The following is a 576,716-nucleotide window of genomic DNA, read 5'->3' on the forward strand; positions in this document are numbered from 1 at the left end:
CTTTTCCACAATCAGGACCCTAGGGGTTTGAAGTTTTGGGCATTGATCATTTGAAACCTACATGGAGAGGATCTAATTTGGTTAGAGATTTATCTAAAAGAGAGACCCAATGGATATTCTCGGCCGATACCCTTGCCCCTAGGGGCCTTAACATTGATTTAGACATCAATTGTTTCATCAGTGATTATTGATTGATTTGGGGTCTCAAACTGGTGGCCCTCCAGCTGTTTTGAAACTACAAGTCCCATCATGCCTCTGACTGTGGGAGTCATGCTTGTAACTGTCAGCCTTGCAATGCCTCATGGGACTTGTAGTTTTGCAACATCTGGAGGGCCGCCAGTTTGAGACCCCTGGTCTAGATCATACAATTATTAGCTACTCATGCTCGACCTTTCTTTTATACTGTCTGAATATATGGGATAGTTATGATCATTATGGTGTGATTTTTGTAATAGGAGATACATATGGTCTTTTTTAGCTGTGTTTTTTGACCATTAGTGTCAGTTTCCTTCGATCTCTGTGTCTGGCTGACCTGCAAACTTGTTTTGTAGGCTTGCCTTTTTCAGATATTGAAGGTCCTAGTAGATATACTTAATCACCACAAGATGGAGCCTGTTTGCCATCCCGGCTGTAGTATATCAACCAATACACATTGTGCAATATATTCCTGTAACATGTTGTTTTCTTTTTTTATACTATGGAGCCGTTCTTTTATTCTTGATATTTCTATATATGTGTATGTTTTCCTATTTATATTTATATATATATATATATATATATGTATTATATATCTGTTTTATATATGCTCATACCTATATTTGTATTTGATGTATGCAGATTGCGTATGAGGTTGGTTTTATGCTCCTTCCTTTTTAGGAGTATGTTTTTTAGTAATGTTTTGTATTAATATAAATTGCCATGAAATTAGAGGTAGTTTGCTATATATAATCTTAAACATCTGATGTCCGCAATCATCTCATACTCTGCCGTGACTGGTAGTTGTGACGTATGTTGCATGGGACATATGACTTTGTGGAGCCCGATTCTGTCCGCTCCCATACGCTGTCAGTGATCAGCGGTAGGGCGGGACAGGCACCTTTGCCCGCCCTCCGCTGCACGGTGATTGGAGCGAAGCCGAATGGTCTGCCTATTTAAATCAGCGTCTGCCGTCGTGAGGCCACGCCCTCTGTCGAAGTCCTATGACGAAACGCGTCAGAGCGTGGCTTCTCACGACGCTCAGGAAGTGATTTCTGCGCTCCACCAGAGCCTCGGCTGGAACCAGGACAGCTTGTCTTCCATGGGAATACACCAGGCCAGTATGACGCTACTCCGACTATCGGAGACGGTGATTATTATGCGCAATTGACTTTATTTAAATGTACGTGCACTGATTGAAGGGAATCTTTTCTGTGGGGTGTTTTTTTCATTTCATTAAAAACGGAATTACGCTATGGCATTTCTCTGTGTTTTTTTGGCTTGATTTGGAGATTCATGACAGATGATTCTGATTGCCCTTTGAGAAGAGTAGTATCAGTCTGGAGTTACCTATACATCGCCTTGCATTATTTGCTTTTCGGTGAGTGCGTACCCCAGAGGGGGCTTATTTTGTCCCACGCGGTGTCTCTAAAGAATCCAGGTGGAAGGTGCTTGCTATCTGCTTACTTTTGGACCCTACTTTCAATGGACTTTTCCCCCTATCATACTGCTACACTCTTCTATTTGATGTTGCACTAAGTGTAGAAGTGGTGCCTTTTTTGGGATCTACGCTAAAACTTTCCACTACCAGCGCTGTTTGTGATTTTACTATTTGGAAATTTTAATGTTTTTATAGTGTTTTGATCTCTTTTTTATATGTTTGTATTTATTTAAACGGCTGCTTTTTGTTAAATTTCTGACTGTGATTCACGGTCCTTCATATCATCCGTAGATATCTGTTATTGATTTGTTTGCAGTTTTTGCCCATTTAAGGCGCCGGGAGGTGTATTATAGGCCCACAATACACCTGTCTTTCTTTCGTAAAGATAAACATGCCCCCTAGGTGGCGTATCCAATGTTAAGTATGGCCGTCGTTCCCGCGTCGCAATTTGAAAATTTTACATTGTTTGCGTAACTCGTTCGTGAATGGGGCTGGACGCCATTTCAGTTTACGTCGAAACCAATGACGTCCTTGCGACGTCATTTAGCGCAATGCACGTCGGGAAACTTTAGGGACGGCGCATGCGCAGTACGTTCGGCGCGGGAACGCGCCTAATTTAAATGCTCCACGCCCCCTACCCGGCTCATTTGAATTAGGCGGGCTTGCGCCGGGGGATTTACGCTACGCCGCCGCAACTTTACAGGCAAGTTCTTTGTGAATAAAGCACTTGCCTGTAAAACTTGCGGTGGCGTAACGTAAATGACATACGTTACGCCGCCGCAGTTTTGTGCGATTCTACGAGAATCTGGGCCAAAGTGTTTAGCTGGTTAGTGGGCATGGAGGAGGAGGGAGGGAGTGGGCTGTCATTTACCACTATGTATATGCCCACATGTGTGACTCTATAATCACATGGGCTGCTTAGATGGGCAAAGCTGGGCATGTGCACTAGCTAAAAACACTGCTCTGCAAAATCCCCAACTGCACTGGGGACATGAACAGAAGGTTGAGATAGAGAGCAGCAGGATCAACCGTTTTTTTTTGCAATTGTATTCCAATGGCTCTAGTTCCCACCAGTGCAGTCAGTTCCGGTCAGTTTCCGGTGCAGAAACGGACTGCATTGGTCTAAACTAGAGCCATTGGAATACATGGAACACACTGTGCATGCATTTTTAGTGCAGAAAAAAAGCACACAGAACTGCCTCTGGTGTGAAATTTCAGCATTCCCGGAAAGTAACTGTTTTTTTGGAACCGTTAAATTGATGGGTTTAGATGCGCTTTATGATTTACTGCTGTTCAGGAGCTCTGGGCTTCAGCAAAATGGCATCCTCTGACAAAAAGAAACAGGAGCATTACTGGAATCAATTCACAGCACACTTTAATTTTGGTAGCAAAATTATTAATGTGGAATGTATGTTCCTTGCTAAAGATGTTGTGATGGGTAAAGTTCTGCTTTAAAGGGGTTGTAAACCCTTGTGTTTTTTCACCTTGAAAAAACTTCTGCACTGACTGGTCCCCCAGCCCCCCTCGTTCTTTTGCCAGAGACGTGCTCTACCTCTCGGCCTGGGGTTCTCGGCTCTTGATTGGATAGATTGATAGTAGCGCAGCCATTGTATCCTGCTGCTGTCAATCAAATCCAATGACGTAAGCGCCGGCAGGCAGGCAGGCCGAGTGGGGCATTCTGTGTCTATAAAGGCAAATGCTGGACACGGGAGCGCACACACACGGTAACCCCCACTCTTCAAAACAAACATCACAGTAGAGGTAAATGTAACTTGTTTGTTATTTAGAAAAAACCCCTTTAACTGAACAAGCTGAATTTAAAAGCTGTTTGGTTACTATGCACAGTTACTCTAGTTTTTGTAAATCTTTGTTTTCTTTAAAAAAGCAGTGGCTAAGGCTGTTCCTTGTATGAGGAATGATGAGGACTTAACCACACTTGACTGATATAGAACATTACTTATCCTCAGGGCTCAAGTCCTGCGGGAACGGAGTTCTTGCACTTTTTTCACAGCAGGAGCAGCCGAGTGCAGCTGAGCCGCCCGAGCCAATCCTTCACTAAGCGGCGATGCCCAGCCCGAGTCACTGTCAGGGGCAGGCGAACCTTAGTAATACTTTATGTTACTGGCCGCTTCCTGTATATGGATTCATCAGGTAGTGTGCTGGTATTCCATCACTTCCTCGATGCCGCAATGTCTCCTGGGAGCTTTTGTCATTTTTCTCAGGAGACATTGCGGAGGTCTGCCGCGAGTTATCGCGGGATTTAGAAAGAACATGCTTCTTTCTAAATCCTGCGATAACTCGCGGCAGACCTCCGCAATGTCTCCTGGGAAAAATGACAAAAGCTCCCAGGAGATATTGCGGCATCGAATACCAGCACACTACCCAATTAATCCAAATGCAGGAAGCGGACAGTAACATAAAGAATTACTAAGGTACAGTGGATGAAAAAAAAAAAAAACATGCGGTTTAGTAATTATGCATATGAGCGTATCATTTTTTTTGGTGGGGGAGTGGATCTTGGGTGGGAGTTCCCACACTTTTTCCCCAAGGACTTGACTCCTGCTTATCCTGATGTATCTTTATTTTATTATTATTACGTACATTTTCTCACACCTGACAAAAACAAACTTTGAACTAGCACAATACTATTTCTGTCCACTAGAGGGGGGAATTTGCAAAAGGTGCTGAGAACTAATAGTACATATCTCACTTTACACTAATAACTTTTCTGTATGCTTTGCCACTTTGAATTCTTAATATACTGTCCCCAATGTGTATGTAAATTAGCAAATGTCAGTGGAAGTGTCTTGATAGCTAATGGGGGATATGATGAACACAAAATTAAAGAAATTGTAATTGTAAATTTAAGAAGTGTAAATATTTTAGAAGTCTATAAGGCTGGCCATACATTATACAATTTTCTTATTCGATTTCCTTTAGATTTACATTCAACTATGTAGTACAAGGTCCTGCCTGATTGCATATAAATTGAAAGTGTTTTTTTTTTACCTAATTATATGGTTTTGCTAAATCTAAAGGAAAACTGTAGAAGAAAATTGTATAATATATGGCCAGCCTTAGTCTTCTTTAAGAAAATTAGGGATTATATGGCTGTTTAGCATTACACAATAAAAAGTGACACTAAACAATATTTTAATTCTCCTTAACAAATCCATACACACCCACTACGTAATGGCCCTGTAATCAATTTTCCTGACGCCAGACATGGCAGCATTACATATGATATAGCCCCGCCCCTATATCCACCCACAGGACTCGTTTAACTCTCCATAAAAGTCTGACTGAGAGCTACCTCCCCCATTCTCCTTTTTGTCCTCAAAGATCAACCTACAGACCGTTATATTCAGGATAAGCCCTTACCTGACGACTATGTCGAAGTTCCGGCTGGGTTCAGCCTCTCCCAGTGCAAGGTCCATGGGCGTCCGCTCCATAGGGCAAGGGGGGTCGTTTGCCCCCCTGGAATCGCCAGGGAGAGCCAGGAGCAGGGTCGAACTGGCCCTGAGGCCGATTTAAGCGGTGACTGCAGCGCTCCCCTCCCCTCTAGTTGTGCCTTATTAAGAGTGCCTGTCCCTCTTCTGGAATCAAATCCATTTGTCCCTCATTCCAAAAGGTTCCTCTTTTAGACCTGCAATAAATATACTGTCAATATAGTGTAGTGTTTCAGTCAAGGGAAAGGGGTGCTGTGTAATGTGTAATGTAAAGGGGTCCAGTGGTGCAGGGTGCTGTGTAATGTAAAGGGGTCCAGTGGTGCAGGGTGCTGTGTAATGTAAAGGGGGCCAGTGATGCAGGGTGCTGTGTAATGTAAAGGGGGCCAGTGATGCAGGGTGCTGTGTAATGTAAAGGGGGCCAGTAATGCAGGGTGCTGTGTAATGTAAAGGGGGCCAGAGATGCAGGGTGCTGTGTAATGTAAAGGGGTCCAGTGATGCAGGGTGCTGTGTAATGTAAAGGGGTCCAGTGATGCAGGGTGCTGCGTAATGTAAAGGGGTCCAGAGGTGTGAGGTGCCGTGTAATGTAAAGGGGTCCAGAGGTGCAGTTGTGGAGAGGGGGTACACAGTAGTGACAAAGAGATATTGAAAGATGCAGGGGGCACAGTGGGGTGTTTTTTACATTTTAATGTGGGGTTGCGCTTTTAACCCCCGCTAGCAGTCGAAGAAAGGGTAAAATGCGACTGTGTATCGCCGCTGCTGAAGCGCCCCCCTCTGAAAAAATTTCAGCGGACGCCCATGGTACTAACCATCGGTTTTGACCTATCGGTCAGGTGTCCATCGGTCCAATTTTAAAGCAAGTTCTCTGTTTCTGGACCGAAGGACAACAGACTGATGGGGCCTACACACGGTCAGTTTGGACTGATGAAACTGAACTTCAGTCCGTTTTTCATCAGTTTGGACTGATCGTGTGTACAGGGCCTAAGAATCACACATACACAGAGAAGACTTTCCCAGAGACTTTATTTACATTACATTTGCTTATATGGTTTCACTATATTAGTCTCCATTCACATGTGTACAAAGTTGCATGACTTTTCAGTGCAACTTTGAATGGGTGCAACTTTTACCAATGATAATGGTCAACTGTTGTGTGTATAACATGAGGCCTCTCATGAGAGTTTGCCAGTAAAGGAGGGGGGATGAGTCATAAGAGGGCCAATGAGAACTGCAGGTGTGTGTCTGTGTAAATCCAGGAAGTGAACAGGCAGCAGCTTCACAGTTAAAATGGTTGCAGCCAGCCTCAGTGGAAGGAGGTTTCTGCAGCATATTTGGCAAGTACAGAATCACAGTATATAGAAAATAATATGCAAAGTGGTTGGAGGGAAACTTCAGAATGGCAAAGATGTTTTTATTACAAACTATATGAGCAGACCACAGTTCCCCTTTAATGCAAGTTGAAAGGTTATAGGATCACAATAATGGTGGATTGGTAACAAATTACTATTGGAGGTTCTCACCATCATTCAAATATTCTTTTGTTATCACGGTAATAGAGACTGATAAGGTATTTACTCAGAACACTAGTGGAGGTAATTTCTAGCATGTTTTGGTGGAATTCCACTGAGGATTTCCACCACTATTGTAAATGACTATTTTGTTTCATAAATGCACATTTGTTTTTTGCAATGTCCGAGGTTTGGATAGACTGGTTATAGGTCTCCACTGACATACACCAAACACTATTGCAATAGCACTATAGATCGTGCAATTTATTTTAAGAATATAAGGTAGTGCAGCACTTTATTACTTGAATTTTAACCACTTGCTTACTGGGCACATATACTCCCTTCCTGCCCAGGTGAAATTTCAGCTTTCAGCACTGTCACAATTTGAATGACAATTGCGCGGTCGTGCGACGTGGCTCCCAAACAAAATTGGCGTCCTTTTTTCCCCACAAATAGAGCTTTCTTTTGGTGGTATTTGATCACCTCTGCGGTTTTTATTTTTTGCGCTATAAACAAAAATACAGCGACAATTTTGAAAAAAAACAAAATTTTTTACTTTTTGCTATAATAAATATCCAATAAAAAAAATTCTCAGTTTAGTCCGATACGTATTCTTCTACATATTTTTGGTAAAAACAAAAATCGCAATAAGCGTATAGTGATTGGTTTGCGCAAACGTTATAGCGTCTACAAAATAGGCAATAGAATCATGACATTATTTTTTTTTATTATTATTATTTTTTTATTATTATTAATGGCGGCGATCAGCGATTTTTGTCAGGACTGCGATATTGCGGCGGACACATTGGACACATTTTTGGGACCATTCAAATTTATACAGCGAACAATGATATAAATATGCACTGATTACTGTATAAATGTGACTGGCAGGGAAGGGGTTAACACTAGGGGGCGAGGAAGAGGTTAATGTATCCCCTAATTAGTGATTCTTACTGTGGGGGGAGGTGACCAGGCCCGCGCATCGGCACCTGACTGACGCGGCACGCGCACTGCCGTGCCACTCGTGCGCCCCCCAGTGGCCTGGAGGCCGTATAAAGACGGCCTCCCGGCAATTAAGAGCCACAATATCGCCGTAAAAACCCGCCGTGCGGGCGGGAAGAGGTTAATATCACTTTAACCACTTTAGTATCACGCTCTAGCCAAAAGACGGCTACAGCAGTGTACTATAGTTCTGGGAGGGTCTCCATAGACATCTTCCCAGAACTCCACCCCCTACAGCCAGTTGTGAAGGTAGATATTCTTTCACCCAGGGCAAAGACAAAGAGAAAACTCCAGAGAGAGAGAGAACTCCATCCACACACCATCAGCCCTCTGCCCAGGGAGAGAAGATCTAATGAAATAAATAAATAAGCCATAGTATGGTAATCATTAGGGTTGCAATGATACCGACACTAAGCATTTGCACGAGTATCTGTGTCCTTAACAACCAACAACTCATTCAGCTGTCAGTGGGGTTCCCCTGTTGCAGTGGCGGCTGGTGTGTTTTTTCGGGGGGGGGGGGGGGGGGCGGCAAACAACCTCCCCATGCTCACTGTCTGCCAGTTCAGCACCTACCCCATCTAGGCGGCTTCTGCTGTGTGGCTCCTCCCCTCCTCCTAGGCATCTAATAGGATCGCCGGTCCTTTGAGCTAATCGGGTGACAGGTCACCAGGCTCGCTTCCTGATTGCCCACGAAGAGGATCAGTGTTACAATAGTGAATGTTCATTCACTATTGTAACACACCTGGGTGGGCTTGGTTTGCATTCTCTGCGCCCCAAACCCACCCTATTTTGAAGCCTATTAAAGCCTCTAGCTCTTATCAGGTGCACCACCACCCCCCCCCCCCTTAAAGGGTCACTAAAGGAAAATATATTTTTTGCTGAAATGACTGTTTACAGGGTATAGAGACATAATAGTTAACTGATTCCTTATAAAAATTATTAAAAATAGATAAAAAACAATCATATAATGTACCTACAGTTTAGTTTAGTTTTTGCATGTTGTTTCCTGGTTCTCTGATGTACAGAGACAAAGAGCCAATAGAGGGCAGCAATGCTTTGTCTAAAACCCCTCAGCACCAATCCAGTTTCGTTTTACAAACAGTAATCACACCTCCTTGATTAGTGACCACAGTGAGAAATCTCCCAGTACTGTGGTGATCAGGGAACAGACAACCAGGAAGTGTCCAGAACAGAGAGGAATTACAGCCACATCAAAGAAAAAACGAACAATGAGGACATGAAACCAGGCCTGCAGTAAGGTAAAGGAAGCTATTTAGCTAAAAAAAAAAATCCTTTAGTGACCCTTTAAAAGGGGCCGAATGCATGGATAGGGGGGCGGTGTCCGTGCACCCTTAATGGATGGGCCGCCCTTTCCCTGTTGACAGCTGAAGTGTAAATGAAGTCCCAGCAATTGGAGCTGTCAAAAAAAAAAGCAGCTGGACAATGTTTATTAACAACATTGCTCAGCCGCTGAAACAGAGATAAAAAGAAACATTGTTTCTTTTTGTATCTATCTATTTATTCATCTACAGATCAAAGGGATGAGCTTTGATCTGCAGATGAAGTCAGTTTAAAGAAACCTGTTGTTTTGTATTAAATTGTTCCTCTGTTTAACCCTTAATTTACTCGAATTAGCTGTATTAACTCCTTAGGGCCCTTTCACATGGACGGATCAGTTTTTTTACATCCGCTTGCTCAGCGGGGATCGCTCTGTTGATCCCTGCTGGGCCGGCGGATAAAAAGTCCGTCTCTGCACACTGCGCAGAAATGGACCTGTCAGATCTCTGCTTTCCTCTATGGGGGGATTGGACGAAAACGGACCGTCTGTCCGTTTTCATCTGATCCGATCCACCAGACGGATGGAAAATAGGGTTTCCATCCGTCTGGATTTAGCGGAGCACGTCAGATGTCAGCGGACATTCGTTGCTCCATAGAGATGTATGGAACGTCCATTCAGGTCCATCTTAAAAAATTGACAGGCGGATCTGATTGGTCCGCTCGTGTGAAAGGGCCCTTATTCTCCTTTTCCATTTAATTATTTTTTTCCTGCTTTTTTTTTTTTCACTTCTATTTTATAAACTAATAATAATTAAAACTTTTTTTGTTTGTTTTGGTCGTTAATGTTTTTACACCTTTAACATATATTTACACATTTCACATTTTAAAAAGCACAAAATGTAAAACAAAATTAAAAATGTATTTAATTTGTAAATAGCTTTTCAATAATTTGTACCATTACTGAAGTGTAAAAAAAAAAAAGTTACGGAAGGTATCTGCGAGTACTAAAAAAAGAAGTATTGATACTTGTAAAAAAAATGCGAACAAACATTCTGGATACAGTTCATCAATATTATTACTATCTCTATTATGTAACAATCCCGGAGCCTTTCCTCTATCCTGTACTCCCTTTCCTATCCTATTGTTTTCATCACTTTCCACTATACTCCACATTCTGTCCTTTCTCTTTTTTTTTATCTCTCACTTCTTCAAATATATAACTCAAGCTATCTCATTATATAAAATGGTAAATGTGAATATGTATATACGATATCTATTTTTGCTCCTATTGTTTTAATAATTAACATGAATAAGATCCTTCTCCCCCCTATTTCGGTTAGTTTTTTAACCGATTCATTACTAAAATTACAATTGCTCCATAGCTATAGTTCATATCATAATTATATCCGGTTCCGTTTATATCATAATATTCTATAATATTTTATATGAGTTCAAATGTAATAGACTAAAGCCTCGTACACACGATCAGTCCATCCGATGAGAACGGTCCAAAGGACCATTCTCATCGGTTAACCGATGAAGCTGACTGATGTGCCTACACACCATAGGTTAAATAACCGATCGTGCCAGAACGTGGTGACGTAAAACACAATGACATGCTGAAAAAAACGAAGTTCAATGCTTCCAAGCATGCGTGGACTTGATTCTGAGCATGCGCAGGTTTTTAACCGATGCTTTTGCATACTAACGATCGGTTTTGACCTATCGGTTAGGCGTCCATCGGTTCAATTTTAAAGCAAGTTCCTATTTTTTTGACCAAAGGTTAACTAACCGATGGCGCCCACACACGATCGATTTGGACCGATGAAAACGGTCCATCAGACCATTCTCATCGGATAGACCGATCGTGTGTACGCAGCCTAACATGATTGGTTTGACTTTAACCTGCTTTAATGATTCCTTTAATATTTCTCATAGGATCTACAAATATTTATTAGATTATTCTATGATACCATTTTTCTTTTTCTGTAATGTTTTATTGCTAATTGTATCTACTGTTTTCTCTTTACTTTAAACCCAATAAACAAATTTGACAAAAAAAAAAAAAAAATGCGAACAGTGCATCCCTAATAATAATATAGAAGTAATTTCAATGTTTTTATAATGGTGACTCACTGCACATGTAGAACGAAGGCCTACACTACCACTGCGTATGTGAGGTTTGAATGAGGCGATTTCAGGCCTCGCCTCTGGTGTGGATTAGAAAGGGGCGCCACCGGGAAAGAATACCATATATACTCGAGTATAAGCCGAGTTCTTCAGTACATTTTTTGGTGCTGAAAATGCCCCCCGGCTTATACTTGAGTCACCTTTTTGCTCCTAATCTCCTAGATTTTGGGGACCGGCCGGACGTTTCCTGGACCCCAAGCTTGGTACACATATAGCCCCACTCTTCCTCTACAAGTGTGCAAAGTTTGTTGTCCAGGGGGCCTACGGCCGGGGAGCAACGTTTTTTCAAAGTCGGGAACCCCTTCTATAGACTCCTATGTTAAACGGTCATTTCTCCGGTAAATTTGGGGACCCGGTACTGGTCGGCCGTAGGTCCCCTGGACCTGAAACTTGGCACACATGTAGCCCCAGTTCTCCTCTACAAGATTGCTGTCTGGAGTACCTATGGCCGGGAAGCACCGATTTCTCAAACCCGGGCACCCCTTCTATATACTCCCATGTTAAACATAAGTCTAGTCATGGACACAGTGAGGCAAAGTGAGGCACAGTGAGGCATGCAGATGGACACCCTAGGCTTATACTCGAGTCAATACGTTTTCCCAGTTTTTTTTGTAAAATTAGGTGCCTTAGCTTATATTCGGGTATTCGAGTATATGCGTAAGTCAATTATTAAAGAGACACTTCTGGGCTTTCTTCTATCACAGCAGCAGCGCTCCTTCTAATCCACGGCAGAAGTAAGGCTTGAAATCGCTTCATAAAGCGCTGCTGCTCTCTTTTTGCTTTGTTTGTAGTATACACTACGGGCCAGATTCACGTAGCTCAGCGGATCTATAGATCCGCTCGATCTACGTGAATTAAGATCTGCTCCCGCAAGTTTAGGAGGCAAGTGGCTAATTCACAAACCACTTACCTCTAAACTTGCGACGGCGGATCCTAAATCCCCCAGCGGAATTCAAATTCCGCGGCTAGGGGAGTGTCATATTTAAATCAGGCGCGTTCCCGCGCCGATTTAAATGCGCAGGCGCCGTCCGCGAAATTTCCCGGCATGCATTGCTCCCACTGACGTCGCTAGGACATCAGTGGTTGCAACGCTTACGTAAACGACGTCCGTCCGAGAACGACTTACGCAAACGACATTAAAAAATTCAAATTCGACGCGGGAACGCCGGCTATACTTAACATTGGCTGCGCCTGATAAAAGAAAGGGTAAGTATACGCCGGTACGCCGCTACGGAAACGTCGTAAGAAGACTGCGTCGGGTCCACGTACGTTCGTGAATTTGCGTATCTCGCTGATTTACATATTATTTCTTGTAAATCAGCGGGAACGCCCCCGGGGCCATTTTTAAATTTAAAAATAGATCCGACAGTGTAACACAGTGTAACACTGTCGGATCTAGCCCTATCTATGCGTATCTGATTCTATGAATCAGGCGCATAGATAGGACCAGTTTACGTCAGAGATACGATGGTGTATCTGTAGATACACCGTCGTATCTCTTTGTGAATCTGGCCCTACAACTTTAGTGGTGGTGCCCCCACCCTTCTAATTTTCGTCCTACCTGCGGCCCACATTGTACGCGCTCTGTGACCGCTGTGTCCTTCAGACATCTGATCACAGATTAGGGTAAAGGGCCAGTAACAGCCCTTTCCCATGTGATCAGCGGTGTCCAATCACAGCTGATCACATGTAAACAGACGTACCGGTTATCAGTAGTCCTTTCCTCAGGTTTTGTGTGAGGAAAGGAGAGCCGATACCTGGCAAAGCTGTCAGCACACTGTTTACGCCAATAATCAGGACACTGATCATCAGTAGCCTGATGATCAGTGCAGCTCATCAGTATCAGTGCAGCCTCATCAACACCCATCAGTGAAGAAGAAACATTACTTATCTGCAAACTTTTATAACAGTAACTACAATTTTTTTTTTTTTTAATTGTTTGATTTTTTTCAGCTGCTGAGTATTTGGAGAGGGCAAGGACTTTTTTTTTTATGCAAAACGGTGCTATTTGTTTTTTTTTGGTTCAATATACTTCAATGGAGAAGCTGCAGAAAAGCATGTAATGGGGCAGATCCACAAAGAAATTATGCCGGCGTATCTCTTGATACGCGGCGTAATTTCAAATGTTATCCACAAAACAAAATACGACTAGATCCGACAGGCGTACATCTTAGCACGCCGTCAGATCTAAGCTGCAATTTTTTGGCGTCCACTAGGTGGCGTTTCCGTCGAATTTGCGTCGAGTATGCAAATTAGCTAGTTACGGCGATCCACGAACGTACGTCCGGCGCATTGTTTTTACGTAGTTTGCGTTCGGCTTTTTCCGGCATATAGTTAAAGCTGCTATTCTGAGGCGTACTCAATGTTAAGTATGGCCGTCGTTCCCGCGTACAATTTTGAAATGTTTACGTAAGTTGTTCGCGAATAGGAATTTGCGTAGAATGACGTCACCGTCGTAAGCATTGGCTGGTTCCGGTTTAATTTCGAGCATGCGCACTGGGATACCCCCATGGACGGCGCATTAAAGGTTAAAAAAAAACGTTGTTTACGTCGGGTCACGATGTATTTACATAAAACACGCCCCCATTACATCCATTTGAATTCCGCGCCCTTACGCCGCCGTAACTTACGGCGCGAATTCTTTGAGGATTCGAAATAAAATAAATAAGTTACGGCGGCGTAGCGTATCTTAGATACGCTGTGCCCGGCGCAAAGGTACGTGAATCTGCCCCAATGTGTTTTTGCGGCAATTTGTGTTTTTTTAATTTGCCCAACAACAAATTGGCCCAAAAAAATGTAAAGATGCAAATTGCCGCAAAATTAACTTTTTTTTTAAAGGTTATTAACTGATTAATCAAAACAATAATCGACCAACTAATCGATTATGAATATAATCGTTAGATGCAGCCCTAATATATATATAGTAAAACCTTGGTTTGAGAGCGTTTCGCAAGACAAGCAAACTGTTTTAATACATTTTGCCTTGATATACAAGCGATGTCTTGATATAAGAGTAGCGTCATGTCACAACTGAGTATAAAAAAGAAGAGAGGCGCCTCTAAGTGTAGCAATATGGTTACATTTATTGAAGGTACAGCATTTAGCAACTTATTGCTACACTTAGAGGTGCCTCTCTTCTCTTTTAAACTCTGTAAAAAGAATGCTTTGATATACAAGTGCTTTGGATTACAAGCATGTTTCTGGAACGAATTATGCTCGCAAACCAAGTTTTTACTATATATATGTGTGAGGGAATGGTGTAAGTCCATGACCTGCAGTAGGAGTCTGTATCCGGCAGAGGGCAGCACACAGACAGTAGATGTAATGAGGACGGTGGTGCCTGTATTCCATGACCCAATTTCTCCAGTCCGCCCCCACACCTTCCATGTCGGTGTAATCACACACATCACAAGTCCTCGGCCCGCCTATGAAACTTTCATTAATAACGCGCCAGCAGCTGTCCGGCTACAAGTTAGCGGCCGTGCTCAGCCATCACTCGTATATAACAACACATAGGGATCCCGCCCGGCACTTGAGAGCCGCCCGCCCGAGCAGCACATGTCATTACGTAATCCATCCGGCGAGCGGCCGCCATCGGGTTAACAAATAACCCAATGGGCTAAAAATAGCGTAGCTGTGAACACAGACTTCAGAATGTCACTGAACGGGGCGGGGCCTCACTCCTCACGTGGTCCCCCCAAAAAATGTAATAACACAAGTAGCACGCACTTCCCTGTTCTGCGCGACCGAAGCAATCGAGCGCAGATCATGCGATGAGTTCCGGGCGCTCAAGGCAAGTGGCGATCTGCGATCGGCTGTTGACGCCTCAGTAGGCTGCTCCCGCTCGCGCTGGAGGTTCCATTTTTTTCTTCTCTCTTTATCAGTAAAGTCTCCCTGAGGAAGGATGGGGGCTGTGAGGGGTCAGAAAGGTGGAGTGGAGTCGTGCGCGGAGCTGTGACACAAGTGCGGAGACTTCACGGAGCAATCCCTCCGCCGGACAGTGGCAGTGTGTGTCCCGCCCCCTTCTTCACACTCACTCCGGGAAAAGTCCAAGCCTCCTCCGCAGACACTTTGACAGGTGTGTCCCTCCGCCCTGCACTCACTCTGACAGGACTCCCAGCTGGGACCCCCCCGGGGGATGACTCGCAACACTTTGTCCGGAGACACCTCAGACAGGTAAGCGCCCCCTCCCTCCCTGTCACTTCCAGGTGTGCCTGCGCTCTATTCATTCACCGCTGACAGCCACATGAGGCGCCCGAGCCACTGGCCCCTCATACAAGCTCAATGGACAGAGGTGCACACTTCATACATAGTCTGCTGGGGGAAAAGACACAAGTCCACTGTAGTCTGCAGTCACACCTCAGCGCTGCGTTTTCTTACAGCATCTTAGCATTGACCTATAGGGGACGCTGTTCTCTGTGACGTTGCTGAGTGCAATATCCACTTCAAAAAATGTGCATATTGTATGTGTGCCAATGCAATTCTATGGGACGCAAAACGCGTTCTGTACGAAACGAGTTGTCAAAGGAGCGCCAAAACTTTTCGAGTTTCTTGGGTTTGGAGCGGAGATGTGAACCATCACCATAGAGGTGCATTGAGGACGAATGTGTGCGATTTTTCTGGATCTGAACACAAGATGCGATTTCATGTCAGTTTCCATTGATGTCTATGGAGAGGAAAATCGCACCGCAACGCTGTAAACTCGCACAAGACCCTTTTTTTGCTGCATAGCAATTGCAATGCATAGATGTATAGGATCATCACTGAAAACGATGGGGTTTATTTACTAAAGGCAAATGCACTGTGCACTACAAATGTAATTGGAAGTCCGGTCGCTGTAGATCCGCGGGGGGCATGCAAGGAAAATAATAAACAGCATTTTTGCTTGCACGTGATTGGATGATCAAAATCAGCACATCTCCTCTACCCCCCCCCCCCAATTTCACAATTTCAGGTCTTCTCCTGTTATCCCCCCCCCCCTATTTCAGATCTTCTCGTTTTCATATCTTCCCCCCTCAGATTTAGAATGACGGCACTTCCAAGTGTATTTGTAGTTCACGGTGGATTTGCCTTTAGTAAATAAACCCCAATGTGTTTTTGGATGACATGCAATTCTACTCTTTTTGTAATGCATCAAGATCCGCATCAGTGTGAACCGGTGTTGTAAAAAATCCTCGGACCTGTGAAAAAAATTGGACCGCGTCACTTCTGGTGATCCTACGTCAGGAGCACAGCTGATCGCGGATCCACGGCGCATGCGCATATGCTTCTTTTTTTTTGGTCCGTGAATATCCTAGACTGGGGTAGGCGGGCAAAGGCGGATCAAGCTAAAATCAGAGACTCGGGCGGGCGGAGGCGGAGCAAGAGTTTTAATGACATTATCGGCACACACTAGCCTGCTCGGTCCCATGCTTTTTTTGGTCTGTGAATATCATAGACTGGGGTAGGCTCCGCCTCTGCCCGCCCATCCCAGTCTCTGATTTTTTGCTTGATCCGCCTCTGCCCGCCTACCCCAGTCTATGATATTCACGGACCAAAAAAAGCATGGGACCAAGCAGGCTAGTGTGTATTTAGGGACGGGGCTGGAGGCGGTGCTGCTGATAATGTCATTAAAACTCTTGCTCCGCCTCTGCCCGCCCACCCGAGTGTCTGATTTCAGCTTGATCCGCCTCTGCCCGCCTACCCCAGTCTAGGATATTCACGGACCAAAAAAAGCATCTGTGCATGCGCTGTGGATCCGCGGTGCTCCTGACGTAGGAGCACCGGGAGTGACGCGGTACGATTTTTTTTTTTTTTTTTTTTTTTTTTTTTCACAGGTCCGAGGATTTTTTACAACACCGGCACCAAAGAAAGTCGTTTCTATCTAAAGAGTAACTCTAGTTTCGTTGAGGAGGAATAACAGAAACATTCCCCTCTGGGTGATCTATGTACATTGCAGGGAGTTTAATGCATTGTTGCAGATTCCTACCGTTTTGTTATTCTGAGGAAATGGCTGTCTGTCTGTGTCTATGTGCCAAGTGAATGTAGTGGGAGTGATTTTATAATTATCAATCAGCTGCTGCACTTGCAGGGTTCTAATGAAGAATGTTGCAGTGTCTGCGTCCCTTTAGACATGATTAACCCTTTTGCAGTATCTCGTCATACTGCATGGGCAATGTATTTTTTTGTAGGATTGTAATGCTCCGTGGAATGTACCCCCTTTTTTTTTTTTTTTTTTTTTTAGTATTTTATTTAAAATGTAAAGTTTATATTTTCAACAAAAAACAAAACCAACATTATTGTTGGTGGGGATGCTTAAAATCTGACTTGTGCCTTAGGAAAATATATGAGCCAATCCTACAAGCAGGAAATGATGTTTCTGGGGGACGTTCTGTACACCATCTGTTTGTCATAGTTCATTGTATTCTACAGAATTTTTATTTTTTTTTGTTTAGTAAAGGTAACATATTTTTTTTAAATGTATCACAACTGGAGGGAAAAAAAATTGTGTGTATATATAATCTATTAAAAATCGGTAAATTGTAAAGGCATTTAAAGCGTCACTTATGGAGATTTTGAAGTACCACAGTTTGTTGACATTCCACGAGCGTGCGCAATTTTAAAGTGTGACATGTTAGGTATTTTTTCAGCGTAACATCTTTCAGATTATACAAAAGAATTGGGGTATGGATTGTGTTAAAAAATAAAATAAATTAAATAAAATTGTGTTTGAAAAACTGCTGCACAAATACTGTGTGACTTAAAAAAATGCAGCAATTGCCATTTTATTCCCTAGGGTCTCTGCTAAAAAAAAAAAAAAAGTAAATCCGTATTGTTTTCTAGAAAATTAAACTTGTAAACTGAAAGTGTCAGAAAAAGCTTGGTCTTCAAGTGGTTAAATAAGACCTGGTGATCCTGCCATGAAGGTTCAGGCGCTACCTGTTATATAGTTGGACTATGTGGTATCCTTGTCCCCAGTTCTCTTGTGTGTTACCCTGTCCTACAAGCTTCTGATGGAGGCTACAAGTGGCCGTTTTTACATGGTCCGCCATTGTAGCCATTTGGATATCTGACCTAAGTATTGCCTTGCAGCCATCTGTGGAGTGCATGTAGACAGGAAGTGGTTGCAAATAGGCTGCAGGAGATGAGCAGCACTGAGTTGGAACAGAGGATGCAAACAAATGATTGTTCTTCCTTTGTCAGCACAACTGATGTAGAAGTGAATAAGGGAAGCCCTGGTGGTGTCACGGGAGCAGAGTTATTTCCTGCTATGATGTAATAGCAGGGAGGAGGGGCCACACAGCTGTACTTGTGGATGGTAGAGACATGCCAGCACATACGTTTTTATTGTCACAGAGATGGTTGTAGAATTCCAAAAATGATAATGGGGCTCTTCTCCGTGAGCAACGCAGATAGAAGGGCTTCATCTTCTGCTTTAACTCTGTGTTGTCGGAGGTGCTCGCCTTACTCATCTCCCTGCACCATATTGTGAGGATGGCTCATAGTCATGGGATTGAAAGTGAGGAATTTACCAATTATAGACTGAATGAGTCACTCAGGTTGCATCCATTCTATGCTACACATTGCCTGTCATTGCTGTCACATCAGGGATCTCAATTAAAACTGAGCTTCTCGAGTTGCCGGATGGAGTATGTTAGAGCAGCTGAATGGTATGTTTGTCATATGTGCTGTGCCTGGAAAACTTTGCATCGTGGATGTGGTGGCTTTTTTTTTTTAAGACGGTCTGTTATTTTGGCAGCTTACTGTAGACAGCATGCTGAAAGCATGCTGGCAACCTCAGTCAGTATTCCAAATGGGTTTAATACTAGAACAATTTCACAAATGGCTTTATTCTACTTGCTAAAGCAGTCATTGTGTAGAGAGACGCTGGGTCCAAAGGTTGCATGCATAGATCTGTGTGCACATAGCCAAGAATTGAGTAATTACTACATATTATACACCTAGAGACTCTCTCTCTCTCTCTCTCTCTCTCTCTCTCTCTCTCTCTCTCTCTCTCTCTCTCTCTCTCTCTCTCTCTCTCTCTCTCTCTCTCTCTCTCTCTCTCTCTCTCTCTCTCTCTCTCTCTCGTGTTCTCTCTCTCTCTCTCTCTCTCTCTCTCTCTCTCGTGTTCTCTCTCTCTCTCGTGTTCTCTCTCTCTCTCGTGTTCTCTCTCTCTCTCGTGTTCTCTCTCTCTCTCGTGTTCTCTCTCTCTCTCGTGTTCTCTCTCTCTCTCGTGTTCTCTCTCTCTCTCGTGTTCTCTCTCTCTCTCTCTCTCTCGTGTTCTCTCTCTCTCTCTCTCTCTCGTGTTCTCTCTCTCTCTCTCTCTCTCGTGTTCTCTCTCTCTCTCTCTCTCTCGTGTTCTCTCTCTCTCTCTCTCTCTCGTGTTCTCTCTCTCTCTCTCTCTCTCGTGTTCTCTCTCTCTCTCTCTCTCTCGTGTTCTCTCTCTCTCTCTCTCTCGTGTTCTCTCTCTCTCTCTCTCTCGTGTTCTCTCTCTCTCTCTCTCTCGTGTTCTCTCTCTCTCTCTCTCTCGTGCTCTCGTTCTCTCTCTCTCTCTCTCTCTCGTTCTCTCTCTCTCTCGTGTTCTCTCTCTCTCTCTCTCTCGTGTTCTCTCTCTCTCTCTCTCTCTCGTGTTCTCTCTCTCTCTCTCTCTCTCGTGTTCTCTCTCTCTCTCTCGTGTTCTCTCTCTCTCTCTCGTGTTCTCTCTCTCTCTCTCGTGCTCTCGTTCTCTCTCTCTCGTGCTCTCGTTCTCTCTCTCTCGTGCTCTCGTTCTCTCTCTCTCGTGCTCTCGTTCTCTCTCTCTCTCTCGTTCTCTCTCTCTCTCTCTCTCTCGTTCTCTCTCTCTCTCTCTCTCTCGTTCTCTCTCTCTCTCTCGTGCTCTCGTGTTCTCTCTCTCTCGTTCTCTCTCTCTCTCTCGTTCTCTCTCTCTCTCTCTCTCTTTCTCTCTCTCTCTCTCTCGTTCTCTCTCTCTCTCTCGTTCTCTCTCTCGTGCTCTCTCTCTCTCGTGCTCTCTTTTATCTCTGCATGTTAAAGGGGTTGTAAAGGTTTGTTTTTAAGCTAGTGCATTGTTGGTTCACTTACCTTTTTCCTTCGATTTCCCTTCTAAATGTTTTTTAATTTGTCTGAATTTCTCACTTCCTGTTTCTCAGTAAGCTGCCGCCATCATCCGAGCCATTCTGGTTGGGGGTTAGTCAGTCAGAACAGCTTACTGAGGAGGAACAGGAAGTGAGAAATTCAGGCAAAGAAAACGGAAAAACAAAACATTTTAGAAGGGAAATCGAAGGAAAAGGTAGGTGAACCAACATTGCACTAGCTTAAAGGAACCAATTTAGAAAATAAAAAATGAACCTTTACAACCTCTATTAAGGTTTTTTTTTTTTCTTATGTTTTTTTGCTACGTTTAATGTAACTGTTTCAATCCCGTTACTTCTCAGACTATATAAGTGCCTGCATTCTTAAAGCTCCATGTACACTGGGCTTAAAAAAAGTCTGTTCTTTTTGGAGTAAAAAACTTCCATATAGAGCATTTTTTGTACATAGTTTAGGAGAGTTTTACATTTATTTATTTATTTTTCTACCAGTGAGCTCCAATCAGAAACGCGAATGAGAAAGGTGTGTGTGTGTGTGTGTGTGTGTGTGTGTGTTTTTCTGCCTCTAAACGTCGTTCTAAAACATATGCCTGTAAACGTCCTAATGTGTATGGACACAAAGGATAACATGGAGTTGCTTCTACAGGCAGAACACAAAACTCCTATAGAAGTAACATTTTTTTTATTCCAGTGTGCATGGAGCCTAAAGCTTTTTTTTCCCTGTAACTAGCCTGCCAATGAGGTGTGTGGTTAACTGATGGTTAATTTTTTTTTTTTTTTTTTTACTTTTACTTTTACTTTTTTACTTATGCCTCATGGCCATGATTTTTGCCTGCATGCTGTTTCCTAGAAAATAATATTGATACATTTACAATTCTTGTGACCATAGTTACAATTATGACTGCACAATTATAAAGTGTTTTTCCACTTTGCAGCAAATTGGGATAATACCTACTTTATATGTGTCTCATGGTTCTATTTACAATAATCATATAATTATTCACGATTCATATAGCGCCAACAGTTTACGCAGCGCTTTACAATGTAGAGGGAGGACAGTACAATTCCATACAGAAGGGCCCTGCTCGTAAAGGCAGGGGGTGGTGATACAAAAGGTAATAGCAAGGTAATTTACATAGCATAACTTCACACAAAAAATAATTAAATGCTGCTTACATTTTTAATTGCTGATAAATCCTACCTAGCCTCCCCTGCTTTGTGACGTTAAAGTATAACCTAGAGGCAAAACGTGTGTGGTGTATGTATTTTTTTATTTTTTATTATTTTATTTTAGCGTAGAGAGGGATTAGAACACCTGTCAGTTTTTATTTCTGTCTGCCTCTGCGACCCAATTACGATAGTGTGGGTGCCGCTCTGCTCAGGCTAGATGATTCAGCCCATAGCCAACCACTTCATAGTGTCTGTGCCTTCGTTAGGGAGATTAACCCTCTCTATTTGTCATTGACAGGGGCGAAAAAAAAAAAAAAAAAATTCCTAAATTGTGGGTTGTTCCCAGAGAATTATTGGAGGGGAAATCTTCCAATGAGGATTTGTGGGTCAGCAAGGAATTCCCTAATTTGCAGGGACGATCTCTCTCTTTCTGTATGGCTATAGAACAGGAAGTGAAGTGTAATCTCCACAATGGAACACTGATGGTGGGGGAAGTGATATTCAAGTGTGTGTGTGTAATTTTTATATATATGTTCTGTACATTATCTGTTTGCCATAGTGCATTGTATTCTACAGAGATGCAGATTAAAAGGGAAAGGTCCTCCCCCTCCCTGTGTGCTATAGGGCACCTATTCAGGTGTGCTGCCGAGACAGGATTTGACTGACGGCAGCAGGAGCCAATGGCTGCTGCTGCTTTTTAGTGTCTCCTGTGAGGAAGAGGGAGCAATATGCTGCAGATGGGGGGGAGGGGAGGGGTTCGACCACAACAAGTAGAGGGATTTGTTTTTTCTCCTTCTCGCAGGGATTGCATTAAGTTAAAATAAACTGTTCCAAGCCTGTTTCCAATTGCTCAGAATAGTTTATAAGCTGTATATGGAGTCCTGTGTATAAACCTGCTAAAAAGATATAAAAAAGGAAAATATGTATGTATTTTTTTTTTATTTATTTGAATTTTGAAGCATTTACACAGTATCAATTATCTAGATTTACGAGCTGAAGAGGCATACAGTAAGTTTAAACAAAGAGTTGTGCAATCAAAGATGCGGTTAGTGTTAAGCGGGCTGGGTCTGCAGGCCTTATGGCAATGACTGGATTAGAGTTTGTGGAAACATTAATGAAAATGTGTCTTGTCAATGTATGAAGCTGAATTCATTTTCACTTAGAACAGAAATCACACTTCTTGTGTTTAATTTCAATGGCTCGATGGAAACAGTAGCTGTGACTGAACCCTGGCTGGCTTTATACGTGTTTTCAAATGACTTGAACCTGAAACCTTTTTTTCATTGGTCTGTTCGATGTAGTCTTTATTCTCATTTGAACTGCATATTTTTGTTCTGTGGTTAGTAGTAAAAAGAACACATATACATAAAGAGAAGTGGAGGAATATTCACAAATAAAATCCTGTTTATCAGAGTGTTTACATCATAATGATGAACTCCTTAAATAGTTGCAAATGATCTAAAGTCAATACATTTTGTAGACTGGATTCACATTTGTTCTTTTGCATAGCAGCATGTTTTTAACGTATATTTAAAACGGAAGTAAACCCTCTTAAAAAAAAAAAAAAAAAATTGAGGGGGGATGGGGAAACCTGCAAGGCAAAAGCATAATGAGCTAGTATGCATAGCATACTAGCTTATTATGTATTACTTACCTCAGATGGAAGCCCCCGCAACGGTCCTCGTCTACCCCTCCGGCCGCCGACATGTCGTCCTAAATTTCTTCTGGGTATCGCGGCTCCAGCGCTGTGGTTGGCCGGAGCCGTGACGACGTCACTACCGCCATGCGCACGGGAGCCACCGGTAACTGCGCGGAGACTGCAGCAATGGCACATAGGTGACATTGCTTCAGTTTTCCCCAGTGCGCATGTGCCGATGTCAGGGGATATCTCCTAAACCGTGCAGGTGTAGGAGAAATACTTGTTGGCTACAGGTAAACCTTATTATAGCATAAGGTTGTAAATTAGGGGTTACAACCACTTTAAAGCGGGAGTTCACCCGAATTTTTTTTTTTAACATTAGATTGATGCTCATTTTGTCGAGGGGAATCAGGTATTTTTTTTAAAAACTAAGCAGTACTTACCGTTTTTAGAGAGCTATATTCTCCGCCGTTTCCGGGTATGGTCTTCGGGACTGGGCGTTCCTATTTGACAGTCTTCCGACAGTCGCATACATCGCATCACGTGTAGCCGAAAGAAGCCGAACGTCGGTGCGGCTCTATACGGCGCCTGCACACCGACGTTCGTCTACTTTCGGAAAATCGTGACGCGATAGATGCGACCGTCGGAAGCCTGTCGGAAGACTGTCAATCAAATAGGAATGCCCAGTTCCGCAGCCCATACCCGGAAGCGGCGGAGAAGATCGCTCTCTAAAACGGTAAGTACAGCTTCGATTTTAAAAAAACTAGCCGATTCCCCTTGACAAAATAAGCATCAATCTAATGTTAAAAATTAACATTTCCGGGTGAACCTCCACTTTAACCCGAAAATCAAAACTGTAATGTATTGCAGATTTCATTAGTTTTCATTCAGAATTTTTTTTTTTTTTTTTTTGGGATCATTCCAGAAATTCAGTGCCCTTGTCACTTTCTATGAGCTGAACTGAAATCACAAGCAAGCAATGTTATCTGCATTGCAAGCTCTCATCTACAAACTACCCCACCTCAATGTAATGAGGGATGAAGAGCAGAAGTTGTGTTTTGTAGTCTACATCAGGAGAGCAGCCTAGGTGTTGATGCTGCTTTTCCATAGGTACAGTGGATTGAGTGTAGCTACTCTAGGAGAGGAAGTCTGTTATTTTTCAACTCCCTTTACGCGACTTATACTCAGTGTTTTGGCATCGAGCAAATTGCTGCGAGTCTGCCCGCAATCTCAAAACTCGCTGCAACCGCAATACTCGGTTCCCATTATTTTTTCAATGGCACATCAAATGCAGTGGGGTTTTGCTGTGAGTGCCACGTGTTGCCCAAAAAGGATCAGGAGCTTCTTTTGGGTGACAAGCTTCAGTTGATGCAATTTGAAAATAATGACACCTGTGTTTTTTGAGATTGTGGTGCATTTTGATATCGCGGGCAGAATCGCAGAAATTCTGCCGCAATTCCAAAGTGTCAAGTGTGAATGGAGCCTAAAGCCTCGTACACACAATCAGATTTTCCGACAGGAATTGTGTGATGACAGGCTGTTGTCAGAAAATCGGACCGTTTTCGTATGCTCCATCGGATAGCAGGCTTTAAAATGTTCCGACTACAATTGTGTGTTGTCGGATTTTCAGATTTTTGTGTGTAAACAAGTCCGTCGGACAAAAGTCCAAAGTGCAAACACGCATTGCTCCTGAAGCAATACTCGCCTAACAAAACATTAGCAGAAGGTGCCCAAAGGGTGGCGCTAAAGAACTGAAAAGCCATGGTTTCGTGTTTGTTGGCCAACAAGTTCATGGCCAAAGCCCTTCGGACAAAAGTCCTATGCTTTGTCCGCAGAAAATCCGATCGTGTATACAAGGCTTAAGAGTCCAAGCTGTTTGGCAAAAAATGACAGAGGGTTAAAACAAACCATATTGACACTTTTATAGGGCTACTTATGATCTGCTTTTATCCATTTATGTAAAACCCTTATTCCAAAATGGGGGGGAAAAAAACTGTTTACTGTAACTGCTTATAAAGTGTTAGCTAGAGTTCAGCTTCAATTTGTTAGTCCAGTCCATCTAAATCTGCTAGTCTAACACTACCCTCTCCCAGTCTGACAATGCTGCTGTCCAACGGTGTCTCCATTCTCCATCTGGAGTGCAATGGGGATCATCTGGTGAAAGTAAATCGAAAACAAACTTGCAGACATCACATTAAAGTACAGTATGTGTAATACTTTTTTTTTTTTTTTTTTTGTAATTGCATGACTTCTGCTCTGTTCTGCATAGGGTGCTTACAGATGTGGGGATGGGGACGTGGCAACAGCAATGCACTGTTCTTCTATTGAAGATCTCTGCAGGGGGGTATGTCGGCAGAGGGAGAGCGGTACACTGATCTTCCCAGTGAATAGCTGCGGGAGTGGGGAGCTGCATCTGCCAGTACTTCCAAGTAGAACGCAAACTGATCATACTGTAATGGATGTGACTATGCCTGGTGTGGTCAGTTTGAGATAAGAAAAGATGAGGCACTGGCTGGATCACCAAGTTTTTCACACAAAGGAAGCAATGCAAAAGAACAAGATACTCTTTCATGCTGTGGACAGAAAAAATAAATGTTGAAGATGCTGTTTCCCTGCATCCAATTAGCATGACAGGAGAGTGTGACCGCCTCTCAATGGAGCTGGTTCACACAGCTTGGGGGCGGCCGCGGTCCACATTGAAGAAGGCTCCTGTGTGTCTTCTGGTCTGCTTCAGGTGTAAATTCAGGAAAAAGATCGGACCTGAATTGAAGAACAGGGACGCACCGGACCCCATGCTGTCTGCCGTGGCCCCACATATGTGAATGGAACCTAAATGTTTGTAATTCTCTCTAGCTACTCTTGGTATTCTCAAACCCCTACCACACTGTACAGCCCGAGGCCCACAACATTGTTTCTGCCTGCAGCTCTGCAGAATCCGGAGTCTAATCTTCTATATGTTCTTTGAAGTACTAGCTAAGATGCTTCAGACTACATAAGATGATCAACTCTTAAACATGAAGAGACCAAAATGAACCTCTAACTTTGTGTGTGTGTATAATATATATCTATCCATCTCCCAAAGTCTCACCTGAAATACAAGTGTGATCTCGTGTTCTTGTACACTAGCAGTGCTCATAGTAAGAGGAATTTTGTACGTGGGTTAGGTAGCATTTTAAAATATTGCAGTGTAATCTCACTGCATGCTATTACTGTAGTCTGTGATGTGGTTTCTTGTTTATGAAGGCTGTTTTTTTCCCAATACATTTTTAGCTGCACGATTAATCGTTGTTGTTTTTGCGATTTCACCCCCCCCCCCCCTCACAATATTAATACAACTTTTCCTGGATTCATGTTAAACAAGAGCAGAGCTGTCACCCCCCCCCCCCCAAAAAACTGAAAAACCTTGTTTCTTTTAGATCAGGGGTCTCCAAACTGTGGCCCGAGGGCCAGATGCGGCCCTTTGCTAGCCTTTATCCGGCCCTCAGGGCTTTATTCCTCCCACTGATATGAGGCACTATTCTTCCCACTGACTCCAACAAGGGGGCACTTTTACTTCCACTGATACCAATGAAGAGATACAATTACTCTTACTAATAGGGGCACTACACCTTATCCTACTGTTTGCAAACTATGAGGCCATATTTATTCTCACCAATGCTGGGCCCGGGACTTTTTCTGCCCCCCGCTGGCCACAATCCGGCCTTTCTAAAAGCTAAAGAACAATAAACTGGCCCTTTGTTTGAAAAGTTTGGAGACCCCTGTTTTAGATCAAAAGGATAAACGTCCACCTGTAAATGAGGTCACACTATTTGCACAGCAGTCTTTCAAAATCAATTTTTTAGGAAAAAACATACTTCAATCAAAGCGGAGTTCCACCCAACAGTGGAACTTCTGCTTTAAGCACTCCCCGCCCCCTGACATGCCACATTTTGGCACGTTGTTTTTTTTTTTTGGGGGGGGGGGTAGTGGGTACCTAGTTTTTGACAGTTTCCTAGCTCCCACTTTTGCTCGCGCTGCCTAGGTGACTCCTCCGCTCCCCCTCCCTATAATCTTCTGGGACACATCATTGAGAAGGTGCAGCGTGACTCGCACATGCGCAGTGTGTACCTGGCTGTGAAGCCACAAGCTGTCACAGCCCGGTGCCCACACTTGCAATGCCGGGGAGAGGAGCGAGGCTTTGGGCGGCCGCCCATTATAGGAACGCGGGACAGGTGAGAGCTTATAAAGTCATCGGCTACACTTTTTGGAGCTGGTGACTTGTTTTAATAAACTTAAAACCGACTGGAGCACTGCTTTAAAAAACGAAACGGTAAAGTTAGCCCAATTGTTTTTGTATTTTTTGTAGAATGTGAAAGATGTTACGCAGAGAATCGTGATCTTTATTCTAAGCAAAGAAATGTCTATTCTCATTTTATCCAGAATCGTGCAGCTCTACTCTGGCTCAAATATTTGCCATAAAATATGGTGTGGCTGCTGTGTTAATGTAACAGGCATGTTTGTTGCTGAGCCCACTGAGAACTGGATTTAGTGTTATTACATCTGTGCTACCCACTGTGCTTGGTATATGTATGTTGGTAAAGTGTTTGTTTAATTTACTTTTTAGTTCTAGTCTTTTGACTAAATTGCCATTTTAGTTTTTGTTGGTCGACTAAAATCGAATGGGTTAAGTAACATTTTAATGCATTATTATTTCTTTAGAACAGCAAAACATTATATATCTAATAACACTATCACTAGTTTTAGTCATATTGTTTTGACTAAAATGCCATTTTAGATTTTAGTAGGCTCAAATAGTATTAATTTAGTAGATGAAAATCACACTGGTTGGTACTTCACTTAATGTGCTGGGTATGGTGTCTGGTACGCTTCTGTGTTTAGTAGGGTTTGTATGGTGTGGGTGTGTCTGTGCGCTTACACACTGCCCACTGTGCTGGGTATATAATGTGCACTGATACTGTACCCACTATGCTAGGTATGTTGTCTATGGTTATGCATCCTCTGAGCTTAGGTGTGCTGGGTATGGCCTTTTTATTTTTATTTTTTCAGGCCAGATGGTAGTGCGTTTTGTATTTGGCTCTGTTCAGCGTGTTCCGGTGCCCTTCATTTCCATGCCACCCAAAAATGCGTTGTGATTCTGCCTTGATTGTTATGCGACAAATTGCGCTGCAATCCCAATTGCGCGACCCGTGTTATACAAAAATAGTTCTGGAACTTCTTTTGGGCATCGCACGTCGGAATCGCACTGTTTTTTTAGGTGCCATTGAAGTGAATAGCACCTGACACTCATGTGTGATTGGATATTTTAACGGCACCTTTTAAAAACGCAGGCAGAATCAATGCGTTTCTGCCCATGATTCAAAACGTACTAGATTTGAAAAACGTAGGTTCAATGCGATTTATTTTCAGTGGCACCTAAAATGCTGCGTAATTTAGTGCACGACGCATCGTGTAAAGCTTAACGCCCCAAAAGTTCCTGCTCCTTTTTATGACAAACGTCACGTGATTTGTTATGTGACAATAACGGCAAAACCGTACCGCATTTTGGGTGCCATTGAAAATAATGACACCTGAACCTGCATTCTGCTGCGATCCCAAAATGCTAAGCTGTGAATGGAGCCTTCTGTGCGCTGTCCTTCTGTAGTCTCTGATGTGGTGCACAGCATTGAGGCTGTTGCTGCGCCCAACTGTACAGGGTATGGAGCGTGTGTATTGTTTTTTGTGGTGCCCACTGCACTTTGTGTGTGTGTGTGTGTGTGTGTGTGTGTTGCACGCAGAACGCGCACTGCCTGTGTTCAGACTTTTGCATTGGTTGCTGCGTGCACGTGCTACTTTGACATACAGCTTGGGTGGACGCAGGAGCAATAACCAATGGGGCCTGGGCACGGAATGGGTATCAATACTTTTTTTTTTTTTTTATTTATTTTTTCTATGAAGCTTTATTGTTTTGGAGCTCTTAGTATTACGCTAAAGTAGAACTGCATAGCAGACAGACCAAATCTGTTCTACTCATTCAGTTATCACTGCTTGTCACTATCGTCTGTTTTTATTTGGCTTGTTTGAGTCTTCCCTGTAAGAAGCAAGCAATCCCTGAATCGTGCGGTGACTGCCTCCTAGCACGGGATCTGAGCTACAGCTGTCCTTATGGGTTGCCTTTAATAGAGGAAGTGGGGCCAACACCCTTCTTAGAATTTTTTTTTTTGTGCAGAAAAATCTAAGCATTGGTGACTACCAGCTAATACCAGTTTTGGATGAAGTTGGCAATTACCGGTATTTAGACTGTTCTCTAAAGGCTGGTAACACACGGGCGTCGAATATCGGCTGGTTCAACAGAAAACAGGTGCTGCCATGATGGATCTGAAATGACAGGTGCTCTTTAAATGTAAGGACTTATTAAAGATTCTAAATACCAGCAAGAATATTTGCAAACAATATCAAGGTTTCCTATTTAGAATAATAAGCTGTCAGGTTAGTAAAACAGCGATATCGGAACCGATTCATACAGTTTGCAGTGTACATATATTTTCAAAACAATGGGATAAAGGAATATTCCTGCACTTTGTTTTATCTCATGGTTACCGTGAAATTGTGTGACTGACTGCATCTCAAAGCAGTGCATGTTATCTGAGCTTGGATTCATTGAATGAGTTTACCAAAAATGTAAATTATTGCAGAATATACAGCCTCATGCTACATAACTAAGCTCCATTTCATGCCGAATTAACTAAATTATTGTATCTTAAATAGGAAACTATTGTTAATAGTGCGGTGGACAATGTGACACCGAGGCTGGAGGGAAACTGCCAATAACATCACTTTAGTCGCCCCAGTGTGAACCGGCTCTAAACGAATACTTTGTTAAATCCCCTTTTGATATTATGACCGTATTTAGCCTTTTAGGGGAGGAGTCTTTCAGCATAGCACATAATGCCTTTGGAATCTTTGCCCACTCTTCCTTGCATTAGTGATCCAAATCTGTCAGATTGCGAGGACATCTCCTATGACCTTTAGGTCACCCCACAGATTTTTCAGTCGGATTCGGTTCCTGGCTCTGGCTGGGCCATTCAAAAACGTAGATTTTCTGGTGAAGCTCCGTACACAGGGGGCCGAATGCCGGGTAACCTTGGCCGGTTCAATAAATGACCGTTTGGCTGTCTTCTGTCGGACGGGCATGCTGGAAAACCAGCAGCTGACTGGCTCCTGATGGTGGAGAGCGCTGATCAGAGTGTTCTGGCAGAAAGACGTCCCCCTGTCAGACCACAACAGCTCAGCGAGGGAAATCGCTGTACTAAAGTCAGATCGTTAGTACAGCACATCCGAGCTGACCTTCTTTTTTTTGTTGTTTTGTTTTTAATTCAACCTGCCGGTGTCTATGTCAGCAAAATCTTACTTGGACAGCCAATCCTACTAAACCGTTTTTTCATGGGCTTAATCAGTCACTTTCATCACTGGCCAGTGTGTACTGGCTACCATCAGCTTGAATATGATTGGTTGACACAGACACTTCCCCAATTTTATAACAACCCTAATTCAAAGTAATTTTATCTTTTTTGTCTGAATGTTTCACATCTCAAAAACTTTGCATTTCTACAGAGATGTGTAAGACTTTTTATACCCACTGTAATACTGACTGTCTGTTGAAATGCAGTCCCCGCTACTTCTCTCTTTGTCGCAGAGAAATCTCGTTCTATCTCACGTAAAAGGAAAAGAAAGTTAAAGTCAGGAAGTTGACTGAAGTAGAGGAAACGGAACAGAGTTATTCAAGCACATCGCTCTAGAGCCGTAGTAAGTATTTAGGCTGGCTGACCTCTCGCTGCTATAGAGACTGTCTGTAGGGAAGACCATACAGCTGTGTAAGGCAAAGCCTCAGCCCAGAAATAAAAGAGAACATGGACTTAGGTGTGGCCGCGCTACATTTGCTGCTCTGATTTTCTGGTATGTATGCTGCAAAACTAACCATGATCTGTCCTTACCTTACCTTGATTTCTTTGAGTTTATTTTACTTTTTACTTTGTTCGTTTTTCTACAGTATACAGTTAGTAAAGTTATCAGCAGTGCCATTAATTTCATTCTTTTTTTCACTGGGAAAGGTTGAATGCAGTCACAGCTGTAGAGTATAAATCTCTATATATAGCTGCTTGCTTCTCTGCAGGGTGTGTCCGATACATACTTATCACATAGATCTCTATTAGGAATACCTTCAGGTTTTTTTTTTTTTTTTTTTATCAGTACATTTTTAAAAACCTCTTCATTTTAAATTGTGTAAAGGCTGTCTGCTTTATCACTGCAACATAAAAAGACAGCGTTCTATGGAGTGCTTTACTTGAAAGTATTTTTAATTAAAATAAATTAATTTTTTAGATGAGGGGTATTCTGTAAACTTCTGAAACTGCCAGGGTCCTGTGCGATGTGTACTCACTATTACCGGTGTGTTTTTTTTTTTATATATGTTCTTGTTACCACCAAAGAACTTGCTGAAGTGGCCTAGACTGATACCAGCATCTTTAGCACCTGTATGCATGGCTTTTGCACACAATATGCCATGCTCTACTGATATTTAGTTATTCAGTGTTTTCACTTAGAGCCAACAGTATGTAAACTTCCCAGGCAGGTTCACTGAACCATGTGAAGTGCATTATATAAGGTCTGCTTGTTCTGTGACAATTAAAGCCAAGTGCAGATTGGACACAGGAAACCCTCTGAAACCCTCTGCCAATAAGAAGGCTGTCGTTGCAAAACTCAGACTGTTTAGATCCTGTGTCTGTAGTTTACGTTTGTGGCATAAGCAGCCAATGTTTAATTGTCTTGTAGCACGTTTACCATCCAGTAACTTGCCTTACCGGATGTCCAATAGTTTGCTAAAGGACTGTGTATCATAAAATACCACCCCTATATATATATATATATATATATATATATATATATATATATATATATATATATATATATATATATATATATATATATATATATATATAATTACATTTTTTTTTTAACCACTTAAGACCCGGACCAAAATGCAGCTAAAGGACCTTGCCCCTTTTTGCGATTCGGCACTGCGTCGCTTTAACTGACAATTGCGCGGTCGTGCGACGTGGCTCCCAAACAAAATTGCCGTCCTTTTTTTTTTTTTTTTTTTTTTTTTCCCACAAATAGAGCTTTCTTTTGGTGGTATTTGATCACCACTGCGGTTTTTATTTTTTGCGCTTTAACCACTTCAATACCGGGCTTTAAAACCCACCTCCTTCCCGGGCCTATTCTGGCACTTCTCTCCTACATGTACAAATCATTCTTTTGCTAGAAAATTACTCAGAACCCCAAAACATTATATATGTTTTTTTAGCAGACATCCTAGGGAATAAAATGGTGGTCATTGCAACTTTTTATCTTGCACCGTATTTGCGCAATAATTTTTCAAACGGCTTTTTTTTGTAAAAAAAATGGTTTCATAAATTAAAAAATAACAAAACAGTAACGTTGGCCCAATTTTTTGGTAAAATATGAAAGATGATGTTACGCCGAGTAACTAGATACCTAACATGTCACGCTTTAAAATTGCGTACACTCATGGAATGGCGCCAAACTTCGTTACTTAAAAATCTCCATAGGCGACACTTTAAAATTTTTACAAGTTGCCAGTTTAGAGTTACAGAGGAGGTCTAGTGCTAGAATTGTTGCACGCGCTCTAACGCACGCGGCGACACCTCACATGTGTGGTTTGAACGACGTTTACATACGTGGGCGGGACTTACGTGTGCGTACGCTTCTGAGCGCGAGCTACCGGGGACAGGGGCATTTTAATTTTTTTATTATTATTTTTTATTTGACTTATTTCTTTATTTTTTACACTTTTTATTTTTTTTTATTTTTTTCAATCGCTTTTATTCCTATTACAAGGAATGTAAACATCCCTTGTAATAGGAATGTGTGTGACAGGTCCTCTTTAAGGAGAGATGCGGGGTCAATAAGACCCCACATCTCTCCTCCAGGCTGGAAAGAATGAGATCGTGAAAAACAATTCACAGATCTCATTCAAACTAGCCGCAATTGTGGTTTGTTTACTTACGGGGACCCGGGCGTGACGTCATCACATCGCGCCCAGGCCTCCGACGGTCATAGAGATGACTGGTGACCATCTGGTCACCAGTCTTCTCTATGGCAAACATCCGGCGGACGGCGATCATCTCTCCGGGCCCCCGGTGGGACGGGAGAGCCCGGAGAAGCACCGGATGGTGGCGGGAGGGGGGGGATGTCCCCTCCCGCCTGTAAGAACGATCTAGCGGCGAAACTATGATCGTTCTTACGGTGCGCAGGATCGCCGCCGCTAAAAAATTATATCTCAATGATGCCTCCAGGTGCAGGCATCATTGAGATATCCCCCCGCAAAGCCCAGGACGTCATATGACGTCCACCCGGGATAACAGGTCCCCGTTTTGGACGTCATATGACGGCGTGCGGGTGTCAAGTGGTTAAACAAAAATAGAGCGACAATTTTGAAAAAAAATGTAATATTTTTTACTTTTTGCTATAATAAATATCCCCCAAAAATTATATATAATTTCCTCAGTTTAGGCCGATACGTATTCTTCTACCTATTTTTGGTAAAAAAAATTGCAATAAGCGTTTATCGGTTGGTTTGCGCAAAATTTATAGCGTTTACATAATAGGGGATAGTTTTATTGCATTTTTATTTATTTTTTTACTACTAATGGCGGCGGTCAGCTTTTTTTTTTTTTTTCGTGACTGCGACATTATGGCGGACACTTCGGACAATTTTGACACATTTTTGGGACCATTGTCATTTTCACTGCAAAAAATGCATTTAAATTGCATTGTTTATTGTGAAAATGACAATTGCAGTTTGGGAGTTAACCACAGGGGGCGCTGATGGGGTTATGTGTGACCTGAAGTGTGTTTACAACTGTAGGGGGGTGTGGCTGTAGGTGTGATGTTATCGATTGTGTCCCCCTATAAAAGGGATGACACGATCGATGACGGAGCCACAGTGAAGAACGGGGAAGCCGTGTTTACACACGGCTCCCCCCACCGTTCTTCAGCTCTGGGGACTCCAGCGGCTATCGGGTCCGCGAGTCCCGCTGTCCCGGTCACGGAGCTTCGGACCGGGTCGCGACCCACGGCTGGGTACTAGTACAGGACGTACCTGTACGTACATGTGCCCAGCCGTGCCATTCTGCCGACGTATATGTGCAGGAGGCGGTCCTTAAAGCAGAGGTTCACCCTCAAAATTAACTTTCCAGCATCCTTAAAGCGGAAGTAAACCCATCAATTTAACAGTTTGAAAAAGCGGTTACATTCCTGGCATGCCGGGAATGCTAACTGTCACATTGGTTGTGCTTTCAACCAAACTGTCAAACCATCCAATGGCTGGTGTCCTAACTGATCACATGTGCAGCATCATGGCAGTTGAAGATTAAACAGAGGCCAAGACGCGCCTTAGCAGCCGTCAATCAACTCCTCTTCGCTTAGAAACGCCCATTCCCCGCAGGATTCCCCGCTCGGAGCCGGAAAACAAGGGCTCATATAACGATAAGTAAAAGGAAAAAAAGTGGATTTTTGGGTGAACCTCCGCTTTAAGTGGTTAAAAAGCCCTGGAATACTTTCCGGTGGGTTCCTTTTGGGTGTCCACGTCGCTTGTGAGGTATGTTTCCTATTGACTTTCCAGCAGTTTTCCTTTGGCGATCCAGACGGGTGATGTCAGTGCAAGAGGGCTGTAGTGGGAGGTGATTTTGGACAGATCTACATTCTGCACTGCTGGATTATCAATCCCTCGCACATAAGTAACGATACCACAAGGGACCTGGACAGGGAACTTGGGTAAAACACCCTTCAGAATAGGTTAGAGGAGAGCGTGTGTGTGTGTGTGTGTGTGTGTGTGTGTGTGTGTGTGTGTGATACTTTGTCAGAGTGGAGTCCTAGCAATCATTGCTTTTATCATTTATTAATTTTTTCATCCACATCCGGTCTACAGGAAATCTAGCGATGGCTAAACTGGTTTTCTCAGGGTGAAATTTTGGATGCGGACAACAGCGGGTTATGCCTGGTGTAATGGATCTCCACATTGTTTGTTTTTTAACGAGCTGCATGTTTAACCACTTCCTGACGGCCGTATGACTATATACGGCCGCAGGGTGGTTCTACTTCTCTGGGGCGCCGTCTTTTTACGGCCGCCCCTTTGCTCGTTCCCCGCGCGCGCTCCCGTGCGTGCAGCGGGGAACTTCCAATCGGAGTGGCTGTTTGCTAGGCGATCTGTGCGGCCAATGAGAGACGATTTCATATGTAAACATATGAGATCATCTCTCATTGCCGGCTCACTCACTGACAGCGTCCTGTCAGGGAGAGAGGAGACGGATCTGTGTCTCTTGTACATAGAGACACAGATCGGTCACCCCCCCCAGTCACCCCCCTTCCCCCACAGTTAGAACACTATACAGGGTACACATTTAACCCCTTCCTCACCCCCTAGTGTTAACCCCTTCCCTGCCAGTCACATTTATACAGTAATTAGTGCATATTTATAGCACTGATTGCAGTATAAATGTGAATGGTGCCAAAAATGTGTCAAAAGTGTCCGATGTGTCCGCCATAATGTCGCAATAAAAATCGCAGATCGCTGCCATTACTAGTAAAAAAAAAAATAATAAAAAATAATAATTCTTATTTTGTAGGCGCTATAACTTTTGCGCAAACCAGTCGCTTATTGCGTTTTTTTTTTACAAAAAATATGTAGAATACGTATCGGCCTAGACTGAGGATAAAATATAAAAAAAAAAAAAAAATTTAGCTATTTATTATAGCAACAAGTAAAACAAAATTTATTTTTTTTCAAAATTGTTGCTCTATTTTTGTTTATAGCGCAAAAAATAAAAACCGCAGAGGTGATCAAATACCACCAAAAGAAAGCTCTATTTGTGGGTAAAAAAGGACGCCTATTTGTGGGGAAAAAAAGGACGCCAATTTTGTTTGGGAGAACCGTCGCACGACCGCGCAATTGTCAGTTAAAGCGACGCAGTGCCGTATCGCAAAAAGTCCTCTGGGCAGGAAGGGGGTTTAAGTGCCCAGTAAGGAAGTGGTTAAAAATGTTGTAAATGGCTCCGCCATGCATTTTTAGTTCAGGCCAGACATGTCTCTTGGACAGATTGATATCCCCAGTTAAAGATCATCTAGTTACTGATAAGAAGGGCCTTACAGCTTCCAGGCAGGACAGGTTGGTCCATAGCTCCCAACTGTCCCTGATTTGGAGCAATGTCCCTCTGTCCCTCATTTGTCCCTCATTTTGGTCTGATCTCTATAGTTCTATATAAAATGCACTTTTTATCTTTCAAAAAGTGTTTTCCAGTGCTAAACCTTTCAGCCAAATTCTAAATTGCTGCAATTGTAAATTTTAAAGGCCATTTTAAAGGAATAGTAGTGATAAAAAAAAAGCCCTTGTGGGTTTAATTAACCATTTTCTTGGGTAATTCTCCTTTTAAGGGGGTGTGGCAGGGGCGTGTGCTATGCCTACATACGTTTGCTAGTAGTTGTCCCTCATTCCCATCTCAAAATGTTGGGAGGTATGTTGGTCTACAAATATTGCGGCCATAAATGGGGGGGGGGGGGGGGGGGGAGGGGGAAGTAACACTTGGTGTCTATCTTCTAACCAATTCTTGTCACAATTTTTTGTTATCCATCATGCACATTGTATGCCCCTTAAATTGCATAAAGTGTCGTAGAGAAAGCCCGGCCTGCCCAATATGTGTTGCTTATTCTGCTAATCACTTCCATAAGTTCTGGAAATACCCCAAACTAGTGTGTTACTGGAATGAAATAATGGTTTTAAATGAGGCATATCAAGTGGTTCTACATAATGGTCCTTAAACCTACATTTTGGGGTACTTAGATGAAGGACTATACATTCCCAATGCTCAAACCACTATCTCTAGAGTAAACTATATTGTTTCTGGCTCATACATGTGTTTTGCTGAAATGGATTGCCCCAGTGCCCCCCACCTTTTGAGTAATGGTGTGCACAGGTTAACTCTACCCTGCTTAACCACTTGCAGCCTGTCTACCATACATTTACTGCGGCCGCTTTGCACCAGATCACGCACCCAGCACATGATCTGATACTTCCAGGGCTGGGACGTGCATGCCGCTGGCGACCCTGCTCCTACACACAGCAGGAGCCCAGTGGCAGGTACCGCAGACTTTGTCTGTCAGAGCCCATCGATGACAAAGGCAGAACGACAATCTGCCTATGTAAACAGGCAGATTGTCTCTCTGTCAGAAGAGCAAGTATTGATCCTGTGTTTCTGCAAAGCAGGAACACAGAGTTTTGCCTTCCCCCTAGTCAAAGCATCTTCCCCACAGTGGGGTTAGCACAACCTTGGCATACAGTTAACCTTTTGCTCATCCCCTGATGTTAACCCCTTTCCTGCCAGTGTCTTTAGTACAGTGACTGTGCATTTCTTAGCACTGATCACTGTATTGGTGTCACTGGTCCCCAAAAATTCTCAGGTGTTGGATTTGTCCGCCGCAATATCGCAGTCCTGCTATAAGTCGCTGATCACCACCATTTACTAGTAAAAAAAAAGATCCCATAAGTTTGTAGATGCTATAACTTTCAATATCAATTAATTTTTTTTTTTTTTTTTTTTTTTTTTATTATTATTATTGGGTATGTTTTATACCATAAAGTAAAACCTATTTTTTATTCTTCTCTAAATTATTGGTCTTGGGCCCCTTTTACACGTACGGATCCTGTGAGGATTCGTACCTTTCTCATCCGATTGCTCAGCGGGGATCGCTCCATTGATCCCCACTGAGCTGGCAGATGACAGGTCGGTCCCCGCACACTGCAGCGACCGCCCTGTCAGATCTCCGCTCTCCTCTATGGGGAGATCGGATGAACAAGGACCATGTGTCCGTTGTTCACACGATCCGCAGACAGATGTAAAAATAGGACTTTCCTCCGTCTTCAGAATCGGACCATAGCGGGGACTGATGAGATTGGGTGTCGGCGGATGTTCATCCGCCGACACCCGCTATCACATAGGGATACCTGTATGTCTGTATTTCATCCGAAAACAGATGGATGAAATACAGACATACTGTCCGCAGGTGTGAAAGGGGCCTTAGTTTTTGCGTTAAAGAAAAAAAAATTCAGAGGTGATCAAATGCCACCAAAAGAAAGCTCTACTTGTGGGGGGGGAAAAAAGGACAAAGTATTTATTTAGGTACCGTGACGCTCGACCGCGCAATTGACATTTAAAGTAATGCAGTACCGTATCGCAAAAAATGGCCTGGTCATGAATGGCGTAAATCTCCCAGAGGTTAAAGAGACATATTTTAAAGTATCGGGATACTTCACTCAAGTTTTACACAAAATATTGTACCCTTGGTTACAGGTTCCTGGTGTATCCCCACTAGCTCTGGTATGTCTACAGCTATTAAAATGCTAATTTAAAGGGGTTGTAAAGGTAAAAAAAATGTTTTCCCTAAATGGCTTCCTTTACCTTAGTGCAGTCCTCCTTCACTTACCTCATCCTTCCATTTTGCTTTTAAATGTCCTTATTTCTTCTGAGAAATCCTCACTTCCTGTTCTGTCTGTAACTACACACCGTAATGCGAGGCTTTCTCCCTGGTGTGGAGAAAGCCTCTTGAGGGGGCGAGCAGGCAAGTCAGGACACTCTCTACTTTGCAGATAGAGAAAGGAGCTGTGTGTTAGTGGGCGTCCTGACCCTCCTGCCTGCCGCCCCCTCCCCCCTCAAGAGGCTGTCAGGATGCCCACTAACACACAGCTCCTTTCTCTATCTGCAAAGTAGAGTGTCCTGACTTGCCTGTTTGCCCCCTCCCCCCTCAAGATGCTTTCTCCACACCAGGGAGAAAGCCTCGCATTACGGTGTGGAGTTAGACAGAAGAACAGGAAGTGAGTATTTCTCAGAAGAAATAAGGACATTTAAAAGCAAAATCGAAGAATAGACCGTATTTTTAGTTATTGCTTGGCTTTCATTTGATTATGATATGACCTTGTTACTGTTATCTTTATCCGTCTGGTGATAAGCTTCTCAGTGATCTGGGGAGGGCAGAGATGACATTCGGGGCTAATGGACCCCTAATCTCCCCCATCTAATAATAGTTAAATGAGTAAAATATTTTTTTTATTTTTATAGTAAAATTAATTATTTTTTTATTTTTAAAGCTCCCCTGTTGCCCTGCGAGCACACGCAAATTTAAATGCACACATAGGGCTCGCACATGTATGTTGCAATTGCACTATACATGTGAGGTATCTTTTGTAAATGTTGGGGTGAAAGCGATAACTTTTTAGGGCTGTCATTCACGGTGAGCTCTAAACTGATAACCTGTAAAGGCTTTTAAAGCCTCAAGTTTGTTTGTTTGTTTGTGCGCGGTTAAGTTACATTAATTGGTAGTTGTGTAAGTCTTGATAATTTGTGAGATAAAATGGGGAAAAAATAGCTGTCTTCAATTGTCTGGCATTCATAGAAAAGCTTGTCTGAACAAGTGCATTTTCTGAAGTTCTGCATCTGAAAGTGAAAATCTTTTGGTCTTATGTAACTGAGCAGTATATTTGTGGTGGGTTTTTTTTTTTTCTTTGCATCAGAAAACGCCTACTAGTAATTTTAACAGGGAATTGTTCTTAATGAGGAACCTAAGGGGATGTTTGATATGATTGCAACATATGTTTCACAAATATACTTGAACTGCCACCAACAACTAGTGATACATAACCCTGTTTGTAAACTGACAGCCCTCTTGCTTGAACGTAGACTGTGACTTTGTTTTACGTCATAAAAAGCTAGTGTTTTAGGCAGGAAGGATTAACTAAACCCAAAATGTGCAATATTCTTGTTTTTATAATGAGCCTGCAGAGCATTGCACCCACAATCCGTAGATCGTGGGTACATTGTCAAGCTCCTGCAGACTTTGTCTCCGGTTTGCCTGCCTGTACCTCCATACAGAAAGACGGTTACAAATCTGAAGAAGTGTTAATGAACTAAGAGCTCTTATCGGTACCCTTGCAGTTAATTCAGCACTTTAAGCAGTAGGCTTTGGGACTTGTAGTTCATTCATTCAATCAGATTGCTGTGAATGAATCATGCGGCTGTGTGGGCTAATCCCCGCACAGCCCTACAGTTTGAGAGGTGACAGCAGGTGTGGGGAGAGGATCCCCTGCCTGCTGTCATGGGGCGGAGATTGGGGGGGGGGGTAGACCAAGAGCATGTTACACATTACACCCTAAGTATGGGGTACATTTATTTGTTTTCTACAGGCGCCTGCAAAGCATTGCACCCTTGCTCAGTGGATTGCATGTACAGTGTTGGGCTTCTGGAAATAATATACTTATATATTTATGTGCAATAAATCCACATACGTATAGTAGTGATCATTTTGTGTCCATGAAACATTCCCAGGAATAATTGTTTGTGTTAACTTCAAAAAATTGTGTTCAAAACAATCCTAAAGTACATTTCTTAGTCCTTTTTTGAAAGCAGAGTTTCACCTACAAAAGGAACTTCTGCTTTCCGGATCCCCCTCCAGTGTCACATTTGGCACTTTTTCAGGGGGGAGGGGGAGCGGATGCTTGTCTAATACAGGTATCTGGTCATGGCAACTGTATGACGTCCTCACTCTCCCCCCCCCCCCCCCCCTAGTATCCTGCTTGTGTGGGTTAGTGTGTCCTCGGAGAGCAGCGTCGACTGGGCGCATTCGCATTGGGATCTGCACGTTGAGCGTGGTGGTGGACAGCCTTGGATGTGCTGCCAGGAACAGGGCAGCTAGGTTGAATGTCCACGTCTCCCCCCCCCCTCCCCTGTCGGGATCTTGAGGTGGTTTTAGGAGTGCGGCCACAGTGGAACACTACGATGGCTTTGCTCTTTTGTGTTTTTGTCTTGCCAAAGTACTGAACGTCATTGACCTAATGAATATGTGAGTGAGAATATGTGTTGCAGTACTGTGAAAAGCCAGTATGATGAAGCAGGTTGAATGTGACGGTCATTCACCTGGCAAGAGGTGATAGAGAAGACTTTCTGTGGTGATAGCGCAGGATTGACAGGTAGATACATGACACAAGAATTTTCATATCCAGGTGCTGACAGTCTGATTTATAGCTCACTTTATTTACATGTGATAGGTTTATGACCATTTCTTTTGTTACCTGAATTGCTTTATTTGTGTTTGAAGAAGGGACAGTCTAATGCCACAGTCAGGCTATTAACCAGGGTGGATAAAAATCGATGATTTGAAAAAATAAAATTTAATTTTTTTTATTATTAAATCAGATTCCTTTTTCTTTTCTCCTTCTTTTTTTTTTTTTTATCAAATTTTATTTAAATGCTTATGGAGTAACTATCTAAAGATAGTTTACTATTTAAGATGCAATAATTTAGTTTATTCAGCATGAAATGGAGCTTGGTTATGTAGCATGAGGCTGTATATTCTGCAATATTTACATTTTTGGTAAACTCAATCAATGAATGCAAGCTAAGATAACATGCACTGCACTGATGCATTCATATACTTTCACAGTGAGATAAAACCAAGTTCGGGAATATTCCTTGTATCCCATTTCTTGCAAATCTACAGTATGTACACCACAAACTGTATTATTGTTTGAAGAGAAATCCATCTGTACCAGGCTCTAAGTGTGAGGAGGATGGGCAAGCAGTAAAAATGAAGCCACCTAAGCAGCTTATAAACCTTGTGCTCTTTCTGCACATAGCTTGAAGTGCTTTATTCCCCCCCCCCCCTTGAGGAGCAAAATGGCAGCAGGCCGTAAAAGAGATCCAGTTTGGGAATATTTACTAACCTGACAGCCTATTCTGTTTTAATGATTTTTATTAATCGTTTATATAGATTGTTAAAGAATTGTCAGTAGAACAGCGAACAGACCTCGTTTGCTCCACGTGTATCGAGAAAAATGAATTCTGTTGAGCATGGAAACAGTACAACAATTGAATGCTAGGCTTAATACAGACAAATATGGACCCGACTCGCAGGTTAGATTGTTTATTGCGACCCCCCCCCCCCCAAACATAGATCAACTAGTACGGGAGGCAGGACATTGTCAAGTGTCGAGACTATGGAGTAACCCGGGATCTGTCTGTACTCTGTGGTGGAGTCATTCCATCAGCATCCCGTATGCTGTGTGTAAGTAGGATAACTTGGTCTCTGTGAGACATCCCAGCTAGATTCACTTCACAGCAAGATAGTCTGGGTGGCTTGATATCGTAGCAGGTAGGATTCATTCAACAATTGTTTAACCTAACTGTCCCCTATAGGGGAACCTATGATAGACAATATTCCTAGACGAGTCTAGGTTAACCAAGACGGCTTATTATTCTAAATAGGAAACCTTCATTTTGTTTGCAAATTTTAAAGATTGTCACTACCAGCAAGAATGAATCCTTGCATTTTAAAGAGCACCTGTCATTTCAGATCAATCATGGCAGCTCCTGTTGGCGGGCATTCACTCACCTGCTGCTACTATGTCCCTCACCTTGTTGTGTCACTGCATCACCAGCCGTCCCATTAAAGTGAATGGGACTGTCGGTGAATCAACAGTGGGACAGAAATGACAATTATTCATTAAAAATTATGATTTCAATTGACTTTATTTAAATCAAATCCACCCTGCTATTAAATGCTTGGCATGGTTTAAGAAATAAATGAGACTTTTTATATCCTAAAAATACCTTGTTGGTTACAAAAACTGACAAGCCATTGCAGTTCACACCTGGCCAGGGCGGTGCGTTGAGACACTGTTAACAAGCACATTACTGAAGTGCACATTAATGCCACGTACACGCGATCCGAATATTGTACGAAAAATGTCATCCATTTGGATGACATCGTCCGATTGGAAGAATCGTCCGATAATCGGATTGTTAGTACAGGGCTGGACGAGCCGATCATTTTAGTTCATCCGATATTATTTTATCGGACATGCACAAAAATTTTCCTCGTACGATACCAGATCGTACGATTTTCGTTTGGTCAGTGCAGTTGTCGTCCGAAAATACTACACAAATACATTACAACACATGACATCACTTCCGATTTTATTTTATTTTTTCTGTCGTACGAGAAGTTTTGTGACTTTAGTAACCTATTCAATTTCTACTTGCCACTAGTAAACGAAAAAAGTCGGACGATCTGTCGTCCGATTTTCAGATCGTGTGTACGTGGCATAAGGCTCCATGTACACTGAAGCTGATAAACTGCAGTTTATTGGCGTTTTGTTTTTGTTTTTTTTTGTTTTTTTAAGCCCATAAACTGAACTCTATGTTGGCCTATGTACATGCCCATGCACACATGGGCGTTTTTTAGTGTTAATGAGCTTTGGAGTTTATTGGCTTTTTTCTGAACGCCCGAAATTTCCGTTCAAAGTGACGTTTTTTGGCAGGGAAAAAAAGCTGAAAAATGCCGGCGCCAGCGTTTTTTTTTTTTTTTATTTTTTTTATCCATTGGGAAAAAAAAAAAAAAAACTACACTGAAAAGCGCTGAATAAAGCTACTGCAAAAACGTTGAAAGGCTCCCTGGAAAGCTGCTGGCTTTTTTTTTTTTTTGGTTCCAACCCCCGTGTCTTTGTGCGACGCAGAAAAGGTGAACGGATGGACTCTACGTGCCTGGTTCCCACCGTGAAGCATGGAGGAGGAGGTGTGATGGTGTGGGGGTGCTTTGCTGGTGACACTGTTGGGGATTTAATCAAAATTGAAGGCATACTGAACCAGCATGGCTACCACAGCATCTTGCAGCGGCATGCTATTCCATCCGGTTTGCGTTTAGTTGGACCATCATTTATTTTTCAACAGGACAATGACCCCAAACACACCTCCAGGCTGTGTAAGGGCTATTTGACCAAGAAGGAGAGTGATGGGGTGCTGTGCCAGGTGACTACCTCTTGAGAATGCCAAGAGTGTGCCAAGCAGTAATCAAAGCAAAAAGGTGGCTACTTTGAAGAACCTAGAATATGAAATATATTTTCAGTTGTTTCACACTTTTTTGTTATGTATAATTCCACATGTGTTAATTCATAGTTTTGATGCCTTCAGTGTAAATCTACAATTTTCATAGTCATGAAAATAAAGAAAACTCTTTGAATGAGAAGGTGTGTCCAAACTTTTGGTCTGTACTGTATGTACAAGTTTTAGCCTTTTATTGATAGACTGCAGACAGCAGCTGTATGCTGTACATGTGCCTCCTGGGGACCCAGGAAAACCAGGTTTTTATACGTTATGAGTCCCTAGCCTGTAGTACATTTAGGCCCCTTTCACACGAGTGGATTGATCAGGTCTGCCTGTCAGTTTTTTAGGGACACCCGTTTTGGAACATCCATTGCCACCCCCCTCCCGACACCCACTGACATTGGGATACTATGCACTAAAGACCGACAAATGGGTATCCGTTCCCCATCTGTCTAGTAGATTGGATCAGATGAGAGCTGTGTGTAAACGGACAGGTGATCTGTTTACATCTGACAATCCATAGAGGACAGCGGGCGGTGTCTGTGTCCGTTCTGCATAATTGGACATGGACAAGCCATCCGCCAGCAGGTAGGCTCCTGGCGGGGTCCAGCCCATGTGAAAGGGGCCTGAGGTGTATAGTTATTTGTAATAGCCCCCTTAAGTATAAAGAACACAAGCAGAACCCTTCCTGTCACTGCATGCATGGATTGAAGTCTTAATTATTTATTTTTCCCTGATATAAACTCTTATGAATGTTGGCATTGCTGCCATTTTTTTTTCTTTTAACGTACTGTGTATTATTTATTTATAACGTAGAGATCAGCTCTTCTGCATTGCTTTGAAGCTTGCTGTCAGGTCTGTAATTTGCATGAAAAGACCATATTCTTCAGTAGAGCGTTGTCTCTTCTATTCCGTATGTTTACTTTAATTTCAGTAGCTGTTCACTCATTCTCTGGCCATGCTCACTGCAGTATTGTCTTTCTTCCTATTGTATAATTGGTAGGTCTGTGCATCTTCTGTTAAACGGCAGACTATGATTGGGTATGGTCAGAATCGGCTGACAGATGGCTCTTGTTAGTGGTTTGTGCGGTAACCCCGGTACCCTATGTGACCTTGTTTCTTGGTTAGATCAAGCTCTGTACAGCTGCCTCTCAGTGGACAGGATGCATGTAGGGTTTGCTGCACTGAAATATTCCCTTGACCCCCATTTGGCATAATGTGTCGTCATTATTATTAATATTATTTTTTTATTTATTGTTCCTAATTATGTGTAAATGGCCCATGATGTGCTGCACATTAGGCACACAATACAGTAAATCTGTCAGCAGCTCTGAGTAACACCAGTGCATTGTTGGTGTTGCTAAAACATGACAAGAACCTGAATTCCAGCCTTCGACATTTTTATCATACAAAACCAAAAACCTACAGTGCTGACAAGTTAAGCGCGCCTCTCCATAAAAATGAACCTAAAAAGACAAATCACTATCCTGCCAATACAAAGCAGCAAATGCTTCCACACATTAGCCCTAGTTTTTATGTTCGACATGTAAAGCCAAAGTTCACACTAATCCTAGAAGGGCCTTTTTTTTTTGGGCATCGCTTTGTTTGCAACACCTTTTTGGCTTTGTCAGGATTCCCAAGCTACCTGGCTGTTTCTGAAGTGTAAAGCTGCCAAGATGATTGTTACATAAAGTAAATCTATCACAAGAAGAATATAGGAGCCGCCATCGCTGACTTCTTCTGAAAGTACTGGTTGTCGTGCAGCGTGTCAATTGGTTCCATAAGTTCTAAGTTGGGTATACGCTAATTTTTTCTTTTTATAACATTCACTCACTAGATTTTCTAATCATTAGAGGCGACAAATGTTTGATTTCAAGTGACATTCATCCAGTCATCAATGTGGGATAATTCATACAAATGTTTAAAAATGTACTATAGTATAACTAGCTTGGATCATTGACCCCCCTCAAGTGTGTAGATCAGGTAATTCTCATCTGCAAAACGCTGTCACTCAGTGATTGCCAGGCAACTAGCATTTTCATGAGCAGTCAGCAGTGGCAGCCTCCCTTTTTTTTTTTTTTTTTTTTTTTTATATATATGACGGGTTTACTTTTTTAAGTTTGAATGTAAACCTAATTGTTTAAATCTCATAAAAGCTTCAACATATTAATGTAATTTCAAAAGTCCTTTTTAGTACCTTCTAAATCCGGACTTTTATTAACCTAAAATACTGGATTCATTTGTATAAACCAAAAAAAAAAAAAAAAATTTGTTCGGTGCACGTTTATGATGAACCGCATAACATTATGCACTCCATCTTGCGCATGCCCAGTGAAAAAATACTTTGAGATGTTGCAGATGAGGTACGAGATCTTCATGATGCCTCTAAAGTTGCCTTCCCAGTATCTTTGAGATACCAGGAAGTAGACACGAGAGGCGAGTAAAAAGCTTTTTTATTTTTTTGTACATTTTTTTTTTTTTTTGGTGACGGCTATGAGTGTAATGTCACACACAAACACTCACTCACTATTCATTTCAATTCACACTAAAGGGTGTGGAAGACAAATACATTGCCTCTGAGCTGCTAACCATCCTACATCCATCATCTAACAAATGAAACAAAAGCAGTGTTGTGTGGACACAAATATTATACAATTTTTAAATTTGCATGTTTTAATTGCGTCCAAAAAAAATGGAAAAGCAAATTCCACCTCTTGTAATAAATGTGGCCACGTTAGAACAGACCTTTTCCGTATTTGACTAAAACTTGTATCATTCATGCCTGCATTCTGCTGATATAAAATCATCTAAGAGGTTTTTTTTCCCCCCTGATTTTTACATCAGCAGAATGCAGGGGTTAAAGCGGAGGTTCACCCGTACAATATACTTTTTCCCCTTAGCTTAATGCTCGTTTTTGTCTAGGGGAATCGGCTAGTTGTTTTAAAATATGAGCTGTACTTGCGGTTTACGAGATGCATCCTCTCCGTCGCTTCCGGGTATGGGCTGCGGGACTGGGCGTTCCTATTTTGATTGACAGTCTTCCGACGGTCGCATCCATCGCGTCACGATTTTCCGAAAGAAGCCGAACGTCGGTGCGCAGGCGCAGTATAGAGCTGCACCGATGTTCGGCTTCTTTCGGCTACTAGTGACGCGATGGATGCGACCGTCGGAAGACTGTCAATCAAGAAGGAACGCCCACTCCCGAAGACCCATACCCGGAAGCGACGGAGAAGATGCATCTCGTAAACGGTAAGTACGGCTCATATTTTAAAACAACTAGCCGATTCCCCTAGACAAAACAAGCATTAATCTAAGGGGATTGTTTGAAAAAATAGATTAATGGGTGAACTCCCGCTTTAAATGATATGAATTTTAGTCAAATAGGGGAAAGGTCCGCTCTAATGTGGGCGCATTTATACTTTTATTTTATTTTATTTTTTTAAGGTTGAATTTGCATTTGAAATTTTTGGATTTAAATGCATTTGCACATAAAAATGTAATTTTATAATAGTTGTGTTCACACAGCATTGCTTTTCTTAGGTGATGAATGGATGACGATTTCCAGCTCCAAAACAGTGTATTTGTCTTCCACACCCTTCAGTATGAATTGAAATGGAGTAGTGTGTGTGTGTAAATGTATATTATAATTATATAATTCCAAACTTATCCTTGAACATTACACACATAAATGGCACCAAGCATATCTTTATGGATTTATTTACCATTTCTTCTGTGCTCACAATAAATGAAGATGAAATGAACGAAACTGCAGGTTTAGGATTCATCTCTGACTTGCTGATGAGGTCATCTGAAGCTTGGACCCATTTGTTAATGAGATCTGGAACTTGTCTAACCGAATCTATTGTGATTATGTATGTGGTGTAGAACCTAGGGGACGAGTCTGCTTAATTATTAAGTAAAATTGTAGTTCTTGGTCCCTTGGGTCAATTTCCTCCCATACACTTTGAGAAAGCATGCCGAGCTGTCACTGCAAATCAAGTTATTTCTCTTTTGGTATGCACCTAAACAGGTTTGACTGCTCAATGAAGTTTAATGAGTCTCTTTTTGTTTCCCATAAGAAATTGGCATCGCACCAACAGTAACATATGATTGGTATGTGTTAGTCTTTGAATAACTCCCAAAAAAATCTGTTTTCTGTGCCTGGTTAAATGCCGTACTCCTTCTGACTACTTACTGCGTGTTTAAGGATTCTACACAATGGCTGTGTGCTGTTGGCAAGATATGATTTCAGGTTATAAAAATTTTATGAAAAATGGATGTGGTTTGGTTTGCAAATTTTCAAAACTATGAATTAACACATGTGGAATTATACATAACAAAAAAGTGTGAAACAACTGAAAATATATTTCATATTCTAGGTTCTTCAAAGTAGTCACCTTTTGCAGCAGACACATCTCTAGAACTGATAAGAGGAGACTGTGTGAATCAGGCCTTCATGGTAGAATATCTGCTAGGAAACCACTGCTAAAGAAAGGCAACAAGCAGAAGAGACTTGTTTGGGCTAAAGAACACAAGGAATGGACATTAGACCAGTGGAAATCTGTGCTTTGGTCTGATGAGTCCAAACTTGAGATCTTTGGTTCCAACCCCTGTGTCTTTGTGTGACGCAGAAAAGGTGAACAGATGGACTCTACATGCCTGGTTCCCACCGTGAAGCATGGAGGAGGAGGTGTGATGGTGTGGGGGTGCTTTGCTGGTGACACTGTTGGGGGATTTAATCAAAATTGAAGGCATACTGAACCAGCATGGCTACCACAGCATCTTGCAGCGGCATGCTATTCCATCCGGTTTGCGTTTAGTTGGACCATCATTTATTTTTCAACAGGACAATGACCCCAACACACCTCCAGGCTGTGTAAGGGCTATTTGACCAAGAAGGAGAGTGATGGGGTGCTGCGCCAGGTGACTACCTCTTGAAGCTCATCAAGAGAATGCCAAGAGTGTGCCAAGCAATAATCAAAGCAAAAGGTGGCTACTTTGAAGAACCTAGAATATGAAATATATTTTATTTATTTTTATATTTAGTTTTGATGCCTTCAGTGTGAATCTACAATTTTCATAGTCATGAAAACTTTGAATGAGAAGGTGTGTCCAAACATTTGGTTTGTACTGTATATATCAAAGATTTTGAAAAAAACATTTTTTACTTGGTTTCTGTCAGTAGATTTTGTAACTAAGTAATTTTCGCCTTCACTGATGGGCACTGATAGGCTGAGCTTGTGGGCATTGATGAGGCAGCACTTATGGGCACTGATTAGGTGGCACTGGTGGGTGACACTGATGGGCATTGATTGACAGCAGTGCTGGGCAGCTCTAACGGGCATCACTGATAGCCAGCACTGACTGGCATTGCTGGTGGGCACTGATTGGTGACAATTAATTGACATACTGTAATCAGGGCACTGATCATCAGTGCCCTGATTACATTCCTCCATGAGGAGATGCCTCAGTGTAAGTCGGAGAGCCAATTCCCGGCATCTCCTTGTTTACATGTGACCGGCTGTGATTGGACACAGGCGATCACATGGTAAAAGAGCCGCGGACGCACCGTGTCCTAGCAACACGGCATGACTCTCCGCGACAGCGGCCGTTCTGGAACACCGTCATGACGTCGTCCCAGAATGAGAGCCACACCACTCTGCCGTCATTTGATGGCGGGCGGCAAGCAGCTAAGGCCCAGTGTCGGCTTTCACTTTTCAGAAGCCATGTTTACATTTAATCGCTCCAATAAGTTAGGCGTCGGCTCTGCTTCGGGTGCACAGGCTACATGGCTTGTGTGACTTGTTCTGTCCTGCATTTTGGGTCAATCCATGCATTTGTTATGATCGCTTCTTTGTTTGGGAACAGCAGCGCGTACCATTGGAGTACCTGAAAAATTGTATCTTTTGGAACAGGCGTTAGCAAATATTTAAAATTATTTTTGTTTGGCAGCTATCCTTGTGTTAGAGTGGTGACAAGAACACTTGCTGTATCTGTAGTATTGCAAACCTTCACTGAACAGATCCAAAGCATGATTTGAATCTTCAGGAGATAGAGGGGATGCCAAGCAACCATATAATGTAGTACATGGCTCAAAATTTCAAGTTCTGAGCTACTAGCCAGGCCTTAATGGTTACTTGCCACCAGGGCTGGTGCAAGGACACCCTAGGCGAAACCTCATTTTGGCGTCTCCACCCCCTTTTTAATGAAGCGCCCATCAAGTGCAGCCTTGCCAGCGCCCATCAAGTGCAGCCTTGCCAGCGCCCATCAAGTGCAGCCTTGCCAGCGCCCATCAAGTGCAGTCTTGCCAGCGCCCATCAAGTGCAGCCTTGCCAGCGCCCATCAATGAATGTTCGGTTGCTTCCATTCATTTGGGAGTCGGGACACAGACCCAGTCTTCCACTGCCACTGCACCTCTGACACTATGTGCGAACAGGGCTGCGGCTGCCTGCTGATGCTGAGACTTGGTTGCCTGCTGCAGAGAGATGAGAGTAGAAACCCCAGGGGCTGCCTAGTTTGCCTAGTGGTAGCACCGACCTTGCTCGCCACCACTCTCATAAATTATCGAATGAAATGACACTGGTAAATGTTTTATGCAGAATTAAGTTGCAAAAATAAATATTAACAACATCATAAGTAGTGCCGCCTCCCCAGTGCCGATCAGTGCAGACAAGTACATGGGGATCAGAAGCAATGAAGAGGAGAGCCGGCCGGATCATCACGCAGAGTGGGGATCGTCCGCTGTGACAGCTTTGCTTTTAATTGCATGGAGCCTGCAGTCATACAAAGTCTGCATCCTGGATTGGCTCCTATGACATCACATGTCCTGGCATTAGACCAGTGTTTTGTCTATCAAAGGTGCAGGTCCAGGAAGAACTTTGTGTTTTTTATTTTGTTTGTGTGTGGTTTTTTTTTTTTTTCCCCTTTTTTGTTTTATAGCACAAAAAAGAAATGCAGTGGTGATAAAATGCCACTAAAAGAAAGCTCTATTTGTGAGGAAAAAAAAGTACATAAAATTAATTTGGGTACACATTGCATGGCCCCGCAATTGTCAAAATAACGCATTGCCTTATCGCAAAAAGTGGCCTGGTCATGAAGGGGGTAAATCTTCCAGAGGTCGAGTGGTTAAATAAAATTCAAATTTTTGGGAGTTTTACTGAACTATTAGAAGCGTTCTTTTCCTTTTTTTTTTAATGACATTTGATTACTGGTCTATGCAGGGCTCTACCATTGGGACCATTGATCCCGGGTGGCAGGTTCTGAGGGGCGGCACATTGATGCCCAAGATGACAGTGGTTCCCACCCGCCTGCCCCACTCATTATCCCACTGTGTGGATGGCCCGTCGCTGCTGAGAGCGGAGAGGTGCCTGTAAAGTGGAATCCTGGATCCTGCTGTAATTGCCATTACTATTTGAACCATAACCGGCAACTTAACCACTTCAATACAGGGCTTTTATACCACCTCAATTCCGGGCCTATTCTGGCACTTCTCTCCTACATGTACAAATCATCAATCTTTTGCTAAAAAATTACTCAGAACCCCCAAACATTATATATGTTTTTTTAGCAGACACCTTAGGGAATAAAATGATGGTCTTGCACGGTAGTATTTGCGCAATCATTTTTCAAACTCCTTTTTTGGGGGAAAAAATGGTTTCATGAATTAAAAAATAACAAAACCGTAAAGTTAGCCCAATTTTTTGGTAAAATATGAAAGATGTAACGCCAAGTAAATAGATGCCTAACATGTCACGCTTCGATGACTCTTTGAATTTTTTTACAGGTTACCAGTTTAGAGTTACAGAGGAGGTCTAGTGCTAGAATTGTTGCTGGCCCTCTAACGCACGTGGCGATACCTCACATATGTGGTTTAAATGGCGTTTACATGTGTGGGCGGGACTTGCATGTGGATTCGCTTCTGAGCGTGAGCTTCCGGGGACAGAGGTGTTTTTACCTCGCGGCTTTGTTTACTTCCGGGTACTCGGGCGTGACGTCATCACATCGCGCCCGGGCCTCCGACGGTAATAGAGATGACTGGTGACCATCTGGTCACCAGTCATCTCTATACTTCCCATCCAGCCCCGGACGATTCTTTCTCCGGGCCCCCGATGGCACGGGAGAGCCCGGAGAAGCACCGGATGGCGGCGGGAGTCGTGCCACCTATAAGAACGATCAATCGGTGGAACTGCCGCTATGATCGTTCTTATTGTGCACAGAATCGCCAGCACGAAAGAATGATATCTGAATGATGCCTCCCCCCACAAAGCCCAGGACGTCCTATGACGTCCACCCAGGATGGGAGATCCCATCTGTGGACATCATATTACTATGGCTGGGTAATGAAGTGGTTAATCTGGTGAGCTACACTGAATTGGGATGAGGGTGTGGCGACCACTGGATTTACTTTGTTGATGTTGTTTGGAAGAGGATATTATAAATAGACGTGTCCCTTTTAATCTGAGTTATTTGGACTGGTCACATTTACTTTATGTAAACATTTGGTGTGTTTTTAAGGACAATTGTTAATTTTTGTTTGTTTGTTTTTTTTTGTTTTTTTTTACTCATTCACTGAAATGTTTTTTATATATTGTTTGTCTATATACGATCCTATTATGTAACTGATACATTGTTGGTTGTGTGTGTGTGTGTTTTTTATTTTTTTTTATTTTATTCTTTTAGATCTTTGATTGCTTCTTGAAACCAGTTCAGGAAGAATTGCTCTGTTGGTGTCCATTGTTTTGGTGTAAAATGGTATATTTTAAGATTTTGTTCCTGTCTAGCAGGGCAGCCGCTCATCATGGGACCCTGAAGATGGCAGTAATGACTGTAGTAGAGGTGTCTACTGCAGTGATTCTCCATAGTGGTCCCACAGGTATGGCATGTGCATGCTTACATTGGTACAAGCATGACCAATGAAACTATGCAAAAAAACGCATACCTGTTGTTGAGCTTTAAAGCTAGTTTGGAATGTGTCACTTTTTATTGTAGTATGAGGGCCTACTTGTGAAAACACTTTCAAGTGGTATTTTCTTTTATAATAGGACATGACCTTGTCCTCTTGAACCCATACAGATTGCAGTGAAGCAGGTTAAATATATAATCTTGTTTTTTACTAAACTTAAAGTGTTACTAAAGGTTTTTATTTTATTTTATTTTTTTAAATAACAAACATGTCATACTTGCCTCCACTGTGCAGTTCATTTTGCACAGAGTGGCCCCTGAACTGTGGTTATTCGGTCTTAGTCTTAAGTTATTGTAAAAGTCCTGGCATAACTATTAAATCTGTATATTTATCCCTTTTTATTTAGCTTTACTTTAAATATCTTAGGATGATTTGTGGAGCGAAGAGTCAGATCTGACCATTGTTTTTTTTAACCACTTAAGGACTGCCTCCTGCACATATATACGTCAGCAGAATGGCACGGCTGGGCACAGGTATGTACATTGCCTTTAAGAGCCCAGCCGTGGGTCGCGCACCCCGGTCCAAAGCTCCGTGACCGCGCCACATGCGGACCCAATCGCCGCCGGTGTCCCGCGATCGGTCACAGGAGCTGAAGAACAGTGAGAGGTGAGTGTAAACACACCTTCCCCGTTCTTCTCTGTGGCAGTGACACTGATTGTCTGTTCCCTGATATAGGAAACGACGATCAGTGACGTCACGCCTACAGCCACCCCCCCCTTACAGTAAGAATCGCTCCCTTAACCCCTTAGCGACACCTAGTGATTAACCCCTTCACTGCCAGTGTCATTTTCACAGTAATCGGTGCATTTTTATAGCACTTTTCTCTGTAAAAATGACAATGGTCCCAACAATGTGTCAAAAGTGTCTGATGTGTCCGCCATAATGTCGCAGTCACGGAAAAAAAATCGCCGCCATTACTAGTAAAAAAATAAAAATGCCATAAAACTATCCCCTATTTTGTAAATGCTATAACTTTTGTGCAAACCAATCAATAATCACTTATTGCAATATTTTTTTGAATACATTTTTTTGGGGGGGGATTTTTATTACAGCAAAAAGTAAAAAAATATTGCATTCTTTTTCAAAATTGTCGCTCTATTTTTGTTTATAGTGTAAAAAATAAAATCCGCAGAGGTGATCAAATACCACCAAAAGAAAGCAATTGTCAGTTAAAGCGACGCAGTGCGGAATCGCAAAAAGGGGCAAGGTCCTTAACCTGCATAATGGTCCGGGTCTTAAGTGGTTAAAAGCAAAGTGTGTATTTTTTTTTATTGCATATCCATACTTGCATAGGTAGGTGCAGCATCAGACCGATACGGCAGCTGTCCCTCGACTGTCAGTCAGCATCTCTCCTGCTCTCCCATGCTCACTGAAATGCTGAGCTGTGGAGGGACAGGGAACGCCTGTCTCATCGGCTCGCTGAGAGGCTGAGACTGCCACCAGTCCAGGCAGCTTGCGGATCCAGACTTCCTAAGTTGGGATGACACGCTGCCTTGATTGATTGCAGTGATGTCAACAGAGAACGGACTTTAGGCCGCTCTCTGCTGAAAATGGGTCACAGGAGTGCACTCCTGTGACCCTTAGGAGAAGCCCAGGCTGGACTTTTAAGTTGTGGATCTTACAAGTACATAAGGGCCCTTTCATACTGACGGATCCCGTGAGGATCCGTTCCTTTATTATCCGCTTGCTCAGTAGGGATCGCTTCGTTGATCCCCTCTGAGCCGGCAGATGACGGGGCAGTCCCCACACACTGTGGAGGGACCACCCTGTCAGATCTCTGCTCTCCTCTATGGGGGGATCGGATGAACACTGACCGTCTGTCCGTGTTCACTCGATCTGCTCTGCATATGGATGGAAAAATAGGATTTTCCTCCGGCTGCAGAATCGGACCATAGCGGGGACCGATGAGATCGGGTGTCAGCGGATGTTCATCCCCATAGGGATTAATGTATGTCCGTATTTCATCCAAAAACGGATGGATGAAATACGGACATACTGTCCACATGTGTTAAAGGGGCCTAACATACTTGGATCAGCTGGGGGATGCCTAATCCTTTGTGCATGTCACCCTTTCTTTTTTTTATTTACTTATTTATTTTTTGCACAATTAATATTTTTTCTTTTGAAGAATTTAACACGTTTTGCTCCCCGAAACTGCTCCCTTACTTGTGCCTGCAATGTATGGTAACCCTGTTGAATGATGACGCCAGGTTCTGGAGACAAAGCAAGACCGGGGCTGTTTGATGCACATTAACACCCAGTTATGTCTCCCAAGTCCTATCTTGGTACTCATGAACATCTTTACGTCAGTAAAGAAAGCTTTCCAGCATTTTCTTAATTTTATGATCAGTTTATTCTTGACTTATTATGTTGACTCCCCATCTGTGCAAGATATTTATAGAAATAGCACAGGCTGGAAATCAGACAATTTCTGTTCTCCTTACATACTTTTTTTTTTTCTGAGGGGTGTATTAATAATGTACTGTTTAACCACTTGCTGACCGTAGGCTATCCTATGACGTCCTCGGTTGGAAGTGGTTATACCGGAATAATGCCTGCAGCTACAGGCATCCCAGTATTGCAGTTTTAAGCCAGTCGTTGGCTTTAACGCAGAAGTGATTTGAGTGGATAAACTTCCGCTTTATAACACTTCTGTGGGCGGTGTAATGTGGACCCCAAATTTCTCTATAAAGAGGACTTGTCACGGCCCATGCTGTCATAAGGGATGTCATTCATCCCTTGTGATTGCAATAAAGTTGGTACAATGTCTTTTTTTTTTTTTTTTTTTTTTTTTTTTTTTTAGAAACCGTGTGAAAAAATATTTTATGACTTAATTGAAGTTTTAAAAACCATATATACAATATAGCACTGTAGTTTTACACCATTTCACGGACATACACAATTTTAAAGCATGACATGTTTGGTGTTTGTTTACTTGGTACAGCCTCATATTTTACATTTTGCACAAATGTGTGACATAAAATAATTTGCAAAACCCACCATTTAAATCTCCAGGGCCTCTGCTAAAATAACAAAATAAAAAATCTATCTGTCTGTCTGTCTATCTAATATATAACGAGCAGTTAAATGTGTTGCTGGAGAAGACTGTCAGGCTTACTAGAGAAACTGATAATCGGAGCCTATAGACATGTTGCACAAGTTTGGTTGGGGGCTGGAGCCATGCAGAAGACAGTGAGTTACTTAAAACTAGTAGAGATCGCTACTCCGGTTCGCAACCCCACTATAGACTGCTGGAGTGGCCTTTGGGCCTCTGGGTGAGCACCAGGGCGTTCAAAGCTTTAGTCACAGTAGGAGATAATGTAAAAGATCCAGTTAAACATTATTATGCTGTATTCTGGAAATGCTTCACAAACTGAAACATTACACTAGTCAAAACTGTCTTTAGATGCTGCAAAAAATCTAATTTCAAACCATAATAGTTATAATTGTTCATATGGACTGACTTTTGTTTTTCTGTGCTTGATATGTATTCAAAGCACAATTTAAGACCACATGCACACTGTGTTTAATCCCGGCGTTTTTTACCTGAGAGGCACAGGTGCAGGTTGAAATGCACTGCAGCTGGATGCTATACCCAGTAGTATTCACATTTGGGGTCCTAAGCATTCAGAGATGTATGCCCAGAATGCAGAAGACCTGTGTTGCTGGCATATGTCCCTGCCGCAGTGTATTTAGGCCTATGATATATGTGACAGGCTGCAGACAACTGGATTGGATGCTGCACCTGTGCCTCCTGGGTACATGAAAAGCCAAGATTGCATGCATGTGTGATGTGCTTTATAACATGCATTGTGCCCAGCATGCTTCAGGAGTTCTGAAGTTGGCATAAAATAAGAGAATAGGGATTTAATGGGGGAGCCTGTCAATGGCACATGAGTTCTCCCTGCTGTGCTAATTGAAGTGAAAGGCTTCAATTAGGCATTCATTAGGCATTTTATGAAAGGGACACAAAATGTAAGACTTCAATGTATGCCAGAGTGGATAGTGATATCGACACTGGTTATTCGGTCTTAGTCTTAACTTATTGTAAAAGTCCTGGCATAACTATTAAATATGTATATGTACCCCTTTTATTTAGCTTTACTGTAAATATCTTGGGATGATTTATGGAGTGAAGAGTCAGATCTGGCCATTGTTTTTTTTTTTTTTTTTTTCACCTGCCTGACTTTTTGCTAGTCAAACATGCGGTCTTCCAGCTCCTAGGTAACATTTTGCTATAATAAATATTTTCTCCACGTGCTTGTTCATGCTTGTTTCGGTGTCTGAAGAAGAGCAATCGTAGAGCATTTTACAGGCGGTGAGGAGGTGTTAAAACCCTTGAACCCTGTACTAGCATGCCACAACTGCGTGCATTGCACGTGATCGCAGGGCGCTTACAGAACACCCTCATTTACTTCCATGGCTCACATTCAGCCGGTGATTTGTCTGTCAAAAGTGATGGGGTATCATTTCTGCCCTGGCTGTGAAGCAAAGCATTGTAGTGATAGCATGTGTACACCCCCAGCCACTGGTTATAGGGGTAGTGGTAAAAATGTGTCTCAATCACTAGTGTCAACGAGCCCCAGAACTTGATGATACCAGTCGGAGTTCATTGTGGTCATCTTGGTTCTAAAGAAACATTAGACATGTGGCACTTCCCACCTTCACTCATGTATCAAAACACTTGAACATTTGTGTTTCATATATGCGGCTATACTTTGCAGAGGACAAAATGCAACATTTTACACAGTGCTCAGGATTTAACGAAGCTTTATATGCATAATGGTATGGTGAGCCAGCCTGTATGGTTTAGCTGGAACAGCTGTGTGATGCCAGGCAGGACCACACATTGATCACTGGAGCGTGGAGGAAGTTGCGTTTTTTTTTTTTTTTTAAAGCTGGACTGGCTCCTCTCCATACGCAAATAGCTTACCCTGATTTCACCAAATAATTTAAGCATGCTCACAGTGTGCATTAGAAGCTGCACCAAGTCAGGCAGAGCCTCATTCCCTGGATGGAGGTCATTCATAATGTTTAAGCATTATACCTTCCTGGCCTTCTTGTTTCTGCCCTGACACTTTCTTTCATTGGATTTCCATTCCTTCCATCATGGAGTATCAGCAGCACCTGTGAGCATTGCTGGGGCAGTCCTTATACAAATGCAGCATGCCGAGGAACGCCCACTCCTCCAGACTGACATCCATTCACCAAGGCATATTGATATTTAAATAATTCCTTCCAAGTATCTACCCACTGAGTACTAAGGCAGGGTGATGATTTTTGTTAGCCACGTACATCACCCTACATAGATGACCTCACTAGGTCCAAAATGGGGTATGCAATGAAAATGTCTTATATGAGATTTCATTAACATGTTGATAAGAGTAAGGGAAGACCAGAAAAGGCAAAATATACCGTAAGCAGATTAAACTTCAGTTTTAACAAAGAATGATACCCCTATGGGAAATAAGTAAAGGAAACGTTCACAAAAAACTAACTGGTACTTTATCTTAAAGCGGAGGTTCACCCTAAAAACAAGTATATACCATTCAATCGAGCATACTGCCGACATGTACAGTATGCTGTGTTTTTTTTTTTTTTTTTTTTTTTAGTTTACATACCGTAGTATAGGTATTTCCCCCCTGGCTTCCAGGTAGTGAATCCCGCGGGAGTGGGCGTTCCTATTCAGAGACTAGTGATTGACATATGACAAAAGCTTCACCCCCGGCGCATAATGCGCGTCACCAGTTTCCAAAAAAAGCCGAACGTCGGTGCACAGGCCCCATATAGCGCCGGCTCGCAGTTCAGCTTCTTTCGGAAACTGGTGACGCGCTTAAAGACCTATACTACGGTATGTAAACCGAAAAAAAATTAAAAAAACGGCATACTGTACATGTCGGCAGTATGCTGGATTGAATGGTGTATATACTTGTTTTTAGGGTGAACCTCCACTTTAACATTAGAAGTGGAGTGTACCATAAAATTATCAAGAAAAGGTTTGTTATAGTATTATCTTAGGTTGGATGTGTATGTATATATGTGTATACATACATACATACATACATACATACATACATACATACAGCTCAAGTCCTGTGGGAACGGAGTCCCTGCACTTTTTTCACAGCAGGAACTCCGTTCCCTTTGCAGGACTAGAGCAGCCGAGCCGCCCGAGCCAATTCTTCACTAAGCGGCGATGCCCAGCTCGAGTCACTGTCAGGGGCAGGCGAACCTTAGTAATCCTTTATGTTACTGGCCGCTTCCTGTATATGTAACTTGCTTCTTTCTAAATCCCGCGATAACTCGTGGCAGACCTCCGCAATGTCTCCTGGGAACAATGACAAAAGCTCCCAGGAGACATTGCGGCATCGAGGAAGTGACGGAATACTCGCACACTACCCGATGAATCCATATACAGGAAGCGGCCAGTAACATAAAGGATTACTAAGGTGCAGTGGGTCGGAAAAAAAAACATGCGGTTTAGTAATTATGCATATGAGCGTAGTGTGTGTGTGTGTGTGTGTGTGTGTGTGTGTGTGTGTATATGTATATATGTATATATGTATATATATATATATATATATATATATATATATGATTGGGGTTATTGGACTCCAGCGATAGGTGCGTTTTCAAGTGAGTACGCCAGTCCAGAACTACGTTTTATAAAAGTTCACAAATACAACAGCAGCCCTCACAGGGGGTTCCACCATTCCTGTAACTTGCCAAATCAACAGTTTAGCCTCCTGGCTTCCACACTTGCCATCCGGCTGTTTCAGGCCTTTAGCCTAGGCCCCAGTTCTGTTTCTCAGAACAAATGGTTTTCCAGAGTTAAGCACACCTCTAGCTCACTCCTATCAGCGACTTGCTGCTCAATCATTAAGGACATCTGCCTCCTGCAGACATTCACACAGCCTCTGAGTCCTCTCAGAGGCATTTGGGAATTCACCTGATTCCCGGGACAGACTTCCTGTCTGTGGGTGGGGCCCTGAGCGATAGTCAGGTCAGAAGTAAATAGCTGAACACACAGCTGTGCAATTAGTGTGTCTTTCTCTCCAAAATATGGCGTAACCCAGTCATCTTTCCCATAGCACAGGGTCCCACCCTCACAATATTCTATCTATCTTTCTATCTATCTATCTATATATAATCATCTCTATCTCTGTTATTTTAAGGAGAGATTCTTGTTGGGCCATGTTTCCTGCATTTCATTCCACGTTTGCGGCTTTGTTCCACAGCACACCACAGCTGGTTGAGGAGAGATAATGTTTTTGAACATAATTGCAAAGTACACTGGTTAGTGTGGAATGAACTGTACTCAAGAGGACATTGAAAGTTGGAAAAATAGCAAGGAGTCTATTTAAAGGAGTTCTCCAAGCTAAAACTTTTAACCCCCGCTGTGCCCGGGCTGTAAAACTATACAAAATAAACTTTCACTTACCTGCCTACGATCCCCTGTTGTTCCGATATCGCCGTCCCGGTCTCTTCCACTTCCTGCGGGTCGGTGACTCACAGTGCGCTCAGCCTATCAGCGGCCGCGATGGGACATTGCTGCGGCCGCTGATAGGCTGAGCGCACTGCGAGTCACCGACCCGCAGGAAGTGGAAGAGACCAGGACTGGAGAACGGGACGGCGATATCGGAACAACGGGGGATCGTAGGCAGGTAAGTGAAAGTTTATTTTGTATAGTTTTACAGCCCGGGCACAGCGGGGGTTAAAAGTTTTAGCTTGGAAAACTCCTTTAATGGAAAGTAGGATGTACAAATTTAAACTAAAATATCTGCATAGAAGAGGGCTTTTTTTTTTTATTTATTTTTTATTAGATGGGGAATTTCCTGCATGTTTGGTCAACAAATTAAGTGATTTTTTTTTTTTTTTTTCATTTAAAATCATTCACAGCATTGGAATTCTCGTTTTTTAAAGTAGATATAACCTAGTCACTAAAATATCATAAGCTTTAATGTTTATTACAAAAGGCATTGTCATGGCTGATTGATTCTCCCATGTCCATGTATTAGGCTGGGTTCACACTACTACACTACTTTCATCCTACTTTGCTCTGCTACATTTATCCTACATTGGTCCTACATCCATCCTACTTTCATGAACAGGATACTACTTTGGTCCGACTTCAATGATATTCAATGGGCCTGAAGTAGGATCAATGTAGGACCAAAAGTAGTACAGGGAGCATTTTCAAAGTCGGACCGACTTGTGTAGGACCAGTTAAGACAGCTCTCATAGGAAAACATTGATTTTCACACGTCATGCTACATGAGGCTCCCAATGTCGGAGCGTTTGTCGGACCAGTGTGAACCCAGCCTTAATACTGCTTGCCTGTCCTTGGGGAATGGAAACGCCTTTTTCCAGGTCAAACGGCATCTAGTGCTTGCCTTGCCATTTCCTCTGTGTTACATCACAAATATGGGTGTGTAAATGTGATGAAACAAGTCTTCCAGCATGGTGAGCTTTCTGTTGAAAGAAGTTCAGGAATTAAAAAAAAAAAAAAAAATACATACTTGCCTAGATGACTGCTGCATCGATCCCAGCTACAGCTGTCCCCCCAATGCCTCCGAAAACTGAACGCTCAAACACCGATGTGAACAGCGAGCCGGTGACGGTTAGTCATTGGCTCTCTGCTATGCCCCTGCAGTACTCGGAGAGGCTAAGCCTGGTGCTGGTTCAAACATCTGGGTCAATCCTGACATTAAAGTCAGTATTAATCCAGAGACTGGACCGGCTCTGTGACATCAGCCAACAGCAGACTTTAGCTTGCTGTCAGCTGAAAACTGGTCACAGGAGTGCAGAATGAAGTGCACTCTATTGATCTATAGAAGTAGGGTGAAAATAGGTTTGGCCCTACTTCTTCTTTAGGCTACATTCACACCTGAGCGTTTTCAGCTCATAAAACACCCAACAACCAAAATCCTATTAATTTCAATGGAACCTGTTCACATCTAAGTCACCTGAAGCAAAACGCTTGAAAAACGCCTTAAGCGCAAAAAAAAAAACATGCGCTGCTATATATATACACACAGTACAGACCAAAAGTTTGGACACACCTTCTCATCCAAAGAGTTTTCTTTATTTTCATGACTATGAAAATTGTAGATTCACACTGAAGGCATGAAAACTATGAATTAACACATGTTGAATTATACATAACAACAAAAAAGTGTAAAACAACTGAAAATATATTTCATATTCTAGGTTCTTCAAAGTAGCCACCTTTTGCAGCAGACACATCTCTAGAACTGTTAGGAGGAGACTGTGTGAATCAGGCCTTCGTGGTAGAATATCTGCTAGGAAACCACTGCTAAAGAAAGGCAACAAGCAGAAGAGACTTGTTTGGGCTAAAGAACACAAGGAATGGACATTAGACCAGTGGAAATCTGCGCTTTGGTCTGATGAGTCCAAACTTGAGTAAAGGACCCGGACAGTTTTTGCGATTCAGCACTGCGTCGCTTTAACTAACAACTGCACGGTCGTGCGACGTGGCTCCCAAACAAAATTGGTGTCCTTTTTTCCCCACAAATAGAGCTTTCTTTTGGTGGTATTTGATCACCTCTGCGGTTTTTATTTTTTAATAAATATCCCCCAAAAATATATAAAACATTATTTATTTATTTTTCCTCAGTTTAGGCCGATACGTATTCTTCTACCTATTTTTGGTAAAAAAAATTGCAATAAGCGTTTATCGATTGGTTTGCGCAAAATTTATAGCGTTTACAAAAAAGGGGATAGTTTTATTGCATTTTTCTTAATTTATTATTTTTTTACTACGAATGACGGCGATCAGCGATTATTTATTTATTTTTTTCGTGACTGTGACATTATGGCGGAGACTTCGTACAATTTTGACACATTTTTGGGACCATTGTAATTTTCACAGCAAAAAATGCATTTAAAATTATTATACAGGATTTATATAGCGCCAACAGTTTACGCAGCACTTTACAATATAAAAGGGAGACATTACAGTTACAATACAATAAAATACAAGAGGATTAGGAGAGCCCTGCTCAGAAGAGCTTACAATCTAATAGGGTGGGGCAGGTGGTACAAAAGGTTGTAACTGTGGTGAATGAGCTGATGGAAGTGGTAAACGATTAGTGGGAGACGTGATGGGCTTCCCTGAAGAGGTGAGTTTTCAGGGATCGCCTGAAGGTAGCAAGAGTAGGGGATAGCCTGACAGGTTGAGGTAGTGAGTTCCAGAGGATGGGAGAGGCTCTGGAGAAATCCTGGAGATGAGCATGGGAGGAAGAAATGCATTGTTTACTGTGAAAATGACAGTTGCAGTTTGGGAGTTAACCACAAGGGGGCGCTGAAGGGGTTATGTGTGACCTCATGTGTGTTTACAACTGTAGGGGGGTGTGGCTGTAGGTGTGACGTCATCGATTGTGATTCCCTATAAAATGGAGCACACGATCGGTGATGTCGCCACAGTGAAGAACGGGGAAGCTGTGTTTACACACAGCTCTCCCTGTTCTTCAGCTCCGGGGACCGATCGCGGGACTCCAGCGGCGATCGGGTCCGCGAGTCCCGTGGCCACGGAGCTTCAGACCGGGTCGCATGCACGCGCCCGTTAACCCACAGCTGGGCTTAAAGAGCCACGTACATGTACGTGGCTGTGCCCAGCCGTGCCATTCTGCCGACGTATATCGTCGGTAGGGGGTCCTTGGTGGTTAAAAATAGATAAAAATCAATCATGTAATGTACCTTCAGTTTCTAGTTTCGTTTTTGCATGTTTGCTGCTTCTGTGATGTACAGAGCACAGAGCCAATACAGGGCAGTGATGGTTTGGAAACCGAAACTGATTGGTGCTGAGGGGTTTTAGACACACCTTAATCACGCATCCTTTAAGTTAGTGACCACAGAGAGAAAGCTCCCAGTACTGTGGTTATCAGGAAACAGACAACCAGGAAGTGTGGAGATCAGAGAAGAATTACAGCAACTTGAGAGCAAAAACAAACAGTGAGGACATGAAAACCGCACTGCATTAAGGTAAAGGAAGCTATTAAGATAAAAAAAAATCCTTTACAAACCCTTTAAAGCACAGGTGTCAAACACAAGGCCCGCGGGCCGAATCCGGCCCTCCGGGTCATTTCATGTGGCCCTTGCACGCTCCAGCCCTCCCCAAGACCCCCTACTTTTTGCTTTCAAGCAATGCATCCAGCTTCTTCCCAGCAGCAGCATAAGGAAAGGGGGGGTGCCCTGTGATGTAAGGGAGGGTGGGGGACTCAACTTTTGATGGTGGGGTGGCTCTTGACATCTAATATAAGGGGAGGGGATGTGCTGGACATCTTTTTTTTTTTTTTTTTTCAAATTTTTTTATTTATGACAGAGGAAACGGCCCACATGGACCACGGTACAAACATAGCAATAAATCACATCTCGTAACTGAAACAATCACTTGGGAAGGCTCCTGAGAGCGTAAGGGGACGGTTAAGCCCCCAGCACGCCCTACAGGTAGACCGCGGACCCACGGGACCTATCCTCCCCTTTTTCCGTTTACAGCCAAAGATGTTAGCAATAAGAAGTGAGAGAGTAAGGGACCAGTGGATAGATATCCTGGTGTTAGCGGGGGAGTGGGGGGGGGGGGGGGTCAGCACGGGGAGAGGGGGAGGCAGAGAGGGGAGGGGGGTGGAGAAGACAACCCACGGACATGGGTTAACACGTAGCGATTACAGGAGGCCGCTGACTGAAAGAGTGCGGCTAAGGATTAGTTTGGAGCAGTTGCGGTAGGGTGTGGGGCGGGCGGGTCCAAACCCGGTTCCCCCCGTAGTAGTTGCCCTTCGTTGGAGTACTTAAAGAGATTCCAGTGTTGCCAGGTCGTTTTATACTGTTCTTGCCTGTTTTGGCTGGTTAGGATCAAGTCCTCTAGTCTGCTTACCTCGTCCACCCGTCTAATCCACTCAGCTATGGTTGGCTGGGTCGCGGTCTTCCATAAAATTGGAATACAGGACTTCGCTGCGTCCAGCAAGTGGCGCACAACTGAAGCCCCGTATATGCGGGCTGGTGTGTCATTAGCGTGCAGGAGGAAGCAAGCCGGGTCAAACGGGATAGAACGGTCCGTAAATTGCTGTGTTATCCTGTGAACCTCTCTCCAGAAGTTCTGGAGTCTAGGGCAGGACCAGAAGATGTGCAGGATAGTTCCCCTTCCCTCGTGGCAACGCCAGCAAAGCTCCGTTGTCTCCGGGAAGAATTTATGCAAAAGGTCCGGCGTTCTATACCACCGTGTGAGGAGCTTGTAATTCGTCTCCTGGGTTTTGGTACAGAGGGAGGATTTGTGTGTGTGAACCTAAGTATTTTCTGTCTCTGGGTGTTGGGGAATTGGCGGGCCAGATCTCTCTCCCACTTAAGAAGGGGCGGAAGCTGGAAGCCCCCCGGTGGGGCAATAAGCATGCCGTAGGCCAGGGATAACGTATGTGGTAACGTTCCCCTCCCCTCTCCTCGCAGAGTTCTTCAAACTCCGACAGGGTCCGATCCGCCTCTCCAGGGGGAGGCAGTCCGGCCAGAAAGTGGCTCAGTTGTAGTGCTCTCATGAAATCCAGGCGGTATGCGCCTCCCGGGTCCGTGAGCTACGTCCGTGTGCGCCATATACCGCCAATGCTAAAATGCGAGGCCCGGTGAAGACCCGCCTCCCTCAGGTCTCGGAAGGGCCTGTCAGTTAAGCCCGGGCCAAAGCGAGGATCACCCAATATGGGTCTCAGCAGTGAGCCCCGAGACGAAAGGGAAGAGCGCTCCAGCAGACGCGCGCAGATCTTGATCAATGGGTGATTCCTGAGGCTGGGCGGAAGGAACGCCCAGTCAGGGGAACAGTACTCTGTGCCTGCTCAAGTCGAGCCCACAGCTTGGTGTCGAAATGACACCAATCTAAAAGCCTGCTAAGGTGTGCTGCGTGATAGTAGGTCTGGATGTCAGGCATCGCCAGGCCCCCCGCCGCCTTCGGGAGAGTAAGTATCCTCCTATGTATGCAAGGCCTCTTCCCCGCCCACAGGAATTTAGTAAAGACGGCCTGTACTTGTTTAAAGAAGCTCACTGGGACGCGGATCGGTATGGCCTGTAGGAGGTAAAGGAACTTGGGAAGAATCAACATTTTTAGGATACTGCAGCGTCCAAACCATGAGTGGAGGCCTCCTGTCCACTGCTCCAGAAGTGTCTTCACTGCCTTCAGGAGGGGGGGGGAAGTTGAGTTTGAATAGGCTTGACATGTTAGATGGTATAAAGGTGCCTAGGTATTTTAGAGCCAAGTCCATCCACTTAAAGTGGAAAAGTGTCTTAAGGCGTGACAACATGGGCTGGGGCATTCCCAGTCCCATCGCCTCTGACTTGGAGAAATTAATCTTCAGATTAGACATCTGTCCGTATGTATCGAACTCACGCATCAGGGCAGGGAGGGAGTCAGCTGGTTTCGACAGGGAGAACATCAGGTTGTCTGCGTAGGCCGATACCTGGTAGTGTATACCATCGACCTCTATCCCGGAAATGCCGGAGTTCATCCTGACATGGCAGAGAAAGGGTTCCAGGGACAGGGCGAACAGCAGGGGCGATAGAGGGCATCACTGTCTTGTGCCGTTAGTTATTGGGAGGGATTCAGAAAGAACCCCGTTTGCCCTGACCCTGGCTGTCGGTTCTGCATACACTGCCGATATCCAATTTATCATCTTGACTCCTAGTCCAATATGGTCAAGCGTAGCAAACATAAAATCCCAGTTGACCCTGTCGAAAGCTTTTTCCGCGTCAGTTCCTAAGAACAGGCACGTGATTTGGTGGCGTTCGCAATGTGCAGGAGATTCAAGACCTTAGTCGTGTTATCCCTGGCTTCTCTGGTTGGCACAAAGCCTACCTGGTCCAAGTGGATAAGTCGTGGGAGGTGTCGTTGTAGTCTGTTGGCAATAAGCTTAGTGAAAAGTTTGAGGTCCGTGTTCAGGAGGGAAATTGGACGGTAGCTACCGCATTGCGTCGGGTCTTTACCCTCTTTGTGTATAACTGAGATCTGCGCTTTCAGAACCAAGGTCATTGTAAAGTTTCACCATGTGCTGGCCCAGGGCTGGCAAGAGGGTTTTATAGTATGATGTCGTGAGGCCGTCAGGCCCAGGGGCCTTACCCGACTTGGTGGTTTTAAGGGCTGCCTGTAGCTCCAACACGGTAAAGGGTTCTTCCAGTAAGTCTCTGTCCTTGGTCGGTAGGGACGGCATGGCGGAGTCGGAAATGTACTTAGCTGTCGCGGATTGGGTGTGGGGCATCCTGGGTAAGTTATAAAGGGATTCGTAAAAAGTTTTGAATTCGCCTGTAATGTGGAGGGGGAGTGTGACCTTCTGTCCCCTAGCTGACGTAATGTGTGGAATGTAAGACAGTTGCTTTTGTGATCTCAGTGTTTGGGCCAAGAGCCTTCCGCACTTATCCCCGGACTCGTAGATCTTTTTCCTACAAATCTGCAGGGCCGCTTTAGCTTTAAAGCACAGGAGGTCCGTGATTTTCGCGCGGACGCTATCCAGCTCCGCGCCCTGTTGCCTGGTAGGTGTCTGTTTATGTTTAGACTCTAGGTCCTGCAGTTCTAACATTAGTGAGTTCAGTTGGGCCGTGCGTTGTCGTTTTCAGGCGTGCTCCATGTTTGATAAGAACACCCCTGATTACTGCCTTGTGCGCCTCCCAGACCACTCCCGCATCGCTGTCAGGTGTAATGTTGGACTCAAAATAGAAGCCGATTTCCTTTACCACGTCTGCTAGGATCTCCGGATCCTGGAGCAGGCCCTCATTCAACCTCCATGGCGGCCTCTGAGCCGCGTAGATGTCTGAGATGGTGTAGCGGAGGCTTATCGGCACATGGTCCGACCATGTTATGGTGGAGCCTATGGTGGCTTCACTAATCGCCTGTAGGTGTTCATGGGGGATTAAAAAATAGTCAATGCGGGAGTATGACTGGTGGGGTCGCGAGTGGAAGGTGTAGTCTTTTTCCCCTGGATGGAGGAGGCGCCATGCGTCTATCAGTTGGGCGGAGTGGAGGGCGGTTCCGATACGCTTGCGCGTTTCTCTCGAGGTTGACGAACTGCCGGAGGAGGTATCCTCCGATGGCGTCGGGGGCACGTTAAGGTCCCCGCCCACTATTAACTGTCCCTCCCTGAATCTCGCAATTCTCTCTATATGGCGTTTGATAAACGTGTCTTGGTGGACATTTGGCGCATAGAGGTTTCCGAAGGTAATCTTTGTCTCACCCACTCGACCCTTCAGGAACAAAAAGCGGCCCTGTGTGTCGGTCTCTGTGTCTGCAGGTCCATGGCACCCTAGCCGATATAAGGATCGACACTCCCCTCGACTTGGCCTCGGCAAATGCAGAGTGGTATACATGTGGGTAGTAGCGGTTCTTGAGCACAGGGAGGGACCCGTCCCTGAAGTGTGTCTCCTGCAAGAATACGACGTCTGCTTTCGCTCGACGCATATCATGGAGAAGCATCCGACGCTTCTCCGGGGTGTTTAGGCCCTTGGCATTAAGAGAGACCACATGTATTTCGTCCATGTCCACGGGTAAGGGAGGGTAAGAGGGGTGGAGGGTCTCGCAGGAGATAGGGGGATGAGGCGGGGGAAGAGGTGAGGGGGGTTGGGAGGGGTGGAAGAGCAGAGAGATTTAGAAAGAGGAGGAGAGAGTGGCCCGCTGTAAAGACAGGCAGGAAGTTAGGAAGCTGTCCTGAGTGTAGGCAGCTGTAAAAGTTTCTAAATGAGCCGAAGCGCCTAATACGCTCTCCAGGAAGGACCCGGAAATTGAGCGTAAAGCATAAACATAAACTGTAACGGCAAAACAAATGCATAATAAGAACAGTAACGGTGTCTATCAGGCAGAAATCACTTGTAATGGAGCAGTAGCATATAGCACATAAGGTAAATACTATGTAAAGTGCAAATCTTAATGGAACTAGGTATTAGCCCAGCCCGGCATCATCCCCGCCTATCCCCCCCTTCGGCACCAACCACCACCCCCCATTTAGGAGATTATGTCATATCCTCCCACCCAATAAACGTGGTGGGATCCCAACTAGGTCCCAGCCCTCCCCCAGCACAGCAGTATTAACATTAGCACTTCCCTCTAATACAGATCCCAGCAACACAATCCACTTAACATCCGTTTGTCCCGTTAGGGTGAGAAATAAAGACTAAAAATAAAATGGGGACTGAGAAATAGATGGGGGGAGTGTTCCAGCTGCTGCAGGGGCCTTCTACGGCCGAGGGGTAAAAACATCCAGCCAGTGTTACGGTAGTGATCCTAAACCCCTGAGTTGCCCCCTGGAATGCTCAAATATCGCCTTCTCCGGCTGCAGGGATGGCTACCCGTGCGGGACTCCAACTGGCAACCTCATGTCTCCCTGGTCTCATGAATCCAGAGATAAACCAGTTCCGGATCCCCCGCCCCCCACCCAGGCCAAAGCCGTGTACCGTAAAGGGGCTCCAACTTCCAGGGACATCCTCACGACATGTCTCATCACAGCGGCAAGGAGGCAGCCTGCCTAACATTAGAGCATCTCGCTTCGCCACGAGGCACGGCTCCACCCGAGAGCCGCGGAGCGGTATCTAGACTGTCAGGGGGTGGGTATCGGCTCAGCGGGCCCTTCTGAATGAGTTCTCAGGGGGGGAGGTAGCGGAGGAGAAGACTGCGCTGCAGGGCTTCATGTTCTGGGGGGGCGAGGCGCCCCGGGGGGGGACGGTACCGGGAAAAAGCGGCCCAGGGCCTACTCACGTGCTCCTCCTGAAGCCTCTCTCTGACGGCGTCTGCCTCTCTGCCGACGGGGGGGCATCGGGCCGCGGATGTTGGAAACCCCCGATCTGCCTGTCATTCGCGGGAGCAGCTGCAGCCAGTCCGGGATTGGTATCGGATCCGCTTCCAGGAATTGGAAGAGCGCTGGGAGCTCTGCTGTCGATCGCAGGGTAAATGCTCTTGCCTCTCTTCGGAATGTCACCGCCAAAGGGTATCCCCATCTGTAGGTACAGCCCTTCTGCCGGGCAAGTTCCAGCAGGGGCCTCAGGAGGGCTCTCCGTTTCAAAGTTGACCCGGAGAGATCCGGGAGTATCTTTATCCGGGAGCCCGACACCTCTAAGTCGCCAAAATCCCAGGCCCGGCGCAGGATGTCTTCTTTTTGTGCATACCTGTGTAGGCGACACACCACGTCACGTGGCCTGGCTGGGTCCGGGGATCTAGGGCCCAGGGCCATGTGCGCCCTGTCGAGTATTATGTCTGCCTCTGGGTCCTCCAAGATCGTGCGGAAGAGATCTCTCACCAGCACGTCAAGGTCCTCAGCTTCTGTGTCCTCCGGGATGCCGCGGAGCCGTAGATTGGAGCGGCGGCTTCTGTCCTCCATGTCCTCCAGGTGGAGCTGGAGCGACACCGCCGCCTCACGATGTTGGTCACGAGAGCGTTCCAGGGCGAGGACCCGGCTCTCCAGCGATGTCACCGCCGTTTCTCCCGAAGACACCCGGTCACCGATGGAGGACAGCTCTCCCCTCACTTCCTGGATGTCGCGGCGGTGAGTTTCCTCCAGGCGGAGGATCAGGGCTTCAATGTCCGATCGTGTGGGTAGGGCCCTCAGCAGTACCCTGATATCCTGTTCAGGTATGATCTCCTCCTGTGGCAGCTGTAGGGCCATGATTTTACCCGGTTGCTCCCGGGAGGGAGAGGAAGGATCCGGGGGGGGAGCGGGACCTCCGGTCAGAAAGGGGTCCGACTCAGGCAGTTGGGGCTGGTGATGGATTGCGGCTCCACGTGGTGGGCCTCCCTGCGCTGTAGCCCCGGCTCCGGAGGGGGTCTCCTGTAGCGGTTGAAAATAACATTGGATTTCTCCCGTTGTTTTGCCTGCGGGTGTCCCCTTCGTGACTGCTCTCGTCTTATACTTTTTACTTGAGTTCATGCCGAATTATTTTCTGTTTTAGCCGATGAGCGGGGTCCGGGCCCGGGAGCTCTGCAAAAGCACAACCTCACTCGGCCATGTCCAGGACACGCCCCCCCGATGGTGCTGGACATCTAATCTTACAGATACAACCGGCCCTTTTGAGGGCAATCATAATGCCCATGCGGCCCGCGATGAAATTGAGTTTGACACCCCTGCTTTAAAGGGATGAAAGATGACATGACTGTTCAAAAGGGCAGCACCATATAGGTACTATTTAAGTTAATGTTTAGCACTTTTGTACTTGTTTTTTTTATTGTGCTTGGACCTAACGTATTTTTACAGTTTTTTTTTTTTTTATTATTTTTTTTTTTTTTTGTAAATGTGAAACATTGCATAATATTATGTAGTTTTCCATCCAGCAACCAGTGCCATTGCTATGGGGTGTGGGGAGCGTGGCAGACCGCACCGGGTGACACCCGCCAAAGAAGTGACACCGGGGCTGCAGCCCACGGTACTCAATTGCTTCTGCTTGCGGAGCGAGCAAGGCACCAAGCCGTGCGGTGGAGGCTGCCTGTATCGCTCCCCTGTCTTAAGCTGTCCCTCTGATCTCCCAATGTCTTCGGAGGCAGCCGGAGTTGATGGGTGGAGATGGGGGTGCCTCATTTGCTCTTCCTACAGACTCCTTCGTTAAAGGAGAAAGAGGCGAGGACACAGCAGCCCAAGTGTCTTCATTTCATTTCCAGTCATGCTGTAAGTTACAGGGGCCATTTGGGGATGCGCCCCGTGACTGAAGGGCGCTGTGTAGGATATACAAGAGGGGGGTGACACCATGTTTTGCCACACCAAGTGACACCAACCCTAGTGACGCCACTGCCAGCAAGCAAAAAAAGCAACTCTGTGATCGCAGTAGTGACTTATTCCTTACATTATCAATGGGCTCAGTATTGTCTCATAATACTTAGGTAATCAAGTGTTGTAGAGGTAGAGAGGGGGAATGCATTAAGATAAACCTTCTGCCTTTACAACCCATTTAAGTCGGCAGCTAAAAAAAAATTGTAGCTGCTGACTTTAATGAACACGCATCTGTCCAAGGATCCAGCACTGTCCTCACCCAGGCCGGTTTTAATTGGCCCACAGTTAACATGTCGGTGCCCGGCCGACGTGTTATCTGTGGGCAGCCGGCTGTGACACCTTGTAGCTTCACAGCCAGCTACCCAATGCGCAAGCCACGCTGTGAATGGTCCTGCAGCCTTCTGGGGACCTGGGACAGAAGGATGTGAGCAGAGAGGGGGTGAACTTCCTCTCATATCCCCTTGGAGATCCGAGTGGAAGTGGGAGCAGGTACCTGTCAAAACAAGGTACCCTTCTTCCCCTTCCAAAAAACAAAAGTGCCAAATATGTCAGACGTTCTGCTTTAAATGAATTGCAGTAAAGCTTTGGGCTTCACACCCCCTAGTGCTGCATAATCTCTGTCCTTCTGCCCCAGCAAAGTTTTTGTTAGATTGGGATTACTTGCATGTGTTTTGTCTCATTGACAACTGCTGCATTTATTTCTTTTCCTGCCTTCACGGATACAGGAAGTAAGGGAAAATCTCTCCTCTGGGGTCATGGACAGAAGTATCAATCTAAAGACTTCCCCTTACCGCAGTCTGTAGCCTGGCTGACAGCCTGAAAATAGACTAGGCGGTGGCTGATGGAAGCATCCACTATCTTTGCAAGCCTACGGTATCCTGTTTTTTTTGGTGACTGGCCCTTTAACTTAACAGCTCTAACCACAGGTAAAGGCCCCAAGGAGTGTGTTCATCATCAACCACACAACATCTCTTCCTTGGTATGTGCAGCACTAATCTCTCATTATCGGGAGTTTACATTTTGATCAAAGTGCGAATACTTGTTCAATTTTATTACAATCTTGTGCAAGAAATCTTATCTTATCGTTCCTTCAGTTAATAATAATACTGATAATGTATGACAAATTTGTGACATGAAAATACACCCCCCCCCCATCTCAAACAAAGAGAATAAAAAAGGCTAATTGGAGAAACAAAAAATCTAAAGAACATGGAAGTGGAGTTGTAGAAGTAAAAGTTCTAGAGCCTAATAGACCCTTTTACACGGGCGGATAGATTTCAGCTTTTAACTGCGTGTAGATGAAGTTATCTACCGCACTTAAACTCGCACAATGCTTTCCTATGGCCCCATTCACACACTGCATTTGGCAACGGTTTTGTTACATGGGGTTTTGTGCGGTTAGAGAAAAAAATTGACTGCCTCCACAACCAATTTTAGCGCAGTAATCACAGTGTACTCTTAAACCTGTAGATAGAAGTAGCCACAAGGAAAGAAATGCAACAGGAAGCACATCAGAAATGGCTAAAAAGTGCCACTGCAATTAAACGCAGCCGCATTTAAATGCTGCTAATCGCAATGTACAACTGCAAGTGATCGCTGTGCCTGGAGTCTTGGAATTTTCAAAATGACAAAACATCTTTTTAACAGCGGGAAGAACGGCCGCCCATATGAGAAAGGCCTTCTGGAGAATAACCGGATCTATTTATTAAGAGTGCCACCTTTCAGAACACATTTGCCAATGTTTTCTGCCCAGTTTATAAAATGGTGACTTGAGGTGAATTGTAGTATATTGTGGCAATGACTTGCAGATTATTGTTCTTGGAACAATATTGACCTAAGCTAAAAGCAAAACCTGAAACAAGACATTAACAACCTTGGCCCAGATTCAAGAAGCAATTGCGCCTGTGTAACCATAGGTTACACAGCGCAATTGCTTACTTGCCCCGGCGTTACGAATGCTCCTGATTCAGGAACATCGTAACGCTGACTGCAGCCTAAAATCTGTGTGGTATAAGGCTCTTATGCCACGCATATCTTAGGCTGCATTCTAGCGATGACCGCTAGGGGGCGCTCCCATTGTGCTCAGTGTATAGTATGCAAATTGCATACTAACACCGATTCACAACGTTGCGCGAGCCCTGCTTACGCAATTCACGTAGTTTGCGTACGTCGGGTTTCGCGTAAGGTTGCACATCCTAATAGCACGCGCAGCCAATGCTAAAGCATACCCGTCGTTCCCGTGTCGCGATATTTGAAATCTACGTCGTTTGCGTAAGTGATTCGTGAATGGCACTGGACGCCATTCACGTTCACTTTGAAGCAAATGACGTCCTTGCGACATTTGCCGCAATGCACGTCGGGAAAGTTTCCCCGACGGAGCATGCGCTCTACGCTCGGCGCGGGAGCGCGCCTAATTTAAATGATTCTCGCCCCCCTACGGGATCATTTACATTAGGCGCCCTTACGCAGGGCAAGTTTACACAGCGCACACGCAATTTACGGAGCTACTGCTAATAAGTAGCAAATCTACCTGAATCCGGGCCCTTGATATCGGGCTCTTGCACCCCCTTCCTGCCCAGACCATTTTTCAGTGCTGTTGCACTTTGACAAATTTGCGGTCATGCTACACTGTAACCATGTGAATTTTTTTTTTCATTTTCTTCACACAAATATAGCTTTTTTTTTTGGTGGTATTTAATCACTTCTGTTTATTTTTTTTTTAGGAAAAAAAAAAAGTTTTGTTTCGGTCAGTAGATTTTGTAAATAAGTAACTTTTCTCCTTCGCTGATGGGCACTGATGAGGTGCCACTTATGGGCACTGATGAGGAGGCACTATTATGCCGCACTGATGGGCACGGATGGGCGGCACTGATGGGCACTGGGCATTGATGGGTGGCATTGATGGGCAGCACTGACTGGCATCACTAATGGCCACTGATTTCTGGCACTTGTGGGCAAAGGCGGGCACTGATGGCAGTGGTGGGCACACATTGCTGGCACTGGTGGGCACTTAAATGTAATCGGGGCACTGATGATCAGTGCCCCAACATCACTGTGAGGAGATGCTGATGATCGTCTTTGCTCTGCTCACACTCTGTCATGAAAGGATAGCCATGTGATGTGCTGGATTGAAACGATCAGGCCATATAGAAAGGCCCTTTCTTGTGCTCAGCGTCATATCCAGAGGTTGTCTTTGGCAAACAGACGTATGAGTGCTGCCAGCATTGCTGCAGAGGTTGAAGGGATGGGGGATCAGTCTGTCAGTGCTCAGACCATACGCTGCACACTGCATCAAATTGGTCTGCATGGCAGTCATCCCATAAGGAAGCCTCATCTAAAGATGATGCCCAAGAAAGCCTGCAAACAGTTTGCTGAAGACAAGCAGACTATGTACACTCAATGAACTGTAGCTCTTCAGTGCCAGCAACACTCATGCAGGCCCAGACCATGACACTCCCACCACCATGCTTGACTTGTGGGCAAGACACACTTGTCTTTGTACTCCTCACCTGGTTGCCACCACACACGCTTGACACCATCGGAACCAAATAAGTTTGACTTGTTCTCATCAGACCACAGGACATGGTTACAGTAATCCATGCCCTTGGTCTGCTTGTCTTCAGAAGACTGTTTGCAGGCTTTCTTGTGCATCATCTCTAGAAGAGGCTTCCTTCTGGGATGACAGCAATGCAGACTAATTTGATGCAGTGTGCGGTGTATGGTCTGAGCACTGACAGGCTTACTCCCAACCCCCCCCCCCCCCCATCCCTTCAATTTCTGCAACAATGCTGGCAGCACTCATATATGTCTCACAAAGACAACCTCTGGATATGATGCTGAGCACGTGCACTCAACTGTGGTCGACCATGGCAAGGCCTGTTCTGAGTGGAACCTGTCGTGGTAAACCGCTGTATGGTCTTGGCCACTGTGCTGTAGCTCAGTTTCAGGGTCTTGGCAATCTTCTTATAGCCTAGGCCTTCTTTATGTAGAGCAACAATCCTTTTTTTTTTTTTTTTTTTTTTCAGATCCTCAGAGTTCTTTGCCATGAGGTGTCATGTTGAACTTTCAGTGACCAGTATGAGAGAGTGAGAGCGATAACACCAAATTTAACACACCTGCTCCCCTTTCACCCATGAGACTTTGTAACACTAACGAGTCGCATGACCCCAGGGAGGGAAAATGGCTAATTGGGCCCAATTTGGAAATTTTCACTTAGGGGTGTACTTTTGTCTACAGGGCTGTAGACATTAATGGCTGTGTGACAGCAAATTTACACTGTTATACAAGCTGTACACTCACTACTTTACATTGTAGCAAAGAGTAATTTCTTCAGTGTTGTCACTTTGAGATGCGCTGTGTGTGTGTGTGTGTGTGTGTGTGTGTGTGTGTGTGTGTGTGTTTTTATTTATATTTTTATTTTATTTTTTTCAACCAGTGGGTTAAACGAAAAAAAACAAAAACGAAATCCCTGCATCAACAGAATGATGTGTGATGAATGAATGTCATCAGTCAAGCAATTGATTATATTTGTTAAAAATAATTGCATTTCCATGTTCTGTGTACTGTGGGAAAAGTTCACTGTTGCGGTTTACATACAATTTATAGGGTTAGTTCACCTATACCAGGGGTGTCCAAACTTTTTTCAAAGAGGGCCAGATTTGATGAACTGAACATGCTCAAGGGCCGATTATTTTGCCTGACATTCTTTGAACCATAAAAATTTGGTCTAAGTGTGTTCGTTCGAGCACTAATATACAACCTAACAATAATTATCTTGCCTTTGTGGCTGTGTGTGGTGAGGAGATGAGCTCAGGAGCATTTTTTGGATATACCAAAAACAAACTAAAAACAAACTGTGCAGCTTTGACCAAAGTTGAAGAATGCCTTTGCGATAGGTGTAGGCCATGTACATACAGTACCTCATAGAGAGAGAAAATTGTCCTCTTAGCAATGTCTTAGGAGTTTTCCACTCAGTCTTCAAGGGGGAAAAGGTGTACAAGTATATGGCCAATGCCTAATAGAAAGGGCATTGGTTAAAGCTGCACAGTTTGTTTTTATATACAGACATCACTTATATACATAGGCAGCTTTTTAGTAAGAGTGAACTATACCTTTAAGTAAAAGTAAATGTCTTATTTGCCATTCTAACAAGTTATGTTTTTTCCAGTTCGATGTTTACATTGTGAAATGCAGGGACAGGAGTCAAGTGTTTGTACTGTGAACAGGGTTGTTTGTGGAAGAGTTTATATACCCTGCATAATTAAAATGCCATTCCCCGCCTTTACAAGGCTAAGGCTTCATGTACACGGGAGGGACGTTCAACCTCTCCTGAATGATTTAACTTGACAGCTAGAAACCAGTGTCTAAAAACGTCAGTTTAGCCGCGTTTTGCGTCTAGAAGCGTTTGAAAAAAAAAATAAGATAATTTTTTGGTTAAAATTAAAAATGTTTTTTTTGGGGAGGGTTCCAGAAAAAGCCTTTAAACTTAACTGCCTACAAATGACTATAAGCGACCCTGTGCCCATGTACTGATAAGATGATAATATAGAGGAGAGTTCAGGAGCAGTTGAAAAAATGCCCAACTGCTCCTAAACGTTTACCAGCAGCAGTGTACATGAGGTCTTTTGCAGATAGTATGTTGGCCACTGTGAATGTCTCGTGAATTGAAATATTAGTAGTTTGGGCCTTCGTTGTGCCCTTTTGTATCAACAAGAAACAGGTTTCGGAGGGTTTCACATAGGAGGGTTTTGGCATCTGTTGTTAAAGGGGAGCTTGTTAACCGGTTAAGCCCCGGACCTTTAGGCAGCTAAATGCCCAAGCCAGGTTTTGCGATTCGGCACTGCGTCGCTTTAACAGACAATTGCGCGGTTGTGCGATGTGGCTCCCAAACAAAATTGGCGTCCTTTTTTCCCCACAAATAGAGCTTTCTTTTGGTGGTATTTGATTACCTCTGCGGTTTTTATTTTTTGTGCTATAAACAAAAATAGAGTGACAATTTTGAAAAAAATTCAATATTTTTTACTTTTTGCTGTAATAAATATCCCCCAAAAACATATATAAAAAAATTTTTCCCCTCAGTTTAGGCCGATACGTATTCTTCTACATATTTTTCGTAAAAAAATCGCAATAAGCGTTTATCGATTTGGTTTGTGCAAAATGTATAGCGTTTACAAAATAGGGGATATTTTTATTGCATTTTTATTAATTTTTTTTTTACTAATAATTAGGGTTGTCCAGATACCGATACTAGTATCGGTATCGGGACCGATTCCGAGTATTTGCGGTAGTACTCGTACTCCCGCAAATACCCCCGATACCGAAATAGAATACTCCCCTCCCCCCCCCCCCGCCGTTACACCGCATCCCGCCGCCGTTACACCGCATCTCCGCTGCCGCCGACTGGTTAATACGCGCGGGGAACATTACAGCTTTCATTTGAATAGCTGTAGTCTTTCCCGCCGCGCATAGACACTCCCCCTTGCTCGGGTGAACTGTCCAATCCCGAACAAGGGGGAGTGTCTATACGCAGCGCGGCGCGAATCATTACAGCTATTCAAATGAAAGCTGTAATGTTCCCCGCACGTATTAACCAGTCGGCAGCAGCGGGATGCAGGTAAGGGGGACATGGCTGGATATGGGGGGAGACATGGCTGCATATGGGGGAGATGGCTGGATATGGGGGGGAGACATGGCTGCATAGGGGGGGACATGGCTGGATATGGTGGGGGAGACATGGCTGCATATGGGGGACATGGCTGGATATGGGGGGAGACATGGCTGCATATGGGGGGAGACATGGCTGCATATGGGGGGGGATATGGGGGGACATGGCTGGATATGGGGGGGGACATGGCTGCATATGGGGGGAGACATGGCTGGATATGGGGGGAGACATGGCTGGATATGGGGGGAGACATGGCTGGATATGGGGGGGGAGACATGGCTGCATCTGTGGGGGGACATGGCTGCATTTGGGGACACATTTAAGAAAAAGTATCGGTATTCGGTATCGGCGAGTACTTGAAAAAAAGTATCGGTACTTGTACTCAGTCCTAAAAAAGTGGTATCGGGACAACCCTACTAATAATGGCGGCGATCAGCGATTTTTTTTTTTTTTTTTTTTTTTTTTTTTTTTGTGACTGCGACATTATGGCGGACACTTCGGACAATTTTGACACATTTTTGGGACCATTGTCATTTTCACAGCAAAAAATGCATTTAAATTGCATTCTTTATTGTGAAAATGACAGTTGCAGTTTTGGAGTTAACCACAGGGGGCGCTGTAACATTTAGGGTTCACCTAGTGTGTGTTTACAACTGTAGGGGGGTGTGGCTGTAGGAGTGACATCATCGATTGTGTCTCCCTATAAAGGGGATGACACGATTGATGCAGCCGCCACAGTGAAGCACGGGGAAGCCGTGTTTACACGCGGCTCTCCCCGTTCTTCAGCTCCGGGGATCGATCGCGGGACCCCAGCTGCAATTGGGTCACAGGACGTGACAGTACGTCCATCTGCCCAAGCCATGCCATTCTGTGGACGTATATCTACAGGCGGCGGTCCTTAAGTGGTTAAATAAAAAATCGTCAGCTACAAATACTATTTCCTACTGCGTGTGCGCAAGTACGCTGTGCTTTCTGAATGGTCCCGCTGTCTTCTGGGTCTCCCAGAAGGCAGTGGGGAGTAAGGAGGAGGGGCTGGAAATTTTGTATGTGCAACGATCTTACACGGAAGAGGGTACCTGCTTTCATTTTTTTTTTTTTTTTTTTTTTGTTATGCGCATATTTTTTTTTTTATAATGGATCACTGTACAGTACAGTGGCCCAGGAAATATTTTATTTTTTTGCAATACAGGTTAACTGATTTATGCATTATTACACAGAGCACTTTTTAGGGCTCTTTCAGGTCCGCCTGTGGGTTTTTCAGGTGGACCTGAACGCTCCATGCACCTCCTATGGAGCGACGGATGTCAGCGGTGACATGTCCGCTGACAACCGCTCCGATCCACTAAATCCAGACAGATGGCAACCCTATTTTTTTGTTTGTCCCATTTTTTGATAAAGTAAGGGTGGGTTATAATCCCTCTCAATTGTTTTTTTTTTTTGTCAACTTTCTGTCCCATAGCCAAAACAGGAAGTGAGAAAATCCCTGCAAATTAAAGGGGTTGTAAAGGTAAAAAAATGTTTTCCCCTAAATAGCTTCCTTTACCTTAGTGCAGTCCTCCTTCACTTACTTCATCCTTCGATTTTGCTTTTAAATGTCCTTATTTCTTCTGAGAAATCCTCACTTCCTGTTCTTCTGTCTGTAACTCACCACCGTAATGCAAGGCTTTCTTCCTGGTGTGGAGAAAGCCTCTTGAGGGGGCGAGCAGGTGAGTCAGGATGCCCACTAACGCACAGCTCCTTTATCTATCTGCAACGTAGAGCGAATCCTGACTCTCCTGCTCGCCCCCTCCCCCCTCAAGGGAGGGGGCGAGCATGACACTCAACACCAGGGAGAAACCTTGCATTACTGTGTGGAGTTACAGACAGAAGAACAGGAAGTGAGGATTTCTCAGAAGAAATACGGACATTTAAAAGCAAAATCGAAGGATGAAGGAGGACTGCACTAAGGTAAAGGAAGCTATTTAGGATAATAAATTGTAGCTTTACAACCCCTTTAAGGTGGATGTAAACCCGATTCATGACATTTGAGCTGGGCACGTATATCTGCAGTACTTTGTTATCTCTCTTCAATGGGCTAAGTCTCATAGCTCTCTTCCGAACCATTCCTCTGTTATCAGCCTGATAACTCCTTACAAATTCTCTGACACTTCACACAAGGTTGCTAAAATATATTAGCAGGGAGCTGGCCCTATTACAAAACACCTCTGAGAGTCTCTGCCTATGATGAGAGGGGGTGTGTGCCTTTCCTCCAATCGGCAATGTTGGCTATTTTGGCTGTATAACCAGACATCGCACTCTGTGTTAACCAGGAAGAGAAAATATCCTAACACAATCTGAACTTTCTAAACGGTATATAAATGTTAAGACAGCAGATATACATGTAAAACCTATGAAGGGAGATTTGGTTCATCCTTGTGTATCATCTGAGGCTGTTAACTGTGACGTCACAGTCCCAGCATGCTTCGGTACCACCCGGAGCATGCTGGGACTGTGACGTCATAAGAGGCCTATATAATTTGCCGCGCACCACACACCTGGCATTACAACGGGAGGGAGCGTCTAGTCAACATCGAAGAAGAAGGCGACGCAGAAGACCGGGCCCCCGCTGGTGAAAGAGCTGTAAGAAGACAGCGGTGGTGCCCCGGCAGAAGAGAAAAAGAACCAGAGCAGGAGAAGAGAGCGGAGACGTCGGAAGACCCCCCCCCCCCCCCCGAAGTCTGAAGAAGGCCCCCCGAAGTCGGGAGAAGACAGGGCCACCACTGGTAAAAGAGCTGAAAGAAGACAGCGGTGGTGCCCGGCAGAAGACCCCCGAAGTCGGAAGAAGACCCCCGGAGCTGCCTAATAAACTACTTTAAAAACCTATGTAGTGTTTTTTATTGACATTTATTTTCCACTAGGTGAATGGGTAGGGGTACGATGTACCTCATACTCATTCACATAGGGTGGGGGCCGGGATCTGGGGGCCCCCTTATTAAAGGGTGTTTCCAGATTCCGATAAGCCCCCCGCCGACCCAGACAACCAACGGCCAGGGTTGTCGGGAAGAGGCTCTTGTCCCCATGAACATGGGGACAAGGTGCTTTGGGGTGGGGGGGCCACAGGGCGCCCTCCTGCCCCAAAGCACCCCCCCCATGTTGAGGGCATGCCGCCTGGTACGGTTCAGCGCGGGGGGTGCTCGCCCGTCCCCACCCCTTTCCTGACCGGCCGGTCTGCGTGCTCGGATAAGGGTCTGGTATGGATTTTTGGGGGAACCCACACGCAGTTTTTTTCTGCGTAAGGGGTTCCCCTTGAAATCCATACCAGACCTAAGGGCCTGGTATGCTCCTAGAGGGGAACCCCCCTTTAATTTAAAATTTGGCATTGAGTTCCCCCTTCCTGGAGGCGACTTCAAGTCGTGTTGTAAGTCGCGTTGTGATTCATACTCAAGTCGTGCTGAAAGTCGTGTTGCCCCAGTGTGAACCGACTCTTACTGATTCTTGAATACACACATCTATTTATTTTTGGTAGATACACTGTGCCATCAAATCCCAATAAGGCCCCTTTCACACATGCGTATGTCCGCTTTTTCATCCATCCGTTTATGGATGAAAAAGGGACATACATTGATCCCTAGGAGACTGCGGGTGTCAGCGGGTGAACATCCGCTGACACCTGATCTCATCCGGGTCCGCAGTCCTCCAATTCCGCAGATGGAGGAAAACACTTTTTTTTTTTTCCCATCTGTCTGGCGGATCGGCTTGGGTGAACACGGACAGATAGTCCGTGTTCATTCCATCCCCCCCATAGGAGAAAGCGGAGATCTGACAGGGCGGTCCCTGCACAGTGTGCGGTGACCGCGCTGTCATCCGCCGGCTCAAATGGGATCAGCGGAGCGATCCCTGCTGAGCAAGCGGAGGTTCACGGGGCAGATTTTCACAGATCCGTCCCATATGAAAGGGCCCCTAAATACATTTACCTTTTTGGTTGTAACATGAAAAATTGTAGAAAATATCAAGGGGTATGAATTCTTTTTCAAGGCACTGTAAGAAACAGATTCTAAAACCTAATTTCTAACCAGCATTCTTTTTAGACCAAAGAATGGGTGTAAGGAGGCAGCAATGGTGCTTCCTAAATGCCTGTCAATTCTCTGCTATAATGCCCTCTGAAAAGTGATACAAGTGTGGATCATTTTACAGAGGTTTATAAGCTTGCCTCCGGTTTGAAGGAGCCTTTAAGGTGGCCAGACAAATCTTTAGTTTGTCAGTCCAAAATGCATTGTTCCAGAATGTCTGGCCTTTGTCTAAATGTTCAATGGCAAACTATAGTCTTAGTCTGATGCTCTTTTTGGACAGCAAAGTATTAATTTTTCCTGGGACCCTTCCCATGCAAGGTAGATTTGTGCAGTCTTGCTGATTATAGATAAATGCACTTTGACACCAAGCGTTCTCTGCAGATGAAGAAGATGAAGATGCTGATGAAGTTCTGGGATTTTAGCATCAAACAATGAGCTCTCTGGCTGTATTTGCTGGACTGGTCAGTCCTGTATCAGAGCGGTCATCTGCTACTTGTAGATTCTTCTTACATTGGAATGATTGATTTAAAATGTATTTCGCTTAAAAAAAAAAATAAATTGGACGGGCTCCTAGACAGCCACAACCTTCTTTCTGAGGGCCTCAGGCCCCATTCATACTTGCGAATATGGCTGTTGGCTTGCAGGAGACTCCAGCAGAGGTTCACGTTGATTAGCTGCAGGACACAATCACATCGAACGTAATGGGAGGGCAATGGCTTCCACAGCTAGTTGTGGGGCACCGGCCATTTTGCTGAGTAGTCTGCGGGGCCCGAGTTCCAGGTGTGGCATCCACCTTCAGGGTGTGTGCATCCGTGGGCCCCATCCTCATGGCCTGCCCGGTTGAGGCTGTGCACCTTGCGGAGCCTTCTTTTGATGAAGAAAGGGACCCCAGCGGCTCTCACAAAATGAGTACACCCCTCACATTTTTGTAAATATTTTATTTTATCTTTTCATGTGACAACACTGAAGAAATTACACTTTTCCCAAAGACAGCCTCTGTATATGATGCTGAGCACGTGCACTCAACTTCTTTGGTCGACCATGGCGAGGTCTGTTCTGAGTGGAACCTGTCCTGTTATATCGCTGTATGGTCTTGACCACTGTGCTGCAGCTTGTTTTCAGGGTCTTTGCGATCTTCTTATAGCCTAGGCCAGGGGTCTCCAAACTTTTCAAACAAAGGGCCAGTTTACTGTGCTTTAGATATTAGGGGGGTTGGACTCTGGCCAGTGTGGGTAGAAAATGCCCTCAGTGAGAATAAACATGGCATCAGTTTCTCAGTTTTGGTGGTCATTAGGAGGGGGAGTAGTGCCCCATCATTGGTATTAGTGGAAGAAATAGTGTCCCATTGTTGGGGTCGGTGGGAGGAACAGTGCCCCATGTCATTGGAAGCAATAGTGCCCCAAGGGCCGGATAAAGGCTAGCAAAGGGCCGCATCTGGCCCCCAGGTCGCAGTTTGGAGACCCCTGGCCATCTTTATGTAGAGCAATAATGATTTTTTTCAGATCCTCAGAGAGTTCTTTGCCATGAGGTGCCATGTTGAACTTCCAGTGACCAGTATGAGAGAGTGAGAGCAAAAACAAAAAACTTTAACACACCTGTTCCCCATTCACATCTGAGACCTTGTAACATATGAGTCACAACAACACCAGGGAGGGAAAATGGCTAATTGGGACCAATTTGGACATTTTCACTAAGGGGTTTACTCCCTTTGGCTTGAGGCCTATTAAGGGCCTAATCATTGGCACCTGATATGGGCCAGATTTTTCTTAATTTTGTGGATGTAAAATGGTGGTAAATGTAGAGGTGTACTTTTTTTTTTTTTTTTTATTCTTTTCCTTTTATATTACAAATTACAGTTTGGTAGGGTTGAGAATGAAATGCATCATGACAATTTTTATGTGTCGGTTTAAGTCTATCGCTTGAAGGCACTGTTTGAAGATCTAATTTTTATCTTAATATTTTGAAAAATCAACAATTTCAATAGCGTTTTTTACTTGGCTGCACATGTTTTCAACAAAGCGTTTTCACCTTTTTTAGACTTCATGTACACTGGGTATTTTCCCTGGTGTATAGGATCTCAGTGTTAAGCTGCGGGTGGAGGGCACAGGTGTAATTTAAAATTCCTGCATCGGGAGGATTCACTTGCAGCTGCCCCCTAATGGCGGTTTTAAGCCCTGGCTCACACTTGCAATCTAATGGCGTCGAAGCAATCTGATGCAGGTGTCAATGCTATCTTAACCACTTCAGCTTCGGACCATTTGCTGGTCAATGACTGGGCCACTTTTTGCGATTCGGCACTGCGTCGCTTTAACTTACAATTGCGTGGTCATGCGACATGGCTCCCAAACAAAATTGGCGTTATTTTTTTCACACTAACAGAGCTTTCTTTTGGTGGTATTTGATCACCTCTGCAGTTTTAATTGTAGCACCCCCCCCCCTTAAAATTAGTGGGGCGTTACGCTAAAGTTAGTGGGGAATGGGAGATTTCAGTTGCTCGCATTCACTAATTGTTAATTTGTGCTGTTGCCGGTTCAGAACTGCCTCTTGGTCAGTCTTTGTGTTCAGGGGTGCGCTGCCACCCCTGGGCGACAGTTGGCGCTATAGGGGTTCTGACAGAACCATCCTTCCCCAGCAGCCAATCAGAGGAGTTTACCTCTTTGGGCATGCTGGCGGGGGGTATATCTGGGGCACCGGCCATTTTGCTGAGTAGTCTGCGGGGCCCGAGTTTCAGGTGTGGCATCCACCTTCAGGGTGTGTGCATCCGTGGGCCCCATCCTCATGGCCTGCCCGGTTGAGGCTGTGCACCTTGCGGAGCCTTCTTTTGATGAAGAAAGGGACCCCAGCGGCTTGCTGGGTTCCAGATCCTAGGCTGAAGGCTGAACGGTGGGCAATTGGCTCGTGAGGACCTGAGTGCAGAGGTTGTCTGCGAGGCCTGGACGAACCACCAGGGATCACCACGCTACATGACAGATACCTTATATTTGCTGTCAGCAGGTGATCCTACAGAGTAAGACTTACTGGGAGGATTCGCTATCCTTACACTCCGATTATACTAAGAAAATTTACTATGCCTGTGGCAGAGGCATTGTTTCCTCCCAGTGATCTGATTATTGCGAGTGACCCTTTGGCTGCCAGGTCCGAGTTAACTGCCTGTCCAAAGGGCACTTACCCACCCTGGCGAGGGTGGCGACGTTTGAATTATTTGTGCCGACAGCAGGCTTGCTCTCTATGCTTCTGATATCCAAGGCCTGATGCTACAAGTTCTTCCTACTCATCAACCTCTTTCTCTACTGTGTGTACTGTTGATGTTGGCCTGGGAATAAAGCATTGGAAACTCGCGCTACCGGCTGGACACTTGTTCTTTCATCCACACTCACAAGTATCACCCCTAGACAGAAGAACTTGGTAACTTAATACGCCGATCCCAAATCAACCAGCGGCTCCTTTGGGGGTGAGCGCTCCATAATTTTTTGCGCTATAAACAAAAATAGAGCGACAATTTTGAAAAAAAAATAATATTTTTAACTTTTTGCTATAATAAATATCCCCCAAAAATATATTAAACTATTTTTTTTCCTCCGTTTAGGCCAATACGTATTCTTTTACATATTTTTCTAAAAAAAAAAATCGCAATAAGCATTTGGTTTGCGCAAAAGTTATAGCGTCTACAAAATAGGGTATAGTTTTATGGCATTTTTATTAAAACTTTTTTTTACTAGTAATGGCGGTGATCAGCGATTTTTATCGGTACTGCGACCTTTATGGCGGACACTTCAGACACTTTTTGGGACCATTGTCATTTTTATAGAGATCAGTGCTATAAAAATGCATTGATTGCTGTCAAAATGTCCCTGACAGGGAAGCGGTTAACACTAGGGGGCGAGGAAAGGGTTACTTATGTTCCCTGGGTGTGTTCTAACTGAAGGGGGGGTGGGACTGACTAGGGGAAATGACTGATCGCTATTCATACATTGTATGAACAGACGATCAGGCATTTCTCCCCCTGACGGGACCGGGAGCTGTGTGTTTACACACACAGCTCCTGGTTCTCGCTCTGTAACGTGCGATCGCAGGTGCCCGGCAGTGATAGTGCACCCCTAATGGCTGAAATGCGAGATGACGTATAATATTACTTTGTTTCGCCGAGCCGACCTGCCCCAAAACAGATTGCAAAATACAGTGCATTTGTGAGAATTTCATTGCATGGGTGTGATTAAGGGGGGGGGGGTGTATTCTAGACCATTTTGGTTGTAGATGCAGAAAATGAATGGCTGAAATCGCACCGCGTAGCCATCGCATGTGATGTGCACAGGAATGCAGTTCGCACAAGTGTATGTATACCCAGTTTTTTGGTTAGAAAAGAAGGAATACAATCCCTCAGTTTTTTGGTGTGTGTACCACTGGGGAAATTTCATTTCACTTCAAAGCGATAGTATGTTATGCTTGCCTGCTCTGTGCAGTGGTTTTGCACAGAGCAGCCCCAATCCTTATCTTCTCGGGTCATAGGTCCGTGCTTCTGGCCACTCCCTCCTGCTAGGTGAGCCCACAGCAAGCTGCTTGCTGTGGTGGCACCCAAGCAGGTGTGCTCCTGAGCTGCAGCTCTGTGTGTCCATGCCTCGGCCCCACCCTCTCTTGCTCTCTCTCGCTCTCTCTTCTGATTGGCTCAGTGTCTTGATGGACAGCAGCGGGAGTCAATGGCTGGGGCTTAGCAATTGGCTAATAGTGCCCTGCCCCACTCATGTCTTTGCTCGAACATTGCCCCTCCTGTTGAGGCTGAACCCTCCGCCATATTGTGCCTTACTTTATACCAGAGGCCTCCACCAGACATTCTTGGCCGTTGAACATTATATCCCAAGGGTGGAATGTCCGCAAATGAATAGGATTTCTGCACTTTACTGATGGCACTCAGGAACATTACCTACATTATGGAGTCACTTGACAATATATAGTCGCATGTGAAAGCATATGTAGCACTTTAGACAGTCATCATCCTAAAAACTTTTCCACCTGGGGGCATTGGTGCCAACAGGACTAGGTTCACTATAGGCACCTCCACCATAGGTGAACCTTTCTCAGGGGCTCTGCAGGGGAATAGCCTCACAAAGCAAACTCCTGGCCTAGCCTAATGGTCCTTTTTTAACCCACCCTAGCCCCTACCTCTACAAGTTACACAAGGTTTAGGAGTGTGTGCCTATGGGAAGGTTTTGACCATTCTTCCAGAAGCACATTTGTGAGTTCAGGCACTGATGTTAAACAAGAAGGTCTGGCTCGCAGTCTCTGCTCTAATTCATCCCAAAGGTGTTCGATCAGGTTGAGGTCAGGACTCTGTGCAGGCCAGTCATGTTCCTTCACCCTAAACTCTCTAATCCATGTCTTTATGGACCTTCCTTTGTGCACTGGTGTGCAGTCATGTTGGAACAGGAAGGGCCCATCCCCAAAATGTTCCCACAAAGTTGGGAGCATGAAATTGTGCAAAATGTTTTCTTCACTGGAACTAAGGGGCCAAGCCCAACCCCTGAAAAATGACCTCGCACACCATTTTCCTCTCTTCACCAAATGATTTGGACCAGTGCACAAAGCAAGTTCCATAAAAGACATGCATGAGCGAGTTTGGGATGGAGGAATTTGACTGGCCTGCACAGAGTCCTGCCCTCAACCCAATATAACACCTTTGGGATGAATTGGAGTGGAGACTGAGCCTTCTCATCCACATCAGTGCCTGACCTCACAAATGCCTATTTGGAAGAACGGTCAAACATTCCCATAGACACACTCCTAAACCTTGTGGACAGAGGAGTTGAAGCTTTTATAGCTGCAAAGGGTGGGCCAACTCAATATTGAACCCTACGGACTACTGGTATATCATTAAAGTTCATGTGCATGTAAAGGAAGGTGTCCCAATAATTTTGACAATATAAAGTATCTAGGTACTTTTTTTTTTTTTTTGATTCTCTGTTTTCAGTATGAAATTGCTATGCTTTGTTGCGGTGTTTTCCTGTGTTCTTTTTAGTTTTCCCATGAGGATAACCGTGTATGTTATCCAGTGCCATGGCCAGAAGCTTGTGTATTTTGTGATAAATCGAGACCTGTAGTGTGCTTTCTTGCAAGTGTTGCAGGTGCTAAAAGTCCATTATATCTGAGTAACATTTTTGTGCTAACTGACCTCCTAGGTAAGAGTTCTCGCTATAGAGTGTTGTGAAATGATCAGAATGCTTTTTTGCATGCTAATGTAAAATGTTCACGCATTTACAAGTGCTGTCGCACTCCCCTCCCTTCACATTAATTATTTACCTGGTATCTCTTAATTTAAGTCTTTTATGAGCTGTATGTATGCATGTATAAAACTTCTTATATAGTACTTTTTGTTACTGAAAATCTAGTACACAACACGAATGATTGGCACATTTTAATCACAGTATACTGTAGAATAGCATGCAATTTAACACTCTGGGGCAAATTTTGAAAAACTGAAGGAAAAAAAAATAGGGAGTACAAGTAGAATCGTTGCTTCTGGTGACAAATCTGGTTTATTTTTATTCTGAGGGAAAGTGAAATCATCTGATAACTTGCATTTCTTTTCAACAGATTGTATACGTCCTTTTAGTGTTCAGTTTTTCTGCTCTATAAACTCCTCAGTGTTAAAGCCCAAATACACTCACGTGTGCCTTTTTCCGCTCTCCAGTAGGCTCCCTAGACCTACTTGATTGGTCCCCAGCAGCCTCTTCTCAAAGCCAGTCTTATGCCTCATACACACGATCCGAATATCGTACGACGGCTCGTACGACTTTTTCCGCTTAATAGTCGCAAGTAAAATGAAATAGGTTATTAAAGTCACAAATTCTCGTACGACAGAAAAAAATAATTGGAAGTGATGTCATGTGTTGTAATGTATTTTTATTGTGTTTTCGGATGACAACTATACTGACTAAACGGAAATCGTACGATCTGACATCGTACGAGGAAAATTTTCATGCTTGTACGATCGAATAATATCGGATGGACTGTGGTGATCGGCTCTCGAAAGTAGTGTACACACGATCCGAAAATCGTACGATTCTTCCCCGGACGATCGTTTTTGTCCGATATTCGGATCGTGTGTACGGGCCATTAGCCAGGGTTGCAAGCTTGCCCTCTCCCACAAATGTGGTGTGAGGCCTTGTACACACGACCGAACATGTCCGCTGAAACTGGTCCGTCGGACCAGTTTCCGCGGACATGTCCGACCGTGTGTAGGGCCTAGCGGACAGGTTTCCAGTGGACAAAAGTTTCTTAGCATGCTAAGAAACTTGTCCGATGGAAGCCTGTCCGTCGGACATGTCCGATGGTCAGTACAACTCATCGGACATGTCCGCTGGCCCGAAATCCCACGCATGCGTTGAAGTGATTCGACGCATGCGTGGAAGCATTGAACTTCCTGGTGCGCGCACGTCGCCGCGTCATCGTCGCCGCCACGTCACCGCGTATTCTGTCCGCGGGGAATTTGGTCTGATGGTGTGTACCCACATCAGACCAAATGATCCCAGCAGACATGTCCGATGAAAACGGTCCGCGGACCGTTTTCATCGGACATGTCTGGTCGTGTGTACGAGGCCTAATAGGTGGGGGTTGAAGGTGACCACCACCACAAGAGATTTTTAGCTTGGTTTCCTATGCCTGACTATGCGTGACATGTAGACTGGCATTCCTTCTATTTGTTCCTGTACCCGTATGCTTAGTTGCCGTATGTGCAAAGAATATATATATTTTTTTTTCACTCCAAGGATAGTACATACAGCTGCATTAGATAAAATGGCATTTTACTAGCAAGTCTCAAATGCTGCAAAGGACAATTGCACTAGACATTGTTTGAATCTCTACAACATGGACCTTTCTTTTGAAGGCAATAAATCCTTTTTTTTTTTTCTACAAAAAAAATTATATTTTGATTTCAACGAGAGGATCCTGTAGCTTCTCTAAAATTGCTTGTGTGTCATTCCCTTACAGTTTGCACTGACTTATGTTAAATACATGTTGCATATCATAGAGGGCAACCACATGCAGAATGGCTTCTGGATTTTCAAAGAACCATCTTAGAATTGTTGCAGCACACACATGAATGAAGTCTCTGACACAAGTGGTGACACAGCTCTTAGTTCCCCAGTATAAATTACAGGAAGCTTGTGGTAAAAGAAATTAGAGAGCTGCCACTTCTGAGTTTCAAAAGTTGATGGTGTCCGCTCCCTGGCTTAAAAACCGAACTCTGGGCATTAACCAGCCTAAGTAATTTTTCTCTATTAACCATTGCTATTTTACTTTACCACTTAAGCCCCGGACCATTTGGCTGGCCAAAGACCAGAGCACTTTTTGCAATTCGGCACTGCGTCGCTTTAACTGACAATTGCGCGGTCGTGCGACGTGACTCCCAAACAAAATTTACGTCCTTTTTTCCCCACAAATTGAGCTTTTTTTTTTTTTTTTTTTTGGTGGTATTTGATCACCTCCTGTGGTTTTTATTTTTTGCGATATTTTTTGCTGGTGCCGCTGTCAATCACATCCAATGACGCGGCGTGCCGGGGGGCGGGGCCAAGTGATACAGCGGCGGCAAGCGCGCAACCACTAAGTAAATATAAATTCAGAACTGAAGACTGTTAAACAGATTCAGAGATGATCAAAAAAACAGGATAATTATTGAAAATTCTTATATTCAAAAAATAGGATATTGGTGAAAATTCCTATAAAATATACATATTTAACCACTAAGCTGTATGACCACAAGATTTATGTGAAAAAGATTAATATGCAAAAGGGGGTTCATATAAAAAGATCACTCTTCAGCAAATGAGTCCATAAATATGTGTATCTATTTACAAAACGGTACTGTATAAAAACAGAAAGGAAAAAGTCCAAAAAGATTAATGAATATTTGGATAACACAAACTCTGAAAATCAATCCAGTGTATACTAGGATATTCCAGTATTCAGAAGAAGCCTTGATATATTGGCAGCCAGAACGATTTAATATTAATTACTAGATGAAGAGAACTCAAGTTATAGAGATCTAAAAAATTTTACTTGCCTAAGCCACGAAACTCCATGGGCTTGTTTCCGCGATGGTTTCCCCCAACTTGAGGCGGCTCGTCATTAGAGATTGATGGCAGCGCAGCCATTGGCTCCCGCTGCTGTCAATCAAATCAATGACGCAGACGCCGGGGAGCAGGGCCGAGTGATATAGTCAGCAGCTATAGCCACCGGCTGTATCATGGGAGCGCGCCCACAAGCTAACCCTCTTGGGAGAGTGCTTCCCAAGAAGGGGGGGTTAGCTCTTGCGGGAAGGAGCCGAGACAGCCGCCAAGGGACCCCAGAAGACCAGGATCGGGGCCAATGATGGAGGCAAGTATGACATGTTTGTTACTTAAAAAAAAGTATGTATGTGTGTGTGTGTGTGTGTATATATATATATATATATATATATATATATATATATATATATATATATATATATATATATATATATACATATATATACATACACCTATTTACGACCCCTTTTAGTGGTTAAACTTCCAACATTTACAGATGAAGTTCATTCCTTTGATCTAAGAACAAAAAGTTACAATGTTTTTGGTGAAAAACTTGGCAGGCTGCCTTCTCTTTTCTTTTCTTTTCTTTTCTTTTCTTTTCTTTCTTTCTCTTTTTTTCTTTCTTTTAGCAGAGAACTCTCTTTACACTTGGTACATCAGGGGTGTCCAAACTGTTTTCAAAGAGGGCCAGATTTGATGAAGCTGCCATGCGTAACGAATGAGCACGAATACACTGCCCAGCAAAGTTTCTCTTGCCTTTTTGTGGTTGTGTGTGGTATATACCGTGCTTATCGGCGTATAACACACACCTTCACTTTTAAGAGGGAAGTTTCAGGAAAAAAAACGTACATTTTAAATAAAGAACTGTGAAGTAAAATCGGGGTCGGCGCACATCAATGCAGCCTCACAAGTGCCACACAATGTTTATATTGGATCCAAAGGACAGTAATGTATTTTACCTATTGCTCTCACATCTGGTTAATCGGAAAAACACACCAAAGCTACTGGATGCAGGGCAAGCTAGAGCATGAGCAATCTAGGCATGATACAGGCTCCAATGGAGTCTGTGCCTACTCAGGTAAGAGATGTCCTGGAAGTAACAAGCTGCAGCATAGGTATAGCAATGAATATAATAGAGATATTCGTTTTGGCTGATGTTGATTTTTATTTTTTATTTTATATATATTTTTTTCACCTAGATGTTGGTCTGCATGCTTGTTTGTGTGTCAGTCGTACCTGTAGGTGACACTATTGGTACTAATTGTTGTGACAGTAAAACCTCTGTATGACAGAGTATCTAGAACACACCACTCTGCTGTCTACAGTATACTGGTCTCTGTGTGTACTACTTTTACACAGATTTGAATGGGCTGCTGTGTCCCGCGAAAAGCAGGAAAGAAGTCCTTGCATTATTTTAGAAATCACAGCTTGCACGTGCACGGAGGTTCCCTGTATGGGTTTGATTTCTAGTGCGGCAGCATGTCATTAGGATTAATGGCAGCCTTCCTTGGTAGCGGCTGCCGGTATTTGTGCGGGTCTCGCAGTGGCACCACCTGCACAGATGTGAACCTAGCCTTATACAATCTCCTTTAGATCTACCTAGTAGACCTTTGGTGGCTAGGCAGACCTTCTTGTGAGTCTTTTCATATCCATCTGTAGCTATGTAACCATTTTCTGCAGATTTTGTAATGAAGGTCAAGTTCTAGTTTCTAATGCAGACATTTGAATGTTTACATTTCTATAACCATGTATGTTTCTTTCTGCAAGATATTTCACGTCTTCCTTGTGTGAATGTTCGTACTTCCTGTATGCATTTACTTATGGTGGTTGAAGTACAACATTCTTATCTTCGTCACATACAGTGGGTGGGGAGGATCTGTAAACTCAAGTGCTACATTACTGTCTGATCTGCCAGTTCTTTTCTGTTCTAAGCACGGTGTCTTCAGTTTCTGCTCTCTATATCGTCATGAAGAAACATAAGACTTAAGTACACAAGCTGATAAATTAAAGTATAGCATACAGAATATAAGCACAAACGCAATGTCTGATTTCATTTTTGTTTTAAAGGCACAGTTTATTTAAGTTTTTTCTTTTTTTCCAGTTTTAGTACATCAACACCACAAAACTATATCCATACACGGAATTGTCTCTTATAGGTGTGTAAGATATATTTATTTGTGGTATAAGCAAGAGCAATGTCTAGTACTTTATAGAGTTTGCAATGTCCTTCATAATTTTTAAATACGATGCCAATAATTTACTTTTTCCTAATAAGATGTCAGGACATGCGTTCCTCAGTGGCCATATTAACACCCAACTCTGTGCAAAATATTCTTTTAGTTTTGTTAAATCCGGTAAGAGTAAGAAACTATGCCAGCTTATTTATGTCCGTGTCCCCATTTGAGATATTTTCTTAAAGCAAGACTCCATCTGCAATATTAGTGCCTGCAGGTGCTGTGCCAATGACACATTGGATCCAGAGGAATTGGGGACAATAACATTGGTTGTAATGAAACCTAAAAATGACCAGCAGTACCAGATGGAGAGTAGCTGGGGACAGCATTGGTGAGTGAGGAAGGCATGTAGAATCTTGCAGTTTTTTATTTTTTTACAGATGAGGTGGAAGAGACCAAAAATAAAAAATAAATGAAAAACAATGTATTGTTTTTAGGACAGTGTTCACTTAAGTGAAGTGAGTTACTTTATCCTCCACTCAGGGATACAATTCAGATAACATTTTGTTATACTGCTGATTTCAGAAGATTTAATCACTGAGAACAAGATTTGTAAGCAAGCCCTACTATAACCCCACTTCTAACCAGCATGCCTTTTTGCTAGTATCCTAGAAGTATGGACACCTTTTCTTACCTTTGTCAAGGGAAGTCTAATGTTTTGCTAGCCCTTTTCTTCTTCATTAGGTGTTTCCTTTTGGATGGTCACTCAGTATTCCTTGGTCTACCGCTGCTTGAGCTTGTCTCCTATATAGCCCATATCTACAGACAGAAGTTGGCGAACACCTCTCAAACACTTTCTGCCTAAAGATGCACCCCCACTTTTACATGATGGAATGATCCTTGGGCAATTTTGTCTCTTTGGTCCTTGCATGCTGAGGCCATTCCTATCTGGCCACTGGCTAACTCTGTCCCTGGCACCCCTTTCAGGTGTTTCTCATCATCTTTCCTGTATTACTACACAATGCATTTCATCTTCTGTTGTCTGGAGTCTTCCCACAACCTAGGACCCGTCACTCATGTTCAAATAAGGACCTGCATCTCCGAATTATACCCATGTGCCTTTCATGAGGCTCTACAGGTGACTTTTTGAGTTGCAGGGAAGACAGTGAACTGACATTTTATCGATTTGCTGCTTGGATTCCTGATCAAACTGGTAGCAACCAGGTCTCATTCCCTGTCACAATGGTTTTCAGAAAGGTTGGATCCTGGTCACCCATGGTTATGAAATCTCCAGAGGTTTCCATCTGTTTTTGCTTTCTACGCGGCTTGTGCGGCACAAACCAGGAACAGATCTTGCCCAAATCTTCAGACAATAGAGCGCACTATGTTCTTGCCAATGCCCCATTGCTCCGCCATAAGTCAGTCACTGATCTCGTGCCAGCATTTAATGCACTAGCTCAATCATGTCTGGGGTTCTGCTTGTTGACAGTCAACCCAAACATGGCTCATTCCCAGTCGTTTCCTTCCCATCACAAAAGTGTTTGAACCAGTCGTAAACACATTCTCTTCTCGTGGCTTCCGTCCTGTACACTCTGTCGCCGTTTTCCCCAATTTGTAGCAGAACTTTATGTTCACTCATTGTTCCATTGTACTGTGACCCTACCTTACACTGGCTATGTTCGACTGCCCACAGCGGGATTAGTCTGATGGTCACGTGTATCCCATGCTAGGTGGTGCTTCTCGACATGTCTCTGGATAGCCATGTGCACCTGGCCCATGTTGCCATTGAGATATCGGATCACTGATCAAAATCTTTAGAAACACCTTGTAGGATTATATATATTAGGAGATGGTTTACTGAATTCTCCAGTCAAGTTTCCCATGGTTTGGGCAACTGACATAGTGACAATTGCTTATTTGCAGGGCTGGACCTGCCAGCGCAAAGGAAGAGAAGTCTCCAAATGCCTCTCAACTGAATCTGTTAAAGGAGGAAATGCCCTTAATAAGAACAGTAGATTGATGATTTAACAAGAATGGTCTGGTACACAGTGGGAACAGTGCATTTGTGTTTTTGAATAAATAACCTCTCAGAGTAAGGCCAGTCATGATATAAATCCCATCCAGGTTTTGTGTGTTATGGTGGGCATACCCATGAAACTGTCTTCAGGGTCTGGGTGCCATAGAAATGAACCACCGCCCTGTACCTGTATAGCACTCTGTAACTAACTACACTGTCTGCATCACATGCCAAGGTAAAGCAGGATACATTGCCTTAGGCAAATATAGGCTGGCCCCGCTGCTTGTGCGGTCCAGGTATGGTTCCCAAGATCAAGGGTAACCAATCTGGAATCTACTAGTGTCATCCAAGGCAATAAGCAGTTGTCTCTTGATAGAAGCATCAGTTGAAGCGGTAAAGAAAAATAAAACGAATGGTTTCAAAAACTTTACCATAGGAGAAGATCTCCATCACTAAAGACACTAGCAAAAAAAATGCATAAAGCTTCACGGAATGAGAGGGGTTATAGGGATGCACTAGAGGGCGGTCCCAGCTAAGCTTTTGCCAGTGTCCAATCAACAAAGTAGCAGCATATAACCCATGGCCTAGGAATCAATTCCTGTGTCCTGTACAATTAGGCCTCATGTACACTGCTGCTGGTGAACGGATGTTTAGGAGCAGTTGGGCATTTTTTTCAACTGCTCCTGAAATTTCCTCTGTGATCTTATCAGTACATGTACACATTGTGGTTTATAGTCGTTTCTAAGCAGTTACGTTTAGAGGCTTTTTTGGAAAGAAAAAAAATGTGTTCAGACGCTGAGTTTAAAGGCATTTTAAGTGCCAAACGCTTCTAAATGTGTTTTAGTCGCGTTTCGTTTACAGGCGTTTTTTTAATTTTTATTTATTATTCCAAAACGCTGCTACATGCGGCATGTAAACACGACAAAATGGACGTTTTCGACGCAAGTTAGTATCTGTCAAGTTAAATCGTTCAGGAGAGGTTGTAAAAACGTCCCGTGTACATTAAGCCTAAGGGATGGAATATTTTCTGTAACTTGTAGCGGTAGAAGAATCCTTTGCATCCTTTGTCAACTTTTTAGGTATATATTCTCATTTCAGAGAATTTTCCTCATATCCTGCATAATGTCCTTGTGACCGGTAACCACCAGTATAGGAAGAAAAATGCGCCTACCCTTACCTACGCAATAACAAAAAATGTTTTGGCTGGAGCTCAACCTTTAGACATTCAGGCACCTGATTTATTTATTTTACAATTCTGTGTTTCTCTGTTTTTACAGATCACATGCCTAATATTTGATCGGTGCAAGAGGACTACAACTGTGCCACCTTAATTCTGTTTTGAAAACCCGAGCATGGTTTGTGCCAAAAGCATTGCAGGTACGCACTCTGCTTTATACAGGTCTTAAAGAGGAATAAAAACATCTTTACCATTCTGAAGCTTCCCACCAACCACTTTGCATATTATATTATATATACTGTGATACTGTATTCTATAGCCAAATATGCTGCAGAAATCTCTCTTTCTGGCTGGCTGCATCCATTTTAACTGTGGGCAGCTGAAGCTGCTGCCTGTTCACTTCCTGGATTTACATAGTCACACAGAGACCTCCAGCTCTCATTGGCCCTCTTATAACTCATCCTAGGCTTTTTTTTCCCAGACAAGAAATGGAAAGTGGGCTGTATAAAGTTTTTAACTTGCAGAATTTTTTTTTTTTTTTTACTATCCAAAGTTAAAACAACAAGGGCAGAAGATTTTAATAGATGGAAAGTTGAAAAAATGATTGATGGTCCACTTTAATACCTTTTTTTTAGCATACCGTTTGTGTTCTTAAAGTTTATATTGAACGCCCCTTCTCCTAATATTTAGTATGCTGGATCACAGCTGCTTTGTAAACGTACATGGAAAACCATACTTTAAACTTGCTATAAACATTGACTGCAGAAACTGACTCATTCCTAGTTATGGGTTTGCAGAGGGGAGGAGAAGTTGTTTGGCAGATGTGTGACTTTTGCATATCATGATTTTGTTTGTGTGGCTTGACGCAAGAAAAGGTGTGGACTAGGCATAGCAATCTGCTTGATTTTCCTTCTCAGTAGCTGGATCTTTTTATTCTCCTTTAAAAAATTAAATCTTGTTTTCTTGCTGTGTGGTGGAAGGGGGGGGGGGGGGTTACTAACAAGTCGGCGGTCCAACTCGGGGCCAAGAGCTTGCAAATGAAAGCGTTATGTGGAATACCACTTCCACATTCTATCCACACCATTTGCGTTTGCAGCAAAATCTAGTGCAATGATAATAAGTTTTCACAATTATCACTTTCAATCCAGAGTTTTCCCTCGCAGTACTTATTTTTACCCATTTCCTGAGTCTGCCTGTTACTGGACAGTGAAAGGGGTAGCAGCACAGTAATAAGTTAATTTCTCTGTCACTATGCTTTCTGCCTTTACTCAGCTTGCTTCTTGTTAGCATATCAACGGATTAGCTCCTTGTACTGCTTCTTCCCTCCTTTACATTTAACTACTTTTTGCGATACGGTACTGCGCCGCTTTAACTGACAATTGCGCGATTGTGGGACGCTCTACCCAAACAAAATCGAGGTCCTCCCCCCGCACAAATAGAGCTTTATTTTGGTGGTATTTCATTACCTCTGTATTTGATTACGCGCTGGGTCGGCCACGACATGCCCAGTCTGATCCAGGGGTGGCCGGCAAGCTATATGCTCAGGGGCATGCATATGACCGGGCTACTGCTGTCCGTGTCGCAGTGTGCCGTGGCCGACAGCCACCCCGTACAGCTCTGGTGATGGGTCTGTCTGTGGAATGCGTCCAGCAGTCCCTGCAGGAGGGGTAAGTATGGTTCCACCTGTCTCGGCAGGATGGAATTGCTGGACCATTCCTTGGGAGATCGACTAGGGGGTCTCTCACACTCCCCTTCTTCCCTCCCCGTCCTTTCCCTCCTCCCCATGCTATGGTCCACTGTGACTGGAGCATGTACCTGGCTGGGAGTCCTCCAGGGGGGGTTCTGAGTCCTGACAGGGGGCTGCGCTTGGTGTTGGTGGCCCGCTCGTCTTGTCCCTATTTCTTGGGCCATGGTGGGGTGTTTTACGGTGTACACCTTGCGGGGAGGCCTCTACGTGTAACGCAGCCTCTCCTCTGTAGCCTCAGCCATTTTATTCAGTTTCGGACATTTTTCCGGCGCCCTCTGGCGTTTTTTGCTGATAGGCGGCACTGATGGGCACTCATAGGCGGCACTGATGGGTACTTATGGGTGGCACTGATAGGTGGGCACTGGGCATAGATGGGCACTAAGAGGTGGCACTGATGGACACTGGGTGGCACTGATGGACACTGAGGGGTGGCACTGATGGCATTGCTGGGCATCATTTCAGCCAGTGCCCATGTTGCCAGTCAGTGCCTATTTGTGGGCACTGATTGGCATCGATTGTGTTAATTTTTTTTTTTTTTTTATTGGTGTTTTTCTTTTTTTGCTCTATTGAGCACCGGGGGGCACTCCCTGGTGGTCCAGTGTTGGCATCCGAGGGGGGCTGCGCTGATAAACAATCAGCGCGAACCCCCCCTGTCACCCTGTCAGGAGAGAGCCGCCGATTGGCTCTCCTCTACTCGCGTCTGTCAGTTGGACACGGCTGATCACGTGGTAAAGAGCCTCTGCCAGAGGCTCTTTACCGAGATTGGAGATGCAGGGTGTCAGACTGACACGCTGTATCGCCCATCGCGCCGGCATGTAATCCTGCAGGACGTCAATAGACGTTCATTCAGGATTTCACAACCACTTCCCGGACGTCAATTGACTATTGACCTGGCGGGAAGTGGTTTTAATCCTACATAAATAACTAGGGGAAAGGTGTCTACAGATAATAAGAACCACTTAAACGTATGTGTCGGTTTTTAAACTTCTTCTTTAACCCATGACATGGCGTCCTGAACTTAAAATGCAGGTTGTCATGTGCGTCCCAGACGCTTGCTGAATGAGCAAAATTGTTGCACTGTGAGTTGGAGAAGCAACAGCCTTCCCCGGTCTGTGTGGAACTGGCAGACCAGTTGGTGCATGGCCTTAAGTATGTCTGCGATGCGGCCTTAGATATGGCCCCCTTGCTTTCTAGAGCCTCAGTATCAGCTGTGGTGCTAAGTCGCCTGATTTGGCTAAAATGCTGGTCTGCGGACCAGGCATCTAAGTAGGCATTGGCGTATTTGCGCTTCCAGGGAGAGAGGCTAGCCAGTTTTCTATGCCCGGAATGTACACAGGTCTATCGGGCGTAGAAAACTGCCAAGGGGACTACCTAAGTCGTCAGATGATGGACCAAGGGGAATGGTCGCTACATCCGGATGTATTTCAACTCCTTTGCCTAAGATGGGGCACACCAGATATGGATCCCCTGGCTTCTCGACTCAATCGGAAGGTACTGAAGTTTGTGGCCAGGTCCAAAGATCCTGGGGGCAGACGCGTTGGTGGCCCCATGGAGGCATTATCGGCTTATTTATGCCTTCCCCCACCGCTCAAACTTTTACCTCGTCCACTTTGTAGAGTGGAGACCGAGGGGATTCCGGTGATTCTAATTGCCCCAGATTGGCCTCGGCGTCCCTGGCCGACATAGTACGAATGTTGGTAGATGTTTCTTGGCGACTGCCGATGCAAGAGGAGGACCTTCTGTCCCAAGGTCCTATACTTCATCCTGCTTTACAGTCGCTGGCTTAACGGCATGGCTGTTGAAAGTCAGGTTCTAAGGGGCCGAAGTCTGTCGGATTCGGTAATCTCCACTATGCCAAGGGTGCGAAAGTCATCTTCTCGGTTTTTATCATCGCACATAGAAGGCCTACATCTCTGTGTGTGAGGAGGTGGGTTGGCGTCCGCGCACATATTCAGTTTCCAGGATCCTGCTGTTTTTGCAGCAAGGAGTGGATCAGAAACTTGCCTTAAGCACCATTAACCTCCCTGGCGGTATGATTCTGTCTGGAATTACGTACCAAAAGCGGTACAATTATTTTGCAAGGAAATTTGGCGTTTTATACTGTAGGCCTGTATTTTTTAGGAATAACTCACTTAAATCTGACCAAACAAGAATCTAATAGGCATCCTGGGTATGATTTTTTTTTTTTTTTAAAACAAAATTATAAATTATAATATAATAAATAATTATAAATAATTATAACAAATAATATAATTATAATAAAAATTATTCAATAATGTAATCAACTCAAAATCACTGAAATTTGCTCAGTTGCTGAATTGTCGCTGTCATTATTATTATTTTTTTTTTTTTTTATGACGAATTTCCCCACAAATCGCTATCGCACAATTCTGCAAGTGATTATAATTTATTATCGCTGTTTTCTAGCTGATCTAAAACCATTTTTGACATAAAGGGACACTTTTGGACAATCTACAGTTTTTAGGCAGAAAGAACATTTTTTATTATATAAAAGTACATGCAGGGCACTGGGCAGACCACTAGGGACAAGGGGGGTGTGTATTTTTTACATACAGTATACTGTAATCTTATAGATTACAGTACTGTATGTAAAGTGTTTGTTTACTTTTTTGAATTTGGCGCCGTTCTCCGCTCCCGTGCGTCGTAACGTCGCAGGGAACGGAGATCGGCGGCACACGGGGACACTGTGAATCGAGCGAGGAGGTCCCGCTCGCTCACACAGCGGGGTGGCATCGCTGGATCCAGGGACAAGGTAAGTAACTTGCCTGTGGATCCAGCGAGAAGGTAAGCCGCGCCGCTGCACACTCTGCACGTCCACCCCGAGCGTGACTCGGGGATACCGATCCTAACATTGGAAACCTACCCCGAGTCACGCTCGGGTTTACCGTTAAGGGGCAGATATCGGCCTTGGCTGTCTTTTTTTTTTTTTTCAGCGACCTTTGGTGACTCATTCATTGGTGAGTACGTTTGTGCAGGGTGTTCGACATGTGGCCCCTCCTGTTCGACCACCGCTACCTTGTGGGATTTGAATCTGGTGCTCTCTGTACTTCAGAAACCGCCGTCTGAAAACATTAGGGAGATCCCCCTATTGACACCCTCTCAGAAAGTAGCCTTTCCGGTGGCTTTTACATCTGTCAGGAGGGTTTCTGAGTTGGCGGCCTTGTCTTGCAAGTCTCTCTACTTGATCCTCCACAAGGATAAGGTGGTGCTACGCCCGCAGCCTACGTTTCTTCCTAAGGTTGTTTCGGCTTTTCATCTAAATGAGGACATTGTGCTTCTATCCTTGTGTCCCCGGCCGTCGCATCCCAAAGAGGTTGCTTTGCATTCCTTGGACGTGGTCCAGGCTCTGCGGGTGTACCTGTCTGCTACGGCTCAGTTTCGAAGGTCGGATTCACTGTTTGTATCGATGGCTGGTCCGAAGAAGGGCCTGACGGTCTCTTCGGTCACCATTCCTTGGTGGATTAGACAGATCATGATTCAGGCTTATGCCTTAAAGGGGAGGGAGCCTCCCTTTCCTGTGACAGCACATTTGACCAGGGCAATTGGTGTCTCCTGGGCTTTCCGACATCAAGCGTCCATTTCCCAGGTGTGTAAGGCGGCGACCTGGTCGTCCGTTCACACTTTCACAAAATTTTACAAGGTTCATGTGAGCGCATCTGCGGATGCTTGCTTTGGCCGCACGGTTTTGCAGGCGGCTGTTAAAGGTTGCAACTCTGTTGAGGAGCTCTGGTTGTTATGGGTGAAGTTTTTCTTGCTGTTCCCACCCCTCGTTTTTTTTTTCCTTTGACACTGCTTGGGGACGTCCCTAAGGTCAAGATTAAAGGGGCTGTGCCCTTCAATGAACGAAAGAAAAATAGGATTTTTGTACTCGCTGTAGAATCCTTTTGTCTGAAGTTCATTGACGGACACAGTACCCACCCCTCCCATTTATGTGTGTACTGCTTTTTGACAAACTGAGTGAGGGGTTATAGCCAGTAGGACCGCCTCCTGGGCGGTACTGTGTAGTTTTGCTGTTTTTAGATGTTCTGCCTAGTCCTCTCCTAAAGTTAACGATATAACCCTAAGGTCAAGATTAAAGGGGCTGTGTCCGTCAATGAACTTCAGAGAAAAGGATTTTACGGTGTGTACAAAAATCCACTTTTTTTTGTGCTATAATGCATATCCAAAAAAAAATTTATTCATCAGTTTAGAAAAACTCATGTCTACAAACTATGGGAAAGATTTAGGGGCTTAAAAAAAAAAAATTCCGCCGGGGATTCTATGTCCCCAGCGGAAATAGTCAGCCCGTCCCGCGGACACGCTCCCGAAGCGGGTGGCGAGCGCCCGCCCGAGCCGCCGTACAGATACAGCGATTTGCACAGGAGAGACAACCTGCCGCCATTTAACAATGGCGTGTGGTCGGCAGACGGTTAAGCTATACATTAAGATTCCCCTTGTTATCCCCTTGGTCTAAACTAAGGAAATTGCTAAACTGAGTTGATTAAAGAATCTCCTCTATTGGCTATTCTAATCTGACAGCCAGCACCAGGGCCGCCATCAGAGGGGTACAGGCATTACTCCTGTAAGGGGCCTGATGATCCCCAGGGCCCCTTACAGGCCTGGCTGGCCCCCCTCATGTTTTTTTAATTAATTTTTATTTATTTTTGCAGTACACCTGTAAGGGGCCCGATGGTGCCCAGCAGGGCTCAAGTCCTGCGGGAACGCGTGGGAACGGAGTTCCTGCACTTTTTTCACAGCAGGAACTCGGTTCCCTTTGCAGGACTAGAGCAGCAGAGCCGCCCGAGCCAATCCTTTACTAAGCAGCGATGCCCAGCTTGAGTCACTGTCAGGGGCAGGCAAACCTTAGTAATCCTTTATGTTACTGGCCGCTTCCTGTATATGAATTAATGGGGTAGTGTGCGAGTATTCTGTCACTTCCTCGATGCCGCAATGTCTCCTGGGAGCTTTTGTCATTGTTCCAAGGAGACATTGCGGAGGTCTGCCGCGAGTTAACGCAGGATTTAGAAAGACCTCCGCAATGTCTCCTGGGAACAATGACAAAAGCTCCCAGGAGACATTGCGGCATCGAGGAAGTGATAGAATACCCGCACACTACCCGATGAATCCATATACAGGAAGCGGCCAGTAACATAAACGATTACTAAGGTACAGTGGATCGAAAAAAAAAAAAAAAAACATGCAGTTTAGTAATTATGCATATGAGCATATCATTTTTTATTTTTTTTTGGTGGGGGAGTGGATCTTGGGTGGGAGTTCCCACACTTTTTTCCCCAGGACTTGACCCCTGGTCCAAAGGCCCCCCCCCCCTTATTATCTCGCGTCAGGAAAGAAGAGATTACACTTGTTTTTTTTTTTTTTTTTTCATCAGCACCCCCCCCCCCCCCTTCCGGTTCTCTGCTCCAGAGGGGCCCTGCCTAAAGCTGTGTAAGAGGCCCCAAAATTTGTGATGGCTGAATGCCTGAACAGTACAAATAAAAGAACAGAAGAGGGTACAGCAGCCTAGTGCATTACCCCACAGCATTTAATTAAAATCAAGATAAATAATACTCAAAAACCTGTAAATTTTAAATCACTCATCGGACAGTAGTCCTTGACTTGGCACACTCCTATGTACCCTTTCATCCGAGCCAAAACCTTTTGGCTCTGATGAAGGGACAGCTGTAAAATGCTTTAGACATTCTCCAGGCTGGTGCGCCCTCTTCTGTTTTGTTTTTTTGTAGTGACTTCAGATACTGGTGTATTATAGATATAGAACTGCATTATTCTTCCTGTAGTTAAAGGGGTTGTAAACCTTGTTTTTTTTTTTTTTACCTTATTGTTTATTATGTAGTAAGGTGAAAAACAACTTGCAGTGTCCGGCCCCCCCTGTTTTACTTGCCTGAGCCCCAAATTTCTGTGGGCGCGATCCTGCGTCGCTCTCTCCACAGCTTCTCGGCTCTTTATTGGATAGATTGATAGCAGCGCAGCCATTGCCTCCCACTGGGGTCAATCAAATCCAATGATGCGGGGGCGGGGCCGAGTCATACACTCAGCAGCTATGTACACCGACTGTATGGCACGGGAGCATGCCTGCAAGGTAACCCCCTCAGGAGAGAGGTTTTATAGAGGGGGGGGTTATCTATTGTGGGGAGGAATCGCAAGAGCCACCGTGTGACCCCAGAACAGGAGGATCGGGGCCACTCTATGCAAAAACAAATTGCACAGTGGAGGCAAGTATGACATGTATGTTATTTAAAAACGTCCATGCTCTTCCAAACAGTACTGACCCGAACCGTTCCGCTTATTGGAAACGAGGCATAATATACCCCACTGACTTTCCGATGCCATTGTTCCATTTTCCTGTCAATGGTCTTAATGGTATGGTTGAGTGGCGTATACCATCACTAACTGAGTAAGAGAAATAATTGGCATAAGGTGGTAAAAGGTCCCTCCTTTTGGGATTTGCTCTAAACTGATATGGTATAAGGACATGTAAAGCACATCGCACTTTTAATGATGATTTTGGATAAAAATAATGTAATATTTAAAATTCTTTGGGTGCATGCAATTTTGAGGATTGACACATTTGGTAACCATTACTCTACACTACCTCATCTTTTAATGGGGGGGGGGGATTGAAGATTATATTGTGTTTGTGGACTATTGCACACAAACATGAGTATTTTCTCCTGAAAATATAGATAGAATATAGAAAATATAGATTTGATAAAGTTGCGCTAATTCTAACTACCAACTTTTTATTCTACAAGGCTTCTCATTTCAGAAGATAAATAATGTTCTGGGTGTTTCATGTAATTTTATGGCCAAAAGAGCAGGTTTTAACTGAAGAAATGATTTACAGGGGAACTAGTGAAGCTGTAGGCCAGTTTATCTTGGGCTATTAGTTGCTTTCACACCGCCCCCCCCCCCCCCCCCCCCCCCAACACCTTAGCTGGAATGATTTGGGAGATGTGAGTGTGGAAATTCTACTGATTGTGTTCTTTTAGGAGTAAGAAAACAGGATTTTAGTACTCCTTGTAAAACAAGCAAAACTTTTGATATTTTGTTATAAAATATTGCAAACGGGTAATTTTTCTACTTCACTGATGTGCGCAGATGAGGCTGCACTGATGGGCACTGATAGGCTGCACTGATGAGGCGGCACTGATGAGGCTGCATGGAAAGATGGCACTGATGATGAGGTACTGATTGGCAGCACTGATTGGCAGCACTGATGATGAGGCACTGATTGGCAGCATTGATGAGGTGGCACTGATTGGCAGCACTGATAGGTGGCACTGATTATCAGTACTGTTGGGCACTGATAGATGGCACTGATTAGCAACGCATCAAGGAACACAGGTTCCACCCCTATTTTTATTTTTTTTCCCTTTAAAATCTACTCGCAATACTACTTTTCGAGTAGCTGAAGCATCATAGGAGGCGTTCTACTTAGCTGGCCAATAGCTTTTTTGTTTGCCAGTATCCATTTGCTCCTAAGACCATCAATATAATGTAGTATTCCTGCGTTCTACTGATCCTGTGTCCCTTGTTGAACTCGGAGTAAAAGATTTTACAGTGAGTATAAAAAATCCTGTTTATCTTTTGTATTCGTGTACAAAGGATTATAGCTTGGGCACTGACCTGGCCCAGGAGCATGTGACACTCTCTTCTTGTCATGCTCCAACATACACCCTCTGGGCTCAGTCTTTCTTTTTCTTTTTGGTCTATGCACCATGTAGTTTAATAAAGGTCAGTACTTTGGCTGATGGCCTCACCTGCTTTTATGGCGGTACAAAAAATGAATTGTGTTTTAAGTGAAAAAACTATAGGTACACAATGTGCTTGTATATCATAACAGCATGTTTTTCTCTTTGTTTCAGCAATCGGCCTTCATGCTAGACATACGTTCCATGTAGCATGAACCAAGCCAGGGACTGTAAGGATGACTGAGGTTACTGTCCCATCCAGAATGCGGAAGGGCCTCTTGAAGGATCCTGATATAGCGGATCTATTTTGCAAGGAGGATCCAGAGAGCACATTTGTAGATCTGCATGAAATTGGACATGGCAGCTTTGGAGCAGTTTACTTTGTAAGAACACTTTTTAGTATACATTGCCAATTTGTGGAGCGTTTTTTTAAATTTTCTTAACAACTCTATTTTGTAACAACAAAAGCTCTGCAAAACGTGTCTCCTCTACCTTTTTTGTATTCTTTTCACTGGGAACACTGCAAAGTGATTGTACAGGATTTATATAGCGCCAACAGATTGTGTAGCGCTTTTACAATATAAGGGGAGACAATACAGATACAGTTCAATAAAAGGGGGTTAGGTGGGCCCTGCTCCTGCAAGCTAACAATCTAAAAGGGAGGGGCTGGTTGAACAAAAGGTAATAATTGTGAGGTATGGACTGATGGGAGAATTAGAAGATTTGGTTATTGGCTGAAGGCAGGATAGAACGTGAAGGCCTGGTTCTCAGTCTCTGCTCTAATTCACCCCAAAGGTGTTCTTTCGGGTTGAGGTCAGGACTCTGTACAGGCGAGTCAAGTTCCTCCACCCCAAGCTTGCTCACCCATTATTTTTTTTTATTTTTTTTTATGGACCTTTCTTCGTCCACTGGTAGGGTGGGGAGTAATGCCCCGTACACACCATCACTTTATGTGATGAAAAAAAACGACATTTTCTGTGAAGTAAAAAATGACGTTTTTGAAACTTCAATTTTCAAAGACGAAGTTGCCTACACACCATCGTTTTTCTCACAATGTTCTAGCAAAGCGAGGTTACGTTCCACCACGTTTTTCCATTGAAGCTCGCTTCATAAGTAGCTTCTGGGCATGCGCGGGTGAAAAAACGTTGTTTTAAACGACGTTTTTTGCTACACACGGTCAATTTCTGCGAAGTAAAAGTTGACGTTTAGAAACGACACATAAAATTGAAGCATGCTTCAATTTTTTTTGGTCGTTTTTTAGAAGACATAAAACAACGTTTTCCCACACACACGGTCAATTAAAGTGACGTTTTTAAAAACGTCATTTTTTTTCATCACATAAAGTGATGGTGTGTACGGGGCATAAGAAATTGACTAACCTTCACCCGATAGAAAACCATTGTGATGAATTGGAGCAGAGACTGCAAGCCAGGCATTCACGTCCAACATCACTGCCTGACCTCACAAATGCGCTTCTGGAAGAATGATCAAACATTCCCATAGATACACTCCTAAACCTTGTGGACAGCCTTCCCAGAAGAGTTGAAGCTGTATAGCTGCAAAGGGTGGGACACCTTAATATTGAACCCTACAAAGTAAGACTGGGATGCCATTAACCAGATAAGGACCGCCTAACGCCGATATACTTCGGCAGAATGGCACGGCTGGGCACAGGCATATACAGGTACGTCGCCGAAGCTCCGTGACCGCGGGACCCATGAACCCGATCGCCGCCGGTGTCCCGCGATTGGTCACAGGAGCTGAAGAAAGGGGAGAGGTGTGTGTAAACACACCTTCCCCGTTCTTCACAGTGGCAGTGTCATTGATCGTCTGTTCCCTGATATAGGGAAAGACAATCAATGACGTCACACGTCCAGCCCCGCCCCCCTACAGTTAGAAACACATGAGGTCACACTTAACCCCTACAGCGTCCCTAGTGGTTAACTCCTAAACTGCAATTGTCATTTTCACAGTAATCAATGCATTTTTATAGCACTTTTTGCTGTGAAAATGACAAAGGTCCCAAAAATGTGTCAAAATTGTCCGATGTGTCCGCCATAATGTCGCAGTCATGAAAAAAAAAAACACTGATCGCCGCCATTAGTAGTAAAAAATAATTATTAATAAAAATGCCATAGAACTATCCCCTATTTTGTAAACGCTATAAATTTTGCACAAACCAATCGTTAAACGCTTACCAACAATAGGTAGAAGAATACGTATCGGCCTTAACTGAGGAAAAATATTTTTTATCTTTTTTGGGGATGTTTATTATAGCAAAAAGTAAAAAATATTGCATTTTTTTCAAAATTGTCGCTCTTTTTTTGTTTATAGCGCAAACAAAACAAAAAACGCAAAGGTGATCAAATGCCACCAAAAGAAAGCTCTATTTGTGGGGGAAAAAAAGGACACTAATCTTGTTTGGGAGCCACGTCGCACGACCGCGCAATTTTCAGTTAAAGCGACGCAGTACCGAATCGAAAAAAGGGGCAAGGTCCTTAACCTGCATAATGGTCCGGGTCTTAAGTGGTTAAAGTTCATGTGCGTGTGAAGGCTAAGGTCCCAATACTTTTGACAATAAAGTGTAGTTATAGGTAACATGAAATGAGCTCTGTGATGGGTAGAATCTTTCTCTCCCCACCCCCCCCTTTTTTCCTATATTGTGTTTTGCTTTATTTTTTGACACTTTATACCAATGCGCCACAATTTTTAATACTTTACATCAATGCATTCTTCACTATTTGGCCACTTCACATCTTTAATATACAGTGCCTTGCAAAAGTATTCACCCCCCTTGGCTTTTTAAGTTTTTTGTTATATTACAGCCTTTAGTTCAATATATATATTTTTTATCTGAATTACAGTGGGGCAAAAAAGTATTTAGTCAGCCACCAATTGTGCAAGTTCTCCCACTTACAGTGGTTGTAAACCCTCTGATCATACTTTCACCTACAGGTAAGCCTACATTAGGGCTTTACCTGTAGGTGCTTGCAATATTTCCTTAACCTACATGGTTAAGAAGATATTTGCAGAAAATTGGGCACCAATGTCTACGGCGCCTGCGCAACGTAGACAACGGCGCAGGCGCACTGGGCGTGCCGGGTCTTGAATAGAAATATGCCGGAAAGTGACGGTTCCGCGCGCATGCGTGGGAATCGTGCTGGTTCCCCCACGCATGCGCGGAATTGACGTCATCGCCGCTCCGGCCACTCACATCGCCGGAGCGGCGATACCCGGAAGTAATCTCCGGGAGCGATGACTGCAGCTGAAGGGGAAGACGAGGACGGCTTTGGGGGCTTCGACCTAAGGTAAGTAATACATAATGAGCTAGTATGCTAGTTTACAACCGCTTTAAAAAACTGAGGCCTGTAATTGTCATCATAGGTATATTTCAACTATGAGAGACAAAATGTGGAAACAAATCCAGACAATCATATTGTCTGATTTGGAAATAATTTATTTGCAAATTATGGTGGAAAATAAGTATTTGGTCTCCTCTACAAACAAGCAAGATTTCTAGTTCTCACAGACCTGTATCTTCTTCTTTAAGAGGCTCCTCTGTCCTCCACTCATTACCTGTATAAATGGCACCTGTTTGAACTTGTTATCAGTATAAAAGACACCCGTCCACAACCTCAAACAGTCACACTCCAAACTCCACTATGGTGAAGACGAAATAGCTATTGAAGGACACCAGAAACAAAATTGTAGACCTGCACCAGGCTGGGAAGACTGAATCTGCAATAGGCAAGCAGCTTGGTGTGAAGAAATCAACTGTGGGAGCAAAAAATCGAAGACATACAAGACCACTGATAATCTCCCTCGATCTGGGGCTCCACGCAAGATCTTACCACGTGGGGTCAACATAGTTGAGGTATACCTATGTTGACAATTACAGGCCTCTCATCTTAAAGCGGAGGTTCACCCGAAAATCAACTTTTTGTCACTAGATCCAGCATATTGCTGACATCTGCAGTATGCTGGATTTTTTTATCTTTATTTTTTTTTTAACTTCTCGTTGTAGCCGTATCTCTTCTCCGGCTCCGAGCGGGGAATCCGTCGGGGAATAGGCGTTCCTAAATCAAGCTCAGTTGATTGACGGGCTTGATAAGCGCGTCACACCATCCGGAAATAGCCGACGTGATTCTCCGCTGCTTACGGCGCCTGCCGTGTAGAGCTGACTGCGCAGGCGCCATAAATTGCCGAGAGTCACGTCGGCTATTTCCGCATGGTGTGACGCGGTATCCAAGCCCGTCAATCAACTGAGCTTGATTTAGGAACGCCTATACCCGGAAGGATACGCCGCTCCGTGCAGGAGAAGAAATACGGCTAAAATTATAAGTACAAAAAAAAAAAAAAAATCCAGCATACTGCAGATGTCAGCAGTATGCTGGATCTAGTGACAGAAATTAGATTTTTGGGTGAACCACCGCTTTAAGTGGGAGAACTTGCACAATTGGTGGCTGACTAAATACTTTTTTGCCCCACTGTATATGTGATGGATCAGAACACAATAGTCTTATGCCGCATATACACCATCACTTCATGTGATGAAAAAAAACGACATTTTCTGTGAAGTAAAAAACGACGTTTTTGAAACTTCAATTTTCAAAGACGAAGTTGCCTACACACCATCGTTTTTTCACAATGCTCTAGCAAAGCGAGGTTACGTTCACCACGTTTTTCCATTGAAGCTCGCTTCATAACTAGCTTCTGGGCATGCGCGGGTGTAAAAACGTCGTTTTAAACGTCGTTTTTTGCTACACACGGTCAATTTCTGTGAAGTAAAAAACGACGTTTTGAAAAACGACACATAAAATTGAAGCATGCTTCAAATTTTTTTTTGTCGTTTTTCACAAGACATAAAACAACGTTTTCCCCCACACACGGTCATTTAAAGTGACGTTTTTAAAAACGTCGTTTTTTTTCATCACATAAAGTGATGGTGTGTACGGGGCATTCAGATTTTCCGCAGACGAAGCGTAGGACTTTTGTCTGAAGGCCGTTGGCCAGGAATTTGTCTTGCATACAAACGGCACACAATTGTCGGCCAATAAACACGAAACAACATGGTTTTTTTCAGCTCTTTAGCGCCATCCTTTGGGCACCTTCTACTAATGTCGTGTTTGGTGAGCATTGATTCCGCACATGCGTGTTTGTACTTTGGACATTTGCTAGATGGACTTGTGTACACACGTTTGAAAAATCTAACAGACAATTGTCCACAGAAAATTTTATAGCCTGCCATCCAACATTTGTCTACGAAAAATCCAACAACAATTGTCCGATGGAGCATACAAACTGCCAGATTTTCCTGTCATCAAATAATTCCCTTTGGAAAATTTGATTGTGTGTATTAGGCTTTAGTGTCATATGGTCTGTCATTACATACACACACCTTTTTGAAAGGCCCCAGATGCTACAACACCTAAGCAAGAGGCACCACTAACCAAACACTGCAGGAACAAAGATTGTCTCTGGACAGCTGCACACTGAACAAATTGTAGCCTTTATTTAAAAAAGGACAGCACTACAAGTCACAGCAAAGTGAAATAAAATAAAACCCAACTGCTGACGCGTTTCACACTAACACTAGTGCTTAGTCATAGCTGCCATGAAGACCAAGGAACTCTCCAAACAAGTAAGGGAAAATGTTGTTGAGAAATACAAGTCAGGGTTAGGTTATGAAAAAATATCCAAATCTTTGATAATCCCTAGGAGCACCATCAAATCTATCATAACCCAATGGAAAGAACATGGCCCAACAACAAACCTGCCAAGACACTGCTGCACACCAAAACTCACCGACTGGGCAAGGAGGGCATTAATCAGAGAGGCAGCAAGAGACCCAAGGTAACCCTGGAGGAGCTGCAGAGTTCCACAGCAGAGACTGGAGTATCTGTACATAGGACGACAATGAGCCATACGCTCCATAGAGTTGGGCTTTATGGCAGAGTGGCCAGAAGAAAGCCATTACTTTCAGCAAAAAACAAAATGGCACATTTTGAGTTTGCGAAAAGGCATGTGGGAGACTCCCAAAATGTATGGAGGAAGGTGCTCTGGTTTTGGCCACAAAGCTTTTTCTGGCACAAACCTAACACATCACTTCACCCAAAGAACACCATCCCCACAGTGAAACATGGTGGTGGCAGCATCATGCTGTGGGGATGTTTTTTAGCAGTTGGGACTGGGAAACTGCTCAGAGTTGAGGGAAAGATGGATGGTGCTAAATACAAGGCTATTCTTGAGCAGAACCTGTACCACTCTGTGTGTGATTTGAGTCTAGGATGGAGGTTCACCTTCCAGCAGGACAATGACCCCAAACACACTCCTAAAGAAACACTTGGGTGGTTTAAGGGGAAACGTGTAAATGTGTGTTGGAATGGCCTAGTCAAAGCCCAGACCTCAATCCAATAGAAAATTTGTGGTCAGACTTAAAGATTGCCGTTCAGAAGCACAAACCATCCACCCTGAAGGAGCTGGAGCAGTTTTGCAAGGAGGAATGGGCAAAAATCCCAGTGGTAAGATGTGGCAAGCTCATAGAGACTTATCCAAAGTGACTTGGAGCTGTGATGGCTGCAAAAAGATGTCTCTACAAAGTATTGACTTTAGGTGGGTGAATAGTTATGCACATTGAATTTTTCTGTTATTTTGTCCTATTTGTTTGCTTCACAATAAAAAAAAAAAAAAAATCTTCAAAGTTGTGGGCATGTTCTGTAAATTAAATGATGCAAATCCTCAAACAATCCATGTTAATTCCAGGTTGTGAGGCAACAAAACATGAAAAATGGGGGTGAATACTTTTGCAAGGCACTGTAGTACTTCATGATTTAACAACCATTACTGTCTGTTATTTTCTCAGTCACTCACAACACAGTTTTGTGATATACCTGATTAACTACAGCAGCCATTCACAAATTAATAAGTTGCACCAGTGTAAAATCAGACGGGAGCTTTTTGAAAAGCCTCAAGGTCTGTATTCCATATACTTGGGTGTTAAATCCTAACATAGGTGTTCATTACTATTTTTTATTCATTTGTTTTATAAAAAAAAAATTTTTTCCCTATCTCTCTAAAGCGTAATATTCATACACACGGGTCGAATTGGGCGTTCTCTCACTGACAGCCTCAATATAACTGGGGGGATTAATCAAGCTGATTGAATTTAATTGGGTTGGGTTGTTGTGGCCCCCTATTCCCCATGGGTTTCCTGATCTTTTTTGGCAAGCAAAGGTCACTATCTTCAGAAAAAGTAATGATGCTGTGTTCCACCAAAAGACGCGTTTTGGCAGACATAAGTTTTTTGCAAAAGCGTTTGACACAGTTCCCCACACGCAACTCAAGTGTAAGGTAAAGTCTACAGGAGGAAAAGGAGGAAATCGGCAGCTACCAGTACACCCAAAAGCGTCAGTTTTTCTGACACCAAATGAGAAACCTCTGCTTCTTCAACTTCACCCTCAGCCACTAGTCTCCAAGAGAAAAATTAAACTTGGATACTTTTTCTGACGATCGTGACCCTTACAGTCCAAAAAAGTCGGGAACTCCAAGGGGAAATGGGCCCACAACACCCAACCAATAGGGGAAAAAAAAGGAGATTAAAGAAACATCGCTGCTCTGATTTGACTTTTTTTCTAATATCTCCAATGCTCTGAATCTTTCCAGGCAGACATTATCCAAGGAAATGTTGAATATTTTATCTTGAGGCCTCAACTTTACACCAACCACATATTTTGGTTTATATTCCACTCTAGTTGATAACAATTTTTTACTCCCCCCTCAAAACATTTTCTAACCACCTCAATACAGGGAACTTCCCCCCTTTCCTGCCCTGACCAATTTTTATCTTTCAGCGCTGTCGCACTTTGACAATTGCACGGTCATGCAACACTGCACCCAAACAAAATTTTCATAATTTTTTTCCCTTTGCACGCATTAAGCCGTCAACCTTCCCATACATTCCAAGCGATACCCCAGGTACAATTCTGTCCAAATAAGATGCAATTGTTCCCACTACGACAAAGAAACCCTGTCATTGGAACAAAGACTTTGTGAACGGGGCTACCATAAATCGCAAGTCAAAGTTTGCGGGGGCTATTTTTAGAATAAGGGGTCAGATATGTTGTCAGAAAGGCCTGCAGAATTGCAATCATGGTCTCTCCCAGCATGTACATCTCTAATCAACCCACATGTACATGGCTAAACCTCACGGGAATGTACAGATGTGGTGCTACCAGATGTTCTACCTGTGGCCATTTAGGCCATTCTCACACCATAACTTCAAACGATTTGTCCTCCTTGACCATTAAACAGCTGGTTAGCTATCATACCTAATATGTAATGTATGTGTTCACATGTAACATACAATATGTAGGAAGGACAACCAGAAGACTAAGTGATGGAATTTTTCCAACCTCAGAACTAACAAAAGCTTGTACTTGGCATGTGCAATCTTTTATAGTCTAAATAGTTGAAAGGATTGATTGCCCAGCTCATGATCGTGATGGTGACCGCTTCTCCCTTCTATGTAGAAGGGTGGTCTGTTGGATCTTTAGACTGGATATCCACATTCCCAAATGCCTACACTATGAGTGCGATATAACTCATTCCTATGAATAATATATACTTATCTTTGTCTTCATTCCTACATAGAGATTTTATTATATATATTTAAACCTGCTTTACCCATAATTGTATTCCACCTTGAGTGGAATCCTCTTTGAGAATTCTATATAATTTCCAATTTATTGTGATAATAAATTTTCCAGTTTTAATATGATAAACTAATAAAACATATACTTTTATTGGATTCAAGGAGGGAGATTTCGGTGTTTTTTTATTTTTTTTATGCATATGGTCATTTTATATTTTGTTTCTTTTAGCTTACGATCACTATTTTGTACTTCATATATTTTTTTTTTCACTTATTTATTTTTTGTAATTCACAGCCTTAGTGGGTTTATTTATACCACATTTTTAAACTTTAAACTAACATTCTCCAACATTCTTTCACACACATTTTCACTATACACCCGTTGATCCTCTGAACATTTGAATGATGGCCAATGATGCATAAATACTCCCCCACATGCCTGGGATCTTTATCCCACCCATGACAAAGCTCCGAAGGGCGGATTGAAACGAGTTGAGGGCGTAGCCTGGTCAGAGTCCAGGCTGAGGTTGCCAATCACACACCCAGCATAGGTTTAGCACAGATGTGTGGCTCCAGGGAGTCCTTTCTTTACTGCTAGGTAGGAGGAGAACCAGGAAGGAGCAGAGTCTTGAAGGCTAAGAGTGGAGTTTTTTATGAAGCAGGGCGTGGTCAACCGTATCAAAGGCTGCAGAGAGGTCTAGTAGTACGAGAGTTCACCCACTACCTGCAGCTTCTGACCTGGCCTTAACGTTTGAATGCAAGTGATTGTCCCTCTAGATGTCTTTGGGTCTAATCACTGCAATTTATAGTAAATAAAGCATAGCAGCGTGCTGGTAGCAGAATTCTACAGACAGCAGCTCAAATGAAGGACACGAGTTGTTTCCAAATGCTGAAGAGAACTACGCTAGGCAGTTCATGTTCAGTTTCACTGGGCAAAACATAATTTTTTAGTTTTGGACAAGGTAGAGAATAGTTAAAACCATAGTCACTGGCTTTTGAAAGCGTTTTCTCGTAACTTTCTGTATAGGAGACAACCAGAAGTGAGTAGCAAGGGAGGAATAAAGACTCTTGAAGATCTTGATGGAGATTAAAGTTTCCCCCAAAAATATATATATTTTTTTATAAAAGTGCTACAAATAACATACATTGTTGATCCAATTTACAAAAACATAATTAAAACACTTTTTCTTTTTTTATAAGGCGATTTGATTGTAAAAGTCAACTAACGAAGGTTGTTGCACAGTGCTCCCTAAAATACCAGGAGCACCAGGCTAATAACGGAGTTTCAGTGGTGTATAGATTAAGACAGCAAGTTATGAAAAAATGAGCTTCATAAATTAAAATGATTGAAGATTTAAGGCTCCTGATATCTAAATGCCCTTTTTCACATGAATTTTTATTTTTTTATGTTTGAGCAATGATTGTCAACTCAGGTAGCAACGTGTATTTCTCCTGTGTACCAATCCACAACTAGCTTATTTAGCAGGCTCATTTACCAGATGTTGACTTTGTATAAGTAATAGTTCATATGTGCTCAGATCACAACTCGGTCCTTGCACAACAGACCCTCCTCCGCTCACCAGATCCCCCAGGTGTGCTGCATAGATTGAGTTGAAATCTAAGTGCATTTGACCAGGGTAAATAAACCAGATGAAAGCTGGTTGTATATTGGCATGAGGAAAGACTCCCAAGGCTGTGGCCAAGAGCATGGTCATGAATGGTATGTATAGATAGATCTATATTGGAACAAGCTCAGAAGAAATGATCATAATCCTGAATCTTATGCTTTAAACCTTTCTTTTTTATTTTTTTCCTTAGAAAATGATGAGATAAAATAAAGTAGTATGTAATTTAAATAATTTGCATCTTTAATAATTAGCCGTTTATAACATATTTTTTTGCTTCATATAGGCTACAAACTCTACAAATAATGAAGTGGTTGCTATTAAGAAGATGTCCTATAGTGGGAAACAGATGAATGAGGTAAGACGTTTCTCTACTACAATGGATATGTATCCCAGGCTCCCCTCCGGTAACTAGCTAAGGAACTGCTCTCTGGTATTTGTTGTTCTATCACTTTTTAAATGAAAAAAAGGTCAACTTATAGTGTTGGAAGTAACAGCACATGAGTTTGAGCTAGTTTTTCAGGTTGGAAAAATATTTTGAAAAGTAAAAATAACATATTATGGCCATAGTCTTTTTTGTTGTTACCCTAATTGCCATGGTCTTTTTGTTTGTTACCCTAATTGCCATGGTTTTTTTTGTTTGTTACCCTTATTGCCATAGTCTTTCTTTGGGGCATTTTAAAATCGATTTTCAATAAAGTGCTTGACCCATGGAGTGGTCCCCCATCTCCTACTGCCCTCTTGTAAAATAAAATGGGATCCTGTATTTGTTACTGTTTGGCAGGCTGTGTTCTGAACAGAAATACAGTCATTTTCATATATAACCACGATCGTTTTAGTGGTGTTGCAGTACCTAAAATTACCAGCAGGTATCACTGCATGCAAGCTCTAACTGCAGTACTTAAATTTCACTTTGCGGTGTTATGTTGATAATGTAAGAACTGAACTATCTGTAGTGAAGTGTGTGTAGATGCATACAAGTGCATAAACTGGGTGTAAAAGAGTAATCTTAAAATAGTATTAAACCCTCAGTGTTTTTTAGTTTACCACATTGAGCAAAATAGAAATGATCCTCGGTAAACTATTTGATAAAATTCTTGCCCCAGCACTTTCAGTTTACAATTTTAAATGCTGCTGGCTCCTGCTTCCTCAGTGCTACTGTTTTCCTGAACGTTCAGTTTTCACAGGAATGAGTGACAGCTTGTAAAGCTTCACATATATCCAGTGAAGTGACCAGGTTCAGGTGATGCACAGAGAAGAAACCAATCCTCCAACACGAATTGTACCTGTCTATCTGCAGTTCTTTTTGTCAGAGCTTTCACAAAGCAGGGGGCAGGAAGCTGAAGATGCACTCTGTAGAGCTCCGTGAAAGCTGATTGGAGGGAAGGGACATACCCCTTCACACAGGAACCTAGCTGAGGCTGTCAATCATAGACTGTGTTGATGCTCCCTCCCTGTCACATTTCTTCTCTTGGTGTCAGAAAAACTTGTCAAAAGTGACTCCTGCTGATGACAGAGGAGCCCTGCAGCAGATGAAAATGACACTTGGTGCTCTGGACTGAGGCATGTACACGCTATAGAGCATGGGTCTTCAAACTACGGCCCTCCAGTTGTTCAGGAACTACAATTCCCATCATGCCTAGTCATGTCTGTGAATGTCAGAGTTTTACAATGCCTCATGGGATGTGTAGTTCCGCAACAGCTGGAGGGCCGTAGTTTGAGGATCCCTGCTATAGAGGGTTGACTGTGTTAGGAGGTTGTGTGTTTCTATTGATGCACACTGTAGGGAGACAAAACTCTAATACCTGCATGCAAGGTTCTATAGGACACTGCAAGTAAAATATGACATCCTGAAACCAGAAGTTTGGGGCAATAGCCATGGCAGTAGCTTTGACTGGAAGCTGCATACTCCACTCCACTATTAAATCAGCTGCTGAATCTACGGTACTCAAAAAAATTATTCGATGGATTGAAAAGGCTCACAATTTAATAAAAACAAGCCTGTCATACTTGCTCTGTGCAATCATTTTGCACAGAGCAGCCCCAATCCTTACGCCCAACCCCCCCCCCCCCCTTGTGCCGCATGCCATCATAGAAAGCTGCCTGCTACGGGGACACTCGTACAGGCTTGCTCCCAAGCTGTCTTTGTGTCCATAGACACACACAACATGGCTCAGCTCCACCCCCTACTCGCTGTCAGTACCTGTAATTGACAGCATCAGGAGTCATTGTCTCTGAGACATTGAGAAGGGAGAGAGCCTAGAGAGCTTCTATACTAGTGCACATTGCTGGACTGTCTCAGGTAAGTATGGGGGGGAAGGGGGGGGGCTACATTCAGAAGGTTTTTTTGTACCTTAATTCTTAGAATGCATTTAAAAGGAAGTAAAGCTGGTTTGTCAACAAATTATTGACAGGCAGTGTAATAATGACAGAAGAGTCCCTATTGGTCTCTTTTGCCATAAATTCATCCTTCTGCTTATCAGCTGTCATGTTCACTGAGCCGCGCATGCTCAGCTAACATTTACGGCCCTGATCGGCCCACGATCAGTGTCGTAAAGTGGCGTTATGGCGGGCTGGCCTATCAAATGGCCAAAGGCACGTGACCTGGAAGAAACCCTAGGCGAAGATGGAAGCGCCAGGGGACCCGCTGGATCGGTCCCAGCTGTGCACTGGAGGACACCATATAACAGATAAGTCTGCCGTAATGTACTAATATGCTGTGCATACTAGTACATTATGGCATAACCCACCTGGGGGGGCCTTAAAAAAAACAAATAAGTATAACGGACTTTACTTCCGCCTTCAAGGTAAAAAATAGCCTAAAGTTTAGGCTATGTGTTTTTTTACATCTTCAGCATCGAGGCGCAGAAAACAAATTGTTTTTGTAGAAACACTGTTAAACGCTATTAATAGTGTTTTGTTTTTTTTTAGCTTTTTCCCCCTTTTACAGCAAAAACGCTAATAAAATGCAAATGCTTCTACAAAAAGCTATTGTCAGCGTTTTTATGCACCATTTTTTTTTTTAAGCTTATGAAATGCACATGGTGTGCATGGAGCCTAAAGCCGAAATGCCTAATTGTGGTCTGTACCTGTGTTCGTTTTAGTTGGACTTAAATCTTAATTTAATTTACTTGTATATATTGTCTTTAAACAGAAATGGCAGGATATAGTGAAGGAAGTGAAATTTCTTCAACAGCTGAAACATCCCAACACCATAGACTACAAAGGATGCTACTTGAAAGAACATACCGCTTGGGTAAGGCAGGATTGTTCACTGGTGATAGAAAATGTGTTTCTGGATATCTTTAATATATGATGTTTTGGCAATAACTATTCCTTTCCTATACAGTATTAACATGTACAGGATCATTTATTGTATGGCTACAATAAAAACTTTTTCATCTGCCAATCTTTGAAAATGAGAAGTCTTCATAGTGAAAAGGATTTCCACATTCACAAAGTATATGCAAAACTCCTTACTTCAGTTAGTAATCGTCTGCAATAAGAAGCTTCATTCCTACCTCTCTGTCCGCTTGGTAGAGATTCACCTGGTGTTTATTTGCCTTCTGCCATGTTTTCACGTCAGCATGTAATCTAGTCCTATTTTTTATTTTATTTTTTATCCCTTAAGAATTTGTTTTCTGGTCCTAAGGTTTGAAATAGCCCACATATTTCTTCAAAGCACTGTTTAAAACCAAAATCTAATATTATATAAATTCTTCGATGTGATGGCTGCATTAGGTTTCTTTTTTTAGCTTTCTTTTATTTTCATCTGGTGATCCTGCCAGTAAGTCTGTTGTTTTTCAACAGACAAGGCCCTCTGCAGATGTTGCAGTTAGAGGATTGAAAACATTACTCTCAGCGCTACCCCTCTACGTTATTATGTCTAGCTTATATCAATCCATTTGTTATCACAATACTACTTAAAATGCTGCATCCAATGCTATAACTTCCGAAGGCTGGGTTCACATATATGTAAATTGGATGCAGGTTTCCCCCACATCCAATTCGCATGACAGGTGAGTGTGACCAGATCTTAATGGAGCCGGTTCACACAGGTCCGGGGCGGCCACGGTGCAGATTGCAGAAGTGTCCTGTGTGTCTTTAGGTCCAGTTCAGGTGTGAATTCAGGCAAAAATTCTGACCTGATTTGCACCTGAACCGGTGAACAGACACACATTGGACACCATTCTGTGAACCCGGCCTCAAACATGCATGTATCATATAGATGTAGTGCCATACAGCTGTGGACAAAGTTTTGAGAATGATACAAATCTTCTTGTTCACAAAGTCTTCTGTGTCAGTGTTTTTAGATCTTTTTGTCAGATGTTACTATGGTATGCTGAAGTATAATTACAAGCATGTCAAACTTGCAAAGCGGTAATAATTGCAGTGTTGACCTTTCTTTTGCAAGACTTCTGCAATTCTGACTGATGGCAGCCCATTCTGACATAATCATTGCTTGGAGTTTGTCAGAATTTGTGGCATGTTTTTTGTTTACCCGCCTCTTGAGGATTGACCATAAGTTCTCAATGGGATTAAGGTCTGGAAAGTTTACTGACCATGGACCCAAAATTTCCATGTTTTGTTCCCAAAGCCACTTATCAGTTTTGCCCTATGGCAGTGTTTCTCAATTCCAGTCCTCAGGCCCCCCCAACAGGTCAGGTTTTCAGGATTTCCCTCAGATGAAAAGGCTGTGGTGATTACTAAGGCAGTGAAACTGATCAAATCCCCTGTGCAAAATAATGGAAATCCTGAAAACCTGACCTGTTGGGGGGGCCTGAGGACTGGAATTGAGAAACACTGCCCTATGGCAAGGTGCTCCATCATGCTGAAAAAGGCATTGTTTGTCCCCAAACTGTTCTTGGATGTTCTTAGGCAAAATTGTGAGTGAGCCCACTCCCTTGGCTGAGAAGCAACCGCACACATGAATGGTCTCAGGAGGCTTTGCTGTTGGCATAACACAGGACTGATGGTAGTGCTCACCTTTTCTTCCCTGGACAAGGTTGTTTTCTTGATGTCCCAAACAATCAGAAAGGGGATTCATCAGAAAAAAAAATACCTTACCCCAGTCCTCAGCAGTCCAATCACTGTACCTTATGCAGAATATAAGTCTGTCCCTGATGGTTTTTCCTGGAGAGAAGTGACAACTTTGCTGCCCTTCTTGACACCAGGCCATCCTCCACAAGTCACACCTCACTGTGGGTTCAGATGCACTCACACCTGTCTGCTGCCATTCCTGAACAAGCTCTGCACTGGTGATGCCCCGATCCCACAGCTGAATTAACTATAGGCGAGGGTCCTGGTGCTTTCTGAACTTTTTTTGAAGCCTTCTTTGCAAATGCAGTATAAATGTTTTTTTTTTTGGGGGGGATGAAGTTCATTTTCATGGCAGAGGGACTTTGCAATGAATTAAAATTCATCTGATCACCCTTTTATAACATTCTGAAGTATATGCAAATTGCCATCATATATATTTGTGGCATTCTGAAAACATTTGGCCAATGCTGTATATACAGTAGTCCACAGTATTATACAGTTCTCATAGTCCTTCCAATGCTGAAAAAAAAACAATAGATACCAGATAATCATACACATTTGTTTCATCCCTATTGGTGTGGCAACACCTGTGCAGTCTCGTGTGCCAGTCAATCACTTACAGTATCTCACAAAAGTGAGTATACTGCTCACATTTTTGTAATTATTTTATTATATATTTTCATGTGACAACACTGAAGAAATTACACTTTGCTACAATATAAAGTAGTGAGTGTACAACTTGTATAACAGTGTCAATTTGCTGTCCCCTCAAAATAACAACACACAGCCATTAATGTCTAAACCGCTGGCAACAAAAGGGAGTACACCCCTTAGTAAAAATGTCCAATTTGGTCCGAAAGTGTCAATATTTTGTGTCGCCACTATTATTTTCCAGCACTGCCTTAACCCTCTTGGGTGTGGAGTTCACCAGAGCTTCACAGGTTGCCACTGGAGTCCTCTTCCACTCCTCCATGTCAACATCAAGGAGCTGGTGGATGTTAGAGACCTTGCGCTCCTCCACCTTCCATTTGAGGATGTCCCACAGATGCTCAATAGGGTTTAGGTCTGGAGACATGCTTGGCCGGTCCATCACCTTTACCCTCAGCTTCTTTAGCAAGGCAGTGGTCGTCTTGGAGGTGTGTTTGGGGTCGTTATGTTGGAATACTGCCCTGCGACCCATCTTTGAAGTACATGTTATCATTTATGGTTCCCTCAATGAACTGTAGCTCTCCAGTGCTGGCAGCACTCATGCAGTTCCAGACCACGACACTTCCACCACCATGGACTGTAGGCAAGACACACTAGTCTTTGCACTACTCACCTGGTTGCCAGAACACGCGCTTGACACCATCGGAACCAAATAAGTCTATCTTGGTCCCATCAGACCACAGGACATGGTTCCAGTAAGCCATTGCCTTTAGTTTGCTTGTCTTCGGAAAACTGTTTGTAGGCTTTCTTTTCTTTAGAAGAGGCTTCCTTCTGGGACGACAGCAATGCTGGCAGTACTCAAACGTCTATTTCCCAAAGACAACCTCTGGATATGACGCTGAAAATGTGCAGTTAACTTCTTTGGTCGACCACGGCGAAGCCTGGTCTGAGTGGAATCTGTCCTGTTAAACCGCTGTATGATCCTGGCCACCATGCTGAAGCTCAGTTTCAGGGTCTTGTTCTTATAGCCTGGGGCTATGCCCTCTTTATGTAGAGCAACAATTCTTTTTTTTTTTTTTCTCCGTTTTTCTCAATTCTCATATTTTTGCCATGAGGTGCTATTAAACTTCCAATAAATAGTATGAGGGAGTAAGAGCGATAACACCAAATTTAACATGCCTGCTCCCCATTCATACCTGAGACCTTGTAACACGAGTCACATGACACCAGGGAGGGAAAATTGCCAATTGGGCCCACTTTTGTTGCCAACGGTTTAGGCATTAATGGCTGTGTGTTGAGTTATTTTAAACAAATTTACGCTGTTATACAAGCTGTACACTCACTACTTTACATTGTAGCGAAGTGTCATTTCTTCAGTGTTGTCACATCTAATAAAATATTTACAAAAATGTGAGGGGTGTACTAACTTTTATGAGATACTGTATGTGCTGTGCAGACAGAATTCTGTGCACCCCTCTTGTGCCCACACTCACCACAAGGTATCGACCCCATGCCTTGAGTCAGATGCACCTCATATGCTGATATAGCCAGATGTATGTTCTCCTTCAGCGTGCTTTTTTCTCCTCCTAGTCACCTTCCTTTGTTGGTTGTGGGGAAGCCCCTGTGTCTCTCATTCACATATACAATGCATGCATGCATATATATATTCTGCTTTATTTTAAACAATTCTTAGAAACACATTGCACTCACTTGTAAAAGGTCTTTTAACACTCAAAGGTTAATCAACCCTGAAGCGCCGTGCTGGCATGCATCTTGTGTGTGGCCTTATCTGAGCATAATCTTCTTAACATATGTACAGTATGTTATCAACAAGATCTGATTTAACACATGTTGTGCTTTCTTGTAGTTGGTAATGGAATACTGCCTGGGATCTGCTTCAGATTTGTTAGAAGGTAAGAGAAGAGTTACTTGACTATTGAGAAGCATCGCGATCAAGTGGGTTATAGTAAAAATTTATTAACAATTGGATAAATATATTCCGTTATAAATGTTATATTAATTATAATCTAGCACTGACTACAAAGATGATAGTTGTGTGCGCCACAATTTCATATACCATAGCATTTGCCATGTTTAATCAACGTTGTTTTTTGGGGGTTGACGGGCTGGAAATGTAAAAGTAAATTGCAGCACACTGTTGTACGACACTCTGCCGTGGTGTCCAAGATTTAGGGCCCATTCACACTGGTGCAATATGGTAATGCCTATTTAAAATAAGCGTCCCATGCAATGCAAGGTAGCACATGAGTATTCGTGTGTGTGTGTGGCATTGTGCATGTAGTAGTAATGGAGCATAAGGCGCAATAAGTGTCTGTGTACGTAAATGTGTATGCAGAATCACAAAACGTTCATAGAATCCAATTGGAGCATTCAGGGTAACTTTCCACTGATCTCCATACACCAGATGCAGCATCTCTGAAGAGACTGAAGTATCTTGAGGCAAACTGATAAGAACAGCGGTGTCAATCCAAGTGTTATTATAACAGATTTATTGTGGTCAAAAGACAAAATCAGACTCATCACATAGTAAGGGCTTCCAATTGACAGTCTCGTAACAGGGAACCTCAGGTCAGGATAGAATAAGTGGGTGAACGGATACACCTGCAGGACCAAGAGAACAAACCGAGGGGCAGCAAACTAAGTGCAGCAATAATTGTACTGAAGCAACTTGCTCAGTATGTCTGTCCTGGTCTGGGGTCCCCTGTTGTGAAACTGTCCGTCAGAAGCCCTTACTATGCGATGAGCCTGGTTTTAACTGTAAGGCCCCGTACTCACGACCAAACATGTCTGCTGAAACTGGTCCGCAGACCAGTTTCAGCAGACATGTTTGGCCGTGTGTTGGCCCGAGCGGACCATTTTCAGACGGATCGGACAGGTTTCCAGGGGACAACTGTTTCCTGGACTTGCTTTAAAACAGTCCGCTGGAAACCTGTCCGCCCGGACATGTACGGTCGTCTGTACAGACCTACCGTACATGTCCTGCCTCCCGCCATCCCTCGCATGCGTCGAATGACTTTGACGCATGCGTGGAAGCATTTTAAAGGCAGGCCGCCCACGTCGCCGCGTCATTGTCGCGGCGACACCGCGTCATCGACACGGCGACACCGCGGACACGCCCCGCGTATTGTTTACGCGCGGACTTCTGTTCGATGGTGTGTATAGCCATCGAACAGAAGTCCCCGGACAGTCCCTGGGCAGACATGTCCGATGAAAACGGTCCGCGGACCGGTTTCATCGGACATGTTTGCTCGTGAGTACTCGGCCTTACAGTATAAGTTGCAATTTTTCTTTTCCCCACAATAAATCTGTTATACTACACCCAGACTGTGCACTGAAATCATTTTCTAGCAACTAAAGGGGTTGTAAAGGTAACATTTTTTTCCCCTAAATAGCTTCCTTTACCTTAGTGCAGTCTTCCTTCACTTACCTCATCCTTCGATTTTGCTTTTAAATGTCCTTATTTCTTCTGAGAAATCCTCACTTCCTGTTCTTCTGTCTGTAACTCCACACAGTAATGCAAGGCTTTCTCCCTGGTGTGGAGTGTCGTGCTCGCCCCCTCCCTTGGACTACGGGAGAGTCAGGACGCCCACTTGCACACAGCTCCTTTCTCTATTTGCAATGTAGAGAGCGTCCTGACTCTCCTGTAGTCCAAGGGAGGGGGCGAGCATGACACTCCACACCAGGGAGAAAGCCTTGCATTACTGTGTGGAGTTTTGTGGTTCTGCAACATAACCCCTACTTCTGGTGAACCATGACACCTTCAAGCATACATTATTTTCTTTCTCTTTTAAATGATTTTTTTCTGATGTGAAATGTGCACAAATGCAGATATTGTCTATTATTCAGTCTTTTGCTAAATTGTTCTTCCTTGCAGTTCACAAGAAGCCACTTCAGGAAGTGGAAATAGCTGCCATTACTCACGGTGCCTTGCAGGGGCTGGCCTACCTGCATTTTCATAATATGATTCACAGGTGAGTTGATCTGCCTGATGGTTGGCTGAAATAAAAGTTTTGAAATGTTAAAGTCCAGTTTAACTTTCATGGAAGGACCTCTTCTCTGCATGGAATCATTGTCCAAAATTTTAAAAGCCCCCTGCTGAGTCAGGCCTAGAGCTCACCAGTCAGCAGGGAACATGAACTTCTGATTGCAGAGCTTCAGGTCTGACTCGGCAGTGGGCAAGTGGGATCTCTGCAGTATAACTACCTTGTGTCTTGTGGCTGTGCTCAGTCTTTCCATGGTTTGTAACCTGTGACATGAAACTCTTCCACAACCTCACCTTAGTAGCAGATTTTGGCTGTTCCTCACTCAGGTTTAGGCCTCCTACACAGCTGTTTCTGTTGCAGTTGATACCGTTTCAACCTACATATGAAATGAATGATTATTAGAACCTGCTTGATATAATTGGTTAACCACTTGACCTCCGGAAGATTTAATCCCTTCTAGACCAGGCCATTTTTTGTGATATGGCCCTGCGTTATTTTAACGGACAATTGCATAGTCATGCAACACCGTACCCAAATTTTAATTTGTCTTTTTATTTATTTCCCCCCCCCCCCCCCCATAAATTGAGCTTTCTTTTGGTGGTATTTGATCACCACTGTTTTTTTTTTTTTTTTTTTTTTTGTGCTATAAACCTATTATGGCCCACAATTGTGGGACAAATGTTTTCTTACTTTTCTGCTATAAAACCTATCCCATTTAAAAAAATAAAATAAAAAAAAATAATAATGCTTCATAAATTTAGCCCAATATGTATTTTTGGTTAAGAAAAAATTCCAATAAGCGTATATTGATTGGTTTGCGTAAAAGTTATAGCGTCTACAAACTATGGTGTGTGTGTAGATATACTGGATTTTACACACATATATATATATATATATATATATATATATATATATATTAGCAATGGTTATGATCAGTGACTTGTATGCATCGTCACTGTACTAAAACCAAAAACGTAAATGTATTTTATTGGGATTTTATGTGATTGACCAGCACAACGTGGCACATAATTGTGAAGTGGAAAAAAAATGATAAATAGTTTTCAACGTTTTTTTACAAATTAATATGTGAAAAGTGGTGTGCATTTGTGTTCAGCCCCCCTGAGTCAATACTTTGTGGAACCACCTTTCGCTGCAATTACAGCTGCAAGTTTTTTTTTTTGAGGATGTCTCTACCAGCTTTGCACATCTAGAGAGTGAAATGTTTGCTCATTCGTTTTTGCAAAATAGCTCAAGTTCTGTCAGATTGGATGGAGAGCGTCTGTGAACTTCAATTTTCAAGTCTTGCCACAGATTCTCTATTGCGTTTAGGTCTGGACTGGGCCATTTTAACACATGAATATGTTTTGATCTAAACCAGTGGTCTCAACTGTGGCCCGGGATCGGATACGGCCCTCTGCTTGCTTTTATCCGTCCCTTGTGGCATTTCCCCCCCCACTGTCGGCAACAGTGGGGCATGGTCCTTGTCACTAACATTAACAATGGGGCACTATTCCTCCCACTGATGGGGCATTATTGCTCCCACTGACACGAACAATGGGGCACTATTGCAGTGCACACAGTGTTTTGCTTTTAGGCCAAAAAGTTCAATTTTGGTCTTTTTTGACCGGAGCGCCTTCTTCTATATGTTTGCTGTGTCCCCCACATGGCTTCTCGCAAACTGCAAACGAGACTTCTTATGGCTTTCTTTTTGTCACTCTTCCATAAAGGCCAGATTTGTGTAGGGCACGACTAATAGTTGTCCTGTAGACAGATTCTCCCACCTGAGCTGTGGATCTCAGCAGCTCCTCCAGCATTATTATGGGCCTCTTGGCTGCTTCTCTGATGTCTGGTGTGTTCCTTGGCCTTCATAATGCTGTTTGTTCACTCTGGGTCTCTAACAAACCCCTGAGGGCTTCACATAACGGCTATATTAATACTGAGATTAAATTACACACAGGTGGACTCTATTTACCAATAAGGTGTTTTCTGAAGGCAATTGGTTCCACTAGATTTTAATTGGAAGTATCAGAGTAAAGGGGGCTGAATACAAATGCACACCACACTTTTCACATATTTTGTTTTTAAAACAATAATTGAAAACCATTTATCTTTTTCCTTTCACTAGAAGATTATGTGCCTGTTTGTGTTGGTCCATCTTATAAAATCATAATAAAATACATTTACGTTTTTGGTTGAAACATGACAAAATTTGCAAAATGTCAAGGGGTATGAATACTTTTTCAAGGCACTGTATATGAACAGTTATCGTTGGGAAACATGGGGTGCGACTTGTCATGAGACTGTGGACCCCAAAGTCGCACGACAAGTCGCACAAATGTGAATGGACTCTTACAGCATTTCCTCACACCTGCCTAAAATGTTTACACAGTACTGTATTTAAAAACAAAAAAATAAATAAAAATACAGTATCTCTCAAAAGTGAGTACACCCCTCACATTTTTGTAAATACTTTAGTATATGTTTTCATGTGACAAAACTGAAGAAATTAGAGATTGTAAAGCTTGTATAACAGCGTAAATTTGCCGTCCCCTCAAAATAACTCAACACACAGTCTAAACCACTGGCAACAAAAGTGAGTACACCCCTAAGTGAAATTGTCCAAATTGGACCCAAAGTGTCAATATTTTCTGTGACCACCATGATTTTCCAGCACTGCCTTAACCCTTTTGGGCATGAAGTTCACCAGAGCTTCGCAGGTTGCCACTGGAGTGCTCTTCCACTCCTCCATGACGACATCACAGAGCTGGTGGATGTTGGAGACCTTGCGCTCCTCCACCTTCCATTTGAGGATGCCCCACAGATGCTCAATATGCTCAATAGGGTTTAAGTCTGGAGACATGCTTGGCCAGGCCATTAACTTTACCCTCAGCTTCTTTAGCAAGGCAGTGGTCGTCTTGGAGGTGTGTTTGGGACCATTATGTTGGAATACTCCCCTGTGACCCAAAGGGAGTGGATCATGCTCTGCTTCAGTATGTCACAGTACATGTTGGCATTCATGGTTACCTCAATGAACTGTAGCTCCCCAGTGTCGGCAACACTCATGCAGCCCCAGACCATGACACTCCCACAACCATGCTTGACTGTAGGCAAGACACACTTGTCTTTTTGTACTCCTCACCTGGTTGCCGCCACACATGCTTGACACCATCGGAACCAAGTAAGTTTATCTTGGTCTCATCAGACCACAGGACCATGGTTCCAGTAATCCATGTCCTTAGTCTGCTTGTCTCCAGAAAACTATTTGCAGGCTTTCTTGTGCAACATCTTTAGAAGAGGCTTCCTTCTGGGATGACAGCCATGCAGACAAATTTGATGCAGTGTATGGTTTGAGCACTGGAGGGCTGACCCCCCCACCCTTTAATCCTCTGCAGCAATGCTGGCAGCACTCATACATCTATTTCCCAAAGACAACCTCTGGATATGACGCTGAGCAACTTCTTTGGTCGCCCATGGCGAGGCCTATTCAGAGTGGAAAATTAAGTATCATGTATCACCACATGATGGCGATGTGGATACAGAGTGATTTGTATGCCAATGTCCTAACTTGATTGGAAAGTTCTTTTAGATACAAGAACATGGACCTTGTAGGCACACCCGTACAATTGGATAGAAAAAATATACACATTTATATTTTTCTGTTCTGAGTGGAACCTGTTCTGTCAGGGTCTTGACAATCTTCTTCTACCCTAGGCCATCTTTATGTAGAGCAAAAACATTTTTTTTATTTTTTTCCGATCCTCGGAGAGTTCTTTGCCCTGAGGTCTCATGTTGAACTTCCAGTGACCAGTATAAGAGTGAGAGTGCCAACACCAAATTTAACACACTTGCTCCCCATTCACACCTAAGACATTGTAACACTAGCGAGTTACATGACATAGAGGAGGGAAAATGGCTAGTTGGGCCCAATTTTTACTTTCTTTTACTTAGGGGCGTACTCACTTTTGTTGCTAGCGGTTTAGACTTTAATGGCTGTGTGTTGAGTTATTTTGAGGGGACAGCAAATGTACATTGTTATTAGTGCTGTCAGTTAAACGCGTTATTAACGGCGTTAACACAAACCCATTTTAACGCCGCCAATTTTTTTATCGCGCGATTAATGAGGTTCACCCTTTAAAACATTTTTTTTTTGTCAGCACGTACCTCTTAATCCCGATTTTCACCTGATGGCGATCCCGCGGGAGTGGGCGTTCCCAAGCACTGCCTGTGATTGACAGGCTTCCGAACGGCGCATACTGCGCGTCACAGGTTGCCGGAAAAACCTGAACGTCGGTGCGGCTCTATACGGCGCATGCGCACCGACGTTCGGGTTCTGTCGGCAACCTGTGACGTGCAGTATGCGCCGTTCGGAAGCCTGTCAATCACAGGCAGTGCTTGGGAACGCCCACTCCCGCGGGATCGCCGTCAGGTGAAAATCGGGATTAAGAGGTACGTGCTGACAAAAAAAATATAGGGAAAGTAAAAGTTGTTGTCCCGTAGAAATAGGATAGGCTTCCTTTTTATAGAGATGAAATTTCAGAGATTGTCTAAAGGTAGACAGAGTAGAAGGTAGCCAGATGGTTTGGGTTAAGGCGTTCCAGAGGCTGGGAAAGCCTCTGGGAAGTTCAGGAGGCAAGCATGGAAGAGGGTAACAAGGAAGCTAGAGAATAGAAGGTCTTGGGAGGATGGTTTAGGTCATGGGTGCTCAACCCGTGGCCCTCCAGCTGTTGCAGAACTACAAGTCCCAAGGCATTGCAAGTCACTGCCAGTTACAAGCATGACTTCCAAATGCAGAGGCATGATAGGAATTGTAGTTCTGCAACAGCTGGAGGGCCAAAGGTTGAGCACCCATGGTTAAGGTGATCGTTTGAGATTAATTGTGATTAATCGTGAGTTAACTATGACATTAATGCGATTAATCGCGATTAGAAATTTTAATCGCTTGACAGCACTAATTGTTATACAAGCTGTACATTCACTACTTTACATTGTAACAAAGTGTAATTTCTTCAGTGTTGTCACATGAAAACCTATAATAAAATATTTCACAAAAGTCAGTACACCACTCAAATTTTTGTAGATACTGTGTGTGTGTTTGTGTGTATATATTATGTGTGTGTGTGTGTGTGTGTGTGTGTGTGTGTGTATGTTAGAGATACACAATCATATCTGACGTCCATACTAGAGCTGTGTATAAATAAAGAAATATGTTCTGTTCTGTTCCATACTCTTGCACAAACTATGGTGAGTACAACATTCATTCCTTGTTGAGTAAAACATGAGTGGTTTACTGACCACCTGTGGTTTTAGGGAGCTACTGTATAATTCCTGAGCGCTATGTGAAATGCACCCCTAAGCAATGTTTTTCTGGAAAGCTGAAGAGATGAACAGACACAATGAGAGGTCATCTCTGTCCCAGGGAGTGAATGGACAATATGTCACCATGGGGTAAAACCTTTCGCCTCTATTTGGGTGAGTGGAGGGCTCCAATTGTTGGCTTAAGGAGTGACCAAACAATTGGGGTCATGTTCTGGGAGGGACAGGGCATCATTGTTGGCTCATCTTGCTTACAAAGGATTCCACAATAGAGGTCAGTGATGGCAGTTGGGTAATGCATAAATCCACTTCAGTCGAGTTCAGTTTTTGGTGAGTACTGTCCACCACAGAATTTATCGGGACTTATAAAAACTTTGTTAGTAACTGACTGCAAATAGAGGCTGCTTTGTACGCCTATCACAAGCAGATGAATGTTATTTTCTTGGTCTAAAAAAGGGATTTCCATGTATAAATAGCATAGGTGGCTTTGTATAGGATTGCAACATCTAGTTTTCCAGTGTTTTTATTCAAATTTTTACAAATACAAAAACGGCATTTGCCATTGTAATGGGAAAGAATTTTACATTAAGTCATTAAAGGTTCAGTTACATGTCTTTTAAACCTGTATACGCTTAAGTCTTAATATAGCATCATTCACCTATTGGGATCAAATCTAAACCAAACTTGCGACCCACTAACTGAACTTCCACTTGGTCTCAAGGACCATACAAGGTTCAAGGGCAAATTCAGATAAGAAGAGAAAAGAGGGAGAAAGAGAGATAGCAGAAAGAAGAATAGAGGGTAGGGAGAGGGGTTGCACTCCGGCCCTGCAACATCTAGTTGTACAAAAACAGACACACTACAATGTTTTCTAGTTATTGGAGCAGCAGTCTAGAAGCGAGCAGTTGTGTTGTGGGCCTTAAGAAAATTTATCACCCAGAAAGTTTATAAATATGTCTGGAACCTTCCTGCTTGCAGACATTCAGCTATATAGATGCAGATGAAGTAACTTGTGATTTTGCAACTAGTGGCCCCCTTGCAGTTTGGATATGGTGCACACATTAGGTGACTTGTTGTTTTTATATTCTGGAAAGATGGGAACCCCAAATGCACAGCAAAACTACTTGTGGTGATGAAAATTCCTGAGACCCCTTTGTGTTAATTATCCCTTGGCCATTTCATCTTCATTATCTTTCAATTTCATGAGCACCTGAAAAGTACACATGTGTATCTGTAAGTGTTATTAACGGCTCTTTTACAAAAAACATAGATATGATTTGGGGGTTACAGGGATTTGTCAATGATTTTTTTTTTTTGTCTCCACAAAGAAAAATAATGATCTAAATTCTTGGCTATTTTAGGTCTATGAAGCAGTAGAGATGTGTAACGCTGCATTATATTTCTTTAAAGCTTTCAGACAGCAATGTATGACAATTTTGCAGGGGAAATTAAACATTTATAACAACCTAAAATATATAAAGGATCTGTGTTATATGCAGTTGTTCCATTACATAATTTTCCCAGGACTTTAAAATCCTGATGGATATAAAGGAACAAGCCAGTTAGACATGACTACAGCCCCCTCTAGTGGAAATGATTATTGTAGTATTTGGGGTATATGCAGTTTAAGATCTTATCGTTTTCTTGATCTTCTCTCTGTATGTTTTCATAATTTAAATAACGCTTAGGAAGCTGTATTCAGATTCAGTGTAAAGGTGATCTAATTAGGATGGTCATTATTCCAAGAATATTGTTCAGTTATTGTTCCCTAAGGATATGGAGTGATGCATGTTCTGTGCTGTTTATTCACTATTTGAATATGAACATTTAAAAACATGTTGGTATAAGCGGCTTCTGTCTGCCATTCTACCTAAATGGATTGTAGTGGAAAATCCTGTATCTTTTTATAATGTAAATGTGTTCGCGTGTGTATATACGTGTAAATGTAATTGCTTAAATATATCCTTAATGCAAAACTTCAAATAGAACTTTATTTTGGTGGTATTTGATCACCTCTGCGGTTTTAATCTTTTTGCACTATTAAGGAAAATGACAATTTTGAAAAAAAAAATTTTTTTTTACTTTCTGCTATGATAATATCCAAAATAATATGTATAAAAAAAAATTGCTCATCGGTTTAGGCCAAAATGTATTCTATATATTTTTGGTAAAAGAAATGGGCGTATATTGATATCACGTAAAAGTTATCACGTCTATAAACTATGGGATAGGTTTGGGGACTTTTTTTGTCATACAGAGAAATAAACAATTTAATAAATCCATCAATCATAGTTCCAAAAAATCCATGCAAAATCCAATTAACAGCATTACTCCTATCTTAAATACATCCACAAAAAAAAAAAAAAGTTATTTGAGCTAGTCCCCATTCTATCTTCCGTTAGACCTGCTTCTCTTGTATGCCCTGACAACATACTTTACTAAAAACAAAAACTCTACATATCTGAAGAGGTGAAAGTAGTTATATATATATATATATATATATATATATATATATATATATATATATATATATATATATATATATATATATATATATAGGGCTCAAAATTTCAAGTCCTGAGCTACTAGCCAGGGCTCAAGAGTTACTCGCCACCAGTTGCCCCACCTAATTCATACACTGCCCTGCACCTAATTGCACCCGTAAACACGCCCTGGTAGATTATCTCATGGAATGACAATGTTTTATGCAGAATCAAGTTACAAAATTAAATATTACCAACAACAACTTTAACAAAATGGGACAGGGCACTGGGGGCAGACCAGAGGGACAGGGCACTGGGGGCAGACCAGAGGGACAGGGCACTGGGGGCAGACCAGAGGGACAGGGCACTAGAACTGGGTCTCTTCCCCATTCTCTTGCTGTCTCCTCTGCAACTCCCATCCATCCTCTCTCTCTCTCTCCCATTTATCTCATCATCAGGAGCCTGTGTGTGCGGCTCCACGCTTGCATGTCCCCACTTCCCTCTTTTATTCAGGCTGGCAGAGAGGAGAGGAGCTGCAGCACAGCGGGAGGGAGTACAATCCAGCGCTGAGATCCACACAACTGCACAGCCATTGACACCATAGCACAGCGCACATTGACAGCGCACAGCACACATTGAGACCAGTCTGTTCACAGTGCTCAGGCTAAACTGTTGGACACTTACATAGAGCACAAGGAGAAGAAAACTGCACAAACTAGAAGGCTGTCGCTCTCATGTCAGGGCAACTTTCAGTGAGCGCTGCACCGGAGTGGTAATTTTTGCAATCCTCCACCTCGCTCATTACTTTCTGCTCTCCAGCTACATTGGTCGGGGGCCCGGGGGAGGGGGGCAGGCTCAGAGAGGTCATACTGTTGGGTCCCATGGCTTAATGAGAAATGTAAGGAGAGCACCTGTGTACTGCTCTGCCTGTGCGCGGCTCAACAGACTACTTTTCCCGAGCATGCACCTTTCCTCTTCGGCCGCCAATCTCATCGGGACTCTAAGTGTAGGCACAGATTGGAGGGAGATTGGTCATGCAGCCCTGTCATCACTCGCCCCCATCTTAAATCCACTCGCCAAATGCTAGTAGGCGAGTGGAAATTTTGAGGGCTGTGTGTATATATATATATATATATATATACACATATATATATACACACAGTACCGACAAAAAGTTTGGACACACCTCATTCAAAGAGTTTTCTTTATTTTCATGACTATGAAAATTGTAGATTCACACTGAAGGCATCAAAACTATGAATTAACACATGTGGAATTATACATAACAAAACAGTGTGAAACAACTGAAAATATATTTCATATTCTAGGTTCTTCAAATTAGCCACCTTTTGCAGCAGACACATCTCTAGAACTGTTAAGAGGAGACTGTGTGAATCAGGCCTTCATGGTAGAATATCTGCTAGGAAACCACTGCTAAAGAAAGGCAACAAGCAGAAGAGACTTGTTTGGGATAAAGAACACAAGGAATGGACATTAGACCAGTGGAAATCTGTGCTTTGGTCTGATGAGTCCAAACTTGAGATCTTTGGTTCCAACCCCTGTGTCTTTGTGCGATGCAGAAAAGGTGAACGGATGGACTCTACATGCCTGGTTCCCACCGTGAAGCATGGAGGAGGAGGTGTGATGGTGTGGGGGTGCTTTGCTGGTGACACTGTTGGGGATTTATTCAAAATTGAAGGCATACTGAACCAGCATGGCTACCACAGCATCTTGCAGCGGCATGCTATTCCATCCTTTTGCGTTTCGTTGGACCATCATTTATTTTTCAACAGGACAATGACCTCAAACACACCTCCAGGCTGTGTAAGGGCTATTTGACCAAGAAGGAGAGTGATGGGGTGCTGCGCCAGGTGACTACCTCTTGAAGCTCATCAAGAGAATGCCAAGAGTGTGCCAAGCAGTAATCCAAAGCAAAAGGTGGCTACTTTAAAGAACCTAGAATATGAAATATATTTTCAGTTGTTTCACACTTTTTTTGTTTTGATGCCTTCAGTGTGAATCTACAATTTTCATAGTCATGAAAATAAAGAAAACTCCTTGAATGAGAAGTTGTGTCCAAACTTTTGGTCTGTACTATAGATAGATGGATAGATGGATAGATGGATAGATAGATAGATAGATAGATAGATAGAGATATATATATATCACGCTCTCTCTCCCCCACACTTTTTGGGAACCAGTGACATTATTACAACGATTGATTGGTGCTATGAAAATGCACTGATCAATGTAAAAATTGCAGTAAAGAGGTTGACACTAGATGGCGATCAAGGGGTTAAATGTGTTCCCTGTTCTAACTGTAGGGGGGATGGGCTGCCTGGGACATGGCAGAGATAACTGGGAACCGCAGATCTGAGTTGTCAGAATGGGGATCCGCCTTGTTTACAATGGCAGATACCCGTTGTACCTCTGTGTACAGTGATCGCTGGCGTGTGCCCACAATCGCACATGCAGAAGAGCCGACCTGCCACAGTATAAGTGCGACGGCTGGTCGGCAAGTGGTAAAGGAAAAAAGAAACAAGACTTTAGTATTACTTTTAGGCTTGGTTCACACTGATGCAACATAGGATCCCATTTGTGAGACCCCACGTCAGATGACATGTGTAATTCAAGGTTTCCCTATAAGAGCTTTCTTGGCTGATACTACACAAGTCTGTCCAACTTTAGAAAAGGTTCCTGCACTACTTTGATGTGACTTTTTAAGGCGGCCATGCACGGTTCAAATTTCGAAAGAATTTTCGTACGAATTTCGCACCATTAGTGGGCTGCAGCAACAGCCGATTTTCGTGCGGCAAACAAATTTGAGGAATCCGACATGTTGGACATTTTTTGAAAAACGAACAATTTTCTGATCAATGATGGGAGAATCGTGTGAGAAATGTAATAGAAAAAAAAATGCGCATGTGCAAGAAAAGAATATTCCTGGAGAGAAACGAATATTCCCGGCAACATGAAAGTTTGGTCGGCTTAATTTAGAAAATCAATGGTGGCATCATCGGATTACAAAAAAAAACGAACTTTCTGATTTTGAAAATAAAATTTGTTCGAAATTCGACCGTGTATGGCCTGCTTTACTCTGTGTGTTACAGTTGTGTTACAGTTGCATCAAAGTCAGACTCCAAAGTTGCACTGAAAGTCGTGCAACTTTGGAGTCCGGCTAGTGTGAACTGGGCCTTAACTAGGTGGTACCTAGTACCCTCCTGATTAATGCATATACACCCAGGGCTCTCAGGGCTGTCAGAATACAAATGACCCAGCAGGGGGGATTTCTGCATCCACATCGATTCCAGCCCACAGGCTAGAGAAAAATAAAAAAAGATGACAGCGCGTACTCTGCTTTACACTGGCACATCCCGACAATACTGTATGTTCTCATTACACCTTTCTCCCAGTCACTCTGGACATTTCCTACACCATACATTGCCTGGTGTTGACAAACTGTCACAAGTGACAGATGCAGATTACAGGGAAAGAGGAGAGCAGCCAGGATCCACATTAGGTGCTATGGATTGAAACAAGTATACAAGGAAATGCTTTAACATTTTGTTTTAAAGGTTTACAGCCACTTTAAGGCCTCATGTACCATGGGCATAAAAAATACTTCTCATACAGGCGTTTGGCATTTTTTGTTCAAGCCTGTAAAAGCCACTCTGTTAGCCTATGTGTCCATGCACATTTTGGTGTTTACAGGAATATTTTTAGAGGAATATTTTACAGGCTGAAAAACCCCATCACAAGTGTGTTTGAGCAAAGCTTTCAGGCAGATAAAATTAAAAGTGTCAGATATTTTTAAGTGTACATTTTTGTAGTGTTTTGGGGAAAAACGCTTGTAAATGGCAACACGCCCCCCCCCCCCCCCCACAGAAAAATTCTAATTATTTTTTTAATATTGGGACACTTGCCCGTCCTGGAATACAGCGATATCGGCATCCCAGCCAATGCTTCCATCGGCTCTTGGGTGCTGCCACTACCATAGCCTGTAGGAGAAACTGGTAGTGAAGCCTTGCGCCTTCACAGCTGATTCCCTACTGCACATGTGCGGAGCGTGCTGCACTTTCTGAATGGTCCTTCGGCAGTAAAGGATAAGGGGGGCTGAACTTAAGAACCGCGCCATGGCGAGGTCCGACGGAAGTGGGAACAGGTACTTGTCAAAAGACAGGTACCCGCTTACTCCCCCACCAAAAGATTCCAAATGTGACACAGGAGGGGGAAGGAGACAGATAATCAGAGCTTCCCCCCTTTGGGTGGAACTCCGCTTTAAAAGCACGACTGTATTGGTTTTCTTGCTTTCTCAGTTTGTATGCTTTGATTTTGTTATTACATTAATTTGTTCAAATGTTTATATTTGTAAGAATAGATTGTACGTTGACCTAGGACAATAGTTTTTTTTAATACAGTCAAAATGTTATCAGTTATAACCACTATTTTTTAAGATGCCACTAACATTTTACCATTTACGTTGTCATCTTTTCTCTTTAGGGATGTTAAAGCTGGGAATATACTGCTTACTGAGCCTGGTCAGGTAAAATTAGCAGACTTTGGATCTGCGTCTATAGCATCACCTGCCAATTCCTTTGTGGGAACGCCATACTGGTAAGATATAGCAATAGATGTACATCCACTGCAACAGTCATTTCTCTTCGCTAAGGAGGATGTTTCAGGGATTTTGATCTGTACCTCTTTATACAATAAAAGATTAAATATTTATTGGAACAGTTCCTAAAACAGACACCCAATTGGGTTGATTTACTACAACTTGAGAGTACAAAATCTGGTGCAGCTGTGCATGGTAGCCAATCGGCTTCTAACTTCAAGTTGTTAAATTAAGCTTTGACAAAAAAAATGGAAGCTGATTGGTTTCTGTGCAGAGGCACCATGTTTTTCACTATCCAGTTTTAGTAAATTAACCCAATTTGGTGTCTGTTTTAGGAAATGTACCAATGGATATTGCATCTCTACTGCATAGTTATAGAAACTATAGGCAAACTGCTAAATATACTGATGAAATCCATATATGAAACCTAAATCTAGCCATGTACGACTAGTTTAAGCAAAGCAATTTCCACTGTCTGTAATGTCATCAATAAATGTCAGTTAAAAGGAACTGTGAAAGTCCAGGCACAATCTGGAAAGATGAAGAAAATGTGTGGACTGTTTGTATGTTGACCAGAAAGGCTATGACTGAAATGGACCTGCAGGAAGGTTATATGCTAGGTTCTATCTTGCAGAATTGCTTGTGCAATATCTAAGATCTAAAAGAGTCATCAAGATGAAGCCTTACCTGCAATGTACCGTAATCATAAAATTAAAGTAGAACTATAGGCAACACCTTTTATTTCAGTTTGTAATTTTTTTTTTTTTATTTACCTTAATTTTCTGTCCAATAGCCAAAACACGCAGTGAGAGGAAATCTTTGCAAATTAAAGGAATCCTTTGGGGCCCTCCAGGTCACTAGAACTATTGTCCCGATTCGAATATTTTTTTTATTTTTTTTTTTACTTTCAATGATGATGATAAACAGGACAAGTAGGGTGAATCTCCCTAACGCGGGCACAGACCGCAATAAAAACTGACAGGTGTTCTAATCCCTTTCCACTCTATACGGAAATAATCAAAGAAAAAGGTTTTCCTTTTAGTTATACTTTAAAGTGTCCATTTTAGGGAGTTAAAATATAGCAACAAGAAGCTAACCTGTAAAGAATTTTATATTTTTGGTTCAGCACAGATGCTTATCGATTAACCATGCTGGACAAATAGCAGGTCACCCTTCTGAACTCTAGTCACTGCAGGACATTTAGACATAGGGATCAACAGGAGATACCATGGCAACCAGAGGTAGACCCGGTGTTCTACAAACCAAAAAGTGGGTGTACAGTGTATCCAAAAAGTTTTCACAGCGTTTCACTTTTTCCAAATTTTGTTGCGTTATAGATTTATTCCAAAATGTATTAAATTCATTATTTTCCTAAAAATTAAAGAGGGGGGGAATCACATGTACATAAGTATTCACAGCCTTTGCTCAATACTTTGTTGAAGCACCTTTGGAACCAATTACAGCCTTTCGTCTTTTTGAGTATGATGCTGCAAGCTTAGCACACCTATTTTTGGGCAGTTTCTCCCATTCTTCTTTGCAGGACCTCTCAAGCGCCATTCGTTTGATGGGGAGCATCGATGCACAGCCATTTCCAGATCTCTACAGCGATGTTCCATCGGGTTCCAGTTTGGGCTCTGGCTAGGCTACTCGAGGACATTTACAGAGTTGTCCTGTAGGCCACTCCTTTTGTTATCTTGGCTGTGTGCTTAGAGTTGTTGTCCTGTTGGAAGAGGAACTTCCGCCCCAGTCTGAGGTCCAGAGCACTCTGGAGCAGGTTTTCATCAAAGATGTCTCTGTACATTCCTGCATTCATCTTTCCCTCGATCCTGACTAGTCTCCCAGTTCCTGCTGCTGGAAAACATCCCAGCAGCATGATGCTGCCACCACCATGCTTCACTGTAGGGATGTATTGGCCAGGTGATGAGCGGTGCCTGGTTTCCTCCAGACATGATTCTTGCCATTTAGGCCATAAAGTTCAATCTTTGTTTCATCAGACCAGAAAATTTTGTTTCTCATGGTCCGAGTCCTTCAGGTGCCTTTTGGAAAACTTCAGGTGGGCTGCCATGTGCCGTTTATTGAGTGGCTTATGTTTGGCCAGTCTATCATACAGGTCAGATGTGTGGAGTGTTGCAGAGATGGAAGGTTCTCCTCTCTCAACTGAGAAATGCTGGAGCTCTGTCCGAGTGACCATTAGGTTCTTCATCACCTCCCTGACTAAGGCCCTTCTCCTCCTATCGCTCAGTTTTGCCAGATGGCCCACTCTATGAAGAGTCCTGGTGGTTCCAAACTTCTTCCGTTTACAGGTGTTGGCCACTATGCTCATTGGGACCTTCAATGCCACAGGAATTTCTCGATACAATCCTGTCGTGGAGGTCTACAGTTCTTGTCCTTCATGGCTTGGCTTGTGCTCTGACATGCGCTGTGGAACCTTGTATAGACAGGTGTGTCCCTTTCCAAATCAAGTACAATCAACTGAATTTACACAGGTGGACCCCAATTAAGTTGTATAAAGATCTCAAGGATGATCACTGAAACAGGATGCATCTCAATTTTGAGTGTCATGGCAAAGGCTGTGAATACTTATGTACACGTGTTTTATTTTTATTTTATTTTTATAAATTTGCAAAGATTTCAAACAAACTTCTTTCAAATTGTCATTATGGGGTATGGTTTGTAAAATTTTGAGGAAAATAATGAATCTAATCCATTTTGGGATAAGGCTGTAACATAACAAAATGTGGAAAAGTGATGCTCTGTAAATACTTTCCCGGATGCACTGTAGAAGATATAGTGGCTAGATAGTTCAGTCTTTTCCCAGGCTGGAAGGGTATTGTGGAATATTTGATTTGAGCCTTTTAGTAACCACAGTAACCCTTTAATATCAATCCATGCCCTTGGGTGGTAGTATGTGGCCGGATACTCTCCCTACTCTATATACATCTCCACTCAGACAGAAAGATTAACCAAGGTCAGCCAAAGACATACTTTCTGTCTGGTTGTTATCTCCCTATAATGAGGGCAGTTGTATATCTGTTCTATCATTTTGTATTTTGGCACTAATTCTGCATTGCTCTATAAGGTTATACACCTGGCATTCTTATGACTTCCTTTCATTTTCTACATTATAGATTTTTAGACCGATATGAATAAAAGTGATGTTTTAGGTCATACTGTGTTTGGTAAAATCGCAGCAAAAACTCATTCCGTGCTTTTCTGCAGCTTTTCTATTCAACCAAAATATCAAAAAAAGCACAGTTTTTTGCTTTTTTTATAAAGTCCTTGACTCCACAAACTCTGTGGGATCTTTCCCCTCCGCTGGCAGGCCTACAATACGAATATTTTTTCGCTAGGGCGGTTTTCTAGATCTGCCCTAATGGTAGTGGTTTGGCTAGCTAAAAGGCGGTAGTTGGTCTTCTATGTTGCTGATGTGATGCTTGGTCCCCAAGGTGCACTCAGCAGTGAGACCTCCTCTCTCAGCCCACTAAAGTGGTCCTTAAGAGTGTTAATGGAGGCTGTGCATTTAAATGCCTGCAGATTTTCTCCATGTGGGCTGCTGTGCAATCGTCCAACTGCTGAGCAAGACTCCGCCTTTAATATGGGTTCCCCCAGCGTATCCCCTCATTTACATAATCTACGCCGGTCGCAATGGAAGCGCCATCTAGCGGCCATCAGCAACATTGCAATCTAAGATAGGACGGCGCAAGCCGTCGTATCTTAGATATGTTTAAGTGTATCTCTGTTAAAGAATACACTTAAACATAGGTCGGTGCAGATTCAGAGTTAGGTTGGCTTATCTGTAGATAAGCCGGCCTAACTCTTTCTGAATCTACCTATTTATGTTCATTGGCAGCTGGAGGTGTAGACAACTATTAGTGTGACCATTGTCCCTGCAAAGACTATAACCATTACTGGGTTATACAGCGCCATCACCCTCTCCATAATTCTCAACTAACATTACTGGTTTGTTTGACCCTGGTGAATGTGTCTGTCTCCAAGCTATGGTGTTTAACATACCCTGTTTTCTGTTACTTTATGCTCTTGAGTAAATGCACCTCTTGGTTTCAAACCATTTGCATGTGTTTATTTTATGTGAAGCGCTGAACAAAAAACAAAAAAAAGATTATGGAGAAAAGAATGGCCAGTGTTTCAGTAGTGCACAGAAGCAGAGTTCAAGCTGCAATTGGTAGCAATTAGCATTACGCAGAGGCAGAATTCACACTGCAAATAGTAGCAATTAGCTTAATAAATGTCCCCCAAACTTTATTTGTTTTTTAACCACTCTATAAACTGACCTTGATCACCAGTGCTACATCACTCATTTTGAAGTGTCCATAATGGCTATTGAAGGCTAAACAAACTCCAAGACAAAGGTTACCTTTTACATTGGGCAAGAGTGACGATATAGTAGACCAGCCATTGTTGCTTTCTTCAAGATGGGCTGTGGCTTGTTGTTTGTCACACTGATGTGAAACAATAGGTAGCAGTAGTACTATTTCAGGGCCACCAAGCGTACATTGATCGCTCTTAAAAAGACATTATCACACAGTCCGATGTATACCTCATGATATTTTGTTCAACATGTGTTTTATGTTTATGGACACTCCTAACAGAGCTTCTTTGTGGTTGTTTGCTTTCAGGATGGCCCCAGAAGTTATTTTAGCAATGGATGAAGGCCAGTATGAAGGCAAAGTTGATATCTGGTCTCTTGGTATTACTTGCATTGAATTAGGTGAGTAAACAAAGACAGCCCATAGAAGATTATTCTTTTTTTTTTTTTTTTTTTTGTTCAACGAATGCCCTCCCTGCCCATACATGATCAAAATTCTTCTGGTCCCTGCTGGACTGGCCGAATTTTGATCAATGTATGGCTGGCTTTAAAAACGGTTTCATTTCTGAAACCATTTAATTTGTCACATTGCACAGTTAGACTAACGGGAAAGTTCACCAAATTCTTTATTGTGCTGCATGAAGTGTGCCCCAGAACTTATGCCTCTTACACACGGGAGTAAAAAATGCTGTGTTTTTTACTGATATGAAATGCGATGCATTGTTGTCTATAGAACAATGCACACAACTGAGTTAAAGATTAGTAATACAGTGAGTACAGACCAGTAAAACAAAAATACAACATTTTTACGCTTGAGTGCAGTAATTTACTCGCATACGTGTTTACTTCTCTATAAGCATGTTTATGTGAGCATAAATTAGTATTCTACTTGTCTATATGCTTACGCACATTTACTCACCTATTACCAACATCACTCAGGTCTTCACACACAGGTTTTTTTTTACTCAGTAAAAATAAACCTTACTAAATTATGATGCCAGTGTGCAAGGGGTCTTTATTATTTTATGCTGTTAGTCATAAGGTTTCAGGTTGTGGTGAAACACTAAAGCACCTAAAGGAAACCCTATTATACACAGAGAGAACATGTAAATGGTGCTTCTGGCAAGGTTCAATCAAGACTCAGATCTGGAACACAAAAAGGCTAACCAGTACAGTACACATATGGGAACCATATACATACATATCAAAGTAAAATTAGTATATGTATGGTAAAACATAATGCCTTCTAAAATAGCGCCTGCAAACCGACCCAAACCGCTGCTGCTGCGTCTCCAGTGTGAAAGCCCCAAGGGCTTTCACACTGGAGCGGTGCGCTAGCAGGATGGTAAAAAAAAGTCCTGCTAGCTGCATCTTTGGAGCGGTGTGTATACCGCTCCTGCCTATTGAAATCAATGGGACACCGTGGCTATACCGCCGGCAATGCGCCTCTGTAAAGGCGCTTTGCGTTGGTTATTAACCCATTCTTGGATGCTAGCGGGGGGGGATAAAACCCCCCGCTAGCTGCCGAATAGCGACCTGAAATTGGCGGTAAAGCGCCGCTAAAAATATCAGTACTTTACCGCCGATGCACCTCCCGCCCCAGTGTGAAAGGGGCTTAAGAAAAAAAATTCTAACTCTCTATTCACTAGAAGTAAAAACTTATAACATAACTTTAATCAGTGACCAGGTAAATAACAAAAGGAGTCACCAAACTGTCCAACCCAGTTAGGTGTTTGTAAATGGTTTGTACATATTTCTAGTTGTTGCTGTATAGCTTGTCTAAGCCGGATTTATTAAACTGTTATATGTAGCATAGCGAACAATGCTACGAAATGTTGATATAGTTTGGATCTTTAAATAGAGGTACCTTTAAAACCTTGCGGTTTAAACTAGATTTAGAAAGTTGAGGGTTAATTCAGGTGCTAAAATAGCTTTAACTTTTCACCTGCAACAAGCAACTGTAGTTGTCGCAGGATTCCGTTATTTTTTTTTGCAAATAAAAAAAAAAAAATGGAAACACAATTGGGAGTAGTTAAAAACGGGTTACTGTTTTGTGTGATAAAGTATGAGAACAAAATAACACTAATTAAATATGCAACATGTGTTTACTATTGCTGTACAAAATAGATGGACTTCTCTGCGCTAATGAATGTGGTTAAAAACCATAGGAAGCTGTAAGAGCCTTTGTAGTATATCTTGCATTTGCTAAATATGAATAGGTAGATTCAGGTAGATTTGCCTAAACTTGCGGCGACGTAGCTTAGCGTGTTTAGGCTACGCCGCCGTAAGTTAGCTAGGCAAGTACATGATTCACAATGTACTTGCCTGCTAAGTTACGGCGGCGTAGCCTAAAGCGGGCGGGCGTAAGGGCGCCTAATTCAAATGTGTGTAAGGGGGCGTGTTTTATGTTAATGGGGCTTGGCCTTACGTTTTTGACGTTTTTTTTAAACTGCGCATGCGCCGGGCGCCTACATTTCCCAGTGTGCATTGCGGCTAAGTACAGGCCTATTGATTTAGACGTGGACGTAAACGACGTAAATCGATATTCGCGGATGACTTGCGCAAACGACGTAAAAATTTCGACTCTCGAAGCGGGAACGGGGGCCATACTTTAACATTACTATTCCATCTAATAGATGGAATAACTTTAGGCCTGATAATGCCTTGGGGAAACTGCATAAATGTACTGCGGCGGCCGGGCGTACGTTCGTGAATCGGCGTATGTACTAATTTACATATTCTACGCCGACCGCAATGGAAGCGCCACCTAGCAGCCAGCCTCAATATTGCAACCTAAGATAGGACGGCGCAAGCCGTCCTATCTTAGATATGTTTAAGCGTATCTCTGTTTGAGAATACACTTAAACATAAGTCGGCGTAGATTCTGAGTTAGGTCGGCTTATCTACTGATAAACCGGCCTAACTCTTTGTGAATCTACCTAGGAGACTTCATTTGGTCAGGTGAAGGTCCATTGTTTCAGATGTTTTGGACAGAGAATAAAGCTTTCATGGAATGGCTTCCCTGGAATGACCTAGGAGATTAAAATAATTGGATTAAATAGTATGACGGCACTAAAGAGCTCTTCTTTTTACAAGCAACACCTTGTAGGCAGTACATGTCCCTGTCTCTCCTCACATTCTTCCTTTTGCTCATGTGACTTTTTTTTTTTTCTCTCGTTTTGCTTACAGCTGAACGGAAGCCCCCTTTATTTAATATGAACGCAATGAGTGCCTTATACCACATAGCCCAGAATGAGTCCCCTACACTACAGTCTAACGAATGGTAAGTTTTCACTATTTTAGGTATACATAATTATTATGCAATATTTCACTTTTTTTTTTAAATTGCCATTCCTACTATTGTAATGTCGGTGGGGAGAAATGATTAATGTGGACTCCAAAGGGAACTACTATGAGGCATCTTGACTTTCAGTAGATTTCAGAAGGTTGTTTTGAACAGTTAAAGTTGTGATACACCTGTATGATCCTTTTCACTGTAGGCAAGGTCTGAAAGTGTGTTACAAAAACCTGCTTTAGTTCCCACCATGTTTGTCTATACTTCAACACAAACATTGCTTTTCTATCTGAAAGTGAACATATTATACCACAATTGTCAAAATGTCTTATGTTAGGCCTTGTTTACACATGCTTTTCCCTTTGAAGCACAATCTGCATTTGAATCACTCTTCAGAGAGCAATAGACAGGAGGTGTGGTGGTGGTGGTGTATCTCCTCCTCACCACCTGTTTTTTTTTTTTTTTTCTCCCCTAAATACTGGCCCCCTGCTCACTGTGCGCATTGTGGATGTTTGCAGTGTGGCCCCCATCTGTGGAAAATGTACACCCCTGGCTACTGTGTCGGCAGCAAAAAGAAGAGCGGTTGAAGCGGGGTGGTGGGCATGGGGTTTTACCCCCCCCACAAATTGCAAATCTAAATGAGCCCTTAATGGTAGAAAAGCTAACTAATGTGAAGCAAGACATGTAAATTGCTTTCGTTTGGAGGGCTTTTTGGTTTCTTTTATCCCACCTCACAATAAACACTCTGGCTATATTTATCTTGTAAACAAGTTAACTGAATTTGTTAGGGCCTTTTTACACTTAACGTATGTGTTTTTTACCTTGCAAGACTCTTCACACCACTGCTCTGCGGGTGCGGTGCATTTAAAAAAGGCCTGCAATGCTGCATGTTTGGGTTTCAACACTGCACCAAAAACACAACTCCCCATTGAAATGAATGGAAAATGCTGCAAAAACGCACTGTTTGCATTTTTGGTGCGTTTTTTTTTTTAATCACATGTCCATTTTTCACAGGTACAGACAACCAGAAAATGCGCCGGAAACTTGTCTAAATCGTAGCAAAAACACTTATGCGTTTTTACTGCGAGTTTGCTTCAGAACGGTGTAAAAGTAGGCTTATTCTTCACTTCTGTGTGTTCGTGCATGTTTGTGTACATTTTAAGTACATTCCCTCCACAACAATGTGATACTAAAAATACAAAAATATTCATAAGTTGTCAATCTATCATTTCTAAATTTATAGTTGCATAGCTGGAGAAAAAAATCGCACATTTGGGTTGATTTTAATGGAGCAGAGCGTGTTAAAGGGGTTGTAAAGGTACAATTTTTTTTTCTAAATAGCTTCCTTTACCATAGTGCAGTCCTCCTTCACTTACCTCATCCTTCCATTTTGCTTTTAGATGTCCTTATTTCTTCTGAGAACTCCTCACTTCCTGTTCTTCTGTCTGTAACTACACACAGTAATGCAAGGCTTTCTCCCTGGTGTGGAGTGTCCTGCTCGCCCCCTCCCTTGGACTACAGAAGAGTCGGGACGCTCTCTACGTTGCAGATAGAGAAAGGAGCTGTGTGTTAGTGAGTGTCCTGACTCTCATGTAGTCCAAGGGAGGGGGCGAGCACAAAACTCCACACCAGGGAGAAAGCCTTGCATTACTGTGTGTAGTTACAGAGAGAAGAACAGGAAGTGAGGATTTCTCAGAAGAAATAAGGACATTTAAAAGCAAAATGGGAGGATGAGGTAAGTGAAGGAGGACTGCACTAAGGTAAAGGAAGCTATTTAGGGGAAAAAAATGTACCTTTTAATTTTGCAAAGTGAATTTTCACCTAGGGTTGTAAATGAGACAAGGCTGAAAGCAAACTCGCTTCCAAAGAATATTCAATCAATTCAAGAAAGCTATAAATAAAATAAAACATTTGGTTCATACATGGTTGCATGGAAGTCAGCATAGCTGCTGTTCATACACATAATAAGGCCTCATTCATACAAGTGATTGAGGGCGGATAGGTTATCAATGCCTCTGGACACGGCAGCACCCTGTGCTGTTGCAGCATACAAGCTAGCTGATTTGGTGCATACAGAAATGCTCTCTGCATCTGTCTCCAGGGCCGGTCAGAGTCTCTATTCACATGTAACTGTTTGAGTGGTTACATGCAAGCTAAAAACTTTTTTTGTTTTTTGCAAAGTGAGTTTTCACTTTCTTTTTTTCAACTCCTTCTCTAAGGCTGGCCACAGACAGTGTGAATCTATCTTGCCTGGTTCACCAGGAACCGGCCAAGATTTGAACCATGTATGGGCAGGCTGAATGCATCGATGGATCAGCCAACTTGGGTACAACCAGCCTGCCAGATTTTACTTGCGAATATCCCTAGTGGCTATAGCCACTAGCGATAATCGCTATCCTATCCCAGTGGGGACAGCCCCGCCCCACCCCTGCTCTGAGAATACAATGTCTCTGCAGGAAGGATTCCCTTGTCGAGCACAATTTGTGTTGGTGGGGGAATCATGCGAATTTCACTCCATTAATGGTAGGCCTAAGTTCGGAATAAATTTCCTTTGCAAAGTAAACCTGCTCTACTCCTTTAATTGATCGACCCGAGTACGTTTATCTTTATAAACAGAAGAAACAAAAACAAATCTGTCTCAATGTTTGCTTGATCCAGAAAAGGTGTTTTCAACAGTGTATTGAAATAGGTTGACTCTAGATTTTACTGATCTTTACATATATTTTAAACCGTTTTATGCTCACTATGTTACTTTTAAATTCAGGTCGGACTCATTCCGTGGATTTGTGGACTACTGCTTGCAGAAAATACCTCAGGAACGGCCCACATCTGCTGATCTGCTGCGGGTAATGCATCCGTTTTGCTGCTGCTTTTGTGTGTTTTGCATTTTGTTTTTTGCTTGTTTTTTCAGTTCTAATTAATAAAGTTTGGTTTGGATAACTATTACAAGTGACTAAAACCTTTACTAACATTCCTTGTATTGATCCTTATCTGCTAACAGTAGATTTGAAACCTAATAGATGGGTGATCATTTGTGCTCTTATATTTGCACAAAGAAGAGACAACATTTTGAAACAAATATGTAGATCCACATTATGACCTTGCTGAAACCAAGCCCTTAATGACAGCCCTGATCTTTTTAGATAAGAGATCGAAAATACGACCTTAGCTGGTGACTTTTATTTCTGGTGTGAAATATATGCATTAAAAGTATCACATGACCTTGGTCGTAATGTGTAAGGAGGAAAATTGATGCAGGTCTCACTATGATATAGACCTGCTTGCTGCAAGAGTCAACTTTTTCAGTGTGTCATGCAATCACTTCTAGAAAACAGTTACATTTTAAGATCCAGGCGTTTTAAATATTGGGGCTTTTATAGTGTAAACTGGCTGATGGAAGCTGCTGCATGGAAACAAGGGTCCCCATTTAACTGGCATGTGACAAGTAATACTGAGCAATACACAGGTCAGTTTTTTCATTCGACCAGCGGGTTGAACAAAAAAAAAAGAGACCAGTTTCCCCATCCACACATACCAGGTAGATGGAGGGAATCCTCCCTGTAATGCTATTGTATTCTGACAGCAAGGAGACTTCCCCACTATCAGAATACACAGATTGGCACTTCAGCCTGCAGTGCTGAGCAAGCAAGAAAATACAGATACAGTGGTTCAACTACAGTGGCCAGAAATGATCGAAATTCGGCCAGTCTCTATTGAACCGGTTAAACGTTGATCCATTTATGGCCAGCTTTAATAACAATGCAGATATACAGTACTGTGGGAAGAAGGCATGTGTGAAGAAATGCTGTAATAATGCTTTCAAAAATATATACATGAATTACTTTTATAGATTTGCAATGTAAGCGAACCGAGGAAAAATCTAAATCACAACAATATTTGGTGTAACCACCCTTTGCCTTCAAACCAGCATCAGTTTTTACACATGTCCGATTCCTACACTAATAGATAGCAGGGGAGTCAGCGCTTCTCTTTCAAACAGCCATATAAAGTCCAAAGGAAACAAATGCTGGGGGATGGTGATCTTGAAAAGAGAAAGGACACATACATACATCGGCAGCTCCTCAATGGGTTAGGAATCCCCTCAAAGGCATGTAAACCATAAAAGAGGGCGTCAGATCAGTATGAGCAAAACTAAAAATGCAATTTATTCAGTATCCCTTACATGTAAAACTGCTGTGAGCTGTATACAGGGCTGGTATGGTGTGCTCGACTGGAAGGCAGCGGTCTCGATGGACTATACTGTTGGCACAAGCCGAGACCCACCGCAGAACATGTTGCGTGCCGCCCCATCTCTCGTTCTGCCTGCCTGTAGACTGGCCTCCAATGGCGTGTGTGAAAGCCAAGGACGCCACTGGCTTTCTCCACAGCGGGTCCTGATTTGTGCCTGCAGTTGCTCTCCAGTCCATCAAAACCTCTGCCTTCCAGCCAAGCACACCATACTACCCCTGTATACAACTCATAGCAGTTTTACATGTAAGTGATACTGAATAAATTGCATTTTTAATTTTGCTCATACTGATCTGGCGCCCTCTTTTATGGTTTCCATTCTTACACTTGCAAACTTTGTACACTTGCACAAAGTCAAAGATTCTTTGGGATTAGAGTCAAGTTTATAATTAATCAGTTATACCAATGATCATCAATTTCATATGTAGGTTGAAACAGTCATTAACTGAAACAAACAGTTGTGTAGGAGGTGTAAGGCTGACTGAGGAACAGCCAAACCCTGCTACCAAGCGAAGATTGTGGAAGACTATTTTATGTCACAGGTCATACACTTTGGCAAGACTGAGCACAGCAACAAGACACATGGTAGCTATACTTCATCAGCAAGGTCTCTCAGGCTAAGATTTGAAAGCAGACTGGGATTTCAAGATGTGCTGTTCAAGCTCTTTTGAAGAACAACAAAGAAATGGCAATGTTAAGGACTGTAGATACCGTGGTCAGCCAAGGAAACTTGGTACAGCAGATGAAAGACACATCATGCTTGCTTCGCTTCCACATCGGAAGATGTCCAGCAGTGCCATCAGCACAGAACTGATGGAAACCAATGGGACCCAGGTACACTCATCTACTGTCTGGAGAAGTCTGCCAAGAAGTGGTCTCCATGAAAGAATTGCAGCCGAAAAGCCATATACCTCTGATGTGGAAACAAGGCTAAGCGACTCAACTATTCATGAAAACGTAGGAAACGGGTTGCAGTAAAATGGCAGCAGATGCTCTGGACTGATAAGTCAAAATTTGAAATATTTGGCTGAAGTAGGAGGCAGTTTGTTCTCTGGAGAGTGGTAAAATGAATGTATCTGCAGGCAACAGTGAAGCATGTTCGAGGTTTCTTGCAAGTTTAGGGCTGCATTTCTGCAAATGGAGTTGCGAATTTTGGTCAGGATGGTGTCCTCAATGCTGAGAAATACAGGCAGATACTTATCCATCATGCCATACCATCAGGAAGACGTGCAATAGTCCCCAAATTTATTTTGCAGCAGGTACAACAACCCCAAACATGCAGCCAATGTCATTGGGAACTTTATTCAGTTTAAAGATCAAAGAGTCATGAAAGTGATGGTTTGGCCCCCACAGAGCCCTGATCTCAACATCGCGTCTGTCTGGGATTACATGAAGAGACCGAAGGATCTGAGGCAGCCTACATCCACAGAAGATCTTTGGTTGGTTTTTCAAGATGTTTGGAACCACCTACCTGCCGAGTTCCTTCAAAAACTGTGTGCAAGTGTAACTGGAAGAATTGATGCTGTTTGGAACTAAAAAGTAGTTGCACCAAACATTGATTAGATTTGGATTTCTCTTCTGTTTTTTTACTTGTCATTCTCAAGTCATAAAAAAAAAAATATTGGCACCTCCTATTTCTGAAAGCATTCCTAATTTACAACATTTTTTCACACCTGCCTAAAACTTTTGCACCGTAGTGTGTGTGTGTATAATGCCACCTGGCACACCAAAGTTTTTCTTATTGGACTGTTGATAAATCTTAAAAGTACTCTGTTCCATGTGGGTGACCTATTTGGATAAAAGGAGGGCATTAATTGCATGCTCTTTCAAAGTAACAACGGTGTTACCCCTTTTTATATTGGTGTTGCTAGTAGGGCACTGTACATTTTATATGAATTTCTTCCTAGGATTGTGTAAGTTATTGTACTAAACGGTTCCATTCATACTCGTACTGTCTTCCCTTGTTACACATATTGCTGCCACAGATAATCTCTTAACAGGCTCATAGGTTTATGATGATGTTTCTTTCTGGAAGTTGATTCATGCATCTGGCAATCCTTTTGCTCTCTAGTAAACATAAATTCAAGTTCACTAGCAAATCATCTCCATGCACTTATCAATCTACACGGTCTACTTTTTGTACAAACTTCTGTACTATAAATTGTTGAATTAAGATGTGTCTGTCGTATTTGTATGCAAAGTATTTTGCTTCATTCTTTTAAAATCATTTAAAAGGAACCCATTGGTATTGGAATTGGCATTTACTGTTATATTTTTGATTACAGTATATTTGTTTTAATTTTTTCTGGGACCCCCACTCATACTTTCTTTGCTATTTAACGACTTCATGAAGAAAGTATAAGTAAACAACGCCTATAATCCAGACCTAAAAAAAAAAGACATTTCTGGTTTGAAAGGGTATACCTATGAAGGCGCTAGAACACAGTTGTCGAACACAAGGCCTGTGGGTCGAATCCGGCCCTCCAGGCCATTTAATGTGGCCCTCGCACCTCTCCTGCAGCTGCAGGAGAGCTCCAGCCCTCCTCCAGACCCTTACTACTTTATACTTTCAAGCAATGCATCCAGCTTCTTCCCAGCAACAGCATAAGGAAAGGGGGGTACACTGTGATGTAAGGGAGAGTGGGGGACTCAACTTCTGATGGTGAGGTGGCTCTTGACATCTAATGTAAGGGGAGGGGATGTGCTGGACATCTAATCTTACAAATACAACCGGCCCTTTTGAGACCAATCATGCGGATGCGGCCCATGATGAATTTGAGTTTGACACCCCTGCACTAGAAGTATGGAAAGATACATATGCAAGTGTAATAAAGCCCTGCTGAACTTGCAAGCTTACTTGTATAAGGGAGGAGAGCTAGTAAGCTAAAGACTTCTTAGGGGGCAGCAATGACAATGGGCGGGATCACCACAGATGGCGAAGAAGGGGCTAACCTGCTTTATCTTTCCCGCAGCCAAGATTATTATACTCAGACATTGGCATTCTAGTGTAATTTCCTCTATTAAAGAATAGGTGTCTGATCAAAGTTATATTATGTTTTATGGTGGAATTGACAGCGAGCCTACAGGAGAAATGCCCAAAAGTCATAGCTAAATGGGGGGCACTGAAAGATTTCAGCACCTCCACATATTTTGAGATTGTACCCTTGACTTCTCGCCACATATGAACATACCTTAGGTCCCCCCTTCTCCATTTTTAATTTTTTTTTTATTGTACCCTTGACCTAGCTTCTCGCCACATATGAACATACCTTAGGTCCCCCTTCTCCATTTTTTAATTTTTTCTTATTTTACCCTTTACTCTACTCTTCTCTCTATTCTCTCTTTTTTTGATTTTTGCTATTTATTTTAATTGTTGATGGTATGGCAATTCAAAGGTCTATGCACAAATTGAAAAAAATTGAATGACAAATAGGCTCAAATTAAGTTGTGTTTGCTTATGAAGCCAACAATTTTTTGTTGGACGTTTTATATGTGACCAAGTGTATCATAAAAAAAAAAAAAAAATTATTCAATAAAGCTTTGAAAACATTTTAAAACGAAAATAATAACAATGGCAATGGTGTTAGGTTTTGAAGCCTTTCAAATCGTTTATGGCCCCATCACTTGAGATCATCCCCCTAACCTAGATGATCGAATGATGACATATACATATACTGTAAACACACCTTTTTAACCACTTCTGCCCCGGAGGATTTGACCGGGCCATTTTTTGCAATTCGGCACTGCATTGTTTTAACTGACAATTGCGCAGTCATGCAACGTGGCTCACAAATGGAGCTTTCTTTTGGTGGTATTTGATCACCTCTGCGGTTTTTACTGTTAGCGCTATAAACAAAAGAGCTACAATTTTGAAATTAAAGCAATATTTTTAACTTTTTGCTATAATAAATATCCCAATATATATATATATATATATATATATATATATATATATATATATATATATATATATATATATATATATATATATATATATATATAAAATTCCTCAGTTTAGGCCGATATGTTGTTTACGTATTTTTGGTAAAAAAAATCGCTGTAAGCCTATATTGATTGGCTTGCACAAAAGTTATAGTGTCCACAAAATAGGGGATAGTTTTATGACATCATTATTATTATTATTATTGTATATATTTTTTTTTTTTTTATTAGTAATGGCGGCAATCTGCGTTTTTTTTTTTTTCTGTGACTGCGACATTATGGCAGACACATCGGACCCTTTTTGACGCTATTTTGGAACCATTGTCATTTATACCGTGATCAGTTCTATAAAAATGCACTGATTACTGTGTAAATTACACTGGCAGGGAAGGGGTTAAGTGTGTCCTAGGAAATGATTCTAACTGTGTATGGGGTATGGGCTACCAGTGACTCGACATTGTTCACTGTTGCCGATCACAGGGAGCAGTAGATTACTGTCCTGTCACTAGACAGAACAGGGAAATGCCTTGTTCACAAAGGCATCTCCCTGTTCTGCCTCTCCGTGGCCCGATCGCAGGAAACCGGTGAACATCGAGTCCGTGGGTCCCACCGGGCACAGTCATGGAGCACATGGCGGTCGCGCACCCACAATGCCACGATTTAAAGGGGACGTACCTGTACGCACATTTGCCCAGCCGAGCCATTGTGCCGACGTATATTGTCGTGCGCTGGTCGGCGTGTTGGTTAATGTTGCTTTGTTTTGATTGCCCCAGGACTCTTCCTTCCTTAGCATACATCTTTATATCCATTTTAGATGATCTTTAAAACCTAATATTTCACACACTAGAATAATGCCAGTTTCTTAAAGCGGAGGTTCCGCCGATTTTTTATTTTTTTTTAAAACCTAGCAGCTACACATTTTGCACCTGCTGACTTTTAAAATATGGACACTTGCCTGTCCAGCACGCCCGCAATGTCGTCCCTCGGCTGCACCCGCCGCTATCCTCGGTGAGGGAATTGGGAAGTAAAGCGTTGCGGCTTCACTGCCCAGTTCCCTACTGCGCATGCGCGAGTAGTGCGGTGTGCCATCACTGGTCCCCGCTCTCTCTGTCTCTGGGAACCGTGTGTTTCCCCGAAGACAATGAGGGGTGCGGGTAGGGGCGTGTCTGCCGCAGTACGGTAATCCCGGAAGTGGGTGCAAATACCTGTCTTGGAACAGGTATCTGCACCCCCCCTCCCCCCTGAAAGGTGCCAAGTGTGACACCGGAGGGGGGAGGGTTCCAAAAAGCAGAAGCTCCGTTTTTGGGTGGAACTCTGCTTTAAAAGGGGTTGTAAAGTCAGAAGTTTTTTTTTAATCTTAATGCATTCTTTGCATTAAGATAAAAAGCTTTGTGTGTGTAGCAGCCCCTTTCGGCCCCCTCTAAAACTTACCTCAGCCCCATATCCGTCCAGCGATGTCCACGAGTGCCTTGGATGTTGCATTGGCTGAGACACGGCAGCGGTGCCATTGGCTTCCGCTGCTGTCAATCAGTCAGTCAGCCAATTGGCTTGCTTGCTTCAGGGGCATTTGACAGGAGGAAGGGGCCAGGAGCATAGAAGCGGAACCCGAGGAGACTCTGGGCTGCAAATCCACTGCACAGAGCAGTTAAGTATAACATGTTTGTTATGTATATGTATTGTTTGGGTGTTGTTTAGCTCAAGTGTAGCACCCGCTAGCGAGGACAGTCCCACACAAATGTTTCCTTTTGAGGGCTTGTTGACCCACTTTTATTAAAGAAAATCGAACAAAGTTCCAGAAATGAAAACAAAAGTGGTTTCCCTCGCAGGGGGGTTTTCACCATCAACATTAAATGGTAGTATGTTTAGCCTCCTGGCTCACACATGCAAAAGTGCAAATAAAAATACTGAGTTGCCTGGCTCTCTTCAGCAGCAGCACCACTGCTCAGGCTCCCGCATAAAACCCTGACTCCTGTCAGCGACCTCAGACTCAGGTCTCTGGGTTTCACAGTGCAGCCTGCACTCTCTAGCTTCTCTAGCTACTCCTGCACACTCTGGCTTCTCCCTTGCAAGCCTGGACTCCTCGGGAGGGTGGAGCCCAGAATACTGGTCCTGACTCTTCTCTACTATCAGGCTCACACACACATCAGTGTGCCGTTGAGTCTCAAAACCCGGATCCAGGACTGGGTATTTAATCCCACACATATTTCTAAGAAATCCCTGGGCTCCAAGTCCCAAAGTGGACTTTTATTAACCACTTAACCCCCGGACCATATTACTGATCAAAGACCAGGACACTTTTTGCGATTTGGCACTGCGTCGCTTTAACTGACAATTGGGCGATCATGCGGCGTGGCTCCCAAACAAAATCAGCGTCCTTTTTTTCCCACAAATAGAACTTTCTTTTGGTGATTTTGGATGAGGAAACTGAAACGCCAGTATTCACAGCACTTCACTTTTTTCACATTTTGTTATGTTACAGCCTTATTCAAAATGGATTAAACTCGTTATTTTCCCTCACAATTCTTTAAACTATATCTCATAATGACAATGTGAAAGAAGTTTGATTTGAAATCATTGCAAATTTATAAAAAAAAAAAAAACACAAATGTACAAAAGTATTCACAACAGGGTGGATTTTATTTAAATCACTAGTAAAAAGCCTTGATTTAAATAAACTCTATTTTAGATCATCTTTTTTAAAGAGCAAACATTATTTCTGTCCTGCAGTGGCTCCTCCTCTGACCTGCTGTTTCTCACTGACAGTCCCATTCACTTTAATGGGATGGCTGGTGATGCGGCAGTGACACAGCAAGGTGAGTGGATGCCCGCTAAGAGGCGCTGCCCTGATGGATCTGAAATGAGAGGTGCTCTTTAAATGTAAGGACTTATTCTTATTGGTAGTTAAAATGTTTGATATTTGCAAAAAAATTTTTTACCTATTTATAATAAGCTGTCAGGTTAGTAAAACAGTATCCAAACTGATTCAATAAAAAAGTTTGTAGTGTACATAGATTTGCAAAACATTGGGATAAAGAAATATTCCTGAACTTTGTTTATCTCATGGTTACTGTGAAAATGTGTGAATGCATCAATGCAGTGCATGTTATCTCAGCGTGCAGAGCTTGGATTCATTGATTGAGTTTACCAAAAATGTAAATATTGTAGCATATACAGCCTCATGCTACATAACTAAGATCCGTTTCATGCTGAATAACTAAATTATTAATGTATCTTAAATGGAAAACTATCTTTAGATAGATTTTTTACTCCAAAGGCATTTTATTAAAATATTTTTATTTTTTTTTGTTCTCATAAATCATTGATTTATTTCCATCCTGATTCACAGCCCTTTCCATGACACTCAAATTTGAGCTCAGGGGGGCATCCTGTTTCCACTAATTTATCCTTGAGATGTTTCTACAACTTGATTGGAGTCCACCTGTGGTAAACTAAGTTGATTGGACAGGATTTGGAAAGGCACACCCCTCTATATAAGGTCCCGCAGTTAACAGCGCATGTCAGAGCACAAACCAAGCAATGAAGTTCAAGGAATTGTCTGTAAACCTCCAAGACAGGATTGTATTGAGGCACAGATCTGGGGAAGGGTAGAGAAAAGTTTCTGCAGCATTGAAGGTCCCAGTGAGCACAGTGGCCGCCATCATCCATTAATGGAAGAAGTTTGGAACCACCAGGATTCTTCCTATAGAGGGCCATCTGGCCAAACTGAGCAATCCGGGAGAAGGGCCTTAGGGAGGTGACCAAGAACCCAATGGTCTCTCTGACAGGGCTCCAGCATTTCTTTGCGGAGAGAGGAGAACCTTTCAGAGGAACAACCATCTCTGCAGCACTCTACCAATCAGGCCTGTATGGGGGAGTGGCCAGACGGAAGCCACTTCTCTGTAAAAGGCACATTACAGCCCGCCTGGAGTTTGCCAAAAGGCACCTGAAGGACTCAGACCATGAGAAACAAAATTCTCTGGTCTGATGAAACAAAATTGAACCCTTTGGCCTGAATGGCAAGCGTCATGTCTGGAGGAAACCAGGCACCGCTCATCACTTGGTCAATACTATTCCTAAAGTGAAGCATGGTGGTGGCATCATCATGCTGTGGTTGTTTTTCATCAGCAGGAACTGGGAGACGTGTCATGATCAAAAGAGATGAATGCAGCAATGTACAGAGACATCTTTGATGAAAACCTGCTCCAGAGCGCTCTGGACCTCAAACTGTGGCGTAGGTTCATCTTCCAACAGGGCAACAACCCTAAGCACACAGCCAAGATAACAAAGTCGTGGCTACGGGACAAATCTGTGAATGTGCTTGAAAGGCCTAGACTTGAACCTGATTGAGTATCTCTGGAGAGATCTGAAAATGGCTTTGCACCGACGCTCCCCATCCAACCTGATGAAGCTTGAGAGGTCCTGCAAAGAAGAACGGGAGAAACTGCCCAAAAATAGGTGTGCCGAGCTTGTTATACTCAAAAAGACTTGAGGCTGTAATTGGTGCCAAAGGTGCTTCAACAAAGTATTGAGCAAAGGCTGTGAATACTTATGTACATGTTGTTTTTTTTTATTTTTATATTTTAATAAATTTGCAAACATTAAAAAAAATTAACTTTTTTACTTTGTCATTATGGGGTATTGTTTGTATAATTTTGAGGAAAAGAATGAACTTAATCCATGTTGAAAGAATGCTGTAACATGCAATGCAGAAAAAGTGACACACTGAGAATACTTTCCGGATTCACTGTATAGACAAAGCGCAGCCATACACCGTATTCAGAACAGTGAGATACCTACTATTTTTCTACCCAGACTGATTATCTGGCCAAATCAGTGTCTCAGAAATGATTGAAGCCTGAGAGAGATATGCAGCTAGCATTGTAGAAAGAAGGGCAGTGAAGCCAATTGATTACTTTAAGCTGGATATCAGTTAACAGCTGATTTATTTGTTCCAACACAAACCTAATGACGCTCCCTATTCTGGTATCCAAGGGTCTTTTTGCACAGGTGTCATCAGGTCAGTCACCTTTTTTTGTTTACATCAGGTTACATTAGTTTGCACTCAGAGCCGGTTCACACTGGGGCAACACGACTTCCAGCGCGACTTTCACGGGCAACTTGGAGATGACTTGAGAACGAACAGCAGCTAAACTTGGGGCGACTTACGTGACTCAAGTCGCCTCCAGGACAGGCGACAAAGCCAATGGCCAATCAAATAATCTGCTTTGTGGAAGGGAGGGGTTTGCCCTTAAAAACTATTTTCATCTTTTGGAAAGTCGCTTTAGTCAAGACAGTGATCTGACTTTGGAGGCGACTTCCATTGAAATCAATGGATACAAGTCGCCTAGAAGTAGGATTGAAGTAGTACACAAACCTTTTCTGAAGTCGGAGCAACTTCAGTAGTGTACATTAAGACGGCTCCCATTCACTTCCATTGAATTTCTAATGTCGTGTGACTTGGGGCGACTTCAAGTCAGATCCCAAGTCACCCCTGTGTGAACCGGCTCTTAGGTTCAGTTCTGTTTAGCTCAGTTTACATCAGGCTACACCTGTTGTTTGTGTTTGTTTTTGTAGCAGCAATGAATCCTAGGTGACAAAAAGAAATTTATTGCGTAAAAATGGATGTAAACTGATGACATCCACTTAGATCCGTCTAAAACATAAAGGACGCAGACCTATACGGAAACAGATAGTCTTTCGTTTACATTCATAAGCACATAGAAATACGTTGCTGTGCATTTTTTTTTATTCAAAAGACATATGGTTGAAAAAATTACAAACGGAATGTACATGTGAAAGGGCCCTAATGTTCAGAAACAGTTGGTGTTAAGAAGATTGTTAAACAGGAAACAAATAGTTTGGAGTCCATTGACACTTGGGCCCGGTTCACACTACTGCTTCTTAAAAAAATGCGCGTTTGTACCGCGATTTCAGGGAATGACAGTCTATAGAGCTGAATTCGCATTGCACACGGATCAAACTCACACAGGACCCTTTTTTTAACGCAGCTTAGATTCGCAACGCATTGATGTGAACGGCACTCATGGAAAACAATGTTGGTAAAATGACTTGCGAATTTGAGCAACCGCAATGGATCAAATTCGCAATAGAATTTGCAGCAGTGTGAACCGGGCCTTAAGCATTGTGTTAAATGCATGGTAAAATGAAGGTTTTAGACTAGCACCCTAATGCACAATATAGAAGATGGCAACCAGCACAGCACTGCACCCATTGTGTTTTGTGGGGCACTGTGTTTAACCAGTTCCCACCTGGCCTATAGTCAAATGAGAGCTGAGCGAGTCCTTCATCGTCCACCAGACACAGCCAATCATTGATGAGTGTACTGGCCTGCTGCGACGAATCACAACAGATCACATGACAATCGTAAAAAATGGATGGCTTTCTTTCATGCTTTTTGCTATTAGTACAACGGCCTTGATTAAAAAAAAAAAATGTTTTCTACAGACTAAATACCGATTTTGGATTACGCCACAGAAATCTAACCGAATACATATTGCCCTAAATGTATGAAGAACATTTTTTTATTTGCAAAGTTTTTTTTAACTGAGACAAATACGTTTTTTTCCAAACTTTTTGGTCATCTTTAGTTTATTTAGCAAAAAAAAAATAAAATCCCCAGTAGTGATTAAATACCATTATAAGAAAGTTCTATTTGTATGAAAAGAGCATTTTTTGTATTTTTTTTATGGATATGGTGCTGAATGACTGCGCAGTTGTCCTTCCAAATGCGACAATGCTCAAAGTTTTAAATTCGCCTGGGCAGGAAGGGGATAAAAGTGCCTGGTTTTGAAGTGGTTAAAAAACAAAAATGTGCTGGTCGGGTTTCAGTCAAACATTCAGAAAATGAATGGGGCCATCTTAACTCAACATATGTTAACATGTGCAATACGGCCTATTAGGCAGTTAAATGTTCAGATATGAATGGACTCCTTAGCCCTCGTGTGAGATTTTAGTTTCTGTTGTATGGATAGTTTTTTTTTTTTTTTTTTGATCACTTTTTTATCACTGGGACAGAAAGTTGTAGAAAATCCATCATTTTACTGTTCTTACTAGAACTCAAAAAGACGAGAAATGTTCCACCATAAAAACCAATTCTGGTGACAACAGAAATGTTTCTCTTCTTCCTTCAGTGTCTTTGATAAAAAAAATAATGGAAAGCTCCCCATGTAAACTATACACCAGTCAGCCATACCAATATGACCACCCACCTAATAATTAGTAGGTCCCCCTTTTTGCCATCAAAACAGCCCTGACCCGTCGAGGCATAGACGCCACTAGACTGAAGGTATGCTGTGGTATCTGGCACCCATACATCAGTAGCAAGTCCTTTTTAAAGTGTTTGTTTATATTTCCTGATATGTGCCTGCCGTACCATGTACTTGTGTGAGAAAGTATTTTTGTTCTCTTTGTATTGCTTCCTTTATGTGAACTCCCTGGTTTTCCTGCCAGTCCCTCTTATTTCCTATTAAAAACTGACCACACTAAGTAGGAGAACACACTCGGGTCAGTTCTCTAGCTATGCTGGGAACTCTGCTCTCCTCCAATTATCAGACTTGTCCTGACACACCCCTGCTGCACAGCCATTCATTTGTAAGCTCAGTGTACTGTTGCTTCTCCTCCTGCCAAACTCTTATGCAGCAGAGAACACAGGGCGTGTGACCATTTATAAAAAGGGGGTAAAAACGGTATTATATATATATCTATAAAAAAATGTTTTGCCTTTCATTTCTATTTTAAACTGAATGGATTGTTTTACAACGTGATTGTTTACAATCACTTTAAGTCATGTCAATTGTGAGATGGATCCTCCGTGGATCAAACTTTTTTTTGATGATCGGTGACACTCAAACTAGGAAGAACGGTTTGTTTACACTTGCCTCTCCCCGATTGCGGGACACCGGCGGCGATCGGGTCCCGCAGGCGCGGTCACGGAGCTCAGGACCAGGTCGCCGGTGGCTCTTAAAGGCAACTTACCTGTACGTGCTTGTGCCCAGTCGTGCCATTCTGCCGACGTATATCGGCGTGAAGGGGTCCTTAAGTGGTTAAGTGGTATGATTCATCAAACCAGGCCACATTTTTCCATTGCTCTGTGGTCCAGTTCTGTTGCTCATGTGCCCATTGTAGGCACTTTTAACTGTGGACATGGGTCAGCATAGGCAGCCTAATTTCTCTGCAGCTACGCAGCCCGATAAACAACAAACTGCGATTTACCACGTTTTTTGCTTTTAACTCATCAACTTCATGGACAACACATTCACTTGCTGCCTAAGGTGCTCCACATATGTTACGATGCCATTGTGGCAAGATAACCAATGTTATTCGCTTTCCCTGTCGGTGACCATAATGTGAAGGATGAGCGGTGTATATTTTAATTTGTTTTTCAAATATTTTTTAGATTCTTGGTTAAGCAGAGGTGTGTGTGTGTGTGTGTGTGTGTGTATATATGTATATGTGTGTGTGTGTGTGTGTGTGTGTATATGTGTGTGTGTGTATATATATATATATGTATATATGTATGTATGTATATATGTGTATATATATATATATATATATATATATATATATATATATATATATATATATATATATATATATATATATATATATATATATATGCCTTGCATTTATCATTAATAACACAAAGGTATGCTTTTTTAACTCCTGTGTTTTTTCTTTTCTTTTCCTTTATTATGCTAGCATGACTTCGTACGCAGAGACAGGCCGGCGCGGGTCCTTTTAGATCTGATACAGAGGACTAAGGATGCTGTCAGGGAGTTGGACAACCTGCAATACAGGAAAATGAAAAAAATTCTCTTCCAAGAATCCCGCAATGGTCCACTTAATGAGTCTCAGGAAGATGATGAGGTAAGACCAAGGGGCTGTATAAAAACTGTCTGCCACTGTTAAAAATTTCACCTAAAAAAAAAAAAAAAAAATTGTGAAATTTACTATAACCTTTGGGAATTTTTTTAAAGCAGGACATGGTTTTAAGACCAATTCACACCACTTGTAGTCCAGTGCGTTTTTTTTTCTGCATTAAAAACGCAAGGAAAGTAGGTTATATGGTTTCCAATAGCATAGTTCACACCGGTGCAGTCAGTTCCAAGGCATTCCAATTCCTGGGAAAAAAGTAGAACATGCTGTGTTTTTACTGCACTGGAGGTAAAAAACTTGTCAATGCACTGGAACGCATTAAAAACGCACTGGACCCCAGTACAGCCAAAAAAAGCACCTGAAAGGCATTCAGGAATATATAAAAAGTGCTTTAAAGTGCACGTGTATAACCGCATCCGGAATTGATCTGGAGGTTTTTTTTTTTTTTGGTGTGGACCAGCCCTTAATTAAAATAACAAATCATTACATGGCATCACTAATACATTTTCTAATTTTCTTTATCGTTTGAGAGTAGGTCAAGAGCAGTACAGAACCTAATACCGCAAATATGGATCTGCCCATTCCTCCACTATTTTATACTGATTTTGTGGCACAAATTTTTAATTAGAACTATGACAATTAAATGCGTTGGTTGCATTGGGCAACACCTATAGCCTACTGTATATACTTGATGAAAATTCACTGTACTTCCCCTTTAAATATCCAAACAATGGTCAATATTCCAGCAAGGTTAGTCCTTTTTATTAAGTCAAAACTGCTAATGAGCCACAAGTGATAGCTGTGTACATCTCAGACACTTGGCATACTGTAAGGTTCACACTGGACTTGGAATAGGACAAAAATGTGTTTTGGATTCAAAATAACTTTGCAGATATGACCACATAGATGCAATTAAATCACACAGTTATAGATGTAAATGCCGCCTATTTCATTGTTTAGCCACCATGTTCAAGGCACTTGCAAACACATCTCATGACAAATCAATAAAAACTATGTGAGGGATTACTTATGGGTCTGGCTTTCTGCCCAGATGTAGTATAGACTGTTGACCATTTAATTAGAAAGTTTAGCACTGACGGTACAATAAGTGGGTTTTTAGAGTAAGAGATAGCCTTTGTTCAGTTAAAGGACCACTATCACAAAAAAATATTGTAGGGTAGGGACAAACTATAACATCTTGATCCCTTGCTGTAACAGTTTTTGTAAAGAACCTTTAAAAAACAAAAACAAAAAAAACCACAACCACTGTATTATACAATGTATTATGTTAATTTATCTAAAACCTGACACGTCCCTTTTACTTGCATTGCTTGATCTGCATGTAAATCTGGTGTACAAATATATTGAAGCTATCTGACATCAATAAGGGAATTCATGTATAGTATATATTAGCCACATACGTTTTTTAGAATACAACATTTTACATGATGGTGGCACGATAAGGTAATATACTGTGGCTCTTAAACCCAATGTAGACTTTTTTTGTTAAAAAAAAAATATACAAGTAAAACCTTGGATTACGAGCATAATTCGTTCCAGAAACATGCTTGTAATCCAAAACACTTGTATGTCAAAGCAAATTTCCTCATAAAAAATAATGGAAACTCAGATGATTCGTTCCACAACCATTTATTCATAGGTCTTTCAGTTTATAGTCCATATAAAAAGATTATAGCAATGTGACCAGGTTGTGTAACCATAAAATGTCCATCCACAAATGGAAGCCTCTACAAGGAGATTAGAAGAAAAATCCAGCAGGCGCTAAAGAGTATAAAAGAGAAGAGAGGTGCCTCGAAGAGTCGGTTCACACTAGGGCGACACGACTTCCAGCGCGACTTTCAGAGGCGACTCCGACACGACTTGAACATGAACCACAGGGCGATCTGGGGCGATTTACAACACGACTTGAAGTCGTCTCCAGGACAGGAGACTTTCCAGTGGCCAATCAAACAACAATCAGCTCTGGGAGAGGGAGGGGGAGGGAGAGATTTGCCTGAGAAATGTATGTTATCTTCCTGGAAAGTCGCTTCAGTTAAGACAGTGATCAGACTTGGATCAGACTTTTATTGAAATCAATGGGTACAAATCGCCTACAAGTCGGATTGAAGTAGTACAGGAACTTCTTTTGAAGTCGGAGCGACTCGAGTCGTGTGAATTAAAACCGCTCCCATTCACTTGCATTGTTTTTTCTCGACAGCGCGACTTGGGACGACTTGAGGCGACTTCAAGTCGGATCCCAAGTTGCCCCAGTGTGAACCGGCTCTTAGTAGCAATATGTTGCTGAATGTAACCATATTGCTACACTTAGAGGCTCCTCTTTTTCTCTTTTATACTCTGTTGTGACATAGCGCTACTTGTATATCAAGACATTGCTTGTATATCAAGTCAAAATGTATTTAAAAATGTTGCTTGTCTTGCAAAACGCTCTCAAACCAAGTTACTCTCAAACCAAGGTATTGCTGTATCTTAAAAATTTGTGTGCATTCCTGGTTATTTAACACAGGCAACTTTCTTTAATTTTCTCCTATTGTTTTAATTGCATCCTAGAAACAAATGCCATCAACTTTAGCATATGAATTATTTTTAGAGATCAATCCATATGTGCAGTCTAGTTAGAGCTGAATTTGCTTTCATATTTTGGATACTTTAAAATTTACTTTTAAAATGATCTGATGTACATTATGTGATTACGCAATTGCAAAATAATGTTTATAACAAAGTATTTATATGCGGTATATAATAGATTTGCTTTGTGTACCCTATCGAGGTATGTTAAGATCTTATAGTTTGTTCCTTTTTATAAATTGTACAATGAAGTCGCCCTTGCTTTCTGCAGTATTTAATACTGTGCTGAGAATGTTACATAATTATTATCGTGCTTGAGAATTCTCCTTCTCCAAAAGAATCCTTATTGAGCCACAGAATTAGTTATTGCCAAAGTTCAGTATTATCTGGCGGTGTAAGATGTGCTTTTTTTTACAGCTGCAGAATTGTATTAGGGCCTTGTTCATACATGTCTGCTGCCCTGAAGTAAAATGCATGCATCTGAACTGCAGCATGGTGGGGGTTATTTACGAAAGGAAATCCACTTTGCACTACAAGTGCACTTGGAAGTGCATTTACTGTAAATCTGAAATGAGGGGAAGCTCTGCTGATTTTATCATCCAATCATGTGCAAGCAAAAATGCTGTTTTTTATTTTCCTTGCATGTTCCCCTCGGATCTACAGTGACTGCACTTTCAGTGCAAAGTGGATTTGCCTTTCGTAAATAACCCCCGGTGCGTTTTAAAAATATGCAGTAGTATGCACCTAAAACAGGCATTACTATATATGTAAGGAAGAAATGAAAAAAAAGTTTACGTGGGTAATGCATTGCAGCCACGAATGGTACATTGGCATGGTACAAGATATAGCATAGAGCTGTCAGCTTTTCATTATTTGAAGTTGTGTTTGAAAATATGACATTATTTCTTTTTGCATCATGTGCATGTTATAATGTTTGCCAACTTCTTTGCAACTTGTATAGGACAGCGAGCACGGGACCAACCTGACTGCAAAGATGGACAGCCTTGGCAGCAATCATTCCATACCAAGCATGTCGGTCAGTACGGGTAGCCAGAGCAGCAGTGTGAACAGCATGCAGGAAGTAATGGATGACATGAGTCCAGAGCTGATATTGGTTACAAGCTATGGCTGCGGCGGCTATGATTCCACCTCTTCTTTGGTTCCAAAAAAGGTAAGAGAAGTCCTTTTAGTGGGGAAAACTGCAGTCAGATTTTTTTTTTTTTTCATCCCATCCAATGCAAGATGTTGTAGGAGACATTTAATGTATTATTTACTATTTCTATTTGTGAAGTTTCTACTCACAAGTGTGAAGGGTGTAGTTTAGTGCAGCTTTTTTTTTTCTAAATGGTAATCGGTCTTGTATTAAATTAAAAAAATTATGAAGACATATTTGTGTGGTCCTTAGGCAGCCATTTGGGTATTTGTTAATCTCTAATTAGTTGCATACTGGATCCCTACTAACAAGAAGGCCGGTATGGGGTGTAATGCAAAATATGCACCTACTTGCATATATGTCCATGGTAACTATAAACTGAATGGACCTTTGCAGTAGCATTTTCCTCAGTTGGGTAATATCAAAATCTCCAGCAAGAGGAGGAGGCATATTACTTGTGGTAAACTGGTAAAATTGTATACTTTGTGTGTGTGTGTGTGTGTGCGTCTGCGTCTGCGTGTGTCTGCATCACATGAAGTTTTCTTTATACTTTAAACTTTTTTTATTACATTTTTTCCTTTTTCCTTCTTAAAAGTTATAAATGGCCCAATTTCAGCTCAGCACAGTAAACCAGTCCCCACTATAGCTATAAGTATGTCATTCTTTAAAGCGGGAGTTCACCCTAAAAAAATAATTTAAGATTAGATTCATGCTCATTTTGTCAAGGGGAATCGGGTAGTTTTTTTTAAAAACAAAGCATTACTTACCGTTTTAGAGCAATTTTCTCCGCCGCTTTTGGGTATGGTCTTTGGGACTGGGCGTTCCTTCTTGATTAACAGTCTTCCGACAGGCTTCCGACGGTCGCATCTATCACGTCACGAGTAGCCGAAAGAAGCCGAACGTCGGTGCGGCTCTATACGGCGCCTGCGCACCGACGTTCGGCTACTTTCGGAAAATCGTGACGCGATCAATGCGACCGTCGGAAGCCTGTCGGAAGACTGTCAATCAAGAAGGAACGCCCAGTCCCGCAGCCCATACCCGGAAGCGGCGGAGAAGATGTATCTCTAAAACGGTAAGTACGGCTTTGATTTAAAAAAAAATACCCGATTCCCCTTGACAAAATGAGCATGAATCTAATCTTAAAAATTGTCATTTCCGGGTGAACCTCCACTTTAACTCTTCATTAACCACTTAACCACTTAAGCCCCGGACCTTTAGGCAGCTAAATGCCCAGGCCAGGTTTTGCGATTCGGCACTGCGTCGCTTTAACAGACAATTGCGTGGTCGTGCGACGTGGCTCTCAAACAAAATTGGCGTTTTTTTTTCCCACAAATAGACCTTTCTTTTGGTGGTATTTGATCACCTCTGCGGTTTTTATTTTTTGCGCTATAAACAAAAATAGAGCGACAATTTTGAAAAAATTCAATATTTTTTACTTTTTGCTATAATAAATATCCCCCAAAAACATATATATAAAAAAAAAAATTTCCTCAGTTTAGGGCGATACGTATTCTTCTACCTATTTTTGGTAAAAAAACATGCAATAAGCGTTTATCGATTGGTTTGCGCAAAATTTATAGCGTTTACAAAATAGGGGATAGTTTTATTGCATTTTTATTAACTGACTGCGACATTATGGCGGACACTTTTGACACATTTTTGGGACCATTGTCATTTTCACAGCAAAAAATGCATTTAAATTGCATTGTTTATTGTGAAAATGACAGTTGCAGTTTGGGAGTTAACCACAGGTGGCGCTGTAGGAGTTAGTGTTCACCTAGTGTGTGTTTACAACTGTAGGGGGGTGTGGCTGTAGGACTGACGTCATCGATCGAGTCTCCCTATAAAAGGGATGACTCGATTGATGCAGCCGCCACAGTGAAGCACGGGGAAGCCGTGTTTACATACGGCTCTCCCCGTTCTACAGCTCTGGGGAGCGATCGCGACGAAGCGGCTATAAACGAATAGCCACGCCGTCGTCCCGGAACGCTCCCTGCGGGTATCCGTCCCGATCGGACCCCCGACCCGCGGAAAGGCGGGGACGTACCTGTACGCCATCTGCCTGTACGTGCCATTCTGTGGACATACATATACATGCGGCGGTCGGGAAGTGGTTAAGGACCCCCTACCGACGATATAAGTCGGCAGAATGGCACGGCTGGGCACATCCACGTACAGGTAAGTTGCCTTTAAGAGCCACCGGCGACCTGGTCCATGTACGTGGCTCTTTAAGCCCAGCCGTGGGGTCACGTGACCCGGTCCGAAGCTCCGTAGCCGTGGGACTCGCGGACCCGATCGCCGCTGGAGTCCCGCGATAGGGCCCCGGACCTGAAGAACGGGGAGAGCTGTGTGTAAACACAGCTTCCCCGTTCTTCACTGTGGCGCTGTCATCGATCGTGTGTTCCCTTTTATAGGGAAACACAATCGATGATGTCACACCTACAGCCACACCCCCCTACAATTAGAAACACAAATGAGGGCACACATAACCCCTTCAGCGCCCCCTTGTGGTTAACTCCCAAACGGCAACTGTCATTTTCACAGTAAACAATGCATTTTAAATGCATTTTTTGCTGTGAAAATGACCATGGTCCCAAAAATGTGTCAAAATTGTCCGAAGTGGCCGCCATAATGTTGCAGTCACGAAAAAAAACTCTGATCGCCGCAATTGGTAGTAAGAAAAACATAATTAATAGAAATGCAATAAAACTATCCCCTTTTTTGTAAACGCTATAAATTTTGCGCAAACCAATAAACGCTTATTGCGATTTTTTTTTTTTTTTTTTTTTTAAATAGGTAGAAGAATACGTATCGGCCTAAACTGAGGAAAAAAAATAATGTTTTTATATATTTTTGGGGGATATTTATTATAGAAAAAAGTAAAAAATATTGAATTTTTTTCAAAATTGTCGCTCTATTTTTGTTTATAGCGCAAAAAATTAAAAACGCAGAGGTAATCAAATACCACCAAAAGAAAGCTCTATTTGTGGGGGAAAAAAGGACGCCAATTTTGTTTGGGAGCCACGTCGCACGACCGCGCAATTGTCAGTTAAAGCGACGCAGTGCCGAAACGCAAAAACTGGCCGGGTCCTTTAGCTGCCTAAAGGTCCGGGTCTTAAGTGGTTAAACTAATAAATAAAAACGGTGTAAAAGAGTGGTTTTACCATGATGTATCTCGTGCTACCCTTTAATAGGCTGTTAATTTGTGATTACAAATATACACTTAGTGTGGTAAAAAGAAGATGCAAGTTATGCATTTTGTTTTTTAAACTAGCACATATCTCAATTGTAGCAATTTATAGTCCTTTTAAAATCGGTCCCTGTTAAAAATAATATAATCTTCAATGGGTGAAATGCATACTGTAGGTTTTTCGTCAAAGCAAAACAACAATTTTTGCAATTCTTGAAACTTACTTTTGCCATCCTTCTTGTATTTACAGTCTAAAAAAACTAGCAGGAGAAATGGCCTTTTTAATCTGGTGTGGTTTTTATATTGACCTGCATTCATTTGGATCGTTCAAATTTTATTAAACCGTTTTCCATTTTTAGAAATATCTATATTCTCAAAATTTTCCATGTTGACAAAGTTAACGTGACACTTAAATAAAAAAATAGTCTTACTGCAATGTGCCATGACAAATCAAGGTTAATTGCCTTTATGTGAAATCATGTTGATGACAATTGCCTGCTCCTGTTTTTTTTTTTTTTTTTTTGTAACAAGTCATTGTTGTCAGGAGAGAAGTAAATAACAATTGTTTGAATTGTAGCCTGCTGAATGCTCAGTAATACAAAAGAATGGCATTCATCGCTTTCACTGAACCTCCATTTGTTTAAAAGCAAACTATTTGGCATTTATTAAATGTACTTATCTACACATTTTTGACAAACATGACTTCATATATGTTGCCCAAATAACTCATTGCTCCTCCAAGTTCTGTAGTTTGGAGCATCTAAAAGGTAATAGTTTAAATTATTAGCTGTTTTTATACCATTTAAAAAAAAAAGGAATCTATAGTTTGAAAACTGGCAATTTTTAAAATAATTGTTTTAACAGTTGTTATGAATACCAAAGTGTCTTGTCCTAGCATCTATAAAATAATGATTATCCTTAAACATTCCATTTACTTCAATATAAATGTTAATCTTTAAATTACCTAAGTCCCAGACACATGTGAATAATATAAAAATGAGACCAATGAAAAATAAAACTGCTCAAAGACCAACTCCTGATTAAAAAACCTGCAAGGTAAAAGGACCACTAGCTCAGAGAAATATTTATGTTCAATTGCAAATCATTCGTGCAAAGTAACCGCACTAAGGGCCCTTTCAGACGTGCGGACCGTATGTCCGCATTTTCATCCATCCGTTGCGGATGAAAACGGGACATACTTTGGTCCCTATGTGATTGCGGGTGTCAGCGGATGACCATCCGCTGACACCCGTATTCGTCCGCCTCCGCAAAGATCCGCAAAATCGGACGGAAGAAAATCCTATTTTACCTCGATGGACAGAAGCCATCCTCACGACTGGCTTCTGTCAAATGAGCATTCTGGAAAACCAGCATCCAATCAGCGCACACAGCCATTGGCTGTGTTCCTCCGGGACAGGTGGGGTTAGAGTCCCCCTGGCAGTCCCCCCTAACTTATCTGACCCCATTGCAGCTTCTAATGACACCCTGAGAAGCTCAGTAAGATCAGTGCAAGCAATTTCAGTACAGGAGAGGAGCCCGTATAACTATGCACAAATGAATACAAGGCTGGAGTTTAGCTTTATGTCATGAGAAGGAAAATTGTGTACATTGATTTCTTCTTTTTTTTTTTCAGCTAAATTAAAAATAAGAAAAGCATGATTGCCTATGCTAAATACTGCTCTTTTTAGGATAATTCATAAAAAACTAAAATTTATTTTTTTGCCTTTTTAGGGCTCGTTTACACACAGTGCTGTTACTGCCATTTTTCCACACTAGATAAATGGCAGTCACTGCTAGGGCACATAGAAAACAATTGTTTTCTATGTGTCGTCTTTGCATTGCAATGCAGATAATGAGCAGGTTTTAATTTTGAACCCAGTTAAGAATTGCTAGGTATAGGGTTATATATGGGCTGTGCAACAAGCTTTGCAAGATTTAGGCAGGTCGTACTTTATGCAGTTTTCTTTCCTTTAATCACAAGTTGAAGGAAGGAAAATTACTGCATTACCCCATCAACACGGTCAGTGTCAATTTGGGAATCCATCCCGCAGCACTATTATGTTCTGCTAATAGGGAGCCTCCCCCACCAACAGAATATAATGGTCACCACTGTCAACTGTTAGCCACTAGTAGTGATCTGGTGGGGGGGGGGGGGGGGAACAGACAGGCTGGTTGTACAGAAGTCAATCGATGGATCTTGATGCATTTCGATCTGTTTATGGCCAGCTTTAGTCTAACCTTAGAGAATGAAGATTTGACATACTCGATTTGCAGCTGTGTTGTTTCAAGCATACATGAAAAAACATGTGAAACAACAGGAAAATATTAAGCAAACTGATTTTCCATTCTGAAAAAAAAAAATGATTTGGACAGCCAGGGCAAGATGTCACAGTGGGGGCAAGATGTCACCAGCACAAACATTTGTTTGAAGTGGTGGGTAGTAGGTTTGATTTGGAATTGTTTAACATTTACCCCATCACTAGCAAAGATGAGGAGACTGAGAAACGTTCATTAAGTATTGCTGAGAATCCTTGTCCAATGCCTTGGGAGAGACATGTATCAACACTGTGAAAGCATAGCATTGTCATCAACATGGGGTGCATTGTGGTTATTTTAATTATTTTCAAATTACCAGCCTTATGATCTATTTCCCAATAATGTGATTGACAACATGTTCATCCAGACCAGTAAAATGTACTACTAGCCACAGGTCTGTATTCGGAAAGCCCCAGTTATGTGCTACAGCATGTAATACTTTGCCAATGGACACCATTGCAGTCCCCAAATAAAAACTCCATAAATGGCAGATTATTGAACTGTTGTTGGGGAACTTTCAAGCTGGCCAGGCCTTTTTTTTTTTTTTTTTTTTTATTGATCCATTCAATGTATTGCCAATCAGGCAGGCCCATAGTTGAGATAAATACCAGAAAGAACACCCTTGCTACTATCCATACTGAAGTACTAGTGAATGACCCCAGCTGTTGCTTCAAGATGTCCTCCCCTGGACAAGAATATTTTGTAAAAAATAAACAGCAGAGCTATTGGTGCTTCTGTGCAAAAATATTACCCCCTTATTCAAAATGGGTAAAAAAGTGACAACTTTATTTATAAACCTTACTAGAGTGTAAACAAATGCAAAGAGATTAAAGTGCAAGCTATAACCTTATTCAGCTTCTATAAACAAATAGATAATTATATCCTGTTAATATGCTTCAAATATTCGTGCAAACAAATTATTAAAAAGTGCCAATGGTGTCACTGCCAAAAACAAACACATTTAGAAGTTCATATGCATCCAAGGTAAAAGTAAATCCACACAAAAAGTGACGCTTTGTGTAGTTCAGTGCCACGGCTTTCCAGTAAAGTGAAAAACACTCAAGCAATATCTTGCCTCCTCTCACTTACAATGATCACTCACCAGACTATATTGACCTCCTAAAAATAAAAAGGTATAAATTCCCTTTAGGTGTGATATCCACACACTATTGACAATTCCTTTACTTGCCCCTCTCCACCTTGAATAGACAGAATGTCTGTCTGTGCCACCAGCATCATAGTTGAGTATAGTTCGGTAGATGTGAAGAAGTCTGTACAGATTGTAATACATATGATCAGCTTTAAAAAGTTTGCACAATTTGACTTTAAAGTGGGGTATACACTTTTTCTTCACTATTCAACCAGCGCGCTGAACAAAGAAAGGAGAAAAAAAATTAATTCCTGCTTCTACACAAGTGAATTGGATACAGGATTCTTCATTTTGACAGTGGGGACTCCTCTGCTGTCAGAATACATGAATCGGTACTGCAGCCATTGACTGCAGACTGCTAATCGATTGACAATTTTCCAGCAGGACTCTTTGACAGAAGCTGATCTAATGATCACCTTCTGTCGAACATGGAGAATCATAACTTGGCCAGTTTCTGCTGAACTAGCCGAAATTCGATGTGTGTTTGACCAGCTTATTTCCCTCTATGTTTTACAGCTGAAGGCTGCGCCATCTTGTCCTCTATTTACACCAGGAGCTGCAATGGTTCTTTCTGTACATACTAGGACTTTAGCCATTGTTCAGTTGAGAGTTGACATAAACACACTGACACCTGTGACAATTGTTGTCACTAGAGGCTTGTTTTAAATGTAACCGTCTTGAGAAACTATTAAAGCGGAACTTAAACCATTGATTTAACTTTCTCAAAACCATTACATTCAAGGTATATTGGGATTAAAGCAGAACTAATCCTGCCTATCCTTGTCAGCCAAGGAAGCTGCCATCGTAGTTTGTGTTTGATCTGCAACTGCTATGATGCTGCACATGTGATCAGTTATAATACCAGCCATTTGATGGTCTGACAGTTTGGTTGAGGAAAAAAAAGCGACAATTTGCAATCATGGCATCTAGGAAATGTATCTTTTTTTTTATTATTATTATTAAATTGATGGGTTTTATTTTTAATAACTCTCACAGTTGCAGGTGCTCACACCTGAACTATCAAGCCCTCAAATAGCTGGTGTCGTAACTCATTACATGTGCGGCACCAGGGCAACTGCCAATCAAAGAGAGGCTAAGATGGCAGCTTCCTTGGGTGTTGGGGATAGAAGGGTTTAGTTATGCATTTAACTGTGTGGGCAAACTAAGTAACAATGAAAGGGGGTTACGCAGGACTAAGCACATTAATTTCATTTATTTTTCAAAACGGTTAGGCTGGCCATACATTGTACAATTTTCCTTTTTAGATTTGCCAAAACTATATAATATGAGGTCAAACCTAAACACTTTTGTATTCAATCAGGTAGGCCCTTGCACTTCATAGCTAAAAGGTAAATCTAAAGGAAATTAAGTAAGAAAATTGTATAATGTATGGCCTAATGTTCAGTGCATGCTGTGAATGACGACTGTCAGAAGTAAACTACATTAAACTGTCAAGCCCTCAAATGGCTGGTGACATAACTGATCACATGTGAACCACCAGGGCAGCTACAGATCAAAAAGGGGTTAAGATGGCAGCTTCCCTGGCTGTAAAGAATGGGAGGGTTTAGTTCCACTTTAAGACGGAATAATGGACACTTTTAGCCAATATTGCACATGTAATCACCAAATTAAACAGTAAACAATTTCCTTTTATTAATGTAATAATAATAATAATAAAAAAGCATCACCACCTGGCAACCAATCAGGAAGCATCTTTAATTTTTTTGGGCCTAGGCTATAGCGATGAAAGCTGATTTGTGGGTTATTGGTTGCCATTATTAAGTCAGCAGCAGGCTATAATTTCCAATCTAACACCCCCCACCCCCCCGAGAGCTGATTAATGTGATCACTCTGCAGATTGCAATCAGGACAATGTCTGCCTCCATGGTGCAGGCCTGCCCCTCCTCTGCCATCACTGGACACAGGCAGAGCTTCCATTAGATCCTGCCACCTACAAGTGGTAATATGGGGGAGAACCGTTCCTGACAGCTGTGCAAATGTCATAGATTTCTATGGCCGCACTGCCTATTTAAAAATGGAAAAAAAAAAAAAAAAGTGTGATGCCGCGTACACGCAACGTTTTTCGGGATGTAAAAAATTAAATTTTTAATGGTCTAGAAAAAACTAAGTTTTTTTCAACCCGATTGTTAAGCCGGCCTTACCTACACACGGTCGTGAAAAAAAAATGCTCTAGCAAAGCGCGGTGACGTACAACGGCACTATAAAGGGGAAGTTCCATTCGGATGACGCCACCCTTTGGGCTGCCTTTGCTGATTTCGTGTTGGTAAAAGACGATTCGCGCTTTTCAGTCTGCTACAGCGTGATGAATGTGCTATCTCCATTACGAACACTAGTTTTACCAGAACGAGCGCTCCCGTCTCATAACTTGCTTCTGAGCATGCGCGTATTTTTTCACGTCATTAAAGCCCACACACTGACATTTTTTACAAGGTTAAAAACTACAACGTTAAAAACGACGTGAAAAATTAGAGCATGTTCTAAATTTTTAATGCCCATTTTTTACATTGTGAAAAATGCTCTGGAGCCCACACACGATCGTTTTTAATGACATTTAAAAAAACTTCATTTTTTTACAACCCAAAAAACGGCTATTGGGTGTACGCGGCATGAGGCTTGAAAGTGCTAGAAGTGTGAGCAGGCTGTGGAGGAGCCGTGGCCACAGTATCCTCCATCCTCCCAGTCTCTTCTATCCTCAGCATCCTTCCTAGTCTCTTCTATCCTCAGCATCCTTCCTAGTCTCTTCTATCCTCAGCATCCTTCCTAGTCTCTTCTATCCTCAGCATCCTCCTAGTCTCTTCTATCCTCAGCATCCTTCCTAGTCTCTTCTATCCTCAGCATCCTTCCTAGTCTCTTCTATCCTCGGCATCCTTCCTAGTCTCTTCTATCCTCAGCATCCTTCCAGTCTCTTCTATCCTCAGCATCCTTCCAGTCTCTTCTATCCTCAGCTTCCTCCTAGTCTCTTCTATCCTCAGCATCCTCCTAGTCTCTTCTATCCTCAGCATCCTTCCTAGTCTCTTCTATCCTCTGCATCCTTCCTAGTCTCTTCTATCCTCAGCATCCTCCTAGTCTCTTCTATCCTCAGCATCCTTCCTAGTCTCTTCTATCCTCAGCATCCTCCTAGTCTCTTCTATCCTCAGCATCCTTCCTAGTCTCTTCTATCCTCAGCATCCTTCCTAGTCTCTTCTATCCTCAGCATCCTCCTAGTCTCTTCTATCCTCAGAATCCTCCTAGTCTCTTCTATCCTCAGCATCCTTCCTAGTCTCTTCTATCCTCAGCATCCTTCCTAGTCTCTTCTATCCTCAGCATCCTTCCTAGTCTCTTCTATCCTCAGCATCCTTCCTAGTCTCTTCTATCCTCAGCATCCTTCCTAGTCTCTTCTATCCTCGGCATCCTTCCTAGTCTCTTCTATCCTCAGCATCCTTCCAGTCTCTTCTATCCTCAGCATCCTTCCAGTCTCTTCTATCCTCAGCTTCCTCCTAGTCTCTTCTATCCTCAGCATCCTCCTAGTCTCTTCTATCCTCAGCATCCTTCCTAGTCTCTTCTATCCTCTGCATCCTTCCTAGTCTCTTCTATCCTCAGCATCCTTCCTAGTCTCTTCTATCCTCAGCATCCTTCCTAGTCTCTTCTATCCTCAGCATCCTCCTAGTCTCTTCTATCCTCAGCATCCTTCCTAGTCTCTTCTATCCTCAGCATCCTTCCTAGTCTCTTCTATCCTCAGCATCCTCCTAGTCTCTTCTATCCTCAGAATCCTCCTAGTCTCTTCTATCCTCAGCATCCTTCCTAGTCTCTTCTATCCTCAGCATCCTTCCTAGTCTCTTCTATCCTCAGCATCCTTCCTAGTCTCTTCTATCCTCAGCATCCTTCCTAGTCTCTTCTATCCTCAGCATCCTTCCTAGTCTCTTCTATCCTCAGCATCCTCCTAGCCTCTTCTATCCTCTGCATCCTCCCAGTCTCTTCTATACTCAGCATTCTCCATCCTCCTGATCGCCTCTATCCTCCATTCTCCTGATCGCCTCTATCCTCTGCATCCTCCCAGTCTCTTCTATACTCAGCATTCTCCATCCTCCTGATCGCCTCTATCCTCCATTCTCCTGATCGCCTCTATCCTCTGCATCGTCCCAGTCTCTTCTATACTCGGCATTCTGCATTCTTCTGATCGCCTCTATCCTCAGCATCCTCCATCCTCCCGATCGCCTCTATCCTCTGCATCCTCCCAGTCTCTTCTATCCTCAGCATCCTCCTGATCGCCTCTATCCTCAGCATCCTCCTGATCGCCTCTATCCTCAGCATCCTCCTGATCGCCTCTATCCTCAGCATCCTCCTGATCGCCTCTATCCTCAGCATCCTTCTGATCGCCTCTATCCTCTGTATCCTCCATCCTCCCAGTCCCTTCTATCCTCATCTTCTACCCTCAGCATCCTCCATCCTCCCGATTGCCTCTATCCTCTGCATCCTCCCAGTCTCTTCAATACTCTGCATTCTCCATCCTCCTGATCGCCTCTATTCTCAGCATCCTCCATCCTCCTGATCGCCTCTATCCTCAGCATTCTCCTAGTCTCTTTTATCCTCGGCATCCTCCATCCTCCCAGTCTTCTCTATCCTTAGCATCCTCTATCCTCCCAGACTTTTCTATCCTCAGCATCCTCCCGGTCTCCTCTATCCTCAGCATCCTCCCAGCCTTTTCTGTCCTCAGCATCCTCCCAGCCTTTTCTGTCCTCAGCATCCTCCCAGCCTTTTCTGTCCTCAGCATCCTCCCAGCCTTTTCTGTCCTCAGCATCCTCCCAGCCTTTTCTGTCCTCAGCATCCTCCCAGCCTTTTCTGTCCTCAGCATCCTCCCAGCCTTTTCTGTCCTCAGCATCCTCCCAGCCTTTTCTGTCCTCAGCATCCTCCCAGCCTTTTCTGTCCTCAGCATCCTCCCAGCCTTTTCTGTCCTCAGCATCCTCCCAGCCTTTTCTGTCCTCAGCATCCTCCCAGCCTTTTCTGTCCTCAGCATCCTCCCAGCCTTTTCTGTCCTCAGCATCCTCCCAGCCTTTTCTGTCCTCAGCATCCTCCCAGCCTTTTCTGTCCTCAGCATCCTCCCAGCCTTTTCTGTCCTCAGCATCCTCCCAGCCTTTTCTGTCCTCAGCATCCTCCCAGCCTTTTCTGTCCTCAGCATCCTCCCAGCCTTTTCTATCCTCAGCATCCTCCCAGCCTTTTCTGTCCTCAGCATCCTCCCAGCCTTTTCTGTCCTCAGCATCCTCCCAGCCTTTTCTGTCCTCAGCATCCTCCCAGCCTTTTCTGTCCTCAGCATCCTCCCAGCCTTTTCTGTCCTCAGCATCCTCCCAGCCTTTTCTGTCCTCAGCATCCTCCCAGCCTTTTCTGTCCTCAGCATCCTCCCAGCCTTTTCTGTCCTCAGCATCCTCCCAGCCTTTTCTGTCCTCAGCATCCTCCCAGCCTTTTCTGTCCTCAGCATCCTCCCAGCCTTTTCTATCCTCAGCATCCTCCCAGCCTCTTCTGTCCTCAGCATCCTCCCAGCCTCTTCTGTCCTCAGCATCCTCCCAGCCTCTTCTATCCTCAGCATCCTCCCAGCCTCTTCTATCCTCAGCATCCTCCCAGCCTCTTCTATCCTCAGCATCCTCCCAGCCTCTTCTATCCTCAGCATCCTCCCAGCCTCTTCTATCCTCAGCATCCTCCCAGCCTCTTCTATCCTCAGCATCCTCCCAGCCTCTTCTATCCTCAGCATCCTCCCAGCCTCTTCTATCCTCAGCATCCTCCCAGCCTCTTCTATCCTCAGCATCCTCCCAGCCTCTTCTATCCTCAGCATCCTCCCAGCCTCTTCTATCCTCAGCATCCTCCCAGCCTCTTCTATCCTCAGCATCCTCCCAGCCTCTTCTATCCTCAGCATCCTCCCAGCCTCTTCTATCCTCAGCATCCTCCCCGCCTCTTCTATCCTCAGCATCCTCCCAGCCTCTTCTATCCTCAGCATCCTCCCAGCCTCTTCTATCCTCAGCATCCTCCCAGCCTCTTCTATCCTCAGCATCCTCCCAGCCTCTTCTATCCTCAGCATCCTTCCAGCCTCTTCTTTCCTCAGCATCCTCTATCCTCAGCATCCTCCCAGTCTCCTCAGCATCCTCCTAGTCTCAGCATCCTCCATCCTCCCAGTCTCTTCTATCCTCAGCATCCTTCTTGCATCCTTCCTTCCTGCCTCCATCCTCCAGACTGGTGTGCGGTGGCCAGGGGCCGGGTCCGCTCTCAGCAGCAGCACTACGCCGCCACCCAGATTAAAGGGAAAAAAATAGCCAGGAGTGGGAGGAGACTGCACAACCAAACCCCAAAAATAGAGCATGTAAAAGACAAAAGGAGCCACCCGCTTGTGCACACAGGGAGCAGCTAGCAGCGTTGATGTGAATGAGCCAAACAGGGGGCTCCCCTCCTCCCCCCACCCCCCGGTATCAGCATGCCAGGCACCGCCATACGGCTCTCCCCCCATCCCTATCCCCAGCAGGTTGTGGTGGCCCTGTGCTGTGTGGAGTAGGGAGATCTGCAGGAGCCGGCCTGATATCTGGGTTATAGAGTGAGTGTGTGTGTGTGAGTGTGTGTGTGTACGTGTGGGATATAAATAAATATATCTCCATAGATTCCCTCCCCGTCCCCTCCTCCTCTGCCTCCTCCTCCGGCTGGATGGGATTGTGGACGAGCTATAGGGGAAGCTGCTGCCGCCGCCGCTACTGCCGTGGAGCCACACAAGCATCTCTTTAAAAGGATCAGCTGACCCCGCCGCCACCACCACCGAGCTCCAGCTGCAATGGGCTGCCGCTGCTGCCTGGGCTGCCCATCACCGTCCTGCCCCTCGCCCGCTGCCAGCTGCACGGACTAAGAGAGAAGAGAGGAGGAGGGAGCTGTGCGCGGCGGCGGCGGCGGCGGCTGCACCATCCATCCATCCATCGGACACCGAGCCGGGCAGAAAAGCCCGTAGCCAGCAGAAAAAAAGAAGGGGGGTGGGGGGAACCGGAGAGAGGGAAGGGGGGAGTGAGACAGCGGGAGAGAGCAGAGAGCGGGGGGGAGGGAGGGTGGGGGAATCACGTTAAACTATGCATCTCCTACAGCCGTGCTGGCGCGGACGGAGGGCTGAGAGACAAGCAGCAGCCGGGGCCACACCACACTCCTTTCTCCTGCTTTTCACCCCTTCCTGCAGGATCATGCATTCATAAGGGATGAGGCGGACCACAGGGATCCCAGGCCTGAGCTGCGGCCTACCCAGTCAGTGCAAAGTCAGGCACTTCATTACCGGACCCGCGAGCGATTCGCTACAATCAAATCAGCATCTTTGGTAAGTCAGCGATATTTAGCTTTATTTTTATTCTGCACCCCCCCCCCCCCAAACATTGCCCATCACCCATCTCTCTCTCTCCCCCCCCTCCTCTCCTCTTCTTCTTCCTCCTCCTCCCAGTACCCCCCCATCGTCTTCTGCTGCACCTTCCCCTCACCTCATCCTGGCACCCTCAACCCCATCACCCCTCCCTCCATAAAAAGAGATTTGCATCTCTTGGTTACCCTCCCCCGTCCCCTATCTGTCGTTCATGTTTTAATGTTTGTTGGCATAGCAACCAGGGCTTGCAAAGGAGGAATTCTAGCCCTGTGCATGGAATACAAAATTCCCTTGATATTGTGTGTGTGTGTGTATGTGTGTGTATATAATATATATGTGTGTGTGATGGCGATCGCATATACATATATACATACATATACACACACATACAGATCTGTGGCTAATCTGACAAAGAGCTATTGTGGGAATGGCAGATTTGTGGTCATACTGCAATATTAAAGCAAGCTGGGCAGGGAGATGTCTTCTCAAAGACGGATCTCTTTGTGTGTTTTTTTTTTCCCTTCATGTCACCTGTGTGTATCAATGCCCTCCGATTAAACCTTTCTCTCTATGTATAGCTTTTCCTCTTTTTTACTGATGGGTGGTGAGGGTTTTTTTTTTTCTTCTTTTTTTTTTTTTTGCTTGACCCTCCCTGACTGGTGACGGGTGGTGTATGTCTAGTATATGAAGAAGCCTATAGCAAAGGCATACATGTTTGTGTTGTAAGAAGACAGAATAATAATGGATTTCTCCTCCTTGCTTGTGTTCTTTATTCGAGGGGTCAGCTGCTGTGTTGCAGTCCTATACCATGTGTATTTCTAGATCTGTAATATGCACAATCCTCAGATTTCCCCCCCCCCCCCCAGCTCGATATATGGGTGTCCTTGCACAAAAAAAAAGAGAGGGGGCTGTGTCACACCCCTTTACCATCATATGTGTATGTGTGGCTATATAGTCAGATATGCATTGTGTAAAATGTATGGAACGTCTTTTATGGACATGCATTGGCAGTGCAAGGCTGAAACCTTTTATCACACCAAAAATTGTTCAGTAGGGTTTCTTGCCGTGCTTATCAATGCTACAATTATGAATAAGGGGCAGACCCAGATTTTTGTCGACATCCAGTGATTCTGGTTGGTACAAGAGTACAAATCCCATTTCTAGATATGTTGCTGGATATTCCAAAGCCTGGCATATGCCATAGACGAGTACATGGCAGGGTTTGATAATGCATGAAAAGACGTTCACATGAACATGCACTTGTGGTGTTCAGTCCTCATCTGACAAGATGCTCTTTGCAATAACAACATGGTCATCATAGCAGAGGAACCATTTTTTTTCTTATATTTTTTCCTATTCTCCAATCCCCTGAAGTTCCTGTTGAACAACACATCTCTTATGTCAGTGCATACATATCTAAAGGCAGAAAGGTAATTACAGGGTTCTGCTAAACACAAAAATGCTTACTCATGTGAAAAGACCAAATTTTTAGCATAGAGAGTCATCCAATCTCAGACTGCACATGTGAAGAAGCAAGGAGGGTACCTTTAGTGTTGTGTGGCCCCATCATACATTTGCATACCGTCTGTTGCATGTAAACATCCTTCTATGTATCAAATTTGAGGCTGTGTTGGATCTACAGAATATCCAGTTTATGGTCTATGACGGTGCCAGTGCCTTCTGATTAGCCTAATATTTCAGAACATTTCATATTCCCAGCTATTTTATTTTTAGCAGCTGTTTGAGGGGAAATATTCATTTTTGGTTCTCATTAGTGGTACACCATATTGCAGTGGATCCTTTCCAGGGTATGCAGCTCATTGTAGCAATTCATACAAATATTTCACCTACAACTATATACTTGACTAAAATTGAGCTTCTTTTGAAGTATCACATGTAGGCCAATGCTTCTGGAAATAACCTTTTGTAGGAGCACACTTGAGAAATCAGTGGTGGGGGGGGGGGGGTGGGGGGGGGGTTGCTTGTTGAATGGTATGGTCTTCAATTGCATGACTTGAGTGGTTGGATCCCCAGTAGGGTCTTGGCTTCATCATTTAATAGTGTCCCCAAACTATTGAAATGGGTGTTCTGTTTTGACACCCCTTCCTCTGCCTTAACTACATGGGGGGGGCTCAGTAGTTTACAGAAGATGGCTATTATAGCTGATACCATTCTTGTAGATTTGCTAAGCTGCAATACATTTATTGGTTGAACTAGATGGACTTTTTCAACCAGACTATACTATATATACACATTTTTTTTTTTTAGATACAACGGTACTTTAAGCAATGTCTGGGTTAGGCCACGCCAGCAGCATTTTAGTTTTGGTTGTGTACTGATATCCTTACTAATATACTAAAAGGTAGACCGAGTAACATTAGGGATGCACCGATACAGGTTTAAGGCCAAGTACAAGTACCAATACTTTTTCTCAAGTACTCGCCGAGTACTGATAGCTTTTTTTTAGTGTCATGTGACTGTTTTCCAGACTAATGAGTAATTATTCCTTCGTTACATGTATTTGCTGTGCCTCTGCCCTGGTGGTATTGAGTTCACATTGGTTCAGCTGTTCAGGTGTGAATTGTTAAAGTGTATAAAATTGGAAATTGTCCCTGAACCGGGCTGAAAATCATTCCTCACTATTTTTGAATTGACACTTCGTCCAGGCTGCACATATGTAAACTGGCTCCATAAAAAAGCCTTTTGGTTTACAAGTCATGCAAATTGGATGTGGGTCAAAACGCATCCAATTTGCATGTATGTGAACCGGAAGGTATCGGTTTTAGTGTCGGAGCATTTGCACGAGTACAGGTACAAGTACTCGTGCAAATGCTTGGTGTTGGTGCAACACTACTTCACATTCTTAATATTCTTTATACCCCTCCATGCAGAAGGTGTACAAAGCCTCCTACACACAATGAGAAAAGAATATTGAAAGAATGATCGTCCATTTTTTGTTTTTGTTTTTTTGCATGCTAGTCTTGCATCAAAAACCAATAGGATACTTTTAACCACATGCTTACTGGGCACATATACCCCCTTCCTGCCCAGGCGAAATTTCAGCTTGCGGCACTGCGTCGCTTTTATTGACAATTGCGCGGTCATGTGACGTTGCGTCACATAGAGCTTTCTTTTGGTGGTATTTGATCACCTCTGCGGTTTTTATTTTTTGTGCTAAAAACAAAAAAGAGCGCCAATTTTGCAAAAAACACAATATTTTTTCATTTTTGCTATAATAAATATCCCATTATTTATTTATTTTTTTAACTTTTTTTTTTCTCAGTTTATGCCGATACGTATTGTTCTACATATTTTTGGTAAAAAAAAAAAACGCAATAAGCGTATAGTGACTAGTTTGTGCAAAACAAAATAGGGGACATAATTATGTATTTTTTTTTTTAGTAGTAATGGCAGCGATCTGCGATTTTTATTGGGACTGCGACATTATGACGGACACTTTTGACACATTTTTGGGACCATTCACATTTATACAGCGATCAGTGCTATAAATATGCACTGATTACTGTATAAATGTGACTGGCAGGGAAGGGGTTAACACTAGGGGGCGAGGAAGGGGTTAAATGTGTGCCCTGCCTAGTGTTTCTAACTGTGGGGGGAGGGGACTGACTGGGGGAGGTGACCGATCTGTGTCCCTATGTACAAGGGACACAGCATTGGTCTCCTCTCCCTGACAGGACGTGGATCTCTGTGTTTACACACAGAAATCCGCGGTTCTGCTCAGTTACTGGGCACGCGCATCGTGTTCCCAGTAACGCGGCGGGTGCGCGCGCGCCCCCTAGTTGCTCTGAAAGACGCGGACGTAGTGCAAAGTAGATTTGCCTTTAGTAAATAACCCCCAGTGTCTCTAAAATGAAAAACAAGCCAACAGGGTGATGGCACAGCAGTAGAGGCACTATTATGGAGCTCAATGGCAACCTAGCTTCTGGAGTATGGCCACCTCTATGTTTGAATTCATAAGACTGATCATGGGTCTGCTGTAGTCATTTTGTAAAAGACAGCTTTAAAAAGTTGTGGCTTGTCTTCTGGTGCTCATAATATCTTTGCATTGAGTTCTGGTATTGTGAACCAGCCATAAAGGTATTTTCATTGTGCAGACAAAAAGTTCCTAATATGTGATATTTGTAATGCATTTGTGTTGATTTTTTTTCCTTTTTGTATGGCGGTCTTTCCTGTGACCTGTCACTATCATTGTAAAATGTGCATGCTTTTCTGTGGTGTTAAGGAGAAATGCAAAATATAGTGTTTCTGAAATCTTAAAAGCTGTAGGCCAAAATAGCCCTAGAAATGAAGAGAATGTTTGTTTGTTTGTTTATTGGCGCTGTACTATAGTCTAATGTCAGTGGTCAGATTCCTCAGATTCTTTGCAGCATCATGGTTTTAATAACTGTCTTCTTTTTGTGTTGCTAAACACATTCCATGTGTGGCTAAATATACCACTGTTTTTAAAAGTGTATCAGTCCAATAGTTTTCTGTTTTGTCTTTTGGGCATAAGCTGCCCATCAGTAATCTGGACCATCAGACCCTATTTCAGGCATTTTATATCATTTTAATGTCACCAGAGCATCATTTGCTTGCTGTGATAATACCTGTAATAATGTGATAAAGCCTGTCATAATAGAAATATGGGAGTCTCCATTGCTGAGATAGTAAGACGGTCTGCCCTCACCAGAAGCCTAACAGCTGTGGGCTTGCCAACTGCTTGACCTCCAATACTGGGGGTTGTTTTACTAATGGATTAGAACATGTTCATTTTGCAAAGCGAATAAGTTGAAGCTGTGTGAGTACACAACCATATGCAAGGAAAATTTAGAATTGTTTTATATATATATTTTTTTTACTCTTCTTGATTGGATAAATGAAGTCAACACAACTTCATCACAAAGTTATTGGCCTATACTAACCCCGCTTTTTATTTTATTTTCTTACCTTAAGCCATAGTTGAGTGGCAATGTCAACTCAAGTCGTCGTCTCTTTTCCTCTTCTGTTTTACTTCCTGGAAGGGTCCTTCTTTGGTTGTCCATGTCCACTGCCTGCATGACCTTGACCCTTCCTATTGATGGCCTATACCGGGGATATGCAATTAGCGGACCTCCAGATGTTGCAGAACTACAAATCCCATGAAGGCATAGCAAGAATCTGACAGCCACAAGCATAACGCCCAGAGGCAGAAGCATGATGGGACTTGTAGTTTTGCAACAGCTGGAGGTCCGCTAATTGCATATCCCTGCCCTATACTAACCCCCCCCTTTTATTTTCTTACCTGAAGCCATAGTTGAGTGGCAATGTCAACTCAAGTCGTCTTCTCTTTTCAAGTTTTCTCTTCTGTTTACTTCCTGGAAGGGTCCTTCTTTGGTTGTCCATCTCCACTGCCTGCATGACATTGACCCTTCCTATTGATGGCCTATACTAACCCCCCCCCCCCCTTTTATTTTATTTTTCTACCTGAAGCCACAGTTGAGTGTCAACTCAAGTCATCTTCACTTTTCCTCCTCTGTTTTACTTCCTGGAAGGGTCCTTCTTTGGTTGTCCATGTCCACTGCCTGCATGACATTAACACTTCGTGTTGTTGGCCTTCAGCGGGGTTTTTTTCAGTAGAAAGCAAAGGCTGACATCATCACAGGTGGACACGGAACCTGTAGTCTCATGTTGCCATTACAGTGCTGGATTAGCGCGCTCTTGCCCCTGGTGCTTTAAATAGCAAATCTCTGACTTCAGGTGACCTCTAATTTCCTGATAGTCCAGCTAAATCTTTCATAAGTAGAATGCACTTTATTAAAGGCTCAATGTTCATATTCCAACAAGTGTCTCAACTATGATTGGTCCTTCTCATATCATTCTACTCCTTTTCTGTCCTGTGGTACTCTGTTTTTTGCATAGTTTTGCTGTCCTGTCACACCGTATTGCATGTTAAAGTGAGAAAAAGCTAAACAGGCAGCTGTAGTCGCGCGTTTACCCCCACCTATATTCCAGAATACCCCAACGGGCACCCTTTTTGTTTTTGGGCAGACTGTGAGTGGAACCTTTATGAAAGCTTTCAGGGAGTATGTATCAAGCTGGTCTGCAGCTTGGGAAGTGCAGGTAAATGAGAGTTGCTTTGAACATTCCCTTTATATTCTATACCTCATTTCTTAGTGAATCAGGTGGCTGCTAAACTGTAGCACAGTCCATTCAAATCATTCTTCCCTTTTGCAGCAACATTTCTGCAAGTAGCAAAGATTGCTTTTGACACTATTCATGCTTGTTATCACAGAGGCACCCTTGTCTTGCTCCTTTTTATTACATGTAGTGTTTAATCTATTGGTGCTGCTTGCAGAAATGTGGGTCTTGTATGAACACCTTTTTTTTGTTTTGTTTGTGCTGTGCTTCTTGTCATGTGGCAGGCTGTTCTTTTCAGCTTTTGTCTAACACTGCTGAAATAACAGATGGGACCCACTGAATCCTACAGAATGGCATACATAGTATACTTTGGAGTTTAGACTTGGCATCTTCCTAACTTGGCAATACATGGATCGAAATTCAGCTGATTTAGCAAGAGCCAGGCGGATTTCGATCCATGTATGGGCACTGTGGTTGAACAAAAGTCTATTTACCGATCAACTTTTGTTCAACCAGTCTATAGCCTGATCAGTTTTTTCTGAGAGCGGTCAAGTCTCCGTGCTTTCTGAATTCAATGACATGGTAAGGAAGATTCCTCCATCCACATAGAGTATGTGAATGAGGAAATCTGGTCCGTTTTCCCCTTAGTTACTAAACCCACATCATAAAAAAACGATAAATAAATGGTGTATTACTTGCTGTTCATACTCGCTCGGTCACTATGAGATCCGTTTTTTGTATTCTACAAAAAATAATGGTTGATCGTCCTGCTCTCCATCTCCCCCTTCTGTCCATGTCCCCAATGCAGCTAGTTTTGGAGCTGTTGAGGCAACTCTGCATATGTTGAGCTTTCAGTGAGTTTCTATGATGAGCATTTCATCACCATCACATCTGAGCAGCCCTACTACAGAGTCACACAGGTGGACATACACAGTGGTAAATGACATCCCTCTCTCCTCCTCCATGCCCACTAACAGCTAAAAACAACTTTTATTATTATTTTTTATGAACATGTGACCAGCAGCAGAGGACTAGATGCCCCTCCTGCTTATGTTTCCCGGCAGACAGGCTGGAAAAGATCTGGGTCATGTGTCAGAAAATTAGAAACAAGGTACAGTTTTTAGTAAAATAATTACAGCGCAAACATCCATTTACAGAAATAGAAGGGACAATGTAAATTCAACAGTGTGTGTTTAGTATCACTTTAAACCTGCTGGTTGAACTAAAACACAGATTAATGGATGGGCTACCTTAGTGCAGCTGAGCTTAAAGCGGTGGTTCACCCTCCTTCGCATCATTAGACCATTACTTTCGGCATCGTAGCGCGAGCTACGGTATGCCGGTCTTAAATTTTTAATCCCCGTACTCACTGTGCTATCGATGATTGAAGATTCTGACTCCCGCGGGGAATGGGCGTGCCTATGGAGAGGGAGGATGATTGACGGCCGGCTCTGGCACGTCACGCTCCCCGAAGACAGCCGGAGTAGGTCTCGGCTATTCACGGCGCCTGCGCACAGGCTATGCGCAGGCGCCGTGAATAGCCAAGCCTATTTCGGCTATTTCCGGAGAAGCGTGACGTGCCAGGGCCGGCCGTCAATCACCTTCTCTCACCATAGGAACGCCCATTCCCCGGATTCTTCAATCATCGATAGCACAGTGAGTACGGGGATAAAAAATGTAAGACCGGCATACCGTAGCTCGCGCTACGATGCCGAATGTAATGGTCTTATAAAAAAAAAACATTTTTTTTAACAGGGTGAACCCCCGCTTTAAATCAAACTTTGTTTCAACGTAGATCTGATTACATGAGTTGCACAACCATGAAAAGGGAAATGTGTGTAGCTATTATAAGATTTAAATTGCATGTAGCAGTCTAGTGGAATAGGTACCCGTACATTACACCCAACCTGAGATTGGATGGCAGGACTGACAGATTTTGGACTTGTGTCTATTTAAGATTGTAAAGGGGACTATGGATGCTGTTACATGATTTCAGGTTGGTCAACTAAATGAATTTCTTGGCTGGCAAATGCTTTATTTAGTAATGGGTTTTGGACTTAATTTAAAAGTGGCAAACTTAGCATTTGCTTCTATAATTTGAAATGCATGAACTGGCCATATAATTAAAAAGTCAGACTATAAAGTCGAGTAGCAGAATTGGGAGTTCTGTGAAGATTGACAGGTGGATGGGTGTTCCCCACTCTTGATCCTGTCATTACCTTCATTTTCCCTCTTTCCTTTTTTCAGATATTTGTTTTACCTTCTTTAATCTGATTGTACATAGATTAGACAAATAAATAGAAGGCTAGGGATCCATGAACTGGAATGGGATTATTGTGATTAATCAGTAGTTAAAGAGGAAGTAAACCCAGTTACACATTTAAAAAATAAATAAAAAAACCTGCAAGACAAAGCCATAATGAGCTAGTATGACTAGCATAGTAGCTCATTATGCATGTACTTACCTTAGAACAAAGCACCAAATGCCATCCTCGTGTCCCCCTCCGCCGCAGCCATCGCTCCAGGAGGTTACTTCCGGGTATCGCTGCTCCAGCGCTTTGATTGGCCAGAGCGGCGATGACGTCACTCCGCGCATGCGCGCGGGAGCCATCAAATTCAGCATTGCTATTCTCAGTGCGCCTGCGCGCCGTTGTCTACGATGCATACGCCGTAGACAGTGGTGCCTGTCATTGGCAAATATCTCCTAAACCGTGCAGGAGATATTGCTAACAGGTAAGCCCTAATCTGTAGGTGTAAATCACAAAAGTGGGTTTACAACCACTTTAATCAAAGTACAAGGTATGTGTTCATACCTTGTTAAATTACATTTTTATCTGGACTCCAGGTGAACCTCTAAAAACATGTATAGAATATAGATTTATTAAAGTGGCTGTAAAACCACTTGTTTATGAACATTACAATCCCCTGTGTTTTAATAACGATATGTGCCCCAGTGTATGTGTTTTATATAAAAAAAAAAGATTTCTACCTTATTTCACAGAATCTCCTGGTGCTCATGTGACTGGTTGGCTCTCTCCTCTCCCAGGCTGACAACTACAGCGGGAAGGGCCAAGAACTCTCGCTGACGTCAGCTGGGAAGGAGAGGAGGCGAGAGCAGTCACGTGTGTACTGGGAAGCACTGTGAAATAAGGTAGAAATCCTCATATTTTTTTTATAAAACACGTAAAATCCCCTCTGGTAAAGAATGATATTACAATTATAATGGCACCAGGGGGGGAGGGGAGTAGAGTGGCACTGTCGCTAGCTGACGGGCAGGGAGAGGGGACAGAAGAGCGCTGCAGATGATGGAGGCACATAAACTTACCACGGTATCAGGGCTCAGCAGCCATAATAAACCGTGGTCAGTTCACGGGGGAGGGCAGAATCAGGCAGGATTAGACAGGTATTTCAGGTGATACAGGGGCCTAATTTCACAGCACAAGCACTGTGCTGTATAACATGCTAGGGTTGTAAAGGTACAATTTTTTCCCCCCTAAATAGCTTCCTTTACCTTAGTGCAGTCCTCCTTCACTCATCCTTCGATTTTGCTTTTAAATGTCCTTTTTTTTTTTTTCCTGAGAAATCCTCACCTTCTGTTCTTCTGTCTGTAACTCCACACAGTAATGCAAGGCTTTTTCCCTGGTGTGGAGTGTCGTACTCGCCCCCTTCCTTGGACTACAGGAGAGTCAGGACGCTCTCTATGTTGCAGATAGAGAAAGGAGCTGTGTGTTAGTGGGCGTCCTGACTCTCCTGTAGTCCAAGGGAAGGGCCGAGCATGACACTCCACACCAGGGAGAAAGCCTTGCATTACTGTGTGGAGTTACAGACAGAAGAACAGGAAGTGAGGATTTCTCAGAAGAAATAAGGACATCTAAAAGCAAAATGGAAGGATGAGGTAAGTGAAGGAGGACTGCACTAAGGTAAAGGAAGCTATTTAGGGAATAAATTCCTTTACAACCCCTTTAAGGGAATAGAGGTGCCTACACATGCCTGCTCAGCCTCCCAAGCCCTCCTGTTGCAACCAAATCTCTGGCTGCTCTAAAAACTTCTGGGTATGGGGCGAATCATGACCATGAAGCTTTGCTCCCTCCCCTTGCACACATTCTATTGGTTCATCCCTAAGATTGACAATCGCACTGTAAATAGAAGTGTTGAAGATTTAGAAATGTGCAGAGGTAGTGTATCACAATGCCCTAAGATTTGGCCATAATGTGGAGTTTTGGAGGCTGCTGCAAGTATGTGTAGGCACCCCTGGTTGCCTGCACTTTATACCTGCCGTTTTATTGCTTTCCAGCAGGACATTTCTACTGTAAACTTGTCTCCAGGTTTAAATATTGCCTTGCTGGTATTAAGCTAGCACTAAACTGGTAAATATACTGAAATAGTAAAACTAACCTTCAGATTATTACAATGTAACAAAAGCAAGTGGGTATTTGACAAAGTGGCATAAATGAATACACTGTTGCATCCACGCTAGGCCAAAGACTCTAAAGGAAACAAATGTATCAGTTATACAGCTACTTTCTCCAATGCCAAAGGCCTTGGTCATATTAACTGCTCATCTGCTAATTGTTACTATAACAGCTTTCCCACAAGATTTATTACATGCCACCCACTGTCATTTTTACTAACCATCAAAAATAGTGGAAAAGCAAATGTGACCACAAGAATACCACAGGAAAGTTTAAATACTATAAGTAAACACATGCAGGAAACCTACCATCAAACCACTTTTCATTTCTCTAATTGTAATTTGCCTTTATTGAGTTTACATACAGTATTTACTATTCTCTTCAGTTGTACTATATATTTTCTCCCTAAACAAATTACATTTTGTCCATGTATTGTCAAAGATTCCTCAGCATTGTGCAACATTGTTTTGCTGTATCCATCATGGCTAGAGAATTTTCACCTAACATAATGACATTAGTAATCTTTCTGTTCACTAATCCAGCTTGATGTATCCATTAGTAAGATAAAGTGGTCCTCAAACTGGTTATCAGGCTGTAAATTCTGGTCCGAACACGTGGACTTTAATCAGCTGCATTCTGTTGTTAAGTGGTAATGTAACTAGGAGGCTCCTCATGTGGTCAGCACAAGATGTATTTTTGCCTCTTAATACCCTGTTAGGAAGAGAATTATCGCCCGGTGTAGAGGGCATTGAGAGACATCAACAGATGTTAATGGATAGAGCGTACTCTCTCTGTTTGTTAAACCTACTTTGATCCCTACATCACAGCTCTGGAAAAAATTAAATGTGTGAAACCTTCAGCCCAAAACTGCTTTTGCAGTCTACAAAAAAAAAAAAAAAGTTTTGGGTAAATTTTGTTCTCATGGCCATTTTTTTGTTTGCAGAACACACAAGATTACCTTGGAAAAGTATTAACTGTAATGTTGGATATTAGAGTAGATGTAAACACTAACTGGAACTCTAACTGCATTATAAACAAATGCCATATTTTTCCTTCTAAAAATATTTTTGGGCAGTCTTACAAATTAAGCGTTGCTAATCTTAGTTTTTGGAGTCCCTTCTTGTCTACATGCATGTGCTTCAATAGAGGCTGCATGGATTTGCCTATGATTCCTAATGGTGAAAACAGCATTGCTACTCAGGGCTTGATTTGCTAAAACTGGAGAGTACAAAATCTGGTGCAGCTGTGCATGGTAGCCAATCGGTTTCTAACTTCAGCTTGTTCAATTTAAAGCTTTTTTTAACCCCCAAAAAAAGATCCTGTTCCCTTAAAGCTAGTTATACAGCTTGTTTGTGCTGTGTCATTTTGCCCGCTGTATCACCTAAAAAACCTGGCTGATCCTGCCTGGCTATATCCTCCCCCTGTGAACTGACCACAGTATATAATGGCTGCTGAGCCCTGACACTGTGGTCAGTTTACTTGGATCCGTCATCTGCAGCCCTGCTCTGTCCTCTCCTCCATCCTTTGCTCCCTCCCCTACCCCCCTGTCTGCTTGTGTCAGTGCCCACCCCCTCCGCTCCTGCAGCTCCCATATTCAATATAAAATCATCCCATTCCCTCTAATATAACAAGTGTCCCTGATCTGTACCTATATCACAGTGTGATCGCGTGACGACTCGGCTCTTTCTCTCTCTCTTCTCTTCCCTGGCTGACGTCAGCGGGAGTGCTCGACCCCACCCGCTGCAGCTGTCAGCCGGACAGAGGAGAGAGCAGAGGAGTCACGTGATCGCTGGGAGACGCTGTGATATAGGTACAGATCAGCATATATTTTTTTTTTTTTACATAACACAGGCACAGGGACACTTATTGTTCTATTACAGAGAGGGTGTAAGGTTTTAAAAATATTCGTTTAACCACTTCAGCCCCTGAAGGATTTACCCCCTTAAAGGAGAAGTCCTGCCTGAGCTTTTTAGGCGGGGCTTCTCGTATGGGTCACAGGAGTGCAATACGTATAAATTCCGCTCTCCGCTGACGTCGCTGCCATCAGTCAAGGCAGCACATCATCCTGACTTCCCAAGATCTTCCAGCTACCTTGATGGCCGCTCCCTGCCCGTCCACAGCTCAGCGCTCCAATGAGCATGGAGAAGCAGTGCGGAGAGACTCTGACTGACAGTCAGGAGCTCTCCTCTCGGGGATCTGTCAAAACCGAGCCATCGGCAGTGTTCGGTGCCTTGGCTCTCCGTGTAGAGATGGCAGGGGACAGATGCAGCATCGGCATCCACCGACGTAAATATGAAAAAAAAAATTAAATGTAGCCCCATACTTCTCTTTTAATGACCAAGCCATTTTTTGCGATACAGCACTGCGTTTATTTTACTGACAGTTGGGCAGGCGTGTGACGCTGTACCAAAATAAAATTGATGTGCTTTTTTTCCCTGCAAATAGAGCTTTTGGTGGTATTTTGATCAACTCTGCGGTTTTTATTTTTTTGCGCTATAAACAAAAGGACGACAATTTGGTGAAAATAAAAACGATTTTTTTACTTTTTGCTATAATACATATCCAAAAAAAAAAAGTAAAAAAACTAATTTGGCCAATATGTATTCTGCTACATATTTTTGGTTAAATCCCACTTAGTATATATTGATTGGTTTGCGCAAAAGTTATAGAGTCTACAAACTACGGGATAGATTTATGGATTGTTTTTACTGGTAATGGCGGCTATTAGCGATTTTTAGCCCAACATGTGGCATTGCAGCGTACAAATCTGACCCCAAGTGACACTTTTTGGTGACCAGTGACACCAATACAGTGATCAGTGCTAAAAAAATGCATTGATTACTGTATTAATGGCACTGGCAGCAAAGGGGTTAACAGGGGCGATCAAAGGGTTAAAGGTGTTCCCTCAGTGTTACTAACTGAGGGGGAAATACTGAAAGAAACAGCACATTGATCGCTGTTCTTAATTATTAGAAACAGATGATCTCAATGTTCTCCCCTGTCAGAAGCGATTGCAGGGGGCCGGCGGTCATCGGGTCCGCCGGACACATGCATCATCTCCTCCATGCAGCGCGCACGTGCTCACACTGTCTATTGCATGAAACAACATACAGGTATGTTTGTGGCGCAATAGAGCTGCCCTGCCACAGTAAATATGCGGTGGACGGTCCTTAAAGAGTGAAGCTCTGACAAAACAAAATCTGGAAGCTGATTGGTATCTCAGAGCTGTACCACATTTTGCACTCGCTAGTTGTAGTAAATCATCCCAATGGTCTCCACTGAAAACACATATGAAAGGGTGACAAAGCAGGAGAGCAATTGGGAGACCTGGATAGAGTATCGATACCCCATACCAGGAAGTGTCTGAACCGGGGACCTATCGCAAGATCACCAAGTATTATGGCAATAAAGCTTTAGGTTTAAAAAGATTTAAAACCTATTTTGATATTGCATTTACATGTTAAAGGTTACATGAGATTTTAGTGATTGGGTTTGCATCTACTTTAAAGTGGTTGTAAACTCCTACCTATACCCAGTCAAGTGACTGGCCTCAGGTGACACACAGATGAAACAAATCCTCCTACATAAGTTGTCTGTTTTAGCAGCCATTTGTCCTGTACATCCTTGCAAAATTCAGAGATAAAAGTATTTTTTCCAGACTCGCAAAGCAAGGATCAGGGAGCTGCACTTACACACTGTACAAGAGCTCTGAGAGCTGATTGGAGGGAGGCTGCCAATCTGCTAGAGCTCCCTCCCCTGTCACCTTTTTAGCCATTGGTGTCATAAGTGACTCATGGAGATAAGGGGAGCTAGACGGCAAAGAGAAATTACACTTTCTGGAGAGAGACAAGTAAACCCTATTGAAATATGTGCTTTGTTTAGATTTAATGTCAGAGGTTTACAACCACTTTAAGTTTTAAAGACTATGTAAACCCAACATTTCATATCCCTGTTAGGTTTCTGCTTTTCTTAGAGCTAAAGAAGCCTGAGCCATTGTAAAATACAGTACTTGCACACTCTGCGCATTTTACCACTTTGAAAATGCTGAAAGTACAGAAAAATAACTGTTTATCTATTATGAATCCAGTTTGCTACTAACTTCCTTTTTGAGCTTAAAGCGGTAGTTCACCCTCACTTACATCATTTTTCCATCGAGACAGGCATTGTAGCGCGAGCTACAGTATGCCTGTCCCGATTTTTTTACCCCCGTACTCACTGTGTACTTGTACATTAAAGATTTCGGCTCCCGCGGGGAATGGGCGTGCCTATGGAGAGGGAGGATGATTGACGGCCGGCCCTGGCACGTCACTCTCCCCGAAGACAGCCGGAGTAGGTCTCGGCTCTTCACGGCGCCTGCGCACAGGCTATGCGCAGGCGCCGTGAAGAGCCAAGCCTATTTCGGCTATTTTCGGAGAAGCGTGACGCGCCAGAGCCGGCCGTCAATCATCCTCCGTCTCCATAGGCACGCCCATTCCACGGTATCTTCGATGTACGAGTACAAGGTGAGTACGGGGGTAAAAAAATCGGGACAGGCATACTGTAGCTCGCGCTACAATGCCTGATTTTATGGTAGCAGGAAAAAAAAAAATTTTTTGCGTTCATAGGGTGAATCCCCGCTTTAAAGTTAAAGTTTAAAGCTGAACTTGACCTTTTGATATACTTTACATAGTTTGTTTGGGTCAGCTTGGCCCAAACAAACTTTGTCCCTTGCTAACGTGAGGCCGCTGCATGTGCTGCATAGCTGAGGCTGCATACAGCATACCGCACTGTATGTAGTTGAGACTTCCTGTCTCGTACCAGGAACATAATAGTCTATCTGAGCATCACTCAGCCATTCAAAGAAAGTGATGTATTCTAGCCATAAAATACAAAGCTTCCTCTGATTGGCTGAGTCGGGCTGATGATGTCACAACCTCTGACTCGGCCAATCGGAGGAAGCTTTGTATTCATTGCTAGAATACATTGCTTTCTCTTAATAGCTGAGCACCAATCAGACTCTGTGTTTCTGGTATGAGACAGGAATTCTCATCTCGTACTCTGAACACAGTGCGGTGTGCTGTATGTAGCCTCAGCTACATACAGGTTATACAGCACATCCAGCGGCCTCACATGTTAGCTTGGCCCAAACAGTGTAAAGTACTGTATATCAAAATGAAGTTCAGCTTTAAAGGGGTTTGTGAAGGAATTTTTTTTCCCTAAACAGTTTCCTTTACCTTAGTGCAGTTCTCCTTCACTTACCTCATCCTTCCATTTGCTTTTAAATGTCCTTATTTCTTCTAAAAAAAATCCTCACTTCCTGTTCTTCTGTCTGTAACTCCACACAGTAATGCAAGGCTTTCTCCCTGGTGTGGAGAAAGCCTCTTGAGGGGGCGAGCAGGAGTGTCAGGACGCCCACTAACACACAGCTCTTTTCTCCATCATTAAAGTAGAGAGTGTCCTGACTTGCCTTCTCGCCCCCTCCCCCCTCAAGAGGCTTTCTCCACACCAGGGAGAACGCCTTGCATTACGGTATGTAGTTACAGACAGAAGAACAGGAAGTAAGCATTTCTCAGAAGAAATAAGGACATTTAAAAGCAAAATGGAAGGATGAGGTAAGTAAAGGAGGACTGCAACAAGGTAAAGGAAGCTATTTAGGGAAAAAATAAATTCCTTTACAACCCCTTTAACTGAACAAGCAGAGGCTATAAGCTGATTGGTTACTATGCACTACTGCTCCATATTCTGCCATACACCCCATCTATGAGCAGCTTCCAGCAGCTGCCCCTCAACAATTTTAGACATTTGGGAATGACGTCGCAGGGAGTAACTAAAGGGGTTTCTCGCTACAGGAACAAGGTAAAGAAAAAAATGAGGGCTGAGACATAATTCAGAGGAAGATAGGAAGGTTTGGGAGTGTATTCGGGTCATGCCTATACAAATCCTTTTAAAGAGTGACAGGGCTTAATGTTTTGTAGGACACACTTAAAGTGATTGTAAAGTCTCGTTTTTCTTTTTTAGGTAAAAATAATCAACATGTCATACTTACCTGCCATGTACAGTGGATTTGCACAGCACAGCCCAGATCTTCCTCTTCTCGGGTCCCTCTTTGGTACTCCTGGCCCCTCCCTCCTGTTAAGTGCCCCCACAGCAAGCAGCTTGCTATGGGGACACTCGAGCCGAGCCACAGCTCCTTGTGTTGATTCAGACATGGAGCCGAGGCCTGCCTCCACCTCCTTTCTCTCCTCATTGGCTGACTGACTTTTATTGACAGAAGCTGGAGCCAATGGCGCCGCGCTGCTGTCTCAGCCAATGAGAAGGGGAGTCCTGGCCAGCCGAGTGTCTCGTGCAACATCTCTGGATCTAGAGGGGGCTCAGTTAAGTATGAGGGGGGCTGCTGCACACAGAAGGCTTTTTATCTTAATGCATTGAATACATCAAGATAAAAAACCTTCTGAATTTACAATCACTTTAATCTGTTGCAGCCCTGCATATTTCTTTAAAACTGAACACATCTTTTAATGTCTGCTATCTTACATTGCCCATAGAACCGCTTCCTTCAACAGGAATAAAAAATTTGCTTAGCAAGTGGCCCTATTGACCACCTCTTGCCTTCCATTCCTTGATTGAAAAATTGAACCGCACGTTCGTCCAGTTAGATGCAGGCACTGTTCAGGTATATTGGCAGCTGGCAGGGTCTGCAGCCAAATTACAATGGCAGCAGCAATGGAGGAAATCAGTTTTTTTTCTGTTCTGCCTGCAAGCGGGAAAAAGGGTTGGTTGTAGCAAAGGAATGTCTTTTAGTGTAGCCATCACTTCTGTAAGCAGGGTTTTCAATTAGGAATTCTTATAGCATATGTGAAGATAAATATTAAAAAAAATAAGTTGCATAATGAGAAGTGCGTGTTTTCCTTTTTATTCTTTAATAAAACTTACGCTATCGTTTTATATAAGCCTGGTTTCTGGGTTTCTGCCCCCAGTTTTCTACACATGTGCACAGTATGTAAGTTTATTCGATTAAATAGCAAGGGAAACTTATTAAGTCAGTTTTTAGTTCTTAGCCTGTGTGTGAGTGTGCGCATGCATGCTTCTTTGAGAACCCATAGGCATTTCCTGTGTGTTTCTTTTCAAATGTGACATGCTTCATCTAAGAGCCCATTCACACAGGTCCGACTTTGGATCCGACTTCAAGTCGCGCTGCATTAAGAAATCAATGTAAGTGAATGGAGCCGTCTTAATGCACACTACTGCAGTCGCTCCGACTTGAAAAAAGGTTCCTGTCCTACTTCAATCCGACTTCTAGGCGACTTGTACCCATTGATTTCAATGGAGGTAGCCGGTTCACACTGGGGCGACTTGCGATCCGACTTCATGTCGCCTCAAGTCGTCCCAAGTCGCGCTGTAGAGAAAAACAATGGAAGTGAATGGGAGCTGTGTTAATACACACGACTCAAGGCGATCCGACTTCAGAAAAGGTTCCTGTACTACTTCAATCCGACTTGTAGGTGATTTGTACCCATTGATTTCAATGGAAGTCGCCTCAGAAGTCGGATCACTGTCTTATCTGAAGCTACTTTCCAGGAAGATAACATACATTTCTCAGGCAAATCTCTCCTGCCCCCCTCCCTCCCCCTCCCTCTCCCAGAGCTGATTGTTGTTTTATTGGCCACTGGAAAGTCTCCTGTCCTGGAGACGACTTCAAGTCGTGTTGTAAATCGCCCCAGATCGCCCTGTGGTTCATGTTCAAGTCGTGTCGGAGTCGCCTCTGAAAGTCGTGCTGGAAGTCGTGTCACCCTAGTGTGAACCGGCTCAACTCTTAAACAATTTTTACAATATTTTACATTGCTATGTCTGTGTTAAACAAATGGTTTAAACCATCAATCAGTGACGAATGGAATAACATTTGTACTCCCTTATGGCAGTGTTGCAGTAGTGATCTTGGCACTGGTGGCTAAAAGAGCACTTGCCTAACGTTGCCATGCCATTTTATTGCCTTTGCTCCACCAATACTCCCTTGACAACAGTGAAATTCTGTAGCGCTTTGGTCTGTAAGGGAGCAAGCAGTAAGAGCAGTAAGTAGAATCTTAGTGAAAATATGACATCCTTTACAGTAATTGCACCTTGAACACAAGGGCAATATGAGTCAGGGATTTAAGGAATGCCACAAATTGAAAGTGTATAGATACACGAATCTTTTTTTAATTTTTTAATTTTTATTTTTTTAATTTCCCATCATTTTCTATTTTATTGACAATGGCCTACAGGACAAATGGAAAGCGTATGTCTTCCCACTAGGGTTGTAGACGGCAGTACAAAGGTTCTATCCCTTCTAACCAAACAAAAAGTTTTTGATATGCATACTCTTGAAAGCTGAAGTTTGGGTATGGATATTTTTTGCATGGTTACATTGGTCCAGCTTGGATTAGTTTAGGTATAAATGTGTGGTACCTGGAAGATCCATGTGGAAACTACTGTAGTAGGCACTCCGATCTATAGTAATTGCTGATAGCTTCTGGCTCCCGTTCCGAGTGGCTGTCCTGCTGCTAAGTGAGCACAGGAGGAAACGACAAGCATGTTGTCATTTATGGGTTCAGAGCTGTCATCTCCTAGCTGCATGATCTGCACTTGATTAGCTTTATTAGAGTGCAGGAGAGGGATTAGGGGTAATAGACGCCTGATGTCTCATTACCAAGAACCTGCCATTTCATATATCACATAGCAGATTTGTCAACCCCCTATATCAGGGGTCTCCAAACATTCTAAACAAAGGGCCGGTTTATTGTCCTTCAGACTCTTGGAGGGCCAGACTTTGGCCAGCGGGGAGTGGAAATTTTCCTGGCATCAGTGGAACTAAACATATGGTATTAGGGGGAGAAATAGTGCCCCATTAAGGTGCCAGTGGGAGAAATGGTGCTCCACTGTCGGTGTCAGAATAGTGTCTCGTATCAGTGAGAGGGATACTGCCCCAAGGGCTGGATAAAGGCAAGCAAAGGGCCGCATCTGGCCCTCAGGCCGCAGTTTGGAGACCATTGCCCTATATTATCAAAGCAAACTTAGGATATGTTCACCCTAACATTAAAATCTCTACAGCTACAGACATCCACGATCTAACATTAACTTATCTAAGATTTTACATGTTTGGTATCCATTTATTCAAAGCAACCCCCATCGTTTATATATTACTCAAACTTGGGCAATACATTGTGTTTGTGTGCACTAAAATAAACTTTAGTGCATCATTCACTGAAAATATGGGTTGATAAATAGTTGCACTGATGTCATGTGATCTAAAAAAAAAAAACTACCATTTTATTCTCCAGGGTCTTTGCTTTCAGAAAATATATATAACCTTTTGGAGTTTTACCTAATCTTCAAACCTAAAATGTGCATATTAACATGTGCAAAAAAATAAAAAAATCGTTCTGGCTACAGTGCAGTTAGAGCACTCCATGCTTCTGTTCATTGAAACTGCAGTTTTTAAATCTCCCCTCTTGGCACGCAGGTCACACTTGTGCCACTTAATCACTATTTTGCTTTGCAATATTTGAAATGAATTAGTTGGCCCCGTAGACTTTAAAGAGGGACAACAACTTCTATTTGAACAAAAGCACCGGAAACTGAAACCTGCAAGCAGCGTGGGAAAGTGGGACATTTAACAGCAGTGGTTCCAGCACTTAGAATTGCCTCCCTAAATGCTACTGCTTAACCTTTGTTACATTCTATAAAATGTATCCATGGTAGGTTTGGTCTGCTTGACCTTTTATATGGTATGGTTATATTGGTTCTTCATAAGAGCATTTTGTTGAAATGCATTGTGGTCAAGAGTTGGAAAGAGCTAAATATATATATATATATATATATATATATATATATATATATATATATATATATATATATATATATATATATATATATAATATAAAATATTACACACACACACACAGTACGGAAAGTATTCAGACTCCCCATTTTTTCACTCTGTTATATTGCAGCCATTTGCTAAAATCCTTTAAGTTAATTTTTTCCCTCATTAAATGTACACACAACTCCCCATATTGACAGAAAAACACAGAATTGTTGACATTATTGCAGATTTATTAAAAAAGAAAAACTGAAATATCACATGGTCCTAAGTATTCAGACCCTTTTCTCAGTATTTAGTAGAAGCACCCTTTTGATCTAATACAGCCACGAGTCTTTTTGGGAAAGATGCAACACGTTTTTCACACCTGGATTTGGGGATCCTCTGCCATTCCTCCTTGCAGATCCTCGCCAGTTCTGTCAGGTTGGATGGCAAACGTTGATGGACAGCCATTTTTAGGTCTCTCCAGAGATGCTCAATTGGGTTTAAGTTAGGGCTCTGGCTGGGCCATTCAAGAACAGTAACGGAGTTGTGAAGCCACTCCTTTGTTATTTTAGCTGTGTGCTTATTGTCTTGGACAGTAAACCTTCGGCCCAGTCTGAGGTCCTGAGCACTCTGGAGAAGGTTTTCGTCCAGTATATCCCTATACTTGGCCGCATTCATTTTTCCCTCGATTGCAACCAGTCGTCCTGTCCCTGCAGCTGAAAAACACCCCCACAGCATGATGCTGCCACCACCATGCTTCACTGTTGGGACTGTATTGGACAGGTGATGAGAAGTGCCTGGTTTTCTCCACACATACTGCCAAAAAGTTCTATCTTGGTCTCATCAGACCAGATAATCTTATTTCTCACTATCTTGGATTCCTTCAGGTGTTTTTTTTTAGCAAACTCCATGCAGGCTTTCATGTGTCTTGCACTGAGGTGAGGCTTCCGTTGGGCCACTCTGCCATAAAGCCTAACTGGTGGAGGGCTGCAGTAATGGTTGACTTTCTACAACTTTCTCCCATCTCCTGACTGCATCTCTGGAGCTCAGCCACAGTGATCTTTGGGTTCTTCTTTACCTCTCTCCCCCGATAGTTTAGTTTGGCCGGACGGACAGCTCTAGGAAGGGTTCTGGTCATCCCAAACGTCTTCCATTTAAGGATTATGGAGGCCACTGTGCTCTTAGGAACCTTAAGTGCAGCTGAATTTTTTTTAACCTTGGCCAGATCTGTGCCTTGCCACAATTCTATCTCTGAGCTCTTCAGGCAGGTACTTTGACCTCATGATTCTCAATTGCTCTGACATGCACTGTGAGCTGTAAGGTCTTCTATAGACAGGTGTGTGGCTTTCCTAATCAAGTCCAATCGGTACAATCAAACACAGCTGGACTCAAATGAAGATGTAGAACCAAGAATGATCAGAAGAAATGGACAGCACCTGAGTTAAATATGAGTGTCACAGCAAAGGGTCTGAATACTTCGGACCATGTGATATTTCAGTTTTTCTTTTTTTATTAAATCTGCAAAAATGTCAACAATTCTGTGTTTTTCTGTCAATATGGGGCAGTGTGTACATTAATGAGAAAAAAAATGAACTTTTTTTTAGCAAATGGCTGCAATAATACAAAGAGTGAAACATGTAAGAGGGTCTGAATACTTATATGGGGGTCCGCTAAGGAGGGGGGTGGGGAGTTTAGGTATGACCTAGTAGACCTCTGATGCTTGCTTCCTTCTTCCTTTCCTGTAGATTGGGAGCACAAGCTGCTAAGCTGGTGCTGCAGCCAAGATTTGTTCGCTATGAACCCTATTTGCAACATAAATTGTAAAAAGGTGACACGTTAATTTTGTTTACAACTTATCACTTTCGATTTAAAGTGGTTTCAAACCTCTGTCGCGAAATCTAAACAAAGAACATCTATCTGTAGTGTTTACTTTGTCTCTCTCCAAAGCCCCGGTTTGTCTCTCTCTGGTGCTTCTTTCCTCTTATCAACTTTCATCAGTCACTTCTGAGAAGTTTTCCCAACACATGAGATCAAGTTTGAGCTCTGCACACAGCTTGCCTATTCAGAACACTCAGCTCAGTATCCTTTCTTTGTTTCTGTGATGTGTGGAGGGGGGGTGTGTCCCTTTCCTCCAATCGGCTCTCACACACTGTAACTGCAGCTCTCCACCCCCTCTTCTTTGCTCCTAACAGATATAGAAGGATTGTATTATGATTTACGTGTTGAGTGTGGGGGTTGGCTGAGGAGGGGAGTGGGGAGTTTAGGTATGAGCTAGTAGACCTCTGCTGAATCCTTCCTTCCTTCCTCCCTCCCTCCCTCCCTCCCTTCCTCCTTCCTTCCCTTCCTCCTCCTTCCTTCCCTTCCTCCTTCCTTCCCTTCCTCCTCCTTCCTTCCCTTCCTCCCCTTCCTTCCCTCTTCCCTTCCTTCCCTCTTCCCTTCCTTCCCTCTCGTAGATTTAGAGCTCAAGCTGCTTACCTGATGCGGCAGCCAGTATTTGACAGCTCTGATCCCAAAAGAGCTTAGAGTAAAGTGCTTTTGGGTGCGTTCAGCCTAGAGGAGATTAGTGAACTGCAGTTTGTGATCTTGCATTCCCCATCGCAATTCCAACCTGCAGTCCTAGGTTCACAGATAAGTGAGTCTGGAGACCAAAGAGGGAAATGGAAGAAGCCTCTGTAGGGTTTTCTTTAGAGATTTGTGCTAGGTGGCCACTGAAAACGGCTGGCTAAAATGCCCAACAAACTGCCCTAGCGAGAACACTGATAATGGTTTAATGCCGCTGTGCTTCCTGAATTCTTCCAGTGTTCTGGAATGGCTTGCATTAAAGGGCCCGATTTATTTTCTACAGCAAAATAAATTTAAAGTCCAATAAACCTGAAAAAAGTATAACCCATTTAGAAAATCAAATGTGTTACTCACTAGAATGGATCATAATGTATCAAGTACTTTTTGAGAAACATTTTTTATCTGTATCAATAGCTGTGCCATGTATACTCCATTGGCGAGAGCTACTTGCAATAACCCACTCCTTTGTTCCTGGGTGTTCTGGTGTACCTGCTCCCTCGTGTTGCTGTACTCGCATCATAAAGTACAAAGAAATAAAAAATGAATGGGTGGAGTCAGCTCACCTCCTAATGGGCACAAGCAATTGTTTTATCTTGGGAACTGAATGTCAGAAATCTCATTAAAGTCCATGAGAGAGTTACACATGGTAACTCTCCAGCATCTTCCAGAACCTGGAATATTGGGTTTTGGATTACCTGACCCTTCTTAGTAAGGGATGCATTCTGCGGCAGTGTATTTCTGTTTTTTTTTTTTTTTTTTTCCTTTCTTGTTTTTTCTTGCCATTATCAATTGGAAACCAGTAGATTTCACAAAGCAAAAGTAGTGTTTTGTCTTTTGAAACCAGGCAGATTTTCCCTTTTTTACCTTGCATGTGTAGGTTAAAAAGAGCAATCTATGGGCAACCTTCGTGTTTGGTATACTAGATCATTGCCTCTATCACAGACTAGCAAATTTGGAAACAGTTTGTGCTGCCGAGTGAGCAGGCTCATTTGTTTGGAACTACAGACAACTATAAGTTGCCTTTTACACCATTATTTATTGTATCTTTGTATAAGGTTCATCTGGTATTTTTTTTGTTTTTTTTGTTTTTTGTTCTGCCTCCCCAATCTTGGCATTGAAAGTGTGATCTATAATTGATCCAGTTGTTGCAAGATGGCTATAACTTGGTCTCGGTAGATTTGGCAGCTAGGGACGATCCAAATGACACCTTGCAGATCGTAGAAAGCTTTAATCCAAAATTTGCGCAGATTAGAACAGAGGAATATCAGATGGGTCAAAACATCATAATATGTTGGCTCTGGCAGTATACACATGTTCAGAAAAGAAGATACAGACACACTGAAGAGGGGACAGAGCTAATGATACAGAGCATCTAATATCTACAGAGTGAGGTAGGGACAAAATTATTAAAGGAAAACAGATGATAGTATATGTCATCTTGTGTTTTTCACTCACCTAGCTTTAGTGTTGACCCATTACTTCACTTTTTTGTTTTTTTGTTTACAGAGAAAACAATTTCTGGTATTTTATAGGTACACTTAAAGTGCCCATTAACCTAAACTATGCAAGTTTGATTGAGCATTACTAAATTATTTAGTATTGAATTGCCTAACTTTGTCTTTCATTATCGCTTTATCTCCTCTATAAAAAAGGAAAAAAAAAAACTCCAGGAGTCCCAACTGCTTTTATCTTTTGCATGACAATGTGCCTATGCAGAAGTTAACTACAGCATTGTCGATCCTGCGTCTCCTTGAAGCTGTGTATTGTATAGCATGCCTTGTCTATGCACGGTATACTCTCCCTTTCTATGTACTTGCATCACAGGCAGGAATGCCTGTAAAGCAGTGTACAAAAATGAATTGACAGCAGCTCAAGCTGAGACCCTTGCTGTCATCCAGTCCAGCAGTTACAATGCACTGCCCCCTCTCTTAGTGCTGGTAGAACTCAAAAATAGATGTTGGTCCTGTGACCACTAATAAAACTGTGTAGTATGTAGTATTACATCTGTATGCTATAGAGTAAGTTTACAAAGGTCTATATTGGGTCATCTCAAATTTAAACACACTGTGCATGGCTAATAAGTAAATCCAAATTAAAAGATATAAATCAGACATAAAAATGATACAAGTCCCACAATTGTAAAAAAAAAAAAATGTGCTTGTGGTCAAATTTCAAACAGACACATCGGTGCTCTACTGCTTGGTGTTCAGACCAGGTGCCCCACATGAATGGAAACTCACCCTAGATGTTGACTACCTATCTCTAGTGTGGTCACTTGCGCTTTGTGGAGAAAGAGACCCCTGGATAATATCTTTTCTGGCAGACTACTCTGCAGATATTCCTCCAATGGTAGGGAGAAAAATTACTGGGTGGAGTAAAAAAACGTTTTTTTATTGGTTAAAAATTCCAGTAATTGAACGTAGGAACACTCGTATGTTCCTTCGCCTATATCCTGACACCCGTGTCTTCAGTATGTGTATGTCAAGGGAAATGATCCGGCCAGAATCCATTGGATATCACTCAATTGTGTCGTTCCCTGGATTTATTTCCTTGGGCGGATGTGGTGTCACAATGATGCGATCAAGCCTCTCGACACCACATCTGCCCGAGGAATTCACATCCATGTGGGGCACCTGGTCTGAACAGTGAGGCGCCGATTTGTCTATTTGAAATTTGAGCACAAGCACATTTTTTTTTTATTTCACAATTGTGGGTCTTCGTTTATATCATTTTTATATCTGATTTATATCTTTTTGATTTGGATTTACTAATTAGCCATGCACAGTGTTTGTTTAAATTTAAGTTGTAGTGTTGCTGTTGAGCTCACATTTACACTGCTGCTGGTAATTTTTTGTTGCATATGCCTGTATTTACTGCCTTGGCGCTAAGTTATTTGTTTTTATCTATATTGGGAACATTAAATAACCCATTTAAGTGTAAGCACAAACAGAGCAGCCCTTTTGCCAATTCCAGTAGTTGGTGACCTGAAATTCTGGACAAGACCTGACCAAGCCAGGAAGTCTCAAGCTCTCATATTTGCTCAAAACCGGAATCTACATTTTACCTAGCTTTTCCCAAGCCAGGTATTAAAGAATTCCCTGCTTTGCTCAAGCCAGACATTAGCAAGCTCCCAGATTTACCCAAGCCAAGCATTAACAAGTTTCCATCTTTGCCCATGCCAAGAATTTACAAGTTCAAGTCAGAAATGTACAGGTTCCCGGCTTTGCCTAAGCCAGGGATTCAGAAGCTTCCATCCTTGCCTACCTAAAAAATCTAAAATCTACTGTAGATAAATGTGTGCCAGGGTCCAGGTCTAATAAACGGCCAGTTCACTAAAGATTTAGCTGTGTTCTGGGCTTTAAGTAATGACCAGACCAAGACTCTAGGCTCCCAGTTGGAGACGACTCCACCCTGCAGACAGGCGGTCTGGGTATTGGAGTCAGTAGGGCTTTAGCTAGGAGAGAGAGGTGGGAGCCAGTGTAGCACAAGGCTACTTGCTGTATGCAAGGAGGGGCTGAGAGTCTGGTCTGTGGGACTCAAAAACAGATGTTGGTCTTGTGACCACTAATAAAATTATGTATTCTTACATATAAAATGAAACCATGTATTCTTGCAAGGAAATCTTCTGTTTGTTTCGAACTTTCTTTTAAATAAAAGTGGGAAAAACCAGCCCTGAAATGGAGAAAAGCGAGTGTTGGAGTCCTTAAAGCTCTACAATTGGAGTGAACCCCTGACTATTGGTTGTACTTGGAGTTCCTTTAAAGTATAACAAAAAGCAAAACTTTTTTTTTGGATAGAGTGGAGAGGAATTGGGACACATGTCCGTTTTTAGTGCTCTCTGTGCCCCCGTTAAGGAGATTCACCCCCTCTGTCTGCCCGGTGTCTGTCAAAGCACCCGTTTGTAGTATTTGCTAGAAAATATTTTGTTATTTAAACCATTATATCAGCTACATATACAAATATTTTAATCCCAGGGCCTATTGTCATTATTGGTAGTGTGCTATGTAATGGTGGTTATTTTGATCATCAAAAGCTCCCCCCATACATGACTACTCGCCAGACGGCATCCTTCTATACTTTGTATATTGCTAAGAAGTGTGATCTAGCTTGCCATGTGCTCTGTGAAGCCACATGGCTCAGTGGCAGCTAGGTCCTGCTTACAAGTCTCATGATCAGGTGTGTTTATTGGCAAAACATCTTGGGTGCCAGGGGATTTTTGCTAGTCAACATGGTGACCTGGTTATCCAGATTTGGTCATCCCTGTCTTAATATGCACATTTGTTACCGTATAGTAATGTACGTCTGCCCCACTTAAAAAATGCAAACCCTGATTACTCTGAAAATCACAACCACGAAAGCACAGCTCTATCTGGGAGTGAAAAAATTATAGTTTAAAGCCAGCAACTACCCTCCTTTCAATTTTTGCATCAGTAAGTTTAATGCAATAGGTGCCACAAATGTTGGTACAACATGGCTTGCCTGTTCTTCATAAACGCATCTTTTCTGTGGTATATAGCATATGTGTTAGTGTTTCTAAAACCCAAACATTTTTACCTTTATGCATTCCCTACATTAAGGTAGAAAAGGTTTAAGAACAGTATCGGTATTGCCTTTTCACCCCCTCCCCCCTTATACTTACCTGAGCCCTCACTCAATGCAGCGCTGTCTCCCATCTGTAGAAGCTCTGCCTTCTCTCGCAGGCTTTGCTGAGGCTCTGCTGCCGTCAGTCAAATACCGTGATGAGATGAGGGGTGGGGGCAAACTGTGCATGTCTGCATCCATAGATTCCGGAGTGAACCCATAGGTGGGTGGTACCCACATAGGAAGCAACTTCCTATGGAGTACCACCAAGAAGAGGAGCCAGGAGTGCTGGTGGGGTAACCCAAGATGAGGATGTTTGGGTCCGCGGTGTTCAAACCACACATTTGAGGTATCGCCGTGATCGTTGGAGTAAGAGCAATAATTCTAGCCCTAGACCTCCTCTGTAACTAAAAACATGCAACCTGTCGCCCATGGAGATTTTTAAGGATAAAAGTTTGTCACAATTTTGAAGCGTGACATGTTGGGTAGCAATTTACTCAGCGTAACATTATCTTTTACAATATAAAAGAAAAAGCTAACTTTAATGTTTTATTCTCTAGGGTGATAGAACCCCCATACATTATATATTTTGTTTTTATGTAATTTTTAACTTGTAAACAACAAGTTTGAAAAATAGGTCCGGTCCCTAAGTGGTTAATAGCCATTCAAACCCATTTGTGTCAACTTATGTGCATTTTATCGGGCCAAAGTCACCAGGGTATGTAAACTTTTGATCAGGGTCAATTATGTAGTTTGTGTTGTGATTATGATTTAAAGAGTAAACACAGTCGATTGATAATAAATGGCTTCATACTCTCTGAAAAATGTCCATGAAATCATAAATTCTGCCAGGGTATGTAAACTTATGAGCACAACTGGGTGTGTATGTATAGCGCAGTTTAAAGTACAATTTTAGACCTATCAATGCTAAGATGGGCTTTGGGCTTATCAGAATAGTTTTCACTTGGAAGATGAAATCTGTACAGAATGACGCAGCATAGTAGGCGTAAAGTAACCTACCTTAGAAATAAGCCTTTTTTTACACTAGCTAGTGATATGCTTATGATGCCTCTTTTCACATCTTCCATTAGATGCTGCTCTTGAGCTTTATGTTTACCTTAGGGGACCTGGGCACCCCCATTTGCAATTTTTTTGTCAGTCACCCCACTATCTAGTTGTAAGCAAGCTGAATGAAGTGATGGCATTAAATTGGAATTTCTGGCTAGAACTAAGCTTAAACTTAAAGTATGTGTAAAAGGATTAAAAAAAATAATAATAAGCCTCTTGTACTTACCTGCTCTGTGCAATGTTTTTACACAGAGCAGCCCCAATCTTGTTCTGGGGTCCCCCACCAGCACTCCTGCTTGCTATGGGTGCCCTCATGTGGGTTTATTTCTAAGCCATGCTTTGTGTTCATAGATGGCTCCCGCAGATGCCTCCATGGCCAGTGCTGCTGCTCTAGGGCACAGTGCTTTGTGTTCATAGATGGCTCCCGCAGCTGCCTCCATGGCCAGCACTGCTGCTTTAGAGCACAGTGCTGGATCGAGATTGGGCTCAGGTAAGTATAAGGAGATCTGTAGGGGAGGTGCACACAGAAGGTTTTTTCACCTTAATGTGGATGTAAACCCCATTCATGAAGTCTGACCGGGGCACATATATCTGTAGTGTTTACCTATCTCTCTCCAAAGCCCTAAGTCCTGTGTCTTTCTGTTGCTCCATTCCTCTTTTATCAGCATGATAACTTCTGGCAAGCTCTCCGACACAGGAGAAAAAAAGCAGCTTGAAATTTGTGTTGGAGAAGTAACTTGGAGACCAATAAGCAGAGAGCTTGTCTATTCACAACACAGCTCTGCACCTTTCTTCATTCCTCTGCCTATGTGGAGAGGGGAGGGGGTGTTCTAACACCTATACCAACTACCCTGTAGATAAGATGCATATACTTACTTATTCTCTGTGCAGTCTGGTTCAGGGGAAAAGGAGCGACAGCCGACAACAGATGCCCCATAGTAAGCCTATGGGTGACATCACCGCCCAGGCATTCCATTCTTTGTTGATGCTCTCTCTCTTCTCCATTGAAGCTGGCTGCAGGGAGGATCAAGTGACTGGACTGCTCTGATAATGGGTAAAATATATGCATCTTCCTTTCACCGTTTAGTCTGTATGTGTTAAAAGGGAAATCTAAAAAAAGGTACGGCGCTACATATAAGATGATCACAAAAAATAATTGAATGATTAGTGAAAATGAGAACAAAAAAAAGTTCAGTAAAGGTCCATAAGAGGACTAAGAAATGTGATACGAGTCCATAGTATGTAAATAGACAGTGATGTTGAAGAGTAAAAAATCCTCCACCGTAGAAGACACCCGATGAAAATAGAGTTGTAGTCTCCTTACCAGATGGTAAGACCGATATTGCAGCGGTCTTAATTAAGCCCAGGGATATTTAGAAGTCCTCCCAAAAGACTGCCTTGAATGCTGTGATAATTCTCATGAGCTGGGTGCATACCACCAAAAAAGATCCCTTCAGGCTCCCATGTAACATGAAACAATAAAGAGCCACATAGTGTGAATCCGTATGACAAAGGGTTTAATTCGGTAAAAAGGTGCGCACTTACAGTTAGAAGAACGTTATCCAGCATAAAAATAAGGGGGGTTGTATATGGAGTGGCGTCTCCTCTATTGTTTTTCCTCCGTCTCGCTCAGCACTCCGTCGCCGTGTGTCTCCGGGTGGTGCGTGATGACGTCACAAGCTAGGCCACGCCTACGCGTTTCGTCACATACAGGACGTCGTCGGGGATTGGCTGCCAACCCCCCTTATTTTTATGCTGGATAACGTTCTTCTAACTGTAAGTGCGCACCTTTTTACCGAATTAAACCCTTTGTCATACGGATTCACACTATGTGGCTCTTTATTGTTTCATGTTACATGGGAGCCTGAAGGGATCTTTTTTGGTGGTATGCACCCAGCTCATGAGAATTATCACAGCATTCAAGGCAGTCTTTTGGGAGGACTTCTAAATATCCCTGGGCTTAATTAAGACCGCTGCAATATCGGTCTTACCATCTGGTAAGGAGACTACAACTCTATTTTCATCGGGTGTCTTCTACGGTGGAGGATTTTTTACTCTTCAACATCACTGTCTATTTACATACTATGGACTCGTATCACATTTCTTAGTCCTCTTATGGACCTTTACTGAACTTTTTTTTGTTCTCATTTTCACTAATCATTCAATTATTTTTTGTGATCATCTTATATGTAGCGCCGTACCTTTTTTTATTTTTCTTGTTCTTTTTACTTTGGTTATAGGTAATAGGTACTGGCTGCTTCTTACACTCACGTATTTTATTATTTTTAGTTTAGCGCAGTGTTTTTTTCTACCAGTTTCGTGGTTTGAAAATATTTTTTTCACTATGTGTTAAAAGGGAGTGAGAGTTGTAAAGGCTGAGTTCACCTTTGTTCACTTTTTTTTCTAAATTCCAGCTCCCCTATGTACCAATATAATTAATGTACTTGTTTTGCAAAAATTAAACCGCTTTTCCTTAATTCTACACAGGCTTGCCTCACTCTCTTCATGGCTGTTTACAAACACTGATTACTTCTGCCTTACTTCCTAGTCAGACTTTAGGTCATGACACAGGAAGGAGTTGACCAGCTGATCTCATAAAAACACACCAAACATCATCTACCCTCAGCTGGTCAACTCCTTCCTGTGTCATGACCTAAAGTCTGCCCAGAAATTAATGCTATATTGGTACGCAGGGGAGCTGGAATTTAGAAAAAAAAAGTCAACTTGGCTTTTAAGCTTAGTTAGTTCTAGCCTAGAATTCCACTTTAATGCAGTAGACAGATCTGTAAAGGCAAGTGTTAAGCATATTGCTCCCCTCCCTACACTCCCTTTCCTCTCCCTGCAGGCAAGTATACGTTGGCAATGACTACAATTCTTCATACTTTCAAGAGCTAACCCACAGATTGCCTGCAGAAAGTGGGGTTTTGGGGGGTATGGGACACTCCTGCTTGAATTGAAGGGGATGCACAGCACCCTGCATAGCCCTACTTCTGGTGAAAGCTGTAGGCTGCAGTTATAGAAGCCTGGTGATGTCATGGTGGCAAAACGATTGAAAATCTACATTAAAAAGAAAAGGGTGTGCACAATTTTTTTTTTTTTTTTTAGCAAGGGAGACTTTGGGAGCTTTTTATTATCTTGCTCAGCATTAAAGCGGGTGTGTTGTCCGCTTGGTAATTTTTACCTTCAGGTTAGCCTACCTGTAGGTAAAATTAATATCTCCTAAACCATGGGTCTTCAAACTACGGCCCTCCAGCTGTTGTAGAACTACAAATCCCATTAGGCATTGTAACACACTGACATTCACAGACATGACTAGGCATGATGGGAATTGTAGTTCCTGAACAACTGGAGGGCCGTAGTTTGAAGACCCATGTCCTAAACCATACAGGTTTACATATTTACCTGCGATGTGGGGGAACAAAGCCCAGCTAGTCTCCCACACTGCACACCGTGGCTGAGCAATCATCTGGGACCTGTGACGTGTCCCAGATGATTGCCGAGAGGGAGGGGGGAGAGGAACTTCTTCCGGCGCTACGGTGCCCAGGGAGGAAGTGGGAGCTAGAACTCTCTAAAAAAATAAATAAAAAAAATTACAAATGTGGCATGTCAGGGGGTCACCTTCACTTAAAGAGGAAGTTCCATTTTTGGGTGGAACTCCGCTTTTAAGAGTATTTTCACTATGTTTGCATTAGCAGTTCGCAGGCCGTTTTTGTGTCTTGCCTAATGTTGCTGTTGAACACAACAGACAGTCACGTAAAATTTCATAATGTTAATCACACAGTAAATGTCAAGCATTTCACCAGGATTTATCTAGAATGAGAACCTTATATACCAATGTAATGCAGTATCGTAGTAGAATTTTATAGATCAAGAATTGGGAAAACTCTTTATGCTCTAGATTTCACTGTTTGTAGGGAAATAAAATAAATAAATATTTAATTTTATTAAGGTATTAAATGAGTGAAGATTGATGACCTTGTGAAACCCCTTGAGCAGCATGTGTTGGTGATTTTTTAATTATCACTGGACTCTCCCTCCCAGCGTCCATGGGCGAAGCCCTAATTGTACTCATCCCTAAGCCGGGTAAGGACCCCCTGTTCCCTGAATCATATAGGCCCATCTCCCTCCTCCAGCTCGACGTCAAAATCCTGGCAAATTCTAGCCCTGCACCTCAACAAAGTTATCCTCAGCCTTATTCATCCTGACCAGTCCGGGTTTATGCCAGGCAAAAACACGGCCTTCAATCTTAGAAGGCTCCACATGAACCTCCAGGCCCACCACGCGGATGTGGGCTCCAGGGTGGTAGTCAGCTTAGACGCCGCTAAGGCGTTCGACTCTGTCGCATGGAGCTACTTGTGGGAATGCCTCCATAGATTTGGATTTGGCCCAAGATTTATCAAGTGGCTCCAACTTCTCTATCAATCCCCTACGGCACGCATTCAGGTTAACGGCAGGGTCTCCCGCCTCCTTCCCTCTTTCCCACGGCACACGTCAGGGGTGCCCTATCTCACCCCTGCTCTATGCCCTGGCAGTGGAGCCCCTGGCCATAGCTCTCAGGGCCCACTCTGACATCAGGGGCCTCGGCTGCGGTCGGCTGACCGAGGTTATTAGCCTCTACGCCGACGACCTGCTCCTCTAACTTGCCGACGCGGGTCCCTCACTCCAGACTGCTCTCCAGGTTATCACAGCCTTCGGGACATAATCGGGGCTTCGGATAAACTGGAACAAGTCCCAAATCCTTCCCCTAGACGCGGGCGCCCCCACTGCCAACCAGGCCGTGCTCCCCCTGGTCAGAGCTAGCACCATTAAATACCTCGGCGTCACTGTTTCCAGGTCCCTCTTTGACTATGTCTCCCTCAATGTTGAACCCCTATTCGCACTCCTAAAACTGAAAACACAGATATGGTCCCATCTCCCCCTTGGGGTGATAGGCCGAATCAATTTGGTCAAAATGATTCTTCTTCCCAAATTGTTTTATGTTTTTTTGGCAGGCCCCTCTATCTCCCTCCACTTGTATTTAAAGCCATGGAGGCTATCCTTAACACCTTTGTCTGGGGCTCCTCCCGGCACAAACTGTCCTGGCAGGTCCTGAAGTGCCCGGCAGACTTGGCGCCGCGCTCCCTGACCTGCTCTTCTATTACATTGCCTCCCAGCTCTCACACTTTTTTCATTTCAACCACTCTGACAGGGATTGGTACTCTGCCCTGGTTTGCTCACATGCCCCTGTTCCATTGTGTCACCCCTTCCAACTCCTGTTCCACGGACCTCGCGGCCCACCCCGTGCCAGCGACAGAGGGCACATGCTGTTTCACCACTGCAAGATATGGCAGCTTGCCATGTGTTTCGGTGGAGCGCCCTCTCCCCACTCCTACATGCCCCTTTGGGACAACCCTGTTTTGCCCAAACTTACCTCTGTTCCCGACCATGGTCTGTGGATTGACAGGGGCGTTATCTACCTGTCACAGGTCGTGGCTCGTGGATCGGTTTGGCCTTTCTAAACACTTAAAGACAACTTTGCACTACCCAATCACATGTTCTTCCGCTTCCTTCAACTCCGACACGCACTCAACCCCGCAGTTTGGTAGTTCCATCTCAGCCCTTGAGGTCCCCCTCTTAGTTGACATTGTGTCGGGAATAGACCATAAGAGACTTATCTCCCAACTCTATACATACCTCCTGCAGCCGATGTCGACTACCGTTGCTTACCGTCTGAAAACCGGATGGGAGCCCGACCTGGGTGCAGTGGCTGACAGGGATTGGGAGGAAGCCCTCAACAACTGTAAAACTGTCTCCCCCAAACTCTGACCGCCTCACCCACCTATCTATCCTCCACAGATCATACCTGACGCCCTACCGCATCTCTAAATTCAGACGAGATCACGACCCTAATTGCCCCAGCTGCGGCCACTCCGACGCCTCCTTCTTTCACTTGCTCTGGACCTGCCCGCCCATACAAGGGTTCAGGACTCAGGTGGTCCGGTTCCTCCATGACCGCATGGGCTCCCCCGTGTCCCTCTGCCCCCGTCAATGTGTGTTGGGGCTCCTCTTGCTCCCCGAAGGCGAAAAATACCTAAATATATTTTTGCAAGAAACCTTATTCCTTGCTAGGATGCAGGTCGCCAGGAGGTGGATGAGGGGGGCCCCTCCCACTCTACAGCAATGGATCAGAGCTGTCAACACCACCCTCCCCTACAAAAAAGTAATGTATACCCGAAGTCGCTGCCCGAAGAAGTACAATAAGATTTGGGACAGGTGGCTGGAGGACTCCTCCACCTGTACTGCGGCGGACTAGATGTGGTCTCTGTTCGTTGAATACTTGCTCCTTTTATACACTCTCCCCCTCCCGCCCTTGCTGCTTGGTGCCCCACGACCCATGCCACGTGAACATTCATCCTCCTCGCCTTTCCCCACCTTATTTTTACATGTCCTTTGTGTATGTCAAATGGTTTGATTTGTGCTTGTAGTGCATGTTACACTTATCACCCGTCTGTTCATGTATTTTTTATGCTCAATAAAAGTCGTTTTGATTTAATTATCACTGGACTCATATAATGGGTTTGGCTAAATGATGCTTCAGTGTTCTTTCGAAAGTTCAAGCTAAAGTAACACGCTAAATGCGGTTACCTGTGCCTTAAAATTAACCTGTTAACCATATACAAAATATTAACAATTTTTAACCAGAAACCTTTTCGCAGTGTGGCTGTTTTTCTTTATCCTTCACTAAGTGACGCAGTATTCATTTACAGAGAGATGATTAGTTTAAAAGAAGCTTTTTTTTTTTTTTTTGCCTAACTTCTCTTCTGGGCCACAGGAGTGCAGGTATTTCTGCACTTCTGTAATCCAGATTCAGCTGACAGCAGGCTAAAGCCTGCGGTTGGCGAACGTCGGAGAGCTGCTCCAGTCTCTGGATGTATCCCATCAATAATGTCAGGATCCCCCCAGATGCCTGATCTGCATCTGGTTCAGGCCCTGAGCTTGCTGCTTCCCAGCCTGGCACTCCAGTGAATGCTGGAGAGGCAGAGCAGATAGCGCTGACTGATAGTCACGACCCTCTGCTCAATGAGGGGCAACAACTGAGTGATCAGTGGTCATGTTATTGCTCAGTGCTTGGCCTTAGAGCGAGTAGGGGACAGCATTGCTACTTCACATGGTGCAAGGAAATCTCCCATGGAAATACTCTATGGGGCATATCCTGACCTTTTCCGTAATCAAGCCTGGATCTTCATTTATCTTCATTTATCCCTAAGTTTGATCACAAGACAGACTTCTGCCCTTGCGATCTAATGCCAAAGACCACTGGCCTCTATTCTGGTTAACTTTTCTACAGGATCTCTCTCCTGTGGTTTCTTCTATTCAGCCTTTTGTCACTCCATGGGATTTAAATCTGGTCATCCCAGCTCTTCAAAATTCTCACTTTTGAACCTCCCTCTTGAACACAAGGTTACCTTCCATGTTGCTATTACTCACTCTGTGAGTTGGGTCTCTGAGTTTGCAATCTTGTCCTGTAAAGAGCCCCTATTTGGTCTTAACCCTCCTTTTATGTTAACATCATGTATAGTAACAGAAAGCTAACGGGTCGGTTTTGACCCGTGTCTTAAATCAGCCATAAAATACCCTCTGAACAATTATTTATCATCCAATTTGTTTCTTACCTCTTGGTTACCTTGTTAGGCTTCTTTATCCTTGAAAAGATTGGTTTTAATATTTTTGGTGTGACCCCTTAGACCTTTCTTTTGATAGCATACCTCTCATTTTCAAATTAAAAAATGGTAAAATAAACCTCAATAGAATATTATAAATTGGACCTATGTTTCTTTACTTTATTTAGAGAAGCAGACAAGCAGGCAAAGAGATAGGCCCCTCCCTAACTACAGCTCACAGGGTTGAGAGGTGATTGGCTGTCAGTGTTACTAAGCAGAGAGAGTGTTTATGATTTCAGTTTTGGCACTTATTAGTGTCCTATAATCCTATATTATAACTGGGTCAGAATTGACCCTAACACCATAAACATCTTAATTTTCACCACAGTATTTTATAATTTAGTGAAAAGGATTCTTTTTCTATTACATTGTTTGTTTAAATAAAGGTTCCTGACAAAGTAAAAAAATCTTGATGCAATAAACAAATTTATGTGATACTTAGACATTCAAAACCTGAAAACGGGTCGGTTCTGACCCTAACACAAGAGGAGGGTTAAAATAACAACAAGGTGGTGTTGGAAGCATAGAGTTTTCTTCCTTCCCAAGTTGGTTTCCACCTTTCACCTCCGCTAAGATGTTCTTTTGTACCATTGTCTGGCTTCATTACTTCTGAAGGGAATTTCCCTTCATTCCCCAGATGTTGGTGGTGTACACGTTTATCTCCCAGCCACTGCTTCCTTAACAAGACTAGATCTCTTTGAGGAAAGGTTCTTTCAAAGAGGCCGATCTACCAAGACCAGTCATTTCGTTTTTAGAATACTTATTGGCTGTATTCTCTGCCAACCTGTTTTATGGACCCTAGCAGTGTTGATCTGGAGTCAGTTTTGCATTACCCAATACATGTGTGATGTAGAGTTTTCAGTAGCCTATACTACTGACGGAGTGCCATGGGTTCCATTGTGTAAATTAATGATTTGAAAATGCTTGACCTCAATGAATGATGGCTAACAAATTGTTGAGATTATAATACCTTTTATTGGTTAATTGACGTAATTGTAAATTAAAAATGAGGACTCTACTCCAGTAATACCGGTTTGTGTTTAAACAGGAAATCCCCTACAGGATTAGAATGATGGTATGGACATCTTACCCTTTAATGTCCTGGAACACTTGAACCTGCTCAGTCAGGATCAGATCCTGAATTTATTGAACAGATGTATTAATCTGTAAACACAGCTAAATCTGTCTGTGCACCCCTCTGGATATTAGTTTAATCTTGTTCTGCTTTATATCCTTGGCTGGGGCTTGAAGGGTTACTATCTTCCATTTCGAACATCTAGTTTTTTTTTTTTTTCTACCCTCTGAGTGTTTTGATCAGTAAAGCAAATTTCTTTATTAGGAACAGATACTTGATTGGTCTTTCCTCCAGCTGGCAAACGGTTCTTTATGTGAAAACATTTAGGCTTAGTCTGTTTTTATCTGGATCAGCTCATTCCACCAGCAAAGCATTTGTGGGAGAATAGCAATCCATAGGCCAAACAGGAACAGTTGGTCAAGGCGACAACTCATGTTGAAGACCCTTCTGGAAGATGCAGATTATGAAAGGTGGTCAGAGTGTGCCTGCATATTGAACCATCCTCCACTGTTAATAGCTGCCTTAGGACAATTCATATCGAAAACTGTTGTCTCATAGAGTGTCTTCGCAGACTAATGTCATCTACACATCTGAGAAAGCCTAAAGGCGTATGTGGAGTGCCTCATTATTTATATATGCTGCTCTGTTGGCCTGCATTTTTTAATCAAAGTGAATTTATACTTTACCTGTTCAGGGTAAAAAATAGGTTTCATGGGTTGTGGGCACAAACCGGCACTTACCTCTTTGCCATGTTAAGCTGCAGGAGCTTTGGTAGAATTAAAATTAGTTTGTGTTTTAGAGTATGTGACTTCCCTGCTTCCCGGAATTCAGTGCTCAAAGCTGACTTAACCATGCAGAAGTGTTATGTTGAGGCAAAGTTTCTGAATGGCAACCAGTGGGTTGATTTTTGGATGGTGGAAGCTGGGTGGATGTAACACTCCTATTCTATATGAAGGACAAGCCACATCTACTTATAAAGCATAGCTTTTAATATTTATGCTTCAAAAACTGGAAAACACACAGAAAAAGTGAGAAGACAGGAATAAAGTGCTTTTTGTAATCGTACATTATGGGAAGTTTTAGCTTTAGAGCCACTAAAGCTTAACCCTTCCTGTGCCAACAGTGGTTTTGTGAGTTTGGTAATCTACAGTGTGTACCATTTTTAAAGAACATGAATGAGCAAGCAAAACACATTTCTTCTATTTCTTATTGGATTCATATTCAACTGTAGGTCATAACAGAATGGCACAATCCTAAAACAAAACATGGCAACAAATAAATGAAATGACCCCTGTTCAAAAGTCTGCATACCCTTAGTTCTTAATACTGTGTTTTTCCCCCTTTAGCATCAATGGCAGCGTTCAGTCTTTTGTTACAATTGTCTGAGGTCCCAAATTGTTGCAGGTGGTATAACTGCCCATTCTTCTTGGCAAAATGCCTCCAGGTCATGCAAAGTCCTTAGTCATCTTGCATGAACCGCACGATTTGAGACCTCCCCAGAGTAGCTTGATATGAACAGGGCTCAAAATTTCCAGTCCTGAGCCACTAGCCAGGCCTTAAGAGTTACCCCCGACCAGTTGCTCCACCCAATCCCTCACCTGCCCCACCCCTAAGTCAGCCCCTAAACACGCCTCACTGTGCCCATCTACGCAGGCTCACTGTGTCCATCAAGTGCGGCTTTACTGTGCCCCATCAAATGCAGCCTCACTGTGCCCCATCATCCATACAGACTCACTATTGCCTGGATGATTGATCACACGCACACAGTGGGCATGTCCCGCTATGTGTCACGGAGCTGGGTCTGTGTTTGGTGGCATGGTCTAACAAGGTCCCACCCCCCTAGACCGGCTTGTTTGTTAGGCAGAACACCGATTTAATCTACTATTGTACAAGCCGGTCTAGGGGGGCGCTCTGTGTCCTCCGGCTGACAGTATAGTAGAAGCGATGCAGGCTTTTTTTTACAATACATCAGAGCAGCCTGGGGGGCAGGAAATCCCCCCCCCCTTACGGACCACTCTGATGGCTGCACTGCTTCTGCCAGAAGCGATCAGCCAGGAAACTGTCAGCCTGGTCCGTTCCTGCTCCTCACTTGCCCTTCACTAAATTCCACTTGCAAAATGCGGGCAGGCGAGTGAAATTTTTGAGGGCTGGATATGAAGGTCAGGAGACTTGCGATGGCTACTCCAGAACCTTCACCTTTTTCTGCTGTAACCACTGGAGGGTCAATTTGGCCTTGTGCTCAGGGTCCTTGTCATGCTAGAAAATCCAACAGCGTGTCATGCAGAATGAAAACTGATAACCTGCTGCGTTCATCTTGCCATCAATTTTCAAAAGATTCCCCATGCGAGTTCTAAAGAGAACTCGCACACCCCCAAAATATCAGTGAGCCACCACCATGCTTTAGTGTGGAAGGGTATTCTTGTCACTGTTGAGGCGTGTCAAGGTGTTGGGCAAAATGTAACCTTTTTTGTGGCATTGGCTCTGATGCCCCCATAGCAAGCTGCTTTCTGCGGGTGTTCTCGGCAGGGGGGAAGGGCCAGAAGCACTGAAGAGGGACCCAAGAAGATGAGAACCTGGGCTGCTTTGTGCCAAACCACTGCACAGAGCAGGCAAGTATAACATGTTGTTTTTTAATTAAAAAAACAAGACTTTAGTATTACTTTGAAGGTTTTTTAACTTAATGTATTCTCTGCATAAGATAAACTTATGTGCCACAGGATCCCCACCCCCAGCCCACCATACTTACCTGAGCCTAATCTTGTTCCAGCGATGTGCCTGAGATCAGCGGCTCTCTCCCTCTTCACATATTGCAGATTGATAGCAGTGGGAGACGTTGGCTCCTGCTGCTGTCAATCATATCTTGTGACTAAGGAAGCGGGGCTGTGCCATTGGGTATAGAAAAGAATATCCCCCTTTTGAAATAATCCCATTTTGTTGCTCTTCAGCCTGGAATGAAGACAAACCGTTTTTTGTTTTATCCAGCTTTATTTACTGGTGCAACTTATAACATCCAAGTGAATAATATAACACCTACGTGTCAGAGAAAGGAAAAAAAAATCTTAAAAACAAGAATCGCTGAGTAGGAAAAATTATCACCCCTCTTATGTCAGTATTTTGTTCAATTGTATTTTTTGTTTAGTTTGTATAATTCAATTTTAGTCTCATCTGACCACCTTTAAACGCACATTGAAGATTCTGAGGCCACATGGAAAAAAGTCTTATGATCAAATGAGACTAAAATGTTATTATTTGGCCTCAACACCAAATGATATGTCTGGCGTAAATCCAATACAGCTCAACATCCAAATATTGCCATTCCTACAGTAAATCATGGAAGTGGTAATATCCTGTTATGGGGATGTTTCTCTGCAGCGGAGACTTGAGCACTCTTCAGGCTAGAAGAAAAATGGATGGGGCAAAATACCATCAAATTCTTGAGGAAAATCTGCTGCCCTTTGCCAGAAAGTTGTCGGTGGGAAAAAGGTTTACCTTCCAACGTGGCAATGACCCAAAGCACACAGCTAAAATGACCACACAGTGGTTGAAGGAGAAAAAGGTGAATGTCCTTGCATGGGTCAGTCAGAGCCCAGACCTTAAGTGGTTGTTAAGCCACTTTCACATCTTCATACAATCCCCTCTGTGTTCTAATCCTGTGTGCCCCTGTGTGAGCGATTAAAAAATAAATAAAATGCCCGCTATATCTCATTTCACAGCTCTTCTCAGCGATCACATGATCGGCTGGCGTTCTCCTCTCCCCGTCTGACAGATGCAGCGGGCGGAGCTGAGATTCCACTGCTGACGTCACTTGGGGGAGGAGGAGAGAGAGGGATAGCTGGCCGGTCTTGTGATTGCTGAGAAGATCTTTGAAATTCGGTATAGCAGGCTTTTTTTTTTTGCTTTTTATTATAAATTACTCACACTGGGGCACACAGAGTGGATGGTATGAAAATGTGAAAGTTATTGGAGGCTGTACCGAGCCAATACTTTTTACATATTACGCCACCAGCCAACCTTTAGCTGGTGTACACTATTTGTATTTGCTTTTTAACTGGGAATTTGTTGGTGCCATTGTTTTACTTTTCTTGTGATAACGCCTGGAATCTGTTGACCCAGTGAGCGGTGGGACGGAGTGCAGGATACCAACTGGATCTGATCCTATATGCTGACCACCCCTGTAGGGGTAATTGGAGCTGGTGAGTGGGGACCCTTGTGGGGGGGGGGGGACCTTTATTCCCCTCAAGATCTTTTGCTGTATCAAAGCACTTATCACTGCGGGACTACGCACAGATTTGGTTCCTTGCACCATTGGAGAGTTATAAGTGGACTACTATCTGACACAATCTTTGTTGGACCTCTTTAACATTATTATTGTAGGACTTTTTTATTTAATTTGGAAATTTGGATACACATTTTTGGTGTGGTTCCAGCACTTGTTCAAATGTTTTTACTAATTAATTGTGTACTACTATATATATTTTTTCCTTGTTATGTCAGCATATGGATGTTATTTCTAGACATTCGTATTTTTTTAGCACGTAGCACTTTATATACACTGATAAATATGGTGTGTTGTCACAGGTTTACCTTTAACCTTAACAGACTGGGATACTGTTATAGATCAGAGCCACCTGGTATTCGTAGATAATATCTTATTATTTGTATCACTGGATTAAACACACGCACAGCTAACACTTCGTATGACCGTATGCTTTGCACCCACTATTATTGTTACAGCTCAGAGCCATTAGGCATGCACAATTAATGTATATGATTGCATTTATTGCACTTTGTTGCTGGGATTAGAGTTTCTTCACTCTTATCCCCTTTAGGGGCCTGTGGGTACCCTTCAGGATTGGGCAGCGCCGCTACCTCCACTTTATCCTTATACTCTTTAGAATCTCCTTTGAGGATTTTCTATTAGGGGGGCTGCAGCCTCACTTTTACCTCCTAAGCGCGGGTTTACTCACTATTTTTCTGAAAGTTATTTGAGCAGCAGGAGTTGAAGGGGCAGGCATTGTCGCAAGCTGACAGGCAGGGAGGGAGGGGGGAGAGCACAAAGCAGACATATAGCTGGGCTGTGGATGACGGAGGCACATAAACTGACCACGGTGTCAGGGCTCAGCAGCCATGATACACCGTGGTCAATTTACAAAGAGGAGGTCCTAGCCAGGCAGGATCAACCAGGTGTTACAGGGGGCCAAATGACATGGCACAAGCACTGTATAACATGCTTTAAAGGAAAAGGATCTTTATTTTTTTTTTTTTTTTTTTGGGTTAACAAAATGGTTGACAAACACTGGTCTAGATATTGTCTAGTATCTTCGCTACTATGTCCAAGTCTTTGGGCAAAATCGCAGCAATGATTGCTGACTCAGAATGCAGGGGTCACAAGCATGATTACACACCCTCTCCTCCGGAGTTAGTCTCTGTGCAGAAGCTACTGCAGCCTTAGGGAATTCAGAGACTGAGTCTGAAGGAGAGGACATGTAATCGTACTTGCGGCTGCTGCGTTCTAAGTTGAGTTTGGCTGCCTGTGTTGAAGCTACTGCAGCCCCAGGGAATTCAGTCAGCAAAAGTTGAGGAGGTTTGTACCTTACCCTTAATTGAGGAGTTGGTGCCTGGGGAATTGCAGCCTACAAATATTACTCAAAAAACGTAGTCCCCATTCACACCTATGCATTTAAAATCATATGTATTTCAATGATGGCTGTACATAACCACAAGCGTTCAGTCACCTGTAGCTCAACACTTACACTCCAAAACCTACATGAGCTACTTTTGAAGCAGAAAAAATTTTTTGGTCCTAGTGACTTAAATAGGAATGCCTGAAAACACTCAAATTGAGCCTTTTGGGCATTTTTTTTGTTCAGTAATTTTTTTAACCTGTAATTTTTTGCATTGACTAAAATAAAAAAAGAATAAATACATATGTAAAACACTTGAAATGCCCTTCTAAACTGCTCATCTATGTGCACAAAAATATGCATGAAAATCGCTGTGCTCAGATGTGAATGCAGCCTTGAGGATACCATCTCAGTCATTGTTCCTGTGGAGTCTACAGATGCCTAGATTTTGAGTTGCCTCTGTCAGCTACACCTAAAAGACTAGCATGTGTTCTCTGAAGAGCCCTTAACCTGTTAAGACCATTCCCTATTGCATCCAGTCTGTGATTGGGAGTGGCATAACCCCAAAAAATTATTTGCTCCTCCTAATGCCCTGTACACACGATAGGTTAGTCTGATGAAAACGGTCTGATGGATTTTTCCATCAGTTATCCGATGAAGCTGACTGATGGTCAGTCGTGCCTACACACCATCAGTTATAAAACCGATCGTGGCAGAACGCGGTGACGTAAAACACAACGACGTGCTGAAAAGAACGAAGTTCAATGCTTCCAAGCATGCGTCGACTTCATTCTGAGCATGCGTGGATTTTTAACCGATGGACGTGCCTACAAATGATCGTTTTTTATCTATCGGTTAGGTATCCATCAGATAATTTTAAAGCAAGTTCCATTTTTTTTAACCGATGGATAAATAACCGATGGGGCTCACACAGGATCGGTTTGGTCTGATGAAAACGGTCCATCAGAAGTGTTTTCTTCAGCATACACTATAAGGGTGAAAAAATTGGTCTGTCTGTTGTGGATCCAGACATTTCCTGTCTAAGGACTCTGACTGTCTCTCTTGTTTAAAAACAATGTTTATAGAAGGCTTTCTAAGACCTTATGCTCCTTTTAAGCTCTTGCCCTGCAACCTGCCATTGGAGCCATGTCCATCTTCTCTCCGTCTTAGCTGTCTTGTCCAAGGTTATTTCCTGGGATCAAGGATCTATTTTGATGGATCCTTCTGTTCTCCAGCAACTTGAGCTCATACCTTTTGCTCCACTCTATTGCACTGACTGGCTGTTGATCTGCTCAGCCATCTGGTTCTAGGGCACTTCAGATATTTGGATCCAGACTGTTTGTTTTGTTCAAGAGCTACAAACTGAAATGTTGATCTGTGCCTCCTGTTTCATATTGTGAAACTTGACGTTAAGATTGGCACATCTTCACCCTGCTCAAGCGCAGCTCCTTTCTCCAGGGGTCACAATCATTGTCCCAAAAATGTTTAAGGGTTTGTATTCAAATCTGTCACCATCCTCAAAGCAAAAAGGACTTTCCACCCCATACTGGATCTAAAGGTTCTCTGCGCTAGTGGTCATCAACTCTGTCCTCAGGGCCCACTAACATGCCACATTTTATGTATTGCCTTGGGGAGATGCAGACTAGAATACTGCAATCACTGAGCAGCAAATGATATCAACTGTGATGTATTTCAGTTATCTTGCAAACCTGGCATGTCAGTGGACCCTGAGGACAGGGTTGATGACCACTGCTCTACGCCTTCCCTTGGGTACAGAAACTCTGCAGTCAGTCATTTCTTCCTTTCATGTGGGAGACTTTCTGGCCTCTGTGGACATCAAGGATGCCATTTTCCTGGCACATCAACACTACCTGCCTTTTGCTGTGGGTGAGCAACATTACAAATTTTGTTTTATACTCCACTTTGTTAAAATATAGTGGAACTTTTAGTTGTCAAATAAGAGTCAAAACCATATAGAGAGATGCCATTTCTTATTTTTCTTTTGTAAACGGTCATAAAATATACATTTTAAAAGAGATGTATGGAATGTTTTTTTTTTTTTTTGGGAGGGGGATTATACTTGCCTAGGTTGTACCTGTCCCCCAGCACCTCTAACACTGAGAACTGAGCGATCGAACACCGCCGATCGAAGCACAGCCAAATAAGCTTTGGCTGTATTTCTCCTTTTTTAAGCTTGCCTCACAACCATCACTACTGAATATGGATGTGGTTCCAACCTATACATACTGTATATACTTTGGAATGAAGAATAAATATTGTTTATAAGGACTACGTGTTATGTGAGATGAGAAATCTCCTTCCAAGGAAGTGGTCTGTTGCACGAATCCTGCCTGTGCTCCAGCCTGGTCTGAATTAGCATTTGTTATTGAGTGCCAAATCTCCATATTGGCGGTTCCTAAAACTGCTTACCTTTCACACCTTAGTTTAGGCCTTCATACAGGGGGTCATTCACATTATTCCTCCTATATATTCCCAAGTGACTTTGTGGGATTTCAGCCTCGTTCTGTCAGCCCTTCAGCTCTGTCATTTTTGAAGTTTCCCGTAGAGGACAGCCTGCTTCTCGTTCCATTATCACTAGGTGGATTTCGACAGCCAACTTCTCTTTACATTACCAGGCTACTGAGCTTATAACCCCAAGGACAAAATTCCCCCTTTCCCTTTTTTAAGCGCACTTCAATAATCAGTAAAGCTAGGTCCACACCTATGCGTTTTTGCGTGCCTCGTTTGTGCGGACTTGCGTTTTCACAAAAAAGTGCACGCACCGTTTCATAAAGACAGCCGCAGGGAAGTCGCATGGTCTTTTTGTCCATGCAATTTCTCTGCAGTTCCCGCACAAGCACACACACTGAAATGTTTACATGCGCGGGGGTGCCATTTTGAATGCACGTTTTCACTGTGGGTCGTTGCGGGAATCCCACACAGAAGTGTGAACCAAGCCTTGGTGCTTCATGGGCTTTTCAGTATGAAGTATCTGTTTTAGGTCTGCACTGTGCCAGCTGATCGTCTGATCACTTGTTCGTAGCGTTTTACCAGGTGGTTGTTCACAACTCTGATGCTGGGCTTTGGTCGTACGGTTCTCTAGGCGCCTCTGCAGAACCACCCCTGTTAACCTGTTGGTTCTTGAGTCCCTTTTAGCTTTTATTTGCTATGTTGCCTTTGCTTCAGTTGGTCACCATGTACCTGTATACTCATCTTGTGTCCCATAATTTGCCCAAAGTATTATAGTTGCATAGTTAATCTGGTTGAAAAAAAAAAAAGTCCATCCATTTCAACCCAAAAAAATAATCAAAACACACAAACCTCCGTATACATATAAAAAAAAAAGTACTGCTTTTCCGCCACTTTTTGTTCACATATACAATGCCTTGAAAAGGTATTTATACCCCTGACATTTTCCACATTTTGTGATGTTACAATCAAAAACTTAAATATATTTTATGTGATAGGCCAACACAAAGTGGCACATAATTGTGAAGTGGAATGAAAATTATAAATGGCTTTTAATTTTTTTATTTTTTATTTCAAATAACTGAAAAGTGTGACATGCATTTGTATTCAGCCAACGAGTCAATATTTTGTAGAACCACCTTTCGCAGCAATTTTACAGGTGCAAGTCTTATTTGGTATGTCTCTTCTGTCTTTGCACATTTAGATGAAAAAATAATTTTTTATAACCACCAAAATTTCAGCGACGTACAGGTACACTGGACGGGAAGTGGATAAAGCATGATCCAATTTGCTCCAGTGGGGAAAAATAATTCCTTTCTGATCTCCCAAAAGTCAATCAGATATTCCCTGGACCAATTGTGTATTTATTAAAGAATCAAGGCCTTTTTAAAACGATCAACAGAGTTGGCCAGAACCAGCTTTTGAGGGAGTCTATAACACATTTTCACAAATCTTTCTAAGTCTTTCTGTATTTGGAGATGAAATGTATTTTCCTCCAAACGTAGAGTGCCACTTTGTCCACTCTGATGATCTTAAAGGGGTTGTAAAGGTTTGTTTTTATTTTCTAAATGGGTTCCCTTTAGCTAGTGCATTGTTGGTTCACTAACCTTTTTATTCCATTTCCCTTAAAAAAAAAAAAATGTCTTTGCCTGAATTTCTCACTTCCTGTTCCTCCTCCAACTAACCCCCAGCCAGAACGGCTCGGATGATGGTGGCAAGCTTACTGAGGAGGAACAGGAAGTGAGAAATTCAGACAAAGAAAAAAAACAGAAGGGAAATCGAAGGAAAAGGTAAGTGAACCAACAATTCACTAGCTTAAAGGAACCTATTCTGATCCATCACATCATTTTGTAATGTAACAAAATAGGTAAAAAGCCAAGGGGGGGTGAATGCTTTTGCAAGGCACTGTACAATAGTACAGTGGAAAAGGATTCCCCCATTCACCTAGTTTGTTTGGACGGGGGTATCCATTCAGTTTTCATCTATCAGCTCACTGGCTGATCGAAAAACTTGAGTGTTCTATGGCCAGCTTAACTGATCTGCAGTTTCAAAATAAAACAAAGTGCTATTCAGGCTAACGCAAGAAGTGCACAGAGGACAACTATGAATTTTTCCCAAGATCGCTTTTTACAATTTTGTAACAGCCTCAAGACTGGATATTTTCACCCCCTTCCAGCCCAGGCCATTTTTCAGTTTTCAGAGTGTTCACACTTTGACAATTACTGAGACATGCAACACTATACCCAAATAAATATTATTTTTTGAAATACAGTAAAACCTTGGTTTGAGAGCATAGTTCCAGAAACATGCTTGTAATCCAAAGCACTTGTCTGTCAAAGTATTTTTTTTACAAGGTATAAAAGAGAAGAGAGGCACCTCTAAGTGTAGAAATAAGTTGCTAAATGTTGTACCTTCATTAAATGTAACCATATTGCTACACTTAGAGGCGCCTCTCTTCTTTTTTTATACTCAGTTGTGACATGACACTACTCTTATATCAAGACATCGCTTGTATATCAAGGCAAAATGTATTAAAACATTTTGCTTGTCTTTCAAAATGCTCTTAAACCAAGGTTTTACTCTAGAGCTTTATTTTGGTGGTATTTTAATCACCACTGGGTTATTTTATGCCCTATAAATGACAAAATGCATAGAATGTTACAATAAACACAGTTTTTTTAGTTTTTGTTATACAATTTCGCGAATAAATAATCCTGCTTAATGAATTTAGGCCAAAATATATTATGCTACATTCATTTGGTAAAAATATCCCAGTGTATATTAGTCTGTCTTCAAAAGTTATTTTGTCTACAAACTCTTGTATAGATTTGAAAATTGATCAGTCCTGATGGACTTATCGAAATATCTAATTTCTTGAGGCCATGAAATGCCAGGACAGTACAAATACTTCCCAAATTACCCCTTTTTTTTATATTTTTTTTTGTTTGTAAATTTTTTTGTCAATTTGTTGGGGGGGAAATTAAGATTTTTTTTTTTTTTTTACAAAGTTGTAATTTTAACCTTTTTTCCTCACACAGCATAGACATACTTATAATCACACCCCAAAACACTCACTATGCCTGCTGAGTATAGGGATGCCACATGTGAGACTTTCACAGCCCAGGTGCATAGAGGGGCCCAAAATCCAATGGGCACCTTTCAAGGAGCATTATTTACCAAGTTCCTGATTTCCTAGGACATTTTTAGAAGCCCTGGAGAACCAGGACAAGTGGATACACCCACAAAATGAGCATATTTTGAAAGCAAATAGTCCAGGGTATCTTCTGAAAGGCATAGTGAGTCTTTTGAAAATCTCATGTTTTGCCACAAGTTTTTGGAAAATGTAGGAAAGAAATGTAATTTTTTTTTAACACACAAAATTGTCAATATAACCGATTCAGCCCTGGAAGGATTTGCCCCCTTAATGACCAAGCCATTTTTTGCGATACGGCACTGCGTTGCTTTAACTGGCAATTGTGTGGTTGTGCGACGTTGCACCCAAACAAAATTTACATACCTTTTCAGAGTTTTCTTTTGGGGGTGTTTGATCACTTCTCTGGTTATTCTTTTTTGTGCTATAAACAAAAAAGACAGCCATGTTTTTACTTTCTGCTACAATACATATCCAAAAAAATATATAAAAAAACGAATTTATTCATCAGTTTGCACCGATATTTATTGTTCTACATATTTTTGGCAAAAAAAAATCGCAATATGCGTATATTAGTTGGTTTGCGCAAAAGTTATTGCGTCTACAAACTGCGGGATAGATTTAGGGAATTCTTTTTTTTTTTTATATATTCTTTTTACTGGTAATGGCCGCGCTCTGCAATTTTTAGTGGGACTGCGACATTGCAGCGGACATATCTGACCCCAAATGACACTTTTTGGGGACCAATGACATTATTACATTGGTCAGTGCTATAAAAATGCACTGATCAATGTAAAAATGACACTGGCATGGAAGTGTTTAACACTAGGGGGCAATCAAAGGTTTAAGTGTGTTCCCTAGCCGGGTTCCAACTGTAGGAGGGATGGGCTCACTGGAACATAACAGAGATCACTGTTCCTTGGGACCAATCATTTTTCATTCAACTGTATTTTTACGCTTGAGACAATATAAGAATCTGAGTTTTAGTTTTTATTCCATACTAAACTAGTAGCAAGTGTAGTGAGTGATTGGCTGAGTTGCTAAAAAGTTTATTGAAATCCAGAATGACTTCAATCAACATGGATTCAAAAACTAGAGTTAGTGAAGCCTGTTGATGTTACATTGATCATTACATTTTGATTGTGTCAAAAGTGAGGAACGGGCAGTTGCTAAAGATTATTGACCAGTTTTTGCTAAGACAAGTACATTTATTTAGAGGTTTATTTGATGTTTTTATTCCTATTTTCATGATTTCTTGATGCGATGGGAGCCTGCCTAAGGAGGAGGATCCTACTGGTGTTCATACAATCTATCTCTCCGTGTGTATGGTGATATCCAAGTGGATGATTCTTAAGCGTATTTGACTGCTTTTGACTAAGTGGTCCATTCATTGGGGTAAGAGTCAGTGTGAATGTTTTCCTCTTGGTGACGGATCCTTCCAAGCACCCTCTTTGTGTGGACTTGCACCCATTATATTGTTTATATGGACATGTTTCATCATTTTAATATTGGGACTTTTTTCTAGCGTTTAGCTTTTGATTGTCTTTTGATTTGTCATTTTGATTGTCTTTGTGCCAACAGCTTCAACTTCTACCATCATTGGTATTATTTAAGATTCTATTTAGCGTGAGTATTTGTGGTTTTTATAAAAAAAAAAAAAAAAAAACTAGAATGAAGTATAGGGAAAATTAGAATGGGGTATAGGGAATATGGAGAGTTGTGTGAATTGTATCCCATAAATGAGCTTTAAAGTGTTACTAAACCCAGGAATCTGCATTCACAATATCTGGTCTGCCACAGAACATGGAAATACAATTATTTTAGTAACTATAAACTGCTAAATACCTTTTCTTATCAGACTTATCAGCAGTCTTGTGACTTCTTTCAGTGTCAAGCCAAGCACTAGTCAGAGTGGATATAAATCAATGATTTAAAAAAAAAAAAATCTGATTATTTTTATTTTTTTTAAATCAGATTTATTTTTTATTTTTTGATTATCAAATTTATTTTAATAAAATACTTTTGGATTAAAAATCTATCTAAAGTTAGTTTTCTATTTAAGATACATTTAATAATTTAGTTTATTCAGCATGAAATGGAGCTTGGTTATATAGCATGAGGCTGTATATTCAACTGTATATTCTGTAATATTAAATTTTTTGGAAAACTCATTTAATGAATCCAAGCTCTGCAAGCTGAGATAACATGCACTGCATTGATCCATTCATACAATTTCACAGTAACCATGAGATAAAACAAAGTTCCAAAATATTCCCTTATCACATTGTTTTGCAAATATATGTACACTACAAACTGTATGATTGAATGAGTTCTAATATTGCTGTTTTACTAACCTGGCAGCTTATTATTCTAAATAGGAAACCTTAATTTTGTTTGCAAATATTAATGAGTCTAACTACCAACAAGAATAAGTCCTTACATTTAAAGAGCACCTGTCATTTCAGATTTATTGTGGCCTGTTAGCGGGCATCCACTCACCTGCTGCCGCCATGTCCCTCACTCGCCTTCTTGTGTCACTGCCGCTTCACCAGCCATCCTATTAAAGTGAATGGGACTGTAGTGATTAAACAGCAGGTCAGAGGAGGAGCCACTGTGGGACAGAGATGACCATTGCTCTTTAACCACTTAAGCCCCGGACCATTTTGTTGCTAAATGCCTAGGCCAGGTTTAGCGATTCGGCACTGCGTCGCTTTAACAGACAATTGCGCGGTCGTGCGACGTGGTGCCCAAACAAAATTGGCATCCTTTTTTCCCCACAAATAGAGCTTTCTTTTGGTGGTATTTGATCACCTTTGAAAAAAATGCAATATTTTTTTCTTTTTGCTATAATAAATATCCCCCAAAAACATATATAACATTTTTTTCCCCTCAGTTTAGGCCGATACGTATTCTTCTACCTATTTTTGGTAAAAAAAATCGCAATAAGTGTTTATCGATTGGTTTGCGCAAAATTTATAGCATTTACAAAATAGGGGATAGTTTTTTTGCATTTTTATAAAAAAAATTTTTTTTTACTACTATTGGCGGCGATCAGCGATTTTTTTCCATGACTGCGACATTATGGCGGACACTTCGGACAATTTTGACACATTTTTGGGACCATTGTAATTTTCACAGCAAAAAATGCATTTAAATTGCATTGTTTATTGTGAAAATGACAGTTGCAGTTTGGGAGTTAACCACAGGGGGCGCTGTAGGAGTTAGGGTTCACCTAGTGTGTGTTTACAACTGTAGGGGGGTGTGGCTGTAGGACTGACGTCATCGATCGAGTCTCCCTATAAAAGGGGATCACTCGATCGATGCAGCCGCCACAGTGAAGCACGGGGAAGCCGTGTTTACATACGGCTCTCCCCGTTCTTCAGCTCCGGGGAGCGATCGCCACGGGGCGGCTATAAACAAATAGCCGCGTCGTCGTCCCGGATCGCTCCCCTCGGGAATCCGCCCACTGCATTCAGCGGGGGGTCCCGATCGGACCCCCAACCCGCGGAAAGGCAAGGACGTGTATATATACGCCCTTCTGCCTGTCCGTGCCATTTTGCGGACGTAAATAGTCGTGCGGCGGGCATTAAGTGGTTAAAAATTATTATTTAAATCGAGTTTATATAAATAAAGACTTTTTTCTAGTGATTCAAATCAACTTGATTTAAATCAAATTCACCCTGACACTAGTTAAAGCTTGTAGGAGTTTTCTGACTGACCTATGAGACTGCAAGACCCCTGACCTCCTCTGTCTGGACAGTGCTGATTGGCCCTGTGCAGATTGGCCCTGTGCAGATCACAAAAACTCTTTAGCAATACACACCAAACTGAGCATGTGCAGCCTGACTCCATAGACTCTGGGTTATCAGTAAATTATTAGGAGTCAGTGGAAGGAGGGGAGGATCAGAGAAGACAGAACCAAACAGCTTTTCTCTAGTCGTCTTCCAGGACAGCCTCTTGAGACCTTGGGCTCCTCCCTCCGGGACAGGAAACACGTACACCCTTTTCTTTAAAGGGCGGTCCTCTAGATCTCCTCCTCAGTTATTGTGTTTCCTGCCAGAAGGGAAGGAGCACGTTTTTTAAGGGATTTTTAAAATGCTGGATTCCCTCTCTGCCTGGTACCCCTCTGCTCCTGCTAGGAAGAGAAAGGTCACCGTTTTTTCACTGCTGTCTAAAGCTCAGAGAGAGTGGGAACCCTTGATGTCGGCATCCCCCCCCGCAGTACCCAGTACCTGTTGCGTTGGTCTCCTTCTGAGGGCACAGCGCGGTACATCAGCTATGGCGGCGGCGAGAGACGCTGGCTGGCCATGCCGCTCTGCACTGCAGATCCTCTTCCGGAGCGGCGCTGAGGGGCGGGACGGATGCGTTCCACAAGGCGGAAGTGCGTCACCGGAACGGCGTCATCAAGGGGCGCTGTCGAAACCTAGTCCCATTCGACTTAAGCGCGGCAGTGGAAGGAAGGCACACGGAGCGGTGTGTTCCATACGCAGCCGGGCTGTTTAAGGACACAGGACCGATGGAGGAAGCGAGGCAGGCTACAGACTCCGGGTCCACCGGCTCCGGCGTCTCCCAGGTAAGGGGGGCTAGGCTGACTCTTCACTTACCTCGGGGGGACATGGTCTGAATTATCTCAGGACCTTTTCTCCCTCCCTGGGCAGGGCCTGTGGTGGAGGGCTCCCCAGCACTTACCTTTTCTGACACACGGGTGGTTGTCAGGGGGCATTGTCTTTTATACTAAAGCATGGTGTTTGTGTTTGATTTTAGGTCAAATCTCAGGACAAAACGCCAGCACAAGCCCCTAAAAGAAAGTGCGCTGTATGTGGGGAAAAATTGGGTTCCAGCTGGAAAAAGCCTCTATGTGTAGAGTGCATCTCCAGTCTGGTCAAAGATGACTCTGTGGCAGAATGCCAAAAAGTCTTATCATCTGTAAAAGATGAGCTAGCATCCACTTTCAAATCTTTCCGGGGAATGATGGATAGGATGCAGATGCCGTCCCCGGTATATAGGACCCCTAGTGCCCCGTCCTTGGCAACTCCGGTCAAAGGGGATGAGCATGAGGAGGAGGAAGCAGGAGGGTCCACTCGGTCCCAGGCTTCCTCTCAGGTAGATTCAGCTTCTGGCTCTGAGCTAGAAGAAGAAGACTCTTCCAGGGGGACTAGATATAGACTGTCTCTAGAAGATGTGGGAGACTTGCTTAAAGCAATATATGAAACCCTAGAGATCCGAGAGGAACAGGTCCAGCTATCTAAGCACGACCAACTTTATCAAGGTAGTGCTGTAAAAACCAGGTGTTTTCCTGTTCATAAGTCGTTGGTGGAAACGATCTTGTTGGAGTGGGAGCAACCAGAAAAAAGACCTTTTTTTGCAGGGAACCTAAAGCGTAGATATCCTTTTGAGGAAGATACTACGCTCCCATGGAACAAAGTTCCAAAGCTAGATGCACCTCTGGCCAGGGTGTCAAAAAGAACTGACCTGGCCTTCGATGACCTTGGAACACTTAAAGATCCAATGGATAAAAGGGGTGACATCATTTTAAAAAGGGCTTGGGACGCTTCCACTATTGCACTTAAGCCAGCGTTGGCGGCTACCTGCGTAGCCAGGAACTTGGAGTGTTGGCTTAATCAACTCCAAGCGCATATCACTGCTGGTACATCCAGGCAGCAGATTTTAAAATCTTTCCCGTTACTCTTGAAGGCGGCTGGCTTCCTAGCCGATGCTTCCTCAGAATCGGTGAAGCTTGCAGCCAGATCTGCAGCGTTGGTCAACGCAGCCAGAAGGTCGGTCTGGTTAAAGACATGGACGGGTGACGCCGCATCAAAATTAAAACTCTGCGGCTTACCTTTTTCTGGCGATCACTTATTTGGTCCGGGTCTCCAGGAGGCACTAGAAAGGACACAAGATAAAAAGAAAGCCTTCCCGGAAAGAAAAAAGAAAGAAAATAAACGCTTTTTTCGAGGGTTTAGGCAAAGCCAGAAAGACCGGGATTCACATCCTAAAAAACATTGGGTGGGCCAAAAGGGACGTGGAAGAGGAGGAATCTTGTTTAACCCTCCTCAGGTTCCCCCCAAAACCCAGTGACACTCAGGTCCCTGTGGGAGGAAGATTGGGGGAGTTCCTCTCACAATGGACAGAATTAACAGTCAGTCCGTTTGTACACGACCTCATAGAAAACGGCTACAGGCTGGAATTCTCAGTTCCCCCTCCCCCAATATTTTTGGTCACTCAACCTCCCAGAGACCGGGAGAAGGCAGAGGCCCTGGGTCTCCTTTTAGGGGACCTGTTGGATCAGAGGGTTCTGTTGGAAGTTCCCCAGGAGGAGGAAGGTCAGGGGGTGTATTCACATGTCTTCGTGGTGAAAAAGCCCTCAGGAAAGTACAGACTGATTTTAAACCTTCGTCCCCTCAACAAGTGGGTCCGGTACAAACGGTTCAGAATGGAATCGATATTTTCAGTCACCAGTCTGATCTTCCCAAAGTGTTATATGGCCACCGTGGACTTACGGGACGCATATTTACACATTCCGATCCGTCAGGAATGCCAAAAATTCCTGCGTCTAGCGGTAAGACTGGGTTCTGCTACCAAACATCTGCAATTCAGGGCCCTTCCCTTTGGCCTGTCTTCCTCGCCAAGGATTTTTACCAAAGTCCTAGCAGAAGCCCTGGCACCACTGAGACTCCAAGGAGTAACAATAGTGCCTTACCTAGACGATCTGTTGTTCATAGCCCCGTCTGGTCATCAGTTAGAGAGCGACCTGAAGGTAGCCCTGTCTTTCCTGCGTTCCCTGGGTTGGCTGGTCAACGAAGAAAAATCGCAGATGATACCATCACAGGAGGTGATGTACCTGGGATACAGAATATCCTCAGTAGAAAAGAAGATTTTCCTTCCCCAGGAAAAAATTCTCAAACTAGATCAGGCGGTTGCTTTTCTCCAGACGAATCAGGAGATCAGCATAAGGCAAGTTATGCGAGTTCTGGGTCTGATGTCGGCCTGTTTTCCGGCGGTACCCTGGGCCAGATTTCATTCGCGTCCTCTCCAGGCACATATGCTCAAACTTTGGAGTGGCAGGAAGGAGGATTTGGACCTCACAATACCTATCCCAAAGAGCATTCAAAGAAACCTATGGTGGTGGAGAGCCAGAGAAAACCTGGACAAGGGTCTTCTCTGGGATCCGCCAGTGGCTCTGGTAATGACCACCGATGCCAGCAGGGGGGGTTGGGGCGCCCACCTGGGAGAAGTTTGGACCCAGGGTCAGTGGTCGTCCTCGGAGGTTCTTCGGTCATCGAACCAAAAAGAACTGTTAGCCGTTCTAAAAGCCATTCAGGGCTTCAAGTGCTATCTAGTGGGTCAGCATCTACAAATCAGGACAGACAACGCTGCCACAGTAGCTTATATAAACAAGCAAGGAGGCACAAGGAGCCCAGCCCTACAGGCAACAGCTACACAGATCTTGATCTGGGCAGAGAAAAATCTGGTACACCTTTCAGCTGTCCACCTAAAGGGCTCACTGAATACCCTGGCAGATTTCCTCAGCAGACAGGTAGTATGTCAGGACGAGTGGTCTCTAGACCAGGAGACTTTCTACCAGATAGTCTCACTCTGGGGACTACCAGAGGTGGACCTGTTCGCAGCAAAGGAGAACAGGAAGGTTACAACATTTTTTTCCATTCACCCACAAGACAAAGCGAAGGGGATAGATGCCTTTTCACATCCTTGGCATTTCAGCCTGGCATACGCATTCCCTCCAGTGAGGTTGATTCCCAGGGTAATCCAAAAATTTCTCAGGGAACCCGCGGATCTGATTCTGATCACGCCTTTCTGGCCCAAGAGGCCATGGTTCGCCAGCCTGTGGAGGCTGGCCCTGTATCCACCTTGGACACTTCCAGAGAAAGTAGATCTACTGTCTATAGGTCCAGTCCTTCATCCTCAAATAAAGAACCTGAAACTAACTGCCTGGTTTCTGAAGAGCAACTATTGAAAGCACGGGGTTTTTCAGATAAAGTGGTCACGACTCTCTTAGGGTGTCGCAAACCGGTAACTAGAGCAATATACTCTAAGGTATGGAAAAAATTCAATTCCTGGAAGATACAACAAGGAATGAATCATTCTGGCATCCCAGTAGTGCTAGAATTTTTGCAGGCAGGTGCGGACTTAGGCTTATCAGTCAGCACTCTCAAAGTACAGGCGGCTGCCTTAAGTATTTTTTTGGATGTACCTCTTCAACAGGATCGCTTCGTCAAAAACTTTTTCAAAAGTCTGACAAGATCTAATCCAACTAGGATTAGAGCCTGTCCCTCTTGGGATCTGTCCTTGGTACTAAAGGCTCTTACTAACAAACCATTTGAACCGCTGGAAGAGTCTTCTCTGAAACATGTTACCCTTAAGACAGTCTTTCTAGTGGCCATAGCCTCAGCCAGGAGAGTCAGCGATCTTCAGGCCCTCTCTATTAGGGAACCCTTCCTATCTGTATTTGATGATAGGATAATTCTTAGGACGGATCCTAGCTTCCTACCCAAGGTAGCCTCTACCTTTCATAGGACTCAGGACATTGTCCTACCAACCTTGCTTTCCTCTTCAGAAAATGATGAAGGGGAATTTTTGTCCTTATTGGATGTTAAAAGAAGTCTTTTATTTTACTTAGAAGTCACAAAGGAATTTAGACTATGTGACTCACTTTTTGTTAACTTCTCAGGTGCCCGCAAGGGTCACAGAACATCAAAATCCTCTATTGCCAGATGGCTCAGGATGTTGATTGTAGAAGCATATACGTTAGGGGGTAGGGAACCACCTACAGTTAAAGCACATTCTACTCGGGCAGTGGCGGTTTCCTGGGCAGAAAGAGCAGGAGCGTCCCCGGAAGAGATCTGTAAGGCGGCAGCCTGGACATCTTACTCAACCTTTGCAAGACACTACCGGTTGGACCTGCTGTCAGACAAGGATCAGGCCTTCGGACGAAGGGTCCTCCAGACAGTAGTCCCACCCTAAAAACCAGTAAGTTCTTGCTTGTCATCTCAAGAGGCTGTCCTGGAAGACGACTAGAGAAAGACCGGAGTTAGGCTTACCGGTAACTCTGTTTCTAGGAGTCTTCCAGGACAGCCGGAGTTTTTCCCACCCGGTGTCTGTTAAGGAACTGTAATTGTGGTGAAGATATAAAATAATCTAACGATGTGTTAGTAGACTATGTCTTTCAGGATCTTCTGGTATTTCTCGGGCAAACTGAGGAGGAGATCTAGAGGACCGCCCTTTAAAGAAAAGGGTGTACGTGTTTCCTGTCCCGGAGGGAGGAGCCCAAGGTCTCAAGAGGCTGTCCTGGAAGACTCCTAGAAACAGAGTTACCGGTAAGCCTAACTCCGGTCTTTTTACACAATGAGCAGGATTAACCCCTTAGGTTCCACAGTGAGTATAACAGGCATTCTTTACTGCATATACGGACTGATTTTACTGTTGAGTTTAGTAACTTTCAGGGCAAAAACTGATGTTCTTACCTTTCCCTTCTATTACCTGTCTGATTCTGTAAATTTCTAAAAACGTGTAAATGTTTCCTTGTAATTTGGAGCCCTTAAATTATTCTGTACAATGTCGGTGTAAAAAAAACAAAAAAAAAACAAAAGGCCCCCCCATAGTTCTAATTTCCTGAATTAAGTAAATGGCTTTTTTTCCCTCTGAAGTCTACAATGAGATGCAAGCCAAATTTCATGGTGTTTCATTGTGACGACTCATCTGGCTGTAAATTGGCACATGTACAACAGTTTTTCTAACTACAATATAGAGGTTGCATCGGCTGGTCATTAGGAATAGCACATCGTCCAGGTCACAAAGCTATTGAAAAAGGACATATTGAAGCAAGCAGCAGTTTCTTCAGAACAGAGGCTGATGAGAACTACCATATTTTCTTGTAAGACACCCTTTTGGCTCCATACACACTGGGCTTAAAAAAATACCAGTTCCCTTGGCCAAGAAAGATGCTCATATAGAGTTTTTTTTTTTTTGTACAAAGTTTGAAGTTTAGGAGAGTTTTGCAGGTTTTTTTTCTTCCAGAAAGCTCCAATCAGAAATCCATGCCATAAGCCGTTTTTAAGCCAGTGTTCATGGAGCCTTATTCTTACCCCATACTGGGTAAAAAAAAATGAAAGTTTTGGTGGAAAAACTGCACTAAACAATTTATCTACAAGTGATCATTTTCAGCAGATTGGGTAGCAGGACCCTTCACATTCTGCAATTTTCTTTTTTTCAAACACGAGTTTAAGGCAAAAAATTGCACAGTCTGTGTTGATGGGGGAATCCCTCTCACATTATACAGTGATCACTCTCGCAGTGATCGAATGAGACAAAACACAACAGGCTGGTTGTACTGAAGTCGATCGATGAATTGGGGCACCTAATTTTCAGGGGAAAAAAGTATAATTATCCTTTAGAGCTCAACTCCAGTGGGGCTCAGTCTGAGAGGAGGAGGAGGAACAGAACTGGAAGGCAGTAAGGTGTGCTGTAATACTGTATACACTCACAAGTAGGGTTGTCCAGATACCGATACTAGTATCGGTATCGGGACCGATACCGAGTATTTGCGGGAGTACTCGTACTCGCGCAAATGCTCCCGATACCTAAATAGAATACTTTTTTTGTATTTATCAACATGTTCTATGAAAATTCTTTGAGTTTTTTACTACTGCGTGACAAGCAAATAAAAATTTTTTATTCATTTTTACTAATTTTTATTCTTTTATAATGTCTTGAGTTAGAGTTCTTCATAATTCTAAAGAAAATATCCTTAGTCTGTATTGTGGTTTGAAAACTGTCACATGACATTTAAAAAAAGTATCGGTATTCGGTATCGGCGACTACATGAAAAAAAGTATCGGTACTTGTACTCGGTCCTAAAAAAGTGGTATCGGGACAACCCTACTCACAAGTAACATGTTGAAGGGGTTGTAAACCTTCGCGTTTTTTCACCTTAATGCATCCTATGCATTAAGGTGAAAAAACATCCAATGTTTACAGGCCCCCCCAGCCCCCTGTTTACTTACCTGAGCACTCGAAAGTCCCACTTCGTGAACGCGCTGGCTTCTCGGGTCTTCATTGGTGCGGCACACTGGGGGGCGGGGCCGAGTGATACAGTCGGCGGCTATATCATGGGAGCGCACTTGCTAGATAACTCCCTTGGGAGAGCGGTTATCTCTTGGAGATTGACAAAGCCTTGGTTAGATAAACCACCTTCCATTTGTATATTTATCTTTTCTTTTCTTTTTTCTTTTTTTTTGCTTTTAGCCTGGTATTTAGGCACAAATGATAGTTTTATGAGAAAAACATAGGTGACTTTTTTTAAATTTTACGTACACCCGAATTAAGTTTTTTTTTTTTTTTTTGTGGTATTGCTGCCAACACTAGGAGGTTTGAACACAAGGCATGTTAAAAGAAACAAAGCCCCATCTATACTCCTGCACTTGAGCTCTGTTTAGCTTAGTGTCCTGAGGCGGTAGGATGACTTTCTCCAGCTTAGCTTCTGAACATTCTTTGGTAAAGCTGCTGTTGGCAGTGTCAGACTGGACCACAAGATCCTGGACATACACCCTTGCAGCCAATTATTTCAGTGTATTTCCCTGCAGTGACCCTTTCTGTCCTGCGTGGATCAGGGACGTGCAGTGAGGCACTGGCTAGTATCGGAGACAGATACATATCGGTTACATACGCCGCGAACATTGGAGCGATACCAATAATTCTAGCACTAGACCTCCTCTAACTCTAAACATGTAAAAAAAATTGAAAGTATCGCCTATGGAGATTAAGTTCCGAACTTTGGCTCCATTCCACGAGTGTGCGCATTTTTAAAGCGTGACATATTTGGTATCGATTTACTTGGCGTAACATTATCTTTCATAGTATACAAAAAAATTGGGCTAACTTGTGTGTTTTTTATATTTATATATATATATATATATATATATATATATATATATATATATATATATTTTTTTTTTTTTTTTTATTTATTTATTCATGAAACTTTTTTGTTCCAAAATAAACACGTTTGAAAAATTGCTGCGCAAATACTGTGTAACGCAAAAAGTTGCAACGACCACCATTTTATTTCCTGGGGTGTCCGCTAAAATATATATAATATGTTTAGGGGTTCTGAGTAATTTTCTAGCCAAAAAAATATGATTTTTACATGTAGGAGAGAAGTGTCAGGGATGGACTCCACTGCCGCCACATACATGTAATCAAAGGGCTGTTGATCTTTTCAAACACCATCACCCTAAGGACCGTTTGAGGATTTGGTTCATGTTCTAAAGGCCTTCATATGTGATGTCTCCAAATTTGGCGCCTGCCAACACAAGCTTGTTTGACTCGTAGGACAGACGCATGTTCTTTTGAGATTAAACCATTTGGTAAGCCTTCATCCTACTGGTGGCGGATTACTTTCACAATCTGTTTATCATCCATATTCACTACCTGGATGTCACAATGATGTTATGAATACTTGGCTCTTGTGCCTTTTAATAAGGGTCATTTGGACTCGATATATATTAGAAAATTACCTTTCACTTATGGACTTCATGTTTTTTCTAATTTTATTTATTTAGTTCTCTTCACACAAACCTTTTCTTCAGTGCAAATGTATTGTGAATTCATGTGTTTAGTGTTTCAAAATATTTGTTTGCATCAATCACTGTGAGATTTATTAGTCTCTGCTTATTTGATGTTTAGCTCTGCACTTTATTTGTATTCCATTTTTCCGCTACTGTCTGTTTGCTGTGTCAGCTGATAGTTTTAAAGGGACAGTGCAGTATTTTATTTGCATTTTCACTTGTACCTGTGCATAAGACTGTCCACTGAGTGCTGCTGTACCCTGGGAAGTGTTTTTCATGCTTTGAGTGCCCTTCTGTTATTGCTTTTCAGTTTTTGTTGCTATTGCAGCAAGGGAATCTGCCCTTGCGTCAGGACCCCTCCTCTGGCTTCTTATTGTGGGCCCTTAATTTTGTTGCATAGTTTTGGTTGGGGCTGCTGCTATGCACATAGCACTTCTGGGCTTTCACATAGGAACATTCTGCTGCTCTAGACTTCACTTTCCTGACTACATTCAAGCTTCTCTGCAAGGGAACCGTAAGGCTCTGTTCTGTAGCATAGTGGTGTCTACCTAGGTGTTGGCAAGTACAGACCACCTGAAGTCCTTTTTTGCCTCCGCATTGCCAGTCATATTGCAGGGCCCAGGCGCTTGTCAGGAATGCAGATGCACTCTGGGCTGCAGCCACTTTTCTTGCTTTTTAAATGGCAGCTGAGGTTGCCTCTGACATGTTTCACTGACTCTTTGAAAAGTCGGTACACTCGGCAAAACATGACTGGATCTGCAACTGGGATTTTGCAGAGGAACCTCTGCTGAGCGATTGTATAAATCTTCTTGTGTGGCTCCTGTGATTGGACACTGAGCGGTGGTGACATCACCTGCTACCTTGTAACCAATTCTTCCTTATTTTTAGTAACATGTCTGGCACAAAAAAAATGAAGTCTATTTAGTATTTGACCTGTGGCTACTTACTGTATGTTTTCTGTGTGTAACCCTGAGTACGACATACTGGATCATGCTGGCTTACCACTGGTTTGGTGTTTCTACTAATACCTATCCTCTAAGGTAGTAAATATTTAAAATCAAATATATTGGGCTACATACCCATGAGTGTTGTTTTTTCTCTGGTGTGTCAAATTGCAGCTCGACATGGTGTCCTCCTAGGTAACCTGTGCTGAAAAAAATGTAGGCTGCTACTACTGACTTTTCTTTAGTCCTTCTAAACCCTTTTTTTTTTTAACCACTTAAGGACCACCTCCTGCACATATACGTCGGAAGAATGGCACAGCTGGGCACAAGCATGTGCCTGTACATCGTCTTTAAGTGCCTAGCCGTGGGTCGCGGGCGCGCGCCTACCACCCGGTCCGAAGCTCCGTGACTGCGGCCACGGGACCCGATCGCCGCCGGAGTCCCGCGATCGATCCCCGGAGCTGAAGAACAGGGAAAGCTGTGTGTAAACACAGCTTACACATTCTTCACTGTGGCGCTGTCATTGATCGTCTGTTCCCTGATATAGGGAAAGACGATCAATGACGTCACACGTCCAGCCCTGCCACCCTACAGTTAGAAACACATATGAGGTCACACTTAACCCCTTCAGCGCCCCCTAGTGGTTAACTCCCAAACTGCAATTGGCATTTTCACAGTAAACAATGCATTTTTATAGCAATTTGTTGCTGTGAAAATGACAATGGTCCCAAAATTGTGTCAAAATTGTCCGATGTGTCCGCCATAATGTCGCTGTCACGAAAAAAATTGCTGATCGCCGCCATTAGTAGTAAAAAAAATTTTTTATAAAAATGCAATAAAACTATCCCCTATTTTGTAAACGCTATAAATTTTGCGAAAACCAATCGATAAACGCTTATTGCGATTTTTTTTTTTTTTTTTTACCAAAAATGGGTAGAAGAATACGTATCGGCCTAAACTGAGGGAAAAAAAAGTTTTTTTTAATATCATTTTGGGGGTTATTTATTATAGCAACAAGTAAAAAATATTGCATTTTTTTCAAAATTGTCGCTTTATTTTTGTTTATAGCGCAAAAAATAAAAACTGCAGAGGTGATCAAATACCACCAAAAGAAAGCTCTATTTGTGGGAAAAAAGGTACGCCAATTTTGTTTGGGAGCCACGTCGCAGGACCACGCAATTGTCAGTTGAAGCGACGCAGTGCCGAATCGCAAAAACTGGCCAGGTCCTTTACCTGCATTTTGGTCCTGGTCTTAAGTGGTTAAATACCAAATATGTTGTACACACCTGCTCTGTGCAATGGTTTTGCACAGAACAACCCCAATCCTCCTCCTCTGGGGTACCCTGCCAGTGCTTCTGGCTCCTCCTCTTCTGTGAGTGTCTCCATAGGAATCTTGCACTTTTTCGAAGATTATAAGACGTTCTATTAATAGAGAAGGGTGACATTCATGCAGCCCTTGTCTAATCACAGAATACAAGATGTATGTATGAATGGAGGAGTTGCAGAGTGACAGACTCGCTGTGATATCTGTGCTCAAGCCCTGACTGTCCGTTTGTTAGCGGCGGAAGTTCAGCGCTTTCATCACTGTCAGGGATTTCATGAATTTAACAGTTTTTAGGAATGAAGTAGCAGCTGCCACGACTGGGACACACATCATTGGAGAGGCAAGTTATTGAGACCTAGCCAATACCCCCATATTGTTTTTGCCCAGAGTTTGTCTTAAAATTTTTATCTTTTTAATCCTGCTTTAGGATACCGAAGTTGTATAAATAAACTTATGGTTCTTCCCACATGCTTTGAGGATTTTGCCGCTGATATGTTCTCCTCAAGGTCTTTCTAGTTGTTTAGCAGCAATTTTAGGTCTTGTAAAATTCGCCGTGTGTGGTCAGACTTTTGAGCACAGCATGAAAAGGTACCAAGTTTCAAGTTGTTTAAAGACATAATACATTAAAAATAAGTCTGTTGTATCTTTGCACAATATTCCGCACGATCCTTATGGGAGTTCTATCTTTACAGTTGAACTTCAAGCAGATGTCACAAATTATTGCAGCTCTGCATTCAATAAAATATCTTTAATAATGTTGTGGTTTTTTTTTTATTTTTATTTTTTTATTAACTTAACTAGTTTAAGTACCTGATCTTTATTTGGTATAAGTTCTTGCAATTCCCCGTACAGTGGAATTCAAGAGGAAAAAGCAGCACAATGAGCCAAACAGCTGGACTGAAGAGCTTATGTGTTAAAAGGAAGATGCTGATAGGAAGAGAGAGCGAGCAAAGTGACAGAGGCGTTTCTGTCAGTCTGTTTCTCCTTTTACCATCCATTGTGGGGGAGGGACAAGGCTAGCAAGCGTCACTGAGATGCAACAGAAATTCATCAGGTTTCTTACTCTGATAATAAGAAAAAAAATTAAATTAAAGTTAAAGAGCTAAATTCACTGCTAACTATTACTTAGCAGTTATATGTAAAAAGCAAACAATAGTTCAAGTCTGTAATATTCGATCAAGGGTTAACTCTGTTTCATTTTGCAGCAGCTCCTCAAAACGGAACTTTAGCCATAACAACTTGATAAAAAATAATGTTCTTTAGCAAGGAACATACATTCCACAATAATAATTATCCTGCCAAAATTTGTGTGTGCTGAAGATTGCCTCCAGCATTGCTCCTTTTTCTTTTTTCTGGAGGCTGCCATTTTGCTGAAGCCCAGAGCCCCTGAACAGCAGCAGTAAATCATAAAGTGGAGCTAAACCTATCTAAATAACCGTTTGAAATAAGTTACATTCCTAGAATGCCCGGATTGGTAACTTAACATTTCTTTGTATCCTCAACCAATTTATCAAACCATCAAATGGCTGGTGTCATAACTGATCACATGTGCAGCACTGTGGCAGTTGCAGCTCAAAAAGGAAGCGGCTTCCTTTGCTGTAAATGATAGGAGGGCTTAGTTCTGCCTTAGGCTGCATTCACACCTCGGCGCACAAAAGCGCGGCGATTTGTCCCGCGAATTGCGGCGACAAATAGCGTTTTGTACCGCGATTTGCGGCGACAAATAGCGTTTTGTACCGCGATTTGCGGCGACAAAACGCAGCAATTGTGAATGCAGCCTTCACCCCCTCTATGGAGATGGTTCACATCTCCTATGCCGAAAGCCGCCTGAAAAAAAGGTCCGGGACTTTTTTTCAGGCGGCAGGCGTACGGCGTTCGGCGTGGAGATGTGAACCATCTCCATAGAGGTGCATGTTAAATCATCCCTCTGGCATCTCGGGGCTGCAGCGGCGTCGCACTACAGGCGTATATACGCCTAGGTGTGAACGGGGGCTTAAGGCTGTCAGGAGATCGACCTCTACAAATATGGCAGTACCTAAATATAGAGGGCAACTGAGCATGTGCATAGCAGGATTAGACAGTGTTTTACAGGATCTTAAACAGTATAGGCACTGCAAAAGAGGCCAGCCTAAAGTAATCTAGCAGGACTTAATTTCTTGACTAAAGTCCTACTTCAAAGACTAAAGAAATCTTTGTAAATATAAGGGAACACCATAGGGTGCCAGACTAAGTGTAGCGTAGAAATAACCTTTAATGAAAAAGACATATGGCAACTCAAACAAAAGTAGGGTAAAACAGCTGCTACCAAAACTCCCATCTGGCACCGCTGCTTTCCAGGGGAGTACAATTCCATCCATGCCAGAAGTCTTCTCCACCGCAGACTGGTTCATGCACAGCAACTAGGAAGCAGAAGGACTTCATGGAGCACTTGTCTGACTTAGGCCCCGTACACACGACCGGATCTGTCCGCTGGGGTTCCAGCAGACAAATCCGGTCGTGTGTACGGCCTAGCGGACATTTTTCGGCGGACATTTGTCCAGCCGACCGTTTTCAAGCGGATAAAAATTTCTTGGCATGCTAAGAAATCTATCCGCTGGAAACCTGTCCGTCGGACTTATCCGGTCGTCTGTACAGACTCACCGGATAAGTCTGACCGATCCCCATCCCTCGCATGCGTCGAAGTGATTCGACGCATGCGTGGAAGTATTTACCTTCCAGGGTCGCGCACGTCGCCGCGTCATCGTCGCGGCGACGGCGCGGCCATGTCACCGCGTATGTTTTCCGCTGGGATTTTGATCTGATGGTGTGTACAGCCATCAGATCAAAATCCGGAGCAGAAATCTCAGAGTGAAACGGTCCGGCGGTGTACAGGGCCTAAAAGTGACATCTCATAACAAAAGGTCCGCACAGTGAGCTTGGCAAAACATTTCAGAGTTACCTGGCTCCTTCCTCAAGCCTTGACATGCTATACATAGATTGATCCAGCTTTCACCAATGTAGCTATGTATTCTACATACCTAGCCAATGCCACTGGAATTCACTGAAGTAGACTCATCTACTCGAATGATCTCCACTTGTTTCCAGGTCATCGTTCTCTGATTGGATGGGGTAGAGAAGGGGGGGGGGGCGGTGAAGTTGCGATCTGTGTTGGAATGATCTTTAGCAAGATGGAGAATTTCACATATTCTATTTACATATTATGTTCTCTTCTGTATGGGAGCCTAGACCGGGAGGAGGGAGACAATGCAGCATATGAATACTTTTTAGATGTTTGGACTGGTGCAATTAAGTAAATTGAAGAGCTTTTTAAGAAAAAGCATCAGACCAGGTAAGTGTCCAGGTCAACTGCTATAATGGTTATTAAAAATGTAAGCTTTAGGACCCTGCATTAGTGCCAGTTCACATTAAAGTGACTTGGGATCTGACTTGTCAGGCCTCAAGTCGCCCCAAGTCACTGGACATAAGACATTCCATTGACATGAATGAGAGCTGTCTTAATGTACACTACTGAAGTCTTCAGAAAAAGTTCCTGTATTACTTCAAGGGGACTTTTAGCCGACTTGTACCAATAGATTTCAATGGACATTGCCTCGAAGTCGGATCCTTATTTAATTGATTGGATTTGGATCTGACATTACATGAAGATTAACCAGGAATTCCTTGAAGTTGCCTCGCAAAGCCGTGCCGACTTTCAGGTCGCTGTAGTGTGAAGTACATAGCCGTCTTATGCTTCTATCAGTGTCTGGTTAAAGCTTGTAGGAGGAGTTTTCATTCTCCTCTGACGTTTTTGTGAGGTTGCAGGACCCCTGACCCTCTGTTTGGACAGTGCTGATTGGCCCTGTGCCGACCACATGCACCTTCACAAGGAAATAAAAACTCCTCTAGCAATACACTCCAAACGCATGTTCAGAGTGGCCACAAGGCTCTATTCCAGGGGTCTCAAACTGGCAACCATCCAGTTGTTGTGAAACTACAAATCTCATGGAGGCATTGCAAGTCTGACAGTTACAAGCATGACTCCCACAGGCAGAGGCATGATGGGAAATGTTTTGCAACAGTTGGAAGGCTGCCAGTTAGAGACCCATTGCTCTATTCTTTCTAGAGATATATTGGGGACTGTGGAAGAAGGGGAGGAGCAAAAACCGGATCAAACAGCTTTTTTACACAATGCATAGGATTAACCCCTTAGGTTGCACAGTGACTATACCAAACATGCTTTACTGCACGTACAGACTGATTTTACTGTTGTGGGTTTAGTAACACTTTAGGCTTCATGTACCCTGGCCTACATTTGCTGCGGGAAAATGCAAAACATGGCAAAATCGCACAGTTCATATCTTGAATTTGATTATTCCACGTTCAGGAGAGGAAGGTTGAATCTCGCCTAAACACTGCAGCTCCTAAATTCTTCTGTAAGCTTATGTGTACATTGGCATAGGCTTTTATGAAGTTAAGTTTAAGAGCTTTGGAAAAAAAATGCCTAAAGCTCCTAAACCTGAAGTTTGGGCGCTGCTAGTGTACATGAAGGCTAAAAAGGGCAGCATGCAAAAAACAATCTCAGAGCTTAAAGTAAACTTTTACTCCACAAAAGTGTGGATGGACAGACAAAAAGGCACGAAAGGAGGCATACATATAAGAAATCAAGCAAGAGACCATGAAATAGAGGACGAGATGAAATGAGAGAGAGATAAAACAAAATTGAAAGATGAAAAAGAGGGAGAGACAGGGAATAGAGACATGAAGGGAGAGCGAGCCAGAGGGGAGAGAGAGAAAGAATGGTGGAAAAATAGAATGCTTTAAAAAGACCTAATTTTTATCAGTATGTCTATTTAACCCCTTCCGTACAGGGCATTTTCACCCCCTTCCTGCCCAGACCAATTTTTAGTTTTCAGCGCTGTTGCAATTTGAATGACAATTGTGCGGTCGTGCAACACTGTACCCAAATGAAATCTTTGTTTTTTCCCCCCACAAATAGAGCTTTTGTTTTGTGGTATTTGATCATCTTTGTGGTTTTTATTGTTTGCGCTATAAACAAAAGAAGAGCGACAATTTAAAAAAAACATAATATTTTTTACTTTTTGATTTTAATAAATATAATTTTAAAACAAAATTGTTTTTTCTCAGTTTAGACCGATACGTATTCTTCTACATATTTTTGGTAAAAAATCGCAATAAGCGTATATTGATTGGTTTGCGCAAAAGGTATAGCGTCTACAAAATAGGTGAAAGATTTATGGCATTTTTATTTTTTTACTAGTAATGGTCTGCTTTAGGTCATGATCTTGACTTCGTTCAGTCAGAGAATGTACTTGGGTTAAAAAAATAAGAAATGGTGGCTTTCTGTGAATGGAGTCTTGCCGAACGAGTGATCCCCCCCTTGCGTTTACTGTGCAACACAAGACCTGGCAGATCATGGCGATTTTACTGTAGTAGCAATGACTACTACAGTGATTCTCTGCTTTGAGAGCAGCGCCTCAGGTATACAGTATGTATACACACATTCCCACAGGAATATGTATACATTTGTTTGAGCTGGACTGGATGTAATTAATCTGAAATACAAACTGAGATGCTCAACCCACACAAAGGGGGAAGACCAGGTAACAAAACAGAAACTAGGGAAGGGTACCGTCTAATAGTAAATTAAGTTACAATGAGGTATCATTCAGTTAGGTGGTGAAGATCTCACCTGTACTGTTGACTGCATGCATATGCAGCTAAATGTCCTTATAAGGAAATCCTTGTTGTGCTGGCATGAACCATCCTGGTGGCTGATGTACTGTAGTCAACATTCTATTGGGAGGGGGGGGGGATTCAGTGAAGCTCCGCCCCACCTTTCTGGTGTAAATTGCTCTCGTTAATGTGTTGCACCTAATTTAAAAAAAAAATCTGTAACAGTTTGGTTGCTGACAGCGTCTCGTGCACCAATTTCAGGCAGTTCTAATTTGCTTTACTTCTACATTGTGGCACAACATTCATAAATATTGGCAGTTTGCATTTTACAAAAGTGGAGCTAATTAAGGCCCCTTTCACACGGTCGGACCGTTTAGGTCCGCCTGTCAGTTTTGTTGGCGAACCTGAACGGCCGCTCAATGCAATCCTATGGAGCGTCGGATGTCAGCGGAGACATCTCTGCTGACATCCGACCTGATCCGATCCGCCAAAATCAGACGGATGGCGATACGTCCCCATCGTCCATGGCGGATTGGGTGAGATCTGCGGAAGATGAACATGCTGTCCGTTTTCATCAGATCTCTCCATAGGAGACAGCAGCGCTGCACAAGCCCCTCCCCCTCAGTGAGCAGAGAGGGACTTGTCATCCGCAGGCTCAGCGGAGAGATCTCCCGCTGAGCTGGCGGACTCTGTAGCGACGGAGTCCACCTCGTGTGAAAGAGGCCAAAGTGTCTTGCGTGCATTCTAAAAGTAGCGTGGCAGCATACGCCAAATTCAGAGTACATGTTTTAGACGGGTACATGAATTTGGCACATGTACCACTTTTAGAATGCATGCCATACACTTTTGCTAAATTTGCTTCAGTTTTTATGAATTTGAGAGTGAAGATGCAATATTGATGCCTACTATAAATGGACATTTTGTATATTGCACATGAATTGGTTGGAAGGATTGAATTTGAGAAATATTTTCATATTAAAACAATAAAATAAATGGTAGAATTGATGAAAGCCTAACCACAAGTCGAGCACTACCATGCAATATTTTCATCATCGGGTAGGTTAGCCGATGTGCTTTTTCTACCCAAGGAACTATCTCATGGTATCATTGCAGATATCACATGCAGTGTTTTTTTGCATTTTTTTATTACTGATCTTTGCTCCTGGAAGCAAAGGAAAGGTAAGTATATGCAAACGTAAGTACAAACAGAAATTCAAAGTCACCAATTAAACATGCAAGTATCTTGTTATGCTGTGTCTGTCTTTTAAAAAAGCTAAACATAGTGCTGGAACCACCACCCTGTTTGCACCTTAAGGACAGGAATTTGCTGCTTTGAAGGATTCATTCATACGGACATCCAAAAGCGCCATGTTTTGATGGATAAACAATATAGTTGTGTGCTCATTTAAAGTAGCACTATAAAAATGGGGCCATACACACAGCTGTGTTAACAAGAAAATGTGCACCACACCTACAAAAAAAAGTTGTACACAACTCTATCTAAGGCCGTAGCTATCTGCAAATATTACAATAGTACACGTGTAAAAGTGAGTATGCATACCTTCATAAAATCATTATGCGATTTGTACTGCAGATTTTATGCAGGTATACGTACTAGCTCTTACATGTTCACTTCTAACGTCAACTTGTTCAGTTAAAGTGATACTAAAGTCTTTTTTTTTTTGTTAAGAATAACAAGCACGTCATACTTGCCTGCTCTGTGCAGTGGTTTTGTACAGAGCAGGCCACATCCTCCTCTTCTTGGGTCCCTCAGTGGCTCTCCTGTCCCCTCCCTCCCGTTGAGTTTCCCCACAGCAAGCGGCTTGCTATGGGGGCAGCCAAGCCACAGCTCCCTGTATCCATTTAAACACGGAGCGGCGGCCCCACACTGCCTCCTCTCTCTCCTCATTGCTTTTACTGACTTTGACAGCAGTGGAAGCCAATGGTGCTTTGCATAGAATGCATTAAGAGAAAAAAAATACTTTTGCCTTTACAACTTCTTTAAAATAGTTAAAACACATCGGGGTTCTGTTGAGCTACATTAAGAGCAAAATTGTTCCAGGCAAACTAAAAAAATGCGAAATTACCTATACTACCCACCCTTACCTTCTTGTCCATCAAGGGCATGTACCAGTGCCACAAATACAACTGCCTTACCTGCAAACATGTCCAGCATGGTCAAAAATAATTTATGATCAAGGGCAAGTCCTATATCTTTGATTTTTATACCTGCTCCACCGAATTTGCCATCTATTGTTTATCCTGCCCCTGCAACCTACTATATCTAGGCAGAACTATTAGAATTGTCAGAAAAGAGATTTGGCAAACACAGGCGGTCAGTAGAAGATGGCACCGACAAACGTAGTGTTGTCAGACACACTTTCTAGAATTTCACCATCAACAATCCACAGGCCTTCGAGTTTGGATCTTGGAAACCATTTCCAAAGAGCCTTCCGAAATCTGAACGGTTTTGGCGACTTTGCGCAAGAGAAACATTTTGGCTATACACTCTGGGAAGTATGGTGCCAGGAGGCCTCAAAAAGGCCTCCTGGCAAAAAGTCATCTAGAGCCTAATCAATTGGCCTATATAATAATCATCTTCATTACCCCCAATTATTTTCACACATATTCACATTTATACATATATTGCCTTTTACTTTTATTTCTATTTTTAATTTTATTTTTCTCTATAAAGAGTTTTCTCATTTTCAATAGAAGCTTTATTGCCATCCTCTGAATTTGCCCTACCTTAATCCATTTTTGGTGTACGTCTCCTTTTTTAGTTCATGTATTACCAATATCCACCATTCAAGTAGTTCCAGTCCCCTCTAGACCAAACATCTCTTTCCCACTATTCCATATAATCTTGCTTACTCATTTTATATATATTTTTCATTCTTAAAACCATTTTTATTCTGAGTATCCATGTACACTACACATACCCCTATGCCTTTTTGCTGCACTAACTCGCATAGGACACTGGGTAATGTAGTGCCTCCCCCCTTCATGCCACCATACAAATACTGCCTCATCCCATCAATGACGTTGGCACAGCCTAAAAGAAGACGCACGCATGCTCCGCTCGTTCGCCTGACGGCCCTGTGTCCCATATCCAGTAACGTTGCAGCGGACTGGTAGACAACTGCCAGCTTGACTCAAAGCCTTGGAAACTCCTGCAGCTAGCAAGGCAGCAGCAGTGCTTCACACCGACTGCTATCTGTATCAGGACTACATAGCGAGCCCTTCTTGTGATTACCCCAATTTTAACTCTTATCCTGTGAGTGTATTTTATTTTTTAAACTTTTATTAAATTCCCATTTTCATGTTTTTAACATATTGCACTCAGATGAGCGCTGCTGTTCCCGCTGTTACAACCGCTTTAAGTTCGGAGAAAAAAAACATGGAAGCAGATTGTTTTTTATTAGAGCTGCACAATTCTGCCTAAAATGAGAATCACAATTTTTTTGCCTAAAATAAAGATCACGTTTCTCTCGCGGCGTAACATCATCCTTCACGTTGTACAAAAAAATTGGATTAACTTTACTGTTTAGTTTTTTATCCAATAAAGTGTATTTTTCCCCAAAAAATTGCGTTTTGAAAGACCGCTGTGCAAATACAGTGTGACGTAAAATCATGCAACAACCGCTATTTTATTCTCTAGGGTCTCTGCAAAAAAAAAAATCTTTAATGTTTGGGTGTTCTAAATAATTTTCTAGCAAAAAAAACGATTTTTTACTTTCACACTCGCACCGCAGGTGCTGATCACATGCGATTTTAGCAATACAGCTGTATGGCTGAGCTTGCTTTCAATTCGCACAGAAAATACAGATCGCATGGGTGTTCTCACGTCCTCTGTTATCTTATCAGTACATGTACACATATTTGGGATTCAGCTTTGACTAAATAGAATGCAGGGGCATAGCTGACTGCTGGGATGTGAGCAGTGAGTCTCTCCTGCTCTAGCGGCACTGGTTGATCCTCTGCCTAATCCTGTCGGTATCACTTGGTGGTTCTCTCCCTCTCTGGCACACACCCCCTCCGCCAGCTGCACTGCACTTATTGACATGGTTTAGATAGGTCAACTAAATAGAATGCAAATATGGGGGGGGGGCTGTCTTCTGCAACTGACCACAGGTTGGGGTGGGGCATTTTGCACAGGACTGCATCAGAGTAGACACCTTTCCCACTGATCACACTAATATACTGGGCTGTTCTACACTGGTATTTCTTGCCCAATGTAACCTAATTGATATTTAGCAGTGTTCTTCCCAGTGTCTAGCAGGCTTTTATTTATTTGCAACAGGTACTCAGACTCTTTGTATTTGTACTCTCCTGTAGTCTCTGTGTTGATACTTCCACCAGTATAAATTTGTTAGTGTTGCGTTGCCCTGCTACATGAAAGTCTAGAAAGCCTGTGAAAAGGGCCTTAATGTTTCCATCTGTCCCTTATATTTTCATATAAAGCAAAAATAAAATTAACTATGGGCTGCAAACTGTACTTTTTAGGGCCATTACTTTGTCTAAAATCAATGTAATTTATGTTTGTATAGGTTTCGGTCTCTTAGCCCACAGTATCTCTAAATCTGGGCTATGACACTTTCTGTCTAAAGCAGTTGTAAAGGCTGAAGGTTTTTTTACCTGCAGAGAACAACCATCTCTGCAGCACGCCACCAATCAGGCCTGTATGGAAGAGTAGCCAGTCAGAAGCAACTCCTCAGTAAAAGGCACATGGCAGCCTGCCTGGCGTTTGCCGAAAGGCACCTGAAGGACTCTCCGTCCATGAGAAACAAAATTCTCTGGTTTGATGAAACCAAGATTGAACTATTTTTTGCCTGAATGGCAAGTGTCCTGTCTGGAGGAAACCAGGCACCTCTCATCACCTGGCCAATACCATTTTCTATAGTGAAGCATGGTGGTGGCAGCATCATGCTGCAGGGATGTTTTTCAGCAGCAGGAACTGGGAGACTAGTCGAGATCGAGGGAAAGATAAATGCAGAAATGTACAGAGACATCCTTGAGGAAATTCTGGTCCAGAGCACTCTGGACCTCAGACCGGGGCAAAGGTTCATCTTCCAATGGGGCAACGACCCTAAGCACACAGCCAAGAGAACAAAGTGGTGGCTATAGGACAACTCTGTGAATGTCCTTGAGTGGTCCAGCCAGAGCCTAGACTTGAACCTAATTTACCTTCTCCAGAGATATCTGAAAATGGCTGTGGACTGATGCTCCCCATTCAACCTGATGGAGCTTGAGAGGTCCTGCAAAGAAGAATGGGAGAAACTGCCCAAAAATTTAGTATCTCACAAAAGTGAGTACACCCTTCATATTTTTGTAAATATTTTATTATATCTTTTCATGTGACAATATTTAAGAAATTACACTTTGCTACAATGTAAAGTAGTGAGTGTACAGCTTGTAGAACAGTGTACATTTGCTGTCCTTTCAAAATAGCTCAACACACAGTCTTTAACCACTTTAACAACCGAAGGCCGTTATTTAACGTCCTCGACTTTGTGCGGTGATATCTGAATGATGCCTGCAGCTGCAGGCACCATTCAGATATCACCGTCTTCAGCCGCCGATTCTGTGCACGATAAGAACGATCAAAGTGGCAGTTCCGCGGCTTGATTGTTTTATATAGGTGCTTCCCCGGGCTCTCCCTTGCCATCGGGGGCCCAGGAAAGCGAATCGGCTGGCGCTGCCTGGGAAGCATAGAGATGACTCGTGACCAGATGGTCGCCAGTCATCTCTATGCCTGTCGGAGGCCCAGGCGCGACGTTATGACGTCACGCCTGGTACCCGGAAGTAAACAAAGCCGCAATTGCGGCTGTCGGCATGTGATCGGTGATTTTTTGGTTCACCAATTTCATGCTTGTAAGCCTGGAGGAGAGATGTGGGGTCTTATTGACCCCACATCTTTCCATAAAGAGGACCTGTCACAGTGATGCCCATTACAAGGGATGTTTACATTCCTTAGGAATAAAAGTGAAAAAAAAAAAAAAGTAAAAAAGTGTCAAAATAAAAAAATGAAGTAAAAAAAAATGTTTTATTTTTTTTAAACGCCCCTGTCCCCGGTAGCTCGCGCGCAGAAGTGAACACGCATGCAAGTCCCGCCCACATATGTAAACGCCGTTCAAACCCCACATGTGAGGTATCGTCGCGTGCGTTGGAGCGTGTGAAACAGTTATAGCACTAGATCTCCTCTGTAACTCAAATAGTAACCTGTAAAAAAAATTAAAGTGTCGCCTAAGGAGATTTTTAAGTACCGAAGCTTGGCGCCATTCCATGGGTGTGCGTAATTTTAAAGCGTGACATGTTGGGTATGTATTTACTCGGTGTAACATCATCTTTCACATTATACAAAAAAATTGGGCTAACTTTACTGTTTTGTTATTCTTTAATTATGAAACCGTTTTTTTTCCCCTAAAAAAAGGCGTTTGAAAAATTATTGCGCAAATACAGAGCGAGAAAAAAAAGTTGCAATGACCGCCATTTTATTCCCTAGGGTGTCTGCTAAAAAAAATATATATAATGTTTGGGGGTTCTGATTAATTTTCTGGCAAAAAAATTGTGATTTTTACATGAAGGAGAGAAGTGCCAAAATAGGCCCGATGGACAAGTGGTTAATGTCTAGTTGGCATGTTAGGAGTACATCCCTAAGTGAAAATGTTCAAATTGGGCCCAAAGTGTCAATATTTTGTGTGGCTACTTTTATTTTCTTGCACTGCCTTTAACCCTCTTGGGCATGGAGTTCACCAGAAGCTTCACTGGTTGCCACTGGAGTCCTCTTCCACTCCTCCATGATGACATCACAGAGCTGGTGGATGTTGGAGACCTTGCGCTCCTCCACCTTCCGTTTGAGGATGCCCCACAGATGCTCAGTAGAGTTTAGGTCTGGAAACATGCTTGGCCAGTCCATCACCTTTACCTTCAGCTTCTTTAGCAAGGCAGTGGTATTCCTTAAAGGTGTGTTTGGGATCATAGTGTTGGAATACTGCCCTGAGGTCCTGTCTCCGAAGGGAGGGGGATCATGCTCTGCTTCAGTATGTCGCAGTACATGTTGGCATTCACGGTTTCCTCAATGAACTGTAGCTCCCCAGTGCCCGCAGCCCCAGACCATGACACTCCTACCACCATGCTTGACTGTGTAGGCAAGACACACTTGGTTTTGTACTCCTCACCTGCTTGCCGCCACACACGCTTGACACCATCTGAACCAAATAAGTTTATCTTGGTCTCATCAGACCACAAGACATGGTTCCAGTATTGGCTTCCATGTGAAGTTTGGATGACCCCCCTTGTCTTTCTGATGCTGAGGAGTGACCGTGGCTATAGCATATGAGATTTAAGAGCCCCTTTTGACCCCCCGTAATAGGTGGTCAACCCTCTCTGGTAAGAGTACATCCGAACTCATGGTGGTGGTGTTTTTCACAAGGTGGAGGAGCTGAGTGAACAAGAACTTTTGCACTTCTGTTAATTGGAAAGCATTACATTGGTGTCGTATTGAATTTATTTGATTTATTCCATTTATGTATTCATTCACTTCATTTAAGCGCAACACAATTTGTTTCTCTATACTTGTTTTTTTAATTCTATCTCACGTTGGTGGTGCTGCTATTCACATATATTGAATTTGTATGTCACAAGCGCAGTTTTTCTTGTATTTAAATCCATGTCTTTAGTTTGCTTGTCTTCAGCAAACTGTTAGTGGACGTTCTTGTGCATCTTCTTTAGATGAGGCTTTCTTCTGTGACGACAACCATGCAGACCAATCTGATGCAGTGTGCGGCGTATGGTCTGAGCACTGACCGGCTGACCCCCCACCCAATTCAACCTCTGCAGCAATACTGGCAGCACTCGTACCTCTATTTCCCAAAGAAAACCTCTGAATATGACGCTGAGCATGTGCACAACTTCTTTGGTCGCTCATGGCGAGGCCTGTTCTGAGTGAAGCATGTCTTGTTAAACCGCTGTATGTACTTGACCACTGTGCTGCAGCTCTGTTTCAGGGTCTTGGCAATCTTCTTATAGCCTAGGCCATCTTTATGTAGATTAACAATTCGTTTTTTCAGATCCCCAGAGAGTTCTTTACCCCTGAGGTGCCATGTTGAACTTCCAGTGACCAGTATGAGAGAGTGAGAGTGATAACACCAAATTTAACACACCTGAGACATTGTAACACTTTCAGGTCACATGACACGGGGGGGGGCTGGTTAATTGGGCCTAATTTGGACATTTTCACATAGGGTTGTACTCACTTTTGTCGCCAGCGGTTTAGACATTAATAGCTGTTGAGTTATTTTGAGGGGACAGCAAATTTACACTGTTAGGCCCGGTACACACGAGCAAACATGTACGATGAAAGCGGTCCGTCGGACCGTTTTCACCGTACATGCCTGCCAGAGGGCTTCTGTACGATGGTTGTACTAACCATCGTACAGAAGTCCGCGCGTAAACATTACGCGGGGCGTGTCCGCGTCGTCGCCGCGATGATGACGCGGCGATGACGTGGCGACGTGGGCGGGCCTGCCATTTAAAGGCTTCCACGCATGCGTCAAAGTCATTCGACGCATGCGAGGGACGGCGGGCGCTCGGACATGTACGGTAGGTCTGTACTGACGACCGTACATGTCCGAGCGGGCAGGATTCCAGCGGACGGTTTTAAAACACGTCCAGGAATATTTGTCTGCTGGGAAAAGGCCCGGCAGGCAAATGTTTGCTGGAATTCGGCCCGTTCGCGCCTACACACGACCAAACATGTATGCTGAAACTGGCCCGCGGACCAGTTTCAGCATACATGTTTGGTCGTGTGTACGGGGCCTAAGAGTCAGTTCACACTTCCACGGCACGACTTCGGGGGCGACTCTGCAAGTCGTCCTGAAGACGACTTCAGAGGTGACCTGCAAAACGACTTCTGTATAGAAGTCAATGCAGGTCGCCCCTGAAGTCGTGCAAGAACCTTTTTCTAAGTCGGAGCGACTTGCGTCGCTCCTATTAGAATGGTTCCATTGCATTGAATGGGACGCAGTGTGAACTGGCTCTTATATGAGCTGTACACTCACTACTTTACATTGTAGCAAAGTGTCATTTCTTCAGTGTTGTCACATGAAAGGATATAATAAAATATATACAAAAATGTGAGGGTGTACGCACTTTTTTTGAGATACTGTAGGTGTGCCAAGCTTATCGTATCATACTCAGACTTGAGGCTGTAACTGGTGCCAAAAGAGCTTCAACATAGCATTGAGCAAAGGCTGTGAATTCTTGGGAGGCGCAGCTGTATAGATGTATACAGACTTTTACACTACCATGCTTTTGGTGAAAACACCTTTCTGGCAGTTTACTCCTAACACTGAGATTGTTCTCAATGCTTTCTGCTGGACCATGCACAGAGCTGGATGGGGAGGGCCCATGCTCGCATATATTTCCAAGGTGCATCAGAATTGTGTAAGACTGCCTAGGCTGCTTGAGCCCTGGAAGCCAAGGTGATCTGATTTATTTTTAATTGTTTTGTCTATTGGTGCAATATATTTTTGTGTACATTGTGTGGCATCTTTTACAAGGCAGAGTACACATCCTATATTTCCACCCCCTACCCTGCCCTGTTTTGCTGTCGGAGCCCTCTGAATTTTTTTTGTTAAAGCGGAGTTCTGCCAAAAAATGTAAATAAAAGTCAGTAGCTACAAATACTGCAGTTGTTGACTTTTTAAAATTAAAGACACTTACCTGTCCAGGTCGCCCGTGATGTCCTCACCCTTAGCCGACATGTCCCTCGGCTCCCGGGTGGAGGCGCCGGCATCTTCAGTAAGGGAATTGGGGCGTGAAGCTTTGCGGATTCACAGCCTGGTTCCCTACTGGGCATGCGCGAGTCACGCTTTGCATTCTGAGTGGTCTTTGCTGTCTTCTGAGACCTGTGTGTCTCCCAGAAGACGGCGAAGGATGAGCCGGACATGGTGTAGATCGCTGCGGATTCTGCTGTGATCTTTCAGTGGAAGTGGGAGCAAATACCTGTATTAGACAGGTATCTGCTCCCCCCTGAAAGGTGCCAAATGTGACACCAGAGGGGGGAGGAAACCGGACAGCGGAAGTTCCATTTTTAGGTGAAACTTTGCTTTAAGTTACACATTTCTGGGGGGCTTCCGAGTGGCATCCTATATCCGATTTGCACCAGACCAACTTCTAAATACTCCCCAGGGTAGTGGGAACATTTTAGGCTGGCATCCATGGTGAAATACGGACCACCAGCGCCGGTATCCACGGCAGAACAGCTGGCCCGATTCAGATGGCAAGATGGCTCCAGCACACAGGCAGAGCAGCATGGCATGCTGCTGCAGCCACCCATCTCAACTCCTCACAAGAAATCACAGGCTCTGGTGAGTGAATCTGCCCCTGCTCCCCACTGTGCACAGCCAGACTCCCTGCAGTCTCAGGACTCCCCCATAGACAGTGAGGATGGCTCAGGCCCTGATTCCCCTCCTGCTGAGCCCACCCTGGCCTCCATCATGCATGCTGTACAGGACTGCAAGGCCTCTCTCACTACACAGATTGCATCAGTCCGCATGGACTTTTCTCTCCTGAAGCAAGATGTGCAAAATTTATGGGACAGAGCTGGGGAGGCTGAAGAACGTATCGGCTCCCTTGATGATATTGTACACCCCTTAGCTGTTACGGTGAGGGACCTAACAGGGGAAATGGCGACCCTCCGCGCCAAAATCGACGATTTGGAAAATCGTTCGAGGAGGAACAACCTCCGCTTCGTTGGTTTCCCTGAAAGATAAATTCCTATATAATTGGCTGATACATTTTTGGGACTGACGCACCATCCTTTTCACATGTCATTGAGCGTGCCCACCGCACCCCCACCTTCTGGAGCACCCCCACGATCCATTATAGCAAGGATCCTCAGCTTCCAAGACAAAGTTGCTATTCTGCGCCTGGCCCGGGAGAAGGGTCCACTTAAATACAATGGCAACACCATCTCAGTGTACCCCGATTTTTCAGCAGATGTCCAGCGACAACGCACCTCCTTTGCGGCAGTAAAGGCCCGCCTGTGTACAGAGGGCCTCTCCTACGCCATGCTTTTTCCCGCCAAGCTGCGCATCATTTATGAGGTAAAGCGCACTTCTACAACAACCCCAAGGAGGCCTGGCTCAATGATCAATGCAGAGTTCTTCCTAGGCACAGGGCTGCCTAATATCTGTGGTCCTAGGCCCCTGCATTCTCCTCTGTTTGCCTTGAACTGATTATGGATATGTCCATCCTTCCATTTGTAGAACTCGTTTACCTTGACTGCACTGTCTGATCCAAATTTGTATTAAGGTATGGTACGCCGCCCTGCAATAGGCCTGGGAACTATTACCCTACCATCTTTTATCCTAATAGACTGAACTTCCTCCTTATTAACAGGCCTGTTTCCCTACAACTTCTGCCGGTTGTTTACTCTGCAATCTACTGCATCCACTGTTGGACTGTGATGCTTTTCACCCCTACAATGCTGCTCGGGAGTCACTCTGGACTCCACTACATCCCCCATACCAGTTAGTGGCGAGGCCACGGTACAGCTCTCCCTCAGTTTTAGGAGAGGGGTTTTCGTTTTACAGTTCAGGGATCCAAGGCTTGCTATGTTGGGGTTGGCCGAGCGGGGAGGGGGGCAAGGGATTTTATCTAGACTTTCTGCGACTTTGTTGGTGTTTTTTTTCCTCGTTTTTTTTTTCTCTTTTTTTTTCTATGTTCCTTTTTGCACTTTTTGGCTCCTATATTTTTTCTCAGGTTGCTGCCTATGGCAGATTATTAATGTTTAGTATTTCATTGCTGGCTCATGATGTCCTGATGGCGGATCCACACACTTTTTTTACTCATGTGCATGTATGTGCTTCAGGTGGCGCGGCCTGTCTGGTCATTTATATTCTTGTATGCATGTTACTTTGTGCTTATTTACTACTGTATGCTTTGCAATGGCAAAGCCCCTAAGGATAGTCTCCTGGAATACTAGAGGTCTGAATGCACCCCAGAATAGATCCCTGGTCTTTTCAGTATTGGAAAAAAATGTCGCCCGCACATCATCTGACTCCAAGAGACTCACCTTACAGGCTCTAAAACAAGGGCCCTAAAACGCCTGTGGTTGTCTAAATCCTATCATGCCACTCATACTAATTACTCCAGGGGGGTTTCCACTTTTCTACTGTGACCTTTACCCTGGTGAACATTTATGTTTCGGTGGAGGTACCCTCGGGACCTGCTATTTGGCGCCTGAACTCATACTGGTTGGAGGAAGAGGTAGTGCAGGGAGAATGCAGGACAGGCATCACAAACTATTGGAGGGATGATCTGGGAAAAGTAGACCCTTCCACTGAATGGGACGCGTTTAAGACAACTCTGAGGGGCACTTTCATGTCCATCACAGGGGTCTTTCGCAAAAATAACCGGATGCTTACAGAAGAACTTGAGACTGTTATGGTACGTGCTGAGTCTGCTCATGCCTCTAACCCTGCCTCCAACACAAGGGAGGCATGGTTACATAGCCTTAGGGAGTATGAATTCCGTCTGTTAGATCTCACGCAAAAACGTCTCTTGGCATAGACTAGACCTGACCATTCTCCCATTTCCATCCCCCGTATCCTTACTGCTCAAGTTCCCATCAGTTACAACCCAGGGGATATCCTAGACTCCTTTTTATGCTTTTACAAAGACCTGTATACCTCTAGGGTTGACTACGATGACTCCCAATTAAATGACTACTTGGCTGACATATCTGTCCCCTCCTTATCAACGGAGGGGCGTGATGTGCTGGATGCACCTATCTCGGTTGAGGAAATTGCTGCAGCCATTTCACAAATACCTGCACATAAGACTCCGGGCTTAGACGGTTTCCCGACTTAATGGTACTCACAATTTAAAGAACTTTTGTGCCCCTTTCTTTTGCGAACCTATAACAAAGCTCTAGATGTCGGGATCCTCCTCCCAACGATGCAAGAGGCTTTGATTGTACTTCTATTAAAACCCTGTAAGGCCCCACTTAAATGCGAATCTTACCGTCCGATTTCTCTTATTAAAGTGGATGTTAAGATTCTGGCCAAAATATTGGCAAACCGTTTGAACACTGTAGTCACGTCCTTGGTCAATAGTGACCAAGGGGGCTTTATCTCCGGCAGGTCCACCAGAATGAATATCCGCAGGCTGTTTCACAACCTGCAATATCCACATGGCTGTCCTCCCACTCGTGCAATTGTGTCTTTGGACACTTCCAAGGCATTCGACAGTGTGGAATGGCCATATCTGTTTCAGGTGTTACAGATGTATGGTTTTGGCCCCCGTGTTGTAGCATAGATAAAACTCCTTTACACCTCCCTGGTAGCTCCGGTGCGGGTCAATTCCTCTATTACTGGCCCCTTTCCAATTACTTGGGGCACATGACCGGGATGCCCGTTGTCACCCCTCTTGTTTGTGCCCTGGCCATGGAGCCGCTTGCGGTTTGCATTCGCTCCTCCCCCTCGATTAAAGGGCTCCCAATTGCTAATATAGAGGAGCGCATTTCACTTTATGCGGATGACACATTGGTGTATCTGGATAATAGTAATGAATCACTTCAGGCCCTGTTGGTGGAGATTAATACCTTTGGAGACTATTCTGGCTTCCGGGTGAATTGGGATAAGTCTTTTCCTCCTAGACGTGGCTGAGCCTCCCCTGATTCACCTGGATTCCAAGCTTCAAGTGGTATCCTCCTTTAGGTACCTTGGAGTTCTGGTGCAGACCCCTTTATCTTCAAATTTTGCCAATAACTTAGATCCGCCTTCAGGAGCAGACCAAGCAGTTGATGGATCTGCCTCTGGATCTTATGGGGAGGGCCAACGTCCTCAAAATGATCTACCGACCGAGATTACTCTATATCCTTTCCAATTCCCCTTGCAAAATACCTAAATCTATTTTTAAACACATAGATTCAATATGTACTACTTTCCTGTGGAAGGGTGGCTCCCCCAAGATAGCACTTGAAACACTACGGTTGCCAGCGCACTTGGCAGGCCTGGAATTTCCCAACTTCTTTCTATATTATTTGGCAACCCAGTTGGTGCACATCCACGATTGGCTGTGCCCGGTTCCGGCCAATGCCTGTACCTCCACGGAGGGAGCCATCGCATCTTCTCTGGAAACCCTAAATAATATTATCTACAGACGCCGGGTCCCCGATCACCCCGGAACCTCCCTACTTCCACTTCCCTTTCCTCTTTCTGTTATATTGTCACAAAAGTATCCAGGCACATCTGGCTGAAATATCCCAACAACCCCCTGTGGTTTAACCCTAATCTGCAGGAACTCTACTCCCTTCCTGATCCCAATCGCTGGTACTCCAAGGGGGTTAAATATTTATGCCACCTGTACAATGCTCAGGGTTTTAAATCTTTTTCTCAGCTACGTTTAGACTTCGATCTACCAAGATCGTACCTATGTAATTACTACCAGCTCAGGCACGCTATCTGTGCCCAGTTTGGCTTCCTAGATGATCCCACTGACCGGCTCCCGTTGGAAAAACTGCTTAGACAGCCAGATCCCACTAAACTTGTCTCCACCTATTATGCAGCCCTAATGACTGACTTTAACCCCAAGTTTCACAAAGCTCAGGTAAAATGGACCTCTCTGGACATCTCCCTGGTAGACGAGGACTGGTCAGAATTTAGTGATACGTATAAAACCTCTGTTGTTGCTTCCCAGGACCGCATCATACAGGTCAAAATTTTTCATCAAACCCACCTCCCTCCGGCTAGGTTACACAGGATGGGTCTCCTGCTCTTGGCTGCCTGTTTCCGCGGCTGTGGCCAAGAGGCCGATTTCTTACACTGCTTCTGGTCATGCCCGGGACTTTTGGGAAGAAGTGGGTGCTTTCATCTCATCGGCGCCGGTGCCTATTAGGCATTTTTGGCAAATTACACCTATCATCACATGCCAAGAGACTGCTCCATATACTCTTCTTCTATGGTAAAAAAAGCTATTTTTCTGTCCTGGAAGGGCGCACAGACCTCTCTGAAATCCCTCTGGTTTAAACTTATTAATGATGCTATCCCACTGTATAATGTTACTTTTGAACTCTGGAAATTGGAACAAAACCTTCCACAAAATTTGGGGTAGATGGTTGGCTAGTCCGCTAACTTTCTCCCAGCACTGGTTGTATTACTCTTACTTGACCATTGATGGGCCGTGCCTCAGGGATCTCTAATGTCTGGACCTCCGCTTTTGCTATATCCCGGTATTCTACCTGAGCCTTTTACCACTGTGCCTACTTTATATTTTGCACTTATTTTTCTATGTTTGAGTGTATTGCCTAAAGTTTATGACCAGGTTGTCTGGTGGTATTGTTTTTTTTTTTTGTATGTTTGTTTGTTTGGTTTGTCTTAAACCTAATAAAATTATCTTAAAAAAAAAAAGTTACACATTTCTGAGAAGTTGACTTACATTGGGCTTTGCAGACATGCACATCTTGGCAACTGCAGAGCTAAATAGATCTAAATAGACCCAAAGTGTGTATGGGGCCTAAAGGGTTAATTTTGCAATTGGTTGGTGGTGTGTTTTTTTTTGTTTTCTTTTTTTATTATAACTAGTTAAATTATTTTTGCATATGTCTGTTTACACATTTAGGTCCCATGTACACTGCTGCTGGTAAACGGACGTTTAGGCCTCTTTCACGCGGGGTGGATCCATGATGATCTGCCCCGTGAACCTCCGCTTGCTCAGCGCGGATTGCTCCGTTGATCCCTGCTGAGCCGCGGGATGACAGGGACCGCCCTGTCAGATCTCCGCTCTCCATCTGTCCGTGTTCATCCGATCTGATCCGCAGACAGATAGGGTTTTCCTCAGTCTCAGAGGATTGCGGACCCGGATGAGATCGGGTGTCAGCGGATGTTCATCCGCGGACACCCGCAATCTCATAGGGACCAATGTATGTCCCTTTTTCATCCGTACGCGGATGGATGAAAAAGCGGACATACGGTCCGCCGTCTGAAAGAGTCCTTAGGAGCAGTTGGATGTTTTTTTTTTTTTTTTTTTTTCAGCTGCCCCTGAACTCTCCTCTGGTATTTTATCAGTACATGTACACAAGGTCGTTTTATAGTTGTTTCTAGGCAGTTGAGTTTAGAAGCATTTTTTTGGAAAGCAAATCTATGCGTTCAGGACGGATGTTCAGAGGCATTCGAAATGCCTGTAACAGCTTGTAAGCGCAGTAACTTGCATTTAACTGCGTTTTTGTTTACAGGCCTTTTTTAATTTGACTACTTAAAAAAAAAAAAAATGCAGCATGTAAATGTCATTTACTATCTGTTAAGTTAAATCGTTCAGCGGAGGTTGTAAAACATCTCATGTACATTAAGTCTTAGGGTTCATGCATGTAGACAAAAACAAATGCGCCTCTCCATGCTGGATCTTGCTGCCCAAAGTTGTCAACAAGATCCTGTAAATTGTCCATACGCTGCATGCATGTAAATGTTTCTGTAATGTTTACATACTTATGTGTACAACACTATTTCCACCCTGGTGATCTGGCCAGTCTTGTGGGGTTTTCACTTCTGTACAACCACAGTGCCCATATGTGTATTGAAATTCGGCCTGTCTCTGCTAAACCGGACAAATTTCAATCCATCTATAGGCAGTATAATGCAGGCACCACACCTAAGAATTGCTTATCTGCTATATAGTAAATTTTTATTTTGAGTTTAAAGCGCTATGGTTGCAGAGATTCATTAGTTCCAACATCCTCAAGCGTAAAATCCCCTGCACAGCCACATGTTCCGCATACATTCAAGTGAATGGTTGTACGCATCCATACGTTGTATAAATTGCAATTGCTTCTGCATCAGACTTTCCCCGCCCATCTGTGAATGGCGCATTTTCCCAAAAACAAAGAAGTGTGTGGGGACATATGCCATATATGCATGCGCGAGTGAATGTCCATGAATGTCCATGCAGAAGCTATTGCCGTTTTTATATGAGTGTAGCCACCTAAAGCTGGTCATTTGTGTTGGTGCACTGTATGGAGCGGTGAGGTCAAAGAGCACATGCCATCAGATCCGATCCTATTCATTAAAAACACACTTATGGGATCTGATGGTGTAAAGGTCAGTTTTCATCCGACTGCCCAGGGAGTACAGGGGGCTGTGTCTGTGCACGCTCTGCATAAGGGAAGCTGACACAAACAAGCCATCTGCTCAGTGGGGATCAGTGGACAGATTCGCCTCGTGAAATGGGCCCTAGATTTTTCTCTTTTGTTTCTGTTAGTATTATTGTTTAAAATGAAATTGTACAGTACAGTTTACAGGAATAACTTCAAATAGCATGGGTTATACGCTGCTACCTTTTAGATGATTGGATAACTGCAAAAGTTTTGCTAGGTCCTGCCTCTAGTGTCCCCATATAACCCCACTTACTCTGTGAAGCTTGAGTTTTTTGCAAGTGTTCTTAGCTGATGGATGTCTTCCTACTTTTTTTCCAAGTGATTTAATATCCTCCTTCATCTGACATTCAATCACGATCAGACTGCTTATTGCCTTCATGGATCATTAGCAGTTTCTAGATTGGTGATCTTTGAGCACACTTTGGGACCTTTACCCAGACCACACAGTAACAAATGGCTTGTAATGTGTGTTTCATACAATGAGTTTAGTTTTGCTACAGGGTTCTATATAGGTCCAGGGCTGTGGTCAATTCATAAGGCACCCTTTCCCTAAAGGCCCCTCTTATGGTAAGCCCACCCTGATAGACGAAGCCTGGACCCTGAGTAAGACCAGTGACTCGGACAAGGTGAGACAGGGTTTCCATTGACATTTGTCTGACTTCAGCCAAATGGCATTATAGCATTTAACTGTTCAACTTTGGTGGCGGATTTTTCCACCTTCTAACCAAAAGTTCTCTTCTGGCTACTGACATATTGCGTATAAGTCTCTTAGCTGCACACTTTTTGCTTGCTGCCATTTTCTCCTAACAAAGCAAGCTGATTGTTTGTCACACCACCTATTGCCTGTCTCCAAAAGAAAAAAAAGCCACAAGGTTAACGTTACTCCCTGATAATGGACACACTGAACCCCCTTATTCTGTAGGTACCCCAAAGGGGAAGACCGTCACTTGGCCATGGAGAATTACAGGTGCTTGGGAGCAAGAATATACAAACAATGGTCAGTTCGCCACATGCTTACAGTAAACTTCAAGTATCTCCCCAGTTACTTGTGGTTCCCTTGCTCCAAAGCAAAGGTCTAACATCAACACGGCTCCAACACCATAAGTTCAACTCCCTTACAGGTGCACTATATGCAACTTGTTTGACTAAGGCAGAATTCAAAGCCACGATGTCCAACTTATGCCAGAGGCTGTCACCACTTCTGGAATGAATGTAGAAGGGCTATCAATCAAAATCTCTGCCTCGACTCCCTCTAATGCAAGCGTTCTGCCAAAGGGCACCTCAAGATTTCTCTCTTTCACTGTTTAAGTTATGTCCTTACCTTCTCATCATGTGTTGGTAACTGGAGATTCATTGATTGAGGCAGTGGCTATTAGTCTTAGGATAAATATGCCTAGTGCTGCACAGATGTGGAGAGAAAGCAACAGTGAGTGCCAGAATTCCCTTGGAAAGATGCCTATATATGTGTGAGGGGGGCCCAAGACCTCGCCAGTAGAATCAGCCAGCGATTGATGCCAACCCAGCTCTCCTAGTGCTTGCAGGTGTAATCGCATTATCAGTGTAGCGGCACCACGAGGACGCCGCACATGCGGCGTGTAATACGTGACGTTGATGCGCAGTGCCTATGTGCCTCGCAGCTTCCGGGTTTGATGAACACCCAGATGGCTACAACCACCCAGACCACAGACCACCAAGCACCACGACCCAAGTGCCTGCAATAAAGCTGAGTAAAATAAGGGGGAGATCAGGAATCCACTGTAATTACTTCATGATAGATTATGAACCCTGTTGATAGACAATAGGAATTTTTGGAACTACCCATTGAACCAGTTTTTATTGTTTTTTTATATGATTTCTTTTGGCATACCATGTCAACTTTTATCACAAATGATGGGGATTAGAGAGGCCCTAGGTCATAGGAGTATTATCTTGCTAATACAGTGTGTGTGTGTGTGTGTGTGTGTGTGTGTGTGTGTGTGTGTGTGTGTATATGTATGTATGTATGTATACACACACACAGTGGAGCAAAAAAATATTTAGTCAGCCACCAATTGTGCATGTTCTCCCACTTAAAAAGATGAGAGAGGCCTGTAATTGTCATCATAGGTATACCTCAACTATGAGAGACAAAATGTGGAATCAAATCCAGACAATCACATTGTCTGACTTGGAAAGAATTTATTTGCAAATTATGGTGGAAAATAAGTATTTGGTCAATATTAAAAGTTCATCTAAATACTTTGTTATATATCCTGTGTTGGCAATGACAGAGGTCAAACGTTTTCTGTAAGTCTTCACAAGGTTGTCACACACTGTTGCTGGTATGTTGGCCCATTCCTCCATGCAGATCTCCTCTAGAGCAGTAATGTTTTGGGGCTGTCACTGGGCAACATGGACTTTCAACTCCCTGCAAAGGTTTTCTATGGGGTTGAGATCTGGAAACTGGCTAGGCCACTCCAGGACCTTGAAATGCTTCTTACGAAGCCACTCCTTCGTTGCCCGGGCAGTGTGTTTGGAATCATTGTCACGCTGAAAGACCCAGCCACGTTTCATCTTCAATGCCCTTTCTGATGGGAGGAGGTTTGCACTTAAAATCTCACGATACATGGCACCATTCATTCTTTCATGTACATGGATCAGTTGTCCTGTTCCCTTTGCAGAGAAACAGACCCAAAGCATGATGTTGCCACCCCCATGCTTCACAGTAGGTATGGTGTTCTTTGGTTGCAACTTGGCATTCTCTCTCCTCCAAACACAACGAGTTGTGTTTCTACCAATCGGTTCTACTTTGGTTTCATCTGAACATATGACGTTCTCCAAATCCTCTTCTGGATCATCCAAATGCTCTCTAGCAAATCTCAGGCGGGCCCGGATATGTACTGGCTTAAGCAGGGGGTTAAGTCTGGCACTGAAGGCTCTGAGTCCCTGGTGGCGTAGTGTATTACTAATGGTAGCCTTTGTTACGTTGGTTCCAGCTCTCTGCAGGTCATTCACTAGGTCCCCCGTGTGGTTCTGGGATTTTTGCTCACCGTTCTTGTGATCATTTTGACCCCACGGGGTGAGATCTTGCATGGAGCCCCAGATCGAGGGAGATTATCAGTGGTCTGTATGTCTTCCATTTTCTAATTATTGCTCCCACAGTTGATTTCTTCACACCAAGCTGCTTGCCTATTGCAGATTCAGTCTTCCCAGTCTGGTGCAGGTCTACAATTTTGTTTCTGGTGTCCTTCGACAGCTCTTTGGTCTTCACCATAGTGGGGTTTGGAGTGTGACTGTTTGAGGTTGTGGACGGGTGTCTTTTATACTGATAACAAGTTCAAACAGGTGCCATTAATACAGGTAATGAGTGAAGGACAGAGGGGCCTCTTAAAGAAGAAGATACAGGTCTGTGAGAGCCAGAAATCTTGCTTGTTTGTAGGTGACCAAATACTTATTTTCCACCATAATTTGCAAATAAATTCTTTCCAAATCAGACAATGTGATTATCTGGATTTGTTTCCACATTTTGTCTCTCATAGTTGAGGTATACCCATAGGTGTGCGCAGCCCATTGCATTAGGGTGTGCACTCCGAAGCTCAAACACATGGTACCGATCATTTAACTGTGTTTATTCAGAAAGGTAAGGGGCCAGTAAATTACATATTTACCGTCCCCTTCCCCCACTCTTTCTAAAACATCCCGTGTGTGTGCCCGCAGCAGCAGCCAGTGTGGAGGAAAGGAAGGAAGCCGGAAGCGCTGCAGGGGGGATCCAGGGCAGTAGGGGGCATCTGTGCTGCACTGGGAGATTATGGTGTGCCCAGGCACACCTGGTACAGCCTGTGCGCACGCCTATGAGTATACCTATGATGACAATTACAGGCCTCTCTCATCTTTTTAAGTGGGAGAACATGCACAATTGGTGGCTGACTAAATACTTTTTTGCCCCACTGTGTGTGTATATGTGTGTGTGTGTGTGTGTGTGTGTGTGTGTGTGTGATATATATATATATATATATATATATATATATATATATATATATATATATATACACACACACACACACACACACACAGTGCCTTGCGAAAGTATTCGGCCCCCTTGAACTTTGCGACCTTTTGCCACATTTCAGGCTTCAAACCTAAAGATATAAAGCTGTAATTTTTTTTTTGAAGAATCAACAAAAAGTGGGACACAATCCATGAAGTGGAACGAAATTTATTGGATATTTCAAACTTTTTTTAACAAATAAAAAACTGAAAAATTGGACGTGCAAAATTATTCAGCCCCTTTACTTTCAGTGCAGCAAACTCTCTCCAGAAGTGTAGTGAGGATCTCTGAATGATCCAATGTTGACCTAAATGACTAATGATGATAAATAGAATCCACCTGTGTGTAATCAAGTCTCCGTATAAATGCACATGCACTGTGATAGTCTCAGAGGTCCGTTTTAAGCGCAGAGAGCATCATGAAGAACAAGGAACACACCAGGCAGGTCCGAGATACTGTTGTGGAGAAGTTTAAAGCCAGATTTGGATACAAAAATATTTCCCAAGCTTTAAACATCCCAAGGAGCACTGTGCAAGCAATAATATTGAAATGGAAGGAGTATCAGACCACTGCAAATCTACGAAGACCTGGCCGTCCCTCTAAACTTTCAGCTCATACAAGGAGAAGACTGATCAGAGATGCAGCCAAGTGGCCCATGATCACTCTGGATGAACTGCAGAGATCTACAGCTGAGGTGGGAGACTCTGTCCATAGGACAACAATCAGTCGTATACTACACAAATCTGGCCTTTATGGAAGAGTGCCAAGAAGAAAGCCATTTCTTAAAGATATCCATAAAAAGTGTTGTTTAAAGTTTGCCACAAGCCACCTGGGAGACACACCAAACATGTGGAAGAGGGTGCTCTGGTCAGATGAGACGAAAATCAAACTTTTTGGCAACAATGAAAAACGTTATGTTTGGCGTAAAAGCAACACAGATTATCACCCTGAACACACCATCCCCATCAAACATGGTGGTGGCAGCATCATGGTTTGGGCCTGCTTTTCTTCAGCAGGGACAGGGAAGATGGTTAAAATTGATGGGAAGATGGATGGAGGCAAATACAGAACCATTCTGGAAGAAAACCTGATGGAGTCTGCAAAAGACCTGAGACTGGGACGGAGATTTGTCTTCTAACAAGACAATGATCCAAAACATAAAGCAAAATCTACAATGGAATGGTTCACAAATAAACATATCCAGGTGTTAGAATGGCCAAGTCAAAGTCCAGACCTGAATCCAATCGAGAATCTGTGGAAAGAACTGAAAACTGCTGTTTACAAACGCTCTCCATCCAACCTCACTGAGCTCGAGCGGTTTTGCAAGGAGGAATGGACAAAACTGATAGAGACATACCCCAAGCGACTTACAGCTGTAATCGCAGCAAAAGGTGGCGCTACAAAGTATTAACTTAAGGGGGCTGAATAATTTTGCATGCCCAATGTTTCAGTTTTTTATTTGTTAAAAAAGTTTGAAATATCCAATAAATTTTGTTCCACTTCATGATTGTGTCCCACTTGTTGTTGATTCTTCAAAAAAAAAATACAGTTTTATATCTTTATGTTCGAAGCCTGAAATGTGGCAAAAGGTCGCAAAGTTCAAGGGGGCCGAATACTTTCGCAAGGCACTGTACATACACTAGCGTTGTGTCACAACTGAGTATAAAAAAGGAGAGGAGCCTCTAAGTGTAGCAATATGGTTACATTTAATAAAGGTACAACATTTAGCAACTTATTGCTGCACTTAGAGGTGCCTCCTTCTTTCATATACAATAAAAGTGTTGCTGGCGCAAGTGAAAGTATACTATAATAGTGGGTATGCTGCAATCAGAAAAAAAGGGGCAAGACACCCAGTGGTGCCTGGTCCCTAAAAAATGGATGTGGTATGTGAATTGCACTCCCCTAGTGGTTCATCTATCGCCACCTACTTCTGGGCAATGGTTTTTAGTTATTGGCCCCCAATACATATCACTTCCATTTGGTAATACACCAAATAAATATAAATGTGTATATATATGAGCCAAGTGCTTATATACAGATGCTCTTCTCAGAAAAATTGTAAAAACACCAAAAACATAAAAAAAAACTTGCATATATCTGCTTATACACTTATAAAATAGTGCTCATATAAAGCATATGTGCCCCTATGCCAGATACAAAGGATCAATGCCTCAAAAACAAACAAGTATTATAATAGAATTATACAGTACAGACCAAAAGTTTGGACACACCTTCTCTTCTTTTTTTTTTTTCTTTCAATCTTCTTTTATTAGTTTTTAGATAGCAAAGCAAGAGTATACAGAAACCTAGGAGGCATTCCTCTGGTTTAAATCAGTCAATAAATAAATAACAATATTATCTTCATAACAGTTCATATAATAAAAGTAAAGTAAAGGGGAAATGGATCTCTTTTGGGGGAAAAAGAGAAGCTCGTAATATGTTACATTATCTCTCTTCCTATACTTGTTCCTTCCATACTACCCCAAGTCTACTTTGTTGATCCGCTCCCCTAATACCATTTTGCCCCCCTTCCCTTTTGCCACCTGTCTGACGGGAGATCCATATCCCGTCGGGCTTGGGGCAACTGATCTGTTCCTCCTGCCTTACCTCCCCTATAGCCCCCCTAAACTAAACAAAACAAAACAGTAAAAAAAAAATAAAGAAAGTTCCTCCCCCCATCAGGTCCACCCCTCCCTCAATCCGCATCTATCAAGACCTTTCCCTCCTCCGAATATCTGAATGTGTTCCACTCTACCCATGTTTCTAAATATACCTTCTGTTTTTGCCTTGAGGTCCATACCAAGTCCTCCATTCTATTCAGGTTTTCCACTCTATTAAGCCACATCCTTATCGTTGGGGGGGATGTCTGCTTCCACATCCCTGGTATACATGCTCGGGCTGCGTTTAAAAGGTGGCAAGTCATCGTTTTCTTATATCGTCTCACTGACATCTCTGTATCTTGCAACATATAAAAGGACCATTCGTCTGGTAGTTGCGTCCCGGTAAATCTCTGTGTTATTTCCCTGACCCTACCCCAATAGTTTAAAATCTTAGGACAGGCCCAGAAAATATGCATTAGGGTTCCTCCCCTCTTCCCACACCTCCAGCATCTATCTACCATGTCTGGACACACCTTCTCATTCAAAGAGTTTTCTTTATTTTTATGACTATGAAAATTGTAGATTCACACTGAAGGCATCAAAACTATGAATTAACACATGTGGAATTATACATAACAAAAAAGTGTGAAACAACTGAAAATATATTTTATTTTCTATGTTCTTCAAAGTAGCCACCTTTTGCTTTGATTACTGCTTGGCACACTCTTGGCATTCCCTTGATAAGCTTCAAGAGGTAGTCACCTGGCACAGCACCCCATCACTCTCCTTCTTGGTCAAATAGCCCTTCCACAGCCTTTACCTGTTTCGCAAAGTATATTGCACCAAATGTGAGTACAATACTTATCTGTTTTTAAGCAACCAATACATTTTTTACGTACTACACCATGAGGGGCACTCCTCTTTTTTATGAGCCATTGTAGGAGGGAAAGAGACCCCACTAGCACATCCAAGGCATCTGGCAGTTGGTGAAAATACGTGTAAGAGGAGTGGTTATCCTGGGAATGAGTCAAAGGCATTTATTGAATGAGATCTGGTGAGTGGCCATTTCTAGCGGTGACGGGAATATCACTGAAGTGGTGACATTTCGTTGTGTTAGAACACCTCACGGGAGAAGCATTCATATAAGCACCTAATTAGTAAATTGGGACTTTAACCTCTTGACCACCGCCTCATGTCCAAAAGACGTCCTCTTTTTAAAGATGGATATCTCGGTAACCTGCTGCCACAACCGAGATATCCATCTCTTCAGTGGGCGGTCCTGTACACGGTAACGGCGGTCTCCGCGGGGGATTCGCAGCGAGATCGCCGTTATCGGTGGCAGCGGTGGCGATCGGGTCCGTTCGGCAGCTGACTGGGTTTGCGAGTGAGGGAAAAATGTCCTTCACCCGTCCCCATAGCTCTGCTGGGTGGAAGTGACGTCAAAACGTCAGTCCCGCCCAGCGTCTTAAAGAAACATTTTTTTTTTTGTCATTTGAAAAAATTACAGTTTCAAATTTTTTTTTTTTTTTTTTTGCATTTAAGTCTTAATATAAGATCTGAGGTCTTTTTGACCCCAGATCTCATATTTAAGAGAACCTGTCATGCTTTTTTCTATTACAAGGGATGTTTACAAGGAAAGAGGTTAATGAGCAGAGGACCGATTTAGAAATCCTCTAACTGTCACACACATATATATATATATATATATATATATATATATATATATATATATATATATATATTTAAAAATATATATATATATATATATATATTTAAAAATATATTTAAAAATATATAATTTTCCACTATATATATTTTTTTTTTATATATATATATATAAAATATCTCTCAGGGCTCAAAATTTCAAGTCCTAAGCTACTAGCCAGGCCTCAAGAGTTACTCGCCACCAGTTGCCCCACCTAATTCATACACTGCCCTGTGCCTAATTGCACCCGTAAACACGCCTTCGTAGATTATCTCATGGAATGACAATGTTTTATGCAGAATCAAGTTACAAAATTCAATATTACCAACAACAACTTTAACAAAATGGGACATGGCACTGGGGGCAGACCAGAGGGACAGGGCACTGGGGGCAGACCAGAGGGACAGGGCACTGGGGGCAGACCAGAGGGACAGGGCACTAGAACTGGGTCTCTTCCCCATTCTCTTGCTGTCTCCTCTGCAACTCCCATCCATCCTCTCTCTCTCTCCCATTCATCTCATCATCAGGAGCCTGTGTGTGCGGCTCCACGCTTGCATGTCCCCACTTCCCCCTTTTATTCAGGCTTGCAGAGAGGAGAGGAGCTGCAGCACAGCGGGAGGGAGTACAATCCAGCGCTGAGATACACACAACTGCACAGCCATTGACACCATAACACAGTGCACACTGACAGCGCACAGCACACATTGAGACCAGTCTGTTCACAGTGCTCAGGCTAAACTGTTGGACACTTACATAGAGCACAAGGAGAAGAAAACTGCACAAACTGGAAGGCTGCCGCTCTCATGTCAGGGCAACTTTCAGTGAGCGCTGCACCGGAGTGGTAATTTTTCCAATCCTCCACCTCACTCATTACTTAGAGAGGTCAGCTCAGAGAGGTCATACTGTTGGGTCCCATGGCTTAATGAGAATTGTAAGTAGAGCACCTGTGTACTGCTCTGCCTGTGCGCGGCTCAACAGACTACTTTTCCCGAGCATGCACCTTTCCTCTTCGGCCGCCAATCTCATCGGGACTCTAAGTGTAGGCACAGATTGGAGGGAGATTGGTCATGCAGCCCTGTCATCACTCGCCCCCCCAGCTTAAATCCACTCGCCTACTAGCATTTGGGGGCTGCTCTAGACCATTGGCTCCTACTGCTTTCAGTCACAGCCAGAGAGTCAATAAGGAGAAGTGGGGTGGGGCTCAACAACGTCTCTGTTTGCATACACACACAGAGCTGCGGCTCTGGGATTTTATGTGATAGACCAACACAAAGTGGCAAGAAAATAATAAACGGTTTTAAAAAAAAACAAATACATATCTTAAGTGTGACGTGCATTTGTATTCAGCCCCCTTTACTCTGATATCCCCAACTAAAATCTAATGAAACCAATTGCCTTCAAAAGTCACCTAATTAGTAAATATAGTTCACCTGTGTGTAATTTATTCTCAGTATAAATACAGCTGTTCTGTAAAGCCCTCAGAAGTTTGTTAGAGAAACTTGGTGAACAAACAACACCATCAAGGCCAAGAAACACACCAGACCAACTTTGTGTTGGTCTATCACATAAAATCCCAATAAAATGCATTTGTTTTTGGTTCTAACATGACAAAATGTTGGAAATTTCAAGGGGTTTTCAAGACACTGTAGTATTATGTAGTGTGCAGCTTGGTAATGTTGGCTCTTTTGAAATTTAGTGTACTTAAAGGGGTTGTAAAGGTACAATTTTTTTTCCTAAATAGCTTCCTTTACCTTAGTGCAGTCCTCATTCACTTACCTCATCCTTCCATTTTGCTTTTAAATGTCCTTATTTCTTCTGAGAAATCCTCACTTCCTGTTCTTCTGTCTGTAACTCCACACAGTAATGCGAAGCTTTCTCCCTGGTGTGGAGTTACAAACAGAAGAACAGGAAGTGAGGATTTCTCAGAAGGAATAGGGACATTTAAAAGCAAAATGGAAGGATGAGGTAAGTGAAGGAGTACTGCATTAAGGTAAAGGAAGCTATTTAGGAAAAACAAAACTGAACCTTTACAACCCCTTTAACCTTCTCTTATCTTACTCTCTAATCGCTGTTATCTAAATGATCCATTCTACATATGCAGTGAACTCTGTGTTTGAAATTAGAAGTTCCAGCAGAGCATTGTTTCTAGTTTGGGCTTCCACCATTTGACTTATGATATTCCCACATTATGTTTGATAAATGAAATGCCTCAGATGGTTAATGCCCCACTCCAAGCAAAACGTTACCATGCCTCCCTTCCACCCCTCTAATCCATCCTGATAGGTTTCCATTTTTTTGATGCCCACCTGAGTAAATACTTGCCCGCTCCTCACTCTTTCGATCTTTTACTGTGAAGCCCCCCATGTGGCAACAGATCACTACTAATAGTCATCTACTGCTGGTTGCAATACACCAGCAAAATATTATTGCAGTAAAATAACTTTCTATATCCATTGAGTGACACTTTGTTAGATAATAAGCATGGGTTATACTGCTGCCTGCTTCAGCTCTGCCTGAGCCTCCATTTTAACAGGAAGTGCTATGATGTCATTTAATTTCCAATGTTATCCAAGAGTAGAAACATTGACCCACATTGTGTTTACTTTTTCATGCTGCTGGGGCTCCAATAGCACATTAGGTAGCAGAAGCCCTGGGCTGATTGATTCAGCTCCCAGGCTTCATGCTGGATTGCATCTGTTGCTAAAGAATGCTGGAGCTGCTGTAACTTAGCATGCATCTCACTGTTCCCCAGACCTGATTAGAGGTCTGGAGCATGGTAGTCTGTATGCTAAGTTCTGATGGGCTGCTTGTTGAAGGAATACATCCTAAACACCAAGTAAGACCCTTGGTTATAAGTGGACAATGAAGATCGTCATTTTGCTTTCTCCCCACCTGAAAGCATTCTGGTAAAAAGCAAAAAGCCATAGAGCTCTAATTGGCTCAGAGCACTGACCCTGCTTTTTTCAGTTGTGCATGCACCTGTAAGTCTGAAAGAAGGACAAATTCAGGTATACAATTGTGGTTTTTTTTTTGCATCCGATTGGATGGAGTTCATCTCTTAGTCACTATATTCCTCCTTTTTTAAGTGTTTTTTTTTTTTTCAATTTCTTTTTGACTACACTGGTTTTTGTGTTCTCCATGGTAAACTCTCCTGTGGAATTCTTTTTAACGCTAAGACCCCTTTCACACTGGGGCGTTTTTCAGGCGCTCGGGCTTTCACATTGGGATTGCAGATGCAGCTTTTTTTAGGCGCTTTACAGGCACTTTTCTTAACGCTAAAGTGCCTGAAAAACACCCCAGTGTGAAAGGGGTCCAACTGTTCTTTAGAGAGGAAGATGTCTGGATAGAAGAGGGGAGGTATTTTGCAGAGGGTGAAGTTGTGCACTCTGAGCTATCTTGGGTAAATCTGTACCTCTTTTAAATTTGTATACCTGTGACAAGTGGAGGGGTGAGTACTTGCATGATGACTGAAGTGCTGAGAAGGTGAGATAGAAGCAAACTGGCTGCTTAGAAAAGTTATCTAATCTCTGACTGACGGACACCACCAGTATATACAGCTGGTAAAATAAGTATGGAACCCGTCGCCATTGTTCTAGGTAAATATATTTAAGGTTCTATTGACATGAAATTTTCACTATGTCAGTAACAGCCCATGTAATCCATACATACAAGGAAATCAAAACAAATAACTTCAGAAATTTAAGTTATGTGTAATAAAATGGAAAGACACAGGGAAAAGTAAGAAAGAGAGGTGCAAAAAGGCATGGAAAGCCAAGACACTATCAGTAATTAGAAAGCAATCCTGTCGCTTGTCAGTGCAAATTAATATCAGCTGGTTCAGTCTCAGCTGATGGCTTATAAAAAGGTCTTATTACCAAGGTATCACACAAACATCTCATGATGGGTAAAAGCAAAACATACTGATGGCATTGGTTACAGACGGATTTCTAAACTTCTGACTGTTCCAGTGAGCACTGTTGGGGACCATAATTCGGAAGTGGAAAAAAACATAATTTCACCATAAACTGCCCATGACCAGGTGTTCCTTGCAAGATTTCTGACAGGGGAATGAAAAGTATTATCAGAAGAGTTGTCCAAACGCTGAGGACCAATTGTGGAGAGCATCAGACAGACCTGGAATTGGCAGGTAGAATTGTTTAAATAAACAATAAGTAATGCATTTAACCACCATGGCCAGTATGCACGCTCACCACGCACGACTCTACTGCTGACGAAAAAGCGAAATCTGTTAAAGCTTGTTTAAAGTTTGCTGCACAACATTTAGACAAGTCTGTGAAATACTGGGAGAATATACAGTAATCTGGTCAGATGAGACCAAAACTCAACTCTTTGGATGCCATAATACACACCATGTTTGGAGGTCAAACTTCATATCACTGAAGGAAGGATGAATGGAAAAATGTACCAAGACTTGATAATCTGCTGCCATCTACCAGGATGATGAAGATGAAATAAGGGTGGACATTTTAGCAGGACAATGATCCCAAAGGCAAAGCCAAGGTAACTCTCAATTGGTTTCATAGAAAGAAAATAAAGCTGCTAGAATTTCCCAGCCAATCACCTGACTTCAATCCAATGTAAAGAACTAAAGATTAGAGTCATAAAAGAGGCCCAGGGAACCTTCAATATTTGAATACAGGAGGTGTCTTGAAGTTGTCATTACCAACAAAGGATTTTATATAAAGTATTAAATGAATTTCAGTTAGCGTGTTCAATACTTTTTCCCTGTGTCTTTCCATTTTATTACACATAACTTAATTTCTGAACTTATTCGTTTTGGATTGAACAAGTTGTTACCAACGTGGTGATTATTTCATGTCAATAGCACCTTTAGAACTATATTTACAGAGAGAAATGGTGAAGTGTCCAATGCTTATTTTACTCCCTGTATTACCTTCATATTATATATATACTATTGCTCCATTATGACCAGTGCAGTACAAGTGTTATTACATGCAGTTGTCAGGCATCCTTTGTCACTGAAAACATGCAGCTGATGGGAAATATGACCAATATTTTCGTCAATGAAATGAACACTCTCCTTTTCTGATCTGATAAGTTGTGAAAGAAGTTGATACCTGGAGAATGAGTGGGTGCTATCTGTGTGTAAGGCATTTAAATAGGCTATCCCGTGGCCTGTGTAACCCAGTCCACCTCATTGGAAACCTCTTCACTAAAGATTGGGTGATGCCAAGGTTGCAACATGACCTGCTGATCAAATGAAACTGCCCCATATTCTAGGACTTTTTCCTCTTAACCACTTAAGCCCCGGACCTTTAGGCAGCTTAATGCCCAGGCCAGGTTTTGCGATTCGGCACTGCGTCGCTTTAACAGACAATTGCGCGGTCGTGCGACGTGGCTCCCAAACAAAATTGGCGTCCTTTTTTCCCCACAAATAGAGCTTTCTTTTGGTGGTATTTGATCACCTCTGCGGTTTTTATTTTTTGCGCTATAAACAAAAATAAAGCGACAATTTTGAAAAAAATGCAATATTTTTTACTTTTTGTTATAATAAATATCCCCCAAAAACATATATAACATTTTTTTCCCTCAGTTTAGGCCGATACGTATTCTTCTACCTATTTTTAGTATAAAAAAAATCGCAATAAGCGTTTATCGATTGGTTTGCGCAAAATTTATGGCGTTTACAAAATAGGGGATAGTTTTATTGCATTTTTATAAATTTTTTTTTTTTTACTACTAATGGCGGCGATCAGCGATTTTTTTCATGACTGCAACATTATGGCGGACACTTCGGACAATTTTGACACATTTTTGGGACCATTGTCATTTTCACAGCAAAAAATGCATTTAAATTGCATTGTTTATTGTGGAAATGACAGTTGCAGTTTGGGAGTTAACCACAGGGGGCGCTGTAGGAGTTAGGGTACACCTAGTGTGTGTTTACAACTGTAGGGGGGTGTGGCTGTAGGACTGACGTCATCGATCGAGTCTCCCTTATATAAGCGATCACTCGATCGATACGCCGCCACAGTGAAGCACGGGGAAGCCGTGTTTACACACGGCTCTCCCCGTTCTTCAGCTCCGGGGAGCGATCGCGACGGAGCGGCTATAAACAAATAGCCGCGCCGTCGTCCCGGATCGCTCCCCGAGGGAACCCCGACCTCCGCATGTAGCGGGGGGGGGGGGTCCCGATCGGACCCCCGACCCGCGGAAAGGCAAGGACGTACATGTACGCCCATTTGCCTGTACGTGCCATATTGTGGACGTACATATACATGCGGCCGTCGGGAAGTGGTTAAGGAGGAATCTGTTGACGGAATAACTAATACCACACTTAGGGGTCAATTCACTAAGTGTTAAATAACGCCTAATAATATGCAGTAAAATACACTTATGCAACCACATTTTTTTATTTTTTATTTTTATATAAAGATTTCAGTTTGTTCAGTTCTGTTTTTTCAATTGAGTTGTATGGTTTATAGGTCACATTACAGGTGGAAAAAGTTCTGAAATGATTTGTTTGTCTCATTTATTTTTTTACATAAGAAAACCAGAAACTTACATTTTAACAGGGGTGTGTAGACTTTCTATATCCATTGTAAATACAGATTGCGGCATTTGTTCGATTTAGCGGTAATATACAGCATTGAGCTGGTTGTTAAAGAGCTGGATGCCGCGTTCTTAACTGCTTAAGGAACGCCTCATGCCTATTTACGCCGACAGAATGTCACGGCTGGGCAAATTGCGTATATATACATCCCCTTTAATTTGCCGGCCGTGTGGCTCTGTGCCTGCGGGACCCCGCAAACTCTGTCCACCGGTGTCTCGCGATCACGTCAGAGCTGAAGAATGGGGAGATGTTCGTGTAAACACAACATCTTCCCGTTCTTCCTAATGACATGTATGTCTGTTCCCTGTCATCGGGAACAGCGATCAGTGACGTGTCACGGCAAGCCACACCCCCTAACAGACACACTCCCTAGGTCACACTTAACTCCTTCAGCGCCCCCTACAGATTAACCCCTTCACTGCCAGTGTAATTTTTACAGTAATCCGTGCATTTTTATAGCACTGGTCGCTGTAAAAATGACAATGGTCCCAAAATGGTGTTATGTGTCCGCCATAATGTCGCAGATCTCCGCCATTACTAGTAAAAAAATAATATATATATATTAATAAAAATGCCATAAAACTATTCCCTATTTTGTAGACGCTATAACTTTTGCGCAAACCAATAAACGCTTATTGCGTTTTTTTTTTTTTTTTAACAAAAATATGTAGAAGAATACAGTGTTTTTTTTATAAATATTTGGGGGATATTTATTATAGCAAAAAGTTAAAAATATTGCTTTTTTTCTAAATTCTCACTCTATTTTTGTTTATAGTGCCTGCCCGTGCCATTCTGCCGACGTATAAGTGCGTGAGGCAGTCGGCGGTTAACCAATTAGTCATCAGCTGTCAGCGGGCTTCCCTGCTCATAGCTGATTGTAAAAAACAAAATGGCAGTGAGGTCCCCCCAAAATTCATACTAGACCCTCATTCAAGCATGCAGCCCGGCAGGTCAGGAAAGGGGGGGGGGTGAGCAAACCCCCCCTGAACCGTACCAGGCCACATGCTTTGGCCTCCCCACCCCAAAGCACCTTGTCCCCATGTTGATGGGGACAAGGGTCTCATCCCCACAACGGTGGCTGGTGGTTGTGGTGGTCTGCGGGCAGGGGGCTAATCAAAATCTGGAAGCCCCCTTCCCCATGTGAATAAGTATCGGGTAAATAAAAAGCATGCTCCGCTGTCTGACATTTCTTAAATAGGTAAGGGACATGGTCACTTGACTACATTACCTGTTGGCCCACTCCCTTGTGCCGTCACAGACCCGTGCATACTGGGCTTGTGACGTCACAAAACGGTGGGGCCGGCTATATAAGAAATGTCAGACAGCAGAGCCTGCAGTAGGCAGCCAGCCAGCCAGCCTTCATCAGTATCGGATACAGCTTTTTTTACCCCTCCAATTTCTGGGCCGGCTGGCGGTGTATCCCCTGACCCCAAGGCTGTGATCCCGCCAGCGAAACCCTGGTGGTAATTATTGCATACTTTTTTACTCTCTGGTCTTTTTGTGAATTGGACTTAAGAGATTTTTATTCAAATATTACCGGAACATTTTTTTTCAGGAAATACTGTATAATCGTGTGTGTGTGTTTGTTTGTTTTTTTTACTTGGTTTACCGAATGCGATAATTTATGCAAATGAGTAACGTGATACCCTTATTGCATGCGGTAAATGTTGGAGAATTTACCCCATAGGCTTAAAAACAAGGTTGATGGTGTTTGCTGTCCCGTTCTCTGAGGCTGCCCAATTTTGAGGTCTCCTGACAACATTTTCTTATTGCCCTGAGGAGTGACCCTGTGAGGAAGGAAGGGGAAAAAGAAAAGAAAAAAGGGGGATGGAGAGGTTGCGGGTATAGCCCAGATGGCCACACACCTTTTCAGTCCAAGGTATGCATAAGATAATTCATAAGTATTGAGAATATTCATCAGAGAAACTAAACTGATCCCAGTAGATATGTCTCAGAGGTCAGCTACTCAATGCTTTCTATAGCATTCACTCTGGCGTACCATTGAACAAGGGTAGGAGGAGATGGTTGTTTCCAAATGGCTGGGATACATCCTCTAGCTGCATTAAGTAAATGGTTATGCAAAGATTTATGGTACTTTTTCAGAGAAAGAGGGATCAGGTTAAGAAGAACTGCTGTGGGGTCATGGACAATGAGATAGCTGTAAATTTGTAAATAAATTGGAGTACTGCCAGAATGGACTGATGCCAGGACACTCCAAAAAATTTGCAAAAGTGAGCCCTTATGAGAATCACATCTCCAGCATCCATCGTTCCAATTGTGGGAATAGTTTGGCCAGTATAGCTGGGGTTCTATACCACCGATTCACAATTTTGTAAGCCTTTCCTGGTACTTACTACATAATGATGATTTGTGGGCCAAAAAGAGAATCTTTTTTTTTTGTCCTGTAAAAGTGACCTGGAGGTCTTTTTCCCATTTGGTAAGAAAGCGGGGTTTCCGATTGCCCATGAAGATAGTAAAGATTTGTAAGAGAGTGACAAATATTTCTGGATTCGGACAATCTCCCAGTCAGAGTCCCTCAAACGAGCTGAGGCCCTCTGAAAAGGGTGTGGCTTGGGCAGTGTGCTCAGGAAATGCAACAATTGGAAAGCTTGCCAATGGTCCAGGAACTGGGACCTCGAGCTCTTAAACAGGGTCCTGCTCGGGATCCAGCCATTTGTGGGAAGACAATAGGATACACGCAAGAGCTTCTGGTGCGAGTGGGTATTAAATTCTGGGTCTGACAGTCCTGGACTGAACGTGTGATGACCTATTATCGATGTCATAGTGGAAGGAAAACTGTTGAGAGTGGAATGTTTATAAAATCTTTCAGATTCAGACAAAGTGGGTCCAATTAAGGGGTGGTGGAAGAGGTGAGATGTTTATAGTTTTCCTTCCCATGGAAGGCCCAGGATGTGCCTGTGCAGTGTCCTATTCCAGAGAGACCCATAATTTAGTGGCACTGTCACTACCAGTCCACTACCCTATTCATGTGGACTGCGATATAGTAGAGAGCCAGGTCTGGGATCCCTAGTCTTCCCTTGAGTTTTGGTCAGAGCAGACGTGTTTTGGCAAGTCGTGGAGCCTTACCCCGCCAGACAAAGTTAACAAAGTTGGATATTATTGAATGAAAGTATGTTTGGGGGATCCTAATAGTCAAGGCCTGCAGTAAGTACAAAAGTCTGGGGATCTCATTCCTTTTTAGCACATTACAGCGGCCGAACCATAAGGCCAGATTGTTCCATCTTTCTAAATCTGTAGACAAGGAGGACAAAAGGGCTGAACATTAAGTTTAAATATGGAGTTTAGATTTGCAGTGTTTGGATTTGGATTTAGTGAGTGGGCCTGTAAGAATGTAGTCTGGGAGAGAAACGTTAAGAGCCTCAGATTTTTGGAGGTTTACCTTGAAATTGGTCAGGGCACCATTGTTTTCCAATTCCCGTAAAAGGGAGGGTAAAGAAGTAAGAGGTTCTGTGATATAAAAAAGAAGGTCGTCGGCGTAAGCTGCCACCTTGTGATGGTGTTTGGACTCCCTTCACATCCTCGTTAATTCGTATGTGTTGAAGAAATGGTTCTAGAGTGAGTATAAAAAGGAGTGGTGATAGAAAGCAGCCCTGTCTGGTACTATTAGAGACCGCAAGGGAGTCAAGAGTTCAAGCCATTGACTCACTGTAGCAGTCGGGTTTGCATAAATGGCAGATATCCAAGACAAGATTGAGGTAGGCATACCAAAACATTTGAGGCTTTCGAAGAGAAAGGTCCAATCGACTGTCGAAAGCCTTTTTGGCATCTGTAGACAGAAGCGTCAGAGGGGTGTTAAGTTTTTTGGCTGTTCTAATGGTATTGTCTCTTGCCTCTCTGGATTGAATAAACCCTACCTGATCTAAGCGAATGAGACGTTGCATGATGATCATTCTGGTTGCTTTGATTTAGGTAAATAGCCTAACGTCACAGTTCCAAAGTGAAGTGAGATGGTATCTTGCACAATGTAGTGGGTCTTTGCCTGGTTTCGGAATAACCAAAATGCTAGCCCTTAGTATCTCGGCGGGGGCACTCTGGCTGTCTGTAATGGCATTAAAGGCTTCTAGGAAATAAGGCATGAGCTGCGATTGGAGAGCCCAATAATAATAATATGAAGGTGTAAAGTTGGGTAGTGACTATGGCTGCTGCAAATTCTTCAGCCGAGAGTGATTTGGATAAAGATTATATTATATACATTATATAATTCAGAATACAATTTGCAGAAGGCATCAGCTAACTCTGGAATGAAATGTATATCCCGCAGAGGAGTCCTTGCAAGAATCAATGGTCATGTTAAAGTTTCCTCCTAAGATAAGGGTCCCTTCTATGAAGGCTTCAAGAGTAGAAACAGAGGTTTCAAGAGCCATCACTTGATTGGTGTTGGGCAGATATACGTTCGCCAATGTGAAAGTACGGGAATACATTTTCCCTTTCAGCAGAAGGAATCTGCCCTCTGGATATCGGTACACGTTTGAAAGTTGCCAGGGGAGAGTCTTGGCAATAAGAATCCTAGTTCCTTTGGATTTGGAAGATGCAGACGGGCTATGATACACCATCAGGAAATTATTGTTGTGCAGTTTAGGGATCTTATCTGCTCTGAAGTGAGTCTCTTGGAGAAAGACTATGTGAGCCCTCAGTCTCCAGAGCTCTTTGAGGCAACTAGTTTGTTTATCTGGGGAATTTAGACCCTTGATATTCCAAGAAATAATCTTCATGCATGTGGCATTAGCAGGCTCTCAACGCAACCTCAAGCGAGTAGGGGAAGGGGCACATGGGTATTGATCAGGGAGAAAAAAAAGGGGAGGGGGGAGAGGAGGGGGAAGAAGAGTTAACAAGGGTTTAGTTAAGCCTGGAGAAAGTGGCAAAGGGATAGGGGGGGGCATCTCTCTTCCTGCTGCAGTGCTCTTCGGCTAAGTGTGGCCACTGGCCCCATTTACTATAATGAGAGGTCGTCTGCAGCTGTTTGTATCAGTCCAACAGTGATCTCAGTCCAACAGTGATCTCAGGCAAGTGTTGTGTGGACAGCGAATACCTGTGGCTGCCAGCAACCTGCCATTATAGTGAATGGGGCCAGTGGCTGCACCTAGCTGCTGAGAGATGAAGCAGGAATCGGAAGAATTTCTGCTGCTGCAGTTTGCATCGCTGAATATAGCTCAAAGAGTACCTCAACCAAGGTTAGTGCACGAAAGTTGTTTCACATGTTGGCATTTCTACCCAGATCAAGACATCCCATTTATGTCTAAGGTTATAAATTGGTGGTGCTTTACCATTAAATTAATACTAAGGCCCCCCCGCCTTTTTTTTTTCTTTTTTGTGAAATAATATATATTTTTTTATACTTGCCTGTTCTGTGCAATGCACAGAGCGGTCCCTTACCGCCTTTTCTGTAGCCCCCCCAGAGGCACTGTCTGCTCCTTCTCTCCCCTGGGTGCGCCCTCAGCAATCGTGATGAGCCAGGTGGTGTGTCCGTAGACACATACAGCACTGGTAAGCCTACCCCCTCTCCCTCCCCACAGGCGTTTTGACTATGACTTCTGTCACTTAGGGTAGTCAAGTGACACTAAAATTGAATAATTTGACCTACACACTAAACAATTTGTTTGTCGGGAATCCAATACAGCTTACCATCCAAATAACACCATTCCTACAGCATGGAGGTGGTAATATCCTGTTATGGGGGTGTTTCTCTGCAGCAGAGACTGAAACACTTGTCAGGATAGTAGAAAAATGGATGGGGCAAAATACCATCAAGTTCTTGAGAAAAATCTGCTGCCCTCTGCCAGAAGGTTGTCAATGGAAAGAAGGTTTACCTTCTAACATGACAAAAATTACCACACACTGGTTGAAGGAGAAAATGGTGAATGTCCCTGCATGGCCTAGTCAGAGCCCAGACTTACACTCCATTGAAAATCTGTAGAATTACTTAAAGCCTGCAGTCCACACACCATCAAATTGTATTCAACTTGAGCAGTTATGTATAGAAGAGTGAGCAAATATTGCAAAGTCTAGATGTGCAAAGTTAGTAGAGACATATCCCAACAGACTAAAGGTTGTAATTAAAGCAAAAGGTAATTCAACACAATACTGACATAAGGGGGGGGGGGGGTGATCCTTTTTCCAACTCTTTTTTTATGACGTGTTGGTGTTCTATCTTTCACTTGGATGTTATAATGTGCACTAGTCAATACGCTGTGTGCACAATTATTAGGCAAGTTTTGTGTTTTTAAGGATTCATTTCATTATTGAACAACTTCAGTAAATCTAAGTTATTAAACCTCAAACCTGAATATTTAAGAAAGTAAAACCGTGGTTTTGGCTTTTTTTAGGAGACTATCTGTGTGCACAATCATTGGGCAACTACCGGTGTGCAGAATTATTATGCAACTAAATAAAAAACGTTCCAATCTTACTTGTTTTTCATCTGTTAAAATGAGAATAATAAACAATTTACAAATAAACATTTCTGACATTTAAAAAATAAAATAAAAATCATTGATATAGCCAACTTTCTTTTCAATAACCGTCTAAAGCCTTCCATTAATGGAGTCTGTCAGTTTCTTGATCTGTTGATTGATCAAGTTTTTTTAAAGCAGCAACCACAGCCTCCCAGACACAGTACGGAGATGTGTACTGTTTTTCCTTCATCGTAAAGCTCCCATTTATAAAGAGCCCACAAGTTCTCAATAGGGTTTAGGTCAGGTGAAGAAGGAGCCATGTCATTGTTCTTTGAACTTTAAGGCCCTTACTGGCTGGCCACGCAGTGGAGAACTTCAATGCATGCGATGGAGCATTGTCCTGCATTAATATCATTGTCGTCTGGAAAGATGCAGACTTTTTCCTGTACCACTGCTTAAAGAAAGTGTCTTCTAAAAAATGTCAGTAGGTTTGGGAGATGATTTTGAGTCCATCTTCACCCCGAAAAATGTCCAAAAGGCACATCCTAATAATACCAGCCCATACCAGTACCCCACCTCCACCTTGCTGATGTCTGAGTTGAAGTGGAGCTCTGTGCCTGTTACTGATCCAGCCACAGGCTTATCCGTCTGGTCCATCGAGGGTCACTCCCATCTCATCAGTCCATAAAACCTTTGAAAAATCTGTCTTCAGATATTTCATTACCCAGTTTTGACATTTTAACTTGTGTGGCTTGTTCAGTGGTGGTGGCAGGGTTTCAGCCTTCCTTACCTTGGCCATGTCTTTGAGCACTGAACACCTTGTACTTCTGGGCACTCCAGGTCGGTTGCAGTTCTGGAATATGACAGCACCCAAGGATAATGGGTTCCTGGTAGCTTCATGTTTGATTCTTCTCAAATCTTTAGCAGTTAATTTATTTTTTATTATATTTTTAACCTGTTTCTTGCAACCCTGTTTAGCATTTGCAACAAAATGTTTGGTTCTTTGATGACGCCCCAATATCTTAGCAATTTCAAGAGTGCTGCATCCCTCTGAAAAACTTTTTAACATTTTTGTCTTTTCACAGTCAGTTAAATCTGTTTTTTGGCCCATTGTGCCTGAGGAAAAGAAGCTGTCTAATAATTATGCACACCTTGATATAGGACCACACACCCTCCCTCATTACATAACTACACATCACCTGATATGCCTACATTTAATAAGCATTCAAGTTTATATAGCTTGGAGTTGGACAATATGCATAAAAAGTATGATTTGGTCAAAATACTCACTTGCCTAATAATTGTGCACACAGTGTACAGTTGGATAAAACAAAAAACATGTTTCTCTTCATTTCAGGCAGAAAAAGCAACAAAATGTGAATATTTTAAAGTGGGGTGATTCTTTTCTATACCCACTGTAGCTAGCCAGTTACCTATGTCTTGTATTAGGGTGCCCCGACTCTGGAAAAGGACCACATGGGACACCTTTGGACAGCAGCATTGTCAGTCTGAGGGGAAAGGGAGTGTTGACTGTACCGGCAGATTTAGATACACTAACAAACTGAAGCCAAACTCCAGCTAACTTTATAATCAATTACTGCAAACCTTTTTTTTTTTTCCTTTTGGAATAAAGGTCTTACATGAGTAAATAAAAGCTGATAATTGTAAGCACCTCTGACCGTTTTTTTTAAATGGTTTGCCTCATTCTTTTAAACTGAGACAACTGGAAGAGATCTTGTCCCTTTGAAAAACAGACTTAGTCTAGATCAACAAATTAAAACAGAAAAAGAGGGCCTTAAAAAAATGAATGCAGCCATCACATTTAAGATTTGATTCACTGTAATATATTTGTTTTTGGATTTAAAACTGCTTTAAAAGCAAGAGAGACTTTGAGGGTGGATCAGAAGGTCGGGAAGACCACGACACCCACATTAAAAAAGAGGTTGCAGAGACCCTTTCTCTCAAAAACAGGAGTTCAAGGGATTCTTACAGAAAAACTGTGAAATGTTTTTTTACTTGAACAAAAGGAGTAGGGGAGGGAGACTGTGCAACCACTCTGGTGTAGTAGGTTCCAACAAAGTTTAATTTCAAAGAGATAAAAAGTGAACACTCTCACAATTTATGTAAAAAAAAAAAAAGACGTAATTATGTCCAATGGAGAGGATACGCCTGTGTTGAAGGCACAGTCTTAAAAGGGTGCAGCTGGATGGATGATGAGCTGCTGCAGGCACAGGGCCTGGATCACTGTGTCGCCGACTGCTTAATGAGAGAATCTTCTGAAAGCCCGGCTAGCATATGGTGCCTTAATGATAGCCACCTTAAGCCTAGGTTTACATTGGAGTGATTTTAGTGATCAAATTGCATGACAAGTCGCAGCCTATTTGAGGCAATAGCACTGTTTTAATTGGTGCGACACCGATTTTGCAGCGCCACACCGATTTGCAAAAGTAGTTCCTGCACTACTTTCGCCGATTTTCAGGTGCGACTTCAATAGACATCTGTGCATGAAGCCCCACAGATGTCTATCAAGTAGCACCTAAAATCACGCCAACCTTGCTACTTTGAAATCGCGCTTTCAAGTAGTGCAATTTCAAAGTAGCATCAATGTGAACCAGGGCTAAATTCAGGGTCACAGGAATGCGCTTTGAGGAACCTTCCTCTTCCTGAATTGACACATCCGATATAGGTGGATATAACTACCTGTCGGCCATTGGCACCAGGAACGAGGAAGCTAAGGCACCACATGCTAGCCGGGCTGTCGCAGCATTGTCTCATTAAGCAGTCGGCAGCACAGTGATTTGGACCCTGTGCTTACAGCAGATCATTATCCACCCATTCAGCTACACCCTTTTAGAACTGTGTATTCACCACAGGCTTATCCTCTCCCCTGGGACTTAATTATGTGTGTTTTATGTTTGTGAGTGTTCACTTTTTATCGCTTTTGTCTCCCCCTCCCCCCTCCTTTTTTGTTTTCATAGATGGAGTCCCACCTCCTTGATGACAGCGGCACCCCTAGGTTGTTGTTGTTGCTTCCTTTTGTCTAGTCCTAAGGGCAACCCGCTCATTAACCCCCCCCCCCTTACTATTCAATTCACTAGCAATAAAAAATAAGTTTTTCATCATCCATAATTGGTTGAGCGCCGATAGACTAGCGCCACCCTAGGCATTAGGCAATTTTTTAGTTTCTTATAATTTGAGCATGATCTTCTCATAGGCCCTAGTGTCCCTGTGAATATTAAGCCACACCACATACTCAAAGCCCGTCATGAGGTTGTATTGACGAAACGTATAAGGATGTTTAAAAGGAAAACATTAATGACCCTTTCTTGGCTGGCTCTGTACTAAGGTCTGCCCCACTGCAATTTCCTCACATGTAGCTGCAGTTTTCACGTGGGTTACCTGCGCTTTTCCATAGATTTCTATTTGATAAGGCATTATTGGTATGTTTTCTGAAAGTGTAACATAAGCCTCTTGCATCTTTGGTGCACTTTCAGGAAATTAACCAAAACCACCTGATCTAATGGAAGTGTCTGAGAAAGCATGGGTAATCCGCATAAAAACTGCAGGTACACTCCGCTGTACCCACACTGCAGGCAAACCGCAGCGTGAAAGGTGCCCAACACTGCTATTACATGCATATATGACATATTTTAAAATTAATTCCTGTGAATCGAATTATGCAGCAGCTGGGGCTTCTGGACACCACATATACAGGTGTAGTTTATGCTGTATGCTCATACGCTTGCAATAAAAAGCCCTTAATCGTACGCATATTAAATGCCAGGAGAATGCCCAGCAAATTCTTATGGATATCAACGAGTATTATATTCTCCAAGGTTAATACATTGTGAACCTACTGTAGCCTTAGTCTAGACCAGCCTTTATCAACCAGAGTGCCTTTTTCTGGGTTTTTCAGGGGCGCCTTGGCAAAATGCCAAAAATGTGCCATAAATTGGCCAAATAAATTCCTTGGCCAACCTTTTGCATTGTGCGGGCCAGCCACTAGTGTCCTAACAACCAATTATGTTATCGGTTGATAAGGACAACAGGCACCTGCACCTCATCCTTGTTTGCCCCTCTTCGTCATCATTTGGGTCACGAGGGAAAGAAACTGAGGGAGAAGGGAAAAGCTAAAGTACCAGTTTACAAAGATGGAGGCATAAATCGCTTCAGCATGTTGGGTGGCTCACATGTGTGGACACTGCCATGATATGTAAAAGTATATGTTACATTCTAAAATGGGGTACCCCAAGATTGTGCATAGTTTTAAAGGGGGGCAGTGACTGAAAAAACATTAAGAAATGCTGGTCTTGACTGGGTTAATGTAGAGTTGAAGTTTTTTTTTTTTTTACTTTTGGATGGAATGGGGGAAGGAGAAGGAAACCTTGTCAAGTTGTACTGCTATGTGAGGCTTTAAGTGCCAGATAGCCGTCAAATTTTAACATGGGTTCAAATCTATGTAGCAAAAGTTTTGTTATAAATGCAACTGAGCATTTTTAAATTGTGCTGCACCCTAAAATATTTGTCAAAGACTGTTTCATTTCTGTGTGCTTAATGTTGCAGTTTTGGTATATTCCCCAGAGAGTACAGCAATGGACACTTCTTAAAAGAGGCCTTTAATTAAACCAGACATTTAGTCATGTTTTCAGAATGGGTGTGTAGCAAGCAAAAGTTTTCGGGATTGGGTGATTGTGGTGTCAGTTTGAGAAGTGATGTCCTTTTTTTAAAGCCATTATATCTAAACAATAGATTCCTATGCATTAGAAGAGTAGTCCAAAAGCCTACCTTTTGTCAAATGGATATATTGTGTGCAATGGATGCTTGTATGTTTATAGCTTTATTTGTCAGGTTTTCATCTTTCTTGTTGTCTTAAGAAACCTTTCTTTACACACAAGTAGGATTGAGATTTGATTATTCTTTAATTTTAAGGCCTCTTTCACATAGCAGTTTACATGCAGCCACCAGATTGGAGCGGCAAGAATCAGTTGATTCTTGCTGCCGGAATGACCTGGGCATGAGAACAATAGCAGCCGCCTAGCCTATTTAAACGAATGTTAGGCTGTGACAATAACCGTCACGGTTTGCACGTAGCCACACATAGAACAGTTACCTACAGTTCTGGATGAATGTCCAAGCCTGGACGCAGTTCGCTGCATCCAGGCTTGGACATCTGTCCCTAACCACAGGTAATCACTTTGTGTGCAGCTAGATGCGAGCAGCTGTGGCCGCTGTCACCCAGTGATTATTCTAAATAGGCCAAGCGCTATTCGCATGTCTATATGAAACTGAAATGCTGCCTATCCACTTTTAAAACATGTTACCCCCAACATTTCATATACCTGATGTCTGTTGTATCATCTTTTTGTGTTAAAAAGTATCCTGTCCTCTTTGTATGTCTTCCTTTGTGTGAAAATACCTGGTCCCCTACTTTTCTATTTCAACCTGACCACGCTAGGCATGAGAGTACACCCTTCCCTGCGTGGTCAGTTTTCTGCCTGTTCTGAGAGAACAGCCTGTCTGTCCTCCAATGGCCAAGACTTGAGCTGACGTGTTTCCCTTCATAAAAATTATATATATATATATTAATAGAGTGAGAGAGATCTGTATATAGATAGCTATATATATATATATATATATATATATATATATATATATATATATATATATATATAGCTATCTATGTGTGTGTGTGTGTGTGTGTGTGTGTGTGTATATATATATATATATATATATATATATATATATATATATATATATATATATATATATATATATACATGCATACATACATACATACATACATACATACATACATACATACAATCTCTATCACACACACAAATGTTGCCTATTGTTTCTATTTTGAACTGAATGGGTTGTTTTACAAGGTAAGGGTTCACATATACTTTATTAAATTACCTACATATATTTAAAGGGGTTGTAAACCTTCGTGTTTTTTCACCTTAATGCATCCTATGCATTAAGGTGAAAAAACACCTCACTGTCACCGCCCCCCGAGCCCCTGTTTTACTTACCTGAACCCCGAATTTCAGTGGGCGCAATCCCGCGTTGCTTTCTCCCAGCTCCTGTTGGCTCTTCATTGGATGATTGATTTTAGCAAAGCCATTGGCTCCCGCTGCTGTCAATCAAATCAATGACGCGGTAACCTCCTCGGGATAGAGCTTCCCAGAAGGGGGTTATCTAATGTGTGGAGGAGCCAAAAGAGCTGCCGTCAGACCCCAGAAGAGGATGATCGGGGGCCACTCTGTGCAAAACGAACTGCACAGTGGAGGTAAGTTTATGTTTTTTTTGTTTTTTTTTTAAACCCAAACCTTTAGTGTCGCTTTAAGGTTCGAACGCAGAGATGGTTTTCCATAGCTACCAGTTACATTCTCTTTCTTGCATAGCACATAAAAGGTAAAACGTGCTTTCTATCATTCGACTTCTTGATTGGCGTACTTTGTAAAATGAGTGTTAATGTTTTGGTTTGCTGTAGTCTAATGTGAAACTTGGCTGTGTTCATAGGTTACAAGGCAGATCCATGAGCATGAGCAGGAGAACGAGTTGCGGGAACAGATGTCAGGATATAAGCGGATGCGGCGCCAGCACCAGAAGCAGCTGATCGCCCTGGAAAATAAGCTGAAGGCTGAGATGGACGAGCACCGCCTTAAGCTGCAGAAGGAGGTGGAGACTCATGCCAACAACGCGTCCATCGAGCTGGAAAAGCTTTCCAAGAGGCAAATCGTAGGCATGGATAAAGAGGTAAAGAAAGTACCAATCTGGGAAATCTAATTGTGCAGAAATCTGTTATTAAACACCTTGATCCCTGTAACACCCAGCACCTACAGATAAGGCTAACGCACACATATGGGTTTTTTGAGACTTTAAAAAAAACTGCAGTTCCTATTATAGTCAACCAGAATTAATCTTGTACTTATCTGAATTTAGTAATGTGAATTCAGATTGTGGGTTACTGCAGTTGACATTAGTGCTTTGCACTTCGCTCTCCTTGTGTTACCACATGTAGACAAGTGTGCCCAATTTCAATTTATATTGAAAATCTACTTGAAGTTGAGTAGCCAGCTGTTTAAATGTAGTGGGTGCCACATAATAATTATCACATGAACCTGGTTTGAAGACTCTAAGCAAAAATCTTGTCTCTGGCATTCTGTGTAACTTGTTTCATATTTCCATCCTGCAGTAAGGGAATAATTGGTTAACAGGGGGAAACCAGGATTTAGAAAATGTGCCCTTAAAGTAGTTGTAAACCCTTATATATACCCAGTGAAGTGACTAGAATCAGGTGATGCACAAAGATAAAATAAATCCTCCTACATAAGTTGTATCTGTTTATCTGCTTCAATTTTTCCCAACAGTCTTCCAAAACATAAATTTTACACAGCATCTGCCAGCTCTGCAAAGCATGGGTGGGGATCTGAAGTCTCACACTGCAGAGCTCAGTGGGGAGAGCTCCGAGCCCTGATTGGAGGGAAGGGACACATGGCTCTCCTCACAGTACACAGGTACATGCACAGCTGTGGCTGTCAATCCCAGGCTGTGTTCTAGAGCTCTCCTCCCCATCACCAGTTATTTCTTAGTGGTGGGAAGAGCTGTCAGAAGTGGCTAATGCAGATACTGTAACAGAAGATGGAGGTCGCAGAGTGAAATTACACTCAGTGCTTTGGATAGAGACAAGTACACAGTATAGAAGGATGTGCTTTATTCATATTTGAGGATTACAACCATTTTAACAATCATAAATACAAAAAGGTTTATTCTCCATAAAGGATATTCTATTTTTTTGTATATCTATTCTGTCTGCTCTTGAACCTCTTTCTAAAGGTTCTGCACAACGCAGCTTATCTTGTATAGATGCTGAGAGTGTTTACTTTCTCTCTTCAGTACAGGTGGTTAGGTGGGCAGCACAGGCTAGTTGTTACTTCTTCCTTTTTTTAAACTGTTTAAAACATTTTTTGTTTTACACCTGCATGGTATAAGCTTGGATTCTTGTTTTTTTTATCAAGGATAATCCTTGACTTCTGGAATTCATAGTATTTAGGACATATTTGGAAAGTTGTCTTGCAAGTTAAGCAGACCATAGGCAGATTGAAATTGATCTGGTTCAGCATCTACGGGCAGGCTGGTTGTACTCAAGTCAATCTATGGATCGTCTTCAGTACAACCAGCCTGTCTGGGTTTTTTCGTACAAACATTGTCGGCGGCTATAGCAACCAGATGTGATCATTGTATTCTGACGATGGGGAATCCTCCCATTGTCAAAATAAAATCACGGAGCAGGAGGAGGGATTCCCCTATCAACACAGTCTGTGGTTGAAAAAGAAAATTGCCAAACCTATGGTCAGCCTTACTCTGTTTGAAATACTGCATTTCTAAAAATGTTCCCTTCTCCATTATGGCTCTTTCAAAGATTTGCCAGTAGCACTGCGCATTGAATATTTAGTGTATGAGGAGCTGCAGGTTTATTTAAAAGCGTAGTGTGGTCATTTATAGCAACCAATCAGTCTTGTTAAAATTTCACTCTCAGCTATTATTTGCGCTGTGATTGGTTTACCTTGAATTGCTTTACATTGTTGCTGATTGAACTGTATTATATCATAACAAAACATCAACCTTTTTCACTTGCTGCAAAATGTGACTATAGTTGCAGTAAGTACAAAAATTGTACACCAATGTTTTTCTATCAGACATGTAAGGGTTCAGATAACAATGTGGTTCACTGATATGATGATTACTGCCTATGCCCGCCATCCCATGATTCATTTTGTTACAGTCAAATGTGTTTTTATGCAAAATGTTTTGTGCTGATTATGCAACTTGCTGTGTCCGTATAACATTTTGGGACCACCACAGAACATTGTCTGACCATGCTGTGCACGTATCCCACCCTCTGACTCGGAAGCATTCTTAATTAAGCATATGTAATAATGCCCTATATGAATCCTTATAGGTAAAACATTCTCCTTCCTCAAGTCGTGCCACTTTCACATTTTAGTTTTTACAAAAGTGGATTGAGCTAATGTGAGCAGACAAGCACAGCATGTTGGCATATGTCACTCCAGCTCTTGTTACATCATAAGCCAATAGAAGTGCTTTTCAGTGATAAGCAGTCTGTAAGACTGGTCATCACTCACTGAAAGTCCACTTCAAAGATGGTATTATGTAAAATATACTGACCTCATATGTAAAAAATTAAGATTGGTGCAGCAATATCCCTTTTCCATCAATCATTATGTAATGTGTGTAAAATCTATATGTCATCCACATGTCAATCTACATAAACTTTCTGTTTTATATAGAGACCTAAATAGTAAATATATAAAATCTATATATACATACACACACATGGATCTCTGCAGTGTATGTAAAAAAGTGCTTCCCAAATCTGTGCACAACAGTTTCTCTTCACAGTTTAGAAAATCTCTCTCTAGTATGTTGATGTATCCAATTGTCATCAAAAGCACAGAATTGATCCAAAGATCACCTTTCTTAAATCCCTCTGACCCTTACTTGGACACAGATTTGCCCTCCTAGGATGGGCCCCATATAATATACATGGTCAAACAGCATTCAAAAAGTGATTGTTAAAGCAAAGCTTCACAACATGGTCCAGATTATATCTTAAAGTCCATCACACCACAGTATCTCCTCATGTCATAACTTCTGTTTGCAACGTGATGACGTCACTCCCCTAACTCCTATGCGTTACATCGCAATAACTTCCTCCGGGAAGGAAACTGAGCTAACATTCCTTCAACTGTATAGCAAATAAAGCCTGCATGGTCTGCATACTCTGATGAATTTTCAGGATAACACTGTTATTTTAGGTAACCGCCATGCACAGCCCAATTTCTATAGCCAGATGCAATACGTTTTTCTGACTTTTTTTTTATATTTTTCCGTGGGACCAGTCTTTCTCCTAAAGTGGGATATCTAGATGATCTTTTGCTGAGGAAATGGTTGGCACAGGTTCTTGCAGACAATCCAGCCCTGTCCACCCAGGCATCACAGTGACTTGTCTTGATTCTGATTCTTCAGAAATCAGCACCAATACTGATTCATTGCTTGGAATATCTAGTTATCGTTCAAGCCAGATTTTTTCTTTTTCACTAGGAAAAATGTAAACTCTGTTCCCAGACTTGATATCCAGTCCAGGCATTGCCTTATTCTTTGCTTCGACATTACAGTTTTGGGGCTGATGGTTGCCTCCTTCAAGGCAGTTATGTTTTCCCAGTTACACTCCTGAGCATCCTGTTGTGAAACAAGTCAGTTCAATCCTTACAGGCCAATTCATCTGTTACTAAAGAAAAGGAATACTGCTTTTAGAGTTAGGAAAGTCCTTCCAGTTTTCTGTAAAATTCTCATTCTGGATTAAATTTTGGCGAACTGAGGAGTCCTAAGTGCCTTTTTATTGGTGCCGCGGAATTTCATCTCCCAATCTATGTGATGGAACTTTTAGTTGTCCCTGTATCATTGGACTAACCCTAAACCCCCCTGGGAGGGTCCCAGATCTGATCCAGAATAAGTTGCCCAACACCATGGCAGTGGCATACATAAACCAGCTTCAGGTCCCTCAGGTGGCTCTTTGAGTTGCAGGCAGTGGTGGACCTGTTAGCGTTTTGCTTGCTGTTGCTCACCTCTCAGTTGGACTGCCTTTGGTTGTAATGACAGTTCAAGACTTCTGTGTCCCTCAATGAATGAGAAAGACCATAGGATTTTTGTACTCACCATAAAATCTTTTGCTTGTAGTTTGAGTGCCACAGGTCCCACCCTTCTGTCTATAATCATGCTCTTGATACTGCTTTGTAGAAATTGGTGGTATTAGAAGGGGATATCCTGGATTGGTCTACATATTTTGTGTTTTCCATTGTCCAGTCTTTCAGTAGATGGCAATATAGCACACCAGTTACTTTGTTGCTCGGTGGACCACAAGAAAGGGATTTTACAGTGCGTTTAAAAGTCCTCTTTTTATATAAAGGTGAATGTTCCTAGTTCCACACTCCAGACAGCCAAACAAGGTATTCTCTCAAGTCTCAACTTACCTTGTTCAATGATTTTATCTGTAAGGATTGGCAACATTCTTACAGTTCCTTCCTCCCTTAAAAGCTTTTTTTCTATAATTTTCCCTTTTTTTGAATAACTCTCCCACCTGTGATGGATGCACTGATCAGGGCCGGCCTTTGGGGTGTGCGAGCTGTGCGGCTGCACAGGGCGCCATGGGCAACAGGGGGCGCTGTGTGGCACACACAGCTCACAGAATGTGAGTCACATGAGGGCCGATCCTAGATGGGGTGCAGTTCACCCAGGCACCACAGAGGTGGGGGCGCTCAAGCCCCAGCCTGCCCTATACCACCCCAGCATGCCCTATGCCACCGCAACCTACCATATGCCACCGCAACCTACCCTATGCCACCGCAACCTGCCCTATGCCACCGCAACCTGCCCTATGCCATTGCACTGATGATGTCAAAATAGATCATGTAATATCTGTCCTTATTCAGGGAGCTTTGGTTGGACCCCTCCTATCCTCCCTACTGTGGTGCATGGTGTCTTGATCTTACTAATGGCCTGATGTCCTCCTTTCATGGCATGGATGACATTGAAGTCTCTGTCCTGGAGAACAGTTCTGGATGCAGGTTTGTCGCTCACCAGTGGAAATACACTAACGTTTCTTGTTCAGACGTCTAGTTTTCTCACTTTTTTTTTTTTTTTTCCTGGACTTTCCGGTCAGTCAACCAATTGAACAGGACAGTTGGGTTTACTCCTACTGGATTGCTTTGACTTGGTTTTTGCAAGGGTTCATTTTTTTTCCATTTTAAAATCTGGCAAGTGGCTCGCCATTGTTGTTGGTGTTTGATTGCAAACAAGCAGCTCTTTCTTTTGTAAACTGCCAGTTTTAGCCTATAATGTGGATCACAAATTGTGGTTCGAAAACTTTTTTTTAATATTTGCTCTGGTTGCTAAGCAGGATCAGAGTCTGGGTCCTGATGAACATAGTGATTGGCTCTGGTTTGTTGGTGAAAATGGAAATCCCCTCTAAGGCCCCATACACACGATAGAATCCATCCGCAGATAAATCCCAGCAAATGGGTTTCTGCGGATAGATCCTATGGTGTGTACACGCCAGCGGATCTGTTTCCGCGGAGAAATCTCCTCTGGGATGGATTCCAGCAGATCGGATATTTGCTGACATGCACAACAAATCCATCTGCTGGAATCCATCCCAACAGATGGATCCGCTCGTCTGTACAGACTCACCGGATCCATCCGTCCAAAGGGATTCCCCGCACGCGTCGTAATGATTTGACGCATGCGTGGAATTCCTTATATGACAGCGTCGTGCCCGTCGCTGCGTCATAATCGCGGCGACGGCGCGACACGTCATCGCCAGAGGATTTCCGCGCGGATTTCAATGCGATGGTGTGTACACTCCATCGCATAGAAATCTGCGGAAATCTTTGAGAGGATTTATCCGTGGAAACGGTCCGCTGGACCGTATCCGCGGATAAATTCTCTCGTGTGTATGGGGCCTTACAGTTTTCACGAGAACAAGTGTTTACATTGGAAGATTTTTATTTTATGTGTTTTTAGGTGGCAACTCCAGAATTTTGGATTTTCCCTCACTTTTGGTCCTCATGACAATGGTCCACAACAATCTGAAATTAGAAAGCATTTTCAATAGTCTTTTTTTTTTTTAAATGCTGTTTAAATGTTGAGGTAATGATCTATAAAGTAGGGATGCACAGATATATCAGCCGCTGAATATTATCGTCCGAAAATGGGGTTATCCACATTTTGTGCCAATAATGTCCAAAAATAGTCATAAATTCATGATCTTAATTAAAAAGTGGAATATAATAAAAAATTTAAATATATTTTTAAACTGTCCGATTCAGTTTTTGGCCACATGCATTCTGAAGTTTTGGTTTCAGTCCAGAATTTTCATTTTCAGTGCACCACTACTTTAAAGTCTTTTGTGCGTGGTAAAGATGCATATTTAAACAAAGTAATCTAATCTATATTTTATGTACCATGCAATGGCTGTCATGTCTGTGGCCACTTTTGGAAATACAGTAGTTTAACTCATAAATGGCATACAAGCATTTGGAGCAGCTGAAGGTTCAGTGTACAGTAGAGATGATCTGTTGCCAGAATCAGGATTACTGTTTTTAGAACCTGCATCTTTAGACATTCAAGGGTTGTCTTCAATGAAAACCACATGTTAAAATGATCATATATCCAGTAGGCAGCTGGTGTTATAATCTTCTTTTTTTTATATATAAAAGTTAAACTTGGCCTGGTCCAAGCTCCTGTGCTTCTCTGTTGGGTATTTAGGCTGATAATCCTATTTGAAGTCTGAATAGGAAGGACCAGAATGAGGCACTCAAGTTTTAGAGAAAACATTAACATTTGCCTATAATTTTAGGTTCCTGTATCGAAAGTCACACATGTCGGGGCTATGTTATGCTAATCGTATTCACGTTTTGACAAATTTAGTGTGTATAGTATATCGGGCAGTGGGACCATTCAAATGTGTTGCTTTCTCCTAAAGGAGCTCCATAATCTAATACTCCACATTACCAACACAATTTTTTTCTATTTTTTTTTTTTATACTTGGTCTGGAGGAAGCAGACCCAGAACTACAATGGAAGAGTAAAACAGTTTAGCCAGTAGTGGGCCATTAAAGTATCTCTTGTGTTTAGTTAAGTGTTCATGTTTTCCTGTCTAGGGCTGAATTTTTACATAGACTGCCCTCCCCGCAACAAATGTGCCAAAATAAGCTTCTGGGTGCTATGCCAGATGGGCATTTCTCCTGCTGACAGCACACCACCAAAATCACAGATGAAAGACTTCTATTTATCCTGTAAATTTGCTCCCTTACTGGCCTGAAAAGCTACATAATCATGCTAGCAAGGAAGTGATATCTGTCTGGGGGCAACTGCATAGCAGATAGTAAGACACCTGTTGCTGGTGAGTTTTCTCCTGCAACAGAATCATTTATGTGACATTAGTCTTGGGGTATCTATAGGGATGGGCAAATGTCTTCCAAGAATGAGACGTAGGGGGATATCAAATTGTCTTTGATCAACCCGCTGTTTAGTATCCAGCTGTTGGGCCTACACTGCAGTACTTCCAACTTTCCAAGAAGTTTTTGGATCTCTGGTTGTGGTAAAGAGTGTTTTCCACTGTTCATTTCCTAGAGCAGGGGTAGGCAACCTATTGATCACAGTGTGCCAAAAAATGTTTTCAAAGAAAGATTTTTTTTATAAAGTAAATGCTGTAAACTACTTGAGTATTAGTGAGAAATTAACATCCTGCACTCTCATGCCTCAGATCAGCCCCAATTCCTGCAACTCCACACCTCAGATCATCACTGCCCCCCCCCTGCAAATCTGTTTCACCACTGTTCCCCCCTGCACATCTGCCCCACCACTGTTCCCCCCTGCACATCTGCCCCACCACTGTTCCCCCCTGCACATCTGCCCCACCACTGTTCCCCCCTGCACATCTGCCCCACCACTGTTCCCCCCTGCACATCTGCCCCACCACTGTTCCCACCACTGTTCCCCCCCTGCACATCTGCCCCACCACTGTACCCCCCTGCACAAACTGTCACCTGATTGTGGTTTTCTCAGTCACAGTGATATCCCTTTTTTCTGAGATTGGTAGTGGCAACCAAGTGAGTCATCTTCCTCCCAGATGGTGGATGGGGGTAGCAGGACTGTGATTGGCTTTAACAGTGGCCAATGACAGTCGTCCTCCTCCTGGAAACAGGGACCCCCCAACACCACCAGAACTGCACCCAGTCTCTTCCCCATCACAACAGCTGACAATCGCAGCTACAGCTGGTTAGGGAACCAAACAATGTTTCCCATCTTTTACAATATGTGGGGGCGCAGTGCCTTTCCCTGCAGGTGCGGCGTGGGGAATTCTGAAATTGGAATGCATTAGTGTCTCACTGATGGGGAGGGAGTCAAGTGACAACAAAAGGGGCTTTGCGTGACGCTTGCCTACCCCTACCCTAGAGTAATCTACAATGGGTTGAAGTCATATACAGTATCTCACAAAAGTGAGTACACCCCTCACATTTTTGTAAATATTTTATTATATCTTTTCATGTGACAACACTGAAGAAATTACACTTTGCTACAATGTAAAATAGTGAGTGTACAGCTTGTATAACAGTGCAAATTTGCTGTCCCCTCAAAATAACTCAACACACAGCCATTAATGTCTAAACCGCTGGCAACAAAGGTGAGTACATCCCTAAGTGAAAATGTCCAAATTGAGCCTGACGTGTCAATATTTTGTGTGGTCACCATTGTTTTTGTAGCACTGCCCTTACCCTCTTAGGCATGGAGTTCACCAGAGCTTCACAGGTTGCCACTGGAGTTTTTTCCACTCCTCCATGATGACATCACGGAGCTGGTGAATGTTAAAGACCTTGCCCCCCTCCACCTTCCATTTGAGGATGCCCCACAGATTCTTAATAAGGCCCAGACCATGACACTAGGGCTGCAACTAACGATTATTTTCATAATCGATTAGTTGGCCGATTTTTGTTTCGATTAATCGAATAATCGGTTAATAACCTTAAAAAACAAAACAAAACGGTTATTTGGTTGTTGATTTGCATTTTTACATATTTTTTGGCCAATTTGTTTGGCAGATTAAAAAACACAAATTGCTGCAAAAACACATTACAGCTTCTCAATTGAAGTATATTGAACCAAAAAAACGAAATAACATAGTTTTGCATTTAAAAAAAGTCATTGACCCTTTCCAAATACGCAGCAGCTGAAAAAATCATGAATGAGAATGTGTCCCATAGGAAACCATGTAAATGAACTGTAGTGTGTTTCTGCAAAACGCACCAAAAAAGAGATGTGACCCAGGCCTGAGACTTTTAGTAACATAATGGGGTTAAAAAAACTAAAATGAGTACACAAAGAGCAAAAAATCGCTACTTTGTACTGTGGGACAGTGAAAGTAATATTTACAGTAGCGATTTGCTCTTTTTGTACTATAAAGGGCTGGGTTTTTTTTAAACCCCATTATATTACAAATGTGGCATGTCGGGGCGAGGAGTGCTTAAAGCGGAAGTTACACTTTTGGGTGGAACTCGACTTTAAAGCAGTATTAAACTCCCAAATCACACATTTATTTTATTGCAGCTTACCAATTATTAGATGTGAGGGTTGCATTTGTTATCTTTTTTAAGCTTTTTTCCATTTTCACCTGGTGATCAAGCCAGTAAGAATGTTTTTCAAAAGAACAAAACTGTCTTGCAGATGTATCAGTTACAGTGCATCCAGAAAGTATTCACAGTGCTTCACTTTTTCCTCATTTTTGTTACAGCCTTATTCCCAAATGGATTAAATTCATTATTTTCCGAATTTTTTTGCCAACAATACCCCACAATGACAATGAGAAAAAAGTTTGTTTAAAATCTTTGCAAATTTATTAAAAATAAAAATCTTAAAATAACAAATCCCATGTACATAAGTATTCACAGCCTTTGCTCAATACTTTGTTGAAGCACCTTTGGCACCAATTACAGCCTCAAGTCTTTGAGTATAATGCTGCAAGCTTGGCACACCTATTCTTGGGCAGTTTCCTCCATTCTTCTTTGCAGGACCTCTGAAGCTCCATCAGGTTGGATGGGGAGCGTCTGTGCATAGCCATTTTCAGATCTCTCCAGAGATATTCAATCAGGGTCAAGTCTGGGCTCTAGCTGGGCCATTCTGACATTCACAGAGTTGTCCCATAGCCACCACTGTCTTGGCTTTGTGCTTAAGGTCATTGTCCTGTTGGAAGATAACCCTTCGCCCCAGTCTGAGATCCAGAGCACTCTGGAGCAGGTTTTCATCAAAGAGGTCTTTGTACATTGCTGCAATCATCTTTCCCTCAATCCTGACACGTCTCCAAGTTCCTACCGCTGAAAAAAAATCCCCACAGTGCGATGCTACCACCACCATGCTACCACCACCATGCTTCATTGTAGGGATGGTATTGGCCAGGTGTTGAGCAGTGCCTGGTCTCCTCCAGACATGATGCTCGTCATTCAGGCCAAAGAGTTCAATCTTTGTTTTATCGGACCAGAGAATTTTGTTTCTCATGGTCTGAGCATCCTAAATGTGTCTTTCAGCAAACTCCAGGTGGGCTGTCCTGTGCCTTTTTTTTTTTTACTGAGGAGTGGCTTCTGTCTGGCCATGCTACCATACAGGCCGGATTGGTGGAGTGCTGCAGAGATGGTTGTTCTTCTGGAAGTTTCTCCTCTCTCCACACAGAAATTCTGGAGCTCTGTCAGAGTGTCTATCTTGTTCTTGGTCACCTCTCTAAAGCCCACCAAACTCCCCCCCCCCCCCCCCGATCGCACAGTTTGGCCAGGCAGCCCGCTCTAGGAAGAGTCCTGGTGGTTCCAAACTTCTTCCATTTACAGATGATGGAGGCCACTGTGCTCATAGGGACCTTCAATTCTTCATATATTTCTCTGTACCCTTCCCCAGATCTGTGCCTTAATACAATCCTGTCTCTGAAGTTTACAGACCTGGACTTCATGGCTTGGCTTGTGTTCTGACATGCACTGTTAACTGAGGGACCTTACATAGACGGGCGTGTGCCTTTCCAAATCCTGTCCAAACAATTGATTTTACCACAGGTGGACTCTGATTAAGTTGTGGAAACATCTCAAGGATGATCAGTTGAAACAGGATGCACCTAAACTCAATTTTGAGTGTCAGGGCAAAGGCCGTGAATACTTATGTACTTTTTTGTTTTTTTATTTTTAATAAATTAGAAAGATTTTTAAGCAATCCTCTTTACCATTGTCATTATGGGGTGGTATTTGTAGAATTTTGAGGAAAATAATGAATTTTATCTATTTTTGAATAATACTGTAACATAACAAAATGTGAAAAACGTGAAGCGCTGTGAATGCTTTCCGGATGCACTGTACGGGGATGAGACAAACCACTGGCAGGGGTTAATGAGTTTGGCAATTGTAGAGAAATGCTTAAATGATGCATTACAATTTAACTAAACCCATTCGATTTTAGTCGACTAAAATTAAAACCGTTCTGATTACAAAGACCCCATACACACTATTAGATTTTCTGCAGATTTTTGTCATCAGATTTACTAAAACCATATAATATGAGGTCAAACCTTAATGCCCTGTACACACGACCGGTTTTCCTGACATGCCAAAACCCAACGTTTTTCCCGACGTGATGCCTCTCGAGCCTGCCTTGCATACACACGTTCAGTCAAAAAAACACTCGACCAAAGCGCAGTGACGTACAACGCGGACGACGAGACTATAAAGGGGACGTTCCATTCAAATGGAACCACCCTTTGGGCTGCTTTTGCTGATCCGCATGTTGGTAAAAGTTTGAGAGACGATTCGCGCTTTTCAGACTTCGTGCTTTAGAGTCCGTTACAGTGTGACGAATGTGCCATCTCCATTACGAACACTAGTTTTACCAGAACGAGCGCTCCCATCTCATACTTGATTCTGAGCATGCACATTTTTTTTACCCTCAGAAAAGCATACACACGAGCGGCTTTCGCGACGAGAAAAAGACTGGCGGGAAACACGACGGGAAAAATAGGGCAGGTTCGAATTTTTTTGCGGCCAGTTTTCTCGTCTGGAAAACTGCTTTGGAGCATACACACGACCGGTTTTCCTGACCAATCTAAAAAAATTGCAGTTTTCTCGTCGGGAAAACCCGTCGTGTTTACAAAGCATTACAGTTTCGATTTGTATGCAATCAGGCAGGTCCTTGCACTACATGGTTTTGGTAAATCTGAAGAAAAAAAATCTGCAGAAAATCTAAGTGTGTATGGGGCTTAAGATACGACTAAAACTAAAATGGCATTTTAGTCAAAAGACTTTGATTAAAACTAGATGGAAATTTGATGTCCAAATTAAAGGGGTTGTAAAGGTAATTTTTTCCCCCTAAATAGCTTTCTTTACCTTAGTGCAGTCCTTCACTTACCTCATCCTTCAATTTTGCTTTTAATTGTCCTTATTTCTTCTGAGAAATCCTCACTTCCTGTTCTTCTGTCTGTAACTCCACACAGTAATGCAAGGCTTTCTCCCTGGTGTGGAGAAAGCCTCTTGAGGGGGTGAGCAGGCAAGTCAGGACACTCTTTACTTTGCAGACAGAGAAAGGAGCTGTGTGTTAGTGGGCGTCCTGACTATCCTGCTCGCCCCCTCCCCTCTCAAGAGGCTTTCTCCACACCAGGGAGAAAGCCTTGCATTACTGTGTATAGTTACAGACAGAAGAACAGGAAGTGAGGATTTCTCAGAAGAAATAAGGACATTTAAAAGCAAAATGGAAGGATGAGGTAAGTGAAGGAGGACTGCACTGAGGTAAAGGAAGCTATTTAGGGAAAAAAGTGTTTTACCTTTACAACCCCTTTAACACTGTCATAAATACTAAACTGTCTGCAAGTAAATGTTGCTAATCATTGTGTATGAATAACATGATTACTTTGCATTGTGTGAGTTCACACAATGAAAATTTAGAAGTTTGAAATTAATGTAGCCTAACACAGGAGGTGCGTTAAGCTACGTTTATACAAACGTCAACATTTCAGAGTTTAATTGCGTTTAGAAGACTTTCTAAAGCAGCAGGACTCACACAATACAAAGTATACGTGTTATTCATGCATAAAGATTAGCAATGTAGACAGTTTAGCTGCATTTATGCCGCGTACACACAATCTGTTCGTCTGATGGACCGTTTTCGTCAGACGAACCGATCGTGTGTGGGCCCCATTGGTTTTTCTCTTCCGTTCATAGACGGACACAGCAGCATTGACCTTAGGGTTATATATCCTTCCTTTTAGGAGAGGCTAGGCAGAAAATAAGCACTTCAAGTGTTGAAACACCTCTTTCAGTACAGCACTTCCCAGGGGGCGGGTCCCCCGGGTACATCCAACTCTCTGCATCATGCAGTCCCAGTTTTTTTCTGCCTAGCGTTAGGAGAAGACATGGCTCCTCTGGACCCATGTGCCCTGGAGGTTTTTTTCTGCGATTTTGTCGCTTATTCTATTTTTCCTGCATTTTTGGATCCTGGGATCTACAATCAACTGCCGACTGGGTGACGGGCTGGATCTGGGATCCTTGTAGTCCCCCCATGTTCGGCCATCGAGCGTGTGCCGGACTTTAGCTACGCGCTGGGCCGTCCACGACATGCCCCGTTGCTCCAGGGGTGGCCGGTGAGCTATATGCTACAGGGCACACATATGACCGGTCTCTATGGCTGAGTCAGTGTGCCGGGCCGACAGCCATGCCGTGTCTGCTGCGGACGTTAGTTCTGTTTGGAATGCCTCCAGCCGGTGGTCACAGGATGGGTAAGTAGTAACCCCTTGCCTTGGCATGGTGGTTCGCCTGGTGCATTCCTGGGGAGGTCGATCGAGGGTCCGCCATGCTTTCCTCTCTCCCTTCCTCTCCCTCCCCGCATCCTGGGTGGCGGCCGTGAGGTGGGGGGTCCGCCTGGGGGGCTCCGTTACTGCCAGGGGGCTGTGCTGCTGTGGGGTGCTGTTTTTTGTTTTTTTATGATGCCGTGTGTGCTGGGGGGGACCTGCAGGGTCTGGTGCATTTACTGTGTTCTGCCTTTTTTTGTGTCACTGTATGTTTTAAAACACGTGTATGGCTGCCATTTTGCTGGTGACGCGCTCCTATTGAATCGGCGGCCATTTTCTTGTAGCCTGCATGTTGTTTTCCTGCATGTCGGTGGCCATCTTGGAAAGGGTTTGGCCTCTAGTGACCAGAATAACGGCGCCAAAGCTCTCAGCACACTTCCTGAGGGACGGCACAGCACGGACAGCATTTTCAGCTTCTCAGCAGCGCTACAGCCTGGGCGGGTGGTGAGTCCTCTGGGGGGTCTCCTGCTCTCTGTAGCGGTCGGGAGGGTGGCCTGTAGGGAGCCAGGTGCTGAAGGACGAGGCCTGTCGGACTCTGTGATCTCTACCATGCTACGAGCAAGGAAGTCTACTTCACGAAAGATTTACCATCGTACGTGGAAGGCCTACATCTCTGTGTGAAGAAATGAAGTGGCACCCCCGTACATACGTGATGTCCCGGATTCTGCTGTTCCTACAGCGTGGAGTGGATCAGGCTCTCGCCTTAAGTACGGTTAAGAGTCAGATTTCGGCTTTAGCCGTCTACTTTCAGCGACCCTTGGCGGCGCACTCCCTGGTGCGTACGTTCGGCATGTGGCCCCTTTTGTGCATCCTCCACTGCCTCCATGGGACTTGAATTTAGTCCTTTCGGTGCTTCAAAAGTCTCCGTTTAAGGACATTCGAAAGATTCCTTTGTGGTTTTTCTGGTGGCAATTACCTCGGTCAGACGGGTATCTGAACTGGCGGCCTTGTCTTGCAAGGCTCCTTACTTGGTCATCCATAAGGATAAGGTGGTGCTATAGCCGCAGCCGTCGTTCCTTCCAAAGGTTGTTTCGGCTTTTCACATTAATGAGGACATTGTTTTACCATCCTTATGTCCTCGGCCGAAAAATCCGAAGGAGGCCACTTTGCATTCCTTGGACGTGGTTCGGGCCCTACGGGTGTACTTGTCTGCTACGGCTTCGTTTCGAGAGTTGGACTCGCTGTTCATGTCGGTGACTGGTCCTAAGAAAGGTCTGGCGGTCTCGACGGCCACCATTTCTAGGTGGATTAGACAGGTCATGCTCCAGGCCTATGCCCTAAAGGGGCAGGCGCCTCCCTTTCAGGTTACGGCGCAGTCGACCAGGGCGATGGGTGCCTCTTGGGCTTTCCGCCATCAAGTGTCTGTTTTACAGGTGTGTAAGGCAGCGACCTGGTCGTCAATCCACACCTTCTCTAAGTTTTACAAGGTGGATGTGAGTGCATCTTCGGATGCCTCCTTTAGCCGCAAGGTTTTACAGCCAGCTGTTTAAGGTTGAAGTTCCTCCGTTGAGGTTTGTTTGGGGCGAAGCTTGGTTTGCTGTGTTTTTACCACCCCTCGAAATTTTTTGACACTGCTTGGGGACGTCCCTAAGGTCAATGCTGCTGTGTCCGTCCATGAACGGAAGAAAAATTAGGATTTTTGTACTCACCGTAAAATCCATTTCTCTGAGTTCATGGACGGACACAGCACCCACCCCTCCTTTGTTTGTACTGCTTGTTTACGAACTGGGACTGCATGATGCAGAGAGTGGGATGTACCCGGGGGACCCGCCCCCTGGGAGGTGCTGTACTGAGAGAAGTGTTTTAACACTTGAAGTGCTGTTTCTCTGCCTAGTCTCTCCTGAAAGGAAGGATATATAACCCTAAGGTCAATGCTGCTGTGTTCGTCCATGAACTCCGAGAAATGGTTTTTACGTTGAGTACAAAAATCCTATTTTTTCCCATCGGTGAAAAAACGTAGAACCTGTTTTAAAATTATCTGATGGTTAAAAAACCGATAGAAAAAAAACAATCGTCTGTGGGGAAATCCATCGGTTTAAAATCAACGCATGCTTAGAATCAAGTCGACGCATGCTCGGAAGCATTGAACTTCATTTTTCTCAGCACGTCGTTGTGTTTTATGTCACTGCGTTCTGACACGATCGTTTTTTTAACTGATGGTGTGTAGGCAAGACTGATGAAAGTCAGCTTCATCGGATATCTGATGAAAAAAATCCATCAGACCGTTTTCATCGGATGAACCGATCCTGTGTACAGGGCATTAGAAAAATAAGTCAGACCTGGATATAGCACTTCTATCTGCAGCTGAACGCGCATTGCGCACTTGGCTGCAGCGAGTTTAGCAGTAGAAAATTAAATGTTGGTATTCCTTCTCATTAGGGCTGCAACTATTATTTTTATAATCTATTAGTTGGCCGATTTATTGTTTAGATTAATCAAATAATACCCCTAAAAAAGTGTGGTGTATAATTTAGTTAAAGAAATTGTAAAGGATTTTTTTTTGCTGAAATTACTGTTTACAGGGTATAGAGACATAATGGTGAACTGATTCCTTTTAAAAATAGATACAAATGACACATATAATGTACCTCTAGTTTCTAGTTTCGTTTTTGCATGTTGTTTCCTGCCTCTGTGCTGTAGAGCCACAGAGCCAATACAGGGCAGTGATGGTTTGGAAAACGAAACTGATTTGTGCTAAGGGGTTTTAGACACACAGTAATCACACCTCCTTGATTAGTGACCACAGAGAGAAAGCTCCCAGCACTGTGGTTATCAGGAAACAGACAACCAGGAAGTGTGTAGATCAGAGAAGAATTACAGCAACTTATGAGGACATGAAAACAGCACTGCTTTAAGGTAAAGGAAGCTATTAAGATTTTAAAAAAAAATTCCTTTACAAACCCTTTAATATGTAAAGTAAAAAAAAAAAGCAATTTATTCCTAAATATTTATATGCAGTGGTAAATCTAAATAACCAACTATATGGTTAGAGCCGGTTCACACTGGGGCGACTCGTCAGCCGCCTGACAAGTCGCGTCCTATTCTATTCAATAGAACTGTTCTAATAGGAGCAACGAAAGTCGCTCCGACTTAGAAAAAGGTTCTTGTACGACTTTGGGGGCGACACAGGGCGACTTGCATTGACTTCTATAGAGAAGTCATTTTGCAAGTCGCCTCTAAAGTCGTCTTTAGGACGCCTTGCCTAGTCGCCCCCGAAGTCGAAGTCGCCCCAGTGTGAACCGGCTCTTAGGGAGCAAGATCACAAAACCACTCTAAGAATAACAGACAGAAGAGAGATACTGTACTGTCTATATCATTTAGAGGATGAATATGATAAATATCAGACTCAAAGATCCAATTTTTTATTTAAAGAAAAAAAAAATTAAAGACGGTTTTGACGATTTTCTGACAGAACTGTAATATATTATGTATGACAGACTCCCTTATCATAGGCAAGTAGCTTGGTAAAAGCTCCCTGTGCCTGCACCCATTCTGGCCATACAAATCGTCTTCCTTCAAAAAAATAAAGGATTTTAAGAAAGTTTGATTTTCTCATCATTAGTAGGGTCAAATCGACGTTCGCTTTGGACCGCAGTGACGGAAAAATTCCAAGGAGCAGAATAGAAAACTTCCTGGTCAAAGGAATTTTTAGTGTATGTGGTTTTCGTTCAGAAATTACATTCATTTTAAAACTGAATGTTAAAAGCAAGTGAAATTTTCAAACAACATTCTTTCATGCAGCGAATGTCACAAAGATTTTTATGTATGAATATTCTCGCCTGTAAGGCCAGCATAAGGCTTGGTTCACACCTATGCAGTTTGCTTTTGATCCGTTCCTGCAGTGCTTTTTTGCTCTGCGTTTTGCATTCTTGCACAGGCAATTTTGCTGCGATTTGGGGTTTGCATTTTTTATGTTTTATTTTTGGTCAATTTGATGTTGGGTGGATTAAAAAATGCAAATTGCAGCAGGAACGCACTACATGCTTTTATGAAGTTTCTCCATTGAAGTCTATTGAACCAAACAAGCAAAAAAGCACAGTTTTGCGTTGAAAAAAGTACCTGACCCTTTCCAAATACGCAGCAGCTGAAAAAAAGCATAGATGTGAACGTGTCCCACTTAGATCATATATATCATAATATACCCAGAAGTAGGATATATGGGCATTTTAACTAGGAGTCAGACATGAAGTTATATGAAGAATAAAAGGGAGATCTAAATCTTTTATAAAAAGCTGAGACTTTTTTTTTTTTCATGGATATGATCGTTTTAAATATAATGCACAGTACTGGTAAAAGTTTACTTTAAATGTAATTGTAATGCCTTATATAACCGCCAGTCTATCAGCCTTCACCTTCTCTGGGTTCAGATGCTGATCTTCCTGCACAAAGTCTTTAAAGTGATTTTTTTTTTTTATAACAAACATGTCATACTTACCTGCTCTGTGCAATGGTTTTGCACAGAGCAACCCAGATTCCCCTCTTCTGGGGCCCCCCACTGGCCCTTCTGGCTCCTCCTCCTTTCAGAGTGGTTCACACTGCTGCTGGATTGAATTCGGCTGAACTCACACAATTTCATTCCCACATATCAGTCCGGCGTCAGGGGCTATTTGAGAGACCTCTGTATGGGTTCCTGCACAGATGTCTATTGAAATCGCACCCGAAGTGGCCAAAAGTAGTACAGGAACCACTTTTGGGATTCGGACGGTGCCATTGCCAGCGATAGCTGCTGACTTGGAAAGTGATTTGATATATCAAATCACATGTCAAGTTGCATTAATCAGAACTTAGGCTAAAGCAGGTTTCTGAGTTTGTGATGTCACACCTCCTGAATTTGACTTCCTCTGACTTCATGTTTTCGTCCCTTTCCAGTCCTGATATTATTACATGTCACATGATTCTTTGAGCCTCTGTAGTTTCAGGACTAGCTAGGGGAGTCACTTGTACCAGTTCTGGTAGTTGATGTGGGTGGATTCTAGGGTTACTGTGGGTGTTTCAGGGCCTTTATGTGGGTGGTAAAAGATGTAAATGTGTTATACCTCCTCCGGTGTCGTCCCTGTCTTACAGCATGCCAAAAAATAATGGCTCACTGCAAGACTACAGAGGAAGGGTTATGGGAGGTTATTATGGTGTTTTTCTTTATATGCAAATGATTTGCTTTACAAAAGAGCAGGGATCTGAAGGGTGGGACTCTTCCTGAGCATATATAACTGGGAAGATCTTAATTCTAATTGTGTTCCATTCAATCCTGCCCAGCAGCAGTAGCACAGCTAGCTTTCAGAACAGGCTGTGTATAAGGGTGTTTCCTTCTTGCATAATGCTGTGATCTGTAAGGTGGGAATTGGGAGTTTTGGACTCTTCCTGTAGGCGTGACTGGGTGGGATTGGATGCTAATTGGGATGTATTCGATCCCACACCCCATCGAAGCTGTGAAAGAAGTTACATCATTTACAGAGTCAGAAATACTACAAAGGGGGAGTGTTACAGACTAGCTGCTGCGGGAAGTGGCTGTGGAAGGGACAAAGCAGGATATACGGATTGTCACATGCTACAAAGCCACAACTAAACCCAGAATATGAGGGGATCTGCAAACAACAGAGCAACATGGTACAGATTTATGATCTATGCTGGGATTGATCATTCCATTCAGTTCTAGTAAAAAGTTCAGTTTTAATCCCCTCTGCTTTGTAGAAACCACAGCATATATTTTTATTAATCTGTGCCGCTACCAGGAGGCTCTTAGTGGCTGAGTGCTGCAGCTGCTCCCCTTTACCAGCCCTGATGTCAGCTAATGTTCAGACAGTGGCCTGGGAAGCCTCCTGTAACGGGCATTGACAGGCTTTGCAAGATGTCTTAAGGCTTCCACAACTACTGCAGGACCTTGCCTGATGTCATAACCAAGGGGGAGAACCTGCAGTACTCCTAGAATTCACATATTTCTACATGCATAGAAGGCATTAAAGGTTATTAAAAATCTAAGCTTTGGCTTCTGCTCAGTGAAGGAGTGAAATTAGTAAATCAACATATTGGGGGTAATATACAAAAATTGGAGCAGAAAGAATTTGCTCATCGCAACAAATCTGCTTCTAGCTTTAACTTGCTTTAACTTACAATTTCAAATGTTTTGTTGCTTTAAGTATGTATAGGTGTAGTTATACTTCGTGTGCCATTTGTTTGTCTTACCCTGTAAGGATGGACTCGCATATTGTGGCTGCAGTTTGCAGTGTCATTGTGATCAGTTTCCCTATGTCCATGTGTTTATTCACTTAGCTTGCCCCTATTGGCTTAAGGGTTCACATGGGACTGTTTTGACAAGCGTTTTGACACGTCAAATCGCCGCCTATTGCTGGCAACAGCACCGTCCGAATCGGTGCAACGACAACTTTGTGGCGCCGCACAGATTCACAAAAGTAGTTCCTGCACTACTTTTGGTGACTTTTGGGGTGATTTGAATAGATATCTGTGTATGAACCCGCACAGATGTCTGTCAAATTGCCCCTGAAGTCGGACTGAAATGCCGGTTTGAAATCGTGCGATTTCAGCTGAACTCGCACAATTTCAAACCAGCCCTCAATGTGAGCATGGGCTTAATGGCTTAATGTTCAATAAAATGCCTTGCCATTTCCTGTGTGGTGCACCACAAATGTGGGCTTGTTAATGTGATAAAACACATCTCTTCCCTTCATTGCTCTGCACCCTATGCATTAAGGTGAAAAGACTTCTCACAGTGACTAGAGCTGCACGATTATTATTATTATTATACAGGATTTATATAGCGCCAACAGTTTGCGCATCGCTTTACATCAGGGAAGACAGTACAGTCACAATACAATTCAATACAGGAGGGATCAGAGGGCCCTGCTCGTTAGAGCTTACAATCTAGAAGGGAGGGTCAAGTGGAACAAAGGGTAGTTAGCTGTGGGGGATGATCAGATGTACTCAAATGAAAATATAGTTTTTAGGTGTGGGAAGGATAGGCTTCTCTGAAGAGGAGGGTTTTCAGGGATCCTCTAAAAGCTAATAGAGGAGATAGATGGACAAATTGGGGTAAGGAGTTCCATAGGCTTGGAGAGGCTCTGGAAAAGTCCTGGAGACAAGCATGAGAGGAGGTGATGAGAGAGCTAGAGAGCAGGAGGTCTTGAGAAGAACGAAGAGAACGATTAGGTTGATATTTAGAGACTAGATCATTGATGTAGCTGGGGGCAGATTTGTGGATGGCTTTGTAGGTAATTGTTAGCAGTTTAAATTTAATTTGTTGGGTGAGCAGAAGCCAGTGGAGGGATTGACAGAGAGGAGTAGCAGAGACAGAGCGGTTGGTAAGGTGGATGAGTCTGGCAGCAGCATTCATGATGGACTGAAGGGGGGTTAGAGTATGCAGAGGTAAGCCAATGAGGAGGCAGTTGCAGTAATCGAGGTGAGAGATGACCAGGGAGTGAATTAAGAGCTTTGTGGTGTCATTAATCATTTAAAGATCGCGATTTCGATGACATTACATAATGTCATCCCATGCAATGGAATCCTAGTCCGTGCAGAATTCGAAGTCCCACCACCCCGCACAGCCAACGGCCCCCCTCCGTCACTCACCGTAGTCTCACTCCTCCCGATGGATTCCTCTCCGTAGACTTTGAGTTCTGATCTACCCCCACAACTCGGCACCTGTACTGCCCCGACCACACTGTACACGTTGCCTGTCTCGGGAAGCGCCACCTACAGGAGGAGAGTGCTAAGGGCCGGGACTTGTCATCGCAGGGGGAGGGAGAGGAGGGATTACTGAGAGACACAGAGGTCAATATGAGAGCTGCCTCTATCTGGTGTGCTGGAATGGCGATCTCTCTGGGGGGTTAGTGCTGAATATGGGTTCAGGAATGTCATTCTTCTCCTTATGTCATCAACCTGGGAGCAGAATGAGAAGATCACACCCTGCAGGATGAGAGTCACAGCTCAGGAGGGACAACTTTAGGATCAGGATGACAGCCGAAGGATCAGGATGACAAAAACAAGGTGACAGCTGCTGGATGGAGATTGCAACCTAATAATAAGAATGTCAGCTGCAGGAGCAAGATCTCATCTGCAATGTCTGGGGCCTTAAAATAAAAAAGTTTGAGAATCGTGATCTTCATTCTAAGCAAAAGAATCATCATTCTCATTTTTCCCAGAATCGTGCAGCTCGAACAGTGACCGACCCCTAGCCCCCCACCCCTGTTTTACTCACCCGAGCCCTTCGATTCCTCGGCGGAGGTGCGTTCTAGCTCTTTGCCTAGGGTTCTCGGCTTTTTAATTGGATAGATTGATTAGCAGCGCAGGTATTGGCTCCCGCTGCTGTCAATCAAATCTAATGACACGGGCGCTGGGGGGCAGGGCCGAGTCCGGCATTCTGTGTCTAAAGAGGCAAATTTTGGATTTGAGCAAAGTAACCCCCAGGGAGAGTGCTGCGAGGAGGAGCCATACGAGCCGGGGAACCCCAGAAGACGATGATCGCGGCCACACTGTGCAAAACGAACTGCACAGTGGAGGGAAATATGATATGTTTCTTTAAAAAAAAAAACAAGGGTTTACAAACCCTTTAATTACTATGTATCTCTTACCTGAAGAACACTAGACTGAGACACCAGGTATTGAGGGATATATAGTTTCTTCACAGGAAATGTCAGTGTCATGCGACATGCCTCACGTTTGAACAGAAACTGCTGACAAAGAAATGTGAAGATTTACTACACGATAGGCTATACATCAGGGGTCTCAAACTCAAATTACCTGAGGGCCACAAGACAAGTTTTCATATGCCATGGGGGGCCGCATGCAAACTTTCAAACTTCAAAAACAACAGTACTGGTGTCAGCGAACACATTATTAACCCCCAGCACTGGTGTCAGCAAGCGCATTGCCACCAGCACTGGTGTCAGCGAGCGCATTATTACCACCAGCACTGGTGTAAGTCAGGGTTTGACAAATTTGCTTGGAATCTAGGAGCCAGCTAAAAAAGTTAGGAGCCAGAAAACGCACCCCGTCCCGACGAGCTTGCGCGCAGAAGCGAACACATACGTGAGCAGCGCCCGCATATGTAAACAGTGTTCAAACCACACATGTGAGGTATCGCCGCGATTGGTAGAGTGAGAGCAATAATTCTAGCTCCTCTGTAACTTAAAACATGCAACCTGTAGATTTTTTTAAACATCGCCTATGAAGATTTTAAAGGGTAAAAAAGTTTGTCGGCATTCCACAAGCGGACACAATTTTGAAGCGTGACATGTTGGGTATGAATTTACTCGGCGTAACATTATCTTTCATAATATTAAAAAAAATGGGGATAACTTTACTGTTGTCTTATTTTTTAATTAAAAAAGTGTAATTTTTTCCCCAAAAAAGTGCGCTTGTAAGACCGCTGCGCGAATACGGCGTAACAGAAAGTATTGCAACGATCGCTATTTTATTCTCTAGGGTGTTAGGATAAAAAATATATATAATGTTTGGGGGTTCTAATTAGAGGGAAGAATATGGCAGTGAAAATAGTGTAAAATGACATTAGAATTGCTGTTTAACTTGTAATGCTTAACTTGTAATACCAACGGCCACCACCAGATGGCGCCAGCTCACATCTGGTGGTAATAACTTGTAATACCAACGGCTCACCACCAGATGGCGCCAGCTCAAAAAAAAATGTTTTTTGTTTTTTTTTTTGCTCCCCTCACTGCCCTACCCTGCCCTACACTGCACTACCCTGCCTGCGGGCCATTTATAACTGGTCCGCGGGCCGCAAATGGCCCGCGGGCCGGTACTTTGAGACCACTGCTTTACATACAAGGCAACAAATGACACCATGAAACTACATGATCAATACACATCTTATGCAGGTGAAAACCGGTATAGATAGAAAGGTTTATAATATCTTAAAGCAGAAGTGTCCAACCTGTGGTCCATGGGACCAACACAAAATCAAACTTTTTTTTTTTTTTTTTCCCAACCAACACAAAATCAAATTTTGTTTTTTTTTTTGTAAAAATGTGTTTACACTTGGCGAGCACATGGAGCTGTATAGAATGAAGCTCACAAAGGGCAAAATTGGAACCAAAATATCCGATGAGCCCCTTTTAAAATTCATTGAGAATTGCTACCACATCCATCCAACCAGATATTGATGTGTTTATTAGACCCCAGATCAGAGCTTAAAATAGGCACTGATTACTGTATAAATGTCACTGGTAGGGAAGGGGTTAACACCAGGGGGTGATCAAGGGGGTTAGTGTTCCCTAGGGAGGTGTTTCTAACTGTGGGGGGGAGTGTACTGACTGGAGGAGGAGAGAGATCGCTGTTCCTGATCACTAGGAACAGCAGATCTTTCCCTACTCCTCTGTCAGAACAGGGATCTGTTTACATACACAGATCCCCATTCTGGCTCTCTGCGGAGCGATCGCAGGTGGCCGGTAGACAATGTGGCCGCCAGCCACGCCAACCGGCTCCGGCGCATAGTAGTGTAGTGACGGCACCTGGTCGGCAAGCAGTTAAAAAACGCAAAACGTGTCAAAATACTTCAAAAATTCACTGCATTCTTTTCTGCAGCGTCTCCATTGAAGTCTATTGAACCAAAATCGCACCATTTTGCATAAAAAAAAAGTCCCTGACCCTTTCCAGAAATGCAGTAGCTGAAAAAAAGCATACATGTGAACATGTCCCATCGGACACTATGTTAAATTGACTGTAGTGCATTTCTGCATAAAGCAAGAGCACCAAAATACACAAGGCCACATACACAAGGCCTTAGCAACTGGACGCCCTGCCACAATACAGTTACTGCGGTGGGGTGGCACAGGCAGGCTCAGTCACGTGTGTGTGTGTGTGTGTGTGTATATATGTGTAATATATTATATAAAATCAGCCCTCAAAAATTCAGCTCGCATTTTGTGAGTGGAATTTAGTGCAGGGTGAGTGAGGTGCAGGGACGGACCAGGCTGATCGTTTCCTGGCTGAAGCGAACTGTCAACCAGAGGACACAGAGCGGCAGGGCCGGACTGCCCCGGTGCCGCTTTGAGCTGAGGCAGCAGCGCTCTCCTTCTCCTCCTCTTGTGTATCGCACACACAGCGGGCATCCCTGCTGTGTGTCGCAGAGCTGGATCCGTTTCCCCCCCCCCCCCCCTATACTGTCTCCTGTTATAATAGATTGAATCATTGTTCCGCCCATGAAACAAGCTGGTCTGGGGGGGGGGCTTATTACAGAGCCGCTGAACACAGACCCAGCTCTGTAACACACAGCGGGAGATGTCCGCTGTGTGTATGTTTGATCCATCATCCAGGCAATGGTGAGTTTAAAGTGACGATGGGGCACTGTCAGACTGCATTTGATGGGGCACTGTGAGGCTGCATTTGATGGGGCACTGTGAGGCTGCATTTGATGGGGCATTGTGAGGCTGCATTTGATGGGGCACTGTGAGGCTGCATTTGATGGGGCACTGTGAGGCTGCATTTGATGGGGCACTGTGAGGCTGCATTGATGGGGCACTGTGAGGCTGCATTTGATGGGGCACTGTGAGGCTGCACCGATGGGTACTGATATGCTTTATGTTAATATTGTTAATGTTGTTGTTAATTATTTTTGCAACTTAATTCTGCTTAAAACATTTAACAGTGTAATTTTATGAGAGAATTTACTTAGGGTGTGTTTAGAGGCGGACTTAGGGGTGGGGCAGGGGAGAGGTTGGGTGGGGCAACTGGTAGCGAGTAACTTTTAAGGCCTAGCTAGTGGCTGTTGAGCGCGCGTGTTTGTGTGTTTGTGTATGTATGTATGTATGTGTGTGTGTGTGTGTGTGTGTGTGTATGTATGTATATATATATATATATATATATATATATATATATATATATATATATATATATATATATATATATATATATATATATATATAATATTACACAGGTACAAGAGGAGTAACTCACCCGATCAGGGGATATATATATAATATAGGATTGTGCCTCTTCCAGGTTAAGAGCATGCCTTCCTGTGACCGGTAACCAGGTATTGTGATCGCTATAATGGCTTTACATTCATGAACAACTTGCTTACTGTTGTGATATATGATTAGACCAACGTGACTAGCTTAGCCAATCACAGAGCACAACCATGAGCAAGCAGTTCATGAAATGGGTAACACATTCATGACCGCTAAAACTATTGCTCATACAGTGATCATCACTGTATAAGCAATGCCAGTTTTAAAAAACATCCCTGATTTTTTGTTTTTTCTTATAACTGTCACCAGTCACTATTCCAGACATGACATGCCCATTTGGCATGTAATTTTTTTTGGGGGTAGAGCGGGTACCTAGTTTTGACTAGTACCCAGCTCCCACTTCTGCAGTTCTCCTCTCCCCCATCCCTCTCTGCAATCTTCTGGGACACGTCACAGGTCCCAGAAGATTTCTCGGCCATTTAGAACACGCAGCACGACTCGTGCATGCGCAGTGCTCACCCAGCTTTAAAGCCGCAAGCTGTCACAGCCAGGTGCCCACATTTGCAATGATGGCACTGCAGAGAGGAGAGGGAGAGAATTGTGGCTTCAAGCAGCCGCATTGCTGGACCATGGGACAGGTGAGTGTCTGTTACACTTTTTATAGCTGCTGTCCTTTTTAATAAACACAGAAATGGGTGCAACTTCGCTTTAACCTACTATGTTTTACCTGATGTTTGTGGGGTGGTTAGAGTTTAGGTATAATTTAAAGTACATTATTATTGGTTCATCACAAGGGTGAGGATTATGATCGTCTTAACATCAAACCCATCATTACAATAAAGTTATTTAGCCATAACATCATAACAGCCATAACAACAGCAAATAACTATACTCTGCACATACGTTTTTTTATTGCTTTTGCATCATCAATCCCTATCCCATATTTGTTATGTACTACTCCAACAGATATTGATAGATTGTACATAAAACATACATTTTTCTACTTGTATAACTGACAATGACTCTTTCACCCACGTTTTTTTAATTAAAACTGGAATTTGAACTTGGTGGGGGAAAAAAAAAAATCTTTCCTTGGATTTAATGTTTTAATGTCTAAGCCTTTTTTCTGACATTTGTTGCTTACAAGTTAAAATTCATATTTTTAGCTAGAACCCCCCCAATATATATATATATATATATATATATATATATATATATATATATATATATATATATATATATATATATATATATATATATATATATATATATATAAATTTTATTTTTTTGGAAGAGACCCTAGAGAACAAAAATGGCGATCGTTGGAATATTTTATGTTACACGGTTTTTACGCAGCAGTCTTTCAAACACAATTTTTTTGGGGGGGAAAAAGACATTTTCATGAATAAAATAATAAATAAAAAAACGGCAAAGTTAGCCCAAACTTTTTTGTATCATGTGAAAGATGTTCTACCGAGTAAATGGATGCCTAACATGTCATGCTTTGAAGTTGCGCACACTCGTGGAATGGCGACAAACTACAGTACCTAAAAAAATACTCCATAGGCAATGCTTTAAAATCTCTACAGATTACCCGTTTAGAGTCAGATGAGGTCCTGTGCTAAAATTATTGCTCTCACTCCAACGATTGCGGCGATACCTCACGTGTGGTTTGAACACTGTTTACATTTACGGGCGCGACTTGCATATGCAAACTGACCCAGTGTGAAAGGGGTCTAATGGTGACAGTGACCATAATAGACAGTGACAGGTACTCTTTTATGGAGGGATCTGGGGCCTAAAAGACCCCAAATCCCCTCCTTGGGATAACAGCCAAGTGGCTTTTAGCCCCATCGGTTGTTATCCCAAGAAAGTGAACCAATGGCTCTAAAAAAAAAACGGTACCGGATAATGCCTGCAGCTGCAAACATCACCCCGGTATAACCCTTTCAAGCCGAGGCCACATATTTGCATACAGTTGGCATGAAGGGGTTAATAAGCAAGGTCTGTTTATAGAACCCCAGTTTATGGGCATAAAACTGTGATCTGGAGACCCCCCTAGCTTATATATGGTCAGTGTTTAAAAGCAGGCACAGTTCCTTATTGTGTTCTTGCTGAGGAAACCAACACAAGAAAGGAACCCCTATCATTATATTTGGCCTGTATTTGTGCATCTGCTACAACACAAATGCAAAAGAATTGTTGCTCTACATAAAGATGGCCTAGGCTATAAGAAGATTGCCAAGACTCTGAAACTTAGCTGCAGCACGGTGTCCAAGACCATGCAACAGTTTAGCAGGACATGTTCCACTCAGAACAGGCTTCGCCATGGTTAACAAAGAAGTTGAGTGCACGTGCTCAGCTTCATATCCACAGGTTGTCTTTGGGAAATAGACGTATGAGTGCTGCCAGCATTGCTGCAGAGGCTGAAGGGGTGGGGGGTCAGCCTCTCAGTGCTCAGACTATACGCTGCACACTGCATCAAATTGGTCTGCATGGCTGTCATCCCAGAAGGAAGCCTCTTCTAAAGATGATGCACAAGAAAGCCTGCAAATAGTTTGCTGAAGACAAGCAGACTAAGGACATGGATTACTGGAACCATGTCTTGTGGTCTGATGAGACCAAGATAAACGTATTTGGTTCAGATTGTGTCAAGCATGTGTGGCGGCAACAAGGTAAAGTGTACAAAGACAAGGGTTTCTTGCCTACAGTGAAGCATGGTGGTGGGAGTGTCATGGTCTGGGACTGCATGAGTGCTGCCAGCACTGGGGGGCTAAAGTTCATTGAGGGAACAATGAATGCCAACATGTACTGTGACATACTGAAGCAGAGCATGATCCCCTCCCCCCCCCCCTCTTCAGAGACTGGGCCACAGGGCAGTATTGCAACCTAACGACCTCAAACACACCTCCAAGACGACCACTGCCTTGCTAAAGAAGCTGAGGGTAAAGATGCTGGACTAGCAAAGCACGTGTCTAGACCTAAAATCTATTGAGCAACTGTGGGGCATCCTCTAATGGAAGTTGGAGGAGCGCAAGGTCTCCAACATCCAGCAGCTCTGTGATGGAGGAGTGGAAGAGGTTTCCAGTGGCAACCTGTGAAGCTCAAGAAGGTTAAGGCAGTGCTGAAAAATAATGACGGCCACACAAAATATTGACACTTTGGGCCCAATTTGGACATTTTCACTTAGGGGTGTACTCGGTTTTGTTGTCGGCGGTTTAAACATTAATGGCTGTGTGTTGAGTTATTTTGAGGGGACAGCAAATTTACACTCTTATACAAACTGTACACTCACTACTTTACATTGTAGCAAAGTGTAATTTCTTCAGTGTTGTCACATGAAAAGATATAATAAAATAATTACAAAAATGTAAGGGGTGTACTCACTTTTGTATAAAGATGTATATACTCAAGTATAGGCAGAGATAAATATTAAACAATATTTGCACGAGCCTGAAAAATGTGCAGTGCTATTTTTATCTGATATTTCATTGGGAGATGGCTCTCAAATTCTGAATGACAGCTTATCACCTTTTCCTCAAGTGAGTCCCGTGTACATGATGGAGACACTGTTGAGAAATGCAGCTTTCCCTCCTGTGCTGCATGTGTTTCATGGCACACTACGGCACATCGTCCTTGCTGTCTCCTGCTTGATAGAGGATGCAGACGTCCCCCTTATTGGAGGAGGATGTAGAAAAAAAATTAAAATCGAAGTGCATGTTTCTAGCAAATCATTTTCTTTTGCGGTATTTTAAAAGTACAGAAGGTTATAAAAGAAAAATAGAAGCACTGCATTAAGGGGAATAAAATCCAGACACCTGTCTTGCCTGCTGCATTAGTGCTGTGTGATGCATGTCTCTGCAGCCTTCATTCCCAGAAAATTAAACAAGAAGAGCACCCTTCCCTATATGATAAATTATGGTTGTGAAACAAATGCTCCACTCAGCAAAACTTGCACACCCTATTATCCTGCTAGCATAGGTGTCTTATGCACACGATGTTCAGAAATGGAGCAGTCGGGCTCAGGCTGTTGTCATGGATACACTGAACCTGTCTCCCTACTCAGCTGTCAAACAGCTCTTAGACTTTACCATTCATCTAGTTTTAAGGGGGTGTTTCTTTCTGTTAGGTTTGCATTGCAACTGTGGTAACATGCATACATAACCTTTTCTATTTCTGATTTTTAAAAATCAGATAGAAATCAGATTTTTGAGAGAAAAATAAATCACGAATGTAACTCGGATATCTGAAGCAGTGTTTACTGCATATAGGATGAACATTTCACCAACCTTGTTGGCTTTTATGATGGCAAATGTTATGGAAACACTGCCTTGCCAGTAGCGCAGTGGATTCACTGTTACAGCAATGAAATGGTTCTTACCATACCCTCCGTTTTGAAAGAGGAAGATCTATGCACGTTCACGACTGCTATCACCAGTGCTGTTTTTAGTATCATTTTTTTGATGTAGTGAATAGCACATGCAGCATACACAGACAACATTGAGGTTGAGAATTAAGACTCAAGTGTAGAGCTTCAAGGATGTTCACTCTCCAGCTTTGCATTTAAAGGCGTTCCACGTTTTAATAAAAATAAAAATGTTCATGACATCTGGTTTCACTCGCAGGGGTTGCAGCATCAGACAGAACAGAAAACAAAGTGCAGCCTCCTGGCTACTTTGGTCTGCTCAGACCCTCTGTCTGATTCAGCCCAGACACCAACTTTCTCACAGGCGTCAGCCTTGCCAGTACACAATCATACACATCTCATTTGTGTGTATGCATCTTTGCTAGTCCCTTGCAAGCACGATTGTGTCCTGAAGCACGGGAGGAAGCTCCAAACCTCAGTTAGCTTTCATAAAAAAAGGACTTGTGCACAGCTGTACAATCAGTGGGTACTGGTTACCATGTCAAATGAGGACCTAGGAATGTAGGCTTAAAGGGGTTGTAAAGGTTCGTCTTTTATTTTCTAAGTACCGTATTTATCGGCGTATATCGCGCACTTTTTTGCCCTGAATATCAGGGCAAAATCGTGGGTGCGCGATATACGCCGATACCCGCTTTCCCGCACCGAGTTTTGAATACTGCGCCGACATATACCGAGCGCAGTACACTCGGGTATAGTCGGCCAGTCTCGGCTTCTTCCGCGGTCACGTCCTGGACGTACAGGACGTGAGCGCGACAGTTGCCGAGCCTGCCCGAGTGTACTGCGCTCGGTATATGCTGGCGCAGTATTCAAAACTCGGCGCGGGAAACGAGCGGGGAGGACGCCGCAGAAGGACGCCGGACCCGCCGCAGAGGACACCGGACCCGCCGCAGAAGGACACCCGAAGCCGCAGAAGGACGCCGGACCCGCCGAAGAGGACACCCGAAGCCGCAGAAGGACGCCGGACCCGACGAGGCCGCCGATGGACGCCGCGCAAGACACCAAAACTGTAAGTACAAAAATAACTTTTTTTCCACAGGATTGGGGGTCACTTTAGGGGTGCGCGGTATACGTGGGAGCGCGTTATACCGCGATAAATACGGTAGGTTCCTTTAAGTTAGTGCATTGTTGGTTCACTTACCTTTTTCCTTTGATTTCCCTTCTGAATGTTTTTTTCTTTGTCTGAATTTCTCACTTCCTGTTTCTCCTCAGTAAACTTCACACCATCTTCCGAGCGGTGTTTAGTCAGCCAGAACAGCTTACTGAGGAGGAACAGGAAGTGAGAAATTCAGATAAAGAAAAAAAACATTTAGAAGGGAAATCAAAGGAGAATGGCTGTCTTCTCTTTTATCTGAGAGAAGGGAACCATTGCTTATGTATATACATTGAAACAAAAAAGGGAAGCGCCACCTAAGTGCAATATGTCAGATACTATGTTTAATCTCAAAAGAAATGCACTTATAATACACGGTTTCAAAACAGGCTCATCAGGGTCTCATGATGTGCGGTGCGGTCCAGTCTCAGGTCCATCTAGATCCACAGATCTGCAGACAGGGAGAGAAATCCATCCTGTGGCCACCAGGAAACAGCCAGGTTCAGATTGGAAGTGCAGATGATGACGTTACCAGACAGCGGGACCAGGGAGAGCACCGGAAGGAAGGCGAGACTAGAAACAACAGGCTTTCAGAATCAGCGGCAATTACCTTGATTCATTGTCTCCCCCTAACAGAGTTGGCTTTTCTCTGAGGACAGCTGCCGCCCACTATCTTCCCATCTCCTTCCTTTTTAGGACTGGTCATTTTGCACCACTATATGGACTATAAAACTGTGACTGTTTTCTAGGCATATATATTGCCCGCTTTTTAAGTGTTCGGTAGTACCAGTGTTTGCGCTAACAGTTTTTTCCAAATTTCTATGTATATACATTGCTTATTGGGAACCCCTCAGCAATATTATGACTGATCATAAGCATAAAGGGGATAGTCCTGTGGGCTTTTGCTGCTTATGATGTGCTAACAGTTTTGTGGGTGGGGGTGTGTAGTGCATCCCCTAAGAATCTTGACACCCATAGTCCAGACCTGTTTTCATTGCCTATGTGATTACCCTCCTTTTTAACCCCTTCAAGGGTGGCTCCCCCCTCCTCCCTATTCAGAGAAGTTTTTGCCATTACATCTGAATTTATGGGGACGATTTCAGCCATATTGTCTTAGTATTTGCATGTATTAGTCTGGAGCAGCCTGCATCAGCTGAGCCTAAAGTCACCAGCCCGCATTATTTAAAAAGTCATTGGCCTGACAAATATTTCTCCTGTGCACTCACTTTTGCAGACAAGTTTAATGGTGACTGGCCTAATCATGACAAGTGCTTTACCAAACCGTATCCAATTTAGAAGGGGGTTTCGAAAATTGACTTTAATTGTCCTATGGAGGACAACCCAGTCCTTAAAGATCTGTAAATAAAATGTGGGGAGCTCCTTTTTAAGGCCTTGTTTTCACTTCCAAGCCCTAAATACTGCAATTGTAACCATGTCTGTTTACCAGACCTTGGATGTCTAGTCTAAGGACATGTTTAGGATTCTGGTTCTGTCCTGGTGGGTCCTTAAAGGCCAGAGGCCCTGCTCTATTGCTTTGACAGTCTAGTGAATATTTACAGTATTTGTCAAATATCCAGAATGGGCATTTCTGAGCACATGCCGAGGATCCTCTGAGCCAAATGTTGGTGTGCAGTGCTTCAGCGCAAGAAGAGCCTCTTGCGTGTATGCCTTTTGATGGGGAAGACCTGTTGAACTGATCCCTGAACAATTTTATCAAGAAAGTCACTTGCCAAAGTAAAAAAAAAATAACCTTCTTTTGAGCCTGAGAACAGTTCTTTTCATTTCTTCCAGGTCTTGAACACAAGGCCTGGAACGCCATTCTGCCATAAGGCATGCACCCCCAAGTTTCATGAATGAGTCTTCCTCTCAGTGAGGGAAGCTTTCACTTCTTAAGTGTGAGGGACTTCTGCTTGCATTTGCAGCAATCTGGTCCCAGTACACTTTGGATGTTTTGGGTCCTAAGCCTGATATCCAGAGGCTACAAGCTGGAATTTTCTACCTCCATCCCTTTTCATGTTGTCACTTTCCATGTTCTTTTGACAGATCTCCAGGCTGCTGTGGAGCAACTCCTCTCACAGAAGGTCATTGGCATTGTTCTAGAGAAGAGACCGTTCTAAGGTTTCTATACATTATCCACAAAACTAAAGGGGGCATTTGCCCTATACAGGTTCTAAAGATGTTGAACACCTTCCTCTGCATACAAAAGTTCCACATTAAGGGTGCTTTCACACCGAGGCATCGGCGGTAGAGCGCCGCTATTTTTAGTGGTGCTTTACTACCGTTTTTGTGGAAGTTTTTGGGCTGCTAGGGTTAAAATTGCCTGCTCCAGCTGTGCTTTTCCAGCAGTATGGCGGAATTGCCCATTCATTTCAATGGGCACGAGCGGTGTATATACCGATCCAAAGATGCTGCTTGCAGGAGTTTTTTTAATGTCTTGCCAGCGCATCGCCTCAGTGTGAAAGCACTGACTTTCACACTGAGACCGATCTTTTACTTAGAGAATTGTTGACTCAAGCTCTGCCAATAGACAGTCCAGACCCTGCAGAGATTCGGGTGAATTCTGAATCTCCAGAAGCAAAACCTGGAGCCATCTCATTGACTGGAGTATCTGGTTCAGATCCTGGAGACGTCCCTTACCCAACCTTTTCATCCCTCAGTACAAAATGGTGGGTTTAGTGTTTGGAGCCAAGGAAGTCCTTTCTCCCACTTGTCTGAAAGGTCCTTGGATAAGATACCAGCCTGTTGTAATGGGGAGGAGTTCTGAATGCCCTCTCAGTACAGGGGAATTGGAGGAAGGTCATCTATCAATCAATATTCTGGCACTTAGAGATTTGGTTGTCCCTGCAATGGTGGATTTCTTGACTTCAAGGTCATGCAACCTGGATCAGTCAAACAATGATGCAGCAAGGGGAACCAGAAGTCTTGCAACATAAAGGAAATCTGATCAGATTCTTTCCTGACCATATATTTACATTCTTGATACAGACAATTGGCAGGCAGTGGTTAACATTTGGACTCCAGAGACTGGTCCCTTCACCCCAGGGTTTTTTAAGGGTTGCTGATGCAGTTGGGGGGGGGGGCACCAGATGTGTAACTTCTGGCTTCCAAGTTTAACAGCAAACTTGCCAGATTTGTCTCCAATTTCTGGGATTATCTAGCTTGTGTTTGCTGTGGGATCTGTTCAACCTGATTTATGCCTTTCCATTTCTAATGTTCCTCTTTCGTCCACTCAACAGAATTGCCATGGAAGTTGTTTCGGTGATATCCATTGCCCAAAACAAGCCAAGGAAGACAAGGTACTCTGACCTCATTAGATTCCTATCAGAGCCTCTGTGGGCCCTCCCAATTCATCTGTCTCTTAGGTCTGCCAGGAGATTACAACCGTCCCTCTTCTTTCCTGACCATTAGTCTTGTAATCCCGGTATCAGGTGGAGGGATGGTTGAGATCCTGCAGCCAGAAAACAAGGAACCGCAAAGGAAGGTGCTGATAGCCTAACCACAACCCCCAGCAACAACTCACCGTTAGTAGGCTGAAGACAGGAACCCAGGAGGGAAAAGGACAATCCAAGTAATGCAGTCAGAACAAGCCAGGTAGGATCGGCAGCAAGGTAAACCAGGTCCAAGGGATAATCCAGGAATCGTAGTCAAGAACAAGCCAGGCGGGGTCGGCAACGAGACAAGCAAAAGTACAAGGCATAATCTGAGAATCAAAGTCAAGAATGAGCAAAGTCAGTTACCAAAATTAAGAGCATCCCTAAACAGGAACATATACTAAGGCACGGACAGGAAGGGGAAGTGGGAATATATGGGGACACTAATGAGAAGACTGCTGACAACTGGTCCCAGGGTGGAGCAAACATCCCCACTAGTGAAAAAGAACATAACTAGGATGCTAACATAAAACCAGTTCACTGGTGGTTCAGGACATAGGAAAACAGTCTATGAACACCAGGCCCCAGAATCGAATCCCGGACACGGCGTGACACTCTCTTCTGTCCCCAAGGACTAATTTGCCTCCCTTTAGCGAAGGACTTCAAGCTGGATGTAACACACATTGTTCTTCTGGTGTGTTCTCCAGTGAGTCTGTGGAATCTCTGCCCGATTCTGTCAGTTCTTCAAACACTCCCCCTTTGAACCTATTTAGGGGTTATTTTCTATCTACATTTAATTGCAAGGTTTCCTATCCTGTTGCTCTCCCTTTCACAAAGCGTTTCTGAATTGGCAGCCTTATCCTGTAAGGAACCCTTTCTTGTGTGAGGATAAAGACCGGTTTTCTTCCCAAGGTGATTTCTGCCATCCATCTTAAGAAATTGTGTTTCTCTCTGAAGGAGACTTCCCTTCATTGTCTGGGTGTGGTACACGCTGTTTGAGTTTATCACTTAGCTACAGCTTTCTTATGGCTGTCTGACTGTCACTTTTGAGGGTTTCCTGCTTCTTGTTCTACCATTGCTATAAAGATCATTCAAGCCTATTCCCTGTCATTACTGGGCAGCCTGTGTCCTATACTGTACATATAACAAAATGCTTTTCTTGGGGTTATGCTGGACTCTTCTTGGTGCTCTTGTTTGCCAGTGTAATCTGCTGAAGCAGCTGCATAACCCCATGTACCTGACTACTTGCCGTTCAAATTCCTATATTTCTAATCATACATTGTAGAGGGCACAGACTGGATATTGCCACAAAGACTCTACAACAGTACTATCGACACCTGGCTTCCTGTGTATCCTTCACGTGACACGTTTAGCCCATTTCCTCACTGGGAAATACCCTCACTGATCGCAATGGTGGAAACCAGGGAATCGAGGGAAAGGCTCAGGAAGCATTTGCTTCCGTGCATCCCTTGCATTGGAGCAGGACACAATTTTAACAATTTCTGCACCCGATTCTAAGTTTGTCTCAGGCATGCATTAAGTGACCTATGTGATCAAGGTAGATTTCTCTGCGACTATGTCAAAATCTATCGAACACCTTCATTAAGCTATCACTGTTTAGAGCCCAAAAGCGGCAGGTTTCTTTTCCACCTAGACCTTCTCTGCCTGAGTCAGAAGTGGGGCTACCTCCCTTAGAAGAGGTTGACATGGAAAACTTGGAAGAGGACCCATAAACGGTATATGAGGAGGCCGCAGAAAATTTTGCATCCATAGCTTCCCATACACCTGATGCAATATGTTTGCCGATGTAGGTATACCCAATTCTGCTGTGCGCAAAAGCCTCTTATATACCCCAGATCTCTCCATAAAGAGAACATGTCATGGCCCATGTTATGTTGTTTTGTTCATCCTTTGTGATAGCAATAAAGTTGATCCCCCCCCCCCCCAAAAAGGCACAGTGTAAAAAAAAAAAATACATTTAAATAAATTAAATTAAAAACAAAAAAAAAGTTTGGTGGTGCAAGATATTGTTTGGAGCACTTTCTTCACGCAAGATTATTTTTTATATTTAGTTTTGGAGCACTTTTGCCACACAAGATTATTTTAGTATGTATAAATAAAAAGCACAACGGACACTTATTGGGAGATTGTTTATTTCTTTTTTTTCAAATGTATATTTTCTCACATGTATGTGGACTGTTTGCACTTTATAACTTGCTAAAGCCTTATTTGTATTATGTATATTGTTTTTTTGATTTCTTACAGGAATACACCCTTGTTTTTTTTTTGGTTATTGTGGTTGCGCTGTACTTTGTTAGTTTTGATTACTAAAATTTATGTTTGAAAGACTACTGCACAAATATGGTGGGACATAAAAAATTCTCTAGAGCCCCTGCTTAAAAATATATAGGCCCAGATTTTACAGAGAGCGGGCGCACATTACGCCGCTGTAGCGCAAATAATATACGCCAGGCCGACGCAGCGCAGAGAGGCTAGCATGGTATTCACAAAGCCAGTGCTGCCAAAACTGCGCTGGGTTTCGAAGGCGCAAGTCAGCATAGGTGGAAGTGGGCGTGAGCCATGCAAATGATGGGCCGAGCGCCAGACAGATACGTATCACCAACTGCGCCGAGACGAGGACGCATACCTCTGCGCATTCTCATAACCACGTCGGAACAACTGCCTAAAATACGCCGGATCACTGCCTACGGCGTGAACGTAACCTACGCCCAGCCACACACACGTCCAACGTAAACTCCGTAAAATACGCTGGCTTGTGTTCCCTGGTGCAGACCTTTGCATGTCTGCTGCTGGGTTACACCTCCTTTATGGGGCTTAACTTTACGCCGGACATACAACTTCCGCGCACATCGCGTAGCCCGCACGTATGTTCGTGAATTGCCTTATTTCCCTCATTTGCATATTTGAATAGAAAATCAATGGGAGCGCCACATGCGTCCAGCCTAAATATGCGCCCACGCTACGCCGGCGTAGGCAAGTTACGTCGGCGGGATGAAGCCTGTTTTTAGGCGTATCTTAGTTTGTGGGTCCGGCGCACAGATACGACGGCGCACATTTGCACTTACGCGGCGTATCTTGAGATACGTCGGCGTAAGTGCTTTGTGAATCCGGGCCATAATGTTTGGGAGTTCATTTTCTAGCAAAAAAAAAGCTGAATTTTACATGTATGAGGGAAACGTCAGAACTTGCCTGGAAGTTAACATGTGGGGGTTTTCTTTCCATGTTTACTGTTTTTATACACCTGTTATTTGGTAAACCCCAAACATAATTTGACATGATGATTTTTTTTTTTAGTAATGTCTTTCTTCTGATCACTCATCCTTAACGTGTAACTTAAAGCTAAAAAAAATATGCAGAGGAGACATGCTTTGTCTCTTCTGCAATAAAGTTACTTACCTTTCTGCCCGCACCTGTAGAGTGAGCTACGCGCGCGGGAGTGATGTCATTCCCGCCCAGTCAATTAAGGTGGCTGGCAATCGAGAACCGGAAGCCGACCACCTAAAATGTCAGCGGACTGTGGGGACCAGCGGGAAGCTGCATCGCTGGATCCAAGGTGTGTATAGTTTACTTTACTTCCAGTCCAACCCAATTCTAACGTTTCTCTTATACATGTCAAATATAGAAATTTTTTTCTAGAAAATTACTTGGAGCTCCCAAAAATGACAGTTCCACTTAAATGCATTTTAGGGCACACAAACACAAAATAATATTGTGTATAAACTCTATTTTTTGGTAAAATATAAAAGATGATATTATGGTACCTAAATATCTTCAAAAGCAACACTTTGAAAGCCTTTACAGGTTACCAGTTTAGAGGTAAATGTGGCTCTGGTGCTAGAATTATTGCTCTCTCTATTTGTGACGATACCTCACATATGTGGTGCAATCATCATTTACATATGAATGCGGGACCTAAGTGTGCGTTTGAGCATGGCGTTATGGGGCACTTTATGAAACATCCCTTGTAATTGTATGGCAGTGACAGGTACTCTAAATTAAGAGATCTGGGGTCCATTAGACGCCTGATCTCTCTACTCTCAAAAGCATATGATCAAATTGAAATCCGTTTGATCAGATAACTGCTATTAAACAACCAAAACCAGAAGTGATTCAATACAAGTCTCTTCCATCTTCGTTCATCAGAGGAAGGGAAGGAACGAATGTCCTAAGGATGGCAAATGGTTAAAGTGGAACTTCACTCTCTCAATCAACATTGACTATGTAGCGCCCCCCCCCCCCCTTTTAAAATTAGTGGGGCGTTACGCTAAAGTTAGTGGGGAATGGGAGATTTCAGTTGCTCCCATTCACTAATTGTTAGTTTGTGCTGTTGCCAGTTCAGAACTGCCTCCTGGGTCAGTCTGTGTGTCCAGGGGTGCGCTGCCACCCCTGGGCGACAGTTGGCGCTATAGGGTTTCTGACAGAACCATCCTTCCCCAGCAGCCAATCAGAGGAGTTTCCCTCTTTGGGCATGCTGGCGGGGGGGGGTATATCTGGAACACCGGCCATTTTTCTTGGTTAGTCTGCGGGGCCCGAGATCCAGGTGCGGCATCCACCTTCAGGGTGCGCGCTTCCGCGGGCCCCATCCTCATGGCCTGCCCGGTTGAGGCTGTGCACCTTGCGGAGCCTTATTTTGATGAAGAGAGGGAGCCCAGCGGCTTGCTAGGTTCCAGATTCTAGTCTACGAGGCCTGGACGAGCCACCGGGGATCTGATCACCACGCTACATGACAGGTACCTTATATTTGCTGTCAGTGGGTGATCCTACAGAATAAGACTTACTGGGAGGATTCGCTATCCTTATACTCCAATCATATTAAGAAAATTTACTACGCCTGTGGCAGAGGCATTGTTTCCTCCCAGTGGCACTTACCCACCCTGGCGAGGGTGGCGACGTGTTGAATTATCTTTGCTGAGAGCCGGCTTGCTCTCTATGCTTTTGATAACCAAGGCCTGATGCTACACGTTCTTCCTACTCATCAACCTCTTTCTCTACTGTGTGTCCTGTTGGCCTTGGTATAAAGCATTGGAAAATCACGCTACCGGCTGGACACTTGTTCTTTCATCCACACTCACAAGAATCACCCCTAGACAGAAGAACTTGGTGACTTGGTACGCCGATCCCAAATCAACCAGCGGCTCCTTCGGGGGTAGCGCTACAACTATTTTTAACCGCTTCAATACTTGCCACTGTCCCCCCCCCCTATCCTGCCCAGGGCAATTTTCAGATTTTAGCGCTGTCACAATTTGAATGACAGTTGCACGGTCATGCAATGCTGTACCCATATCAAATATTTATAATTGTTTTCACACAAATGGAGCTTTCTTTTGGTGGATCACTGCTGGGTTTTCATTTTTTGCCCAAAAAATGAAAATAGACTAAAGTTTTTCTTAGTTTGGCAAAAAAAATGTAAAATAAGTAATTTTTTTTCTTCACTGATGTAATCTTTTGAGGCGTCACTGTTAGGTGGCTCTTATGGGCAATGATGGCATAGATGGGCATCATTGATGGGCACAGATTGACATTACAGATGGTCACTGACTGGCATCACTGCTAGGGCTGCATTGATATTCAGTGCCCTGATTATCTGTACAGGTCTCCCCTGCAAGGAGATTGGCCTTTGATTGGCTCTTCTCACACTCTGTGTGAGGTGGCTACTGTCACTTCTGTGTTTACATGTGATCAGCTGTGATTAGACCCTGCTGATCACATGGGTAAGGAGCCGCATCATTGGCTTTTTACCCGAAAGCGGGGTCGCGCCGTGTCCCAGACAAAAGCAGTGAGACTGTATCGACGTCATGTGACCTCTTCCCAGAATGAGAGGGGGAGGTGGTTATTCCTTATGCTGCTAGCATTGGTAGATAGATGGAAAAAAATTTAAATCATATTTACTTATTTTAAACTTTTTTTTTTTCTTCTTGGATTTCTTCAGGTACCTTCTGATTTTCAGGCCTAGGCAAATGATGTAATACATGCCCGGAGTCTTCAGGAAGGGAGGAGTGGTTTTCTCACACCCCCCCTCCTGCCTGCCTGCATGCTTGAGCTAAGGGCAGATGTATTTCAGGAAGTCTTCATGAATCATTTGCAGCCACAGCCATAAATGCTAGTGGGTGATTTTCAAACTGAGTTCTCAGCAAAATAAAGCATGGAGACATGGATGGATGTGTTGCTTTGCTTTGAATATTAAAATTAATCAAATGGCAGTTTTTGATTTTTAGTGCTCATATGCAGTGTAGTTCCGCTTTAAGCCTCAGTTTTGTAGAGCATTCGGTTTATGATTTTCTTACATACAACTGCCTTCTCAGCTGTGCGTCTTAGAAATTCTTTCTGCATTACCATTGACCTCAGAGTTGCCTTCCTTACCTGGTCAATGAGTCTTAGTAGTCTGCCTTTCATATGCCATATTTCTGTATGCAGCGATGTAAAAGTGCTCTAGGAATGTTTTAAAGGGTAAGTTCACCTTTACAGAAAATCTGTAAGGTGAACTTAACCTATACGACCTCTCGCCTACCCCCCCCCCCCCCCCCCCCCTCCGATGTACCTGAAGCTGGCGATAACCCGCTACGAGACATCGGGTTGCCGCTTCACCGGTCTGGGGATTTGAAATTCCTTTGGCTTAATCTCCCAAACCTACCTCGCAAAAGTACGTACAGTATAGGAGGCATTCTAAACCCGCCTAGCCCGTCCTGTCAGCGCTGAAGAAGAAGAGAGAAAGCCGCAAGGATTTCAAATCCCCAGACCGGTGAAGCGGCGACCCGATGTCTCCTAGCAGGTGATCACGCCTTCATGTACAGCGGGACCTGGGAGGCTGGGGGAAGGCCTCCAGTGTAAGTTCATTTTACAGTTTTTCTGGAAAGGTGAACTTGCACTTTAAAGTTGTTTTTTTCACTATTTATTTGTGCTTTTCCAGAACTTGTTTTCATAGTTCCCTGTTTCTCATAAAGCCGATTTTGTTTTATATCTTTTGTCTCGCAAGTTCCAGGGCCTAGAAACTGGGTGTATTTGATGTTTCTTTTGCACATAGTTGGACTTCATTACATCATATGTTAATTCTGAAGGCAAAATAGGTTGTAATATTGCTTATATAGGGGTCTTGCAAGCAAGGTGGTGATAAATTCTGTGTAGCGTTTTTTTTCACCATGATATTATGAACTCTTTTGTGTAGATCAGTGACATGGGGGTTGATTTACTAACGGCAAAAAGACTGTGCGCTTTGGAAAGTGCAGTTGCACTTTGCAAGAGCAGTTGTTCCAGAGCTTAGTAAATGAGCAGAAGCTCTGCTGACTTTAATCAACCAATCATGTGCAAGCAAAAATTCAGTTTTTTTATTTTCCTTGCATGCGATTGGGTATTCTTTACTGCAAGTGCAGTTGCACTTTCCAAGGTGCACAGTCTATTTGCCTTTAGTAAATCAACCCCATAGTCTCAATAAAATCTGATTTAATTGTAGATTGCAATGCCACAAATCGTGAAAAAGTAAAATGTGGTGTTATACAAAGCACTGTTAATATACTGGTAGTGACAAAATAATCAAATTTTCTTTTCTTTTTTTGCTCACAGGCAAAGATGGCTGCAGCGGATGAAAGGAGATTTCAACAGCAGATCATAGCCCAACAAAAGAAAGACTTAACATCGTTCTTAGAAAGTCAGAAAAAGCAGTACAAGATTTGCAAGGAAAAGATTAAAGAGGCATGTGCAGTACTAACCTGACTCTGGGAAGCTTCACCAGAATGTCTAAGAAAAAAAAGTGGTTACTTTCTTCCAGATTTGCCCTAAATCAGCAAGACCGACGGTGTGAAATATCACATATTGAGTTCTTGTGAATTTTCAGCTGTTATAGGCTGCTTCTGTTTGAGGTTTATGTTGTCTCATTGGGAAAATGTTATATGTAAGCTATTTAGAGTTAAAGTGTTACAATTTAGTTAGGCAATAATTTTTTTATTATTATAATAAACATGTTATACTCACCTGATCTGTGCAATGGTTTTGCACAGAGCAGCCCCGAACCTCTTCTTTTGGGGTCCCCCACTGGTGATCTTGGCTCCTCCTTTTCTCCGTGTCCCCTTAAAGGCAAGTCGCTTGCTATGGAGGCACATAGTGCGTGCTCACTCCTGAGTTGTGTGTCTATAGATCCACACTCCATAGAGACACAGCATGGCTTAACCAATGGCTCCTGCTGCTGTCCAAAGTTTTGTGTGAAGAGGAAGAGAGGGGAGAGAAGAGATGCAGCCACGTACAGCGCTAGATTGATTTAGGTCTCATGTAAGTATTTAGGGATGTGGGGGAGGACAGGAATCTGTAAGAAAAAAAAAAATGTTTTACCTTTTAATGCAGATAATGCATTAAGGTAAAATCAAAATTTGGCTTTAGAAACACTTTAAGAGCAGACACTGAAAAAAGTGCCCACTGACTCCACCCCTTGCACAAGCTCATTTGCGCACTGTCTGCGCTTAAGTAAATTGTGCACTGGTTGCTAAGCAATCACACAGCTGCAGGGGCTTTCATTTGCTTAGCAACCAGTGCAAAATGTAATTTAGAGCTGATAGTGGGTGCTACTGACCATGTGGGTGGAGGAGTCCGCTGACACTTTTTTCAGTGAGCCTTTTTCTGAATCAATGACCTATAGATGGACTAGTTACAGATGAACTTCCTGCTATCAGGCATATCTCACCCTCCTTTAATATGGTTTCATTTTACCTTATGATTAGTTTATTGCTGGGCTGAGCAATATATGGAAATGTTTGACACATCAGAAATAGTTGTTGATTTTATTTCGTTTTGATTTCTTTGCATGCACTGAAGCTGGGGGTGGTTTGTGTTGTGGGGAAATTTATCTCCTTAGTTTCTGGTGCTCTTTGACAGAGGCAGGAGTGTTTTACATTTTGTCACCTTTTGCCAGAGGTAAGAGCTGATTAGAGCTGCAAAATGTTGCATTGCATGTTATTGGACTAATAAATTGCTTACTTTTTAGCATGTGCTGCTGATCCCTACGATTTCTGGAATAAGAACAATGGCATCATTGTGCATCAATGCAGTGCTCAATTAGAAGGCTAAGAATCCATTTGAAGTGCACCCGACTCGTCCCAGTTCATACTGCCTGCTGCATTCTCATATGACTGATTCTTAGGGCTATAAGAAAGTGGATTCAATCAAGCTGGTTGTACTTCAAACTGGAAGAGGAACTGTGCCGAATTGTTTTCAAATGAGCAAGAGAGTCTAAAGCCAGCCTTATATGGATCAAAATGTATCCGGCTTGGCAGGGACCAGCCAAGATTCGATCCATTATTGGGCAGGCTGATTGTACTGAGGTTGATCCATTGATTAACTTTGTTACAACCAGCCTGTCAGATTTTTTACATGCAATAGCTGCTAGTAGTAATCATTGCGTTCTACTGGCCGGAAGGCTCCCAACGCCCCCTCCACTGACAAAACACCATAGTGCTGCGGGAGGCATTTCCCCATCACCACTGACTGTGTTGATGGTGGAATCAAGCGATTTTCTTTCCTTCCACTCATGGTGAGGACTCGCTCTTCGACCGCCAACTCTGTCCACTGACTGTGCCCGCTTTCTCCATCCAGACTCCGCCCGCACTCTACCCGCCCCTCTCCAGCCAAACTCCACCTGCACTCTCCGTCCACAGACTCTGTCCGCCCTCTCCAGCCAGACTCTGCTTTTAGGGACATGCCTCTGCTATAACCCTACCCAAATCTGTGAGTCTTTTGTATTGTGCTAGTTTCTCATGGACTACTTCTCCTTATTTTAATAAAAAAAATTCTCTTTATTTTATTTTCAAATTTTTCAATCAACTTCTCACTGCCTTTTAATCCCACAAATGAAAGCCATACATTCAGATCGGTGCAACCTAGGTAAACCATGGGAGCTGTATCCAGACTCAACTCAGTGGGGGTTTTTTGGGCACTGCATCCTGCATGGACCTTGACACTTAATGCAATGCATATAGTCAGCTACAGGGTGCTATTACAGGGCCGTGGCCCATCCATATGGAAGCCAGGCCCTGAAGACCCATTCAGGGGTATACCAACTGAGGGGGACAAAGTCCGGTTTTTATATACAGTCCAGTGTCATAGACAAGTAAGACAGTGTCACCTTGTATGCTTCAGACTATTACTGTTAAATACCTGGGCTGTATTTGAATTCACTATGGTGTAAATTTTTCAAAGTTGGCACTAAAATGCAACCACTGAGAGCTTAGTCTTTGGTGGTTGACCTGCTGTTAAATCACACCACAGGCACATTTTATCACCACTTCCTCCTAGAGCCCTTGAAAGGTAATCAGGCACTTCCTCCCACGCTTTTGATATGGGGATTCACCACAGGGTGATCTACAACCTGGGATGCTGTATTCGAACTCTGGACACACCTACTCTATATTTGACACCCTACTCCATGAGTACCTCACATTTGAATACCCTCACACAGCTTTGGTAGAATCAGGCAAAAGGGAGTCATTGCAAAACCACAGGCGAACATTCACTCTGTTGAAGGTCCACACAACACTGAATCTGTGATGAGCTCCTTGCACTAGAGTAAGAACTGACTCTAATTTGCAAATGGTCTTTGCATGCAATTCTAACTCGATTTCAAAGACAAAAACTGATTTTTCTGAATCTATGTCACGGTTCCTCAGATAATAGCCTTAATCAACCCCCTTTGCCCAGGGCTCAAAAATGCCACGCCTTTTCTACTCCCATTTCTCTACCGGAGTCAGATCCCGATATGTTTGCTAACAGGGCAGACACAGAAGGGGAGGAATGAGGACATTAAGTCAGTATTGGAACAACCTGACGAACATTTGCTTGTTAATGTGAAACTCCTCACTGCTGCTATCCACAAAAGCCTTGGCATTGTGTTGCAACTTCATTATCCTTCTCCTCTGGGTACAAAGAGACCTGAAAAAACTTTCAAAACATTCCTGTTAATGAACAGATGCTGTGCAATCTATGAGGATTGGGTCACTCCAGAAAGGATTTTTACACATCCCCAAATCTTTTTCAAACTCTAGCCAGTTGAAAAACAAGTGACCTGTCCCTGTAATTGGTCCTGACGTCTCAGTTTTAAACATCTCACTGCACCTATGAAAGATGTTCCCTCCTTCAAAGATTCTGCAGATAGAAAGTTTGAGATGCTCTTAAAGACTCACTTTACACTTGCAGGCCCAGCCTGGCAGCCAGCTCTCACTGCAATTTCAGTATGTCAGACTGCGGCTAACTGGATAAAGGCCATAAACAACCAACATGACCCTGTTTTCCAGGATTATACTTTAACAGCGCAATTACAGCAAGGAATGGGGGGGACTTCTGTTATAGTTTGGTTCTTTCTGGGTCACAGACATCCCAGACCTGTGGCTTCAATCGTGATTTCAAAGGGTTACAAAATAGTTTAAAATCTTTCAGATTTGCAGAATGCCCTGAACCATCTTTTGTCCCAGGGAGCAGTTGTGCCATTATCTCCACAAGACTGCTTCAAAGGATTTAATTCATACCTGTTTATGGTACAAATATGTAACCAATGCCCTGAAATTCCAGAAATTTGCAGGGTTGGTAATTTGCTATCTGAGCCCAGGGGCCATCCAAGGTGCCCATCTGTATGTGCTTCGCAGTAGCCAACAATAACTTTCAGTTTGTCGCACTGCCCTTTGGCCTATCTTCTGCTTCCAGAGTATTCGCAAATGTCCCAGCACCTCATCTTGCCCTTAAACCTCAAGGCATCCAGGCCACAGGCAGCCTTCTCCTAAAGGATTAATCTCCCATTTAATTGTCAACAAAGGTCAACAGAACAATTCAGATGCTCCAGGCTTACGGTTGTGTGATCAATTAAAAAAACTGCCTTCCAGAGTTCTCTTTGCCTGGAGTACTTAGGTCGGGTCCTGGATACATCCTAAGCAAAGGTTTTCTTTCCAAAAATTATTTGTCTCAGAACCCACGCTTGAGAATTGGGATCAAAGTGACATCCTACAATGAACTTCATGTGAGTTTCAGATCTCATGGTATCCTCTTTTTGAGGCTATACATACCATTTGCCCATTTTCATTCAAGAGCCATTATCTACAACATCTTGTCAACCTGGTACCAGTATACTCCTCATCTTGACATACCCATGCTCTTGTTCAGCCAAGCAAGGGACTCCTTATGTTGGTGGAATTCATGCTCAGCCTTAAAAATTTGGTATTTTCCTCCCTATCACTGGTGATAGTGAGAGCAACATCTTTCAGGGCTGGGGGGGGGGGGGAGTGTCCCAATCCCTCAGGGTCCAGAGAACATGGTAACATGGTCACCAGTGGAAACCAAGCTCCCCTTCAACATTCTGGAGCACAGAGTAGTTAAGTTGGCTCTACAACTTTGAACCTCCCTTCTACGTTGACAATCAGTCAGGGTGCAGTCAGGCATTGCCATGGCTGTGCCCTACATCAACTGTCTAGGTGGCACCTGAAGTCATGCAGCCTTGAAGAAGCAAGCCAGATAATCTCTTAGATGGAAACGCACTGTCCCATGATTTCTGTAGTCCATATCCTAGGTGTGGAAAGAGGACTACCTCTACCACCACCAATTTGATCAAGAGGAGTGGGCCTTTTACCCAGACATCTTCAATCTGATATGTCAAAAATTGGGCAATCTGAATGTAGACATCCTAGTCATTAAAATCAACAACAAGATTCCTCTGTTATAGCCAGGACCATTGATCCTCTATCTTTAACCTCAGATGCCTTGATAATTCCCTGTTCCCATCAGATTAGACTAGCCTACACCCTCCAGTATGAATTATCCCTCGTCTGCTCAAAAAGATTAAGCAAGAGAGGAAACCAGTGATTCAAATTGCACCTAACTGGCCCAGAGTCTTCTAGCAGACGATCCCTGGCTGCTTCCCAGCAGGCAAGATCTGCTATCTCAAGGCCCTCTGTTCTAACCTTGCTTCACAGTCTAACTGTAACAGCATGGGTCTTAAAACGTAGAGGGTCTCTGGGTCTGTTATTCCTACCTTGCTAATTGCAAGAAAAAACACATCCAGGAAGATCTACTACCATACCTGGAAATCGTAATTTGCCTGGTGTAAACACAGGCACATCAAGCCCAGAAATTACTCACATTCTTGCCTTTCTACAATCAGGTCTTGACCAGAACTTATGCCGCGTACACACGATAATTTTTCGGCATGAAAAAAAAAACGTTGTTTTTAAAAACGTCATTTAAAATGATCGTGTGTGGGATGCACATCGTTTTTCAGTTTCTGAAAAAACGACCAAATTTTTTTTTCGAACATGCTGCATTTTTTAACGTCGTTTTAAAAAATGTATTTTTTCGGTAGTAAAAAATTATAGTGTGTGGGCTAAAACGACGTTTTAAACCCGCGCATGCTCAGAAGCAAGTTATGAGATGGGAGCGCTCATTCTGGTAAAACTACCGTTCATAATGGAGTAAGCACATTCATCACGCTGTAACAGACAAAAAAGCGTGAATCGTCTTTTACTAACAAGGAATCGGCTAAAGCAGCCAAAAGGCGAATAGAACTTCCCCTTTAGAGTGCCGTTGTATGTCACCGCGCTTTGTTCATCATTTTTTAAAAACGATGGTGTGTGGGCAACGTCGTTTTTAATGATGAAGTTGGAAAAACTTTGTTTTTTGGACATGCTGAAAAACATTTTCTTTCATGCCAAAAAATGATCGTGTGTACGCGGCATTAGACTCTAAAGGGAGAGGAGCATGATCTTTACCAGACCTCTGGCTTTACTCTCCGTTTGTAAAAACGTTTCTTTGTGTATCATGCATTAGGCCCCCGTTTACAGCCCCTTGGGATTTCAACTTGGTTCTTTCTGCCCTGCAGAAACCACACTTTGAAACCCATGAAGGATATTGTCTTAGAAGATCTCTCTGGCAAAGTAGCCTTTTCGGTTACTAGCACATCTATCATACGTGTGTCTGATTTGGTGGCTTTCTCCTGTAAGGAGCTGTTCATCATACTTCACAAAGACAAGGTTGTCTTATGCCCCAAGACCATAATTTCTTCCCAAGGTGGTATTAGTCTTCCACCTGAACAGCGACATAGTCCGACCATCTTTTTAACCTGCTCCAAAGCATCCAAAGGAAATTTTGGATTATTGTCTGGACCTGGTCAATGCCATTAGAGTCTATCTCAAAGCTACAGCTTCAATTAAACAGAAGGATTCCCTATTTGTCCTGTCCTCAGAACCTTGCAAGGGATTTCCTGCTTCCAAGTCCACCATCACAAGATGGATAAGAAATCTTATCGTTCGAGCTTACACTCCTACTGTGCTTTTACTCGCTATTTTTACCAAATCGGTGGGAGCTTCCTGGGCATTTTGGCACCAGGCCCCTGTAGCCTAGCTTATATTTAGACCTGATCTATTCAGGTGAATGCAGCCTACAGTTGGGGACCTTTTGAACTTGTGGTTGGCAGGGGAGGAGGTGTAAGATGTTACAAACTGGTGGTTGAGATATGTTTTTAGCATCCTTTTTAGCTCCAAAGGCAGCAAACTGGGGTGTTTACATTCTACAGTTGCGATGCTTTGCTTTGCCCCTGCCGAAAAAAATGTTGCTCCTTATTTAAGCAAATGGGTAAATACCACAAACACAATGCAGCCATATGCAATGCACACAGTTGCACCACATTGGTGCAGGAATTGGTGTTAAAGCAGGTGGTGAGGAGACTAAACTTAGCCTTATTGACAAGGCTGGTGATTAGTGTGCAGAACTATGAAGCTGGAGATATCAGCATTGTTTTTGCCTACAAGATATTAGCCTCTATACACGGGCAGCAAATAATTTTTATAAATGATATGTCATGTTCTTGCAGACTACCAAGTACAGTGTACAATCTAGTGTCGGTAGCATAACATGGTGTCTATTTTTTAATCAACCCAATACATTAAAATGCACAGAACAAATGCAATACATTTCTGAAACTCTAGCCGTTGAAGGCAACATGCCTACATTCATTCACATTCTCTGTACCCCACCGATTTTTTTCTGTGGGGATTTATTTAGTGTACAACTAGTATAATAGTTGGCGAGTTTTGTCTCAAATGCTCTTTTGTAAGCAGTTAGCTAAGGATTACCTGATCCACATTCAAGCATATGAAGCCGTTTTGAGTGACATGAGGTCTTCATGATTGCTCCATATATAAAAGTATGCACTTAGCCATAGATGCATGTTAAGTAATGTGCCAACTGGTACAGATCTCACCTACATATCCAACAACCCTTTTATATCTGTAAACAGCGCAATAATTCAAGGAGTTGTATAAATGAGTTAGCCTGTTGGCATAATACATATAGAATGCACATAACTAAGCAGGTGGTTATGTGAGAAATTCCTCACTCCTGAGGTTCTGCAGAGATTCTGTCACTGAAGAGCCCCTTGTGGTGTGTGGGTCACTATTGAAGATTAGTGATTTTGAAGATGGTTTTGTGTGCTCATGTATCATCTTCATGCTAATGTGATAGACTTGGTTCTATTTCAATCCTCTGCACTTGGACAGTATCCTATCTTTAATCAGTAAGGTAGTATAAAAGTTCTGTCCTTGGAGCATCCCTTCTACCTGATGTGCAGTATCCTAAGGTGAGAGCGATGACTGGAGTAAATAGAATCTGTACTAATGAATCAATTATATATTGATATTGCTGGAAGATTGGTTATTAACGCTGGATATTTTACATATGTCCAGAGCACCTTAGTTTATGGGCATCTATATTTATGTATAGAAAACCCCCAAACACAATCTGTACCCCTTTACCAATACACAATATAAGGACTATAGTATTCGTGTTCTTTCCCCATTATATTTTAATATGATAACATACTGGCCTTAACTGGTGGTTTTCTGCATCCAGGAAATGAATGAGGATCATAGCACGCCCAAGAAAGAAAAACAGGAACGCATATCAAAGCATAAAGAGAACCTCCAGCACACTCAGGCTGAGGAAGAAGCTCAACTCCTTAGCCAACAGAGACTGTACTATGAGAAAAACTGCCGACTCTTCAAGAGGAAGATAATGATCAAAAGGCATGAAGTTGAGCAGCAGCACATCCGTGAGGTATTATTTTGCTTTCAATTTAATGCATTTCTGCATATTTCTCAGTAGACTTAATGTTAATAACTTGATTACATTCTCTTAAGACTGATGTGTACATTGATGCTTATATAAGCTGAATACCTATTCAGTTTGGAATTTTCCACAGATTAAAATTGTTCTACTAGCATTTTAGACTGGTTGTATTTGTTAGCATATTCATCTAATGATGCCTTTGCATGAATGGAGTACCACATGAACTGGATATAGTATATGCAATTTTAGAAGACTGCAGTAGTCAAAATTAATAAACTGCAATGTGCTATTAGAAGATAAATCATTACGTGGCCTTTAGCTTACGTCAAAGGCCAACAAGTACTCTCCCAACCTTTCCCCCCCGCAGGTTACCTCATTTGTATGTGACCTTATTGGCTTCTGTGCCATCACCCTTACAGACTTTGTCCGATTCTAAATCATTTCCAAATAAAGACCCCACTCCCAAAAAGGCCCTATTCGCATGTAAGCATTTTGAATCTTCAAAATGCTCAACATAAAAAATCCCATGTATTACAATGGTAACTGTTCACATATAAGCACTGTGATGCCTGAAGCTTAAAAAGCTACATGAGTTACTTTTGAGGTAGATTTAGGCATTTTTGCCCCCATAGACTTCAATGGGAACACCTGAAAACACATGAATCAAGCTTTTTTTTCCCAGGTGTGTTCCAGGCATTTTTGAGTCTGTAAGAACTGATCTCCTCCCCTTAATTCTTTCCATTGGTTAAAACAAAAAAGCCTGAAGTTTGAATACATATGTAAAATGTTTGAAACTTGCTTCTAAAATGCTCAAATACATATGAAAAAATGCTAAAATAAAAAGTCCTAAAAGTTGCTTTGCTCGGATGTGAATTCAACCTTAGAGACTGTTTAGGCTTTTATCAATGTGGTGCAATACATTCAGCCAATGAGTGAGTCAGCCCACCAGCACCTATTTAGGCCTCATGCACACTGGACGTTATAAAAAACACCCGTAGCACCACATGTCAAAGAAAGTTGTAGCTATAGAATGAGTTTGCAGCGTTTTTTATTTTTTTTAACAAACTAATATGTTTGTGCTAGCATATAGTTTTCATGTTAAACATTAACCATACTTTCTTTCCCTTAGGAGCTCAATAAGAAGAGAACCCAGAAAGAAATGGAGCATGCCATGTTAATCCGGCACGACGAGTCCACTCGAGAGCTGGAGTACCGGCAGTTGCATATGTTGCAAAAGCTTCGGATGGACCTTATACGTCTGCAGCATCAGACTGAACTGGAAAACCAGTTGGAATACAACAAGCGCAGGGAAAGGGAGTTGCACCGGAAACATGTAATGGAACTCCGGCAGCAACCCAAAAATCTCAAGGTGCGTATACTGTGTAAACTCAATGAAGGCTTTGTACAATGTGAGCAATAGTTTAAATCTAATTAGCCCTCCTAAATAGGACTCACGCGTACAGATCACCTGCAATGTACACATAAATTTATTATGACCTTCACGCAAGGAGAACACAAAGTAATACTGCTGCATTGCTGTACACAAAGCTGCCTTAGACGTACAATACTACCATTCATAATAAAAATGCCGGCCACAAAACCCATTTCTGCTTTTTTTGACTGAATAGAAAGGTTCTCCTGTAGCATGCATGATAGGCAAAGCTAGCTGCCAATATTTCTTCTAACGAATGTAACACAAGTTCATAGCTGTGCACATCTGTAGTAATTTCTAGGCTGCATTTCGCCTTCATTTTCCTTTACCCTACCTAGTGAACAATGTAGGCATCTGACACCCACCCAGGTTGACTATAATACCATTGCAGTTATTTGCGTCTACTGAAAGCTAAACTCCATAAAAATGAAACTCCACACTGCAAGAGTTAATGTTTGTCTAGTGGACCGGGTACAGACATTTTTACTTATCCGATCACCAGTTTCGGTAGCCTGCTCTTCCAGGTACTTCAAAGGTCTGAGATCCTTTTGAAGTCCTCAAGACTGATAAGGGGACAGTCCACTGCCAGAGCATAGGGAAGCACCTTCTGTTAGGGAAGGTTCAAGTAGGTAAAAGTGTTGGCCTATGCAGTGCAGTTTAAAGTAGGTAAAAGTGTTGGCCTATGCAGTGCAGGTTCAGCCCCATGACCAGGAAATACTCTTTTGCCACGTACACACGACCGTTTTTCATGACAAGAAAAATGAAATTTTTTAAATTGGTCGCGAAAAACCGTCGTGTGTAGACTCCAAAGCATTTTTCTCGACGAGAAAAATGTCCGTAAAAAATTTAGAACCGGCTCTATTTTTTCTCGTCGTTTTTCACGTCGTCCTTTTTTCTCGTCGTGAAAAATGGTTGTGTGCGCACTTTAACGAGGGGGGAAAAAACGTGCATGCTCAGAGGCAAGCAGCCCAAAGGGTGGCGCCATTCAAATGGAACATCGGTTTAAAATCAGTTTAAATTCATAACTCCCATCAATTAAATGCGATAAGTACAATACACAATATATGTGATGTATGATATAAATAATATTTAATACGTGATTTCAACAGAAAGACACATAATAAGACGCATAATAAGACACATAATAAGTAATAATAGTCATAGTGACATATTTAATATTAACTATTAATGCGGAGGTCTGCCAAATGTAATTTTTTTTTTCTTTAAGTTAGCAGCTACAAATACTGCAGCTGATGACTTTTAAAATAAGGACACTTACCTGTCCAGGGCGCCCGCGATGTCAGCACCCGAGGCCGAACTGTCCCTTGGTCCTTGGATGCTGCCTTCGCCATCTTCGGTAAAGGTATCAGGAAGTGAAGCCTTGCGGCTTCACTTCCTGGTTCCCTATTGCGCATGCGCAAGTCGCACTGCGCAATTCTAAATGGTCCTTACTGTCTTCTAGGACCCGTGTGTCTCCCAGAAGACAGCGGCGGGGGACAGGAAGTGGCGTAGACCCCCGCAGATTCTGCGGGGGTCTATGCCTGGACATGGGTGCAAATACCTGTATTATACAGGTATCTGCACCCCCTGAAAGGTCTCATTGTGACACCGGTGGGGGGGAGGGTTCCAAAAAGCGGAATTTGCATTTTGAATCAAAACTTGACGCGTTTAATGGCATTTACAGTCAATTATCAGGAGTAGGATGCATAAACTTTGGCTATGGTGTAGCCCATATATATAATTAACCCAGCAGTTGCCCAGGATGGATTGGGCCAGTGGCTCTGAAAGAGCCGTCTCGCCCGGGGTTGAGGCAGGGGCAACCTCCATCCCCAGAAGCCCAGAGGGAGCCATGGATAAAGGCAGCCAGGGATTGGGCCGGACAGCCACAACACACCGCCAGAGAGGAGGCAGATGCATGGGACACGTGTCAGTTTCTGAGATGTGGGTAACCGTCCTTGGAACCTCTCCCTGGGATTACAATTACATAGTTCTAATTTTTCTCATAAAAACAACTTGACTACCCAGAGGAGATTATTATTTCTTTGGCGTGATACTCTTTTTGCATTTCACCTGTATTTTTTGTTCTAATAAACCCACTAGAAAGCCTATTCTAATTTAGAGGATTCTAATGTATGTAACATTGGGGGGGAGTAAGAGTTCATTGTGCTATTTGTTGCATTTCACGAGTGGTCTGAAGGTCCAATTTTAAAGTCTTACTAAACCCAGGACCCTGCATTCACTGTATCTGGTCTCCCACAGTACACAGAACATGGAAATGCAATAGTTTTAGTTAATAAAAACTGCTAAATGTCTTTTCTCATCAGCAATATATAGCAGTCTTGTGACTTCTATCAGTGTGCGGTCTAACATTGGTTAAATCTTGTCCGAAGAGTGATCATTCTCCTCTGACTGTCCTGTGAGACTGCACCCCTGACTCTGGACATTGTTGATTGGCCCTGTGCTAATTACATGCACCCTCCTTAAATAAAACACTCTCTAGCAATGCACACCAAACTGAGCATATGCAGTGTGCCTCCAAGGCTTTGTACTATCAGCAGATAGATTGGGGACAGTAAAAGAAATAGGATTAGAGAAGATAGGATCAAGCTATTTTTTTTACACAATGCAGAGGATTGACCCCTTAGGTTCCACAGTGAGTATAACCAGCATGCTTTACTGCATATACAGACTGATTTTACGATCATGGGTTTTTAACCACTTAAAGACCCGCGTATTGTAAATGTACGTCCTCTTTTTAAATATGGATATCTCAGTAACGGCAGCAGCCGCTGCCACAACTAAGGTATCCATATTTTCTGTGGGCGGCCGTGTAAACGATAACGGCGGTCTCCGCGGCGGATTCGCCGCGAGATCGCCGTTATCGGTGGCGGGAGAGGGCCCCCCCCCCTCCCGCCGCTTTTCCGCGCCCTCCGCCGCTTACCGTAGCCGTCGGTAGCGGCGGAGGAGATCGGATGCTGCCGCCTGGAGAGTGAGGACTTGAGTGAGGGCAAGATGGCCCCCACCCGTCCTCATAGCTCTGCTGGGCGGAAGTGACGTCAAAACGTCAGGCCCGCCCAGCCTCTTAAAGAGACAATTTTTTTGTTGTCATTTTTTTCAAATGACAAATTTTCCTTTTTTTTTTTTTCTTGCATTTAAGTCTAAATATAAGATCTGAAGTCTTTTTGACCCCAGATCTCATATTTAAGAGGACCTGTCATGCTTTTTTCTATTACAAGGGATGTTTACATTCCTTGTAATAGAAATAAAAGTAAACATTTTTTATTTTTTTTTATTTCAGTGTAAAAAATAATAAAATCAATAAAAATAAATAAGAAAAGCAAAAAAAAATTTTTTTAAAGCGCCCCGTCCCGACGAGCTCGCGCGCAGAAGCGAACGCATACGCGAGTAGCGCCCGCATATGAAAACGGTGTTCAAATCACACAAGTGAGGTATCGCCGCGATCGTTGGAGCGAGAGCAATAATAGCCCTAGAGCTACTCTGTAGCTCAAAAAATGCAACCTATAGAATTTTTTAAACGTCGCCTATCGAGATTTTTAAGGGTAAAAGTTTGACGCCATGCCACGAGCGGGCGCAATTTTAAAGCGTGACATGTTGGGTATCATTTTACTCGGCGTAACATTATCTTTCACAATATATAAAAAAATTGGGCCAAATTTATTGTCTTATTTTTTAATTTAAAAAAGTGAATTTTTCCCCAAAAAAAGTGCGCTTGTAAGACCGCTGCGCAAATACGGTGTGACAAAAAGTATTGCGATGACCGCCATTTTATTCTCTAGGGTGTTAGAAAAAAAATATATATAATGTTTGGGGGTTTTAAGTAATTTTCTAGCAGAAAAAACTGTTTTAGTCTTGCAAACACCAAATCTGAAAAACACCTAAGGTCTTTAAGTGGTTAATAACACTTTAATAAGTCCAGATAAAGAAGAGGGATGAACAGAAAGCACAGATACATACAATGACATGGTAATTTTTTTTTTTATGAAGGTGATGGAAATGCAGATAAAGAAACAGTTTCAAGACACATGCAAAGTGCAGACCAAGCAGTACAAGGCCCTGAAGAATCACCAGCTGGAGGTATCCCCAAAGTGTGAGCACAAGACAATACTCAAGTCCCTGAAGGATGAGCAGACACGCAAACTGGCCATACTTGCTGAACAGTATGAGCAAAGCATCAATGAGATGATGGCTTCACAAGCGGTAAGCAGCAACTAGATGTTCTTATCAGTGTTGTTTTTATTTCGATTTTTTATAGAATAGTGGAATGTTTAGTTGCAGCAGGCAGGTGAAGGGCTTGCTAAGTGTAAATATATAAAGGCTTACCTTTTTTCAGATGATTGTGTAGTCCACTAGCTTTGGCACCACGTGATCCTCTTGGTTGTCAAGAGGCAAAAGGCAATGAACTCATAAGTGTCCTCTTTTTTGTGGATTTCAACTGAACAATATATCCAGGACACAAACAAAATATATAGCCCGTGGTTTAAAATACCAATTTGTTAAAATTGACAGCAAGATTGACTTTTAGCTTTAATATAACGGACGTTAAAGATAGAATTTGATGATTTTAACCACTTCATTACTGGGCACTTAAACCTCCTTCGTGCCCAGACCAATTTTCAGCTTTTAGCGCTGACGCATTTTGAATGACAATTGCGCGGTCATACAACACTGTACCCAAATTATATTTTTATCATTTTTTTCCCACAAATAGAGCTTTCTTTTGGTGGTATTTGATCATCTCTGCGATTTTTATTTTTTGCGCTATAAACATAAAAAAACAGTAAATTTTGAAAAAAAAACACAATATTTTTTACTTTTTGTTATAATACTATCCCAATTTAAAAAAAAATAAAAATAAAAATTTCCCTCGGTTTAGGCCGATGCATATTCTTCTACATATTTTTGTTAAAAAAAAAACGCAATAAGCGTATATTGATTGGTTTGCGCAAAAGTTATAGCGCCTACAAAATAGGGGATAGATTTATGATGTGTTTTTTTTTTGTTTTTGTTTTTTTTTACTAGTAATGGCGGCGATCTGCGATTTTTTTTTTGTCAGGCCTGCAATATTGCGGCGGACGTATGGGACACTTTTGACACAATTTTGGGACCATTCACATTTATAGAGCGATCAGTGCTATAAAAATGCACTAATTACTGTATAAATGTGACTGGCAGTGAAGGGGTTAACACTAGCGGGTGAGGAAAGGGGTTAAATGTATTCCCTGGGTGTGTTCTTACTGTGTGGGGGGAGGGGACTGACTGGGGAAGGTGACCGATGCTGTGTAAAGGGACACAGATCGGTCTCCTCTCTCCCTGACAGGACATGGAGCTCTGTGTTTACACACAGAGCTCTACGTCCCTGCTGTCACTGCTGATCGCGGGTGTCTGGCGGACATCACGGCCGCCAGGCACACGCATCGGCTCCCGAGCAATGCGCCGGGCACGTTGTTTCCCCGCTGCACAGGGAATGACAACAATAGGACGTCCAAAGACGTCCACTTGGCACTTGAGAGCCTCGCTGTGGACGTCTTTCGTCAATAGCGCGGATCCCAAGTGGTTATAGTAAAAAATAAGTTAATGAGAGCTTAAACAAAAAACAAAAATCTAGATTTGTGATCACTTGTAATATGTTAAATTAATTTAACCAGGAAACCATGTACATGGCTTTTTCAGAGCTTGACTGTCTGTTTTTTTTTTGTTTTTGTTTCCATAGTAGGCATATAGGAGTTAATTTATGCCTCTGTCTTCGCAGGAAAGTATGTTCACAGATAATGGTGGAAAATGATGTTTAAATTAACGTTTACGCTTCATTTCCATGGACGTTTTTACAACCACTTTTCTGATCGTTTTTTGCAGCTTAAAAACGGCTCTCCATGTAAGTCTATGGCCTCATGCCCACCATGAAGTTTTTGAGCTGTAGATGGCTGAGCCGTTTTTAAGCTGCAAAAAAAAAAACAGGACCAGTGCGTTCTGAAGCTCCAGCGTTAGAGCTGTAAGCCTCGTCCTGCGTTTCTTTCTCTATTCAAAATCAATGGTTCCCTATGGGAGCCCATTGATTTGAATAGAGGTCTCACCAGAAGTCGGATCAAGATGATCCGACTTGCGGGGCGACTGGTGTGCAGAGAATCTTGAAGGGGAACCCCCGCGTAAATTAAAAAAAAATTGCGTGAGGTTCCCCCCCAGGATGATATCAGACCCTTCGGTTTGGTATGGATTTTAAGGGGAACACATACGCTGAAAAAAACGGCGTGGGGGTTCCCCCAAAATCCATACCAGACCCTTATCTGAGCATGCCGCTCGGCCGGTCAGGAATGGGGGTGGGGACGAGCGAGCGCCCCCCCCCTCCTGAGCCGTACCAGGCCGCATGCCCTCAACATGGGGACAAGGGTCTCTTCCCGACAACCCTGGCTGTTGGTTGTCGGGGTCTGCGGGCGGGGGGCTCATCGGAATCTGGGAGCCCCCTTTAATAAGGGGGCCCCCAGATCCCGGCCCCCCACCCTACGTGAATGAGTATGGGGTACATCGTACCTCTACCCATTCACCGGGAGGAAAAGTGTCCATAAAATAAAAACACAACACAGGTTTTTAAAATAATTTATTAGCCAGCTCCGGGGGTTTTCTCCGCTCTCCGGGGGTCTTCTTCTGCCTTTGGGGTTCTTCTCCCACTCTCCGGTGCCTTCGGGGCTGGCCGCTGCTATCTTCTTGCAGCTCTTTTACTAGCAGTGGCCTGCTCGTCGCCTTCTGCCTTCCGCTTCCGCCTTCTTCTTCTTCTTCTTTCGATGTTGCCACGTTTTCCCCACCCCCATTCCTGACCGGCCGGTCGGCATGCTCGGATAAGGGTCTGGTATGGATTTTGGGGGAACCCCCACGCCGTTTTTTTCGGCGTAGGTGTTCCCCTTAAAATCCATACCAGACCGAAGGGTCTGGTATCATCCTGGGGGGGAACCTCACCCATTTTTTCTTTTCAATTTGCGCGGGGGTTCCCCTTCAAGATTCTCTGCACACCAGTCTCCCCGCAAGTCGGATCATCTTGATCCGACTTCTGGTGCGACCTCTATTCAAATCAATGGGCTCCCATAGGGAACCATTGATTTTGAATAAAAACAGAAAAATGCAGCTGAAAACTAGCGCGGCAAAACGTGGATTGAATTCAATGCAAAACGCGGGAAAAATCGCGGTAAAAACACTGTACTAGCTTTACAGCCGGTTATTTAAAACGTCCATGGAAATTAAGCCTTTAGGTCACATTTGATACCTGCTGCAGAAGCTATGCAATAAATTAATGCAGGAGCAAATGGAGAACTGCACAACTGCATTTTCCTCTATAAAGCTTTAGGGGCAGATCCACAGAGCAAGTACGCTGGCGTATCTACAGAATCCTCAAACCAAGATACGACAGCATCTGGGTAAGATCCGACAGGCGTACGGCTTCGTACGCCTTTGGATCTTAGATGCAATACTTCGGCACCCGCTGGGTGGAGTTTGCGTAGTTTTCCGCATCGGGTATGCAAATTAGCGATTTACGACGATCCACGAACGTACGCGCGGCCGTAGCATTTTCTAACGTCGTCTGTAGTCGGCTTTTTCCGGCGTATAGGTAAAGCTGGTATTTTGCGGTGTATAGATCGCGTCGAATTTTTTTTTTGCGTAAGTCGTCCGTGAATAGGGATGGATGTAACTCACGTCTAAGTTAAAAAAATGATGTCCTAGCGACGTCATTTAGCACAATGCACGGCGGGAAATTTCGGAACGACGCATGCGCAGTTCATTCGGCACGGGGACACGCTTCATTTAAATTAATCACGCCCCCTACCCGCCGATTTGAATTCCGCCGCCAGAAATACACTACGCCCCCGTAACTTAAGGCGCAAATTCTTTGAGGATTCGAAGATCCACCAGGTAAGGTACGGCAGCGTAGCGTATCTGATACGCTGCGCCCATCTAATTATCTGTGGATCTGGCCCTTAGTGTGCAAACAATACAGAGACATTTTACCTATTCTATCCTCTGTGTTTCGACCCCATCAACCCCTAAAACACACAGTCTCTGTTCATCTCGATATAAAAAATGCAAATTACATTAAAATCTACATATTAAACACCGATACTGTATACAGTGATTATAAAAAGTCTACACACCCCTGTTAAAATGTCAGGTTTCTGTGATGTAAAAAAAAAATGAGACAAAGCTAAATCATTTCAGAACTTTTTCCACCTATGTGACCTATAAACTGTAAAACTTAGTTGAACAACAAACTGAAATCTTTTAGGTGGAGAGAAGAGAAGTAAAAAAAAAAATAGTATGGTTGCATAAGTGTGCACATCCTTAAACTACTCTGATCCCTCTGTGTTGATTTGTATTGCAAGTATACTGTCTGCCCCCATGTTGTAGAGCGCTGCGCAAACTATTGGCGCTATATAAATCCTGTAGAATAATAATACTTTCATATTAGAATAATAATACTTTGTTGAAGCACCTTTTGATTTTATTACAGCACTCTGTCTTTTTGGGTATTAGTCTATCAGTATAGCACAACTTGGCAATATTTGCCCACTCTTCTTTTCAAAAACACTCCAAATCCGTCTGATTACAAGGGCATCTCCTGTGCGCAGCCCTCTTCAGATCACCCCACAGATTTTCAATCAGATTCAGGTCTAGGCTCCAGGTCAGGGTTTTCTGGTGAAGCCATTCCTTTGTTGATTTGGATGTATGCTTTGGGTCATTGTCATGCTGAAATATGACGTTCCTGTTCATGTTCAGCTTTCTAGCAGAAACCTGGAGGTTTTGTGCCAATATTGACTGGTATTTGGAAATGTTCATAATTCCCTCTTGACAAAGGCCCCTGTGCCAACTGAAGAAAAACTTCCCCAAAGCATGATGCTGCCACCAGCATGCTTCACTGTGGGTATGGTGTTCTTTTGGTGATGCGCAGTGTTGTTTTTGCGCCAAACATATATTTTGGAATTTTCGCCAAAAAGTTCAACCTTGGTTTCATCAGATCATAACACTTTTTCCCCACATGCATTTGGGAGACTTTAGATGTGTTTTTACAAAATTTAGCCGGGCTTGGATGTTTTTCTTCGTAAAAAAAGGCTTTCGTTTGGTCACTCTACCCCATAGCCCAGACGTATGAAGAATACGGGAGATTGTTGCCACATGTACCACACAGCCAGATATTCCTGCAGCTCCTTTAATGTTGCTGTAAGCCGCTTGGTAGCCTCCCTGACCAGTTTTCTTCTTGTCTTTTCATCAATTTTGGAGGGTCGTCCAGTTCTTTTCTCCACTTGATGACAGTCTTCACTGTGTTCCATACTCTAATGCCTTGGAAATTCTTTTGTACCCTTCTCCTGTCTGATACCTTTTAACAATGAGATCCCTCTGATACTTTGGAAGTTTTCTGCAGACCATGGCTTTTGCTGTAGGATGCGACTGAGAAAATGTCAGGAAAGACCTACTAGAACAATTGAACTTTATTTGGGGTTAATCAGAGGCACTTTAAATGATGGCAAGTTTATACGGACTCCTATTTAACATGTGAATGTGATTGCTTATATCTGAAAACGGCTACATCCCCAGTTATAAGAGGGTGTGCACACTTATGCAACCACATTATTTTATTACACCCCCCCCCCCCCCCCCAAAAAAGATTTCAGTTTGTTTTTCAATTGAGTTGTACAGTTTATAGGTCACACAAAAGGTGGAAAAAGTTCTGAAATTATTTATCTTTGTCTCGTTTTTTTTACATCCCAGACATTTTTACAGGGGTGTGTAGACTTTTTATATCTGCTGTATACGATCAAGGGTAAAGATCCATTATACCTTTTTAGACCCCTTTCACACTGAAGCGTTTTTACAGCGTTTTAGCGTTAAAAATAGCTCTATTAAAACGCTCTCCATGCATCTCAATGGACCCTTTCACACTGAGTCCTGCAAGCAGCAGCTTTTGGGCGCTGACAAAAATGCTCCAAAAACGCGCCTCTCCATTGAAATGAATTGAAAGCGCTGTAAAAACGCCTTACCCTTTCACACTGAGACGTTGCACTGGCGGGGCGTTGAGAAAAGTCCTGCAAGCAGCATCTTTGAAGCAGCTTTTGGGCGCTGAAAAAAACTCCAAAAACGCCCCTCTCCATTGAAATGAATTGAAAGCGCTGTAAAAACGTCTTCCCCTTTCACACTGAGGCATTGCAAAAACACCCTAAAACGTTCGGGTCTTAGCGGTGCTTTATCAGCACATTGGGATTGTAGATGAGGCTACGCTCAAATAACGCTCGAATAGAGCCCCAATGTGAAAGGGGCCTTTATATTTAATAATGCATTGGGTACTAAACTAACTTCTTCCATTGTTCATATCCTTTTGCCTCTCTTCCTATCCCATTCTCCCCTCCTTCCTACTGTTTCCCTTTTATATTAATCTTTTCTATCACTTTTTTTCCCTTCAATCTTTCCCTCCTCAACTGATTTTATGAGATAAAAAAAGATTGTTTTCCGTGTGTGGGGTGGGGGAGATGGGGTGCTTTAAGCTGGCATAATACATGAAAATGTGTCAATATATGAACATTGGTTATGCTAATAACATGTATGAGGACTGAATCTCTTTGTTGTAGCACCTTTATTCTGTGTTTTAGTATTCTGATTTCCCCTGCCCCCCAAATCCTATAACTCTACAATTAAGCCATTGTAGGTAGAAAAAGACGTCCTAGGAGGGGATGGGTGTTGTGTCTTTGCAAAGGGTAGTTGACAGAGCCAAAGTTTTGCTGGTGCTCTGCACCTGAAGTGTAGAACCAGACCTGAGAGTGGTGTTGGGGAATGTGTGAGCAAATAATGTATTTTGAAATATCAGGTATAACTTGGAGATCTATTGTATGCCTTTTAACCACTTAACCCCCGGACCATATTCAAAGACCAGAGCACTTTTTGCGATTCGGCACTGCGTCGCTTTAACGGACAATTGCACGGTCGTGTGACGTGGCTCCCAAACAAAATTGACGTCCTTTTTTCCCCACAAATAGAGCTTTCTTTTGGTGGTATTTGATCACCTCTGTGGTTTTTAGTTTTTGCGCTATAGAGCGTCAATTTTGAAAAAAAATTATATTTTTTACATTTTGCTATAATATCCCCCAAAAATATATATAAAAAATAGTTTTCCTCAGTTTAGGCTGATACGTATTCTTCTACATATTTTTCGTAAAAAAAAAAAATCGCAATAAGCGTTTATTGATTGGTTTGCGCAAAAGTTATAGCGTTTACAAAATAGAGGGTATTTTATGGCATTTTTATTTAATATTTTTTTTTTACTATTAATGGCGGCGATCAGCGATTTTTTTTTTCGGTACTGCGACAATATGGCGGACATTTCGGACACTTTTGACACATTTTTGGGACCATTGGCATTTTTATAGCGATCAGTGCTATAAAAATGCATTGGATTACTATAAAAGGGGTTAACACTAGGGGGCAGGGAGTGTGTTCTAACTGTAGGGGGGGTGGACTGACATGGGGAAAAGACATGAGGAAATGACATGGGGAAATGACTGATCTTCTGTTCATACATTGTATGAACAGAAGATCAGCATTTCTCTCCCTGACAGGACCAGGAGCTGTGTGTTTATACACACATCTCCCAGTCCTCGCTCTGTAACGAGCGATCGCGTGTGCCCGGCGGCTATCCCGCCCGCTGGGCACATGCACGGGAGTCGGGGGCGAGCGGGGGGCGCACGCTCCTAGTGGCCTGCGCGAGAGCCGACGTATAGCTACAGGCTCTCGCGCATGGGAGCCGACCTGCCGCCGTAAAACGACGGCGGCTGGTCGTCAACCCGTTAATCCACAACCTCTACAAAAAATGATTTGATCAGGGAAATTTCTTAACATTCTGGAATGTTCTTAGGAAATTTCTTAACATTCTGGAATGTTCTTTACTAAAACGGGAGAGTGCAAAATCTGGTGCAGCTCTGCATAGAAACCAATCGGCTTCCAGTTTATTTATTTTTTGCTTAATTGAGCAAGCTGAAGTTAGAAGCTGATTGGCTACCATGCAGAGCTTCACCAGTTTTTTCACTCTTCTGTTTTAGTAAATCAACCCCTATATTTCTAAATCTTGATTGGTGTCGGCAGTTATTCACACAACAATGTGCATGGCCAAATGTAAAACTCAAACACTTTGACTGCATAATTGAAGATAGTGTTGCATACATTCTCAGCAGATGTAAAAGAGATGACTTGTGGGTGCAGCACTTTTATCTCTGGTCTGATGCAATTTTTAAAGTTGTGAGGTCTTAATATAATGTATGCTTTGATTGCAAAAGTTTCAGTTGTGGATTAAGGATTAATATACAAATGGTGGGATTGCTAGCAATTGTACATAATTTCCAAGGGCAGTCCCAGTTTTGTGTGATATTCTGTGGGAGTCCCTATTTTTGAACAGTTTAAATGTTATATTCACCTTGTTTATGCAGTCTAGGCTGTTTTGTGTTTAGGCTTATTGAGAATAGGGATAGACTGTAATTTCCTGTAGTAGTATTATAGGGAGACTGAAAGCTAGGAACATGCCTATCTTATGCTGCGTACACACAAGCGTTTTTCATGACTAGAAAAATGCAGTTTTTTAAATTGGTCATTAAAAACGATTGTGTGTAGGCTCCAGAGCATTTTTCTCAATGTGAAAAATGGGCATTAAAAATTTAGAACATGCTGTATTTTTTCTCGTTGTTTTTCACGTCATGAAAAATGGTCATGTGTAGGCTTTAATGACGGGAAAAAAACGCACATGCTCAGAAGCAAGTTATGAGACGGGAGCACTCGTTCTGGTAAAACTAGCGTTTGTAATGGAGATAGCACATTCGTCACGCTGTAACAGACTGAAAAGCGCAAATCGTCTCTCATCAAACTTTTACTAACACAAAATCAGCAAAAGCAGCCAAAAGGGTAGCGGCATCCGAATGGAACTTCGTCTTTATAGTGGCGTTGTACGTCACCGCGCTTTGCTCAAGCATTTTTTTTTTCCACGATCGTGTGTATGCAAGGCAGACTTGACAAGAATCACGTCGAGAAAAACTTTTTTTCCCATGACATTAAAAACGGTCGTGTGTACGTGGCATTAGCCCCCATTTATATAAATGGGCGAACAATTCGGCCCGAGCATAAGGCCGAACTTTCGTTATTTTGTACGTTCGAACAAACGGGTCATTCGACCATTTGTTTGGCCCCCCAAACTGACCACAATGCATTGCAACGCTGAACAGTGCACTGCAAGCCCTGACGGGCTGAAGCAGTAAAAGCTTCAGACAATCGAGGCACAGATCACTGTCGGAGTCATGATTGTACACTGTCATCATGACTTTATCCAAATATGGCTAATTTCTGCCCCACAGTATAAAGATATTCATTCAGTGGCAGCCATTTCCTGTGTGATTTTGGCATGGAGAGAGATGGAACAGGGCTCTGTTCAGTGCCATTAGTGTGCTATACTGTGCTATTTTACTTTAATTGTCAGTGTAGAATATTAGTTTAGTGTCAGTCTAGGGATAGTGTGAGTGTAGTGAGGAAGACCATCTTTGATCACTTTGTATAGTGTGCAGCTAGTGTAGGGACAGCTCAGATAGTTTCACTGTAGTGTAGTGAGACCGTATCATTCATACACACATTATTGTAGAGTAGGGACAGCTCAGATAGTTTCAGTGTAGTGTAGTGAGACCGTGTTGGTAATCTTGACATTAGTGTATAGCTAGAGTAGGGACAGTTCAGATGGTGTTAGTGTAGTGAGGGTTGAACACCGTCTATTTGTTAGTGTTACTGCCAGTTTAACACCATATAGTTCTGTGCGTCACTGTATGTTTGGCGCATTATATTGCACTATATTATAGTGTATCTATGGAGTGTGTCTGTGTAGTGTGAGTACTCAAATTAAAGTGCACCAAACACCACTTTACATTGATTAAAGTGCATCTACTTACATATTTCCACTTCTTCTTTACATTTGCTTATAAGCACCACCCCTTCCCTCCCAATAATGTTTGGGAGGACAACAAGGAGAGGCAGACATTCCCTTGGCACTGTAAGGGGGCCAGCAACAAATGTGTCTACAGGCAAAAGTGACCGTGGTGGTTAGTCCTGAGGCGGGGCATCTTTACCTCTGTTAAGTGAGTTTGCCCATACTGTCCAGCCACAGCTTGCAGAGGAGGTTGTGGACTGGCTTACTAAACCTTCCTCATCCTCTGTCACACAAGCAGAGACAAGTGGGCAGTCCCCCCTGCAGTTGCCAGAGTGGATAAACCTGCCTCCTTGTCCACATCTATTCCTGCCATAGCCCCAACAGCAGGAGTCAGCGTCAGCCACTTGCATTTTCATGATGCCCAGCCATTACTAGATTCAGATGTTGGTTCTGAGGTTGAGGATGACAGGAACATGAGCCTAGAGAGGGGAGAACACTGGTAGGTAAATAAGCATTCATGTTCCCCCAGCCGTAGCGTATTCCTAAGTTGTCTCCAGTGGTAAGGACGATGATGATGATGAGGTCACTGATGCAACTTGGGCGTCAGATAGAGCAGAGGAGGAAACTGAAGGTGGGGCAGCACAACCCCAAGGAGGTGGACATCAAGAAAGAGTGTAGTGTGCAGCCACCCTACTGCATCACATTCTGCAGCTGTTATCTCCCAGGCCACTCCCCAAAGCTCAGCTGTCTTTGCCTTTTTCAGCACATCTGCAGCAGATCGCACTGTTGCTATCTGCAAACTGTCCCTCATGCACATCAAACGTGGCAAAAACACCAGCCATTTGGGTACCACATGCTTAACAAGGCATTTAACATCCAACCACTCAGCTCATTGGCAAGAACACCTAAAAGCCACACAAAAGGGGCACAAATCCTTACCCACTTCAGTCTGCCCCTGCTATACCGAGTCATTACCTCACAGCAGCCTCCACTGACATGGATGATGGTATAGCACAGGATGTCCCAGGTCCTAGCAGCACATCTGCCAGCAACACACCGCTAGTTGTAGACTGTAGCTGGCAAATTTCTCTGCCCCATCTGCTGCAGCAGGAAAAACAATACAGTCCCTGCCACCCACATGTGCAGCATCTAAATGCAAGCTTGTCAAAGTTGTTTTTTCTCCAACGTCTGCCTTTCAGCCTGGTGGATTCTGCCCCCTTCCGTGAATTAGCACATGTGTTGTACCACAATGGCAAGTTCCCAGTCGCTACTACTTTTCACGTAAGGCCGTTCCATCTCTACCATCACGTGGAAGGGAATGTTCTGGCATCTTTGGACAAGGCAGTCAGCCGTAAAATCCACCTTACTGCTGACACGTGGTCCAGCAAGCATGGGCAGGGACGATAAATTTCATTCACAGCACACTGGGTAACGCTGCTTGCAACTCAAAAGGATGCAGGACAAGGCTGCTTGTTGTGCCCCCATGTCTCCATACAGCTGGTGGTGATGCCAGACCTGTGATCTTCTACCATCCTCCTCCTCTGCCACTTCCATGCCCTCCTCTGCAGGATTGTCCTATGAACATCAGCTACCCCCTAAGCGTTCAGAGGGCTATAAGTCAGACTAAAAGGTGCCATGCAGTGCTTCAGCTGGAGTGTTTAGGGGACAGGAACCACACCAGAGTAGAGATTCTTGCAGCTCTGCTGGGACAGGCCCAGAGGTGGTTCCCACCACATCAGCTGGAGCCAGGAATGGTGGTGTGCGATAATGGCTCAAACCTCCTGTCTGCCCTTAGACAGGGAAAGTTCACTGTTCAATGCTGCAGCGGCTATACATGCAGCATAGGGCCGTTTATGAGTACCTGTGCGAATATGGCACGACAACAGGCACAGGCCGCCTCTGCTTTTTTTTTCCCCATGCCAATGGCTGATCATTAAGAATGCATGCACTGTATTGTCACCATTTGAGGAGGCCACAAGGATGGTGAGCCGTGACAGTGCATGCATCTGTGACACAATCCCTGTTCTGTTCTTGCTGGAGCAGACTCTGCGTAGCATTATGGACAGAGCAGAGCAGGAGGAAGAGGAGGACTTCCTTTTTTCTCAAGGCCTACTTTATCAAGACACCATAATTTCCATGTCACAGAACACACAGGAGGAGAGAGGGGGGAGGATGAGGAGGAGGATTCTGGCACTTTCATAGGCTTCAAAGAAGAGGAAGCAATGGCTTTCCAACCCCAGGACCCTTGGGAGGAGGAAGTTCCAGATGCTGTTATCCTGAGTAACCCCAAGGAGTCTGCTTCTCAAGCTTCTGCAAATTTGAGGTGCATGGGCAACTTCACGCTTCAAAGCCTGCGAAAGGACCCAAGAATACGTGGCATAAAGGATGATTACTGGTTGGCAACCCTCCTTTACCACCGTTATAAGGGGAAGGTCTCGGAACTCATCTTGTCCCCACAGAGCGTGCAAAAGATAAAATCTCTTGAGGACACGTTAAAGAGGATTTTATTGAAGTTTCCTGACTCCTGTAGGTTACAGTGTAGTGGGAAATGTAGTTTTGAGTCTTCTGTTGGTCAAGAGTGGAGCGTTGGAGAAGGTGTCCGCCTAAGTGAGGCATTTCAGATTTTTTTTTGTACTCGCCACCCAGGGCTGTCAGCTTCCACATCCCATCAGCAGCGTCTGCATCACATGATGGACGATTACCTTGGGGCCAAAACAGAGATGGAGAGCTTTCCAGCTGATGATCCATTGACTTACTGGGTCATGAGAATGGCCTGAACTTGCCTGGTATGCTTTTGAGTTGTTGGGCTGCCCTGCATCCAGCGTGCTTTCAGAACGGCATTCAGTGCTGCAGGAGGTTTCGTTACTGATCATAAAATGCGTCTGGACCACGCCATGGACCATTTGCCTTTTATAAAAAATGAATCGGTCCTGGATTACCAGCTTTGAAGCCCCTGATACCGATGTCACTGATTGAGCCTTTTTGGGATGTGGAATCACTGCAGGACTTCGAGGCTGCCTAGCTTTGAGGGTGTTAATCATTTCACCTGGAACAATGTTTTTGGTATAGGTTTCATGGGCACAGTTAACACCCAAAGACCAATTTTTTAGAACCTATTTGACAATGGCATATCATTGCAATTTTTTTTGCCTTCATCAAGAGAACCTCTTAAGGGTTACGGTGGGAAGGCGCCCCTGACGTCCAAAGACCAATTTTTCTGCACCTGTTTGACGGGTGTATATCATTGCAATTTTTTACAGCAAGGCCAATTCTTGCTTTCTTCAAGATTACCTCTATAGGGTTACGGTGGGAAGGCGCCATCGACACCAAAAGACCAATTTTTACGTACCCATTACTTCTATCCAAAGTCAAAGTGACACCAGAATGTATCCAAAAAAATCTCTAATCTTGTTCCCAGTGCACTACATTGTGGCCTCATCATACACACTGGCTCCCCAGCTATTGCTGAGCAAAATAAAGGCAGCTTGCAGGGAAAATTTCATTTGCTGCAGCAGATTCTAGACCTGGTACTGATCTGCCACTTTATAGGTAGAGTAAGGGGAATCCCCTTCCTATATTGGAAGGAAATTTTTTATTTTTATGCTTTTCACTTTAAAAATCAAGAAATCACTGCTCATTTAACCACTTCCATACCAGGTACTTACGCAGCTTCCCGCCGAAGCCAATTTTCAGCTTTCAGCACTGTCGCACTTTGAATGGCAATTGCGCGGTCATGCTACACTGTACCCAAACAAAATTGGCGTCCTTTTTTCCCCACAAATAGAGCTTTCTTTTGGTGGTATTCGATCACCTCTGCGATTTTTTTTTTTTGCGCAACAACTAAAAAAAGGCTGAAAATTTGGGAAAAAAATTACGTTTTTATTTTTTTCTGTTAATTTTTTTGTAAATAAGTTTTCTCTTTCAATTACGGGCACTGATATGGCGGCACTAATGGGCACCGATGAGATGGCACTGATGGACATCGATGAGGTAGTACTGACGGGCACAGATGAGGTGGCACTGATTGGCGGCGCTGGTATGCGACACTGATGGGCACACATAGGCGGCACTGATGGGCACACATAGGCGGCACTGATGGGCACACATAGGCGGCACTGATGGGCACACATAGGCGGCACTGATGGGCACACATAGGCGGCACTGATGGGCACTCATGGGCGGCACTGGGCACTCATAGGCGGCACAGATGGGCACTCATGGGCGGCACAGATGGGCACTCATGGGTGGCACAGATGGGCACTGCTAGGTGGGCACTGGGCATGGATGGGCACTGTGGGGTGGCACTGATGGACACTGGGGTGGCACTGATGGACACTGGGGTGGCGCTGATGGACACTGGGGTGGCGCTGATGGACACTGGGGTGGCAGCACTGATTTTTGCCAGGTTGCCAGTCAGTGCCCATTTGTGGGCACTGACTGGCATCTTTTTTCTTTATGCTTTTTTTTTATTTATTTTTTAGACTTTTTTTTTTTTTTTTTCTGCCATTTTTTTTTTTTTGCCCACCCTGGTGCTCCAGGGTGGGCATCCCTGGTGGTCCAGTGTGGCGATCCGAGGGGGGGCTGCGCTGATAAACAATCAGCGCTAACCCCCCCTGTCAGGAGAGCCGCCGATCGGCTATCCTCTACTCGCGTCTGTCAGACACGAGTGAGGAAGAGCCATCGACGGCTCTTCCTGTTTACATCGTGATCAGCCGTGGTTGGACACGGCTGATCACGTGGTAAAGAGTCTCCGCCGGAGGCTCTTTACCGAGATCGGAGATGCAGGGTGTCAGACTGACACCCCGCATCACCGATCGCCGCGATGCGCGCCCCCACGGGCGCGCGCGGCATGAAATCCTGCAGGACGTTCTAGAACGTCCTGTCAGGATTTCATAACCACTTCCCGGACGTAAATCGGCCATAGGCCGGGCGGGAAGTGGTTAAAAATGACGTTTTTCAGACTGTTCACTGTTCACCCGACCCCCTATAACCATTGTATGCCCAATTAGTTGCATATAAGCCTTCGAAATGGGCACTTTTGATTTTTTGACGTTCGGGTCCCATTGACTTTAATGATATTTTGTTATTTGGGTCTGAACTTTCACGGTGTTCGAAAATTCTGGTGCGAAGCGAACAGGGGTCCGTTTGGCCCATTTACACCTGTGCAATTTGCAACATGTTTATCACAGCCACATCAATGCTCAACACCAGATTTCCACATTATTATCAACAGTGAGAAAACGTTTGGGAGCTTCCTTGCGCTTATCCCACCCCACCCCACATACAGTGGCTTATTTAATATTGAATTATGCACAAAGAATAATAAGCCATGAAAACCCTTAAATGTAGTCCAGCTGTTCTTAGCCACATACACAAGGTGAAGTTGCAGTGGTACTTAAAGCGGAACTTTGTCCGAAAGGAAAAGTTCTGCTTTTCTACCTCCCCCCAAACAAGTCCCAGAAGGCTACTGGAACATTCTCAGTGAAGCACGGCTCACATATGTGCAGTGGGAGGCCGCAAGGAGTCAGACAGCTTCCCACACTAGACATGGTGGGCCTCAAAGATTGATAAAGAACCAGCCTGGGTGAGGACAGCTCTGGATTCCTGGACAGTTCAGTGCCCCTCTATTAAGACAGTAGATACAGGGCACGGGGGGGAATGAAGATCCTCTTTAAGTAAACTTGTTACAAGAGACACTTTGAATACCTCTTTCTAATAGATTTCCTTAAAATAGCTTTAAAATCAGAGGTGTAACCATATAGAAAATAACAAAATGGCAACTTTCTTATAGGCAATCCCACTGTTACTATTTTAGGACACTGGACATGCTACATATACCCAGAAAAGTGATCAACATACACAGGACATGTGTAGAACGTCCAGTGCTTCTGTCACCATGCTGTGTCCCCCACTCCCACCTGCCGGCCATTCTCGGCTCTTAAAATGGAACTGGGAAGTAGCTGTGTAAATACAGAAGCTTGAGCAGCTGGTTGTTTATCAACACTGGTCCAATGCGAGAGATACAAATTAACACTGTTAAGGCAGCATACACATCTTGAGTTTTTTTGTATTCAACCAAAGAAAAACACTTTACAGATCCCTGCATCCACACAAGAAATATCTTGTGCTGTTTCATTGTATTCTGACAGCACGGACTCCCCCCTTTGTCAGAGTACACAGAATTAGCACTGCAGCCATTGGCTGATTGAAAGCTTTAGACCGGCTTCTATTGAACAGACAGCAGGAAGTACATACTGAAATGTTGCTGGTACCAGCAGATTCTCAGTCCACGTATACTGTTGCTTTACGTTTTGTATCTACAGTGTTTCATTCATCTGCAGATCAAAATGATGAGCTTTGAGCCACATATGCTTTCATTTTATAGCAACTTGACAAATAAATCTTTTTTTTTTCTTCTTATTTACTCCTTTGTTAGTCTTTAGTTTTACCCTGATCAGTCCTAATGATTTCCTCCTTTTTCTTCTTTCTTTCTTTCTTTCTTTCTTTTTCTCAACTGTTCTTTTCCTGCTATTTTTTTTTTTTTTTTTAATATGATCAAATAAGAAAAAAAATCTTTTTTCTTTAGTCCTTAAACTTTTTGACAATATAATTTTTGTCCTTAACCACTTCCATACCAGGCACTTACGCAGCTTCCCGCCCAAGCCAATTTTCAGCTTTCAGCACTGTCGCACTTTGAATGGCAATTGCGCGGTCATGCTACACTGTACCCAAACAAAATTGGCGTCCTTTTTCCCCCAAAAATAGAGCTTTCTTTTGGTGGTATTTGATCACCTCTGCAATTTTTTTTTTTTTTGCGCAACAACTAAAAAAAGACTGAAAATTTGGAAAAAAAAATACGTTTTTATTTTTTTCTGTTAATTTTTTTGTAAATACGTTTTCTCTTTCAATTACGGGCACTGATATGGCGGCACTAATGGGCACCGATGAGATGGCACTGATGGACATCGATGAGGTAGTACTGACGGGCACAGATGAGGTGGCACTGATTGGCGGCGCTGGTATGCGACACTGATGGGCACACATAGGCGGCACTGATGGGCACACATAGGCGGCACTGATGGGCACACATAGGCGGCACTGATGGGCACTCATGGGCGGCACTTATGGGTGGCACTGATGGATACTTATGGGTGGCACAGATGGGCACTGATAGGTGGGCACTGGGCATGGATGGGCACTGTGGGGTGGCACTGATGGACACTGTGGGGCAGCACTGATTTTGCCAGGTTGCCAGTCAGTGCCCATTTGTGGGCACTGATTGGCATCTTTTTTCTTTTTTTGAATGCTTTTTTTTATTTTTTTGCAGGCTTTTTTTTTTCCCACCCTGGTGGTCCAGGGTGGGCATCCCTGGTGGTCCAGTGTGGCGATCCAAGGGGGGGCTGCGCTGATAAACAATCAGCGTGAACCCCCCCTGTCAGGAGAGCCGCCGATCGGCTGTCCTCTACTCGCGTCTGTCAGACGCGAGTGAGGAAGAGCCATCAACGGCTCTTCCTGTTTACATCGTGATCAGCCGTGATTGGACACGGTTGATCACGTGGTAAAGAGTCTCCGCCGGAGGCTCTTAACCGAGATCGGAGATGCAGGGTATCAGACTGACACCCCGCATCACCGATCGCCGCGATGCGCGCCCCCACGGGCGCGCGCGGCATGAAATCCTGCAGGACGTTCTGGAACGTCCTGTCAGGATTTCATAACCACTTCCCGGACGTAAATCGGCTATAGGCCGGGCGGGAAGTGGTTAAATATTTGTATCTTAATTACAAAGTTTTTCATAATAAACTGGTCCATAACATGTGTCTAACCACATCAATTCCAGCATGTTCTATTCCTTTCTTTACATTTTTAATTTTTTCAGTGCTGTGATAGTTTGACATGCACATAGTATATTAAAATAAATACATAGGGCTAGATTCAGGTAGGGGCAGGCAATCTAACGGCGGCGCAGCGTATCGTATTTACGCTACGTCACCACAACTTACAGGAGCAAGTGCAGTATTCACAAAGCACTTGCTCCGTAAGTTGCGGCGGCGTAGCGTAAATGGGGCCGGCGTAAGCGCGCGTAATTCAAATGTGTAAGGGGGGGCGTGTTTTATGTTAATGTGTGTTGACCTGACGTGATTGACGTTTTGTACGAACGGCGCATGCGCCGTCCGTGTACATATGCCAGTGTGCATTGCTCCAAATGACGTCGCAAGGACGTCATTGGTTTCGACTTGAACGTAAATTGCGTCCAGCCCTATTCGCGAACGACTTACGCAAACGACGTAAAAAATTCAAAAATCGAGGCAGGAACGACGTCTATAATTAACATTGAGTGCGCCTCATAGAAGCGGGCACAACGTTACGCCGAAAAAGCCTTATGCAAACGGCGTAAAAAACGAACGCCAGGCGCACAAACGTGTTTGAATCGACGTAACTAGGTAATTTGCATATTCTACGCCGAAAACAACGGAAGCGCCACCTAGCGGCCAGCGTGAGAATGCACCCTAAGATACGACGACGTAATAGAATTACGCCAGTCAGATCTTAGGCTAATGTCGGCGTATCTAGCTTTCTGAATACAGAAAGTAGATACGCCGGCGCAGCTTTGAATTTACGCGGCGTATCTATGGATACGCCGGCGTAATTCTTTGCTGAATCTAGCCCATATTTTTTTGGGGGGACAGAACTTTCTTTTGGTGTTTAATAACCACAGTTTTTAAATAGTTTTACTATATAAAGCAAAAAAGACCACGCTTTTGGAATTGCTTATATTTACCTAGTATTTTTATAATAATTTGTTTTAGGTCGTTCATCATTTAGGTTTATTTATTAAAACCAAAGTCTTCAAGAAAAAAGTAGTTGTGGTTATGTTGCATTGAATCCCACCATAAGCATTAGGCTTATTAGCAATAGCCCCCTCCAATAAATCATTGGTGGACAGTGGCACTTCAAAACCCCCACCTTTTTAAAATATCAGTCACTGCTGGCCAGTGACAGTTTAAAACCTCCCACCTTGAATGAATTTACTTTGCTTTACTGTTTTAGCTTTACTTTGCTTGCTGCTGTCTCTCTTCCTATTCTTCCTTCAGTCCACTTCTGTGAGAGGTAAACACAGCCAGTATTAAACTTGTAATCGGAGTGATTGATTTACATTGATCACAAGGCACAGGGCTGCTCTGTTTAATTTGCCTGAGATTTGCACTGCCTAATGACAGTGCCATCAAATGAGTTGGGAACACGAAACCCCTCTATAGACTAGGACAGTAATATACATCCGGTTACAGTAGCAAATACCCTGATTGGCCATTTACCATAAAGGCCAGTGAGGAGGAGTTTAATGAAATAACTTGCACCTCACAAAACTAAAAGCAACCCAGAAAAACTACTGATCAGTGTAAATGTTCACATTAAATGTGAACTTGATTGCATTCTGTGTTTGCAGTTATTGTCGTTTATATAATCTATTTTTTTCCCTTTGTCTTCAACTACTATGCACCGACTTTGGACCTACAACGTGTTGTTTTGTGTATACCCTTGTTTGGGCCACAGTTGCGCTTGGACGAGGCTCAGGAAGCAGAATGCCAGGCTCTTAGGCAACAGCTTCAACAGGAGATGGAGCTACTGAATGCCTACCAGAGCAAGATCAAGATGCAAACAGAGGCACAGCATGAGCGTGAACTGCAGAAGCTGGAGCAAAGGGTGTCTCTCCGAAGAGCTCACCTGGAACAGAAGGTACAGAACATTTAGCTTCAAATTATTATTATATATGTGTGGTGTTCCTCATGTCCAGATTGCCACTTGACATTATAACAGAGCTAGAAAACTAGATTACAGCTAATATGTGTAACAAATCAATCTTAAAACTAAACGGACTTGGTATACATGGCTGCCAGACTTGTCGTCATGTTCATTGACGCTCATGTACACTTGTGATCTGCTTTACAGGGTGCTTTTGCTTTTAAGGTATATATAATTTGCATGGGAACATGTCCTATATAGTGCAAATCAACCAAGAGTGATCACCCCAGGGGTGCTGTTCTTCACTTTTGGCGAACCATAGAATGAGGGGGGCCTCTTAGACATCAGTGCAGTTTGTTCTCAGTCAGCCTCCAAATAGTCATGTAAACTTACCCTCAAGCTGACTGCACACATTAACCACCTCCCACCTGCCGTATTGTCAGTTGGGCAGGCGGTGGCTCTCTTTCGTCATGATTGCATGGGCACCACGATCGTCTTTGTCCCTGGGACACGGCGCATCACCAGTCCTTTTTTTCAGAATTTGTTTTTTAAAAAATGTCTTCTGTTCTAAAATTTTGCAAATAAATCTTTCTTCATAAATTTAGGCCAAAATGTATACAACATTTATTCTGCTATATTTCTTTGGTAAAAAAAAAACTAAAATCCGTGTTTATTATCTAGTCTGTGTGAAAGTTAGAGTCTAGTCTGGGCTCAAATCGCACTGCAAAGAATCGCATGTGGTGCGATTCATGTCCGAATTGCATGCAGTTCCCCCTGTGTGAACCCAGGCTTGTCATAGTGACTGCAGTGCAATTTGAGCCCATTCATTTTGTCTGAGGCTCAAATAGCACCACAAAGGTATCAGTACTCTGTATCACCGAGTACTTGACCGAATGTATCAGTGCTTGCCAGCAAGAAACGATATTGTTGCAACCTTAATACTTGCTTAATCTTCATGTACTGATGACCTATCATTCTTGAGGCCCTAAAATGCTAGGACCGTACAAATACCCACAAAAAAAAAACTTTGGGGAAAAAACACCCCAAGGTATTTAGTAAGAGACATGGTGAGTTTTTTGAAGTTGTAATTTATTTTGAAAGCTAAGAAATTAACCACTTGCCGCCCACCATATAGCAAAATGACGGTGGCAAAGTGGTTCTGTTATCCTGATCTAACATCCTATCATGTGATCAGGATAACTCGAGGAGATCGGTGGTGCGGCGTGTCAGACTGACACACTGCAACTCGATCTAGGTAAAGAGTCTCTGATGGAGACTCTTTACCACATGATCAGCTGTGTCCAATCACAGCTGATCACAGTGTTAACAGGAAAAGCTGTGTATATTGGCTTTTCCTCACTTGCGTCTGTCAGACGCAAGTAGAGGAGAAGCCTTCCGAGGATGCCCACCAGGTATGCCACCCATGGCCACCAGGGATGCCAATCAGTGCCCATAATTTATGCCAATTGGTGCCAAACACTATTGCCTGCCAATTAGTGATGCTCATTAGTACCATCCATCAGTGCCACCTCATTGGTGCAGCCCCATCTGTGCCCATTGATGCAGCCCCATCAGTGCCAGTCAGTGAAGAAGAAAAATGTACTTACACTTTACTTAAACAATACCTGTAGCTGCAGGCATCATCCTGGTATAACCGCTTGAAGTCAAATGAGTCCTGTTTTTGCGTGTATTCACACACAAAGCAGGACTCGGCCCCGCCCCCCGGCACCCACATCATTTGATTGATTGACAGCATCGGAAGCCAATGGCTGCACTGCTATCAATCAGGATGCGAGACACCAGCTAGAGTTCGTGTGTTCATTCCCAGCCGGAGGAAGACCGCGTTTAGGTAAGTAAAATGGGGGGGGGGGGTCTGCAGCACTACAGAATGTTTGATTTTTACCTTAATGCATAGAATGCATTAAGGTGAAACCCATGAGGGTTTACAACCCCTTTTAACAAACATTTTATTACAAATAAAGAAACGATAGACACAAAAAACAAGTTGAAAACTTGGATATGCGTCTTTGAAAGTGGATCTCTTTACATTGTATTGTGGTTATTATAAACAAAGCATTTAAAAAAAAAAAAAGGTTATACCTAATGAAACCCAACTAACTCCCGAGATGATCATCAAAAATTATAAATAAGTACATCAAACTTGTATATAAGATAATCATATATAGTAGAAATGGCGGTGGTGTTCTCTCAAAATAGTGGCAGTTCCTTAAATGGTTCTGTAGGTGAAATGGTTAATCCTATAATAAACAGGACATTTGTGGAATAGAAAATCAGAAACATACTAGGGCATCCACTTCTTTTATGGAAATATCAGTTGCATGTTATCCAGGTTGCATTCCGATAGGGCTTAATGAGGACTTCATATACAGCGGATAAAATAAGTGTTGAACACATCGTCATTTTTCTTGGTAAATTAAGTTATGTGTAAAAAAATGGTAGGACACAAGGAAAAAGTATTAAACATGCTTAACCAATATATATAAAAAAAAAAACATGTTTAACCACCTCAGCCCTGGGAAAATCGCCTGCCCAATGACCAGGCCATTTTTTGCGATTCGGCACTGTGTCGCTTTAACTGACAATTGCCCGGTCATGCAACATTGCACCCCAACAAAATTTACGTCCTTTTTTTCCCCACAAACAGAGCTTTTGGTGGTATTTGATCATCTCTGCGGTTTTTATTTTTTGCTCTATAAACAAAAAAGTGCGACAATTTTGAAAAAAAAGCAATATTTTTTTCTTTTTTGCTATAATAAATATCCCCAAAAAATATATATACATAAAAAAAAATTCCTCAGTTCAGGCCAATATGTACTCTTCTACATATTTTTGGAAATAAAAATCGAAATAAGCGTATATTCATTGGTTTGCGCAAAAGTTATAGCATCTACAAAATAGGGGATAGTTTTTTGGCATTTTTATTATTTATTTATTTTTATTAGTAATGGTGGCAATCTGCGATTTTTATCCTGACTGTGACATTATGGCGGACACATGGGACACTTTTGACGCTATTTTGTGACTATTGTCATTTATACAGCGATCAGTGCTATGAATAGCCACAGATTTCTTTGAAACCTATTGAGATTTTCCTTAGCTTTGTGTTTGGGATCATTGTCTTGCTGAAATGTCCACCCTCGTTTTATCTTCATCATCCAGGTAGATGGTAGCAGATTTTTAATAAGAATGTCTTGGTACATTTTTCCATTCATCCTTCCTTCAATAATATGACATTTGTAAGTATTGTATGCTGAAAAACAGCCCCACACCATGATGATCCCACCTCCAAACGTCACTGTTGGTATGTTTTTTTGGGGTGATATGTAGTGCCATTTGACCTCCAAACATGGTGTGTATTATGGCATCCAAATAGTTCAGTTTTGGTCTCAGCTGACCGGACTATATTCTCCCAGTATTTCACAGGCTTATCTAAATGTTGAGCAGCAAACTTTTTAAATGAGCTTCAACTTTCTTTTTCTTCAGCAATGGAGTCTTGTATGGTGAGCGTGCATACAAGCCATGGTGGTTGAGTGCATTACTTATTGTAATCTTTGAAGCAATTGTACCTAATCCAGGTCTTTCTGAAGCTCTTCACAAGTGGTTCTTGGCTCTTGGATAATTATTTTCACACCTCTGTCAGACATCTTGCGAGGAGTACCTGGTCGTGGCTGGTTCATGGTGGAATAATGTTCTTTCCACTTCCAGATTATGGCCCCAACAGTGCTCACTGGAACATTCATGTCCCTCTGACAGAAGCCGATTGGCTTTTTTTCTCCTCACTCTCACAGTGAGCGTGAGGAAAAAAAAAAAAGATTACTGATCTTCTGTTTACATCATGTGATGATCAGCTGACATTAGCTGACAGCTGATCACGTGGTAAGGTGCCAGGATTGGTTCCTTACTCTGATCTGTGATTAGCCGAGTCTCATAGACTTGGTGATCACAGCGCACATGGCGCGCACCTGACAGAAACGCTTTGACGGGCTACACCGTGGGCCTTAAGTGGCGGCAATTAAGGGCCACGCTGTAGCCGTCATTCTAAAAGGCACCCAGAGACTTGAGACCCAGAAAGGCACCTAGAGACTTGAGAAAGGGTTGGGCTCATAAACTCTATCCACTGGAACCATATGGTGTCAAACATTAGCATGGCATTTCTAAGATAGTAGATGTGTTTCAGAAGAGCTAGAGCTGTTGAGATCCATTATCTATTCACACAGAGTAGACGGTTGGGGCGAGGTCTATTTGCATGCGGTTAATCTGCTGGCTATGAATACTGCTCGAGAAATGTGAAGCGCTAAATTTTGATGAATTAGGGATAAATCTGTATATCCAAGCAGACACATAATGGGGTCATCCGCAAGGTTGGTGCCCAGAAGACCATTAAGGGTCCCTTACATTTCTGCCCAATACCTTTGCACCCTGGTACATTGCCACAGGAGATGGATAAGGGATCCTGGGGATTGCGCACAACCTGGATCTTCTCGCACCCCTATATTGTATACAAATTCAGGGGTTCTGTAGACCCTATGCAAAATAAATGTCTGTCTGTGAAAGGGGGATAGGGAAAACTATCTGGAGTGACTATAAAACATTCTCCCAGATGTCACCAGAGTTGGAGCCCACATCCCTCTCCCATCAAGCTTTACATAACATGGAAATTTTCAAGAGACAGTGATTCAGCAATGTAACCCTTAGTGGATGAGGCTGGCACCACGGTGCCAATAATGGACCTATGGAAAAAGGAGACTGTAGCAAAGTTGGATTGGGCTTGGATGGCATGCCTGAACTGCAGATCTTGATAGTACCATTTAGTGTCGAGGGTAAATTCTTCCTACAGTTGTGCATAGGGATTTATAGTGCGATTTTCATACAACTGTGCCCACTTGCATATACTCACCCCCCTCTCGCCTCCGGAAGCCATGGAGCTTGGCAATTTCTGAAAACAATGTGTTGTTCCAAATGGGGGTATGTTTGGTGAAGAAGGAAATCTTAAGCAATTTTTTTGCCATATCTCACATTTTACACATTGTAAAGGACTACAAGCTACCCTACTCACTGCATTTCTAAACAGGCACTTCTAGAGTAGATAGGAAATGTTGGCCTTGGTTTGTATATGAAAGGAGGGGGCAAGAGGGTATCCCCAAGTCGCACCCACCAAATGCTGTATTTGGGCAGCAATATAATAGAGCAATGGATTAGAAGCACCTAATCTGCATCTTCAGGGTAATTGAGCAGTTCCAGTTTAATCCTCTGTGAATTTGTCCTCCAGATCAAATCCCGATATGGTTGTGACCATTATGAAAATTCTCAGGGGCATCTCCACAGGGGAATTGAGGCGACAATAGAGAACTTGTGGCATCCAAATCATTTTAAGTAGGTTTACTCGCCCCACAACAGAGAGAGAGTTTTCACCACGCCTTTCATTGAGTTTGAAGTTTTGACAGTAAATGCAAAATATTATCTGAAATGTAATCTGGTGGGAAGCTGGACATTGCCTAAGTATTTAAATTAAGCGACCATTTTAAGATGTGGGGTGGTGGCAAAGAGGCAAGCAGTGGGTCTAAAGGAAGCAGCATAGAGTTCAACTAATTGATGGTAAGCCCTGAGAATTGTCCAAAGGTGTCAAGGCGATGCTGGTAATGAGGCTTGAGTGTTTGAGCAGTGGCAGCTGGTGCTCAATTTTTTTGGGGGGTGGCGCAAACAAACTGAAAAATTCTGGGAAAAAAAACACATCAATTGCAGCCTCACTGTACCCCCAACTGCCCCCTCGTTGTCTGACCATCTTGGTGGTGGTTCACACAGCAGGTGATGGCTGCGAGCTATGGGACAGGCATTGGGTCAGACGTCGCCAAGCTGTGGGTCAGGCGGCGGCTCCTGTGTCCTCTATGCTTCCACCGTGCGTCTCTTCTTTCCTCCTGCTAGGCGTCCAATAGGATCGCCTGTCCTTTCAGCCAACAAGTAAAGGGTAACAGACCCGCACTTCCTTGCTATGCATGAATCTATCCATTACTCATATGAGGGGACGGCGCCCTTAATGGTCAGGCTGCCACTGTGTTTGAGAGGAATATAAGTACATCATCTGCGTAAAGGGCAGCCTTGTTCTCTAAGAAACCTCTAACAAAACCTGTGACATCCACAGAATGACGAAGCAGACAAGTTAATGACTCTATGACGATGATAAGATGTACAGGAGACACGGGACACCCCTGCATGGTGCCTCTGCATAGGTTAAAGAAGGACTGCAGACCATTAACAATGATGCAAGCCCTCAGAGCAGCATAAAGTAATTTTACCCACTTACAAAAAGAACAGCCCACAAGACTTCATATTTTGCTGATAATTGAATACATCAAAATAAGGGGAGATGTTGCCAATCTATACATGCTATATCCAAGAAACTTGAATAATCCAAACATGGAGAAAGTCTTTAGGTGAATTTGACCTGTCGTCCTTTAACCACTTCCCGCCCGGTCAATGGACAATTGACGTCCGGGAAGTGGTTGTGAAATCCTGACTGGACGTCTATTGACGTCCTGCAGGATTTCATGCCGGCGCGCACCCGTGGGGGCACGCAGCGCGGCGATCGGTGCTGCGGGGTGTCAGTCTGACACCCTGCATCTCCGATCTCGGTAAAGAGCCTCCAGCGGAGGCTCTTTGGACACGGCTGATCACGTGGTAATCACGACTGATCACGATGTAAACAGGAAGAGCCGTTGATCGGCTCTTCCTCACTTGCGTCTGATAGACGCGAGTAGAGGAGAGCCGATGGGCGGCTCTCCTGACAGGGGGGGTTCACGCCGATTGTTTATTAGCCCACACTAGACCACAGGGAAGCCGCCAGGACCACCGGGGATTGGAGGAAACGTGGATGGCCAGGTACATCCCCCATGGCCATCCACATGTAAAAAATATGCACAATAGATGCCAATTAGTGCCCACTGACTGGCAACATGGGCACTGATTAGAAAAATTGTAAATAAACAAGTGCCACCCCTCAGTTTCCATCAGTGCCCATCCATGCCCAGTGCCCACCTATCTGTGCCACCCATCAGTGCCACCCATATGTATCCATCAGTGCCACCCATATGTACCGATTAGTGCCGCCTATGAGTGCCCATCAGTGCCACCTCATCGGTGCCCATCAGTGCCCGTAATTAAAAAAGAAAACGTACTTATTTACAAAAAAAATAACAGAAAAAAATATAAACTTTATTTTTTTCAACATTTTCGGTCTTTTTTTAGTTGTTGGCGCAAAAAAAAAAAATCGCAGAGGTGATCAAATACCACCAAATGAAAGCTCTATTTGTGGGAACAAAATGATAAAAAAAATTGTTTGGGTACAGTGTAGCATGACCGCGCAATTGTCATTTGAAGTGCAACAGCGCAGAAAGCTGAAAATTGGCTTGGGCAGGAAGCTGCGTAAGTGCCTGGTATGGAAGTGGTTAAAGACAAGAATGTCCACATACAGTATACACTTTAACAGTGACCACTGAGACAACACACTGGTGCAGTATTTTCCAGTCTCTAAATGGGTTTAACCTGTCATTAGTAATACACGAATGTCCACATGCAGACTTCTACAGGAACCACCGAGACCTTGTATGCATGATATAGATATGTGGTTTATATGTGCAACGGTCAGGGGTTAATGCCGTTTACGATATTCCATTCCAACAACCCACGCCAGCTTATCGACACTCCACAATCCAGCAGACGAACACGACCCATAGGATTCCCTAGAAACGAGACACACACAGCTCTGTTCTCTGGTTCAAAATGAATAGATCCTTTAATGGTAAACGTAGGCTCTTTATATACAGTCAGCAACCAAATATGAACAATGACTCAACTCTACCCACAACATTATACAATGCTTCCCAAGGAGCCTCCAATACACATCTTGGGTAGACTTTCTGGCACCCGGTCTGACACAATCCACATGAGCTAATTGGCTACAGCTGACAAGTCAGACATCATGACCCCGGCTCTTCTCACCTGCTATACAATACACATTTATCATCAATAGAAATTCACACAATACAGTGTTAATTAGCATCACACAATGAAAGGTCTTTAGAAGCCAGACTAAGGTTAGTTTACATGACAGTAGCAGAGTTAATTACCCCCTTAACAGTCTGTGTTCCCACATGAATGAGTCACTCTTCTATTGACCTGTTGGGTTCAGAATCAACAACCTGTAATTAGTTCTTGCAGACATTCTTGAATATATTGTGGATTACAGACCCATGTTAAAACAATCCAACATATGTCCCTTATTTTCTGTCTCAATCTGTGTAAGAGCTTCTGGGTCCCATGGCCCTCCCGTTACAATATGCATGGCCTATATGGTTGGTGCAGCATCATCCAGTCTCCAGGTGGATTTTGGTTGTCATTTAATTAATAATACTCGGATGTCACATGTAGACTTGCACTCCTAAGAACCACAGAGACCAATATATGCGCATTGGCTTAGATGTCACGTGAAATAGTTAGGAGGCCCATTCAGCAGGTGACCAAAGTAGAGGCATGTATACACAAAAGTCCACTCACTCTCACCACCGGATCAAATTGGAAAAGAGAGAATGATATCCAACTGGTTTCGTTGGTGACCCAATTTTCTCAAACTTCCCACACCACAATGCTGTACCACATCCCAAAATACTGCACCAGGTGTTATAGATGGCACACAAAGGGGTGGGGAACACCAAACATGCATCCAGCCCCCTTTTTTTCCCTGACAAATCAGAATATCCCACTATCTCTCCCAACCCCTCCTACCTGGAAATAAACGCCAAAGGCGCATCAGCAGTCTGAAATAGAGTGGAACTAAGGGCACCATTTTTCAGGAAGTGCACCCAAAAAAACATATATTACAAGAACAAACCATCCCAATTTATTTCATTGCAATAATAATAGAACATTTCCTACTGAGGTGCCTTTTGGCAATCTTTTCCAGGTGGGGAGGGGTTGGGAATTTTGGTAATGGCTTCACAAGCTTCTCATGAGACACTGAGGTCTCATCTGACATGAAGAAATTAAATGGCTAGCTGTTAGTTTTTCTACTTTTAGTTGCCCTGCATCCACCTTTAGCAACCTGTTGTTTGCAATAGCCATTAAAACCACTCCAAGGCCAGCCATAGACAGATCAAATTCCAGCCGGTTCAGCATGAATATCAATCCATCTACGGGCCAGCTAGTTGTACTGAAGTCAATCTGTTCAGTGACTTCAGTACAACCAGCCTGGCAGGTTTTTCTCATTCGGTCGCTGCAGGCAGCTATAGCTGCCAGCAGTGATCGTATTATGACAGCGGGGAAACCACCTACTGTCAGAATATTGTAGCGCACTCTAACAATTATTATTATTATTATTTTTTTTTTAATGGCCCGATGGAAGTGGAGCACAGGGGGAACATATTTACTTAGGATGTGGTAACCTAGGACAGCAAAGGAGGAAAGGAGGCAACAGCATATTTATGTCCACCGAATTGCCTAATAAAGAGTGAGGGGGGGGGGGGGGGCGGTAGTTCAATTTAAAATGTTGAGCAATCTGTTGCCATGAAGAGTTTTACAAGCCGTCTCCAACTTGATTGCTAGCTATTGGCGAAAGGCTGTGGACAAATCAAGCAAACGGGAAGTGGGATTTCTGGGGGGGATTCTGTACACAGATGTAAAACAGAAAACCTCCACTTTGCCTCTTTATAAAATAGAAAGGTTTCAAATGTATTTCTTTTTATAACTTTACATTATAAAAGCAATAATTGTGTAACAACTATATATATCCACTTTTAACTAAACAAACTTTAACTAAACAAACTTGGCAACAGAACTGGAACAAGATAAAAGTCCACAGGACACATTGTTTTTAATAATAAGCAAGACAAATATCTAGCTTTGGGTTTACTACATCCAGCAAAAGGAGGTTTAAAGCCTGGTACACACTATAGTTTTTTTTTTATTATTATTTCATGCAATCCAGCAGGTTGCATGAAAATAAACGGACAGCTCCAGTTGGAGCCACTGTACTGAGCATGCAAGGTTAGTCTCCCCACTGAGCTGTTCTGACAAATTAATGAATTTGTCCTTTTTTTTAAAAAAAAAAAGACAAAGCATGAAAAGTGTGATTGGACTCAAATTTTAAAAGTTTACATACAAATGTTAATTTAAAAAAAATGCCAAAAAAAGCTGAGCGAAAAAAATGAAAAAGTTACTAAAACAAAGTGTCAAAAAAGACCCAAACTATTTTTAACACACAAAAAAAAAAAAGCCCCATGTACAGCTTGAGGCATTGGCTTCTGCTGCAACTTGTACAGTCTTGGGATTGCCTGATGTTTGGTATAGGTATATCTGTGAGAAAGCTGGCACAATAAAACAGCTGGTGTTCATACTTCACATTACTATTCTAAGATCCAGTGTGCCAGGGAGCCAGCAAGTGTCAGCAGTAAAGGTAATTGTCAGCAAGAACATTGTATTCTTGCTGCACTGTTTCTCAGTTCCCCTTTCTCCTCTCACAGCCCAGTACTTCTGATACTGTTCAGGCCACTGCTGCAAATAGAAGAAGAACAGCAGAACACAGCAACTGGGTGGCACTTTGCAATCCCCTACCTAGGCCCAGATCTTGTGAAAGCCTAGTTCTTATGATTTAGATTGGGAGAGCTGCATTTTCCCAATGCAGTCTACAGTATTGAGCTGTTACTTTGACAGCTCGGTCCTTGCACAGTGTAAAAGACTATGCGGTGCAGAAGCAGGAGAGGCTTTTGCCCTCTGTACCCTCTAGGCGGGTAAGAGAGAGAAGACAAGGGCGCAGGATCTCGGTTTAGTCAGAAGCCTCTTCTACCTGAGCCTTCTGTGTGGGGCTTGGGACTAGTGTGGTTGTAGACTCTGGAACACGCCACAACCACCACCCCAAATAATTTAAAAAAAACTTCTAACCCCACGGCCATTACTCTGAAAGCAGTTTGCTAGGCATACATTTTAACCTTCACATAGTATTTTATCTGAAGTTAGCTGTGATAGTCATCTACGGGTATTGTAATTTACTTCTTGAAGTAATGGAGATAATTAGAAGCCTTTGCTCTCCTCTCATTTCTTGTTTAAATACTGTAGTAACTCCAAACCAACAACAACCCCTTTAATCTAATCTAGTTCAGGGGTCTCTAGACCTTCCAAACACAGGGACAGTTTATTGTCCTTCAAACTTTAGGAGAGCCGGACTGTGGTCGGTGGGAGTAGAAAATGTCCTGGTATCGGTGGGAGTAAAACATTCCCCATGATTGGTATTGGGGGGGTAATTGTGCCCCATCATTGGTATAAATGGGAGAAATCGTGCCACATCATTAGTATCAGTGGTAGCAATAGTGCCCCATCTTTGGTATCAATGGGAGGAATAGCGCACCATCATTGGTAGTAATTGTGCCCTATCGGTGGGATCAGTGGGAGTGCCCCATCATTGGTGTCAGTGCTAGTAATAATGCCCCGTCGTTTGTATCAATGGGATTAATCGCGTGCCATCGTTGGTATCAATAGTGCACCATTGTTGGTGTCCGTGGTAGAAATAGTGCCCCATCGCTGGTGCCAGTGGGAGGAATAGTGTTCCATCATTGGTTGCTGACAGTGGGGGGGGGGGGGGGGGGAATGCCCCAAGATCTTGATAAAAGCAAGCAGTTTGGAGACCTCTGATCTAGTTTATCAAGAAATAAAACTCACTTCATAAAACGCACATCTCTAGAAAAAACTTAAGTCACCTGACAAATCCATGGTAAGCTACCCAAAATGCACACACAATTGTTAATAACACTTCTTCTTTTGCCTTCAATGTCACCGTTGGTCTTCAGATGGGGGTGGGCATATGTTCGTCATGCTGTACTGGTATGGGCAACATATTACATGTGCTTGTGTTACCGTTTTTGTGGATGAGACCTCATTAAAAATTATTGTTCACGTTGTTTGTAGATGACAGCATTTAAACACGTATGTTCTTTTTAGGACCCAATAGCACATATACTGTATTTTATATATGCAACAATACACCTTTGTTGACTTTTTACTAAGACTGTTCCATGTTTGTTTTAGATTGAAGAGGAGTTGGCTGCCCTTCAGAAGGAGCGCAGTGAGAGGATCAAGCATTTGTTTGAACGCCAGGAAAGAGAAATTGAAACCTTCGATATGGAAAGTTTACGGTTGGGCTTTGGAAATCTGGTGACGTTAGAATATCCCAAGGAGGACTATAGATGAGAGAGGCCAGTTTTTGCCATTTAAATAAAAGAACAATAATAATATTAACAGTGACAGCAAGGAGAACCTGCAAAACGTACATTCCCCATTTTAACGGGCGTGCTCTCTCTCTCTTCTCTCTCTCCCTCCCTTTATCTCTCTCTTTCACTCTATCTCTCTGTCTCTATCTATCTCTGACGTCCGTCGGACACTAGTGCCTGTAATTCTTTTTACTCACCAGGGTGCCTCTGGGCAAATCTGAGCACGGAGCAAGCTCCCTGGCATACCTCTCAAGTGTCCCTGATTGTCACTCAAAATTTCAATCCATCAGAACATTGGTGCTTGTTATACAAACCGAAGATTCAAACAGCGGGAAGGAGTCTTGAAGTTAAAGTTGTGTTTTGTGTCGAAACTCTTCCTTTATTCATAACCCCTTTTGTGGAAAGAGATAACTTGATTATTCAAAGTTTTGTCCATGATGTTCCTTGGGGAAGATGTTGAGAGGTATGTGGTTTTATCAGTGTGAGGATTGAGAGGTATGTATCTTCTATGCCTCTGTCAGAGGGCTTATGAGGGCTCTGTGTCTTTTGGCCAGGCTTTGGCAGAAGGTGAGAAGTGTGTGTCCCTGGTGTCTCTTGAGTACTTTGAGGGGTGAAAGCTACATGTTTATGATTCCTCTGCTGAGACTAAAAAAATGTGTCTCCTGCAGTTTGGTAAGAAGTCAGCTCCATAGTTTCAGATGGTTTCATAACCCATGATGCACAAGTTGTCAGTCTGTGATTAACCCCTTCAGCCCTGAGCCAGTTTAGTGGCAGTGTATAAGTTAAATCTGGTGATTGATTTTTACCTTTTTAAAGACTGTGGTCATTTTGGCACTTTTAGAAGTTTGGTTACGATGAGCTTACCACCTCTCTTGTACTGGGTTGGTATCCAGTAAAAACTAACCTTCCAATCTTCTAAAGTGCCTAACACTAAAAACTAAAACTCAGGGATGAAGAGATTAATTTCTTGATGTTCAGTAACACATTTGAGAGACTAGAGAGAAATGAGGAGATACACATAAAATACAAACCAACATAAAATGTGAATAACTGTTGGTTGCTACAAACATTTTATTCTGTTTAAAGTACAAGCAAAAAAAAAATATATATACAATTTAATACATAAAAGAGAGAGAGAAGCATAAAACTGCAGCCTTAAGGTTACTGCTGCTGCGTTAAACATTGTTGTTTTTTTGGTATTTGTTCGTCAGGAATAAAAAAAAAAAGAGATTTTATTAAACTATTGAGGTTTGATACATTTTACAGAAACCAATCATGTTGTATATATATATAGACATATTGTTGGGAGGGGGAGAAGCAGAATTTGGGGGGTTGTTTGGGCAGATGGGGAGGGTAGAATGTCTTGTGATAATATATATATTTTGTTTCATTTTTTATTTTTTTATTTTCTTGTTTGTTTTTTTCCTTTTTTTTTTTTAGTTTTTCTTTGTTTTAATTTTTTTTTTTTTCTTTTTGATGACTTATGCTGGCCGGAGCAGAAATTGACTTTGAATTTTCATTGCACTTTTGGCTCCTAATCAATGGTACTTTTTACTCCAGTCCTGGTTTTCTTATATGTATATACCATATGTATTCTTAACTGACATAAGGCAGCTGGGAAATTAAGACCAAAATACACTATTTATCAATGACTTTGGCAAGGTAAGGTGCCAGAGAATAATTTTTGCTAAATCTTTGCAATATATTGCTAATGTATGCCAGGATGTAAAAAAATAATTAAAACCATCAAAGGTTAAGTAAATTTACAGAGTGTGTACATGTGATGTACACGGAGTGTGTACATGTGATTGGTGAATTCTACCAGCTCTCTGCTCCAATCCATGTGACAGTGTGTCCACGCCGTATGCAGCCAGTTAATTGTTTTCGCTGCCTAAACCCAAGTAAATACATTTTTATACATAGGAGTGGACACAGTTTCGAAAACTGGATTTGAAAGGAGTACTTGGGTAGAAAATTAAGATTTCTTTATTTCTTTGGTATTAATATATCTTTATTAAAAAAAAAAAAAAAAAAACGGATTGTGAATACATATGCCTCAGTCAATAAATACTGTATATCCCTGGTTCCTGGTACAATTCTAGTTCCTGCTTTCATTAGTCCTGGAACCTGAGCATGGAAGAAAGTACTGTATTTGCTTCACAAGAAGTTTTTTGTTCAGCACTAATTGTAGCTAATTATCCTTTAAGCCCATCAGGTTGAAAGGTGGAATTTCAGGGTTTATTTCTTTCTGTCTGTCTTTTTTTATTTTTTTTTCCTTTTTTATTTTCTTTTTTTTTGTGTTCCTTTTTTTCTCCCATAATTTTATTTTTTGGGTGGAGGGCATAAAAATTTAATAGATAATGGCTGTGATGTACTGAGTCAGTGTTTCCTCAAAGAACATTTCAGTGTGTTCATAAAAAATATTGCATAAATATGAACAAAATAAGAAAACCACTTTTAGAGAGAGAGTATTTTTGAAGCTGAAAATTCTGTATAAAAATTGATGTTAGACAAGTAATGTATCGTATTTGTTCAAGAATATTATAAGAAAAATCAAACTTTGCGGACTATTTTTTGGCACAAAATAATAAGTTAAAGATACTTATTTTATTTTTAAGAGAATTGAATTAAAAAATAATATATAGAGTCTCAATTAATAAATGCATTTAATACGTTCCCCTTTTTCGTCTGTAAACTGCTTTTACAAATGCTGTTTAAGTGGTATTTGCAGGGCAAGTGAATCAAATCAAGCGTGCCCTGCTTGGATTTTAATATTTACCGTCCTCATTTTTAAAGATCTTATGCTCTGGCTTAGTACATCTTGGTCCTAATTTATAAGTGTGAAAAAGGTCCTCTAGAGTAAAGCATTTTTATTAAATTTAATGCAGTTAGTTATTCATATAATGGTCTCTGTTCTTCCTGGATACATGTAGCTGTATTTTCACACACAATGCTACCACATTGCACTTTTGTTGAGTGTACAAATTTAAATTTCAAAATATTTGATTTTTATTTTGTGTTGATTTCCTGGAAAATACATTCAGTTCATAAAATAATTCTTTTACAAGAATATTTTATATGGAAACTTGTCAGTTATATTGATAATTATTGGACACCAAAGCCAGTATCTGAAAACAAAAAGAAAAAATTGTTTCATCATTTCAGTGCATACTTCTTGTATTGAGGAGAAACCTGAATTTAAGGTAAAGCATATACAATATTTTGAGATATTTTAGTTTTTGGGAATTGGCACAATTACACGCAAATAAAACTGAAAATTGATAAGAATGTATTTATTATTTGTTCAATTTGAAATACTCGCTTGAAAGATGGGGAAAGTTCTGAACCAACCAGAAAAAAAATGAAATATAACTTTTTGTTTGAATCTGAAAAATGTAAGATAAGTTATTTGTACAGATCTCCTGGAAGCTGGAATGGGAATATGTAAAACCAGGACTGGGTATAATGATCTGTGTTAAAGGGTGCTTTACACTTTGTCAAGTGATTAACGTCATGCACCTGCAAAGCACGTCCACCACTCTGTCTACACTGTGCTCATTTGGGTCCCACTCTCTCTGGTACAAAAATATCCTTTGTGGCTGCAGGCCTTTCACTTGATTGCAAGGTTCTTAGAGCTGTTTATTGCTTTACATGACCACTAGCACTGGATTTTTTCACTGTTATTGGGGAATATGACTAATGGAAAAGTAGTCCTTTCTCTTTTTTTATAGCAAAGAAAAGGTGAAATAATTCTCTAGAACTGTCCTAAAAGTAAAGGTGCTAAAATTGTGTTATATGGGATACATTTTTGTGATCGTTTATGGAAGTGAAACAGAGCAGCAGATTGATGCCATTGGATTAATTCTTGTGCCCTAATCTCTTTAGGTTACTACAGAATCTCAGTGGCAGAAGGACTTTGTGTTACCTGCAGTGTTTTGCACTGAAAAGTACATTTAAAAGATCCAGGAATTTTTTCTCTGGCAGTAAAGCGTTTCAGCTCATGGAATCTTATTGGCATTGTGCTGTTTACAGAAATTTCTTTCCATACATAGCGTTGTTTGATGAATGTGTGTATTAACAGCTATCAAAAGCTATCGCCTTGAGAATGTATCTCATCCATATATCCACCTAGGACATTTGGATATTTGTATTTTGTCTGCTTATTATCTTACAAGAAATGCAGAATACTCTAACGCCTCTGAATTGAGAATTGGATAAATTTAATGGCCAAAAAAGTATCAGGCTGCAGAGTTATGGTTGCATGATATCCAGTGTTTTTTTTTTTTGTTTTTGTTCTGTTTTTTTGTTTTTTTAAGTCCTCGCTGTTTGCTGGTATATGTGTATTCAAAGAGAAAATCTGCTCATCGGGAGCAGATGTTATATCACTGCCAATATCTATCTCCAGTACTGCCCATCTCAGTAAAAAGCGGAGCATCCATTATGCTTGCATTAGGTCCATTCTTGCATTTTTGGTTTCAAGAATTTGTACTGCTGTTCTTTGCTATGAAGTTGTTTTGTACATACATTTTTAAGAGTATTGGTGGTATATAAATGGCAGAGCCCTCAATTTTTTTTGTATATGCTGTACAATGTTCCCTTGTTACGCACCTCTGGAGCAGTGCAGAAAGCAGTGTTCAGGGGTGTGATGGTGCTTATCAGATGGTCTGCAGCCTCAAAAAAAAAAATTTTTGGAAGCAAAAACATTTTAATTTTTATGCTGCTGATTAAGCCTATTGTGCAGGTTTCTCCAGCACCGCATAACGTTTTATTTTATATATATATATATATATATATATATATATATATATATATATATATATATATATATAATTTTTTTTTTTTTTTTATTGGAACAGGATAGCTTACAAAATGGATAGAGAGTGGACTCTGAATAAGCACAGGCCATTCAAATCGATGCTCTGCTCCACTGGTTTTGCTGCTGTAACAGTTGTTAAGCAGAGGATGTGTGCACACAGCATCCCAGTGCCCACTGTCCCACTAGCACAAAATCCACTTAGGGACTGTGGCCAAAAATCATGTATTTTCTGTATAGAATGAACTGAAGGAGAGATTTTACATATTTTCGTATTGTATTTTAACAGTTTTTTCTCAAATCCGTATACTAACTTTCATCTCTCTCCCTGTTTTCTTTTGTTATTTATATAATTTATTTTTGAAAGTTAATTTAATTTTTTTTCTAAATGGGAGGTGGGGATCTTTTCCAGTATTTAAAGACAAACACAATCAGTCCAGTCTTTTTAATATTTTTTTTTCCTCTGCCCTTTCCCCTCCCCTTCTTTTTTTCTTTTTCTTTTTTTTTGTCTTTTAAATATTAACATTATCCGCGTTTTCAAGCTGTGTATTTTCTTACAATAAAAAGAAAACGTTTAAAAAATCGATTAAAGAAAACAAAGGCTTTTAATTCTTTTTTGCATGCACTTTAAAAAGAAAATGCGTTTCAGGTCCTTGGGCGGGGGGGGGGAGCAGGTGTGACTCACTGTCGGAGATATTTTAGTATATTTGTAAATAAAGAAATGTTCATCACCCTCCTGTCTCATCATTTGTAAATTTAGGAGTGTGTACCAAAATTTGACAATTGTATGTCCCAGACCAACTATGATATGCGGGGGTGAATTGTTGACCTGAGATTGATTGAAAGTGTATTGTGAAAAATATTTAACTTTTTCTTATTTTGAGCTACTGTTCCCATACAAGGTAAGTGTTGTAAAGGGTTTTATATTTCAGGTCTTGCCCAGAATACTATGTCATTGGTGGTCTACTTAGAAGACTTACTGAAAAAAGGGGAGGAGGGGGTGTTGCTTATTATGGATCTATTTAGATTGTTGTGTTTTAACATACACGTTTTTTTATCACATCAAGGAGTGGCCATAAATTACCAATCCTACAACCATTACTGTGCATTTTCATTGGGAAGCAAACAATCTGGTCAGTCTTTTAACAGCTATTTTGCTTTTGCCTTAAAATTGTTGTTTCAAGCGCTAGAAAGTACTGAGGATAGAAAGATTGTTACTGGGAGAATCCTCACCATAGAGTTTCTGTGTAATTGTAAAATTACGGATTTTCTTTCTACATATTTTGGTTACAAGACTGGATAAGACCGTCTCCATTTACAGTAAGCTTTTACATAATTTTTACTTCCAGATGCAACCCAACACCAATAAGGACTGATATATTATTTTTGTGTTCGGAGAAACTGCTTAGGAGACATAGCCCAACAGATATAAGACGATAAAAAATGGCCAAAGAGAATTACACCAACTTGCATTTAAGTAAACACAAGATGCAAAGCAAGTGAGTGAAAGGGACAGGGAAGGTGGCTTCACATTTAGTATAGCTAAATGAAAAACAAAGGCTGCATTTCTTCACCCCACCCTTCTCCTATCTTCCTTAAGATATAGGGGCATGGTAATGTTATCCTCAGAGCTAAAATCAATGCAACTGATAATAGGTCCATTTAGTTTGGCCCCTATGCAACATAGTTGTTGGTAAATTTAAATGTATTAGTGCAGAGCTTTTATAGTCAGTTTGTAATTTGTGGCCAGATTTACATATAGAAACCAGTTCAGATTCACTTGGCTAAAGATCAGTACAAAGCTATTTCTTGCCAATGGTGCAACACTTCTCACTTTACTATTTGCACTTTGTTAATGAAGAACCTTGTAAGTGTTTGTTTGAATATGTACAAAACTGTGTCTTGAACTAGCTCAGTTTTTCTACTTGAACAGGTAAGGGTACCAACTTACTTGATAGTCACTCTTGAAATGTTAATGCATTCATGTGCTTTAGTCTAGTATCTTTCCTGTAGAGCCAGTACTCGACAATTTGGTTCTAATGTAGTTGGGTCCTTATCTGTAGTCCTGGACCTTGCTAGGCCTTTCTTGGCAATGAGCCTTTCTCCGCACTTTTTGTTGCAACAGCTCAATCACCCTTTGGATTTCTGCCGAGCCCTCGATCGAGGAATTCACCCTTTCAGTGGAAAGTCGTATAAATTTGTGGTTACCTCCTTTTATAAGGTTTAAATTGCAACTGAACAATGTGGTGGGTTTGAACATAAATACTATTTTGCAATGAGTATAAGGAAGGTGGAAGGATTCGTAAATGGGTAATTTGTAATTATTTGTTCAGGTGTTTAGTTCAGTTTAAATTTACCTTGCATACATATATCTGCCATTTTGTATCTTGCACCATACACTGGTTGTCTCCTGTTATTGCAATTGTATGTGCATCAAGATTACAGTTTACCCTTTGTGTCTTTGTAAAATCTATTTCGGGGCAAATCAAGCTTGCAAATGTATTCTTTTTTTCACTTGTCCTTGGTGCCCTGGAAGACCTGCTGGAATCCTGAAGACATCTGCCATATCAAGTATAATGTGGACATCCTCAGAACCTGCAGTTTAGCGTTGTATCAAAGAAAGTATTCCAAGTCCTTGTACCTACTTTTGCCATCCTAAATCGGTCATCCAAAAATGTATTATTTATATAATTTTATGACCTAAATAAGCCAGTGTCAGAAATCAGTATATTTGCAGATACAAATTTATAAAGCCTGGCTGTTTTGTGTTGTTTTTTTGTTTTTCATGGAACTTGTTTGATGGACAGAACCTGAACACATTAAAAGTACAACCCCAAGAAGTAGTGTTTATGTCTAAGTTGTGCCATAACATCCCTCTGCAGTTTTTAAAAAATAACCTTTTTTCTGAAAACACATATTGTTTGGGTCAACATGGCTGTGAGTTGAAGAAATCATCAACAATACAATACTTCTGGCTTGCCCTCATCTGCAGATCATTGCAGGAATCTAGCTTTGTGTTCTTTAACCCCAAGCTTGGTTCTTTTCAATAAGAATAGGCATTTGGCCCTGTACCTTAGATTTTTCATACTAGTTGATAAGTCTCCATGTGTGATAATTACCTCTGATGTTTAAATTGCATTGTATTAAGCCTTTAGTATAGCCCTAAATAGACTACTTTTCCAAGGGAAACAGTAGATAATCAGATTGGTGGCAGGACTGGTCAGGTTGCTTATGGCCATAATAAATTTTATATCCATTCAATACAAATATCTAACGAATCTATTATGTTTAAAATATTGGTAAGAATGTGAATAGATCTTCTGAAGTGGGCGAGGGAATTAACAATGACAAACTGCTTTCAGGTGCTTCTCAACTTTTTCACCGTGCATTGTTCTAAACACTTTCAGTGGCATTGGGCTTTGTGTAGTGATACAATTTCAATTGGGTTTTAAAACTTGTTATAGACAGATTTTTTTTAACAATAAAATCACCTAATTATTTGCAATGAATGTCTCAATTACAGTGTCTTGGAAAAGTATTTATACCCCTTGAAATTTTCCAAATTTTTGTCATGTTACAACCAAAAAGTAAATGTCTTTTATTGGGATTTTATGTGATAGACCAACACAAAGTGGCACATAAAAGTGAAAGGAAAATGATAAGTAGTTTTCAATTTTTTTTTTTACAAATGAATATGTGAAAAGTGTGGTGTGTATTTGTATTTAGCTTCCCTGAGTCAATACTTTGAACCACCTTTCGCTGCAATTACAGCTGCACGTCTTTTTGAGGATGTCTCTACCAGCTTTGCAGATCTAGAGATTGACATTTTTGCCCATTCTTCTTTGCAAAATGGCTCAAGCTCTGTCAGATTGGATGGAGAGCGTCTGTGAACATCAATTTTCAAGTCTTGCCACAGATTCTCAATTGGATTTAAGTCTGGACTTTGACTGGGCCATTCTAACACTTGAATATGCTTTGATCTAAACCATTCTATTGTAGCTCCATTGTAGCTCTGGCTATATGTTTAGGATCATTGTCTTACTGGAAGGTGAACCTCCGCCCCAATGTCAAGTCTTTTGCAGACTCTTAACAGATTTTCTTCTAAGATTGCCCTGTATTTGGCTCCATCCATCTTCCCATCAACTCTGACTAGCTTCCCTACTAAAGAAAAGCATCCCAACAACATGATGCTGCCACCACCATGTTTCAAAGTGGGGATGGTGTGTTTAGGGTGATGTGCAGTGTTTTCTGCCACACATAGCGCTTTGCTTTTAGACCTAAAAGTAACATTTTGGTCTCATCTGACTCCAGGGAACCTTCTTCCATGTGTTTGCTGTGTCCCCCACATGGCTTCTCGCAAACTGCAAACAGGACCACTTATGGCTTACTTTCAACAACGATGTTCTTGCCACTCTTCCATAAAGGCCAGATTTGTGGAGTGTTGTCCTGAGGACAGATTTGCCCACCTGAGCTGTGGATCTCTGCAGCTCTTCCAGAGTTACCATGGGCCTCTTGGCTGCTTCTATGATTAATGCTCTCCTTGGCCGGCCTGTGAGTTCAGGTGGACGGCCATGTCTCGGTAGGTTTGCAGCTGTGCCAGACTCTTTCCATTTTCGGATGATGGATTAAACAATGCTCTGTGAGATGTTCAAAGCTTGGGATATTTTTTTATAACCTAACCCTGCTTTAAACATCTCCAAAACATTCTCCCTGACCTGTCTGGTGTGTTCCTTGGCCTTCATGATGTTGTTTTTTCACTAAGGTTCTCTAACAACCCTCTGAGGGCTTCACAGAACAGCTGTATTTGTACTTAGATTAAATTACACACAGGTGGATGCTATTTAATAATTATGTGACTTCTGAAGTCAGTTTGTTCCACTAGATTTTAGTTAGGGGTATCAGAGTAAAAGGGCTGAATACAAATGCATTCTACACTTTTCAGCTATTTATTTGTAAGAAAAAATCATTGAAAACCATTTAGCAGTTTCCCTTCGACTTCACAATTAGATGCCACTTTGTGTTGGTCTATCACATATAATCCCATTAAAATACATTTATATTTTTGGTTGTAAGATGAGAAAATGTGGAAAATTGAAAGGGGTACAAATACTTTTTCAAGGCACTGTATATGAGGTTCGTTCAAAGTAGTTTTTCTTTTTGCAGACTTGGTATGTATAATAATTTTTTCTTTTTGCCTTTTTAAAGGCTTAACATTTGCTAACATGTTTTTTAAATGTAAGGTGTTTAATTGTTAGGAATCGGTCAGGACAGCTATAATCAAATAAAAACACATTAAAAACCATGGAAATTATCTACCTCAACTTTTGTTTAATCTGTTTATGTACATATTGATCTTAACTGATAATATATCTAAAAAAAATAATACATACTTTAGTTGTTTCTTGTCCATTTGTACTCAACTCAAAAATGTTGTGTATGGAGATAAAATGTTTTCCTTTACGTAATGTTGAAATTTTTATGTATTGCTGCTGGTCAGACACCCTTCACAGCATTAAAGGAGTTCTCTGACCTAAAACTTTTAACCCCCGCTGTGCCCGGGCTGTAAAAAAATAGAAAATAAACTTTCACTTACCTGCCTACGATCCCCCGTTGTTCCGATATCGCCGTCCCGTTCTCCGGTCCCGGGCCCATTCCGCTTCCTGTGTGTCGGTGACTCATAGTGCGCTCAGCCTATCAGCGGCCGCAGCAATGTCCCGTCGCGGCCACTGATAGGCTGAGCGCACTATGAGTCACCGACACACAGGAAGCGGAAGAGACCGGGACCGGAGAACGGGACGGCGATATCGGAACAACGGGGGATCGTAGGCAGGTAAGTGAAAGTTTATTTTCTATTTTTTTACAGCCCGGGCACAGCGGGGGTTAAAAGTTTTAGGTCAGAGAACTCCTTTAATTCTTAAATTATGTAGCCCTACCTGCAGTTGGAAATATACACAGGTGTGTGTAGTACATTATACAGGTAGGTGGTATGCAGTTACATGAAAGGGGAGGCATATAATCAGGAAGGTTAAAGTTTCCATTTGACATTAGTTTATCATGGTGTATTAAAGGTTTCCATATACAACTACCTATAAATGTTTGCATACATACTACAGTAATTACAATTGAGAGTCGACCAAATAATTTTATACCTCGGAGCCCTAAAAAAAGATGATATGATTATTAACATTGCTTAAGGATTTTTCATTTAGTTTAGTATTTGTTTAGTTCCACTGTTCTGTACTCCAGATCATATAGTCCATAAGAAAATTGCTTAAAGGGGTTGTAAACCTTCATATTCTTTCACCCTAATGCATTCTATGAATTAAGGTGAAAAAACATCCGCTACTTACCGGCCCCCTGAGTCCCCGAAATTTTTGCGTCAAGCGCGCTTGCTTCTTGACTCTTCTCGGCCCGCTCTTCATTGGATAGATTGATAGCAGCGCAGCCATTGGCTTGCGCTGCTGTCAATCAATGCCAATCATGCAAGTCTTGTAGTCGGGCGGCTATGGCCGTCGGATACAGGACTCGGGAGCCTACCTGCAAGGTAACCCCCTTGGGAGAGCGCTTCCCAGGGGGGTTACCAGAAGCAGGGAGGATCTGAGATAGCCGCTGAAGGACCCCAGAAGACATGGATCGGGGTCACTCTGTGCAAAACAAGCTGCACAGTGCATTGTAAGTATAACACGTTAGTTTTTTTTCCTTTTTTTTTTTTTAAATAACAAACCCATACAACCCCTTTAAAGTGGACCTGAGCTGAATAAAGATTTGCTATGCGATAGGGAATACTCTACAAATGTTTGTTGTGCCTAAGCAAGTTTTAAAATCCTTCTGAAAAATAGAAAAGCACTTTCTGACATGTGATTTTGCCTAGGCACTCCTCCTGCAGCCTTATATCTGCAGTGCAAAAGGCACTGCTGCCTGTGACTACTAGTTTTATGGAATCTGGTGATGTCACCACTCTCCTGCTCATTGTACTCCTTGCCAAAGAGAAATCTGTTTCTGATTTGGGGAAGGAAGCAAAGGACCTGCCATGCAATAATCTTTCTGCTTCATTCAATTTCTGTGTCCGTGTTTACTTATCTCTTCTGCTACTTCTTGATTGTTTCCCCACCAGTCATTGGCGGAGAGGGGTAGCTTTGACATGAGAAAGGAAAGCCCCGCTCTTCTACCAAGATGGCCAACTCCACACTAAGATGCAATGTAAAAAAAGGCATGGTATTAGTAATGGGGCAAGGATCAGCTGCAGGGAACCTACAGGCAATACGGCTGACTAGCATCCCCTTCTGCCTCCTGTAAAAACAATCAAGCAGCTAGACAGCCACTATGATTTCTTTTTACATTGCAGGAAATCACCTGCTGAAAAAAACAATATCTGAATGATGCCTGCAGCAGCTGCAGGCATCTCTCAGATATCTCCACTCATGGTCCCGGACATCATATGCTGTCCTTGAGCGGGAAGTATTTAAAGCGGAGGTTCACACAAAAAGTGAACCTCCGCTTTTTGGATCCCTCCCCCCTCCGGTGACACATTTGGCACCTTTCAGGGGGAGGGGGTGCAGATATCTGTCTGAGACAGGTATTTGCACCACTTCCGGGTCTGATCCCCGCGGGGAATCGAGCCTGTGATGTTACCCCCCCCCCCCCCCCCGCTGTCTTCTGGGAAACACTGTTCCCAGGAGAGAGCGGGGACCAGTGACGGTGCACCGCGATCCTCGCACATGCAAAGTTGGGAATCGGGCAGTGAAGCCGTCAGGCTTCACTTCCTGATTCCCTCACCAAGGATGGCGTCGGAAACAGCCGAGGACCGAGCGATTGCTCAGCCTCGGCTGCTGACATCGCGGGCGTGCTAGACAGGTAAGTGTCCTTTTTTTAAAAATCAGCAGCTGCCGTATTTGTAGCTGCTGACTTTAAAAAAATAAATTGTTCGAACCTCCGCTTTAAGGAGTTTTGGAATAAGTCAGAAGTTAATGTAAAGATACAAATTAGCACTCCAAATATAAGCATTTCACGTGTTTATTGGGAATGCAGTGCCACATATGACATTTCTCTTTAGAGCCCTGCAGGGTCCCTTTCTCAAAGCAACTGGGTGACGTCCCTGTGTTGCCTGGAGAGTGGGACCCTGCAACGTCCCAAAGGCAGGCACATTCCAGGCTGATTATCTCTAATGGTAGGGCCAACCTATACATAATTCAGAACTTCTGGGATGATCAAAATTTGTTACCTAGGAGCATCCATCTGCATTTATCAGAAAACAGTTATAACCAATATATTACACAGAATTGATTTAACGGGCTAGCCTGTGGGCATATGAAAATAAAGATGAATTTTAGAATATTATCTGACCGAGTGGCAACTCTAGGATCAAAAACATTTTGACAGCCCCTCGTTCACTCCTAAAAGTCTTGTCATTTCTGCAACCTCCCTCCTCAGGAGCCACAAAGAATTGGTGCAACTGTAACTTGTGAGCTCTGTTTTCTATCAGTAATGCACGCATGCTGAGCATCAATCTGAGGGCCAATGATTCTGATACACTAGATCAGACCTAAAACGGAACTAAACTAAAGGGTTGTAAAGGCAGAAGTTTTTTTTTTCATCTTAATTCATTCTAAGCCTTTTGTGTGCAACAGCCCCTCTAATACTTACCTGAGCCCCATCTCTATCCAGCGATGTTCACAAGTCCCTCTGCCATCCGGGACTCTCCCCCCTGATTGGCTGATACACAGTAGTGGTGCCATTGGCTCCCACTGCTGTCAATCAAAGTCAGTTAGCCAATCAGGAGAGGGGGCGGGGCCGAAGCACAGCTCTGTGTCTGAATGGACACATGGAGCTGCAGCTCAGCTCGGGTGACCCATATCAAGCTGCTTGCTGTCGGGGCACTCATCAGGAGTGAGGGGGCAGAAGCAGCGAGGAGGGACCCAAGAAGAGGATCCAGGCTGCCCTGTGCAAATCCACTGCACAGAGGAGGCAAGTATAACCTGTTTGTTATTTAAAAAGAAGACCTTACAATCACTTAAACCACTTGCCGACTGCCTAAATATACGTCATTACTTTGATGTTAAATATCAGGGTTACGGCAGCAGCTAGCTGCCATAACCCTGGTATCATTATTTACAGTAGGCACCCAGCTTTCAGATAAAAGTGGTCTCAGCAACAGGGTACACAGGATCACTTTTATAGGGCTGGGAGAGAGGTGCCCTATTCCTCCCCTGACCCGTCAGTAACACGGGAAACCTTTAGTTTGCTTCCGATCGTCAAACAGGAAGCCAAATGAGGACAAGATGGCCCCCACTCGGCTATATGCCCTTGGAGGCATCAGATCGACGTCTGACATCACTTTTGGCTTCTCTTAAAGGAATATGTTTTTGTTTTTTTTTGCTTTTAAAGGTAAGTGAGATCGGAGGTCTTTTTGACCCCATTTCTCTTAATAAACAGAACCTGTAATGCTTATTTCTATTACTGGGGATGTTTACATTCCTTGCAATAGAAAAAAAGAAATAAAAGTGCTAAAAAAAATGAAAGGGACAGTGTAAAAGTTAAATAAAATAAAAAATATTAAAGCTTCCCGCGCACAGTAGCGTATGCATACATAAGTCACGCCCACATATGTAAACTGTTTTCAAGTCGCCGTCAAATGACAGTGGAGCAGTGCGGCTCTCATTCTGGGAGGACGTCCTATGACGTTGCCCCAGAACTGCCATGCTCACTGCCCGCGGTGCGGTGATCGCGGCCACACTATGTTACAAGGACACGTGATCGATCGGCTGGTCACATGTAAATGCAGAAGTGTCGGTAATCTGCCCTCCTCTCCTGACACCAAAAGTGTGTGGCGAGGAGAGACAATCAGCAGCATCTCCTTGCAGGGGACACCTGAAACAGGTAATCAGGGCACTGTCCTGATTACAGTGCCACCAATCATTACCCATCTGTGACACCAATGAGTGTCCATTAGTGATGCCAGTCAGTGCTGCCTTTTCTTGCCTTCCATCTGTGCCACCTATCAGTGCTCATCAGTGTGGCATATTAGTGCCTCATCAGCGCACATCAGTGAAGGAGATAAATTACGTATTTACAAAATTTAGGAACTTTTTTTTCCCCTAAATTTTCTTTTTTTAGTAAAAAATAAAAAAGAGCAGTGATTATAAATACCACCAAAAGAAATCTCTCTTTTGTGTAAAGAAATTATTAAAAATGTATTTGGGTGCAGTTGTTGCACGATTGAAACAGAGTTCCATGCAGATTTTTTAAAAAAAAATGTTATACATTTTTTTTAAAAGGTAATTCGTTATATCAAACCATTTTAAACACTATTAATCCATGTTATTGATAAAATCTCTGCTCAATTTCGGTTTTATTATAGTACTTACTTTTTATTTGTCCTCTGCAGAACGCTTCCATCTCTAGTGTGGGCGTGTGAAGCCCACTAGCATTCTCTTCCTGGATATGGTGATGCTGGATACCCAGCATGCACCTCCTGTTCTTGCATGTGCGCCGTTTACACAGGGGCCCAGGAAAAGGATCATTATGTTTTTACCATAAAGGTTGGCGAAGGAGTAAGTGCCCACCCCGTTGCCTTTGCTTATGTCATTTCCGGTTTTTAAACAATGTGATTCTAGCCTTCGGCAATGCCCACGGACTCCTGGGAAGGTTGACACACATCTCCCAGGAGCACAGACGCAGAGGCATATGATGTTGATCACCGCAGACCCGGAAGTGGCAGAATAGTTTGAACACCATAACAGTGGTTATTTCTCGGCCTTTTGGCTATAATCAAGTGTAGTATCTGTTCTTATCAGTTGTCAGAGGAGCGCTGAAGCACCTCCGTTGGGAGGGTGGATGCAATCCAATGACGTCATTGCACCTGGAAGGGTGGTTTCAGCAGGGGCTATGCCGAGCTGCCCAATAGATACCGGGGGCCGGCCAATGGTCGAGTCTGAGCCATCTGGAAGGGTGCTCCTGGTGAGGATGGGTGGCTGCACTTGGTCTGGTCTTTTTGCCGAGTTCTAGTCTGGCTGGCTGGTGTAAGTGCCATCTCTGTCAGCGATCCGGTTGGAGGAGCTGGTAATGCCCTTTGATGAGTGGGGCAGAGCCATGCAAATCCGCCGGGTTGACGGGGGGTCTGGAGGGGCTAGTATTGGCGGAGGCTGCTGGAGCGGCAGTTCTCCCCAAGAAAACCTTGAAGGGCTCTCTAGCTGGTAGGGGTGGAGGGCTGCACTGGCCGGTCGGGGGGTTAGATTTGGAACGAAAAGCCTATGGTGCATTTGCCCCTGGAGTGGCAGTCCAGGGGTATCTGAGAATCACTGTGTGTGAGGGACACTTTGATTTAAAGATACCACGGTCACTGCACAGATGCACGCTTTTTTTTAGCACCTGCCTCCTGGGCCGGGCCTTTTGGCTAGGACCGGAGGAATTTTTTATTCCTGGCCGGAGGGCCTGGTCATTGAACACAATGACCACTTCTTTCACTCTCCTCTTGGCCTGGTCATTGAACACAATGACCACTTCTTTCACTCTCCTCTTCACTATGCCTTTCCCCCACTTTATTTAATTTATTGCCTATGTTTTGTCACGTTTTTGTCTTTTTTTTGTTTGCATGTTTTGTCTCACTGTGTGATCAGTAGGGTGCCGGTCCTCGGGCCAGCCCTGAACATCTTGGGAGTGGGTGGACATGGCCTTCTGGCTTAGTTCGCCTGCTCTCATGGGGTCTCCCTTCGGGGGAGCCCCATCTAGTACTGGGAGGGTTCTGTTTCGGCAGTCCCTCCGAGGAAGTTGGGTCCGTGTCGGCTTCGGTTGCTCGGACCACAGTACCTCGGTCCCTGTCTGGAGCCTAACACCCCGGGGGATCAGGGTTTTGGGTCCTTTCTTCACAGGAGGACCACTTGACGTTGCACCCTTCTGCACGTTTTTGTGAACACTCTTAAGTGTGTGTACATTTTTTCTGCACCAGGTGGAGTTGCTCAAGGTGAATGATGTTGCTCAAGGAGAATGCTGTGGATTTATGTAAAGTTGATTTTTGGGTTGAACTCCACTTTAAGTGGCTAGTCCTTCTGTTACTAGCATTAGTAAATAGGAAGGTATGATATATAAATATATATATATACTGTATGTGTGTGTGTGTGTGTGTTTGAAACCTTTTTTTTTTTTTAACATTTCTTCAGTTCCACTCTAGTTTCTGGCCTTGGCCAGGATAATGCCATACATTCCAGGAGTCTTCATGGAGCGTTTTTTTGTTTCATCTGGAGTAAGGGCTTTTTTGGCTGAGCACACCCTCCTGCATGTATGCATGAGCTAAGGGCAGCTTTATTTCAGGAAATAAGTGTTACTGGAACCGTCTCCCCTTACTTAAGATGGCTGCAGCTAGAAAATGCTAGGGGGTGTTTTTCAAAATGATCTCTCAACAAAATAAATCGTGCATGAATGGATGGGTGATCTTGTTTTGTATAGTAAAAATAGCATTTTCAGTTTGTGGTAATACCTTGCGGGCATACCTTGTACAAAACTTAGCTCAGTGAGCTACAACAAAATAATCAACAAAAAGAGTCCTTTGGACTCGGCTGATCATAGATCAGGGTAAAGGGACTTGTCACAGCAGCCCTTTAAAGCGGTAGTAAAGTGTTTTTTCACTTTGACCTACAGGTAAGCCTATAATAAGGCTTACCTGTAGATAAAAATAATATCTCCTAAACCTGTACGGTTAGGAAGATATTCCCCTTGCATGCAGCCGATGACTTCAGCAGTGCATGCGCTCTGAGTTTCTCGGCTGAAGGTCCGGCCAGACGTAGGACCTTGCCGGAAAGATGTCTCCTGCGTGCATACGCAGGAGTGACGACATCGCGGCTCCGGCCACTCACAACGCTGGAGCCGGAAGACACGCCGAGGGAAAATGTTCGCTCCCTCGGCGTGGACCGAGATCACCTGCCGACGCCTCGTTCTAAGGTAAGTATTTCATAATCGTCTAGTATGCAGTGCATACTAGCTGATTATGCCTTTAGCAGGTTTAAAAAAATAACCGGCTTGTGTTAAAGGGAAAGTGCCCACCAGTGCTTCCAATCAGTGCCTCCTCATCAGTGTTGCCTATTAGTGCTGCCTATTAATGATGCCTATCAGAGTCCATCAGTGAAACGAACTAAACAAAAAAAATGCTTTTAGTCTAGACCAAACCGAAGAAAGAACAGAACAGGGATCAGGAAGAGTACTTCAAAGATAGAATGTCCTAGCCACATGCATCACATAAAGTAGGCCTTTCAGCTGGAGTTTCAGGTCTGGAGTTTCCAGGAGGGCCTACAGCGAGTCTGCCAAGAGGCTGAATGTGTTTGAATACCTGGGCCAGTTTGGTGAAATGAGGGTCACTGGAATGCCCCCTGATTTCCCTCACATGTGGCAAAGTACTTGGAGCATTACGGGAAGGAGTGCCCACGGCCCAAGATCTAGATGCTGACAATTTTCAATGTATGGGATGTGAACAGTAGCTAGGGCACGAACATGGAGTTCTGCCAAAGTCAGAATCGGGTCCACTGCCCACTTTCACTGGTGCTTTCCTGGTGGTTGATTTAGGCTACTGATGTGGAATTGTACAACTGGATTCTGATTAAGTGACCTTGCAGTGGAGTAGCCCAGCATTGGAAGGACAACTGAAGTGCGCACAGTTCCAAGATGTTCATGTGAAGTATAGTTTACTATGATGACCAAGTCCCCTGCACCTATAAGACATTCAGGACTTGCTGACACCCAACAGGCTGGAATCTGTTGTGAGAACTGTCCACTTTTTTGCAGGAAAAGTTTTTCCTGACAGCATCAGATTGGATATCCACCAAGCTAGAGAGATTCTGGCTTTGCAGGTCAGATGCATGGGGCAGTCCAGAGACCAAGTCTGTTTGTCACACACAGTTTGCAATGGTTTGGAGTGAAGCTGGGCATATAGCACCACATCTAAGAAGACCACCATCAGACCCAGAGTTCTCATGCAAGAGTCAATTAAGGGATATCTCTGGAGCCAGAAGTTCCAAGCACAAAAACAGAGAGATGGGATTTCGTCCTGTGGTTTCAACAATTACTGGTGGAATTTGAGGATCCACCAGAAGCTCCAGAGAGTCTGCACTGCTTGCTGGACATTGGCTAATGCGGCTTGGGGTGACTGGTCTTTTAACAGAAGATAGTCTAAGTAGCTCACAATGTAGTTACCCTGAACGCTACGCAGAGCAAGGTCAAAAGCAATTACCTTTTTGAAGACCTAGGATGCTGTGGACAAGACAGAGGGAAGAGGTTTGTGGTTGTCAGACACGTTGTCCGTAGCATTGCATAGCATCTACTACTCAAGGCAGATGAAAATGCTCATGCACAATCCCGCAAGTACCCATCGTGTCAGGCAGACAAATGTTTGCGAACACCAATAAATGTTGGTGCCCAAATGCCATCTAGAAGTGCAGCAGGTTCACTAGTACTTTGCTGTTTAATCTGCAGCTTTCACCCGTATACCTGTTCCTGTGATCCTTGATTCCTGTGTTTGACCAGGCTTCCTCTGATTACACTTGCTATCCAATATCCTGACCCTGGCTTGCCTCGTTGGCTTTGTTTAACCTCTCCTCTGCTTGATATCCTGTTACCAAACCTTGTCTGCATCCTGACCATTCTTTGCCTGCCATCCATGCCTGCATCATACCAACCTGGCTTGTCTGACCACGCATCCTGTGTCTCTTCTGCCCTGCTTGCACCTGCCTGGTGCCTGCTGCCACCAGCCCGGAATCTATTGGCCTGCCAACGCCTGCTGTTTAACCTGCTGGTCCACCCTGGTGACACATCCACCATACAGAAGATGATCCAGGCACCCATACATCGCCACGATCTCATGGCCACTGTTACATCGGTTGTCCCTGAGCAGGGGTTGTACGACAGGCCTTTCCTCTGCACATCAGGCTTAGCCATCGGGGATGTGACAATAGTTGTGCTTGCAGATAGCATTGATGAAGTTGGAAAACAGGGATGTGTAGGGAAACACCCCTGATGTCCACAAAGATGAGACAGATACCCTGGCAGACAGGATGCATTACCTGGCAGATTCTATATGGAACATCTGAAACAGGTTAAGGGTCTTGAGGTCCAGAATGGGAAAATGCCTCAAAAAGCATAAAGCAGAGAGGAAACAGAGTCTAAAACTCAAGTTTGTAGCCCCTGAATACTACACCCTGGACTCAAACATTTGAAATATCCTGTGACCAGATGGTCCAAAAGTTTAATAAGTGTAACACCTCTTGGACACGTATAAGTGCCCCACTCTTTGTGAAGATTGCTTACTCCCAGACTTGTCAGGCTTGGAGTTCCACGCTTTCTGCCAGAAGGGTGCCCCAGTGTTTGTTTTGGAGCCTGAGGGGAAAAATAAACTCTTCCTAGACACAGGAGATGGAGGCCTACTTGTGGAAGCACAAGCATTCTTTCTCTGGGGGAGGAGAGTACTCCCAACCTCAGTGATGTACTGGTCCATAAAGCTACTAAAGAGGGGCTTGTCTTACACAGATATTTCAGTGACAAGCATTTCAACCAGAGAACCACAGACTCTTCCACATGTGAATGAAAAGGATGATTATCCTGGAGCTGCTGGGGCGGGGGGTGTCCTCCGCTGCTTGTAAAAGCCAATTAGGCACTAGGATTGCTTTTACAAGAAAGCTGACCGCCAGCTGAAAAAAGCAATACCAGGCATCTTCCTGGTATAACCATGCAAAGTTTAGTGATGCATTGCCGCTGGTCTGTAGGTGGTTATGCTTTGGCTGGGTCCAGGACAGGGAAAGACCATTTTTTTCTCAGGAACACCTTAATAGGATATTGCTGTGCAAAACATTGAGGGGTGTGAAAATCTTTTTAGGGTGAGGACATTCACCATACTGTATAAGAATGAGCAATCAGGAATGGTCTGAGCAGCGTTAGGGTGGCCATGCTTGAGACCTAAATTCTTTAGTTTAGGAGTTAACCCATTAGAGAGCGACCCCTCGGAGTCTGATTCTGCAGAAGCAGATGCCTTCTCGCTTTTCTCCTCCTTGCAACCTTCCTCAGCAAGTGCAGCAGTTGCAGGGGGAAAAGGTCAGAGACTGACCCTGGAGGGAAGGCTGAAGAAGCCCATTTGTGACCCCTGCAATAAACGGGCTGAGATCCTACTCATAAAGTCAGACGTGATAGTAAAGAATTCCTGTAGTCAAAAAGGAAGAGGATGGGTTCTTATTTGGGTACAGCGTCACATGACAGTGCAATTTTCGGTTAAAGTAACGCAGTGCCATATCGCAAAAAAATGGCCTGGTCATGAAGCGGGGTAGATCCTCCAACGGTCAAGTGGTTAATGAAAGATTTCTGATGCCTAGTACACACGAGCGGGATTCCCGACCAGAAAAGATCCGTCGGTAAAACCCGAGAACCTGCTCGGTAACTTTTTCCCCATACACACGAGAGGTTTTCCCATCGGGAAAACTCCAATGAGAGCTTTGGTCGGTAATCCCGACTGTGTGTATGCTCCATCGCAGTTTTTCCCATAGGAAAACTGCCGGGTAAAAATCCGCCGGGATTCCCGGCAGGGAAAAAAAAGAGCAGATTCTCTTTTTTTGTCTGGTGGTTTTTGGGCAGTTTTCCTGTCGGAAAAACTGCGAGGGGCATGCACACGGCCGGGATTCCCGGCCAAATGCTCTCCCCGCAGTTTTCCTGTCGGGAAACCCGGCCGTGTGTACGAGGCTTGAGACTTTATGTAAAGTTCAAATTACTGAAAGTTATCTCAGCTGTAGACAAGCAAATCCTGAAATACAATTCAAGTAACACTACATGTCTCAATGCAGTTCTCAAAAAAGTTTAGTTTGTTTGTGGACTCAATTGACCGGTAAGAGGGTAAATTTGTCACACAAATGTTCTCCACTATTAATGTTCTCCACTATCACAGAATAATGTTTACCTATAGTCTGATCAGTAAAAAAAATTCTCCTTTCAGTAAAATGGTGAGACCAAGTTCTAGAGTTTGTAAAAATTTCCAGAGTGCAATTTTTACTGACAGAAAAGCTGCAATTTGCACATATTGTGAGAAGAAATTTTATTTTTCAAATGCTAGAAGGATGAAAAAAAACAAAAACCTTGCATGCTAGAGGTGCGCTAAAGACACTAAAAAATACTTTAAGATCCTAAAATTTATTTGGGGTAGAACTAAACCTTCACAGGTCTTTTGTATACCCCGGACGTCAAGGGTCCCTAATATTGCCCACTATTATAAAGCTGGCCAGATCGCCCAACTACATGCGGGTATTTCGACTTCTCTATGGACCCTTATTGACGTCTTGGACGTCGACCCTACCTCTCTCTCTTCCATACCATGTATTCCCCCTGCTCACTGTCCCAAATCTCTGAACCCAATTTTAGCCCACACTCTCTTGGTCTGAGACTCCATTAAATATTCTGCCAGCTTGATATCCCCCATCTCCCTCTTTTGCCCCTGCTTAACTGTCCTCTCCTGGGATGGCGAATCCACAAAGCTTTTAATGGTGGAGACAAAAGGGCCGCACCACGGTCCGTTCTCTGCTCACAGCCAGAGGAGTCTAATCATACCAATACTTTTAGGACTCTCACGAGATCCCCGAATCAGAACGTTTTAGTTGTATACAAATCCGCCACTTTGTGGAGTCTCTTATGAAAGCATCACACCCATTAATGCCAACTGCTTTTGAGACCAGATGCAGAACTAACCCTACCACTTAGGGCCTGATCTCTTTGCTATACGCCTCCTATATTGAACAATACTGGACCACAAGCCCCTATGTACTGTGACAAATGGATAAAAGATTTAGGTTCTGGTCCACAGCCAGGCAACTGTCCCTCCACAGTTCTCATTTCAGAAACACTTTTCCTGCTGCTTCTGGATCATCACAAGCTCTAACAAACAGGGCCCTCCGATTCCTCCTGTATTGATTTGTATTGTAACTGTACTGTCTTGCCCCCATGTTGTAAAGCGCTGCGTAAGCTGTTGGCGCTAAATTATTTTCGGAATAATAATAATAATCAGAAAGTGTTTCTTCACCAGCAGCATTTTCAAGTAAGGAAGTGTTACCTACCACTGCCTCACAAAAAACATAATACCTTCATTTTTTAGATAAAATGACACCTGCAAATCAGGAGAAAATTGATCAAGCTTTTGCAAGATTAAAAATGTGCTTCTGGATCAGCATTATCAATAACTGAAAATGCATATTGGCAGAAAGCTTTTAAATTATGAGGGAAAGGGGTGGTCACCTGTTCTCATGCATAGTTTAAATGTTCTTACCATATACAGTCTTTGTTATTCCATTTTGTAATAATAATAAAAAAAATTAAAAGCAAGTTTAGTTTATTTACTGAATAAGCTGTACTTTTATTTCAAGCATAATACTTTTATATATACACTGCTTTTCACCATCCCAGTGTAACGAAAATAAACTCAATTTGTAAAACTACTCCACAGCAAAAAAATGAATTTGCCTCAAATTTCCTTTATTTTTTTCTGTGGAATTTTTTTTTTTTTTCATGGCATTAAAATTTCTGGAATCTCTAGTGCAGACACATCTCTCGAAGAGGGTAGTGAAGCAGAATGGGGCAGCCTGTGTATGCTATAACCCCATTCAAGTCATCAGATGAGTATGAGTGGGGTATGCTCCCTGACCCCCTATCTCTACCCTAATATGTCTTGTGGTGCTCAGTGTGCCCAAAAGGGGGTAATCATAACCTCCACAAGTGCCGAGAGGAATATGAAAGCTTTTTGAGCTAGGCAGACCAAAACCCTAAGTTCACTCAGGGCAGAGAGCATTCATCACCTAAGGACAATAGCAAAATATCAAGGCTTGCTGGGAGTGAGAGGGGGTCAGGGAGGGGATGTGGCTGCATTTTTTTTTTTTTTTTTACAGTGTCCATTTACCTGTGACCTTTAGTTATAAATGCACAATTATAAAAATCCTTGTCCTGTGCACAGGGCCGTCTTTAATATGGTTTGGGCCCTGGGCAAACATTTTTTTTGGGCCCCCCTCTAGCTTATTTTGGGCCTGGCTGGTTCACATGTATGTTTTGGCGTTCCTCATTTGTGCAGGTACAGCAGCCCATTGATTTGAATGGGCTGCCATGCCTTTGTTTCCTGCAGAAAAAAGGTGCATTCAGCATTTTAAAAATACAGTTGCCTTGAAATCCATTCTGCTTTTGCACCATGCTACTTACCTGCAGTTCTTGCACCATGCTACTTACTTGCAGTTCTTGCACACACAAACGCACTATGTTTTTAAAAGCGTGACCTAAACGTCTAAAAATGCAGCAAGTTTGACAGTGCGGGAACTGCAGATAAGTCACAGCAGACAGCAGAATGGACAGACAGTGCTGTATTTCAGTGCTTGATAGGCATAGGCGTGCCTATTACATGAGGCATGCGCTTTTCTTTGCAGGAAAGGCAGGCATGGCGGCCCATTCAAATGAATGGGCTGCTGTGCCTGCGCAAATGTGGGCCTCCAAAACACATACATGTGAACCAGCCAGGCCCAAAATAAGCCCATCAAGCAGTTAAATACAGACAGTAATGCCATGTACTCTGAGGCCTTACTCAGCCTGGACTGCAGGTCTGGTCTGTGATTTAAAGAGTTCCTCTATTTTACACATGGCATGGCATCCCATGGTGCTAAAGCAGAATGGACAGACGGTGCTGTGACCCCCATGCCATGCCATGTGTAAAATAGAGGAACTTTTTAAAACACTGACCAGACCTGCAGTGAATCATCAAATATTATAAAGACTTTGGGCACACTCTACAGAAAACTTCTATTTACAATATAGATTAGCAAACAGTGACATACCTTGAGGAGCAGGACATGAAGAAGTCAGCCTCGGGAAGAGCAAACTGGGGATGTTATAAAATCACATTCTAATTCACTTTTATATACAAGCAGCACCCAGTGGCAGGAAGGGAGAAGTGCACGTCTAAAGGGAAGCCAGGGGTGCTGTACATTTTAAAACACTGGGAAGGGAAGCAGTACTGGCACTGGCTGCGTGCCGCTGATGATTTTCAGCCTGATTTGTGGGCAGCACAGAGGCTTAACGGGCGGCAGGGCCACCATCAGGAATTATGGGGCCACTTACACAGCTTCAGGCATGGGCCCCCTGGAGCAGAGAACCGGGATGGGGGGGTGCTGCCACCTGAAATTGAGAAGCAGGGGGGGCTGCCGCGAATTTAGAACTGGGGGGCCCTTTACAAAAAAAGAAATAAAGAAAGAAATAAAGAAAAATATATATAAAAAAAGGGGTGTAGCCATCCGGGGCCCTGGGGACCTCTGGGCCCTTTAATAAAAAGAAAAAAAGAAATAAAAAATATATATATAAATATATATTTTAAAAAGGGGGTTGCCATTCGGGGCCCTAGGGACCTCTGGGCCCTTTAATATTTTTTTTTAATAAAAATAAATTACAAAAAAAAGGGGGTTGCCATCCGGGACCTCTGGGCCCTTTAATAAAAAATAAAAAAATATATATAAAAAATAAACATTTATAAAAAAAAGGGGGGTTGCCATCCAGGGCCCTGGGGACCTCTGGGCCCTTTAATAAATAAAAAATAAACATTTATAAAAAAAATAAAGGGTGTTTGCCACATGGGGCCCTGGGGACCTCTGAGCCCTTTAATATAATATATATATATATATATATATATATATATATATATATATATATATATATATATATATATATATATATATATATATATATATATATATAAAAAGAAGAAATAAAATAATATAAAAAAAAATGTTTTTATAAAAAAAGGGGGGTTGCCATCCGGGGCCCTAGGGACCTCTGGGTCCTTTAATAATAATAATAATAATAATAACATATATATATATAAAAATAAAAGAAATATATAAAAAAATATTTTTTTTTATAAAAAAAGGGGGGGTTGTCATCCAGGGCCCTGGGGAACTACGGGCCCCTGGGAACCCCCAGACCTCTAAAAAAAAAATTGGCCCTTTAATAAAAAATAAAATAAAAATATATTAAAAAATAATATTTTTTTTATTTAAAAATAAATAAAAGGGGGGTTGCCATCTGGGGCCCTGGGGGCCCCTGGGGACCCCTAAAAAAAATTGTCCCTTTAATAAAAAAATAAAAATATATTAAAAAAAAAAAAAATTATTTAAAAATAAATAAAAAAAATGAGGGTTGCCATCTGGGGCCCTGGGGGCCGCCGAACCCCTAAAAAAAAAAAAAAAAAAAAGGGGGTTGCTTTGGGCCCCCAACAGTGACAGGGCCCAGGGCACCTGCCCCATTTGCCCTGCGGTAAAGACGGCCCTGCCTGTGCATCTAAGATTATTTAAAGTAAGAGCAAAAATAAATTAATACAAATGACCAGAAATTAAATGCTGACAAGTGCAAATTTGTCTTACATTTCCCTTACATTTTCAGGGAGTCTAGGTTCACATCTATGCGGCTGCGCTTGATGAGTTTTTCAGGCACCTTTTGCAGTGTATTTTGCATTTTTTAAACCCTATTTTTTTTTTCTTTATGCACTTTTGAATGCAGTTTTCATGCATTTTACGTGTTTTTTTTTTGTTCTTTTATTTGTCTTTAACCACTTCAATACCAGGCACTGTCACGATAACTTAACTACTTACCAGCCGTCATTTAGCTATAGGCCGGGTGGGAAGTGGTTAAACACACTGTATATAGCTGGTTGCTAAGCAGGGAGCCTGGAAGCTGGCCATCGCAGCTTCCCGGCAAAACCTTATCAGAGCATGCAGCCCGGCAGGTCAGGAAAAGGAGCGGACAAGTGAACGCCCCCTCCTAAACCATACCAGACTGCATGCCCTCAACATGGGGAGGGATGCTTTGGGGGGCTCTGCCCCCAAGCACCTTACTCCCATGTTGATGGGGACAAGGTCCTCTTCCCGACAACCCTGGCTGGTGGTTGTCAGGGTCTGAAAGCGGGGAGCTTATCGGAATCTGGAAGCTCCCAGATCCCAACCCCCCCTATGTGAATGGGTATCTGGTACATCATACCCCTACCTATTCACCCCAAAAAGCAGTGAAATGTAAAAAAAAAGTCCTTTATTAAAAAAAATAGCTCTGATCTGTCTTCTCCTGCTGCCGTCTTCTCCCACTGCTGTCTTCTTCCGCCGCCGTCTTCTTGTGCCATCTTCTTCTGCTGCTGTCTTCTTCCTTGCTGCCGGTATAATCGCTATTAAAAAAAACTCCTCTTCTGTAGCTGTCTTCTTCCGCTGTGTTGTCGCCCGCTGTCTGGCATCTCTTATATAGCTATGGGGCGTGACCATCCAATGACATCACCCGGAGAGCCCGCCCGGGAGAAGATAGCAGAGGAAGACGGCTCAGAGCTATTTCTTTTAAATAATGGACTCTTCATTTTTTTTTTTTTTACATTTCACTGCTTTTTGGGGTGAATGGGTAGGAGTGCGATGTACCTGATACCCATTCACATGGGGGCTGGGAATCTGGGGGCCTCCTTCTTAAAGGGGGGCTTCCAGATTCCGATAAGCCTCTGCACGCAGACTGGCCAGGGTTGTCGGGAAGAGGCCCTTTTCCCCATCAACGTGGGTGCTTTGGAGCCCCCTCCCCCAAAGCACCTATCCCCCCATGTTGAGGACATGCAACCTGGTATGGTTCAGGAATGGTGGACGCTCGCTCGTCTCATCCCTTTCCTGACCTACCGGGCTGCATGCTCAGATAATGGTTTGGTATTGACCCCACACTTTTTTTTTTTTTTTTTTTTTTTTTTTACGATCTTGTATAGCAACCAGCTATATACAGTGTTGAAATAAAAACCGCAAGATGTAAAAAACATCTCAGAAATTGCAAAACACAGATGTGAACTTGTATCATAGGAAACCATGTTAAATGGACTGTAGTGCGTTTCTGAAAAATGCACAAAAACCTAGGGTTAGTGGAGAAATGCTCCAATAGGCCTGATTCCCACCTATGCAGTTTGCATATTCCAGATGCATTTTGTAATACACATTTTTTCATCCATTGAAGTCTATAGCCCCTTTCACACAATTGGCCGCTGACACCCGCCTGCCATCCAATCTGACAAGACCTGCTGAAAACAGATGGATGATACGTTCGCCATCCATCCAGCAGATGGGATCTGATGGGGTTTATTTACTAAATGCAAATCCACTTTGCACTACAAGTGCACTTGGAAGTGCAGTCGCTGTAGATCTGAAGGAGACATGCAAGGAAAATAAAAAACAGCATTTTAGCTCCCTCATCATTGGATGATAAAATCAGCAGTGCTTCCCCTCATTTCAGATCTTCCCCTCAGATCTACAGTGACTGCACTTCCAAGTGCATTTGTAGTGCAAAGTGGATTTGCCTTTAGTAAATTACCCCCACGGTGTCTGTTTTCATCAGATCTTCCCATAGAGAACAGTGGGGCTTTGACAGGTCCGTCCCTGCATAAGGAACCAAAAACCAGAAAAAAAGTCCCTAGATCTTTCCATAAAATGCACAAATGCACAAATGTGAACTACATCCAAAATCGCAGCTTTTACTATCATTGACGGACTTTATCTCCACTTACACCCTTAACGGCAAACATCTTTTGCTGCTCGGGGACTTTAATCTCTGGGCCAACTCCCCACAAGACCCCGTTGCCGACGCCTGTATTGACCACTTGGAAGGATTAGGGCTACAACAACTAGTATGTGGGCCCACACATGCTTCAGGTCACACACTCGATCTTATTTTCAGACAAGATCTGGAAATAAAAATCTTGGAAAATGAACCATTGCCATGGACAGATCACCATGCAATTAAATTCTTTATTTCCGAATTCCCCCCCTTAACTAAAACATCAAAACCAGTGACAACACACTGGACTAGATGTCAGAAGAAGCTCCACTCGGAACTCTTCAAAACCACGTTAAGGAAAAAAATAAAAACAATCCAGCCGCATCAAACGGCTGAAGAAACACTGGATGCCATAAACATAGCCCTATTACAGTCAGCCGACTAAATAGCGCCAAAACGTAAAACCTGCATCCGGAAAAATACCTCCAGCTGGTTCAACAACCAACTGGCGTTATTGAAGCAAGAGCGCAGAAGGGCGGAAGCTGCTTGGAAAAGAAACACTTCTGATGAGAACCTCATCATCTACAAAGCAACAACACGAAAATACCACAAAGAAATTTTCAAAGCCAAGAAAAACTAATTTTCTGAGGCTATCAACAGCGCCCTTAATCGCCCACGCGAACTCTTCAAATTGGTCACTCAGACCATGAATCCAGGATGTCTTGAAGCCCCCAATTCGGATACCCAAGAATTTTGCAATGAATTATCAGATTACTTCATTAATAAAATCGAGGGAATCCGGGAAAGCATTCAGCAAAACAACACCCCCCCATAATTATCCATACAATACCTGCAGTAATTCACCACAATTAGGTAAGTTTACGCTGGAACCCATCCCTATCCATGCAACAAAGAATATCATTGGTACTTTGCATAACGGCACAGCGCCAAATGATATCATCCCCACTAAACTGCTGAAGGAATGCGCTGACATCTTGGCACCTCCTATCACGCAGCTTATCAACCAATCATTCAAGGAAGGCATAGTGCCCTCCCAGTTGAAAGAGGGCATAATCCGACCTATCTTAAAGAAACCCACCCTAGACCCCAAGGACCCAATTCACCGCCGTCCCATAACAGGCCTAAACGTTCTCTCAAAGGTAATGGAAAAAGTAGTGGTACAACAGCTGCAACAGCATCTAGATACCCACAACCTACTTGATCCATTTCAATCGGGATTCCGTCCTGGACACGGGACGGAAACTGCATTGCTCAAAATATGGGACGACGCTCTCGAGGCAGCAGACGAAGGAGAATCTTGTCTTCTGGTTCTGTTGGACCTAAGTGCAGCCTTCGACACCGTAGACCACAAGCTGCTTTTGACTCGGCTAGCTGAAGTAGCCAGAGTCGCAGAAGGCGATTTATCTTGGTTCTCCTCTTTTTTGGACAACCGATCGCAAACAGTGAAGTTAGGACCTTTCACCTCTGAGAAACGCACATTATCGTGCGGAGTCCCTCAAGGATCGCCTCTGTCACCGGTGCTATTCAACATCTATCTTCGTCCGCTTTTTGAAATCATCAGCAGCCAAAAACTGCTTTATCATTCATATGCAGACGACACACAACTATATTTCCGCATTTGCAACAAAAAGGATCACCACCTCAATCTAGAGACATGCCTCTCTTTGATAGAGAACTGGATGACAAAGAGTTATCTTAAACTCAACGGAGCGAAAACAGAACTTCTCCTGTTTCACGCCAAACGTATGAAACAACCTGCAACAACTTGGACCCCCCCGCCCATTCTGGGCAAAATCATCACCCCTAGCGCCAAAGTCAAAAGTCTCGGGGTCATATTCGACTCCTACATGACAATGGACGCACAAATAGGGTCAGTAGTCAGCGGATCTCACCATCTGCTTCGCCTACTACGCAGACTTACTCCTTTCATTCCCAAAGAAGACATAGCAGTCGTGGTGGGAGCAGTTGTAAACTCCAGACTGGACTATGCAAATGCCCTTTACCTCGGACTCCCAAAGTACCAAATTGCTCGTCTGCAAGTCGTTCAAAATACGGCCGCCAGACTCGTTACTGAAAAAAAACCCTGGGAATCAATCTCACCTTCACTGAGAACCCTTCATTGGTTGCCAGTAAAAGACAGAATTGCTTTTAAAGCACTCTGTCTAACACATAGATGTATCCATGGGAATGCTCCCCATTATCTATGCGAAAAAATAAAAGCTCATAATCCCAATCGCGTTTTGCGATCCACCAATCAAAATCTTCTTCAGATACCGAAAGCCAACTACAAATCCAAAGGAGAAAGGAGATTCGCGGTCCAAGGGCCTAGACTATGGAACGCTTTACCAACCAGCATTCGGTTGGAGGAGAATCACTGAGCATTCAGGAGAAAGATCAAAACGCATCTCTTTTGATACCAAAGGAGTCAGGAACAACAAGCGCCCAGAGGCGATTAAGTTCGCATGTGCCGCGCTATATAAGTTTTCATTCATTCAGAAACCATGTTAAATGGACTGTACTTTGTTTCTGCAAAACTGAAAACACACAAAAAAAATGCATGTGTGTGAACCAAGCCTTGCATAGTAGGCAGTGGGAGAAAGGCCCTTAAGCCCCGTACCCACGATCGGAATTTTTGATGGAAAAAGTCAGACTGACTTTTTCCATCGGAAATTCGAACCGTGTATATGCCCCATCAGAGTAATTCCATCGGAAATTCCAATGAATTCCATCGGAGTTTAGATCAAGAACATGTCCTGTTTTACTCCAATGGAATTCCCTAGGAATGTGATTTTGGTCAGACAAAGGTTTGATTGTGTATACAGGGCTTTACTCTAGTAGTCAGTAAGAGAAGGGCCACTTTGCTTTTTAGTAAAAAAAAAGCTTTACATCGGTGGTCAGTGGGAGAAAGGCCACCTTACATTGGTGATCAGTGGTAAAAGGGCACCCTTACACTGTTGGTCAGTGGGAGAGGGGCAGTGTATTGTTGGTCAATGAAGGCAGTTTTAGACTAGTGGTCTGTGGTAAAATGGCCCTCATCACTCTTGGGCAGAAAACCCGCCGACAGATGGCTAACAAGAGCATTGGTTTTCAGTGGTTATTTACTTGCAATACTAGAGAAGAAGCTGTTCTGGTCCCTTGATGCTAGCTATGCCAATTTTGCCAGAAATATGCAAGCACTGTCAAGTGGAAGATCAATCTGCAACTACACAGTTCATGCAATCTCTGGAGAAAACGGAAAATTTAATTCAAATACTTACCGTAATTTTTCTTTCCTGACAAGCTCCATGTCAGCACAGCTGGGTGAGCCCCCCCCACCCCGTACGTAATCAGGACTTAACTATACATTTCTTGCTCACCGCAGCCTCAGTGTTTCGTAACTATTACTACTTAACTGGGCGAGTTCTGTGCTGACATGGAGCTCGTTAGGAAGGGAAAATTACGGAAAGTATTTTAATTCAATTTTCCGTTTTCCTGATGGCTACATATCAGCACAGCTGGGAATTAACTAGCCACACACAGGAGGGTCATGCTTGAGAAAATACTTTAATCCATATTGGAGGCGGAAGCTAGCACCCTCCTGCCAAAATCTATGGTAGTCAGAGCCACTGGCTCCACACGGTAGTGTGTCATGAAGGTATGTACAGACGTCCATGTGTCTGCCTTGCAGATCGTCTCCAAGGACACTTCTCCAAGGACTCCTCTCGTGGAATGCGCTGTGACCCCCTCAGGCAAAGGCAACCCTTTTGCTCTGTAGGCTAGAGCTATTGTTTTAACCAGTCATGTGGCGATCACTTTACTAGAAGCCCTCTAGCCTTTCCGGGCACCATTCGGGATGAGAGATTGTCTGACTTCCTAAGTTCGGCTGTTGCGTCCACATAGGCTCTCAGTGAAGCTCCTACATCGAGCGGATTTGGATCCCGAGAGTTTCCTGCGAGAAACAATGGGAGAGTAATTTCCTGTGTCATATGGAATGTAGAGGCTACTTTCGGGACAAATCCCAGCATTGGTCTGAGTACTGCTCTATCCGGGAAAGAGAGGAAGGGTTCCTTAAACCCCAGCGTGGCCATCTTGGATACCCTTTTGGCTGAGGTTACCCCCACAAGAAAGGCAGTCTTTAATTTGAGATGCCACAGAGAGACTGGAGAGGCAAAGGTGTCTGATGACAGATAATCAAAGATTAAGGGTAAGTCCCACTTCGGAAATCTTGGCAAATCTGGTAGTTTCGGGCGGATGGTTGCTCTGAAGAATTGAATCACCAATCTTTCAGTGGCCCATTGTATACCAGTAAAAGCCGAGATGGCAAAAGCTTCAAAGTGCTTGTGGAGAGACCTAGTTCCAAGCCCACTTGGAGGAACTCCAGAATGTGGTGGACTCTTGGTGAGTCAGGCAGAAAATCATGTCTGTGTGCAATTTCTACAAACTTGTTCCAGGTCCTGCTGTAGGCATTTTTGGTACTGCCTTTACTCGCCTTCATAAGGGTATTTATGACTCTAGTTGTGCAACCCAGGCTAGCTAGCCTTCACCTCTCAAGACCCAGGCTGTCAATTTCAGGCTCTCTGGGGCCGGATGGCAGATTGGCCCCTGCTTCAGTAGTTCTGAGGTTACTGGTAGAGGTTGTGGCTTCCTGATGCTCAATGAGCGGAGTAGAGGATACCAAGGTCTCTTTGTCCAGTCTGGAATTACTGCCAGGACAGATACCTGCTCTTGTTGTAGCCTCCGCAGGAAGTGGAGGATCACCGGGATCGGAAGGAAGGCATATGCTGATCTGAAGTTCCATTCCGCTGTTAGAGCATCCACTCCTGCAGCCTGTGGGTGGCTGAACTGGGTGAAGAACCGTGGTTGTTTGGTGACGATGGCGGAGGAAATAGGTCTACTTCCGGAAGGAAGGCCCATGCCACTAGACTCTGGAAGATCTGTGGAGACGGGGCCCATTCGTTGTTGTTCAATTCCGCTCTGGACAGGTAGTCTGCCTGAGTGTTCAGGCACATATACTGCCGTCAGCAATTGTAAATTGGCCTGAGCCCAGTCCATGATCGGGGTTACCTCCCTCAGGAGTGCACTGCTGCGAGTGTCCCTTGCCTGCGAACATAAGCCACTGCCGTCACATTGTCCCGTTTCAGAAGGATGGGCGCTCCCTGAATTTGATTCTTGAAGGCCAGGAGGGCCTGGAAGGCTGCTCTCAACTCCAATATGTTGGAGACTACGTCGGTCGCCTGGAAAGTCCAGCGGCCTTGGGCCCACTGGTCTTTGTATAGGGCTCCCCAGCCCGTACCGCTGGCATCCGATTTGGATTATTTGCCATCTCGGCGTGAGTAAGGAATGGCACCGGGTAAGATTCTGTTGTCTTGCCCACCAGTCTAAATTGACCTTCATCTGGGCTGTGATTTGGATTTTTCGACCAAAATTCCCCGATGTCCATTGATCCAGGAGACCCATTTGGAAGAGGCGTGAATTCCATTGAGCCCACTTGACCATCGGTCATTATGCCTAGGAGTCGCATGCACTCTATTGTCGGCATATGTGCTTCCTTTCGAGCCTCTGACATTGTCTTGAGTATGCCGGACATCTTGTCCCTGGGCAACGTCACTGACGCCATTTGGGTATCTAACTTCGCACCTAAATACACCAGGGATTGAGTCGGCAGGAGGTGACTCTTTTCTCTATTGATTAGCCATCCAAAGCTCTCCAGTGTCAACAAAGTTGTGTCTCTGTGTATTAGGAGCGTGTCCCTGTCTTGGCTCAGCAGTAACATGTCGTCCAAGTAATGGTGTTATGCGGATACCTTGCAGTCGCAGGTGTGCCACCAGAGCCACTAGAACCTTTGTAAATACTCTGGGGGATGTGGTCAGCCCAAAGGGTAGGTACACAAATTGATAGTGAAGTTGTCCAATCGCGAACCGAAGGAATCTCTGGTAGTACGGAGCTACGGGTACATGGAAGTACGCATCCCTGAGATCCACTGATAGTAGCCAATCCCCTGGTTGGACAATTTTTAGGATTGTCTGGAGCGACTCCATCCTGAACTGATCCTTTTGATGGATCTGTTGAGATCTCGGAGATCTATTACTGGCCTCCACGCCTCCCGACTTCGTTCGAATCAAGAATAGAGGCGAGTAGACTCTGGAAAAACGCTCCCGTTGAGGTACTGTGATTATTGCTTCTTGATCCAGATGGGTCTGGATGTAATTCCAAAAGACCTCCCGTTTTTCTTTCTCTGGGGCATTTTTGTTGAGACAAAGGTTCTGCGGGGTCGGTTGAGGAATTTCCATTTGTGCCCATACCTGATGGTCGATATCACCCATGGCTCCTTTATCTTCTCTGCCTACACTTGACATAACCTGAACAGCCTGGCTCCCACTCGGCAAGTGTGAGCCTGTGTGTAGTCAAAAGGATTTCTGGGCTTGTTGTCCCCCAGAGGGGGCTGGTCTTTCAGACTTGCGGTTTGTCGCAGAGTTTGGCCACTGTCGGTGAAACTCCTTTCCTGGCTTGTAGGACCTGGTGGCCCTGCCTCTAGGTTTCGTCGTGCTTCTGAAAGTCACTTTTTTCTTAAGAAGCAGCACCTGATCCTGTGGGATGAATCCCGATTTTCCCCCAGTCGCTTAGGCGATAGCCGTGTCAAGCTTATTTCCAAACAGGGAGTGACCTTCGAAAGGTATTCTGCACCAACCTTGCTTGGATGCAGGATCCGCCACCCAGGGCCTGAGCCCCAGGGCTCTTCTGGCCGTCACCCCATTTAGCATGACTTTTGCCAGAATTTTGATTATGTTGATGGGTGCTTCAGCCATAAATGCAGCTGTTAGTTTCAGATTTGCTAACGGGGCTAAGACCTCAGCTTTGCACAGGTCCTTTTCCACTGCCCCTTCGGTTCTCTGCACCCAGACCTCCATGACCTTAGAGATGGTGGCCAAAGCCATTGTCGATCTACATGCACCACCGGCCAATGTGTAGATCTTTTTAAGATCCATATCCACCCTCCTGTCTAGAACGTCTTTTGAAGGTCATCGCGTCGTCCAGTGGCAGGGTCACATGCCTGGCGAGGCGCATGAGAACCTTCACTTTCTTCGTCTGAAAAGGATACATTTTGGCAAACCGATTTTTTTAAAAATACTTTTTTTTGTCTAAGCTTTTCCACTCATCAGAGATTATATCTTGGATTTCATCCACAAAGGAAAAGTTCACTGTCTCTCGTTTGATGTTAGCGAATAACTTTCTTTGCTTCTTCTTTGCTTCTTCTGCGGTTCTTCTTTCGCATCTTGCCACAGCAAGGTCTGCCTATTTTTTTTTTTTTTTCACAAAAGATGGAACAAAGGTGAAATGAAACCCATCATACTGGTCATCCTCTTCTTCCGCAGAGGATGCATCCGAGGCTTGTGCTTGAGTCTCTGGATTATCCTGGACAGTTGGACGTTCTTTTTTTTTTTTTTTTTTTTTTTTTTAAATCAGAAAGGTGTTTATTGAACATAGACAAAAGGAACAAACAGCACAATTTTCCAATGCACAGACAGATGTTAGATCCACTAAAACTTACAATATACATGTATAGACATTTGCACCTCACTGCACCCACAGCCATCATCCCCCCCACCAGGTATACATGCCAGCCCGCCATACTACATGTCAATGCAACTCGTATTCCTTCATAATAACAGTAATACACCCGTTTACAGGCACCTTAGAAGTCTAGTCATGACAAGTTCCCTGGGACTGAGACCTGGCGTGTCCAGCCACATCGCCCATATTCTCTCAAACCTGCCAGAACACCCTCTATGCTGATAAATATATTTTTCCATAATTAACCCATTTCCCCACATGGGTAATCCATGAGGAGTGTGTTGGCGGAGTGGCAGACTTCCATCCCATTAAGATTAATTTCCTGGCTTGGAACAATACTCTAGAGATTGCTACCCTGGTCAACTCCTCGGGAACTGCATCCTCCAGCACCCCCAATAGGCAGCACATGGGATCAATAGGAATCTTGGTCTGGAAACGTTAATTGTCCCCACCACCCCACTCCAGTACCTGTGCAGCTTCGGGCACCGCCACAGGAGATGTACAAGGTCCCCATCGTGCTGCCGACAACGGGAGCATAATGGGTCCGGCAGCCTACCCATCCTATGTAACCTCACCGGAGTGTAGTGCACCCTCAACAATATATACAGTTGCGAAACTTTTTGTGCCACGTTCAGGGAGCAAGAAGTTAGGGACTGAAGAGCCTCCTCCCACTGGTCACCCGTAATCTGACCTAGGTCCCGTTCCCAAGCAGAATGAGCCCTACATGGGTACGCGCCCAGGTGTTCGGACAGTAAAATCTGATAGCATTGGGATATAATTCCTTTGGTCTCAGAGGTAGACTGCAGCAAGCGAAATACCGGAGTGGGCGACAATGTCCACCTCCCCGCATCCCTCCTTGCCTAAGCTGGAGATGAGAGAACCACATAGTGGCCGGCAAGTCAAAGCGAGCCTGCATTTCAGAAAATGGTAACAATCTGCCATTACGGAATATATGAGACAACAGTATTACCCCATGGGCTTTCCAACGGGGCCCCTGTTGCAATTTAGCCAACTCTGTGTATGAGCAGTTATCCCATATCGGGCTATGATCAGTGAACCCCATCACAGCCTGGAGCTGCCTACCCTTGTTCCATATTTTTTGAGTTAACGTCATCGTCGGGTTCTGTTTATTGGACCTAAGGAACATCTGTGCCTCCAGGCTCAGGGGGATGGTCCCAGCTCCAGAAACAAACGGCATCAGCCGTGCCGCCGAGCCAACCGGATCCCGAGCCATGGAGCCCACCAAATGCTGTAGCTGGGCAGCAATGTAGTACAGCCAAGGGTTACAGTTGGACGTTCTTGAGGTGACAGGGAGCGAGAGGTCGAAGGAACTGACACTTGCGTCTGCGTTGCAAAGACTGCAGTGTAACCTCGAACGCCTTTTTCATCAATGATAATAGCTCAGTTTTATCAGGTTCATGGCCCTTTGTCACCTCCTTAAATCAGTCTGCACAAGCCGTCTTCCCGGCCAATGCCTTTTTGGGGCAAGCCCAGCGACCTCCTGGCCTGGGCTGATCATGATGTGAATCCTGGCAGTGACATGACGGAGAGCGGTGATGCCTTGAAGGAGAGCGAGAGCGTGAAACTTTTCTTCTACTGTGAGAGCGATGATCTTCCTGTGAGGATGAACGTCTTCTATATCTTCCCCTAGTTTCCATCTTCTGATCGTCGAGAAGAGCCATGACCTGAGGAGCTGGAGCAGCACAGACAGGCGTGAGGAAAAAAATTTGTCTGCTAGATAGACTATTGTAGAAATGCATATAATCATCGGTGTCTCCCCTTCCTTCTTTGCGATCGCTGATCTTTAGAGGGGGTTGGCATTTTGTTTCTGTAGAAAAAAAATATAAGACATGTTATGTCCTGCATATACATTCATGCTGGTGATGTGTAGGAGTGAAACCTGCCCTTCGCAAGTCATACCTGAGGAGAGGATGTGTGCAGCACAGACAGCTTAGTACACAGAGCTCTGTCCACTGCAGGAACAAAGTTAAATTGAGCAGCAGCACTTTAAAAACTGGCTCCCTGAAAGCTTGCTCCACCTCCTCCTCCCCTGCCTGGCTGGGTGGCTATGCACATGCTCAGTAAGGATGAGCTCCAGCATGTTTGCATGGTACACGTGCAGAGCCCACCAGGAAGTCTGCACGGCGCTGCGCTAATGACAGCCAGGGAGACATTTCCCGATCTCTGCAGCCGAGCATCGGGACAATGTCTCCCTGGCTGTGATTAACACAGCGCCGTGCAGACTTCCTGGCGGGCTCTGCACGTGTACCATGCGAACACACTGGAGCTCCTCATTAATGCTCAGAGTAGGCGGCCTTAAAAAAGGCAGAGAGTGAGCGCGGCTCGCCCTTAACAGGCTCCATAAATCACTCTAAGAGGAGAGACCCAGCACACCACCAGCTCCTGCATGTTTAAGGCCGCATGAAGCCACCCCGAAGGATCAGCAGCGGGGTTCCCTGACCAAGTTACAATTGGTACCTTACAACGCAGAGACTACATCCGGACGGACCGCCAGTAGTTTATACTAGCTAGGGGGGAGACACCGTTAGTCCTGACCTAGGCCTTTGGCTACGGTGAGCCAAGAAATTATAGTTAAGTCCTGATTACGTAGGGGGTGGGCAGGGCCTCACCCAGCTGTGCTGATATGGAGCCGTCAGGAAATCCAGGTTGAGGGGGGAAAAAAACGATTTAATGGATTAGAAAAGTGAATGGTTTTGTGAATGAATGGATGGCCTTTAACATAGTGAGACACAGAATACAGAAAAAGCAACACAATTTAAATAAAAATAAGAATTTTAAATAATCTGACTAACAGTAAATAACTGCATTGAGGTTTGTAAAGTGCATCAAGAAATCTATCATAGAGTGCTGCATCATTTGAACAGATGAGAGCATAAACAGACATTGTCAGGAGAAAATACATATAGTGCCAATGTACAGTTGTGTTCAAAATAATAGCAGTCCAACATCACTAACCAGATCAATCCCTTTTTTGTTATAAATTATATTTCTACGTAGCAAAAAACGTACTAGTAGGTGTAGTAGAGTAATAGAAAACCAACAGGCATGACGTGTGCTGCTGTTTCTATGTAATGGAATCATTAATTGAAATGGGCATGTTGAAAATAATAGCAGTGTTCAATTAGTGAGGTCATTCAGTCTATGAAAAACAGGTGTCAAACAGGTACCCCTTCAACCACTTACTGGGCACTTACAGTGCATCTGGAAAGTATTTACTCTAGTATTTACAGCGCTTGACTTTTTCTAATTTTTTTGTTATATTACAGCTTTATTCCAAAATTTATCAAATTCATTCTTTTCCTCAACATTCTACAAACAATACCCCCATAATGACAACATGAAAGAAGTTTGTTTAAAATCTTTGCAAATTTATTTAAAAAAAAAAAGTAAAAAAAAAAACATGAACGTAAGTATTCTGAGCCTGTGCTCAATACTTTGTTGAAGCACCTTTGGCACCAATTACAGCCTTAAGTCTTTGACTATGATGCCACAAACTTAGCACACCTATTTTTAGGCAGTTTCTCCCATTCTTCTTTGCAGGACCTCTCAAGCTCCATCAGGCTGGATGGGGAGCGTCGTTGCACAGCTATTTTCGTAACGCTCCAGAGATGTTCAATCAGGTTAAAGTCTGAGCTCTGGCTGGGCCACTCAGGGACATTCACAGATTTGTCCCATAGCCACTCCTTTGTTATCTTGGCTGTGTGCTTAGGGTCATTGTCCTGTTTGAAGAGGAACCTTCATCCCAGTCTAAGATCCAGAGCGCTCTGGAGCAGGTTTTCACCTAGGATGTTTCTCTACATTGTTGCATCCATCTTTGCCTTGATCCTGACTAGTCTCCCAGTTCCTGCTGATGAAAAACATTCCCAAAACATGATGCTGCCACCACCATGCTTCACTAGCGATGATATTGGGCAGGTGATGAGCGGTGCCTGGTTTCCTCCAGACATGATGTTTGCCATTCAAGCCAAAGAGTTCAATCTTTGTTTCATCAAATTAGAGAATTTTGTTTGTGATTGCCAAAAGGCACTCGAAGGACACTCAGACTAACTCCAGGCGCGCTGTCATGTGCCTTTTACTGAGGACTGGCTTCCGTATGGCCACTCTACCATACAGGCCTGATTGGTAGAGTGCTGCAGAGATGGATGTTCTTCTGGAAGGTTTTCCTCTCTCCACAGAGAAATGCTGGAGCTCTGTCGGAGTGACCTTTGGGTTCTTGGTCACCTCCCTGACTAAGGCCCTTCTCCCCGATCTCTGGTTGGCCAGACGGCCCACTCTAGGAAGAGTCATGGTGGTTCCAAGCTTCTTATATTTATGCATGATGGAGGCCACTGTGCTCATTGGGACCTTCAATACTGCAGACAATTTTCTGTAGCCTTCCCCAGATCTGTGCCTCGATACAATCCTGTCTCGGGGGTCTAAAGACAATTCCATGGACTTCATGGCTTGGTTTGTGCTCTGACATGCACTTTTAACTGTGGGACCCATTATGGACAGTGTGTGCCTTTCCAAATCATGTCCAATCAATTGAATTTACCACATGTGGACTTCAATCAAGTTGTAGAAACATCTCAATTATAATCAGTGGAAACAGGATGCATCTGAGCTAAATTTTGAGTGTAGTGGCAAAGGCTGTGAATACATGTAAATACATACATTTTTTAATTTGCAAAGATTTCAAACTTCTTTCACATTGTCATTATGGGGTATTGTTTGTAGAATTTTGAGGGAAATAATGAATTTAATCCATTTTAGAATAAGGCTGTAACATAACAAAATGTGGAAAAGGTGAAGTGCTGTGAATACTCCCCTCCTGCCCAGGCCGATTTTCAACTTTCAGCGCTGTCACACTTCGAATGACAATTGTGCGATCATGCAACACTGTACCCAAACTAAATTTTTATATTTTTTTCACACAAATAGAGCTTTCCTTTGGTGGTATTTAATCACCACATTTTTTTAAATTGTCTGCTAAAGATTTTTTTTTTTGAAAAAACAAAACATTTTTCATAGTTCTAAAATTTTGCAAACAGGCACACTGATGTGTGCTGATGGGCACTAATGAGGCTGCAATGATGGGGAGGCACCAATGGGCTCTGATAGGCGGCACTGATGGATGACACTGATGATGAGGCACTGGTAGGTGGCACGGATTGGCAGCACTGGTGGGGCACTGGTTCGCACTGATTAGCAGCACTGGTGGGCACAGGTTGGGACAGATGTCCCTGTAACAGAAGTCGGTTACCAGCTTTCTTTTCTCCTCATGCTGATCTTGAGGAAAAAAAGCTGATAACTGGCCTTTGTTTACTTCCGTGATCAGCTGTCCTTGGCTGACAGCTGATCACCTGGTGAAGGGCTGCTGTGTTTGTCCCTTTACCCTGTTCTGTAATCGGCCAAATCCAAAGGAGTCCTCCCCCCCCCCCCCTATGAATAGAGCTTTCTTTTGGTGGTATTTGATCACCTCTGCTGTTTTTATTTTTTGTGCTATAAACAAAGCGCTCCAATTTTGAAACAAAAAAAAATACATTTTTAACTTTGCTATAATACATATCCCCCCCCCAAAAAAAATCTATTCATCAGTTTAGGCCTATATATATTTTTCTCCATATTTTTGGGGGGAAAAAAATCACAATAGGCGTATATTGGTTGGTTTGCGCAAAAGTTATTGGGTCTACAAAATAGGGGTAGATTTAGGGACTTTTATTGTTTTTACTACTAATGGGACTGCAACATTGCGGTGGACAAATCTGACCCTAAATCACACTTTTTGGGGACCAGTGACATTATTACATTGATGCTAAAAAATAAAAAAAAATGCACTGATCAATGTAAAAATGACACTGGCAGGGAAGGTGTTAAGTGTGTTCCCTGGGTGTGTTCTAACTGTAGGGTGGATGGGCTACCAGTGACATGACAGAGATCACTGGGAACAGTAGGTCTCTAACATGTCACTAGGCAGAACAGGGAAATGCCTTGTTTACATAGGCAGTTCCCAGCTCTGCCTGTGTACAAGGCAATCGTGGGTTGCCGCCAGAGATCGAGTCTGCCTGACCCATGAGCACATACAAGGGATCATGGGTCAGTTTGAATACATCAAAATACTTGAAGAGGTCATGTTGACTTATGCCAAAGAGGAAATGCCTTTTAAAATGGGTGTTTCAACAAGACAATGGTCCAAAACACACCAGTAAGCAAGCAGCATGACCAACAACAATAATGTTATGTGGCCAGCCCAATCCTCAGACCTTAATCCAACAGAAAACTTGTGGGCTGACATCAAAATTGCTGTTTCTGGGATAAAACTAAGAAATGCAGAGGAATTGTGGAATGTAGTACAATCGACCTGGGCTGGAATACCTGTTCACAGGTGCCAAAAGCTGGTTGACTCCATGCAACACAGATGTGAAGCAGTTCCCAGAAACAGTGGTTATACAATTCAAGATTTTCCTAGCTTGTGACGGAAAATATTAGTTATATGAAGACAGGAGGCGAGTATCTTGCATTAATCTTTCTTTATTAATGCCCATAGCAGAACATCTTCTCATATTTATGTAAATCATAGAAACTTTTTCCACATGAAATGATGGAAGAAACTACACTTCCCAGCAGTCCCAGTAGCTGTGTAAGCCACACCCCCCAGGTGGCCTGTATATATTGGACTGCCCTGGTGTATTACCTCCTCTTTCTTGAAACAAATGCCAGAAACAGGATAACCTAGGAAAAAGAACTCCACACATGACTCTTCGGCCCGCCGGCCAAACCTGTTTTGACGTCGGAGTAAGGTGGAAAACGGACGACAACCATGTTGTTAATAACTCCAACCGGGAGAGTAGAACGGAAACTTCGTCCCAACGGGGACCCAGGAATCAACTCGTTAAGCGCCCACAGGAGCCTGGTATGGGGGTTCAGTATCCTGAAAGAGAATAAATATCCGTAATAGGGTGGGTTGGGAGGGAAGATACTCGCCTCCTGTCTTCATATAACTAATATTTTCCGTCACAAGCTAGGAAAATCTTGAATTATATATCAGACAGGAGGCTCATATCTTGCAAGTTCAAAGCTATATATATATATACATCATGTAATACAACATAACTCGGTTATATACACACATTATCTAATACACCCCCAAGTAAATTGTGGGACAGTTAGGGATCACACCGTACTTAAGAGGTAAGGACAGATAAGGAGACATGATCCTCCAGTCTAAAATAAAATTGACGAAAGGTCGACTCTGACGACCAGTCGGCTGCTAATAAGAGGTCCGATAGCGAACCCCCTGACGTAACCACCTTAGTGGCCATCGCCCCCCTGGTCGAATGAGCGCCAAAGAGGGATACATCTATACCCGACATCTCCATCACCAGTCTTACCCATCTGGCTAAGGTGGCTGAAGACACCGGATGGTGCGGTTGTACATATGAGACTAATAACTGTGAAAAGTCTGGAGAACGTAGAGTCGTAGTGCGTGATTCGTATGTCTGCAGACAGCGGACCACGCATAGCCGCAGATGCGATTGGAAGAGTGGGTACCGTGTACATATAAAGGAATAAACTTGGATAGTGTAGTACCGTTTTTCAAAAAGTTTATTAGCAAACAAATAAGCCCCCCTTTTAAATATGCGTACCACAATGTAAGATAAATGAGCATGTAAAGTACTGTGCCTGTCTCCCTTTGCTGGATAGGTAAAAAAAAAAAAATACAATAAATGTCTCTGGGACTGAAAATGCATAGTACCCATTAGGAGTAATGACAGTCTGGAGTTATTGGTCTCCAGTGAGTCACCCATGTTCTATTGTATCGTTATTAGACCACTTACTATGTATGGCAAAATAACCCAATTATTATGTTCTGAAGCTGGGTCATGACACCATGTGGTTTTAGATATTAATATCCATGTTTTTAGGTTTTACCTTTTTACATATATTTACAAATATCTATTTTATCCTACCTGATTGTTTTTATAAGAATGGTTTTTATGCTGGATATTTTATGCACTAGGCACATTTTTATTGGTTTTAGTGTTTTAGTGTTCTATGCATGTCCATTTTATTGTTCCGTTTTTTAACCTTATAGCAACTTTACCACTGTCATTACTCCTAATGGGTACTATGCATTATCAGTCCCAGAGACATTTATTGTATTTATTTATTTTTATAGTATAATTGTTTACTATTCCCTTTAATGTATGCATACACTGTATATCATGTATGGGTTATATACACTGCAGGGTATCACAGCGTATATGCATATGGGTACTGGCAGCTTGAGGTTTGCTGGGCCGATTGGTCCAATCAGACAGGGGTGGGCGGGCCTGCAGTTCTCCTTCGGAGATGCACGCGCACCTCGCCGCCTCACACCAGTGATAGGCTGATCTGACCTGTCATGGGCAGCGGCCTCAAATCACTGATGCAGCTGCGCGGTTTGTGAGACCTTCTCTCTTCCGCCCAAGATCTGGCACTGGTCTCACGCATGCCATCGCGCAGGCGCGAGACTCGGGCCAGGACGCTGAGCCAGAGGGCGGATCCTCTTCAATGCTTAGCCGCATTCGATGCCCGCTAGGATGCCGCCTTCCCACTTCCGCCCTACTATGGGTATAGACCTCACGCGCGCCATTGCGCATGCGCGGGAATGACGCCGTGACGGCAAATTATGAGTGGGACGCCTCTGGCTATATAATAGGTCGCCGATAGTTGTAGCCACGCCCTCAGATGAAGTCAGCCAATGACGAAACGCGTCAGGGCGTGGCCAACATCGGACGACCTAGAGACTGTACCCCCTAAGGATCAGGAACTGAGGACAGAGTCGGAGCGCCAATTTTTACCTATCCAGCAAAGGGAGACAGGCACAGTACTTTACATGCTCATTTATCTTGCATTGTGGTACGCATATTTAAAAAGGGGGGCTTATTTGTTTGCTAATAAACTTTTTGAAAAACGGTACTACACTATCCAAGTTTATTCCTTTATGTGTACATGGGCAAGATATATACCAGCAGAGTGGTGGAGAGTGCAAGACCAATGACAGAGGCTGATTGTGTATCCCATGCTGTTTTTTATTCTCGGTCTGGTGAGTGCATCCCCATAAGGGGATAGTATCCCCCCACGTGGTGAAATACAACCCCCTTGGTGATAAGGAGCACATGTTATGGAAGACACTATTCACAGCTGATGTTCATCTGCACCATTATTGAACACCTATGTTTTCATAGTATTATAATCAGAACTCACGTTATGATTACCTAGCGCTGCTACAGTACACATCGAACTGTTTGGACTTTTTGAGTCAATTGCATTCATTCATGTTTACTGTTTTTTTTGTAGTCGATCGACATCCCTAGAATCAGAGGGAACCACGGTTGTGTCGGCCACCAAGGGGTGATCAGAACAACTGTCGCCCACTGATTGATTACGTGAAGGAGAAGCCTGGTGATCAGTGTGAAAGAGGGAAACGCATAATGTATCCCCTCGGGCCACAACTGAAGAAATGCGTCCACTGCTGCTGCTTCCGGATCCGGTCTCCAGCTGTAAAAACGGAGTAATTGCCGGTTGAGTCTCGAATCGAAAAGGTCCGTGTGAAATGGACCCCAAAGATCTTGTATTGTTAGGAAAACCGATCTGTCCAATGTCCAGTCGCTGGCGTCGGACAGATAGCGGGAATTCCAGTCTGCCACATAGTTGGACACTCCTGGAATGTATTCCGCCACTGGGATAATGTCGCGGGAGAGACAGAAATTCCAGAATTCGGACGCGATGTCCGCTAGCATTTTGGATTTCGTGCCTCCTAGACAGTTGATATATTGTACCGCCGCCACATTGTCCATGCGTAAAAGAACGCAACAGTTGGACCTCTGAGAGAGAAAACTCCTGATGGCGAAGAATGCTGCCAGTAATTCCACCGCATTGATGTGGAGGAAAGATTCGTCCACGGACCATGTCCCTCCTGTGGTGTCCTGGCCACAACGAGCGCCCCAGCCCTGTCGGCTCGCATCTGATTCTAAGATGACGTCCGGCCGAGAGCTGAAGATAGTCTTGCCGTTCCATTCGATGGCATGTTGGAGCCACCACCGCAATTCCACCTCCGATTCCGAACAGATGGAGACTTTGTCCGAATAACGGAATCCTTGCCGTAGGTCAGTGTTTCTCAATTCCAGTCCTCAGGCCCCCCCAACAGGTCAGGTTTTCAGGATTTCCATTATTTTGCACAGGTGATTTGATCAGTTTCACTGCCTTAGTAATCACCACAGCCTTTTCATCTGAGGGAAATCCTGAAAACCTGACCTGTTGGGGGGGCCTGAGGACTGGAATTGAGAAACACTGCCGTAGGTGGAGGGCTTTGAGGCGTTGTAAGGCCGATAATGTAATGGGGCTGGGAAGATTGCCTGAATGGAGGCTGATAATAGTCCGACTATGCGTGGGAGAACTCTCAGCGATATCTGACCTTTGCGCAAAACTGCTCTGATTTATTTTTGGATCAGAGTCAGTTTGGACTTGGGTAAGCGTAGGACCGCTTGTCTGGTGTCCACAGAGAAGCCTAAAAACTCCATCTCTTGAGCTGGAGAGAGTATAGACTTTTTGTGATTGATGAGGAAACCTAGTTCCTCCAGGAGTGACACTGTCCAATCTTTGTGTAGATCAGCTTGTGTTTTTGAGTGGGCCATGATTAGGAGATCGTCCAGATAAATTATCAGACGTACTCCTCTGCATCGTAGAGCAGCCACCACTGGCTTCATTATTTTGGTGAAGCACCATGGGGCTGATGATAGGCCGAAGGGTAGGCAGGTAAACTGCCACATATGGTCCCTCCATTGGAATCTTAGAAATTTTTGGGAAGAATAATGCATTGGAATCGTTAGATACGCATCTTTCAGATCTATTTTGACTAGCCAATCTCCCGGGGTTAGAAGGTCTCTCAATAGATGTATTCCCTCCATTTTGAAGTGACGGTATGTCACGTATTGGTTTAGTTCTCTTAAATGTATTATCGGTCGGTAGCCGCCATCCTTCTTCTTTACCAAGAAGAGGTTGCTTACGAACCCGGGGGATAAAGGATCTACTTCTATCACGGCTTGTTTTGAAACAAGTTCCTGTAATTCTTTGTCTATGAGATGTACATTTTGTTCTGAAAAATGTATGGGATATGGCTGAACAGACATGACCGGTTGTGATATGAAGTCTATGTGGTAGCCCGCTACTGCAGATAGTATCCAAACGTCTGCTGTAATCGTGTACCAGACGTGGATAAAATGTCTCAGTCTGCCCCCTACAGGTATATGAGAATGGTAATTCATTGATACACTCACCAGTGGGTGGACGGGATCTGGGGAAACCTCTGCCACCGCGTCCTCTCCATGGGCGTCCTCTAGGAGGGAAAAATGGAGCCGGTTGTGCCACCGGAACGGAGTACTGCTGCTGCACGGGCGCGTAAGATTGAGCGGTTGCCCTAGGATAGGCCCTGTAGTAGTTGCTTCGGCCGGCAGATCGGCCTCTCCCTCTGCCGGCCCTGTTAAACACCTTAGGCCCAGAGCCTGACTTCTTTAAAGAGGTTTGGGCTTTGTCCAAACTATTAAATAGACCTACAAATCTATTAATGTTTTTCATCAAGTCGTCTCCGAATAGGAGGCCTTCTGCTGAGGGACCTGGTTCTGACTCCGCTAAATGTGAGAGTTGCGGGTCGAGTCTCATCAAGATCGACCTGCGTCGTTCAATAGCGCAGGTCGTGTTGGCTGAGCCTAACAGGCAGATGGCACGTTGTGCCCATCCTCTCAATTGTATTAAATCCACTGAACCTTCAGTGGCGGCTGCTTGCTCCGATAGGTTCAATATCTTGGTCAAGGGGCCTAAAAGATCTAGAATACGATCTTGGATCGTTCTAAAGGAGCGTTCTATGCCCTTCTTGGTATACTTGCCCGATTTGGTCAAGTACTTGAGAAGCACCGGGTCAATTTCGGGTGTTGATGCCACCTTTTTAGGAATGAATGGTCTGGGGCATTCCGCCCTCAACTTATTCCTATTTGTCCTGTCCAAGCTCCTTCTTGTCCAGTGTTCCACATATTGGGACACTTGTGGGAGGGGTGCCCAGTCCCCGGATCTGGGATGTGATATACTTTCCGGATTAAAAAATGGCTCCCCTAGGGAGTCCAAAATTGTTTCGGATGGTAATTCCGGATTGGCTTCTTTCTCAGTAGCCATTTGCCCAGCCTCCTCTTGATCGGATTCAGAATCCTCGGATGCTATAATCAACGATCCTTCAGATGCTTCATCATCTGATTCCTCATTAAATGAGTCCGGTTTAGCCCGGTGGACAGGTTTAAATTTCTTTTGGGGAAACTCCTTGATTATCAAGGGTCGCTCACTGACAGGATGGCTGGTGCGGCAGGTTGTGGAGGGTCCTGCCTCATGCATTGATTCTACTTCCCCTGCCGGGGAGTTGGAATAAGCAGTTAGATGCTTGCGTTTGTAAGGGGCCTTGCCCTTTTTTACCACCTCAGGTTGAGTATTGGAGGGGTTAACCTTCCTGGCGGTGTTCCCGAGACTGACTCGGGGTTAGATTTTCCTGCTACGATCGGTAACCCCGAGTCAGTCTCGGGCTTGCCTCGCTAGATCCACAGGCACTTTTTACTTACCTTGTCCCTGGATCCAGCGATGCCACCGCGCTGTGCGAGCGAGCAGGACCTCGCTCGATTCACACAGTGCCTCCGTGTGACGCCGATCTCCGTTCCCTGCGACGTTACGACGCACGGGGACGGAGAACGGCGCCAAATTCAAAAACGTAAACAAACACCTTACATACAGTATACTGTAATCTTATAGATTACAGTACTGTATGTAAAAAAAACACACCCCCCCTGTCCCTAGTGGTCTGTCCTGTGTCATGCATGTCATTTTATATAATAAAAACGTTTCTTTCTCCCTGCAAACTGTAGATTGTCCATAGCAACCAAAAGTGTCCCTTTATGTCAAAAATAGTTTTGGATCAGCTAAAAAACAGCGATAATAAATTATAATAACTTGCAGAATTGTGCGATAGCGATTTGTGGGGAAATTCGTCATAAAAAAAAAAAAATAATGACAGCAACAATTCTGCAACTGAGCAAATTTCAGTGATTTTAATTTGATTACATTATTGAATAATTTTTATTATAATTATATTATTGTTATAATTATTTATAATTATTTATTATATTATAATTTATAATTTTGTTTTTAAAAAAATGTCATACCCGGGATGCCTATTAGAATCTTGTTTGGTCAGATTTAAGTGAGTTATTTCTAAAAATTACAGACCTACAATATAAAACGCCAAATTTCCTTGCAAATAATGGTACCGCTTTCAGCATGTTTTTTCTGAAAGAATCATACCGCCAGGGAGGTTAATATTAGATGCCAGAGCAGCCTGGATAGAGCTACTTATGAGCTCTTGTATTTGGGCAGCAGTTAGCAGCTGCGGGGTCTCAGGGGTTAAGGCTGGACCTGCCATAGCATTGGGAACTCTAGATTCTTCTGCCATTCTAGTTAAGTACTAAGAAAACAGACCACTCAAGAAATACTAAGAAACAGACCACTCTAGAAACGAGTGCTCCGTACGCTAAATAATTATATATATATATATAACAATAATAATGACAGCAATAGTAGTCCACTCCGTATAAAGTTAAGTACTAAGAAAAACAGACCGCCCTCCTCACCGCTCGGCAGCAGACTGGCGTTGCGGTGGGGAGGAGATAACTCTAGGCTGAGATTTGGCCGAGAACTCGCAAGATTCTCAACGAGAATTCAGGGATTGGCCGCAGAATTGAAGGGCGGTAAGAAGAAAGCGCGCCTTTAGTAAAACACACCCCCTCCCCCGCCGCCAGACACGCAAGATTACGGCCTGCGGCGAGAAGAAGGAAAAGATAATGGCGCCCGCAGACAGCGGAACAGAAGGAAAGGAAAACAAAGGAAAACCGCGCGAATAGAGACCCGCGCCGCGTCCCCGATGTCAAAGGTACCACAAGCCTGCAGTGGCAATGAAGGATAAGGATGAAAGAAACGAAGGGTCAAATAATAAGAAATAATAAGGAATAAAATAAAAATAAAACGCACAACAGACGTGCAATAGTGAAACACTATACACAATGCCTCAGCTACTCAAACATTACTAGGATGATAACAGAAAACAAACAACACATAATAATACTTATCTCTGCCATGAGCAGAAAGAAAGAGGAGGGAATACACCAGGGCAGTCCAATATATACAGGCCACCTGGGGGGTGTGGCTTACACAGCTACTGGGACTGCTGGGAAGTGTAGTTTCTTCCATCATTTCATGTGGAAAAAGTTTCTATGATTTACATAAATATGAGAAGATGTTCTGCTATGGGCATTAATAAAGAAAGATTAATGCAAGATATGAGCCTCCTGTCTGATATATAACTAAATATTAGTTCAGTGATTCACATAAAAGCTAAATCTTCAAGCATTGTTTTAGTTTATACAATAAATGTGTTTGAGTTTGTAAAGAAAAAAGCAAACGCTGCCATTTTATTTATTTTTGGAAAAGCCAAATATATTACATTTTTTTTCACTTTCTGTAAAGTAATAAAAAGTAATAACAAATTTGAAACCTTTTTCTTCATGTTTTGATTTGGAATAGTCTGTGCAATGTTTCCAATGCATTTGCGTGTATGGAATTAAAAGCTAGTATAAGGATTTTGAGTTTTACTCAGTTTTTTAAACACACTGCTATTATGGTACTTTAAACGCCATTTTGTTTCCAATGAAGATGCAAGGACATGTTACTCAGTAGAAAAATTACAGTTGGATACTTGGAAAGCACAGTTTTGAGACACAGGTCACTATACTGATCTTGTAACTGACAGCAGCCTTCTGCGCTGTACTGTCCTGTCTTTTTTTTACTCTGTTTAAAGCGGGGGTTAAACCAAAAAATAAACTCTTTTACATTAGCTACATCCCTCCAGCATACTGCTAACATCTGCAGTATGCTGTTTTTTTTTGTACTTATCGTTATACGAGCCCTTGTTATCCGGCTCCGAGCGGGGGATTACTTCCGGGTGTAGGCGTTTCCTAAGCTGAGAGGAGTTGATTGACGGCTGCTAAAGTGCGTCACGCCTTCCGAAAATACCCGAAGTCACACTCGGGTGTTTACGGTGCCTGCGCAGTCAGCTCTACATGGCAGGCGCAGTAAACGCCCGAGTGTGACTTCGTTTTTTTTTGGAAAGCGTGACGCGCCTTAGAAGCCGTCAATCAACTCCTCTTCGCTTAGAAATGCCCATTCCCCGCAGGATTCCCCGCTCGGAGCCGGAAAAAAAACAGCATACTGCAGATGTTAGCAGTATGCTACAGCTAATGTCAAAAAGTGGATTTTTGGGTGAACCTCCGCTTTAACTAAATAAAACTGAAGGTGTACACTGAAATGGAGTGTCAGTACCATAGGAGTGGGGGGTCATAACTGCAGTCAGGTGGACAAGTGTTCCATGTCAGTTAGCTAGCTTTCTGTGCTCTACAGCAGTGGTCATCAACCCTGTCCTCAGGGCCCACTAACAGGCCAGGTTTGCAAGATAACTGAAATACATCACAGGTGATATCATTTGCTCCTCAGCGATTGCAGCATTCTAGTCTGCATCGTACCAAGGTAATACATAAAACCTGGCCTGTTAGTGGGCCCTGAGGACAAGGTTGATGACCACTGCTCTACAGTGATTAAAGACAAATTCAAAACGTGCTGGAACATTGACACTCCAGTGACCAACCAATTATAGCACACCTACATAAGGAAGAAGCTGCATGCTTAATTATAAGTTTCTTTGTAATACTCCTCCTGTCCTTTTACATGCCTTTCAATACTTTTTGATATTAACGCATAACACATTGTTCAGTGAATAGGGCCACACTAAGATCTTACAGGGAGATACACATACCACTTTATTAGGTACACATTGCTAGTAGCAGGTTGGACCCCCTTTTGCCTTCAGAACCGCCTTAATTCTTTGTGGCATAGATTAAACAAGGTGTTGGAAACATTCCTCAGAGATTTTGGTCCATATTGACATGATAGCATCACACAGTTGCTGCAGATTTGTCGGCTGCACATCCATGATGCGAATCCCCCCATTCCACCAAATCCCAAAGGTGCTCTATTGGATTGTGATCTGGTGACTGTGGAGGCCATTGGATTAAAGTGAACTCATTGTCATGTTCAAGATTGATTTGAGCTTTGTGACATGGTGTATTATCTTGTTGGAAGTAGCCATCAGAAGATGGGTACACTGTAGTCATAAAGGGATGGACATGGTCAGCAACAATACTCAGGTAGGCCGTGGTGTTCAAACCAAGCTCAATTGGTACTAAGGGGCCCAAAGTGTGTCAAGAAAATATCCCCCACACCTTTACACCACCAACAGCCCGAACCGTTGATACAGGGAAGGATGGATCCATGTTTGTATACTGTTTACGCCAAATTCTGACCCCATCATATGAATGTTGCAGCTGAAATCGAGACTCAGACCAGGCAATGTTTTTCCAATGTTCTAATGTCCAATTTTGGTGAGCCTCTGCGAATTGTAGCCATTTTCGTCCACACAACTGCCACTCACTAGATATTTCCTATTTTTCAGACCATTCTCTGTAAACCCAAGAGATGGTTGTTGCTTGGAAATCCCAGTAGATCAGCAGTTTTTGAAATACTTAGACCAATCACCATGCCATGTCAAAAGTCACTAAATTCCCTTTCTTCCCACTTCTGATTTAGTCCAGTTGAAAAAGACCATACAATCTCATATACACAATCCTATACCCACAGTTGATCCAGAGGAAGCAGGCTTTTGGGAGGTTGTGCATGGAGGTCCTCCCAGAACTGGAAGCCCGGGGTTTGGATGGGGGACCCCTTCATGGTTTCTTGCACTGAGGCCCTGAAGGTTCTAGTTACACCTCTGATCTAGACTTATCTCCTGATCCGATATGTGAATCTTGTATTTGCATTATTACATGTCAAGCTTTGCCCTACCTGCCATCTAAGCCTCTCTATTGATCAGTGAGACTCTCAATTACATGAAAGCAGAGGTTTACCCAAAAAACACAACTATGTACCATCCAAACGAGCATACTAGCGTCAGCTACAGTATGCCTTTTTTTTTTTGCGCTGTACTTACGGTTTAATCCGTAACTTTCGTTTCAGACTCCCGCGGGGAAAGGCATTCCTATGAAGAGGGGAACATGATTGACGGCCAGCTATGGCGCGTCACACGTTCCGAAAATAGCCGGAGTAGGACTCGGCTCACAGACTAGGAGCTGACTGCGCAGGCGCCGTATATGTCCGCGTCCTATTTTGGCTTTTTTCGGAACGTGTGACGCGCCATAGCCGGCCGTCAATCATGTTCCCCTCTTCATAGGAACGCCCATTTCCCCGCCGGAGTCTGAAACGAAAGTTACGGATTAAACCGTAAGTACAGCGCAAAAAAAAAAAGCCATACTGTAGCTGACGCTAGTATGCTTGTTTGGATGGTAGATAAAGAAAACATTTTTTTTAGGGTGAACCCCGCTTTAAGGATCACTAATGAAAGTAAGCAGGACAGGGACAATTTTAGAGCAAACAGTAAAATGTGAATAACATTTCAGTGGCCTGTATCTCATGACATGTGGTCATGCATCTTTTCACCATATTCTCACTTTTAGATTGCCCAGATTTGTGATGTTTTACTTCAAGCAGCACTCTACATCAATAATGGCACAGTTGCAGACCTCATTTATGAAAGGGGGACATGGTCTTGGGCAACCTGTTCTATGTCATAGCAAGCAGTTTGGTGCACCCATCATATTATGAAATAATAAAAGGAAGACAAGAAAAAAATACTGGGTCAGCAGAGTGTCTGTAGAAATCACCCTATTTCCAGGCACATTTACCCTCAAAACCCAGCATGATCGACCATGTTCATTACTTTAAGGGGGGGGGGGGTAAGGAATGGGGTGAGCAAGTATACAGCAAAAGGGGGAGGCAGAGAGAAAGGCCATGCACACTGGAACACAATGAAAATATTACATAAATATAGCAATGACTGTGTGGATGCAATAATGGAAGGTGTCTGCGCTGTGGTTAAACTAGTGAAAAAATGGACAAGGAAACGGTGGTGGTGGAAAAGGGGAGGGAGGGGGGTGTTTGAATCGGGAAAGTCCAACGTGTACAAATACAGCAAAGAATAACTTACACAAGGGTGAAATTGATCCTGATTGGACCGGGTGATAAACCACAAAAAAGGACAGTGAATTAGTGAAAGGAGTGATCGACCTAATGTGTCCTCAAATACATACAGTTGGAATGAGTGAAACCCAAAACAATAAGGTTCACAGTGAGGTGAAAAAGTGAAATAAATGACTTAGAAAAAAGCAAAAGGAACAATGCCAAGATCCAGTCAATGGAGGAGTGCAACCCAATCCTAGGATCGTGCAACCCACACCGTGGAGTGAAGTAAACAGCTTACCTCCTGGTTGTTACTCACACATGAGATGAATTGCTGATACTTCTAGTAGGTTAGGTGTCCTCTTAAATAGATCACAGTTTTGGACCATACATGTGAAGAAAAAATGAATGTATCTTGTGGGTAGACCTCCTATCACTCAAAGGGCAGAAAAAGGGGGATTCTCAAGGATGCAGTGTATGGGAGTACACTTACACAACTCACACTGTGTTAAAAGGAAAAGTGCCTGTCTCCACGAGCGCCGCGCTCGTATCCCGATCCCTCTAGAGTACTGATCGGGAGCAACATCCTAACGGACGGCAGACGAGTGCGGTGCTCGTAGGAGATGCGACCGTAGTTTCCCTGCTTACTGTGAGTTTTTTATTTTTACCGGTCATTAAAAGTTTTGTTGTGCTGTGCCGTCTCACGCGACACGCCCTCTCTCCCTCTCCTTCTCCTCTCCCCTCTCTGCTCCCTTATTCAACCATGAACGGCCGCTTCTATGGATCTCTGAGGAGCTGAGTGCTGACAGTGGGAGGATCGGGATACGAGCGCGGCGCTCGTGGAGACAGGCACTTTTCCTTTTAACACAGTGTGAGTTGTGTAAGTGTACTCCCATACACTGCATCCTTGAGAATCCCCCTTTTTCTGCCCTTTGAGTGATAGGAGGTCTACCCACAAGATACATTCATTTTTTCTTCACATGTATGGTCCAAAACTGTGATCTATTTAAGAGGACACCTAACCTACTAGAAGTATCAGCAATTCATCTCATGTGTGAGTAACAACCAGGAGGTAAGCTGTTTACTTCACTCCACGGTGTGGGTTGCACGATCCTAGGATTGGGTTGCACTCCTCCATTGACTGGATCTTGGCATTGTTCCTTTTGCTTTTTTCTAAGTCATTTATTTCACTTTTTCACCTCACTGTGAACCTTATTGTTTTGTGTTTCACTCATTCCAACTGTATGTATTTGAGGACACATTAGGTCGATCACTCCTTTCACTAATTCACTGTCCTTTTTTGTGGTTTATCACCCGGTCCAATTTCACCCTTGTGTAAGTTATTCTTTGCTGTATTTGTACACGTTGGACTTTCCCGATTCAAACACCCCCCTCCCTCCCCTTTTCCACCACCACCGTTTCCTTGTCCATTTTTTCACTAGTTTAACCACAGCGCAGACACCTTCCATTATTGCATCTATTTTTTGTCCTTCATTGGATAGACTCCCTTTTGTTTGCTGCAGTCCCCCACCCTTAGTTCAACCCTTTCCCTCCCCTTTGCCACCCCACCATTCCCACACTTATCCACGACAGCGCAGGAGTTTCACCCAGTAACAATGACTGTGTGGAGCTTTGCTGGCTAATTGAATGCATTAAAACAGGGTAGAACCAAAATGGTCTGAGAAAATAGACACTAACTGTACCTCTGTCAGTTGTTGGCAAGTCCATCCCATGAAGTGCTCTAGAATTTCCTGCTAGATTGCTGCGCTGATCTTGGACTTTATGAAACACAGTGGACCAACACCAGCAGATGACGAGGCTCTCCAAATCATCAGACTGTGGAAGAGGTTGCATTTAATTTGGAAATCAAGGTCCCAGAGTCTGAAGAAAAGAGAGGAGAGGTACATAATCCAAGTTGCATGAGGTCCAGCGTGAGGTTTCCACAGTCAGTGATGATTTGGGGAGCCATGTCATCTGCTGGTGTTGGTCCATTGTGTTTTATCAAGTCCAAAGACAACACAGCCCTCTACCAGGAAATTTTTAAACAGTTCATTCTTCCTTTTGCTTTATGGAGATGCCGATTTCATTTAGGACTTGGCACCTGCCCACAGTGCCAATACCTGGTTTAATGATCATGGTAGAACTGTGCTTTATTGGCAAGCAAACGCACCTGACCTAAACCCCATAGAGAATCTGTGGGGTATTATCGGGGGGGGGGGGGGGGGTGAGACGCTAGATCCAACAATGCAGACGAGCCAATGGCCACTATCAAAGCAACTTGGGCTTCCATAACACCTAAGCAGTGCCATAGGCTGATCGCCTCCATGCGACATCGCATTGATGCAGTAATTCATGCAAACGGAGACCCAAGTATTGAGTGCATACTATACATACTTTTCACTAAGCCAACATTTCTGCATTCATTATTTTATTATTGGTTTTATGTACCATTTTAATCTTCTGATACATAATTTTGGGTTTATACTAGCTGTAACTCTATAATTAACAATAAAATAAAGAAATGCTTGAAACATATTGTATAAAATATAGTTTCACATTTTGAATTGAATTACTGAAATAATATTTTTTTTTTTGGATGATATTCTAATCTTATGAGATGCACCGTTCTATTAGGAGAGGGGGGGGGGGGGGAAGAAATTGATATAATTGAAAATAAATAAAAGCTGCAGGTGGACCTTAAAGCTGAGCAAATATTTTTTGCACATTTGCGATTTACTAATAAATTAATTCTAATAATTTATTGGTACAGCACAAACTGAAACCACATTAACTCTAATGTGGAGGATAGTGAGTCGCAAGACTCCACCTTGTCCATTTAGAAAACATCTTGTATTCCTTTCACAGAATGCTTCCTGCATAGCGCCGGCTCCTTTACAGGCCGAGTGATACGAAATGTACTCCGCCTGTGACAGGAATCATCGGCTCTGCTAGCTACTGAAGCCGCATGCCTCCGTCACACTGATGCATGGGAACCCGTGATTTGAGACAGCAGCCAGCAGTACCATTACCCACCAGCAGTACCCGACAGCAGCACGTACCAGCCCTGGAGGATAGCCACCAGCCCTAACCACCTGGGGGACAGCATCAACCAGCTGCAGAAATCCTGAGGAAGAAGTGAAGATCAAGGTCAGTTGATATGCAGGTTAACCACTGTGCATCAGTGTGAAAGCGGCTTTAGGCCCCTTTCACATGATCGGGTCTGCCTATGTTTTTCAGGCGGATCCAATCAGACCCTCCATTCACCTCTATAGAGTGTCAGATGTAAACAGACTCATGTCCGTTTACACCCCGCCTATCTGCAATCCGATCTGCTTATAAAAAAAAAAAAAAAACAGAAGGGTTGATCTGTCACCTTCTGTGTCTACTGTACATGTGCAGAGTGGACACAGACCTGCCATCCGCCCACTACGCTCATTGTGGCCCACGACCGGTTACCAAGTCACTAAAATGGCCCTTTCTCAAAAGGTTGGGCACCCCTGCTGTAGATTGTGACAGTCGTCAAAAAACAGGGACCGGGGGCTAGTGCATCTGTATTGTTACACCCTAAATGTGGGTGTAACATGTTACAAAATGTGAACCTATTCAATAATACACTCTATAAGAGCCAGTGGCTTTACTACTGGGAGGGGGGGTTGTAATTAAAACTGATATTTAATGCAACCGTCATTAAAAACACAGCATTAGAGTAAAATTATGAGTATATAGCAAATGTGGCAGAATCGTTTTTTCCCCCCCAAAACTCAGATTTTAAATCCGTCACTGTCCTAAAACAAGTACAGGAATTTTGCAGGAGTTGCTACTTTTGCTGCATTTTAGTCCCAGGTCACTGACATGTGTTCTGTAAGGAAACAAACATTTTCTTAGGAAGGACAGCAGCAACATCCCACATTTCTCTCTTCATAAAGAGTGCCTCTGCCTCTCCATGTATTAAGATAAATAACCTTCTGTGTCCAGCACCCCCCCCTAATACTTCCTTGAGCCCCATCTCAATCCAGCAATGTTGCATGCGAGACTCAGCTGTCTGGACTCTCCCTCTTCATTGTCTGAAACATCAGCAAAGTGCCATTGGCTCCCGCTTCAATCACAGTCAGTGAGCCAATGAGGAGATAGGGGGGGGGGGGGGCGGGACCAGGCCACAGCTCAGTGCTTGAATGGACACATGGAGCTTCAGCTCGGGTGCCACCATAGCAAGCCGCTTGCTATGGGGGGCACTCAGTAGGGAGGGAGGAGCCAGGAGTGTCAAAGAGGGACCCGCGAAGAGGAAGATCTGGGCCCCTCTGTGCAAAACCACTGCACAGAGCAGGCAAGCATAACAGTTTTTTTTTTTTAATAAAATAATGAAGACTATAACTCCAACCATTTTATATGCACACAGACATGTTCTAGCTGCAAGGAGTTCCCCCCCCCCCCCATACAGTCATTTTCCCATTATTCATATATTAATATATTCAAAGACAACACAAAGCCTTTCTTGATATGGAGTTTTACTTTAATGTCATGCAAAACAAAATTAGTACAACTAAAATGCATCATCTCATATGTGCCTCTCCATTCTCGAATTCCTACTTGGTTTTAATAAAAGGATCTTCTTAGATTGGAGACTGACAGCTACTATAATACCTTCAATACTGAAAACTGCGGTTTTGCTCCAAGTGTTTGGGGATTTTACATTTTCACTCTGCTGAACACTTTGAGAACTCATTCATGGATGTGCATTACCACAAATCATGGCAACCCACCTGCTCTGTGTGCGTTGCATTGTGGCCCCATTCAGTGTGAATGGTACCCCAACGCATTATACATTAGGGCCCAACGTAAAAGGGTCATGTATATATATTTTTTCAATCTTTGTGGTGTGTTGGCATCCTATTAAAAAAAAAAAAAAAAATGAATGAGCTGCTTTAATGCCACACACATGAATGCATGCATTATAATGCACCACAATAGAACACCCAACTATGAATGGACCCCAAAATGGGCCCACATTTGCAAAAATAAAAATTTACCCTAATCAGGATGTGTGAAATGATTGGCTTAAACATTTGAAACTTGTGGTCTGAACAATTAAGTGCAAAACAGGAAAAATCTGCAGATTTTTTTTTAGGAGCTAAGCTGCTCATACAGCTTGGGGACATAATCATCCCACTCGGCCTGGTAGCAATTGCCAGCAACAGGGGCTCCCAGACCATACTTCTTGCGGAAAGTAGACAATTTAAAGCATCCTCTGTGGTCACCACAGCGGTTAGTCAGAATTCGCTCATCACATTTCAGTGGCTCCTTCTGCTCATACACCAACCAGACATAACGATGGAGACCTACAAATAAAAAGTGCAAATGTATAAATCTATATAAAAAGCTGGATACGTTTCCTAAAATGTATCAAATTAGGTTTCATATGAATCTTATTCTTCTGTGCAACCAATATATTCACAGCAAGAAATCACAGTATGGAGTACAAACAATTTTCTACTTTCAAACTTTTACATTTATTTCCTAATGCAGCATTTGAGCAGAGGCACTTGTATTCCTATTTCAAGTCCAATTCTAGTCAACTTTCTTTCAGTTTTGGTTGAGAAAGGCTCATCAGTATTTAAAATGTTGGCTTTATCCCTATTGGAGAAAATGTTCCATTCACCCATCATCAGAGCAGGAAGTCAGAAGAAGTCTCCTTCATAGGCACACAGACAGCAAACAATCCTGGCAGAGGTTCCACCCTTCCTCAATCAACTAGAAGTACAGGATTTTTGTTACCATAAAATCCCTTTCTCCGAGTTCACTGAAGGACACAGCTCTGTGGTTGAACACAGCACCACCTATGGACAGTTCTAAGCTTGTAGTCAATCCCCTCTTATCTTAGCTATAGGCAGCTGTTTGCCACAAAGCAGTACAAAGGAAAACAAAAAACAGAGGGGTGGGTGCTGGATCCATCAATGGAGGGCCTCATTGAGAGGTAGGTAACCAAAGAACATGTACCAGGACTCGAGATTCCCCCCCAGAGAGAAGCAAGGAGAACTCCTAAGCAGCAGCGGAACCATCTGCAACCAACTTCATGAAAATCTGTCTATCCAAACCACATATAAACAAGCGCGCAACCAAACCAAATATTCAAATGAAATTAACTGATTCAATATATTAGTGCATATGTAATGCAAAAAAATAGGACAGTGAAAAATTGTTATTAAAGTAACTATATATGTTTGTATGTATAAATAAACCAGTGAACAAAATGTTACCAAAGTAACTAAATGTTAAATAACCACTGTTCCTAGTTGAAGCCATTTTTGGGGAAAGCGTTGGGTGGAGCACTATTTCCTAACGCCATCACACTCATAATATTCAGCCTTTAGGTTTGATCCTTGGCTGATTTACAAAATATTTTTTTACGTTGTGCTTTATTTTTACTACTCTGTCGTGGATACTTGCTGTGGAACTTATAAATTTTATTTTCTGTGTGTTTTTTTTTTTTAAATAAATCTCTATTTTTGGATATACTTCACCATGAAGACTATTGTTTTTTTCCTGTTGCGTTACCATTCTCAGATCTAGTGCCTAGCAAAGCCAAGTGGATTCTGCTTGTTATCTTCTGTGTGATCCGGTCTGAGGAACAGCTGAAGGTGTTTTTTCCTCGTCTGGCAAGACAGAAGCATCCCTCCCTGATTAGAGTGGTCTGTTACCGGAGCCGGCAGGCTGATGCACACACTCTACAGATCTCCTTAACCCAAGATCCTTCCAGTCTGGTAAGAGGCAGTAATATCACACTTTTTTGCCTGAAAATAAGATCCAGGCTTCTTCTAGATATTCCAATTGAATATTACAGCGATCATTGGATTAATCCCTAGAAGTGTCCTACTGCTAACAATTTCCTCACTTCATGTTTGGGACTTTATTTTATTTTTCTTACAGTGGCTATTTAACATTTATTTACTTTGGTAACATATTGTTCACTGGTTTATTTGTGCATTTATACATACAAACATATATAGTTACTTTGATAACAAAATTTTCACTGTCCTATTTTTTGCATTACATATGCACTAATATATTGAATCAGTTAATTTCACTTGAATATTTAGTTTGGTTGCGTGCTTGTTTATATGTCTCTTTGGGCTTTAAGTATTTAGGCTTTCACGAGCAGCAGCACCACCCTCTGAATATAATATATTTTTTCACTTATCTTATAATATTTTTATATTATGTACTTTATTTTACCCTCACTTTTTATTATGTACTTTATTTTACCCTCACTTTTTATTAGGTTAAGTGCAAAGTTCTTTTTCTCTTTTTTATCCAAACCACATCCAAGGAGTGCAGAACCTCCTTAGGATGTGTAGCGCACAGGCACAAGAAAAGGCATGATAGAGGGGTTTATTTACTAAAGGCAAATCCACTTTGCACTGCAAATGCATTTTGAAGTGCAGTCACTGTAGATCTGAGGGGGATATGCAAATAAAGAAAAAAAAAAAAATAAATAATAATTTTCGCTTGCACATGATTGGATGATGGAAAGCAGCAGCTTTCCCTCTTTTTAGATCTTCCCCTCAGATCTACAGCGACTGCACTTCCAAGTGCACTTGCCGTGCACAATGGATTTGCCTTTAGTAAATCAATCCCAATGTCCTTATTCAGATGAAAAATCAAACACAACAGCAAAAGAGAGGTGGAGGAGTCACCTTATCCCTATGTAAAAACAAATAGGGGGGGGGGGGCTTACAGGACAAGGCCACTAGCTCTGACATGTGGCACACAAAAGTGAAAGCAACTAAGGATGCAACCTTCTGGGAGAAAGTGATCAAGGAAAAATTCTTAATATTCTCAAAGGGAGGCTTTGCAAGAACTGACAAAACTAGGTTCAGGTCCCAAGGCAACAAGGAAGATTGGAGGAGCCCCAAGCAAAACCCCTTGAATAAAAATATATGAATCAAAGACAAAAAAGGCCAGATGTTGAAAAGAAAATTGCAAGGACAAAAATCTGGTCCTTAAGGTACTGAAGACAAAATTCTGATCAGTGCCCCATTGGAGAAAGTTCAAGATCTGAAACACGAAAAAGGTATGTAGATGCAAGCCCTCAGCCATGCACCAAGATATGTTGGCCCTCCGTGCATGATGGTACATCTTCGGAGGGGCTGATTTTCATGCCCTAAACATGGCCAGAATTACAGATAATGACAACTCCCGACTCTCAGAACATGGCTTCCCAGAGCCAGGTCGTCAAGCCAGTGACAATAAAGCAGAGTGGAAGATTGGTTCTCAAGACAGAGGATTTTCTGGCAGAGGAAACTGCCACGACTGCATAAGTGAACCAGGAACGACAAAGCTAATCCGGGCCCAAGAGTTGGACCAGAATGCCTTTGGCCTTTATATAATAATAATAATTTTAAATTGGCACCAACAGTTTGCACAGCGCTTAACAAAATAAATGCAGACATTATAATTTGGTACAAGAGGAATCAGAGGGCCCTGCTCATTAGAGCTTACAATCTAAAAAGGGAGTGTCAATTGACACAAAAGGTAATGGCTGTGGGGGGATGAGTTGATAGAGGAAGTAAAACAGTCAGTTAGAAGCAGGATAGGCTTCTTAAAAAGAGAAGAGTTTAAGGATCGTCTAAAAATGGATAGATTAGGGGACAGTCAGACAGATTGGTGTAGGGAGTTCCAAAGGATGGGAGAAGCTCTGGGGAAATCCTGGAGGCGAGCATGGGAGGTGACAAGGGAGCTAGAGAGCAGCAGGTCTTGGGAGGACCAGAGAGCGGCTTGGTTGGTATTTTGGGACTAGGTTAGTGATGCAGCTGGGGTCTGAGTTGTGGATGGCTTTGTAAATTATGGTTAGTACTTTGAATTTTATTCGGTGGGAGCCAGTGGAGGGATTGGCAGAGAGGGTTGGAGGACACTGAATGGTTGGTAAGGTAGATTGCAGCGGCATTCATGATGGACTGAAGGGGGGATAGTCTATGTAAAGATAATCTAATGAGGAGGGAATTGCAGTAGTCGAGGTGAGAGATGACCAGGGAGAATTAGAAGCTTGGTGGTGTCATTAGTTTAAAAGGGGCGTATTCTGGAAATGTTGCGGAGGCTAAGGCGGCATGATTTGGACAGGGATTGGATATGGGCCTGAAAGGACAGTGAAGAGTCTAAGGTTACTCCTAGCACCCTGGCATGGGGACGGACTAAGATGTGCCATTGATCTTGATAGAGAAGCCAGGGGAAGGGGCACGTGGGGGAGGAAATATTAAGAGCTCAGTTTTAGATAGATTCAGTTTGAGGAAGTGGTTTGACATCCAGGCTGTTTTATTAAATCAGTAAGGAGATTGATGGGGTGAGCTGAGGGGCAGAGAGATAGATTTGGGTGTCATCAACATATAAATGGTAGTGGAAGCCATGGGAGGACGTGTAAAATCGAGAATAGCAGAGGTCCAAGGACAGAACCTTGGGGGACCCCAACTGTGAGAGGAGTTGGAGAGGAGGAAGTGTAGTTGTAAGTGACACTGAAGGTGCAAGCCATGGAGACCAAGCAAATTTAGTTTTTTGAGGAGGAGGGGGTCAACTGTATCAAAGGCAGGGGAAAGGTACAAGAGTAAGAGTACGGAATAATGACTGTTGGTTTTGGCTGTTAGTAAGTAGTTTGAGAGTTTTAGGAGGGCAGTTTCTGTAGAATGCTGTGGGTGAAATCCAGACTGAAGGGGATCAAGAAGGTTATTCTCAATGAGGTAGTCGGTTGTAGACTAAATGTTCAAGGAGTTTGGAGGCAAAAGAAAGTAAAGAGATGGGTCTTAGGTTGTTAAAGTGGAAGTAAACCCCCCTATGGTTTTCAGCCAAGGAAGCGGCCATCTTTGCCTCTGTTCAATCTACAACTGCCATGATGCTGCACATGTGATCAGTTTAGACACCAGTCATTGGATGGTTTGACAGTTTGATTGAGAGCTTAACCAATGGGAGTGTTGCATTCCCGGCACGTGCCGGAAATTAAACTGTTTTATGGATGGGTTTACTTCCACCTTAAGATTGGTGGGGTCTAGGGAGGCCTTTTTTGGTATGGGAGTGACTAGCGCATGTTTTAGGGTTGGGGGGGGGGGTGCCAGTAGAGAGTGAGAGGTTGAAGATATGAGTTAAAGAGTGCAGGATAGAGTCAGATGGTCATCGTAGTATTTGAGAAGAAACAGGGCCGGGGGCAGGAAGTTAGGTGGGCGTTAGAAAAAAAAAGTTTAGTGACTTCCTCTATAGTAATTGGGTTAAAAAGAGGGAAGCATTGATTGTGCAAAAGTATTGATTTTTGAAGCGATTAGCAATCTCCTGGGCAGTGAGTAAGTTAGTGGGTGGAGGTAATGTAGGTTGAAGTAGAGTGGTAAAGGTAGAAAAGAGTTGACTTGGACTGCATGAGTGGGCGTTAAGGAGAGTGATAAAGTAGGTCTGTTTGGCAGTGTAGAGGCAGGAATGGCATTTTTGGAGGGCAGATTTATATTGACCGAAATCTTGCTGTGACTTAGTCTTACGCCACAGATGCTCAAGAGTGCGGCTACGTTTTTTGAGGCTTCTGGTATTGTCCGTCTCCCAGGGTTGTAGCAGTTGGGGCCCCGATTCTGTGTAGTGAGAGGGGCGAAGGTGTCTAGGGTGGATGACCGTGAACTGTTGTAGACAGAAGTGGCCAAGTTAAGGCAGGACAAGGATGAGATGGTCATAGAGACAATCTGTAGCAGAAATGGCGAAGGTTTCTACAGGTAATAGTTCTGTAGTTGTAAGGCAAGGAAAAGGCAGACAGGGACAGAGTGAAACTAATAAGGTGGTGATCAGAAAGAGGAAAAGGAATATTGGAGAGGTTGTGCGGAGTGCACAGGTAGGAGAATATGAGGTCAAGTTGCCAATAGGGTAGAAGTGTCCATTGTTTTAGGCTTAGCAGTTTAGAAGTAGCGGGAGTGTTACGATTAACAGGGATGTTGAAGTCACCAAGAATGATTGTTGGAATTTCAGAAGAGAGAAAGTAGGGTAGCCAGGCAGAGAAGTCACCAAGGAAGCTTTTTTTTAGGTTTTCTGACTATTTTTATCTAGTGATCCAACCAGCAAGTCCGTTTTTCAAAAGCACAAGCTCTCCAGCACAATGTTTTAGTTTACATGGATGAAACAAATTACACTGACAGGGGCAATTAAAATGCTCAGCTTTTATTTATGCAAAACCTTTATCCCAAAAGAGGAAAAAGCATTTTGCTGTAACCGATTATAAATTGTGAGCTGGAGTTTGGCTTCAATTTGTTTAGTGTATTTCAAAAAGGAACTACCGTATTTATCCCCTAAAGTTGCCCCGAATCCTGTGGGAAAAAGTTTTTTTGTCCTCTTCGTCGGGTCCGGCATCCTTCTGCGGCGTCCTCCCCGCTCGTTACCCGCGCCGAGTTTGAAAACTGCGCTGACATATACAGAGCGCAGTACACTCGTGTATTGTCGGCAATGCTCGGCTACACTCGCGCTGACGTCCTGTACGCCCAGGACGTCAGCGCGGGAGGAGCCGAGACTGCCCGACAATACACGTGTACTGCGCTCGGTATATGTCGGCGCAGTATTCAAACTCGGCGCGGGAAAGCGGGTATCGGCGTATACCGCGCACCCACGATTTTGCCCTGATTTTCAGGGAAAAAAAAGTGCGCAGTATACGCCGATAAATACGTTAAATCTATCAATTTAATTGTTTCCCAAAACAGTTACCACTGAAAGCAGAACTAAACTTATCAATTTAATGGCTTAAAGAACAGTTGCATTCCTGGCATGTTGGGGTTGCTGTCACATATGCTTATGTTCTCAATCAAACCTTCCACCTGATGTCATAACTGATCACACCTGAAACACCACTGCAGTTGCTTTAAGGGAAAAAAAAAAAAATTGCAAGAAGCCTATATCGACTTTTGTGCAAACCAAATGGGGGATAGTTTTATGGCATATTTATTATAAATGTATTTATTTTTCTTACTAGTAATGGCGGCAATCTGCAGATTTTTATTGTGACTGCGACTTTATGGCAGACACATTTTTAAAACCATTGTAATTTTTACAGCGATCAGTGCTATAAAAATGCACCGATTACTGTGAAAATGACACTGGCAGTGAAGAAGTTAACCACTAGGTGGCACTGAAGGGGTTAAGTGTGTCCTAGGAAGTGATTCTAACTGTTAGGGGGGGGGGGGAGCTACCAGTGACACATCACTGTTCCCGATCACAGGGAACAGTAGATTACTGTCGCGTCACTAGGCAGAACAGGGGAATGCCTTGTTTACACAAGGCATCCCCTTGTTCTGCCTTTGCCGACTGCAATCGTTATTTGCCTGCCCGCACCATTGTGTCGACGTATATGGTCGTGTGCTGGTCAGCAAGCAGTTAATATCGCTTCAAGACAAAAACACTTCGACTTTAGTACCACTGTAAGCCTGTGTATTCATCCAGGTTGTTTAACGTCAATGCCATCTCACACCATTATTTTCCATGAATGTCACTTACCACTTCCTTTTGGTGGACCTGAGCCAACATAATCAGACAGGACACAACCACTGCTCATGTCATTCCCTTTCATGTTTACAACAAGAAAGTGGTGCCATTCCCTAAACCAACAAAAACAAAACACTCAGATATAATTTGTTATTATGGATACAGTAGCTTTTATTTGCACAAGAATATTCAAACCTGAATTTTGGATTTTTCCTGCTGGGTGCATCAGGGTCCGTCATCACAAGTGTGTACAGTTTGTTACTGTCCATGCCTTCCCATGAAATGCTTGTAGGGCGGTTCTGAACCTACGAAAACAGAAAGAGTTCTATGAAAAGCACGTCTATCTTTCTAGAATGTTCATCTTTCATGAGGAACAATGTAGACCCCGCTACAGATTCCAACCCCTTTCCTACCTTGCTTTCACACGGAACCACATCGACCCGAATACACAGTACCTCTCCTTTACCTTTGTCACACGGAACCACGTAGACCCGACTACACAGTACATCTCCTTTACCTTTGTCACACGGAACCACGTAGACCCGACTACACAGTACATCTCCTTTACCTTTGTCACACGGAACCACGTAGACCCGACTACACAGTACCTCTCCTTTACCTTTGTCACACGGAACCACGTAGACCCGACTACACAGTACCTCTCCTTTACCTTTGTCACACGGAACCACGTAGACCCGACTACACAGTACATCTCCTTTACCTTTGTCACACGGAACCACGTAGACCCGACTACACAGTACCTCTCCTTTACCTTTGTCACACGGAACCACGTAGACCCGACTACACAGTACCTCTCCTTTACCTTTGTCACACGGAACCACATCGACCCGAATACACAGTACCTCTCCTTTACCTTTGTAGACCCCGCTACAAGCTCCGCCTCCTTCCTTACCCCTCTTTTACAAACAATCTGTAGCAGAATCTGCGTGGTTCCGTTTGGACCGCAGTGACGGGAAAATTCCAAGGATCGGAATAGGAAACTTCTTGGTCAAAGGAATTTTCAGACGCAGTATGTGGTTTTCATTCCAAAATTACATTCATTTTTTAAGTGAATGTTAAAGTGGAGGTTCACCTAAAAAATAAATTAACATTAGATTGGGCCTAATTACGGGAAGCAGAATCGGGTGTTTATTTTAAAATCAATGCAGTACTTACCGTTTTAGAGATAGATGTTCTCCGCCGCTTCCGGGTATGGGCTGCGGGACTGGGCGTTCCTATTTGATTGACAGTCTTCCGACCGTCGCATACAGCTCATCAAGAGTTCCCGAAAGTAGCCGAACGTCGGTGCACAGGCGCCGTATAGAGCCGCACCAACGTTCGGCAACTTGTGACGCGCTGTATGCGACCGTTGGAAGGCTGTCAATCAAATAGGAACGCCCAGTCCCGAAGATCATACCCGGAAGCCACGGAGAACATCTATCTCTAAAACGGTAAGTACTGCATTCATTTTAAAATAAACACCCGATTCTTCTTCGCATAATTAGCCTCAATCTAATTAAAAAAAAAAAAAAAAAAAAAAAAAAAATGGGTGAACTCCCGCTTTAAAAGCCAAAATTTTCAAACATTCTTTCATTCAGGGAATGTACAAAGATTTTTTGTATGAATATTCTCATCCGAAAATTGATCCGTGTGGCCAGCATAAGTCTCGGTTCACACCTATGCTGTTTGCTTTTGATCCCTTTCTACAGTGCTTTTAGCATTTTTTGCACACGTGATTTTGCATTCCTTATGCTTTTTTTGGCCAATTTGTTGTTGGGCAGATAACAAAAAAAAAATTCTGACTTTAGAACCACTCACTTCCTGGCCAGGACTACATGTCCCATGAGGCATTGCTCCTCACACATTCACAAGTTCTCAGGCACTTACTGACATGTATGGATGGTTTACTGAGCTGTATGTGTGCTGCATTGTATTCACTGATATGTAAACAAATGAGGCATTCTGTATGCAGGCCAACTAATCGGCTGCCCAATTAATCGATTATGAAAATAGTTGACAACTACCTTCATAATCGATTCGTTGTTTTTCGGCCCTAGTCTACATAGTTCCATCTCCATCCTTACCTCTCCTTCACAAGGAACTATGTAGCTACCGCTACAGGCTCAGTCGCCTTCCATACATTGTTTTCACAAAGAACCACATAGACCAGGCATATTTAATTAGCGGAACTCCAGCTGTTGCAGAAGTCCCATGAAGCATAGCAAGACTCTGACAGCCACAAGCATGACACCCAGAGGCATGATGGGACTTGTAGTTTTGCAACAGCTGGAGGCATGATGGGACTTGTAGTTTTGCAACAGCTGGAGGTCCGCCAATTGCATATCCCTGACATAGACCGACAGATTTTATCTCCTTCCTTACCTCTCTTTTAGGCTAGGTCCACACGGCTGAGAATTCTTTTGCGAATTTGAGCCGTTGCGATCGCTCAAATTCGCAAGTCATTAAAATAACATTGTTTTCCATTAGTGCCGTTCACATCAATGCGTTGGGAATATAAGCTGCGGGATTGATCCGTGTGCGATGCGAATTCAGCTCTATAGATTGGCATTTCCTGAAATTGCGGCCGCGAATCACGGCAAAAACGCAGATGCGAAATTGTGGTAAAAAAAAAAAAAAAAAAGTTCGCAGCAGTGTGAACCTAGCCTAACAAGGAACTATTTGGATATGCTACTGCAGGTGTAGACCCATATTAACAGTACAGGCTGCTTTCCAATCGTGACCTTGGACTTCTATCCGGATTGGGTGCTTTAAATGGTCCTTATGCATTCTCTGTGATGCAATATGAGTGACAGCAAGCCCCTATACCACATGGGCACCACTGTCTGGGGGTCCCAGACCAATACAAAACAATGGTGGGTCATTCAAGTTAATGCCAACTATATAAAATACAAGGTCACCAGCCAAAAGGTGGAGGGCTTTGATGGCATCTTCCACAATAAGACCCCCCACCCTATAAGATTGCAAGCTTAAATGTGATTGTATTTTAACTGTCCTGTCTCCTTTTTATATTGTAAAGCGCTATGTAAACTGTTTGCGCTTATAAGGCAGGATGGATACTCGCCATTATACACAGAAGGGTGATCGGTTATAGTGGCCATACACAATCCAATAAATCGGGGATATGCAATTAGCGGACCTCCAGCTGTTGCAGAACTACAATTCCCATGAGGCATGGCAAGACTGACAGCCACAAGCATGACACCAGAGTCAAAGGCATGATGGGACTTGTAGTTTTGCAACAGCTGGAGGTCCGCTAATTGCATATCCCTGCAATAAATGATCAATTCACTTTTTCAATTGACCTCTCCCGATAGGAATAATCAATCTATAGTAGGGTTGCCACCTCATCTGTTTAACACCTTCCAGACTGCCCCACGCAGATATACCGCAACAGGGCAGCCCTCCTGGGCGAAATCACGTATCTGTACGACATTTCTAGGTCTGGGGCATGCACACGCACGACGACCCACCATGATTGGACACAGCGGACGCAAGTCTGGCGGACCGGATGTTTGAATGCACCCCGCGATCGTTCCCCAGAGAGGCAGAATGGTGGTCTGCCTATGTAAACAAGGCAGTTTGCCGTTCTGTGGGAGGGGAAAAAGGGGGGCTTGCGTTTCTGCTAGGCAGTCTTCCCCTAGTCAAAGCAACCCGTTTGAAAGCACTTCCTAGGAACACATTTAACCCTTTGATCACACTAGCTGTTAACCCCTTTCCTGCCAGTGTCATTACAGTAACAGTGCATATTTTTTTAATTAGCACCGATCACTGTAATAATGTCACTGGTGCCCAAAAAGTGCCAAGTGTCCGATTTGTCCACCGCAATAATCGCAGTCCCACTATAAGATCGCCGCCGTTTCTAGCAAAAAAAAATATCTCATAGTTTGTAGACACTATAGCTTTTGCACAAACCAATCAATATACGCTTATTGGGATTTTTTTTACCAAAGATATGTAGCAGAATACATATTGACCAAAATTGATGAAGAAATTCGATTTTTTTTTTGGCTATGTATTATAATATATATTTATTTTATTTTATTTTAATGGTCTGTCTTTCTTGGTTTATAAGGTAAAAAAATAAAAACCGCAGAGGTGATCAAATACCACCAAAGAAAGTTCTATTTGTGGGGAAGGAAAAGGACGTCAATTTTGTTTGTCTACATTGAGCAATTGTGAGTTAGAGCAACGCAGTGCCGTATGACAAAAATTGGCCTGATCATTAAGGGGGGGTAAATCCTTCCAGTCCGTAAGTGGTTAAACCAGAACACATACGAATTACACAGGTTCGGAGACTAAAATTAATGCAGATTAGGCACCAAGTGAGTTTAATTACCACTTTGATGAGCCACAGAACCTGCGGAATTCATATGTATTGGTGGCAATAGCCAGCTTCCCAATCGCCCGATGTGCCACACACAGGGAAGTGCAGTTAGATGAGAAGTTCTCGCTGGCATCCCTCTCTCATAATCAATTGATGGGAATACTATTGGATTCACAAACAAAGCAATTCAGTTGTGCTGATCAATCATTCTACCAATCATCTGTGTTTTATGGAGTTGATCAGAAGTTCTAGGCAATTGGATGGCCGATGGATCGGATGATACATGTGGATTATATTGCACAGTGTGTGTGGCTGGCTTCCTATAGGTCCTGCAGAAGGCGGGCACGCGCACACACACAGATCTGTACATAGTAGGAGGAATGTGCCATAGCGGTGGGAGTGGCAGGGACCGTCCACGCCGCAGCGGCTCCCAGGCCTGCAGCACTACCTGTGTGGGGGTGAGCACTTGGCCCAGCTCCTCTATGCCCAGCGACCCGTAGCTCACACTAAGCGGGTGTGACGGCTTTTCGTCCACCTCTTCCAGGGCCAGAGACCCGCACCACTGAGACACGTCTACCGGCATCCTGATCAGCGATCGGCTCTGCGCCACTGTCACCGAGCCCAGCAACACGAGAACGGGGCGGCTCCACGCACACACACCCCCAGCCGACACGCCACCAATAAGGAGGGAGGGCGTACACCGGCGCACGCGTCCTATTGGTGGACGGAGATCACCCGTGTGATGGTCCAGTCCCCCCGCAGCCTGCGGAGAGTGACGGCTGGAGAAGGCGTGTCACATGTTCACCCAGACACCATTAGTGTTGTTATTGCCGAGTGGGCGTGGTCTGTGCGGGCTCTGGAGATTAGTGATGGGAAGTTCGATTCTTTTAACTGAATCGGTTCATTTCGAGTCACTCACTGAAATGAACCGATTCAATGAATCGATTCTTCGATTCACTTGCTGAGTCTACTGACAAGCAAGTGAACCAAAGCTCTCACTCAACCTTAAATGATTAGAATCAGAAGAACGATTCTTCACAGAAGGTTTGCAGGTCCTGGGGACATTTACTTGTATTTAGCTCCTTGCTCAGAGCACAATCCTATTGTATCAGACCACAATTTGTCAGATTAGACAGCGTCATCAATTTTGGTGACGCACAAAAAGCTGTGTAAATTAAAAGCAGGTTTTTGTGCATGTGATGGGCCAACTTCAGGTAACATTGCTAGCCATCATATTTTTCCGTAGTCTTCACAGCGCATGCCCAGGGAAAAATTATCGCATTTTACTAGCGTGGGCGGGCAAAGTACCCATGGTAGTAAAATCCAATCGTTCGGCTCCTTTCACGCTTGTGCGACTTGAAAGTTGTGCAATTTTTGCCACAAATTTTACAGTGACTTTGATGCGATTTTGATGCGACTTGAAAAAATACGTATATAATGTTGAGGTTTCTGCCTCAAGTCACATCAAATTCGGACCAAAGTAGTGCAGTGACTACTTTGAAGTCGCTGCGACTTGAAGACACACAGATATGGATGGCACTCATTGGAAATCATGGGGTACCACTTGTCATGTGACTTTGTAGTCCCAAGTCGCAGGACAAGTCGCACAAGTGTGAAAGGGGCCTCATTATGCACTGTAAAGACTACGGACAAATCTGATGGCTAGCCATCCTAACTGTGAAGTTGGCCCATCAGAATGCAGGTCACATGCACAAAACCACGCTTTTCGTTTACACAGCTGTTTGTGCGTCACCGTAAGTGGCAATATTGGCTGATCCTATAGATTGCTTGATCTGACAGAACACCTGCTACCCAGGTTACTGAGCACAATCCTATACTCATATGATCATATAACAGACCCCAGAAGCAATAAAGAGAACCTGTCACTTTAAAAAAAACTATCACATAGTGCATGGATGCTCAACCTGTAGCCCTCCGGCTGTTGCAGAACTAAAAAGCCCCATGAGGCATTGCAAGGATGATAGTTACACACATGTCTCACAAAGGCAGAGGGATGATGGGACTGGTAGTTCAACAACAGCTGGAGGGCCACGGGTTGAGCACCCTTGACATAGGGGCTTGTTAAGTGAAAAAATAAACAAAATAACTAAAACCATCCCCACTGACCCCGATATCTACATATGAATAAACGTGCGTAGGGCATGAATGTGTACATAAACGATAATTGCTTCACACGTTAGATGTCACCACAAACATCAGAGTGACTGCAAAAATTCTAGAAATACAATTTATGGTTAATGAATGTCCTGTACTACCTGTTATGACTACCTATATTACAAAGTGCCCCAAAGGGGTTTCTTTATTGTGTAATGAAAAAAAAAAATCAGTTAAACAGCTACTAAATTAGACACATGTCCCAGAATGGATGTCTGTCCCTTTTAACATACATATCTCCTTTAGGATAAGCCAACTGAATACTAAAGTGTTAAAGAATGAATCTGAATGAGGAGATCTTCTTATCCTGACTCTTTGTCCCCTCTGTATTTAAAGCAGTCTGCAATGTATTCCTGCTACCTGATCATTGATTTACTGGTGGTGACTCCTGGTATTTCAGTGTACTGTATTCTAACAACTCATATGATTCTTCAACTCAGTAACTCATATGGTTCTTCAACTCACTCAGTAACTCGTACGGTTCTTTAACTCATATGATTCTTTAACTCGTTTGGTTCTTTAACTCGGTGTACTGTGTACTCATGACTGACTTGTATGCAGTTCCTGAGTGTCTCTGTGCCTTGAGCTGATTGGTTGCAGGGAGGGGCCGAGCTCTCTCACTCTAGGATCATATTACCAGGCCTGCTCTGCTATGCTTTGTATTGAGTGCAGAGAACCATTCCAAACGATTCAGTTCACTCAGATGAATCGATTCACTCAGTTCACTGAAAAGAACCGATTCAAAAGAACGATTCGTTCATGAACTGGACATCACTACTGGAGATGCATGGCAAATCAATGGCTGTGCTCTGCAGAGGGGCTGCGCCGAGTCCTCAGCACAAAGCACTCACAGCCTTGTTATTCCTCATCATTCTGTACACTTCTCCTTCTAGAAGGGACAATGACACCCCAATCACTCCGTCCATAGTGTGTGTACAGGGCGACCACCTCTCCTGGAAAGGCCAATGGTACCCCCAATCATTCCTTCCATAGTGTGTGTACAGGGCGACCACCTCTCATAGAAAGGCCAATGACACCCCAATCATTCCTTCCATAGTGTGTGTACAGGGCGACCACCTCTCCTAGAAAGGCCAATGACACCCCCATCTGTCTGTCCACTTCTCCTTCTAGAAGGGTCAATGGCACCCCCAATCATTCCTTCCATAGTGTGTGTACAGGGCGACCACCTCTCCTAGAAAGGCCAATGACACCCCCAATCATTCCGTCCATAGTGTGTGTACAGGGCGACCACCTCTCCTAGAAATGCCAATGGTACCCCCAATCATTCCGTCCATAGTGTGTGTACAGGGCGACCACCTCTCCTAGAAAGGCCAATGGCACCCCCAATCATTCCGTCCATAGTGTGTGTACAGGGCGACCACCTCTCCTAGAAAGGCCAATGGCACCCCCAATCATTCCGTCCATAGTGTGTGTACAGGGCGACCACCTCTCCTAGAAAGGCCAATGGTACCCCCAATAATTCCGTCCATAGTGTGTGTACAGGGCGACCACCTCTCCTAGAAAGGCCAATGGCACCCCCAATCATTCCGTCCATAGTGTGTGTACAGGGCGACCACCTCTCATAGAAAGGCCAATGGCACCCCCATCTGTCTGTCCACTTCTCCTTCTAGAAGGGCCAATGGCACCCCCATCTGTCTGTCCACTTCATCTAGATGGGCCAATGGCACCCCCATCTGTCCGTCCACTTCTCCTTCTAGATGGGCCAATGGCACCCCCATCATTCCGTCCACTTCATCTAGATGGGCCAATGGCACCCCCATCTGTCCGTCCACTTCTCCTTCTAGATGGGCCAATGGCACCCCCATCTGTCTGTCCACTTCTCCTTCTAGATGGGCCAATGGCACCCCCATCTGTCCATCCACTTCATCTAGATGGGCCAATGGCACCCCCATCATTCCGTCCACTTCTCCTTCTAGATGGGCCAATGGCACCCCCATCTGTCCGTCCACTTCTCCTTCTAGATGAGCCAATGGCACCCCCATCTGTCTGTCCACTTCTCCTTCTAGATGGGTCAATGGCACCCCCATCATTCCGTCCACTTCATCTAGATAGGCCAATGGCACCCCCATCTGTCCATCCACTTCTCCTTCTAGATGGGCCAATGGCACCCCCATCTGTCCATCCACTTCATCTAGATGGGCCAATGGCACCCCCATCATTCCGTCCACTTCTCCTTCTAGATGGGCCAATGGCACCCCCATCTGTCCGTCCACTTCTCCTTCTAGATGAGCCAATGGCACCCCCATCTGTCTGTCCACTTCTCCTTCTAGATGGGTCAATAGCACCCCCATCATTCCGTCCACTTCTCCTTCTAGATGGGCCAATGGCACCCCCATCATTCTGTCCACTTCATCTAGATGGGCCAATGGCACCCCCATCTGTCCGTCCACTTCTCCTTCTAGATGGGCCAATGGCACCCCCATCATTCCGTCCACTTCATCTAGATGGGCCAATGGCACCCCCATCTGTCCGTCCACTTCTTCTTCTAGATGGGCCAATGGCACCCCCATCTGTCCGTCCACTTCTCCTTCTAGATGGGCCAATGGCACCCCCATCTGTCTGTCCACTTCTCCTTCTAGATGGGCCAATGGCAACCCCATCTGTCCATCCACTTCATCTAGATGGGCCAATGGCATCCCCATCATTCCGTCCACTTCTCCTTCTAGATGGGCCTATGGCACCCCCATCTGTCCGTCCACTTCTCCTTTTAGATGAGCCAATGGCACCCCCATCTGTCTGTCCACTTCTCCTTCTAGATGGGTCAATGGCACCCCCATCATTCCGTCCACTTCTCCTTCTAGATGGGCCAATGGCACCCCCATCATTCCGTCCACTTCATCTAGATAGGCCAATGGCACCCCCATCTGTCCGTCCACTTCTCCTTCTAGATGAGCCAATGGCAGCCCCATCATTCCATCCACTTCTCCTTCTAGATGGGCCAATGGCACCCCCATCATTCCGTCCACTTCATCTAGATGGGCCAATGGCACCCCCATCTGTCCGTCCACTTCTCCTTCTAGATGGGCCAATGGCACCCCCATCATTCCATCCACTTCTCCTAGATGGGCCAATGGCACCCCCATCTGTCCGTCCACTTCTCCTTCTAGATGGGCCAATGGCACCCCCATCATTCCGTCCACTTCATCTAGATGGGCCAATGGCACCCCCATCATTACATCCACTTCTCCTAGATGGGCCAATGGCACCCCCATCTGTCCATCCACTTCTCCTTCTAGATGTGCCAATGGCACCCCCATCTGTCCGTCCACTTCTCCTAGATGGGCCAATGGCACCCCCATCTGTCTGTCCACTTCTCCTTCTAGATGGGCCAATGGCACCCCCATCTGTCTGTCCACTTCTCCTTCTAGATGAGCCAATGGCACCCCCATCTGTCTGTCCACTTCTCCTTCTAGATGGGCCAATGGCACCCCATCTGTCCGTCCACTTCTCCTTCTAGATGGGCCAATGGCACCCCCATCATTCCATCCACTTCTTCTAGATGGGCCAATGGCACCCCCATCATTCCGTCCACTTCTCCTTCTAGATGGGCCAATGGCACACCCATCTGTCCGTCCACTTCTCCTTCTAGATGGGCCAATGGCACCCCCATCTGTCCGTCCACTTCTCCTTCTAGATGGGCCAATGGCACCCCCATCATTCCATCCACTTCTCCTTCTAGATGGGCCAATGGCACCGCCATCTGTCCGTCCACGTCTCCTTCTAGATGGGCCAATGGCACCCCCATCTGTCCGTCCACTTCTCCTTCTAGATGGGCCAATGGCACTGCCATCTGTCCGTCCACTTCTCCTTCTAGATGGGCCAATGGCACCCCCATCTGTCCATCCACTTCTCCTTCTAGATGGGCCAATGGCACCCCCCATCTGTCCGTCTACTTCTCCTTCTAGATGGGCCAATGCCACCCCCATCTGTCCATCTACTTCTCCTAGATGAGCCAATGGCACCCCCATCTGTCCATCCACTTCTCCTTCTAGATGAGCCAATGGCACCCCCATCTGTCCGTCCACTTCTCCTTCTAGATGGGCCAATGGCACCCCCATCATTCCATCCACTTCTCCTTCTAGATGGGCCAATGGCACCGCCATCTGTCCGTCCACGTCTCCTTCTAGATGGGCCAATGGCACCCCCATCTGTCTGTCCACTTCTCCTTCTAGATGGGCCAATGGCACCCCATCTGTCCGTCCACTTCTCCTTCTAGATGGGCCAATGGCACCCCCATCATTCCATCCACTTCTTCTAGATGGGCCAATGGCACCCCCATCTGTCCGTCCACTTCTCCTTCTAGATGGGCCAATGGCACCCCCATCTGTCCATCCACTTTTCCTTCTAGATGGGCCAATGGCACCCCCATCATTCCATCCACTTCTCCTTCTAGATGGGCCAATGGCACACCCATCTGTCCGTCCACTTCTCCTTCTAGATGGGCCAATGGCACCCCCATCTGTCCGTCCACTTCTCCTTCTAGATGGGCCAATGGCACCCCCATCATTCCATCCACTTCTCCTTCTAGATGGGCCAATGGCACCGCCATCTGTCCGTCCACGTCTCCTTCTAGATGGGCCAATGGCACCCCCATCTGTCCGTCCACTTCTCCTTCTAGATGGGCCAATGGCACCGCCATCTGTCCGTCCACTTCTCCTTCTAGATGGGCCAATGGCACCCCCATCTGTCCATCCACTTCTCCTTCTAGATGGGCCAATGGCACCCCCCATCTGTCCGTCTACTTCTCCTTCTAGATGGGCCAATGCCACCCCCATCTGTCCATCTACTTCTCCTAGATGAGCCAATGGCACCCCCATCTGTCCATCCACTTCTCCTTCTAGATGAGCCAATGGCACCCCCATCTGTCCGTCCACTTCTCCTTCTAGATGGGCCAATGGCACCCCATCATTCCGTCCACTTCTCCTAGATGGGCCAATGGCACCCCCATCTGTCCATCCACTTTTCCTTCTAGATGGGCCAATGGCACCCCCATCTGTCTGTCCACTTCTCCTTCTAGAAGGGCCAATGGCACCCCCATCTGTCCGTCCACTTCTCCTTCTAGATGGGCCAATGCCACCCCCATCTGTCCGTCCACTTTTCCTTCTAGATGGGCCAATGGCACCCCCATCATTCCGTCCACTTCATCTAGATGGGCCAATGACACCCCCATCTGTCCGTCCACTCCTCCTTCTAGATGGGCCAATGGCACCCCCATCATTCCATCCACTTCTCCTAGATGGGCCAATGGCACCCCCATCTGTCCGTCCACTTCTCCTTCTAGATGGGCCAATGGCACCCCCATCTGTCCGTCCACTTCTCCTTCTAGATGGGCCAATGGCACCCCCATCTGTCCGTCCACTTCTCCTTCTAGATGGGCCAATGGCACCCCATCTGTCCATCCACTTCTCCTTCTAGATGGGCCAATGGCACTGCCATCTGTCCGTCCACTTCTCCTTCTAGATGGGCCAATGACACCCCCATCTGTCCGTCCACTTCTCCTTCTAGATGGGCCAATGGCACCCCATCATTCCGTCCACTTCACCTTCTAGATGGGTCAATGGCACCCCCATCATTCCATCCACTTCACCTTCTAGAAGGGCCAATGGCACCCCCAATCATTCCGTCCATAGTGTGAGTACAGGGCGATCACCTCTCCTAGAAAGGCCAATGGCACCCCCATCATTCCGTCCACTTCACCTTCTAGAAGGGCCAATGGCACCCCCAATCATTCCGTCCATAGTGTGAGTACAGGGCGATCACCTCTCCTAGAAAGGCCAATGGCACCCCCATCATTCCGTCCACTTCTCCTTCTAGAAGGGCCAATGGCACCCCCAATCATTCCGGCCATAGTGTGTGTACAGGGCGATCACCTCTCCTAGAAAGGCCAATGGCACCCCCCATCATTCCGTCCACTTCTCCTTCTAGAAGGGCCAATGGCACCCCATCATTCCGTCCACTTCTCCTTCTAGAAGGGCCAGTGGCACCCCCAATCATTCCGTCCATAGTGTGAGTACAGGGCGATCACCACTCCTAGAAAGGCCAATGGCACCCCCATCATTCCGTCCACTTCTCCTTCTAGATGGGCCAATGGCACCCCCATCATTCCATCCACTTCTCCTTCTAGAAGGGCCAATGGCACCTCCAATCATTCCGTCCATAGTGTGTGTACAGGGCGATCACCTCTCCTAGAAAGGCCAATGGCACCCCCATCATTCCCTCCACTTTTCCTTCAAGAAGGGCCAATGGCACCCCTAATCATTCCGTCCATAGTGTGAGTACAGGGCGATCACCTCCTCGAAAGGCCAATGGCACCCCATCATTCCGTCCACTTCTCCTTCTAGATGGGCCAATGGCACCCCCATCATTCCGTCCACTTCTCCTTCTAGATGGGCCAATGGCACCCCCATCATTCCATCCACTTCTCCTTCTAGAAGGAACAATGGCACCCCGATCATCCCATCAACAGTGTGTACAGGGCAACCAGTTCTCCTTCTAGAAGGGCCAATGACACCCCCATCATCCCATCCACTGTGTGTACAGGGCAACCACTTCTCCTTCTAGAAGGGCCAATGGCACCCCAAATCATTCCGTCCACTTATGATTCTAGAAGAGCCAATGGCACACCCATCATTCCATCCACAGTGGCCCGGATTCTTAGAGGAGATACGACGGCGTATCTCCAGATACGCCGTCGTATCTCCAGATACGCCGTCGTATCGCTGTGTCCGGCCAGTCGTATCTATGCGCGTGATTCTTAGAATCAGTTACGCATAGATATCTGTTAGATTCGACAGGCGTAAGTCTCTTATCGTAACTGCATTTTTAAGCTGACCGCTAGGGGCGTGTATGCTGATTTACGCGGCGAAATATGTAAATCAGCAAGATACGCGAATTCCCGAATGTACGCCCGGCCGACGCAGTAAATTTACGCCGTTTACGTTAGGCTTTTCCCGGCGTATAGTTACCCCTGCTATATGGTGGCGTAAGTGCGGCGTACCAATGTTAAGTATGGCCGTCGTTCCCGCAACTAAATTAAAAAAATTTGCGTTGTTTGCGTAACTCGTCCGTGAATGGGGCTGTACGTAATTTACGTCCACGTCAAAACCAATACGTCCTTGCAGCGTATTAGGAGCAATGCAGACTGGGAGATTTCCACGGACGGCGCTTGCGCCGTTCCTGAAAAACATCAATCACGTCGGGTCACAAAAGATTAACATAAAACACGCCCCCCTGTCCCACATTTGAATTTGGCGGGCTTACACCGGCCGATTTACGCTACGCCGCCGCAACTTACGGAGCAAGTGCTTTGAGAATACAGCACTTGCCCGTCTAAGTTGCGGCGGCGTAACGTAAATCGGATACGTTACGCCGCCGCAAACATACACGCTCCTACGAGAATCTGGCCCAGTGTGTACATGGCGATCACCTCTCCTAGAAGGGCCAATGGCACCCCCCATCATTCCATCCACAGTGTGTACAGGACAACCACTTCTCCTTCTAGAAGGGCCAATGGCACCCCCATCATCCCATCCACAGTGTGTACAGGACAACCACTTCTCCTTCTAGAAGGGCCAATGGCACCCCCATCATCCCATCCACAGTGTGTACAGGGCAAACCACTTCTCCTTCTAGAAGGGCCAATGGCACCCCAAATCATTCCGTCCACTTTTTCTTCTAGAAGGGCCAATGGCACGCCCATCATTCCACCCACAGTGTGTACAGGGGGACCACCTCTCCTTCTAGAAAGGCCAATGGCACCCAAAATCATTCTGTCCACCTTTCCTTCTAGAAGGGCCAATGGCACCCCCATCATTCCATCCACAGTGTGTACAGGGCGATCACCTCTCCTAGAAGGGTCAATGTCTTTCCCCATCATTCCGTCCATAGTGTGTACACAGGCCGATCACCTCTCCTAGAAAGACCAATGGCATCCCCCATCATTCCGTCCACAGTGTGTGTACAGAGCAACCACTTCTCCTTCTAGAAGGACCAATGGCACCCCAAATCATTCCGTCCACTTATCCTTCTAGAAGGGCCAATGGCACACCCATCATTCCATCCACAGTGGCCCGGATTCTTAGAGGAGATACGACGGCGTATCTCCAGATACGCCGTCGTATCGCTGCGTCCGGCCAGTCGTATCTATGCGCCTGATTCTTAGAATCAGTTACGCATAGATATCTGTTAGATCCGACAGGCGTAAGTCTCTTATCGTAACTGCATTTTAAAGCTGACCGCTAGGGGCGTGTATGCTGATTTACGCGGCGAAATATGTAAATCAGCAAGATACGCGAATTCCCGAACGTACGCCCGGCCGACGCAGTAAATTTACGCCGTTTACGTTAGGCTTTTCCCGGCGTATAGTTACCCCTGCTATATGGTGGCGTAAGTGCGGCGTACCAATGTTAAGTATGGCCGTCGTTCCCGCAACGAAATAAAAAAAATTTGCGTTGTTTGCGTAACTCGTCCGTGAATGGGGCTGGACGTAATTTACGTCCACGTCAAAACCAATACGTCCTTGCGGCGTATTAGGAGCAATGCACACTGGGAGATTTCCACGGACGGCGCATGCGCCGTTCCTGAAAAACGTCAATCACGTCGGGTCACAGAAGATTAACATAAAACACGCCCCCCTGTCCCACATTTGAATTAGGCGGGCTTACGCCGGCCGATTTACGCTACGCCGCCGCAACTTACGGAGCAAGTGCTTTGAGAATACAGCACTTACCCGTCTAAGTTGCGGCGGCGTAACGTAAATCGGATACGTTACGCCGCCGCAAACATACGCGCTTCTACGAGAATCTGGCCCAGTGTGTACATGGCGATCACCTCTCCTAGAAGGGCCAATGGCACCCCCCATCATTCCATCCACAGTGTGTACAGGGCAACCATTTCTCCTTCTAGAAGGGCCAATAGCACCCCCATCATCCCATCCACAGTGTGTACAGGACAACCACTTCTCCTTCTAGAAGGGCCAATGGCACCCCCATCATCCTATCCACAGTGTGTACAGGGCAAACCACTTCTCCTTCTAGAAGGGCCAATGGCACCCCAAATCATTCCGTCCACTTTTTCTTCTAGAAGGGCCAATGGCACCCCCATCATTCCACCCACAGTGTGTACAGGGGGACCATCTCTCCTTCTAGAAAGGCCAATGGCACCCCAAATCATTCTGTCCACCTTTCCTTCTAGAAAGGTCAATGTCTTTCCCCATCATTCCGTCCATAGTGTGTACACAGGCCGATCACCTCTCCTAGAAAGACCAATGGCATCCCCCATCATTCCGTCCACAGTGTGTGTACAGAGCAACCACTTCTCCTTCTAGAAGGGCCAATGGCACCCCAAATCATTCCGTCCACTTTTCCTTCTAGAAAGGCCAATGGTATCCCCCATCATTCCATCCATAGTGTGTGCACAGGGCGACCACCTCTCCTAGAAAGGCCAATGGCTTCCCCCATCATTCCGTCGACAGTGTGTGTGTGTGTGTGTACAGGGCGATCACTTCTCCTTCTAGAAAGACCAGTGGCACCCCCATCATTCTGTCCATAGTGTGTGTGTACAAGGCGATCACTTCTAGAAAGGCCACCAGCTTGCTTGTTATGATGATCCTCAACTTTCCTGCTCTGCAATCTTGTCCATGATAACTGACACAGCTGAGTGGGGGGGGGGGGGGGGCGGTGGTAAAATAACAGCTAAGAGGTAATTTAGGCCTAATATGAGGACCTATTCACAAGTCTACCAATGCCACTTGTGCCTCCTGAAAATGCAGCTTGCCAGGCTATCATGCAGTTCTAGAGGCTTCAATGCTTTATAGTTTATATAGCGGCACATGAACACACACAGAAAATGGAACAATTTGGTGCACAATCACAAAACGTGCTAAAACACATGTTGCACTTGGGGTGCCACTCATTATTGGCTCCCCCAAGCGTGGCAGAAAGGCGCATGTTTTTACAAAAAAGGCACATTAGCTACTCTTCCACGTCTGTCGCCCTCAGACAGGTCAATTTGAAGCCTATTTCCGGCAACGGCACCATCCGAATCGGTGCGACCCTGACTTTGCAGCACCGCACTGATTCCCAAAAGTAGTTCCTGCACTACTTTTGGTGACTTCAGGGGGCAATTTCAATAGACATCGGTGCAGAAACCCACACAGATGACTCTCAAATCGCCCCCCAAGGTCGGCCTGAAATGTCACATTGAAATTGTGTGAGTTCAGCTGAACTCGCACAATTTTAAACCTGGCTTCAGTGTCAAACTAGTCTTAAGCCCCATACACACTATTAGATTTTCTGCAGATTTTTTACTTCAGATTTACCAAAACCATATAATATGAGGTCAAACCTTAAGGCTTCGTACAGACGAGAGGATGTCCGCTGGAAACGGTCCGCCGGACCGTTTCCAGCGGATAAATCCTCTGGCGGATTTGGATCTGATGGCTGCGCGACCCTGGAAGGTAAATACTTCCACGCATGCGTCGAATCATTACGACGCATGCGAGGGATGGGAGCGGACGGACTGATCCGGTGAGTCTGTACAGACGACCGGATCAGTCCGCTGGACTGGATTCCAGTGGATAGATTTCTTAGCATGCTAAGAAATTTTTATCTGCTGGGAATCCGTCGGCTGGATTTTTATCCGCTGGGAAATGTCCGCTAGGCCGTACACACGACCGGATCTATCTGCTGGAACTGATCCGCGGATCAATCCCAGCGGATCGATCCGGTTGTGTGTACGGGGACTTAGGCCCCATACACACGGGAGGATTTATCCGCGGATACGGTCCAGCGGACCGTTTCCACGGATAAATCCTCTCGAGGATTTTCACGGATTTCTATGCGATGGCGTGTACACACCATCGCATTGAAATCCGCGCCGAAATCCTCTGGCGATGACGTGTCGCGCCGTCGCCGCGATTATGACGCGGCGACGTGCGCGACGCTGTCATATAAGGAATTCCACGCATGCGTCGAATCATTACGACGCATGCGGGGGATCCCTTCGGACGGATGGATACGGTGAGTCTATACAGACCAGCGGATCCATCCGTTGGGATGGACTCCAGCAGATGGATATGTTCTGCATGTCAGCGAATATTCGATCTGCTGAAATCCATCCCAGGGGATAAATATCCGCGGAAACAGATCCGCTGGCGTGTACACACCATAGGATCTATCCGCTGAAACCCATTTGCTGGGATTTATCTGCGGATGGATTCTATGGTGTGTACGGGGCCTAAGAGTTTCAATTTGTATGCAATCAGACAGGCCCTTGCGCTACATGGTTTTGGGTAAATCTGAAGACAAAAATCTGCAGAGAATGGTCCGAAAAAGAGAAAATATCCAGTGAGCAGCAGTTGTGTGGATGAAAATGCTTTGTTGAGGTCAGAGGGGAATGGGCAGAGTGGTTTGAGATGATAGAAAGGAAACAATAACAAATCTGCAGCAACTACGTTATGCTATCATGTCAATATGGACCAAAATCTCTAAAGGAATGTTTCCAGAGCTGATCCGCCTTTGTGAGTACAGGGGTGCCGCCGGTGGAATGGGAGTCCTTCTCCCAGCGATCGTGGAGTGGAAGAGAGAGAGCCGCCCGGATGTTTAGAGTGCAGCGCACACAGGGAACACAGCAATAGCAGTTTTCATCTCAATTGCCGTGTTCCCCGCCGCTCGCTGTCAGATACAGCCCCTCCTTCTGGTCCCGGGACTTTGATAGACAGATCACCTGCCCAATCCTGGTGACGGGTGATCTGTCAATCAAAGTTCCCCCGGCCAGGGGGCGGGGCTGTATATGATGTTGAGCGATGGGAACACGGCAATTGAAATGAAAGCACGTTGTATTCCCAGAACTACCCTGCTCTATTTAAAAAACTTAGGGCTGATTTGGACAAATGGTTATTTCATCCACCGTCATGGCTGGGTAGATTATTTTCTATCAAGATGAATATCCTCCCAAAATTATTATACTATTTCCGCTCACTTCCGGTGGCATTAGTTCAATCAGACCTCAAAGCTTTTCAATCCAGAGTTATTTCGTATATATGGGGGAATAAGAAACCTAGAGTAGATAAACATACCCTACTTACTCCCAAGGCTTATGGGGGTCTGGGCGCTCCTGATTTAATCAAATATTACTATGCTGCAATACTGGCACAATTGACTAGATCACACTCTTCACGCCCCGGTCCTATCTGGATGGAATTGGAAAGCCTCGCATGTAGAGGTATGTCTTTATCACACATGCTTTGGTTGCCACCTGGTGATAGGCCGCCGATATTATGCCCAACTTTATCGCTATCTCTTAATATCTGGGATAGATTGTCCAGAACATATAAATTTAGATCTCTTCACTCCCCGATGGCGCCTATTTTTGGGAACAGAAAATTTGCCCCGGGGCTTGTTCACAATAATTTTGAATGGTGGAAAAATAAAGGTCTGATACGCATTGCGGACGTCTGTGATACTGATGGAATGCTACGTTATAATATCCTGGAGGAACGTTTTCATATTCCAATTTCTGAAAGATGTAATTATGATCTAATAAAACGTTTTTTGGAAACCTTGCCATGTGATTCCAATTTAACGTCACTGTCAAAAATGGAATATTTATGTCGTAAATTCGACAGTATGCAAGGTCTTATTTCAAATATTTACTCTATTTTGACAGCTTCTTCAGTTAGATTGAAATATATGGTAAAATGGGATGAGGATATCCAGGAAAGTATTGAGCTTTCGGACTGGTTAAAATTGGCTCAGGGAGCTTCACGTTCGCTTATGAACACTTCAATAATTGAAGCAAATTACAAAATACTCTTGAGGTGGTACATGGTTCCCTTTAGACTGGCTTCCTTTGTACCTGATGCTTCTCCTCTTTGCTTCCGTGGATGTGGACTTGAGGGAACAATGTACCACATATGGTGGAAATGCCCCAGAGTGAGGCGCTATTGGATCAGAGTTTATAATTTTATATATACTCTTACTCAAATTAATTTAATTAAATCTCCGAAACAATCGCTGCTGGGGTGTGATGTGAAAAACGCCTCTAGACCTCAAAAATGCCTTATAAGATTTATATTTATTTCAGCTAGAATGGTTATAGCAAAATCGTGGAGGTCGGCCATGCTTCCATTCGACCACCTTAAAAACAAACTCTCCTGGATCATGCTCAACGAACATATGACTGCTATCCTTCATGACAAACTAGATTTCTTCAAAGCTGTCTGGGATCCATGGATCAACTATTTGTCATATGATCCTAGGTCTCTTCTGATCTAGATATTGGATGTTTCATTGGCTGGCACGGAGATACTTTCCCCCTCATACCATTTTTTTTTTTTTTTTTTTTTTTTTTTTTTTTCTCTTCTTTTGATTTTACTACATTTTTTTTTTCTCCTTGCTTAACTTATAGTAATAGGTTTGGAATACCTGTATCTTTGACACGCGGTCCCAATACCTAGCCTGATATTCTATATATTGGGAATGGTGTTGGGCCCCTGTAATTCGTTTTAATTTATTCATTTGTATCGATGATAATACTGTTCTGCCTTTCCACGCATTTGATTGTTCAATTACTGCCTTGAATTTCGTTGGCCTTGACATGTGTTTTGTTAACTGACTTCTGATTGATTGGCATACTACTGTGTATGCCGAATGGTGAAATCTACTGAGAATTCTACATTGTATACGTAGACTACCACCATATATATTACAGTCGAGGATACGTTCTGTGTATGTTTTATACTGCTTTTGATAATATGGCTTCCTTATACGATTTTATTTGTTCCGTTTTGTTGTGTGGAGATTGAAAATGCCTTAATAAAAATATTGAAACAGAAATGAAAGCTGTTATCGCTGTGTTCCCTGCGCTGCACAATGATCATCTGGACAGCTCTCCTGTTCCTCCCCCCCCCCATGCACAGGTAGGCTGAATGGTGGGCACAAGGCTGCATTTGGTGGGCACTGGGCACAAGGCTGCATTTGGTGGGCACAAGGCTGCATCATGGTGGGCACTGGGCACAAGGTTGCATTTTGTGGGCAAAAGGCTGCATTTGGTGGGCACTGGGCACAAAACTGCATGGTGGGCACAAGGCTGCATGGTGTGCACTGGGCACAAGGCTGCATGGTGGGCACAAGGCTGCATGATGTGCACTGGGCACAAGGCTGCATGGTGGGCACAAGGGTGCATGGTGTGCACTGGGCACAAGGCTGCATGGTGGGCACAAGGCTGCATGATGTGCACTGGGCACAAGGCTGCATGGTGGGCACAAGGCTGCATGATGTGCACTGGGCACAAGGCTGCATGGTGGGCACAAGGCTGCATGGTGTGCACTGGGCACAAGGCTAATGGTTTACATAGATCACGGGTCAGGTAGAGGGCCCATTAGCAGAATTTTGCTTAGGACCCCAGGGAGGTCAGGATCAGCACTGAATGTTTCCAACACCTTGTTGAATCTATACCACAAAGAATTAAGGCAATTCTGAAGGCAAAGGGGATCCAACCCGTTTCTAGCAAAGTGTACCTAATAAAGTGGCTGGTAAATGTATATCCGATAGGACAATGTCCCCATTGCACTTGGGAAAGCTTAAAAGTTGGAATTTAAGTTTAGGGTGTCTATGGGCCCATACAAATTTGGAGAATACAAGTAGAAGGTGGGGATATGAATAGGTAGACCGAGAAGTAGATACAGAAACTTGGGTAAAATAGATATTTTGATAATGTTGCAGCAAATCAAGAGAACAGGGTAGATGAGACTGAACCTTTGGAGAAGAGGTGGGAGGTTCAGAGCCAAAGTATTATTTTATAAAGCACATCCATCATCCCTTTATATGTAATTTCACGCATTCAGTTATGGAAAACAGAGCAGGTAGGGGCTTGTGATCTGCAGCAATTGTAGGAACGCATTGCAGTACAGAAATTATAATTTGAAGCTCAGAGCAATAAATACATTGAATCAAACATGTATGTTGAGCAGATGCCTTCCTTATGCTCATTCCTTTTCTGTATATAGCGCTACCCCTCAGGGGCCACTGGTAATAGCTGGTAATAGCACAGAGACTACACACCACCACAAGCACCAGTCCAGCAACAGGGGAACAACTAGTGATAGCAGGGCACAGTAGCAGCTGAAAGACCAATCAGCACTGGAGCATGGGCAGGAGCCTGGTAGTCATTCTCTGACACTTTTGCTCTAGAATTTTGCTGAGGACAGGGGAATGGCCAGTATTATGATACCCTATGAGAGCTGAATCATGCCAAGTTACCTCTGGCACTCATATCCAAAAAGCACATAGTCCCAAGGAATCAACTCAGGGTCTTTACTCACAAGTCCCTAGGACAGCTGCCACCCTCCAGATTCCTTCAGACTTGGGTCAGTAAGGAAGACAATTCTTCTCCAGACCAGATCTCTTGTGGTAAAGACAGTCCTACAGCTGGCTCCTCAGGAGATCAATCCAGCCCTTACTCCTGAAACATTTGGGGTCTCAAAAACAGCTACACAGTCCATAGACTGCCTCAAGACTGGCAGCCCCTGAGGCTTTGGAAGTCTCCAGGGGAGAAGAAACAATCTCTCCCCGGTTTCAGACTATTTATCACCTCCCAAGCCACCCGCTGAACACTCCTCTCCAGGGATTGGCCAAGCCATGATAAATATTTAGGCTGGGCATTTGAATCTCCCTCTCTATTTTCTGAAAGCTTTTTCCAAAGGGAAAGCAATCTCTGTCTGTCCCAGTCTGTGAAACCAGGGCCGCCATCAGGGGGGTACAGGCAGTACACCTGTAAGGGGTCCGGAGGTCCCCAGGGGCCCGGAGGCCCATAGGGCCCCATATGGCAACTCCCCTTTTTTTTATTTATTTTTTATTAAAAAAACGTAGAATCCTACGCTAAGAGGGTGCTACATGTAGTTCATAGACAAGCTGGATGTACACAGTGCTATGTTTAGACTGACCTAAGGCTGGAACTTAAAGGAGTTGTAAAGCCAGAAAGTTTTTTAATTCTAATGCATTCTATGTGTGCAGCAGCCTCCTCAGCCACCCCTAATACTTACCTGAGCCCCATCTCTGTCCAGCGATGTCCACGAGTTCCTTGACCGTGTTAGGCCCCATACACACGAGAGGATCGATCCGCTGAAATTGATCCGCGGATCGGTTTCAGCGGATAGATCCGCTGGTGTGTACGATCCAGCGGATATTTATCCGCGGATATATTTCGGGCCCACCGATTTCCAGCGGATAAAAATTTCTTAGCATGCTAAGAAATCTATCCGCTGGAATCGGCTCCAGCGGATCGATCCGGTGGTCTGTACAGACTCACCGGATCGATCCGTCCGAACCCATCCCTCGCATGCGTCATAATGATTCGACGCATGCGTGGATATCCTTATATGACAGCGTCGCGCACGTCGCCGCGTCATCATCGCGGCGGCGGCGCGACACGTCACCGCGGTGTGAATTCGGCGCAGATTTCGATCCGATGGTGAGTACACTCCAACGGATCGAAATCCTCAGAGGATTTATCTGCGGAAACGGTCCGGAGGACCGTATCCGCGGATCAATCCTCTCGTGTGTACCCGGCATAAGACTCTCCCTCTTGATTGGCTGAGACACAGCAGTGGCGCCATTGGCTCTCGTGGCTGTTAATCAAAGTCAGCTAGCCAATCAGGAGAAAGAAAGGGGCGGGGCCAAACAGCAGCTCCGTGTCTTAATGGACACACTGAGCTGCAGCTTGGCTCGGGTGACCCCATAGCAAGCTGCTTGCTGTGGGGGCACTCAACAGGAGGGAAGGGCTAGGAGCAGTGAAGAGGGACCAGAGAAGAGGATCAGGCTGCCCTGTGTAAAACCACTGCACAGAAGAGGTAAGTATAACAAGTTTGTTATTTTTTTTTTTTTCAAAGAAAATAGACTTTACAATCACTTGAAATCACAGAGAAAGAAAATAAACATGTGATGGGTTATATTTACAAAGTTGCTTGGTATCCCCAGGTATACTAAGGCCACATTCACACCATTTTTTTTTACTGCATGTTTCGGAGCGGTTGTCATGCGACAGCTTAGGGCAGCCCATTTCCTTCAATGGGCTGCCCTACAAGCGACAAACACACCAAAGTAGCTCATATAGCTTTTTGTGGCACTGAGCCAAATACATTTTTCAATGTGTGTTTTTGCACACTTTTTTGGGCCAACGGGCAACAAAAAGCATGGCGGCTACCTGCATTTGGGGTGCCATTAAAAATGAATGGCGCCGCAAGCAGCATGATGCGTGTTTTGGCCCATTTATTCCCATGTAACCAGAATGCCAAAGAATAAATGGGGCCTAAAGCATGTAAATAATCCAAAACCAGTTCCCTGCAACACAATAAGAATGTGTACCTCTCTGGCAGCCTGTGTCTCCTGCCTACACTCCATTCCAGCTCTGTGGCCTCAGACTTTTCAGCATTTAACACTTCTGGGAATGTCAAATACGTGTGTCCCCGTCTGGATTTTTTTCTGGTTCCTCTCTCTGACCCACATGTCACTACTAGACTCAGCAGTTATTTAGGGTCAGTATTTTAAACTATAGGAAGAAATGGGATAGGGGGCAGAGGCAGCCAAGGTTCCCAAGTGTTGAATGGTGAAGGGGCTGATGTGGAAGGGGCAGAGTGGAACAGGGGGAAGGTAAGTGACACAAGTATTGCAGGGAACCGGCTTTAGGATTATTTTAGGACTTTACAGAGAATTAATCTGTACGTCTCAATTTGGAGCTGTATGGGAGAGGTTTTGGTATAGAGCAGGGGTGGCCAACCAGTGGCCCGGGGGCCACATGTGGCCCGCGGAGCCCTCTGATGTGGCCCGCGACCTCCTGCTCTGGAATGGTGGGTTGGCAAGCCCAGATTGCAGGTTGCTGACCCGCCATACCACAGCATCCGTGTTGTGAATGAAACTGGTGGTAGAGGAAGAAAGTGGCTGTGGAGCAGAGTCCATAAGCCGATGCTTCCTCTACAGCGCTGGATTTTGCCACAGGTGGTGTCTATGGCAAAGTTCAGCTAACCCGCAGGATAGACGCAGGTGCACTACGCTGCACCCGCGGTGTGGGTAAACCGCAGCACATCAGTGTGAAAGCAGTATTGGGCCCTTTTCACATGATCAGTTCGACCAAATGGGACCCTCAATTCACCTCTATAGAGCGACAGATGTTTGTTTACGCTCGCCTACCTCCAATCCGAAAAAGGGAATTCGTCCCCTTTCATCTGGGCGGATCGGAGGGCCTATAGAGTAGCAGTGACCTGTCATCCGCCCGCTCCGCTCATTGTGGCCCTTGACTGGTTACCAAGTTGCTTAAGTGGCCCTCGTTCTTCAAAAGGTTGGGCACCCCTGGTATAGAGTTATACTAAAGCATCTGCAAAATTATTAGGATGTAGTACCCCTCATCACCCTGTAGGTAGTGCTAGGTGCTCTGTTATTTAGACTGCACTCTTTCAGCAGTAAATGTCATTCTGCAAATGGGATTGTAAGAAATAAAACGTAGCAATACAGAGTAAAAATAAATAAAACGTAGCAATACAGAGAAACTAAAGACACGTACCAAACAGCAAACCAGCTAAATACACATATTTGACAAAAACAAACCGGAAAATCCTTAATGTGTTCCTGGATCAATGTGAATATTTAACATTTTTGTGCAGATTTTTTTTCTTTTGAGCCAAGTACATGTAATTTATTCTTAATATACTGTACTATTTACTAAGGGGTTGCAACTGTATTTTATTCTCATAATAAATGCGTACTGGAAAAGGAAATTCTGACACGCTTTGACATCCACCGTCTGCCAATTCTCCCCTTTAGATAACCTGTTTTCAAACAATTGCTCACAACCTGTTGTGAAACAAAAGATTCCCTCATACATATAGGTTGTACATCTACTGCATGGGCTCCGGTGACTTCATTTTTTTTTTTTTTTTTTAACTAGTTGACCATGCATTAGCATTATAGCAAGAGATATGTATTTTACTCATCAGTGCTAGTTTTTATACACTTTACATAGCTCGCCACACCTGCCAGCTAGTTGGCCCACATCATGATATCTTTCACATAGATATCTTTTAACCACTTCAATACCAGGCACTTACACCCCCTTCCTGCCCAGGCCAATTTTCAGCTTTCAGCGCTGTCGCACTTTGAATGACAATTGCGCGGTCATGCTAAACTGTTCCCAAACAGATTTTTTATAATTTTGTTCCCACAAATAGAGCTTTCTTTTGGTGGTATTTGATCACCTCTGCTGTTTTTATTTTTTACTAAACAAATATTTTTTTTGTAAATAAGTAAGTTTTCTCCTTCACTGATGGGCACTGATAAGGCGGAACCAATGAGGTGGCACTGATGATGGGCACTAATAGGCGGCACTGATGAGCACTGGTAGGTGGAACTGATATGCAGCACTGATGGGCATTGATAGGCGGCACTCATGGGTGGCACTGATAGGCGACACTGATGGGCACTGAAAGGCTGCACTAATGGGTACTTATGGTTGGCACTGATAGGCGGCACTGATGGGCACTGATACGTGGCATTGATGGGCACTGATAGATGGCACTAATAGGCATCCCTGGTAGCACTGGCACTGGCAGGCATTGTGGATGGGCACTGATTTGCAGCTTCCTGGGCATTGATTGGCAGCTGCCTGGGCACTGATTGGCATATCCCTGGTGGTCTAGGGTGGCATACCTGATGGTCCAGTGTGGGTGGCCATGCCTGGTTGTCCTGGTGGCATCCTGGTGGTCCTGGGCATGCATCCGAGGGGGGGCAGCGCTTATAAACAATCAGCACAGACCCCCCCTGTCAGGAAAGCAGCCGATCGTCTCTACTCTACTCGCGTCTGTCAGATGCGAGTGAGGAAATGCCATTCAGCGGCGCTTCCTGTTTACATCGTGATCAGCCGTGATTGGAGATGGCTGATCACATGGTAAAGAGCCTCCATCAGAGGCTCTTTACCAAGATCGGTGTAGCAGTGTGTCAGATTGATACGCCACACCACCAATCGCGATGCATACCCCCACTGGCGCACGGCAGCTGTTATGCTGCTGGACGTCATATGACGCCCAGTCAGGATAACTGAACCACCGCCCAGCCGTCATTCTGCTATAGGCCGGGCGGGAAGTGGTTAAATGATGTATCGTCAATCTTCAAATAAACATTGCAGCCTGCGGAGTGTAAGAAGTAAGTTCAAGGGCCGAGGGCTTATGGAGCAGTTTATATATTATTTTACTTCCTCAAAAGAGCCAATATAAGGGAAAAAGGCTAATTATGGTACAATTTTCTGGAAATGCCCAGGCTTCTATATACTTCATTTTTACCTGTGACATTATCTGACACTCATATTCAGACATCGGTGGCGTAGTTGGCTCCTAGGGGCCGATTGCTTTTTAACGCCACCCTTCTCCCTCACATGATCTTCTTTACAGCAACATTTTCAGTAGTAATCATAAAATTAAATGAATATTAATAATGTGCATAAAAAATGGCAGTGAATTTATCTGAATATTGTATATGTAATCATGTTGACTAAAAAAAATAAGATTTTAATAGTGGCACAGATAATGCGCTGCAGCAAATAGATGGGGATAATGGCGGCCTGCTAAATAAAAAGAAAATTGAAAGGTGTAATAGTGGTGCACATAGTGCACTGTAGCAAGAAGTGAGGAAAATAGAGGCACACTTTGATAATGACAAGCCTACGCGGACTAAAGTATACTAATATGAGTGAGTGAGTGAATTACTTATATAGCGCTACAAATGCGAACTGAATCACCTCAAGGCGCTTGGCATCCATTTTCCTTCAGTTTAACCCTCAGAATAGATAGGTCTTCTTTAGTTTTTTTCTGAAGGCCAGGTGATCAATTTCCATTCGGATATTAGTTGGTAAAGCGTTCCATAGTCGAGGTCCTTGAACTGAAAAACAATGTTCTCCTTTGGTCTTATATCAGGCTTTGGGAATTTGAAATAATTTTTGGTTAGTAGATCTAAGAACTCGATTTGGGTTTTATTGTTTTATTTTCTCACTTAAATATAGGGGCGCGCTTCCGTGTACACATTTGTGCGTTATGCATAAGGCCTTGAAAGTGACTCGGTCCTTTATGGGCAGCCAATGGAGGGATCTCAGGGACGGGGTGATTGGTTCCCAGAGTTTTTTCCCTGTTACCAGTCGAGCTGCCATGTTTTGGATGATTTGGACCTGGGCGAGTTGGTACTATGGGAGTCCGAGGTAAAGGGCATTTGCATAGTCCAATCTGGAGTTAATGATTGACCCTACCACTACCGCTGTGTCTTCTATAGGGATAAAGGGAACCACTCTTCATAGGAGCTGTAGAAGATGGTGCGATCCGCTAATTACTGATCCTATTTGTGCATCCATTGTCATGTCCGAGTCAAAGATGACTCCTAGACTTTTGACCTTGGTGCTAGGGGTGATGGTTTGTCCTAACATGGGTGATGGGGTCCAGGTAGTCCTGGCCAGTTTCCTCCTGTTTGCATGTAGTTTGCAATGATTTCTGTTTTTGCTCCATTGAGTTTGAGGTGACTCTCCGTCATCCAGATGTCTATCTGAGTGAGGCATTGTTCTAATGCGGGGTATTGGTTCTTTTTGTCGCTGATACGAAAATAAAGTTGTGTATCATCTGCGTAGGAGTGATAGAGAAGGTCATGATTACTAATAATTTTTAGGAGTGGGCGGAGGTAAATATTGAATAGCACGGGCAATAGGGGAGATCCCTGAGGGACTCCGCAAGACACGCTGCGAGATTCAGATGTGAAAGGTCCTAGTTTCACTATCTGGGATCGATTTTCCAGGAATGATGAAAACCATGGTAGATCCGAGTCTGCCACTCCAGCTATCTCTGTGAGCCGGGTTAGCAACAGTTTGTGATCTACTGTATCAAAGGCAGCACTGAGGTCCAGCAGTATCAGGAGAGAAGATACTCCGTCATCTGCTGCTTCGAGGGCGTCGTCCCATATTTTGGGAAGCGCTGATCCTGTATACAGCAGTGACTCAATACTGCTGCAAAAAAATGGTTATGCTTACCTGGGCACCAAATGGGCAATCCATAGTTGCCAACATTATCAGAAAATGTATAGACACTTTTTTACCTGTAGGCGGGGTCTTATTATAATTAGGGGGTGGCATTCATTTTCAGGCGTGGCATGGGGGGGGGGGGGGTTTGACACTCCGCAGTAAAAAACTTGGTGTGTTTTAAACAAAATTTTGGGTGTGGCTTAAATGGGGTGTGGTTAGAATCTAAGATGAACGAGAGATGGATGGAGAAAAAGAGTGAGAGAAAGAAAGAAAGAGAGGGAAGGAGAGAGAAAGAGATTGGGAGGGAAGGAGAGAGAAAGAGATAGGGAGGGAAGGAGAGAGAAAGTGATAGGGAGGGAAGGGGAGAGAAAGAGATAGGGAGGGAAGGGGAGAGAAAGAGATAGGGAGGGAAGGGGAGAGAAAGAGATAGGGAGGGAAGGGGAGAGAAAGAGATAGGGAGGGAAGGAGAGAGAAAGAGATAGGGAGGGGAGGGAAGGGAGGAAGGAGAGAAAGAGATAGGGAGGGAAGGAGAGAGAAAGAGATAGGGAGGGAAGGAGAGAGAAAGAGATAGGGAGGGAAGGAGAGAGAAAGAGATAGGGAGGGAAGGGGAGAGAAAGAGATAGGGAGGGAGGGAGGGAGAGAGAGAGAGAGAGGGAGGGAAGGAGAGAGAAAGGGAGGGAATGGGAGAGAAAGAGATAGGGAGGGAAGGAGAGAGAAAGAGATAGGGAGGGAAGGAGAGAGAAAGAGATAGGGAGGGAAGGGGAGAGAAAGAGATAGGGAGGGAAGGGGAGAGAAAGAGATAGGGAGGGAAGGAGAGAGAAAGAGATAGGGAGGGAAGGGGAGAGAAAGAGATAGGGAGGGAAGGAGAGAGAAAGAGATAGGGAGGGAAGGGGAGAGAAAGAGATAGGGAGGGAAGGGGAGAGAAAGAGATAGGGAGGGAAGGAGAGAGAAAGAGATAGGGAGGGAAGGGGAGAGAAAGAGATAGGGAGGGAAGGAGAGAGAAAGAGATAGGGAGGGAAGGGGAGAGAAAGAGATAGGGAGGGAAGGAGAGAGAAAGAGATAGGGAGGGAAGGGGAGAGAAAGAGATAGGGAGGGAAGGGGAGAGAAAGAGATAGGGAGGGAAGGGGAGAGAAAGAGATAGGGAGGGAAGGGGAGAGAAAGAGATAGGGAGGGAAGGGGAGAGAAAGAGATAGGGAGGGAAGGAGAGAGAAAGGGAGGGAAGGGGAGAGAAAGAGATAGGGAGGGAAGGAGAGAGAAAGAGATAGGGAGGGAAGGAGAGAGAAAGAGATAGGGAGGGAAGGGGAGAGAAAGAGATAGGGAGGGAAGGGGAGAGAAAGAGATAGGGAGGGAAGGAGAGAGAAAGAGATAGGGAGAGAAGGAGAGAGAAGGAAGGGAAGAAAGAGGGATGAAGGGACAGCAGGCACAGGTCCTACACCACAATAGTAAAATGTGTATTCCAGAAAGTTTAACAATCAGCAGATAGATACTCCAAATACCTGGTGTTAGCGTTTTAATCATCACGGCACCATGGTTGATATGGTGTCAGGATCATTAAAGCACATTATTTCTATTATTACATTTTAATATACAATGAAATAGTTCAACTCATCATAATGCAGGATCAGTGAGAGCCCTGAACGTGTCACTTGCCACCGTTGACTGCCACTAGGTGGAGCTTGTCACTTGCCACCGTCGCCTACCACCAAATGGAGCTTGTCACTTGCCACCGTCGCTTACCACCAGATGGAGCTTGTCACTTGCCACTGTCGCCTACCACCAGATGGAGCTTGTCACTTGCCACCGTCGCCTGCCACCAGATGGAACTTGTCACTTGCCTATTCATCTGCCATCAGATGCAGCTTGTCACTTGCCACATCGCCTCCCACCAGATGCAGCTTGTCACCAGATGCAGCTTGTCACCAGATGCAGCATGTCACCAGATGCAGCTTGTCACCAGATGCAGCATGTCACCAGATGCAGCATGTCACCAGATCTGCAGCATGTCACCAGGGGCCAGCACTGGTGATTTGATCTCCGCCACCATTTTACAGAGTAGACCAGCTCTCGTGTAGGCCAAAGAGAAGAAACAGAGGCAATGAAAACAGCTGCCAATGGAGCTGCCACCAACCCCTTGGCCCTGTGGCCTTTCCCACAACAGGTCCCACTGGCAGACAATACATACTTTATACATCCACCAGAGATACTCCTCACTCTGCATTGTCAACACCTCTTCCAGGGACATGCAGAGTGAGGAGTGTCTCAGGTGGATGTATAAACAATGGCCCAGATTCAAGAAGCACTTGCGCCCGCGCAACCATAGGTTACGCAGCGCAAGTGCTTACTTGCTCCGGTGTAACGAGTGCTCCTGATTCAGGAACCTTGTTACACCGACTGCAGGCTAAAATCTGCGCGGCATAAGGCTCTTATGCCTCGCAGATTTTAGGCTGCATTCTTGCGGGGGCCGCTAGGGGGCGCTCCCATTGTGTATCAGCGTGTAGTATGCAAATTGCATACTACCACTGATTCACAAGCTTGCGCGGGCCCCCGCGCAAGCCAGGTACGGAGTTTCCGTACGGCTACTTTTAGCGCAAGGCTGCCCCTTCTAATAGTAGGGGCAGCCAATGCTAAAGTATAGCCGGCCTTCCCGCGCCGTGAAATTTGAATTTCACGGCGTTTGCGTAAGTGAAACGTGAATGGCGCTGGACGCCATTCACGTTCACTTAGAAGCAAATGACGTCCTTGCGACGTCATTTGCCGCAATGCACGTCGGGAAAGTTTCCCGACGGAGCATGCGCTGTACGCTCGGCGCGGGAGCGTGCCTAATTTAAATGATTCCCGCCCCCGGCGGGATCATTTAACTTGCGCGCGCTTACGCCGGGCAAATTTGCCGGCGCGCCCTCGCAATTCACGGAGCTACTGCTCCGTGAATCGAGGGCAGCGCAAAATATTTGCGGGGGCGCAGGGCAAAATCGTTGCCCTGCTCCCCCGCAAATATCGCGCAATTCTACTTGAATCTGGGCCAATGTATTGTCTGTATCGCCTTCATTCCGTTGCATGAGAAATGTATCTGGCAAAGTGTACATAGTTGACCTGGCTAGTGGGGTGTATGAAAAGTAGTGGTTTGCAAATCTTGAAGTAGCAGATTAATGATAAATATATGAAGTCTATATGCATATTGACTTTATATTCTTCTCTAATATATACTATATTACCAAAAGTACTGGGACACCTGCTTTTACACACACATGAACTTTAATGGCATCCCAGTATTAGTCTTTAGGGTTCAATAATACATTTGCCCACCCTTTGCAGCTATCACAGCTTTAACTCTTCAGAGAAGGCTGTACACAAGGTTTAGGAGTGTGTCTATGGGAATGTTCTTACAGAAGCGCATTTGTGAGGTCGGGCACTGATGTTGAACGAGAAGGCCTGGCTGGCAGTCTCTGCTCTAATTCATCCCAAAGGTCTTCTGTCGGGTTGAGGTCAGGACTATGTGCAGGCCAGTCAAGTTCCTCCACCCCAAACTTGGTTATCCATGTCTTTATGGACCTTGCTTTGTGCATTGGTGCACAGTCCTGTCGGTTGGGCCATCCCCAAACTTTTCCCACAAAGTTGGGAGCATGAAGTTATCCAAAATGTCTTGGTATGCTGATGTCTTAAGAGTTCCATTTACTGGAACTAAGGGGCCAAGTCCAAACCCTGAAAAACAACCCCACACCATAATCCTCTCTCCACCAAATGATTTGGACCAGTGCACAAACAAGGCCCATAAAGACACGGATGAGCGAGTTTGGGGTGGAAGAACTTGACTGACCTGCACAGAGTCCTGACCTCAACGCCTTTGGGATGAAGTTGAGTTGAAACTGTTAGAGCTGCAAAGGGTGGGTCAACTCAATATTGAACCCTATTGACTAAGACTGGGATGCCATTTAAGTTCATGTGCTTGAAAAGGCAGGTGTCCCAATACTTTTGGCAATATAGTGTATACGAGTACTAATGCGTATTACTAAACCAGCATGTTCTACAGGTTGACATTTTTACAGTTCATAACTGTTATTTCAGTGTTGAAAATATGTGTGTTTAATTGATAACCTTTGATTCATTATTTACATCTAATATATTTATTCAGATGGGAACATCTCTACCCAGGGACATTTTGATTCTTTTAAATATTTTATAGGAATTTGTTCCCACCAAAGCTGTGTATATATATACAGAATATGTGCTATCTATCTTCATTTGCTAAGCTAAGTGAAATTTCCCGTTGCCTACAGAAAATTCCCCTTGCTTTGTAAATGAGTTAAAGCTGTACAGTAATAACCACAATCATTCAATCATGTGCAAGCAAAAAGCCGGTATTTTTTGCAAAGATAACCCCTTTAAGATGTTTTAGATGCCAGGAGGTGGGGCGGGGTTTATGATCATGTGACCGCTATGATTGGCTGTCACGCTGGTCACATGATTGAAAAGCTCCTAATTACCGCCGGTAACTGTGCCAGGAGCCTAGCTGTTTTTGCAATATTGCAGGCAAATATGCGATCGCTCGGCACCAAGAGGCCACATATTTGCGTGTTTTTGGCGTCAAGAGGTTCATTTTCCATTTGTTTCAACTTATTTACTAAGCTAAGTGAAAAGTTTGAAACTGAACACGCTCTACTTTTGTAAATCAACCTCACTGCTTTACAAAAGTGGTAAAAACTGTAAAAACATGTAAAACAAGTATTTGTGTTTGGCCAGCTCTGCAATATACTTAAAGGAGTTGTAAAGGAAAACATTTTTTTTGCTGAAATTACTGGTTACAGGGTATAGAGACATAATAGTTAACTGATTCATTTTAAAAACGATTAAAAATAGATAAAAATCAATCATATAATGTACCTGTAGTTTCTAGTTTCGTTTCCTGCTTCTGTGCTGTACAGAGCCACAGAGCCAATACAGGGCAGTGATGGTTTGAAAAACGAAACTGATTGGTGCTGAGGGGTTTTGGACACACAGGGCCAGATTCAGATAGAGATACGACGGCGTATCTCTGAGATCCGATGGTTCCGCATAGATCTCCCTAAAATCCGACAGGTGTAAGTGACTTACACCGTCGGATCTTAGGCTGCATTCTCCCGCTGGCCGCTAGGTGGCGCTTCACTTTGTATACGCGACAAATATGCAAATGAGGAGATCCGCCGATTCAGAAAACCAACGCCCGCCGTTTTTTTTTTACGTCGTTTGCGTTCAGCTTTTTCCGGCAGATAGTTACCCCTGCTATATGCGGCGTATCCTATGTTAAGTATGGCTGTCGTTCCCGGGTCGAATTTTGCATTTTTTACGTCGTTTGCGTAAGTCGGTCGCGAATACGGATGGACGTAATTTACGTACACGTCGAAACCAATGACGTCCTAGCAACGTCATTTGGAGCAATGCACGCTGGGAAATTTATCCGGCGGCGCATGCGCAGTACGATCGGCGCGGGGGCGCACCTGATTTAAATAGTAAACTCCCCATAGCCGCGGAATTTGAATTCCGCCGGGGGGTTTACGATCCGCCGGCACAACTTTAGAGGCAAGTGCTTTTTGAATACTTGCGCTGGCAGAACGTAAATATGATAGATTACGCGGATCTAAAGATCCGCTGATCTATCTGAATCTACTCCACAGTAATCACACCTCCAGAGAGAAAGCTCCCAGCACTGTGGTTATCAGGAAACAGACAACCAGGAAGTGCGGAGATCAGAGAAGAATTACAGCAACTTTAGAGCAAAAATGAACAATGAGGACATGAAAACAGCACTGCATTAAGGTAAAGGAAGCTATTAAGATAAAATAAAATATTTCCTTTACAAACCCTTTAACCTCCCTGGCGGTATGATTATGTCAGAATGTTGAAAATGAAAGCGGTACATTGTAAATTTGGCTTTTTATATTGTAGGCCTGTAATTCTTAGTAATAACACATCCCGGGTATGAGTTTGAAACACGAAATCATAAAATAATAATATGATAAATACTATAAATAATTATAAAAAAATAATAATATAATAATATTACAATGAATTTCCCCACGATTCACTATTGCTCAATTCTGCAAGTGATTCTAATTTACTATCGCTGTTTTCTAGCTGCTTTAAAAACACTTTTGATGTGAAGGGACAGGTTTCCAGGCAGAAAGAACAGTATATATAATATAAAACTGCATGCAGGGCATTGGACAAAGCACTAGGGACAAAAGGGAGGTGAAAAGATTTCATACAGTAATGTAATCTGTATGTGATCTGTTTTTTGTACTTTTTGAATTTGCCGCCGGGCTCCGCCCCCACGCATTGTAACACTCGCAGGGAGTGGAGCCCGGCACACAGAGCATTGGGCGGAGGATAGAGCCCGCAAACACAGCGGGGGGACATCGCAGGATCCTGGTGAAAAGGTAAGTATGATGTACCAGGATTCTGCAATTCAATCCCGAGTGTGGCTTGGGGTTACCGCTGATGGTACTGAAATTTAACCCAGAGCCAGACTCGGGAAAACCGCCAGGAGGGTTAAAGAGTTAGTTTATCTTTTTAGAAAAAAATAAAACGGTAGATGGAGAGGGTGTAGGGCAGGCATATGCAATTACCGGACCTCCAAGCTGTTGCAAAACTACAAGTCCCATCATGCCTCTGGGTGTCATGCTTGTGGCTGTCAGAGTCTTGCTATGCCTCATGGGACTTGTAGTTCTCCAACAGCTGGAGGCCCGCTAATTGCATATGCCTGGTGTAGGGTGCAGTGGCGTAGCGTGGGTTGCCAGCGCCTGGTGTGAGGCAAGTAATTTGCGCCCCCTGACTCATGGACTTACCTATTTTCAGCTAGCATAAGTCTGGTCACATGATCCACTGTGTGAGACAGCGGTGGCTGTAGGGAAGAGGAGAGTGTGCTTGATAATAACTGGTAAAGCCTGGAGTGGTGGCATAATGCATAAGTTCCTATGTCCCATCTGTTGTTGGCACTCCCTCCTTTCCACACTCGTGACAGCGCCCCTCTAAATTTTGCGCCCGGGGCGGTGGCCCCCCTCGCACCCCCCACGCTACGCCACTGGTAGGGTGTTAGTTAACCTTTACAATTTTTTTCTTTAACAATGAACTTACACTTTAAAGCTACTGTATGTTTAAAATGTCCTATTTATCCAATCATTGTTACATACAGTACAATCTCATCTAAGATTTATCAATAGATTTGACACTATGTGAGCCCACACACACACAACATGATAGATTGTACAAGCCAAGTCTGTGCCATCATCTATAGACTGGTGGTTCCCCAAATCTTATAAAGTTGAGCTCTTGTAAACCCTTTGCTCCATCATCACTCCATATAACTGCAGGGAACAAATAGCGGAAACCCTGTGTAAGCTCCTAATCATGACTTGGAGCTTACATAGCGCCGAGGAGTCTGACCTCCTACCCCTGTGACAGCACTAGGTGCATGAGGACCCAATCACCAAGCAGCAGTGTTATCACATGAGAGAAAGGGGAGTGAGCTACCCAAGCCCCAAGACAACTATACAAGTCTGGTCTCAGAGAACTTCCATCCATAGTGTCCCACATAGGCACTGCGTTTCCTTTAACCCTTATGTTATATATTCACTTATTCTTTTCTGAAGCAAAACAGGTGCATTTTGGCACACATACTGTATAGACCAGCTTTTTTTTATTTTATTTTTATTTGTAGCAACCACACAGTATAGGCAAACTACTATATTGCTAGATCACAATCCTGCACATCAGTAATAAACTAAAGCCCCATACACACGATTGGACCTTTGTCCGACCAAACTCCATCGGAGTAAAAGAGAACATGTTCTCTATCTAAACTCCAATGGAATTCATCGGAATATCCAATGGGCATACACACGGTGGGAATTTCCGATGGAAAAAGTCCATTGGACTTTTTCCATCGGAAATTCCGATAGTGTGTACGAGGCATAAGACTAAAGCACGTGTAATTATAGCATGGAAGAATATATTTAAAAAAAAAATCGGAAGATCAGTCTGTCTTCTTTATTGTTAGGGTCCTCTTGTTGTGTAACTGGACTGTAGATGGATTCTCTGGCTCTACACTCCCAGTTGAATGTAGATTTCAGGAACTGTTTCATCCCACTCAGCCAGGTAACACGTGCCCGCAACAGGACGCCCAAGTTTGTATTTCTGGCGAAATCTTTTTGTTTTAAATTTTTCTCGATTTGCAGCACTTGTGTCCCCCAGAATCGGTTCGTCACATTTTAGTGGGCCATTCTGTTTATAAACAAGCAGGGTGTACCTGTGACAACCTGATTTGGACAAAAAGAGACAGGAAATTTGATGAAATATTTTTGTTAGAAACCTCATCAATCAGAAATATACAATACACACATACTGGTATATTTCTAAATCAACAAGTGCAGTGCTAATCAAATAATGATCAATGATTATCTCAAATCATAACATGCATATAGTAAGTCCCAGTGCCTATTCTGACCTCCCTGGGGCCCTGAGCAAAATTACATGGCACATTAAAAATGAGAAGCGGGGGGCGCTGACGACAGTGACATGTCACATTAAAGAAAGTTGAGAAGCGGGGGTAGGGGGTGTTCTGCTGTCGGAAATGACATCTTACATTAAATTGAGAAGCAGGGGATGCTGACTTCTTACCTCTTCTCCCATGCAGCCAGCGAGTTGAGAAGCGGGGTCAGGGGGCGAAAATGATTTCTCACCAGGCGGGGCCTCTAGTAATTTGGGGGGCCCTTCGCAGCTTTGCAGGGCCCTAAGCGGCTTGCATAGTGAGCCTATAGGGCGGATCGACCCTGGTAAGTCCAAATAGAGGGGTGTAGAAACAAGGGACAGTCCAAAAGTGATGAGTAAAATCTTCAGCCACACTTGATCAAATCGTTTTTTTCATAGATAGTGACATCACAGTGAACCACCACCATATGTTTAATAAAATACGCTTACCAAAGCGAATGGAGTCTTTCTATGAGAAAAAAAGAGTCAAAATTCTCTTGTGTATCCATTTGGTCCCCATCTGGGATAATGTGCACCTCAGGGTCCAATTACACCCTCATGAAAGTCCCATGGAAGCCTCATCTTTCACACGCATCTAACACACGTTGTATTAAGTGCAAACCAGTGACTAATTCCAGGTCCCCATAGGTGAGAGGTCATGTGACTGGGGAAGAGGGTGGCGGGGGAAATGTGCATGAATTGCAGACATATATTGAATATGTGTTTTGTTTTTATTTTGCCCAGACATTCACTTTAAGGCTGGTGTCACACGTGCGATGTGGGTTCCCGCATCGCTTCTGAATCGCAGGCAGTTCACATTGCTCTCTGTGAACCGCTGCGGGTGTCAATATAAAGTTAATGACACCCCCAAATCAGTTCACAGAACACAGTGCGAACTGTGGAATCGAATCTCATGGATCTGAACACCCATGCGATCCGATTCCAGTGCGGACAAAAAGAAAGGGCCCTGCACCATTTTGGTGCAAGTGCAATTTCAGCCATACAAAGTGTATAGACATTGCATGTGATGTGCACAGGCATGCGGTGTGAATCACATGCAATGTCTGCCATCGCACCAATGTGAACCCAGCCTAAATCTTCTAATGGTTTCTTCCATTTATATGACACATTGGAGTTTATTTACTAAACCTGAAGAGTGCAAAATCTGGTGCAGCTCCTCATAGCAACCAATCAGATGCCAGGTCCAAGCTTAATTGAACAAGCTGAGGTTAGAAGCTGATTGACTACCATGCAGAGCTGCACCAGATTTTGCACTCTCCAGTTTTAGTAAATAAACCCCAATGGCACTGGGATCCTTGTGTTTCTAGGTCTCCACACTTGACACTGCATAAGAGGCTCCCAGTTATCATTATTGTTTTTTCATCTATATTGTGCTATGGACAACTCAACAGTAGTGGGATATAAGAATACATAAAGTATGTTGGTCCACCAGATTACACTAAAATATCACCTTAGCATGTGTGAAAAAATATTCAGCAAAACGCTGAGAGCCTGAGCTAACCGCTCCTACCCCCTCCACAACCCAGCGCTCCAGTGGTGTCAGAGCAGAGAGTAGTGACTGACAGTCACCACTCTCTGCTCACGGAGCTGTGAGAACAGAGCGTTCTGTAGTGTTTGATCGCTCGGTTCTCAGTCTAAGAGCTGGCAGGGGACCGATGCTGCATCCACCTAGGTAAGTATGATTCTTAAAAACAAAAAAAAAAAAACATTCCCATACTTCTCTTTTACAAAGTTGTAACCTGACAATTGGCCCTAGTGGAAAACTTTGCATTTCCATTACTTTTAGTTCTGACAATGGTCCCCAGGATAGAAATAGAGGACGATTCTCCCTCGTGGGTACACAAGCAACAATAAAACTTTACAGGGGTTCTAAGCCTTCCCTACACTATGCAAAGCAAAAGGAAAAAAGTTTTGGTTTTAGAAACACTTTAAGGGCTCTATGTATGTTTAAAGCAAACTGGTAATCTGACCAGAGCACCTTCTTCCACGTGTTTGCTGTGTCCCCCACATGGCTTCTCGCCAACTGCAAACGGGACTTCTTATGGCTTTCTTTCAACGACTTTCTTCTTGCCACTCTTCCATGAAGGCCAGATTTGTGGAGGGCACAACGAATAGTTGTTCTGAGGACAGATTCTCCCACCTGAGCTGTGGATCTCTGCAGCTCCTCCAGAGTTACCATGGGCCTCTTGGCTGCTTCTCTGATTAATAGCCTCCTTGCCCAGTCTGTCAGTTTAGGTGGACGGCCATGTTTTAGTAGGTTTGCAGTTGGGCCATACTCTTTCCATTTTTGGATGATGGATTGAACAGTGCTCCGTGAGATGTTCAAAACTTGGGATATTTTTTTTATAACCTAACCCTGCTTTAAACTTCTCCACAACTTAATCCCTGACCTGCCTGGTGTGTTCCTTGGCCTTCACGATGCTGTTTGTTCACTAAGGTTCTCTAACAAACCTCTTAGGGCTTCACAGAACAGCTGTATTTATACTGAGATTAAATTACACACAGATGGACTCTATTTACTAATTAGGTGATATCTGAAGGCAGTTGGTTCCGCTAGACTTTAGTTAGGGGTATAAGGGCTCTTTCACACTAGCGGACCGTTCGTCCGCTCATTACAAGTCCGTTAACGGACTTGTAATGAATCCCTATGGGATCGCGTCCGTTAGCGGATGGAGCATCCGCTAGCGTCCGCGTCCGTCGGGATCTGCTTTTCCGAACGGAAGAAACCCTATTTTTCTTCCGTTCGGCGGGACGGACCGGATGCAGACGGACAGACGGTCCGTCTGCATCCGATCCCCCATAGGGGACAGCAGAGCAGAGACAGGGCGGTCCCTGCACTGTGTGCGGGGACCGCCCTATTCGCCGACAGCTCAGCGGGGATTCCCGCTGAGCTTTGGCGGACACACGGAGCGGACCCAGAAATGGTCCGCTCCGTGTGAAAGAGCCCTAAGAGTAAAGGAGGCTGAATACAAATGCACGCCACACTTTTTAGATATGTATTTGGAAAAAAAAATTTGAAAAACATAATTTTCCTTCCACTTCACAATTATGTGAAATTTTATGTTAGTCTATCCCATAAAATCCCAATAAAATACATTTACGTTTTTGGTTGTAACATGACAAAATGTGGAAAATGACAAGGGCTATGAATACTCTTTCAAGGCACTGTAAGTGTTAATGGGAAAGTTTTTTTTTATGTATGTGAAAAAGATACTAGATGTAAATAATATTTTCAGTGCGTATACATTTTCTAAAAATCCTGTTTGCATGAATTGTGATTACATTTGTATTTGGGACAGCAATATTTTCTCTTTACATAGAAAAGCACTACTTCCTGCATTGCAGTGCTACACAACAGTTCTGTCTTACTGCTCTCCTATGCACGGTGTATGTCGGTATAGAAGACAGGCAGGGTGATTGCAAACTGAGCATTTGCTCCTCCTAGTGGCAATTTTACAAATATCTATATTTGATATAAACATAAAATGTAGGAGTTCAAGCTAATAAAAATGCGAAAGTCACAAGGTACAAGCTGTAATAAAAAGCCAAAATACAGTATATGCTCACTGCAAAAACACTATATTTCCTTTTACAGGCTTAGATTCAGCATTGGGTTAAAGGAGTTCTATGGTCACATATACTTTCATTTTATAACATCAGTATTGTAATAACGATACAAACAACAGTTCTTCTGACAATCCAATATAAGTTTCCTTTAAAAATCTCTTTTCATGATGTGAGTTCTGTCTGTCTGCTGCCCATCTTTTTTCACAACTTCCTGGATTCCCAGCATGCTTTGCAGCTTCTTCTCTGCTGTTTACTTTCAATGTCTAAGGACTAAATATCCCATGGTACCTTGCTGCCCACAAGCAGCCAATTCTGTACTGACTCAGCCTTCTGAAACTCCTCCTCTCGACACCTCTGCAGTTCAGAAGGCAGTCTCTGTGAAATATATGTCACAGCAGTGCCTACTCACAGGACATGTGTCACAGAATTCAAAGAAGTAAATGAGTGTGAGCTTCAAACGGTAAGTTTACAAACGTTTACACAGCTCTACTGGATAGTCTAGCAAAGAAAGGGACCCGATCTTTCTCCCTTTCACTTTCCCCATCTCACCTCTGTGACCAGACAGTGAAAGGAAAAGCAGAACACTGATGAACTCTCTCTGTCAATCTGCTCTCTCCTCCTATCTGTATGATCCTTGAACTGCACCACACCTAATTGGTTTCTAGTGCTGCTTCTCCCTTCCCCTCTTTAACCACTTAAGACTCGGACCATTATGCAGGTTAAGGACATTGCCCCTTTTTGCGATTCCACACTGCGTCGCTTTAACTGACAATTGCGCGGTCGTGCGATGTGGCTCCCAAACAAAATTGGCGTCCTTTTTTTCCCACAAATAGAGCTTTCTTTTGGTGGTATTTGATCACCTCTGCGATTTTTATTTTTTGCACTATAAACAAAAATAGAGCGACAATTTTGAAAAAAATGCAATATTTTTTACTTTTTGCTATAATAAATATCCCCCAAAAAGATATAAAAAAAACATATTTTTTCCTCATTTTAGGCTGATACGTATTCTTCTACTTATTTTTGGTAAAAAAGAAAAACGCGAAAAGCGTTTATTGATTGGTTTGCGCAAAAGTTATATCGTTTACAAAATAGGGGATCGTTTTATGGCATTTTTATTAGAATTTTTTTTTACTAGTAATGGCGGCGATCAGCGATTTTTTTTCGTGACTGCGACATTATGGCGGACACATCGGACAGCTTGGACACATTTTTGGGACCATTGTCATTTTCACAGCGAATAAAGTGCTATAAAAATGCACTGATTGCTGTGAAAATGGCAATGGCAGTGAAGGGGTTAACCACTAGGGGGGCGCTAAGGGGTTAAGTGTGCCCTAAGGAAGTGATTCTTACTGTAGGGGGACGTGGCTGTAGGTGTAACGTCACTGATCGTCATTCCCTATAACAGGAAACAGACGACCAGTGACACTGCCACACAGAAGAACAGGGAAGGTGTGTTTACACTCACCTCTCCCCGTTCTTCAGCTCCTTCGGGTGCGGTCACGGAGCTTCAGACCGGGTCGCCTTTAAGAGCCCAGGCGTGCCATTCTGCCGACGTATATGTGCAGGAGGCGGTCCTTAAGTGGTTAACCACTTACAGACCGGAAGATTTCCACCCTTAATGACCAGGCCATTTTTTTCAATACGGCACTGCATCGCTTTAACTGACAATTGCATGGCCGTGCGACGTTGTACCCAATCAAACCTCTGTGGTTTTTATTTTTTGCACTATAAACAAAAAAAGAGTGAACATTTTGGAAAAAATATATATATATATTTTCTTTTTGTTATAACAATAATCCCAGAAAAAAAAGTAAAAAAAAAAAATTCCTCTTCTTTCGTCTACAAAATAGGGGATATATTTATGGCATTTTTATACATTTTTTTTTTTACTAGTATTAGCAGCGATCTGCAATTTTTAGAGGGACTGCGACATTGCGACAGATCAGACACGTTTGACACTGACACTTTTTTGGGGACCATTGACATTTATACAGCAATCAGTGCTATAAAAATCCACTGATAACTGTGTAAATGTCACTGGTAGGGAAAGGGTTAACACTAGGGGGTGATCAAGGGGTTAAATGTTCCCTCATGTGTGTTTCTAACTGTAAGGAGAGGGGACTGACTGGAGGAGGAGACAGATCGCTGTTCCTGATTACTAGGAACAGCAGATCTGTATCTCCTCTGCTGTCAACACACATCCCCTGTTCTGGCTCTCGTGCCTGCACAATCCCTTTGAAAATTAAAAGTCAGCAGTTATGCATACTGTAGCTACTGACTTTTAACATGGGGACACTTACCTGTCCTGGAGTCCAGCATTGTCGGCTGGTTGGGTGCTGCCACCGCCATTGCTGGTACGGGAACACAGCCGGGTCCATACTGCGAATGCGCAAAGCACACTGCGGTCTCTCACTGGCCTGGCAGAAAGGGAGGGATGAGGAGGGGGGCCGAGCTGCTAATGTATTCCCGGCCTGGTCTCCTGGAAGTGGGAACAGGGTACCTGTAAAATGTGGCACGGGAGGGGGGGGAGGAATCAGATAAGCGAAAGTTCCACTTTTGGGCGGAACTCCGATTTAAGCTTTGCTGCACAGGGAATTACAGTGTTACAGTTAATTACACTGCTAACATGTAGAAAACACATTTAGGGTTCCTACCCACGAGGATTCTTTAGTGTAATTTCCCGGGAAATGGGAGCTGCACATGCTGTGTACAGCTTGCCTTACAAGTGAATGGCTGTATATGGCTGTGCTCTTGTAAATGCCATTGCTTCTTTACGTAGTTACCCGAGCATGTGCATTCTATGGCCCGGATTCACGTAGCACTTACGCCAACGTATCTCGAGATACGCCGCGTAAGTGCACATATGCGCCGTCGTATCTATGCGCCTGACTTTGAAAGCAATATACGCCTGTAAATAGGCTTCATCCGACCGACGTAAGTTTCCTACGCCGTCGTATCGTGGGCACATATTTACGCTGGCCGAAAGGGGCGCTCCCATTGATTTACGATTCGAATATGCAAATGAGTGAGATATGCCGATTCACGAACGTACTTGCGCCCGGCACATTAATATACGCGGTTTACGTAAGTCGTACGTCCGGCGTAAAGTTAAGCCTCATAAAGCAGGTGTAAGTCATGTTAAGGTATGGACCAGGGAACAGCCGTCGTATTTTACGTTGTTTACGTAGTAGTATGTGAACAGGGCTGGGCGTAGGTTACGTTCACATCGTAGGCAGTGATTCGACGTATCTTGGGGAGTATTTCCGACGTGATTCTGAGCATGCGCACTGGGATGCGTCCACGGGACGGCGCATGCGCCGTTCGTTCGGCCCATCATTTGCATGGGGTCACGCTTCATTTAAATGGATCACGCCCACTTCCACCTACTTTGAATTTACGTTATGCCGGCGCAACGTTGGGAGCAAGTGCTTTGTGAATACTGTGCTCGCCGCTCTGCGCTACGTCGGGGTAGCGTATATTCGATACGCTACGCCGGCATAACTATGCGCCGCTCTACGTGAATCCGGGCCTATGTGTTTCCCAAAAAGAGAAAGCCCTAGGCTTGTGCAATTAGTTTCGTAACTAATCAAAATTCGGACGAATTTAGCAACTTTCGGAGGTTTGGAAGCATTCAAGTTTCCAAAAAAAGCAATTACGAATAAAACCAAATCCGAAATAAATGATATCGCAAATAGCGAATGCTCGAATGCCTTCGGCATAATTCGTTGTTGCATTAATGCTGTCTAATTCAACAGCAAGTCGACTTGTTGTGATCCCAACCACACATCCAACAATAACACTCTCTGCTCCTCCCTCACCGTGCTGAATTCCCTCTTAAAATGGTGCACTGGCGCGGAGGCTATAGCCGCATGTCAAAAACAAAAGTAAACTACGAGATTTTGAATGTATTTAGAAAAGTACAAATCCATTCGAAGCACGTTAGGCAGCGCCATTGTGGGAGAGACACGGAAAGTTACTAATCAACGAACCAAAAAATAAAGGTACGAATCAACAAAAAACAATGTACTCATACGAAAGTATGAATTATAAATCAACTAAAAATAACGCTTACATTAATACGAATCATTCCGATTCAACGAAAAATGACGCTTGCGAAAATACGAATTAGTCCGAACACGAAAAATCACCTTTTAGCAAAATTACGAATGATTACGAATCAACATGACGGAAAAGAAACAAAACGAAACAAATGTTTCCGTTGTGCACAAGTCTAGAAAGCCCCGTGTTTGGAAAATGTGCTGCTGGTAAATGCACAAAACAGAGTTAGGCCTCGTACACACGACAGAGGAACTCGGCGGGCGAAACACATCGTTTTCCTCGTCGAGTTCTTGTTAGGCTTGTCCAGGAACTCAATTTTCTCCATTCCCGTCGAGCAAAAAGAGAACATGCTCTCTTTTTGGCTCTGGTTGAGTTCCTCAACAGTTTCCTCGCTGAAAAATGTACACACGACCGGTTTCCTCTGCAAAAAAAATCTGCCAAGTTTCTTGATAGATTCTGCCGAGGAAACCGGTCGTGTGTAGGAGGCCTTAGGCATTTGCATACAGATATGCCATTAACGGTATGCAGTAAAATGTGCCATAAATAAAAAGATTACACTTATATACTTAAAAATTATTGTTATGATTCAGGACTTTCAGGAGCATAGGGTCAGATTCACGTAGGTGAACGGCGGCGTAACATATCATAGATACGTTACACCGCCACAAGTTTTCATCGCAAGTGCCTGATTCACAGAGCACTTGCAATGAAAACCTACGCCGGCGGCCTCCGGCGCAAGGCGGGCCAATTCAAATGGGCGTGTGCCATTTAAATTAGGCGCGCTCCCGCGCCGGACCCACTGCGCATGCTCAGTTTCGCAATTCCCGTTGTGCTTTGCGCACCGTGACGTAATTTTTTCGAACGGCGACGCGCGTAGCGTACTTCCGTATTCCCGGACGTGTTACGCAAACGACGTTAAATTTTAAGTTTCAACGCGGGAACGACGGCGATACTTTAAACAGCAATACGTTTGCTGAGTAAAGTTAGGGCAGGTCAAACGACGACTAACTTTGCAACGGGAAACTAGACTAGCAGCGACGTAGCGAACGCGAAAATTAGTCGGGAATCGCCGTAACTCCTAATTTGCATACCCGACGCTGGTTTACGATGCGAACTCCCCCCAGCGGCGGCTGCGGTACTGCATCCTAAGATCCGACAGTGTAAAACAATTACACCTGTCGGATATTATGGATATCTATGCGTAACTGGTTCTATGAATCAGTCGCATAGATAGAAACAGAGATACGACGGCGTATCAGGAGATACGCCGTTGTATCTCTTTGGTGAATCTGGACCTTAGATACTTCTACTAGAATAAGCTAAATAGTTCAATACAGATTCCAGACAAATGGTGTAAAAAGGTGATAGCAGCAACTGTGTGGATCTTTTTCAAGACCAGGAACAACAGAGTATGTGTTATATGTTATAAAAGATATATACAAGATTATGGCAGATAAGGTGTAAAACTACACCTAGGGATCTATTTATAACAAAATCTTTGGACACATGTCACATACATTTTGGCCCTAGTTTCTGTAATGCAATAATTGCTATCATCATTAGCGCCATCTAGTGGCCAAATTGCATTATAGCTTTCTGAAACACCTCAAATGAGATAACATGCCACATTTTGGACACTAGAGTGATGACAATAAAATTAATTAATCCATTATGGAAATTATACTAAACATTCATGCAGTCTGCATGTCATTCTTCCAATAAATGTTTTATAAGTAGATTGCTTAAAGTCTGTGCACCTGCAAATAGCCTCCTCATTAAGCCAATGCTTACAGACAAGAACAGGGTTTTAAAAGTGTAAGGGCTTTAAATGTTTTGTGTTCCATGTAAGGTATTATAAGGGAAGTAAGTAGGATATGAAGGGTTGTACCTATCAGCTTCACTCATTTACAGAGTTTGTATTTCTTCTGCTTATTCTTATTGCAGCAGAAGGCCCAGAGACAAGTTACATTTACCAAGTAATAGGAATCTCACATTAAGGAAAACACGACAGGCATTATCCAGAATAAACAATGCCCTTACCTACATTTTTTAACTAAAAATGTATGAGATGAAACTAACCTGTATCTTTTCCAGGTCCAGAGCCGACATACTTGGTAAGTGTACAGCCGCTGTTGAGATCATTTCCTTTCATGTTCACTACTATACAGTGATGCCATTCCCTGGTAAGGAAAAAAGTAAATGCAATCCGTTTGCAAGAACGTTGTGTACATATTTGATTAATTGTTTTTTAGTTATATTCCTGTGTATTGTGATGACTATAAAGAATTAAATCATCACTGCATGCTAGATACCAGCCTTAAAAAGACTCTATCACTTAAAAAAAGAGAGTTGCTACTAGGTATTTGGCAGGCAAATACCTGCAGCAACTCTCAAACTCAGTTGCAGTTGGAGGGCTTCATTTAAAGGTACAGTACCTTGAAAAAGTATTCACACCCCTTGAAATTTTACACATTTTGTCATGTTACAACCAAAAACGTAAATTTATTTTATTGGGATTTTATGTGATAGACCAACACAAAGTGGCACATAATTGTGAAGTGGAAGGAACTTGATAAATGTTTTTTTTTTTTTTTTTTTACAAATCAATATTTAAAAAGTGTGGTGTGCATTTGTATTCATCCCCCCTGAGTCAATACTTTGTAGAACCACCTTTCACTGCAATTACAACTGCAAGTCTTTTTGGGGATGTCTCTACCAGCTTTGCACATCTAGAGTGAAATTTTTGCCCATTGATTTTTGCAAAATAGCTCAAGCTCTGTCAGATTGGATAAAGAGCATCTGTGAACAGCAATTTTCAAGTCTTGCCACAGATTCTCAATTGGATTTAGGTCTGGACTTTGACTGGGCCATTCTAACACATGAATATGAATTTAAACCATTCCATTGTAGCTCTGACTGTATGTTTAGGGTCGTTGTCCTGCTGGTAGGTGAACCTCTAGCCCAGTCTTAAGTCTTTTGCAGACTCTAAAGCCCTGTACACACGATCGGATATCTGATGGAATCTAATCCGATGGATTTTTTCGTCAGATATCCGATGAAGCTGAATCAGTTTTGCTCACACACCATCGGTCAAAAATCCGACCGTGTCCAAACGCGGTGATGTAAAACACAATGACGTGCTGAGAAAAATGAAGTTCAATGCTTCCGACCATGCGTCGACTTGATTCTGAGCATGCGTGGATTTTTGACCTGCTGAAGAAAAGCATCTCCACAACATGATGCTGCCATTACCATGTTTCACAGTGGGGATGGTGTGTTCAGGGTGATGTGTAGTGCTAGTTTTCCGCCACACATAGCGTCATGCTTTTAGGCCAAAAAGTTAAATTTTGAATTTTCAACATCTGACCAGAGCACCTTCTTCCACATGTTTGCTGTGTCCCCCACATGGCTTCTCACAAACAGAAAATGAGAATTCTTATGGATTTCTTTCAACAATGGCTTTCTTCTTGCCACTCTTCCATAAAGACCAGATTTGTGGAGTACACGACTAATACTTGTCCTGAGGACAGATTCTCCCACCTGAACTGTGGATCTCTGCAGCTCCTCCAGAGTTACCATGGGCCTCTTGGCTGCTTCTCTGATTAATGCTCTCCTTGCCCAGCCTGTCAGTTTAGGTGGATGGCCATGTCTTGGTAGGTTTGCATTTGTGCCATACTTTTTCCATTTTCGGATGATGGATTGAACAGTGCTCTGAGATTTTAAAAGCTTGGGATATTTTTTTATAACCTAACCCTGCTTTAAACTTCTCCACAACTTTATCCCTGACCTACTGGGTGTGTTATTTGGCCTCCATGATGCTGTTTGTTCACTAAGGTTTTCTAACAAACCTCTGAGGGCTTCAAAGAACAGCTGTATTTATACTAAGATTAAATTACACACAGGTGGACTCTGTTTACTAATTAGGTGACTTCTGAAGGGAGTTGGTTCCGCTAGACTTTAGTTAGGGGTATAAGAGTAAAGGAGGCTGAATACAAATGCACGCCACACTTTTTAGATATGTATTTGGAAAAAAAAAATTAGGTGACTTCTGAAGGCAATTGGTTCCACTATTAGATTTTAGTTAGGGGTATCAGAGTAAAGGGGGCTGAATACAAATGCACGCCACACTTTTCACATATTTATTTGTAAAAAATGTTGAAAACTATTTATCATTTTTCTTCCACTTCACAATTATGTGCCTATTTGTGTTGGTCTATCACATAAAATCCCAATAAAATACGTTTACGTTTTTGGTTGTAACTTGACCAAATGTGGAAAATTTCAAGGGGTATGAACACTTTTTTAAGGCACTGTTTGTCTTTCACAATGTGCTAGTACTAAAAGTTTACTAAGACCGTGGGAAGGTATGTTGATTGGCAGAACAGTCAGGCCTCGTACACACGACCGAGTTTCTCGGCAAAAATCAGCAAGAAACTTGCTGTTTTTTTTTTTTTTTTCGAGGAAACGGTCGTGTGTACATTTTTCGACGAGGAACTCGACGAGCCAAAAAGAGAGCAAGTTCTCTATTTTCTCGATGGGAATGGAGAAAATTGGCTTGTCGAGTTCCTCAACAGCCTAACAAGGAACTCGACGAGCAAAACGATGTGTTTCGCCCGTCGAGTTCCTCGGTCGTGTGTACGAGGCTTCAGTCTTGTGATTTCCAAAGCAACAAAATTACTAAAATATTTGGTCACAGTCACACTTTATAAGCAGTTACAGCAAGGATATTTTTTTTGGGTGGGATAAGGACCTGTCTACACCACTTGCAATGCTGAACCACACAGAAAAGCACTTCCCTGCAGATGTGCATATATGACATTAATCCTAATAGCACCCCACACATCCAGCAAATGCAGGTGCATTAGAGGCTACTAAAACGCATAGTACTGCATTACTATGCAGTTTGGTGTGGTGGGATTTTACTGGAGACATCATAACACAGGAAGTAAATTAGTGGCAAGATTGTCAGGTAAAAACAACCTAAAGATGAGTGCAGCCACTACAGTTGAAAGACTAATAAGATGCAATATTTTTGTTTTTGGATTTAATACTGCTTTTACAGGTTTATGTCTGATTTTAGAATAGGATAGTCTAGATACTTTCTGCGTTGATAACTCAAGGACTCAGTTTCTCTGTTAAAGAAAGCCTCAATGACAGTACCCTCAGACTATTACCATGTTGAGGATGGTTAGAAAAGCTTTATGAGCCTTATGTGTCCTAAGCCAAGCAGAGAGAATGAAAGAGTGGCCACTCTGTTGACTTCCTTCCCTCCTTACATCAATCACTAAGTGCTATTTTCTTTAATAAAACTGATAAACATTTTAAGAGATATTTTACTATGAGACTGGTGGATCTGAAGAAGTGTTTTCTCGATATAACCATATTTTCTTACCCAATACTGGGGTCTTCTCTGGAAGGTACATCAGGATCAGTAAAAATAAAAGTATACAATGAATTAGGATCCATGCCCTCCCAATGAATACATGGCATTTGTTTCACCTAAAAGACAACACAAAAATCAGTTATTTATTATATAAGCAGTACAATGATCTTGTGCCAGATGTGAAGCTTGTCTGTAAGGGGTCGGGGGCCCCTCATCAGTGGGAGGTAATGTCAGGAGCGTCTAGCACTCCTGTTACTCATTCGAGCATCCTGGTTTTGGCTATGGCATTTTCCTTGTCTGTCTGTCCACCTGCAAGGTGATTGATGTGGCCAGACTCTGGATGGAGACCAAACCTGATATAAGCCAGTCAAGCTTGCAGTCTCATGCTTGTGATAGAGTGTGTGATACATGATCAAGCTACCTGTTTGTCTGCCCTGCTAGATTGGATTATTTTGTTGACGACCTTGAATCAGATACCGACTATTCTCTGAACGCTGCCTGCCTTTTGACTTCAGACATTGACCCTGACTATTCTGAACCTTGCCTGTCTGCCAACTGCATATACCTCTTTGCTTTGCTCAGTTTGTGCATGCCCTGGCGTGGTAGCCAGGCACTATAGCATTGTGTATAAGTCCAGGGGGCAACTGTGTGTCAGTAGGGCTGCTTGCCTTGTGGGAAAGGAGGCTGCTATAGGTAAAGATCACAGGATCTAGCTATAGTGTCTGGCCACCTGCATTACGGTTAAGCATGACAACGGGGGTGATTTATTTTGGCAGGATCAGACCATCTTCATCATTTGAAATTGTTATAAACAATATTTACCCCCTTGAAAGTTTTACTGTCATAAAAGATTAAATTATAGTGGATTTTTTTTTTTTTTAAACACTAGGGTATTTTTTTGTTGATTAATTTTAGAAAAAAATACAAAAATAAATCCATGGTGATTCAATATTCTATGAAAATAAAACATGAACCCTTCCATTTGGGAGTGAATAGTTTTTATTGGCACCATACAGAACAGCTGTATAAATACGTCCTACAACTACATATCAGATCTAATAAATTTCATCTTCTGACAGCTGTTTACATGATGGCTTGGAATATACATAGTAATCTGCATACCTCATATACAAAACTGCATCCCATCCAAATCAATTATCAGCACAGTGGATTAGTGGCAGAACTTTTGCCTTAGAGCACTGGGAAGCCTTGGTATGAATCCTGCTGGGGACACTATGGGCCATATTCTCAAACAAGTTACGCCGGTGTATCTACTGATACACCGGCGTAATTCGAAATTCCCGCCGGCGTATCATTGTTTTGTATTCACAAAACAAGATACGCCGGATTTAGGCTAGGATCCGACTAGTGTAAATCACTTACACCGTAGGATCCTAAATGCAATACTACGTCGACCGCTAGGTGGCGTTTACGTTCAGGTCTCATTTGTTTATGCAAATGAGCCTGATATGCCGATTCCCGAACAAATTTGCGTCGCGTAACCGTCGCTTACGTCGTTTGCGTAAGCGTAAGGTTACCCCTGCTATATAAGGGGTAACCTTACGCCAGTCCCACGTATGCCATGTTAAGTATGGCGTCGGGTCCGCGTCGTCTTTTCCCGTCGGGTACGTTGTTTTCCTAAGTCGTTCTTGAATACGACTTTACGTCAATGACGCACACGTCGGCGTCATTGACGTTTTCCGCTGAGAACTGGAGCATGCGCAGTTCGATCGAAACGGGGGCGCGCTTAATTTAAATATAAGCCACCCCCTTTGAAATACGTGGGGATACGCTGGGCCTTTTACACTACTCCTCCGCAAACTACAGAGCAAGTGCTTGAGGAATACGGCACTTGCTCCAGTAAGTTGCGGTGGCGTAGTGTAAATGGCTTACGCTACGCCGCCGCAGAATGTTAGAGAATCTGGCCCTATCTCTATAGAGTGTACATGTTCCCCTTGTGCTTGCATGTGTTTTTTCCCACACTCCAGAGACTCAATGCTTTGTGCTTTCTCATTATCACCCAATGCTTTACTACTTTCACACCGATCACCTAATGCTTTGCTACTGACATGCTGTAACATGGAACATGATTGGCATGGCTGGAAGATTGTTCAAAGCAGTGGGACCAGGCAGTGGGAAAAGTGAATAGAATAGATGCATCACTAGAGGGATCACCAGCAGGAGGAAGGAGGTTCCGATTCCCCTATATAGATCTAAAGTGAGACCTTGTTTAGAACCTGACTTACAGAAAGATATTGATAAGATTGAACAAGTCCACAGACGGGTAACAAAAATGGTGAAATGTCTGGGGGATAAAACATATCAAGAGAGACTTTAGGAACAGTCTGAAGGAAAGAAGGGAAAAGGGGAGTCATGATTGAAACCTTTAAATATGTCAAGGTGGTGAATATGGTTCAGGAGGGCATTGTTTTTTATATTATAAATTAAAATCAAGAACATGGGGACATGACCTCAAACCAACTAGAGGAAAGTTATAAGTGTTAAGGCTAGCCTGTGTTTGTAGGAGGAGTCAGAGGGCTATTTATCCCTCCTCCCCTCTAATCTCCGGCGTCGGTGGGATTTCTGGGTACCCACCCACCCGTTCCCCCTTTTTTCAATTTTGTCTTTTTTCATCATTTATTTCTTCACTTCACTATCACTTCGGGGTATGCCCACTTATAGGCGTACTGTCTGCAAGGCCAATGGCACACCTCAGGCCTGGGTAGTTAGGATGTCGTATTCCTCGGTGAAGACTCTGACTACAACTGATTTTAGAAAGTATTACTTTACTGAAAGGGTAGTTGATGCTTGGAATAAACTTCCAGCAGAGGTAGTGAGACAGTAAATGGTTTCAAACATGCTTCAGACAAACATAGATCTATACTCAGACAAAAAAATGTAATGAAATAACAAAACAAAAAAAGGGCAAACTCGATGGACTACACAGTCTTTTTACTGCTGTCACTTTTCTATGTTTCTATATTTTACCCCGATCACCCAATGCTTTACTGCTTTCACCCAATACATTCCTGCTTTTACCCTCATCACCCAATACATTGCGGCTTTTACCATCATCACCCAATACATTGCGGCTTTTACCCTCATCACCCAATACATTGCTGTTATCAACCTGATCACCCAATACATTGCTGCTTTTACCCTGATCACCCAATACATTGCTGCTTTTACCCTCATCACCCAATACATTGCTGCTATTACCCTAATCACCCAGTACATTGCTGCTTTTACCCTGATCACCCAATACATTGCTGCTTTTACCCTGATCACCCAATACATTGCTGATTTTACCCTTATCACCCAGTACATTGTTGCTTTTACCCTGATCACCCAATACATTGCTGCTTTTACCCTGATCACCCAATACATTGCTGCTTTTACCCTGATCACCCAATACATTGCTGCTTTTACCCTGATCACCCAGTACATTGCTGCTTTTACCCTCATCACCCAGTACATTGCTGCTTTTACCCTCATCACCCAATATGTTGCTGCTTTTACCCTCATCACCCAATACAGTACATTGCTGCTTTTACCCTCATCACCCAGTACATTGCTGCTTTTACCCTCATCACCCAGTACATTGCTGCTTTTACCCTCATCACCCAGTACATTGCTGCTTTTACCCTCGTCACCCAATACATTGCTGCTTTTACCCTCATCACGCAATACATTGCTGCTTTCACCCTCATCACCCAATACATTGCTGCTTTTACCCTCATCACCCAATACATTGCTGCTTTCACCCTCATCACCCAATACATTGCTGCTTTCACCCTCATCACCCAATACATTGCTGCTTTCACCCTCATCACCCAATACATTGCTGCTTTTACCCTCGTCACCCAATACACCGCTGCTTTTACCCTGATCACCCAATACATTGCTGCTTTTACCCTCATCACCCAATACATTGCTGCTTTTACCCTCGTCACCCAATACATTGCTGCTTTCACTCTCATCACCCAATACATTGCTGCTTTTACCCTCATCACCCAATACATTGCTGCTTTCACCCTCATCACCCAATACATTGCTGCTTTCACCCTCATCACCCAATACATTGCTGCTTTCACCCTCATCACCCAATACATTGCTGCTTTCACCCTCATCACCCAATACATTGCTGCTTTTACCCTTGTCACCCAATACACCGCTGCTTTTACCCTGATCACCCAATACATTGCTGCTTTTACCCTCATCACCCAATACATTCCTGCTATTACCCTAATCACCCAAAGATGTTTTGCTTTCACCCTGATCACCCAATACATTGGTGCCTTTACCCTGATCACCCAAAGCTTTGTTGCTTTCACCCCGATCACCCAATGCTTTACTGCTTTCACCCTGATCACCCAATGCTTTACTGCTTTCACCCTGATCACCCAATGCTTTGTTGCTTTCACACTACAACTCCCATAAACAACCAATGACAGATATTTTCAATAAATACAGTACATCCCAACTGCTACTGTCCTTTGAGATAAACAGCAACTGTCTCTAATGATCACATAAATATAAATGTTCAGCTAAGACATGCGTCTCCATTTTTGATAGGCATCAGATTGTACCTGCACAACCGATCACTCTAAGGCCCCGTACACACGGTCGGTTTGGTCCGATGAGAATGAACCGAAGTTCATTTTCATTGGACCAAACCGACCGTGTGTATAGGCTATCGGTCTGTTTTCCTTTGGTCCAAAATTTCTAAACATGCTTCAAAACCGAACCGATGGACCGCTTCCCCATTGGACCAAACCGATGGTTAGTACAGAAAAGCATCGGTTCAAAACCCGCGCATGCTCAGAATCAAGTCGACGCATGCTTGGAAGCATTGAACTTTGTTTTATTCAGCACGTCGTGTGTTTTACGTCACCGCGTTCTGACCCGATCGGATTTTGAACTGATGGTGTGTACACACATCAGGCCGTACGACCACTTCAGAGGTGAACCGATGAAAACGGTCTGTCGGACCATTCTCATCGGTTTTGTCCGACCGTGTGTACGGGGCCTCAGTGGACAACTTTCAGTCCTCGAAAATATATCACATACCAGGAGTCAGATATCAGAATAAAAATAAGAACCTTTAAGCAGTTCTAAATTTCACTACAGAACATAGTATGCAAAGTAATGCAGAGCAGTGAAGACAAGCAAAGCACATCACAGCAGCCAACCAAATAAACTAATGATGAAATCTGATTACTTGCAACATCACCGTTTTTGTGTGTGTGTGTGTGTATATATATTTATATATATATTGTTGGTATTCGTGTCATGTCTATATAATGTAACTTTGCATTGCTGCATACCTGAGAAGGTGTAAGAATTTGTCCCAGTTTTTCCACAGTAACTGATCCATACGTGGCCACTAGCAGATGTTCGGGCTTTTCATCCACTTGGGAAAGTTCCAGGGGTCCATCCCACTCCGCAAGGTCGACAGGCATCTCTGATATCAGACACAGCACAATAACTTGCAGTAGAACTGAGAGTGCTGCTGAGCCCACTGTGTATAAGTAATGACAGCAAGCACCCCGCCCCTCTCTAGCAGCAGCCAATAGGGGGAGGCCTTGGAAAAGCTTGGATGTCTTATTGGTGATCGCTGACAGCAATCATCCTACTTTGACTGAAGTTTTGGAATAGGTGTGCTACATTTGCCTATTCATATGAATGTTCCTGGCAGAAGAAATCTTTATTTCCTTTGATTTCTGATAAAAGTTTGGACTGTTCTCAGAGCTCAGAGCTTTCATTGAACATAAGGAACGACTTTTACAGAGATCTAGGAGCAGGGCAAAAAGTCTTGTACTGCAATGTAAACAGTATGACGTAAATCAGCCGCAAACAAAATATTCATATGAAACGATACAAAGTAACAGATGTTAGCATTGATGTTTTCTTGCTCGGGACGTCAAGGGTTCAATACTGATTGGTAACAGTACAATATCTTGAAAGTCCAATACAGACCAAAGAGCCAATGCTTTACCCTAGACTGATAAAAATAAGTTGCATGCGTATTTACTTTCCAGAAAGTGAAAGCGATAATAAACCCAAAACCAAAAATGTAATTTATTGCAGCTTACCGATCATCAGATCATTGCCTGCATTCGTTTGCTTTTCTTTGGGTTTTCCCCCCTCCATTTTCCCAGGTCATCTGGCCCGTAACACACCTTGCGCTAGATTCAGGTACCTGTTATGGCCGCGTATCTCCAGATACGCCGCCGTAATTTCAAATCTGCGCCGGTGTATCGTTACTCTGATTCTCAAAGGCAGATACGCTAAAAAAATAGGCTTCCTCCGCCAACGTAACTTAAATACGGCGGCGTATAATTGTGTGCAATTCTACGCTGGCCACTAGGGGCGCTTCCGTTGTTTTGGGCGTAAAATATGGAAATACCTAGATACGCCGACTCACAAACGTACGTACGGCCGGCACAATTTATGTACGTCGTTTACGTTAGGCTTTTTCGGCGTAAGGTTGTTCCTGCTACTAGGAGGTGCAGCCAATGTTAAGTATGGACGTCGTTCCCGCTTCGAAATTTGAATTTTTTACATCGTTTGCGTAAGTCGTTCGCGAATAGGGCTGGACGTAATTTACGTTCACGCCGAAACCAATACGTCGTTGCGGCGTACTTGGGAGCAATGCACACTGGGATATCTACACGGACGGCGCATCACGTCAGGTCATCATAGATTTACATAAAACACGCCCCCCTTCCACAATTGAATTACGCTCGCTTACGCCGGCCTCATTTACGCTACGCCGCAGCAACTTACGGAGCAAGTGCTTTGTGAATACTGCACTTGCTCCTGTAAGTTACGGCGGCGTAGCGTAAATATGATACGCTGCGCCGCCGTAAGAACAAGTGCAGGTACCTGAATCTAGCCCCTCCTCTATTAGAGTGCCCACACTATGGATGAAAGAGTACAGAGGGCACCTTTGGACAGCAGCATTTTCAGTCTGGGGGGAGGGGAGTGTTCGATACATTATACTATCAGATTTAAATACACTAACAAACTGAAGCCAAACTGCAGCTTTTACTTTAAAGCAGTTACATACAGCAAACTGTTTTTTCCCCTTAGATATACACATTACATGAATAAATAAAAATTGATTGTTGTAAGCAGCCCTGCCAGAGTTTGCAGTCTGCTGTGGAGCTTGTTCTTTTGAAAAACATCAGACTTGCTGGCTGGATCACCAGATCAATATATAAGAAAGAAAGCCTAAAAAGGAAAATGAATGCACCCATCACATCTTAAAATTGGTAAGCTGAAAAATGATAAACGTTTGCTTTTGGGTTTAATACATGGTTTGACAAATTTGCTTGGAGTCTAGGAGCCAGCTAAAAAAGTTAGGAGCCAGAAAACGCGCCCCGTCCCACCAAGCTTGCGCGCAGAAGCAAACACCCCTGGACCCCTTTACATTGCACAGCACCTCTTGACCCCTTTGCTTTTTACAGCACCCTGCACCTCCGGACCCCTTTACATTACACAGCACCCTGCACCTCTGGACCTCTTTACATTACACAGCACCCTGCACCTCTTTACATTACACAGCACCCTGCACCTCTGGGCCCCTTTACATTACACAGCACCCTGCACCTCCGGACCCCTTTACATTACACAGCACCCTGCACCTCTGGACCTCTTTACATTACACAGCACCCTGCACCTCTTTACATTACACAGCACCCTGCACCTCTGGGCCCCTTTACATTACACAGCACCCTGCACCTCTGGACCCTTTTACATTACAAAGCACCCTGCACCTCTTTACATTACACAGCACCCTGCACCTCTTTACATTACACAGCACCCTGCACCTCTGGGCCCCTTTACATTACACAGCACCCTGCACCTCCGGACCCCTTTACATTACACAGCACCCTGCACCTCTGGACCTCTTTACATTACACAGCACCCTGCACCTCTTTACATTACACAGCACCCTGCACCTCTGGGCCCCTTTACATTACACAGCACCCTGCACCTCTGGACCCTTTTACATTACAAAGCACCCTGCACCTCTTTACATTACACAGCACCCTGCACCTCTGGGCCTCTTTACATTACACAGCACCCTGCACCTCTGGAACTTTTTACATTACAAAGCACCCTGCACCTCTTTACATTACACAGGAAACTGCACCTCTGGACCCCTTTACATTACACAGCACCCTGGACCTCTTTACATTACACAGCACCCTGCACCTCTGGACCCCTTTACATTACACAGCACCCTGCACCTCTGGACCCCTTTACATTACACAGCACCCTGCACCTCTGGACCCCTTTATATTACACAGCACCCTGCACCTCTGGACCCCTTTACATTACCCAGCATCCTGCACCTCTGGAACCCTTTACATTACACAGCGCTTGTACCTCTGGACCCTACAGTACAGACCCCCGCTACAGTGCACAGACCCCCCAACAATACAAACAACCCTATAATAACACTTTAATCTATGACATTGCAGTATGTTAACCGGTTAAGGACCACCGCACGACTATCTACGTTGGCAGAATGTCACGGCTGGGCGTATGGACGTACAGGTATGTCCCCTTTAAGATGCGCAGCCATGGGTTGCGAGCGACCCGATCCTGTACTCCGTGATCTTGCCCGCAGGATCCGCGGACCTAATCGCCGCCGGTGTCCCGCGATCGGGTCACAGAGAGGAAGAACGGGGAGAGGTGAGTATAAACAAACCTTCCCCGTTCTTCCTAGTGTGGCTGTCAGTGATCGTCTGTTCCCTGTGTTATTGAACGATGATCAGTGACATCACATGCACAGTCACGCCCACCCACACTAAAAACACCCCCTTAGTACACACTTAACCCCTACAGCGCCCCCTCCTGGTTAACCCCTTCACTGCCAGTGTAATTTTCACAGTAATCAGTGCAGTTTTATAGCACTTTTTGCTGTGAAAATGACAATGGTCCCAAAAATGTGTCAAAAGTGTCCGAACTGCCCGCCATAATGTCGCTGTCACACAAAACAAATTGCTGATCGCCACCATTAGTAGTACAAAAAAAAAATTATTAATAAAAATGCCATAAAACGATCCCCTATTTTGTAAACACTATACATTTTGCGCAAACCAATCAATAAACGCTTATTGCGATTTTTTTTTTTACAGAAATATGTTGAAGAATACGTATTGGCCTAAACTGAGGAAAAACTTTTTTTTTAATATATTTTTGGGGGGATATTTATTATAGCAAAAAGTAAAAAATATTGCATTTTTTTTAAAATTGTCGCTCTATTTTTGTTTATAGCGCAAAAAAATTAAAACTGCATAGGTGATCAAATACCACCAAAAGAAAGATCTATTTGTGGGAAAAAAAGGACGCCAATTTTGTATGGGAGCCACATCGCACAGGCGCAATTGTCAGTTAAAGCGACACAGTGCCGAATTGCAAAAAGGGGCCAGGTCCTTTACCTGCATATTGGTTCGGGGCTTAAATGGTTAAACAGCCAAAAGACCAAACCCCCTGACTAGAATATAGAAACGTTGCAATACTCCACATGTTGCTTGGGTATTACCACCCAGGTATAATCCCCATACAATTCACTGCTGTGGCCAATGGTCTTCCCAATTTGAAAATGACTTGCCTTATTTCTGGCTTTCAAACTGAAATAGGTAATTTCACAATCTTTCCAAAGAGATCTGGGAAATGCTGAGCATTCCAAATCTCAAGAGAAGATGCTTCAGCTTGCAAACCATTAGGGATCCTCAGCATTTCTAGGCGTTCACCACAAAGGTCATGGTGTCACCTTACCTAGACAACTCAACATGTTCTCCAGTAAGCGGAAACCCATGCTCTCTACTGTAGCTCTACCTTTGACTCAGCAGGGGTTGTGTTAAACCTCTATAGAAAGACCACTGCAACAGAGAGCAATGGTCCCTTTCAGGGCTCAAGTCCTGTGGGAACGCGTAGGAACGGAGTTCCTGCACTTTTTTCTCAGCAGGAACGCAGTTCCCTTTGCAGGACTAGAGCAGCCAAGCCACCCGAGCCAATTCTTCACTAAGCGGCGATGCCCAGCTCGAGTCACTGTCAGGGGCAGGCGAACCTTAGTAAACCTTTATGTTACCGGCCGCTTCCTGTATATGGATTCATCGGGTAGTGTGTGGGTATTCCGTCACTTCCTCGATGCCGCAATGTCTCCTGGGAGCTTTTGTCATTGTTCCCAGGAGACATTGCAGAGGTCTGCCGCAAATTATCGAGAGATAATGTACATATACGTCGGCAGAATGGCACGTACAGGCACATTGGCGTACCTGTACGTCCCTGCCTAGACGTGGGTCGGGGGTCCGATCGGGACCCCCCCCGCGACTTGCGGCGGTCGGGTCCCCTCGGGGAGCGATCTATTTGTGGGGAAAAAAAGGACGCCAATTTTGTTTGGGAGCCACGTCGCACGACCGCGCAATTGTCTGTTAAAGCGACGCAGTCCCAAACTGTAAAAACACCTTGGCTCTTTAGGCAGCAATATGGTCCGGGGCTTAAGTGGTTAAAGAAAAACATGCAGTTTAGTAATTATGCATATGAGCGTATCATTTATTTTTTTTGGTGGGGGAGTGGATTTTGGGTGGGAGTTCCCACACTTTTTTCCCCAGGACTTGACCCCTGGTCCCTTTAAGCAGCATGATGGCAGGGGACAAGCTTTCCTACTCAGGCTGTGATTTTTTTCCAAAGAAAACAAACTGTTACCCTAAATTCACACCTATGCATTTTTTAGTGCATGTTGCAGTTTGCGGAAATGCACTACAGTCCATTTAACATGGTTTCATATGGTACACATTCACATCTGTGCATTTTGCAGAGGAAACCCCCCCCCCCATGCCAATTTTTGTTGTTAAAATGGCTTGGGGTCCCCCCCAAAATCCATACCAGATCCATATCCGAGCATGCAGTCTGGCAGGTGAAGAAAGTGAGGGGACGAGCGAGCGCCCCCCCCCCTTAAACCATACCAAGCCGCATGCCCTCAATATGGGGAGGCATGGGTGCCTCTTCCCGACAACCCTGGCCGATGGTTGTGAAGGTTTGCGGCAGAGGGGCTTATCGGAATCTGGAAGCCCCCTTTAACAAGGAGGCCCCCAGATCCCAGCCCCCCTATGTGAATGGGTATCAAGTACTTCGTACCCTTACCCATTCACCCTAAAAGGCAGTGAAAGAAGATGGGGAAGATATCTAAAAAAGCTTGATTCAAGCTTTTTAGATTTTTAGACTATCAGGTCAAACATGCCCAAGCTGCAGGGTTCAGAGCACTCATATGTGAAAAGTAGCCATTGTAATACATGGGATTTCGGAAGTTGAGCGTTTTGTTCTCCTTGTGCCTGCGTAGGTTTCCTCTGGTTACTCTGGTTTCCTTCCACACTCCAAAGACATGCTGGTAGGTTAATTGGCTCCTGTCTAAATTAACCCTAGTATGTATTGTATATGTCTGAATGTGGGACCTTGGATTGTAAGCTCCTTGAGGGCAAGGACTGATGTGAATGTGCAATATATACTGTATGTAAAGTGCTGCCTAAAATTGATTGTGCTATATAAGTACCTGTAATAAATAAATAAATAATTTGTTTTTTAGAGTTTGGAGCTACAAACCGGTCAGGTGTGAATAGGGCCTAAGGCAAGAGTCCCTCGCCTTCAACATGCAAGAATCACTTTAATAGTCTTATAGTAAGGTTATTACTCCTCCTTTTTTTGACAGTCAGGCAGATCACAGAATGATCTGACAGGTTGGTTTAAATAAAAATAAATAACAAGAAATTAATAGTATCAATAGGAATACTCTGGTGTATCTATGTAATGTTCTACAATAAGTAGGAGAATAATAGCACACCAGATTTGTGCCATAACAGATGATGGGTTGGAACTGGAGAAAGATCCTCTTCAAAATGTTTTAACAATGAGGCCAAATGTTTGATTGTGTTCGTTCTCTAAACTAAACAATGCTGGATAATGAGAATAATGAATCGCACATGGTTGTTAGTTCTGTGTGTAACAGTTTGTAGCAAAATATTGGTATGTTAACATGAACTTCGATCCAAGAACGGAACAGTTGATGTTTTTCCATTTTCATCCCAATTTATTTCTTGCATTTGTTATCTGTAGCTGATAGTTACATGTGATAATAGTGCAGTGGGTTTTATGCTGCCTTTTCTTTCTCTTAGTTCTCCTTCCCTGATTGTTCAATTAAGGTGCATTATAAAGCACCAATATAGAAAATCAATAACTCTGACACATTTTTTTATTTTATTTTTTAACACAAAAACTTTAAGTTTAACAACATTTTACAAAGCAGTGGAACACCGTCCCCAAATTGAAAAATAGGTACAATAAAACCGTTTTACCAAGCGAAACCTTAGTTGATTTACTAAATTTAGTTGATTTACTAAAGACTAAGGGCCAGATTCACAAAGGAGATACGACGGAGTATCTCAGATACTCCGTCGTATCTCTCAAAGTATCTATGCGACTGATTCATAGAACCAGTTATGCATAGATATCCATAAGATCCGACAGGTGTAATTGTTTTACACTGTCGAATCTTGGGATGCAGTACCGCGGCCGCCGCTGGGGGGAGTTTGTGTCGTAAACCAGTGTCGGGTATGCAAATTAGGAGTTACGGCGATCCACGACGGTTTTTCGCGTTCGCTACGTCGCCGCTAGTCTAGTTTCCCGTCGCAAAGTTAGTCGTTGTTTTGGGTGCCTTAACTTTAGACAGCAAACGTATTGCTGTCTAAAGTATGACCGTCGTTCCTGCGTCGAAATTTAAAATTTCACGTCGTTTGCGTAACACGTCCGGGAATACGGAAGTACGCTACGCACGTTGCCGATCGCAAAAATGACGTCAGTTCGCGCAAAGCACGGCGGGAATTTAGGAACGGAGCATGCGCAGTAGGTCCGGTGCGGGAGCGTGCCTAATTTAAATTGTACCCGCCTATTCGATTTGGACCGCCTTGCGCCGGACGTTTTTACGATAAACCGCCGCAAGTTTCCAGGTAAGTGCTTTGTGGATCGGGCACTAAAACTGAAAACTTGCGGCGGTGTAACGTAAACGGCTTACGTTACACGGGCGCAATTGTACCTGAATCTGGCCCAAAAAGACTGTGCACTTTGAAGCTGCTCCAGAGCTTAGTAAATGAGGTAAAGCTTCACTCTGCAAAAAGTACCCAAAAGTACCCGATCACGTGCAAGGAAAATAAAAAAAAATGCATTTTTGCTAGCACGATTGAATTATGGAAGTCAGCAGAGCTTTTGCTCATTTTCTAAGCTCTGGAGCAACTGCTCTTGTAGAGTGCAAATGCACTTTAGAAAGTGCACAGTCTATTTGCCTTTAGTAAATCAACCCCACAGTATCTCACAAAAGTGAGTACACCCCTCACATTTTTGTAAATATTTTATTTTATCTTTTCATGTGATAACACTGAGGAAATGACACGTTGCTACAATGTAAAGTAGTGCGTGTACAGCGTGCGTGTATAACACAGCCATTAATGTCTAAACCGCTGTCAACAAAAGTGAGTACACCTCTAAGGCCCCGTACAGACCACAGAACATGTCTGCTGAAACAGGTCCGCGGACCAGTTTCAGCAGACATGTACGGTCGTCTGTACAGCCGAGCGGACAGGATTCCAGCGTACATTTGCCAGCCGGGCCTTTTTCCAGCGGGCAAATATTTCCAAACTTGTTTAGAAACAGCCCGCTGGAATCCTGTCCGTCGGACATGTTCGGTCGTCTGTACAGACCTACCGTACATGTCCGAGCGGCCGCCATCCCTCGCATGCGTCGAATGACTTCGACGCATGCGTGGAAGCATTGAACTGGCAGGGCCGCGCACGTCGCCGCGGCGTATCGAGTATGCGCGGATTTCTGTATGATGGTGGTACAGAAATCCCCGGGCAGACATGTACGCTGAAAACGGTCCGGCGGACCGTTTTCATCGTACATGTTTGCCCGTGTGTACAAGGCCTAAGTGAAAATGTCCAATTTGGGCCCAATTAGCCATTTTCCCTCTCCGGTGTCATGTGACTTATTAGTGTTACAAGGTCTCAGGTGTGAATGGGGAGCAGGTGTGTTAAATTTGGTGTTATCGCTCTCACTCTCTCACACTGGTCACTGGAAGTTCAACATGGCACCTCATGGCAAAGAACTCTCTGAGGATCTGAAAAAATAGTTGTTGCTCTACATAAAGATGGCCTAGACTATAAGAAGATTGCCAAGACAATGAAACTGAGCTGCAGCACGGTGGCCAAGACTATACAGCGGTTTAACAGGACAGATTCCACCCAGAACAGGCCTCGCTATGGTCAACCAAAAAAGTTGAGTGCACGTGTTCAGCGTCATTTCCAGAGGTTGTCTTTGGGAAATAGACGTATGAGTGTTGCCAGCACAGCTGCAGAGGTTGAAGAGGTGGGGGGGTCAGCCTGTCAGTGTTCAGACCATACGCTGCACACTGCATCAAATTGGTCTGCATGGCTGTCGTCCCAGAAGGAAGCCTCATCTAAAGATGATGCAAACAGTTTGTTGAAGACAAGTAGACTAAGGACATGGATTACTGGAACCATGTCCTGTGGTCTGATGAGACCAAGATAAACTTATTTGGTTCAGATGGTGTCAAGCGTGTGTGGCAGCAACCAGGTGAGGAGTACAAAGACAAGTGTGTCTTGCCTACAGTCAAGCATGTTGGTGGGAGTGTCATGATCTGGGGCTGCATGAGTGCTGCCGGCACTGGGGAGCTACAGTTCATTGAGGGAATCATGAATGCCAACATGTACTGTGACATACTGAAGCAGAGCCTGATCCCCTCCCTTGGGAGACTGGGCCGCAGGGCAGTATTCCAACATGACAACGACCCCAAACACACCTCCAAGATGACCACTTTCTTGCTAAAGAAGCTAAGGGGAAAGGTGATGGACTGGCCACGCTTGTCTCCAGATGTAAACCCTATTGAGCATTTGTGGGGCATCCTCAAATGGAAGGTGGAGGAGCGCAAGATCTCTAACTTCGACCAGCTTTGTGATTTTGTCATGGAGGAGTGGAAGAGGACTTCAGTGGCAACCTGTGAAGCTCTGGTGAACTCCATGCCCAAGGTTAAGGCAGTGCTGGAAAATAATGGTGGCCACACAAAATATTGACACTTTGGGCCCAATTTGGACATTTTCACTTAGGGGTGTACTCACTATTGTTGCCAGTGGTTTAGACATTAATGACTGTGTGTGAGTTATTTTGAGGGGATAGCAAATTTACACTGTTATACAAGTTGTACACTCACTACTTTACAGTGTAGAAAAGTGTAATTTCTCGTTGTTTTTGTGTTGTTACATAAAAATATAATAAAATATTTACAAAAATGTCAGAGGTGTACTCACTTTTGTGAGATACTGTGTATAACCTCATGTGAGTAAGATCAGCAAAAGTACATAGCAAATAGGATTTGACAGGTGGTTGGAATGCCAACTGACACAGGCTTCCTAACAAACAGCCTGAGTGAGAAGCTGCCATATTTAGCAGCCATAGAAATACAGCTGCTAATTTTTTACTTTGTGCCGCAGCTGAAGATTCAGCTTGACCAAACACCCATTTAGGTTGGCCGTATCCAGAACCACCAAACAAGAAAAACAACCTGAATCTCATCCCTAATGATGACATTGCAGGAACTGATAACAGCATCAAGCTGCCTGTAACAGGGCGTTAGCCTCCTATTGATCCCCTCCAGCTGAATTTTATTGTATTTGATCTCACTTTTCAGGACTAGATTCACCCACCTGTCCTTAGCACCTTATTTTGAAGCATTTTACAGGGAAAGTTCTTCCCTTTTATTCTTTCAAGTGGGGGGTGGGGGTCATGCATGGCACCGGTGTGTTTTCTGTAATGGACTCCAGGTGCCATCTTGGCAGAGCCTTTGTCTGATTGGACACAGAGTTCTCTCGATATTTGGGTGGCCATCTTTGAGACAGAGGGTTTTTATATATGGCAGCTGCTGTGTCATATGGGGAGAGCCTGCAGCATGGAAATTTATATATAGGAACAGAGACTAATTTTGTGTCGAGGAGGGGGGTAGGCCTGGCATTAGGGATAAGTTCCTGGTGAGAAGGGACAGTATAGACACACTCTTGGATGCCTGGGGAGTCAGCTTAATTTTTGAGGAAATTACAACTTAAATTAGAGGGGTTTTTAAACTAGGCGACAGGGGGGAGGGTCCAGAGATAGAAATAGTCAGTGTGGAACATATTCAAGAGGGTAGTTTTAGGGGCATTAGAGGTAGGGTAACCAAAGCACATAAACCCAAGGTAAGTAGAGTAGCAGGTCCTAGTTGCAATGTAGGAACACCCAAGAGGATAGTATGTGACCGGTCAAAATATATTAATGCAGTAAAGTGTTTGTTCACCAATGCCAGAAGTCTGCCAAGCAAAACAGGTGAGTTGGAAGCTCTGGTGCATGAGGAGAGCTATGATGTAATCGGTATTGCTGAAACTTGGCTTCAATCCTCACATGACTGGGCCATTAATATTCCTGTCTATGCTCTCTTTCGGAAAGACAGGGTAAAAAGGAAAGGTGGAGGGGTCTGTCTCTATGTGAGAAGTGACCTCAAAGCAAGCGTGAAAGAGGACCTGGTTGATGGAGAGTGTGATGAGGCTGAAGCATTATGGGTGGAACTGCATACAGATGTGCGTAGTTCAAAGTTAATCATTGGAGTTTGTTATAGACCACCCAATTTTAACGAGGAGGTGGAGACTCAGCTCCTTGCACAGATGGAAAGGGCTGCAAGGGCTGGGACGGTGATAATAATGGGGGATTTTAATTACCCAGAAATTGACTGGAGTAGAGGCACTGCTGGGACAGCTAAAGGGCAAAAATTTAAAAACATATTGCAGAACAATTTTATGGTCCAGTTTATTGAGGCCCCAACAAGGAATGATGCTCTGTTGGACCTGGTAATCTCAAACCATGCAGAGCTTATTACTAATGTTCAGATAAAGGAACACCTGGGTAGCAGTGACCATAACATGATTTCATTTGATGTTAGCTGTAAGCAAGAAACCCATACATGAAAGATAAAAACACAATTTCAAGAGAGCAAATTTTCCAAGGATGAGGGCTGCTCTCCAGGACTTGGCTGGGATGGAATATTGCCACCGATGAATACAGAACAGAAATGGGAATTCTTCAAAAAGATCGTTTATGAACTCACTACAAAGTATGTTCCCATGGGCAATACGTTTAAAAGGCTAAAGATAAAACCTATGTGGTTCACGGTCAAAGTTAAAAAAGTTATAAACGAAAAGAAAATAGCTTTTAAAAAATATAAAAATGAAGGAACACTAGTGTCGTTTAAATGTTACAAAGAATATAACAGGATATGTAAAAAGGAAATCAAGGAAGCAAAAATTCAAAACGAACGTCAGATTGCAAAAGATAGTAGGACAAACCCGCAAAAAAATGTCAAATATATTAATAGTAAAAAGGTGAAGTCTGAGCATGTAGGCCCTTTACAAAATAATCTAGAGTGGGTGACTGGGGACAAAGAGAAGGCTAATTTATTAAATGCTTTCTTCAGCTCTGTGTATACAAAGGAGCATGGGGAAGGGGCTCATGTCCATAATGGGGGTGGTAGTGACACAGCCCCAAATCCACAATGGCTCAAAAGTGATATGGTCCAGAAATATTTAGACAGAATAAAGGTGGATAAAGCACCTGGACCTGATGGCATCCACCCACGGATCCTAAAAGAATTGAGCTCTGTAATTTCAAAGCCACTGTATCTAATATTTAGGGACTCATTAAAGACAGGAATAGTACCACTGGATTGGCGCAGGGCCAATGTGGTGCCCATATTTAAAAAGGGAACAAAGTCTTTACCAAGTAACTATAGACCTGTTAGTCTAACTTCTATAGTTGGGAAGATACTTGAACGTTTAATAAAAGACAGCATGGATGAGTTCTTGCTGGAAAAAAACGATTTAAGCAACAGACAGCATGGATTCATGAAAGACAGAAGTTGTCAGACAAACCTGATTTCCTTTTATGAAGAGGTAAGTAAAACCCTGGACAGAGGCGTGGCTGTGGACGTGGTATACTTGGATTTTGCAAAAGCGTTCGATACAGTTCCCCACACACGGCTCATGTGTAAGGTAAGGTCTACAGGATTGGATATATCAGTTTGTAAATGGATAGAAAACTGGCTGAAAGACAGAGGGGGTTATCCACAAAGCCGCGGCGCAACGTAACTTTTCGGATTTAAGTTACTCCGCCGCAAAATTCCCAAGTTAGGTGCCGATCCACAAAGCACTTACCTGGAATTTTGCGGCGCTGTAACTTAAATCCGTCCGGCGCAAGGCGTTCCTATTCAAATGGGCGTGTCCCATTTAAATTAGGCGCGCTCCCGCGCCGGACGTACTGCGCATGCTCCGTCGGGTAAATTACCCGACGTGCATTGCGCTAACTGACGTCGCTCCGACGTCATTTGCTTAGACGTTAACGTAAATGGCGTCCAGCGCCATTCACGGACGTCTTACGCAAACGACGTAGAATTTAAAATTCGACGCGGGAACGACGGCCATACTTAACATGGCTTAAGACAACTAGGGCTTAGCCCTAGTTTTACGCGGCGGAACTCGACATAAACGACGTAGATTTAGAGCGACGGGCCCGTCGGAGCGTTCGTGGATCGCCGTAACTGGTCATTTGCATATTCTACGCCGGCCGCAATGGCCTCGCCACCTAGCGGCCGGCCTAGAATTGCATCCTTAAGATCCGACAGTGTAATTCAATTACACATGTCGGATCTTCGTCCTAACTATGGGAAACTGAGTCTGTGGATCAGTTCCATAGTTAGGACCAGGGATACGACGGAGTAACAGCAGTTACTCCGCCGTATCTCTTTTGAGGATCTGGCCCAGAATTCAGAGAGTCGTGGTTAATGATTCTTACTCTGAATGGTCAAAGGTTATCAGTGGTGTACCCCAAGGTTCAGTGTTGGGACCCTTACTTTGGGTTTTTTGCCTTCCTCTGGATCAACTGTGGGTATGGAGTTGGGTGTATGGGATTGTACTGTGTTTTTTATTTTGTTTGTTTATTTATTTTTTTGTGGTTGGATTGGATGGACTTGTGTCTTTTTTCAACCTGACTAACTATGTAACTATGGGCCAAATCCTCAGCCAGGCGGCGTAACTTAACTTTCAGCAGTTAAGTTACACTGACTTAAAGTTTTTACCTAAGTGCCTGATCCACAAAGCACTTACGTAAAAATTTCAAGCCGTGTAAGTTAAGTGCCGCCGTCGTAAGGCGTTCCTCCTCTCCGGGGGGCGTTTACAATTTAAATGAGGCGCGCTCCCGCGCCGGCCGTACTGCGCATGCGTGTGACGTCATTTTCCCGACGTGCATCGCGCGAACGTAATTGACGCCGGGCGGCTTTGTGGATTGCGACGGGACACTAAAGTTGCGACGGGTGAAAAAAAGACGCGCCGGGAAAACAAATAATTTTAAAAAAAAATGACAGCGTCGCTCAGCATGCATTCCTGAGAGGGAGAACTCCATGCCAATTTTCAACGAAAAAAACGGCATGGGTTCCCCCCCCCAGGAGCATACCAGGCCCTTAGGTCTGTTATGGGTTGTAAGGAGACCCCCCTCCGCCGAAAAATCGATGTAGGGGGTCCCCCTACAATCCATACCAGACCCGTATCCAAAGCACGCTACGCGGCCGGTCAGGAATGGGAGTGGGGACGAGCGAGCGTCCCCCCCCCTCCTGAGCCGTGCCAGGCCGCATGCCCTCAACATGGGGGGGTTGGGTGCTCTGGGGCAGGGGGGCGCACTGCGGGCCCCCCCACCCCAGAGCACCCTGTCCCCATGTTGATGAGGACAGGACCTCTTCCCGACAACCCTTGCCGTTGGTTGTCGGGGTATGCGGGCGGGGGCTTATCGGAATCTGGCAGTCCCCTTTAATAAGGGGGCCCCCAGATACCGGCCCCCCACCCTAAGTGAATGGATATGGGGTACATCGTACCCCTATCCATTCACCTGTAGGCAAAAAGTAAAAGTTAATAAACACACAACACAAGGGTTTTTAAAATAATTTATTATTCTGCTCCGGATGCCCCCCCTGTCTTCGTTATTAGCTCAATTACCAGGGGGGGCTTCTTCTTCCACTCTCCGGGGGTCTTCTCCGCTCTCCGGGGGGGGGTTTCTTCTTCCGCTCTCCGGGGGGGGGCTTCTCCGGACTCCGGGGGGCTTCTTCCATCTTCTCCCCTCTTCCGCTGTTGACTCGGCGAACCCCGGTTCTTCTGCAGCTGTCCGGTGCCTTCTTCTTCAGCGCTGGCTGCCTGCTATGTTTGTGTGTTAGCTTGATTTCAAACAGGCAGCCGGCGCGGTCTTCTGTGACGTCATCTTCTTCTCTTCTGTTCTTCTCCCCTCTTCCGATGTTGACTCGTCGCCTGTTGTCGCTGTAATGATGGAAGCGCGCCTTGCATCCCATTTATATAGGCATCACCGTCCCATCATGCTCCGGCAGGTACCCACGTGGTGGGTGCACGTGGGTAGGCACCCACCACGTGGGTACCTGCCGGAGCATGATGGGACGGTGATGCCTATATAAATGTGATGCAAGGCGCGCTTCCATCATTACAGCGACAACAGGCGACGAGGCAACATCGGAAGAAGGGAGAAGAAGAACCTGACGTCACAGAAGACCTCGCCGGCTGCCTGCTAGAAATTGAGCTAACACACAAACATAGCAGGCAGCCAGCGCTGAAGAAGAAGGCACCGGAGAGCTGCAGAAGAACCGGGGTTCGCCGAGTCAACAGCGGAAGAGGGGAGAAGATGGAAGAAGCCCCCCGGAGTCCGGAGAAGCCCCCCCCCGGAGAGCGGAAGAAGAAACCCCCCCCGGAGAGCGGAGAAGACCCCCGGAGAGTGGAAGAAGAAGCCCCCCCTGGTATTAGAGCTAATAACGAAGACAGGGGGGGCATCCGGAGCAGAATAATAAATTATTTTAAAAACCCTTGTGTTGTGTGTTTATTAACTTTTACTTTTTGCCTACAGGTGAATGGATAGGGGTACGATGTACCCCATATCCATTCACTTAGGGTGGGGGGCCGGTATCTGGGGGCCCCCTTATTAAAGGGGACTCCCAGATTCCGATAAGCCCCCGCCCGCATACCCCGACAACCAACGGCAAGGGTTGTTGGGAAGAGGTCCTGTCCTCATCAACATGGGGACAGGGTGATCTGGGGTGGGGGGGCCCGCAGTGCGCCCCCCTGCCCCAGAGCACCCAACCCCCCCATGTTGAGGGCATGCGGCCTGGCACGGCTCAGGAGGGGGGGGACGCTCGCTCGTCCCCACTCCCATTCCTGACCGGCCGGGTAGCGTGCTTTGGATACGGGTCTGGTATGGATTGTAGGGGGACCCCCTACGTCGATTTTTCGGCGGAGGGGGGGTCTCCTTACAACCCATAACAGACCTAAGGGCCTGGTATGCTCCTGGGGGGGAACCCATGCCGGTTTGGAATTTACAAATTGCCGTGGAGTTCTCCCTCGGGAATGCATACCAAATGCCGTCGCTTGAATGGGCCTTTACAAGGTGTGACTAACTTTACACTTTGTAAAAGCAGCCCTAGTTTTACACCAGGCAAACTAACACTTACGGCGAAAAAACTAAGCACAAAAGCTTTGAGGATCGCCCTAAGTGCTAATTTGCATACTAGAAGAGGCATTTCGACTCGAAATGCCCCCAGTGGCGGATGCGGTACTGCATCCTAAGATCCGGCAGTGTAAGTCCCTTACAGATGTCGGATCTTCTGCCTAACTTAGGAAAACTGCTTCTGAGGATCAGTTCCAAAGTTAGAACCAGAGATACGACGGCTTACGCCGGAGTATCTCTTTTGTGGATATGGCCCTTAGTAACTATGTAACAACTAATGCAGTACAATTATCTGGTCTGGTGTAGTTTTACGCCACTGGCCAGGACATCACCCTTATAGGGACGTTATTTCTGCAGAGCCTCACAGTTACATGCATAGAGAAGCATATTTCATGCAACTACCTGTTTATAAGCCCTGCATTATTGCTCTGCTTGGAAATTGGTATCTATAGGGCCCCATACTCACGACCAAACATGTTTGCTGAAACTGGCCCGCGGACCAGTTTCAGCAGACATGTTTGGTCGTGTGTAGTTACGAGCGTACAGAATTTCACCGTACATTTGCCCGCCGGGCCGTTTTTCAGCAGACATTTATTTCCAAACTTGTTTTAAAACCGTCCGCTCAAATCCTGTCCGAACGGACATGTTTGGTGGTGAGTACACAAAACCAACGTACAAAAACCCCGCGCATGCTCAGACTAAATGAGGCCACGGGAGCGCTCGTTCAGGTAAAACTCACGTTTGTTTGGGATATGGCACATTCGTCAATAGAAAGATTAATTCTAGCAATAGAACACTGAAGCAAAACACACAATAAACAACGCTTGATGCCGTCGTTTTATTCATTCTTCTCTTGCTATAACTAATCAGTTATTTAGCTCATGTTATTTCAACTGAGTTGTTCCATACTGAAAAGTGACATTTGTTAGCTGTGATGTAGTAAGATTTTTGCAAACTTTTATTGGCCCGACGTATCATATTTTTAGTGGTCCTCCACATTTCAATTTTTTTGCTTTTAATGTTTAATGTTTATCTTTCCCACTTTATTTAGGTGTTTATAGTTATGTCACCATTTAGAATATTTTAATAGGAAATAGTTTTGATTTTGCTTTTGTTTGTATATTTAACTGGATTATTTTGAAGGTTGCTTAAATTGTCTACCATGTTGGCACACCAAATGCCCCCCCCCCCCCATGAGTTAGTGAATATTTTAGATTAAACATTTTATTTGTTTGTAATGTTTGATGCCTAAAATAATACCCACAGTATTACAAACAATAGGCACGTTTTTCAAATCAACAAAAAGGCTTTTATTTGAGCAAATTATAAAAAGGATCAAAAACAGAATGGCAGCACTTGAACAGCTAGCAAAATACATGCAAACTTGCATTTCAAACATGGTGAAGGATAAACTAGCCAACCTCAGGAAGCACACAAAATAAAATCTGAAGCAGCAGCACATAACCAAAGGAACCCAAGCTGTGGTAGTCCAAACAAGATGCCATTTGTGGGGGATCAAATGGAAGGCAGGGCATCAACGTCTCCTCTTCCTTGCAACCTTCCTTCCAGGCTGCCTTACAGCGGGTCTTCCCTGGGCCCTTGCAGGTGGGGATGATGTGGCAGCAGGAGTATGATGTTCAGCAAGCCGGGCCGGGTCACATAGCCCAGTGTCTGGGGTCAGCAGCTCCCTCTGCATCCACCAAAGGGCCTGGTTGATCACGCCCTTTGCCAGTTGCCTCTGCTCCTCCGTGCCTTTATTCAGGTCATGTGCCACGGAGGCACTGTAGGCCTCAGTGGGGTTGAGGGGGGCCCTCATGATGGCACTCGCCTCCTGAATCATTTTGAGGCTGGCTTCCTCCACTGCCCCCAATTTCTTCTTACGGCCTGGTGGCCTAATATAAAGGGGAGGAGCCTGGCTGGTGGTGCTTGTCCTGGGGAGCTGCTGAACGCCACTGGGCCCGGCCTCCTCCTGGCTGCCACTGACCCCTTCATCCTGGCTGACAGTGAGGAGAGGATCTGCCACCTCCTGGCTGGTCTCTTCTTCCTGTGTAAAAAAAAGGGACATGTTGTAATATATTTAGGAATATACTCACTCACATTTTCATGCTTGAATCTTATTTTTTGCCTTGAATTTAAACTTGAAAACAGACTCACCCTCTGACCCCTGCAGTTGTCATCCCTGACACCTATTTGTTTGCCCACGATTTTAGATTTTTACTTCCCAGCTTGTATTTTATTAACCAATATCAAGTCAAGAATCAAACAATAATTCGAGATTTTCCTAGCTTGTGACGGAAAATATTAATTATATGAAGACAGGAGGCGAGTATCTTATGCATTATCTTTCTTTAATAATGCCCATAGCAGAAATACAGTAAACATTTATTGTAACTTAAAAAATTCAAAGAACTACCCTTCCCAGCAGTCCCTGGGCCAGTGTAGCCCCTCCCAGACCGTAGCCTATATAAGGGACTGTCTGAGGTAACCTATTCCTCTTTCTTCATGCGAATTAGTGTAAACAGGAACCGAAAGTCCAATTAGACATCTCCGCGGCTGCCGGGAACCTTCCGACCGGAACACAACATCCGAATCTGGAGGAAACGAAAGGACAAGGCCAACACGGACCAACTTCATCCGGACCAACTTCATCCCAACGGGGACTATAGGAAACCCAAACCATTCGGAGCCGACCGGTCAGTTGTCCTCAGGAACATGGACCAACGGATTCAGTCAACGACATCCCGACTCCGGATCTGGAACGCAGTAGGAACCTCCATCTGCGGTGAACTAAACCCATGGATCGAAACGGACAGCAATCCCAACGGGGATAGTGAAAACGAACTCCCGGGGCGTACCAGCCTCCGACTTGCAGGGTGCGTGGTTCATCAGTCTAGAACGAGAGAGAGACAACCTTGTGACAGGGTTGGGTTGGGAGGGAAGATACTCGCCTCCTGTCTTCATATAATTAATATTTTCCGTCACAAGCTAGGAAAATCTCGAATTATACATCAGACAGGAGGCTCATATCTTATGCAAGTTCAAAGCTATAACAATGCATATGACCAATAACAATCAAAATAATCCACAACACTGACATAGATATGTGTACCTCCTGTTCAAAGCGGGATTGGCGGAAAAGCGGTCGCTGACAACAGTCCGCCGCTATAGTAAGTCACAGAGGAAACCGGGAAGAGAGGATTAACGTAGGAAACGAGGAGTTGAAAGACTTGCGAAGATCGCAGCGAGGCTGTCAAGGACATATAAGTCTGTAGACAGCGGACCACATACAGTTGTGGATGTGCGGGGAAGAACGGGTAGAAAACCGATCGAAGTACCGTCTGGTCCAACGCACGACGGAAAAAGACTTGAGTCTCTGAGGCGAGGAATGACACCTGGATATGTCCAAAGCCTTGACGTCTGACCCACGATGATGGAAATCAGACACAAGAAGACAGTAAGCTCGAAAGACAGTAACCTCAAGACAGAGTGTCAACGTCCCCCAGCCCGAGAACATGATCATGACCTTGGAAAAATCCCAAGTGTGCTGGTACATTGGGCGATTTAAACTTAACGCCTTCAAAATTGACACACCAACGGATCCAAAGAGTCCGCCAGATAATTGGCTATTACAGACCCTGGCGCTTGAACGGGGTCGACCCGTCGTTGATCACACCAAGTAACCCAGAGTCCTCAGGTAGATCGAGATGCCGATCTAGTCCCGGGGCCCAGTCCAAGGCAGGGAATCCCTAGCTGTTCCCGAAAAATGTCGTAGTCTGCGACCGGAACCCCGATACTAACCATGTGAGGAGAGGTAGGATGTGCTTCGTGAGTAGAGGGTGCAGATCCCCGTTCGGACCAGCGAGGAGGTGGGGGGAATGAGGAACAACCTGGGGAGTTCCACCGTCATCCTCAGAAGGAGAGGAAACCATGGCTGCGTCGGCCACCACGGAGTGAACCGCATGACTGATGCCCTCCGGCTCGCTAAGTGAAGGAGGACCCTGAGGGTCACCGGGAACAGGGGAACGCGTAATGTGTCCCCTGTGACCACGTTTGGTGGAGGGCGTCCACATGGTGCGCCTCCGGATCCGGCCTCCGGTTGTAAGAGCGCGGAAACTGGTGGTTGATACGGGGAACGAACAGGTCCATAGAGAAGGATCCGCGAAGTGAGCGAGGATCAGGGACCCTGACCGGTGCGGTCGCCAATCGTTGGAATCGGTCAGGTAACGAGAATCCAATCTGCCACCCTATAGGGATAGTCTGTGGCATATCCCGCAATCGGGACAATGTTGCATTCCAGGCAGAAGTGCCCGAAGTCTTACTAGATCCGCTAGGATTCTGGATCAGGGGCCCACCAAGCGATCGACGTACCGGACTGCGGGTACGTTGTCCGAACGCAATAGCACACAGCAGATGGACGTGCGTGGCAACAGACTTCCGATGGCAAAAAAGGCCGTCAGGGGTGTACGTGTTGATGTGCAGCCGAGGGTTCTCTGCGGACCACGTCCTACCGGAGGACGAGGGACTGCACCGAGCACCCCAGCCGAGGCGGCTGGTATCCGACCCTATGACGAAATCCGGTGAGGAGTTGAAAATGTCTCGCCGTTCCGTTTTACGGCATGACGTAACCACTACCGTAGGTCCACCATGGCTTCACTTAGTTTGTATAGCGAAGCCCCTAGCGAAGATGTAGAGTCTCGAGTCTCTGGAGGGTTCGACAGTGAAGAGGGGCTGGAGAGTGGCCTGGATTGACACCGGTAACAGGCCGACTAAGCGAGTCAGTCCGCGTAAGGACACCCGCTGCTGCCCAGCATGATACTGATGTCTTTGCCGATGGCGGCTAATTGGGTATGGGTAGCCGAAGGATCGCTCGGTTGGTGTCCACCAAGAACCCCAAAAAAAACTCTATCTCCTGAAATGGGGAGATAATAGGTGTTCGTGATCTATGAGGAGTCCCAGATCGCGAAGCGATCCGACCATCCAGGAGGCGTGTTCGCTCGCTAGGCGAGGGGAACCAGCCATTAGAAGTAGGTCGTTCAAGTAGATGTTCAACCTCACCCTTGTTCCACAGGGCAGTAAGTTGGTGAGATTTCTCAAGCTCCCACCGGACGAAAAACCGCCTTTCTTCTTCCTGATCGGGAAGATGTTGTTGAGGAAGTTCAAAGAGAGCGGGTCCATCTCTACTATCGGCTGTTTGGTCCAAGGTCTAGCAACCTGTTGTCCATTAGGACGGTGTTTAGGTTTGAAAAACCGAATGGGATGGTGAACCAGGTATACGCCTGGTAATATAACTCCATTTGTCCTACCGTCTTAAAGATATCATCAATTAGCGTGATCCCATTGTGCTAGGTCAACCGGCTTACAGAGGCGGTAGCCTGCTCACTAAGGCGTAGGGTTAGGTGATAGGTCCAGAGATCTAAGACCCAGTACTGTGAGGTCCCAAAGGCCCTCTCTATTCCCTTCATGGAATACTGAATGATTATGGGATCCACCTCTGGAGTGAGCACCACCGTATTTGGTAATGGAAGGGTGAGTATTCCACCCTCAACTTGTCCGGTTAGCGTACCGATCGATCTCCGGGTCCAGCATTCGATCTATTGGATCACCTCAGGTAGAGGTGCCCAGTCACCGGAGTGTGGGTGGCCAATCACCTCCTGATCGAAAAATGGTACTCCACAAGAGTCCAATAAGGTTTTACCCTGGGACCTAGGGTTGGCGTCGTCATGGAGCGCCATGTGCCCACTGCTCACATAATCATCATCATTATCATCATCATTTTCATCCTCAGACTCAAAGGTGTTAGCCGCCTCGTACTCCGCGGACGACTCTGGAAGAGTTCACGAGGAGTCTGGCTCAGTCCGTCTAGCGGATCGCTGCCTCTGCATGTGCATCTCCCCGAGGCTCGGGGGTCGATTGGAGTCTGGGAAGGCAGTGGGTCGGCAGGCCCGGGAGGGTACTGCCTGGGGCATGTTATTTACTTCCCCTGCCGGGGAGTCCGTGGGTCGGCAGTCCTGGGAAGGTACTGCCTGGGGCATGTTATGTACTTCCCCTGCCGGGGAGTCAGAGGGTCGGCAGTCCTGGGAGGGTACTGCCTGGGGCATTTTATTTACTTCCCCTGTCGGGGAGTCAATGGGTCGGCAGTCCTGGGAGGGTACTGCCTGGGGCATGTTAATTACTTCCCCTGCCGGGGAGACGGAGGCCACATTAATGTGACGGCGCATACGGGACGCCATGCCCTACTCAGGGGCGTTATATCCTTGCCGGGAGATCCGGACATAGGGGTGCATGTGGGTTGGAACAACCGATGCCCTGGTAGTCTGGACGGACCTACCGACCAGCTCAGGAACCAGTGCAGCACTGAGGTAGGTAGGGTCTTCCAGGGCTGCGTCCACCACTTCAGTGGCACCAGTAGGGAGTAAAGGATCTGTCGCTAGCCACAGGAGAGGAGTCAGCTGTCTGCGGACAGCACGGCCGTGCAGCACAGGAAGATACGGAAGTTATGTACTATAACTTGTATAGTAATTTCTATAATTCATTCAATTATTGTTATAATTTGTTTATTTATTTATATATATATATATGTATTTATTTATTCAATTATATATAAAGTATAGTTCAATAGTTTATATTTTAAAATTTGTTTATTATATATATTTATATATTTATTTATTTATTCAATCATATAGATTGTATAAATTATTTATTTATAGACATTTATGTTCATTGATTTATTTATATTTATTTAATAAGTCAATAATTTATTCATTCGTATAATTATTCAAATTTATTATTTATTTACATGTATTAATATATTCATTATATGTAGAATAGACTACAGGGGAATAAATTCCCAGAACAAGAACTGATGTTTAATGTAACTGAAGGTGAAGGAGTGACAGAAGCAGGGGAGGGGAGGAATTCCCCACCAGCTAGGTGTGAGTGACAGAAGTTAGATGAGGGGAGATATTCCCCACCACAAGGGGAGCTAGACGTGAGGCTCGGGGCCGTAGTCTCGCGAGACTACGGCCTAACGTGATTCGCATAGATCAGTGAGATCTACACAGAGTTCCAACCATACAGCCGCCCGCACCCTGGCGTGGCGGCGATGGGGAGAGACGGCCTAGCACACGGAGGATGGGGTCCCCAGGACAGGTCCGCAGCAATGGCGCCGTCGATTCGCGACAATAGCGCGATTGGTGCAGGGAGATCCTCACCGCCACGCCCCCCTCAGAGATGAGACGCTCTGAGGAGAAGGAGAAGAAGGGAGGTAGGAAAAAAGGCGCCGAGATGTTAAAATGGCGCCGTCCTACCTCCAGTCAGAAAACGAGCAGTGTGCAGAGCGCACCGGGGGGAAACAAAAGAAGCAAAGCAGCGGTATTTTGTAAAATAAACAAATAAAGAAGCCCAATGACTATAAGATGTACACATCAGAGGAAACCGCGTTCTCTACAAAACGGGTGGCACAGATAGCAAAGTGGGAAAAGCATACAGCAAAAACTAAACGTTTATCATTTTTAGAAATATCAGTTGTGCTTCATAAGACAGAAGGTTGATAGAACAACACACAGATGAAGGTCTGAGGGGATCAGAGGGTATATACAGATACAGGTGGAAGTTGAAGGGAATAGCGGAGGAGGGAAAAACCTCCGTAGCTGTAATAAAAGCCGGGGTGGGAGGGGGGGGGGGGATCCCCAGCACCCTGTGGAAAGACGATGTGACATTAGGATCTACACAAATTAAAAAAGGCTGCTGATAACCAAATAACAAGCAAGCCTACATAAAAATTATAAACATAGAGTAATGTACTTATCTGAGTTCTGGCTATGAGCAGAAAGAAAGAGAGGAATAGGTTACCTCAGACAGTCCCTTATATAGGCTACGGTCTGGGAGGGGCTACACTGGCCCAGGGACTGCTGGGAAGGGTAGTTCTTTGAATTTTTTAAGTTACAATAAATGTTTACTGTATTTCTGCTATGGGCATTATTAAAGAAAGATAATGCATAAGATATGAGCCTCCTGTCTGATGTATAATTAAGATTATTACATAAATAGTTATGAAACTACTATACCTCATCATCGTAGAGGCGCAGATCTGCCTCTCTGTCAGCCAGGCCCTCTTCATCTGACTCTGCAGGGCTGTGGTGATCTGGGGAAGTCCCGCTGGGAGGTAGCGTGGAGGAAAGGTTGGGATTCAGACTTGACATTGATGGCCTGCCTTCCAGTTGATCCCGCAAAAATGACATCTGGTTGTAATACCACAGCTTGGGTTCCTTTGGTGGTCTTGCTGCTGCTCCAGATCTTAGCTGCTTTTGGTGAGCTTTGTACGCTCTCCTATATGTGCCCCTGAGGTTGGCAAGTTTATCCTTCACCATGTTGGCACTGCATTCTGGCACCCATGTCCTCATGTATGCTGCTAGCTGTTCAAGTGCTGCCGCTCGTACGTCCTTATTGTGGTAGGTGGGCTGCTTTGAATCCCACAGGATGGGCATTTCCCTAAATTTATCCAGCAAGTGCTGGATAATCTCTTGGGTCTGCAGGAGATCCATTGTGAAATTATGATTTACTCTTTTTTATTCTAGATTGAAAAAATAAAAAGAAACCAAAAACACAATTAAAAAAAGCCTCAGCATTTACATTGATAGAATATGTTGTTTAAAAAGTAGTACCTATATAGAAATACAAACACAGTGTCTCTTGTTTAGAAAATGCTGGCCAGCTCTGCCCCATTGGTTGGTTTTAGCTAACATTTTTTTTATACATGCCGCCCCTTTGGTTACATTGCAGGAAATAATAGAAATCTACAACCATACACAATTATTACAAATGACAGCATTCATCAAGGCACTATTGCATGTGTAGATATCCTGCCCCTCAGCATTGATTACATGAAAGAAACTTCCTAATGACCTCTGTCCAACCAACACAGAACAATACTTGGCCTGATCTGAATACACCCTACATAATTGATAATGAGTCACAGCATTTTTGACCTCTCTATTTTGTGATGTCTACAAAAGCATTTGGGTACGAAAATCACATTCTGGTATCCAAGAGACATAATAGCTTAATAAAACTGTGCAACCAACAGACCAAACCCCCATCCCATGGCTCTACATTTTAGAGCCCGCTGCTGATCCCATGTTAAAATTTCTTACCTGCCTCTCTCAAAATCCTCGTTTGTTACGCTCGCTGAATTAACACGTAACCTACGTAATCACGTCAAGCGCCTTTTATCCACTCCGCGTATGTATGAAACGCCGCCCTCGTCACCTTTGCCATGCCCCTAATCAATTGAAAAAGTAAATATGGCGTTAACTGTGTAGGTTCTGGAATCGCGCGAATATTCTCCGCGTAACCTACGTCAATACGTTGTTGGCATTCGCGACACTCCGCATATGCAAGAATCCCCGCCCTCATCTCCGCCCCTGACGGGACATTTCCTCGTTTCCACGCCCCTAATCTCTGTGGGAAGGAAAGATGGCGATGTCACACGAGCGGGCACGGAGCTCTCATGGCGCAAGTGAAGGGACAGAGGCAGGACCGTCCCGATCCAGGCCTAAAAGATATAAAGCCACTAATATGGCGTTCGAAGAAATGGTGGAGTTGGTTTACATCATGAGGAGGAAGGATTATGATGGTGAATGTGGGCCCTACAAAACACCGAACCGGAGAAAGTCACACATAATGGACAAGGTGGCAAGGAGAATGAGGAGAATGTTTGGTGTCACCAGGTCAAAGGAGCAACTACGGAAGCGTTGGTCCGATTTAAAATTGAGGGAGCCACATCACATGAAGAAGATACTCAAAATTCTGCGTAAAAGTAAGTCCATATTATTTAAGGGGGGGGGGGGAATGTCTGCAATAATGTGTTGACATGTATTTTTTCACATCTGCCTCCTTGGCCTGCTTGTACTTTTGAACACGTGTAGATACTGTATTGTGTTTATGTCAAATAACAACCCTTACCAAATTTTGTGAAATAGTAAACACGCGTAATATGACATTGTTTTGCAAAAATGTGACGTTACTCCACGAACAACACACCTGGACATGGCTGACTGGCCCCAAACTTGGTTTTCCAACATTGTTGAATAGCAAAATCACAGAAATTAAATTGAGTGAATGTGACAGGCAAACAAGATTCATTCTCCAAAATGCAAATAAAGCTGATGTTTTAACATCTGGAAATGCAAAGCACCTGTGTCTCAAAAATCAAAGTATATTTATTTGGAGGGTCGACGAGAATTAATGTTTTGGGGGGACATCCATGTGTGTCACTTCTTTGCAAAAAAGGGGCAGGATCAGAGCTTGGCCTAGAACTACGCCAAAAATGGAGGATTTCTGAAAGAATAAACAACCAAAAATCATCATAAATGTATCGTCTATGCAATGTGTGCGATTTATGATATCCAATATCTGTGTGCTGATGAGTATACCTTTTGTTTTTTATTATTCTTATAGGGGAAAGAAGACGCCAGCAATTGGAGGAGGCAGAGAGGGCCAGACACCCCCAAAATCAAACACCTCCACATGTTGAGCAGGAGGAGGCTGGGGAAGGAAGAGAGGAGGATGTGGAAGGAGAAGAGGATGTGGAAGGAGAAGAGGATGTGGAAGGAGAAGAGGATGTGGAAGGAGAAGAGGATGTGGAAGGAGAAGAGGATGTGGAAGGAGAAGAGGAAGGAAGAAAGGAGGAAGGAAGAGAGGAGGAAGAAGTAATTTTGGACTTAGAATTTATAGCAGATGAAGGGCAAGTGGCGGAAGAACAATTTGGCGAATTGAAAGAAGGTGGATTGATGGATGAAGGAGGAGTCGAAGATGATGGGGAGGTGGTGGAAGAAGGAGGAGTGATAGAAGATGATGGGGAGGTGGTGGAAGAAGGAGGAGTGATAGAAGATGAAGAAATTGGGGATGTGGAAATTATCAGGCCATCAGGTCAGTGTCACCCCTATATTAATAGGGCCAAACATATGCAGATAGGCTGGAAATTATTTACATATTTTGAATGCCAATTTGTTTCTTTTTAGGGGATGAAGATGGTGTAGCACATTTTTCACGTGCAAGTGCTTCTATAATTGTACAGCAACTAATGGAGTGCAGCACGGAAATGGACATTATGCGGGAAAGGATGCTAGTCATGGAGCAGAATGTGCGAAATGTCATTTCAGAGTGTAGCACGGAAATGGAGAACATGCGACAAAGGATGCTAGTCATCGAACAAAATTACAAAAATATCATTGACATGATGGGCCGTGTCAAAGACTGAACCACAGAAGCCCATCCCCCGCCCATCCCCCGCCCACAAAACCCTTTTTAATTTTTGTACTTTATAATACGCCAAAATTTCTAAATGCACACACAGTGTGCCAATATGTGCTATCTGCCATCACAGACTATCTATTGTCTGTGCTTTGTGGGTACAAACCCCTCCTCGATCCTCAAGTAGTTGAGAGGAAGGGTTTGCTCCCACAAAACACAGACATTGATCACCCATGATGTCAGATAGCACATGTGGCCATTTGTCTGTTTAACCAATGACATTTGGCGAGTTTTCACTGAATGTGTGCATTTAGAAATTTTGGCGTGTTCCAGTGTGAAAGCACACCATCCATATGACTGACTGCTGTTCTTTTTTAAAATTTTTGTTTGGTGTTGATCTTTTTTGGTTTGTAAATGTTTCCAGTTTCAGATCACAAAACGAACAAGAAATCTCACCTAAAGAAAGAAGTTAACTAATTTTTCAAAAAATAATACAAAAATTTGTGTTGTCTTAAAATCTTGTTGAAAAAATTAGACACAAACAAATACAAAGCCAAAAAATGTTTTGTATAAAAACAATACACAAACATTTCTAAATGTAAATAAATGTCTTCGAAACAAATACCCCAAAAAAAATTACAAAATAAAAAATAACCCAAAAAATGTATACATAAATTAGTCTGGGTTATTGAAAACCAAACTAAATAAGAACTTTAATTTTGAACCAAAGTCTAAAAAAATTATGTTTAGAAGTGTGTGTATATATATATATATATATATATATATATATATATATATATATATATATATATATCTCTAGAGATAGATATATAGGAGACAAGCCCAAAAATTATTGCGTATAGTTTCAGTGAAATTATTCTTACATTGTGTTTCGATCAGTATTATTGCTAATCACTGTCAATAAAGACAAAAAAATAAATAATTAAAAGCCAATATTTTGTTACAAAAATTTGCAGGAAATGTTTTCTGCCTAAAAATACACATTTCTTGTTAAAAAATGACTAAAAAAATAAATTAAAAATGTGACATCAAAAGCACAAAAATGAGTGGCTTCTTATTTCTAGACTGAATACCCAGTTAGTAGATGAGTGAATAATGTGCAAATGTGGTTAGTTAATACATCTGAGTAAGTAAATCTGGCACTAGAAGTGCACTATTTTTGGAGATAACCTGGAAGACAGAAAAATAGAGAAAAAGCAGTAATGACAAACAACTGTATAAAGTCCAATGGTCTAATTATTTATTAGTTGTGAGAATATTCCTTTCTTTGGGGGCCGAATTAGAAAGAAATATGATCTGGCATAGCAATGGCCCCCCGACCCATGAAGTACTCAACATATTTGTCGCGTACCTCACGAGCAGATTGGGGGGCCAAGCCAGCGCGACCAGTGTCCAGGCCAGGAATGTTCTCTGAGGGTAGTCCTGCCTCAGAGCCCATGGAGGCTAGGTACGTCTGGGAGTGCCTGCGTAGAAAATTGTGCAAAATGCAGCAGGCAAATATAATGGTGTTCAATTTATATTCCGCCAAATGTATCGATGTCAGGAACAGGCGGAACCGGTTGCTGAGGATCCCAAAGGCATTCTCGACTACCCTCCGAGCCCTGGACAACCGATAATTAAACACACTCCTCTCTGAGGTGAGGGTCCTCTGGGGAAAAGGCCGCATTAGGTGAGGTCCAAGGCCGAAAGCCTCGTCCGCTAGGAACACAAACGGAAGTCCTTCCACATTATCTTCATCTGGTGGCAATGCCAGACCACCAGTTTGGAGACGATCATAGAAATCAGTCCGTGCGAACACTCCCCCATCTGACATCCGGCCGTTCTTCCCCACGTCCACATATAGAAACTCATACTGTGCCGACACCACCGCCATCAACACAATACTATGATAACCCTTGTAGTTATAATAGAAGGACCCCGAGTGGGGTGGGGGCACAATGCGAACGTGTTTCCCATCTATTGCTCCACCGCAGTTAGGAAAATCCCACCGCTCGGCAAATTGGGAAGCCACAGACTGCCATTCCTGTGGTGTGGAGGGTAGCTGTGGGGACAAACAAAAAAAGAGATTTAGTACTTTGGCACATAAACATTGCAAACATAATCATACAAGCATCCTTGTGCAACTTTACATTTTTTAAATAGCATTTGCAAATTATGAAGGGAGAATTTCGGGGCACAAATAGATAGGCCCACTTAATTAATAAGAGACTCCACAGCCCTCTGATGGGGACAAAAACACTTTGAAGGGGGGGTGGGGGGTGTTTAAACTGTTTTTAGAAAACCAAAAAAAAAAAAAAAAAGTGGCATGGTGGGGGTTGGCCCAAAGATAGCATGCTGGACAGGTTAATATTGGGTAAGATCAAAATATGCAGGTAGGCCAAAATAAAAAGAACATGTAAAAGCTGATATCAACATGCATAGTGAGAAAAGGGAACGTTAGTTAAACACACAGCATATCTGGGAAATAAAATAAAAAGTTAGTTTGCCACATTATTAAAGACACATTGTGAGGTTAAAATGAGGAAACTTACCTTCATATACTCCTCGTGCATAACTTTAATGATGGCAGCACACGTGTCCGGTATGATGACCCCAAGCGCCTGCGGAGAGATGCCTGTCGAGAACTTGAGGTCCTGCAGGCTCCTCCCAGTCGCCAGGTACCGCAACGTGGCAATAAGCCTCTGCTCGGCCGTGATGGCTTGGCGCATCACAGTGTCCTGCCTCGTGATATAGGGGGACAGAAGTTCCAGCAGACTGTTGAATACGGGGTCCGTCATGCGGAGAAAATTCCTATAGTCATTAGGATTATTCTCCTGGAGTTCCCTAAGCAGAGGCATATGAGAGAACTGGTCACGCTGGCGCAACCAATTCTTGGTCCAGAAACGCCTCCGCCCCCTGTTTCTGGCCAAAGTACTGGAATAATGAACATATCCAGCAGCCATCCCATAAACAGCACCAACTCGCGAAAATTGACGCTGCTGCTCCATCATGGCTTCAAACCGGCCGGCTGGTCAGTCAAGAACACACTCCAACAGAAAGCACAATCAAATCCAGCGGTACCTGCAAAGAACGCACGACACACAGATACGAACGCACAGTACGAATCTGCTAAGCAGAACGAACTGCACGCCTGTACCCGAATGCCAACTACGTACCCACAAGCACACGCACTGAACGAGAAAATACTACCTGCTAAAGCCTGGAGACCGAGAAGCGCGAATCAGCTCTAACCAAACCTTCACTAACACGAGCAAAGCCGTAACTAGCAAAAGCGGAACAGAGGGCGTCGCCATTGACTTTGGCCTTTCCCTTTATAGTGACGTCAAACGTGGATTACGTGCACGCGTTCAGGTCCGCAGGGAAATATCGTCCGCTGGTGTGTACAAGCCAGCGGGCCAAATGAAAAAACAGCCTTGTACGCCGGAAACAGCCCGTCGGACATTTCGAGCGAACATGTTTGGTCGTGAGTACTCGGCCTAAGTGCCTTCTTTTGTGAAGATGACCTTTAGTAGAAGATTACAGCATTGTGGTAACCGCTTATTGTAAAAACACATTTCGATTGTTTAGTCTACCTACATGATAAGAAAGACTTTAAAGCGGAGGTCCGGTAAAAAAAAAAATTAAAAGTCAGCAGCTGCTGACTTTTAATAAGGACACTTACCTGTCCTAGTCGCCAGCGATGTCGTGCCCCGCTGAGGCGATGCTCGATCCTGGCAGCTCCAGGCGCCCCCATCCACATTAAGGGAAACAGGCAGTGAAGCCGTGTGGCTTCACTGCCTGTTTCCTACTGCGCATGTGCGAGCAGCGCGGCGCTTTGTGAATGGGCCGGCTGCTTTCTGGGACACACACAGTTCCCAGAATGCAGCACGCCCCATTCACAAGAAGACACCGAGTGTAGGAGGAAGAGAATCCACCGCGGAGGATGAAGAGGCAGATTCGGCACAAGTAAAACATTTTTTTTTTCTTTCTTTTAGATTTTTGGAGGAATTTTTTTTTTAGGGTGGAACTCCACTTTAAGTCGCAACTGCTTGTTCTTACTATGAAAGAGCCTGACTATTTTGGAATTGGATGTTCAAACTAAGTTTATTGGATACATATTATCTTGTAGGATCTGTTCTGTCGCCTGTGTCTCTGACCACCTCCACCACTAAGGTAGCACCCACTAAATGCCCCTGTGATTGCATCATCTCATAGCCAAGCCAGATTGAAGCAAAGTAAGGCTTTATTACCTGCTCCTTTTGTTTAAAAAAAACAGCCACAAGCTTAGCATACTGTATCCTAATCATTTAATCCACCTCCTTATAGGTAACACCCTTAAACAAGTTCTTGCTTGGGAAATGTTATTGCATAAGTCCACAAAGTTGACAAAGTTGGCATTTTGAGTACTGTATTAGGAGATCTGTTTTCATACCTGCCCAGTAAGCTAACAAAATTGGCACATATATTAACTGCTGCAATAAACGTTTGCACAAAGCACAGAAGAAGAAAAAATACATTATTAAGAAAGGTGCTTAAGAGCCCCTTATTGAATTGTGCCATTATATAATATCCAGTGAACCATTAAAAATTAAGCAAGCCGATTGCTAGCGCCTTACTGTGTAATATTAATGGCCCAGATTCAGGTACGACTTGCGCGGGAGCAAGTGTGATTTGCGCCGCGCAAGTACGGATTTGCTCCCAGGCAAATTTGCGGGTGACCCAGAAAGCAAGCTAAGCCTGAAATGTGCCATTTTTGCACGGAGGCAGTTTCTCTGCCCCGGCGCAATTAAGGGGCAATTTTGCTCAGGGAGCAACTTGCACTCTCATGGTTTTCCCTCAGCAAATATGCAAATGAGGAACTGCCACTGATTCATAAACTTGCGCGTGTGAGGAGCATTTTGCTCCCAAAGCGCGCAAGCTGTTTGGCCGGGGCAAATTTGCACTTTATAAAAGCAGGGGCAAGTTAGCAACAGATGGCCACAGGTCAGCTGGAGAGCAACTACAGCAGCACCAAGACGGACGAGCTGAACAAGCAGAGCACCCTTACTTTCTGGATCTCACATCTGTGTGCCAACATGCCAGGGGCAGCTACAAAATAAAAAAAAGCTCATAATCTGAGCATCAATAAAAATAAAAAAACTCAAAATCTGAGCATAACCAAAAAACAAGCTCATAATCTGAGCCACCAAAAAAAAAAAAAATGGTCATAAATTATTTTTTTCTTTTGGACATCCTTGGCCCAAGGGTGCCCCGGCTCTGGCTCCTCAGACGCCGTGGTGGAGCATGGGGTGGGGATCCTCAACTGCCGTCGGGTTAATCTCCTCTCCTCCCGCACAGCAGCAGTGTTGGCCTCCACCGCACCTGCCAACCTGCTCACCTCCGAAGTTAATAATGCAGTGGCATCCTGCTGTTCAACCAGACAGGTCACAATGGCTGCGCAGTTGCCACTAACATCCTCCAGGGTCTCATTCTGTCGGTCCCCCCGGTCAGCATGGAGGGTGAAGGCCTGCTGGACAGAGGAGGAGGAGGATGCCAGGCTGTCTGCCACCCGCCTCAGGTCTCCCACCATCTCCCCTATATGGTGGGTCTGCCGGGCCTGCTCCTCCTGCAGACCCTCACGGAGGCTGGAGGGTACACCCCTAGTTTTAGAAAGAGCCTTCCTTGGAGGAGAGGCTGGGGCATGAACTGAGGGATCAGAAGGGGAGGGAGTGACACTGGAGGGGGGGGACACTGGAGGGAGGGACACTGGAGGGAGGGACACTGGAGGGAGGGACACTGGAGGGGCTTGCCCTGGAGGGGGATGATGTTATGGTCGGGGGGGTGGTGGGTTGGTCAGGGATGGTGGGATCCTCTTGGAGGGACACTGCTTCCTCCAGATTGAGGATAACGGCCTCCTCCACCACTTCCTCCTCCCTAGATGGACTCTGGCCGAAATCCTCCTCCACCAACATGCCCAGGATCTGCAGAGGGCCTGACTGCACCCCATGATGTTCGGGGGATGGCGTGGGTCACCCTACAGCCGACGACGGCCCAATCTCATCATCAACATCTGTGGATGACACAAAACAAAAATGTTGCTGGAGCAACACACGTATCACATGTTCCCTTCTAGCCCCTCCCATGATACACAGCAAATATGAGAAACAAAAACTTGTTACATGTTCCCTTCTACCCCCTCACATGTTCACTTCTACCCCCTCCCATGATACACAGCAGATATGAGAAACAAAAACTTGTTACATGTTCCCTTCTACCCCCTCATATGTTCACTTCTACCCCCTCCCATGATACACAGCATATATGAGAAACAAAAAACTTACCAGTCCCCAAGTCCCCAACAGTGGAGTCATAGCCTGGGAGTCCCTCCACCTGCTCCAGCGCTAGACTCTGAGAGATGACCTCCTCCTCCGGATTGAGTCGCACAGAACAGGCTGGTCCTCCTCCGGTGCCCCTGCTGTGCTTTTTAATGAGGACAATTTTGTCCCGGACGCGACGCCGCATGTCCGTGAACTTTTTTTTGCCCTCCTTTGGGCTACGGTAGTATTTTGGCGTTCAGCGCCATACAGAACAGCAGTATGGCGCGTCAGTGCCTCCAGCATGATCTCCATCTCCGCTGCCACAAAATTAGCCTTCCTCTTTTTTTTTGCCATCTCGCAGCAAAGGGCAAAATTACCTTTCTCGGGGGGGGGGATGGAACAAGCAGGATGTAATTTTGCACAGGACCTGCGCAGGTCTGCCCCTATTTATTTGCTCAGTGCAAGCAGGTGGGCAAAATTTGCCCTGAAAATAGGCGCAAACCACTGCTGAGTGGAAAAAAGATCATTTGCATAGGGCACACCCACTTTCACTTGCGCTGCCTTACACCCTGATTTTTGCCTTACAAAGGAGCAAGTTAGCAGACAAAAGGAATCCTGAATCAGGTGGCAATCTTTCCAAATTGCCCCAGCGCAGAGCAAATCAGCTGCTCTTCACATGTGCAACTAATGGGCAAATCTACCTGAATCTGGGCCATTGTGTTTTATTACCCCTATGTGTAGTTTCCAGTAAACCCCCCAAAAAAAGAAAAAAATGGGGGTAAGGGGCATAAGGGAGGCAATGGCACTCACTATGACACATATATATGTAGCATCCAAATACCAAAGTCCTCCCCCGCCCCTGATCCCCCTTCAATGTGTCTCCCCATGGGAAGAGCGAACTACCTACCATAAAAAAAAAAAAAAACTTACAACTTACATCTCTCTCCTCAAATCCTCTCCCCCTACCCCTCTCCACCAACCTCACCTCCACCAAACCTAATCTATTCCTATTTCAGGGGAGTGATATATCCATCCTGCCCATGTATCTTTAAATTTATTCTGTTGGTCCTTAACTATATGTATCCATCTCTCTGCCTCCAGAATCCTCTCCACCTCCATCTTCCAATCCATTATAGTGGGACATCTTGAGTGTTTCCAATATCTCGGTATTAGTGCCTTTGCTGCGTTTAGCAGATGTGGGGTGACACTTCTTTTATAAAACTTTATAGACGACGGCATCCCATGGAAAAGAAAATGTAGTGGAGAGAACTCTATAGGTCTGAGTGCCATTCTTTTAATCCAGGGGGCTATCTCCCCCCAAAATGTTTTAATCTTGGGGCAATACCACCATTGATGTAGGAACTACCCCCTCTGGTTACATCCCCTCCAGCATTTGACATCCGCCGTTGGATATATCTGAGCCAATCTTGTCAGTGTACATTACCACCTAGCTAAAAACTTATAAGACATCTCTTGTATGCTAGAGCTTATTGAGGAGTGATGTGTTGTTTCCATCAACCTTTTTACTTGTTCTGATGTAAAATTATGACCCAATCCCTTTCCCATTCTCAAATGAAATAGGGAGTTGTCTGGCTTTGAGCACTCAGCACCAATCTATACATACGAGATAGCATATGGCCTGGCTCTGATAGATCAACACACCACTCCTAGTAAGATAGTCAGGGTATTTGCTGGCCTAATCTCATGTTTCCATTTATTAAATAAATCCCTCAACTGACAGTATTTACATTCTGCCATTGTTACTTCCCCCCACTTCTGTACCAATTCTCCCATTGAGAGAATTTTCCCTTGTGGTGCAATTCCTGCACAGTTTCCCCTTCCCTCCCTTTTCCTCCCCCGGAGGAAACCAGGGGTGTTATTGGTGATATTGGGGGAGCAAACCTTCCTGTGCCATTCATTCTGTCCCATATAGTTAGTGTTGTTTTTGTCAAGGGCGATACATACTCGGACAGCCCCCTATAAGGGGTTGGAATCCAAGGCGCACCCACTAGATTCCTTCCTTCTAGTGTTTTCTCCAAGGGTACCCACAGTTTAGTTGCCGAGTCGTGACACCAGTTCATTATACGGACCAGGGCCATGGCTCTATAGTACAACACTATATCTGGAAGGCCTACCCCCTCCCCCTTTGATCTCCTCAAGATCTCATATGCCAAACTGGGGTGTTTATCTCCCCATACAAAAGTCAAGAAGGCTCTCCTTAGTTGTTTAAAAAATAAATTGTGGGAGGGTTATTGGGATGGTATGTAGGACATAAATAAGCCTAGGAATTACACTTATTTTAAGCACATTTACCCTACCAAACCACGTCAGGGTAAGACCTCTCCACTTCTGCAGGTCTTTTAGTATAGATAAAACCAGGGGCCCATAGTTTAAATCGTATAGGTGTTTTAAGTCTGGATATATATTGGTCCCAAGATACGAGTCTAAACGCCATACAAAGGGGAATAATCGTTGCGGCTTTTCCTCATCCTCACAGGCACATGAACTGGCATCAACATCGACTTTTCGATATTTATTAAAAAATTTGATACAAGGCTAAATTTCTCTATCTCCACCATCAATTCTGTCATAGACTCCTGAGGTGAGGAAAGATACAACAGGTTGTCTGCATAAGCTGATACCTTATGCTCCATTGACCAAATACCTATCCCCTTAATCCTATTATTTCCCCTAATTGTACAGGAAAGGTTCCAGTACCATAGCAAATAGTAGTGGGGTCAGTGGACACCCCTGTCTCGTCCCATTACGTATCTCAAAATATTCTGACAGTCTACCATTAACTTTAACCCTCGCCCTGGGGTCCGCGTACAATGCCATCACCCATCCCATCATCCTTTGTTTCAGGCCCATCTCCCTCAGAACTCCAACCATAAATCCCCATCCCACTCTATCGAAAGCTTTCTCCGCGTCTATTGATATTACCACACTTGGAGTTTGATTTGGTCCTTTATACATCCAGGGTAGTACATGCAGAGCCCGGATAGTATTATCTCTGGCCTCTCGGTCCTTCATGAACCCTGTTTGATCCAAATGAATCAATTTGACTATGTGATCTTGTAGTCTTAGGGCCATGATTTTAGACAGGAACTTAGTGTCGGAATTCAGGAGGGAGATGGGCCTATAACTGGGGCAACACTGGGGGTCTTTCCCTTCCTTTGGAATAACCGTCACGAATGCCAACAGTGCCTCTGGAGGCAACGGTTTTGATATTGATACAGAATTAAGATGTCTACAAAGAGGGGCTTGCAAAATTGAGGCAAACTTCTTGTAATACATATTTGTAAAGCCATCAGGTCCTGGGCTTTTACCTAGTGCTGAGGCTGCAATCACTCCCCCTAGTTCTTCCATAGAAATAGCGGTTTCCATTTCCTCTAGGGCCTCCGTCGGTATAGCTCGTAGTCCTGAGGCTTCCAAATATTCTCGTATCCTATCCCCCTGCCTGTAGTCCACTCCTTCCCCCGAGGGTGAGTCTATATTATATAAAGATGAGTAAAAGCGATGAAACTCTCCTGGTATCTAGTCTACTATTTGCCTATCACCCCTCTTTATAATATGTACATGACGTACAGTATATATTGTTGTTTCTTTACTTGTCTGGCCAATAGCCTCCCACTCACAAGGAGAGAGAGAGAGAGAGAAAAAAATAGAACCCTCCACCCTACCACACTTCTATCACCATTTACAAATAATCTAATATACCTCTGTATATATAAACCCTCCCTAAGAGGATGGTGACCCCGGACCCGACTTTCCCTTCCATCCATGTCCGAAGTCCCTTTCCCTTTCCTTCTCTTCCCTCCAAAACAGAGCAAGGGGGGTAGATCACACCCTACAAAAATGTTACCTCAATAGAGAGAGAAAAAAAATACATAACTAAGGGGACGGGTGCAGATGGAAGGGCAAAAAAGAGTCTAATTCTTCTTCTCTTTTTAGGATCCTCTCATCAGTCCCTTTGTTCTCTCCTTCTTCCCTTTGCAGATACTTGTTGCCATATTTCTGTTTGTTTTACTGTAAACCTGTAATTGTTCTCTCTCCAATCTGGAAAGTCCACTTGGGGTAGCTCCAAAATCTCTATAAAGTTTTGTAAATTATCTTTGTTTCGAAGTGTTGCTGTTCTTCCTTTCCGCGTTGCTGTCACTTTGAAAGGGTACCCCCAACGATATTTAACTTCTGCTGCTCGCAAAGCTTCTAATAGGGGTTTAATCATTCGTCTCTGCATAAAAGTTCTATATGACACATCTGGAAACAGCGATATCTCCGCCCCCTCAAAATTAACTATAGGTTTATCTCTTACTGCTTTCATGATGGCTTCTTTAACTGGGTATCTAAGAATTCTACAAATTACATCTCTTGGTCTCTCTGAGCTTTGAGGGGTTGGAAGGAGAGCACGATGACCTCTTTCTATTTCAATCTCTTCTGTTATGGAGGTCCCCAAAATTAGCTGGAACAGATTAACCACTTTTGGGAGCAACTCCATATTTTGTATTTTTTCCGGCAGGCCCCTTATTCGTATGTTGTGCCTACGTTCTCTGTTTTCCAGATTATCAGTATGGTCCAACAGAGAGTTCAATGCTTCTTACTGCTTCTTTGTCCTTTCTTGGGTATCCCCCACTGCCTGTCTTAGCTCCTCTTGGCCTGTCTCCAGTTCTTCTACTCTCCGTCCCAGCCCTATTACATCCTCTCTTAACTCCTCCACCTCTTGTTTACATGATGCTTCAACGGCCAATATAAGCAACTGAATATCATTTTTGTTGGGAGTGCTCTCAGATGTCCTCTCAGGTCCCAGTCTATTGTAAACTCTGATTGGGTCTTGGTTATATTGGTTATATCCCCCTTTTGTTTTAAACCGCTGGCCCCTTGCTCCCTCCCCATCCCTCCCCATAGTGCCCATAGTGCCTGTCTCTGTATTACCATTCTTCTCCTCCATGCCTAGCTTTTCTACCGGTTTGAGGACTCTTCCTGGGGAATTCTCCATCTCTTGAAAGCTCAGCTCCATTCCTATCTGTCCCCCATCTAGTTTAACAATCTGGCAAACTTGAGTCGGGGGGTCTCCTACTTCTCCCAAGGGGTTCACATACTGCTTTAAATTTAGGGGGGAATGTCCCTGATTGGATATATTGCCTCTCCAAATTCCAGCTCCCCCACGACCCTGTCCAGGTACTTCTTGTGCTGTAATTTTAGTTCCTTTTTTCGCTCTTAGTACGTTTGCCTGTCCTTTCCCGGCACAAGCTGGTGGTATAGCTGTGCGACGGCGTGTGGACATTCCTCTTTTTCAGAAAATAGAGAAGGTAGAGAGGAGAGCCGGTCCACCTAAGGGGACAAAAGAAAGAGCAACAAAAACTCCAAGAAGGCGGCCGGGGAAATAAAAGAGGAAAGGGAGGAGAGAGAAAAAACACAACCCCACTCCTTAGTACCCCAGGCTGGTCCCTCTCTTCTTTAACCAGTTAATTCAGGGGCTTCAGGCTATATTCAACTAAGTCTGATTATATCCTCAAACACAGACACCTTTCTGAGCAGTTCCTTCTTTCATATACCGCTCTGCTTCCAGCAGATAAACATGTCACAAGGGTCCCCCAGTGAATTTATAGTTACAAGTATCTCTGTACGTTTCCTTGCCTCCACACCAACATACAAGAGTCTGTGATTTTAATTATACCATTGGGAAAACCAGTATCAGATACCAGATATCCAGAGGGTTTAGATGTATTATACAGCTTAATAGATTTACCCCTTCTGATGCACTGTGCAGGGCTTATTTACCCAATAAATATTCCTTAGTCCCTGTGGTTATTGTCCAGTACTTTCAGGCAATCTCATAAATATTCAGGCGAACCAGCATTTGATCTGTGAATATCCGACCACATGATAGCTGGGGGTTGCCTGTACAATTGGGTGTCTCCGTTTCAGCTGTATTCAAATGGATATGTGCTGCATGACCACGAGTCAGTGGATATGTAACAAAATGTCCATATTCATTTATGCTATGAATGCATCAAATGAATTCACATATCCCTCGCCGGTATGCAGGTATCTATGCAGTGTGGTGGAAATTTGAAGATGTATTTAATATGTATTGTCATAATGGCACCCAGTCTTAGTACTGCCACAACCCGCTCTAAATAGAACTGACTGGGGCAGTCTGAGGCTGGTTGAATCTCGTCTGGTAGTAGAAAATGTCTTGAGGTTGGAGTGTGATGTTTGCGGCGTGGGCGTATGTCCGCTAACGAGGGGCCCTCTGTGCATTTAGCACCGACGATCGTTGAGGAGGGGATGCGCTCACTCCGCAAGCACACTAGTGGTTATGGACAGATGTGCGCTCTTATCTGGGTCTTGTCTGATCAGCAGGGCTTGCGATTCGTGGCGTACGCCTGTAGATAGCTTCCTTTCCACCTTAATAAGGGTATAATCTGGATATGCATTATTCTATGGAATGGCGCAGATTAGGATTCTATCAGGCGATTAATATGAGAGCTTATGATCGGTTAGAGGCAGGGGGGGGCACTCCCTGCCACGCCCATACGCCTTTAGCAGCATTGTATGTACTTCTATGCATTGTATTGTATCCATTGTATTATATTCTATTCATGTATTCTATGGGACTTCCTGTTAGAAGGAACGTCCTTATATGGTGTTAGCTGTGTCAGTGGAACATCATGTGTTAACCACTCCCATGAGGGAGGTGTTTAATGGGTGCAGTGAGCACTTCCTGTTTTGGGTAAATAAAGGGGGCTTGGCTGAGCCTTTGGGCAGTCATGCTGGCAGAATGATATGAGAACAGGCTGGTGATGGTGTCTCTTTGTATGAATGGCAGAGAATGATGGTGAGTGAATTTATTTAGCTTAAATAAGCATTATTTCATTAAGACTGGATTCTGTGCTTAATAGCACAGGGCAAAATGGCGCTGTGCTCTGCGTACGGCCTATTTTGCCACCTCAGATGGCGGGCCAGAATTTAGGAGTAGTCTGGGCCCCCTTTTCACATCGGTTCAGATGGGGAAGAGTAGGTTTCTGTTCCGATGCGTGGTGGGGGGCTCTGCTCTACAAAAAACAAAGTTTTCGTCTTTTTGAAATAACGTGTGTGTGTGCGATTGGACATGTGTGTGCGAGCGATTGGACACGTGTGTGTGTGCGAGCGATTGGACACGTGTATGATGGCTTGCGTTATGATTGCTTGCGTTTGTGAAATAGAGTGGATTTGATCGTATGAGTATGTATGATTTTGTCATGGACTGGAATGTTTATGTGTGAATGTCTGAATGTTTGTGTGGCTGAACAGTTTGTAAGTAAGTAATTGATTGTTTGACCAGATTAAAACTGCTTGGAAAAATTACCTTTTGTGTACGGTTTGTTTAGCCAGGCATGGCTTCTCTGACCATGTGGTGGACCATGCGGCTTGGGGGAGGGGCGGACAGTGTTCTGATTCTGAAACTTCTGAAAGTTAGATATAACATTTTTATGATGCATATGGAAACTGTATATTGTGGATGATTTGTCAGTATAGAGGTGGCATTATTCAGCCTGCGATGTGTGCAGGGGGACATTTTGTATCTTTTGAATGTAATGTCCTCATGTGTGCGGCTGAGACTTTGTTTGAACCTGAATGTCTTGTTCCTGTGTATGAGAAATGGAGACTGTGTGTATTTACATCATTTTATGCTGGACGGGTTGCCTTTGTATAGTTCGGCCAGGCAAGGCATGTTCCATGGTGTAAGATGGTTTCTCTGGCCATGCGGCTTGGGGGAGGGGAGACTAGTGTTGGATCTCTGTGTTTCTTGAGTGTACAATTTTTAGAGCAAAGTCATGTGTAATATGTTCATGATCTATGTGAGGAATAGAAATGAATAAATTGTGATTTTTACCTTTGTATGGGACCAAAATGTCAATGTCCTCATAAGTGTGGCTGAACTGTGATTGAATTGTTTGGCTGATGAAGGAAACATGTGCTTTAGTGGGGGAGGGGTGATTTGTTTGGCGGCCATTTTGGGAGGTGAAGTCTGTTTGGTCTTTGGGCCGTCCTATAGGAGAAGGTGCAGCCACCTTTCTTTGGGGTGTCATACCACGTGACCGCAGTGGAATTTCGCAGCCTTTGGGGCAGATTTTTGTTTTCCTTTGTGTAGTATGGTCTGTCCTTTGGCAGACAGGTGCGAGGCGCAGTTCAAGCGTAAATGGCGCCATTGTTGCTGGCCATTTTTGAGATACAGTTTAAGCGCTATCTTTTGAATTGTGCTTGCGTGCTAGGGCTAATTTATATAAAAGATCTGACTAACCTACCGGCTGACTTTGTAGTATAATTGTGGAGGCTTTTGTGTAAGAATTTCGTTTTTGTGTAGGATTTCGTTTGGGTGAAAAGACTGCTTTGCATGCACTGAATTTTGATGGATTGTGGAACTGGCTTTGAATGCATTTTTGTGCACAGCGATGTGCGTTTTGTTTTTGAAGATCGTAGGGTCAACTCCTATTCTGCAGATGGGAGGAGATTGTTTTACCTTTCCTGAACCAAAAGAATTTTGTTTTAAAAGGAGAAAGGCAGAAGAGAGTCAGTTCTGGCTTTGTTTACTATTGGATAATACTTCCAGGGGATATTTGTGGTCCATGGAGCTTTTTCTTGATGAAGATAGACTTCCCCTCCCCTCCCTCTTCCTGTCATTATGTAAATAAACCAGAATTGGGTTTTACGAGCTGAGCATAGAACAGAAAGTCCTTTTTCAGCATTTATATATAAGCAGGAAGTCAGTGGGAGGAGTTTTGAAGTCTTCTGAAAGATTAGCAATGGTATTTGTGTCCTGAAAGGACAACGGAAAATATTTTGGCGTTTTTAAAGGTTTTTGTGAAGTGTTATACTGTAAATACAGTTTTGGGTATTTTAGAGCAAACAGGGGGGCTTCACCATTATTGTTGTGACATCTAGACGCAGGTAGAAAGAAGCCATAATATTGTTTTGAAAAGTGGAGGATTTCATGGTGCGTTGTAGTTTGTGTGACGAACACATTTTAGGAGGCTTTATATCGTGAGACAGGTCTGGCCGTGTACAATAATCGGAAATCCTGTGCGCGATTGTATTAGCATAAATGTGAGGAGTAGTACGCTAATTGCCCTGCTAAGGCCGTGTAGAATAATCGGAATGCAGGGATCGGTTATGATTTTAAAGGCGCAAGCCATAACCGCTCCGAAAATAAGCGCATTGGTTTTCTGGACGCAGATTCACCAATAAAAAGTGCGTCATGGGATGTGCCGCCCATGCAGTGCACCAGTCAGACAGCTGCACGCATATGAAATCTGGGTTCGGGGCTCCGGACATGAGACCCCTTAAAGAATGACGTAGGTGGTCAGAGGGTACAGTAAGGTGTACTCCTTTGGAAGGTACTCTGGCTGGAGGTATGAGACCTCAGAATAAAGATACCTTGAATGTAGTTCAGATATGGCTTCAGAAATCTGTAATGATGAGTGTGGATGGAGGCGTGGTACACGCTTTGGTGACCCTCAAAGGAGAGCTATACATAGCCGGTCTATGCAAGGCTCTCACGCTATTCTCATATTTTCCCATTGTATTTTCTTCTATTGCTGAAAGTGAAGGCAGATTTCCAGCGGGTTTTTGTTTTTTTCATTTTTGTTTTGGATACTATGAATATCTCCCCCACATTTGTATATGAATGTTTGTATGTAGTAACGTGAATATGTTCGAATTTACCGCGGCGATCCTCCGATGCGTCGCGGCTGTAGTATTTTTGTAGAAACGGGGAAAGTAAGAGTTACACAGAGTTTCGTTTGAATCGGTTTTGAAAGAATGTCATTGAAAATTTACAGGAATGTCATTTTTGTTTGCCATTCTCTGCAGGATAATTATGTGGGATGAAGTAATGATTTCTGTTTAAGTATTTTTCAGGTCCAAGAAGTTTCTAGAAGTTTCTGTACATAGAGAGCAGGTGTATGTAGACAGCTGTACACATGGATAAATACGAGTCTAAGAAGGTTTAAAGGATCATAGGCTATTTCATTGTTTCTTCTTCCTCCAGTCTTTAATAAGGAAGAAGGGGGGGATAAATAAATGTAAAAGTGACAGTTTTTCGAACTAATAACACTAATCTTTCTGGGCCATATTCTCGTAGATCGGCGCATATTTACTCAGGTGTAGCGCATCATAGTTGCGCTACGCCGGCTTAACTTGGAGAGAGCTCTCCCATATTCCCGTACCACATGCGTCCTACGTTGCGCTCGCGGAGCTGAAATGTGTCGGCGTAAGTAGGCGCAAGTGACGGTAGGAGGGATGTGGGCGTGAAGAATGCTAATGAACCGTGACCCCATGCAAATGATGTCCAGACCGAACGGAGCATGCGCCGGACGTGCCCCGCCCTCTGCGCATGCGCAAAACAACAGTAGGCGTAAATCCCTGCTGAGTTGGGCCGGCCCAGTGCATAAAAGCGTCACCACATGCGCCCAACGAGTGCAAAGTGACTCCATTTATTCTGTTGGTGGTGTCCGTGAGATTTTGCTCTTTAGCTTTGCAATGCCTGGACCCAGGAAGGAAAGGAGAAAAAAAAATTTCAGCCAAGATGAGAGGGCCATCGTAGTCTCTGCCATGGAGAGATACGATTCAAGACTCCATGGTGCTGACAGTGGCAGCACAAGTAAAACCAAAAAGGAGGAGATCCTTAGGAAAGTGACTGCCCAGGTCAATGCCTTAGGCCATGAGGCAAGGACCCCCCAGGAAATTCTTAAAAAAATGAATGACCTGCGTGGTGTGGTCAGGAACAAGATGGCCATCATTGCAAAGCATGCCAGGGGCACAGGAGGGGGGCCACCCTGTTCTACCCGGCTCACTCAAGAGGAGGAAGTGATTGCCCACTGCCTTCGGAGGGAGCAGGTGGAGGGCCTGGAGGGCCATGACTCAAGTGAGCCACCCATGAGGACAGGTAAGTGTGTTTTATCTTCTGGTGTGTTGCATGTGTGGTGGGGGTGGTGTGACAAGTGTGTGGGTCCACCAACATGTGAATGTTTTGTGTCATCCACAGGTGAGCAGGATGAAGCGGGGCCATCCAATGCTGCCAGTGGCCGTCACAGACCATCATCCACTGAGCAGTCTGCTTCTGTGACTGACCTCCTGGGAAGCCAACAGGCCTTGGTGGAGGGGAGTGGTCAGTCCTCCGCGCAGGAGGTTGTTGATGAGGAGGTCCATGAAGAGGAGGTCCAGGAAGAGGTGGTCCAGGAAGAGGTGGTCCACAGCGAGCAGGAGGTCTTCATTTTTTTGGAGGAGTCGCATGTGGTGGCAGGACCATCACAAAGCCCCCGCATCTCCAGCCCCTCAGGGTCCTCCAACACCCTCTCCAGTCCCTCCCGTCCCATCCCCCTCATCTCCAGCCCCTCCAGGTCCTCACTCTATGCAAGGGGCCCAGCCACTCCTGTCCCCAGGAGGGCTACCCACAGGACAAGGGGTGCGGCAGAAATGCTGCATGAGAATCTGGCCAGGCAGCAGGACCAGCAAACCCGTCATATGGGGGAAATCTTGGTGGAGTTGAGGCGCCTGTCCGACAGCTTGGCCTCCTCGGGAGCAGTACCAGATGCTCTCCAAGATGTGGCTGGAAACTGCGCAGCCACAATCACCAGCCTGGGTGAGCTGCAGACTACAACTGCCGAACTTGTGGGGGAGGTCAGGTGCCTGCGAAGGGCTGTTCAGGCCCAGACAGCTACCCAGGAGTCATTGCTCACCCGCATAGCACTAGCTTTGGAGGGCAGACAGGCAGGCAGGGAGGCACCTGGGAATGTTCCTCCACCTGGAGATGTTCCTCCACCTGATGCCCCAGCTCCCCCCAGGCAAGTGAGGGCCAGGAACCTGGGCACCAGGCGTAGCCCGCGCCGGGGCAAGTGATTATTTATTCTTCATTTGCTCTGGTTAAGAGCTTATTTTATTATTTGCTCTGGTTAAGAGCTTATTTTATTATTTGCTCTGGTTAAGAGCTTTTTTTATTATTTGCTCTGGTTAAGAGCTTTTTTTATTATTTGCTCTGGTTAAGAGCTTTTTTTTTAATTTTGGGTGCTGCACACAGGCAGTGTTGCAGAGTACAGTGTGAATGGTGTGTGAATGTGGGGTGGTGACATTCCTGCCAGTAAGGGGTGTCACCCTCGGGCGCTGGTGATAAGTTCTCCCCAGGTCCGTATGAATGACGTATGAATGGACAGCAACATCATTGGGGCCTTGACGCGGCGTTGCTGCTCCTTAGTACCGTGCGGTGTACTTCGGTCTAATCCAATGTTCTGTGCATGTGGGGTGTGTGTTAGGGACCACAGTGGTGTGCATGCGTGCATTTTCTGTGTGCCATGTTTAATGTTTGTGTTTAACGTTCAAAGATTCGCTCCACGAGACATCTCCTGACTGCTGTACCATCAGCAGACGGGGTAGCCTCGGTTAGGGGGGGACATGGTGGTTGGGGGGTCAGGTCATCACGTAGGTCAATCTGCAGGCCCTTTCTCACTGCGAAGTTGTGCAGCACGCAACATGCAGCGATGATTTGGCACACGAAGTTGGGGGAATACAGCAGGGTACCCCCAGTCTTATCCAGGCATCGAAATCGTGACTTAAGGAGGCCAAATGTTCGCTCAACCACTGCACGGGTGCGTGCGTGTGCTTCGTTATATCTTCTCTCTCCTGGTGTTTGCGGATTGCGGAATGGAGTCATGAGATGAGGTCCCAGGGCATATGCAGAGTCACCTGGAAGGGAAAAGACAGGAGGATGTTAGTAATGCATGTGCCCCTCGTGATGTCTGCATCATGGGGGGGGACAGTCATACCTGACACCCATGTCACTCACCAACCAGCCAACTGTCCCCATACACATTCTGCTCAAATTGTCTTGGGATGTCACTTTGCCTGAATATAAAGCTGTCATGGCTGGATCCGGGGTGTTTTGCACGGACGTGCCATATGAGGCCATGTGCATCCACGATCACTTGGACATTGATAGAATGCCAATGTTTTCTGTTGCGGTATATGTGCTCGGTCTCGTGGGGGGGCTGTATTGCCACATGGGTACAATCAATTGCACCCACAGTGCGTGGGAAACCATCAATTAGGCAGAAATCTGTCATTGCCTTCAGCCGCATGTCCTCCTGGGTGGGTCTGATTATGTGGTGCGACATGCGTCGGAGTATTGCGGGGACAACTTGGTGCACGCATCTACTCATGCTGGTTTGGGATATCCCAACCACGTCTCCACTGGTTCTTTGAAAAGAGCCTGTGGCAAGAAAATGCAATGTTGCCAGGACCTTCACCAGTGGCTGCACTGCATGGGATCGTTGTGTTGGGCTGCTGATGTCATTCTTCAGCGCTCTGGTAATTTCAGGGCTGAATCTATAACGGTGATACACATCCACATCAGCCATGCCAAAGAGGCTAATGCGCTGTGGGTAGATCCTCTCACGTGCCCTCCTCCGTGCCCTCCTCCTTCTAAGTGCCTCTTCCTCCTCACACACTAGCAGTGCTAAGACCACGCCTGCCCCTGGCATGTTGGCATACGAATGTGTTGTCCGCAAAATTTGGTTGCTCAGCTCGTCCGGGATGGTGCTGCTGTATTTGCTTTTTTCAAGCTAACTTACTCAGGTCTGGAGCAAAGTTAACCGAGCTTTATAAGGGGTAACTTTCAGCCGGACAATCGTCTTACGCGCACAGCGCGTAGCCTAAGCCGATCGCGCGTAGGTTCGGGAATCAGCGCATTTACATCATTTGCATATTTGAATACTAATTCTATGGCAGCCTAGGATGCCATCAGCTGAAATATACGCCTACGCTGCGTAAACTTAAACTAGTTAAGACGGACAGGAGTAGCCTGATTTCTGGCGGATCTGGTTCTGTGACTATGGCGCATAGATAGGACGGCGCATCTTTACACGCACGCCGCGCATCTCCATATACGCCGGTGTAACTTGTTTGAGAATATGGCCCTCTAATTCTAAATCAAGTTTGTGCCAAGACTGTCTTTCTTTGATGGAATTTGAATCGGCAAGCAGCAGTCTGGTGAAGTAGGTTCCCATTTTAGATGAACCTCCCAATGGTTCCAGGTATTACAGGAGATGGTAAGGTATTATAGGCGACGGGGAGACAGGCACAGATTGCGCAGTGAACACAGTCCCAAGGTCGGGGTTATTGTCATAAGGTTTGTTTGGAGGTCAACCGAAACCAGGGTCGTACTCCCCTCGTCAGCTGTCACGTCGATTCTCAGGTGATGGGGTGAGTGCGATCACTGTAACATGAACTTCAAAAGGGTTCAGGAGAGTCTCTCCTGGACCCCGACACGGTAATTGGTTTTCATTTTTCCCAACCAGGTGACTGGGTCGTTTGTAAAGAAACTCGATGGATGAGACCACGCCAGCCACTGCAAGAAGCGGCTCCTCCACATCAAAGAAATGAGTAGTATCTTCGTTTATTTTGTATTTGTTTGTTTAGTAAATTTTAGCAGAGGTAACGATGAAATACATCCCAAGTTATTATTTAAAGTCTATTCTATGACTATTTAAGAAAGTGAACGGGACGGACTGCGGGGTCTGTTCTGAGTCTCCACCGAGCCCAGCGATGACAGCGGTACATGCTATTTATGACGTTATGATTGGTATGAGGATTATTGACAAACTAGTGAGGACTCCGAACAGACACTTGTCAATGGAATTTAATGAGATGTCTTTAGAGGGTAGAATTGTTTTTGTTTTTATGGCTCTGTTCTTCAGTTGGGTATCTATAGCTTATAAGGTAATTCCCCCAATGCAGGAGGTTCATGTGTGGTGGTGAAGCTGTCCCAGCATCCTATATCGCGGCCGATCGCAAGGATCTGATGGCGCAAGAGAAAGTAGGAATGGCAGGGACAGCAAGACGGGAATTGTTCACCAACCCGGACCAGGTCTGGGCATGGCTTCCTGCATATACAAGGTGGGGGGGCTTGAGCTTATGATACGATTGAACAATTCACACCTATTGAGGATGGAATGTTTCATGTGACTGTTGAAGCTACAAGGAAGTTCTCGCGGTCCAAGGGCGATTTCTGGGAATTCACAAGTAAAGATTGTTATACCTGGATCGGGGATACTGGGAATTGGAGTTCAGGCCCATATGGATAATGTTTGGGTCCCTGCAAGGCAGAGCCAGAGCTGTAGCTAAGTGAAGGATGAGAATCCTTTGAAGGGTCTGGGAATCTTTGGGGATTTAATTTTTATTTTACAGCGGATCGTGGTTGATGGAAATGGGAATATATATACTCATGTGGTTTTTATTTCTATTCTTTCTATGTCGTGATGAGGCGCTCCTGTTGCCTGATTGGACGCGTGACCAGAGCCGGAGCAGATGACCACATTTTCCTTGATGAAGATGCCCCGAAGCCGGACCCATTTACAAGACACAGAGGACCCCAGACCGATCTGCGATTACTACAGCTCACCAAGTTGTGCCCTCCTTATAAGTCATGTCTCCTGAAGAACAGAGTCTACATGTCAAGCCGTGTTTTCCTTTTTATGGACTGTAAAGACTGATTTAGTTTCTAGGTGTAAGAAGACTATCAAGATTGGAAGGACAAGTGGGAGCAATATGACAAAAAGGGAGGACTGTGGTGGAAATTTGAAGATGTATTTAATATGTATTGTCATAATGGCACCCAGTCTTAGTACTGCCACAACCCGCTCTAAATAGAACTGACTGGGGCAGTCTGAGGCTGGTTGAATCTCGTCTGGTAGTAGAAAATGTCTTAAGATTGTGGAGTGATATTTGCGGCGTGGGCGTATGTCCGCTAACGAGGGGCCCTCTGTGCATTTAGCACCGACGATCGTTGAGGAGGGGATGCGCTCACTCCGCAAGCACACTAGTGGTTGCGCTCTTATCTGGGTCTTGTCTGATCAGCAGGGCTTGCGATTCGTGGCGTACGCCTGTAGATAGCTTCCTTTCCACCTTAATAAGGGTATAATCTGGATATGCATTATTCTATGGAATGGCGCAGATTAGGATTCTATCAGGCGATTAATATGAGAGCTTATGATCGGTTAGAGGCAGGGGGGGGCACTCCCTGCCACGCCCATAAGCCTTTAGCAGCATTGTATGTACTTCTATGCATTGTATTGTATCCATTGTATTATATTCTATTCATGTATTCTATGGGACTTCCTGTTAGAAGGAACGTCCTTATATGGTGTTAGCTGTGTCAGTGGAACATCATGTGTTAACCACTCCCATGAGGGAGGTGTTTAATGGGTGCAGTGAGCACTTCCTGTTTTGGGTAAATAAAGGGGGCTTGGCTGAGCCTTTGGGCAGTCATGCTGGCAGAATGATATGAGAACAGGCTGGTGATGGTGTCTCTTTGTATGAATGGCAGAGAATGATGGTGAGTGAATTTATTTAGCTTAAATAAGCATTATTTCATTAAGACTGGATTCTGTGCTTAATAGCACAGGGCAAAATGGCGCTGTGCTCTGCGTACGGCCTATTTTGCCACCTCAGCAGGCATTTATATTATGTAACTTGCCGTTTTTTCTCCTGCCGCTCATGTGTCCCTTCTGGTATCGCTCCTGCTCCAACTCACATCTCCGGCTCTTCCCACACTCAGGAGCGGCGTCTCTCACCTCACCGTTACCCTCTGCAATCCTGAGCAACCCCGCTCTCCGTCCCAGCGATCTCCCCCACACCGGTCCAGCGCTCGAGAGCCCCCCAGCCGGCTCCAACAGAGCACACCCGCAGCGCAGGAGCCCAGACGTGGGACGCCTCCAGTGAGTCAGAAAGTTACCACTGTTTGTCTCCGGCATAGTCACGCCAGATGAACGGCTCAGGCTAGTTTCCTGTGTGGCAGTTTAACGCCGGGGAGAGCCCGCAGGAGCTCATTGCCTCACACTGTTGCTCGGCGCCATGTTGTGGCTCCTCCCCCCAAAGTATAATAGCTAATGTATGTCTGTACATATGTGTTGGTTTCTTCCAATTTTATTCTGCAGGTGGGTTGACCAGCTATCAACAACTGTCGGAGAATGGGGCAGTATAGATAGTCAGGATTGTGGAAATTTCTATGCATCACAGTATATAAATGTTCACATAATAATGTTTTAAGAAAATGTTTGTATTTTTCTATTTCTTCTTTCTACTGTCCTTTTATGTTGCTATGCAGATTCAGATCGGGTATTCAGGATTGAATACCCTCTTTTGGGACACTGGGGACTATGTCTATTCAGGTAGGGGGAGCAGTGGCGGCTGGTGCTCAAAATTTGTGGGGGGGCGCAAACAAACAAAAAAAAAAACAATTGAAGCCTCACTGTGCCCATCAAACGCAGCTACTGTGCCCATCAAATGCAGCTACTGTGCCCATCAATTGCAACCACTGTGCCTATCAAAGGCAACCACTGTGCCCATCAAATGCAGCCACTGTGCCCATCAAATGCAGCCACTGTGCCATCAATTGTTGCCACTGTGCCATGCTATCAAATGCAGCCACTGTGCCATGCCATCAAACGCAGCCACTGTGCCATCATTTATTGCCACTGTGCCCATCAATTGTCACCACTGTGCCATGCCATCAAACGCAGCCACTGTGCCATCAATTGTCACCACTGTGCCATCAATTGTCGCCACTGTGCCATTAATTGTCACCACTGTGCCCATCAATTGTCACCACTGTGCCATGCCAAACGCAGCCACTGTGCCATGCCAAACGCAGCCACTGTGCCATCAAACGCAGCCACTGTGCCATCAATTGTCACCACTGTGCCCAGCAATTGTCACCACTATGCCATGCCATCAAACGCAGCCACTGTACCATCAGTTGTCACCACTGTGCCATCAATTGTCGCCACTGTGCCCAGCAATTGTCGCCACTGTGCCCAGCAATTGTCGCCACTGTGCCCAGCAATTGTTGCCACTGTGCCCTGCAATTGTCGCCACTGTGCCCATCAATTGTCGCCACTGTGCCCATCAATTGTCGCCACTGTACCCATCAATTGTCGCCACTGAGGCCTGTAAAAAGCTGCCACTGTGCGCGGTAAAATGCCCCCTTCCCCCCCGCCTGGCACTTACCTTTCTGCGGTCGGCCACCCTGCTTCGACCGTCCCTCGATGTCTTCTCCCGCCTGATTGGCCAAGATGCCTGTCAGTCTTATCCAAGGAACGCACCCCCCGTGCGTCCCTGGATAAGTATTTGGAAGCCTATAACAGCCTGAGGGCTGTAATCGGAAAGACTATCAGAGCTGCTGGCTCTGATAGGCACTTCCACAGCCAACCAGCTGCAGTTATTCAGATGGCCGGCGCTCGTGAGGGGGCCGGCCATCGAAATAGTGGATGGCAGCGGCAATACATAGATTCATGCAATGCATGAATCTATGTATTGTATCAGTGGCGGTGTGGGAACCAGATGGGGTGGCGCTCCGGCGCCCTCTATGGACGCACCGCCACTGAGGGGGAGTGTGTAGCACCTATGTACCTTACAGTACTGGTGCTATCTAAATTTATGGGTAGATCAGAGTGTAGTCAAACTCTGATCCTGATTGTTAGAGCAAAATACGGTCTCTGTCTCAGCTTGGCTGTGCTGTGAGTCCATTCTGCCGTACTGGGGTGTTCTTCCAGCCCCGGTGCTGCAGGTGGCAGCAGTGGAGTCAAGGTTTGGGTGCTCTTTCCAAGCGGCCAATCACGAGGGTTTGTCCTCGCTGTGCATGCTGGGAAGGGGTATTTATGGGGCAGACACCATTGGTTCTGGGTCTTCTTCATCCAGTGTGGCACTCACCTTTAGGGTGGCCACATCACAGAGGCTGGCGGTCAAAAAGGGCCTGGACAAACCACCGGGGATCGAGGTAGCCAGACACCGAGGGATTGATCACCTGTCGGTCGGTACCTGAGCGACAAGCTGAAGGAGATCCAGACGTAACTCAATTAAGGAGGCATATCTCCAGAATCCAACCCAGAGGGGACCTGTGGCAGAGGTATCTTCTGAGGCTCATTGAGAGGGGTCTGTGGCAGAGACTTTCTCCCAAGTTCAAGTTCACCTAGGAGGGTCTGTGGCAGAGACTTATTACTATAATTGTCCGCGTGATACTCCGGCTGCCAGGTCAGTGAGAGAGGCCTGTCCGGGTACACTAAACCCATTCCGGCGGGAGTGGTCCTGAGAAGTGTTACGTTTGGGAGCAGGACTGTTTCCTATCATTACACCTGAATCTGCTATTCTCCTATCTTCTTCAGCTTTACTTTCCTCACCACAAGTTTACTGTTTTTACCCGGCTGGGTAATAAAGAGCACAGCAATGAGCACCTGTCTGGACATTCCTTTACTTCTACTGGATGTACTACACATTATTTACCCCTAGGAATTTTCAGAGTTGCCAAGAGGTAACACACCGCCCAAAAATCCAGCAGCTCCTCCGGGGGTAATGCTACAACTGTTTTTACCTGGCTGGGTAATAAAGAGCACAGCAAAGAGCACCTGTCATGGACATTCCTTTACTTCTACTATATGCTATACGCATCATTCACCCCTAGGAATTCGGGGGAGCCGCGAGGTAATGTGCCGCCCAAAAATCCAGCAGCTCCACTGGGGGTAATGCTACAAAATAAAAATAAACAAAACCACTTAACCACGTTAGGACCCCTTCACGCCGATATACGTCGGCAGAATGGCACGGCTGGCACATCCACGTACATGTACGTGGCTCTTTATTCCCAGCCGTGGGGTCGCGGGCGCGTGCCTGCGACCCGGTCCGAAGCTCTGTGACTGTGACCGGGACCGCGGGACCCGCGGACACGATCGCCGCTGAAGTCCCCGGAGCTTAAAAACGGGGAGAGCTGTGTGTAAACACAGCTTCCCCGTTCTTTACTGTGGCGGCGTCGTCGATCGTGTGATCCCTTTTATAGGGATACACAATCGATGACGTCACACGTCCAGCCCCACCCCCCTACAGTTAGAAACACATATGAGGTCACACTTAACCCCTTCAGCGCCCCCTAGTGCTTAACTCCCAAACTGCAATTGTAATTTTCACAGTAAGCAATGCATTTTTATAGCATTTTTTGCTGTGAAAAAGACAATGGTCCCAAAAATGTGTCAAAATTGTCCGATGTGTCCGCCATAATGTCGCAGTCATGAAAAAAACGGATAATCGCTGCCATTAGTAGTAAAAAAAAATTATTAATAAAAATGCAATAAAACTATCCCCTATTTTGTAAACGCTATAAATTTGGCGCAAACCAATAGTTAAACGCTTATTGCGATTTTTTTTACCAAAGATATGTAGAAGAATACGTATCGGCCTAAACTGAGGAAAAAAAATGTTTTTTTTTTATATATTTTTGGGGGATATTTATTATAGCAAAAAGTAAAAAATATTGAATTTTTTTCAAAATTGTCGCTCTATTTTTGTTTATAGCGCAAAAAATAAAAACCGCAAAGGTGATCAAATACCACCAAAAGAAGCTCTATTTGTGGGAAAAAAAGGACGCCAACTTTGTTTGGGAGCCACGTCGCACGACCGCGCAATTGTCAGTTAAAGCGACGCATTGCCGAATCGCAAAAAAGGGCCTGGTCCTTTACCTGCATATTGGTCCGGGTCTTAAGTGGTTAATATCACTTTAAGGGAGAAAATAAGGCTGCTTTCACATTGCCTCGTCGAGCCGCGGTGACGGTATAGCCGCGCTATTTGTAGCGCGGCTATACCATCGTGTTTACCGCGATATTCGGGCGCTAGCGGTGAGGTTTTAACCCCCGCTAGCGGCCGAAAAAGGGTTAATACAGCGGTATTACCGCGCTTTCCCATTGATTTCAATGGGAAGGCGCGGTATAGGAGCAGTGAACACACCGCTCCTATACCGCGGTAAAGATGCGGCTAGAAGGACTTTTGGAGCGTTCCTGCTAGCGCACCGCTTCAGTGTGAAAGCCTTCGGGCTTTCACATTGAAGACTACAGGGCATGATTTTTCATGCGGTATAGCAGCGCTATTTTTAGCGCTGTACCGCATGAAAAACGCCCCAATGTGAAAGGGGCCTAAGAGTCGTTCATTGATAATAATTTAGTCAGGATAATAATAGCATTTTGATCAGTTAGTAAAGTAAGGATTGTAATAGAGTATACTTCTTTTTTCCATAAAAGTTTCTTAGGCTTTTTCTTCCCTGAACTGTGTGGAACTTGCAATTTTCTGTCACACATGCGACTTCTGCCAGCATTCTGATAAAAGTTTTAGAAACCGCTGACTTTGTGTGTCTATACTATGGGATTTTGTTCTCGGGATTACAAACATCCCACTCATTCCCTGTTCTGTATGTAAGTTCTCAACTCTACCCTCCCTCTCTCCGCTTTCTTTCCAGTTTGTGTGTATCCTTGCATGAACCCAACCACTCCTAGCTTGCTGGACTTGCTAACATTTGCCTGAAGACTTGGACTAAAGCCTATGTTACCAGAGTTTGTGCCTAGTCATAGTGTAAATACAAGATTTGTATAGGTATTATTATGGTGATACATGATTCTGAACACAAGGATTATCGAAGCACAACTCCAGCCATTAAAAGATAAAATATCAAAACCTGCTTTTGCTGCAATATTAAACTTCCATCCAGACATTCATACTTTTTATGCTACTATATGTCCTCAGTCCTCAACATTATTCATTCCTCTTCCTCTGAGCCCAGCACAGTGATAAACCTATTTGTCTGTCACTCTGCTTTCTCCTCCTATCAGTATTTTCCTTGTCAGCACATGAACTGATTGTCTTCTTGTTCTATTGCTTCCTTTCACACTCCAACTCTGCTCTACGGGGACTGCAAAAAGCTGATAATAGTCCAGTACATACACTACTTGCTTTTAAAAACACATTAAAATACCTGTTTACAATTACAGTGCTGCATTATTTGGTGTTTTTTTTATGTTCTTTTTATGTTCTCAAAGTTCAGCATTAAAGGGGTGTTCCAGCATTTTTTTAAGTTTATTAAAAGACAGCAGCTACAAAAAGTGTAGCTGCTGGCTTTTAATAAACAGACACTTACCTGCTCCACGTTTCCAGCGACGCGCCGGCCAGGGCTCCGCTTCTCGCCCCCCCCTCGTCGGCCGTCGTCTTGATTCCTAGTGTGGGCACCCGGCAGTGACAGCTTTCGGCTTCACGGCTGGGCACCCACTGCGCATGCATGAGCGGCACTGCGCATGCGCGAGCGGCGCGGCGCCGTCCGATTGGAGAGGCGCTCGCCTACAGGGAGGGGCTGCATAAAGGCGATTAAGCTATTCGCCTTACCAGCCCCTCGGCAGAAGAAGGAAGTGGGACAGGGAGTCTGGTAATTGTGGATGAGGCTCTTTATCTTCTCAGATGGTAAAGCTGTGCATTCCTCTTGGCAAAAAGCCTCCAGTTCCTGTAAATTCTTGGGCTGTCTTGCATGAACTGCACATTTTGAGATCTCCCCAGAGTGGTTCAATGATATTGAGGTCAAGAGACTGAGATGGCCACTCCAGAACCTTCACTTTATTCTGCTGTAGCCAATGACAGGTCGACTTGGCCTTGTGTTTTGGATCATTGTCACGTTGGAATGTACGTCCCATGCGCAACTTCCTGGCTGATGAATGCAAATGTTCCTCCAGTATTTTTTGATAACATACAGCATTCATCTTGCCATCAATTTTTACAGAATTTCCTGTCCCTTTGTAGTTCACACATTCCCAAAACATCAGCGATTCACCTCCGTGATTCACAGTAGGAATGGTGTACCTTTCATCATAAGCCTTGCTTCCAAATGAAGCCTTTATGGTTGTGGCCAAAAAGCTAAATTTTGGGCTCATTACTCTAAATGACTTTGTACCAGAAGGTTTGAGGCTTGTCTCTGTGCTGTTTGGCATATTGTAAGCAGGATACTTTGTGGCAATGGCTTTCTTTTGGCGACTTGACCATGCAGCACATCTTTTTTTAAATGCCTCCTTATTGTGCATCTTGAAACAGTCACACCACATGATTTCAGAGAGTCCTTCATCTGAAGTTATTTGTGGATTTTTCTTTGCATCCTGAACAATTTTCCTAGCAGTTGTGGCTGAAATTTTAGTTGGTCTACCTGACTGTGGTTTGGTTTTAACAGAACCCCTCATTTTCCACTTCTTGATTAGAGTTTGAACACTGCTGACTGGCATTCTCATTTCCTTGGATATCTTTTTATATCCCTTTCCGGTTTTATACAGTTCAACTACCTTTTCCCATAGATCATTTGACAATTCTTTTGCTTTTCCCAATGACTCAGAATCCGGAAATGTCAGTGCAGCACTGGATGAAAGATGCAAGGGTCTGTCAGGAGTCCAGAAACTCATTGACCTTTTATACACGCACAAAAATTACAAGTAAATAGATCACAGGGGAGGATGGTTACCTTTAATAGCCATTCAAACCCATTTGTGTCAACTTATGTGCATGTTATCAGGCCAAAATCACCAGGATATGTAAACATTTATAGTACAAAAAAACTGCGCTAACCAAACAGGCTAATTAAAATAACAAATTGGACAATGATAAACCAGAAGGCTGCAATTAGGTGGTATAAACACGAATAATATAAACAGAAAGAAAACTGCGCCAGCAAATATTTACTAGCAAACAGAGGCTAAATAAATAAAAATTGTATACAAATTTGAAGCTTTAAAAATACATGAATAGATTTGAATGAATAATGTCCCAAAGTGTGCCGATTAAATCTCATTTGGTGTCCGCAATCAAGACAAACAACACCACAGTGAACTTGACTTCCGTGAAAAACCACCACCACATGGAAAGCCGCTTACCAAAAAGACAGGCTTAAACAGCGTTTAAGAAATGTAGTCTCCGTCCACAGGTTGGAACACTGGAATACAGGAACCCCAACAATACTTCTTCCGATAGTGAGGATACTACACTCTTTCATACATGCAGTCCATGGATCATAGGTATATGAAAGAAACGGACCATAGCATAATTCCGTATAAACCAATTTAATAAAAAAAAAAGATATTGTACTTACAAACATAGTTCTTATAAAAGCATATAAAACAAATGCCGGCCGGCACTGTAGGAGCCCTTCCTCCTTCACATAGAGCGCGGTGACGTCACTGTACGCCGTCCCAGACGCGTTTCGTCATACGCAGATGTTTTCAATGGGGATGGGCAATAAACTGACTCACCGCAATAAATAGCCAAACCTCGTTCTGACATGCAAGGAAGTAGCAAAGAAAAAACGCCATATTAACTATGGGAAACTATGGGTTCCAGGTGTGGCATCCACCTTTAGGGTGCGCACATCCATGGACCCCGCCGGCGTCCAAATTTGCAGGCTACAAACGAACCTCATCCGGAGGTAAAAGGGGACTCCAGTGACTTACTGGGTCCCCAGTTCTATTGAGAGGATTCCAGGCTGGGTGCCGTTCGATTGGGGGGTCGGCTTGAGGAGAACCCGGAGGCAGGTTGTCCAACAGGGCTTGAACGAACCAATCGCAGATCTGGTGACTGTTATGCTGACAGGTATGCTTTGCTGTCATCCGGTGACCTATGCTAAAACTTACTGGGAGGATTCGCTCCAATCATCCATCTAGTTCGCTTAAAGTAATAGGCCTGTGGCAGAGGCCCTAGAGCCAGGCCTGTGAGAGAGACCTGTTCCTCCCAGCAAATCTAAAGTGACACCTCAGCTGCCAGGCTTATGATAGGGGCCTGTCCGGGGGCACTTCACCCACTCTGGCTAGAGTGGCGACGAACCAAAATCTGATACTACTGAGAGCAGGACTGCTCGGTTCATATCCAGGCCTGATACTGCAAGGTTCTCTTTTTTTCTTCATCAACTTTTTCTTCCTATTTGATGTTGATGTTGGCCGTGTTGGCCTGGAAATAAAGCATTGGAAAACCCTTTATTCATCGTCTGGACCTTCGCTCACTATCCTGTTTCTCCAACTGCACTCCTAGACCACATTAAGGTAACTTAATACACCAATCCCAACAACAAATCAGTGGCTCCTGCGGGGGTAGAGCTACAGTTATATATAATATATATCTTTATAACTTGTTCACCAAATTTTCAGGTCATGATAAACTGTGGCAAACTTAAATGCTTTCCCATTCTAATAGTGTTTGCCCACTTGAAACACAATTATGTAGGTTTGAGTTACCAGGCAGAACCTCCTTATATAAACATTGCAGAGCCCATGCACTGGCACTGAGCACTTCAGTGCTACTTGGTGCCATCATACAACCAAGCCACAGTGCACTGGGTCTGTCCTATATGAGTGTCATCATCATTATTTATGATAAGCACATAATGTGCATTTGCTGACAGTTTTCCTTAATAGATATTGGTAATCATCACTTTTCACTCAATATGCTACAATATACGTACACACAAGCACTTTTTATTTTTTTCCAGGAACTTTGGTTTTTCCATTTTTTGCTACTTGCTACTGTCACACATGCAGGCGAACAAGGCACTAAGTAGGGTCAGTATGAGGGACCTTAGGAGAAAATTTAAGAAGCTAAAAGGAATAAAGTTTAACGATTTATGCCCCGTACACACCATCACTTTATGTGATGAAAAAAAATGACATTTTCTGTGAAGTAAAAAATGACGTTTTTGAAACTTCAATTTTCAAAGACGAAGTTGCCTACACACCATCGTTTTTCTCACAATGTTCTAGCAAAGCGAGGTTACGTTCTCACCACTTTTTCCATTGAAGCTTGCTTCATAAGTAGCTTCTGGGCATGCGCGGGTGAAAAAACGTCGTTTTAAACGACGTTTTTTACTACACACGGTCAATTTCTGTGAAGTAAAAGTTGACGTTTTGAAAAACGACACATAAAATTGAAGCATGCTTCAATTTTTTTTGGTCGTTTTTTAGAAGACATAAAATTACGTTTTCAGCATGAATCGCCCCTCCCAGAGGGAGCACATAATTACATAAATACCTTAACCACTTCCTGACGGCTGTACGACTTCATACGGCCGCAGTGTGGATCTTAATTTCCGGGAGGCCGTCTATATACAGCCTCCAGCCACTGGGGGGCGTGCGCGCGCCTGCCGCATCACCGAGATGCCGATGTGCGTGCCTGGCAGCCGCGATGTCCGCCAGGCACCCACGATCGGCGGTTACAGAGACCAGGACGTGGATCTGTGTGTGTAAACACACAGATCCACGTCCTGTCAGGGAGAGAGGAAACACTATGCAGGGCACACATTTAACCCCTTCCTCACCCCCTAGTCAGTCACATTTATACAGTAATCGGTGCATATTTATAGCACTGATTGCAGTATAAATGTGAATGGTGCCAAAAATGTGTCAAAAGTGTCCGATGTGTCCGCCATAATGTCGCAGTTCCGATAAAAATCGCAGATCGCCGCCATTACTAGTAAAAAAATAAATAATAAAAAATAATAATTCTGTCCCTTATTTTGTAGGCGCTATAACTTTTGCGCAAACCATTCGCTTATTGCGATTTTTTTTTTTACCAAAAATATGTAGAAGAATACGTATCGGCCTACACTGAGAATTTTTTTTTTTTTTTTTTTAAATTGGGCTATTTATTATAGCAACAAGTAAAAAATAAGCAACTTTCCCTGTTTTAGCCACTAGGTGGCACCATGATGTATATATATTCCCTGTCTGGGGAATACCTTTACAAACTAACTGGTATCAATATTGTTTATTTTTTTTATTTTTTTCGTTTTTCAATCATTTTTATTGGCAGATTTCAGGTAATACATATAAAAAAAAAAATATTTCACTCTTGAAGTTGTACACAAATACCAATATCTTGTGTGTTCTCCCTTCTAAAAAAAAATATGGAAGTGTTAATCCACAGCCAGTATCAGCGTCTTGAGCAATCATTTATGGACACACATTTGTTTTCAAATAAAAATCTATATAGATTGTCGCTGCCCTTTTTTGGGGCATAGCTTGCCATTTAGAAAAAATTATCATTATGTAGAAAGAAATGTGAAAATGGAAATGGCACTGAGAAATTATTTTCTAGTGCTAGCATCACACACAATATAAATGTAGAAGACAGCAGAAAAGGTAGTGCCAGCAGCAGCAAAAGTAGTACTACCGTAGCATTTTATCAGGAGGCCAAGTGCTCCCCACCTGGCACAAAGCTGCTCTTCTATATCACAGCAAATCATTCTGGGGCAGATCCACAAACGAATTACGCCGGCGTATCTATTGATACGCCGGCGTAATTTTAAAGTTCCTGCGTCGTATCTTTGTTTTGTATCTACAAAACAAGATACAACGGCATCTGGGATCGATCCGACAGGCGTACGTCTTAGTACGCCGTCGGATCTTAGGTGCATTTTTTCCGCCGGCCGCTAGGTGGCGTTTCCGTCGAATTCCGCGTCGAGTATGCAAATTAGCTTGTTATGGCGATCCACTAACGTACGTCCGTCTGGTCGTTCGCGAATAGGGATTTGCGTAGAATGAGGTCACCGTCGGAAGCATTGGTTTGTTCCGGTTTAATTTCGAGCATGTGTACTGGGATACCCCTACGGACGGCGCATGCCGGGTCATGCTGGGTCACGACATATTTACATACACGCCCCCATCACAGCCATTTGAATTCCGTGCCCTTACGCCGCCAAAGATACACTACGCCGCCGTAACTTACGGCGCAAATTCTTTGAGGATTCGAAAAAAAAAGTTACGGCGGCGTAGTGTATCTTAGATACGCTGCGCCCGGCGGAAAGAAGCGCCGAGGTACGTGGATCTGCCCCTCTGTCTTTAACTGTAATGTTCTATCTTCTTAATCAGGATGTCTGAGCAGACTGTTTAGCTGGCCAAGGGCCCAAGGGCCCTTTAAGGGGTCATTTACATGAAGTATTGACCAGCAGTAGGGATGGGCAAGGGTTCAATTTGGGGAATTTCATCTGAAATTCATAAAACCACACTTAGCAGTGAACTATATTGAAGGGAGGTGGGGGGGCTATTAGACGAGCTAGTGCATGGTGATCTGGGCACTGCCACGGGAGACATTTAACAAAAACAAAAGGGTCCTTTTATTGAGACTTTCAGGGAGCCATTGCAATTTAAATTAAATGCATTTAGGCTTTATGTGGTGTTATATAATTTGTTTTCACAGGATCAGTGACACTGTATTCTGGCATTATATATTTTATTGGGCAAGGAATATGGTTGTAGTATATCACCTTATTCATTTTCCACCTGGTAAAATAGTAGTAACCCTTGCAGTGGGGAGGGGGACCCACTACAACGGCAAAGATTTTTCTTACCAAGGAGTTCAACTTTAGGGTAAGGATAAAGTTAGTTAAAGGATCAAGGTTTAAAGTGAACTTGCTTAGTTGGTCTCAATATTCTAAAGTGGCTAAGGTATATTAAATGTGCATGTGTTTTAAAAAAAAAAAAAAAAGAGGGATTCTTATTAAAGCTGAAGCCTTAAACAGGAATGGCATCCAAACAAAAATAAAAAAATACTTCAACATAATAATATGATGTTAGTAGTGCACAATAGAAAAGTAGATGCCAAATCTTTTAAAGGGGTTATAAAGGTTTGTTTTTTATTTTCTAATTAGGTTCCTTTAACCACTTAAGGACCTTGGCTGTTTTTCAGATTTGGCGTTTACAAGACTAAAACAGTTTTTTTTGCTAGAAAATTACTTAAAACTCCCAAACATTATATATATATATATTTTTTCTAACACCCTAGAGAATAAAATGGCGGTCATTGCAATACTTTTTGTCACACCGTATTTGCGCAGCGGTCTTACAAGCGCACTTTTTTTTTAAAAAAAATTCACTTTTTTTAATAAAAAAAAAAGACAACAGTAAAGTTAGCCCAATTTTTTTATATATTGTGAAAGATAATGTTACGCAGAGTAAAATGATACCCAACATGTCACGCTTCAAAATTGCGCCTGCTCGTGGAATGGCGTCAAACTTTTACCCTTAAAATTCTCCATAGGCGACGTTTAAAAAATTCTATAGGTTGCATCTTTTGAGCTACAGAGGAGGTCTAGAATTATTGCTCTCGCTCTAACGATCGCGGTGATATCTCACTTGTGTGGTTTGAATACCGTTTTCATATGCGGCCGCTATTCACGTATGCGTTCGCTTCTGCGCACGAGCTCGTCGGGACGGGGCGCTTTAAAAAAATGTTTTTGTTTTCTTATTTATTTTTAGTCATTTTATTAATTTTTAGACTGAAAAAAAAATTATCACTTTTATTCCTATTACAAGAAATGTAAACATCCCTTGTAATAGAAAAAAGCAAGACAGGTCCTCTTAAATATGAGATCTGGGGTCAAAAAGACCTCAGATCTCATATTTAGACTTAAATGCAAAAGAAAAAAAAAAAAATTGTCATTTGAAAAATGACAACTAGAAAATGTTGCTTTAAGAAGCATGGGCGGAAGTGACGTTTTGACGTCACTTCCGCCCTGCTATGCTATGGGGACGGGTGGGGGCCATCTTGCCCTCACTCGTATCCCAGCCGAGCATGGGACAGGACCCGATTGCCTCCGCCGCTACCTCCGGTAAGCGGCAGGGGGTGGGAGAGCGGCGGGAAGGGGGGGCCTCTCCCGCCGCCGGTAACGGTGATCTTGCGGCGATTTCGCTGCGGAGACCACCGTTATCGTTTACAGGACCGCTCACAGTAAAGATGGATATCTCGGTTGTGGCAGCAGCTGCTGCCGTTACCGAGATATCCATCTTTAAAAACAGGACGTATATAGTCGTGAGCAGGTCCTGAAGTGGTTAAGCTAGTGCATTGTTGGTTCACTTACCTTTTCCTTCGATTTCCCTTCTAAATGTTTTTTTTTCTTTGTTTTCTTTGTCTGAATTTCTCACTTCCTGTTCCTCCTCAATAAGGTGTTCAGTAAGGTGTTCTGGCTGACTAACCACCGCTCAGATGATGTTGGAAAGCTTACTGAGGAGGAACAGGAAGTGAGAAATTCAGACAAAGAAAAAAAACATTTAGAAGGGAAATGGAAGGAAAAGGTAAGTGAACCAACAATGCACTAGATTAAAGGAACCTATGTAGAAAATAAAAAAAAACGAACCTTTACAACCTCTTTAAGTTAGAAAAAAAAAATGCTAAATCCAGGCATGTTTATGTAGCATTCATAAACAGCAACTGCAAGGGAACACATCTCTAACTGAAATTGTAAAATTCTTTGGATGCCAGCTTGGCAGCATTTTCTGGCACCTCTTCAATCATTTTAAATCATCTCATAAGAAAAACATGTGAGAGCAGAGCCACTGAAAGACCTCTACCATTGGTTTCAATACATGAGTTGGAGGTCTTCAATTCTAGATCTACCGTTGGCAATATGTTGACACATCTGAATATTTGTTCAGCTATAACAATAAATACACCCACAAGTGTTTGGGAGGCAGGGAGTGGTGGCCAAAAAATTGAGCGGTATTTTTTTTTAGCTTATGTTTACTTGGCACAATGGGCACACAGTTGTAAGGTACTGATTGACATTAAAAGCAGATTAGTGTTCTAAGCAGAAGTGCAAATTCATCATGATCTGCTAAATTAACATACAGTATGGGCGAGGCTTCTTGCTTTCTACATGATATCAGTATATTTTCTTATCTGTTATCTATATACTTTAGTAGCGAATCAATCTTTTTATTGCTCACTATACATTCTAAAAAAGCGTTTTAGGAGAGATTTGCACTGCAATACATAGTTTAAATGTATGTTTTTCTGTAACCCATGCCCTACCTACTTACAGTATCTCTGATCACTGCCTAGATCAGTGTTTCTCAAACTTTTGTCAGTCAAGGCACCCTTTAAAATGATGCACAATTTTGAGGCACTCCATTATAAAATGTAAAAAATGAATCTAATAGTTTTACACAACGCAGCAACATCTACACAAATCGTATACTCAAGGTTAAGCCTCGTACACACGCACGGTTTTCTCGTGCGTGTGTATGAAGCTTTGAGGTTTCTTGATAAGAATCTTGACAAGAAAAATATAGAACCTGCTCTCTATTTTCTCGTCGTGATTCTCGGCAGTGTTTTCCTGCCGAGAAACCTGGGCGTCTGTATACTTACCTGTCGCCGTGGAAACCTGCGCATGCTCGAAATGACTTTGACGCATGTGCGGTAGCTTCCAAGGCATAGGTAGGGTGTAGCAAGATGGCGGCGACGGCATCGAATGTGATGAGCGCATGCAAAAGAATGGCGATTCTTTTGAATGGATTGTCTGTACACTCGGCCGGCAAGAGATTCTTGCCAAGAATCTCGTCAGGAAAAAAAACGTTTTTTCCTGACTAGATTCTGGGTCGTGTGTACAGGGCTTAAGAAGTGATTTATTCTTTCAAAACTAATGCACCTTTGCACACTGGTACTGATTAGTATTCCAATGTTTCTCTTCTCCCTCAGGTTCTTTCACTCAGCTAATGTGACCCCAGTGCTAACAGAGAGGGGCAAACAAGGATACTGGGCAGGCACTTAACATGCTCCTCATTAACCGATAATGTCATTGTAATGGTACAAAATGAAATCTTGTGGCTTTGTGTAACTAAAACACCGACTTGATCCACATGCTGGCTTGTATAAAATTTTTGGGCAATTTTGGGGTATTTTACCCCTGAAGACACCCTAGTGTGCTTGGGCACCCTGGTTAAAAATGGCTAGCCTAGACTTATCACCAATGATGATCAACCACGTAGGTTATATTCATTTCTGGAGAAAGACCCATACATTTTATAATCCGTTTTTAAGACAGAATACAAATAATGTATTCAAAGGCCACTGTGGTATAAGTGGAACAGTAAGATAGGTAGTGCAAAAAACAGGTATCCAAGTCATAACAACTATTCAAGAACACTGGTTTTGCATCCTGTTAATGATATCACAAATCTTGGGAATTTGTTTTGTTAAATAAATTGACCATCGACAATAAAAATGTATTGGAAGAAGAAAAATGGAAGAGAGAAAGAAACAGAAATGATATGAAAAAAGAAAGTTGAATCACTTAAGTATAGACGTTAAGACGTCCTGGTCTGGGAATCCTGAAATGAAGAGTCAATAGATATAGTATAGTGTGAGAACTAACATAGAGGGGGATATCACATAACTAAGGTAACTTACACTCAAATGTAGAGTAGGACCAAAATATGCACAATATGCAAGAATCCTTCCAATGAGAAAAGGATCAGCCAAACATAAACAGAAGGCACAAGCCACAAAATGCCAGCACTTTTGAAGTTTCCATAAAAGTATATTTATTTATAGCAAGTACAGGATAAAAGCTCTACATAGACCCTTAGTTCCCAAAACATTAATTACCTGTGTAGAAAAAAGAAGTTATGAAAGTTTTTGGAACCCCACTTAGTGTGTAATACCTAGACTAGCAAAGTCCATTACTTGAACATGAAGACAAGTCAGACGATATATAGAAACCGATGAGACAACAGTCATAGTGGGAAAACACATTGAACAATATTGGTATGTATGAGCACATGTAGGTCCCAATTGCACTGTAGTACCCCTACACACTAGAGCCGTTTGGCCTCTTGGCTGTCTCTCTTCTGCCCTCTAACTAAATCAGATTCACTCTGCAAGGATGGAGGGGGGGAGAGAAGACCAAGCGAGAAATTACAGAGCCCACTCTCAGCCATCCTCACAGGGGGCGAGCAGGGTTCAAACCCACAGCTCCAGCTTCTATAGAGACGGCACACAGTTCCACTCTTGGGTGGTAAAGACAGCTTCCTTAGGATTCTCGCACAATGTGTCATGGGATAGTCACTCAGATGGGTTTATCACCCTTCTTGTTCTCTGCTTCCTTCTGGCTGGTGGGATGGACAACTTTTCATGTCTTTTCTCTGTGAGTGAACCAGGTCTGGGGGCAACAGGGACCAACAGTTGCCTCACGACACTTGTGTTCGTCCTTATGTTTAAGGGACTTCTAATAGGCCCTGATGGCAGAGAACACCCAATGGCCAGTATGTCAAAGGTTACAGATCATCCAACAGTTGGTAAATTAGGTGACCACTTGATCTGTAGATGCCATCACTTGATCTATAGATGCAATCTTAGAGCCACTTCTCTGCTCTGATGCCCTGGATATCTCAGTCTTTTAACATTTGCAGAGGCATTTACATCAAATGCTTGTTGTAGAAGTCTCAGGTCATTAAAGTCACTTGAGCTTATAAGTTAAAGGGAGGTCTTGTGTAGATCCTTTCTACTAACACTGGTACCATGAAAGGGCATATGAACTTGCCAGGAACTTCAGTAACATTGTTAGAATATTATTTCAAATTCATAATTTGGCACTTATAGGTGTTATATTATATTCATGGCAAGCTTGCAAAACATATTTGGTTTTATGATTAATCATAGTAATTAGGTATGAGTGAATGACCTTGATCAATTGATATGACATGATTCTTCAATCTAAAGCTGAGCATTGCTGGATATTTTTGGTTAGCAATTTGAGAATGACGTATAAGGAATCCTGGTGTAGGGTTACAAGAATAGATCTCCAGAATAGATCAGTATTTACGTAGTGAGATAAATAATATACTTTTTTATATCTCTTGTTCAGTTAAGTTTGTGGAGTCTTAGTCATACTAGTAGTATGTATTAGTATATAGTTACTTAATGAAGTTATAGTAAGTAATATATGTTCATATAGGTTATGTGGTTATGACGTTACATCATCAGCACACCACTCTAATAGCTAGATTCAGAAACAGCTAAGCCGGTGTATCAGTAGATACGCCTTCGTAACTCTGAATCTAAGCCGTCGTATATTTAAGTGTATTCTCAAAATGAGATACACTTAAATCTAGCTAAGATACGACGGCCTGCACCGTCGTATCTTAGCTTTCTATTTCGGCCGGCCGCTAGGGGCGTGAACGCTGATTTACGCCTAGAATGCCTAAATCAGCGAGATACTCCTATTCACGAACGTACGCTTGCCCGTCGCAGTAAAGATACGCCGTTTACGTAAGGCGTTTTCAGGCGTAAAGTTAGTCCAACAAAAAGCTGGCCTAGCCAATGTTAAGTATGGACGTCGGTCCCGCGTCGAATTTTGAATTTTTTATGTCGTTTGCGTAAGTCGTCTGTGAATGGGGCTGGCCGTAATTTACGTTCACGTCGAAACCAATAAGTCTTTGCGGCGTAATTTGCAGGCGCACTGGGATATGTCCACGGACGGCGCATGCACCGTTCGTAAAAAACGTCAATCACGTCGGGTCACGATTCATTTGCATAAAACACGCCCACCCCCTCACAATTTGAATTTGGCACGCTTAGCCCGGCACATTTACACTACGCCATCGTAACTTAGGACGCAAGTGCTTTGTGAATACAGCACTTGCCTCTCTAACTTATGGCGGCGTAGCGTAAATACGATACGCTAAGCCGGCTCAAACATACGCCGCCCTACGTGAATCCAGCTATAAGTATAGAGTGCCACATGTGTGCTTGTCAATCAAACTCCATACAACTCTGTGCTAAGATTTTCTCTTGGTATAAGATATTGCTGAACATAGCAGAAATTAATGTGTGCCATACAAGGGTCTACACTGAACTGAACTGTAATATGATTTTTTCATTGTGTTTATAATGCCACCTGTGTGATAATAAACTCACACGTTATTTTCAAGTCAACCTGACTATGAATGCTGTTCATTCAGAAACGCCCTTGAGATACAAGAATATTAGATATTATTAACTATTCTTACAAAGATCAATTGATGTAGCAGGCCTAGTTGGTTGGACTTGGTTCCTTCTTCCATGGTGGCCCGAGTAATACGTCTGACGAAGTCCTAAAGACAGATGATCACCACTCTCTTGAACATTATCACTCGATACAGGAACAGGCATTACTAGTGGTCTCTTTGGGGTTTCAGAAGGGACATCTCTATTTATTTTACTTGTACCAAAGCATGATCAGAAGCTGCAAATGAAACAAAAGATCACCGCTCTAAGACAATTACCTCTCCTTGGATCAGCTGTCTCTGGGTTGAGATGGGTGTCGGCTCTGTTTGCAACAGTGGCATAGAAACAAAAATATACTGGACAGCTGCACTCCAAAAATTCACCTTTTATTTCATAAAAAAAGACAGAGGTCCAAGACATCCAAGCACACATGTACAAACATGTATAGCTAGAAGCTGGCTGAAGTAGTCAGGCATCTGGCCGATTCTCTGAAATGTTTTGGTGACTTTTGTGGATTCTTTTGTCTCTTTGGCAGACTCGGACATTCACATTTGTAGCAGCACCTCCACAACTGTAGCAGATCACAGAATCGGATGACTGCTCAGGAGGAGAGACTTGTATCATCTTCTCAAGCTGATTGCTGATTCTTCCAGCTAGCAGGGTCACCATGTTCTTCAGTTGGGACATTTCCACTTTCAGTGCAGCAATCTCTGAGTTAATCTCCATCAGAATTGACACCCTGACTTCAGCAACAGATTCTGGTTTAAGATTCTTCTTATCAGACAGTGCTTGAGATGCAGTCTTTCTCGGCAGCTCAACACCGGATTCATCCTCTGACTTGTCCTCAGAGAAGTGTTCTCTTGCTTGTGCAGGGCGCGTGATGGCCTCCTCTTTCTTGAGTGTTTGCTTTGACCTGGTGTATGTATCTTTATTTTTCTCCTCCATTAAAGCCTCTTCCTCTCTGATTTCCCTCACCAACTCTGGATAGACGGGAGAATTTCTGAAGGCCTTCAGAAAAAACTCAGTTCAGGTGGTTCAGATGGGCTCCCTGTAGGATTGATCGAGCTGGACCCTGTCAGCATCAGTGTACCAGGTGACTGCTGGTACCATGTGATCGCTGTGACCAATCACAGCAGATCACGTGAAAATTGTACACAATGAATAGCTTCCACTCATGCCATTCGTTGTGCACTATTGTGTTGATCTCTGATTGGCCACAATGATCACACAGTACAGACAGGGTCAATCACAGCCCATCTGTACCATGTGATTAGCTGTGGCCAATCACAGCTAACCACAATAGTAAACACTTAATGATTTGATTTATTACAGTAATACCACTTATATGATGATGCTGTACTGTACTGGTGACAGTATGTAAAAAAAAAGAAATTGTGAAAAAAATAAATATGTATTTCTTAATTTTTTTTCAAGAAACTTGCCATGCCTCTTAACTAAATACCTTGGACTGACTACTTTCCAAAAAGGGGTAATTTGGGGGGTATTTGTACTGTCCTGGCATTTTCGGGCCTCGAGAAATTAGATAATCCGTCAGTACTGTATTGATCGATTTTCAGATATATAAACCATAGTTTGTGGACTCTACTTTTCCTACAGGCTGAAAAAGAAACACTGATTTAGGTTATATTCACCAAAGAAATGTAGCTGTATACTAAAATTAGATGAAGAAATTGGAGTTCAGCAAACAAGACACAGCTGACATAACGTTTAAAGACTTGGTTTAACGTGAGGTAGGCAACAATCTAATGTTTACACACACTTAATGCGGGATAAAAAAATGCTCCCCCAGCTGTTTCATTCGAGTATAACATGCCTGATTTAGGATATTGTAGCCTACATTTTTTAGTATGTGCCTTAAAATACACTGCAGCACCACATCAAAACTCATCAATATATCATAAGACACACATAGTTACAAATAAATATGTGTGTATATTTTATATATAAATATATATGAATGAATGAATGAAAACTTATATAGCGCAGCACATGCGAACTTAATCGCCTCTGGGCGCTTAATATATATATATACATACACATACATACACACACAGTATATGCTTGCTATACAGCCATTTTGTAACTGAATATTATTAAACGTCACCTTTACCAATAAAAAGCATGTATTGTAATGTATAATATGACCCATTTATAATGATACTAAAATAACAATTCTTATACAAAGCAATGGAAAGTTATTTATAATTGAAATAAAGGCTTGTTTTTCCCTTGTTGTGCATTTTTTATTGAGACACTTAAAACATGAAATACATTTTTTTTATATTAATGGCTTAAAAAAAATTAGGAATTAAATAGGATTTAAAGTAGAACTATAGAATTTTTTTTATTTTTTTATTTCGAATAGAGTAAGAGAGGATTATAACCCTTGTCAGATTTTTTTTTCACCATCCGTGTTCCATTGTGGAGATTTTTCTTCACTTCCGGTCCCATTGTCAAACAGGAACTAAGAGGAAATCCCTCCAAATTAAAGCGGAGTTCCACCCAGAAGTGGAACTTCCACTTTAAGCACTCCCTGCCCTCTTACATGCCACATTTGGCATGTCATTTTTTTTTGGGGGGGGGGGGAGTGGGGGCTTCGGTAGGAGTGGGACTTCCTGTCCCACTTCCACCTAGGGACCGCCTAGGTGACTCCTCCTCTGCCCCTAGGCGGCCCCTCCCTCTAGGCGATCTCCTGGGACACGTGACAGGTCCCAGGAGATTGTCTGT

The 576,716-nt window shown here is 43.6% G+C and overlaps 3 protein-coding genes and 1 pseudogene across 7 annotated transcripts; 2 read left to right on the forward strand and 2 right to left on the reverse strand.

The window, feature by feature from the left end:
- The first annotated feature begins 14,874 nt into the window (after positions 1 to 14,874).
- On the forward strand, positions 14,875 to 386,718 carry TAOK3 (TAO kinase 3). Of its 5 annotated transcripts, XM_040345730.1 has the most exons (22): positions 14,875 to 15,236; positions 93,482 to 93,536; positions 96,849 to 96,948; positions 106,379 to 106,587; positions 116,766 to 116,837; positions 119,634 to 119,735; positions 124,035 to 124,080; positions 126,063 to 126,159; positions 138,468 to 138,581; positions 143,220 to 143,311; positions 146,099 to 146,192; positions 148,969 to 149,050; positions 163,113 to 163,280; positions 166,837 to 167,046; positions 180,880 to 181,014; positions 295,184 to 295,420; positions 337,518 to 337,646; positions 345,825 to 346,028; positions 347,170 to 347,409; positions 351,478 to 351,690; positions 370,970 to 371,152; positions 383,249 to 386,718. In XM_040345730.1, exons 4-22 carry the CDS (start codon positions 106,441 to 106,443, stop codon positions 383,408 to 383,410), a joined length of 2,727 nt encoding a protein of 908 aa, XP_040201664.1. In that variant the 5' UTR covers positions 14,875 to 15,236; positions 93,482 to 93,536; positions 96,849 to 96,948; positions 106,379 to 106,440; the 3' UTR covers positions 383,411 to 386,718. The 5 variants fall into 5 exon arrangements, with proteins under 5 accessions (XP_040201664.1, XP_040201656.1, XP_040201689.1 ...); XM_040345722.1 differs by lacking the exon at positions 93,482 to 93,536; XM_040345738.1 differs by lacking the exons at positions 14,875 to 15,236; positions 93,482 to 93,536 and adding an exon at positions 18,639 to 18,709.
- Positions 386,719 to 398,984: 12,266 nt separating this feature from the next.
- Positions 398,985 to 399,088, forward strand: LOC120925245 (annotated as a pseudogene).
- Positions 399,089 to 442,043: 42,955 nt separating this feature from the next.
- LOC120932915 (phosphatidylethanolamine-binding protein 1-like) lies at positions 442,044 to 455,047 on the reverse strand. Its single transcript, XM_040345769.1, has 4 exons — positions 454,828 to 455,047; positions 450,230 to 450,339; positions 450,047 to 450,147; positions 442,044 to 442,887 (listed from the first exon to the last, which is right to left on the reverse strand). Exons 1-4 carry the CDS (start codon positions 454,960 to 454,962, stop codon positions 442,673 to 442,675), a joined length of 561 nt encoding a protein of 186 aa, XP_040201703.1. The 5' UTR covers positions 454,963 to 455,047; the 3' UTR covers positions 442,044 to 442,672.
- A 31,573-nt stretch (positions 455,048 to 486,620) lies between these two features.
- LOC120932920 (phosphatidylethanolamine-binding protein 1-like) lies at positions 486,621 to 505,667 on the reverse strand. Its single transcript, XM_040345783.1, has 4 exons — positions 505,476 to 505,667; positions 500,158 to 500,264; positions 496,845 to 496,945; positions 486,621 to 486,904 (listed from the first exon to the last, which is right to left on the reverse strand). Exons 1-4 carry the CDS (start codon positions 505,608 to 505,610, stop codon positions 486,690 to 486,692), a joined length of 558 nt encoding a protein of 185 aa, XP_040201717.1. The 5' UTR covers positions 505,611 to 505,667; the 3' UTR covers positions 486,621 to 486,689.
- Positions 505,668 to 576,716: the final 71,049 nt, after the last annotated feature.

Source organism: Rana temporaria, chromosome 1 (genome assembly GCF_905171775.1).
Source record: "Rana temporaria chromosome 1, aRanTem1.1, whole genome shotgun sequence".
Classification (NCBI taxonomy): domain Eukaryota; kingdom Metazoa; phylum Chordata; class Amphibia; order Anura; family Ranidae; genus Rana; species Rana temporaria.

What these genes read in the sequence shown, in the direction of transcription:
- TAOK3 (XM_040345730.1), top strand. Translation starts at nt 106,441, where the DNA reads ATGACTGAGGTTACTGTCCCATCCAGAATGCGGAAGGGCCTCTTGAAG. An exon ending in TGCTTCAGATTTGTTAGAAG is followed by an intron (nt 124,081 to 126,062) that starts GTAAGAGAAGAG and finishes TCTTCCTTGCAG; the next exon opens with TTCACAAGAAGCCACTTCAG. An exon ending in AGCAGCAGCACATCCGTGAG is followed by an intron (nt 346,029 to 347,169) that starts GTATTATTTTGC and finishes TCTTTCCCTTAG; the next exon opens with GAGCTCAATAAGAAGAGAAC.
- LOC120932915 (XM_040345769.1), bottom strand. Translation starts at nt 454,962, where the DNA reads ATGCCGGTAGACGTGTCTCAGTGGTGCGGGTCTCTGGCCCTGGAAGAG. An exon ending in AGGAAAAATCCAAAATTCAG is followed by an intron (nt 450,148 to 450,229) that starts GTTTGAATATTC and finishes TTGTTGGTTTAG; the next exon opens with GGAATGGCACCACTTTCTTG. An exon ending in AGGTCCACCAAAAGGAAGTG is followed by an intron (nt 442,888 to 450,046) that starts GTAAGTGACATT and finishes TTTTATTTGTAG; the next exon opens with GTCTCCATCGTTATGTCTGG.
- LOC120932920 (XM_040345783.1), bottom strand. Translation starts at nt 505,610, where the DNA reads ATGCCTGTCGACCTTGCGGAGTGGGATGGACCCCTGGAACTTTCCCAA. An exon ending in AAATTCTTACACCTTCTCAG is followed by an intron (nt 500,265 to 505,475) that starts GTATGCAGCAAT and finishes GTTGTCTTTTAG; the next exon opens with GTGAAACAAATGCCATGTAT. An exon ending in TGGACCTGGAAAAGATACAG is followed by an intron (nt 486,905 to 496,844) that starts GTTAGTTTCATC and finishes TGTCCAAATCAG; the next exon opens with GTTGTCACAGGTACACCCTG.